Genomic DNA, 441,851 nt, shown 5'->3' with positions numbered 1-441,851 from the left:
AGGGAGAGCCCGGGGGGGGTAATGGGGGGTGACAGGGAGAGCCCGGGGGGGGTAATGGGGGGGGACAGGGAGAGCCCGGGGGGGTAATGGGGGGGTGACAGGGAGAGCCCGGGGGGGTAATGGGGGGGGACAGGGAGAGCCCGGGGGGGTAATGGGGGGTGACAGGGAGAGCCCGGGGGGGGTAATGGGGGGGTGACAGGGAGAGCCCGGGGGGGTAATGGGGGGGTGACAGGGAGAGCCCGGGGGGGTAATGGGGGGTGACAGGGAGAGCCCGGGGGGGTAATGGGGGGGGCGCAGGCAGAGCCCAGGGGGGTAATGGGGGGGGCGCAGGCAGAGCCCGGGGGGTAATGGGGGGGTGACAGGGAGAGCCCGGGGGGGTAATGGGGGGGGACAGGGAGAGCCCGGGGGGGTAATGGGGGGGGACAGGGAGAGCCCGGGGGGGTAATGGGGGGGGCAGGGAGAGCCCGGGGGGGTAATGGGGGGTGCAGGGAGAGCCCGGGGGGGGTAATGGGGGGGGACAGGGAGAGCCCGGGGGGTAATGGGGGGGGACAGGGAGAGCCCGGGGGGGTAATGGGGGGGTGACAGGGAGATCCCGGGGGGGTAATGGGGGGGTGACAGGGAGAGCCCGGGGGGGTAATGGGGGGGACAGGGAGAGCCCGGGGGGGGTAATGGGGGGGTGACAGGGAGAGCCCGGGGGGGTAATGGGGGGGTGACAGGGAGAGCCCGGGGGGGTAATGGGGGCGGTGCAGGGAGAGCCCGGGGGGGGTAATGGGGGGTGACAGGGAGAGCCCGGGGGGGTAATGGGGGGGTGACAGGGAGAGCCCGGGGGGGGTAATGGGGGGTGCAGGGAGAGCCCGGGGGGGTAATGGGGGGGTGACAGGGAGAGCCCGGGGGGGTAATGGGGGGGGACAGGGAGAGCCCGGGGGGGGTAATGGGGGGGTGACAGGGAGAGCCCGGGGGGGTAATGGGGGGGGTGCAGGCAGAGCCCGGGGGGTAATGGGGGGGGACAGGGAGAGCCCGGGGGGGTAATGGGGGGGTGACAGGGAGAGCCCGGGGGGGGTAATGGGGGGGTGACAGGGAGAGCCCGGGGGGGGTAATGGGGGGGGACAGGGAGAGCCCGGGGGGGTAATGGGGGGGGACAGGGAGAGCCCGGGGGGGGTAATGGGGGGGTGACAGGGAGAGCCCGGGGGGGTAATGGGGGGGGACAGGGAGAGCCCGGGGGGGTAATGGGGGGGTGACAGGGAGAGCCCGGGGGGGTAATGGGGGGTGCAGGGAGAGCCCGGGGGGTAATGGGGGGGTGACAGGGAGAGCCCGGGGGGGTAATGGGGGGGGACAGGGAGAGCCCGGGGGGGTAATGGGGGCGGTGCAGGGAGAGCCCGGGGGGGGGGGGGTAATGGGGGGTGCAGGGAGAGCCCGGGGGGGTAATGGGGGGGTGACAGGGAGAGCCCGGGGGGGGGTAATGGGGGGTGCAGGGAGAGCCCGGGGGGCAATGGGGGGGGCGCAGGCAGAGCCCGGGGGGGTAATGGGGGGGTGACAGGGAGAGCCCGGGGGGTAATGGGGGGGTGACAGGGAGAGCCCGGGGGGGTAATGGGGGGGGACAGGGAGAGCCCGGGGGGTAATGGGGGGTGCAGGGAGAGCCCGGGGGGGTAATGGGGGGGTGACAGGGAGAGCCCAGGGGGGTAATGGGGGGTGCAGGGAGAGCCCGGGGGGGTAATGGGGGGTGACAGGGAGAGCCCGGGGGGGTAATGGGGGGGGCGCAGGCAGAGCCCAGGGGGGTAATGGGGGGGCGCAGGCAGAGCCCGGGGGGTAATGGGGGGGTGACAGGGAGAGCCCGGGGGGGTAATGGGGGGGGACAGGGAGAGCCCGGGGGGGTAATGGGGGGGTGACAGGGAGAGCCCGGGGGGGTAATGGGGGGGTGCAGGGAGAGCCCGGGGGGGTAATGGGGGGTGCAGGGAGAGCCCGGGGGGGTAATGGGGGGGGACAGGGAGAGCCCGGGGGGGTAATGGGGGGGGACAGGGAGAGCCCGGGGGGGGTAATGGGGGGGGTGACAGGGAGAGCCCGGGGGGGTAATGGGGGGGTGACAGGGAGAGCCCGGGGGGGTAATGGGGGGGTGACAGGGAGAGCCCGGGGGGGGTAATGGGGGGGTGACAGGGAGATCCCGGGGGGGTAATGGGGGGGTGACAGGGAGAGCCCGGGGGGGGTAATGGGGGGGTGCAGGGAGAGCCCGGGGGGGTAATGGGGGGTGACAGGGAGAGCCCGGGGGGGTAATGGGGGGGTGACAGGGAGAGCCCGGGGGGGTAATGGGGGGTGCAGGGAGAGCCCGGGGGGTAATGGGGGGGTGACAGGGAGAGCCCGGGGGGGTAATGGGGGGGGACAGGGAGAGCCCGGGGGGGGGTAATGGGGGGGTGACAGGGAGAGCCCGGGGGGGTAATGGGGGGGTGCAGGGAGAGCCCGGGGGGTAATGGGGGGGGACAGGGAGAGCCCGGGGGGGTAATGGGGGGGTGACAGGGAGAGCCCGGGGGGGTAATGGGGGGGTGACAGGGAGAGCCCGGGGGGGTAATGGGGGGGTGACAGGGAGAGCCCGGGGGGGTAATGGGGGGGTGACAGGGAGAGCCCGGGGGGGTAATGGGGGGGGACAGGGAGAGCCCGGGGGGGTAATGGGGGGGTGACAGGGAGAGCCCGGGGGGGTAATGGGGGGGTGACAGGGAGAGCCCGGGGGGGTAATGGGGGGGGACAGGGAGAGCCCGGGGGGGTAATGGGGGGGTGACAGGGAGAGCCCGGGGGGGTAATGGGGGGTGCAGGGAGAGCCCGGGGGGGTAATGGGGGGGTGACAGGGAGAGCCCGGGGGGGTAATGGGGGGGGACAGGGAGAGCCCGGGGGGGTAATGGGGGCGGTGCAGGGAGAGCCCGGGGGGGGGGGGGGTAATGGGGGGTGCAGGGAGAGCCCGGGGGGGTAATGGGGGGGTGACAGGGAGAGCCCGGGGGGGGTAATGGGGGGGTGCAGGGAGAGCCCGGGGGGGGTAATGGGGGGGTGACAGGGAGAGCCCGGGGGGGTAATGGGGGCGGTGCAGGGAGAGCCCGGGGGGGGTAATGGGGGGTGACAGGGAGAGCCCGGGGGGGTAATGGGGGGGTGCAGGGAGAGCCCGGGGGGGTAATGGGGGCGGTGCAGGGAGAGCCCGGGGGGGTAATGGGGGGTGACAGGGAGAGCCCGGGGGGGTAATGGGGGGGTGACAGGGAGAGCCCGGGGGGGTAATGGGGGGGGACAGGGAGAGCCCGGGGGGGGTAATGGGGGGGTGACAGGGAGAGCCCGGGGTGGTAATGGGGGGGGCGCAGGCAGAGCCCGGGGGGGTAATGGGGGGGGCGCAGGCAGAGCCCGGGGGGGTAATGGGGGGGTGACAGGGAGAGCCCGGGGGGGTAATGGGGGGGTGACAGGGAGAGCCCGGGGGGGTAATGGGGGGGTGACAGGGAGAGCCCGGGGGGTAATGGGGGGGGACAGGGAGAGCCCGGGGGGGTAATGGGGGGTGCAGGGAGAGCCCGGGGGGGGTAATGGGGGGGTGACAGGGAGAGCCCGGGGGGGGTAATGGGGGGGTACAGGGAGAGCCCGGGGGGGGTAATGGGGGGGTACAGGGAGAGCCCGGGGGGGTAATGGGGGGTGACAGGGAGAGCCCGGGGGGGTAATGGGGGGTGCAGGGAGAGCCCAGGGGGTAATGGGGGGGGCGCAGGCAGAGCCCGGGGGGTAATGGGGGGGTGACAGGGAGAGCCCGGGGGGGTAATGGGGGGGTGACAGGGAGAGCCCGGGGGGGTAATGGGGGGGTGACAGGGAGAGCCCGGGGGGGTAATGGGGGGGTGCAGGGAGAGCCCGGGGGGGTAATGGGGGGGGACAGGGAGAGCCCGGGGGGGTAATGGGGGGGACAGGGAGAGCCCGGGGGGGTAATGGGGGGGTGACAGGGAGAGCCCGGGGGGGGTAATGGGGGGGTGACAGGGAGATCCCGGGGGGGTAATGGGGGGGTGGGGGGGGTAATGGGGGGGTGACAGGGAGAGCCCGGGGGGGGTAATGGGGGGGTGACAGGGAGATCCCGGGGGGGTAATGGGGGGGTGACAGGGAGAGCCCGGGGGGGTAATGGGGGCGGTGCAGGGAGAGCCCGGGGGGGTAATGGGGGGTGACAGGGAGAGCCCGGGGGGGTAATGGGGGGGTGACAGGGAGAGCCCGGGGGGGTAATGGGGGGTGCAGGGAGAGCCCGGGGGGTAATGGGGGGGTGACAGGGAGAGCCCGGGGGGGTAATGGGGGGGGACAGGGAGAGCCCGGGGGGGGGTAATGGGGGGGTGACAGGGAGAGCCCGGGGGGGGTAATGGGGGCGGTGCAGGGAGAGCCCGGGGGGGTAATGGGGGGGTGCAGGGAGAGCCCGGGGGGGTAATGGGGGGGTAACAGGGAGAGCCCGGGGGGGTAATGGGGGGGTAACAGGGAGAGCCCGGGGGGGTAATGGGGGGGTAACAGGGAGAGCCCCGGGGGGGTAATGGGGGGGTGACAGGGAGAGCCCGGGGGGGGGGTAATGGGGGCGGTGCAGGGAGAGCCCGGGGGGGTAATGGGGGGGTGACAGGGAGAGCCCGGGGGGGTAATGGGGGGTGACAGGGAGAGCCCGGGGGGGGTAATGGGGGGGTGACAGGGAGAGCCCGGGGGGGTAATGGGGGGTGCAGGGAGAGCCCGGGGGGGGTAATGGGGGGTGCAGGGAGAGCCCGGGGGGGTAATGGGGGGGTGACAGGGAGAGCCTGGGGGGGGGTAATGGGGGGGTGACAGGGAGAGCCCGGGGGGGTAATGGGGGGGCGCAGGCAGAGCCCGGGGGGGTAATGGGGGGGTGACAGGGAGAGCCCGGGGGGGGTAATGGAGGGGTGACAGGGAGAGCCCGGGGGGGGTAATGGGGGGGTGACAGGGAGAGCCCGGGGGCGGTAATGGGGGGGGCGCAGGCAGAGCCCGGGGGGGTAATGGGGGGGTGACAGGGAGAGCCCGGGGGGGTAATGGGGGGGTGACAGGGAGAGCCCGGGGGGGTAATGGGGGGTGCAGGGAGAGCCCGGGGGGTAATGGGGGGGTACAGGGAGAGCCCGGGGGGGTAATGGGGGGGTGACAGGGAGAGCCCGGGGGGGGGGTAATGGGGGGTGCAGGGAGAGCCCGGGGGGTAATGGGGGGGTACAGGGAGAGCCCGGGGGGGTAATGGGGGGGTGACAGGGAGAGCCCGGGGGGGCAATGGGGGGGGATGACTCTCGAGGTCTCTTCCAGTTCTAGGGGTCTATGATTCTGTGAACTAATAAGACTAGGCCAGGGCTCAGCTACTCCCACTGGGTGTCAGGGCCGGCCTTAGGCCGAATCGGGCCCCGCGCCCTGAACCCGGTAGTGTACCGGGCCATGGGTGACGAGTGACTATTCAGAGCTGGGGGGCCTGCCCCAGCAATATGTGGAACTGGGTCTCTCCCCTGGCTTGCCTGGAGCGGGCCCCGGCCCCCCCCGCCGGCCCGTGCTGCATGGGGAGTGCGGGGCCCAAACGGCCGCTTGCTCCGCCGTGGCAGCCCGGCTGTGCGGTGCAAAAGTCAGCCGAGCGCCACGGCGGAAAGCGAAGGGGGGTGGGGCGGTGACGTGCATCGTGACAGCGGCTCCAGGCTGTGAAAGTCACCAACCCGCCCCCCTTTGCCTCCCACAGTGGTGCTCGGCTGACTTCTGCGCTGCTTCTGCCACCGTTTGGGCTCTGCGGTCCCCCGACTGAGAGGCAGGAGTGGGAGGAGACGAGAAAGAGAGAGGCAGGAGGCGGAGGAGAGCAGAGAGGCAGAGAGAGGCAGGAGGCGGAGGAGAGCAGAGAGGCAGAGAGAGAGGCAGGAGGCGGAGGAGAGCAGAGAGGCAGAGAGAGGCAGGAGGCGGAGGAGAGCAGAGAGGCAGAGAGAGAGGCAGGAGGCGGAGGAGAGCAGAGAGGCAGAGAGAGGCAGGAGGCGGAGGAGAGCAGAGAGGCAGAGAGAGAGGCAGGAGGCGGACGAGAGCAGAGAGGCAGAGAGAGAGGCAGGAGGCGGTCGAGAGCAGAGAGGCAGAGAGAGAGGCAGGAGGCGGAGGAGAGCAGAGAGGCAGAGAGAGAGGCAGGAGGCGGAGGAGAGCAGAGAGGCAGAGAGAGGCAGGAGGCGGAGGAGAGCAGAGAGGCAGAGAGAGAGGCAGGAGGCGGAGGAGAGCAGAGAGGCAGAGAGAGAGGCAGGAGGCGGAGGAGAGCAGAGAGGCAGAGAGAGGCAGGAGGCGGAGGAGAGCAGAGAGGCAGAGAGAGAGGCAGGAGGCGGAGGAGAGCAGAGAGGCAGAAAGAGAGGCAGGAGGCGGAGGAGAGCAGAGAGGCAGAGAGAGAGGCAGGAGGCGGAGGAGAGCAGAGAGGCAGAGAGAGAGGCAGGAGGCGGAGGAGAGCAGAGAGGCAGAGAGAGGCAGGAGGCGGACGAGAGCAGAGAGGCAGAGAGAGAGGCAGGAGGCGGACGAGAGCAGAGAGGCAGAGAGAGAGGCAGGAGGCGGAGGAGAGCAGAGAGGCAGAGAGAGAGGCAGGAGGCGGACGAGAGCAGAGAGGCAGAGAGAGAGGCAGGAGGCGGAGGAGAGCAGAGAGGCAGAGAGAGAGGCAGGAGGCGGACGAGAGCAGAGAGGCAGAGAGAGAGGCAGGAGGCGGAGGAGAGCAGAGAGGCAGAGAGAGGCAGGAGGCGGAGGAGGGCAGAGAGGCAGAGAGAGAGGCAGGAGGCGGAGGAGAGCAGAGAGGCAGAGAGAGAGGCAGGAGGCGGAGGAGAGCAGAGAGGCAGAGAGAGAGGCAGGAGGCGGAGGAGGGCAGAGAGGCAGAGAGAGAGGCAGGAGGCGGAGGAGAGCAGAGAGGCAGAGAGAGAGGCAGGAGGCGGACGAGAGCAGAGAGGCAGAGAGAGAGGCAGGAGGCGGAGGAGAGCAGAGAGGCAGAGAGAGAGGCAGGAGGCGGAGGAGAGCAGAGAGGCAGAGAGAGAGGCAGGAGGCGGAGGAGAGCAGAGAGGCAGAGAGAGAGGCAGGAGGCGGAGGAGAGCAGAGAGGCAGAGAGAGAGGCAGGAGGCGGAGGAGAGCAGAGAGGCAGAGAGAGGCAGGAGGCGGAGGAGAGCAGAGAGGCAGAGAGAGAGGCAGGAGGCGGAGGAGAGCAGAGAGGCAGAGAGAGAGGCAGGAGGCGGACGAGAGCAGAGAGGCAGAGAGAGAGGCAGGAGGCGGACGAGAGCAGAGAGGCAGAGAGAGAGGCAGGAGGCGGAGGAGGGCAGAGAGGCAGAGAGAGAGGCAGGAGGCGGAGGAGAGCAGAGAGGCAGAGAGAGAGGCAGGAGGCGGAGGAGAGCAGAGAGGCAGAGAGAGAGGCAGGAGGCGGAGGAGAGCAGAGAGGCAGAGAGAGAGGCAGGAGGCGGAGGAGAGCAGAGAGGCAGAGAGAGAGGCAGGAGGCGGAGGAGGGCAGAGAGGCAGAGAGAGAGGCAGGAGGCGGAGGAGGGCAGAGAGGCAGAGAGAGAGGCAGGAGGCGGAGGAGAGCAGAGAGGCAGAGAGAGAGGCAGGAGGCGGAGGAGAGCAGAGAGGCAGAGAGAGAGGCAGGAGGCGGAGGAGGGCAGAGAGGCAGAGAGAGAGGCAGGAGGCGGACGAGGGCAGAGAGGCAGAGAGAGAGGCAGGAGGCGGAGGAGGGCAGAGAGGCAGAGAGAGAGGCAGGAGGCGGACGAGAGCAGAGAGGCAGAGAGAGAGGCAGGAGGCGGACGAGAGCAGAGAGGCAGAGAGAGAGGCAGGAGGCGGACGAGAGCAGAGAGGCAGAGAGAGAGGCAGGAGGCGGACGAGAGCAGAGAGGCAGAGAGAGGCAGGAGGCGGACGAGAGCAGAGAGGCAGAGAGAGAGGCAGGAGGCGGACGAGAGCAGAGAGGCAGAGAGAGAGGCAGGAGGCGGAGGAGAGCAGAGAGGCAGAGAGAGAGGCAGGAGGCAGATGAGGGCAGAGAGAGAGGCAGGAGGCGGAGGAGAGCAGAGAGGCAGAGAGAGAGGCAGGAGGCGGAGGAGGGCAGAGAGGCAGAGAGAGAGGCAGGAGGCAGACGAGGGCAGAGAGAGAGGCAGGAGGCGGAGGAGAGCAGAGGCAGAGAGAGAGGCAGGAGGCGGAGGAGAGCAGAGAGGCAGAGAGAGAGGCAGGAGGCGGAGGAGGGCAGAGAGGCAGAGAGAGAGGCAGGAGGCGGACGAGAGCAGAGAGGCAGAGAGAGAGGCAGGAGGCGGACGAGAGCAGAGAGGCAGAGAGAGGCAGGAGGCGGACGAGAGCAGAGAGGCAGAGAGAGAGGCAGGAGGCGGACGAGAGCAGAGAGGCAGAGAGAGAGGCAGGAGGCAGAGGAGAGCAGAGAGGCAGAGAGAGAGGCAGGAGGCGGAGGAGGGCAGAGAGGCAGAGAGAGAGGCAGGAGGCAGACGAGGGCAGAGAGAGAGGCAGGAGGCGGAGGAGAGCAGAGAGGCAGAGAGAGAGGCAGGAGGCGGAGGAGAGCAGAGAGGCAGAGAGAGAGGCAGGAGGCGGAGGAGGGCAGAGAGGCAGAGAGAGAGGCAGGAGGCGGACGAGAGCAGAGAGGCAGAGAGAGAGGCAGGAGGCGGACGAGAGCAGAGAGGCAGAGAGAGAGGCAGGAGGCGGAGGAGGGCAGAGAGGCAGAGAGAGAGGCAGGAGGCAGACGAGGGCAGAGAGAGAGGCAGGAGGCGGAGGAGAGCAGAGAGGCAGAGAGAGGCAGGAGGCGGACGAGAGCAGAGAGGCAGAGAGAGAGGCAGGAGGCGGAGGAGAGCAGAGAGGCAGAGAGAGGCAGGAGGCGGAGGAGAGCAGAGAGGCAGAGAGAGAGGCAGGAGGCGGAGGAGAGCAGAGAGGCAGAGAGAGAGGCAGGAGGCGGAGGAGAGCAGAGAGGCAGAGAGAGAGGCAGGAGGCGGATGAGAGCAGAGAGGCAGAGAGAGAGGCAGGAGGCGGACGAGAGCAGAGAGGCAGAGAGAGAGGCAGGAGGCGGACGAGAGCAGAGAGGCAGAGAGAGAGGCAGGAGGCGGAGGAGAGCAGAGAGGCAGAGAGAGGCAGGAGGCGGAGGAGGGCAGAGAGGCAGAGAGAGAGGCAGGAGGCGGAGGAGAGCAGAGAGGCAGAGAGAGAGGCAGGAGGCGGACGAGAGCAGAGAGGCAGAGAGAGAGGCAGGAGGCGGACGAGAGCAGAGAGGCAGAGAGAGAGGCAGGAGGCGGAGGAGAGCAGAGAGGCAGAGAGAGAGGCAGGAGGCGGAGGAGAGCAGAGAGGCAGAGAGAGAGGCAGGAGGCGGAGGAGGGCAGAGAGGCAGAGAGAGAGGCAGGAGGCGGAGGAGAGCAGAGAGGCAGAGAGAGAGGCAGGAGGCGGAGGAGAGCAGAGAGGCAGAGAGAGAGGCAGGAGGCGGAGGAGAGCAGAGAGGCAGAGAGAGAGGCAGGAGGCGGAGGAGAGCAGAGAGGCAGAGAGAGAGGCAGGAGGCGGACGAGAGCAGAGAGGCAGAGAGAGAGGCAGGAGGCGGAGGAGAGCAGAGAGGCAGAGAGAGAGGCAGGAGGCGGAGGAGAGCAGAGAGGCAGAGAGAGAGAGACGGAGCGAGACCTGAAAATCCCGTTTTATGGTGGGCTAATTGGCTAGTTTGTATAGATTTGCTTGCATATGCATCCACACTTAAGTTGAGGCCCTCAGCATGCTCTGTAAGTATCAGTGTGGCCCCCGGGGCTTCCAAAGTTGAGTTGCCCTCGCTCATCCCTGACAGGTGTCTGTCTAACTAACCTGGTCTTAAATCTCTCCAGTGATGGAGATTCTGCAATCTCCCCAGGCAACTCATTCCAGTGTTTAACCACCCTGACAGGCAGGAAGTTTGTCCTAATGTCCAACCTAAACCTCCCTTGCTGCAATTTAAGCCCATTGCTTCTCATCCTAACCTCAGAGGCCAAGGAGAAAATTTTTCTTCCTCTTCCTTATGATACTCTTTTAGATACTTGAAAGCTGCTCTCATGTCCCTTTTCGGTCTTCTCTTTTCCAAGGTAAACAAGGCCAATTTCTTCAGCCTTGCCTCATAGCTCACGTTCTCTAGACCCTTCATCATTTGTGTTGATCTTCTCTGGACTTTCTCCAGTTTCTCCACGTTTCCTGAAATGTGGCGCCCAGAACTGGACATGATACTCCAGCTGGGGCCCAATGTAGATGGCTCATTCCCTGCCTAGGGGACGTGAGACTGGGCGGGTTAATTTCCAATCTTCCCGTTTATTCTTTTCCTAAGCCAGGAGGGCACAGTAATTCTGATGGGGACTCTGCAGGAAGGCAGCCCGCACTGCCCCCGCCTGAAACCTTGTGCAGGTGTTAAACAGCTGTTCAGCCCACCCTAGAGGTGACTGCATTTCAGCGTGCCTGAAGCAACACAGCACCAGCAATGGACAGGAGAATGGCTCCCGGGCATGGCTTGCTCATGACTGCTTCAGTCCCATTGATGGGCCTCAGCCTCTTATTCCCCTCCCCCGCTTTGCAGTGGGGCTGTAGACTCTGGGGGAGAGGGGTGGAGGCAGGCAGAGGTGTCTCCCTGCAGCAGATGTAGACACGTCTCTGTATTCATCATTCTCTCATTGAAGTTTTTAGCTTTGTATTGAGTCCGTTTACATGGAACCTTTGTATTACGTCTTGGTAGAATAGTCCCTAGGACAAGTGAGGCAGAGACTGTCCCTGTGGGCGAATGAGGTGGGAATGGAGAAGGCGGAAGGTGAGCACCTCTGGGCAGTTGCAAAGGTTGGAGAGGGGATGGAAGCCAGATCCAAGATCAATGAGCCCTGGGAAGCGGGCCCAATGAAAGGAGACTGGACCTGTGGGGTGCATGAGGTGGGAATGGATAAGGCGGAAGGTGACACCTCTGGGCAGTTGCAAAGGTTGGAGAGGGGATGGAAGCCAGATCCAAGATCAATGAGCCCTGGGAAGTGGGCCCATTGAAAGGAGACTGGACCTGTGGATGCCTTGGGGGTCAGCAGCAAGGGCTTTGGGAAGCCCCCTCTTTGGAGGTGAATGTGGCAGCATTGAGACACCACCCAGAAGCAGGCGCCACAGACACTAACTGCAGATTCACGGGACGGCTCTCACCGATCTTGCACATGCATAAGATGATAGATCTGCAGGACGGGGGGCCGTGGCGTAGCGATGGGGCTGGAGGGGTCAGTTGCCCCTGGGCACCATGCTAGGGAGGCTCCAGTTTCATCCCATTCTGCTCCCGCCGTCATCCCTTCAGCTCACGTGCTCCTACGCCGCCTGCCACCGGCAGCTGGAGCCTTCTCCCTGCCTCTCTACTCCAAGCCCGGCCCCCCTCCATCTCCCCTGGTGGGTTAGTGCATGCGGGAGCCTGGCCCCAAACTGTAAGGCATGGGGGAAGATGCGGTACAAATTCCTGTCAGCTGTGCACCAGGTTTGGGACTGTGCCACATGGGGGGGGGGGCACAAATGTTTCCTTTGCCCCCAGGCGCAAACACCCTCGCCACCCCTCTGGTGGCACATCCAAACAAGCCACATGAAGTCAGTACAGGTGCACAACACAAAATCCATTCTGCTCATGGGAGGAAACGCGTAGGCTCTGTCTACACTGGCGGCTTGCACAAGAACACGTCCACACTGCCATGTGCGAGCTGTGCTTTTGCGCAAGAGCATCCATGGCAGTGTGGACGCCCTCTTGAGCAAGAAAAGCTCCGATGGCCATTTTAGCCAGAGGGGTTTCTTGCGCAAGAAATCCCTGCCGAGCATCCACACTGCCCTCCTGCGCAAGACACCCTCTCTTACCACGCCGACTGTCAGTTTCCTTGCGCAAGAGCAGGTGGGCAGTGTGGCTGCTCTGTGGGTTCTTGCGCAAGAGCGGTTGTACTTGCGTAAGAAGCCGCAAGTGTAGACATAGCCTTAGAGGGAACACTTCCCCCAGCCTCTCTGCCCCGAGTTAATGTCACACACTTTGAGTTAATGCAACTGCAGGATAGTTGCACGAGGGGGGTTTGGTCGAGGCCAAACTAATCCCTGTTGGTAGGAGGATGGTGGGAAAAGCCCTGTGAGAGGGGTGACATGACACCTTTTATTTCTGGTCACGTGTCCATCTTGCCCCGAGCGTGTTACCTCCAGAGGCCTGGTTAATGGGGCACCACCAAAAGTTATACAGATCTGCCAGCCCTGGAGGAGGAGTGCGTCGGCTGCCTGCTGTGGGTGTGTGTTGGCAGGGGGTGGTTTTTTTTTTGTCAACCAAAATTGCTGTGGGGCCCCGCACTTCCTAAAGCCGGCCCTGCTGGGTGTGACCTCACAGTGATGCGTAGGGATGCAGCCAGGTCTTTGAGGCCACATGCTTGATCTGTTTTTCTGTCCTGCACATAATAAAACTTGATGTCCGCAGGTACAAGTCAAGGATACTATGAGGGTTTATTTTTTCCGGTTAATTGAATTCTTCTTCTGTCTAAAACATGATGAAAGGGGAAATATCTGGTTTCTAAGGAAACAGTGTATACACAGCTGACATCTCTGAAAATTAAGGTGAATTAACTCTCAGGAACAAATCTCTTCCTTGAAAGGGGGAGTCAGAGGCCTGCTGGGACACAGAGAGCGCTGTCATTTGGTGCAAGAGCTCTAGGTGCGTGAGACGGGACAGCTGCTTCCCCTGCTCTGGTGCAGAGAGTAGAGCGTCCATGCGACTGCACACTGAGGGCAACCTCAAAAGTAGGAGCATGTCGGGGAGCATACGGGTGGAGAGCTGGGCTGGACAGCGAGCCCGGAACCCGCATCCCCTCAGAGACAGGGCTAAGCTGGACAACAGCTCCTCGGGCTGAGATCACAGGTTTTGGAGGCCAAGATGCACCCACTCTGGCTCCGGCCACCAGCTTTGTTTCTTGTCCCTGCTCCTGCCAGCTCTGGTTAGTCGGCTCTGGGTTTGTTCTCGCCTCCCCTTGCTCTCAAGGCCTTTAATGAAGCGCAGGGGCGGTGAAAGGTTCACTCCCACCTTTGCTTCCCTTTTCCAGCACTGGAGCCTGAGTGCAGAAACACCCAGCCAAAGTGCCAGGGAGGCTAACCAAGGGGAGGCTGGCGTCACAGCAGGTTTAGCCCAGGTTCTTACCCAGATGTTGCCCCATATCAGCTCCTTGTCCATACACAAACCCTCTCACCTGAACTTAGTGGTGCTGCCAGCCCAGTCCAAGGTTAGTGCTGGGAGGGGGGGTGTCACCACGGCTGCAGCCCTCTCCCTTTGCAATGAAGCGAGGCTGAACCACTCATACGGGTCTGGGAAAGCCCTTCAGGTACCTCCACACCGTCCCTTCCAGGGGCACAGAAGGGGAAGTGCGTTGTCCCACAGTTCACTGGCAGAGGCTCCGAGCGGCTCAGCACACTGCAGCACAGAGCCCCGTGGGCTGCGCCCCACTGGTGAGCATCCAGGAGATGGGTGGGGGTTTGCCATGTGGCTGCTCACCCTAGTTACCGGCTGTGAAGACACACATATGGGCGCACTGAAACCAGAAGGGGTGTAAAAGCCAGCTGCTGCTGTTTGCTGACGGGCCAGAGATTGCACAGTGCTGAAGAAGGCCCGAGGGGAAAGCAGAGCAGCAGCAGAGGCTGCCCACCTGTGCGGTGGGATAGTCCAGGGACAAGAGGTGGAGTGGTGGCTACAGAGCTGTAGCTCCTGCAAAGATTCTCTGCCTTCAAGAAGAAACTGACTGGTAGGGTCTGAAGGCAACAGGGCAGCATGACCCGTGGGTAGGGGACTGCGTCACACACCATTGCACAAGGACGGCCCTTGCAGACCAAAATTACACCTGTCTTACATTGTGGAACAGAGGCCAGTGGATGGCATATTTCCAGCAGTATTATTAGTCTCATTTTGTAGCTGGGGAAACTGAAGCACACTGCGAGTTTTGCCTGTGAATGCACTGGGAGCAGCACTAGACCTGGGCAAGTTACCTCTGTAGGTGCTTTTGAAAACCCTAGTAGGCCCCTAGCTGCATTTTTAAGTGCCTACGCATCATTACAATCTGATCCTAAGACTTTCCCATGGCCATGCAGAGACGCAGGGGGATTAGCACCCAGGTCCCTGGTTCTCCGCTTTGGGTTCATTTGTCCCTTTGACACCTTTTGAAACAGCCAGGAAACCCCTCACTTTTGTTTTCAGCCCTATTTTCCATTGTCTCGAGGCACAGGGAGCTATGGAGTTCCAGCTCAGTTGTATGTACTAGCACAGTAGCCAGCCCCACACTCTCATAGGCACCAGAACTCTGTGTTAACAACCTTTATTCCAAACTGCATTTTCAAATAGCAAACAGACACCAGGTCAAAGCCACTTTGCTAACAGTCTTCCTAGCCTCTGATCTCAGAGGGCAAGCTCAGCTGGGAGGCATAATGAAGCCCCTGTGTTTCTGGGGTACAACTAGAGTGAACCCTCCTCTGCCCTGTTGGGAAAAGCTGCAGCACCTTTGGTAATACACCCAGGCTGTGTCTAGACTGCATCCCTTTTCCGTAAAAGGGATGCAGATTAGACACAGCACAATTGCAAATGAAGCAGGGATTTAAATCTCCCCCGCTTCATTTGCATAAACATGGCTGCCGCTTTTTTCCAGCTCGGAGCTTTGCCAGAAAAAAGCGCCAGTCTAGACGGGGATCTTTTGGAAAATAAAGCCTTTTCCGAAAGATCCCTTTTCCTGATTTTAAGAGGAATAAGGGATCTTTTGGAAAAGGCTTTATTTTCCGAAAGATCCCCGTCTAGACTGGCGCTTTTTTCTGGCAAAGCTCCGAGCTGGAAAAAAGCGGCAGCCATGTTTATGCAAATGAAGCGGGGGAGATTTAAATCCCTGCTTCATTTGCAATTGCGCTGTGTCTAATTTGCATCCCTTTTACGGAAAAGGGATGCAGTCTAGACACAGCCCCACAGTAAGTGACTCCTCCTTTGGGCAGGAATGTTTGGGTTTGGAAGGCAACAGGAAGGAAATTGTATTGGTAGCTAGCAACTGAGGGAGGATAAATTGACATGGAGTCAGACCACATACTCAGATAGCTGGGATCTTCTCCACTTGCCTCATGGCAAGTTTCATAGAATTTGACTACTAAATCAGGCCATGGACAATGATATGCCTGCCAGGCCATTTCAGTAATAATGCGATCTATTGGCTTGCTCTTTGGTGGGAGTTTTCAACAGCAAGCCCTGTTCTACACCGTGAGCATGTGTGCCTGCCCCGTGTCCCCTTGAGGTCACCCCACCCGGTGGTTGCAGCAGGCGTGCAGATCCTGGCAGGCAGCGGGGGGAAGATTCTGGTGCTGCTTTTCACCACCAAGGCATGTCTGTGTTGAAGAGTTTCAGATCTGGACTGAGGTGGGGAGGGACATGAAGAACATTAGGGTTCAGCCCGAGGAGATGCATGGCTGCACTTGGAGTTGCACGTGGCTCGGCCATGGAGGGGGAGGGGGAGGGGGAGGGGGAGGGGGATGCCTGTTTAAGAAATGGGGCACTGCTGCACGTCACTAGGTCATTTCTCAGGGGTTATGCCCTTTAAGTAGTAAACCCAGGAAATACCTGCCCCCATGCCCGATGCCCGAGCGCAGGAGACGACTAGCTTGCTGGTGACGGGCATCTTGCTGCCGCTCGGATTCCCCTCGAAGCTGACGGTGATAAAGATGCTCTTCTTGGAGCGGATGGTCTCAACGGCCTTTACGGTAAAAGCTGGGTTCTCCACGCTGTAGGTGAAGGCCGTGTGCTGCAGGAACACGTTCTTGAAGGGAATGGCTGTGTTGGAGCCAGCCTTGATCTGAAAGGGGCCCTGTGGCTTAGGGGGCACCGACACACCGAAGAGCGGGATGTTGTATTCTCCGCCGATGGGGGAAGACAGGAGGAGCGTTGCTCTCGATTCACCCAGCTGGTAGGGTTCATAGGTTACGTCCACGCTGACCTCTGCGCCCCCCTGTGGGCCTGGGGGAGCATTGATCATTTTATCCGTGTGGAAATCTGAGCCATCGATCTGCAAGGGAAGAGAAGGTGCCACTTGGATTCCGGGAAGGCATTTTAGCTTCTGTGCCCTGGGTCTGACAGAGCCCAGACCTCAGGACCAGAAGGGGTAGCGAGGTAATTTAGCATCAGCAGGATCCTGGGACAAAACATATGGGGGGGGGGGATCTTTACCATTGTCTAAATGAAATGCACATTCCAGCCGCCTTCATTAGGCCCTGCTCTGAGCACAGGGCTGCCCACACCACACCCAGCCCCAAGTGAACCTCTGACTGGCTTAACCATTGTGCTTCTGTGGCCTTGGGCAATGACACGCACCATGGCTAAGGGCAGATCTACGCTTGATCTAAGCAATGCAGCTTGAGCGACCTTCGTAGTGTGATGCAAGTCAATGCAGCTTAGATCTTCTTACCGCGGGGTCCACACCACGCTGTGCTGGAGAGAGAAATACTCCCCATTCCGGTGAAGTACCGGAGTTGACGTCTGTGGGGCGGGTGGCTGATTTAGTGGGGCTTCACTACACCCACTAAATTGTGCGTGGTGGATCACCTGACGCAGCGTGGGTCCTGGCTGGAGTGCAGACGAGCCCTGTGGTTGCCACCAAAGGGGACAGCTGCATTCCAGTTAATAGCAGCAGCAGCAGCTAGCGCCCATCTAGCACATCAGTAGAGCTCAGAGCACTTTACAAAGGAGAGCAGTGACATTTAGCCCATTTCACAGAGGTGGAAACTGAGGCACAGAGAGGGAAGCTACTTGCCCACTGTCACCAGCAGGTCAGTGGCCAAACTGAGGCTACAGTCCAAGCCTCCAAAGTCCCAGTTCAGTGCTCTGCCTCCTGGGCCACACTGCCACCCTAAGCACCACTGCATTGCAGACCGGCCGAGCCCTCCAGAGAAGAGGACCCCTGCAAAAGGCTCCGCTTTGGTAGTGCAGGCGGGGGAAGGCTGCCTACATTCACCGCTACCTCACCACTGCACTGCAGGCTAGGGCAGGGAAGGGCAGAGCAGTTCTGAGGGGCCATGGACTGCTTAAGAGGGCAGGTCGGGGTGGCCTTAGGGCCACATCTGGGTAGGCAAATTGTGTGTGAGGCTACGAATGCAGGGCTGAAGCAGGAGGCTGGGGCATGGGCGGGGGCTCAGGGCAAGGGCTGCAAGAGGGGGCTTGGGGTGCGGACTCAGTCTGGACACCCCTTACCTTGGGCAACTCCCAGTTAGCAGCCTCGCAGTGCTAAGGCAGGTTCCCCTCCCCCGCCACATGCTGCTCCCGGCTGTGGCCCTCATGTCCAGCAGTGGCTCTTGGTGGGAGGGCTGACACTGTGTTGCCCTCGCTGGCAGCCACCGCCCCCGCAGCATCCTCTGGCCGCAGTTCCCGGGTCCCGGCCAACAGGAGCTGCAGGGATGGCACCTGCTAGTGAGGCCAGATGTGCTGGCTGCTTCCAGCGGGCACGAGGCCAGGGAGGGAGGGAACTTGCCTTAGCGCCACGGTGCCACCAGACTGGTAATCCTAAAGGCGGGCTGAAAAGCCCTGGGACTGTAGTTTGCCCACCCCGGGGCAAGCAGGCTAAGCTGCCTGCTGAATGTTTGTTCCTCCACCCCTGAGAACTTGTGGCTTCCTTACTCTTCGGCTAGCCCCAGAGGAGGGAGGGCGGGGGCATGGGTCACCTTGCTGGTATACTCCGTTCTCTGCCGGGTGTAGTTAATGAACTTGGTGGTGATGCTCTGGCTGCTGCCCAGCATGGCATGGAAGTACAGCGGCTTCTCGGGCCTGGCTGCAGTGGCTTTCAGGTTCAGGTCGTACTGGAAAGAGCCCAAGTCGCTGCTCTGGAGCACCAAGCGCCCACTGACCTCCCCGACTTTCAGGGGCTGGAATTCGAACATGAGCACCCCCTGTCGGAAGAGAGAGTGCAGCCTGATTCATCTGCGTGGGGGCAGAAAGGCTAGTGCCCAGCCCAGGGATGGACACTAGCGCTCGGTATATTGCACCGTGGACCGTCACCAGCCGCTGCGATGTCCAGTGCCCTGGCAACCCATCAGCGCCCACTTGTGTGTCTCAACGGCAGCACCATGCAGAAGCAATTGGGTTTACATGGCGGGCAGATGGGTGAGAATTAATCACTTGCCATTTATCAGTTCCTGAGATGTAATGACACGCAAGCAGCCCCCAGCGGGACAGAACGAGAGAAGAAACTGGGGAGGTAACAAAGTTGTTTCGTTGTTTTGACCACTCTGCTTGTGTGTTATGTTCCCCCCTCAGCCCGCGAGCCTGTAAACTCTTTTGGGGACAGGCCTTCTCACTGATAAGTCTGTACCGGCTGAGCCCCAGGGGTAGTCTCCAGGAATCACCGGAACGTTGCTATCAAGACTCTGTTTCTACTTCTCACACCCAGCTCGGAGGGGCACACGATGCATTGGCAGAGTGACGCCCATGTCTGTCGGTCTGTCATTAACCAGTCGTGTCCTTCCTGCTTCGGGGAGAAGTCAAAGCTGCCCCCAGCCCACAGACTCCAGAATAAACGGCATTCTCCACCCAAGTGCCTGTCCATTTGTGCTTGGGGCCGGGGGAGCTCGGTGAAGCCCCGAGCAGCTCGACCCCCCCGGCGGCAGGGGGCAGGGTGCTGAGCTCAGCAAGGCCTACGTGGAAGCAGCTGGATGGGGCACGGAAGGGCGGGCCGACGCCTAGCGGAGCTGCACTGGGAGAAGCAGGGATTGCGCTCTGCGGCAGCACAGCCCTGAGGGACGGACACGGGGCGCCTGACTCGGGCTGGCCTGGCAATCACAGCGGGGCAGGAAGGCCTGTGACAGCTCTGCACGTGGCTGGGCAGGGGTCTCAGGCTTCCGAGCGCTGCAGGGCAGGGAGAGTCTCTCCCCGACCGCTCACATTTCCTAACCCGCCCCGTGTGGCCCTGCAGGGACGCAGCCCGAGGATCAGGTGGGGGCTGTTCCCGCCGGAGCGCACAGCAGGCTAACACCTGGGCCAGGCTGACAGTCCTGGCAGAGGGAGGGGTCCGGCTGGGCGAGGCGCTGCCATACCTCGGACTGGGCGGGCACAACAAACTGCGGCGGGAGGCTGATGTCGGGCACTCTGCAGTCCGTAGTAAATGCCACCAGGGAAGGCAGAGGGTTTTCGACCTTGATGGAGGAGCAGGTGCTCTGCCGAACAGGGGTCACCAGGTCGATGGTGCTGACCGGACCGGAAGGGATGGCCTTGAATGTGACCAGGTAGAACAAGTACTCCTGCGTCCCCTCGTTGCGAAAGGTGACCTGGAATCAAGTGCAGCAGAGGGATCGTGCAGGCCCTGGGGAGCTGGGCGCTCAGGTCACCTGCCTGCTACGTCCGCCGGGCCGAGAGCAGCGGCCCTGAGCGTTTCCGGGGAGCCCAGGCGCCTGGCTACAGAACAGTCACTTCACTCTGGGCAACTCACAGTTCCAGTGTTTGATTTAACATCTTAGAGCCCCTCCCCCCAAGCAGCAAGCAGGCCGGGGAGTGGCCCTACCTTGGCACTGAAGAGCCCTTCTTTGTAGGAGAAGAAGGTGAGCTTGTAGTCCTTCCTGGCGGAGGCAGGCACTTCCATGTAGTCCAGGCCCTTCAGCGTGGTGGTGACGTCCAGCTTTTCTGGTTTGATCACATCCACTATCACATGGAACCTGGGGAGAGAAACGAGAACGGCCGAAGGCCTATTTCCGCTGCCAACAGGCAGGCTGATTGTTACAGCCAGGGTAAGCCCCCCCCAAAGCCCTGGCGTGCCCCCGCGTCCCTCAGAACACAGGCTGAGCCTGCCTTCCCCTGGGGTGGCACGCCTGCCCGCTTTGCCGAGGCTCTTGGAGCCAGGCTTGTGTTCACAGAGCCCACCTAAGCTATCCCACAATTCCTGGGCCCGGCTTCTGCTCCTCGACAGCTGGTCCAACGCTGCTGTGCGGCTTTTCTGCATTCTACTGAGGATGGACCGAAATGCTGCTGGTCTGTTTTGCTAACCCATCAGAACCACAGATGGATCCTTGCCGTCTTGCCTCAGTGGCCACGTCTCTAGAGTCCATCGCTATTGAACAGCGAGGGTCTGTGGGCAGTCTGAACCCACGGGCCACGGATACCACGTATATCTGTCCAGGCAACCCCTGGAGCACAATGCTCCCCAGCCGCACAGCCTGATCAGCACTTAGTGTGGTCTCTCCCCGGATGCCTATGTGATGGGCCGGACGTGGTAGCTAGGCAGGGTGCTACTACAGCTGTAGGGGAGAGGTGATGCCCCTGTGACAAGCCTGCTGAAGGCCTAATCATGCATCATTTCTAGAAAGCTCCTGCCCTGTGGATTTGCCCCCCGGCTACTATAGGGAGGGAGATGGACTTTATCTGGCACACACGCTCCCAAAGCCAAGAGGACTGTCAGCCAGGTCCCTGCGTCCTGAGAGAGGGATCAAGGCCCGTCTGATGACACATTGCTGCGTGCCAACCTTGGGCCCAGCCAGTCTCCCTGGGGGCGTTCTGGGAACCCGCCTGGCAGCACAAGCCAGCTTCTTGGCTGGCGGCTGGGAGCTGCTAGAGTATTAGCCCCAGAGATGGAGACAGCATGGAACGCGCCCTTCTGTGCTGCGAGCTAGGAAAGGCCGGGCCCTCCCCACTTTACCTTTGTGGCTTGTTCAGCCAGTTTGAGACTGGGAGCAATTCAGTGTAAGTCGTCTTGCATGGCACCTCGCGGACCATGGTCCCAGAAGACTTAGGGGGCTCTGCAGTCCCCTGCAGGAGGTACAGCAAACCTGTCCCATCAGGCAGCGGGAAGAAGATGGAGCCCTAGAGACAAAGCAAAGCATGGGTTGGTTCCCCTGACTTCATGCGCCCCTGGTCAGCATCGTTATCTGCTCCCGAGCACGCACACACGCACAGGCCAGAGCTGAACATAAGAACGGCCGTACTGGATCAGACCGAAGGCCCAGCTAGCCCAGTAGCCTGTCTGCCGACAGTGGCCAGCACCAGGTGCTCCAGACGGGGTGGACCGAAGACAATGATCAAGTGATTTGTGTCCTGACATCCATCTCCAGCCTCTGACAAACAGAGGCCAGGGGCACCATTCCTTACCCCCTGGCTAATAGCTTTTTATGGACCTAACCTCCATGTATTTATCTAGCGCTAACTCTGTTCTAGTCCCAGCCATCACAGCCTCCTCTGGCAAGGAGTTCCACAGGTTGACTGTGTGCTGTGTGAAGAACAACTTTCTTTTATTAGTTTTTATTAGGTGCCGGTATGAAGCCAACTGCTCTGTGCTGCATGGCCCAGGGAAGTCGGCTGTTTGCGCCAGCCCAGGCAGACGCACTTCAGAGCGAGGCTCATCCTGCGGCCATAAGGAGTTGAGACCGGGCTCTCCTATTCTACCGCTCACCCCAATACTGGGTGGCTGGAACAAAGCAGGCGGGGCCTGGCTGTCACTGCACCATGCTGGTTCTTGGCTGTGCTAGTCTCTGGGTGGCCTTGTGCAGCTGGCAGCGGGACAGGCCATGCCCAGAGATACCCCAGCAGCGGGGGAGTGCCAAGATGAGCTGTAGGGTGCTCCAACACCTCCTTCTGCAGTACTCTGGGCAGATCAGCATCCCTGGCTCTGCCCTCGACCCCCAACGGCTGTCTAACGAGGGGTCCCAGCAGTCACAAGTGCTCGACAAGCTGGGGAAAGGGGAGCTTTCCCCTGGGGCCCTCATTATCTCTGCCACAATGCTCCAGCTCCCACCTCCTCCTGCAGAGTCCCCCAGGTGGGGATGTGCAGCCTCCCTCTGGCCCCACCCGCTTCAAAGCCTGTTTCCCCTGCTCCCAGCCTTTCCCTCTCCTCCTCGGCACCTCCCTGTTCGCCTGCAAACCAGCTCCCTTGGTAGGGGGCCATATTTTCCTCAAGGGAAAATGGGACTCTCCATGGGGCTGACCTGTGGTGTCCTCTGAGCCCCCTTCCACCTCCCCCAGCCCAAGCTCCCTGCTGCCTGTCAATGCAGGGTTGGCCCATCCTGAGTCGCAGAGGGCTGGCATTACCACTCCCCCTACGTGTGTCCCTCCATGCCCCGCCAGGGGCTGCACCTGCAGCTCGTGCCAAAACGGAATTTGGCCCATTGGCTCATCCACTGACAAGAGCCAACAGGGCAAATGACTATTTTTACCAACCAACGGGGACAGGGCTTCAAACACGGACAGTCCCAGCCACAGGGCTGTGTGGTCCCCAGGAGCCCGGCTAACATCATAGCAGCCGCAGCACCTTACACTGGGGTTCTTAAGTCTATGTAGCTTGCAGGGTTTTCACTCTTGTCCCTGTTACTTTCCATGGAACTAGCTTCCTCATGTATCTGTAGTTCCGCTTTCTGAAGTGCAATGCTGCTCCGGGGTTTCTTTGGTATTTCTCCTCCTAAAAGGATGCTACATTTCATTGCATGAGGTGGCTGTTCCTGTTATATTCACCTCCTGAACCACATCCTTTGCGCCACTTCAGACTAAATCAAGACTTGCCTCTCCCTTTGGGTTCCAGGTCTAGCCCTCCAAGAAGTAGCTTTTAATGGGGTCTCAACATTTTATCTCCACATGCTGCCCTCACTTAAAATCCTCCATTATCATTGGGCTGTTTGGTTTTGTAGCCTTTCTACTTTCCCTGAGCATGTCGTAATCACCATCACTACTCTGGTCACGTGGCTGGGAGCACGCGCCGTGCTACACTCTTAGTAAAGCGTGGAATTCTGATCCAGGGAATTTGACAGTACCAGTTCATTTAAGATTTTGACTATATTTGCCTCTGCTTTCTTTTCCATCTAGTGCCACCCCTACTGCACTACCGCCCTATCATTCCGATATATTTTGTACCCTGGCATTACTGTGTCCAGTTGATTATCCTCATTCTACCAAGTTGCTGTGATGTCTACTGTAGCAATACCCTCATCTAAACACAGGCACTCAGTTTCACCCATCATGGTATTTAGACTTCTAGTATTTGCACACAAGGACATTTACAAGTTTTCAACATTTAGTTGTTTGCTTTCCTGCGATATAACTGACTGGGACTCCTTGTGGGCTGACCTTCTCTACAGTTCCTGCTAGTGCTTTATCAATGTCTATCCTCTCTTCTGCACTAGATATAGAGAGCCCCTGCTAATAAATCCTCCGCATCAGCTCTCAGAAGTGTGTGATGCTCCACACCTGTCAGCTCTTCCCCAGCCTTAGCTGAAACACTGCTCTACAACCCCGGTTCATTTGAATGGTGTGCCAGCAATCTGACTGTTTTGGTTTAGGTAGGGCCCAACCTTCCTGAATAGGCTCCCGCTTTCCCCAAAGGGTCCCCAATTCCTAATCAATCTAAATCCCTTCACTGAACACCATTTTCTAATCCACACATTGAGCTCCCACAGTTCTGCCTGTCTTCCCAGGCCTTCAGGACCTGGTGTCCTACTTTTCTCTACATCATTGGTACCTGCATGTACCAGACCCTCCCCAGCACTGCCTGTAAGTCTATCTGGCTCTCTCGAGAGGTCTGCACCCAATTCACTGTGTGGTTCTCCCAGTCACTAGCTATACTTCTAATAGTCAGGCTCTCATTTACTAGTCCCTGTATCTCCCTATAACCGGAGTCCCTTCTCCCGGAGGGGTCTCCTCTGTGCAAGGGAAATCATGGCATAGTGCTGTGCAGACCACGGCTACAAGCGGGTTCAAACAAGAGCTGGACAGATTCAGGGAGGTTTGGTCCACCAATGGCTGTTGGCCAGGCTGGGCAGGGAGGGTGTCCCTGGGCTTTGTGTGCCAGGGGCTGGGAATGGGCGACAGGGGAGGGATCCCTGGACGATTCCCGGTTCTGTTCACTCCCTCGGGGGCACCTGCACTGGCCCCTGTGGGCCGACAGGGCCCTGGGCTGGCTGGGCCGAGGGTCTGACCCCGTCTGGCCGCTCTCATGACGTCACCTAGAGGGGAGAATCGTTCCCAGACTCAAAGCCTGCAGCTCTCTCTCCCGCAGAGCGCGGCCAGGTCTCTAGCGGGGCCAAGGGGGCTGCCAGCACTTTCACTCCTCCACAGCCCACACACCTGGTGCTTCTTGTTCTCCACGTTCATGCTGAGAGGTCTGTACGTGATCTCGTACGGCTTGTTTTGTTGGTGGGCCTCCACCAGGAGGAATTCGGGCCCTTTCCAGTGTTCCCCCTCAATGATGGGCTGCAGGTTCCATGCCTGGTTGCTCCGGTTGGAGAGCATGATAGTCTGGGTGTGCTTGCCACGCACCTGACACGTGAAATTCATCACCTGCAAGAGAGGGGCACACAGAGGTCTCATTCCCGGCGGGGATCCCTGGCCCAGTGGGGGGGGGCAGGTACCCCTGCCCATGTGCAGAGACAGGGAAGGGAGCGGGTGAAGGAGGCAGGCAGGTATGGACACAGGCACAGAGCCCCCCTTACAAGAGCGATTTACGTGGAGGGCCCAATTCTGCAGCCTTACTCGGCCCAACGCAGAGGGGCTCCTCACGTGTGCGCGGAATGAGCCAGCCTCACTCACAGGCCTCCCTGTGGACTGGCTGGTGGGCTCAGGCTGACCCGTGCGTTTGGAATTCAGGGGCACTGTGGGGCCCGGCCGTCAGGGCACGTTCCCATTCCTGGCTCTCCCTTCACAAGGTGCCGCCAGCCCACAGGGCGGCCCATGAGGGGTCATGTGAACACGGATGCTTAAGAGTCTCACTTGGCCCTCGGCCTAGAGTTAAAGCTCCGGCTGCAGCACTTTCTCCGGTGCTACTGCTGCCCTAACGTGGAGACGGGACATTCTGTGCCGCCAGTTACACCAAGCCAGCTTCCCGGCTGCACTGGGACAGCCCTGCCAGGGCCTCTCTGCCAAGTTACCTCCTTGGTCATGGGCACCGCCACGCAGCATCCCAGCAGGGTGAGCGTGAGCGCCTCGCTGCCCTGGATGGAGCACTGCAGGCTCTCATAGTGGATGTCTGGGTTCAGCTCACAGGGATGGAAGGTCACGTCGAAGGGGACTTCCATTCCGGGGCAGATGTAGCCCTCCACCGGGCTGATGGAGAAATCTGGCTCAAAACTCTTGCTGTCCCATTTAAATCTTTCCAGGAAAAGCAGAAAGGACAAAAGGGCAGATTAGAAGCTGGGCTCCCGTGTGCATCCCAGGCAGGGTTCTCAGACTTTCTGGTGTGTCAGCTCCAGATCCAGCCCCGGGCACGAGAGGTAACTAGGGGGCTTCACAGCTCACAGGTCCCAGCGCCTCGTGCGACAGCACTGGGCTGGCTGGCACGGCTGGGTCTGAGTCTGCAGAACTGGGCCTATGGGGAGGTCACACTCCACCACTGCTAACAGGCCATGATCTCCGGGCCCTCTGAGCGGAACAGGCCTAGGGCCAGGATGCCACATCACCTGACGCCGGTGTCGCCCGTGTTCTGCATGAGGATGCGCCGGGAAGCCTGGCTCCGCTGCACCACAGCTCCAAAGGGGATGTGATCCTGGTCCAAGCTCACTTCAATGCCCTGGCAGCAGCCCTGCACCACAAAGAAGGACCGCAGCAGCCCCATGCACTCGAGCATCACCTCCTCCGCAAACTGCGGGATGCGGCACTGCGGGGAGAAAGTCACCTCCACACTGCAGGTGCCCCCCTTGGGCTTCAGGGTGATGTCACTGGATGGAGACAAGCTGAGAACCTGCCCGGACAAATGGCCAAGTGAGAGCTCTGGCCCCTGGAACACAAAGTCCTCCCAGCGACTGAGCGTTACAGGCGAAGGGTCCCCCAGCGGCTTAGTATCATTCCTGGGCTGTCCCATCTTTATTAGCCCAATCCCAATGGCTCCCCGCCTCTCTGACCCTGAATGGGTTAGACACGCCAACGCCCCATCTCCGCCCCAGGCAGGGCCACTCTGACCCTGAATGGGTTAGACACGCCAACGCCCCATCTCTGCCCCAGGCAGGGCCACTCTGACCCTGAATGGGTTAGACACGCCAACGCCCCATCTCTGCCCTAGGCAGGGCCACTCTGACCCTGAATGGGTTAGACACGCCAACGCCCCATCTCCGCCCCAGGCAGGGCCACTCTGACCCTGAATGGGTTAGACACGCCAACGCCCCATCTCCGCCCCAGGCAGGGCCACTCTGGCCCTGAATGGGTTAGACACGCCAACGCCCCATCTCTGCCCCAGGCAGGGCCACTCTGACCCTGAATGGGTTAGACACGCCAACGCCCCATCTCTGCCCTAGGCAGGGCCACTCTGACCCTGAATGGGTTAGACACGCCAACGCCCCATCTCCGCCCCAGGCAGGGCCTCTCTGGCCCTGAATGGGTTAGACACGCCAACGCCCCATCTCTGCCCTAGGCAGGGCCACTCTGACCCTGAATGGGTTAGACACGCCAACGCCCCATCTCTGCCCTAGGCAGGGCCTCTCTGACCCTGAATGGGTTAGACACGCCAACGCCCCATCTCTGCCCTAGGCAGGGCCTCTCTGGCCCTGAATGGGTTAGACACGCCAACGCCCCATCTCCGCCCCAGGCAGGGCCACTCTGACCCTGAATGGGTTAGACACGCCAACGCCCCATCTCTGCCCTAGGCAGGGCCACTCTGGCCCTGAATGGGTTAGACACGCCAACGCCCCATCTCCGCCCCAGGCAGGGCCACTCTGACCCTGAATGGGTTAGACACGCCAACGCCCCATCTCCGCCCCAGGCAGGGCCACTCTGACCCTGAATGGGTTAGACACGCCAACGCCCCATCTCCGCCCCAGGCAGGGCCTCTCTGACCCTGAATGGGTTAGACACGCCAACGCCCCATCTCCGCCCCAGGCAGGGCCACTCTGACCCTGAATGGGTTAGACACGCCAACGCCCCATCTCTGCCCTAGGCAGGGCCTCTCTGGCCCTGAATGGGTTAGACACGCCAACGCCCCATCTCCGCCCCAGGCAGGGCCACTCTGACCCTGAATGGGTTAGACACGCCAACGCCCCATCTCCGCCCCAGGCAGGGCCACTCTGACCCTGAATGGGTTAGACACGCCAACGCCCCATCTCTGCCCTAGGCAGGGCCTCTCTGGCCCTGAATGGGTTAGACACGCCAACGCCCCATCTCCGCCCCAGGCAGGGCCACTCTGACCCTGAATGGGTTAGACACGCCAACGCCCCATCTCTGCCCTAGGCAGGGCCTCTCTGGCCCTGAATGGGTTAGACACGCCAACGCCCCATCTCCGCCCCAGGTAGGGCCACTCTGACCCTGAATGGGTTAGACACGCCAACGCCCCATCTCTGCCCCAGGCAGGGCCACTCTGACCCTGAATGGGTTAGACACGCCAACGCCCCATCTCTGCCCTAGGCAGGGCCACTCTGACCCTGAATGGGTTAGACACGCCAACGCCCCATCTCTGCCCCAGGCAGGGCCACTCTGACCCTGAATGGGTTAGACACGCCAACGCCCCATCTCTGCCCTAGGCAGGGCCTCTCTGGCCCTGAATGGGTTAGACACGCCAACGCCCCATCTCCGCCCCAGGCAGGGCCACTCTGACCCTGAATGGGTTAGACACGCCAACGCCCCATCTCTGCCCCAGGCAGGGCCACTCTGACCCTGAATGGGTTAGACACGCCAACGCCCCATCTCTGCCCTAGGCAGGGCCACTCTGACCCTGAATGGGTTAGACACGCCAACGCCCCATCTCTTCAACAGGTGCTGGACCCACTCCAGTCCCTGCTCTGCCCACTCTGCAGTTACGGCCACAGCTTTCGCGAGGGTCTCGCCAGGGCCCTGCACCATAGTGGCTCCGTAGGGCACTTCCCAGGAGACACACCCCAAGGCTGGCAGCCTCCTAGTGGGGAAACGTGCCTGGGGCTTGCAGGAGGGGTCCTGAGAGCCGGGAAGTGGCATGGCCCTCTAGTCTGGGAAGGGGAGAATCTGCAGGTCAAAGCTGGTGAGGTGGCTGAGGAGGGCATGGGCAGCTGGGAGATGGATTCGGAGGGGCAGGGATTGGTAGCTGGGATGTATTTATGTGCCTCCTTCTGGACCGGGAGAGAACAACTTTAGGAAGTTGTGGGGCAGCTGTCTCCAGGGCCAATTCCGACCTTAGCCAGGTTGCTGAGACTAGCAATAAAGGCCACAATTATTCTTATGCTGTTAACACCTGTTCACAGGCACCTGGCCTGAGTCGCACCACACGTGTCCCCAGGCAGCCTCGTCAGCAGTGACTTTTGGTCAACTGAGCCAGGGCCGTCCTTACGCTTCCCGGTCCCCGGAACCATCCTTCTAGATCATGGTGCCCTTCGCCACCTGGACACCTGCACCACTTCCCTCGTGGGGGGCTGCTCCGCAGGGCCAGCAGCTGCGGGGCAGAGAGGCTGGTGGAGGAGCAGGCGGGAGGCGCAGCAGCCCAGCTGCGAGTGGCGTGATGTGAGCAGGGGGCAGCTGTACAGCCACCCAGCCATGAGCAGCGGCTGGAGGGCGGGGGGATGCTGGCTGCCAGAGCGGTGCTGCTGCATGTGAACACACAATGGGTGCATGGGCTGGTTGCTACCATAGATCTCCAAGGCCTTGCCTTCCGTGCCGGGGGCCTGTGGCCTAACCTCGCAGTCCGCACACAGGACCCCGGGAGCCTTGCTGTGCTCGCACTAGGGCTGTTAGAAATCGCCTCATTGAACCTCATGAATTCTTAGTGGCACTTGCCCAGTCGATAGTCCCTGGAGGCGGGGCGGGCAGCTCCGGCCCCACTCCTGAGGCGACCCCCCGCGCTGCTGCCTCCGCCCAAGCCCCCTGCCCACCCTGGGAGCAAGCAGACACAGGCCAAGGGACCCCCCAGAAGGCAGGGAGGTGGGGCGGGCCCAGGAGATACCGCACCTGCCCCAGGAGGACAGGGTGTGGGTTGGAGTCTCCGCCCAGCAGCCCAAGCCCTGCCCACCCTGGGAGCAACCAGCCAGCCAACACAGGAGGCAGCAGCACAGGGTGCTAGGCAGGAGCTGGTCTGAGAGGGAGCCAGTTTAAAAACCAGCTCCTCTTGCAGTAACATGGGGTGGCAGCAGCCCATCTGGGGAGGAGAGGGTGAGGCTGAGCTCCCAGACCCAGTACGAGGCAGAAGGGAGCCTGGCTCCTAATACACGTTAAATGCTGAGCTGCAGCAGGGGTATGTCTCGGATTGAGAGCCAGGACTGAGCCAGGCTATCTACCCACCTGGCTCCTAATACACGTTAAATGCTGAGCTGCAGCAGGGGTATGTCTCGGATTGAGAGCCAGGACTGAGCCAGGCTATCTACCCACCTGGCTCCCAATACGCTTTAAATGCTGAGCTGCAGCAGGGGTATGTCTCGGATTGAGAGCCAGGACTGAGCCAGGCTATCTACCCACCTGGCTCCTAATACACGTTAAATGCTGAGCTGCAGCAGGGGTATGTCTCGGATTGAGAGCCAGGACTGAGCCAGGCTATCTACCCACCTGGCTCCTAATACACGTTAAATGCTGAGCTGCAGCAGGGGTATGTCTCGGATTGAGAGCCAGGACTGAGCCAGGCTATCTACCCACCTGGCTCCTAATACACGTTAAATGCTGAGCTGCAGCAGGGGTATGTCTCGGATTGAGAGCCAGGACTGAGCCAGGCTATCTACCCACCTGGTTCCTAATACACGTTAAATGCTGAGCTGCAGCAGGTGTATGTCTCGGATTGAGAGCCAGGACTGAGCCAGGCTATCTACCCACCTGGCTCCTAATACGCTTTAAATGCAAAGCTGCAGTGGCAGTAGACCCTGGTCCCAGTGCAAGCCAGGCTGCTAAACAACTTCCTGGCGGGGGAACGTATGTAGTCGATAGCATTCACCTATACGATTTTGCTTATCAGTTAATTGGCTGTGCTAGTGCACGTCTCATTGGCAGATGTAGCCATTTGGACGCATGTGAAATCAGGGCTAGGTGTGGCTCAAAGCAGTAATGCAAATGCCTGCAGGACACAAGCCTGAAGAGCTCAGTAAAGTAACTAAAGCCTGAAGACTCAACGTGAGCATCCGGAGGGGACGCGCGGGGGACGCGCGGCGCATCCGGAGGGGACGCGCGGCGCATCCGGAGGGGACGCGCGGGGCACGCGCAGCGCATCCGGAGGGGACACGCGGGGCACGCGCAGAGCATCCGGAGGGGACACGCGGGGCACGTGCAGCGCATCCGGAGGGGACACGCGGGGCACGTGCAGCGCATCCGGAGGGGACACGCGGGGCACGTGCAGAGCATCCGGAGGGGGACACATGGGGCACGTGCAGCGCATCCGGAGGGGACACGCGGGGCACGTGCAGCGCATCCGGAGGGGACACGCGGGGCATCCGGAGGGGACACGCGGGGCACGTGCGGCGCATCCGGAGGGGACACGCGGGGCACGCGCAGCGCATCCGGAGGGGACACGCGGGGCACGTGCAGAGCATCCGGAGGGGACACGAGGGGCACGTGCAGCGCATCCGGAGGGGACACGCGGGGCACGTGCGGCGCATCCGGAGGGGACACGCGGGGCACGTGCGGCGCATCCGGAGGGGACACGCGGGGCACGCGCAGAGCATCCGGAGGGGACACGCGGGGCACGTGCAGCGCATCCGGAGGGGACACGCGGGGCACGTGCAGCGCATCCGGAGGGGACACGCGGGGCACGTGCAGAGCATCCGGAGGGGGACACATGGGGCACGTGCAGCGCATCCGGAGGGGACACGCGGGGCACGTGCAGCGCATCCGGAGGGGACACGCGGGGCATCCGGAGGGGACACGCGGGGCACGTGCGGCGCATCCGGAGGGGACACGCGGGGCACGCGCAGCGCATCCGGAGGGGACACGCGGGGCACGTGCAGAGCATCCGGAGGGGACACGAGGGGCACGTGCAGCGCATCCGGAGGGGACACGCGGGGCACGTGCGGCGCATCCGGAGGGGACACGCGGGGCACGTGCAGAGCATCCGGAGGGGGACACGCGGGGCACGTGCAGAGCATCCGGAGGGGGACACACGGGGCACGTGCAGAGCATCCGGAGGGGACACGCGGGGCACGTGCAGCGCATCCGGAGGGGACACGCGGGGCACGTGCGGCGCATCCGGAGGGGACACGCGGGGCACGTGCAGAGCATCCGGAGGGGACACGCGGGGCACGTGCAGAGCATCCGGAGGGGGACACACGGGGCATGTGCAGAGCATCCGGAGGGGACACGCGGGGCACGTGCAGAGCATCCGGAGGGGGACACACGGGGCACGTGCAGAGCATCCGGAGGGGACACGCGGGGCACGTGCAGAGCATCCGGAGGGGACACGCGGGGCACGTGCAGAGCATCCGGAGGGGACACGCGGGGCACGTGCAGAGCATCCGGAGGGGGACACACGGGGCACGTGCGGCGCATCCGGAGGGGACACGCGGGGCACGTGCGGCGCATCCGGAGGGGACACGCGGGGCACGTGCAGAGCATCCGGAGGGGGACACACGGGGCACGTGCAGAGCATCCGGAGGGGACACGCGGGGCACGTGCAGAGCATCCGGAGGGGGACACACGGGGCACGTGCAGAGCATCCGGAGGGGGACACACGGGGCACGTGCAGAGCATCCGGAGGGGACACGCGGGGCACGTGCAGCGCATCCGGAGGGGACGCTTGGGCTGCTGGATGGGGGAAAGGGAGGGCTGGATGGGAGGCTTCTTCTGCTGTCTTCTCATGTTGCCCCTGCCCCCGGCATGCTTGGCCCCTCTCCCTGACAGTCAGGCCTGTGGGGGGAGCAAATGGGTCAGGGCCAGACACTCCCTGTGCCAGCTGCTGGGTCCCTGCTCCGGGTAGCATAGCAGCTGCTGGAGAGAGCCTGACTGCAGGGGTGACCACAGCAGACTGCCCCCTACCCAGGCCAAGCTGTTGGGGACAGGGGCTAAGTGAGCTGGTGACGCCCTCTCCCCCCAGCATGCCAGCTAATATGGGGCAGGGAGAGCGCAGTGGCCCCAGGCAGGGGGCAAGGTGGTGGGGGCCTCTGGCCAGAGGAGACATGTGGGGTGGGAGGTCACATGCCCTCCCGTTTCGACTGTACACGAATCATCTGTGAGAGCAGCTAACCAGGCGGGTCCCCGCGGTCCCCGGCCGAGCGCTGGCACACACAGGGGCTGCCCAGGTAATAGCAAGGCCTGGCTACGCCACGGTAGGTATTTTACGTTGGGATGAAGCAGACGTCCAGCCACGAGATGGGCACTGATGGGTGTAGCTGCTAATGAGCTTGAAGCGACAGGCTCAGGACGGATGGCAAAGGACCACCCAGCACGGGTAGGAGGAGCCCTACTGAATGCGTGTTAGGCACAGTGGCATTCGCACCCTCTAGGGGTCACAGTGGCACGCTGCCCGGATGCCCCTGGACCCTTCCTGGGCCGTCTCACCTGCTCCGGGGCTGGCGGCAAAGATTGGTGAGAGAATGTAAGTCGTGGGGCTTCGAGTCCAGCTGCTTAGCTACACTGGAGCCTTCCCTAAGGGCGAATGTCTCCCTTGATTCGGGGCACTCTCCCCTCCTAAGTACCTGCAACTCAGTGGCCACTTTGTCAGCAGCTGAGCCCTGCAGACCCTGTCTCACCTGGAAAAGCCAATAATGCCTCCCCACTGGTGCAGAGGACGTACAGCGCCAAGCCCTGGCTGGCTCCTGGCTATGAAGGCAGCACCCGTAAGCGGCAGGCTAAAGCCCAACCCAGTTGAAGAGGAGGCCTCACCTTAGATTCCAGCAGCTCCGGAACAGTGAACATGAACGTTAGGCTAAACGTGAGAAGAGCCGCACTATGGTTCACTATTCTGACAGTCTTCTTCATCGTTTGCCCAACAGAGAGCGCGCCCAGTTTCAACACTTTGCTGGGCAGATCCAAGATGTCGATCTGTGGGCAGGACAAGACCGAGATGGGGAAGGTGATGAGGGACTGGGGAAAGGGAGGGAGGATGGCCATGGGGGATGACTGAGGAAGGGGGAAGGGATTCGCTCTGACCGGGTGACGTCTGGGGCTATAGAGAGGTCTGAGCTCACCTTCATCTCCGTGCCCTTTCCCAGGACCTCGATGGTCTGCTGGGAGAGCCCGTTGATTTCAAAGGGGATGACGTCGTGGTAGGGAATGGCCTCTCGGGGATAGAACGTGATTGGCACCTCCATCTTCCCCCCAGGACTCAGCACGTCCGCCTGGAAGCCCACCTCGAAGTGCGCAGTGCTGGTGTACAAGCAGTCTAAGCTGTGGAAGGGCAGAAAACACCTTCCTGAATGTTTGCCGGGTGACCACTCAGCAGCAGGGAGTGTCCCCGTCCCTGGGCCCACAGCCCCCCGGTGCTCCAACTAGCTCTGCTGGCTGCGCCTACTCAGACAAATTCAGCAACTGAAGCTGGGTCTGCTTGGTGCCAGCAGGGCTGTTCTGACGGACGTAACCCAAAAGGGAAGTAAACAAGAGCAGCTTTAGACCCCCCCGGGGAAAGAAAACGCCCGGCAGGGCTCCCCGGCCGCCAGCACTTCTGCCAGACAGGTCAGTGCATGAAGGCACCCTCTCATCTCACATGAAAATGGGTCAGAGGGTCTAACGGTGTCCCTGCCCGTGTGATGACTGTCTATGGCCATTAGGCGTTGCGGAAGAGGAGTACAGAAAGACTGCCCCCTCTCCCGGGAAGAATGGGCCAGCAGTGAAGGTGCTAAATAGCGACTGGGGAAACATGGGTTCACTTCTCTCCTCTGCAACAGACTTCCTGCGTGACCCTGGGCATGTCTGTCTCAGTTCCCCCATCAGTACAATGGCCATAACAGCTCTGCCCTGGTTCAGTGCTCCCTAGAAGCGGAGAGATTCAGGTGCTGCCCTGCTGATTGGCAGAATGCTCACCGCCAGCAGCACGTTTCTACTAGTGGTGCATTTTGCACATGGACGGAAAAACTAGAGGGAACATGGATCCGCATTTTTAGCATTCAGCATTTTAAATAAAATGATTTTCTGTAGGAAAATTCTCATGTCATGGAAAAGGGCTGGTTTCTATTAAACTTCCATTGATCTACCCAGACCAGGATGCTCGCCCCAGAACAGCCGATAGCCCAGCGATCAGGGCGCTCCTCTGGGATGCTCAATCTCTGCTCTCTGACTCCACCCAGGGGGTCTAGCTTCCCACTGCTGCCCTACCTAACATCCTTGGCCTCCTTGTTTGTGATGGTGAGGGTGTGTCTGGCAGGGGGCATCCCGGCACAGTAGATGAAGCAGGTTCCGAAGTTGATCCTGGTGCAGGAGAAGTGGATGGTGGGAACCACCACTGAACCCAGAAGCACACAGCAAAACGTCGGTCCATTGCTGATCTGGGGAGAGAAGTGGCCACAGGTGGAAACTTTGCCAGGCAGCTGGAAGGTGTATGTGACGGGCCATCACTGACCTGCGCAGGGGACGGCCGGGGCGACCGCATGCCGGGAACGGCGGCCAGCCCCAAGCCCTCCCCTACGGCCTCGGCACAGGCTGGGGGAGCCGGCGGGACCGCGCGCTGCCACAGTGCCTGCGCCGGCGGGGGAGCATTGGCCCTCCCCGGAGGACGCGCAGGGAGGGGATGGGGTGGGAGGACGCCGGCACACTGCTGGAAGGAGAGGGGCCCCAGGCAGCGGCCAGTTTAAAAAGGCTCGCCGCCAGCGAGGAAGGGGGCAGCCTCCTCGCCGGAAAGGAGGAGAGGCCCTGGACCGAGGACGGACCCCGAGTGACACCAAGGCCGGCAGTCAGCCTGGCCTCGGCCCCGGGATCCCCGGGACGGTCACCGCGGCTGGCGGTCGGTCAGCCCCTGCTCCGACGGTGACCGGCCCCCGCCCCGCCGAGCCTGGAGGGAGCGGCCAAGCGGGAGCAGACCCAGTCGAGGGAGCAAACCCCTGAGACCTCGCCCGGATGACCCAGGACCCGAACTGCTGAACCAGGGTAGGTGGCGGAGACCGGAGTCACGATCCGGGGAAGCCCGGGAAGGGAGGAAGGAGCCTGGGGCGGAACGCTGGTGCCGGCCGTGGGTAGATGGGTTACGGCCGGAGTGACCCCCGTCTACCGCGTCGGGGCGCAAGCAAGCCCCGATGCTTAGGGCCCCGGGCTGGGACCCAGAGAGAGGGTGGGACAGGGTCCCCCTCCCTCCCCCGAAGGAGCATACAGCTCTGGATAACTTTAACTTAGACCCGTCATAGAACTAGGACCCCGAGTGGGAGCGAGCTTGGACTGGGGGCTCAGGCCCCCACCCCGCAGGGATGGGTGACAATTGCTGGGTCCGCTGACCCCCCCTTCCTGCCGGGGAGGGGGTGAGCGCACCCCTCACCCCTCACAGTGTATTCACACAGATGCTGCTGCAGCAGCTACGCGACAGCCAGAAAAGCTTATGCAGCAGGAACTGGCAATGGAGTGAGAGAAGAGCGATCCCTTCATGTCACGAGTTAGCATTTAAGGGAAATTTCATCCCTGTCCGGTAGCTGTCAGCGAGCAGCACAAGTCATAGCCACACCCCACGCCTGCCCGCAGAGGTTTTCTTCCCAGCAGGTGTCTAACAGGGTGGTCCCAGGACACACCACGACAGTGTCCCTATGCACTATGTTGAAATCAGAAACTCTGTTCTTGCTGGGTGCCATCCACTACCTTGGGCGGTCCCAGGCCTGCAGCTTGTCATGGATTCAGCTCGGACACCCAGGGTTACTCAGCTGCAATGCCCTAATTTCCAGTGTGGGATCTAAGTCAGGCTTTGCTCTAGCAAGCTCTCCTCTGCCAAAAGGGTTTGCCTGGCTTGAGGAAAGCATGATCCCTTGCCCTGACCTTTAGCTTAAGCTCCACGTCCTTTAAGATGCACATCTTCAGTGGGTGGAAGGCCAGCTGGGCGTGTGCTCGCCCGCCTGCCTCCACAGTGCCATCCTCAGGCGTGATGGAGACGTAGCGCCGCAGGGCTCTGGGGCCGGAAAACTCCCACGAGAAGCTGAAATTGAACTTGCCAGTGTTCAGCACACAGAAGTTGCGGTGAGCAGATTCGTTGATTTCCACCTGGAGGAGAGCACAGGGGTTAATATCCAAAGGGCCAGCGCACACAGCATGAATGGATGTCCTGCCATGGGTAGCGCTGAGCCAGAGAGGGGCTTGGGCTCTTCTGCACCACCACAGTGCACATAGTTCAGCAGGGGGTGGATCGAGGTGTGCAGGGCCAGGCTGCCAGGGCGTGTCTGTGAACACAGGTCTCTGCAAAGCGACAGCCCAGATGGACAAGCCTGTCCAGTGAGCTCCGGGCACTGGTATGCACGGGCCTCGGAACACCCTTCCCCACTGTGCCAAAACTGAATTCCAAAAGTCCACCTGGCAGCTGGCGCCAGAGTCGCTAATGACAAGCTGCCGTCCCAGCACACAAAATCATTGTTCCAGCAGCACCAATACAAATATACGCAGGGCACCGGCCATCTGCACCCTGGCCTGCAATGTTCCTCTACCTCCATCGCGTCTCCTTCTAGGAAGGCACCTTCCCTCCCTGTGAGTAGCATGGGACTCCACCAGAATCTGACACCATTTGCTTCATAGTTAGAGACATTGAGGCTAATGGCAATTGGAACAAATTACAACATGGTTTTACAAAAGGTAGAATGTGCCAAACCAACCTGATCTCCTTTTTTAAGAAAGTAACAGATTTTTTAGATAAAGGAAATGCAGTGGATCTGATCTACCTCGACTTTAGTAAGGCATTTGGTACAGTACCACATGAGGAATTATTGGTTAAATTAGAAAAGATAGGGATTAATATGAAAGTTGAGAGGTGGATAAGCAACTGGTTAAAGGGGAGACTACAGCGGGTTATATTGAAAGGTGAACTGTCAGGTTGGAAGAAGGTTACTAGCAGAGTTCCTCAGGGATCAGTTTTGGGGCCAATTTTATTTAATCTTTTTATCGCTGACCTTGGCACCAAAAGTGGAAGTGTCCTGATAAAATTTGTGGATGACACAAAGTTGGGAGCTATTGCCAATTCAGAAAAGGATCAGGATATCATACAGGAAGATCTGGATGATCTTGTAAATTGGAGTGATAGCAATAGGATGAAATTTAACAGTGAGAAGTGTAAGGTTATGCATTTAGGGATTAATAACAAGAATTTTAGTTATAAGCTGGGGACACATCAGTTGGAAGTAACGGAGGAGGAGAAGGACCTCGGAGTCCTGGTTGATTATAGAATGACTATGAGCCGCCATTGTGACATGGCCGTGAAAAAGGCTAATACGGTCTTGGGATGTATTAGGCGAGGTATTTCCAGTAGGGATAAGGAGGTGTTAGCGCCGTTATACAAGGCACTGGTGAGACCCCATTTGGAATACTGTGTGCAGCTCTGGTCTCCCATGTTTAAGAAGGACGAATTCAAACTGGAACAGGTACAAAGAAGGGCCACTAGGATGATCCGAGGAATGGAAAACCTGTCTTATGAAAGGAGATTCCAGGAGCTTGGCTTGTTTACCTTAACCAAAAGAAGGCTGAGGGGGGACATGATTGCACTTTTTAAATATATTAGAGGGATAAATACCAGGGAGGGAGAGGAATTATTTAAGCTTAATACCAATGTGGACACAAGAACAAATGGATATAAGCTGGCTAGTCGGAAGTTTAGACTTGAGATTAGACGAAGGTTTCTAACCATTAGAGGAGTGAGGTTCTGGAACGGCCTTCCAAGGGAAGTAGTGGGGGCAAAAGATCTATCTGGCTTCAAGATTAAACTAGATGGGTTTATGAAGGGGATGGTTTGATGAGATAACAGGATCTTGGTAACTAATTGACCATTCATTATCAGTTGGAAATAGGCCAATGGAGGGATGATAGGAGTTGCTATAGGGAACTTTCTGGGTGTCTGGCTGGTGAGTCTTGCCCACATGCTCCGGGTTTAGCTGATCGCCATATTTGGGGTCGGGAAGGAATTTTCCTCCAGGGTAGATTGGCAGAGGCCCTGGAGGTTTTTCCCTTCCTCTGTAGCATGGGGCACAGATCACAGCTGGAGGACTCTCTGCATCTTGGGGCCTTCAAAGTATTGGAAGGCTTCAATATCTGAGACATAGGTGAGAGGATTATTCTAGGAGGGGTGGGTGAGATTCTGTGGCCTGCACTGTGCAGGGGGTCAGACTAGATGATCATAATGGTCCCTTCTGACCTTGAAGTTGATGAGTCTATAATCTTGGGCCCTTCTGCAAGTGTGCTGGACCCAGGTGCAGCTGCAGAGCTAGGCACAGAATGACCCTTGTGAAATCCCTGGCTCAGGGATTCCTTGGGGTAACGGGGCTGCCAGGGCCAGGCCTGGAGTTGGCTGCTGTTTCACTGAAGACTATGGGAGATTTTCAGAAGTGCCCAAGGCACCTGGACATGTGCTCCTAAATCACTTGGGCACTTCTGAAGCACCTCTTTGGAGCCCAATTTGGCAGGGGCTCCAACCTTTCCGCCACTGTGGCTTGGGCCACCCCTTTCTTGCTGCAGCAGGACTGCTCTTCATGCCACAGATGCTTGGCAGGGAACGTGAGAGCTGTCAGTGTCGCAGTGAAGCAGGTGCCTGGCCGTACTTCAGAAGCCGGCAGAGAACACAAGGACGGGAGCCTTTGCCTCTAGGAATGTACAGTCAAAATGGCAGATTGAGGTCAGACCAGAGGACAATAACGGTGCTGCCTGGCCATTGTCTTAGGCCAGACAAAGCAAGCTGGCTGGACGTGACACGTGGGGGGCGAGGTTAGCGAGGCAGCTCTGCACACCAAGCCAAATGCACGGACAGTGTCTCAGCAAGGCGTGGCAAGGACACTGCCGCCAGCCCAGCTGTATGTGGGGGGCAGGTGGGCGCTCTGCCTGGGGGCCTGCTTCTACAGCCAGTCTCCTGAAACAATGTCCCCGAGTACCCCAGCACTGTGACGCCTGCACGCTTTTCAGCCCTCCTCCGCCGTCTCCACCCGCTCACCTCCTTAAAGTCAATGTGGCTGCTCTCCTGCAGGCCCAGCTCGGTGAACGAGCCGTCGTGCTCTTCACATCTGACGCACACATTCATGCTGTAGCCAACGGCTTTGACATTTAACGACAGGGGCTGGGTCTTTCTCTTGACATCGCAGATGAGGTTAAAGTTCACTTCCCCCTCCATGGTTGGTGTGAAGAGGATGGTAACAGGGAGCCTGCAGAGATGAACACGACAGCTTTATTCGCTGGCTCTTGGAACTCCATTGCACTAGAGGCTGTGAACGAGAGGGACGGATAGCCTTGTGCCTGGTGCACTAGAGTGCGACTCAGGAAAGCCATTCTGTACTCTGCCCCAGGAATAACTCGGGGCAAGCCAGTTAGTCCCTGTGTCAGCGCCCCATCTGCAAAACAGAGCGAAGTGCCCTGCCTTGCCTCACGAGGGCGCATGAAGGATAAACACATGAAGGATTTTGAAGTGCATAGGCAGGATTGCAAAGGGGCCAGATAGATACCTGAGGGTATGTCTACACTACAAAGTTAGTTCGAACTAATGGACGTTAGTGCAAATTAACTTTGATAGGCGCTACACTAGCGCTCCGTTAGTTCAAACTTAATTCGAACTAGCGGAGCGCTTAGTTCGAACTAGGAAAACCTCATTTTACGAGGATTAAGCCTAGTTTGAACTAGCTAGTTCGAATTAAGGGGTGTGTAGCCCCTTAATTCGAACTAGTGGGAGGCTAGCCCTCCCCAGGTTTCCCTGGTGGCCACTCTGGCCAACACCAGGGAAACTCTTCTGCCCCCCTCCCGGCCCCGGCCCCGTTAAAGGGGCACGGTCTGGCTACGGTGCCCGTGCCAGGTGCAAGCCTGCCAGCACCCAGCCAGCAGACCCTGCACCTGGCACGGCTCGAGCCAGCCACCCGATGCCCCCCAGCCCTCCCCCTCTTCCCGGGACCAGGCTGGTGGCTCCCGGGAGCTTGCCCGGGACCGCAAGAGGCGGGCACCCGCCTGGGCTAGTGCGGACATCGTGGAGCTCATCCACGATCTCCGCACTAGGCACAGGAAAGTGGCCGTCTAGGGCAGGAGAGCTGCCAGCCTGGCCACCCAGGAGCAGGTGTGCAAGAGAATCAAGGGGGTCCACTGAGACCCCCGACCCTGAGCCCTGAGCTTACAATGGCCGTCCTGGGTCAGACCAAAGGTCCATCTAGCCCAGTAGCCTGTCTGCTGACAGCGGCCAACCCTAGGGACCCTGGAGGGGTTGGACCGAAGACAGTGACCAAGCCATTTGTCTCGTGCCATCCCTCTCCAGCCTTCCACAAACCTTGGGCAGGGACACCACTCCTACCCCCTGGCTAATACCACTCCATGGACCCAGCCTCCATGACTTGATCTCACTTCCCTTTAAACTCTGTTCTAGTTGTAGCCTTCACAGCCTCCTGCAGCAAGGAGTTCCACAGGTTGACTCTTTGCTTTGTGAAGAACAACTTTCTGTTACTAGTCTGAAGCCTGCTACCCATTCCTTTCCTTTGGTGTCCTCTAGTCCTTCTTTATGGGAACTAATGAAGAACTTTTCTATATGCATCGTCTCCACCCCACTCATGCTTTTAGAGACCTCTATCCTGTCCCCCCTCCGTCTCCTCTTTTCTAAGCTGAAAAATCCCAGTCTCTTTAGCCTCTCTTCATATGGGACCTGTTCCCAACCCCTGATCATTTTAGTTGCCCTCCCCTCTCCCAGCCTCTCTCTTCCCCTCTCCCACCTCCTTTTCCCAGTCTGCCCCAGTTTTGTTCAATAAAGACAGATTCCATTTTGGAAGACACGTTATCTTTATTTTGTACATCAAGAAGAGGGGCTAGGGAAGGGTAAGTGGAAGGAGGTGAGGGAGGAATGGGGCACGAGCCCCCAATGGGGAGGACTGGATTGGCTCTGCGGGCTTCTGGGGGTGGAAGCTCTCCTGCAGCCCCCCAATTGCCCCCTCTCCCCAGATGGCAGCCTGTGGCAAGGGCAGCCGGTCTGATGGCCGAGTGCTGTGATGTGCCCAGTGTGGACACTCAGGGCACTCCAAGCCAGGACTGCTTTGCAAGCGGGGCACCCCTGAGAACTGTCTGTCCAGGGTGGGGGTCGGGTCCCTTTAAGCACAGCCCTCGGCTAGCCTGAGGCAGCATCTCCACGCTCTAAGTCCTCCTCTGATGCCCTGCCGGCACTGCTTCCGGCCATCCTTAAGCCCGGTTCAGGGTCCACTTAATGTGGACATGCTAGTTCGAATTAGCAAAACGCTAATTCGAACTAGTTTTTTAGTCTGGATCCGTTAGTTCGAATTAGCTTAGTTCGAATTAGTTAATTAACTAAGTTAGTTCGAATTAACGTTGTAGTGTAGACGTACCCTGAGATAGGTACAAGAGAACATTATCCTGCATTCACAGTCCACACCCCAGTGCAATAACCTTTGTACGACCTATGCCGTGCGAGGCATCACTGGCAAACTCATAATTTGCTGGTCAGGATTGTCCTGGAAAATGATGTGCCGAGACAGCCTGTGATGTGATAGGACTCACCTGTAAGAGGTTATTAACACATTACAAAACCCCACAGCACTGCCCAAATCGATGCTGGAGCACGGGTCTGTCCTAACCATAGGAATGTGGCTTGTCTTAACTGAGCATTAAGCAGTGGACAGAGTCGTCAAGCATGAAGGGAAGACAAAGGAAGTTCAAAGAGATGACAAAACCAGCAGGAAACAACAATCTAAATAGATTGATTCTCTGGCTCCTGGGAATCAGCTGGAAACATTTTTCAAGAGAGGGACTGAAACCATACACAGGAGACACACTGCAGGCACCTGTCCCTCTCTCTGCCCATTGCATTCAGTGCCCCTGAAGAGACAGAAAGAAAACGCTGGACTCTGGGGAAAGGGTCGTGACTGCGAGCTTGGTCACTAATCGGAGAGAACGCTGCTCAAACCAATGGACAGGCGTTGACAAGTGGTTTACCTTGATTTTTGAAACTTTCTAACTTACTGCCTCATTGCTTGCACTCGCTCAAACCCCTGCTTTCTAGAATAAACTTGTTTATTATTATTTTATCTAACCCAGCGTGTTAAAGTGTCAGGGAAATGCTGGAAGGGACCTCGAGAGGCATCAAGTCCAGTCCCCTGCCCTCACGGCAGGACCCAGCACCCTCTAGACCATCCCTGGCAGGTGTCTGTGCAACCTGCTCTTAACTATCTCCAGGGATGGGGATTCCACATGCCCCCCAGGCAACTTATTCCAGTGTTTGACCCCCCTGACAGGTAGGAACATTTTCCTAATGTCCAACCTAAACCTCCCTTGCTGCAGTTTAAGCCCCTTGCTTCTTGTGCTAGCCGCAGAGGCCAGGAAGGACAATTTTTCTCCCTCCTCCTTGTGACACCCTTTTAGATACTTGAAAACCGCTATCATGTCTCCTCTCAGTCTTCTCTTTTCCAGACTAAACAAGCCCAATTCTTTCAGTCTTCCCTTATAGCGCTTGTTTTCTGGACTGTTAATCATTCTTGTTGCTCTTCTCTGGACCCTCTCCAATTTCTCTGCATCTTTCTTGAAATGTGGTGCCCAGCACTGGACACAAGACTTCACCTGAGGCCTGCTCAGTGCAGAGCAGAGCAAAGGGTGAGTGTTACAACGTGGAACTCTGACTGAGCTTGCAACCTGGCAGCAGGACAGGCTAGCTGCCACATCTTCCTAGGCCCTCGAAGGGCTTGTGCTGGCGTGGTGACCCTGTCCAGCCCCAAGGCAGCTGCGGCTGCAGGGCTATTTTTAGTGCACTAGGTTGGTGGGAGCCAGGTGGGTACGTCTCACTGAGCTAGGAATGACACCTTTTGTTCCAGTGTAGATGCCCCTGCAGCTACAGGAGTGAAACCAGCATCTACCTGCTTTCATCGCTAAAGGCAGCCGGTCGGACCCTGAATACAAATGGGGACACAACCATGTAAGAAGAGGGACCAGTGTGTCCCCACCAAGAGCCACCCGCTGACTGGGTAAGAGCTGGCGCCAAGAGATGAACCCCTGTATGATTGGAAGGTCTCTAATGCTGCAGAGAATACAGCACTGTGCCTGGGAGCCATGGTGGGGTCCAGGGCATCCTAGCTCCTCCCTCCTCCTTTACCTGGAAAGAGGTGGGATGCAGCCCTCCATGGGCTGCACCGTTAGGCAGTTAATGTAGCCTTCTGAATAGCGTGAGCCATCTCTGAAAGCAAAGCTGAAGGCCTCGTTCTCGTTGTTAATCATGTGAACCGTCTGGCGGGCCTCATGTCCTGGGGGGAGACACAGGAATGAGACAGGAAACCTTTAGTTGTCGTGACAGGCTAGCATGGAAACAGCCACCCCTCAGTGTCTCCAAAAAGCACAGGGCTTGCCCGAGCCTTTTTACCATGCAGATGGGCTGAGGTACAAAGGGCTCCCGTACAGAAGGAGCATTAATGCAGAATGTGGAGTGAATCCAGCGTCTGTACAAGCAGAGGGAATCGCTAGGCGTACTAGTGAACAACACGACTGTTTCTCATAGAGCTGAGTGTGGGAAACATCACGTCCAAGCTAACCCAGAATTCGGTACCCTCCTCATCACTATTACTTATAGCTTGCATTGTGGTAGCACCACGGAACCCTGGGCCTGCACTGGGACCTGTCAGGCTAGGCACTGTGCAAACACACAGCCCAGGACTAAGGGGGTGTCAACCCGGGAGGGGAGATAAACCCTCCCAGCCCACTGAGGGACAAGCTAACATTTTGAAGACAGCAGTGTAGCCGTGGCAGTGCCCTCCGGCCCATCCACCACTTGGTCTGAGCTTGGGTGGCCAGCCCGTCTCCAGTAGCGCCATTGTGTTGTTTTTAGCACACTAGCTCAAGTGGGCTCCCGCTTCTCTGTCCCTCTGGGCTGTGAGGCGTCTTACCAGCTGCAGTGGAGATAAACCATCCATTTAACAGCAGAGCTCCATGACATGTAATCAGCAAGGAGACAGGATGGGGAACAGAGCTCTGACAAAAATTTCCAAACCTCTAAACGTTTTCCGAAAGCAGCTAATGTCGGTTAGTGCATGTGGATGGCAGGCTCTCAGCTGGAATTACCAGGGAAAGTCACTCACTTCTGATACAGGCCAATAAAACCTTTCCATGGGACCAACCTCCCAAGACACTTACATAATGTACTGGTGAATGGGTGGATGGGTTGGTGTTCAGCTGACCACAGAAGCACTAGGAATAAATCTGAGTTCTTTTCTTTAATCCACCCTCCAGGTCCGGTGTCACCCTCACCAGTAATGAGCAACTTTGCTTGAGATATTTGAAATCTGACACCCCTTCTACCCTTCAGCCCCTACCAACCTAACACAAAGAAGAGCAAATTAATAACATCTGTAAAAACCAGACAAAACCCTTCCTCAACACCACCCTGTGCAAAGTTCTGAGCCTGAAAAAGGTGAAATGCCAGAAGCTGCATGAAATCAACTATGACCTTTGCTAGTTAAGAGCATAAAAACAGTCACATTGGGTCAGACCAATGGTTCATCCAGCCCAAAGTTCCGTCTTGTAACAGTGGTCAGTGTCAGATGCTTCAGAGGAAATGAAGAGAATTGGGCAATCCTCTCTCATATTCTCCCTGCTTCTGGTAGCCAAAGGTCCTGGGACACCCCAAATATGGAGTGGCATCCCTTGCCATCTTAGCTAACAGCTACCAATGGACCTATCTTCCTAACCCTATCCCTTATCTAATTCTCTGTTGAACTCAGTTACACTTGTGGCCTTCACAATATCCCCCAGCAATGAGTTCCACAGGTTAACTGTGCAATGCATGAAGTCCTTTTGTTTGTTTTAAACTTGCTGCCTGTTAATTTCATCAGGTGACCCTGGGTACCTACATTCCTGATTTTATAGACCCCTATCAGATCCCTCCCTCTTGGTTATCTATTTTCTAAGCTGAAAAGTCCCAGTCTTTTAAAGTCTCCTCATCGGGAAGCTGTTTCATACCTTAATCATTTTTGTTACCCTTCTCTGGACCTTGAAGAATTCAAGGCATGGGAGTATCATGGATTTATATAGTGGCAATATAAGATTTTGTGTCTTATTATCTATCCCTTTCCGAAGGGTTCCTAACATTAGCTTTTTTGACTCCTGCTGACCATTGCTATTGATTTGACATGGAAAATTCCAGACACTACGGTGATGGGCAACAGTATGACATCTAGGCTACAAGGACAGAAATTACTTTGCTTCTTTGAAGCGCTCTTTGCCGCTTCCAGCCTCTATTTCGAATACGTTAAATAGCAGAATTAGGGTCACCAGTGACGCCAGAACATTGCATTTCTGCACGGAGGAAGACGTGGGAGGCAGCCGCTGCCATAGCCCCCCAGTGCGGGACACAGAGCCTGTCCTCACCGACTAACAGAGAGAAATAGTTCAGGTGGGATCTGTCCAGAGAAACTGAGGGGTCAGTGGTGTTGCCGACCAACAGGAAGGGGACTGAGATGTTGTGTTCGGGAATTGTGAAGGTCCAAAATGATTCTGTGATGCCCAGGTGCTGAGGGACGAATGCAAACGTGACCTGAGGAAGAGAGGGAATTCAATCAGGTGACTGCTGATGGAGTGGTGGTGCAATGGGTGATACACCAGACTGTATGGGACCCAGGAATGGGACAAGTGTTATACCCTCTATGGCTCATGCTACAGAACACCCTCATTGCACAGCTCAAAGGCTGTGGCACACTCAGATTCGTGGACTGGAGCTGCACTGGGGTTGATCAGAATGGCCATGTTCTTATGGTGTGGCAGGCACCACTCCCTTGCTCTACCAGCACAGCACAAAGGGTTTCTCAGCTCTTCAGGACCTTGTGCAAACCATGGCCTCATTGAGGAATGAATGCCTGCAGGCTTTCCCGTGAACAGCCTTTAGCATAGATGGGTCAGCCAGTGAGTGGGCAGGACTATGGTAACCAGGAGACGTGTTGAGTCCAGCAATCTCTAGGGCACACTCAACCCATGGGACACCAAGGATAGCCCAGACAGCACTTAAGCTGCCCTCCCTCTTTCAGTCCCTCCCCATGCCTTCCCCTCAGGAAGTGATGCAAGTTGGCACTACCTGCACCTGCAGAGCTGAAACAAGCATAGCTCTTTACAGGGCTGTGCAAGAGTCACGAGGTGCATAGCATGAGATCTGTACAGCGTTGGGAGACACCCCGGGGTCAGCTTCCCTCCTACCTCTGCCTTCTTCTCAGGCCGGATCTGGCCCATTTCTGTCAGACAGCTGAAGACCGGCTGTTCTTGTAGGTCTTCTGGCTGTTCGCAAACCCACTGGAAGGAGTAGGTGGAATTGGTGGGGTTCACAAGCATGAAGGTCCTGGCCACACCAAACAGAAAGTGCCATTAGAAAGGGAACACTGGTACTGTTTGTACTGGGAGCTAGCGGCTCGGCTGCTCAGCAGACATGCGACACTGCCAGCTCTTCCACGGGGACTGCTTGGTACCCCCATGGACTTCCACTGCTACAGGCATGGCAGTTCCATCCCATTTCCAGTTCTGGAGCAAGCCCTGCTCCCAGGCTGGCTGGAGACCTTTACCACCTGTAAAGAGACCCTGAGGTCAGCCTGCTGCAGACCCTGGGGCTGGCGTGATGAGGGTCAAACCCCACATGGCAAGGCTCCTTATGAAGCGGGGCTCTCTAGAGGGTTGTTTCCTTCGCTGTCCCAGTCTAACTGACATATTCAGTCGAAAAGAAAAGAAAAGAAAAGAAAAGAAAAGAAAAGAAAAGAAAAGAAAAGAAAAGAAAAGAAAAGAAAAGTGCTCGCCCATGCCTAGGATCTGGGGATGTGATGGATAGGAGGCGTGCTGACCAGCACCCAGTGACTACGGGGTTAAACTCCGGTAGCTAGCAAGGGGTTGGCAAGGGACCAGGAGAACCAAGCGAGCTAAGAGAGCTGAAGTTTGACCCAGAGCTAGATACCTTGCCTGCTTTCTGTGTGTGGGAGAGACACAGAATGATTCAAACCCAGGCAGGATTACCCGGCCTCCAAGGAATCTGGGGCATGGAAGTGGACTGAACCAAGAGAAGATTGTGAATAAATAAGGGAGGGAAGCGAATCTAGTTGTGATCCGAGTATTTTTCTTTATTTGGTGGTTTGGTTTGGACTGGTGAATCTCTGCCTCCCCTTCCCATTTACCAGCTAAGCATTGTCCCCACAGTTTCATTTGGTTTCCCCAGTTGCTTTGTAACACCTAGCAACCAAGTCTGCGCGCTCCAGTTTATCTTTTGTTTTGTAATAAAAATCACTTCTTGAAGGCGATGCTCTGATTCTGGTGCCCTGGAAAGTACAGGAGGACTGTCTGTCTGTGTGTGTCTGCAGGCCTCAGACCAAGAGGTCAGCTACCAGAGGCTGCAGCTTGTTTTGCTCTTTTCTTTTTTCAAGTTCTTTGGGGCAAAAGAGCTTGGGGTACCCCTGAGGAAGAATTCAAGTGTTTGCCCCTGGTTTTAGGGATAACATCACTTGCTGGTGGCAGCTACTTCCCCTCCCCCTCCAAAGTCAGTGAATCCGTGACTCTGGGGGAGTTTCTGTAACCAAAGCCTGTAGAGGCAAAGTATATTTAAAGTCTTTGCGGGCCCCCACCTGCTGCACTCGAAGTGCCAGAGTGGGGAACAGCCCTGACAGGGGACCAGCAACGTTTGTGGCAGGACTGGATGGGAGAAGAACAGATGGCTAATCTATGTTGCTCTTGTCTGCCCAGAAGCATAGGTGGTCCATTGGGAGCACAGGAACAGTGCAGCACCTGTGCCACAAGGAGACTAGAAGACTGAGCCGATAGCGGCTGATTTGTGGCAACAAGTCAGCTGGTCAAACACTCCCCACACCCACCTGCTGCTCCGAGTGTGCACTCCGAGGGACGTAAACTCAATCACCCTGGCGGTGGAATCCAGCGCAGCACCCTGGGACCCTTGCAGCTCTGGGTTGTGCCTGCTTGTGGCAAGGTAGTCAGAGTCCTCCAGCTCAAAGTGGCAGTACGGAAGGAGGCTTCTCCCCGTCACAGCTACTACGGGGCCTTGGTGATTGGGCTTCAGGTTGGGGATGCTGAGAAGAAATGGAGCAGTGTGACCCAGGCGGAGGCTTCACACCCTGTCTCTCAGCAGACACACTCAGCAGCGAGTCCAATGGCAGCTCACTCAGCGGTGTGACAGCGAAGGGGCAGTAACTCCCCAGTGGGCAGTAACTCCTTAGTGATTGCTAAGCACACGGAGGCTGTGCTGGTGGCTCAGTATGGAACACCCAAAAGCCAGTACTAGTGATCAGACCTCTTGAGGCTCAAGTGACTCCCCATCCCCACGGTCCCTTGGTGTAAGTCCCCAGAATGGTACAAGCCAGGCAAAGGGGCAGGCTCTCTTTGTATCCAGTGCTCAGCTGGTTAACATTTGTTTGAGGGCAGCTTTCCCACTGTTTCAGGTTCCCCTGCTGACCATCTCCCCCCAGTACCAAACAGCCTACGGGATGGCACGGGCTTGCGCCAGGGCTAATGGCCTGCACGCTGGGATGCAACAGGCAGCAGGCTTTTGATGCCCTCTAGAGGCCTGAGCTTTCCTCAGTTGCATTCGTGGCTCATCCATTTCACACAGCACCAAACCCTCTTTACACCCCGGCCCGTTGGACGATCATTCACACTTGTCAAGCTGCCATCCACCCTGAGCACTTCCTACCTGCAGAATATGTGGCCCTCAAACTCTCCCACCTCCAGTGGGGAGAATTTCAACAGGAATTGCTGCTTCTTCCCGGCTGGAATAATGCCACTGCTGGGTTCCACGGAGAATGGAGGCAGAGCAGCCACGGCGAACATGAAGGACGAGACACTCTCCAGAACACTGCCGTGCTGGCTAGCAGGGCGGCTGCATGGCATTTTGGTGGAGACAGCAGACGTGGCAGATGGGAGCTCCCCTGAGTTCAGGAATGGGTGGTTAGGTCCATTCCCTGGGACTGTCCGTGAGCCCTGACCCCTTGCCTCAGTGTGATGGAGAGAAGGCTGAGGGGATCAGGCTTAGAGACCCACAAAGGCAGCCCCTCTTCACAAGCCCTTTCCAGGAAGAATGAAAGGGGCAATGGCACTTCATGGCGTCGCTTCTGCAGCGCCTCTTATTAATGCCTCCTCCAGTGAGAGCCAAGGGATGGTGGGAAACGGGGCAGCTGCAGGGATGCATACGCTGAAAAACCTAAACAATTCCAGGGAAGGGCAGGCCACCACAATGCAGAGACACCACAACTCGCTGGCCTGAAACCTCTGTGACCGAGGCTATGTGAGTATCGGTCAGGACCACGGCTTAGAGCCATAGAACACTAGGAGGGACCTCGAGTCTAGTCCCCTGCCCTCATCCCTGAGAGATGTCTGTCCAACCTGCCCTTCAATATCTCCAGTAGGGCTGTTAAACGATTACAAAAATGAATCGCGATTAATCACGTGCACTGCCCCCTTGAAATGCTGCGGCGGCGGCGTTTCAAAGGGGCAGTGCTGCAGAAGCCCGGGATCAGCTGGAGGGAAGGTACAGAGTCCATCTAGAACAAGGGGACTAAGGACAACACAGGGAAATACAGACCAGGCAGCTTGACTTCTGTGCAAAGGACTGGACCAGGAGACCTCTCGAGGTCCCTTCTAGCCTCACAGTTCTACAATTCGTGCTGTAAAATGCTGAGTGATGACTCCAAATGCAGGCGCTCGTGCTGGGAACAGCGACCTCTTGGCCTCACACCGGGTATTTTGGCATCTTTTTCTTTTCTCGTTTGTTTGAACAATCACTTAAAGACATTCATCCCTGCTTACCTCCAACAACAACCCCGCTCCCACCTATGCCCCCTTGATTCCATCACCCCGTGGTGCTCCCACACGACTGGCCCATGCTCCCATTTCAGCTCCTGACCCTCCCCAAACAACTTCCTCCCTAGACCTCTTTGGCTGTTGCGGACCTTTCCAGAGTGCCCGGCAGCTCTGCCACAGCAGCTCTGGGCACTCCGAAGGTGGGGGGCAGGAAAGACAAAAAGGACAAGTTTCTTCAGACCTGAAAGAAGCCACTTGCCTGAGGCTGATGGGGGAGGACACGGGGAGGGCACCAAAACTCTCACATCATCTTCAGAACTGTGCTGGGGTGGGTGCCTCTGGCAACGAGGCCCAGACCAGTCCCTGAGTGCTGGGGTGCCAGGAGGAGGCTGCGGCAGGGAGCGCCAGATGAGGGGGAGGAGGCCGACTGTCATACCTTCAGGACTGTGCTGGGGTTGGTGCCTCTGGCAACGGGGCCCAGACCAGTCCCTGAGTGCTGGGGTGCCAGGAGGAGGCTGCGGCAGGGAGCGCCAGATGAGGGGGAGGAGGCCGACTGTCATACCTTCAGGACTGCACGGCAACAGTTCTTCAGGGAAGTTGACTGCCCTTCTGCTGTCCTCCATGCCCACCTTCCAGGAGTACTCCAAAGCCACAGTCCCCTTATTGGCCATCTGGAACCTGCAAAAAGAAGAAGAAATCCTTGTCTAACAAGGGCCAAGCAAGCGCTGAGATCATCACTGACGCTCGGATTCGGACCCCCTTACTCGTGCTGAGCAGCTCTTTGCTCTGCAAGTTGTTGCACCAATTGGAATGGGTCCATGTGCGCTACGTGGCTTGTGGAAGTGGAACATAATGTGGCCCATCCTGCCTGCTACGGGCCCTGGGGGCGTCCCTAGCATCATGCCTGCACCAATCTACATCTGCTGCAGGGGCTGGTACTAGTGGGTTATGATTGCAGGGTTTCCACTTCTGCATCGTGCAACTGACGAACCTTTTACATGTCTGACAGCTTTGGCATTCGCCGTCAGCGAAGTGCATCCGCTCTCAGGCTGGGGCAGGGATCTTGGCTGAACACGGGCACTGTGAACGCCGGGCAAGAATGACTCCAGCAGGAGTTCTGAACATACAAGGCTTGCAGGCGGGGTGGCCCTAGACTAGCTGCCAGCAACTGGTGCCCTAGGCAAACCAGGCAATCGGAGCCCCCCCCCCCCAACCCCTCAATGATACTGCACCACCATCTGGCGCCCATTGAACTCGGAGCCCTAGGTGAACCAGGCAATCGGCGCCCCCCCCCCAACCCCTCAATGATACTGCACCACCATCTGGCGCCCATTGAACTCGGAGCCCTAGGTGAACCAGGCAATCGGAGCCCCCCCCCCCCAACCCCTCAATGATACTGCACCACCATCTGGCGCCCATTGAACTCAGAGCCCTAGGTGAACCAGGCAATCGGCGCCCCCCCCCAACCCCTCAATGATACTGCGCCACCATCTGGCGCCCATTGAACTCGGAGCCCTAGGTGAACCAGGCAATCGGCGCCCCCCCCCAACCCCTCAATGATACTGCGCCACCATCTGGCGCCCATTGAACTCGGAGCCCTAGGTGAACCAGGCAATCGGCGCCCCCCCCCAACCCCTCAATGATACTGCGCCACCATCTGGCGCCCATTGAACTCGGAGCCCTAGGTGAACCAGGCAATCGGCGCCCCCCCCCAACCCCTCAATGATACTGCGCCACCATCTGGCGCCCACTGAACTCGGAGCCCTAGGTGAACCAGGCAATCGGCGCCCCCCCCCCACCCCTCAATGATACTGCACCACCATCTGGCGCCCATTGAACTCGGAGCCCTAGGTGAACCAGGCAATCGGCGCCCCCCCCCAACCCCTCAATGATACTGCACCACCATCTGGCGCCCATTGAACTCGGAGCCCTAGGTGAACCAGGGAATCGGCGCCCCCCCCCCCCAACCCCTCAATGATACTGCACCACCATCTGGCGCCCATTGAACTCGGAGCCCTAGGTGAACCAGGCAATCGGCGCCCCCCCCCCAACCCCTCAATGATACTGCACCACCATCTGGCGCCCATTGAACTCGGAGCCCTAGGTGAACCAGGCAATCGGAGCCCCCCCCCCCCAACCCCTCAATGATACTGCACCACCATCTGGCGCCCATTGAACTCGGAGCCCTAGGTGAACCAGGCAATCGGAGCCCCCCCCCCCCAACCCCTCAATGATACTGCACCACCATCTGGCGCCCATTGAACTCAGAGCCCTAGGTGAACCAGGCAATCGGCGCCCCCCCCCAACCCCTCAATGATACTGCGCCACCATCTGGCGCCCATTGAACTCGGAGCCCTAGGTGAACCAGGCAATCGGCGCCCCCCCCCAACCCCTCAATGATACTGCGCCACCATCTGGCGCCCATTGAACTCGGAGCCCTAGGTGAACCAGGCAATCGGCGCCCCCCCCCAACCCCTCAATGATACTGCGCCACCATCTGGCGCCCATTGAACTCGGAGCCCTAGGTGAACCAGGCAATCGGCGCCCCCCCCCAACCCCTCAATGATACTGCGCCACCATCTGGCGCCCACTGAACTCGGAGCCCTAGGTGAACCAGGCAATCGGCGCCCCCCCCCAACCCCTCAATGATACTGCACCACCATCTGGCGCCCATTGAACTCGGAGCCCTAGGTGAACCAGGCAATCGGCGCCCCCCCCCAACCCCTCAATGATACTGCACCACCATCTGGCGCCCATTGAACTCGGAGCCCTAGGTGAACCAGGGAATCGGCGCCCCCCCCCCCCAACCCCTCAATGATACTGCACCACCATCTGGCGCCCATTGAACTCGGAGCCCTAGGTGAACCAGGGAATCGGCGCCCCCCCCCAACCCCTCAATGATACTGCACCACCATCTGGCGCCCATTGAACTCGGAGCCCTAGGCGAACCAGGCAATCGGCGCCCCCCCCCAACCCCTCAATGATACTGCACCACCATCTGGCGCCCCATTGAACTCGGAGCCCTAGGTGAACCAGGCAATCGGCCCCCCCCCCCCCCCCCACCCCTCAATGATACTGCACCACCATCTGGCGCCCATTGAACTCGGAGCCCTAGGTGAACCAGGCAATCGGCGCCCCCCCCCAACCCCTCAATGATACTGCACCACCATCTGGCGCCCATTGAACTCGGAGCCCTAGGTGAACCAGGCAATCGGCGCCCCCCCCCCCCAACCCCTCAATGATACTGCACCACCATCTGGCGCCCATTGAACTCGGAGCCCTAGGTGAACCAGGGAATCGGCGCCCCCCCCCAACCCCTCAATGATACTGCACCACCATCTGGCGCCCATTGAACTCGGAGCCCTAGGCGAACCAGGGAATCGGCGCCCCCCCCCCCAACCCCTCAATGATACTGCACCACCATCTGGCGCCCATTGAACTCGGAGCCCTAGGTGAACCAGGCAATCGGCGCCCCCCCCAACCCCTCAATGATACTGCACCACCATCTGGCGCCCCATTGAACTCGGAGCCCTAGGTGAACCAGGGAATCGGCGCCCCCCCCCCCCAACCCCTCAATGATACTGCACCACCATCTGGCGCCCATTGAACTCGGAGCCCTAGGTGAACCAGGGAATCGGCGCCCCCCCCCCCAAACCCCTCAATGATACTGCACCACCATCTGGCGCCCATTGAACTCGGAGCCCTAGGAGAACCAGGCAATCGGCGCCCCCCCCCCCAACCCCTCAATGATACTGCACCACCATCTGGCGCCCATTGAACTCGGAGCCCTAGGTGAACCAGGCAATCGGCGCCCCCCCCCAACCCCTCAATGATACTGCACCACCATCTGGCGCCCATTGAACTCGGAGCCCTAGGTGAACCAGGGAATCGGCGCCCCCCCCCAACCCCTCAATGATACTGCACCACCATCTGGCGCCCATTGAACTCGGAGCCCTAGGTGAACCAGGCAATCGGCGCCCCCCCCCCCCAAACCCCTCAATGATACTGCACCACCATCTGGCGCCCATTGAACTCGGAGCCCTAGGTGAACCAGGCAATCGGCGCCCCCCCCCCCAACCCCTCAATGATACTGCACCACCATCTGGCGCCCATTGAACTCGGAGCCCTAGGTGAACCAGGCAATCGGCGCCCCCCCCCCCAACCCCTCAATGATACTGCACCACCATCTGGCGCCCATTGAACTCGGAGCCCTAGGTGAACCAGGCAATCGGCACCCCCCCCAACCCCTCAATGATACTGCACCACCATCTGGCGCCCATTGAACTCGGAGCCCTAGGTGAACCAGGCAATCGGCGCCCCCCCCAACCCCTCAATGATACTGCACCACCATCTGGCGCCCATTGAACTCGGAGCCCTAGGTGAACCAGGGAATCGGCGCCCCCCCCCCCCAAACCCCTCAATGATACTGCACCACCATCTGGCGCCCATTGAACTCGGAGCCCTAGGTGAACCAGGCAATCGGCGCCCCCCCCCCAACCCCTCAATGATACTGCACCACCATCTGGCGCCCATTGAACTCAGAGCCCTAGGTGAACCAGGCAATCGGCGCCCCCCCCCAACCCCTCAATGATACTGCACCACCATCTGGCGCCCATTGAACTCGGAGCCCTAGGTGAACCAGGCAATCGGCGCCCCCCCCCCCAACCCCTCAATGATACTGCACCACCATCTGGCGCCCATTGAACTCGGAGCCCTAGGTGAACCAGGCAATCGGCGCCCCCCCCCAACCCCTCAATGATACTGCACCACCATCTGGCGCCCATTGAACTCGGAGCCCTAGGTGAACCAGGCAATCGGCGCCCCCCCCCCCCAACCCCTCAATGATACTGCACCACCATCTGGCGCCCATTGAACTCGGAGCCCTAGGTGAACCAGGCAATCGGCCCCCCCCCCCAACCCCTCAATGATACTGCACCACCATCTGGCGCCCATTGAACTCGGAGCCCTAGGTGAACCAGGCAATCGGCGCCCCCCCCAACCCCTCAATGATACTGCACCACCATCTGGCGCCCATTGAACTCGGAGCCCTAGGTGAACCAGGCAATCGGCGCCCCCCCCCAACCCCTCAATGATACTGCACCACCATCTGGCGCCCCATTGAACTCGGAGCCCTAGGCGAACCAGGCAATCGGCGCCCCCCCCAACCCCTCAATGATACTGCACCACCATCTGGCGCCCATTGAACTCGGAGCCCTAGGTGAACCAGGCAATCGGCGCCCCCCCCAACCCCTCAATGATACTGCACCACCATCTGGCGCCCATTGAACTCGGAGCCCTAGGTGAACCAGGCAATCGGCGCCCCCCCCCAACCCCTCAATGATACTGCACCACCATCTGGCGCCCATTGAACTCGGAGCCCTAGGTGAACCAGGGAATCGGCGCCCCCCCCCCCAACCCCTAAATGATACTGCACCACCATCTGGCACCCATTGAACTCGGAGCCCTAGGTGAACCAGGCAATCGGCGCCCCCCCCAACCCCTCAATGATACTGCACCACCATCTGGCGCCCATTGAACTCGGAGCCCTAGGTGAACCAGGCAATCGGCGCCCCCCCCAACCCCTCAATGATACTGCACCACCATCTGGCGCCCATTGAACTCGGAGCCCTAGGTGAACCAGGCAATCGGCGCCCCCCCCCCCAACCCCTCAATGATACTGCACCACCATCTGGCGCCCATTGAACTCGGAGCCCTAGGTGAACCAGGGAATCGGCGCCCCCCCCAACCCCTCAATGATACTGCACCACCATCTGGCGCCCATTGAACTCGGAGCCCTAGGTGAACCAGGCAATCGGCGCCCCCCCCCCAACCCCTCAATGATACTGCACCACCATCTGGCGCCCATTGAACTCGGAGCCCTAGGTGAACCAGGCAATCGGCGCCCCCCCAACCCCTCAATGATACTGCACCACCATCTGGCGCCCATTGAACTCGGAGCCCTAGGTGAACCAGGGAATCGGCGCCCCCCCCCCCAACCCCTCAATGATACTGCACCACCATCTGGCGCCCATTGAACTCGGAGCCCTAGGTGAACCAGGCAATCGGCGCCCCCCCCCCCCAACCCCTCAATGATACTGCACCACCATCTGGCGCCCATTGAACTCGGAGCCCTAGGCGAACCAGGCAATCGGCGCCCCCCCCCCAACCCCTCAATGATACTGCACCACCATCTGGCGCCCATTGAACTCGGAGCCCTAGGCGAACCAGGCAATCGGCGCCCCCCCCAACCCCTCAATGATACTGCACCACCATCTGGCGCCCATTGAACTCGGAGCCCTAGGTGAACCAGGCAATCGGCACCCCCCCCCAACCCCTCAATGATACTGCACCACCATCTGGCGCCCATTGAACTCGGAGCCCTAGGTGAACCAGGCAATCGGCGCCCCCCCCAACCCCTCAATGATACTGCACCACCATCTGGCGCCCATTGAACTCGGAGCCCTAGGTGAACCAGGCAATCGGCGCCCCCCCCCAACCCCTCAATGATACTGCACCACCATCTGGCGCCCATTGAACTCGGAGCCCTAGGTGAACCAGGCAATCGGCGCCCCCCCCCAACCCCTCAATGATACTGCACCACCATCTGGCGCCCATTGAACTCGGAGCCCTAGGCGAACCAGGCAATCGGCGCCCCCCCCCCCCAAACCCCTCAATGATACTGCACCACCATCTGGCGCCCATTGAACTCGGAGCCCTAGGTGAACCAGGGAATCGGCGCCCCCCCCAACCCCTCAATGATACTGCACCACCATCTGGCGCCCATTGAACTCGGAGCCCTAGGTGAACCAGGCAATCGGCGCCCCCCCCCAACCCCTCAATGATACTGCACCACCATCTGGCGCCCATTGAACTCGGAGCCCTAGGTGAACCAGGGAATCGGCGCCCCCCCCCCCAACCCCTCAATGATACTGCACCACCATCTGGCGCCCATTGAACTCGGAGCCCTAGGTGAACCAGGCAATCGGCGCCCCCCCCCCAACCCCTCAATGATACTGCACCACCATCTGGCGCCCATTGAACTCGGAGCCCTAGGCGAACCAGGCAATCGGCGCCCCCCCCCCCCTCAACCCCTCAATGATACTGCACCACCATCTGGCGCCCATTGAACTCGGAGCCCTAGGCGAACCAGGCAATCGGCGCCCCCCCCCCAACCCCTCAATGATACTGCACCACCATCTGGCGCCCATTGAACTCGGAGCCCTAGGCGAACCAGGCAATCGGCGCCCCCCCCCCCCCAACCCCTCAATGATACTGCACCACCATCTGGCGCCCATTGAACTCGGAGCCCTAGGCGAACCAGGGAATCGGCGCCCCCCCCCCAACCCCTCAATGATACTGCACCACCATCTGGCGCCCATTGAACTCGGAGCCCTAGGTGAACCAGGCAATCGGCGCCCCCCCCCAACCCCTCAATGATACTGCACCACCATCTGGCGCCCATTGAACTCGGAGCCCTAGGTGAACCAGGCAATCGGCGCCCCCCCCAACCCCTCAATGATACTGCACCACCATCTGGCGCCCCATTGAACTCGGAGCCCTAGGTGAACCAGGCAATCGGCGCCCCCCCCCCCCAACCCCTCAATGATACTGCACCACCATCTGGCGCCCATTGAACTCGGAGCCCTAGGTGAACCAGGCAATCGGCGCCCCCCCCCCAACCCCTCAATGATACTGCACCACCATCTGGCGCCCATTGAACTCGGAGCCCTAGGTGAACCAGGCAATCGGCCCCCCCCCAACCCCTCAATGATACTGCACCACCATCTGGCGCCCATTGAACTCGGAGCCCTAGGTGAACCAGGCAATCGGCCCCCCCCCCCAACCCCTCAATGATACTGCACCACCATCTGGCGCCCATTGAACTCGGAGCCCTAGGTGAACCAGGCAATCGGCGCCCCCCCCCCCAACCCCTCAATGATACTGCACCACCATCTGGCGCCCATTGAACTCGGAGCCCTAGGTGAACCAGGCAATCGGCGCCCCCCCCCAACCCCTCAATGATACTGCACCACCATCTGGCGCCCATTGAACTCGGAGCCCTAGGTGAACCAGGGAATCGGCGCCCCCCCCCACCCCTCAATGATACTGCACCACCATCTGGCGCCCCATTGAACTCGGAGCCCTAGGTGAACCAGGCAATCGGCGCCCCCCCCCAACCCCTCAATGATACTGCACCACCATCTGGCGCCCATTGAACTCGGAGCCCTAGGTGAACCAGGGAATCGGCGCCCCCCCCCAACCCCTCAATGATACTGCACCACCATCTGGCGCCCATTGAACTCGGAGCCCTAGGCGAACCAGGGAATCGGCGCCCCCCCCCCCAACCCCTCAATGATACTGCACCACCATCTGGCGCCCATTGAACTCGGAGCCCTAGGTGAACCAGGGAATCGGCGCCCCCCCCCAACCCCTCAATGATACTGCACCACCATCTGGCGCCCATTGAACTCGGAGCCCTAGGCGAACCAGGCAATCGGCGCCCCCCCCCAAACCCCTCAATGATACTGCACCACCATCTGGCGCCCATTGAACTCGGAGCCCTAGGTGAACCAGGCAATCGGCGCCCCCCCCCCAACCCCTCAATGATACTGCACCACCATCTGGCGCCCATTGAACTCGGAGCCCTAGGTGAACCAGGCAATCGGCGCCCCCCCCCAACCCCTCAATGATACTGCACCACCATCTGGCGCCCATTGAACTCGGAGCCCTAGGCGAACCAGGCAATCGGCGCCCCCCCCCCCAAACCCCTCAATGATACTGCACCACCATCTGGCGCCCATTGAACTCGGAGCCCTAGGTGAACCAGGGAATCGGCACCCCCCCCCAACCCCTCAATGATACTGCACCACCATCTGGCGCCCATTGAACTCGGAGCCCTAGGTGAACCAGGCAATCGGCGCCCCCCCCCAACCCCTCAATGATACTGCACCACCATCTGGCGCCCATTGAACTCGGAGCCCTAGGTGAACCAGGGAATCGGCGCCCCCCCCAACCCCTCAATGATACTGCACCACCATCTGGCGCCCATTGAACTCGGAGCCCTAGGCGAACCAGGCAATCGGCGCCCCCCCCCAACCCCTCAATGATACTGCACCACCATCTGGCGCCCATTGAACTCGGAGCCCTAGGCGAACCAGGGAATCGGCGCCCCCCCCCCAACCCCTCAATGATACTGCACCACCATCTGGCGCCCATTGAACTCGGAGCCCTAGGTGAACCAGGGAATCGGCGCCCCCCTCCCCCAACCCCTCAATGATACTGCACCACCATCTGGCGCCCATTGAACTCGGAGCCCTAGGTGAACCAGGCAATTGGCGCCCCCCCCCAACCCCTCAATGATACTGCACCACCATCTGGCGCCCATTGAACTCGGAGCCCTAGGCGAACCAGGCAATCGGCGCCCCCCCCCCCCCAACCCCTCAATGATACTGCACCACCATCTGGCGCCCATTGAACTCGGAGCCCTAGGTGAACCAGGGAATCGGAGCCCCCCCCCCCAACCCCTCAATGATACTGCACCACCATCTGGCGCCCATTGAACTCGGAGCCCTAGGTGAACCAGGCAATCGGCGCCCCCCCCCCCAACCCCTCAATGATACTGCACCACCATCTGGCGCCCATTGAACTCGGAGCCCTAGGTGAACCAGGCAATCGGCGCCCCCCCCCAACCCCTCAATGATACTGCACCACCATCTGGCGCCCATTGAACTCGGAGCCCTAGGTGAACCAGGCAATCGGCGCCCCCCCCCAACCCCTCAATGATACTGCACCACCATCTGGCGCCCATTGAACTCGGAGCCCTAGGCGAACCAGGCAATCGGCGCCCCCCCCCAACCCCTCAATGATACTGCACCACCATCTGGCGCCCATTGAACTCGGAGCCCTAGGTGAACCAGGCAATCGGCGCCCCCCCCCAACCCCTCAATGATACTGCACCACCATCTGGCGCCCATTGAACTCGGAGCCCTAGGCGAACCAGGCAATCGGCGCCCCCCCCCAACCCCTCAATGATACTGCACCACCATCTGGCGCCCATTGAACTCGGAGCCCTAGGTGAACCAGGCAATCGGCGCCCCCCCCCAACCCCTCAATGATACTGCACCACCATCTGGCGCCCATTGAACTCGGAGCCCTAGGTGAACCAGGCAATCGGCGCCCCCCCCCAACCCCTCAATGATACTGCGCCACCATCTGGCGCCCATTGAACTCGGAGCCCTAGGCGAACCAGGCAATCGGCGCCCCCCCCCCCAAACCCCTCAATGATACTGCACCACCATCTGGCGCCCATTGAACTCGGAGCCCTAGGTGAACCAGGCAATCGGCGCCCCCCCCCAACCCCTCAATGATACTGCACCACCATCTGGCGCCCATTGAACTCAGAGCCCTAGGTGAACCAGGCAATCGGCGCCCCCCCCCCCCAACCCCTCAATGATACTGCACCACCATCTGGCGCCCATTGAACTCGGAGCCCTAGGTGAACCAGGCAATCGGCGCCCCCCCCCAACCCCTCAATGATACTGCACCACCATCTGGCGCCCATTGAACTCGGAGCCCTAGGTGAACCAGGGAATCGGCCCCCCCCCCCCCAACCCCTCAATGATACTGCACCACCATCTGGCGCCCATTGAACTCGGAGCCCTAGGTGAACCAGGCAATCGGCGCCCCCCCCCAACCCCTCAATGATACTGCACCACCATCTGGCGCCCATTGAACTCGGAGCCCTAGGTGAACCAGGCAATCGGCGCCCCCCCCCACAACCCCTCAATGATACTGCACCACCATCTGGCGCCCATTGAACTCGGAGCCCTAGGTGAACCAGGCAATCGGCGCCCCCCCAACCCCTCAATGATACTGCACCACCATCTGGCGCCCATTGAACTCGGAGCCCTAGGTGAACCAGGGAATCGGCGCCCCCCCCCCCAACCCCTCAATGATACTGCACCACCATCTGGCGCCCATTGAACTCGGAGCCCTAGGTGAACCAGGCAATCGGCGCCCCCCCCCCAATCCCTCAATGATACTGCACCACCATCTGGCGCCCATTGAACTCAGAGCCCTAGGCGACTGCCTCGTTTGCCTGTATGGACAGGCTGCCCCCGCTTGTAGGCTTTGGCTCTCACTCGTACAGGACTCACTCTATGGACCAAAATAAATGGAGCCGGCCTGCGGGAGGCCTGGAGCATCTCTTTGCACTGCACCTCGCTCTGTCTAGTTCAGGCTGTGTGAGGCAGAGTGGGGTGACGGACGATTTCTCCAGCAAAGGAGGAGCTGGAAAGCAGAACGTAAGTAAGCAAGCTGGGCTCTGGCGTCTGGGTTCCAGCAGGCAGTGCAATGGCAACAGGCACCAAGAAGCAGAGGGAGTAGAACCCCTCCCCTGTATTTCCATGGCGCCTCCCTATCCGAGGTGGTTTGCTCATGAGAAGGGTGCCTGAAGAGGGACAGGGAAGGGAGATAGGAGCATGGGAGGGTGCGCCTGCACAGCAGGGCTAACGTCGAATTAAGCTTCGCAACTTCAGCTTCATCAATTGCACAGCTGAAGTCATGCATGGACACTTTTCAAAGACACCATAGCTGCGGCCCAACTTAAAAGTATACCCCAAATTAAAAAACACATTAAGAGAGTCAAAAGAGTGCCCCCATGGCTTACCAACCAAGTAAAAGAAGTAGTGACAGGTAAAAAGACGTCTTTTAAAAAGTGAAAGTCAAATCCTAGTGAGGAAAGTAGAAAGGAGAATCAACTCTGTCAAATGAAGTATAAAAATCATAGCTATAGTAGCCCAGTGTCTGTGACTCTAACGCTGAAATGCCGGCTGTTGCCTCTGGGCGGCGCTGCTGCCTCCCACCGTGGTGCTCGGCGGAGTTCTGCGCCGCTCAGCCGGGCCGCGGCGGGGGAGCCAGCGGCCGTTGGGGCTCCCCTGCGGCAGCCCAGCTGCGTGGTGCAGAAGTCAGCCGAGCACCACGGTGGGAGGTGAAGGGAAGCGGGGCAGTGACGTGCGGCGTGACAGCGGCTCCAGGCCCTGCCCCCTGGCCATGAACATCACCGCCCCCCCCCCTTTGCCTCCCGCCGTGGCGCTCAGCTGACTTCTGCGTCCCTCAGCTGGGTCGCCGTGTGGGAGCAAAAGGCATGAGTGACCGTTTGGACACTGTGCTCCCCATGCAGCATGGGCAGCACAGAGCCCAAACGGCCATTTGGGCGCCACGGTCCCCCAACTGAGAGGCAGGAGGGGAAGGAGAAGAGAAAGAGAGGCAGGAGGCAGAGGAGAGGGAGAGAGAGAGAGAGAGAGAGAGAGAGAGAGAGAGAGGAGGAGGTAGTAGTAGGAGGAGAGAAGACTGACATGGATGAGAAACCTGAAAATCCCATCTTATGACGGGCTAATTGGCTAGTATAAGAAGAAAAGCCAAAAAGGACTTTGAAGAACAGCTAGCCAAAAACTCAAAAAGTAATAGCAATGTGTTTTTTAAGTACATCAGAAGCAGGAAGCTGGCTAAACAACCAGTGGGGCCCCTGGACGATGGAGATGCTAAAGGAGCACTCAAAGACGATAAAGTCATTGCAGAGAAACTAAATGAATTCTTTGCTTCAGTCTTCACAGCAGAGGATATTGGGGAAATTCCCAAATCTGAGTCATTCTTTTCAGGTGACAAATCTGAGGAATTGTCTCAGATTGAGGTGTCATTACAGGACTTTTAGAAAAAATTGATAAACTTAACAGTAACAAGACTGGACCAGATGGCATTTACTCAAGAGTTCTGAAGGAACTCTTGAAATTGTGGAACTATTAACTGTGGAATGCAACCTATTATTTAAATCAGCTTCTGTACCTATAACTGGAAGATAGCTAACACCAGTATTTAAAAAGGGCTCTAGAGATGATCCTGGCAATTATAGACCGGTAAGTCTAACATCAGTACCGGGAAAATTAGTTGAAATTATAGTAAAAAATAAAATTGTCAGACACAGAGATGAACATAATTTGTTGGGGGAAGTCAACATGGTTTCTGTAAAGGGAAATCCTGTCTTACTAATCTACTGAAGTTCTTTGAAGGGGTCAACAAACATGCGGACAAAGGGGAACCAGTGGATATAGTATACGTAGATTTTCAGAAAGCCTTTGACAAGGTCCCTCATCAAAGTCTCTTAAGTAAAGTAAGTTGTCATGGGATAAGAGGGAAGGTCCTTTCATGGACTGAGAACTGGTTAAAGGACAAGAAACAAAGGGTAGGAATAAATGGTAAATTTTCGAAGTGGAGAGAGGTAACTAGTGGGGTTCCGCAAGGGTCTGTCCTGGGACCAATCCTAGTCAACTGATTTATAAATGATCTGGAGGAAGGGGTAGACAGTGAGGTGGCAAAATTTGCAGATGATTCCAAACTGCTCAATATCGTTAAGACCAAAGCAGACTGTGAAGAACTTCAAAGAGATTTCACCGAACTAAGTGATTGGGCAACAAAATGGCAAATGAAATGGAATGTGGATAAATGTAAAGTAATGCACGTTGGAAAAATAATCCCAACTGTACATACAATAAGATGGGGACTAATTTAGCTACAACTACTCAAGAGAGGGATCTTGGAGTCACTGTGGATAGTTCTCTGAAAACATCCACTCAGTGTGCAGCAGCAGGCAAAACAGCAAACAGAATGTTAGGAATCATTAAAAAAGGGAGGGAGAATAAGACAGAGAATATCTTATTGCCTCTATATAAAACCATGGGACGCCCACATCTTGAATACAGCGTACAGATGTGGTCGCCTCATCTCAAAAAAGATATACTGGCATTGGAAAAGGTTGAGAGAAAGGCAACAAAAAGGATTCTGGTTTGGAAAGAGTCCCATATGAAGAGAAATTAAAAAGACGTGGACTTTTCAGTTTAGAAAATAGGAGACTGGGGGGGGGGGTATGATAGAGGTCTATAAAATCATGAGTGGTGTGGAAAAAGTGAATAAGGAAAAGTTATTTACTCATTCCCACAATATAAGAACTAGGGGGTCACCAAATGAAATTAATAGGTAGCAGGTTTAAAACAAACAAAAGGAAGTTTTTCTTCACGCAGCTCAGAGTCAACCTGTGGAACTCCTTGCCAGAGGTTGTAGTGAAGGCTAGGACTTTAACAGGGTTCAGAAAAGAGCTACATAGATTCAGGGAGGTTTGGTCCATCAATGGCTATTAACCAGGATGGGTAGGAATGGTGTCATTAGTTTCTGTTTGTCTGGAAATGGGTAACAGGAGAGGGGCCACATGATGATTACCTGGTGTGTTCACCCCCTTTGGGGCTTCTGGTATTGGCCACTATCAGCAGACAGGATACTGGGCTAGATGGACTTTTGGTCTAAGCCAGGATGGTCATTATTATGTTAAGCTGAAATAGCTTAATTCGGCTTTTGGTGCTGTCTACACAGCAGAAAGTACTTCCCTTACTCTTGAAATGAGGCGGAGTAAGAAGTCCTCCAGCTTGACATTATTTCAAAATAAAAGCTTGCTGTGTAGATGTGCATGATGTTATTTTGGAATAACATCAGTTTTTCTGAAATAACGCTGCTGTGTAGACATACCCGGAGTGAATGGGATGGTATAACCTGACCGTATCTCCAGTACCTAGTGATTTGTGGCGAGGGGTGTCCACGCAAAGTGGCATGGTTGTAATCAATGACCAAAAGTCTGGGTATTTTGTGGAAGTTGTGCTAGATGTTGGGGGAGGTCAGTTAGACCCTCAACCAAAGCTTCAAAACTGCATCTTGGTGGCTGGTGCTTGTGATGCTGTGGATTGAGTTTGAGACAGTCATTGTCTGTGTGACCAGTGTCAAGTTTCAGTTGTCAAAAGGTCACCATGGGAGCTGTGCTGGGTTGTCCCAGTCACGGTGATATGATTGGTACTTCCTACATCTGCTTGGGGATGTACAGGCGCCCAAGTTTGGAGTGTTGCAGGGGGCGGGCGCCTTCGCTGAATGTAGGACATCATCCATCTTAGTGGAGAAAAATGTCTCAGTCGAATAGGAGGGCCTCCCCTTTTGTCTGGAGTTCCTGAGGCTTGTAACCAAGAGGCCCCCACCTGACCACAGCTTTAGCTGTTGTGTGGTGACCAAGTCCATGACATCAAGAGATGCTTGTAACACTGTCTGTGCTACAAGTTGTCCTTCCATCAGGACAGATTGAAATTGTTCTCTCTTGTCCAACAGTATGTCCGCAAGGAATTTATGGAGCTTCTGGTACTTGTCTTGGTAATAACTAGCAAGTACGGCAGTACAGCTGGCTTTGTGGAACCCGAGTGTTGCCAATGAATACACTTTGAAACCAAACAAATCCAGTCTCTTAGGGTATGTCTAGACTACATTCTTTTCCGCTTTTTTTGTAAGAAGCTTTTCCGAAATTTGGCCCGTCTACACTGGGCCAAATTTCGGAAAAACCCTCTTTTGGAAGATCCCATCTTCCTTGTGGAAAGAGGAAGACAGGGCTTCTGAAAGAGCGCATCTGCTATTCTGCAAAAAAAGGCGGAAGATTCAGAGCTGGGGCGGTAGCTAGTTCTCCAGTGCTTTATTTGTATTGAAAAAGTTTGCACCACAAATTAAGCACTGGTGGGCAGCCAGAGACCATCGGTGCCTCCTGCTATGTTCCACCCTCACCTATGTCACCAGACATCACACAGAGTAAAGTGTCTTCTGGTCTTGTCCCAGGTAGCTCTGTAGGAGGTGGCGAGTGACTGACCTGTCAAGCTGAGAGCTGGAGCCCCAGCAAGCCCTGGTAACTACACTATCTGGGCAGTCACCTAGACCGCACCTTCCCTCCTTCCTGCGTGATGCAGACAGACACTGTTACTGACATCTGAAGTGGAGCACCCACAGGGACATCCCTCAGGGAAGAATCAGATCTTCTAGCTTGGTCCCTGTGTGATTTCAATTACTCACTTGAACACCCTGGTCTGGAAGAGCAAGGTCTCCTTGAACTGCACCAAGTTAGTTTCCAGCTTGAACTGGGTGTAATCCACAACAGCGCTGATTCGAAGTTCTAGCTCTCGGCTGCTGTCCTCCAGAAAGGTGTGGGCAGGCTCGGGGTCCGTCTCTATCACCTCCAAACACAAACGAGAGAGAAGCAGCAGTGACCTGACTAAGCGCTTGTGCCCCTCGCGTCTCTAGAGCCAGACTTGGGACCATCAAAAGAGCAAAGGCCTTTCAGAGCAACCAAGCCCAGTGCTCCTTCTGACACTCGTTCCTCTGCCACTGAGCAGACACACCTCCTGAAAGACGGACAGCTGCCCATGGGAACACTCTGAGGCCGCTGTGCTTCAGCAGAGGGGTGGGGAACTGGTGCCTGCAAACCAGGGCTGGTTAAAAAGCATAAGAGCCCATGGCCAGGGGTAAAGTGGGGCTGAATTCCCTTTCCACCCCCAGTGAAAACCAGCAGGGTGTCTGGATCACGTGGGGACAAAGTGATTGATTGGAGAGACCTGGAGGCACTGCTACTTCTGAGGGACAAAAATAATATTTGGCTTCTAGGACATGTAACCTTCCACAGCTTTGAAACATGCATTGCCTCTGGTCCTCGGTTTGACCTGGCAAAAGCAGTACAGAGAAAGTTCTTGAAGAAAACTCATAGGACTATAGACTTTAAGGTCAGAAGGGACCATTCTGATCATCTAGTCTGACCTCCTGCACAGTGCAGGCCACAGAATCTCACCCACCCCTCCCAGAATAATCCTCTCACCTATAGCTCAGATATTGAAGCCTTCAAATACTTTTTAGACCCCAAGATGCAGAGAATCCTCCAGCTGTGATCTGTGCCCCATGCTACAGAGGAAGGCGAAAAACCTCCAGGGCCTCTGTCAATCTACCCTGGAGGAAAATTCCTTCCCAACCCCAAATATGGCGATCAGCTAAACCCTGAGCATGTGGGCAAGACTCACCAGCCAGACACCCAGAAAGTTCTCTATAGTAACTCCTATCATCCCTCCATTGACCTATTTCCCACTGATAATGAATGGTCAACTAGATACCAAGATCGTGTTATCTCATCAACCATCCCCTTCATAAACCCATCTAGTTTAATCTTGAACCCAGCTAGATCTTTTGCCCCACTACTTCCCTTGGAAGGCCGTTCCAGAACCTCACTCCTCTAATGGTTAGAAACCTTCGTCTAATCTCAAGTCTAAACTTCCTACTAGCCAGCGTATATCCATTTGATATAACATCTGTCTGACCACCGGAGCTGACCTGCTACCTCCTGAAGATGCCTGCTAACACTTGCTGCATAATACGATCCTGCACAGTCATGATTCATGAGGGAAATCTCAGCTGTTAGAATATGGAAAGTCCTCACTTCAAACACGGGGAGGGTAAGAGAAACACACACTGAGGAAGTCATGTTCTTCTTCCCCAAGGACCCTGCAGCTAGAACCCACTGGCTCTAATTCCCATCTGACTGAAATCAGACCAAGGCACTTTAAGGACAAAAGGGCCCATTGGCTCATCTGCTCTGAGTTCCGTTATAACAGAGGCACAGGACTCCACCCACACGGCACTACATGGCACTACATGGCTTACACCTATTCCCAGAAAGGCCCCCAGTCTGGATTTGAGGAGAATCCACAGTGACAGCGGCCCTTGGCCTTTAGCTCATACAGGAGTGGCTCCCAAGGCTGTGGTGTTTGTTTCACTTGCTCTCACAATCCCACTTCTTACTTTCTTCTTTGCTGGGCGCGTGGTCGTCAGGCTCTTTGCAGTGTCTACCCACTTGACGGTGTGCAGGCTGTCGTCCCAGTCAGGGACCTGGTCCGCAGGAAGCTGGAAGGTGATTCTGGACACCCTACACTTAACCACGTGCATTCTGAAGGTGACAGGAACATTCGATTTCAAGGTCACCGTGATGTCCTTAGCACATCCAGCATGGAGGTGGCCAACCTGGAGAGGATCAGAGAGCCAATGCCACGATTTCGTCCGTGGTCAGTCTATGCTCCACTCAGGAAGGGACAGGAGGCACGTCTGCATTTTCCAGTCAGTGACTGTGGTGCCAGATTCACCTGTTTATTGCCCACCTCGGCAGTGATGGGGCACGCTTCCCTTCCAGCCCCCAGCCACAACACACTGGCTGGTGGGGACTGCCTGTAGGAAGATGCTCCACCTGGGTCTCATGGGAAGATGATTCAGAGCTGAATGGCAGCCTCTTGATGACACCGCAACCCACAGCCACTCACTCTCCCCTCAGAGGCCTCATGCCATGGGGTGTCTGGCCCTGCACATGACGCAGGTTCAGCTCCCGTGTCAGAACAGCCCCCCCCAGTTCAGCCAGCGGAGGGGGCAGCGTGGCAGCAGGGCTGATCAAGGGGTTTTGGGGGTCAGCTGTAGAGAGCAGTGATGTCGACGACACAATAACCGATGAGCCTGGGCTTACTGGTTAATCTTATCAACTATGCCCACTCCCACCCAGCATAGTGGAGCAGGCAGAAGCAAGGGGGAGAGGCTGGAGCCGGTGCCCGCGTGGAGGTGCCGCCTTGCTCTGGGGCCATACTCTGCTATTGACACACAACGTGCTGAGGCCACGGGGAAGGAAACACAACCTGTTCTCTGGATACCTGGGGGGAGAAGACAAGTGGAGACGCAGCAGGCCAGTCAAACCTCATCACATCTGCTTTGCTGCGATTGGTCATCGTGAAGGTCACTTGGTAGGGCTCCCCAACGTGACAGTCCCCAAACTGGATGTGATCCTCTCTGGCAGCTAGGAAGAGCAGAAAGGGGGGTCCTCACAGCTCTGGTTATGGCACAGTGCCCTTCCTTTCAGACATGTGACACCCTTTCCAGCCACTGGCATATATCTCTAGGGATGTTAAATTGCGGGTAATCGACTAATCGAATAGTCGATGCATTTTGCACTGACCATTCGACTAGTTGGTAGGGGTTCTCTGCCTTTCAAGAGGAGAAACAGCCCTAGGCCAGTTACTACACTTTAAAGGAGAAAGCCCCACATGGAGCCCGGGGTCAGCTGGGGACTCCCCACTGACCCTGGGTTCCCTGCGGCGCTGCTGCTTTGAAACGCTGTGGGAACCCGGCATCAGGCTCCTCCCAGCATTTCAAAGCGGCAGCACTGCATGGAGCCCGGGATCAGAGACACACAACCCCAGCTGGAGAGCAGGCACAGTGGGTAGGATCCTACCCAATTTACTGTCTATTCTGCTCAATTTCATGGCTGGAAGGTTGTACAATTTCATGTTTTCAGACGTTTATATCTGAAATGGCATAGGGTATGTCTACACTGCCACTCTAGTTCGAACTAGGGTGGCTAATGTAGGCATTCGAAGTTGTAAATGAAGCCCGGGATTTAAATATCCCAGGCTTCATTTGCATCTTGCTGGGCGCCGCCACTTTTAAATCCCCGTTAGTGCGGACTCCGTGCCTGCGGCTACACACGGCACGGAGTAGGTAGTTCGAATTAGGCTCTCTAATCCGAAGTACCGGTACTCCTTGTGGAGCGAGCCTAGACATACCCATAGTGTTGTGGCCATGGGGATGCCAATCCAGAAGTCATGGGGGGATTGCAAAGCTGATGTAGGGGGCTTATGGGACTGCCACCGTCACGGCGCTGCCTTCAGAGCGGGGCACTGAAGCTGTGGAGACTCCTGCTGCCAGAGGAAGCACCCAGAGGTGCCAAGAACAGCCATGGAGGGAAAGAGGAAGTCCCGCCTCCACACAACTCAGCAGACTAGCAGCGGAAGCTCGGTGAATGGCAGGAGCCCCTGGCTGAAGAGCCTCCAGCACTGCCCCTTCCTGTGCTCCGAGAGGGGGCGGGGGGAAGGGCCGAGTTCATGTTTCTCGTGGCTGTCAGTGGGGGAAGGCTCTAACGAGTGCGACACACACCAGCAGCTCCTCTATAGCTCCGGTCTCCAGCGGATGTCATCTGACAGTGTGCTGCTTGCCCTGGCATGTGCACTGCAAAGCTACCTCTCCAGGAGTTGGTGACCATTTCTGATCCTCCGCTTCTACTGCTAACCACTAATAGCTCCATGTAAGGTCCCCACTTCTCCAAGCTCTTGTGCTGCTCCCACTGCCTGTCTGCTCTCCATCGCGTGTGTCCTTATGCTTCTGGCCCATTTATATGAGCGCGTAACCCGCCCCACCTTCTAATTCCAACAACATCATCCCTTGCCTGCTAAATCGACAGCAAAGTCTCCACGGACTTCTAACAGTAGCAGCATCAAACTCTTCTCAACAATGCCTCTTACCTTCCACTGTGTCCTCCTCCAGATGCCCCTCTGAATTCTCCTCACTGCTCTCTGCTACCAGGCCATGGATGTTATCCAGCGTGATATCGTCTTGGTAGCCCTCTCCCACCACTTGAATGCTGGTTTCCTCATACTGGTTGTCCACCACTGACAGGTGGATTTTCCCTTCCACCCGCTGGGCTAGGCTGGGTTTGAAAAGCACATCAAACTCCGCAGACTCATCGCTCCGCAGGATTAGGGAAGCGGTGTGGGGTTTCCTTCCTGCAAAGGAACGGAACACTTGGGCTGGAAATCAGACCTCAGAGTTGCAGGCATACAGGAGACATTCCTAAGTGGCTGAAACAGGAAAACCTGCTCAAGAATGACTGTCTCCAACCCTTGCTCTCCTGGAGACGGCCGAGTTCCACAGGGGGAAGGTGCTCTGACAGACTCGCTCCATATGGCAAGGTCTATGAATGTGTCCTTGTGGCAGAGTTAACTATGGCTCTCTCTCAGCTGTTGGTTCCAGCCTGACTCCAGTCCACACCCAAAACCCTGTCACTCCAGTGTGACGGGGCTTTCACACAGGGCTAGCCAGCCTGCCCACGGCTACAGGTGAGGCACTGCTTTCTCGTAGGCTGGTAACCCATCCACTATGCAGCAAGGACGTGAGCTAAACCATTTGCATGCTGGCAACCCTCACGTGCTGTCCCACAATTCCCCTGGGTGCCCAGAAACACAAGTTCTCCCACAGTTCACTGGGAAAGAATCAGAGCGGCTCAGTGCACTGTGGCACAAAGGACCCTGGGGCCTGCTTTGGAAATCCTGATGTCTGCAGCGTCTCGGCTGACTGATGCCCATTTCAGTCCCAGCAGCGCTAGGCGTCACCCTGGCCTAGGCCAGCCCTAGGGCTCAGACCCTGGTGCCAACCCCCGACTTAACTTCACCCCTAAAAGAGCTGCTGGAATTCGTCCCTCCTGCCTGGGTCACTGCATTTACCTTCTCTGCCCGATTCATCTCCCTCACCCTGAGCCACATACATGCAGTGAGTGCCGGGCCTGGATTTCAGCGAGAAAGCCCCATAGTCATCCAACAGGTCAACCATCACCTGGAGAAAGGCAAACACAAAGCATGGCAACATGGACTACGAAAGGGGGCAGCAAGCGGAGTCATCCCATGTCGCCTTGTAAGAATGTGATCAAACAGCACAGACTATATTCCTCTGAACCGAACAGACTGCAATTAGAATCCCACCAGATACAAAAGAAGGCAATCAAATAGAACAGAATGTTATTGGAAAGTATTCAAAGGTAACTTAAGGTAGATATGCTTAAGGGCAGAGATAGGGTCCAGAATGACTTAGACAAATTGGAGGATTGGGCCACAACAAATCTGATGAGGTTCAACAAGGACAAGTGTAGAGTCCTGCCCTCGGGACGGAAGAATCCCAAGCATTGGTACAGGTTGGGGACCAACCAGTTAAGTTGTAGTTCTGCAGAAAAGGACCTGGGGGTTACAGTGGATGAGAAGCTGGATATGAGTCAACAGTGTGCCCTTGTAGCCAAGAAGGCTAATGGCATATTAGGGTGCATTAGGAGGAGCATTGCCAGCAGATCCAGAGATGTCATTATTCCCCTTTATTCGGCTTTGGTGAGGCTGCATCTGGAGTACTGTGTCCAGTTCTGGGTCCCCCACTACAAAAAGGATGTGGACGCATTGGAGAGGGTCCAGCGGAGGGCGACCAAAATGATTAGGGGGCTGGAGCATATGACTTATGAGGAGAGGCTGAGGGACTTGGGTCTGTTTAGTCTGCAGAAGCGAAGAGTGAGGGGGGATTTGATAGCAGCCTTCAACTTCCTGAAGGGAGGTTCCAAAGAGGATGGAGAGAGGCTGTTCTCAGTGGTGACAGATGGTAGAACAAGGAGCAATGGTCTCAAGTTGTGGTGGGAGAGGTCCAGGTTGGATATTAGGAAAAACTATTTCACTAGGAGGGTGGTGAAGCACTGGAATGGGTTCCCTAGGGAAGTAGTGGAGTCTCCATCCCTAGAGGTGTTTAAGTCTCGGCTTGACAAAGCCCTGGCCGGATTGATTTAGTTGGAATTGGTCCTGCCTAGAGCAGGGGGCTGGACTTGATGACCTTCTGAGGTCTCTTCCAGTTCTATGATTCTATGAACTCTAGAATTCATTTTAACACTTCCTAATTGCAATCAAGTAGAATAGCCTGCAACTATAGCGTAATGGCATGCAACAAAGAGAACAGACTGTAACTAGACAGGATTTAAATGTAATTACATAGGACATACTTCAGTTAGAATATACAGGCAGTCCCCGACTTACGCGGATCCGACTTATGTCGGATCCGTACTTACGAACGGGGCTTTCTCGCTCCGGAGGTCGAGGTAGCGGATTGCTACCTGCGAGCTCCGGGGCGAGAAAGCCCCGTTCGTAAGCTGCTCCGGTGCCCCTGGGCTGCTGAAGACCGTCTCCAGCAGACCAGGGGCACCGGGCGGGTTCCCGCGCTTCTGAGGCTTTGCCAGAGCAAAGCCTCAGAAGCGCAGGGAACCGCCGCTGCTGCCGCTTGAGACCCGGTGCCTGTGGTCTGCTGGGGACAGTCCCCAGCAGACCACAGGCACCAGGACTGAAGCCGCAGCCGTGGAGGGGGGGGGGTCCCGCGCCTCTGAGACTTTGCCAGAGCAAAGCCTCAGAGGCGCGGCACCCCGCTGCCGCTGCTGCTCTGCTCCCCGTGTCCCTGGTCTGCTGGGGGGGGGGGGGGCGCGGATAGTGTGCCCCCCCCCAGCAGACCAGGCTTTTGTTTTGGACCCTGGAGCAGAGCAGCTGGGGCGCTGCCGATTGGTCCTGCAGCGCCGCTCTGGGCACTACTGGACCAACCCGGCAGCACCCCAGCTGCTCTGCCCCAGGTCCTGATTCAGCCTCTGCTGGTCAGTTTCAGCAGCGGCTGAATCAGGACGCCTGGGGCAGAGCAGCTGGGGTGCTGCTGGGTTGGTCCAGTAGTGCCGAGGAGCGGTGCTACTGGAGCAACCCAGCAGCACCCCAGCTGCTCTGCCCCAGGCGTCCCCAAGTCAGCCGCTGCTGAAACTGACCAGCACTGACTACAGGAAGCCCGAGGCAGAGTTGCTCTGCCCCAGGCTTCCTGGAATCAGCGCTCATCAGTTTCAGCAGCAGCTGACTTGGGGACTTGGGGTTCTTAAGTTGAATCTGTATGTAAGTCGGAACTGGCGGTCAGTTTCAGCAGCGGCTGAATCTGGACGCCAGTTCCGACTTACATACAGATTCAACTTAAGAACAAACCTACAGTCCCTATCTTGTACGTAACCCGGGGACTGCCTGTAACATAATTAGAAGCCAACTTTGAAGAGGAAAATAACAGTTTTCTTCTGATATTGTTAAGTAACAAGAGCAAATTAGTCAAAAAACCACATGCCCCCAAGGACAAGTGAAAGTCAGCTATTCGCTATCTTGACTAGGGATGTAATAGTGCAGTCGATTAACCAATAAGCAAAAGCTTGTAAGTTAATGCAGTAGACTACATGCATTCCTCTCTCCCCGTCTCCCTGCCAGTACATTTTTTAGCAGTCCTGGCTTGCAGCGGGTCCGGGATGTACCCCCGCTGCAGCTCAGCATTTAAAGTGTATTAGGAGCAGGGAGAGTAGGCAGCCCGGCTCACGCTGAGTCCGAGAGCTCAGACCGCCCCTAGACAGGGACTGCTGCCACCTTCTCAGAAGCAGCAGCACAGGGCGATAGGCAGCCGGTCTGGTTTTTCAACTGGCTGCCCTTACGGACCAGCTCCTGCCTGGCATCCTGCGCTGCTGCCTTGGATACAGTAGCTGCTGGCCTCGCCCCCAGGGACGATAGAATAGTCAACTAACGGATACAATTTCATGAGGTTACTTGGCTATTCAATTAACCGATATTTAACATCCCTACTCTTGACTGACCGACTGACACCCATTTCAGTTCATGGTTGATTAAGGCACAAAAGGAGAGCTGGTACTGAGGGACATAACTTCAGACAGGAGAAGACAGTTAAGAAGTTATTGGAAAGGAGACACAGCTGATAAGTCAAAATCCCCTTTGGAAGCGTCCTGCAGAATCTCATAGCAAATCAGAGCATTTCTATTGGGCTTCAAAAGTGCCCCATGGAATTTAATAGAGAAGCACATTCTTACCATGGAACTCTGTAGGCTGGTTCAAAACACATCAGAAACAATCTCATTCTCTATTCAATTCCTGAGAGTGTGAATGTGCTTTCTAGACCACTCTACAGGCTTCCTTTGTAATAAAAGTCTATAAGGCTTGTCCATAAAAGGAAGACAATTTGCTTCAGTGCCATCTTTTAAACTTTGCCGAGAAGTTATTACCTGGACAGGTATCACACCACTGTTCTTAAAGACAAAAGGGAGCTTCTCCGAACGCTCTAGCAGAAGCCTCTTGAAAAGGAGCAGGGGGTTTCCTCTTTTGTTGCGGAGGATGGGGCGCAAGATGGTCACTCGGGGTAAGTTCCCATCCCCACTGATATCAAATGTTAAATTTCGCAATTTAGCCACCACGCTGCAGAGAGCAGGGAAAAACCCTTCATTCTAGGCACATGCCTGCAATGTACAGAGCACAGACTGAGCCTCCTTCAGGAAGCAGTGGGTTAGATTACCTTGGCAGTCCATCAAGGAAAGCTTCAAAAATGCACTGGTAGCTCTGCATTGTCTGTGGGGTGAAAGTCACGGTAGCAAAGGCATGGGAGCGGCTGGGGACACACATCCGAACAGGATCCACCTCGAAGATGTCGCTAATGCGGGCAGCAGCCTTCAGGGAAACCCAGACAGCAGGGGTGGCCATGAAATACCCCTCGCCTAGAGCCAGGCAGCAGAATTCACACTGTGTGGGAGCCCCCAGGCTCGCCACTCCTGCACAGGTAGGGATGTCAAACAGCATGTCTGACCTAACCGTAGGCAGCAGCGAAAGCTCTGCCTGTTCCAAGAGATGGGAAGCGATGGGACACCAGCGTGTGACCGCGGCTGGCAAGGGCTCCCTTAGCAGGCCCTGCTGCAGCCCTGGATGGGTGCACTAGTCACCGTGCGCCCCGGTTACTGATTAGCTCCCAAATCTCACCAACCTCTGGGCTCAACGGGAGCAAGCTGCCCCGTTCACGCAGGGGAGGAGCGATCAAGGGAGCTGAAAACAGCCCACACTGGCTTGACGTCAAGGCCGACCAGCGCCACCCTCTGTGTACAAGTTTGTCAGGGGCCAGGAGCCATTTAAGGAAGGGGCGCAGGATGCTGGCGAGGCGGGCTAATCGGGGCTGCTTACACAATAGCGTGAGGAATGAGACTGTCACTCCCCTGGGCGAGGGGGGACATTGTTCCCCAGGACTTCTTCCTTTCAGTACACGTGGGCTAATCGGATCCCTCGTGCCAGGCACCACCAGCACTGGGCTGATCTGGAGGCTTCTGGTGGATCAGGCAGCAGGGATCAGCCCGGGCAGCCAGCTAATGCTAGGGGCACGGGCAGGAGAGACATTCCGCTCACGGGGTCCAACCTGGCAAGGCCGAGGCCACACACTGCCTCCAGCGGATAGTCCCACAGCCCTGCCTGGAGCTCTGATTCTGACCTTGCTGGAGACAGGCTTGACTGCGAGAACCACATCGCAGGGAATTCGGCCCACATTGGCGATCTTGAACCGAGCTGTCGCCCGGTTCCCCACCACCACATTGCTGAAGATGAACTTGTTCTCATCTGACACAAACACCCCGCTGCCTTCCACCGTCTGCAAGATCTGGTAAAGGTTGATGTTGCTGCAGATCCGATGCTCCTCGAAAATAGACCCAATGTCATCAACCACAAAGGCTGAGGGAAAACAGACACGACAGTAGAGCCAGGGCATTGTCTTCTGGGATGAAACACACAGGCCCACCCTGTCTTGGGAGCAAATCTACTGACTAGAGGGGCCTTCATGCAGGGTTGACTTGTCTCAGGAAGTCCTTTTTGCACAAGTCGGGTACCGGCTCACCCAAGTGAGCATCGGTTGAACTTCACACCTCTGGCTCAGAAGGCATGTGCCGCTGCTGCCTCCCTCTGCCTACCTCTCGCCCACTCTGTGTGCTGCTCTGTCGCACGTCAGAGGTGGCTGGGCCACACTGAGGGGTTGAAGAGCTCACTACAGATGGAGCTAACGTTTATTGCCAGCAGTAGCGGCTCAGGCTTTGAGAACCAGAGATCCCAGGTTCACTTCCCACTGTCAATAACCCACAGCGTGTGTGTTCCATCAATGGCAAAGCTAACAGCTCTCCAGCCTGTACTCCTGTACATGGGACAGGACTATCAGGGAGAAAGAAGATTTGCTGTACACAAAAGAGGTAAGTGACATCACAGGGACCTCTCTGTGCTTTCTCTGCATCATGGTTCTTTGGGCAACCTGGAATTGCACTGCCCCATACACAGATCTCATCTGGTCCTCAAGGCCAGGTGTTCTTCCACTAGCACTGGAGTAAAACTATTCCAATCCCCTTGCCCTATTCACAGCGGCTCACACCCGGAAGCAGGAGGGCCAACAGACTTTCTGGGTCCGTGGGCAAGGTGAAGGGGCAGCTCTGTGCTCCTGGAAGGGGTGGGGCTGGTGATGGTGCCTCAGCAGAAAAAGGCCATAGAACATGTGGAGGTTGGACACCTGAGCCAGCCTACAGTGATCAGTTTACACTCTCAAGCTGGAGAGCTGGTTCTCTGCAATCCTGTAGCGGGTTGGAAGCCAGCAGCGGAGGTGTTCAAGATGAGCCCCCTTCTCTCAAGTGGGGTGCCCAGGATAATGCCCCCCGGCAAAGGAGCGTGTCTGTACCTGGCAGGCAGGACTCAGCGATCAGGGTGTACGGGATGCCTCCCGGATTATCGTCAGGGTCCCTGTCAGTGATGTCAATGGCCAGGTATTCCTCATCCTTTCCCACTGGCTCTGCTAAACAATCAACGGTGATGATCTGCTGGCCTCCTGCAGGGATGGATCCAAATCCAGGGTACACCGTGAACATGCCTAGAGTGAAGCGAGCCTGCAAAGAGTCAAGTACCCTGCCAGTTAACAGTTCTTTCTCCCTGCTTCCCTACAGCCAGTCCTGGGGCTCGCAGGATTCCCAGCAGCTCCTACAGTCCTCTGAGGAGGACGCATCAAGGATTCGGCTCAGTTTAATGGTCACATCTTGTGCATGCAGCCAAGTTCAGGAACCTACTTCTGGCTCTGTGCCCTAGGCAGCAGGGGAAGCACAGAACCTTCTGGTCAGCTCAAGAGTGATGCCGAAAAACTGCAGAGGAAGCAGCATCTGATCTTCCCTGTCAGAGGAAGCAGGTTTGGAAGTAAAGAAAGGGGAAATCAGCAAGAATTCTCCAACTGCTGGTGGGGAGCAAAACAAGAAGGAGAAGGATCTTGCTGGGAGGTAGGAGGAAATAATGAGAGTAGAAAGACTGGGCAGAGAGAAAGGGGGAAAGAAAATCACCCAAACAAAGACTACCAGCTCTGGAGCAAAGATACCGTCAATGCCAGCAGCGCGCTCCCGGGTCTAGCTCTAGGGGGAGCAGCCGAGCAGCCTGTGGCAGGGCCTAGCAAACACTGCAGCGGGCGGGGTGGAACATGCACCTACCTGCACAACAAGGTTGATGTCCTTCTGCAGAGATTCAGCGCGCTTGCTTTGTTTGCTAACAGGAGGGATTTTGCTTAGGGTCTCGCTGTCACGGGAGCGGGAGTGCTTGATGTGGGATGGTCTGAAAGAAACAAAACCACATCACAGTGGGGACTCCTCCCTGTCTGCCCCCCCTTGTCCCAGAGCTGGGATTCCCCTACGAGGAGGCATACCATTCTGACCGAGGGCCCAATGGCCACTGAATGGCTTGCCAGATGACGCTTATCAGTTACAGCAGGGAGCTGCTCCAGCCTGGCAGGGCCTGCCGTGGGCGGGGGCGCTCCAGCCCAGTCACAGCAGCCCCTGATCGCGACGGAGGTGGCCACTCCAGGCTGGCCGCGGTTGGAGCGGCCCCCTCCCTCCCGCCCCTCTTTAAGTGGTTAACTGGTTAAACATAATGTCGATTAAAGAGGATTTTGCATCCCTAGAGCCTACATTTAATAAGCATACACACATGCCTGGCTGGAGGCCACTACTAACAACACTGATCACATGTGCAATCTCTCATCCTTAAATCCTAGCACTTTACAAAGCAGGGCACTAATAATCCCTCTCTCTTCTGCAACACACATCAGCAGCAGAGCTTACAGCACTTACAGTGGAGGTTAGTGTCCTCAACCCATTTTACAGAGGGGGAAATTGAGGTACGGAGTCGTCCATATTAACTGGTGCTTTCTCTTACCCCTTCTTTGCTGGGACAGGCACATCTCGGATTAGCTTGCCAATGAAGTATTTGAAATCCAGGGCGCCTCTGTTCTCCAGCGTGAAGCTGCAGGTCTTACGGGTGCCATTCACCATGGAGCCGAAGTTGATGAGTGAGGCAGGAGAAATGCTGTACTTGGTGAACAAGGAACTCACTGACACTTTCACTGGAATGCTGGCAATGGTCTCGCCTCCTTCACAGACACTGGGTTCAATGACCTGGGCAGAGGAGGGTGCATAGGCAAGGGGAGTTCAGAGGACTCATCTGGTCTCGTAAACCCACCGAGCAACACCACCCTGGAGCCGTGGCACGCTTGGCCAAGCACTCCCCACTTGTGTCATTGCAAAGACGTGGCAGAAGTCCATCGGTGCTTTCATAGACTCACAGATTTGAAGGCCAGAAGGAAGCAGTGGGGTCACTTTGCTGACCTCCTGTCTAGCACAGGTGAGAGAACTTCCCGACAATTATCGCAAAAGCAGAGCTTTTACAAGATCAGACAACCTTGATTTAAGACTTGCCAATGACGGAGAATCCACCATGACCATGGCTAATTACTCTCATTGTTAACAATTTACAGCTTATTTCCTGTCTGAATTAGTTCAGCGTCAACTTCCCACCATTGGAACATGTTCGACTTTCCCAGCTACACTGCAGAGTCCATATGTAATGAGGCTAGGCCAGGGGCGGGTGATAATTTTTTGCCCTGGGGGCCAGGATACTTCCCTGCTTCCCCACACGCAGACCAAACTTCATCTGTGATGATTTTAGTTTTCTTCCAGTTCACTGACGCAATGTTAAATAGCACAGGGCCAAGAGCTGATCGCTGCAGGATCTTACTGCAGGCACATCCTCTTGACAATGACTCCCCATTTACAATTACACTTTGAAACCTAGAACCTAGCCAGTTTTTAATCCACTTAGTGTGTGCTAAGCTCATTTTATAGCACCCTAGTTTTCCCTCTCCCAACACTCTTGCACTATTTGCCCTAGAGAATGCTTGATGTGGAGTTCCTGGATGTTCACTTTCCTACAGTCTACAGCGCTGAACCATCCCTCTTACAGAAACCTGTGACAGAGCAGCTCCAGTAACAGGGTCAGTATTATTCCTTGCAGTAATTTCTACATCATTCTTCTTGGGGAACGTCTTGGCTGGGAAAGGCTACACTTGGGGCTGCCTTAAGCTTTTTCCAGCTCCGGCTCTTTAATCCAATCCAAGGAGAAGTTCGGACAAGAGAGGCCAAGTGCTGCTGGCTCTTTCAACACCTCTCCAAAGCTAGAGACAGAGGCTCATCCCTGCTTTGGGAACATCATGAAAGGCTGGATGCCGTGCACTGCCCCTTTGTGTGTGAGCAGGAACCACAGCAGCATCACAGCTGTCACCGCCACACACAGGGCACCAGCAGCTGGCTGTCAACCATCACAGCGTGAGCGGTGCCAATGTCTTTATAGGCATCTCACCTGGCAGTGCAGGATAGGCTTGTCTTCAATCTTTATTTCCTTCTTGGAGTGGAAGACGATTTGGATCTGGGTGGGGCGGTCGACAGCAGCCAAAGTCCCCTTCTGGGGCTGGATGCTGAAGACAGAGTTCAAATTTGGCATGTTGTCTTCATGAGATTCGAGAGTCAAGCTGACGGAAGGAAACAAAACAAATACTCTGTGTGAATTGGCCTGTTCGGCTAAGGATACTACAGCTACTTGCATAGTCGGGAAGCCCGGCTGACAGCCTCTGCAGGAGACACTTTGGAATGTGAATTTCCTAATTCACACAGCTCTGGAAATTCAAATAGTGGATGTTAGCTTGATTTACTTCCAAGGCCCGATTTTCAAAGGGCCTGAGTTCGCTCTACGCACCTCTCTGTGCATGTCCTCATTTTTAGGGTGCGCATGCTTTGCAAAAAGGCGATGTTTAAAGAGACGCCAGACACCTTGGGATGGGCTATTCCAGACACTCCCAGGCCCCCTGGTGGAGGCCTTATTGCCCTACTGCCCTCTGTCCCAAAAAAGGGCAGTAGAGAGCGTTCTCTAAGCTGCCTAGAGTGGCTGTGTGGGGCACAGCCAATCAGGGCTTGGCAGTCTAGCATAACAAGAGGTGCTGGGGCAAAGGCAGTTCAGTCCCTTGCTGGAGCTGGAGGAACGTGTATGGGGAGTAGCTGGCTGATGGAGCTGCAGGACATTGGGCAGGGTGAAGACAATGCCGGGCTGTGGGGAAGTGGCCTAGGAAATTAGAGATGCAGGAGACAGAGTTAAAGGGACACAGCAGATGGCTGTAATCTACACAGTCATTGGCCTGGAGTAGCGAGAGGCAGTGTCTCTCTCATCCCCCCACTAACTGTTGGGGGAAAGTGGCTGGGGCATAGCGGTACCCCAGAAGGGAACTGAACTATACTGGCCCAGCTGAAGAGCCCAAGGACTCCTGGAGAACTCCTCTATCCCAGAACAGGGACAAATTGAGAGAGAGTGTGCAGGTATGTGCACGTGGCCCCTGAAACCTATAAATAAATCACAGCCATGCCCACTGGGCAATGATTTACATTGTGTTGTGTTTCTTCTTCCATTGTCTGCCCTGGAAAGAGCAGTTGTTGGTGCGCAGAAGGAAGCTGTGTTGAACATTTGAAAGTGGTGAGCTCTGAGCTTTGCTACTTTCCCTGACTGTGATCTAGCCATTCTAGGAAGAGGTTCTACCCAGGAGAGTAAAGGAATGAAAGATTTGATTGATGGAGATATCAAATGCTTATACACCACAGACCTGAAATAGTTAGTAGCTTACCTGTATAAAATCTCATATTTTCCTTTGTTCTTCAGAGACAGTATTTGCCTAGCTTCATCCAGTACTCTGATGATCCCAAAATCCAAACCACCATCTGTACCTGCAGAGGCCACAAGTGGGAGGAGAAATAGTGATGGATACAGGCAGTCCCCGGGTTAAGTACAAGATAGGGACTGTAGGTTTGTTCTTAAGTTGAATTTGTATGTAAGTCGGAACTGGTACATATTGTAGGGGAAACTCTAGCCAAACATTTCTCCAGAGCTCAGTTTTATTCTCCCACACTTCACTTCCCTCAGTCCTTTATTCTCAAGCTGAGGTGTCTGCTGAGAAAAGCCACTCCGCGTCTCCCTGGTCTGCTGGGGGGGAGCAGCTAGTGCGGGGTTGCCTCATCCCGTTTGTAAGTAGGGATCTGATGTAAGTCGGATCCATGTAACCTGGGGACTGCCTGTACTCAGATGTTGAATGAAACACATAACCAAACAATTAATAGCCAGAAAGTCAAAGTCCTCCAAACAAAATCTTTGGTCTCAAAAATTGCTCCAGGATGCTCCAATGCCCTTTGTTATACGGTAAGGATGTTAAGTATCATTTAATTGACTAATCAAACAGTCGATAAGGCACTATTACATCCCTAGTTAGTACTGCCCCCCGACATGCCCTTGGTTTGATCACAATGTCTTTATTGCATACCATCATCCTGACCTCATCTTTTAGGAGAGCCTTGGGGAGTGTTTTTGTACCACACTTGATATCCAAATGTTTGCTATGACCTGCTGTGTTTGTGTGCGCTCTGTAACTAGAAGTTCTTAGTCAGACTCTGTAAATAGCTTCTGCCTCATATCCAGCTTAGGTCTCAGGCTCTCTTCTTACTACATTACAGTGACCTTAATTCACCCTTTAGTGTGTATATACACATACAGTCTTTATGACTTGGTCAGAGTCTACTGGACGCTTGCCTCGTTCCGTTCTAACTGGGATCCTATGCCGAATGACGGCAACCTTAATTTTTCTCAATGATCCAGCGAGACCAGCCTGCCTGTGAGGGACAAGGACTGACCTTTGGGGAAGCTGATGTCCAAAGCAACGTCGTAGGACTCGGCCATGACTTGGATGTTTTCATACTGAACAATCCCCAGGATGTTTTCCATGTCTGATACCTGAAGCAACAAGAAACAGCCTCACTCGGAGCATCCTCTGATCTCTGCTGACTGACATCACGGGAGTTTTTCGCACTGCCAGCTGCTCCCACCACCTGCTTCCTACTTTGGCATCAGATTCCAGTCCCAGCAGCAATCCAGTCGCAAGGCGTTTCCTACCCTGATAGCCTCCTGGGCTGGCCCAAAGGATTCTGCAGATGTGTGAACTATCAGCCCCTTCCAGGCTGAGAAACTCCCTACTAATGGTTACCAGCACAGCTGGCAAGAAGAGATGTTCTGAACAAGCCCCAGCCACGCTTGCATGGCTGTCCTTCTGAACAGCAGCCCTGCTGCAATGCAGGGGGCAGGGCACAGACTCCTGGGCTGTCCCTTTTCCTGCAATTCATTGCTAGTTACATTTCAAAACCCAGCTGGTTTCCCGCTGGGCCCTGCAGTGGGACTGTCTGGCAGGGAAGAGGCAGAGGCTGTGCGGGAATCCTACAGTCACTCCAGATGTGCCAAATGGGACTAGCCAATGCCAAAGGGAGCATGCCGTGTCAGCAACTCAATCAGCCCACTCCCTTGACCTGCATCTGCCCTGGGCATTGGATTTGTTCTTGGACGGCTCTCTCACCCAACCAACCGGTGGGAACTGGGGCTGCCCCAAACCGAGTGTCTTGAGAGACAGCTCACAGTCCAGACTCTGGCCCAGCAGGGTGGTCAGACTGGGGAGTTGTGAGACTCAGGTTCTCCGAGATACACTGGAATATTTTTGATTCTAACAAGGAAGAGCGACAGAAACATCTGCCTGTTCAGCTGCCTGCCAGAGCTACTCCCCTCGTCAGCCCATAACACTTGGCTTACCAAGCAGGAGCTCAGCTACAAGAAAGCAGCCTCACTGGTTACTCCAGGATCCAACTCTTCAACAAGTTGGTCCCCTTGGGGAAGGACACCAGGCCAGAGCTAGCGGGAGAGGAGCTAGCAGATGTGAAGTCACCTGCCATCGCTGGGAACTGCCAAGTACAAACCTTAGCACCAGCTCTCCGAAGAGTCAGAAGGCAGGCCTACGAATTTGCAGGTGCTGGGGAGGGAAGGGTCTGCCTCACCTCCAATCGGATGATCTTCTTTATGTTGAGAGGTTTCGTAGCCTTGAAATGCAGCTGCAGGCAGTACTCTGAGCGGGGACCAATGATGCCCTGGTCTTGCAAGACAGAGAAATCATCTCCCAGGTTCTCCAGGCCACTGAGCCGCCAGGCTACCGGCATCGGGGAGGCGTTTCTCAGGGAAAGCATCTTGGTGTCCTTTCTACAAGGAGAGGGAGACATTTAGTTGTTGCTAACAAAACAGCCATTTTAGCTTTGCATTTGAATGGGGCCAGGCTGGTCCAGTCTCATGTGCCCTATTACAGGGCCCGCAGGGTTAACCATATTCAGTTCTTTTTGACTGTGCATGTGCCAGAACCTTCGGTTCAGTTTTGGGGAGAATGGCAGGGTTTAGCTACAATGAGCATAAGCAAATAAGAACTTATGGTGCAGATGAACATCTGACTGGCTGGCTCCTTTCCTCCACATGGCAGTGGGAGCACTTGGGTCATCCCGATGAACCAGGCTGACTGTGGGCCACATCCAGAGTCCTAGTCAGGAACAAGTGCCCCAGAAAGTTCTCTGGACTGCAGCTACTACTTCACGGCAGGGCAGTGACGGAGCGGTGTGTTGGGCGCGAGAGCGGGATGGCATCATTTGGGGTCTACGCTGTAGATATTCTACCGCTACGTAATCCCGCCTCAGCAGGAACGGCCCCTCCTGCGCTTCTAGGAATTCTCTGGTTTACTTTGACATTGAATCGCTTACACCCGTGGAATTTAGAGTTAGAAGTGCAACACAAGGACTCGTTTAAACATAGGAAGGTGGATGGAGGGAACTGCTGAGGAGACGCAGGATAAGCTGCTCCAGCCCAGTAGGAAAACGGCCTGCTGCAGGGTGACCTGCAATAGCCACAAAGGAGAAGGCTGATCAGAGCTTGCCTTCTGGTCTGTTGGTGGACAGGCTGTGAGAAGGCGGAGGAGCTGAGCACGGAGCTGCAGAAGCTCAGATCAGTGGAGAAGGATCCTGGCTTCTGTTCCCCATGACATGGGCCTTCCTGAAGGAAGGGGGCTTGTAACAGGGACGCTCCAGTGCCCCACTACGGAGCCATGTTGTCCCCAGCCCTCTGGGGAGAGGCGGCTCTCCAGCCATGTCCCCAGCTCTGCTGCGCCTGTGTCCAGGCTGTGCCAGCAGAACGCCAGAGGCTCTGCCCCCTCTGCATGGGACGCGGCGTCAGCTGGCTGCGCCGGGGAGGAGAGGAGCGGCGCCGACGCAGGGAAGCCAGGGGACGGACCGGCTGCGTCCGCCCGTCCGGAACACACCCACTCTGCAGGGGCCGAGGATTGGGTGCACGGCAGAGCTGACGGGATGGCTCAAAAGGCCAGCGATGGCTGAAGGAGAAGGGAGAGAGGAGGCGGCTCCCAACAACGCGGGACCGCCTGACCCTGGGGAGAGCAGACAGCTGACCGAGGGAGGCAGGAAGTGACCCAGGGCCTGGCCACGGAGGCCCGTGGGTTGGTGCGTTGCGGGGATCTCCCCCCACCAACCAAATCATAGGAGAGCGTTTCCTAGGGCCCTGGGTTGGGGCTCGGAGTGGGGGAAGGCGAGCCCCCCTATGCCCTCCTTGGCCAAGGCGCCGGTGAAAGACTTGTAGTGTACAGGACTATACGTAAACTCGGCTACATGCCTAGAAGGGCGGTGGGCGCTGTCCGGACGGGAGGGGGAAGATAGCGACGTGGGCGGTGCAGGAGGCCGCGCCGGGTCCCAGGGCTAAAGGATGGGACCCCGGCAAGAGCACAGCAGCCTCACGAGAGAATCGGGGGGACAAACCTCGGCAGTAATACCTGGCAACCCTTGGGAGTGTGGCACGGAGCATACTGGCTCCTCCAAAGCACAGATGTATGGAAAGCCCCAACATCACTGACCGCCACAGTCCAGTCCAAAGAAGGGGTAAAAATGTGGGACCTAATCATGGGCATGCAGGGGAACATATGGGTCCTGTGCCACTCCCCCCATTTTCTGTGAGCATCAAGCTGCCCTGCACGGCTTGTACTGCTCAGCCTGGGGTAGGGGGCTCAAGCAGAGCAAGCCAGCAGCCTGGCTATGGTGGGGAGCAGGAAGAAGCAGACCCTCCAGCCCAGCCCCACCCGACCCCACCTCCTTGCTCTGCTCCCATAGGCACCCACTGTTGTACAGGAAACAGAAAGACAGTAGGACGCAGGCAGCGTCAAGGGAGCAGGCTGGAGTAAGAGCCAGTGGGGCAGGGAGGGAATCGGACAGGAGAAAGAGAAAGGGGTGGAGGGAGTGGGGAGAAGGGATGGGATGGTTGATGGCAGGGAAGGAAAGGAGGTGTGAATATGGGAACATGGGTGGGAATGGGAGCTGGTGCCAGAGTGGCCACAGTCCCTGTTCTCTGGTCATCACAGCAGGCAGCAGCAGCTGGGTTCAGCCATTAAAGCCATCCTGTCTCATCCTTCTCCCTCCTCCCTGGAACCTGCAGTCCAGGTACCATTCCACACGAGAGGAGAGAACCAGTCAGCCAAGAAAACAGGCTTCAGTGTCCATGTGTGTGCGTGTGCGCTCACACTCTGTCCCCCCAGTATACCAGTCAAACTATGCTTCTGCATTTAAATGGCTCATGCAATGGTTCCTGTGGCCAGGCAGTGCTGTTTTCACAGCATGCTCCAACTTGAACAGGGCCAGTGCTGGGAATTAAGCCTCACTGGTACCAAATACCCTGAGTGAAGGAGGAGAGGAACTGGAGAAAAAAGTGCAAGCCCTTGAGTCAGCTCAAAACCCCCGGACAACGTCTGGCCCAGCTCCAGACGATGTTCTGACAATTTTCCAGAATCCCAACCTGTGCAGCAGCAGCTTCTCGAAATGCAGCTGCTTGCGGTCAAGCTCCAGTTCGGGACGCACCCCTTGGCAGCAGATTCTGAAGACCACTGGCTCTGGGTTCTCTTTAATGCAGCAGACAATGCTGTCGTCAAATATGCCAGGTGCGGTGGGATAGGCCCAGATGCTCAGCTCCTGGCAGGACACCCCGGAGAGGAGAGAGAGAATAAGGCACTCATTCAGAGGGGCAAAGGGGTCCCATATCTCATGAGACTGCTCTGACTGCTTGTCTCCTACCTGCTTCTCATTGGGTTTCAGCAGCATGGTGGGAGGTTCCAAGAGGTATGTATTTGCCTTGATGTCATGCTGGAAGCAGAAAAACACCTCTGCTTCCAAAGGGGAGCTATTGAGGATCGTTATCTTCTCGGAGTTGTTGGGGTATCGGAGGGCCTTGTACCTGCAAATGAAATGCACTGTAGAAGAAACAGTGGGCCAGGGAAAATGCTGCATATTTGTCCTTTCTTATGCCACATATGCAGCACCTCTTTCATGCATCTGTACATGCCCCAGCTCCTGTGAACACAAGGCAGTTCTGAAAATAGCCCCATCATAATCATCTCATTGGTCTAGGGAACAGCGTAGAAACGAGGGTTACCCCCCGGGAACAGGGTGCCAGGGAACAGCATAGAAACAAGGGTTACTCTCCGGTAACAGGGTGCCAGGGAACAGCGTAGAAACAAGGGTTACTCTCCGGTAACAGGGTGCCAGGGAGCAGCGTAGAAACGAGGGTTACTCCCCGGGAACAGGGTGCCAGGGAACAGCATAGAAACAAGGGTTACCCCCCGGGAACAGGGTGCCAGGGAACAGCGTAGAAACGAGGGTTACTCCCCGGTAACAGGGTGCCAGGGAACAGCGTAGAAACGAGGGTTACTCCCCGGTAACAGGGTGCCAGGGAGCAGCGTAGAAACAAGGGTTACCCCCCGGGAACAGGGTGCCAGGGAACAGCGTAGAAACGAGGGTTACTCCCCGGTAACAGGGTGCCAGGGAACAGCGTAGAAACGAGGGTTACTCCCCGGGAACAGGGTGCCAGGGAACAGCATAGAAACAAGGGTTACCCCCCGGGAACAGGGTGCCAGGGAACAGCATAGAAACGAGGGTTACTCCCCGGTAACAGGGTGCCAGGGAACAGCATAGAAACAAGGGTTACTCCCCGGTAACAGGGTGCCAAGGAACAGCGTAGAAACAAGGGTTACTCCCCGGTAACAGGGTGCCAGGGAACAGCATAGAAACAAGGGTTACCCCCCGGTAACAGGGTGCCAGGAAGCAGCGTAGAAACGAGGGTTACTCCCCGGTAACAGGGTGCCAGGGAACAGCGTAGAAACGAGGGTTACCCCCCGGGAACAGGGTGCCAGGGAACAGCGTAGAAACGAGGGTTACCCCCCGGTAACAGGGTGCCAGGGAACAGCGTAGAAACGAGGGTTACTCCCCGGTAACAGGGTGCCAGGGAACAGCGTAGAAACGAGGGTTACTCCCCGGTAACAGGGTGCCAGGGAACAGCGTAGAAACGAGGGTTACCCCCCGGTAACAGGGTGCCAGGGAACAGCGTAGAAACGAGGGTTACCCCCCGGTAACAGGGTGCCAGGGAACAGCGTAGAAACGAGGGTTACCCCCCGGGAACAGGGTGCCAGGGAGCAGCGTAGAAACGAGGGTTACCCCCCGGGAACAGGGTGCCAGGGAACAGCGTAGAAACGAGGGTTACTCCCCGGTAACAGGGTGCCAGGGAACAGCGTAGAAACGAGGGTTACTCCCCGGTAACAGGGTGCCAGGGAACAGCGTAGAAACGAGGGTTACTCCCCGGTAACAGGGTGCCAGGGAACAGCGTAGAAACGAGGGTTACTCCCCGGTAACAGGGTGCCAGGGAACAGCGTAGAAACGAGGGTTACTCCCCGGTAACAGGGTGCCAGGGAACAGCGTAGAAACGAGGGTTACTCCCCGGTAACAGGGTGCCAGGGAACAGCGTAGAAACGAGGGTTACTCCCCGGTAACAGGGTGCCAGGGAACAGCGTAGAAACGAGGGTTACCCCCCGGTAACAGGGTGCCAGGGAACAGCGTAGAAACGAGGGTTACCCCCCGGGAACAGGGTGCCAGGGAACAGCGTAGAAACGAGGGTTACTCCCCGGTAACAGGGTGCCAGGGAACAGCGTAGAAACGAGGGTTACCCCCCGGTAACAGGGTGCCAGGGAACAGCGTAGAAACGAGGGTTACTCCCCGGTAACAGGGTGCCAGGGAACAGCGTAGAAACGAGGGTTACTCCCCGGTAACAGGGTGCCAGGGAACAGCGTAGAAACGAGGGTTACTCCCCGGTAACAGGGTGCCAGGGAACAGCGTAGAAATGAGGGTTACTCCCCGGTAACAGGGTGCCAGGGAACAGCGTAGAAATGAGGGTTACTCCCCGGTAACAGGGTGCCAGGGAACAGCGTAGAAATGAGGGTTACTCCCCGGTAACAGGGTGCCAGGGAACAGCGTAGAAATGAGGGTTACCCCCCGGTAACAGGGTGCCAGGGAACAGCGTAGAAATGAGGGTTAATTTTCACAGGGTGCTGCCAGTGACCTCTGCAGCTTCACGCCAGTGGATCAGTTGCCTCTGCAGAGGCCCCTGGAAGGAGAAATGCTGTTTTGCTGAAAAGCAAAACTCAGTCTGGCTTGTGACTTGTTATGTTGCTTTGTTTGGTTCCTTTATGAGGAATAAATAAAGCCTGATAGGCTTTTAAAGAGCTTAAAACTACAGGCAGTCCCCGGGTTACGTACAAGATAGGGACTGTAGGTTTGTTCTTAAGTTGAATTTGTATGCAAGTTGGAACTGGTACATATTGTAGGGGAAACTCTAGCCAAACATTTCTCCAGAGCTCAGTTTTATTCTCCCACACCTCACTTCCCCCAGTCCTTTATTCTCAAGCTGAGGTGTCTGCTGAGAAAAGCCGTTCCACGTCTCCCTGGTCTGCTGGGGGGGGCGCTAGCTTCGCGTCTCCCTGGTCTGCTGGGGGGAAGCAGCTAGTGTGGGGTTGCCTCACCCCGTTTGTAAGTAGGGATCTGATGTAAGTCGGACCCATGTAACCCGGGGACTGCCTGTAGTTCACTTTTTATGACTGCTGTTCACCTGAGAAATACCAGGACATATCCTTGGGTTCCCTGCTTTGCTGGATGTTTCAGGTGTGTGCCCACTTTAAGGGGCAGGGGAGGAAATGCTGAACCCTGGAGAAAGGAATCCTTTTCTCCAAAGCGTGAAATAGGGTTTAGTGTTAAATTGTTAAAGAAACAAAAGCAAAGCACAGGCTGCTAAAACAACCTGCCTAAATATTCCCTTTTGCTCTCACTTGGATACAAAAGGTTAAACTGTTAACTGGTTACCGGGTAAGCATTAGCCTTTCCGGGATGCTTAGTAGGTAAACTGGTTAACCAGAGGGCTGGCCAGTGGGAGCAGACCCCCAAACCATGGTGGCCCGGCCGGCAGCCTTCCCCCACACTAGACTGGAAGGGGTTAATTCAGCTCTAAGGGCAAGGGAGGTCATGCCCCTTGTAGCCTACTGGGCATGCTCCAGCTGCTCGGGTATAAAAGAGGGCTAACACAGGACAGTTGGGGTGGACAGCTGGAGGGGAAGCAGCTTGGTTAGGGGCTCTTGACCAGCTACCGCCACAGACCCTGCAGCAGCCACAGCGATAGCCCCGGCTCGGGAGGACTGCCCCAACTCGTCGAGCCAGGCCCCAGGACCAGAGCAAACCCAGGGATGTAGGAAGGAGCCCAGGGCAGGGGATTGACCCCCAGGAGCTCAGCACTTTGGGGCCGTCTCCGCCGAGCAGGCAGCAATAGCACACGCTGCCAACAGGCCCTGGGCTGGGACGCAGGGGAGAGAGGGCCTGGGTCCTCCTACGGCCCCTACCCTATAGCAACCCAGCTCCCAGGCTCCTCGGGAGGCCCACCCGGGAACCGGGCCTGCAAAGGCATCCGTACCCTGAGGGAGGGGAGCTGTGTTTGTGACTTGGTCTGAGAGGCCATATTGACCCTAATAGGGGGTGAACCAGATTTGGAACTAAGCCCAGGAGGCTGAGCTAGCCCTGACATTAGGGGCTGCACTTTGCGAGGAACGACAAGGGGTGTCCCAGGCACTAGGACACCCCGTGACAATGCCATAAACCCAGCAGGCTGGGGGGAGCCTAAATAGACCCCGCTTCCGTGTGGTGGGGCTAGAGCCAGAGCAGCTTCCCTCAACCCCGTCCCCACAGCCAGTAGTGAACTGGCTAAACAAACTGTCTAACCAGTTAACTAGTTTGGGTGGTTTTTACATCCCTAGCTCTCACTTGCTTCGATTTCCATCTCGATACAACAAAGCACCGCTAACTCTCCAGTTATCCACGGAGTAGCCATGCAGAACAGAACCGACTTTAATGTTAACAATGCAGTATTCACCCCCCCCCCCCGCCTCATGACAGTAACTAAAACCAGCAGTTGTGCTTCAGTGTCTGCGGGTGGGCGGGCAGGTACAGTGATGGCCAAAGCAGCCCCACGTGCATGTGCTCGACTGGCGTAACAATGGCAGAAGTGAAGGTAAAACGTGGGAGCACAGCCATAACCTAGGAAACAAACTAACAGAAAGGGCAGGCGGCCAATCTTTATTCCTCTGCAGCTCATCTTCCAGCCAAGCCGAACCAAACAACCCACCTGCACTGGGGCCAACGCTGACGAATCGAGTTGTTCGTGACCAAGGGTGTACATTATAACACAGCCCTGCGTGCGAGCGGCTCACCCCGACTCCCTTCCCAAAGCCCTCTGTCCCCATTACACTGAGGTGGAACCTGAGGCCGAGAAAGGGGATGTGTTTCGCCCATGGTCACTCATAGATTGCACAGCCCTTGGGGACCAGGGCAGTGTTTCTGCTAGTCAACCTGCATTGCCTAGTGCACTTTGGGCCATTCAGAATAAAAGGGTGTCGTTCGTAACCCACAGCAGCATTAGGAGACCAGACTCCTGCTCCTCTTGCCGGTACCTGTCTCTCGACTTCCCACAGAGCAGCGGGCCGAAGTGGAACACCCCTGAGCTCATCACGTACTGCTTGGCGATGATGTCGTCAGGCCTCGCACTCTTCCTGCGGTGGGGGAACACCACCCTGGAGCAGAGAAGCAGATGGGTGAGAGGCGCTGCAGAAGCTGGCATGCCTGTGGCTAGAGGGGTCTGGTAAAATTTCAGTGTAACAATCTTTCGTCTGAATTTGCTGATGCCATGCTGTGTTCCTGCCAGCTTGCCCACCCAACTCCTCGGCAGCCCCAGTCCACATGGCCTGTCCCAGAGGTGAGGCTTCATTCATTGTCCCCAAGAATTTGGAGAAGTTTTGTTTTCAGTTCAAATCAGAACAAAATCAAACTCCAAGAACGATCCAAAGTCTTCCACAAAACAAGCTTCCCAGGTCAGCCCATAGTTCCTGCAAGCCTTCAGTAACCCCAGGAAGAGCAGAATCAAGCCCAGCATCCTGCACTCAAGCACGGAGGGTGAGATTCAACATCAGTCCTCCCGCCCTGCCCCACAAGCATAAGGCCCACCAGTTCTCTCCAGCATCTCTTGCAACCGCCTGCCAACAGGGGCTAACAGGGAGTTTGGAGAGGGAGTTCTCCTGGTGAAGGAGGAAGCTAATACAGGACCCTTGAGGGAAGTGGCTGTCTGGAGTGTGTGTTTGGGGTTTTCTTGCTGTGTGCTGAGCTGGTGTTTAGCTGTTTGGGTTTTTTTTCCTCCTTTCCCTTCCCCCTCCCTCTCCCCATGGAGTGTGTGCTGTGGCTGGCAGGTGGAAGCTGTGAGCTTCTAATCCCCCATTCCTGTAGAGGTAAGTAACTACTATCAGGCTCTCTCCACAGGCACTGCGGTGGAGAATGCTTTGGCAGGGACCTCTCAAGGAAGAAATCCGAAGGGAACACCATCTACCGGAAGGCATGGGATGCGTAGTCCTAGGGATGGGGGTTCCACAACCATCACCCCCAAGAGAAGATGATGGGTGGTGGTGGTCGGGGATTCCCTCCTAAGAGGGACTGAGCCATCCATCTGCCGTCCAGACCTGCAATCTCAAGAAGTGTGCGGCTTACCAGGAGCTCGCATTCGGGATGTGACTGAGAGTCTTCCAAAAGCGATTAAACTTCCTGCTTAACCATGTGGGAACTAACGATACAGCCAAGAATGACCTTGAGCGGGTCAGAGCAGATTATGTAGCGTTAGGAAGAAAGATCAAGGAATTTGAAGCACAAGTGGTGTTCTCGTCCATCCTTCTGGCTGAAGGACAAGGTCCAGGTAGGGATGGTCAAATTGAGGAAGTAAATGCGTGGTTGTGCAGGTGGTGTCGGAGAGAGGGCTTTGGTTTCTCTGACCACGGGACTCTGTTCCGGGCACAGGGATTGTTAGGAAGAGATGGGATCCAGCTAACGAAGAGAGGAAAGAGCATCTTCACGGGCAGGCTTGCAAACCTAGTGAGGAGGGCTTTAAACTAGATTCGTTAGGGGATGGTGACCTAAGCCCTGAGGTAAGTGGGGGAAGTTGGATACCGGGAAGCAACAACAAAGGAGGACCTCCGATTTGGATGGAGAAGGTAGGATGATCAGCTGGTTATCTAATGTGTTTGTACACAAATGCGAGACGCCTGGGGAACAAATAGGAAGAATTAAAAGCCCTTGCCCAGTGAAAGAACTATGATTGACTGGAATAATGGAGACTTGGTGGGATGACTCGCATGACTGGAGCACAGTCATGGAAGGGTATAAACTGTTCAGGAAGAACAGGTGAGGAAGAAAAGGAGGAGTTGCATTGTACGTAAGACAGCACTATGATTGCTTGGAGCTCCAGTATTTAGAGGGAGAAAAGACTGTTGAGAGTCTAAGGGTTAAATTTAGAGGTGGAAGCAACAGGAGTGACGTTGTGGTTGGTGTCTGCTATAGACCACCGGATCAGGTGGATGAGGTGGACAAGGCTTTCTTCGGACAACTGAGAGAAGCTTCCAGATCTCAGGCCCTGGTTCTCCCTGACATCTGTTGGGAGACCAATACACAGACAATCCAGGACGTTTTTGGAGGATGTTGGGGATAACTTCTTGGTACAAGTGCTGAAGGAACCAACCAGGGCCATGTACAGCTTGACCTGCTGCTCACAAACAGGGAGGCACTAGTAGGGGAAGAAGAGGCAGGTGACAACCTGGGCAGCAGTGATCACGAGATTGTAGATTTTAGGATCCTGACCAAAGGAATAAAGGAGAGTAGCAAAACACACACCCTGGACTTCAGAAAAGCAGACTTTGACTCCCTCAGAGACCTGATGGGTGGGGTTCCCTGGGATGCTAACATGAAGGGGAAAGGAGTCCAGGAGAGCTGGCAGTATTTTAAAGAAGCCTTATTAAAGGCACAGGAAGAAACCATCTCGATGCGCAGCAAGAAAAGCAAATATGGTAGGCAACCAGACTGGTTACCGGGGACATCCATGGTGAGCTTAAATACAAAAAGGAAGCTTACAAGAAGTGGAAACTTGGACGAATTACTAGGGAGGAGTATAAATATATTGCTCGAGAATGCAGGGGAGTTATCAGGAAGGCAAAAGCGCAATTGGAATTGCAGCTAGCAAGGGATAACAAGAAAGGTTTCTACAGGTATGTTAGCAATAAGAGGGTCATAAGAGAAGTTGCGGGGCCCTTACTGGATGAGGGAGGTAACCTAGTGACAGATGATGTGGGAAAAGCTGAAGCACTCAATGTTTTCTTTGCCTCTGTCTTCACGGACAAGGTCAGCTCCCAGAAAAATGCACTAGGCAACACAGTATGGGAAGGAGGTGGACAGCCTTTGGTGGGGAAGAACAAGTTAGGAACTATTTAGAAAAGCTAAACATACACAAATCCATGGTTCCGGACTTAGTGCATCCGAGGGTACTGAAGGAGTTGGCAAATGTCATTGCAGAGCCTTTGGCTATTATCTTTGAAAACTCGTGGAGATCGAGAGAGATCCCAGATGATTGGAAAAAGGCAAATGTAGTGCCAATCTTCAAAAAAGGGAAGAAGGACGATCCAGGGAACTACAGACCAGTCAGCCTTACCTCAGTCCCCGGAAAAATCATGGAAGGGACCCTCAAGGAATCCATTTTGAAGCACTTGGAAGAGGGGAAAGTGATTAGGAATAGTCAGCATGGATTCACAAAGGGCAAGTCGTGCCTGACCAATCTGATTAGCTTCTATGATGAAGTAACTGGCTCTGTGAATATGGGAAAGTCGGTGAATGTGATATATCTTGATTTTAGCAAGGCTTTTGATACGGTCTCCCACAATAAGGGAATATGGATAAATGGACGGTAAGATGGATAGAAAGCTGGCTAGACTGTCGGGCCCAGCGGGTAGTGATCAATGGCTCGATGTCAGGATGGCGGTTGGTTTCTAGCGCAGTGCCCCAAGGTTCGGTTCTAGGACCGGTTTTGTTCAATATCTTTATTAATGATCTGGATGAGGGGCTGGATTGCACCCTCAGCAAGTTTGCAGATGACACTAAGCTAGGGGGAGAGGTAGATACGCTGGAGGACAGGGAGAGGGTCCAGAGTGACCTGGACAGATTAGAGGATTAGGCCAAAATAAATTGATGAGGTTCAACGAAGACAAGTGTAGAGTCCTGCACTTGGGATGGAAGAATCCCAAGCATTGTTACAGGCTGGGGACTGACTGGCTAAGTAGTAGTTCTGCAGAAAAGGACCTGGGGGTTGCAGTGGGTGAGAAGCTGGATATGAGTCAACAGGGGGCCCTTGTAGCCAAGAAGGCTAATGGCATATTAGGGTGCATTAGGAGGAGCATTGCCAGCAGATCCAGAGATGTCATTATTCCCCTTTATTCGGCTCTGGTGAGGCCACATCTGGAGTATTGTGTCCAGTTCTGGGCCCCCCATTACAGAAAGGATGTGGGCACATTGGAGAGGGTCCAGCGCAGGGCAACCAAATGATTAGGGGGCTGGAGCACATCACCTATCAGGAGAGACAGGGATTTGGCTTTGTTTAGTCTGCAGAAGAGAAGAGTGAGGGGGGATTTCATAGCAGCCTGCGACTTCCTAAAGGAAGGTTCCAAAGAGGATGGAGAGAGGCTGTTCTCAGTGGTGACTGATGGCAGAACAAGGAGCAACGGTTTCAAGTTGCAGTGGGGGAGGTCTAGGTTGGATATTAGGAAAAACTATTTCACTAGGAGGGTGGGGAAGCACTGAAATGGGTTCCCTAGGGAAGTGGTGGAGTCTCCATCCCTAGAGGTGTTTAAGTCTCAGCTTGACCAAGCCCTGGCTGGGTTGATCTAGTTGCGGCTGGTCCTGCCTGGGGCAGGGGGCTGGACTTGATGACTCCTGAGGGCTCTTCCAGCTCTATGGGTCTATGATCTCGCTGGGAAGAGACATTGCTCTCCTCCCACACAAGTGTTGCTACAAATGGACATGCTGAACATTGTCAAAGGCAGGGAGCAGGCTCTTTCCTGGGCAAATCCACCACTTGTCCCGCACAAGGCCCATTCATTCCTACACAGTAAAACCCCTGTGGCCTATGGACTCAGCTGGAGATTATGATGCATCACAAGTTAAGTGGAAAGAGTGGTGTGAGTTGGACTCCCTTGAATCCCCTCAAACAGGAGACTAGTTACAATACGGGTGCTCCCGGAACCTAGGAGAACATGGTTAAAAGAGGAGCACAGGAAGCCACTAGAGAAGAAGGCTGGGTAGGATGATGGTTTTACTAACCGAGGGTCTCAGACCTGGCTTCAACATGAGGCTCTGCCCCAAACTTTCTGAATGACCTTGGGCAGGTCCCTTTGCCTATTGACCTGTAAAATGGGGAAGTAGCACTGTCCTGGTTCACAAGAATGTTGTGGGGGCAGACACACAACAAGAAGGTGAGGTGCTCAGATCCTGGGGGAGGTCACAGAAGCAGCGACTTGTGTTCTACTGACCACATCTATAGCCCAGACAGCTCAAGGCGTCAGCACTGTAGCATGGATGTGCTTGGGTCTCACCTCCCCTCACCCATGCAATACCCAGCTCCCCCGACTCGGTTCCCCTCAGGCTCCCTGACATGCCAGGGAGACCAATTCTGAGGAGCTGGAGTGTCCCATGTAACTTGCCAACTCTCTGCTCTGATTCGTTACTTTACTCCTGGCTTCTGGCCCTGGCTGTGAGAGTCACAGCGACCCTGCAAGCTCTCCACTGCCGTCAGGCATGGCATGCATGAGCTGACCAGGGCAAGGTCTGGTGCAGGGTGCTGTGGCAGCATGGCCTGAGTGCTCACAGGGCCCAGCAGAGCTGCCACTTCTCTCCCACTCCAGAGCCAGCCTGAAAGGTGGTGTCAGATTCAGAAGCTCAGGCTCCCTCTAGCCCTCTTGAGAGCTGCTCTACCAAGCAGCCCAGTAGCTCTGCCGGGCATGCAGGCACTGACCTGGGGTCCTGGCTGATGGCAGGGTAAGTGCAAGTGCCTCTGCAGTAAAGCTGGTACTGTCGGCGTGTGCCCAAGATCTCGAAGTTCAGGGTCTGATCAAACTGCCCTGCCACAATGGAGGAGAAGTGTATCTTCAAGACAACCTCTCCGTTAGCAGGCACTATCCAGCGGAAGCTGCTGAGCCTGGCAGTGAGAGAGGAGACTCTGTGTGCTTCAGACACCAACCGGGCTGGGGTAGAAGCTAAAACCGTAGGACCCCTGCCAGACTGGCTTCTGTATGCAGACCTGGCACGCAGCGAGACTGTGGACACTCAGGTGTCTCGCCTGCTAGAGCAGAACATGCCACCGCATCTGTGACTTCCGTGGTGCTGGTACCTACCACGTGGTCCACATGAACCACCCTTGCAGCCCAGCCAGAGGCGGCTAATGCCTAGCATGGTTGTTTTCCGTCTCAGCGCCACTAGCTGCAGGGAGCCCATGACAAGAGTTTTCTGACAACTGCTTCCCTGTCGCTTTGGAGAGAAACTACAGGGGCTCCCTCTGAATGCTGATCCCTGGGGGGCTGGGACCCAGCTCGGAGAGGCTCTCTCTTCCCATGACCCACCAGAGGCCAGGAAGTCTCAGCAGAAGGTCCTGGGGACCAGAGCAATTTGCTCTCAGAGCCAGTCCAGCAGCCTGTGTTGGCTGATCTCCAGGGTGTGCCACTAGGTCCATCTTCTGGGAGGCACTGGCAGGTTGGCAGAAGGTGCAGAACGGCTGGGTTTATTTCAGAGTAGCCCAGGGAGACATACACATTAACCCCAGGAAGTCTGATAAATGTCCCCGTCTGGCGCTGGCCCTTTGGGGACTTCCCAACACACAGGAGAACAGCAGAGCCATTGGGAGGGATCTGGTCTGACAAGGTCTGTGCTGAGTGTAGACAGTGGGCCTGCTTGCCCAGTCACTCGTTGGCACGGAAGTGGGCAGATTCTAGTCTTTCTGCATCCATCACAGCTAAGGAAAGAGCCACACACTGATCCCGCATGAGAATGAGACCTACTCGGAGCCCCAGGCACCTCCCCTGCCCTCAGTTCGCCTGCTGGGGCCCTTAGGAATTCCCGAGGCAGAAGGAACATTCCCAGCCTCCAGGACCCCTACTCATCCGGCTCCTTGCTAGGTGCATCAGGCTGTGTTGGTGGCTCACCTGAGGATCTTTTCTTGGGATTGCTCCCCAATCAAGCTGCTTTGATCCAGTTCTGATAGTGGTGCTAGAGCTACTGGGCCCTGTAGACCCTTCTTGCGGCCTGTGCTACGCTTATCCTTTGGAGCCTCGCGGGTGGGCTCTGCTTTGTCCTTTTTTAGTCTGCCCTTGGTTGGGGTGAGCTGTTCTTCCTGCAAGCCAGTGCAAGGAAAGATGGTCAGAAAGGGCTCAGGAGACCCCAAAGGAGAGACAACAAAGTGCTCTGCCAAGGCACAATAGCGCCTGGCCAAGAGCAATGGCACTGAGGTGAACGAAAAGTCAAGAATGGAGGCAAGAGATTTATTGGCACCCAGGGCGTGTGCAAGCAGCTCCTGTTAGGGGCACTGTGCGCCTTAGCTCTACCTAAGGCCTTCAGGTGGTGTGCGAGCAGCTCCTGTTACGGGCACTGTGCGCCTTAGCTCTACCTAAGGCCTTCAGGTGGTGTGCAAGCAGCTCCTGTTACGGGCACTGTGCGCCTTAGCTCTACCTAAGGCCTTCAGGTGGTGTGCGAGCAGCTCCTGTTACGGGCACTGTGCGCCTTAGCTCTACCTAAGGCCTTCAGGTGGTGTGCGAGCAGCTCCTGTTACGGGCACTGTGCGCCTTAGCTCTACCTAAGGCCTTCAGGTGGTGTGCGAGCAGCTCCTGTTAGGGGCACTGTGTGCCTTAGCTCTACCTAAGGCCTTCAGGTGGTGTGCGAGCAGCTCCTGTTAGGGGCACTGTGCGCCTTAGCTCTACCTAAGGCCTTCAGGTGGTGTGCGAGCAGCTCCTGTTACGGGCACTGTGCGCCTTAGCTCTACCTAAGGCCTTCAGGTGGTGTGCGAGCAGCTCCTGTTAGGGGCACTGTGCGCCTTAGCTCTACCTAAGGCCTTCAGGTGGTGTGCGAGCAGCTCCTGTTAGGGGCACTGTGCGCCTTAGCTCTACCTAAGGCCTTCAGGTGGTGTGCAAGCAGCTCCTGTTAGGGGCACTGTGCGCCTTAGCTCTACCTAAGGCCTTCAGGTGGTGTGCGAGCAGCTCCTGTTAGGGGCACTGTGCGCCTTAGCTCTACCTAAGGCCTTCAGGTGGTGTGCGAGCAGCTCCTGTTACGGGCACTGTGCGCCTTAGCTCTACCTAAGGCCTTCAGGTGGTGTGCAAGCAGCTCCTGTTAGGGGCACTGTGTGCCTTAGCTCTACCTAAGGCCTTCAGGTGGTGTGCGAGCAGCTCCTGTTAGGGGCACTGTGCGCCTTAGCTCTACCTAAGGCCTTCAGGTGGTGTGCGAGCAGCTCCTGTTAGGGGCACTGTGCGCCTTAGCTCTACCTAAGGCCTTCAGGTGGTGTGCGAGCAGCTCCTGTTACGGGCACTGTGCGCCTTAGCTCTACCTAAGGCCTTCAGGTGGTGTGCAAGCAGCTCCTGTTACGGGCACTGTGCGCCTTAGCTCTACCTAAGGCCTTCAGGTGGTGTGCAAGCAGCTCCTGTTACGGGCACTGTGCGCCTTAGCTCTACCTAAGGCCTTCAGGTGGTGTGCAAGCAGCTCCTGTTAGGGGCACTGTGCGCCTTAGCTCTACCTAAGGCCTTCAGGTGGTGTGCGAGCAGCTCCTGTTAGGGGCACTGTGCGCCTTAGCTCTACCTAAGGCCTTCAGGTGGTGTGCGAGCAGCTCCTGTTAGGGGCACTGTGCGCCTTAGCTCTACCTAAGGCCTTCAGGTGGTGTGCGAGCAGCTCCTGTTAGGGGCACTGTGCGCCTTAGCTCTACCTAAGGCCTTCAGGTGGTGTGCAAGCAGCTCCTGTTAGGGGCACTGTGCGCCTTAGCTCTACCTAAGGCCTTCGGGTGGTGTGCGAGCAGCTCCTGTTAGGGGCACTGTGCGCCTTAGCTCTACCTAAGGCCTTCAGGTGGTGTGCGAGCAGCTCCTGTTAGGGGCACTGTGCGCCTTAGCTCTACCTAAGGCCTTCAGGTGGTGTGCAAGCAGCTCCTGTTAGGGGCACTGTGCGCCTTAGCTCTACCTAAGGCCTTCAGGTGGTGTGCAAGCAGCTCCTGTTAGGGGCACTGTGCGCCTTAGCTCTACCTAAGGCCTTCAGGTGGTGTGCGAGCAGCTCCTGTTAGGGGCACTGTGTGCCTTAGCTCTACCTAAGGCCTTCAGGTGGTGTGCAAGCAGCTCCTGTTAGGGGCACTGTGCGCCTTAGCTCTACCTAAGGCCTTCAGGTGGTGTGCAAGCAGCTCCTGTTAGGGGCACTGTGCGCCTTAGCTCTACCTAAGGCCTTCAGGTGGTGTGCGAGCAGCTCCTGTTACGGGCACTGTGCGCCTTAGCTCTACCTAAGGCCTTCAGGTGGTGTGCGAGCAGCTCCTGTTAGGGGCACTGTGCGCCTTAGCTCTACCTAAGGCCTTCAGGTGGTGTGCGAGCAGCTCCTGTTAGGGGCACTGTGCGCCTTAGCTCTACCTAAGGCCTTCAGGTGGTGTGCGAGCAGCTCCTGTTACGGGCACTGTGCGCCTTAGCTCTACCTAAGGCCTTCAGGTGGTGTGCAAGCAGCTCCTGTTAGGGGCACTGTGCGCCTTAGCTCTACCTAAGGCCTTCAGGTGGTGTGCGAGCAGCTCCTGTTAGGGGCACTGTGCGCCTTAGCTCTACCTAAGGCCTTCAGGTGGTGTGCAAGCAGCTCCTGTTAGGGGCACTGTGCGCCTTAGCTCTACCTAAGGCCTTCAGGTGGTGTGCGAGCAGCTCCTGTTAGGGGCACTGTGCGCCTTAGCTCTACCTAAGGCCTTCAGGTGGTGTGCGAGCAGCTCCTGTTACGGGCACTGTGCGCCTTAGCTCTACCTAAGGCCTTCAGGTGGTGTGCGAGCAGCTCCTGTTACGGGCACTGTGCGCCTTAGCTCTACCTAAGGCCTTCAGGTGGTGTGCGAGCAGCTCCTGTTAGGGGCACTGTGTGCCTTAGCTCTACCTAAGGCCTTCAGGTGGTGTGCAAGCAGCTCCTGTTAGGGGCACTGTGCGCCTTAGCTCTACCTAAGGCCTTCAGGTGGTGTGCGAGCAGCTCCTGTTAGGGGCACTGTGTGCCTTAGCTCTACCTAAGGCCTTCAGGTGGTGTGCAAGCAGCTCCTGTTAGGGGCACTGTGCGCCTTAGCTCTACCTAAGGCCTTCAGGTGGTGTGCGAGCAGCTCCTGTTAGGGGCACTGTGCGCCTTAGCTCTACCTAAGGCCTTCAGGTGGTGTGCAAGCAGCTCCTGTTAGGGGCACTGTGCGCCTTAGCTCTACCTAAGGCCTTCAGGTGGTGTGCGAGCAGCTCCTGTTAGGGGCACTGTGCGCCTTAGCTCTACCTAAGGCCTTCAGGTGGTGTGCGAGCAGCTCCTGTTAGGGGCACTGTGCGCCTTAGCTCTACCTAAGGCCTTCAGGTGGTGTGCGAGCAGCTCCTGTTAGGGGCACTGTGCGCCTTAGCTCTACCTAAGGCCTTCAGGTGGTGTGCAAGCAGCTCCTGTTAGGGGCACTGTGTGCCTTAGCTCTACCTAAGGCCTTCAGGTGGTGTGCGAGCAGCTCCTGTTAGGGGCACTGTGTGCCTTAGCTCTACCTAAGGCCTTCAGGTGGTGTGCGAGCAGCTCCTGTTAGGGGCACTGTGTGCCTTAACTCTACCTAAGGCCTTCAGGTGGTGTGCGAGCAGCTCCTGTTAGGGGCACTGTGCGCCTTAGCTCTACCTAAGGCCTTCAGGTGGTGTGCGAGCAGCTCCTGTTAGGGGCACTGTGCGCCTTAGCTCTACCTAAGGCCTTCAGGTGGTGTGCGAGCAGCTCCTGTTACGGGCACTGTGCGCCTTAGCTCTACCTAAGGCCTTCAGGTGGTGTGCAAGCAGCTCCTGTTACGGGCACTGTGCGCCTTAGCTCTACCTAAGGCCTTCAGGTGGTGTGCAAGCAGCTCCTGTTACGGGCACTGTGCGCCTTAGCTCTACCTAAGGCCTTCAGGTGGTGTGCAAGCAGCTCCTGTTACGGGCACTGTGCGCCTTAGCTCTACCTAAGGCCTTCAGGTGGTGTGCGAGCAGCTCCTGTTAGGGGCACTGTGCGCCTTAGCTCTACCTAAGGCCTTCAGGTGGTGTGCGAGCAGCTCCTGTTAGGGGCACTGTGCGCCTTAGCTCTACCTAAGGCCTTCAGGTGGTGTGCAAGCAGCTCCTGTTAGGGGCACTGTGCGCCTTAGCTCTACCTAAGGCCTTCAGGTGGTGTGCAAGCAGCTCCTGTTAGGGGCACTGTGCGCCTTAGCTCTACCTAAGGCCTTCAGGTGGTGTGCAAGCAGCTCCTGTTAGGGGCACTGTGCGCCTTAGCTCTACCTAAGGCCTTCAGGTGGTGTGCGAGCAGCTCCTGTTAGGGGCACTGTGCGCCTTAGCTCTACCTAAGGCCTTCAGGTGGTGTGCGAGCAGCTCCTGTTAGGGGCACTGTGCGCCTTAGCTCTACCTAAGGCCTTCAGGTGGTGTGCGAGCAGCTCCTGTTAGGGGCACTGTGCGCCTTAGCTCTACCTAAGGCCTTCAGGTGGTGTGCGAGCAGCTCCTGTTAGGGGCACTGTGCGCCTTAGCTCTACCTAAGGCCTTCAGGTGGTGTGCAAGCAGCTCCTGTTAGGGGCACTGTGCGCCTTAGCTCTACCTAAGGCCTTCAGGTGGTGTGCGAGCAGCTCCTGTTAGGGGCACTGTGCGCCTTAGCTCTACCTAAGGCCTTCAGGTGGTGTGCGAGCAGCTCCTGTTAGGGGCACTGTGCGCCTTAGCTCTACCTAAGGCCTTCAGGTGGTGTGCAAGCAGCTCCTGTTAGGGGCACTGTGCGCCTTAGCTCTACCTAAGGCCTTCAGGTGGTGTGCGAGCAGCTCCTGTTAGGGGCACTGTGCGCCTTAGCTCTACCTAAGGCCTTCAGGTGGTGTGCGAGCAGCTCCTGTTACGGGCACTGTGCGCCTTAGCTCTACCTAAGGCCTTCAGGTGGTGTGCGAGCAGCTCCTGTTACGGGCACTGTGCGCCTTAGCTCTACCTAAGGCCTTCAGGTGGTGTGCGAGCAGCTCCTGTTAGGGGCACTGTGTGCCTTAGCTCTACCTAAGGCCTTCAGGTGGTGTGCAAGCAGCTCCTGTTAGGGGCACTGTGCGCCTTAGCTCTACCTAAGGCCTTCAGGTGGTGTGCGAGCAGCTCCTGTTAGGGGCACTGTGCGCCTTAGCTCTACCTAAGGCCTTCAGGTGGTGTGCAAGCAGCTCCTGTTAGGGGCACTGTGCGCCTTAGCTCTACCTAAGGCCTTCAGGTGGTGTGCGAGCAGCTCCTGTTAGGGGCACTGTGCGCCTTAGCTCTACCTAAGGCCTTCAGGTGGTGTGCAAGCAGCTCCTGTTAGGGGCACTGTGCGCCTTAGCTCTACCTAAGGCCTTCAGGTGGTGTGCGAGCAGCTCCTGTTAGGGGCACTGTGCGCCTTAGCTCTACCTAAGGCCTTCAGGTGGTGTGCGAGCAGCTCCTGTTAGGGGCACTGTGCGCCTTAGCTCTACCTAAGGCCTTCAGGTGGTGTGCGAGCAGCTCCTGTTAGGGGCACTGTGCGCCTTAGCTCTACCTAAGGCCTTCAGGTGGTGTGCAAGCAGCTCCTGTTAGGGGCACTGTGTGCCTTAGCTCTACCTAAGGCCTTCAGGTGGTGTGCGAGCAGCTCCTGTTAGGGGCACTGTGTGCCTTAGCTCTACTTAAGGCCTTCAGGTGGTGTGCGAGCAGCTCCTGTTAGGGGCACTGTGTGCCTTAACTCTACCTAAGGCCTTCAGGTGGTGTGCGAGCAGCTCCTGTTAGGGGCACTGTGCGCCTTAGCTCTACCTAAGGCCTTCAGGTGGTGTGCGAGCAGCTCCTGTTAGGGGCACTGTGCGCCTTAGCTCTACCTAAGGCCTTCAGGTGGTGTGCGAGCAGCTCCTGTTACGGGCACTGTGCGCCTTAGCTCTACCTAAGGCCTTCAGGTGGTGTGCAAGCAGCTCCTGTTACGGGCACTGTGCGCCTTAGCTCTACCTAAGGCCTTCAGGTGGTGTGCAAGCAGCTCCTGTTACGGGCACTGTGCGCCTTAGCTCTACCTAAGGCCTTCAGGTGGTGTGCAAGCAGCTCCTGTTACGGGCACTGTGCGCCTTAGCTCTACCTAAGGCCTTCAGGTGGTGTGCGAGCAGCTCCTGTTAGGGGCACTGTGTGCCTTAGCTCTACCTAAGGCCTTCAGGTGGTGTGCGAGCAGCTCCTGTTAGGGGCACTGTGCGCCTTAGCTCTACCTAAGGCCTTCAGGTGGTGTGCAAGCAGCTCCTGTTAGGGGCACTGTGCGCCTTAGCTCTACCTAAGGCCTTCAGGTGGTGTGCGAGCAGCTCCTGTTAGGGGCACTGTGCGCCTTAGCTCTACCTAAGGCCTTCAGGTGGTGTGCAAGCAGCTCCTGTTAGGGGCACTGTGCGCCTTAGCTCTACCTAAGGCCTTCAGGTGGTGTGCAAGCAGCTCCTGTTACGGGCACTGTGCGCCTTAGCTCTACCTAAGGCCTTCAGGTGGGTCAGTGGGACAGATAACAAATAATGAGCATCCGCCCTACGCCTGATGGACGGCTTCTTTCCGCCTCCCATTTGTTGTTTGGTTTTTCATTTCATCAAGGAAATCTCTGCTTGTGAAATGCCTGGAAACTCCTAACCAGAACAACGGGGTTGCAGCTTGTGACTTTTCATGCTCTGTAAGAACCTTTCAAAGGCTTTTCTTCCCCTTCCATCTTCTTTGCTGACTGACATTGATTTCTCCCCCCCCTTTGCTGACTGACATTGATTTCTCCCCCCCCTTTGCTGACTGACATTGATTTCTCCCCCCCCCTTTGCCCCCCCCCCCCTTTGCTGACTGACATTGATTTCTCCTCCCCCCCCTTTGCTGACTGACATTGATTTCTCCTCCCCCCCCTTTGCTGACTGACATTGATTTCTCCTCCCCCCCCTTTGCTGACTGACATTGATTTCTCCCTCCCCTTTGCTGACTGACATTGATTTCTCCTCCCCCCCCTTTGCTGACTGACATTGATTTCTCCTCCCCCCCTTTGCTGACTGACATTGATTTCTCCTCCCCCCCTTTGCTGACTGACATTGATTTCTCCTCCCCCCCCTTTGCTGACTGACATTGATTTCTCCTCCCCCCCTTTGCTGACTGACATTGATTTCTCCTCCCCCCCCTTTGCTGACTGACATTGATTTCTCCCTCCCCTTTGCTGACTGACATTGATTTCTCCTCCCCCCCCTTTGCTGACTGACATTGATTTCTCCTCCCCCCCTTTGCTGACTGACATTGATTTCTCCTCCCCCCCCTTTGCTGACTGACATTGATTTCTCCCTCCCCTTTGCTGACTGACATTGATTTCTCCTCCCCCCCCTTTGCTGACTGACATTGATTTCTCCCTCCCCTTTGCTGACTGACATTGATTTCTCCCCCCCCCTTTGCTGACTGACATTGATTTCTCCCTCCCCTTTGCTGACTGACATTGATTTCTCCCCCCCCCTTTGCTGACTGACATTGATTTCTCCTCCCCCCCCTTTGCTGACTGACATTGATTTCTCCTCCCCCCCCCTTTGCTGACTGACATTGATTTCTCCTCCCCCCCCTTTGCTGACTGACATTGATTTCTCCCTCCCCTTTGCTGACTGACATTGATTTCTCCCTCCCCTTTGCTGACTGACATTGATTTCTCCTCTCCCCCCCTTTGCTGACTGACATTGATTTCTCCTCCCCCCCCCTTTGCTGACTGACATTGATTTCTCCTCCCCCCCGGTGCTTTGAACTACACAGTAGAGAAAATGGTTCTTTACTTAAAGGAGAATTGGAAACAGCTTGGTTTGGTTTTTAAATCAGCTCAGGTCCAAGCTCAAGGCCCACAAGTGGGCGCGAATCCTCACAGCAAACAGAGGAGCTGTGGTTCTTTAAAAGTTAGTAACATCGGGGTGATGGATCAGAAACAGCAGGGTTAACATGTTAAAAATATGCATCTCCAACTGCGCAGCTGATATGCATGCACCATTACCATGACTCTGCAAGGGTCCAGGAAAACTGTCTTTGTGCAAGTGCCACAGGTCAGCGGTGTGTGAAGTCATGGGAACAGTATGTGCAAATCACAGCTTACGGTTCATTATTATTTATTAATTACTTTATTACAACACATGGGACCCCTGTTGTGCAAGGTGCTGTACAAACACAGAATAGGGCTGGAGCCTGATATCAGTCTACATTTTCCTACACACAGGGACATGTCATTTCTGCACTGCAATTTCATCACATGGTCAGGTCTTGCAGTGCACAGCCCATCGTTCCATCCCCCTGGGAACCTTCGGAAAAAGAAAGAAAAACCCATTGCTACTTAGCCTGGTACCTTGGCCACAAGGACAGCAACAGCAGCTTCTGCACTGCCCTCAGCACCCTTCTTTTCCTCATCCATATTCGTATCCTCAGGCACGACAAAGGTGAAGTGCTTGAGGGCTTCTCCAGCCACATGAGGCATCCGTTTCTCTGGGTAGGGAATCACGGAGAAAAACGCAGTCGGAGGGTTGGGTGGCCCTGATGGACCAAGCCCCAAGCCATCCAAGATCTAAGCCAGGAGAGAAAGCCTTTCATTAATGCCTCCTTCACCGTCATGCAGATCACAGAAGTCATGGACTCCGTGACTTTCCGGGACCTGCAGGGTTTTTGCAGCCACCCGAGCAGCTGACCCAGGCTGAGGTGGCCCCCAGGTGCCAGCTGCACTGGCCACTGATCAGGTGGACCCAAGCAGCTGGCAGTCTGTGAGTAGCAGCAGCATCCTGGGCCTCTCCCCAACCAGAAAGAAACAGTGGCAGGACCTTGAGCTACCTGCCACCTGAAGCAGCAGCAGCAGGCCCTAGGCCGTGCTCCCCCACCCAGAGCAGCAGTGACAAGGGCTCAAGCTGCTTCCTATCCAGAGCAGCAGCAGCAGCAGGGAACCAAGCCACCCAGCACCTTGGAGCATCAGCAGTGGTGCCCAGCCTGAGCTCTGCCCTGCACGAGCAGTGGGGCCCTAGGCTGCCCCCTCCCGCAGCACAGTGCCACCATGGGAGTGCCCTACAGAACAGCGACGCTTTAGTCAGGGGTATTTGTATCTTACAAGTCCTGGGCAGGTCAGAGGCCATGAACGTTTGGTCATTACCTGTGATGGGTCCATGACTTTACTAAAAATTCTCGAGACTACATCGTAGCCTCCAGCTTCTTCTACAGAGAGGAGCCGTGTGTTACTGCTGCCCACGAGGCAGGCGTGAGAGTGGGCTATGAGCACTAATGTAGTGGAAAAGGCCCAGGGCATTGTCAGCCCACGGAAATCTTTCCTGCCAGACAGGGGGAGGAATCTATCACAGAGTTACGGAGGTCAGCACTGTGGCCCCAGCAGCCACCGGACTCGGGCTATTTGCAGATCTCTCTCCGTTGGAAAGGAGCAGCCAGGAGGGCCGAGCCAGAGAAGAGGAGAGGAAGGAGAGACGTCTGAGATGAGGAAAGAGAATGCGACAGGAGGAAGAGGAAGAGGAGGAAAAGAAAACGAAAGCGGAAGAACAAAGATGGGGCTAATACTGGATAACACCATTTTGCACCTATTCCCAGACACGCAGGGCTGACCCGAGTCCCCGTGAGAAGCAGCTCTGGAGTACTCTAGGCCTGGGGCCAGGTTCCTGTTACATACACGCACCTCCAGGCTCTGCAACAGGGCTCAGGGTTGCAAAGTTCCAAGCTCAGCACCTCTCAGGCTGGAGCCTAATAAAGACTGGGCAAATCACGCAGCCTTTCTCTGCCTTGGGTTCCCCACTGCTCTCTTTCCCGGGGGAGACAGGGGGTCACCTGTTCTATTTTTGGCAGCTTGCCACTCTCCAGGATCCTCTTCTCACTTGGCTCCTCTGAGTTCAGGACCTGGAAGTCCAAGCATGGTATCCCCACGTCCTGGTCTTTGTCTGCTCCTTCCACCGCTTCTCCCTCCAGTCCAGACACCTTGGACTCCTCCAGTGCCTTTAGCTTTTCCAGGCGCTCCTTCTCAGCTCTCTCCTTTTCCAGCCGTTCCCTCTCAGCTCTCTCCTTCTCCAGCCTCTCCTGACGCTCCCTTTCCCTGTCCTTCCGGCCCTTGCGGCCAGACGGAGCCTGACGCTGATCTTCTGCTTCATGCTGAGGCTCCTCAAGGCCCGGGGCTGATAGCTGGACACCCTGCACCCGGTCCCAGAGCGACAAAATCTGGACAATTTCCTTCTGGGCAGCCTCATAGACTTTAAACCTCTGTCTCAAGCTCTTCTCGTGGTCACTTGCCACCTCTTTTTCGGTGTCCTCCTGCTCTGTGATCGGAGGGGGCATCGGCCCGAGTGGCAGGGGGTCCGGCAGAGCTTGTTTGCTCCGCTTCTTCTTGTCCTCCTTGTCACATGCCATGGAATCTGGACGCTCCCTCACAGACACCTTCCTCTCTACCCCTTCGTTCAGCCTGAGGTCCGACCGATTGGGCGTGAAGCTATTGGCAGCCTATCAAGTCGGGGTACAGAAAGGGAAGGGAACATTTTCAAGTACCGATTGCAGAGCCGTCCTTAGGATTTCTGGTGCCCTATGCAGTACGAATAAATTGCCCCCCTTCCCCCGACTTGCTCTTCACAAAACAAGCATAAGTTGACAGGATTGGAAAACTTGCCACTTGCACTTCATTAAAAACGGTTTAACCCACTGAAGCCCCCTCTAGTGCTGACGGACTAAGCGCTCGTTTAGCAGGACCAGGTGTCAACATCTTTTGTTTCTCTGCTGGAAACTGGCCCCGTCCCTCCCGCAACCCACGGGTCACAAATAACTCTCCATTTCATTCCCTAGCTTTGGCTAAGGTGCTGATTTCCTTTTTAAAAAAGATTGAAATTGGACTCAGGACCATTAACCAGCATTTTTTGCAACCAAATTGTTAAATGGCAATCTCACATGATTTTGATCAAGATGTTTAAAATGCCACCGACACTGGCAAAAAAAGGAAAACCAGTCTGTTATGAACCCTGTCCAGAACCCACAGTTGGAAAAAACGCAAAGAGGAGACCAGGGGAAAGGCAGAGTGGGGAGGGTGCATGGAAGGGGAGGTAGGGGAACAGGAGAGGCCAGTGGGGGGGGGGGCAGGGAAATGGGGATATTGGGGAGACTGGGAGGAGGCAGGGGAAGAGGAAAACAGTGGAGTGTAGGGCAGGCAATGAGTGGGGAACTGATGGGTGCAGCGGAGTGGGGGGCAGGAGAACAGGGTGACGGTGGGTGGGCAGGGAGGGAGACACGGGGGGACGCATTGGTGGACATGGATCTCTTTCCAAATTAATACTTGATCAGCAGCTCCTCCCTCCTGAGAGGTGGGGGGCCCATGCCCTGCAGGGGTCCTGCTGCTCAGCCCTGGGAATCATAGAACCATGGAGCTGGAAGAGACCTCAGAAGGTCAAGTCCAGCCCCCTGCGCTAGGCAGGACCAATCCCAACTATATCCACCTGGCCGGGGCTTTGTCAAGCCGAGACTTAAACACCTCTAGGGATGGAGACTCCACTACTTCCCTAGGGAACCCATTCCAGTGCTTCACTACCCTCCTAGGGAAATAGTTTTTCCTAATATCCAACCTGGACCTCTCCCACCACAACTTGAGACCATTGCTCCTTGTTCTACCATCTGTCACTACTGAGAACAGCCTCTCTCCAGCCTCTTTGGAACCCCCCTTCAGGAAGTTGAAGGCTGCTCTCAAATCCCCCCTCACTCTTCGCTTCTGCAGAGTAAACAGACCCAAATCCCTCAGCCTCTCCGCATAGGTCACATGCTCCAGCACCCTCAGCATTTTGGGTGCCCTCCGTTGTACCCCCTCCAATGTGTCCACATCCTTTCTATAGTGAGGGGTCCAGAACTGGACACAATACTCCAGATGTGGCCTCACCAAAGCCGAATAAAGGGGAATAATCACTTCTCTGGATCTACTGGCAAAGCTCCTCTTAATGAACCTAATATGCCATTAGCCTTCTTGGCTACAAGGACACACTGTTGACTCATCTCCAGCTTCTCACCCACTGCAACCCCCAGGTCCTTTTCTGCAGAATTGCTACTACTGTATGTAGCTGGTTGGTCCCCACCTGTAACAATGCTTGGGATTCTTCCGTCCCAAGTGCAGGACTCTACACTTGTCCTTGTTGAACCTCATCAGATTTCTTGTGGCCTAATCCTCCAATTTGTCTAAGGCTCTCTGTACCCTATCTCTGCCCTCGAGCATATCTACCTTTCCCCCAGCTTAGTGTCATCTGCAGACTTGCTGAGGGTGCAATCCAGCCCCTCATCCAGGTCATGAATAAAGATATTGAACCAAACCGGCCCTAGAACCGAACCTTGGGGCACTCCGCTAGAAACCGACCGCCATCCTGACATCGAGCCATTGATCACTACCCGCTGGGCCCGGCCTTCTAGCCTCTTTCTATCCATCTTACCGTCCATTTATCCAATCCACATTCCCTTAACTTGCTGGCAAGAATATTGTGGGAGACCGTATCAAAAGCCTTGCTAAAGTCAAGGTCTATCACATCCACTGACTTTCCCATGTCCACAGAGTCAGTTACCTCATCATAGAAGCTCCTCCTGGGGAAGAGGGGGAGACCGAGGCTGGGCTCCATGTAGGGGTGGGGGCAGAGGGAGACTCCTTACGCTCTGCAGCAGCCCCAGCCTGGCGTGTGCACCCACTGACTTGGAGGCTGGCTACTCCCCCACTCTGGCAGCTGCATGGTGCCTCAGGGGCCTATGCACCTGCGTCCTTTGTGCATTGGTAGGGATGGCCCTGACTAACCCCTAGCCAGCAAGGTTATCGTTTGCACCTCCCTCAGAACCCTGGGCCTGTTCTAGGGCTTCCTGTGCTAGACGCAGCATGGACACCAAGGAGAGGGCAAGCTGGCGTGTGAGAGACAGGCGAGCGCTGTCGCATCCCCGCACAACGCTCTCCTCAGCTACCGCTTCTCCAGGCGCAGAGGCTGAAAAGGCAGCAATGAGGGTAGTGGTTGGGCGAGCCCAGGTTGCCAACCAAACTCAGCTCTGCTGTAAGGGACTGCCATGAAGCGAATGGGAAGAGGGTGTGCCCGGCATCTCGGACATTTGGGCCCTAGTGAATACAGCCCAGGCAGCACGCCCCAATAAAAGAGATTCTGGCCCTGTACGACATACTGGGCATTGTGTTCACTCTGCTTTGTTATGTGATTCCTACTGTCCTCTGCTGCTCTGTGGTAATTCGGCGTGTGCCTCAGTTTCCCCGGGCACTGCACTGGAACCCGGCTGGGGATACGAATGTTGGGTGTGGCTCTCAGTGGGGCTGCCCCATCTTAGCATGTACACAACAATAGCTCAGGATCTCTGCATTGGGGGTGCACCCTGGTGACACTTTGTCTGGGAATCTGAAGAGGGGGCGGAGCTCCCTCCAGGACAGGGCCGGACTGAGCCATTCCAGCGCTCTGGGCAGACAGTTTAATTGCACCGCGCGTTGGGGGAGGGCACATGCGCGGCCCCACCCCCGTGCTGGCGAGCAAGGTAGGGCGCATGCGCGGCCCCGCCCCCGCCCAGCACAAGGGGGAAGGCGCCCAGAGCTGGCAGCGGCAGGACGCACGTGCCCAGCCCGGCGCAGCCCAGGGCAGGCCAAGCCTGGCCATGCATTGACCCGTGGCCACGGGGGGAAGGGCACTGCTGGCTGGTGCTGCAGGGGTTAACGCGGCCCCTGCTCCGGGCGGCCGCTGCAGGGTGGCTGCTGGGAGATGCTGCAGCCTGCGATCCAGGAGCCGGGTGCTCGGCGCCTGATGGCAGCTATAGGTTGGCGTCCCAGGTAGCTGCCCGGCTAGCCCATTCCTTAATCCAACCCTGCTCCAGGATGTGGGACCAGCTGCCCTGGCTCTGGGCCAACCCTACCCACAAGATGGATTGTATTGATCCCTGTAACAGCAGGTTTAAAACAAACAAAAGGAAGTTTTTCTTCACTCTGTGCACAGTCAACCTGTGGAACTCCTTGCCAAAGGATGTTGTGAAGACTAAGACTTTAACAAGGTTCAAAAAAGAGCTAGATTGATTCATGGAGGTTAGTTCCATCAATGGCTATTAGCCAGGATGGGTACGAATGGTGTCCCTAGCCTCTGTTAGTCTAGAAATGGATGACAGGAGAGGGATCACGTGATGATTACCTGTTGTGTTCCCTCCCTCTGGGGCATCTGGCCATAATAAAATGTGTGAACTTGAGTGCCTAGTTTTAAAGGAGGATACTGATATAATAGGTATCACAGAAACTTGGTGGAATGAGGACAATCAATGGGATACAGTCATACCATGCTACAAAATATACTGGAAGGACAGAGCAGGTCGTGCTGGTGGGGGAGTGGCCTGTACATGAAAGAAAATGTAGAATCAAGTGAAGCAAAAATCTTAAATGAGCCAAAATGTTCCATAGAATCTCTATGGATAGGAATTCCATGCTCCAAAACTAAGACTATAGCTGTAGGGATCTATCATCACCCACCTGACCAGGACAGCGATAGTGACATTGAAATGCTGAGGGAGGTTACAGGGGCTTCCAGAATAAACTCAGTAATAGTGGGGGATTTCAACTCTCCCCATACCGACTGGACACACGTCACCTCAGGACGCGATGCAGAGATAAAGTTTCTTGATACCTTAAACGACTGCTTCTTGGAGCAGCTGGTTCTGGAAGCCACAAGGGGCGAGGCTGTGCTTGATTTAGTCCAGGGGTGGGCAAAAGGGCCTCCGCGGGCCGGATCCGGCCCACCAAGTGAAGGCCCTGTTGCTCCCCCCCAGGCCTGGGGACAGGGGGAGCGCAGAGTTTTCTCTGCCCTGCCAGGAATGCATGGCACTTGGAAGTGCCAGGCACTCCTGGCAGGGCTGGAGGAGGCTTCGCGTGCTCCTCCACCCCAGGCCAATCAGGGCGAAGTTTCCTCCACTCTGTGGCACTTAGAAGTGCCATGCGATCCCCTGCTCCCAGGCCCCGAATGGCCTGGGGGGGAGAGAGCGTGTGAAGCCTCCTCCCACCCAGCCAGGAGTGCGCGGTGCTTTTATGCGCCATGCAGGGTGGGGACAGAGTGGAGGAAACTTCGTATGCTCCCCCGCCCCTAGGCCAAGATTGGGCTGGGGGCAGGGGAGAGTGGGAAGTCTCCTCCCAGCCAGGGGCATGGGCACCTAGGGAGAAGGGGGGGGGGGGGTGGGCAAAGGTGCTCCCCCACCCCAGATCAATCATGGTCTTGGGGTGGGGAACCCAGAAGTATCCCAGCCCCGCCCCTTCCAGTGTGGCCTGGGGCAAAAAATGATTGCCCACCCCTAGTGAAGAGCTTCAAAAAGATCTCACCAAACGACGTTATTGGGCAACAAAATGGCAAATGAAATTTCATGTGGATAAGCGTAAGTAATGCACATTGGAAAAAATAACCCCAACTAGACATAAAACACGACAGGGACTAATTTGGCTACAACTACTCAGGAGATCTTGACATTGTGGATAGTTCTCTGAAAACATCCACCACAATGTAAGAAGTAGGGCTCACCAAATGAATGAATTGGCAGCAGGTTAAAAACAAACAAAAGGAAGTTTTTCTTCACTCTGTGCACAGTCAACCTGTGGAACTCCTTGCCAGAGGATGTGGTGAAGGCTAGCACTTTAACCACGTTCAAAAAAGAGCTAGACAGATTCATGGAGCTTAGTTCCATCAATGGCTGTTAGCTAGGATGGGTAGGAATGGTGTCCCTTGCCTCTGTTTCTCTGGAGGTGGGAGACGGGGTGGTTCACGTGAGGATTACCTGATGTGTTCCCTCCCTCTGGGGCACCAGGTAATGGCCACTGTGGGCAGACAGGACACTGAGCTAGATGGACCTTTGGTCTGACCCAGTCTGGCTGCTCTTATGTTCTCAAGTCTGTGCTACGCTGTGTCCTTGTGAACCAATAACCCTTCTGTTCTACCTGCCGGCTGACAGTTATATGTGACTGCAGAGGGGATGCAGGGCCCTGCGACTCCCCCACACTCCAGGACAGGCAATGGTGGGAAGAGGAGGGCTGTCTAGGACTTCCAGCCCAAAGCAGCAGGCATCGATGGATTGCCACAAAGAACAGATCAGATGTCACGATGCAAAAGAGGCAGAAAGACCAATTCCTAACATACAAGAGACTAAAACCACATGCACTTTGTGGGTCAAAACCAGCCAGTGCATTTGCGGAAAGTCAGCGTGGTCTGTAGAGAGCAGGTGCCACAAGCTTCAACTGGGAAACACCACTGGCTGACCAGCACTGTGCTGTGCAGCAGCTGCAGGTTTCCAACAGTCTTAAAAAACAGAACCATGTTACACATTCATCTCTATTGTCTGGCCTCATAAATTACATGCGATTGGCCCTCCAGCTACTTTGGTGCTGGCTTGTGTGCCGTGGCAAGGTCAGCGCAGAAGCAGAGTTCAGCAGCTTTATTAAAATAACCACGCACCTGTTTGCTTCCCAGCTGGCTTTTCTTTCCCAGTGCCTCATCTTTGTCTTTTCCAGGATCCCTCCTCAACCGCTTGGTCTTTTTCCTCATCTCTTCTTCCTCTCGCAAGCGCTCCAGTTCCTGCTGGTACCTCTTTTCCTCAAGCTCTCGAGCCAACTTCTCCATCTCCCTTCAGCAAAGCAGACAGAAAACTCAAACTCACCATCTGCTCTGAGCCCTGCAGCACCCTGAGACAAATGTACAGCCAAACCCAGAGATCCTCAGGCCAGAAGGGACCCTCAGATAATCCCCTCTCACCTCCTGCAGAGCATCCAGGTCAGTAATACAGCTGCTCATTCGGAAACCCACACAATACATAACTGAACTCACCTCAACTTAAAAACAAACACACTGATTTTTTGTCTTCTCTTTGTTTGGCCTCAACTGAGGAAAGCATTTAACTAAGCGCCTAACTTTAACCATGCCACTGACTTCAGCGGGACTTAAGTACATGCGTAAGTGCTCCTACTGAATAAGTATGATTATCTGAATAAGAACCTAATTCTCTATCACGCACCCTTTGACTACATTAATATTTATGGCCAGTGCCACAACACGAACTAAGTCAAGGAGAGGGGTATTGGGCAGATAACACTGGAAGGAGTTATCTACTGTGAAAATAGCAACAAAACAGAGTCAATATCATTGATGCGTGATTTTCAAGGAATAAGAGAAGACGTTCTCTATGTCTCTAGAACAGGGTTGTTCTTAATTTAGGATGGATAAAGCATGATACCACCTAGTTTTATCCAGTCCTTCTCATCAATCAGCAGGGCTCAAAGTACTGGACACAGGAAGGTTAGTATCATTACTTTATACATGGGGAAACTAAGGCACAGCAAGGGACAGTCGCTTACCAAGGTCACCCAGGAGGCCAGAAGCAGAGCCTGGACTAGAACTCAGGTCTCCCAAGTGCCAGCCTAGTGTGCTATCCCTGCAAGAGGGTCATTTGGTCCTTATGTGAGAGCAGAGGCTCTATCACCTCTTGTGAGCTGCTCCTCCCACTTCCTGAGCCATAGAGGAAAAACAGAACTTCCTGCAGCTGCTTCTGAGCTTCAGTCCCACGTCCCACTCACCCCTGCTCAGACCGCCACCCCTGCCTGCCTGATAAAAGCAGCCCGCTAGCGCCAGTCCATGGTGCTGAGGGAAGGCACAGGTAAGCACAGAAGATGGAGCAGCTCTGCCAGGCAGCTGCAGGGACAGTTCACACACCTCTTTTTCCGCTCCCGTAGCGCTTGCAACAGCTCGTTATCAAACTGAACCTTCTGCTCCTCAGTGAGAGCGTCGTACTCTTCCTCATCCATCTCCTGGAGACGAGCCTTCTCCCTCGCAAGGGCATCTTTCTTTTCCTGCTCTGTCATGCAGCCAGGGAAACGCACCAGTTGAAAACAGGACAAGCCCTCCCCCTGCTGCCAGATTCTGCAGTGCCCCACGGTCACACAAGGGCATGTTCCCCTCTCTGGTTAGAAGCCACTGAGTCAGGGGCTGCAGGTGGGGGATGGCACATGTCTACACTGCAGCGTAAGCCCACAGCTTAAACTCAGGCTTTACCCCTTCAGTCCGCACACAAATAGGGCTAAATCATGGGGATGGAGGGGCCAAGCCTGAGTCAAGCCAGGACCCAGAGTTCAAGCCTTCTTACTCTGCGGTGCAGATGCAGCCCACTGGCCTTGTTCTCTGGGAATTTGCCAATAGTATCTGGCTGACTTTCTGTGACTCTGGATTGACAAGTTTCCCCACACAGCACCACAAGCAAAAAGGGATCTAGGGGATGGGTGTCTGGGCTGGGGCCCACATAATGCAAGGTAGCTCTTAGAAAATCTCAAATCATTTTAAAAACAAAAAAGTTCAAAACTTCAGCTAGTATAAGGTAAGCCAAGAAAGTTTAAAACATTTAGTCTCTCATACTACACATAGCAAGGAATCTAAAGGCAGTTCTATGATTCTATGAAATTGTGGGACAAATACAGGACACTGGCACTTATAATCAGCCATCAGAATAATGATATGTGGGTGAAAGTGCTGATTTAACAGCTCTTCCTATTCGTTGCGACTGGGAAAGGGCTGGTTTAGTATTCTTTCTTCCATAACATATTCTCTCTCTCTCTCTATGTAGATACAATATTGGTGCACAAGACAAAACTCACTCTGCTCATGTATGGAAAATCTTAGCGGGAATTCCCCTCCCCCCCAGGAGATAGTCCCAGCAGGAATGCAATGAATCCATAGGAGAGTTAGAGCTACCTGATGATCCTGATGCAAGAGCACAGCTACCCCAAAAACAGAGCTAGAGCTTAGATTCATCCCAGGCACCTAGATTGTGCCCTTTTCTTCCATGAGAATTTCTCTTCCTTGTTCCACTGCCAGAGTCTCCAACACACTAGGGGGATCTCAGGACCTCTCCCTAAAACCACTCCCGTGTGTTGGCTCCTAGATACATAGCTTGGTTACTGTGTGCCCTGGTTTGCCTTTAACGGATAGAATCCTGAACTGGACCACAACTCCCAACATGCACCACAGCCAGGATTACCCAGGATGCACTGCCTGATGCATCATGGGAGAGGAAGTCTGACAGGGATCCTGACCTACAAAGGAGAATAGGAGCATGAGGTGGCTGTACTACAACTCCCATGAGGCACCATAGTAACACTTCCAAACTGAAATATTTTGGTATCTGAATTTTTACTCTCACTCCAAAAATCTACGTTTTCAACGTAACATTTTGATGAAAACAATATTTTTGTTTTGGTCAAAATTTTTGGAGGTGGAAAAATTCCCAGTTTTCTGACAGCTGCTATTAGAAATGCCTATACAGACAGATGTGTTAGAGGTGTGACTGTCTGGGTGTTCACAGAAGAAACCTTCTCACCTTCCTGCTCTTTCTTGGCCTTCTCCCTCGCCTTCATGGCAGCATAATTCTGGCACAGGTTCACCGCATAGATGTAACGCCGGTTGTTGATTGCTTTGAGCAGGCACAGAAGAGCAGAAGGCATACTGCAGGCAAAGAGGGTCTCTAGTCCATCAAACACCACTCCCTGATAGCAGTCGCTCAGCTGTGAATGTGGAACACAAAGGACATAAATCCACCCTCCAGGGGACAGGGTATTCTCATCAATAAACAGAACTAGTCGGACGTAAAAGCATATTCGCAAGCATTCTCACTGGCTGGTCAGCAAACCCGAGTGGCCTGTTGGGAGCGCCAAGGAGCCCTACCAGAATGCAGTACAGGGAATGTCCCAAAGCGCAGTGCAGCCTGCCTCCAGATGTACACAGGCAGCTGAATTTACCTGCTAGGCACAAACAACAAGGGGACCAAATGATTCCATGATGTAACAGAGACCAGCCAGTGCACCGAAGGACGTGGAAAGAGAGAAAAGCGCATAGAAAAAGAAAACCCCAAGGTGCAGCGGCTCTGTGTTCACAGACACGCACCTATTCCCCCATGTTCTATCCCCAGATATCTGGTCAGGTCCCCAGGCCTGAAGGGACCACTCTGATGGCCACCTTTGTCCTCCTGCATGCCACGGCCACAGCAACTCTCCCACTGACTCTATCAAGCTCCCCATTTTTGGATGAGCTAGAGGAGATCACTAGCACCGCTGCCCCTATTTTTCTTCTCTCTGCCTCCTTCTCTTTATGCCCTTTACTGTCCTGAGCTGTCTCTCCAATGCCTTACCAGATCGTTTAACTCAACCCCTTTCTCCATCCCTTCTCACCAGCCCCCTCACCTGACACACCAAGCTTCCTTCCACCCAGCTAAGTCCCTGCCATACCTGCATCCTCTCTGAAAGGATCTCCACCAGCAGCTCCTCAGGAAGCACGCAGCTCATCAGGCCTGATTCTCCTGCCATGCTGGCGCTGATGCTGAGCCGTCGCTGGGCAGGAGCACTGAGAATCGGGCTGTTAGGAACCTGAAGCATTCGCCATCACAAGGAAAAACGGTTCACAAAAAACTCAGCCCTCTCCATCACACCAGCCCCTTCACCCTACCAGCTACGGCTGCTGTCACATGTGAGCAGCACAACTTCTCCTCACTGCTGTCATCGGGTTGGGAGATGGCTCCCGAGGTCAGCAAGCTCAGCCCTCTGTGACCTAGGTCTTAGGCCAGCCCTGGCAGGTGTCTGTCCAGCCTGCTCTTACAAACAATCATGCTGGGGACCGTGGGCCCTCTGACCCTGACAGCACACCCGTGGAGCAGGGCCTTCTGGCCCGCGGACCACTTCGAGTGGGGAAGCTGCTGGGCCAGAATGGCTGTGGCCATGGCAAGGGAGCTTAGGCAGGGAGGGATTTTCTTCCCACAAGCCAGGGTGGATAAAAATCGATGATTTAAAAAAAAATGGAATTTTTTAATTTCAATGGGATTTTTTTGAAGAGAAAAATGCTTTTTGGAGAAAAAACCTCTCTAAAGAGTTTGAATTAAGACACATTATTATAGCTCAAAGATATCTCATCATGGAATAGGGATTATAAATTCTAATTCTATAGTATGGGACCACATATTCAAGTAATGTTTAAGAAAATGTTGTAAAGGCGTTCCAATCGCTCATGGATTAGGGACCCAATCTTACGGGGTTTCAGAGGCTGTTATAAATTATGGAAGTTCACCTTCTTATCTACCCAATGGGACTCAGTCTTCAGTCTAGAAGATGCCATCAGAGATGCTTAGTTTTGCAGTTCTCAAACTGTGGTTTTGTGTCTCCACAGAGAACATGCTTGTTAACAGCAAAACTGTTTATAAATAAAGAAATAATATACAGAAATGAGAAATAACAGATTTCAACTCTATTGTCCCTTTGCAAATTTGTGTACACAGAGAAAATCCTTTACCACTCCCTAAAAGTGCAAGGTTTCAAAAAGTTCAATGTACCAATGATTAGATCTGGACAAGGAGAAGAATTCTGGAGATAAATGTGAGAAGGTAGGGACAGGCATAGAAACAGAAGTGAACTGTCTGAGCAGCGTATTCTGGAAGTCCAGAGATCTACCACACCATTATGTAGATAACTGATTAAATTGAGTCTTCCTAACTAGTGATTTAAATCAAATCCACCCTGCCAAGCAGACACCAGTTAGGGATGACTGTTCCCTCACCGGGGGCAACATACACCCGCTGGGGCAGCAAAGAGGAGATGGAATTGCTCACCCCTCCAAATTTGGCAGGGCACAGCGTGGCAGGAGGCTGCACTGTTCCACAGAATGGGGGTGAGTGACATGCTTATTCACGCTGAGTTTGGGAGCTCTGTGCTCCCAGAATGGTATACTGACCCCAAGAGAGTGGGACCCAGACGGCCTCCTGGCTGCACTGGATACCTGAAATGCTCTGTTGCTGCATCTACACTAGAAACATGAGCTGGTTTAATAAGGTCAGTTTACAACTTTTCATACTGGAAGGAAGTGAAACTGGCTAAAACGGGCCTTTGCTGATGTACCTTATTTTGTCCAGAGAACTGGCATAAACTATTTCAGCAAAAGAACGTTTGCAGCGAGAAGCTAAGTCTCCAAGAAGGGTCTTTGCTCATGGCTATGCAGGCATAGCTGTGCCTGAATCCCCTTGCCACTGCAGGCTAAGCCAGTTTCCAGAATCTCCCTCAGGATCCAGTCTATTCTTTTTTTTCCATCTCAATTTACATATTTATTAACAAAATTGCAGGTGCTCCCCCCTATGCAGGGTGTGTCTGCCTGGGGTCCTGGACTGTGGCCAGTCGTTGCTTCTCACTCGCTGTTAGAAGAGTGATGGGAAAATCCACCTATTTACTGACGGGAATTTGCATTCACCTGTGGTGCAGTTTGATCCAATTGGTGCTGCTGCTGCTTCTGGGCCTGCAACACATGGCCTTCTGACTTCCCCCGGCCTGTCGCAGTGCTGCCCCGGTAGCCCCTGGAGATGAGGGACGGTTGCCCGGTTTTGGTCTCGGAGCTATGCTGGCTGCCCTCTGAGGTATGTTTGGCCAAAGCCTCAACACTCAGTCTTGTGCCCAGAGCTGTCTGGCCTGCAGACCCATCAGATGACTGACCTGCCAGGAGAAAAGAGGTGCTTAGCCTCAGTAAGGAGAGGCAAACATGGCCATTCTGCAGAAGACTGGTGACAGCGGTTAGCTTTCCTCCCACTGCCAGGGCTGGATTCAAGCCTGGGATGAACACAGCTTCACCCCACCTGCTGGTAGCTTGCCTTTGCCTGTTGGCAGAGCTGCCCAGACACACGGGAAAGCATGCCCCAGGAGCTTGGCGCTCCAGAATGGATTAGGCCCTTTGGGCACAAGCTGGCTGTTAGCACTGGGGGCATATCTGATTGTGCAGAATACACATTCTGCCCACGTCTCCGTCGCTGTCATGGGAAAGCTCACAAGAGTGCTGTGTGATGGCCATTATAAAAGCCTATGCAGTTAGAGGAACACCCATGCAGAGCACAAACGAATGGCCCTGCACCATGGTTAGGCACAAAAGCCGTCATGAAAATCATTCCTGTTAATGGGTCTCCCTGTCATTCCTCGGCTGGGGATCGCCACAGACTCAGAATCCTAGGACGGGAAGGGACCTCAGGAGGGCATCAAATCCAGTTCCCCGCCCTCACGGCAGGACCAAGCACCATCTAGATCAACCCTGACAGGCGTCTGTCCAACCTGCTCTTAACTATCTCCAGGGATGGAGATTCCACAGCCCCCCTGGGCAATTCATTCCCGTGCTTAACCACCCGGACAGGACATTTTTCCTAATGTCCAACCTAAACCTCCCCTGCTCCAATTTAAGTCCACCGCTTCACTTTCTATCCTTAGAGCCTAAGGGGAATCATTTTTCTCCCTCCTCTTTGTAACACCCTTTTAAGGTATTTGAAAGCTGTCATGTCCCCGAGTTTTCTCTTTTCCAAACTAAATAAACTCAGTCCTTTCAATCTTTCCTCATAGGTCAAATTTTCTAGACTTTTAACCATTTTTTTTGCTCTTCTTTGGACCTTCTCCAAATTTTTCTTTCAATGCGGTGCCCAGCAATGGACACAACACTCCAGCTGAGGCCTGATCAGCGCCGAGCAGAGCGGAACGACTCCTCGTGTCTTGCTCGCAGCACTCCTGTTAATGCCTCCCAGAATCTGGTTTGCCTTTTTGCAACAGTGTCACTCTGTTGACTCATTTAGCTTGTGGTCCACTCTGACCCCTAGATCCCTTTTTGCAGGACCCTGTGGGAAAAGTCCCCCTCGGGGTTCCAGCTCCAATTTCAATTAACTTTGAAAACTAAGTGAGGCAAAATACAGTTCTCAGCCCGGACACATTTTGATAATCTCGCTATTGGGCTTACAGCATAAACTTTGCACGCCAAGCTTGCTAGTGCACACAGCTCACAAGGCCACATGGATAAGGGCACAAGACCTAGGAGAAGGAATCTTTTTAGAGAGTTTGCAGAAGCAACTTCTGTGCACAAAACCTTTAAAGATGTGAATTAAAAAAAGTTTGTATTTTTCTGTAGCTCACTGTATAACTGGCCTGGAGGTTTATGTCCCACATGCCCCATGCTTATTAAATCACTGTCTTTTCAAACCAATCATTTTGGATCATAATAGGCACTGCAGGGGACTTAAACCTTAATAGCAAGAGAGCATGGAAAGCGTTTCTGGGTGACCATAACGGGAAGCATAGGCAGAGAGGCTGTACCCATCCGTGAATGAGGGCAACCCCTTAGAAAAGGAATACATCCAGAACATCACAACGTCCTGGAATGCCGAGGTACGAACAGCAGAGGCAGAGAGATTTTAACAGGCAAGAGCCACATTAGACTTTGCACCACTAGGGACTCTGCACCTCTTGATTGCAAGGCTTGAAATCCATTACTGTCCAGTATTGTGGCTCTTCAAAACGAAGTAAAAAGCAGAGAAGACTGCTTCATGCTCCAGCTTCTGCCCTCTGCGGTGCTCCCCACGAGATGTCCTTTGCCCACCCCGAGGATTCCAAGAGTCCCCATGACAATACACTGGTAGGGGGAGGAAATTAACCGAGGGCAAGGCTGTACTATCAAAATGGGGCTAGGTCATGCCCAGAAGTTCTGTGCAGCACAGCTGCCCTTACCCGCTTCTTCTGACTCCCGATGCGCCTGCTCTATGGCAGCCCGGATGCACAACTCCCGGGCACGAAGGCCGGAGGGACTGCTCTTGTCGGACAGGGCATCCAGCACCACAGAGTCAATGGAGAGGCAGGCAGCACCGTAGTGTTTGGCCAAAGCCACAGCTGCCGTTGTCTTTCCTGGAGAGAAACAGTCTCTTTGGAGGCATTCGTGGGCGGCACGTCTCTACCCAGGCATCGTACGAGCAAGTCTCCCAACGGCCTGGGGCAGGATTTATAACCCCCGGGAATTGCTGAGGGGGACACAGGATGTGGCACTAGCCTCAGGACCGCCCCCTCCACACCACCACTAGTCTGGGGCAGAGCCAGGACAAGCTCCCCTCCACGGTGTTCCTCCGAGCCCTCTCCCCCAAGCAACGCAGCCCGGGGACTAGTGGGGGTCAGGTACTAACAACAAGGATCGGGGCCCCCCCCTCCAACAGCAGCAGGGGGACGTGGTGTAACCCAGCCCCCAGCACCTTTCCAGGGCTGCTGATGGGGAAAGGGGAACAAAGAGGGAGAGGGGCAGTTTGATTTAAAGGGCCTGGCACTTCTGCTACAGTGCTACCGTGGCCACAGCTGAGGCTGGAGCCCTGGGCTCTTTAAATCCCCACTGAGCCCCAGGCAGCATGATCCAGGTGGCGCGGGGAGGCGAGCCTCCAGCCCTCCCTTCTGCCTGAGGCCTCGCCCCTTCTGAGGGCATGGAGCCAGGTCCCCTCCCATGTTGCCCACTGGCTTGGGAAGTCTCTCACGGCATCATCCAGCTCCCAGCTGCTCCCCGCTGGGTCCCACCAGACCCCACCTGGGGAAGATGTCCCTTTTAAGCTTCAGGTCAAGGGAGTGGAAACGGGCCTGCGGAGCGGAGCTGATCTGGGAGCTGGTTTTAAGATGCTTGAAGCTGGATCACACGAGTGATGCAGAATCCCCACAGAGGAGTATCCCCTCGACAAAAAGGGGATGAGCAAACCCCCTTTCTCGAGCAAGGTAATGGAGTAGGGATGTGGATGACACACTGAGAATGGAGATGGTTTTGTTTGTGACGGGGGAGGAATGACTGACAAGCTAGGCACAGGGCTCTGATTTTCCTAACACTGATGTGGCCAGACCATGCCATGAGATGTCCCAGGTGGACTCTCCAACCTAGTGCCAAGGCTGCGGAGGCCAGATGTACGGATGGTCAGGACCTGGTAAAGGACACTCCTGTGGACTAGCCACCCCCCAGGGAGTTGAGGCGGCACCGCGAGGACGCTGTCCAGCTGATGTCTGGAAGGGAACACCATGTCCAGCCAGACCTGGGGAGGTCTGAGTCTCAGCCGTGAGTGTCATACTGTGTTTGGGCAGGAAGCCATGTAATCTAGCAGCCTTAAGCACGTTCTGCTGGCTGTGGTCAGACGCGGCTGGAGGGAGCATATTAGTGACGAGACTGACCAGAAACAGTCTTCCAGGAGAACGGCCTTTGCCACCATCACGTTGAGAACTACCCCGGCGAGCTCTGTTCTTTGAGCAGGCGTGAGGGTTGACGTCTGAACGTTCAGCAGAAGGCCAGGCTTCCAGAAGGCTGATTATATGAGGGCAGTGTCAGGCTCCACTTGCTGTGGGGACCAGCCTCTCAAACCAGTCTTCCCCGGACACCTCTCTTCCCCAGAGGCACTGCTACCGCTGCCATTCGCCTAGTGAGGACTTGAGTGTTTGAAAGACACAATGGCAGGGTCACAAATTGCTGATGCTCCTGATCTGCACACAGGTTGGCATGGTGCCAGGAGGAGGTGTTGCTCTTTGTGGAGTTTTGCGGGACTGGCACAGCTATTGGCAGTGGTGGTTGTCACGGCGCCAGAGAGAGACAGCAACCCGCTCTGGGTCTTGCACTGTCCTGTTCTCTTTTCTTGCTTCCCTCCAGTGCCAGCAAATGGCTCTTTTCATAGTGTCTGTGATCCTGCTTCTTTGGCACGGCGAAGACGACGGGAGCTAGGTCGGCCAGAGGTGCACTACACATCGAAGCAGATGTGCTCAGCGTTAAGGCTGGCTTTAGCACTGCCTCCATTAGGACAGCGGTTCCCAACCTTTTTCATAACGCAGGCCGGCAAACCCATTCACAAACTTTTGGCAGCCTGGTAACATTCCATTTGCATACAATAAACGCCCAGCCCCCAGAGCTGCTGCAGCGCCCACCACGTGGCAGCTGCTGGAGCTGAAGCCGGTTGCTGTGCGGCGGCTCTGGGGGCCAAGCTGGGGATACACTCCAGCCCCGAGACGCCGCACAGCAGCCGGCTTCAGTTCTAGCAGCCACCGGTGATGTGCCTGGGGTATACCCCCCGTCCCATAGGCGTGGCTTGGCAGTATGCCACAGCCCGGCACTGGACCACGGACCAGCGTCTGGGAACCACTGCGTTAGGAGGCCTTTGCTCGCAGCCCAGTCCTTTTGCATGTGGGATTTAAACTCTCAACAGAGTTAGCCGCAGTCTCTCCTATGGCCCTCCTTCAGGCACCTGACGGAGCTCAAGTCTGGGTAAGTAGTGGGTATAGATTCAGGGCCGGCCTTACCATGGGGTGAACTGAGGCGGCCGCCTCAGGTGCCAGACTTGGGGAAGGGGAGTCCCACTAGGACCCAGAGTGCAGAAAATTGTGTCTGCTGCTGGAGCATGTGTATTGTCTCTGCTCTAGATGCACAGAGATGGGGGAGTGCTGTGCTGGAGGAAGGAGGGCACAAGAGACATAGCAGGCAGGCAGGAGAAAAGGTGGCAGGGGGGCATCATTGGAGCTCCCTGCCTCAGGTGCCAAAATGTTGTGGCCAGCCCTGTATAGATTTGCCACAGGTGGCTCACACCTTGAACCCGAGCAACTGAGATGTGCCCTGGTTCCTAGGGGTGAGGGGTGGGGGGGACAGGACCTTCCCCCCAAACCAGAAACATGCCCTATGTTAAAATGCACCCAAACTGTTCTAACTGATCTGTATGCTATCTGCTGTACGCCGTGCGATAGACCATGTGAGATCAAGAGAAAACCACTGGACTGCTTTGCCAAGGAAGAGGGGAATTCCAAGAGCATCGCATGGGACTGAGGAGCAGGGCCCCTTCTACCAGCACTATGAGCATTCAGCACCGGGGGCACCAGAGCCTACTCAAAGGATACTGCTGGGGAGGGAGGAATTTCCAGCTCTCGGCTTGGGGCGCACAGCCCCCAGCCTGGGATGGACACGTGCAAGCACCTGAAGAAGTAGTGGTGTAAGGTGCACACAAGGCTCTGGAGATGGAAACAGGATGTCCCCAGAGCATTAGACAAAGGCAGGCGGGGGCTTTATCTCTGCAGCACTGCTGGGCAACCTGCGGGCTGCCTGCGGCCCATCGGCAGTCTCTGTGTGAACTGCAAGCCATTGTCTTTACTGTTGCCCATGCCGGGGGTTCGCCATTTCTGCTGGTGTTTTCCTACTGGTATTGCTAGTGGCACACACAAAGCAGGGCACATGACGGGTAGTGCGTGCATACTGCACACAGCGTCGGCAGGGGCAGCCATGTGCTCCCTCTGCTGCCAATCGCAGCGCTGCTACGGTTCCATCGGCACACCTGCAAATTCCCAGGAGGCAAGTACAATTAGCAAAACTCCCTGTCCCTGGAGACCATCTTGGTTCCAATAGTCTTGAGCCCACAGCGACGGAGGAGGCCACTCGTGCATCCACTCACTTAGCCTCGGTGGCCCAGCGCGGCTCTTCAGCCTTCCCCATGCTGCATGTGTGAGGGACCCGTGTTGCACAGCCATGGAACGCCAGATCCCTACCTTACACCTCTCCCCGATGGCTTTCCCTGCTAGACGGGACGTAGTTTGTTCTCACAAACCTGAGCCTGATACAAACTGGGGTAAGGAGGGTTTGTTTGTGGAAAGGAAAATGAAAAGTTCCCTCAAACATAACCCTCTCCAGCTCCCTCCACCTGCCGTGTCTGCTCCACTGTGGCCAAACAGAAGTGACTCCCTCCGCAGGGCCAGGCCACAGGCCCTGGGCTTGTGACACTAGGGAGGCAGGTTGTGCCAGTGCCCTTCCAGAGGCCGTCTAGCACAAATTACTGCCATGCTTGGAAGCTTCCTTGCCACAAGAGATTCTCCTCCCACATGCTCTGGTGTAACCACAGCTAGCTCATCTCAGAAAGGGGTCACAGAGGAGATCCAGGACCAGCTTCCCATCTCAGAGCGGCACTTTTATTTGCCCCATCGCCAGCCCAGCTGCCACCATTTTGGCTCTCAGTAGCCTCCCCACCTCCGGGCCACGTGGGGAGGATGATCGGAAAGAATCTGTCACTGCCGTAGCAGCTGCGATCACTCTCCCCACCCCGCAACCCTTCTGCACCTGTGAGGGGGGCGCCATGGATTAGGATGACAATGCCTCTGCGGTTCTTGGCTGCACGACCTTGTGGAGTGTTATCGATACCGAGGTGACGAGCGATGGCTCTGGAAACAGGGTTGTCATCTAGTTCTCCAACAGCCTCTCTGCAGCTGCTGTCAATGCGCCGCTGATCCTCTGCCACAGAGAGACAAGGGTCAGGGGACTTCCAGTGTCTCAAAGAGCCTGCCCCCTTCCCTGACAACGCACACAAAGTCCTCAGGAAAAGGCCACTGGCCGAGTGGGGACAACAAGACACAAACAGCATCACACTAGGGGCCACAGCTCTGGGGGCAGCGCCTGGTGTTCTCTCAGCTCATCGTCTCACTGCTGCAAGTGAGCGAGCAGGGAGACACAGCAGGTAACAAACCGCCAGTCTGTCTGCCACACACACTCCAGTGGTTCTGCCCGCTTTTCACTGCCCAGCACATCCACTACCAGCAGCACCACAGGACATGACATCGCACGGGCTGCCTGGCAGCAGCTGGCGTTCGGTCCCGGGGGTATCAAATGGTGATAGCCAGGGGATAAAATGGTGTCCTTGGCCTCTGTTTGTCAGAGGCTGGAGAGGGATGGCAGGAGACAAATCGCTTGATCATTGTCTTCGGTCCACCCTCTCCGGGGCACCTGGTGCTGGCCACTGTCGGCAGACAGGATACTGGGCTAGATGGACCTTTGGTCTGACCCAGTCCCGCCGTTCTGATGTTCTTAAATAGAAGCACCAGGAACACACCAACAGACATTTCATGCAGGCCTAGCACTGGGGATTGAATGTGTGAACCAAACCAATGATCTGCTCTAGATTCCAACTGCAGGAGTCCTCTCCAGTCTCCAGCCCAGAGATGCTTTCCTCTTCTTCACTGGTTTCCGTGCTGTTCAGTCAAACGGGTAAGCAAACGCTACCCAGGAAGATTATTCTCATGGCCTCCTATGCAGTGTTTGCAAACCACCGTTTACTTCCGTACAACGCCCCGAGTACCGTGCAGCTCGGCTTGCGGCACTGCCAGCAGCTGCCACATGCACGGCGGTGACAGAGCTGTCCTTGCACTGCCATGCCTGAGACCCACACTCAGGTCCTGGGGGTCTCAGTCGGCAGGTGTCCAAGCTGAGCACGTTACTGAAGCCAGATGGTGCCATGGCCCAGCAGGGACCTTCCTGGTCAGCAAGGGCCTGGGGCAGGGCAGAGGCAACGCACACTGCAAGGAGACAGGGAGTTCACCAGGAGGCAAAGGTAGGGATGTCGAGGTGCAGTCGACTGCACGACTGACCAATGAGCCTGGGCTTATCGACTCCACACACTTGCTGCCGGCCCCACCTGCGTGGCAGCGTGTAGCCGCTAACGTGGCAGGCGGTTCCATGTCCACACAAGTGCCAGACAGGTCACTTCCTGGGGCAATGGAAGGTTCGGGGGGCCCAGGCGATGTCACATGGCTGCAGACCTGCAGAGCTGAGAGGCTGCTCATTTTGTGCAAGTAGAGAAACAAACGCTGCTCTGCCTGCACAGCCGTGCTGCAGAATGCGTGTGGGTGCTGTGGGCTGGGGGAAGGCAGCTCCCCAGGGCTCCTCCTGTGTCTGTGCACAGTGGAGCTTAGAGGGGCAAGGTAGAGTCAGCCCCGCTGGGGCCAGTAAACCCACCGCCCCACCAGTCCGCTGGCCATCACCCCCATGGCCCTCTAGCCCAGCATCATGGGCTTGAGGTGCAGAGAGGAGCTGAGGTGTGGTGACTTTCCAGACATGACGGATGTGAGCAGGCTTGGGAGGCCAAGTCTGCAGTGGAATGATTAAGGGACTGCACTAGCCCCCTATTTGCAAAATTCCCACCATAATGGATGGAGAGCAGGGAGTGGTTACCTGGCCCATGTCCTTCCTCCTCCTCCTCCTCCTCCTGCTTAAGTATAGACTCCACCTTGTGAGAACGGCTTTCCTCAAAAACCGAGAAGGAGGGGAAGATGCTGGTACAGGTGGAGCCGGAAGGGTTTCGCTTCACTCTGTGCTCGGAGAGGGACAGGGTCTCTTCTTCATCTACGTGGGGGGAAGGAGAGGGAAGAGGAGAAGGGAGGGGAACAGAGAGTGAGAACAGGAAGACAAGGTGGTCCTTGGCTAGTCACCATTTCACATCTGTTATTGCCTCTCTGTGTACGCTAGGTTCAGGCAATGTCTACGCCACAAGCGGCCCATTGCGCCTGGGGGAATTGCTCCTCATGCAGCCTATGGGGTTTCGGCAAACAGCTCTCTGAGTAGGTACTTTTCTTGGTGTGTGACTGGTCAATCACAGAACATGATTTCTGCTCTCAGTATCGGATGAAAACCTTTCACAGATGGGGAACAGCTAGAACACAATGCACGCAAAGAACAGCCTTTGCAGCTAGGAATTTGGTCAGATGTTCATTGGGCGTGTCTACACATAAAACAAAGTCAACCTAACGTTATAGCTATTTGCTGTAATTACTGCAGTACAGGCAGTCCCCGGGTTACGTACAAGATAGGGACTGTAGGTTTGTTCTTAAGTTGAATTTGTATGTAAGTCAGAACTGGTACATATTGTACCCCAGGTGTCCCCGATTCAGCTGCTGCTGAAACTGACCAGCAGCTAACTACAAGAAGCCCGAGGCAGAGCTGCTCTGCCCCGGGCTTCCTGGAATCAGCCACTGATCAGTTTCAGCAGCAGCTGACTTGGGGACACCTGGGGTAGAGCAGCTGGGGTGCTGCCAGGTTGGTCCCCGCAACGCTGAGGTGCAGCGCTGCAGGGACCAACCCAGCAGCACCCCAGATGCTCTGTCCCAGGCGTCCAGATTCAGCCGCTGTTGAAACTGACCAGCAGCGGCTGAATCGGACACGCCTGGGGCAGAGCAGCTGGAGTGCTGCTGGGTTGGTCTGGTAGTGTCAACCCTTGGCGCGGCAGGACCAACCCGTCAGCACCCCAGCTGCTCTTGAGGACGCCTGGGGCAGAGCATCTGGGGTGCTGCTGGGTTGGTCCCGCAGCGCTGCACCTTGGCGCTGCGGGGACCAACCCGGCAGCACCCCAGCTGCTCTACCCCAGGTGTCCCCAAGTCAGCTGCTGCTGAAACTGATCAGCGGCTGATTCCAGGAAGCCCGGGGCAGAGCAGCTCTGCCTCGGGCTTCCTGTAGTTAGCCGCTGGTCAGTTTCAGCAGTGGCTGACTTGGGGACACCTGGGGTAGAGCAGCTGGGGTGCTGCTGGGTTGGTCCAGTAGTGCCGCACCAGCGGCGAGAAAAGCCTGGTTTGCTCGGGGGCGGAGGGGGAGCGCACTAGCTGCTCTCCGCCCCCTCCCAGCAGACCAAGCTTTTCTCGCCGCAGAGGACAGGGGTGGCGGGACCGCGGCACGTCTTGGTGGTCCCGCCGCCCGCGTCCTCCGTGGCGAGAAAAGCCCCGTTCGTAAGTAGGGATCCGACATAAGCTGGATCCACGTAACCCAGGGACTGCCTGTAGTTAACGTCCACTCTGCCATTCACCTGTCTGTTGGTGGTGCAATCCTCATCAGAAGTGCCTCCACCCACTTAAGAGGAGCAGCGTGTGTGTGCGTTAGGGTGCTGAGGGCCTTAGCTCTGGGCTCTGTGCACAGCTGTCCCTGGCAGCCCAGCAGCCCAAGAGCTGTTGGATCCGTACTTGGGAGGGCAGGGAGCAGAGAGCTTGGGGGAGCAGCCCCTGGGCTCCTGGAAAGGAGTGGGGAAACGTGGTGCAACTAGGCTCTCCATGGGGTGCAGCCCCACTCTGAACAGGGAGCATGGTGGGCACAGCCCAGCTTGGAGCATGAGTGCAGCCTGGCAGGGAGCTCTGGGGCAGCTAGAATCTAGCTGGAACCCCCCATGTTAATTTCATGCTCTGGCCTGGAGCTGTGAAATTGACAAGAATGACAGCCAACAGTGGGTGGAGTTACAAAGTCGGTGCAGCAGGTCACCGCATCGGAGAGGGCAAGGCTGTAGTGTGTTTGCAGACATAGTTAGGTTGACATGACTACATTTTGTCAACCTAACTCTGTAGTGTAGACCAAGCCATAGGTCTGTGACATTTCCATTCTTACCCATCAGTTCTCCAAGTATTCACAAGTAACAAATAATACAATCCAGCAGTAACAGAAAATCAAATCAGGGCTTTCACTTGCAAACATCCACTCCAAGCTTTTTCAACTACCTAGCTCTACTTTTTGTACATGTTGCAGTTTGATTCATTGCCTAGAAAGCTTCACTGTCCGAACATATAGAGCAAATCAGCAAGTAAAAGAGCAGCCAGATTTTATTTATACATTATATATGAGAGAGAGAGAGAGAGAGAGAGAGAGAGAGAGAGAGAGAGCGCGTTTGCAGAAGTCTGGCAGTATTTATCAGCCATTTCTGTGTTTATAACTAATTCCTGTTGATCGGACAAGAGGAATTTGCTGCACCTAGAGCTATCAGACACTAGTGGAATAGAAATGCAGAGCTCTTAAGGAGGTGTACATAATGGGGAAATATGTGCACTAGATGGCTAATGCTGGCCTCTGTCTCTCATGCACTTGCAGCACGTTGTGACTCACAACCTGTAACTGCACATGGCTTAAGTAAGTCTCTGTTGGGCAATGTATTGTATCCGACCCGTCCTCTGGCCGGGTTTGTACGGGGGGCCAGACAAGATGATCACAATGACTCCTCCTGGCTGTCCAACAGATGAATCTATTCAAGGTAGCAGTGGGTGGGAAGAGCTAGGGCGAGGCGGGTATGACAAGAATCCCGCATGACACACTGGGGTCTTCAGTGACAGGAGTCTAAAAGGCTGGATTCTGCCCTCAGCCCAGGACGTGAGTACAAAGGGGAGGTGACATCGGTGGCAACACTCCTGATTTACACTGAGCAGATGGGGCCTAAGTCTCCTCTCATCGCACGTAAGTCAGAAATGACACATCAGAGTCCATGGAGATTCCCCACTGCAAGTCAGAGTGGACCTGGGACCAGTATGCACAGTGCTCAGTTTGGGGACTGCTGGTGGCTGCACACAACGCCTGCTATGGAAGGCCGGCAAACGCAGAATTTCCATGCCGATCCTGGGCCCTCCTATGAGCAAATGCACTTACGTTTAGCTTGGGGGAAAACCCTAGATGCAGTTTAGCTCAAAGCGGGACAGTTCTCTTCCTTAAAAGTCTAGCACAAGCTCCCTCTGCTCAGAGTCCTCACCGGTTTCTTGGATTATTGCCTCCATCATTTTGGCCTTAGCTTGCTCATCTGGAATCCTCTTCTGTTCCTTGTAATATTCCAGCAGCTCTGGGGGCAGCTTCTCACCTGGAATGCGAGGGGGCAGCAGCAGGGTGTTGTGGGAATCATAGCCCTTCACCATCCGCAAAATCTGAGGCCAAAAAGAAAAGATACCAAAGGCATAGGACAGGCTTCCAGGAATCCGCTCCCCCTCCCTTATGGAGCCTCACAAACCCTCCCTTCCTTCTCCTCTCTCTCAAAGGCCACGTATTGTGGAGACTTCTCCTCAAGTGAGCTGAGCAGACCACATACCCCTCTGTAGCCCATCAATGCAGCTACAGAGTAATGTGAGGTGCTGGCCAGCTATGGCTGGATCGGGAAGCGGGACCCCTGTTACACCACTCTCTTGAGGCTTAACCCCTGGTGCGAGGCCCTGTTACACCACTCTCTTGAGGCTTAACCCCTGGTGCGAGGCCCTGTTACACCACTCTCTTGAGGCTTAACCCCTGGTGCGAGGCCAGTAACTCACTGTGGAAGGTCTCTCACCCTCTCCAAACTGCCCTGCCAAGAGGTGCTGGTGTCAGAGCAGCAGCGGAGGGAAGAGGGCATTTCCCTGGAACGGCAGACTGAGGGAGGGATTTGCTGGACAAAGGAATGGCCCATGGGAGATGTAACAGCACTACCGCTCAATGCCAGTGCCACAGCGGCTGTGCCTTCAGGCTCTCCTGCGTGGTTTGCCTCTATTGCCTGGTTCCGCTTACTAAAGAATTGGAACTTGAGGAATTCGGAAGCATTCCGAGGTTTTAGCTGACAAGGGGGGGGGCCAAGACTCCCTCTCCACTCACCTTCTCCTCAGTCAGATACTGCTGGTCAAACTCCACAGAGTAGAACTCGATGGGGAACTTGCATGGGTTCTTCACCACAACCTCTGCCTCATCTCCCATGCCATATGGCAGCAGGGGCCCCAGCTCCAGCACTGAGGGCATGAACTCCAGGCGTGGCTCCAGACCAGATCCAGAGACAAGCAACAGCAGCCGGTCACTGCTCTGGGAGATGTGCACCATCAGAGAACTGCTGTAGAACCGCTGGGAAGAGAGAGAGAAACCCCGGAGATTCCCTATGCTCCTTGCTCTACAGAAGCACACGAGTCCCCATCGGTCTATGCGACATCCAGGCCCTGAGGGACTATGAAGCTGCACCCAATTGCTCACATGGCTGGTGAATCTGGCCTTTCGCTCAATGTATTTGCATTCAGGCTCAGGGTGCTTCCAGACCCAGCACTGTACGTGGGTAGCAGACAACAGCTAGATGATGCTTTGGGTGATTTCATCCTTGTCCTCAGTGAATATACCACACAAAACTGGTGGGGAAATGGCCTTCACAGCACGGCAAGTGCTCACAGGGTCAGGCTCCCTGAGCATAATGCCTGGCAGTGCCGCCGGAGAGCAGGGTGAGACATACGTGGGGCTGATCAGCCTGCTTTGCCCACTGGGGCTCTTATACCTTCCAATGAAGCATCTGGCCATGGCCATGCCAGAGACAGGCTACTGGGCTGGATGGCCCACGGAGTCTCCCCCTTGAAGGGGAGGCAGGGTTTGATGGCCACACTCAGGAAAGCTGCGCTGTTAAGGGTGGAAAGTTGCTCCTGGAGTGAGGGGCAGCCGTAGAAGCCACAGAAAGGGAGTCACAGAGCAATAGTAGGAATGGGACAGTAATACTTCACACTCTGCTAGCACAGTTCACTGTAGATCTCTAGCATGAAAGATGGAACCGAGGCTCCAAAAAGTTCATTGCTCATAATCACAGAGCAATGCAGCGGCAGGGACAGAACTAAAAGTCGTCACCCAGACCTGTGTTTTTCCAACACCCCACCTCCCCCTTCTGTGAGAATCACTTGGCAATCTCACCTCTTCTGCTGGCGCAAACTTCACCTGCACATTCATGCGCTCCCCTGGGGCCAGAATTCCACAGGCAGGGATCATCTCAAAGATACAGGGCTTCAATTTTAATTCCTGACGCAGCTTCCGCCGCAGGCTGGCTGGCAAGTGTTTATCCACCTGATTACCCAAACCCAGACAATTAGCTTAGACCCCAAAACACTGCTACAGCCACGGCCTTCACACAGCAAGGATCAGCCAAGTAGCAGTCCAAAGCAGAGGTGTGTTTCCATAGTCAATGAGAAACAGAGAAGTATGTAATAGGTCAGGCTGGGGATGAGAAATGATGGAAGGAGAATGCCAGGGGACACGGGTGCTAATCAGGTGGCAAGTTCCAGGCAATCACAGCCAGTTCCAGTTATCCAGCTCCTAAAGCCAGTAGCTACAGCATTTTACTTTTGATGCTCATTACAAAAAATTAACAGCATGGGTGGGAATTTCAAAACAGACAAGGGGATGCTCAGAACAGGCCTTTCCCCACCTCCTCCCACATCTCCAGCTGGGCAATTCTTCCTCTTTTCTCCCCTAATACAGGAGTTGGAAAAGGTTCAGAACAGCCGTTGGGAACAACTTCTATAGGAAAGGTTAATCAGACTGGTACTTTTCAGCTTCAAAAAGAGATGACTAAGGGGGATATGATATGGGTTTCTAAAATCATGACGGGTATGGAGAAAGTAAATAAGGAAGTGTTATTTACTCCTTCCATAACACAAGAACTAGGGGTCACCAAATGAAATTAACAGGTAGCAGGTTTCAAACAAACAAAGAAAGTATTCCTTTACACAACACACAGTCGACCAATGGAACTCCTTGCCAGAGGGTGTTGTAAAGGCGAAGACTATAACAGGATTCAAAAAAGAACTCGATAATTTCATTGAAATTAGGTCCATCAGTGGCTATTAGCCGGGCTGGGCAGGAATGGTGTCTCTAGCCTCTGTTTGTCAGAAGCTGGGAATGGGCGACGGGGGAAGGATCACTTGATGGTTCCCTGCTCCGTTCATAGCCTCTGGGGCACCTGGCATTGGTCACTGTCAGCAGACAGGACACTGGGCTAGATGGACCTTTGTTCTGACCCAGTCTGACTGTTCTTATGTTCTCTCTCAAAGTCCCTTAAATGCAGGGATCAGCTATGGCAGAAGAGGGCTGCATGAGATTTTCATCAGCGCTCATCAATGCTGACAGGTGCTACAGAGGATCATAAGACATTTCCTTTTCCCACAATCCCCTTGGAAGCCTTGTGCTTCCTGCTTCTCCTGGTCTGAGGAGAGATGCATGGGACTCAGGAATCAAGCACAGAAAGGGCTATTCCATGATGCTCTTAGAAAAGAGTTCCCACTTGGTTCACACCTTTGATGTTAGCAGCTCAAATGTATCTGCTCAGCAAATGTCATTAGCTGATTGCCTGTTGGGTCTTACAGTATCTCTAAGGTCTAGTAAGCTGACTTTATGGCTGGAGGATTAAAATCAGGCGATGTTTTTCTGCAACACTTACGCATGGAATCACTACTGAGGTAAGCAGTGGACAATAAGGGTTGTAGAAGTGAGGCTGGAGGCACAAAAAGGAGTGGCAGCACAGGGAGGGATGTCACTGCTGTACCTTTACCTTTTTGATCTGCTCGTTACTGGTAGTGCGCCATTCGCAAGCCACCTGCAGCTGATTGTGGAACTGGATGGTCTCCACCTGGCATTGCCCACACTGGACGGAGGAGAACTCCAGCTTGTTGGTGGAGGAGCAGAGCGAAGGCATGGTTACCGTGGCACAAAAACAGACATGAAATGTTGGGCCAGCCACAACCTGCGGTACACAAGACAGCACTCTGGTGAGAAGTCTGGGGAAGAACTAACTGCATACTTGATCCGCAACAGCTGGAGAAGCCGGGCTCAGAGAGACTCAACCCTTTACCCTACAGGGTTAGAGAATAGCTCACACCTTTATGGGCAGAAGCACTGCCACATCTCCCACGGGCAAGTTGGCACTGCGCGGATCAAACCACACTCCAAACGTTTCTGTCTCACAGTAAGGCAGGTTCTTCACGCGGTCCAGTTCTATTCTGAAACCTTGAACAAAGGATAACAAAACCACTTGGAACCTTAGGTCTGCAGATAGTGTTTTTGTGCCACTATCATATGAGTGATAGTGTAACTGCACCACGCAGCTGTGACGATAACAGCCCTCCAGAATGACAGAAAGCAGATCCCTCTGCTCCAAAAGCATAGGTACCGGAGGAAAGGAGAATATCCGCTGGCTGAAAGCAATATGGGGCCTATGACACAGCACAGTAGCTCTGATTCTACTTAGCAGAGGGAAGGGGCGTGCGTATGCACACGCACACTATAAAACAGCAAAGCTGAGCTCGTGTGAACACTTGCATACATTCTGGCTAGTGTGCTGAGTTTCTCATGGGTGGGGATTTATATGAGTGATCCCTGTTAATGCAAAGAGCTTATTTACACAAAGGCAGTGGGCAGCAGAATACCTCACTATTCAACCAGCAGAGCACCGGAAACCCCAGCCCACAATAACGGAGCCCAGGAGAAACCCCTCTGGTCTGCCTGTGCCAACATCCCTTAGTGGAGGGACAAGCACACTTTGCTCTTCAGCATGCAGCTGCTGAAATCCTGCGTATTCTGAATCTGTTGCAGAGGTTCCCAAGCAGCAGCTCCCTACCAGACACCCCAGAGGTGGCTTTAAAGTCCTTTCTCCCAGCAGAATCCCTGCTTTCTAACAGGACTTGGCTAAGAAATGGGTTCTCCTGTAATTTTAAAGCAAAATGTTGAAAACAAATGCCCAGACATTTCACTGCTGTTACAAAGAAGGGTTATTATTTACTGGTGGTAGCGTCAGAGCACTGAAGGCCCCTAGTGACAGATCAGGGCCTCACTGTGCAAACACAGAACATCGTGATCAGAGCCCTGCATGTGAGTCTAACACCCAAGTTTAATGACAAAACAAGCTCTATGCTCAGGTCCACCTGGAATGGGATGTGTCTGTGCGCTCCCATGCTGCAAAACTGTATTCCAAGGTATCCGGCAGAGGGCGACCAGACTGAGTCCAGCAATGGGGGGAAAGAAAGTGCTGAGTGCAGCCTCATCTAACCCCTGAAGATCATCAGCCAGCTGAGAATAAAGAAGCACAGAGACCCTCCAGCGTCGCCCCAGCAATGGGGCACTGGCTAGGAGCTGGGCATGCTGTTTCCCCATCAGCTGAGAGCTGCCTTACACTGGGGTGGAGGGATGAAGAAAAACCTGGTTCTCTGTCCCTCCAGCTGAAGCTAGAGTTGGCAAACAGACAGCTGGCAGAGCGGCAGGTAGGGAGAGGGTTACTGAGTGGAGGAAAGGGGAAGAAATGCAAGTCCTGATGGGAAGAGATGAGATTTCCCATAGTACATCTGCACATTCAACAAGATTTGAACTATTATATCAGCCTGAGATGGTTTATTCCAACCTTTGATCCCTGCTGCCATTTATTTAATGCCCACAGAAGAGTCTCTTCCCCCATTACCTGTATTGCGCAAGGCCCGTTTGTCTGCATGGAAGGACACAGGGAAGTGGCCGGTGTTGGTGATTTTGACAATGTGCGTTTGGACGTTCCCGAGAATGATGCAGCCAAAATCCAAGATGTATTCCGGCAGCTGAACTCTGAAAGGATTAATGAAAGCTCAGTTTCAATGACAGCCTCCTGCTCAGCTGGGCTGCATGTTCAAAGCCAGGAGCAAGTCCCATGGTTGCATCATCATTTGCTGCTTTGAAAATTCAGCCCTGGCTGCTTGCCCCAGGCCTAAATCCCCAGGATGTGCCATTAATGGCTTGTCTACATGGCCGGCAATGCGTGATTTCTAAAACACACCAACATGCTGCAAGCTAACTGGTCCATGGAAAGACTGCTGCCACACACTAACAGTTCCCTAGTGTACCTTAAAGTAACTAGTCAATTAGCCCATCATAAGACGGGATTTTCAGGTCTCTCCTCCATGTTGGTCTTCTCTCCATCTCTCTCTCGGTTTGGGCTCCGTGCTGCATGGGGAGCGCGGAGCCCAAACGGCCGCTTGCACCACTTGCTCCCATCCGGCGGCCTGGCTGAGTGGCACAGACGCTAGCTGAGCACCACAGCGGAAGGCGAAGGGGGGGCGGGACGGTGACGTTTATGATCCTGGGCAGCCAAGAGTGCTTCAGAACACTTCAGGGAAGTTTCTCTGCACTGTAATCAGGTTTCACCCATGCCAATCCCCTTAGGAAGCCACATTCAGCCCCTCTAGATAGGAGGTGAGGAGCTTCCAAAGCCTGCCCATTCCTCGTTGGTGTTAGGACTGCAAGTCAGGGAGGCATCGCAATGCTAGAGAGAGCATGTAGGCACACCAATAACCTTTCGCACACGCTTCCATGAAGGGGAAGGCAATGGGACAGAAACACAAGCATGTTCTGGGCAGGGGACAGGATGTATTTCAAGGAAGGGTAAGGAGGTAGCTTCTTGGTCTGTGCACCCCTGTGATTCCACACACGAGCTTTGAGCCTTGAGCTAAGTCTTGTCCACTGCGAAATTCCCTAGTCCCAGGAGTGGGTCATTTCCCTGCTGCTATGCCCAGTCTGGATAGCCTATCATGTGCAGCTTTCTGCCCATCAGGAGCAATGGTTATTACCCAGCCTGAACGGCCTTGATGGTTTCTGGCTGTTGCCAGTGATGACGTCTTAACCTGGCAAAAGACAATTTGACTTTGACAAATGTGTGTGACCTTGCTGGGCTGAGAGCTGGAGACAAACCAGCCCCACAGCACCAGGAAGACACTCCTGATCAGCGATGGAATTGTCAAATTGTTGGCAAGGAACGCTGTACATTCCAACCCACAGCTGCAGAGGGGTGTCCCAGAGTCGATTAGAACTGGTTCTGAACTCCCAGCGCTGGCACTGATCCTGTGAGGTGTGAACACCCCCAGGTTCCAGAAATGACAGTGGGAACGGAGGACACTCAGCAGCTCGCAGCATCCCATAGCTGGTGCACAGCTATTCCCCTGGGGCTCTGTAGGTGTAAGCACCAGGCCACCACTAACTTGGCTAGTTTTCGGCGCGCACGCTGGCTGGGGGGGAAATCTTCCATGAGATCAGAGGCAATAGCTTGCTGCTGTTCCAAGGCATGTTCCTGTATGAGCAGTCGCTCCACTTCCATCTGCAGCCGCATATCAGACTGGGGAAAGCAAAGAGAGTAGCTGGTCAGCTATGCCACACCAGGGGTTAGAAGTCAGCTTAACTCCAGCGCTTGCCCCACCCCCGCAGTGAGGCTGTTGGATTTGTAAGTGTTGATCTGGCTGCAGAGTGACAGCAAGCCACCTTCCCTGGAGATCAACCTCGTGAACTACCTGGTTTTCAGTTGGGCTAGTCACAACCCAGGCAAACATATAGGCTAGTTAGCAGACAAGCCAGGAAACTTTCAACATCCCGAGCACCCGAGGACTGGAGTGCACTAAATGGTCACTTCTAAAGACAAATGCAACCAGCCCTTACGATGGGGGGCCTCCCAATACTGCTCCGGGCTGAACTATAAGAAATCTGCCGGTGGAAGGGAGAACGCCTGTCTGTCTCATGCAGCTAATGGGGGGAGTACAGATTTACGGTGTGGTGTGACAAAATGCAATGCAATTATATTTAGGTTTTCCCACCCAGGACACAATTGTAAAGGTTCTTTCCCATTGGCATGAACCTGTAGAGAATATGGACTGCAGTGCATTAAAACAGAGAGATCCGGGAATAAGCATACAATCAAGAATTCAACTGACTATCATCACAGAGACCTGAGGGAATCAACTGAGCTGCTTACAAGAGGGCATCTGTGAGCATAGAAAGTCCCACACAGTGATTTGTAATGTCACATAAGCCATTGGAACGAGGATGAGAGAGGAAACAAATCGCAGGCCACAGGTGGAAGTCACAACATGGGATGATAAGAACATAAGCAAACAAGACCACGGTACAGACTAGACTGGAGACTCAAACAGTTCAGTTCTCTACAATCAAGTAACCCTAGAAACAATGGGTCTGAGTAAGACACATAGCCCTCTCCACATCCGCCACCAGATAAATGACCATCACAAAACAGCGACACAAGCACCACAGATAACCAGCGTGTTACACAGGAGAAAGAAGCAATGGAGGACAATACACTCAGACTAGCACAGATCAGTCATACAGCACTTGCTTGCATAAGTTTGGTTCCAGCATGCTAGTGCAGCGGGCACTTAGATGACCATTAGCTGCTGTGACCAGGCACAGTGTCATGCCTTTGTCTTGTTCCCCTCTTGGCTGTGCATTTCTTTGGGCTCAGGCCTGCCTGGTTTCCTTGCACAGTTAGTCCTACTGGAAGTCAATGGCCGGTAAGGACTGCAGGATCGTTGAAATTGTTACATTTTCTGAAAAGAATTGTCGAATGCAACTGTAACGCCAGCAGGCAGAACTGAACCTGGGACCGTGGGAGGTCAGTGCATGAGCCTATCCCGCTTGAGCTACAAGCCAGCTGCCTCCCAGCTCAGGCTGTAGAGCAAACTCATTTACTCTCACTGTAAGTGGTCTGAGTGCCACTAGGCAGGACAGTAAACCCCACCTAGCAGGTGTGTGGGTTACACAACTGGGGTAGCTACAACTGCAAGTTCGCTCCCCATGGCAGGCTGCTAGTGGTGGATAGCCTACCAAGGATGCAGCTCCAGTGGCAAAAAGGGGATATAATGTCAGTCACCCCATGAGGATGGCGGCATTAAGAGCCAGGACAGGCCAGAACAAGGGTGGCTGCAGAGAGGGGTGGCCAGGGCAGCAGGAAGCTGGCCTGCTCTTCAAGGAAACAGCAGCCTTTCTTACCGTGGTGGCAGAAAGGTCCAGGGCTGGCTCTGCAGCCATTGTATCTGGGTGGCCAAGTGCATCATCTTGCTGCGTTTCAGCCTCCATTTTTTGTTTTGCCTCCTTGAAGATATTCTCATACCTTTCATTTCCTGAAAGAGGAGCCAATGGGTGGTCAGCAAATAAGCACAGATTATAGCCACTTTCCACCCCGTGACACCCAGGAACCCTCACTGAACCGTGCCGTGGCTTGCCACCTCTCAGACCCAGAGAGGAAAATGCAGGAACTTCCTTCCCTACAGATTAGCGCTCTCTTCCTGCAGCTCGGCCATCAGGTCTGCTCTCCCTCAATGAAGTCCAGCCCTTCTGATCTCTGCTCTACCTCGGACTTCCTTCTCAAAACATCTCCCCCGCTTCCATCCTCCTCCCTTCCAATCCAGGCTCTTGCTGGCTCCTTCACAATCAAAACAGATATAACTGGCAAGAGCTCTTCCCCCATCTGCTCTGTCCCCCTCCCCTTATCCATCTGCCCCCACGGCTTCTCCCCATGCGGATTCCCCCCAGATCTGCCCTTCTGACACCATGTGTTTGCAGAACCGTCACTGCCTCTCAACCTCACTGTCCTGCCTCCAGCTCAAGCTAAGTATGACCCAGACCGATCCCTTTCCTTTCCTTGCATGCTCATTCCCTTGCTCCACTGTCTTTCCTGTCCCTGAGGCAAGCAAGTGCAATGTCCTGGCCCCCTCTCCCAACATCATCCAGGTTATTCGTAAATCCCTTTGGCCTTTCCTCTTCAGCATCTATCAAACGTCTCCTTCCCTCTGCAGCCTTCTCCACAGCCTGGGGTCTTCTTCTGCCGTGACTATCCCAAGTCTCCTTCTCTCTCCTTGCACACATCCCAAGTTCGGACATGAAAAGGACCTCCCTTCACACATGCAGAGCATGTGTCTCCCTCTCCGAATCCCTCCACTGGCCCGTTCATTTTCCTCCTCGAGGCCAGTGTCTTATTCCCCTCCCCCCCACCTCATAACTTCTTGCCCATCGGGACCCTTTCTGGGCCTCTCTTGTATCCCCAGCTCTCTCAGTGCTCAGAGCCCACACCCTCCCCCCAACTGGCTGCCATGGCCAATACTCCACACACTAAGAGCAGTGGTTTTGTTACCAATCTCCTGAGCCAAAAGACAGTGTTCTGTGGAGGAAGCTGGGATGGTGCCATATGGACGCAAGGCCAGGAAGAGAGCCCTCAGGGGGAGTCTGGCCCTGGAAGGAAGAGGGGGGACTGGGCAGGGTGTTCATACCGTTCTTGTTTCTGGGCAGATCCAGGCAAATCCTGGGGAAGGCTCCCTCGCCTTTCAAGGTGATGCTCTCTGGCTCCAGATGGGCTACCTGTATCTGGAAGGTCTGCTGGAAGACCTCAGGCACTCCAGGCAGGTAATAGACCTTCAGCACCTGCTCTTTTTCTGACTCAATGTAGCCCTGCAGCAGGCGGGAGACAGACAGGACGTGTACTGGGCAGAAAGACTCACTGAGCACATGGGGGTGCTGCCGAGACCTGAGATGGGGCTGAGCGGCACGGAAGTGAAGCAAACAGAATGAATGAAGATCTTCTCGCTGGATTCAAGTAGCTTCCACTCCCCTGTTGGGATTCGCCGCGAGGCCTATCCTGCCAGACCATTACTAAGAAAGGACTGGATGTGCCCTGGGTGCCGCGCTGCAGGCAGCAGGCCCTATAGGATCGCTGGCTGGCTCTGCCCCTTCTCTTCCTGAGGCTCCAATTCATCGGTTAACCAATTCAATGGGATCTGACGTCTCTAGGCCTCAGAGGCAAGCACTGTATCAGGACTTCCTGCAAGTGGGACTGAGCAGTCAGGTCAATGGCATGGACTGGGTCCCGCTTTGTGGGCAGGCGAGCAGGATCCAACTCTTCCTGGCCTCCTCTCGCCTGATTCTGGAAGGGCTGATAATGGCATTGGTTGCCAATGGATATTAGTGCAATGGGGTCTAGTCTGCTCAGGACAGGAAAAGGCAAAGTTAGCTCAGACGGGCTACACCCCTGAACATCCTGCTGCCCAGAGCACAGAGACCACCTCTCTGGTTGGAGGCCATTGCAGAGTCATTGGAGCAGGGGCAGGCCTGCCAGTCCCATCTATCTCATAGCACAAGGTCCATCAAGACCTCAGGCGGAGTTACTTTGGGCCCCTCAGGCAAAACCAGTCAAAGCAGAGCACACAAGCGAGTGCAGAGGCATGCAGGTTTGGGCCAAATGGAGATGACTCACAGGTCTGCTGAGAAAGCAGGAGTGTGAGAGAAAGAGAAACTGAGCACAAGAGACACGCTGGGCTTTCCTGAGTCACTCTGAGCCCATAAACACTGCAAGGACTGCTCCTAAACTGAATGTGCCCATGAAGGGCTGCTGCAAGCATGTGAAGGAGACCCACCAGCCAGGCTCGCGTTGAAGGAGGGAGAGGATACGCTGGCGCCTGGGATTGGGTGGGGGAAGGAGTATATTTCTCTGTGCTCTGACACTGGCTCCGCCCATCTGTCCCAGGTACTCACAGTGGCAGGTAGGATCAGTGGCACTCCTGGCAGAGGGTTGTCTGCGGAGGCCTGGCTCGCATCCAGAACCACGTACTCAAAGCCAACCTTCCCGGCATTGCGCAGCGTGATTTCAGCTTTGATGATCTGGTCAAACAGCTGAGGGGAAATGGAGGCACAGAAGTGCCAATACCAAGGTGTTTTAGATCCGCACATAAAGGGACATTCAATGAAAGCAAGAGGCAGGAAATCCAAATCCAGCCCAAAGGAACCAGGTCTCCCCACAGAGCACAAGTAGGCTATGGAGCCCATCCCCACAACACTGGCATCATGATCTCAGCAGATTTGGGAGAGAAAGGGTTAATGCAGCAATCAGGAGGGGTTTGGGAGGGGATGTAAATCCTCCTGGCTTCAGGGCATAAACCAGCCTCTGACCGACAGGGGGTTTTCCTGGGGGAAGCGCGACCCAGGACTACTTGCTGCAGAGTCCTGCACTTCCCTTGCAGGCCTCAAAGCCAATATTAGAGACAGGTCATTGGGCTGGGTGGGCCCTGGCGTTGAATCCAGCCTGGCAACTCCTATCTCAGAAATAGGAGAAGCTGTGAACCAGAAAGACCAGGGTAATCCTCCTCAGCTCCAGGAAGCCTGAATATTTCCTAGTCCTTGCTGCCATTTTCTAAATGTGCCCCCTTTCAGAAAGATAAGACAGGTGAGGTGGTATCTCTTATTGGACCAGCTTCTGTCAAGAGCTTGTCCCTTCCACCACCACCAGTTAATCCAAAAAAAGATTGACACGCCCACCTTGCTCTCTCATACCTTGGGATCAACACAGCTACAGCACGTCACACAATGTCTTTTGGAAGGCAGTCCTGTATTTTGGACTCCCCGTGTAACTCCCATGAAGTCAAAGGAGACAGACTGGGGCAAATTTGATCTGTTCCAGTGATACCATAATTCAGTGCATGTGATGTTAGTTGTTGTTATTTTAATAATGTATGAACATATTATTCATCCTCAGGGAAAGTGCATTTTGTAAACATTGCAAACCCTATACTCTGCCCAACTCTGCTTGGGTGAGGCTGGAGGAGGGATGAACATTGGAAAATGTTCCTATGCCCAGGTATTTGGGAAGCTATCGTGGTAGGAAAAGGGAGACAGAAAGTGCATTAACGTCTAAACAGACTTGATAATCATCTATCTGGTCCTTTTTAGTTGATTTATGTGAAACAGCAGTTCTTTGAGTTTTGATTCTGATGTCTGAGTCTCACACTATTTGGTCTAAAACTACTGCGTTCTAGTTAAATACACTACTAATGGTGAAAAGGCAACACAGAAAATGCAATGAGTGGCTAAGGAAAGGAGCTGAATTCATTGGTGGTGCTTTAAAATATGGATGAACTGCCCAATTGCCTTTAATTTGCTTTGAGGAGTTTGCAGGGGTAGAGGCTTGGGATGTAAACTCCCATTTCATTGATGAACTGGTTAAACATGATGCTTAACCAATTAACTGATGAAAGGCGGGGAGCCACTCCAGCATGGCTGGGTTGGAGCAGCGCCCCTGTGACGCATCCAGGTCCGCCACAGAGAGGCTGAAGCAGCCCCTCTGTAGTGGGCCCTGAGGGACTGGAGCAGCCCCTGTCTGTAGTGAGCCCTGAGGGACTGGAGCAGCCCCTGCCCACAGTGGGAGGAGGGGTGGGGGCACTGCTCCAGCCCCCACCAGTTCACTGGTTCATCTTACACATCCCTAGCAGAGGCACTGATCAAACCAAATGTCACTGAACACTAAGGGCTCTCCTACAGACTCTCCAACTCCTCCCCCTCTATCTCTTTCTCCATGTGGCCAGGGGGCTGGTCTCTAAATAACAGATTGTCTCAGATTTCCCCGTAGCTGGGGCTGACATGTTTTCTAATGAACACTCCCTCCACAGCCAGGGTGAATCTGAAACTAGCACAGATCCCTCAAGGGTTTATTTTCCCTTCATTAATAAGCAGGTTCATTAAAATCCCCTACCACACAGAGCACACTCAAGTGCTTAATGCTTCACCAGAAGAGGGATACCATGCACAGGACTGACCGACTTTCACAGCGCAGCTGAAGTTAATTGGGAGAATCATTTTCCTCACATGCAACAGCAACTATATTTCCCTTGCTTCCCTTCTGCTAAGCTCAAGAACAGGAGATACCAGAGCGATGAAGGGCTTTGTGACGGACAAACTCTGAACAGTTGTGCTGCCCACCAGAAAGAGGCTGTTAGAAGACAGGTGTATATTATGCAGAGCAGGTTCTGCTGACAGCGAGGGAGGACCTGTGAGGGCCATGTAATGGTATCCAAAGACAGGGGAACCCCATCAGGTCTACAAAGGGATACACAACAGCATGGGATGATGGGACATCCAGCGGGTTGAATGAAACTCAGGCTCTCCTGGGAAAGGTGTGCTGTACCTGCAGTCCGTAGTCAATCTCCTTTACGTCAAAGGCATAGCTGATGAGCGAAGCCTCTCCTCTCAGCATGATCTCATAGGTAGGACCTCCCTCCACTTCACACAGTGCTTTGACCCAGGCAGTGATGTCAGCATGGCCATAAAAGGTGAATGACACCTGCTGGCTCTCGCTGGGTTGCAGCATTCCATAGAGGGGCAAGATGTCAAACACCTGGTAGAAGGGGCGAGAGGGCAGAGCAAGGCAGAAATGACACAGTTAAACACAGCAAAGAGCTTCACCCTTCGAAATGCCCTGGTGTTCTACTCTGCATAGCAGCTGCTTGGAGCAAGGCACAGATGAGACTGGATCTGCCAGTGGGGCAGGCCCAGTGGAATGTTTCTGATCTCCAGCTCCCTGATCTAACCTGAAGGGGCATAGGAGACATATCGTCTCCATGGTCACTAAGGCTGCAGTAGTGGGGTCTGGGAGATCTGTGGCTGAGGAGCTCCTCTCAGGTGAGGTTCCTCTTCCACGAAGGGCCTTCAGACACAGTAAGAGTCACCCGAAACCCCATGCAAGACACAGTGAGTCAGCTCAGCTTACTGCTCACACTCTGTTTTGTTCCTCTGCTCTGTTGTGCTATTCTCTATCACAGCCCTAAAGCAATAGACACGGCCAGAACAGTTACTATTAAACAGTTACTCAACGAATGGATGCAGACTGAAGTCTTCAGACTCTATCCAGCAAAACTTTTACTGAAGTCAGTCAAAAAGGTTCATTGAAGTCAAGGGGAGTTTTTCCCCAGAACGGACTCAGTGAAACTGAGACAGACCTCAGGAATCAGTAGCTGGAAGATGAAGTTCATTACATTTAAGTTAGAAAAAAGATGCACATTTTTCTCAGTGAGGGACAATTAACTATGGAAATGACTTACATAGGGACAAGGCAGATCCACCAGCACTTAGAGTCTCAAGTCAAGGCTGAGTGGCTTTTTAAAACATGCTCTAGCATCTAGCTCAACCACAACATCTGCGCCTGATGCAAGAATTACTGGGGAAAAGTCTAGGCTTGTGTTCTGCAGGAGGTTGCGCCAGATATCACAATGGCTCCTTCTGCCCTTGCAATGTATGGGGCAGAACATCAGCTGGATTCAGTTTTCACACCTCCATTGAAGCCAACAGCAGCTAAGCCTCTGCCTCAATTAACTGATCAAACAGTCTCAGTAAACTGTGCAAATAGGTCAGTTGGTTTGTTGTAACTGACCAAACACTGGGCTTTACAGGGTGCTGCTGCTCTTCAAAAGAATGGTTCTAACAGGTACCTAGGCTTTACCATCCATGAGACTAAGCAGTCGTTAACACATGCTGCAGTGATGGCAGCATCTTACAGCATGGGCTATAGGGCAGTTTGGGGGGCTGCTGTAGTGCCTATGAATGACCCTTTGAAATGAAGCAAGAGACAAGGCCGTGAGACGCAGTCTTACAGCCAGTGACTCTCCGGCTTACTTCTTCCACCCCTGCAGCAAGACGATCTTCCGACTCCAAAAACCTGAGTGATTCCTTGAGCTCCGCTGGGCTCTGACTCAGAGAAATGCCTTCCGCCTTGTCAGCACCCACCATTAGCATCTAGGAAAGAAACAGCACAAGTGAGGGAAGTGGCTCTCCCCAGGGCTCTTCCAGGGGCACAGCAACTCAGCCAGAGAACTGCCTACTTGGATGTGGGCAGGGCGAAAAGAACGGGTGAAGTCAGTACAAACTGACATTTCAACCAATGACTTGGTTACACTGCACTGCGCGGGACACACTGAAACGGGAGCACCACTGGTACATTCCAGTCTGTTGATTTTATAATTCTGTGGTCGAAACGAGAAAGTTGGCAATTCTTCAGCACCAGTGCGCTGGGATACCTTGGTGTTTCCCTGTCCGAGTTTGGGAACGAGGAGCTCTGAGCGAACTGACACTTGGGAAACGCCAGACAAATCAGACGTCTGATCTGGGTGTAGTATTCCGGGAGCCACTAAAGGCAAGTAAATTGCCTTCCCAACCTTGAGCACACCCCTTCCTTTTCACACGGAACACGGCAGCCATTTTGCTCCTGGCTGTGCTGGTCTCTGAACGTAGCATGCCTGCTTCATGTACTCTGGCACATACGTAGGAAAACCTCAGCAAAAGGCAAAGGCCCAGACCCACATCCAGAAACGTGTGTGCACACAACAGTGGACAAATTAAGCAAAAAGTGTCCACTTAGCCACTAATATATGTAATGAAGCAAGTATTGCTGAATACACTACAGGTCTGTATTGGAAAACAGCGGCTCATGATGTACCTAGGATTGCTGAGCCCCCATTTTGCCCAGACAGGAGAAAATTTCCAGAGTGAATACTCTGTTATGATAGTTAAATTCTTATCACTGAGCTCCTAGGTGACCCTTAACTAAAACATCCTGCAAACTTAACTTCGCCACCTCTTGAATTCGGTGAGCTTCACAATGTCCTAATGATAATACCCAGCTCTTTGCCAGTGCTTTTCACCAGTCAGCCTCGAAATGAAGGAATTCGGTAGTACTACCCCCATTTTACAGGTGGGGAAACTGAGGCACAAGAGAGAAACTGACTTGCCCAAGGTTACTCAGCAGATTAGTGGCACAGCTGGGAACAGAGCCAAGGTTTCCTCAGTCCTGTGCTCTATCCATTAAGAAATATCACCTTCCCATCAGCATAATGTTCCATTAACACCCTTCTTTTTAATGGGATACTGAACATAGGGGCATTTCCAACAAACATTAACATCAATGTCTAAAGCAGCTAATGTCAAAGAGCTGTGGAGACTCTTCAAAGCCATGCATAAGAATTTAGCAAATGACAGACTTTGTGTCCCTCTCGCCATCATTTCACACATGTACCCATTGGCTCTCCATGTCATCATCCCCCATGGATTAAGCAATTCAGTAGAAAGTAGCACTGACAAAAAACGGTGACTAACCTCATAACTGTTGTTCTTTGAGATGTGTTGCTTATGCTCATTCTACTTAGGTGTAACAAAATGCAGGACAATGTAGCACTTTAAAGACTAACAAGATGGTTTATTAGATGATGAGCTTTCGTGGGCCAGACCCACTTCCTCAGATCAAACAGTGGAAGAAAATAGTCACAACCATATATACCAAACGATACAATTAAAAAAAAAGAACACATATGAAAAGGACAAATCAAATTTCAGAACAGAAGAGGGATGCGGGGGGGGGGGGGGAGTAAATGTCTGTGAGCTAATGGTATTAGAGGTGAGACAGTGTCCTTTCTGGTTGAAATGGCAAGAAACTGTTTTTTCTTTGTGATCCTGTCTAATATCTGTTTTGTGAGCATTGATCCTTTGGCGAAGTGTCTGAGATGTTTGTCCAATGTACATAGCAGACGGACACTTTCGGCACACGATAGCATAGACTATATTTCTGGATGCGCAGGAATATGTGTTCTTGATCTTATAACTCACTTGGTTAGGCCCAATAATGGTATCAGCAGAGTGAATATGTGGACAAAGCTGGCAGCGGGGTTTGTTGCAAGGGAAGGTACCAGGGTTGGTATTAGTGTGGTATGTCCTGTGGTTGTTGGTAAGAATCATCTTGAGGTTAGGTGGTTGTCTATAGGAGACTATGGGTCTGTCTCCCAGAGCCTCTTGGAGTTTAGTATCCTGTTCCAGTATAGGCTGTAGTTTATTGATAATGTGTTGGACCTATTCTACTTAGGTGTGTGTGTGCTGCGTGCATGAATTCTGGAAGCTTTTTACCTTTAGCAGTACCCACTGGGCCTCCCAGGGAGCCCCCTGGAGTGGCGCTGGCATATCGGCATGTATCTACCCCTGCTGGTCCTCCACCCTCTCAGTTCCTTCTTGCCTGACGTTCCGACGAAGGGGAGGTGGGTGGGATTGGAATGGGCATAAGCAACACATCTCGAAGAACAACCGTTACAAGGTAATGATAGAAATGTAGCTGTGTTAGTCTGGTGTAGCTGAAACAAAAAACAGGACTATGTAGCACTTTAAAGACTAACAAGATGGTTTATTAGGTGATGAGCTTTCGTGGGCCAGACCCACTTCCTCAGATCAAATAGTGGAAGAAAATAGTCACAACCATAAAGGATACAATTAAAAAAAAGTGAACACATATGAAAAGGACAAATCACATTTCAGAACAGAAGGGGAATGGGGGTGGGGGGGAAGGTAAATGTCTGGGAGCTAATGGTATTAGAGGTGAGAAAACCCTTCTTTCTTCTTTGAGTGATTGCTCCTGTCCATTCCATTTGGGTGATTCCCAAGTCATACCGGAGATGGGGTCGGACCCTAAGGACAAATAGACTGTAGCACTGCTCTGCCAACTGCTGTGTCCTGTCTAGCCTCCTGCGTCATCACATAACGGTTAGTTAAAGGGTAGATCAATGACCATGTAGCTGCTCTACAGATGTCTAGGATCGGCACCTGCACTAGGAATGCCATGGAGGAGGTCTGGGCCCTGGTGGAATTGGCCATGAGAGGTGGGGCCAGCTTTCCCCTCAGATCATAATCATAGAATCATAGACTTCTATAACATGTCTTATTGCATGCCGTGATCCATGAGGACAGCACTGAGCCCTTCATCCTCTCTGCTATAGAGACAAAGAGCTGGGTCAACCTATGAAACTGCTTTGTCCTCTCCAAATACAAGACGAGAGCCTTCCTGACTCCTGAGGTGCGAGGCACCTGCTCTCTCTCATTTGCGTGCGGCTTAGGATAGAAGACCGGAGGCAAATCTCTTGGAACAAACGGAAGAGGGACACCACTTTAGGGAGAAAGGCGGGGTGTGGACACAATGTCACCTTGTCCTTAGACAACACTGTATATGGTGGCTCAAAGAAAGACTGGCGACTCGGAGACCCTCCTAGCCGACGCGATAGGCACGAGAAAGGCCACTTTCCATGAGAGATGGGAGAGGGAACACGTAGCTATTGGTTTGAATGGGGCTGTATGGGTCCTGAAGGACTAGATTCAGGTCCCACTGGGGAACAGGTTGCCTAGCCTGGGGTAGAGCCTATCCAGACCCTTCAGAAAGCACTTGCATGAGTGAAGACAGAGCCTCCCCCTTTTCCCTGGTGAAAAGCTGCAGTGGTGGACAACCCCTGTTGCCCCAGGATGAGGAGGTAGTCTAAGATCATTGGGGTGGGTGCCCAAAAGGGTTCCCCCCTTTCTGATTGACCCAAATTGAAAACCTCCTCCATTTGGCCTGACAGGCGGAAGGCTTTCTTCTCTCTGTGAGAGCTCATCTCACCGGGTCCGAACAGAGGAGCAACCACAGCTCTTCCAAGCTGGGAGGTGGAGGGACTGTAGGTTTGGGCGGCACAGATAACCCTGGTCTAGCTCCCAGCAGGAGGGCAATAGGGCTCTCCGCCGATACCATTACTGGCGTGGCCAGGCGGTGCCAACCGGATCACTGCCTTCAGACCTCAGGAGAAACTTGTGGACGAGGAGAAGGGGGGAGAAGGTGTACAGGCCACTGAATTGCCAAGGCATCCCTCATCGATCATGGGCCCTGCCCTCGGTATGGCAGAACTGGGTGCATTTCTTGTTGGCCTGTGGAAAAGAAGATGTACCGCCTCCTCCTTGAGAGACCATTTGTGGGCTGAGAATGCCCTGCTGAGGCGGTCTGCCAGGGTGTTGCGCACCCCTGGGAGGTAGGTAGCCTGCAGACAAGTCGCCTGCGCAATGCAAAGGTCCCAGAGGGCTATGGCCTCCTGACAGAGGGGAGAGGTTCGAGCACCACCCTGTCGGTTGATATAAGACGTTGCTGTCGTGTTGTCCGTCAAGACAGAAACATTGTTGCCCCTCAATTGAAGCAGGAATGTTTGCCACACCAAACGTACTGCTCACAGTTCTCTGACATCGACGTGCAACAAGCTCTCCGCCCAGGACCACATTCCTTGTGTCTGTAGGTCTGCTAGGTGGGCTCCTCAGCCGGTATCGGAGGTGTCCGTCACCAAGTGCATCAAAGGAGGGGGCTGGGCAAAGGGGACCCTGCAGCACACCTCACTCTCCCTCAGCAACCAGTCTGGCATGCACAGGATCTCCGGTGCGTCGGTCACCACGAAATCGATGTGGTTATGTGCCTGCCTGTAGACCCTTGCCAGCAAGGCCTGCAAGGGTTGGAGGTGCAGTCTGGCGTATTGCACCACGTAAGTGCATGCTGCCATGTGGCCCAAGAGTCTTAGACAACGCCTCGCCATTGTCATAGGAGTGGCCTGGAGACATCGAATAATGTCCGTTATGGCCACAAACCTAGAGCTTGGTAGAGACACTCGCCTCGTCACAGCATTTCACAAACTTTATTATTTGAGTAGTGACAAGGGTTGACTTCACTTCGTTCAACATAAGCCCCAACTGGGAAAAGGTTTCCCTGCACCTGGCTCCTGGAGTGACCTCTGATGAGCCAGTCATCCAGGTAGGGGAAAATGTGAAGCCCCCTCTTTCTCAGGAAGGTGGCTACAACTGTCATGCGTTTGGTGAATACCCTGGAGATGGTGGAAAGGCCAACTGGCAGCACTGCAAACTGGTAGTGGTCCCCACCCACCAGGAAACGCAGGAACTTCCTGTGGTGTGGGACAACTGAAATGTGAAAGTACGCATCCTTCAAATTGAGGGGGGCGTACCAGTCCCCTAGATCGAGGCAGGGAATGATGAAGGCTAGTGTCATCATCCTGAACTTGACTTCCTTATGAAGGCATTGAGCCGCCTAAGGTCTAAGATGGGGTGAAGGCCCCCTTTGGACTTCGGAATCAGGAAGTATTGGGAATAAAACCCCTTTCCCCGAAATGCGAGGGGAACCTCTTCTACCGCCCCCAATGACAGGCGCAAAGAGACCTCCTGACAAAGAAGGTGCTCGTGAGAGTGGTCCCTGTAGAGTGACAGGGAAAGGGGGGGAAGGTTTAAAGAGACTAGAAGATTCTGTTGGAGTGAGCAGGTCAAGCAGGCGAATGACGACTTGGACTTCATGGGATCTCAGCAACAGGGGCTAGAGGAACAGCTACCTTTATTTCTGAGGAACCACTTCTGCCCAGCAGCTCGTTGCATGGGGTCTCTGCTACACTTGTCCCACTGGTCTGTCTCTCTCGGGAGTTTCTGGTTAAACATGCAGAGAAAAAAGTAACAGGTCATCAGAGCTTTGCAGTTTTGCCAAATAGCCAACAGCTGTTTATCTCCTGAAGCCCACATGAGTGGGAGGTCAAGTTGGGAAGAGCACCAATACCACAGGGTTGCAGGGAAAGGCCCTCTGCCACAGCCAGCTCCTCTGGGCAGGCCCTGGCCCTCTCATGGAAACGTAGCAGACAGCTCACAGATGGACCGCTGTGGTGGAATGGGCCCCCTGTCAGAATCCGACTATACAAACCTCACTGCCATGTTGTTGCCAGTTTGTCTGGAGGCTGCCAGAGGCTCCTGCTGAGTTTCCTGCTCGTGTGCTGGTTTGGGTTCAATGAGGGATTTACGTCCTCCAGGGCTAAACCTGGAAAATAAAATTAGGCTTAAACATGAGCATGCTGTGAAAATGCCTGCACCAGGGGGAGGGGGATGTTGGTTTGAAATTCCCAGAGCTACCCCATCCATCCTCTCTGAGCAACCACTCCAGAACCAGGCAGGGCGAGGAGCTGGCAATCAGGGACAAGACTGCCGCATTACATAGGTGTATCACGACTAGCGCTGACTGAGCTGGCTAAAAGAGCAGTGTCACTGCAGCAGCACGGGCTGAGTACTCGAGTACAATCCCACCCAGGGTCCCGGTACGTAACCAGACAGCTAGCACATGGTACCATGGCTAAACTGCCATTTTTACTGAGCTGTTTCGATCAAGGCTTGCTCCAGCGTGCCCATGAATACTACCCTGACTACAGTGCAGACATACCCTATGCACGAAACTGCTCCCAGCTGCTATGGGAACTGGAGTATTTCAGGCTATAAAGAGTCATGCTGCACCTCACAGAGAGCCAACGCACACACAGTGTGGCTGACGTTAGCATCCTTGCATTACACCAGAGCTAGGAAATAAGGGGGAAGATACTGATGCATTGTGAGCCAGTGGCAATGTGTTGGGACAGAGAGGAGGAGGAGATGTCAAAGGGTTTTTCCTCTTTCCTCTATTCTGAAAAACAAGAGGCATTTTCTGCACTATGAGACTCTCCCTGTGAAGGAAAGAGGTGTGTGTGTGTCATAACAGAGGACTCGCCTTCCAGCTAGAATGATCATTATATCCCAATGACCCCTCCATCCAGATCCTTGAAGATAGTCACTCAAATTATGCCCCTGCCTGAAATGTGCTTCTGATGAATAGTTCTCATCAGACAGCTTCCCTCACACGAACTCTGAAGGCAGAAGAGCCAAAGAACGTGTGCAGTCCAGGGGTCCCAGAAGTGACTGTGAACCCTTTCCCTCTCCATATGCTCAGCTAGGGTCTCACGTCCTCTTGGCTCCACTGCTTTCATTCATTTCCACGAAAGTGAGGAACCAAAATGCCTCTGAGGATCTGGGCCCAGGACCCAACATCAGCAATGTAGGCCCGAACATTTTGGCCATGCCTTTTGGTCACACCACTGCTGCTAGTTCTACTGCCTTCTAACGAGAAGCAGTGCGTGAAAAACACTGCTGCTAAGAGTAACTCAGGAGGAGAGCAAAGCCCCCGAGATGGAAAATCTATCGGCACTTGTTAAATTACCCCTGGCTTTAGAGAACTGCTCAATGCAACTTCATTGAACCATAGACCCTAGACAATAATAATATCATCTTTCCTCTTAAAGGGGAAGTCCTCTGGGATGCCGTGCTGGAAGAGAATATAACTCGTAGCATCTGCTAAAGAAAAGCACAAAACCATTACGTGACTTCTACAAGAGGGAGAAAATTGAATAACAAAAACTGAAACATGTAAATATGGGAGTGAGCTCATCCTCGGGGCACTGACAGGGGCCAGAGAAGCTGACAGATAAGACAAACTCTCGTAGGGCTGCAGTAAAAGGCAATTGCTATTTTCGAAAAGTAAAAGGGAGGGGAGAGGATACGAACAAGAGAGAATACTAGAATCACATTTCAGAACCCTCACTCAGCCCATAGGCAACTCTCTGAGTGAATCTAATGGGAGTTTTGCCTGAGTAGGAACGTCTGAAAATGGCCTCCGAAAGAGAGGAGGAAGTGGGGAGCAGACTTAGCAGTGGTTCATCTCCTCCAAACTCCACGAGAGATGCACTGGTTTCGGGGAGGCCTCCCCTATCTTCCTCATCTGTTCTTTCCCTTAGTGCCTCACACTGTCCATTGTTTAGCAGCACACGGATCCATCCTCCTTTTGGGGTAGGGTTGGAGAAGTGTGGAGGAGACGAAGGCTCACCCAGAGATGAATGGGATTCTGGATGCTCGGGTTCAAGCCCCTCCTCTTCCAGATACCTTGGGCACATGGATTATGGTACACTGCAGTCAAGCAGTGTGCGTGAAGCATGTGTAGATACATGACTTAGCTGGAGTGCCAATCGCAACGAAGTGATGGCAGCACACAAGTACGTATCCCTGCATCCCAGACACGTGTTTCTGTGGCTTCGCTGCTAGTGTTGTTCAAGCAAGCTCAAAGTTAGCTCAGGGAGGCCTGCAGTGTAACTGTGCCCTTACTCTCTCTCTGTGCCTCACGGGGGCATTGGGAGATACTGTGGTAACCATGGAGAGGCAGATTGCTAGAACTCCACCCTTGCGAACTAGTTTGTGTCGCTCCTGAAGAGGCTGGACAGGGGTGGCCCGTGCCTATAGGCAGACTAGGCAGCTGCCTAGGGCGCCAAGTTACATGGGGCACCAAATTCCAAACCCTGCCCCTTCCATTTCCCCTTCCCTTTCCGGTGCCTTACCTGGAGCACGGCTTCCCTGCGGCCAGGAGGAGGATAAGTCCTGGGAGAGGCAGCGCGTGGGGGGGTTTCCCCTGTGCTGCACGGGGGGGGGGGTCAGCCCCGGGGGAGGAGGAATGCGGGGGGGTTTCCCCTACCCCGCGGGGGGGGGGGGGTCAGCCCCGGGGGAGGAGGAATGCGGGGGGGTTTCCCCTACCCCGCGGGGGGGGGGGTCAGCCCTGGGGAGGTAGGTGCCGGCTTCCCCTGCGCCATGGGGGGGGGGGGTCTCCCTGGGAGAAGTGCATGCCGGCTTCTCTCGGGGGGGGGGGATCTTAGGAGGAGGCGGGTGCAGGGGACTTAATATGATCGATTAATAGCATAGGTCACTTTTTAAAGACTAATAATACCTAGCTCTTGTGTACTGGTTTTCCTCTATCAATCTCCAAGCACTTCACAAAGAAAATCTGCATCATCGTTTGCACTTGACAAAGAGGAAAACTGAGGCATGGAGTAGGGCAGTGACTTGCCCAAGGGCACCCAGCAGGGTGCTGGCACTGCTAGTAGGGTTGCCAGGTGTCCGGTATTCACCCGGACAGTCCGGTATTTGCGGGCTCCATCTGGTAAAAAAAAAAAGGACATACCGGACACGTGAAATGTCCGCTATTTCCTGTTTCCCTGGGATGGAAGCCTGGTGGGGACGAATTTTCCCTGCCGCACCTGGCGGGGGTGGGGGAGTGAGGAGCGTGGCAGAGTCGTAGCAAAGGGAGGCAGGCAGGAACACTTGCTGGGCGCCACGCTAGGGAGGCACTGGGCTGTGGTGGGAGCTGAGCGCATGCTGGTCTGGCCCACGTGACCAGCAGAGACCCGGGAACTGGCCATGCGATGCCTCCCTCTACACAATGTGAGCTGAGGAAGCTGGGCCAGGTGGCAGGAGCAGCCACTTTAAAAGTAAGATTAACTTACCTGGCTGTCCTGTTCCTCCGGTGCCTAGCTCTGCAGGAGGAAGGCGGTGGATTCGATTCGGGTGGGGATGCCTGGCTCAGGGGGAAGGGTGAGTGCACTGGGATGGGGAGCACTAGGGGGGCCTGGCTCTGAGGCAGGGGTGAGTGCACTGGGATGGGGAGACTGGGGGGTCTGGCTCGGGGGGGTTAGTGTGTGGCCCCAAACTGGAGGAATGAGGAGCACTGTGCCAAGTTTCTGAACCAAAAGAATATTTAGTTCCTTTGCTAAGATAAGATTTGTGTGCTAACCGACCCGTGCACTGAAATTCAAACCAGATCACAAAGAAGGAAAGAGCAGCAGCAGCACTGCATGAAATGTTAGGTTTCCTGCATCAGTTTTCTCTTTGCTGGACTTAACTGGCAGCAGATTTGGTGTTAATGTGAATGCAATGAACAGGCTTGCGGATACTTCCTTGTGACTGAGTATCAATTGACTAGCAACTGCAAAGCAGTGTGGAAAGAGACTTATTTCAGTCAAAAGGTCACCTGGGGCAGTATTTTGGTTTCTTTCTTTTTTGGATCAAGTATCAGACTTGCATCTGACGAAGTGGGTCTTTGCCCACGAAAGCTTATGCTCCTACACTTCAGTTAGTCTATAAGGTGCCACAGGACTCCTCGTCGCTTTCTTTTTTGGGAAATGCCAAAAGATCGGGATGGGAGCAGGGACTTGGAATGTTGCCATTGAAAAGAAAGGGTTCCGCAATTGTGAAAACATTCCTGACTACTTTTCAGCAGGCTTACGGTTTATGGACTTGGTTTTCACATGGGGTTGGTCCTGCTTTGAGCAGGGGTTCGACTAGATGAGTGACTGAGGTCTCCTCCTGCCCTAATCTTTTCTGATTCAGCAGCCTGTAGAAACCACAAGTATGGCTGAAGCCCAGGAGAGAGAGGTGCTCAGCCCTTTTGAAAACAAGGCTTTATCTGCACCTCCACTTCTAATGGCAGCAAGCCAAGGAAGGCCAGTAAGGTCATTCAGTTCATTCCCCAAAGGCCTGTGCATGACTGGACCTTAGAACAGAGTTTCAAACACATGCTTTAGGTGGTGCAGTGTCACATGACTCAAGGAAAGAACGGTTACTTACCTTGCCACTGTTATTCTTTGAGATGTGTTGCTTACGTCCATTCCACTAGGTGCATGTGCACCGCATGCACGATTCCCGGAACTTTTTTACCCTCAGCAGTGCCCGCTGGGCCAGCCTGGGGAGCCCCCTACAGTGGCGCTGCCCTGCTGGCCCCACCCCCTCAGTTCCTTCTTGTCGGACATTCCGATGAAGGGGAGGCGGGCGGGATTGGAATGGGCATGAGCAACACATCTCGAAGAACAACGGTTAGGAAGGAAGCAACCCTCTTTCTTCTTCGAGTGCTGGCTTATGTCCATTCCACTAGGTGATTCCCAAGCTATACCAATGGAGGTGGGATCGGAAACTAGCGAGAAACGGACTGCAGCACTGCTACCCCTATAGCTGCACCCTGCCTAGCCTGCTGAGTGACTGCACAGTGGGAAGTAAACACGTGAACCGATGACCACGTGGCTGCCCTACAGATGTCCAAGATCAGCACCTGAGCCAGAAAGGCTGCGGATGACACACAGGCCCTGGTCGAGTGGGCCGTAATGGGGGGCGCTGGCTTCCCTTGCATGTCGTACCACGCCCTGACACAAGCAGTAATCCACGAAGACAGACATTGCGCTGACACCAGGGAACCCTTCATCCTTTCAGCTATGGAGGCAAAGAGCTGTGTGGACTTACTCGTTCTTTCCAAATAAAAAGCTAGTGCCTCCTGACATCTAGTGTGTGTGAGGCCTCTTCTTTCCTGTCCGCATGCAGTTTTGGGTAGAACACCGGAAGGTAGATTTCCTGGGACATGTGAGAGGGGCACACCACCTTGGGCAGGAAGGCCGGATGTGGCCGCAGGATCACTCTGTCCCTAGTAAACACTGTACGGGGGCTCTGAGGAGATGGCACGTAACTCCGAGACCCTGCTGGCCGAAGTGTTGGCTACCAGGAATGCCACCTTCCATGACAGATGGGAGGAGAACAGGTGGCCATTGGCTCGAAAGGGGCCTTCATGAGGCTGCGGAGAGCCAGGTTCAGGTCCCACTGAGGGACAGGCTGTCTGATGTGGGGGTACAGCACCCCTTGAGGAACCTCTTAACCATGGGTATGGCAAATACCGAGTGGCCACCCTCCCCCGGTAGAAGGCCGCAATAGCCGCCAGGTGGACCCTAATCAAGGAGAAGGACAGCCCTTGCTGCCTGAGGTCCAGGAGATAGTCTAAAATCCTCTGGGTGGGAACAGACTCCGAGGTCCCACCCTCCTTGACAACCCAAGCCGAGAACCTGCGCCATTTGGCTCTCTAGGTGGCCCTGGTGGAGGGTTTCCTGCTTTCCATCAGGACCCTCTTCACCTGCTCAGAGCATAGGAGTTCCTCCCCCCGGAGCCACTGATCTTCCAGGCCATGAGATGCAGGCAGCAGAGGTCCGGGTGGCACAGGAGGCACTGAGGGAAGCAGGACGGGATCCTCCACGAGGGTGGAGAAGCAATGTTGGCGAGGCCACGCTGGCACAATGAGGATCAGTGTCACTCTAACGCCTGCCTTTATGAGTACCTCGTGAAGGAGGGGAAAGGGGGGGAAGGCTTACAGACGACATTTCGGCCACCGTAATCTTAGGGCGTCCCCCAGAGACTCCGGTTCCCTCCCCCGATGGGAACAGAACACGGGGCATACCCTCTTGCGCCTTGTCACAAATAAGTCGAGGAAGGGAGTCTCCCGCCTGTGGAAAAGCGAGCTGGCCACTTCCCGTTTGAGGGACGGCTCGTGGGCCGCAAACGCCCTGCTGAGGGGGTCCGCTAGCGTATTGTGAACCCCCGGGAGATAAGCTGCGTGCAGAGCCCCCAGAGGCTACCGTCTCCTTGCAGAGGGGAGAGGAGTGAGCACCACCCTGTCTCTTGATATAATACATGACAGCCGTGTTGTCCATCTGAACAGACACACAGGTGCCCCGCAGACGGGGAAGGAACGCCAGGCAGGTGAGCCTCTCTGCCCTGAGTTCCTTGACATTGATATGAAAACTCCTCTCCACCTCGGACCACATGCCCAAGTGGGCTCCCCATCCGGCATCTGAGGCATCCGTCCCCAGCTGCAGCGTAGGAAGGGGCTGCACGAATGGAACGCCGCTGCACACCTTGTCCATCAGTCCAAGGCCAACAGGACATCGGCAGGAATGGTGACCAATCCATCTATCCAGTCGCAGGCTGGCGTCTCACAGCCTGGCGTGCCTCACCACGTAGGTACACACCGCCATATGGCCCATCAGCCTCAGGCATTGCTTCGCCGTGGTCAGAGAGGCGGACTGCAGTTCGTGGACCATTGTCCTTATGGTCTGGAACCTGGGATCTGGAAGGTAGGCCCTCCCCACTGAAGCATTTAGTCTTGCCCCCACGAATTCTATGACCTGGGTAGAAGCGAGCATAGACTTCACTGCTTCCAGCCACAGCCCCAACCTCAAAAAGGTTTGCTTGGCTAGATCTACGAACCTGGAGACCTGATTCCTTGACCTCCTTCTGATAAGCCAATTGTCCAGGTTGTGGTAGACATGGACCCCATTCCTTCTCAGGAAGGCCGCCACCACAGCCATGCATTTTGTAAACACCCTTGGTGCTGTGGACAGGCTGAAGGGTAGCATTGTGACCCTACAAAGAACCGCAGGAATCTCCTGTGGTGAGGAAGGAAGGGATAGGACAGGGATAGACTATCCCCTTGCCACTGCCCTCTAGGACCCAACGGTCCGACGTGATGGTACACCAGGCCTGATGCAAAGGGAACAGTCTGTCTGAGAAGGATCGATCAGACTACGGCTGGTGTGTCGTCCTCGGACACACCCTCAAACACCCGACCTGGGGCCCGGGGACTTCTTGGGCAGCCCCTGATTGTGGTCTGAGCCCGAACGAGAACACCGCCTCTATTTCTGTGCCTGCTGTCAAACGTGGCCCCCTGACTGTAGCCACTCTGCCCCCGGGAGCTCAAGGGGCGGCATTGAGGTGCGGGAGTGTGCAGGCCCAAGGATTTCAGGGTCGCCCTGGAGTCCTTTAGGCTATGGAGCCTGCTATCAGTTTACTCCGAGAACAGGCCTGTCCCCTCAAACGGAAGGTCCTGCAGGGTCGTCTGCATCTCTGGGGGAATTCCGGAGACCTGCAGCCAAGAACTCCGGCGCATAACGATGCCGGTGGCCATGGCCCTGGCAACAGAGCCTGCCATGTCAAGAGCGGCCTGAAGGGCCAACCTAGATACCACCTTGCCCTCTTCAGCAACTGCTGCAAACTCCTGCTGTAAGTCTGGAGGCAACTTGGCCTTGAACTTATCGGCCACTACTCAATTGTTAAAAGCGTACCAGCTGAGCAGGACCTGCTGCTTAGCTATCCCCAGCTGTAAACCAGCCGTGGCATATGCCTTCCTCCCCAGGAGGCTGAGCTTTTTGGGCTCCTTACTCTTGGGCGTGGGCCCTAACTGTCCCTGCCTCTCCCACTGGCAGGCCGCCTGCACCACTGCCAAGCCCAGCAGGGGGGTGGGAAAATAAGTGCTTGTGGCCCGCCTGAGGGACACAGTACCGTCTTTCTAGCCCTTTCTGCATAGAGGCTATGGAGGCTGGGGTTCGCCACAGGGTCTTGGTGATTTTCGCCACTGTCCTGTTCAGCGGGAGGGCGATCTTCGTGGGGCCCTCCGCCATAGTGTCGTCGAGCACTGGGTCTTCATCCTCCTCTACCTCCTGGGCTTGAACCCCCAAATTCTGGGCCTGCCTTCTGAGGAGGTCTTGGTGTGCCCTGGACTCCATGGAGGGCATCGAGGGCAGTGGGTCGGCCAAGGCTTCATCCCAAGACGAGGAAGATGACTCCCTTGCTACCAGCAGATCCTGCGGGACACTGGTCCCAGATTCCTTTGTCAGACGTGACACTGACTGGGCCTGAGCAAGGGGCTAGGCGACCTGCTGGGAGGGAACATCTGTTCCATGCGACCCTGTGGGGCTAGCCCCGCTCTCTGACTCCGCTCTCACCAGCGGTGTGGCCAAGGGGGCTGACCTACGCTCCAACTAGGAAGAGGCACCAACCGAACCTGATCTCGCCAGGTCCTGACCCTGGGGGTATGCCCACGGGGTCCAGAACGGCCACTGCGGATGGGGATGCCACTGGGGAGGCTAAGTCTGCACCTCTGGATGCTGGTGCCTCTGGGTCTGTGATGGAGAATTTAATCTGAGGGTTCAGATGGGGGCCCAAAACCCCTACCAAATCAATTCCAGACACCCTTCTTAAGCAACCAGCTTTATTCAGGAAAGCATTCCAGGGCAAAAATCTCCAGGATACTCAGGAAAAAGTTTCTGCAAAGTTTCTGCAAATGCCCAAACAAAAGGCAAGGTCTTTTGTACTTTCTTACATGGTAATTACCCCTTTCACTGACCACTTACAATTGCATGCATGCCCCTTTGCACCAAATTCCCTCCAATCATCATTTGTCCCCTCACAGTCCCTTTGCAGGCCTTACAACAGGTTCAAACCAGTTTCACCTGTCCCCTCCTTTTGTGTACCTGTGTCCAAGCACGTACCTCTTTACAAAGACCAGACTTAACATCCAGGTCACAGCAGAGGTCATACTGACAACAAATTAAGTTTAGCCTTCATTTGCGACCAGGAACTCGAACGGTGCCGAGACCTGGACCGGTACCGAGGGCCTGACCTGCATGACCTGCTGGAGCGCCTGGAGGAAGCCCTCGAAAAGAAGGACTCTATATCGGATTCAGAGGAATACTCCGATGCCGACCAAGGCAGCGCTGTTGAGCGTTCTGGGTCCCTCTGGGCCTGATTGGACATTGCCGCTGGCTTGCCTCGGTGCCCTGGAGGTGCTGGATGCGGAGTCTGGTGCTGGCAGACGTGGAAGTGGAGACACCTGCAGCCTATCCCTCCCCTGGTCCTATGCCCCCGAGGACAGTGCTGACCAGCTCGACTGGGCAGGCGGCACCGGGAACAGCAGTGCGGAGGCCCGAGAGGCCAGATAACGCAGCGCAGAGACAGACAGCGGTGCCCCAATGGGCGGTACCGGAGCTGCTGTTGGCGCTGAGATGAGCGGTTCCGGGGCAGACGGCAGCGGTGCCAGGGCAGACAGCAGTGATGCCAGCAGAACCACAGGACCACACGGTGCCGGACCAGGAGACGCTGTGAGTTTGATGAGTTCCTGAGCCTCCAGGAACATCTCTGGCCTCAACAGTGGATGGACCTCCTCCACAGACAGGCCCAGAGAATCAGGACTGCAACCCCGTGAGAGCTAGGTCCCCTGCGGTGCTGCTCCCGTGCCAGAGAGGTGGGGTGCCCTTCCTTAAGGCGCGCCTCCCTGCTTGAAGGCGACCTGCCCCTGCGTACCTTCTTGTGCGACTGCAGGACCGGGGATTGAGAGCGGTGCCGCGGAGCTGGCTGATAGTCCTGCACCGACCCCAGAGCACACTGTACCGACTGAGTGTCCGGTGCCGGGGGTTGAAGCACCGACTCCATGAGAATCAACTTATGGTGGGAGTCACGTTCCCGCTCAGTACGGGGCTTGAAAGACTTGCAAATCCTAGAACACTAGGACTGGAAGGGACCTCGAGAGGTCGAGTCCAGCCCCCTGCCCCTCTTGCAAGTGTCTGTAAGGTGCCCCTCGCCCAAGCACTTTAAACAGTCTTTATGAGAGTCACCGCGGGGCATCGGCTCAGAACAACGCTGGCACGGTTTGAAGCCGTGCAGCCCCGGCATACCCTCCCCTGACACGGGGGAGGGGGGAGTGAATACTATCCAGTACACTAACGATAGAAAAAACAACAGCCAATGCTAACTATAAGTAAACTATTTACACCAAGATAAGAGAAAGCCAAGAGTAGTCTCGCAAGCAAGATGAGCGTTCTGGTCGACTGTCACGGGCGGCAAGAAGGAACTGAGAGGGGGGTGGGGCAAGCAGTGGTATATATGCGCGGCTATGGTGGCACCACTGTAGGGGCTCCCCAGGCTGGCCCAACAGGCATTGCTGAGCGTAAAAAAGTTCCGGGAACTGAGCACGCAGCGCGCATGCACCTAGCGGAATGGACGCGAAGAAGAACTGAGCTAACCCCCATTTCCATTGAGAAGCTTTCCCAAAGTCTACGAAATCTCATTGCTGGCAAACGCCGTGACAGTGGTGCTGAAGTACCTTTCCTCAGGCTCATCCCTTTCTCCCCAGCAAGCCACCCTCAGGCCATTCCATCAGCCCCTGCAGTATTTCCACCCTCAGACACTTGGACAGTTACATGCTCCCTTCGGGCCGTCATTTGGTCGAGCCATAGTCACTGTGGGAAGAGAGATGACAAAAAAAGGGGGGAGGGGCAAGAAAAGCTGAAGCATTCAATGTTTTTTACCTTTGTGCACAAAGCCAGCTCCCAGACTGCTGCACTGGGCAGTACGGGGGGGAGAGGTGTGTGCCCTAGCACCCCAAACCTCCCCTCCCTGGCGGCACTCCACTCCTCCACCCAGCCAGTGGATCGGATGGGGCCGCGCCGCCCATAGTTGTCACGGGCCGCACAGTGAGCCCCTGCGGGCCGCATGCAGGCTTCGGACCTTATGTTGTGCAAGCCTGATCTATCTAGCTCTTTTTTGAACCTGGTTAAAGTCCTAGCCTTTACCACATCCCCCGGCAAGGAGTTCCACAGGTTGACAGCGTGCTGAGTGAAGAAAAACTTTCTTTGGTTTGTTTTAAACCTGCTGCCTATGTTGGGCTCAACAGGTAGTGATCAATGACTTTATGTCTAGTTGGCTGCCAGTATCAAGGCAGAGTGCCTTGGGCTCAGTCCTAGGGCTGACTTTGTTCAACATCTTTATTAATAACTTGGAACATGGGATGGATTGCACCCTCAGCAAGTTCTGGGATGCCACTAAGGATATGTCTACACTACAAAGTTAATTCGAACTAACGGCCGTTAGTTCGAATTAACTTTCATAGTGTCTATACATACAAACCGCTAGTTCGAACTTAATTCGAACTAGCGGAGCGCTTAATTCAAACTAGGTAAACCTCATTCTACGAGGAGTAACGCCTAGTTCGAATTAACTAGTTCGAATTAAGGGCTGTGTAGCCACTTAATTCGAACTAGTTGGAGGCTGGCCCTTCCCAGCTTGCCCTTCCCAGCTTGCCCTGGTGGACACTCTGGGCACAACCAGGGAAACTCTTTTGCCCCCCTCCCAGACCCAGAGCCCTTAAAGGGGCACGGTCTGGCTACGGTGCTTGTGCCAGTTGCAAGCCTGCCAGCACCCAGCCAGCAGACCCTGCACCTGGCACAAGATGAGCCAGCCACCCGCTGCCACCCAGCCCTCCGCCTCTTCCCAGGACCAGGCTGGTGGCTCCCAGGAGCCTGCCCGGGGCCGCAAGAGGCGGGCGCCTGTCTGGTCTAGTGTGGAGATCGTGGACCTCATCAAGGTTTGTGGGGAGGCCTCCAATATCCACGATCTCCACACTAGCCACAGGATCATGGCCGTCTACAGCCGCATGGCTGCCAGCCTGGCCACCAGAGGCCACATGCAAACCCAGGAGCAGGTTTGCATGAAAATCAAGTTGGTCCAGCGAGACCCCCGACCCTGAGCTTAGCACATAAGAATGGCCATGCTCTGTGAACACCAACCTGGCACCACAATTGTGTCTTTGTTTGCTGCTTCGCGTGTTTCTGCTCTCAGCAGAGATAGCAGCTGTTCCACTGTAGGAGATGGCAGGCAGTTAGTAAGAGCGCAGGAAGTTCTCTGCTAACATCTGCAATGTGGGGGTGTCCCCTGGTCCCTCAGCCCTACATACTCATTGTGATGATACTAACTAGACCACAGGCGAGTAGCTACCTAGTGTGAAACTCACACTACAGGCTCTTTGGGGCAGAGATCGCACCTTCTTAAGAGTATATACACCCGAGCACAATGTGGCCTTCAGGCTCTACTGCAATGCACACAGGCCACGGAATAGCAATACAAATAGCATGACAAGCAGAACCTGACTCTAGTCAACAGCTGAATTTGGTCTGCAGAAAGCAACATCCACAGTCACCCTCAGGGAATGCTTGCTGCTTGACAGCCCTTCCTCTGACTAGCTCCCTATCTTGGCTGAACAGACTCCTCTGTTGCAGGGGAAGGCGTCTCGGGAAGGTGTTTTCACTTTCCCGTGCTCTCTGCTGCAGACTGGAGTGAGGAGGGGCTAAGAGTCCTTTAAGGACAACACAAGACCACATCACTACTATTTCCTTTCCCCCATCACTTTTCCCCAGCTGGTGCCCTCTTCTGCAGGCCTCTGTTGTCGGATAAAAGCTGCAGGAACAGTGCTATGAGCTTCAAGGACTGTGTGCACATCACTGCTTGCTGCTCCAGGCTTGCAGCCAGGGGACAACTGTCTGAGCCTGCCTTTTTATGGGTACAAACAGCCACCTTCTCCAATGGCTACACTGCAGTGTCTCATTGACTGGATTCCTCAGCTCCTTTGCTTTAAAGATCTGAAGTGTCTTTTCTCTCTGCCTCCAGCAGCTGCCCCGCCAAGACAAATGTCTAAGTTAATAGCAATAGATCCCCTGAGCACCAACATTCTCAGCTGCGACACTTTTTCCAATTTTTCTGAATCTGAATGACCACTCCCTGGTGTCTGATTGCTTCAAACAGCAGCATGGAAATCAATGCTTCTCTGCAGAGCTAGTGCAGCGGTGCCTCAGCTTGTCCTGTCATGGCCCGCCCTGCAGCCGGGAACAGAATCAGCATGTGCCTTCCACTCCTGGTCCCCGCTCAGCAGAGGATGGAAGGCTGAGCCGGGAGCAGCACGGGGGATAGGAGAGGACTTGGGACTAGAGATAGAACGGGGCTGTGGCTAGAGGCAGAGCAGGGCTAGATAACCTGGGTGACCAAGAGAAAGGGAGGAGTTGAGAGTTGTGGGCTGCTGGCCTGGGCCCCACCTGACAACCCTTGAATGTTCCTCTGGGGGCACCCCGACAATTTGGGCATCGCTGGGCTAGAGGGAAAACAATAAAGGCAGCTCATAAGATGAGGACTTCCTCCTTTCCAGAATGGATGAGTGCCATAGCCGAATGAAAGGTTATTTTGGAAAAGGTCATTCCATAGAAGCTGGGGGCCAGATCCTTAGCTGGGGTATACTGGCATAGCTGCATTCACTTGGGTTTTGCTCTGCCAAATCTCACTAGTTCAGCGTCTGGCCCTGTATCTCAAGACATTTAAATAATCTATGACATCACAGACCAGCATTTTAAAGTCTAAACCCAATTGCTGCCCAAATGCTGGTTTGTGGAAAAGGGCACAAGGTAGGAAAACAAATGTCAAATTGTGGCAATTAAGGGGGTGGCATTTTCCAATGTCCAGAACCACTTGTCTCAGTGTTGTGTTAAGAAGCTGTCTCTGCTTGGCTTAATGATACCTAGTAGCAGTCACTTCAAAGGACTCTCTCACGGCAGCAGCCCACAACTCTCAACTCCTCCCTTTCTCTTGGTCACCCAGGTTATCTAGCACTTATCTTGCAGCCTGTGCTCCCCTGTGCTACTGATTCCTTCATTGGTCAGCCCCATCAGTTTCTCGGCCCGATGCTGTGTGCCTGTTAGACTGAATGTGGGTTCTGGTCTGGGCCCAGTTTCCTGGTCAATGATCTGGATGACCACGCTTCAGCGCATGAACTGGGAACCACATGGCTGAATTTTGTGGTGGATCGTCTCTCTGAGTGTCATAGTCTTCTCACCTGTCCTAAATGCATATACAGGGGGAAGCTCCTTGGTGCTGCACCCTCGGGACCTGAGCGGTCCAACTGACCCAAGGTCCACTCTGCTGCCCATTGCAGGCCCACTGCCCCCAACCCTGCTGGGCTGCGCTTCCTGCCCAGGCCCAGGACTACGCTCCCCAGTGTGCTGACTCCAGCTGGGGCTGTGCTCCCGGGCATGAGCCCTGCTGCCTCTGGCTTGGGCAGTACTATGCTCACCATTGTGCTGGCGCTACTGCCACCGAGGCTGGGCTCCAAGGCAGGGCTGTGCGCCCTGCTACTAGCCTCGGTGGGGACTGTTCTCCCCACCACACCAGCCCTGCTACTGCTGGGGCTGCATTCTCCACCAGCAGCTCAGCCCCTGAATCTGGCCAGCCGGGGCTCTCTGGTCCAGCAACATCTGTGGTGCTGCTGGACCCCAGATGTGGCCAGACCAGAGTCCCAGATTTTAGAGGTACAAGCAGTAACCGGATGCAAATGACCCTAATGTACCTGACAAACAAACCAAGGTGTGCACCTTCCCTTTGAGGATAGGGTCTAAGTCTCAATTATCACACGGATCTGCAGCCATACCACCTTGTGCTACGATGGTCCTGTGTGATCTCACAGCTAACTGAGCTGAGCCGAGAGCAGTCTGCTTGGTAACAGGGTGCAGGCTGCATACTCAAGACTGATCGTTTCTTTTTAAAGTGCATTTACTTCTGATTAGATGTGAATCAGAATCAAAATCTCAGGTTCAGACACTCCTAAATTGAGGGTTATAGAAATCTGGATCCAAATTCCGTGGCTTTGCCCTATCTGCAAGTCTTGAACTGCACTCAGATACCACAGTGGGAAGTTTGCTATAGAAACCAGAGTAGAAACCACCAGAATAGGATGAAAGAACATCGTAATAAAGGGAACAGCGTTCTTGGACAGAGTGACACCAGAGGGTCTAAGCACCAAATACTTCCCATGCTCTACAGTACTGGAGCATGTGCTGCAGGAGACACAAAGACAAAGCGGGGAAAGGGAAAGAAACCAGGTACAAATAAAACAGAGCCGGTCTGGAAAACTGTGATGCCGCAGTGTCATTCCTTTCCACAACAGCAGCAAATATCATACCCTGCCCTAGAGACTTCACCAGCAGCGCCTATTGTCAGTGCACAGACAGAACCAACAAGGCAAAGAGACAGCACTGATTCCTACTGATGCCATTGCCCGAGCTCAGCCACTACACTTACACCAGCACACTGCTCCCAGCAGTTGAAATCAACATTGTTCTATAAACACGAGTGGCATACTCGGGTGCATTAGGAGGAGCATTGCCAGCAGATCCAGAGAAGTGATTATTCCCCTTTATTCGGCACTGGTGAAGCCACATCTAGAGTATTGCGTCCAGTTCTGGAAAGGATGTGGACGCATTGGAGAGGGTCCAGCAGAGGGCAACCAAAATGATTTGGGGGCTGAAGCACATGACCTATGGGGAGAAGCTGAGGGATTTGGGTCTGTTTAGTCTGCAGAAGAGAAGAGTGAGGGGGGATTTGAGAGCAGCCTGCAACTTCCTGAAGGGAGGTTCCAAAGAGGATGGAGAGAGGCTGTTCTCAGTGGTGGCAGATGGCAGAACAAGGAGCAATGGGCTCAAGTTGTGGTAGGAGAGGTCCAGGTTGGATATTAGGAAAAACTATTTCCCTAGGAGGGTGGTGAAGCACTGGGATGGGTTCCCTAGGGAGGGGGTGGAGTCTCCATCCCTAGAGGTTTAAAAGTCCCAATATGACAAAGCTCTGGCTGGGATGATTTAGTTGGGGCTGGTCCTGCTTTGGGCAGGGGGCTGGACGCGATGACTCCTGAGGGCTCTTGCAGTCCTAGGATTCTGATTCTCTATGATTAAGAGTGGCCCTGTGGCACCTAAGAGATGAACACAATATAGAGAGTCACGATTCTATATGATCCTATATATTTTTGTTAGTCTCTAGGGTACCGCAGGACTTCTTGTTTTTAAAGTGACAGACTGATAGAGCTACTCTCTGAGATTAATTAATACAAGAGGCAAGAGTGTTAGCCCTGTCAGAAAGTCATGCAGAGCATAGCCTTGGTATTCCAGTCTTATACACACAGAGAATGAGAACAGCCATCTAGGTAATGCAGAGATAATGGCATTTACATGTGGGAAATTTGAGTCTGCAGGGGAGCTGTACTGAAGTTTCAAATATAAAATAACCATTCAGAGAACAAAATGTCTAAATCTCTCTAGGTTGGCCAGCTCACCATCCCTTGCAGTGTCAGCAAATTGTCACTGGTATATGAGAGGAGAAAAGTCACTGTGACGGGGCACTCTATATTCTTCATGGAAACATGCTTATGAATATGAATATGACATAATTGGAAACCCCTTTATGCAAAATACTTCATGTAAGGTATCATTAGAAAAGTTATAATCTGCTGAATGTGTATATTCTATTAGTGTCCATGTATTATTCCTGAATTTGAAGGTAGAAATATGAAGTATTAACCTGTGTTACTGATGTAAACATGCTGAGAGCCAGTAGGTATTTCAGAAACATTGATAGTTCATGAGGGGGGGTCAATGATTTGTAAATGAGTTTTTTTTCTTATGGGCCAATATGTAGGAGGGGCTGAAAATCCCACAAGAGCATGTGTTCAGGTCAGCTGATATGGGAGTCCATCATCAATGTAGGGCTTTTCCACATGGAGGGAGGGGTGAGGCTTGCCAGCAAACAAAGACTTCCTGCCTTCTGCACAACCTGTTTAAGAGGGGAGCCAAGAGCTATGGCCGCCACCCATTTACCATCTAAGAAGTCTGCTGGAAACAACTGAAACTGAGCATTAAGAAGAGCTGGGCCCAACCTGGAGGCTTCCCAGTCAGTGAAGATGGCTAGAACTACTGTGCGGGTCAGGTATTAATGTAACAAGTTTCTTGGTGTACTAAGCTTAGCAGGCATGTTTTGTTTTCTTTTCATGAGTAGCTTACTTTGTTCTGCATGCTGTAACTTCTAGCCCCTTAATCCTACTTGTTATACTTAATAAACTCACTGTTGTTTATTCATAAACCCAGTGCGAATTGTTACTGGGGCGGGGGGAGCAGCGCACCTCTCTCTTTAGCTAAGAAAGAGGGCAAACAGCGTAAGCTCACCCTCTGTAAAACTGTATAGAGGGGGAGATGGGGTTCAGGTCCCACTGGGGCTGTGCAGCTGAGTGCAGAGATGAATCCCTTTGGCTGAGCTGCTCTCAGTGTCTGTATTACACTGCATAGGGCTGCAAGCCCATCTCGTGTCAGTGCTGGAGGGAGGCGGAGGGGCCTGGCTCAGCGAGGCAGAGTAAGGGAGGCGCACAGGAAGGTTGGCTCAGTGTGATGTCATCATGTCAAGAGACAGTCACGAGGGGATCTCATCTCTGTCACTGAGCCTGTCACATCGATGTGATGTCAGACTCGTCGCATTCTGAATATCTAAAACCAGAAGAGGCAGAGAAGAGCAGCACAGTCACTGCCACCAGCTACCTGCAGACCATGGGGGACGTGGGTACCTCACAATGTTCTGGACTCAGCTGCTACGGGATGCTGTGCAAGAGCTGCCATCCGTTAATGGGACTGGCTGTGTTTTTAATCCAAATTCTGCGGTTTTTTACAACCCAGTGGCACAGGAATAGTTTTTGGGGTGGGGGTGCTGAGCTGCACCTCCCCCTTACCTTTTTACATGCCTCTCACTGGCCCTAGGGCTGGGCTGGTAATCAGGACCCCAGGCCAGCAGCTCCTCTTGATAGCATATGAACCCAAAGGCTTCCAAAGAGACTGAGAAACAGGAAACAACACCCCCCTCTGATCCTGCTTCTCCTCCCAATATTCGGCGCTCTGTGCTTGTGTCTTTCCGATAAGCTCAGAAGCCCCAGTTCCTTTCTGAACACTCACATTTTATTTATTTTTAATCTTCTTTGGGGAACCTGGTATCAAAGCTGTCACAGACTTGATCTCTACACATATGTTCTGTGTGATGGCACCTTCTCGAGGTACCTAATATCTGTCCTCAAGTACAGAGACACTCCTCAGCCACTCCCAAGTACAGAGACACTTGTTCTTTTCTCTGGACATTCATGATATTCAGAGCAGCACATCATAAGAAAGGTTGATTGGAGTCTGCAGCCTAAGTTACATGAAGCTCTAGCTATATGAAATGAAAGACCGCTTTCCTATCATACTAAACTGTCAAACTGTTCCTCGGTTGGCAGGAAAGACAAACGCCATTAAAGGATGTATTCTGCTGTCAGATTGATGCTAGGATTCATACCTGTATTCCTTTGCCTGTATCCTGCTCTGAGCTCTACATGTCACAGGCTCAGACTCCATGGGAGAAATTTAAGGGCAATTAAAATCTGGAAGCAGATTCAGGCCTTGTACTTCCAAAAACAGAAAGATATTTAAAACATAGCAACAACTACCAGCAAATGGTCACAGATTAAAATAACTCCATGCCAGTTTCACTGTTATTCTAAAATGTATAATCACTGTTCATTAGCCAACTTTAGAGCCTCTCGTTAGCTTGTAATTAAACATGAATCTACTTTGCCTGGAGATGACTGGAGCCCTCAGGCATTGATATTATAGCCCATGCCCATTCCTCAGCCCACCTGGTTCTACTAGTCTCTCCAGCCTTTTCTCTCTGTACATCCTGGGACCCTTGTTAGCCTGATTCTGCACAGGCCTCGAACTTCTGTGGGAGCAAAGGGCTCCCAGCACATAGCTGCAGGGTCAAACCCTGCATGCAGGAATTTACTCCCCAAACTCTCCAGGTGTCACTGGCTGATCTCCTCCACTTCCCAAAATGTCCCTCCTGGGGGCCAGCCCCTGCTTTCCCAAGTGAAATTGTTTACGGATGGTTTGCGTTATCCAGAATGGCAGCACATCAATAAGTCTGTTAGGTTCCCTGGGGCATGATGAAATAAATATTTGCTACTGCATTTAGATTAACTGCCAAACTCTACTTCTGTATTGTGCCTCTCTGGGGAGAGCTGACGGACATGTATCTGCAGAAGTGCTTTTCTGGTTATACTGCAGGATCCAATCAACCATCTTCTGGGAACCCCCAACCAAAGCCGAGCTGTTCTGATCCCCTAAGGACAGGCACTGAAAGGAGAACAGTTATGGCTGAGCTACAGAATGCACTCTTCCTGTACAGAGAGTTTAACAACAGTTCGGTGCATGTGATAACCACTTTCATGGGCTAGAAAAAAGCCCTCGGAAGGATAGGAGGCCTGACAAAGCCCCACTGGGCCAGGAGGCCTGATAAAGTCTCTACACCACCTCCCCCTCCCCCCCCCCCATTGTGGCTGCACCAGGGCTGGCAGTAGAGGGACAGTAGATTGGATTTCTGCACTGTATATCTCATGGACAGGCTGGTGGTTTGGGTATAACTATGGGATATAGGGCTTGGTGAATCCATTGGCCCCAACTCCTCCCACAAATGATCCGAAAAGGCTTCAGCTGTCATTGCAGTGAACTGATTAAGCAAGCAGTTGCAAAGATAGGGGGCTGCTCTGCTAACTCCTGTCCCAGCCTGGGTTTAGCAGGATGGATACTGCCCCCCTCACACAACACACCACATCACAGCTCCCCTCTCCTAGTCAGACTGGCAGGGTGCCACAGCAGACAGTGGCAACTACTTTCAAATGGAGGAAGTTTAAAGCAATCAGTCTAATGCCAAGCAAAGCCACTTGGGTTTCACGAAGGAACAAAACATTAACAAAAGAAAGAGGAGAGCTCCAAGGAGAATAGAATAGATAATGGCTCATCTACCTTATCTGTTTCCCATAGCTGTCCATCAGGAAGGACCAATGGTACTTGACGAGGAGTGGGCTGCAGTTGGTCATTTTGATGTAACGTACAACCTCCGTGTCATTCAAAATGCAGCCAAAATCCAAATCCATGGTTTGGAAGTGAAGGTTTGGGAAGTGCACTTCGCCCCGCAGGGTGACCTGGTCCTCATGAGGATGTTCCAAATACTGGATAGTCAGGACCCCCTCTGCAACCCGGGTGTTCAAATCCTTTCTGTAGAAAGGGTCAAACCTGATGGAGACACGCTGTTCCTCTCCAGTCCCCAGTGTCCTAGGCTGCATTGAGACACACAGGGGTTAAACACTGTTGGACTGAACTTTACCAGTCTAATGCTGTGAACACACAAAAAAAACATGGGCATCTCAACCCATCCATCATGGAGCCTCTCGATAGCATGCCTAAGTGTCTGACAGATCAGCCCAGACTGAGTCATGTTCAGACCTTCTCCAAGTCACACACTCTCCTCTCCATTTCATTAACCCAGCAGAAGATAGTTTTGCTGAATTTTGATCCTCTCAAAGTTTTGGCTAACCAGAATATTGCTCGGTTCATATTGTACTGCAGAGAGACTGATTAAAAACAAAAAGGCAAACAGAAGCCAGTGGAAAAATGAAGACAGCATATTATGAACTGGCTGTCATGTATGTGTCATGACATCTCCTGTATAAAACCTGCTCCCTAGGTGTCATAAGCTCTGTCTAGTTAATAGTTATAGAGCATCCCCTGTAACTGAAGTGCTAGAGGACGGTGCTTTTTGCCCTGTTGTCATTATGAAGTGGCTATGGTTTACATCAAATTGGTAACCAGGACGTTCTAGGGGTAGGTATCACCATTTTGGTGGGGGAAGGAAACGTGGGTCAAGAAAGAGGGTCAGGAACTCGATTTTCTGTCAATTCCCAAATGAGTCTGAGGTTTGCAAAACCTCAAGCCCCAATGGTTTTGCCCAACCCGCACCAAAGGAAACATTTCTCACCAGGAAATGACGCAGCAATTTCATGCAATACTAGTAACTGTGAAGAGTCAGCGGGCCTGATTCTTCTCTCTCCTGCACTAGCTGTACTTCAGTGTAACTCCACTGGCGTTAATGGAGTTGCTCCTCATTTACACAGCCATGTCAGAATCACCAGGGGGCTAGCTGAGGCAGAAGAGATGCTGGCTGGAGCAGGGTCTGGCTAGGGAGCTGAAGCAAGAGCAATCTATCAGGACTGCTAGGCAAGGGAGTGCTCCTGGCCAGGTAGTGATACTGAGCAAATGGGGGCAAATGCCTCCCTTGAGGTACCTATATAGGTACCTGAATAGGCTCTTCACTTCGGGATTGGCTGGCCCTCGGTTAAATGTTGTGGGGTCTATCACAAGACCTTGTGATGGGGCATTGGCCCTACACTGGCCTTCAAGAGGCTAACAGAGTCCTATGGAAGCTGTGTGAAAAGCAGCCAATAGAAGAGGGGCTGCAAGGAGCAGCCACTTAGGGCCTACCAGGCCCACATTAGAAGAGCTGCAGGGAAGAGCAGGGTGAGTTATTCCCTGTAGTTCAAGGAGGCAGTACTGGATGCCTTGCAGGTAGATGGATGGTAAGCACCCTGGACAGAGCAGTACTGGGCAGGCACAGGGGAGTGAGAGAGCGCACCTAGATGCCTGCTATGACTGGCATGCTGATGCTTTGAGGTAAGGGCAAAGAAGGTTCTGAGATTGCGGGGACATGGCCCAGGGAAATGTATTGAGCTGGGGGAGGAGGGGGATGCAGCATTTGGCTGCCATCTACAACATCTCTAGGCTGAGACCTAGAGTAGCGGGTAAGCCCAATCTCCCCCCCACCCCCCCGATCTCCACTGGGGAAGTGGCAGGACATGTGGCTGGACAGTTGATTGTAGGATCCCAGGACGGGGGTAGCATGGCTGGAGGGCTATGGAATAGAGGGCACTGTGCTCCTGAGAGAGATGTAGGTCCAGGAGCAGATATGACAGCAGGCAAGACACCAGCGGGAGAAGGCACACTGATCTGCAGAACTAATCACCAAGATTAGGCAGAGGCTCAGGGTCATCACAAGGTATCACTGAGTGCAGAATTCAGTTCAGCGGGCATAGCATCTTAGTAGGAGAGTCTAAGCCGGGTACACCTTGGTGCCTCTCAGAAGAGGGAATGTCTGTCAGGAAGGTGCTAGAGGATATGCTATGTGTTCCCATGAGACCAGAAGATGAATTTCAGTGGACAACAGGCTCCCCAGTACAGACAGGTACAGAAGAATGAGGATGCCTGATGGCTAGCCCCAAAAGTAGGAATTACTCTGCTGTTCTTCAACCCTCCTAGTCTACCTTAGACCAAGTATATTTCATGCACCCAGAAGTGTGTGCGTCAATAGTTTGCTACTCTTTCAGATTTAACTTAGACCAACAGGCTGATGATCATACAGCATTCATCTCAGTGCTACCTTGAGTGCAATACCCTGAGTGCTTTGGAAACCTACCTGCTCTTTGCTCCTGAGACACAAACACACTGAGGACCCTTGCATGAAACCTACTGTCTGCTTACTTGTGCATCTGCAGGCAGGGTTTGCTGGTCTGTATCACAGAGGACGAAGGGTGCTTGCACGGACAGGAGAATGGTGAGAGGCAGGGAAGAGATGTTCTTTAAGATCAGAGGTTCATACTGCGAAGTCAGGACATCACTTGGGTGCTGTGTAAATGCAAAGCCACGTGATAAAGAGAAACCCCAAGACAACCACATGCCCACTATGACTACTGGGATGCAGGCAGGCAGCTGGGACTGTAAGGGAGATTCCAATACTCCACCACAGCACTGCAGTTCATTTCTCTGGCTTTTGGGGTCTAAGCAAAGTCCAACATTTCTCAACAAATCTTTGTGTGGACATGACAATGATTGCTTTAAAAGCTTCAGAGGGGTGGCCAAGTTAGTCTGTAACAGGAAAAACTTAAAAAACAACAAATAGTCTAGTGGCCCCTTAAAGAGTAACAAAACATGTCGATGGGATTATGAGCTTTCGTGGGCACAGCCCACTTCTTCAGATGACTGGAGTCAGGATGATGATAAAGCGTTTTCTCTATGAAGCAGGGTGTAGCTTTATGTCGCTGCGTCACAAGAAAAAATAAGGCTAAGAAATAAGGCATAACATGTTTTAACAGAAAGGGTAATTAACCACTGGAACAGCTTACCAAGGGTCATGGTGGATTCTCTATCACTGACAATTCTGAAATCAAGACTGGATATGTTTCTACGAGATCTGCTCAAGCAATTATTTTAGGAACATTCTCTGACCAGGAGCTCAAACTAGATGATCACAAAGGTCCCTTTCTGGCATTGGCATCTAACATCTCCCCCCTTCTGCCTTTCCTCAAATTTCAAAATGTTCCAAAGGTCAAAATTCAAACATCATTATGACCAGCTGTGTAACTGGTCAAAAAAATGGAAAATTTTTCAGTGACAATTTTTGTCAATTACTCCCCCTCCCTGCAATTTCTCACCTCCAGTTTCTCTTCTTTTTTTATTTAATTTCAAAATTCTCACATACCCCAAATTGACAATGCTTGAATTGCCACCAGCTCTATTATTATTAATACTCTGCAATGTCTAGCTCCTTTCTCCCTCAAATGCATTTGCTTTCCAAGCCATAGCATGTGAGGTTGGGAAGTACCGCAGCTCAGTGGGGTCGCGTGCCAGGCTTCCACCTCTCCACCCCCTTCCCCCATGGTGCCAGGCTCCTGGCTCCCCCACACAGTGCTCTAGGACTCTCTGATCCTGGATCATCCATGATGTAGCCAGACCTGAGAGTCCCAGTTTATAGAGGTGAAACCTATATTACTATCCCCATTTTACAGATGGGAAAATAGAAACACAGCTGGACCAAAATCACACAGGAAAGTGCAAGTAGCAGAATGGGGAACAAAACAGTTCTGACACCAAGTCCTATGTTTAACTAACAGACAATACAAAAAGCTTTTAATTCTCAAAATAAATCCTGCCAACCTTACTGAGCTGAGGCAAAAATGTTTCATGCGCATGTACTAGAAAGGGTAGGATCCTGCATAGCTCAGATGCAAAGTGTTTCTATTCTCTCTGCTATAAAGACAAGCTGGCTGAAGGTTTCCAGTCTAACACAGCTGCTGCTGTTGAAACCTGGCATTTCTCTGACATTTATGATCAGATTATATAAAGTAGATAGTGTTGGGGAAGCAAAATGCATTGATCTCAAGCAGTGATAGTGTCATTACAGTCAGTACAGCCAAGTGTATGGCACCAAAGCCAACGCAGAGAGACAGTGGGATAACTAAACCTGAATGTTGAGTCCCAGCAGCTCATTTGCATGGGCTATTCAACAGAAGTGCAGTTCTGCAACATTGCTGGCTGTGGGGAACGCAGAACAGGGATGGACAAACAGGAGCACAGTGGGAAATGCACTTCCCATGATTAGATATCCTGCAGGCTAGGGAATGAAGATGCAAGAATCTAGCTGCAGAGAGGAGTCGGACTGACAGACTTACACGTCCTAACACAGTCGTTTCTTCTATCAAAGTATCTTACAACGTACTGGGGAGATGAGGATTTGGAATCGCACTTGTGGCCGCAGCATCGTCAGTTATGGCACCATCCCCCATGGGAGCTGATTGGTACTTGGTTACTCAACCCACTAACATGCGCCGTTGCCTTGGGAAGGCCACTTGCGGTTTATTTACACTGGAGGTAGGAGGGATAAGTTGCAGCTCAAGGAGACATCCCTGCCAGAGGTGGGACTGAGCTAGGGTAGCCACTTTGGCTGGCCATCCCAAGAATGACCCTGGCCAAGGTGAGAAGCAGGTATTCGGGGCAGTAACTCCTCCCATTGCTTGCGCAGCTGCAGCTACAGCTACACAGCTGTGTTAAGCATGGTAAGTAAATCACAGTTAGTGCAAGTGTGTCTGCTCCAGCTGAGAATGACACCTTACTGCTCCAGCCCAGACATGCCCTGAGTGTTACTGGTGTGGAATGGAGAGAATGAGCCTTATCTATCCACAGCCACTGGAGCATGGTGGGGAACCATTGACTAATGCTTGTAAAGGAGGCTGACCATGTAAAACACTATTAAAGGCAAAATCCCAGACCCACTGAAATCTTTGCATGCATTTGTGTGTGTGTGTGTGTGTGTGTGTGTGTGTGTGTGTGTGTGTACACACACACACCACCCATATCCTCACACACACACCACCCATATCCTTTCACACACACACACACACACACACACACACACACACACACACACACACACACACACCACCCATATCCTTTCACACACACACACACACACACACACACACACACACACACACACACACACACACACACACACACCACATCCTTTCACACACACACACACACACACCACCCATATCCTTTCAAACAGTCATTCTGCCGACTACCTATTAAATGCCAGTAGAGAACCTAAAGGTGTACCTTTTCCACTCGGAAAGTGATCTCTTTGGAGGAGAGGTGCAGAATGGGTGCGATGAATTCACATGTGATGTCCACTTTCATTATCCGTTCCTTCCCAGACTGTTTCCCTATAATGGCATGGCAAACCAACCGTTCCTTCACTACCTGCACAAGAAACAGTCACAGCACATCATCAGGACAACACATGCTGGCTGCTGGTACAAAGCCAATGGCTTTCAACTGCACACACAGCTGCCTGTTACCTATTCTTGGAACTGACTGGGTACCATGGCCTATAGCCATGAAGACATACATATCAGTCTGTGTGATTGCCTATGTTTCTTTTCAATATTAAAATGTCCTTAATCCGACAGAATCATAGGGCTGGAAGAGACCTCAGGAGATCATTGATTCCAACCACCTGCTCAAAGGAGAACCAATCCCAACTAAATCATTCCGGCCAGGGCTTTGTCCAGCTGAGACAAACACCTCTAGAGATGGAGATTCCACATCCTCCCTAGGGAATCCATTCCAGTGCTTCACCACCCTTCTAATGAAATAGTTTTTCCTATCCTCTTTGGAACGCCCCTTCAGGAGGTTGAAGGCTGCTATCCAATCCCACTTCACTCTTCTCTTCTGCAGATTAAATAAGCCCACATCCCTCAGCCGCTCCAGTCATGTGCTCCAGTTCCTTAATCATTTTGGTTGCGCTCCCCTGGACTCTCTCCAATGCACCCACATCCTTTCTGTAATGGGGGTCCAGAACTGGACAATACTCCAGATGTGGCCTCCCCAGTGCTGAATAAAGGGGAATAATCACTTTCCTAGATCACTAATGCCATGTGTTCTGCAACTGCCAATTAAGACACTTGTGAGTGAGGTGTTGCTTGACTATAATAAATAAAGCATCAAATGAATATTTTTAGGGTCTATTCGTCTGGCCAAGCACAATGATTTTATAAAACCGGAGGGAACCACTTAAAAAAATGTAAGTGCTATAATAAGGAAAACAGATAGGAAAGGGATCCTGATGCCAATAATCCTGCCCTAAAAAGCATCGCAGAAATTATAGGCAGAAAAGATTCCATGATTCAGTCCGCGCCTCTCCTTGTCAATGCAAGATTCCCCCCTCCTCTGTGTTTGTCTGATCTAGTTCTAAAAGTCCCCTGCCCTGGGGCTCACAATACAGCTCTTGGGAGTCAACCGGCTAGCATAACAATTCTCTTGCCAGGAGATTTCTCTGAGTCACCTTACACTGTCCCATTACACAGTTATCCCCTACGGCACTATTACAACACAATGTTCTTCCTCCTTGGAGCTTGCACCTTCCAGGGGCTCGCTGGAATGGACACAGAACCAAGCTGTGCACCCAGAGCCCATGCCGGGCAGTGAAGATACTGCCACCAACCCACAGCAGCTCCAGCCTGCTCATGCTTTATTTCCCATGCCTGTTGCAGGCACAGACCACAAAATGTCCTGATTCAAGGAGGCTGAGAGGTAGGGGCCACATGGCTCCTCATCTTATGGGAACACCAGGGATGGTCCAGGAAGTGCCTAGGCAACAGTGTGGCTCTCTTGTAGATGTCATGAACATTCCTGTCATAGAACACTAGGACTGGAAGGGACCTCGAGAGGTCATCAAGTCCAGTCCCCTGCCCTCATGGCAGGACCCAGTACTGTCTACCCCATCCTTGACAGACATTTATCTAACCTGCTCTTAAATATCTCCAGAGATAGAGATTCCACAACCTCCCTGGGCAATTTATTCTAGTGTTTCACCATCCTGACCATTAGGAAGTGTTTCCAACCTAAACCTCCCTTGCTGCAGTGTAAGCCCATTGCTTCTTGTTCTATCCTCAGAGGCCAGGAAGAAAAAGTTTTCTCCCTCCTCCTTGTGACACCCTTTTAGATACCTGAAAACTGCTCTCATGTCCCCTCTCAATCTTCTCTTTTCTAAACTAAACAAGCCCAATTCTTTCAGCCTTCCCTCACAGGTCATGTTCTCTAGACCTTTAATCATTCTTGTTGATCTTCTCTGGACCTTCTCCAATTTCTCCACATCTTTCTTGATATGTGGTGCCCAGCACCAGACACAATATTCCAACTGAGGCCTAATCAGCGCAGAGTAGAACAGAAGAATGACTTCTCGTGTCTTGCTCACAACACACCTGTTAATGCAGCCCAGAATCATGTTTGCTTTTTTTGCAACAGCATCACAATGATGACTCATATTCAGCTTGTGGTCCACTCTAACCCCTAGATCCCTTTCTGCCGTACTCCTTCCTAGACAGTCGCTTCCTATTCCGTATGTGTGAAACTGATTTGTTCCTTTCTATGTGGAGCACTTTACATTTGTCTTTATTAAACTTCATCCTGTTTACCTCAGACCATTTCTCCAATTTGTCCAGATCATTTTGAATTATGACCCTCTCCTCCAAAGCAGTTGCAACCCCTCCCAGTTTGGTATCATCTACAAATTTAATAAGTGTACTCTCTATGCCGATATCTAAATCGTTGATGAATATATTGAACAGAGCCGGTCCCAAAACAGACCCCTGCGGAACCCTACTTGTTATACCATTCCAGGAGAATTGTGAATCATTAATAACTACTCTCTGAGATCGGTTATCCAGCCAGTTATGTACCCACCTTATAGTAGCCCCGTCTAAGTTGTATTTGCCTAGTTTATTGATAAGAATATCATGCGAGACCAAATCAGATGCCTTACTAAAGTCTAGGTATACCACATCCACTGCTTCTCCCTTATCCATATGACTTGTTATCCTATTAAAGAACTCTATCAGAGTGGTTTGACATGATTTGTTCTTTATAAATCCATGCTGGCTGTTCCCTATCACCTTGCCACCTTCCAAGTGTTTGCAGATGATTTCTTTAATTACTTGCTCCATTATCTTCCCTGGCACAGAAGTTAAACTGACTGGTCTGTAGTTTCCTGCCCTTTTTATAGATGGGCACTATATTTGCCCTTTTCCAGTCTTCTGGAATCTCTACCGTCTTCCATGATTTTCCAAAGATGATAGTTAAAGGCTCAGATACCTCCTCTATCAGCTTCTTAAGTATTCTAGGATGCATTTCATCAGGCCCTGGTGACTTGCAGGCCTCTAACTTTTCTAGGTGATTTTTAACTTGTTCTTTTTTTAATTTTATCTTTCTAAACCTACCCCCTTCCTACTAGCATTCACTATGTTAGGCATTCCTTCATCAGACTTCTCAGTGAGGACCAAAACAAAGAAGTCATTAAGCATCTCTGCTATTTACAAGTTTCCGGTTACTGTTTCGCCCTCTGCACTGAGCAATGGGCCTACACTGTCCTTGGTCTTCCTCTTGCTTCTAAAGTATTTATAGAATGTCTTCTTGTGTCCCTTTATGCTTGTAGTTAGTTTGAGCTCATTTTGTGCCTTTGCCTTTCTAATCTTGTCCCTGCATTCCTGTGTTGTTTGCCTATATTCATCCTTTGTAATTTGTCCTAGTTTCCATTTTTTGTGACTCCTTTTTTATTTTTAGATCATGCAAGATCTCCTGGTTAAGTCAAGGTGGTCTTTTGCTATATTTTCTATCTTTCCTATGCAGTGGAATAGCTTGCTTTTGGGCCCTTAATAATGTTCCTTTGAGAAACTGCCAACTCTCCTCAATTGTTTTTCCCCCTCAGTCTTGATTCCCATGGGACCTTACCTACTAGCTCTCTGAGCTTACCAAAATCTGCCTTCCTGAAATCCATTGTCTCTAATTTGCTGTTCTCCCTTTTACCATTTCTTAGAATCATGAACTGTATGATTTCATGATCACTTTCACCCAAGCTGCCTTCCATTTTCAAATTCTCAACCACTTCCTCCCTATTTGTTAAAATCTAATCTAGAACAGCTTCTCCCCTAGTAGCTTTTTCAACCTTCTGAAATAAAAAGTTGTCTCCAATGCAGTCCAAGAACTTATTGGATAGTCTGTGCCCTGCTGTGTTAGTTTCCCAACTTATATCTGGATAGTTGAAGTCCCCCATCACCACCAAATCCTGCGCTTTGGATGATTTTGTTAGTTGTTTAAAAAAAGCCTCGTCCACCTCTTCCGCCTGGGTGGACCTTGCTTCTTGACCTGGACTCTGGACCCTGAGCTAGGCTCTGATTTCTGGTATTGATCCAGTGTGTCATTTGACCATGAACTCATCTGTTACTCTTAGCCCCAGGTTTCACCTAGTTCTGACCCTTGGTCCTGACTGCCCTAGTCAGGATCCTGACAGCAAGTCAGTCCCTCCACCCCGCTGACCATTTCATTCTCTTTTTTAGGTCTAATCCAATTAGTCCACATCTATCAGGAAACGAGGTTCCTGTAACTGAACAAAATACACCAGTAGCAGTCCCAACAGCAATGGTCTCCAACAGTTTTAAAAAGAAGATCACTTTTTCAATGTAAGTGCACTGCCAATCTCCCTCCAGTCTCTTCTCTCTGTGTGGAGTTATGGTACAAGAGAGGGGAGGAGGGACACCCTGACATCAGCAGCCCCCTTCACTCCCTGCTCAGCAAACAGGAGCCCCCCAAGGGGAGCTCCGAGCCAGAGGGCAGGAGCAGCATGACAGTGGATGGAGAGGCAACTGAAGGGCCAGCACTTGATAGCTTCCCAGCCAAACCAGTCAGGATCATCTGTCAGAGGCTCCAAGAACTACTAGATGGTGACCACTGCCCAACAGAGACACACAGAAACCAAATTTCTGCTCTCTAGTATGAGCCATGCAGCAGTACAAAACTAAGTTTTCTTCTGCCCCCAGTGGGGAAAGACAGGTCTCCCCACTGTGGCACAGCACAAAATTTCTGCCCCACTAAACCCATAGATCACTGGAGATCTTTCCGAGGGAAGGGTCTCTGCTGTGCTAGCCACAGTCCCAGGAGGGAACAGAGGATCAGCTAGCTAGGGAGTACTCCAGAAACACTCCCCCCAGGAGCTAATAAACAAGCTAATCAACAGTTCCTCTGAAATACTGTACACAGCTTTGGTCTGCAGTTCTGATGCAGGAGACTCTAGAACAGCTGGACTGGTAACCAGCCTTCTCCCTCTCTGCCTCTTGCACTAGAACCCTGCAGAAGGGCTTCCATTGAGCTAAGGGAGGAGAGGAACAAACTGCATTCCCGCTTCTGAGCCCTCCCCATGCCTCGCACCCAGGGTGCAGGCTCCCTTTCTGCAAGGAAGGTAGAGGAGCATGGGGTGAGTGAAAAGGGATGGTGAGGTCCCTGTGCTGTAATGTGGTATCTCTGCACAAAGTGCCCTAGACTTTGTTGCTCCTTGTCACGTCTCAGTCTCTTTCATCATTCCTGGTTTCCCTCATTAGCCTTAATGAGCCAGGGTTTGGTTCCTTTCTCAGGAGGCTACGGGGCACTGCTTGATGTCCTGGGCCGTCCCTGGGACAGAAGGGCTAGGGCAAACTGTGATGGAAAATACTGATGAGAAATGAGCTTTCAAGTATAATGATCTGTGAGAACAGCCTTTTGGAATGGATGATACCATGCTCTGGCCTCTACAAGCAATGCATTCAGGCTAGCGATTGCCAACAGCACAAAGCATGTTAAACAGATGCTTCATAAAATATCTTTAGAAATGTAAGTAAATGACTGTGCTCGAGGGTATTCCCTCACGAAATAGCCAGGTTTTGGATTATTCCCCTCTCCCATTTAATTACCTTGTATTTTTCTAGCAGCTTTCTGCCTATGACCCTAAACACTCCGGACCTTGCCATACTATTTCTTCATCCCTCCTTGCTACCTCAGCACAGGACTCCACCAAGTAACTAGGTGCTTGCCCCGAAGGCAGGTGATATTTTAGCATTTGAAGTAGGGATGTAAAATCCCATTTAAAATGTTAACTGGTTAAATTATATGTTTAATTGGTTAACCAGCCAGCTGCCGAAGGCATGGGCCCGGCCAGGCTGGAGCAGGTACCCGCTCACAGTGCAGCGTGGTGGTACTAGCTGAACCAGGGAGGACCCGCCACACCACACTGCAGGTGGTGGGCTGCTTCAACGCAGCCAGCCTAGGGGGCTGCTCCAGCCTGGCCAAGCACTGGTTAACCATTTACCCCAGTAAGTATGCTGGTACAGCAATGCTTACCAGATAACTGGTTAACAGGCACTTAGAAATGCTTACGCTCCTTCAGTCTGCAGGGAATCCCATTCCTGTCACCGTGCACCAGGCCACAGTGGATGTGGCTCCAGCTCATTAGGGACCTAGACCTTGTAGGGAGCCCTGGATTCCCCCAGCTGGAGCCACGTCCCCTACAGCCTGGTGCAAGTTGACAAGAACGGGACTCCCCGCAGACTGAAGGGGCATAAGCATTACTAAGTGCCTGTTAACCAGTTACCTGGTAAGCATTGCCATACCAGCATGCTTACTCTCTTATGCATTGCTCTGCCTGTGCTTATAGATGTGTCACTTTGCAGTAGCTGTGTAACCATCTGGCAGTATTAAGCCTGTAATAGTAGTGACGTAGTGAGGGATAGTTGCTTTTATGAATCTGACTCTGTCTTGAAGCAAATCCATGACCCTGTTTGGCTATGCTCCTGTGAGGTGACACCCTTTAAATCCCTAATTTGAAAGTTGGATTTATGGTAGCTATAAGAAGAAAAGCCTTAGCAACTAATAGTGCCCAGGCAAGAAGAGCTACTGGTGCTACCATGGTAACTCGTGGCATTATAGCAATTCTTGAAACGGATCATTTTCTAAGATAAATGTCAAGGCACCAGCCTCAGAAACACCAGTGGCAACAATCTAATTGAAATGCTCTTGCACTCTTTTACCTTAGGAGTATCGGAGGAGCCTTCCAGCATCATATCCATGGTCTTGCCTGGAAGCAGCTCCATCCTTAATGGATGAAGCTTAAACACCGGAAAGGCGGTCTCTGGTCTCTGGGAGCATTTCTTGCCCTTGACATTGCTCTTAGCAAGGAAATGGTTATGCTGGCTAAATGGAGGGAAACCTTCTGTCACCCAGTAGAGCTGATGCGTTCGTCGCCCGCGGTTGGTTATCTTGAAGCGATAGCAGCAGGGATCCAGACTGAAAGAACAGCAGAAGGGAGATATATGGAAAGGTTACTGAAGGTGGGCATCTCTACTAGGAAAGAGAAAATGGTTGCTTGTTTGACAGGCAACAAATCAGGACAAACTCGTTTGGGTTCCTTCTTTGACAGCGTCACTGGTTGGGTGGATGGGGGAATGCAGTGGACTTAATAGACCTGGACTTCAGCAAAACTGCTGGCCCAGTCCCATCTGCCATTGTGACAAGTAAGCCGGAGAAACGCAGGCTTGGCAGAACTCCCATTGAGTAGATACACAACTGGTTAAACAGACACAAACAGAGTGACTACGAATGGAATGATGGGAGATTGGAGGAAATTCTCAATAATGGGGTTCCATGGGGGGAGAGGAGGTGTCTCTTCTGAGTCCACTGTTGTGTAGAATCTTTATTAATGACCTGGATGTAGGAATAGAGTACATACTGATCACACCAAGCTGTAGGGGAGGGAGCTGCCAATACTTTGGAGGAGAGAGCTAAAATTCAGAGGAATCTTGATAAATTGGAGACTTGGACTATAGACAACAGAGTGAAATTCAACAGAGTACTGCTGAGACTGATCTGAGAGTTGTGGTGCCTCAACGTGTGTCAGCAACGTCATGTAGTTTCAAAAAAAGCAAATGCAATTTTAGGTGGCATTAACATAGGCATAGCATGCAAGTTATGGAAGGTGATAGTACTGCTCTACTTGGTGCTGATTAGGCCTCAGCTTGAAAACTGTATCCGATTTTGGTATCCAATATACAGAATCATAGAACGGGAAGGAGCCTTGAGAAGTAATCAAATACAGTCCCCTATAAACACACTGCAGGACCAAGCATCACCTACACTAGGGATGGACAATTTTTGATCGGGGCCACTCCAAGATTTTGGAAAGTGGCCACGGTCTGCATTTCTCTAGGGAGGGGGTGCAAGGTTTGAAACGGAGATTGGGTGCAGAAGGAAGCTTGGGGTAAGGGATTGAGGCACAGGAGAGGGTGTGGGGTCTGAGAGGAAGTTTAGGAGAAGTAAGGGGTTAGGGGAACCGGGTGCTAGGTCTGGGAGGGAGTAGGGATGAAGGAGTAAATGTTGACTTGGAAGAGGAGTATAGCAGTGGGTGTGGGGTCTGGGAGGGAATTGTAATCTGGGGCAGTGTGCAGACTAGAGCAGAGGAAGGTGATGACCTGGGCCAGGGAGCTAAGAAGTGGGAGAGGTTGAGGTGACAGAGGCAGACTCTGGCCGGGAGTCACTTACCGTAGGCAGCTCCCAGCCAGCAGCCCAACAGGGTCCCTGAGGCAAGCTCCCTCCTGTAGCAGCCCCAGCCACATGGATTCCCTCCTTGTGCTGCTCAGGGCCGCTTGCCCCTGGGGGGCAAGAGACTTCATGCACACTCCCCGACCCCAGGCCAATCGGGAACCTGGCAGCTGTTTTCAACAGATAGTGGCTCCCTCTACATTCTGCACACTTCTGGCAGGGAGGTGGGGGGAGAAGGAAATTGTATGTGCTCCCCTACCCCCAGGCCAATCATCACAGCTGGAGGGAGGGGAGCACCAAAATCTCCTGTCCCCTGCCCCCCTCCTGGGGCACACGGTACGTAAAGGAACCACCAGTCATTTTGAACAGCTCAAGGCTCCATCTATGCGCCGTGTGCCCATGGCGGCAATGAGAGGGGGAGGGAGACATTTTATGCTACCCCACTCCCAAGCCAATCAGGGACTGGGGGTGGGAGAGGTGAAAAGTCTCTCACCTCAGCCCCTCCACCAAGGGGGGCTGCAGGCCAGATCAAAAGGCTTGGAGGGCCGTATCATGCCCACCCCCGACCGGTATTTGTCTAACCTGCTCTTAGAAATCTCCAGTGATGAAGATTCTACAACCTCCGTAGGCAATTTATTCCAGTGGGAACTCACCCTGACAGGAACTTTTTCCTAATGTCCAACCTAAACCTCCCTTGCTGCAGTTTAAGCCCATTGCTTCTTGACCTATCAGAGGTTAAAGAGAATATTTTTTCTCCCTCCTCCTTGTAACAAACCTGTCGGTACTTGAAAGCTGTTATGTCCCCTCAGTCTTCATTTGTCCGAACTAAAGAATCCCAATTTTTCCAACCTTCCCTCAGAGGCCATGTTCTCTAGAACTTTCATCATTTGTGTTGCTCTGCTCTGGACCTTCTCCAATTTGTCCACATCTTTCTTGAAATGTGGTGCCCAGCACTGGACACAATACTCCAGCTGAGCACAGAGTAGAATTACTTCTCGAGTCTTGCTTAAAACACTCCTACTTATTCATCCCAGAGGAGTGTTTGTTTCCAAAAAGGAAAAAAAACCAAACAAACCAGTGTTACACTGTGGACTCATATTTAGCTTTTGGTCCACTACAAACCTCCCTGGTCTGGCATCCTTGGGATGCGACTGGTTCTGAAGCAGGGAATTTGCTGGATTACCCTCCGCTCTCAATCCCTTGCCCTGTCACTGGCCCTCCCCACCCTAGGGGCCCTGGAGGTCCCCATGGCCACTGGCCAGGGTTCCGCTCCATTGGTCACACAGGACTCCTCTCCGTCAGCCAGGCTTTCTTATGAGGGTTGGCTGACCACATTTTCCCTGCATTCTGCCAGCTGGGGTTTCTCTTCACTCTGCCGGCCAGGGCTCTGCTCCACTGACTGGGTTCCACTCTGCCAGATGGGGCTCTGCTGCTATCCCCAGTGTACCAGAGCTCTGCTCCTGGCCACCAATCCCCACTGGTCCTGCAACACTCCTGGCCCCAGCCCACTGGTTTCTCCAGTCCCAGAGCACCCACTGGGTCACTGACAATGCTGGACCAGGGGTGTTGCCAGACAAGGGAAATGTGGAATAGGAAGGTTCAACCCGGACGCTTTTCTGGCTAGTCATTTCCCATTTTGTATGGGAGAAACTGATTGTTCCTCTTTAGGTGGAGCACTTTGCATTTCATAGACTCATAGGCTTTAAGGTCAGAAGGGACCATTCTGATCATCTAGTCTGACCCCCTGCACAGTGCAGGCCACAGAATCCCACCCACCCCTCCTAGAATAATCCTCTCACCTATGTCTCAGATATTGAAGCCTTCAAATACTTTGAAGGGCCCAAGATGCAGAGAATCCTCCAGCTGTGATCTGTGCCCCATGCTACAGAGGAAGGGAAAAACCTTATTGAACTTCATCCTGTTCAGCTCAGACCATTTCTGCAGTTTGTCCAGATCATTCTGAATCATGACCATATCCTCCAAAGCACTTGCAACTCTCCCAGCTTGGCATCACCTGCAAACTCAATAAGCATCCTCTCTACGCCAATATCTAAATTGTTGATGAAGATAGTGAAAGAACTGGTCCCAAAGCTGATCCCTGTGGAATCATGCCTCATTATGCCTTTCCAGAATGACTGTGAACCATTGATAGTGTGGTTAAGGGGCTGAGAGTAGGGAGTCAGGGGAAGCCCAGCTGCAGCAAATGAGGAGGGCCCAGCTGGAGGCAATAAGAACAGCTCCTAGGAGGAGGAGAGGGAGATCGACCTGCCTGCTGCTCTGGAGGGAGAGCAGTGGAGACCTGACTGCCGGGGGAAGGAAGAAGGCTCCCTGGAAGAGGGCAGGACTGGGGAGGCTATGGCAGGATCAACCCAGGCTACCCGGCCTGAGGCCCAGTGCTGCAAGGAGGCAGTCACAAAGGGCCAGGGCTAGCATGGAGGCAGCCCTAAAAGGCCGGACTGTGAAGGAGTCAGCTGTGGCTAGCACAGAGTCAGGAAGACAGGGGGAGCTTGAGCCAGCGAAGCCCCAGGCCATAAGACCAGGAGGCAGTGTTGCAGGAGGCAACCGGGCAAGCAGAGGCGTGCCTGTGGCCAGGGAGGAGGGGCCTAGAGATACTGGGAGGGGGGCTCTTAAGGGACTGGCAGTGGGCCACTGAGGCCAGGACGGCGTGGAGGGAACTGGTGTTCCCAGGGCAGAAGAACTGGGGGTCCTAAGGAGTAGGGAGGACCCTGGAGTAAAGAACAGTAATGACACCCCCCTGAAAGGGGGCGCGGACTAAGAACCGAGTGGTCACTGCCGGAGGGCAGTGCCCTGAAGACCTACACCACACCCAAAGGGGGCGCATTGGTGGCAGAACAGCCAGCTACTTCCCCCAACAGCCATCCGGAGGGAAGACGCCATGTGAAAAAATGAGCGAACCCGCTACAATAGCTACTCTCTGGGAACGGTTCTTCAGCCAGTTATGCACTCACCTTATAGTAGCCCCCTCTAGATTGTATTTCCCTAGTTTATTAATGAGAAGTCTCAATGGAAGCAATGCCCTTGTAGCTTCAATCTTAGGGGACTAGAATAAAAATCCTTGCTAGGGTTTTTTATTCATCTCTATGGAGATGAAGGTGCACAGGAAAAGGTGAGAGCCAGAGAGATTACCTACCTGAAGTGTGGTCCCAAGTTGATTGCTGGAGCAAAGGGTTTGTCTGTGACAATTGTGGTACCGATGCCAACAGCCTGGACTGGGATCACATAGGTATTGCTGTTTTGTATGAATAAATGCACCTGGTCTTGGAATTTCACTGTGTCATCCAAGTTCGCAATCAGAGTCAACGATACCTCCGCCTCTGGGGGAAGTACACCTTCACTGGGCTCAATTCTCCATGCGTGACTATGAGCCTGCAACAAGAGCCAAAAGCAGTTGTTGAATAGATGAGAATAGAGTCTCAATGTATCTGTGGGGCACTACAGAGTACAATTAAAAGAAAAAGAAAGCAATGCTGGGTAAGGAAAAAGCATCTTGGGCTGAAAAAAGGGAGGGAGAATAAGACAGAAAATATCTTAATGCCTCTATATAAAGCCATGGTATGTCCACATCTTGAATTCCACATACAGATGTTGTTGCCTCATCTCAAAAAAGATATATTGGCATTGGAAAAGGTTCAGAAAAGGGCAACAAAAATGATTAGGGGTTTCGAAGGGGTCCCCCATGAAGAGAGATTAAAAAGACTTAGACTTTTCAGCTTAGAAAAGTCAGCTTAGCTGCCTGGTAAACTAGAGAGGGTACCTGACACAGAGCAGGGATGGGGAAAGGCAGGCAGAGCTGGGAAGGTCTGGCCAATCAACTCCCCCCCCCCCCCAGGCTGAGGGCTTGCTTTCAAGGCCTATAGGGTACTGGGGCTGCAGGAAGGCAGCCAGGGTAGGAGAAGGCAGCAGGTCCACATTCCCTTGCCAATGATGAGTGGCCATTTCAGACTGCAGTTTACCCCTGAGGCAGGGGTAGATGATGACTAGCCATGTATCACAGAGGAAAGGAGGGTATAGGGGTTCCTTGGGAGGGGAGGACCCCAGAGTGTGAGAAGGGGCACTGTGGGCTGAGAGGGACACGCGGCCTGAAGTAGCGCAGAAAAAGGCAGGTAACTGAAGGAGAGTCACTGCCTAACAGGGTGTTCCAGGGCTGGAAGAGCTAAGTCCTGGATAGACCAGCAGGAGGCGCTGCAGTGGTGAATCTCATACCCTTACGCATCCCACATAATAATGGAGGCTGAAACCACATGAGGGCTGTTGTAATAACTGAGGTCTAGCAGGCCTATGGGAATCACGAGCCAAACGGTAGGAAAGGAGGTAAAGGCTCAGGAACTATTACAATGTCCTGTTACATCAGAACAGTTGAAGAAAGTTTTCAGAGCGAGCCAGAAAGATTGAATACATGTAAACAGAGGGGCTGCATCTACACTGGCAGGATTTTGCAGAAATACTTTTAACGGAAACGTTTCTCCGTTAAAAGTATTTCCAAAAAAGAGCATCTCTATTGGCAAGTGCCTTTGCGCAAAAGCATCTGTGCCCAGTATAGACGCAGTTTTGTGCAAGAAAGCTCTGACAGCCATTTTCGCCATCGGGGCTTTCGTATGCAAAAAATTCCTGTCCCTGTCTACACTGGCAAGAGGGCTTTTTCCCCCGAGCGGGAGGTCAGAGTTCTTGCGCAAGAGCACTGACAATCTTACATTAGATCATCAGTGTTCTTGCACAAATTCTCGCAGCCAGTGTAGACAGCTGGCAAGATTTTGCACAAAAGCGTCCACTTTTATGCAAAATCTTGCCAGTCTAGATGCACTCAGGGGGTTTCCTGATGTCACTCAATGTGTGTGTGTGGGGGGGGGGGAGTTTCAGGTGACACTTTGCCCGGGAATCTGAACAAAGGAGGTGGTGACCAATTGCAGGGTGGGGGAGGGTGTTTTTCTGGATGGCTCAGGGAGAAGGGAGCCTAGCTGGCCTGGGAGTCCGGGCAAGGGGCCCAGATGTGGGGCTCAGCCATTCCCGCCCCAACCCCAACCCAAGAGAGGTTGTACTGGCTGCTCCTGGTTCCTGTAACAAGTCTGCGCTATGCTGTGTCTGTGTAACAAGTAAACCGTTTACTTGCTGGCTGAGTCCTGGTGACTCCACATGGGGGGTGCAGGGCCCAGTGACTCCCCCCACTCTGACAGCCATACTGCCCCATGGACTGGAGCCAGAATAGACTAGGCTGCTGGACTGTACTGCCCTCTTGATAGTGCCTATACATGGGGGTGGGGGAGATGATTACAGGGTGGGGCTGCCCACCGGGTGTCCCCCTGCGTGACCATAAGAGACAGCGACTCCGGTTTAAAACACTTTAGAGTTGGGCAGGTTCCCGTTGACACTTTTGGCAACGTGGGTCTATATGCTTGTCACAGGGCAGACTCACCACCATGGTGCCTCCAGCCGGCAGCCCTGGGAATTAGCTCGTCGACTCGCTGGACACCTCCCTCTAGCTGGTGTCTCCCCGTGTTCTCGCTTCCCCCTCTAGCCCAGAGCTGGGTCACTCTTCAGGACACAGCCCTGCAGCAGGGACCGCACCAGTGTGTCTGCGCCCCCTTTCGGGGGTGCTGTTTATCCAGCTTCACACTCCAGCGTCCTCCCCTTGCCAGGGGCCCCCAGTTCTCCTCCCAGGGAACACCCAGCTCCCCTGTCCCCACCTTGCCTCAGTGACCCACTGCCAGCTTTCACCTAGCCCCTGCCACAGGGGCAAACTGCATCTGTAATGGCCACTCCTCCTGGGCAAAGGGGTGTGGACCTGCTGTCTCTGCCTGCCCTGGCTGATTTGTGTCCATTCATTCTTTCCCATAGCGACAGTTCAGTTTGTCCAATATATATTGCAGTGGGGCATTGCTAATATTGGATGGCATAGATCACATTAGTGGATGTGCAGTTAAATGAGCCGCTGATGTGGTTGTATCCAGTGATGAAATCACTTGTATAGATGTGTGCGCAGCATTGGCACCAGGGTTGCTTGCAGGGGTGGGTTACTGGAGGCTTATGATGTAGGTGTGTGGCGTGGTTACCAGAAAGGGTTTGTTTCAAGTTGGGGGGTATCTGTAAGCGAGAATAGGCCTTTTCCCCAAGGCCTGTGAGAGTGAGGGGTCATTTTCCAAGATAAGTTGTAGATTGCGGATAATGCGTTGGAGGGGTTTAAGTTGTGGACTGTAGGTAACGACAAGTGGAATTCTGTTGTTTTCTCTTTTGGGTCTGTCTTGAAGTAGTTCATGTCTGGGTACTTTTTTGATGCTGTCAATCTGTTTTTTCACTTCACCAGGTGGGTATATCAGTTTTAGGAATGCTTTATATAGATCCTGCAGGTGTTTGTCTCGGTCTGTAAGGTTGGTGGAGCGTGTCCGATAAGCCTAATATACAGATCCTTTACATGACACACAGATGTCAGCAGTAATAAGCACATAAAAGGGCCCCAAGGAGGCAGAGCAACAGACAAAGAGGCTACGTCGACACTGGCATGATTTTCCGGAAATGCTTTTAACGGAAAAGTTTTCCGTTAAAAGCATTTTTGGAAAAGAGCATCTAGATTGGCAGGACACTTTTCCGCAAAAGCACTTTTTGCGGAAAAGAGTCTGTGCCAATCTAGACGCGCTTTTACGCAAAAAAGCCCTGACTGCCATTTTAGCCATCGGGGCTTTTTTGCGCAAAACAGTACTGTGCTGTCTACACTGGCCCTCTTGCGCAAATGATTTGTGCAAGAGGGCTTTTGCCCGAACGGGAGCAGCACAGTATTTCCACAAGAACACTGACAATCTTACATGAGATCGTCCGTGTTCTTGTGGAAATTCAAGCGGCCAGTGTAGACAGCTGGCAAGTTTTTCCACAAAAGCAGATGATTTTGCGGAAAAACTTGTCAGTCTTGACACAGCCACAATGTGTGTGCAGTGATAAAAAAATAACTCGTTTGCTAATAAATCTTTCCTTTTCTGCAGCGTGGGAGAAAACACATTCATTAATTAATACAAACATTTTGCATTTGCCAAGGTGGCAACATCATCAAACAGTTGAGGAAAAAGGAGAAGAAAATGACAACACAAAGAAGGAGAAATAACCACTGGACACATCATCTTCCTGGTTAAACCTCACCACTTCCTTGAGTTTGACCTATTTCTCACGACCTTTTTATTCAAGAAGCAAAACTTGTCACTGAGTTCAAAGGACTTTCCTGACTTTCTCTTTAAAGAGCTATATTAAAGAGCCAGGGAAAGAGAGCCTGGAAGAATAAAGAATGTTAAGTGCTGCGTGGCATTTAGCTTACACGAGCAAGGAGGCTCAGCTCCACGACTCACAGGCCCACAGATACTGGGTTGATGGGGAAGGGGGTGGACAGATGGAATACTACACATATTCTAGATATGCTCTCTCTAGTGTCAAACTCCTACACATCAAAACACAAAACAAGAACTGTCCACAGTGCACCATCCACATAGGGAGCTATCCACCAGCCATAAGAAGTGTTCCAGTTGTCCAGTGCAAAGCTTCCTGCTGTCATTGTTAGCAAAACTAAGGCTCACAAAATGTTCTGCTCACCAGCAAAAAAGGACACGCAGAGGGATTCCCACACCTCGTTTCATAGCAGGAGTATGCCATGCTGGTTACACTCAAGGAAACTCTCTCAGGCCAAACACAGTCTGGCACAAGACTCCTTGACCTCCTCACCTCTGGCAGTCCAAGAAGCTGCTCATACAAACCTCCCCATCAGCTACTTCCTGAGCAGGTGCTGAAGTTACTCCCCTGCTCACTCAGAACCTAGATAGGCCCCAAGATATATCTACATTGCAGTCACAGGCGTGATTTGCAGCTTGTGTAGACACACACATTGAAAACAGAAGGGAGGACATGATGGCAGGGCTTCTGAATGGGCTGCTCAAGTTAGTACATACCCAGGACAGCCAGGTGGGCACCTGCAGCCTGCAATGAAGCTCATGCTGCTGTGATCTCACTGCTATTTTTAGCCCGCTAGTTAGACAATAGCTAGGGCTGGTACATCTGCAAAAGGTGCAAATCACACCCACAGCTGCAGGGGAAATAGGCTGGAGTCATCTCTTGATACTGTGGAGCTTACAAAAATATTTCCTTAGATGAAGAAGAATGATAAAGGACATCTCATCAAAACAGTAACGAGGAAAAATTATGCCTAACCTAGGGAGACAAGAGAACCATGGCAGAGACAGCGTCACTATGAAGCAACCAGCGAAAACTGGGAAGTGACCAATGGACAGAAGGTTGCAAACTCCAAACACAGAGCATGACATCCTTTCTGGCCGGGACATACTCAGGTCTGTTTTAACACTTCAGAACTCCCCTGTAGCTTGTCAGGCTGAAAAGGCTGACTGAATTGAGCTGTCTGTCCCTACAACATTCCCCAACACCACAGAAATAGTCTGCAAATTCCAATGCCACACAACACAAAGACACTGCAATGCATTCTCAGCTTTTCAGCATTATGTATCTTAACTGCAACGTCTTCTATGCAGCAACTGAGCTGCCAAAACTCCCAATGGGAGTAACACCAACAAACATCCATCTCAGCTTGTAGTCAGACAGGAACCCCCTTGTAACATCCATTTTTGCTTGCCTGGAGCATGCAGGGCACACAGAGCAGAAGGCCCAGGCTGTGTGACCGTGAATGGCTGTAAACAGAGATACTCCAATTGCTGACTAAGAGGCTGCCAAGGGGTGCCCTTGACTTAACCCATATTGATACGAACACACAGCCATCCGCGGGGGGAGGAATCTCTCGCCCAGTAAAAAAATGTCTAGTACTCACAATTTAGTTATCTCTCTTGCAAGTGTCAATTAACTTGAAACTTGCTTGTAAGAACTGGCGCCACAAAACAGACCAGTACAATTCGGCATCTTAGCTAAGAAAGAGGATACGGGCCCCCAGGGGTATATAGATGGGTCCAGCAGCGCATTTTCTCTGAGTGTCAATCTACCATCTATCTGCTGGTCGGGTTAGGTGTTTGATCTCCCGAGGTTCCAAGGGGACGCCCACCTCGTATTCGTCTTTCCTAGGAATTGAGAGACCGGCCCTGGCCTGACACGTTGGAGTCGAGAGGCACAGAAAGGGGTAAAAATTGTACCTGGATGTGGTCCTTTGCTTAAGTATATATATACATAGACTTAGAGCTCTTTAAAGATTAAGCTGTCACTTGGTACCATTATTTCTATTTTCTATCTTTACCTTTTTCCTGTGATCATTTTTAAGACCTATATATATATATTTGCTAGCATTTAAGAAATAGAGCAATAGCCATTGTAACCATATGCTTTTATAAGTCTTTTAATAAACCTGTAACTGTTTAAGCTTTAACCTGACTCCTCCAGTTGCTGTAACAGAACCAAGCACAATTTAAAAGAACTTCAGCTGGTCATAAAGGGACAGACATAGGGAGAGCTTGGGCGTTTGGATCTGTGTCACTCCCAGGTGACAAGATCCGTTGGGGCACCTTTCCAGCCTTTCCCAGGCTGCCCGCTGCGAAGGAACTTTGTGTTCTAGCAGCTAAAATCTAAGGTGTAATAAGCTCTTCCTATATAACGGGGCGTCTGTTGGCCTGCTGGCCACCCTCTGCGATGGGACCCCGGTCCTAGCAGTAAAGACACGGACGTTAAACCTTTTCTCGGAAGCATACACACACACACTGCCCTGACCGTTGGCTGACACAGCTCCCCACTGGTATTCTGTGGACGATCCCTTGCATTCACCTCCCCATTGGTAATCTGTGGATGATCCCTTGATTTCTGTTTCCCATACAGCTAAAAGCTTTGTGAGCAAATTTTGAAACAGAAGCCAAGGTCAATGTGTACAGTCCAATTGAGGGATCTAAGCGTAAGTGCTTACCTTTCAAGAACAAAGGGATAAGATGTCATCTCTTATACAGGTACATAAACATGATTAGCACAGCTAAACTCCCGGCACTATATCAAGAGAAAGGTTATAAAGAAGATCATATGCCAAATTCTGCTTTTAGTTACATCTATGAGACACCACTGACACTAAAAGACTTATGCAGGTGCTTCTCAGAGCAGACTCAGCCAGCCACTTTGTGGAATTCAGTTATGCCCATTTCGTTATCTCTTTGAGCTCATTTTAGGAGAATGTGGTATATAGTTCAGTCACAGACTATTAGAAACTATACTTTCCAAGCTACACCTTCATTATAAAATAGTCCCAATCATGCACTTACCATCTGTGCCCGAAATGGTGCAGGAATAACAGTCTGATTGGAGAGGTGGAGTGTACGGGAAGCATCCTTTAGAACCCGAATACTGCCGAAATCTATCTGATCGGGGTCCACGTAGACAACTGGGCCTTCGCCAACAGTCACCAAATAGATCTTCTGCTCCAGGAAAAAGAGGGAAACAAAACCAGGGAAAGCTGCAATGGGCCAGCCAGTTCTCATGGATTTCTACACCCTGGGACACAGAGCAGTAGGGAACCACAAGAGTAGACCTGGGATTCTGAGCAATCTTCATAGGAAGAAGGCTATCCATTCAGAACAGTTATCCTTCTGCCTATTTGCCTTGTTTCCACCAAACCAACTGCATTTGTCCTGCAGAGCCCACCAGTACCTATTCACCTCTCCCTCCTCTTTCCCTTTGATCATTGCCATCCCATCTTATTCCATCTCATCATTTCCCCGTCCTTCCATCCAAGGCTATGTCTACACTCGCGGCTTCTTGCGCAAGTACAGTTGTTCTTGCACAAGAATCTGCAGAGCGTCCACACTGCCCGCCCGCTCTTGCGAAAGTAAATTTACAGTATGGCGTGGTAAGAGAGGGCTCCTTGTGCAAGAGCTACACTCTTTTTTGACAGGTGTAAGCCCTCTTGTGCAAGAGCTCTTGCGCAAGAGGGCAGTGTGGACGCTCAGCAGGGATTTCTTGCGCAAGAGAGCATCCACACTGCCATGGGCGCTCTTGCGCAAAAGCACAGCTCGCACATGGCAATGTGGACGTTTTCTTGCGCAAGCATTCTTGTACAAGAACACTTGCGCAAGATATTCTTGCGCAAGAAGCCGCGAGTGTAGACATAGCCCAAGTGTTTTGGCTTCCATGCCCCCAGCACTGGCAAATGAGAACCACCTCCATCAGAGATATACTGGTGTGTGTGAATCAGACACTTCGGTTTTAAAGTCTTTGGACCAGAGCTCAGATCTTACTTGCCTCTGAAGTGCCATGAACTTTATTGATATTAATGTTGTCACCTGAGCTGTAACCATCTATCCTGAATAGCTATGGCCATGTCTTCATTGTGGCTCAGCCCCAGAAGTTACAGAGGGGCAGGATGGAATGGTGGTCTGTTATCCAATCAAGCAGTCAAAGGTTTAAATGTTCACACCAGTATTTTTGTAGTAAGCTACATACGACACAGGGAGCAGGTCACAGGCAGTCAGACCTATCGGTCAAAGCAGTTGTGATTAGGCCTAGTAGTCAGATCAGGAGTCAGGAACCAAAATCAGCACCAGAGCCAGGAATTAAGCCAAGGATCTTACCAGTATTGGTAGCCAGGGTGGGACTCAGCAGCAGAAATCTGGGACAAGGCAGGAGGGTAGGAATGCAGGATTAAGGCAGGGCTCAGGAATCAGGGAAGATGACAGGATCCAATGTAGCAGCCACCCAGGGATTCACTTAGTTGCTGAAAGTCCTTTGCCTCCATCTGGCTTAAATAATGAGTCTGAGCCAATCAGAGAGGCCACAGATCACCACCAATTGAGATCTTCATGGGTAGTGCCTAAGGTGAGCACCTTCCCTGCTGCTGCTGTCAGATAATGGCTGAGAGCTGAGGCCAGCCTACGGACCCACAGGCCTGGGGTTCAAGACATGAAATTCCCTCCTACCCACTCCTAAAATGAAAAATCCCTCCTAGAGGCAAGATGTTCTGTGACGCCTGGAAAAGCCAAGTGTGTGATTCAGACACAAAGTTCCAGTCTATCCTGTAGGGCCCTCTGAATGATATCCAGCTCTAGCAGCTCCCAGTTCCACTCATCTGGAAAGAATGCCATCAAACCCCAGTGCAAGCTGCATGGGTCCCTACACCCGCCCAATCAGACTGCTTAGGGGCAACATCCAACAGCTACCAGGGCTCACCTGCCTTCACTGCAGACTTGCAGGGGCTGTTTCCCCAACAGGCTGGCGAGAGCAGGGATGTGAGAAGGAAGCCCATTTACCGACTCATGTCCCAGCTCTGGACAGTTTGCTTATCTCCAGCACTCAGAGAAAGAGCAGGATTGGGGGGCAGTGTGGCAGAAGAGGATGGGGCTTTCCCTTCTCGAAAGAGCCACACTGCTGGGAGAGTTCGTGACATCAAGGATTTTCACGCATACCTTTTGCATTCTAGGCCTTATTATGAATGGAATTATTAGGAGAACTTGTATTTGCCACTCTGGCCCTGAATACAGTTGGGAAGCAATACTCTGCTACTTTAATGTTTGGAAGTGATGCCTTTTTAATAGAGAAAACTGAAGAGGACAAAAACATGCAAGAAAGAGTCCCTGTAGAATGTGCATTGAAAGCACAGCTACATTTTTAATATGCTGTTCCCCAGCAGAGCAATAAATGTTAGCATGTGTCCTGCCAGGGTGTTAAACTTAGTGTTCTGTCCTTCGTTTTCTATGGAACATCCAGTCAAGTCAGGCAGACAAGCCACCCAGAATTCCTAGCTGTACTGGACAGGTACACTTGCTGGATATACAGGCAGTCCCCGGGTTACGTACAAGATAGGGACTGTAGGTTTGTTCTTAAGTTGAATCTGTATGTAAGTCGGAACTGGCGTCCAGATTCAGCCGCTGCTGAAACTGACCGCCAGTTCCGACTTACATACAGAATCAACTTAAGAACCCCAAGCGTCCCCAAGTCAGCTGTTGCTGAAACTGATCAGCGGCTGATTCCAGGAAGCCCGGGGCAGAGCAACTCTGCCTCGGGCTTCCTGTAGTCAGCGCTGGTCAGTTTCAGCAGCGGCTGAATCAGGACGCCTGGGGCAGAGCACCTGGGGTGCTGCTGGGTTGCTCCAGTAGCGCCGATCCGGCGCTACTGGACCAACCCAGCAGCACCCCAGCTGCTCTGCCCCAGGCGTCCTGATTCAGCTGCTGCTGTAACTGACCAGCAGCAGCTGAATCAGGATGCCTGGGGCAGAGCAGCTGCGATGCTGCCGGGATGGTCCAGTAGCGCCCAGAGCGGCGCTGTGGGACCAACCAGAAGTACCCCAGCTGCTCTGCCACAGGCGACGGAGAAAAGCCTAGTCTGCTGGGCGGGGCGTACTAGCTGCGCACCCCCCCCCAGCAGACCAGGAAGACGCGGGCGGCGGACCGAGACGCACCGCGGTCCCGCCGCCCGGGTCCTCCGCGGCTTTGCTCCCAGTCTCCCTAGTCTTCTGGAGACCAGCAGACCAGGGAGACAGGGAGCAAAGCCTCTGAGGACGCCGGCAGCGGGACAGCCGCAGCTCGCCTGGGCTGCCCCCCTGCCGGCGTCCCCCGCGGCTTTGCAAAGCCTCGGGGGAAGCCGGCAGGAGGGCAGCCCAGGCGCGCCCCTTTGCTCCGCGTCTTCCTGGTCTGCAGACCAGGGAGATGTGGAGCAGCTTTTCTTGCCGGGGAGTACACGGGCGGCGGGACCACGTGGTCCCGCAGCCCGTGTTCGTAACTGCGGATCCGACGTAAGTCGGATCTGCCTAAGTCAGGGACTGCCTGTACATCTTATGTCAGTCTGCAGGGAAGTGGTTAATATTTTTTTAAATGCTTCACTTAAACTATTTGCAAGTGTTTTTAGCCGCAGCACTTAACAGGCCATTGCTCACCAGGAAAAGGAGATAAAAGGAAAAGGAGGATGAGGGACAAGACATTGCTATGAAGGTCCTGCTGGCTCTGTTGATGGGGACAGTGTCACTTAGTTTAAATCCTTTGGAAATGAAATCTGTCCTCTGGCAGTCAGCTGCAGTACTGAATGACCACCAATTTTGATAGTAGTCAGCTGCAAAATTGTTCCCGGTGACAGGCAGGCTGCAGGTAAATCTCTGGCTGTACTGAACCAGCTCCCTAATATGTAGGAGTCCTTGCAGCAAATTTAAACTGCAAGTAAAATACAAGGCAATACAGCCCTGGAGGGCTGGCATAGCTAGGAGCAGCTGCAAAAGACTGCCCTCTGAGGGTATGTCTACACTACCCCGCTAGTTCGAACTAGCGGGGTAATGTATGCATACCGAACTTGCTAATGAAGCCCGGGATTTGAATTTCCCGGGCTTCATTAGCACAAAGCCGGCGCCGCCATTTTTAAAAGCCGGCTAGTGCGAACCCCGTGCCGCGCGGCTACACGCGGCACGGGCTAGATAGTTCAAACTACGTAGCCATTCCGAACTATCTGTACGCCTCGTGGAACGGCTAGTGCAGAATGGCTACGTAGTTCGAACTATCTAGCCCGTGCCGCGTGTAGCCGCGCGGCACGGGGTTCGCACTAGCCGGCTTTTAAAAATGGCGGCGCCGGCTTTGTGCTAATGAAGCCCGGGAAATTCAAATCCCGGGCTTCATTAGCAAGTTCAGTATGCATACATTACCCCGCTAGTTCGAACTAGCGGGGTAGTGTAGACATACCCTGAGAAGGGCAAGAGCAGATTCAAGCTGCTGGGCATTATTACCCCACGCTCTTCTTTCTGTGTCACTGAACTACATTTAGAGTGACTCCACTGACCTCAGAGTGGCATCAGTGCAAGAGAGAGCAAGGTAAGGTCCACAAATCTGACACCAACCATCAGTGGAGTGCTTAGCACACTGCTCACAATGGTCCACTAGTGGGGAAAACTTAGGTTAAAGATGCAGGGCAGAGCTTGGAGAAAATTCAAACCTGAGGCAGTCTGAGTCACAAGACATGCAAGTGTGTACTGTGTGTATGCATGGCGAGCGGTCTATCAGCACAATTCAGACGTTTGCTGCATTTGAGAGAAAGCCAAATGCTGGGCATTAAACTCCAGCTTAACGGGTACACATGAGTTAACTGAAGTGCTATTAGTTTTCCCTCAGAAACTGTTAAGATCCCACAATTCACAGCACTCATGAGGATAGGGTCTGACATATTAATTCACCCCATTAAAGAGAAGCTAACGCTGAAAGTACATGCCATTAATCCAAGGTAAAATCTTTACAAGCTCACCATTGTCTGAAAAATACACCAGCCACTAAAAGGTTGGGAAATTCTATCTGGGAGAAGCCTCCACCCTTCCTTTGGTTAATGTGTCTTATCTTTACAAACCGCTTCTTTGGCTAACTTCAGCCTGGATGGCAAAACTCACCTTCCTCCATTGAGCAAGTCTCTAGCCATTAGTCCACATGTTCCAATGCCAGGAAGAGGGCTGTAGACCTAAGTTCAGACTTTCAGTGCCGTCCAGGGGAGTCAGCTGCACCACTTCCCTTCACTTTAAGGAAAGCCCACATCCTCTGGACTGCTTTGAAAACGTCAGCCTTCCTTTTGGTTAATGGCTGATTAAGCTTCCATCAATCCTTTAGTACCCTAGCTCATGCACATCGATGCTGACAGCCCATTCTGGCATGGTTATTCTCTTCCCCCACTCCCACACCACACACACTCACCCAGGCCCCAGGCAGGAAGGCTCCCTGGAGGTGAGGAAGGGGGGCATGCCCTGTGTCTCCCTCCCCTGCTCCCTTGGCAGGCAGACACAGCAGCCAGACTGCTGCCAAGGCTGCGCTCTACAGCCAGGCTGAGCAAGCAAGGGAGAACACCCCAAGCAGAACTGCTCACCTGCAGGAAGGGCAGGACCCCAACACTGGCAGAGCCTGGGTATCACAGGCTGTTACAGCTCGCCAACTATGCCTACCTCCTCATTACTGGTATGAGACGGTCAAGTAACTTCAAATTGTCTGACTTCTAGTGTCAGTGAGAGGGTATCACAGTAACAATTAACACTGTCATGACCTGAGTTTGCAGCTTTTGAATTCACCAGAAAAGTCCCTGCAAAGAGCTAAAGCGTCTGAATCTGAGCATGCTGTGTACACCACCGAAAGAGCACAGGACCCCTCACTCCAGAGAGCACCGTTTCAAACACACGGCATATTCTGCCATCAGAGGCTCACCAGGGGTGATTCTTTACTCCCAAACATGGCTATGGAAGCCACAGTGTCCTGCTGTCCAGTCATCTGGGCTGCCAGTGTTAAAGGGATCTCCACCGTGTCATGAGGCTGAATAATGCCACAAGGCCTGGGGCTGGAATACAGCACAGAGGGCTTCTCCTCGTCCTCCTGTGGCGAGACATAACCAGAACATTGTCTTCTTTGGAAACTTTCCATTCCTTGACATTTATACAAATACAATTAATGCATAGTTTGAAAGAGACAAGTGCAGAGCGCTGGATTCAAAGGGGGAAGAGCTGCCACAAGGCCTATGCCGAGGACTGATGTGGGATTGAAGCGATGCACAGACAAGTGTGGAATTTCACTCAGAGGTAGATGATAAAACATGCTGAAGGAGCTCTTTTCTAACAAGGAGGGTGTGATGGCATGTTGGGATCCCCCGCCTCCTGCACCCCCGAAATGGCACGAACAGACTCCGCCAGCCAGTAGAATAAAGGTGGTTTATTGCTTCTCCAGTATACAGCACAGCACAGATGTCATCAGGTTACAGGGCAGGCCTAGGATGCCTCAGCCCCCCTTGATATGGGGGAGGGGGTCTCGGCTTCTAAACCCCCTAGCCTGTTGCTGAGGCTGCTTCCTCCATGCTCCCAGACAGAAACGAAACTAACTCTCCTCCAGCCCTGCCCCCCAGCCAGGAGCGTCATTCCACCTTCCTTTGTTTCTCCCCATGGGGGGTAGCTGGTCGGACAGGTTTGGAACCCCCTTTGCATAATGACCAGACAGCAGAGGTCACCACAGCCCTAGCAAGGTACCCCCACTACGTCACAGAGGGTAATTAACCATTGGAACAGCTCACCCCTGGATTCTCCAGCACCTGCAGTCTTTAAATCAAGACTGGGTCTCTTTCTAAGTGGACAGGGGGCTGCAGACAGGGGAGTTTGAGAGGGACTGCAAGAGATCCCGCCACTGAACAGGCTACCTGGTGAGAGTGAGTACTCGCTTTTGGTGTTAGTGAGTTTGCTCGACTGTCTGAATTTTGTTTCTTGAATTCTGAATCTGATTTCAGGTGACTGAAGTTTCAGTTTCAGCTGCTGTGGCAGTTGGGACTGAGTGCCTGACCCTTTGTTCCCTCAATTGCTCTCTTGATTGCATCTGGTCAGCCTTCCCCTGTGTGACTCACGAGGGGGCAGGCCTGGCCTAGGCAAGCAGGCTTTAAAAGCCAGAGGCAGAGCGACCAGGGAGCGAAAGCAGACAGGGGGCTGCAGACAGGGGAGTTTGAGAGGGAGTTTGACAGAGGGAGGCCTATGATGGTCAGGAAGACCCGCAATACCTGTGTCAGCTCTGCTCCTGTCTCCTCCACCTGTGCCTGTAGCCAGACAGAGCACCTGAGCATGGATGCCTCTACCCAGATCCGTGTGTAGTTTTGCAGGGACTGTGGCTTGCAAGTCCCACTTACTGATATCCAGACTGGGGAGATCATCCAATGCGAAAGGTGCCTGCTGGTGGAATCTCTCTGGCAGCAGGTGGGAGAGCTTTAGGAGGAGGTGGCTAGGTTGAGGAGCACTCGAATCCACGAGCAGTTCCTGGATCGTGTTGATGAGGAGACAGCTGAGGTAGCTGTCCCAGTACACAGGACTGCGGCCACACCACTGGTTGAGGAGGAGATGGCTCAGGGTGGACACTGGCAGCTGGTTACTTCTGGTAGCAGGCAGTGCTCCACCCCTGCTCCGAACCCTCCCACTGTGGTACTAGGAAACCATTATGCCCTTCTTTATACAGGAGATAAGGAATCACCCCCTACAACAGAGGAGGAGAAGCCTTGTACCCCCAAGGCTGGGAGGTCTGCTGCCACCACTGGGAATAGGAAACATAGGGTAGTGGTGGTCAGAGACTCTCTTCTGAGGGGGATGGAGGTGCCCATCTGTCGCCCTAACATTTCATCTCGGGACGTGCTGTCTGCCGGGGGCCCGTATCCGAGATGTTACAGAGGCATTGTCGAGGATTATCCGCCCTCTGACTACTACCCCACGCTACTCATCCATGTGGGCACAAATGATGCTGCAAGGTGTGACACTGAGCACATCAAGAGTGACTACAGGGCTCTGGGAGTACGGGTGAAGGAGTGTGGAGCGCAGGTGGTATTCTCTTCGATCCTTCCTGTCAAAGATAGGGGCCCAGGCAGAGACAGGTGCATCCTGGAGGTGAACGCCTGGCTGCAAAGATGGTGTCGCCAGGAGGACTTTGGCTTCCTCGACCATGAGATACTATTCCAGGAAGGACTGCAGGGCAGAGATGGCGTTCACCTTTCGAGGAGGGGGAAGACCCTATTTGGACACAGACTGGCTAACGTAGTGAGGAGGGCTTTAAACTAGGTTCGATGAGGACAGGTGAGCAAAGCCCATGAGTAAGTGGAGAACATGGAGATCTGGGAGATGGGTCGGAAATGGGAGGGAGCATGGGCTATAATGGCAGAGAGAAAGGAGGGTCAGGGCAAAAATGTGAGGCAAGGTCAAATCAGTATCTTAGATGCCTATATACAAATGCGAGAAGTATGGGAAACAAGCAGGAAGAACTGGAAGTGCTAATAAATAAGTACAATTATGACACTGTTGGCATCACAGAAACTTGGTGGGATAATACACACTATTGGAATGTTTCTATAGAAGGGTGATGTCATGCTAGGAGTCTACTACAGGCCACCTACCCAGGTGGAAGAAGTGGACGAGGCTTTTTTTAAAACAACTAACAAAATCATCCAAAGCCCAAGATTTGGTGGTGACGGGGGACTTCAGCTATCCAGATATATGTTGGGAAAATAACACAGCAGGGCACAGACTATCCAATAAGTTCTTGGGCTGCATTGGAGACAACTTTTTATTTCAGAAGGTTGAAAAAGCTACCGGGGGGAAGCTGAACTAGATTTGATCCTAACAAATAGGGAGGAAGTGGTTGAGAATTTGAAAGTGGAAGGCAGCTTGGGAGAAAGTGATCATGAAATCATAGGCTATATCTGCACTGGCATGATCTTGCGTAAGAACTCTTTTGCGTGCAAAAAGTTCTTGTGCAAAAACTCTTCCAGAAGAGAGCATCTACACTGGCATGTGCTTTTGCGCAAGAGCATCCATGCCAGTGTAGATGCTCTCTTGCGCAAGAAAGCTCTTATGGCCATTTTAACCATAGGGCTTTCTTATGCAAGTAATTCATGTTGCCTGTCTATGCTGGCCTCTTGTGCAAGAACAGTTGCGCAAGAGGGCTTATTCCTGAGCGGGAGCGTCATAGTTCTTGTGCATGAAGCACTGATTTCACACATTAGAACGCCAGTGTTCTTGCGCAAGAACTCGTGGCCAGTATAGACAGACCACTTTTGTGCAAGATCGTGCCAACGTAGACACAGCCACAGAGTTAACAATTCTAAGAAAGGGTAGAAGGGAGAACAGCAAAATAGAGACAATGGATTTCAGGAAGTCGGATTTTGGTAAGCTCAGAAAGCTGATAGGTAAGGTCCCATGGGAATCAAGACTGAGGGGAAAAACAACTGAGGAGAGTTGGCAGTTTTTCAAAGGGACATTGTTAAGGGCCCAAAAGCAAGCTATTCCGCTGCATAGGAAAGATAGAAAATATGGCAAAAGACCTCCTTGGCTTAACCACGAGATCTTGCATGATCTAAAAATAAAAAAGGACTCCTATAAAGAATGGAAAGTAGGACGAATTACAAAGAATGAAGATAGGCAAACAACACAGGAATGCAGGGGCAAGATTAAAAAGGCAAAGGCACAAAATGAGCTCAAACTAACTACAGGCATAAAGGGAAACAAGACGACTTTTTATAAATACATTAGAAGCAAGAGGAAGACCAAGGACAGGGTAGGTAGACCCACTGGTCAGTGAGGAGGGAGAAACAACAACAGGAAATTTGGAAATAGCAGAGATGCTTAATGACTTCTTTTTTTCGGTCTTCACTGAGAAGTCAAGGAATGCCTAACAGTGTATGCTAGTGGGAAGGGGATAGGTTTAGAAGATAAAATAAAAAAAGAAAAGTTAAAAATCACCTAGAAAAGTTAGATGCCTGCAAGTCACCAGGGCCTGATGAAATGCATCCTAGAATACTCAAGGAGCTGATAGAGGTGGTATCTGAGCCTCTAGCTATCATCTCTGGAAAATCATGGGAGACAGGAGAGATTCCAGAAGACTGGAAAGGGCAAATATAGTGCCCATTTATAAAAAGGGAAATTAGAACAGCCCAGGAAACTACAGACCAGTTAGTTTAACTTCTGTGCCAGGGAAGATAATGGAGCAAGTAATTAAAGAAATCATCTGTAAACAGGTGGCAAGGTGATAGGGAACAGCCAGCATGGATTTGTAAAGAACAAATCATGTCAAACCAATCTGATAGCTTTCTTTAATAGGATAACGAGTCTTGTGGATAAGGGAGACGCAGTGGATGTGGTATACCTAGACTTTAGTAAGGCGTTTGATACGGTCTTGCATGATATTCTTATCAATAAACTAGGCAAATACAACTTAGATGGGGCTACTATAAGATGGGTGCATAACTGGCTGGAGAACCGTACTCAGAGAGTAGTTACTAATGGTTCACAATCCTGCGGGAAAGATATAACAAGTGGGGTTCCGCAGGGGTCTGTTTTGGGACCGGCTCTGTTCAATATCTTCATCGACCATTTAGATAATGGCATAGAAGGTACGCTTATTAAGTTTGCAGATGATACCAAGCTGGGAGGGGTTGTGACTAATCTGGAGGATAGGGTCATAGTTCAAAATGACCTGGACAAATTGGAGAAATGGTCTGAGGTAAATAGGATGAAGTTTAATAAAGACAAATACAAAGTACTCCACTTAGGAAGGAACAAATCAGTTTCACACATACAGAATAGGAAGCGACTGTCTAGGAAGAAGTACGGCAGAAAGGGATCTAGGGGTTAGAGTGGACCACAAGCTGAATATGAGTCATCATTGTGATGCTGTTGCAAAAAAAGCAAACATGATTCTGGGCTGCATTAACAGGTGTGTTGTGAGCAAGACACGAGAAGCCATTCTTCTGTTCTACTCTGCGCTGATTAGGCCTCAGTTGGAGTCTTGTGTCTGGTGCTGGGCACCACATTTCAAGAAAGATGTGGAGAAATTGGAGGGGGTCCAGAGAAGAGCAACAAGAATGATTAAAGGTCTAGAGAACATGAGCTATAGAGGAGGGCTGCAGGAATTGGGTTTGTTTAGTTTGGAAAAGAGAAGATTGAGAGGGGACATGATAGCAGTTTTCAGGTATCTAAAAAGGTGTCATAAGGAGGAGGGAGAAAACGTGTTCATCTTGGCCTCTGAGGATAGAACATGAAGCAATGGGCTTAAACTGCAGCAAGGGAGGTTTAGGTTGGACATTAGGAAAAAGTTCCTAACTGTCTGGGTGGTTAAACACTGGAATAAATTGCCCAAGGAGATTGTGGAATCCCCATCTCTGGAGAGATTTGGTCCTGCTATGAGGGCAGGGGACTGGACTCGATGACCTCTCGAGGTCCCCTCCAGTCCTAGTATTCTATGATTCTGTGATTCTAAGGGACCTGCTCTTGGCTCTACAGAAATCATAGGTATGAGTCAGGAATTACTGGACGTGATTATCTTGCCTGGGTTACAATAGGCCCTTCTGACCTTCAGCTGCCTAGGCCTTTCCAGGACATAGTACAGTCATTTACTTGCTCAAGGCATCACCTAAAGGCAACCAAGCCAGCCAGAGATTGAATGCCAGGAGTGCCTGTTCCAAGCATCTTTAGGCTTCCTTAGTTACTCAAAGCAATGAGAGAAAACAGTGGCTGTGTTGGCTGGTGCCCCCAAATATGGAATAGTGTCTATGTCTGCCCGATGGATATAGCTGAAAGAGGAGGGAAAGACATCATTTTCAATTGTGTGAGGGTATTTCAAGCAACAGAGAATATCAAATCACATACAATGGGGGGTACTTTTACTGGCATGTACATGTGAGACAGCAAGAAAAGCAACTCTCCCCTTCAGCTCCTTCCGGGTTCCGCTGCTCTCAGGAGAGATGTCTCCCAGAGATTTTCACCTTAGGACCAAGGCAGCAGTTCCATCTGGGGCTCTCTGTGGGGCTCACCAATGGCGCGCCCAGGAATATATGCTGAGTCAGTGTACCTTCCAGGCACTCTCGCCCCAGCTCTTCCTTGGCTGGCTCCAGTCCTCCTGTGGCATATGGATTTGTGAGGCCGAAATGCCCACATGCCAGTTACCTTTCTGTTGCCAGACTGCAGCCTGACTTTCGCCAGCAGTGAAATGGAACCCTGGCTTGCATGGTCTGCTTACTTTGACAATCTTGTGGACCAGTGCAAGTTAACACCGACCCCCCACTTTCTAACCAATGAATGCCCAATGCGTAACTATACCACCACCAGATCAGCAGCTGCACCTCTTCAACCCATCTTACTGCTGAGTCATCAACAGAGCTCACAGAAGGCTTTGAATTGTTCCCCCTTCCTCTTGTAAAATGGGTTACACCATGAAATGTCAGGGCATGCCATACAGACACCAGCCATGGATCAGTCAATGGCTTTCTTCGGGTTCCTCTTGTGAACTACAGCCTCTCTCAGAAAGAGACCCTTGCTGTTTATAGTGTATTGTGTGAATCACTCCTGCTCTCGGTGCTGTGGGACCCTCCCCTTTAAGAACTTTGTAAGTGCTCACCTGCAAGCGAGTTCCAAAGAAGAGAACTTAAACATTCTCATATCCAGAGCAAGGGAGGCTAGAAACACCACCCCCACAGTATCAGAGCTGGGAAAACCCTTCTATTCGCAGAGAGCCCCATAGAAATGGGTGAAAAGCAGCAGAAAGGGAGGATGAGATGACAAACCTGAGGGAGAACTCCATAGCATCCTGGAAGCTCAGTGTCATTCATTAGCATCACCATCTGCTGGTATGGGAACTTCAGGAAACACCGTCCAAACGTCACCACAGGATTAACCACACGCAGAGGAGGAACAACACACCTAGCCCCCCAAAACACCAAGAAAATATAGTATGTGTTTATTCCCAGATTATGATGAAATGGAGCGTAACATATTTGTCATTGTCACAAAGAGGCTGTTTACCCATGCAGTCATTAATCATCTTAACATTCTTTTTATTCACTTCTTAATCAACAACCACTGGTTAAGGATACATGGAGAACCTGCTCTGGGTTTTTACTCCACAGTGCTCTGTTAATCCTGGCAAGCAGTCAAACAGGGCACAATTTCTCAGAGTGGGATCCAGCTGGCATCCTGAGCTATCTTAGCCTGGATGATTTGTACTGGTTGGTTTGTATTTTCTGTGTTTTCAGCATGGAAGGAATGTGCAGCTAAAGCCTTCTGCCAAATCTGTGTTCATGTGAATTAACTCTTATACGGGCCCAGGACTATCAGATTTTGTGGGGCTCCCTAGGCTCTGGTGTAGGGCCACAATGAGAGGTTCAGTGTGCAGGAAGGGGCTGTGGGTTTGGGCAGGAAGGTGGGTGCTGGAAAGGTGAGGGCTCTAACAAGGGGTGTGGTCCCTAGGATAGGGCTGGCAATGAGGCATTTGGGGTGCCTCAGAAGGGTGAAGGCTCCAAGCTGAGGCCAAGGGGTCTGGAGTGCAGGAGCTATGGGTGAGGAGTCTGGAAGGGAGTTAGGGTGTGGGAGGGGACTCAGCGCTGGAACAGGGGGTTGGGGTTCAGGGCACTTACCTGGCACATCTCTAGCTCCCCTTTGGTGGTGGGAAGGAACAGGTGACTCCAGGCCTGCAGGCACCATCCCCTGTAGCTCCCATTGGACAGAATTCTCAGCCAATGGGAGTAGTGAGGGTGGAGCCTCCAGGCAAATGCAGCTCCCCCGCCTCCCCACGCAAGGAAGGGCTAGCCCAGAACACAGGGTTTTTAGGGGCTGCAACCCATAAGTCCCAGGCTGAGGGGACTCCATCCCCCACCCCCTTAGCCCAAGTCCCTTGGCTGCAGTCCCTAAAGTTCATAGTGACTTCAAAGGGAGTAGTACTAAGCCAGTATCAAGGTCTTTTAAAACTGCCCTCAATCTATATATATACACAATTATACATGCAGGGCCAAATGTAACTGCACTGAAGTCAAACAAGTTAAAGTCCTACACTATCTGACCCAGGAAAAATGTTCCATGGCTCAAATTTGTGATGGCGAATAACTTAAACTAGAGGAAAGCAGATGAAGCTGAGTTCAATCTATACAGCAAAGAATAATACTCCTTCATTGCTGTCTTTTGTTTAGTTCTAGCTATAATTCATTTGGTCTTAAACTCTTCACTTTTAATCAACGTGCTAATTGTCTGAAATTAGCTCTCCCCCTTCCCCCCAATTGTGCGGACATCTATGCCTCAGATGTCTTCATGCCAAACAGATTTTTCATTGCAGGAAGTGAATACAGCCTCTCTCCGAGTTACGAACCAAACACTTGGCCATAACTCGATCCATTCGTAACTCAGACCCCACTGAGTTACACGCAACTGCGCTGTTTGTAAGCGCAGGTCGCGTTCATAACTCGGGGACCGCCTTTATGACCGCTCCATGGGAGCTTTGGTCGTAAGCGTGAATGGTCGTAACTTAACCATTCGCAACTCGGGGAGCAGCTGTACACTGCTTTTGTCAAAACCTGTGTTAAGTACAGTACTCAGGGTGAAATGAATGGCAATCAGGGACAAGGGAGGAATGCTTGCAAGGGTGTATCAATACCTTGCTGTGATTAGAAGTGCCAGTACTTCCTCTCCAATACCAGCCACATCCACCACCAATGCCAGTTCATATTTCTTCACAGTGTTGGAACAGAAGGTCACCTAGAGCAGGAAAAGGAGAACAAATATTTATTTTCAAAAGCGTTCTCTCAGATGGGGTGCTCATTCAGCAACTTCTTCCCTTTTGTAGGACTTCTGGAACTTGGAGATCATTTGCTGGACAAGGTCTCTGTTGAGTAAGGTTGCACTGTTCAATAGGTCTCAGATGAGGATCTTTGAACCACCACTGGTCCAGGAACCATTTTCTGGTGGATCATTAAGGAAACATTTTAAGAAAAAACTATAAGGGATTAGGAAATCTAGGACCAGAGATGGACTCCAGGATCTTTTTTATTATTATTAATAATACAAAGGGATCCACAGAATGGAAAAATGGGGAAATGGTGACTTCACCAATGCAAATAATTTTTCATTTCCCGAAGGAAGATAACTTTAAATGATAATGGATGTCCATGATGGCTTAGAAAGCAGCAGTTCAACAAGCTCTACAGCTTGGTACTGAGCACTCAAAGGCGTCTGTAGGGATGGTCTTTCTAAATTTGTTGTCACTGAGAATGAAAAGGAGCCAAGAGTCGCCCTGGCCACCTTTGTGTTTTAGCAAACACACCATCATCTAGAATCCTTCCATACTTGTGTGTGCATCAGAGATGACACTGTTGCTTGTTTTCTCTGATTTATTTTAGCCACTACTCTGTAAAAAGGAGTGTGTCTCTGCTTTGGTCTATCTGGAGATGAGTTCACAGTTGAATGAGAAGTTAAAATTCCCAAAGAGTTCGGACATATTGCAAAATAGAAAATGTAACTGTGAAGACACCTATATTTGTTAATTTCTTACATTAGATAGCACAATAACAAACCCAAAAGGCCAAAAACATAACCTGTCCTGTCCTATGCAGGTGGAGGACTAATGTCCGCTCCCACACAGCAGCCATGCTAGCTAGAGCTGTGGAATGGCTATGACAGCTGTATATGTTCCATGTCACAATGGCCCATGGTCTGCTGGCTCAGGGATGTGACCAGTCCCATGCACTGCAAGGGGTATGAATTAAAAATCAAGTGTGCTGAAGTCTGCATCTCCCATCCTCTAGGAGCATTATGCCCTCCCAAAGAGCACAGCTCAGGACCTTTCCCCCTCTTCCCTTGGTGGGTGTGTGATGGCTCTTTCTGAACATCCCAGCATTCACTGACTAAAGGGTTAAACTCAGGTAGCTAAAGGGTGTTGGCAGGGACCCAGGACAGCCAATGGGAGAAGCTGTTGAGATTTGAATGGGAAGATATACCTGTCTGCTGTTTTTCTTTGTGGGAGTTTTAAACCAGGAGTTGGGGGAACAAGATGAATTGAACCAGGCAGAACTACCATGCCTCCAAAGAATACTGGGCATGGAAATGGACTGGACCTTGAAGCATGGATTGTATGTAGATAGTGAAATGCCTATTCAGAAGTGATCCGGTTATTTTCTGTGTTATGTTGTTTGGTTAAACTTCTCTGTGCTAAATCCATGTGCCCCCTCTTCTCCCCCCCCCCCCCCACACACATTGTACCTTAAGCTGTATCCCAGGGATGGAATTTTTCTCTGTGTTTCTAAATTGTTCTTTTCTCAGTTGCTTTAAAACATGTAGCAACCAAGTATGCTTTATCAAGTATAACTTTTTTTTTAATACAGTCATCTTTTTAAAAGTGGTGATTTGATTCTTGTGTCCTAGTAGGTAATAGGAGGTCTGCGTATGCATGCCTAAGACTGAGAGGTCAGCTATCAGAGATTACAATTTGTTTTCTCTTTTTATTCAAGCTTTCTTGTTTTAGAAGCGCTTGAGGTATCCTCCTGGAAGAAGTTCCTAGTGCTTCTGCCTGGATTCAAGAAGAAAGGGGTTTTTCACTTGGTGGTGGCAGCCTATCTCCCAAGGCCAGAAATTCTGTGATCTTGGAAGTTTTTAAGCAGAAGCCTATAGAGGAAAGGTATTTTTAAGGTCTCTTGAAGATTCCCACCTTCTGCACTCAGAGTGCCAGAGTGGAGAACAGCCTTGACAGTGAGTCTAATGCTTAACGCAATGACTTTGGCCTAAAGCTTCATCTCTAGGTTCACTTACAGCAGGTGGCCCCTTGAGGCAAAGTTACATTTGGACAAACTCTGAATTGAGATACCAGGCCAAATACAAGTTTAATACCACCAGGTGCAACCCCACCGACCTGAATGCGTTCATTTACCAAGGCTGAATTTGCCCCTAAGTGAATACTTAGGCTATTTGTATAACCAAGTTAAGAATCAAGGAACCGCACAGGATTATCTTCTCCAAACATCCATGCTAAAGCATAAATAGGATTCTGCTTCGTAACCCATACCAGGATCCATACACAAGAGGAAATCGCTGTGCCAGAGTTCGTCTTTGCTTGATACCTCCTTCTGATAAAAATACCTTGATTTTTAAGCTAATGTTACAGATATGGTAGCAATCCATCCAATATATCGTTTTTTAACTGTAGCTAAATATGAAAGATAATTGTACTACATTTTGGCTATGAGTTGAAATGCAAGCCAAACACTACACATTGTCTCTAGAATGAGGTAGAACTTTGGTTTTCAGTGTTACATGACTAAATATCAGTTACACAAATGGAAACAGTCATTTTTATGATGCTTCTAGCTGCTTTAGCCTCGTAGCAAGATTTAAAAGATTCCCTTTAACCCAGGTCTCCTGAATACATGTAAATTAAATACATTCATTGTGGTTTTAAAATCAAGGCACCAAATTTAGCTCTCAGTTACACAAGTGTAAATCCAGAGGAAGTCTACTTGAATAGGGCTATTCTAAATTTACAATGGATAACTGACAACAAAATCTGGCCCCAAAGCTGCTGGGATCATTAATGGGTACCCTAACTTTCAATGTCCCTTCTCCCGGAGATTACAGCATGTAATGAGACTTAGTGGGAGAGCAAATGTGAGGAGAAAGACTGTGAACTATTTTTGGTGATAAAGAATCATAGGGTTGGAAGAGACCTCAAGGAGGTCATCAAGTCCAAACCCCTGCCCAAAGCAGGACAAATCCTAACAAAACAAAACAGAAATTACTTTTTAACTACTATTTTCCATCCTAATTCTTCTTCCTCTCAGAGTTCAATGGCTCTAAGAAGTTCTCTAAACCCACATCTGGAAACTCATTAATATGTGGCTACTGAGATTGAAATTCATAATCTGGACCTTGCAGTTTCAGAAGCCAAACTGCACCACTTTGAGTGCTCCCACAACAGGGGTTATGAAAAGCTCTTGGATGACTGACATTACAATCAACCCAACAATGACAGAAGCCTTGTTTTAGCTCTGAAAACCATCAGCCTGTCCTGTTCAACTGTAGTTTGACATACACTGTACCTGAATATCCAGGAGTCCTTGCGAGCGGATGGTACCACTACAGGGTGTTATGGTAAATTCTTTTGGCTTGTCATTTCCCTGGGCTCTGTTTCTCCACGATGTTCTTGTGATGTCCAGGATCTGAACAAAACTGGTAACACTTGGATCCCCAGGTCCATCTCCAGGAATGCGAAGGTTGAATGTCATGGGGACCAAAGATGTGTTACTAAGGCAACATGATAAGGTCTGAGGAAACCCTATAAAAGAATGTCAGTTTATGCAGGAATTATTCATTGTTTTCTAATGTGAACATTTCAAAATGATAAAAACTATGCTTGGAATTTAGCTCTTTTCACACCAAAACACAGTTAATTGAGAAGCTAAGTAAGTAATTAATCTTCACTTGGTCTCCTTGTAAACTGATCACGCAGATTGATTCCATGGGAATACTAATTTACCATTCTTGATTACCAAACGTAGGAAGATTTTCATCACAGCTTTAGTTGGGAAAAGTCCTCTCTAACTAGCATTGACAGTTATTCATTTATGAACCTGCATCCAGACAGAGCATGATGGGCATATTAGAGTAAGACCCAATTTCTGCCTCCTTTGTTCATGCTGAACTGGGTTTTATCCCAAGATTTTCAATACACAAATAAAACACAGCACATGGTACTACTCACCAAGGGTGTGTCTAGACTACATGCCTCCTTCGACGGAGGCATGTAGATTAGCCAGATCGGAAGAGGGAAATGAAGCCGCGATTAAAATAATCGCGGCTTCATTTAAATTTAAATGGCTGCCCCGATCTGCCGATCAGCTGTTTGTCGGCAGATCGGGGGAGTCTGGACGCGATGCCCCGACAAAGAAGCCTTTCTTCATCGACACAGGTAAACCTGGTTTCACGAGGCTTACCTGTGTCGATGAAGAAAGGCTTCTTTGTCGGGGCATCGCGTCCAGATTCCCCCGATCTGCCGACAAACAGCTGATCGGCAGATCGGGGCAGCCATTTAAATTTAAATGAAGCCGCGATTATTTTAATCGCGGCTTCATTTCCCTCTTCCGATCTGGCTAATCTACATGCCTCCGTCGAAGGAGGCATGTAGTCTAGACACACCCCAAGAGAAAAAGTAGCAAAATGATGACACTGGGAACTACAGCACCATGGAAAAATCCTTCCACTGCAAGTTTCTTCTTATCTGAGGCTTTGTCTACTCTTCTAAAATGAAAGCACAGCTGTCGCAGTGCCCCGCAGCAGCATTTTAAGTGAAAGAGTGGCTATGGCAGGCGTGCTAGGAAAGAGCTCTCCCAGCACTTTGTGTAAATCACCTCCACAAAGGGAGTAGCGAAGAGTGCTGGGAATGCAGCTCCCAGTGCTGGAGTCCAGTTCACAGTGCTGTAACTTGCTGCACTCAGGGGAAGGGATGCTTTTTTACACCACTGAGCCAGAAAGTTAGGGTATCTCTAGACTGCATCCCTCTGTCGACAGAGGGATGCAGATTAGGCAGGTCGACATTGCAAATGAAGTGGGGATTTAAATATCCCGTGCTTAATTTGCATAAAAATGGCCACCATTTTTGCCGACTCAGCACTTTGTCAGCAAAAAGCAGCAGTCTAGAAGGGGATCTGTCAAGAAAGAAAGCCTTTTTTGACAGATCCTGTAAACCTCCTTCCAGAAGGCATAAGGGATCTGTCGAAAAAGGCTTTCTTTCTCCACAGATCCCCCTCTAGACAGCCGCTTTTTGCCAACAAAGTGCCGAGTCGGCAAAACGTGGTGGCCATTTTTATGCAAATTAGGTGCAGGATATTTAAATCTGTGCCTCATTTGCAATGTTGAACTGCCTAATCTGCATCCCTCTGCCAACAGAGGGATGCAGTCTAGACATACCCTTAGAGCTCAGTCATGCACTAACATAGACTTGCCCTAAGTCAGAGTCCTGTTCTCAGCAGATGAAATGGTGAAACTTCAGTCAGCTTCACTAGAAGCAGGAATGAATCATTAGTGACAAATATGAGCAAAGCTGCTGCACTCCTGCTACCTACTGAAAAATGCTGCTGCCCCAAGGCACATCCAAGTCTGAACACTGCTTTTCCCGACGAGGGCGTATTGGAAGTCTGGCTACCCTGAATCACATTGTCAAGGAACGCACTTTAAACTCCCCAGTTACTGACTTGCAAGTTGCCATTTTTAGGCAAAAAGAGACTGCAATGTTAAGCTGGATTTCATATGCAAAGTTGACACCGGCAGAAGAGATTTTAATAGAAACATGGACTGGCTCTCTCATTTCTCCTTCAGGTACTCTGACCTTCTCATCACTGTTGGAGTGAAGCAATATCCACACTAATGTAATTAGCACTGATGTTACACTCCCATCTTTGTATCCCTGTCTTTTTTTCCTCTTTAAGCATCTGAAGAAGTGAGTTTTATCTGATGAAAGCTTATGCCCTAATCCATTTGTTGGACTTTAAGATGCCAGCAGACTCACTACTTTTTCTGAAAGAGACTAATATAGCTCTCTGAATATCTGGACAGATTGCATACATTTCCATGTGCTTTGTCACAATTAAAGCAAAAGGGACTAAGGTTGGTTCTTGTAGATTTTTCACTGTTAAATCAGACACTCATGGGATTGCTTCTTCATCATAAGTGATTTTTACAGCTCTTGCAGTCACATGGACTGTAAGTGCTAACTCAACTAGGGGTGCCAGCTAGGGAGGCTGCAGCCCCCTCCCCCCTTTGGCAGTGATTTCAAAGGCTTGGGACTCAGGCCACTGTCACAGCCACAGTAGCAGCAGTGGTGGGTGGGAGCCGCAGACTCCTTTGAATCACTAGGCCCAGGGGCAACTGCCCGTGTGTCCCCCCCACCCCAAGCAGGCCTGCTCACAGCTCGTGCCCCTGGGGCAGAGAGTCGGTTTTGTTTACAAACAGAAACCTGGTGATTAGGATAATAAAGGGCTGGTAATTAAATGAAGAATCTGAAACTCCTTAGAGGAAGACAAGAATCCCTTTGTGACGGCGCGTTGGGGGTTCCCCGTCTCCTGCACCCCGAAATGGCACAAACAGACTGCACCAGCCGGTGGAATAGAGGACGTTTATTGCCTCTCCAGGATACAGCACAGCACAGATGTAATCTGGTCACAGAGCTGGGCTAGGATGCCTCAGGCCCCCTTGAGATGGGGGAGACTGGGCCCCTAAACTCCAGCCCCTTTCCCTAGGCTATCTCCTCCATGCTCCCAGACAGCAACTAACCCACACTCTTCCAGCCCTGCCCCCCAGCCAGGGCAGCATCCACCTTCCTTTGTTCCTCTCCATGGGGGTGTCTGGTTCAACAGGTTTGGCATCACCTTTGCATAGTGAGGTTTTCCCTGCTGGGTCTTGCTCCAGACAGCAGAGGTCACCACTGCCCAGCAAGTACCCCCACTACGTCACACCCTTGTATGAGTGGGGTTGAAGAAAGAAGGCAGGGGATTCTGAAGAAATACAGTTAAGCTCTGAGCCAAGTTTACATTCAGAGAAGAGGGATATGGGAGGAAAATAAGTGAAAAGAAGGGACCAAAACCCAAGGAAGGGCTAGTAGCGGTTTAGAAAAATTCCCACTCTATCTGTGGAACTTACGTGTACCCATGACCATAATATCTGAGTGCCTCACATCACAGCTTCTTCCCATTGTACAGATGGGTCACTGAGGCTATGTCTACACTGCACATTAATTTTGAAATAAGTTATTCCGGAAAGAACGGTTACTTACCTTGTAACTGTTGTTCTTCGAGATGTATTGCTCATGTCCATTCCATGAAGGTGTGTACGCAAAGCGCGGACGCGTCATTGGAGATTTTTTTTCCCTCAGCAGTACCCGTCGGGCCAGCAGGGAGCCTCCTGGAGTGGCGCCGTATGGCAGCCGATATATACCCCTGCTGGCCCTCCATCCTCTCAGTTCCTTCTTACTGGAGTACTCCAAGAAGGGGAGGCGGGTGGGATTGGAATGGGCATGAGCAACACATCTCGAAGAACAAGAGTTACCGTTCTAACCTTCCACCGCCCTGCCCAGGACAGCATCCTCCCTGGCCTGATGTGACAGCGCGTAGTGGTTGGCAAGGTGTGGTCGGAGGACCAAGTGACGGCCCTGCAGATGTCCAGGATTGGGACCTGGCCCATGAAGGCCATGGAGGAAGCCATCGCCCTCATAGAGTGCACTGTGAGGGGGGGCTGGGACCCCTGCTAGAGCGTAGCACTCCCTGATACATGCAGTGATCCAGCAAGATATTCTCTGTGTCAAGACTGGTTGACCTCTTAAGCGTTCCGCAATCGCCACAAAAAGCTGTGGCGATTTGCAGAAGGGCTTGGTCTTTTCTAAATAAAAGGCCAAGGCCTTCCTGATGTACAAGGTGTTTTAGGCCCTCAGACAGGGCCCCATTACCAGGTACAAATAACCATCCACAGCCTCTCTCAGCTTTACTGGGTTTGGAACCCATGCCCCTTGTCTAGCAAGTGCTACTTAGTTTATGGCGAATCCCTCTGGCATAAAACAGTTCCACTATTCCACTGTCCTTGATTCACATAATCAGGGTAACAACACGTTATCCCCCTGCCTCAATAACAGAGAGACTGGGGATCCTACAGTGGCCAAAGTGACCATTTGGGCTGCTGTGAGCACATACTAGGCGGGGTGGATATGCCTATGCAAATGAGATCAGCCCCTGAAGTCTTTTTGCACCACTCGCCACAATTCACCACCAGATGTCAGAATAGAGCTTATCCTGACCTTGCTTAAACTATAAACTCATGTTCAAAAGCTTCAGAGGGATTGCCAAGTCAGTCTGTAACAGGAAAAACGTAACAAACAACAAATAAACTCGGAAAGGATTTCCAGATAGAAACTTCCATCAGAAACACTCTTTCCCACCTTCATTTGGCCAAGAAATTGCTCACTTTCCTCTCTGCGATAACTCTCACTCCATAATTTCATGCTATAGCACACATTATTAGGGATAATCCTGAAGTCCACTTGGCAGATAGTTCAAAACACACCTACTCGTTGGCTAGGCAGGCTGGTGACTATATACATCACCTATAAGGTGCACTGGGCTGTCACGTTCACTTTTAGATGAAATTCAGGGTAACCGTATCTAACAACAGCCCTCTAAATGGGTTATGCTCCAATTATCACATTCTGGCTCTTCTTTACCTTCCATTATGACAATTATACTTGGTAAGAATGTTCTGATACTTCTGTAGTTTTCAGAACATGCACAAAACAGCAAGTAGAGTGTTAACTCAGGAGAGCACACAGAACTGGGCTGCTTGCTCGGCCAGCTAAACCTGTGAGGAAATGCACATCACCCACTCTCCAACTACAAGTATTAGATGAAATAAAGTATGGAAAGAAACAACTTGGAGAAGCAGATGTCATTTCTCCAAGTCCTACAGTCATACATTCCTATCTCAGGCCTCACCTATGGAAATCTGTGGATTGAACTAAAAGGTAGGAGCTCAGTTTCGAGGATACAAGTATACTATCTAGAACCCCCAAACTGGCTGAAGTCACTAAACAATGGTAATAGTTAACCGTATATTTTAAAAGGAACAAGGACAGAGCCTCATTAATTAAATCAGATTAAAGGAAATGAAACTCGCATTACCTAATTGTTTTTCCACCTATTTCTTTTTTTTTTCCAATATGAACTGTCTAGAGTCATTTTATCTTTTTATTCAAAAGGAAACATGAGTAAAGGACAGTATGGTGACGCATGGAAAGGAGAAAGTGCTCAGGAACAGTAATTAATTTTCTTAAAGAATCCATGAAAAGCATGAAAACAGAGGCATACTAAGCAAGAATGATACTATGACTTCAATTAATCCACAATTGATTTCACATTTAGACTTTAGATCCTCTCTGTGAACAGACTTTTGTAAGGCTGAGATGGAAACTCAGATTAAATGATCTGCATTTCAATGGAGATGTTCCAAATGCAGGAGAATGTGTCAGCTCTGCCCTGCTTTCAATGGAGAACAAACCAGAATCTTGGACTATCAACACCTACCCCAGAGCTACTGAATGGATACATTAGCTGGTAAGAGATAATGAGATGTCCATACAGAGTGAATAACTTCTCCATCAAAGGACAGTGGAATAAGTGATTTCTTTGCCTGGGATATCAAATAATTGCCCAGGACAGGTACAGGTGAGTTATATGACTAACTCCTTTTCCTGAGAAGTACAGAGAGCAGTTAACTTCACCTGTCCATCCCTTTCTCCTTCAGCAACAAGACCCTTTCTAGTTATGCTGCTGCCAAAGCCTATTTTAAAAAACAAAAACAAAAGAAAAGAAAACCCACCAAAAACCCACTAAGCACTCATGGACACTGTACAACATTGACACTGGCTATCATGGCAGCTTCCTCCTATTTGACATCTCTAAATGGGAAATGAAATACAAAGAGCTCATGATACTACTTACCATAAAACTCCGATGGTGAACATTCTATAATGCATAATATAACTCCTAGTGTTCTCTCCCCATTCAAAAACTTTTAAAAGGCCCTAAACCCCTCCCCCTCCTTTCCCATGGTGCTGAAGGTTCCTGTCATTCCTGATGAAGTCCAACACACTTTTCAAGAAACTTAGTCTCATAAACATGCACATTTGTGATTAAGAGCTGCTCAAATGCTGCGTGGGAGATTTCGATCCTTCTAGGTGCAGTGATTGGGATTGTCTCCCTGGTACTTTGATTCATTAGCAAATAGCTCCCCATGTTGTTTCCAATGCAATATTGTCCATTATGTATTTATTTGACAAATGGCCTGACTCTCTGAAACAAAGCTTGTGTCAGTACCCAAAAGCCTTATGCAAAGGCTCTCATGCAGTGGAGGCTCTCACACTACATGTTGAACCTCTCTAGTCCGGGACACTCTGCTCTGGCAGCATATGGGGTTGTTGAACCACAGAGTCCCTGGACCAAAGAACTCCAGGATGCAGAGAGGAACCCCTGTGGCCCCAGGGCTGGCTGCGGAGTCCTGGTGGACCTGGGGCAGTGGAGCTTAACAGCCCCAAGGCAGTGGAGGCCTGGCAGGCCTAGGGCTGACTCCAGAGCCTGGTGTCTTCAAGGTGGCAGCAGAGCCAGGAGCCCATTGGCAGGGGAGCCCGGCAATCTGCAGACAGATCCCAGGAGAGCCCAGAGTCCATCAGCAGAGGGGCTGACTTCCCCGGTACAGCAAACTCCCACCTTCGGGTACCGAGGTGCCAAACCAGGGAAGTTCCAACCTGAGCTGGGGCAGGTGACCCTCGGCACCTCTTGGGCCACAGTACCTGTGCCACATAGCACCCCTGCCATTGCAAGCAGCCCTAAGAGCCGCCTGTAGTGCGTGGCACTTCAATGGCAATTTAAAGGTCTCCAGGCTTCAAGTGCTGCTGCTGCCACAACAACTGAAGCAGGGGCCAGAGCCTCAGGCCCTTGAATCACCGGGCCCAAGGGCAGTTGTCCCCCTTGTCGGCAGGCCTGGACCTCACTATCAGCAACTAAGGAAAATATTACTCACCAAAGGAGACGTCCCCGAATCGCAGGGATGGTACATTGAAATGAAACGTTGGTCCAATGACACAGCCCCTGGGAGGGAAAGGCATGGGCGGAGTAAGTGTCACTCTGGTTTGTAAGGAAGAGTCCAAAGCAGTGCAGCTGGGGGGATGTTGGTCTTAGATTCACCAGTATCAAATGATAAGAACATAAGAACAAACTCAACACACCTCCCACCTCTGCTTAGCAAGGCATCGGTGTGGAAGCTGGGCAGCCTAGCTAAAATAATGGATACATGCAGCCGAGGAAGGCTGGCTCCATTTAGTCCTGTTTATCAATCTGACTGGTTAAGTCAAAGTCTTTCTGCAAAGGAGGGAAGCTGGGATCGAGGGAAATAATTTGGAAAGTCAGGTTTCCATCCCACCCTCGGCAAGGACATGGAGTATAACAGTTTCCCTTGCGCATGCCCATTTGGAAGTGCTAGGGACAAGTGCCAGAGCCCCTAAAACTCCATCCAGCGATGCTATTGTAGCTAAGCTTCCAGACCATAGCTTCACTGGCTCGATGCTTTTCAAAATGCCAGCAATGGTTCTGGGTCTTCTTGTGAGAAATAAGGTTTGCCTTTCACTTGATGAATACAGACCCACACGGCCAACTGATTTGCAAGATTCTGATACATCAAGACACCTGTCAGTGAGCTAGCACTAAAGAACATGGTGCTTGTACTGGAATGGTGGCAGAAATATGCCCACTAGCCACATACACACTGGCTGACAATTAAAACAATGACCAGTGCACCACTGAATTATGCTGCCAGCAATCTGAACTGTTCTGATGCCAGCTCATTTTCCTCCTTCTCCCTTCCTTCTCTCTCAGCCCCTTTTTTCATGGACATTTGCAGACTCCACTGAAACTAGTGACTGGAGCAGCACAAGCTAGATAAGTGCTTCCTGCCTAGTGCAAAGAACTGACAGCTCTGCCTTTCCATACTGAATAAAGAACCAGAGCTCTTGCACTGAGCCGTCACAGCTGCTTCTCAGGATTGTGACTGCAGCCAAGCTATGTTTGCTGCCATCGAAAGGAAATGATAGGGTGGCTTCCGCTGTCCTGTTGGGAGGATATTTACAAATTGTGTGTATAGTGCACACAATTCCGATACCCACTTCACCCATCTACTGAGCTGGAGGAGAGGTCCAGGAATTTGCAGGTCGGCTCCCAGCAGAGGAGATATCGGTGCTTTGTGGATAGGGTAGATTTTAAGCAGAACTAGTTTCAGTTACCAGTCCTGGAAGACAAGCAGTCGGTCCCATCTTTCGGACGTCTCGGTTCAGAATCAAGTGTTCAGTTCACAGGAAGCAGTTTTGTCTATGAATAGACTCTAATCAGAGACCACAGCAGACAGCAAACTCACCCGCTACTTGCAGAGGTCCCTCTGCAAGAACCACTGCCTCTATACACAATCTTGCATAACAAAAACTTAAACCTCTGCTATATTCCCAAGACTGACCACTTGCTCAGGAGCTAAGAAAAAGAACTGGGAAGACTGTGTAACAACGTTCCCTGCTGACACCTGCTGGAACACCACAGAGGAAAGCTATTTCTAAAATGCCCGATTGTGGATTCTACCAGGAAATTACCAAAGACCAAGCTGACCATGCAAGGGGGGGAATTATTTTTCTTTAGGTTCTTTACATCTCTGACTGAATGAGTTAAACTCTGTATGCTTCACAGAAGCTCTGGACACAATGCCATAGCTAACCCTAACCCCCCACTCCTCTTTTAGTGCTATCTGCAAATGTAATTATCTTATAAATGCATGTTTCTCTGGTTGAGGTTTATGGATCACAGCACTTGCTATGCTAAGCACAGAAAATACCATAATCATGTCCAGTGCTAGAGCACAGAAGATGTTACTGTGCTTTTATATGATGTATTAAAAGACTTCTGGTCACAGGCACAGACCAGGCTAAAGCCCACTGCAACACTGGTAACTGCCAGAACTTCTGGTTTCCCTGGCTGCAGGTCCAGTCCTTCACATCATCTTCATGTAGCTCAATGGGGGCCGAAGCACTCAACACACTGAGAGATCAGGTTATCTGTTATTTCTCTCTCTGCAATAAAGCCCACCTAAGTGCAGGTTGCTCAAGAACTGGAAATTTACTCCTTTGACAGCCAAGCAGGCTTGAGATGACATGACTCTGAGCAGTATCTTTTGTTATGACCCTGAGGACTAAAGATTTAAGGTCCTCCATCTCCTAGCCGGCCCAGATCTACAGCTGTGGCACCATGCACTTCCAAACCTTACCACTATTAGAAATCTTGGCTACGTCTACACTGGCCCCTTTTCTGGAAGGGGCATGTAAATCTCACTAGTCGTCGTAGGGAAATCCGCGGGGGATTTAAATATCCCCCGCGGCATTTAAATAAAAATGTCCGCCGCTTTTTTCCAGCTTTTAAAAAAGCCGGAAAAGAGCGTCTAGACTGGCCCCGATCCTCAGGAAAAAGTAGGAATAAGAGCCTCCGGAAAAGGGCACTTTTTCCTGAGGATCGGGGCCAGTCTAGACGCTCTTTTCCGGCTTTTTTAAAAGCCGGAAAAAAGCGGCGGACATTTTTATTTAAATGCCGCGGGGGATATTTAATCCCCCGCGGATTTCCCTACGACGACTAGTGAAATTTACATGCCCCTTCCGGAAAAGGGGCCAGTGTAGACGTAGCCCTAGAGTTCCCAGTTCTTCCTGTATTTCCCGTACAACCTACCCTGAATGAGCAATTACACTGAAAGCACCCTTTTTGGAGCTCTGCATAAGGCAGATTATGGTCTCAGAAGGGTGTTATCATGTTGAAGAAGTCTATGCAAACAGACTATTCTGAAATCAAAAATAATGATTGGCCTAATTGTAAGGAAGCTCCAGTTACGGCTGGTTTACCGGGGACCAGTAACTTCCTGGTTACAAGCAGAAAATGTAAGAGAATAGGATCCTTGCTTGAAGAAACTTTTGTCCTCTCACGAAGCATTGTGTTTGCCATGTGAATGCCGCACACCGTCGGGAGATAATGGAGGCTAAATGGCTAGAGCAGAGGATAAAGTATCATGGGATCTATTCGTGGCTCTGCCACTGGTTCCTTACGATGTGACCTTGGACAAATCTCTGCTCTTCTCCTTGGCTCCAGCTGTAAAATAAGGATTCATACTCTACCACACAAGGGAGCTGCCAGGATCGAGACTGTCCTAAAATGAAAGATGCTTAAAAAATGCAAATTATTAATGAATACTCATTATAGCCCATCTTACCTAATAGTTAAATTCACAGGCTCAGGGGCTCCATTCACACTGAATTTAAACTCCTCTGTGAACTTCCCCAGGATGGTGGAACAGAAGGAGATCTGGATGGCTTGATGTCCACCTGGCAGAATGATGCCCTCTTTTGGATCCAGGATAAAACAGGCGCCCAGTGCAGTAGATGGAGGGATCAAGTTAAAGAGGGCATCAATGGCTCCTTTATTAGACAGGACTGCCTGCAGCAGAAAAAGGGAAGGAATGGAAACATACAAGGAATCTCTCACAGATTGAATTGACTTATTTTCTAATTAAATGATTAACATCTGAAAAGGAGAGAAGAAGTGACAAGACCTTGCTTGTTGGAAGCTAAGGAAAATACTGCACTCAATTAAAATGGCAGCAGTTCCAAATAAGTCAAGGGTATTGCTCTGAATTTACAACAGCACCACTGAGAGCAGAATATCCTCCCTGTTAACTGAATTTGCAGTACAAAAAAAATCTGTGCTTTTGGAAAATTCTCCAAGAGCAGCAGAGAACAATTACGTTATTCGGCAGAAGCATCATATAACATCATGCTCCCAATGATCCTAATCCTGCAACATTCTGAATGCGTTCCACTCCCTTGTGGCCAGTAAGCTGAAGGCACCTTGCAGAGTCGAGTAATCTGCGTTATCATATTGATAATGTTCATACTTCTAGTCTAGAACTGGGAGCATAAAACAGATTGTGAGATAGACAGATAGGCAGGCAGGCAGACAGACAATCCTTGTATGTATCAAATGGTGTTTATCCCTCCTTTGAAAAGCACTTTGGGTCCTCAGATGAAAGTTTCTATAGCACATAAATGCTCCTCTCCATGGAAATCTTTCGTAAAAGGTGAAAGATTTCATAAGAAAATGTTCTTATACAAAAGTATTGGTTCAATACAGACCTTTTAGGGATGTCAAGCAATTAAAAAATTTAATTGCGATTAATTGCGTGCAACTCCCCTTTGAAACGCCGCAGCAGTGATTCAATGGGGCAGCACTGCATGGAGTCCCCAGCTGACCCCAGGCTCCATGCAGTGCAGCCCCTTGGAAGCGCCGCTGTGGTGTTCCCAAGGGTCAGTGCAAGGCGGAGCCTGGGACCAGCTGGAATCTCCAGCTGACCCGGGCTCCATGCAGCACTGCCCCTTTAGGGCGCTGGAGTGGCACTTTAAAGGGACAGTCCAAAGGGGCTTTGCAACGAGTCTGCGAAGTGCCACTCCGGTTATCAACCAGAACGTCCAGTCAAAAAAGGACTCTGGTGGCTCTGGTCAGCATCACTAGTTGGGCTGCTAAAAGTCCAGCAGGCGGTGCAGCAGGGCTAAGGCTCCCTGCTTGCTCTGGCTCTCTTTGTCCCCTGGGAGCAGAGGCATGTTCCCCCTCCAGCTCCTATGTGTAGGGAGGGCTGGGACCACCGCATACTGTCCCCGTCGTAAGTGCCAGCTCTGTAGCTCCCATCATCTAGAAACCATGGTGAGTGGAAGCTGTAGGGGTGGCGTATCGAACGGGGCAGTGCACTGAGCCACCTGGCTGTGACTCCACGTAAGAGCTAGAAGGGAGAACATGCCATTGCTTCCACAAGCTGCTTAAAATAACTGCCACCCACAGCCTGCACCTCTAAGCCCCTCCCACCTAAGTTCCCCCTAAGCTGGGTAGCCAGCCCAGCCATGTAGCTTCCCATTAAGCCCATGCAGGGACTCAGGGCTGCAGTGGGGAGAGATCTCTCTCCCCAAGCCCTGAAGCTACCACAACCAGCAAGGAGCCCCTTCTGCCAGCTTCAACACCAAGCTGCTGGGGACGATGTGGAGGAAGGCAGCCTTCCATGCCAGTCTTTTACCAAGCTGCTGCCACTGGGGGAAAGGGGCTCCTCCTTATCGTCCCCAGCAGGGAACTGTCCAGGGAAGCCCAAGCTCCAGCCCCCTACCCCATGTTGAGCCCCCATAGCCCTACGCACCCTCCTGTACCCCAAAACTTTCTTCCCTGACCCTACTCCAAAGCCCACATGCTCAGCCCAAAGTCTGTACCCCCTCCTGTATTCTAAACCCCAGTACAGAGCCTGTCCCCCCGCCCCCGTCCCTGCATCCCAACCCTCAGTCCAAAATCTCTTCCCAAACCTGGAGCCCCTTCCTGCACCCCAAGCCCCTCATGCCCAGCTCCACCCCAGAGCTTGCACCCCCATGACAAAGGGAGGGGTGATGGAGTGAGCAGAGGTGGTGCATCAGGGGAGGTGGGCAGGGAGCAGGGCCTCAGAGGAGGAAAAGGGCAGAGCAAGGGAGTCTGATTCTGTGTGAGCAGAAACATGGCAACCTTATATAAAGGCCAGCGAACGGGGGGCAAATACCAGCACAACCTGTTCCAAGCAATTTTTATCTTATAAATATTTACAAGCACAATCTAAGACTTTCACAATTGTTTGTGGCAAATTGTGAGTTTGGGGAGGCAGTCTGTGAATTGCCTGGCACCCACAAATCCCATTGTCTTGAATAAGAGATGTAGGCCTCAGCTTCTCTCCAGATCTTACACTTTATACTGGTCAAAAAGTCCCAACTACTGTCGACAAACATTGTTTCACCGATAAATTTTGCCTTAGGCAAAATTACAAATTTCTTCTTTCTGCAGGGTGACTCCCTGCCATTTCCACAGACAGATTTCATCTGTTTTACAATCTCTCGCTCCCTTTTGTCCTTGTAGAATCTAGCAAAGAAGCATGAAAATCTAGTGTTGCTGCAAAGAACAGTTGTATATTAATCAAGGAAAGAATGAAAATAATCATGCTCCTCCTTAGTTCCACCAAGTCCTAATAAGGGATGTGAACAACCTAGTTAACAGGTTAGACATTAGGTTAACGTTTAACTGGATAACTGACTAAGCGAGATCCAGGCGGGGGACTTCACCAACCCAGCCATTTCTACCAGTTCTGTGCTGGAGCTGGCTCCCAGCCACCATGCAAGGGCTGGGGCTGGGGCTGGCACCAGATCCTGGCTCCCAGCCCCCACCAGAGCAGCCCTTGTCCACAGTGGGCTGGACTCCCCATGGACAGAGGCTGCTCCAGACCTTCCTGAAGGATGCCTGCAACCCCTGTTGCCTGGGCTGCTCCAGACGAGAGCAACCTCTGTCCACAGCCGGCCCCTGCAGCAGGGAAGGAGCTGGAACCGGTTACGGGTGATGGTCACTGACTGGTTAACCTTTCACATCCCTAGTTCTAATACAAGCTACATCAGTGGTCACCAGCCAGGGGATCGGGAGCAGGATCTACTGGTAGATCTTGGAGCCTTTGACAGGTGATTCTGAGAGGTTTGGCTGGGAGGCTGTCAAGTGCCGGCTCTTCATCTGCCCCTCTAAGCACTGCCGTGCTGCTCCTGCCCCGAGCCTCTGGCTTGCTGTGCCTCCACCCTGTACCCCATCTCCACAGAGCAGGGGCAGGGCCAGGGATGGAGGGAGTTTGCTGGCTGCTTTTGGGAATGGTGCAGGGCCAGAGGAGGGGTGAGCCTGCCTTAGCCCCCCCACACCACCACCCAGCAGCCACCTGTGGTAAACGGTGCCCAGCTGGAGCCTGCATTCCAAACCTTGGCCCCAGTCCTGAACCCCTCCTACACTCCAAACCTTTGCCCTAGCCCCCCTGCACCCAAACTCTCTCACAGAGTCTGCACCCCAAGTCCCTGCCCCAGAGTCAGCTCAGAACCCCTGCCACACTCCAAATCTTTTAGCCCAAGAGCAGAGGCCACATCCCCCTCCCTCGCACACCAGCCCTCTGCCCCCAGCCTGATAAAAGTGGGTGGGGGTGGGGGAGGAAGGATGGAGTGAGCAAGGGTGGGGCCTTGGAAAAGGGATGGGAAGGAGGCAGGGCAAGAGTATTTGGGTTTGAGGTGGATCTTGGATTGCACTTAAATTCAAAAAGTGATCTCATGCTTAAAAAGGTTGGAGACCCCTGAGCTACACCCAAGCTGAGACTTACTCATTATGCAGATGCCAAGAACAGCACTGACAAAGGGCAACATCTAGTAGTTTAAATTTGTTTCAAGTAAGGAAAAAAATAAATTGATAGAAAGAGAAGCAATAAGGCATCAGCATTAAAAATGCACAGGGTACAAAATATTTCTGTGAAGAACACGTTAAGCATGTCCTTCCCCGCTACCGAAGGGCTTTCTAAACTGTCCAACATGATGCACTGCCTCATTTAATACCTCTTTAGCTTGCTGTGTTTTTCATTTTTGCTAATATTTGATGCCATTGCTAATGTTTGCTGCACTTGCAGAAATTCTTTAACTCCTTCAGATTGATTCCTAAAGTCCTTACTGCAAAAGCACAAGGGCTGTGTCTACACTGGGCCACTTATTCTGGAAAATCAGCCGCTTTTCCAGAATAAGCTGTGAGCTGTCTACACTGGCCCTTGAATTTCCGGAAAAGCAACGACGCTCTACTGTACAAAATCAGCAGCTATTCCAGAAAAGCTACGCTGCTCCCGCTCGGGCATAAGTCCTTATTCCGGAACACTGTTCCGGAAAAGGGCCAGTGTAGACAGCCCAGTTGTCTTTTCCGGAAAAAAACCCGATCGCGAAAATGACGATCGGGGCTCTTTTCCGGAAAAGCGCGTCTACATTGGCCACAGATGTTTTTCCGGAAAAAGGGCTTTTCCGGAAAAGCAGCCTGCCAATGTAGACGCTCTTTTCCGGAAATACTTATAACGAAAACTATTCTGTTTTAAGCATTTCCGGAAATTCATGCCAGTGTAGACACAGCCAAGGAGTGGGAAGAGGTTGATTGGCAGTGAACAGCATTCAGAGTAATCAGCAGTAAACAGACAAGGTGGCTTTTCCTTTTGTGACAATGCACACTCTATTCTTCACAGTGATATTAGGATGATATGATTCAGCCACAATTACAGTCAAACCTGAGTTAGCCGGCCCTGTACCAACCAGAAAGTTCTAACAACTGGCATTTCTAATCTTCACAGAAAGTCCTATTTAGAGTCCTCTGGGCACAGGGCGGGCAGGCTTCCTGCCTGGCTTCGCATGGTTCCCAGGAATCAGTGACGTGTCTCTGCTGCTCCTATGTGGAGGAACGGCCATGAGAGGTTCAGAGTGCAGGGGGGCTGTGAGGTGCAGGCTTTGGGGGAGAGCTTGGATACAAGAGGCTCTTAGGGCAGGGTTTTGGGGTGCTAGAGCAGGGCAGCGTTCACCTCATGTGGCTCCCTGTAAGTGATGGCATGACCCTGCTGCTCCTAGGAGGAGGGGCCAGGGGGTTCTGTACACTGCCTCCACTTGTAGGTCACTGTTTGTAGGGAACCTCTCAAGGTTACCCCCTCTCTGAGTCCAGCACCCCTAAATCCCTCCCATACCCCAACTCCTGCCCTGAGCATCCCTAAGTCTCTCCCGGAGCCCACACCGACTCCCTCATGCCAGCCCCCAAACCTGCACCCTTTCTTGCAACCAAACTTCTTCCCTTTCAGTTAAGTAGAATTTTTCACTTACCTGTACTGCCCGTTCCTCCAGAACGCCAGATAAAAAAAGCCTTTCCTGTATAATGTATTTTATGCAAGATCTGTCCTGTGATATGTCACTGGAAAAATTATGATCCTATTTCTATGCATGTTTCATTTCAGTATGGGCAGTTATGAATTCTGATGTGTATCTGTAGTAAAAACGTACTTACGCCTGAGTCATGCCCACGAGACAAGATGCTTTCAGTCTAGATAGCGGGTGGGGAAGGGCAATGAGCCATTAGGAAAAAACAACAGGCCTCAGGATAATCTTATCTCCCACCTGGGGAGCATTCCTGGAAATGCTACAGACTGCCTCTGAGTAATAGCTGCTATGATCAGTCTGGGCTCCGAGCTTTGAGACAAAGGGCTCCCACCTATGTCCTAGCTCGACAGGGTGGGGAGTGACATCATCTGGGGTTCTTCACTCCCCACCCAAGAAGACTCCTGGAAGCACCTGAGCAAAGACTGAACTGGGCTCAAGGGATTTCTAGCCTGTGAAGGAAACCCCTGGGAATTCCAAGCTGAAAGTAAGTGCAGCTTGTCCCTTAAAAATCTGCAGCCTGCTTGTATAAGCTTCTAGGGGCGAGAACCGGCTATTCATATCCAATCTATTGAGTATACTAGAAGCCTTACCCAGTGTTGCTTGGGTCCTTCAGGGCAGGGGTGTAGGGGCTGCAGGAGTCAGGGCAGGACTTAGGGGATGTGGGAGACTCAGAGGTGTTTAAGCCTCGGCTTGACAAAGCCCTGGCGGGGTTGATTTAGTTGAGATTGGTCCTGCCTTGGGCAGGGGGCTGGACTTGATGGCCTTCTAAAGTCTCTTCTAGCTCTATGATGCTATGATTCAGGGCAGGAGGCAGAGGCTTTGGAGGTACAGGAATCAAGAAAGGTGGTGGGAGTGCAAGAGTCAAAGCAAAGGGTTGGGAGGTAGGGGGACTCAAGGGAGGGAGTGGAAGACTCAGGGCAGAGCATGGGGGTAGCTGGCAGCTTCTTCCAGGGGCGACCCAGGCCGGGAGGGGCCATGCAGCCCACCCATCAACATCTTCCCAGGGCCAGCCTGAGGTGGGAGTGTGCAGCCTGCCTAGCAGCTTCTCCCCGAGGCCAGCTTGGGGTGGTGGAGGCTGCGAAGCCCAGCCAGTGGAGGCTCCCTGGGCGTGGCCAAGGTGGCAGAGGCTGTGCTGTCCAGCTGGTAGCTGCTCCCAGGGGCAGGCCAGGATGGCGGGGGCCATGCTGCTGGCCAGCAGCTGCTTCCCAGGGCTGGGGTGCTTGCTGCCCCTGTTGTCATTCTGGGGTATTACTGTCCCTGCTATCACAACCTTCCATTTCCGTTTGATGGGAAACATTTGCATTAAAACGCACATCCCCTTGTCCTTGACCTTCAGTAAGTTACAGTAAGAAGAAGCTGCATACTAAATCTGGTGGTCCTCGGAGGAGTTCTTGAACAACCTGACTTCACAGATGGATGGACACACCGACAGACAGACAAACTCTCTCAAATATATAGTCAATTAATCGCAGATTGTGCTTTTGTTTATGTGCTAGGTAATCTGCTTTAACTGTTTGCTATCACTTACAGTCACTTCAAATCTATCTTTTGTAGTTAATAAACTTATTTTTGCTTTATCTAATCCAGGGAGTTGGAGTAAAGTGTGTGGGATTCTTGGCTCAAGAGGCAAAGGCCATTGCATATTCTTCTCTGCACTGAGGGAGTTTTATGAGCTTATTTTGTACAGTTCCCTGTGCAGAGCAAGGCATACTTTGGGGTTTGCACTCTGGGGGGTGGGGAGTGCCCGAGGAGCTAGGAGTTGCCTTATATGTAACTTTCCTATGCAGGGGCTGGATAGAGAGTATGCATGTAACTGCAGCTGGGCATGTCCCCACCTGCATGTACGCTAGTGAAAGTGCAGGCTATAAGGCTTTACAGCTTGTCACAGCAGTAAAGGGTGAGAGCAAGCCCACGCTGCTGGGTGAGGGGCTCAGTGGTACACCAGTTCCAGGTGGCACCGCACCAGGAACCTGTCACACTCTTAACCTCAGACGTCTGCAGGGTGTACTGAACTGAGTGCTACTTGAAGGGACCTGCATGAAATGAGCTCGCATGCAGCAAGCTTGTCCCAGCTACTAGTGACACAACCCTCTAGCATACTCACCATGCCTGCTAACAGCAGGAGTTCTTCTGCCAACATAATGCCACTGCCTCCCCAAACAACATGAGCAATGCTGACAGAAGAACTCTTCTGCTAGCACAGCTGCATATCCACTGGGGGTTTGCCAACACAACTAGATCCGTTATGGATGTTGGTTACACCCTGGCCAATGTGGTGAGTATGGACCTGAATGCTGTGCCTTCTTCACTGTCATACACAAAGGTGCATTTAATACCTGAACCAAAACCTACTGAAAACACCAAGTCCTTTTGCAGAGCTGCGACATTGTCCTTATCCTAGTTTAATGCATGAAGTGCTGCTGAAGCTAGAAAACACATCAGACACAGAAACCCTGCTCTAATAAGGAGAACTGCAAGGAGAAAAGCCTACCTAGAAGTAGGCAGTGTTCACTTCATACGGGAACATGCACCCCATTCAAAGTCCTGAGTTTTCATTGAGGACATCCAGCTACCCTCCAACCGAAATGCCCAAGTTACCAACAGCTCTGAGGTTCGGGAGTCCCCATGCTCTGTTTTGTTACCATTTGTTGTTTTTTGTGTTTATTCTGTAGGATTAGTTCACTTCTGGCTGTACAGTCCACACACCCTGGACCTACCAGCACTATCCTATTTGCTTACCTCGTAACTGTGTGTTGAGCCAACAAAGACCTTCCCAATATCTAGCCGGTCAAAGCTGAAGAGGAGTTTGGGGCCCATTCCTTCCCCTTTGATGCGCAAGGGGAGCCGGGTCTCTCGGCCTGTGAAGTAGATTCAATTTTCAATACACAAAACATAGGAATTGCCAGACTGGGTCAATCCCATGTCAGCCCATTGTGACACTGGCTAAGTATGCAGGCCATGCTAGAGTGTATTTCAGTCAATTCACGTGGGTAGATCACAATAATGGTTAGATGTCTATGGGTGTTTACGTTTCATGAAAACTAGTGGAATGCTACTGGTATTGTTTTCACTTATCTGTTCCTGTCATAATGTAATAACAATTGCTTAAAACACCTTGTAACTAAATTACCCCCCACGAAATCTTGTGAAATGCTAATTTCAAAGCAAGTACAAAGAAGAGTCCTGTGGCACCTTAGGGTATGTCTAGACTACATGGCTCCGGCATGACTGTAAGCCTCAGGATCGGTCGGCAAAGGCTTCCCCAGCCGACTGATCCATGTCTAGACTACTGCGCTGTGCTGGATCAGCTGATCGTCGGCACAGTGCAGTGGCCATGTTTATTTTAATGAAGCAGAGATTGTGTAAATCCCCGCTTCTTTGCCTATGCCGGGTAAACTAGTTTACATGGCTCTGTCGACGGAGCCATGTACTCTAGACATACCCTATGGGTACATCTACACTAGCCCCCTAGATAGATCTAGGGGGCAAATGAGGGCGACCGAAATTGCAAATCAAGCTCGATATTTAAATATCCCGGGCTTGATTTGCATGTTCCTGGCCAGTCGCCATTTTAGAAATTGGCTAGCCTGAAGTAACTGCCTGCGTCTACACACAGCAGTGAAACGGGATTCCGATTTAAAGCCCTAACTCCTGCAAAGAGGTTTACCAGCTAATTCGATTTAGGGGCTTTAAATCGGAATCCCGTTTCACTGCTGCATGTAGACACGGGCAGTTACTTCGGGCCAGTCAATTTCTAAAATGGCGTCCGGCCGGGAACATGGAAATCAAGCGCGGGATATTTAAATCCCGGGCTTGATTTGCAATTTCGGTTGCCCTCATTAGCCTCCCTAGATCAATCTAGGGGGCTAGTGTAGACATACCCTTAGAGACTAACATATTTATTATGGCATAAGCTTTTGTGGGTCAAACCCATTTCATCAGATGAACTGGAGTGGAAGCTACAGAAGCAGGTGTATATACAAGGAAGAAGTTGCTTGTGTCAATTAAGCTAATCAAGTCAGGGTTTAATAATCAGAGAGGGAAATTGCTTTTGTAATGTTTTAATCAGTTGAGAGCCTTATTCAATCCTAAGATGATACTGTTAAATTTGCAAATGAATTCCTGTTCAGATGTCTCCCTTAGTAACTGGTTTTTAAAATTCTTTTGTAGAAAGATGGCTACTTTCAAATCCATTATTGAATGTCCAGGGAGGTTAAAGTATCCCCTATAGGTTTATGTGTGTTACCATTCCTGATGACTGATGTGTGTCCATTTATCCTTAGGCATAGAGACTGTCCAGTCTGGCCAACATACATAGCAGAGGAGCAAAAGCAAGTGGCCTTTATGTATATAATGAGAAGTCAAAGGTCTATGTGCTCTCCTCACTCACCGTCATCAAGAGAAAAGCCCATGATAATAAAAACACTGTCAGCTTGCGTTATAGAAGAGACTATAAATATGGATTCAAAGAAAGGTTTGGTATCTCTGGTCTGTTTGGATTCTAACAGGGCAGAATAACTGAATGAGAAGACTGGATCCCCAGGGTTATTCTAGGATGCCCTGAAAGACTTTTTGGGAAATTGGCTGTTTATTACATCTCTGGCACAATTTGGAGTTACAAACTGTAATTTACCCATTATTAGACTTTACCTGCTTTAATCTCTCAGCGACTCTAATTCTTTTTCTTATCTAATCAAACTTTAATTAGTTGAATAGATAATTGGCTGCCAGCATTGCCTTGGGTTTGGGTTTCAGATCTAGACAACCAAATGATCTGGGGTAGGCGACTGGTCTCTGCAAACGGGGAAAAAACTGTGATTTTTGATTTTCATATCCTTTTATTGCAAAGTATACAATTTGTCTGGGTGGCAAGACAGGCTTGAGAGCTAAGGGAACTGCCTGTGACTCCCTGGTAAGGCTGATAGTTATCCAGGAGTTCCTATGTGTCACTAGCTTGGTGGGATCTAATTATTGAATATTCCACCAGTTTGTCTTCTGACAATCTGCCCTGAGAGATGCACTCACAACTGGGAGCCACTCTGCCAGTGGCCAGCACCACAGAGCTTCATTAGAAGGTGCAAGAACTCTGCAGGAGGCAAACTGAGGGGTGATCTGCCCCACAGGTAGGTCTCCTGTTAGACACTCAGACTTGGAGACTGGCCACTGTGCACGTTCTGCTCATATTCACCCACCACCTTGCATCAGTGGCAATGTTAGCATTGCTCTCGAAATCCTGACCCCAGCAGCCAATGGGAGTGCTGCCATTGGTGTCAGTGGGACGAGCATTCAGACCTTAGTGTGCGGTAGAAAAGTCACTGTCACGGATTCAGTGGGCAAATGTTTTGAGGCCCAAAGGCCACTGCAGTAAAACAAAATAAAATAAATCTGCATTTCTTTTCCTTCTGGCATGCTTTAAGCCTCTGTTAAGCCCCAGGGATTCTCCATTTCAACCCTTTATTGTCTCCACCTCCAAATAATTGCTCCTCAAACCCTAAGACCACCCATTATTTCTCTTCCTCTTTCCATCCTGAATCTCATGCAGAGTTAACCTTTGCCTCTGCTCAGGAGGGCAGGCCTCGGAACCATCCAGAGTCTGTCAGCGTTGCTCCTGGCTCATCTCTAGGCGTGCGTGGGGTGAGAAGAGAACAAAGCTGCGCACTCTCTCGCCTTTTCCAAGTGCGCCACAGTGTACCAGCCTTGGCCAAACCAATCAGAATCCTCCCCGAACTCTGTGCATGCTAGTGAACTGCCCTAGAACCATTTGAATTGGATGAGAACATATGTGGGCACAAGTCCTGTTACAGAACTGTGAGGCCCTGGGCACTATGGAAATTGGGGACCCATTTTCCATAATCTGGAAAACCAAGTGCCCTGTCCCATACAGACCCCACAATGCCCCCTCTCGTCAATCCACACACAGCCTCCAACTGTCCCTTCCACTCCACATGCAGCCCCAAGTATATCAATGTATTTTAGTGACTTCTAGACACTGCATCCTGAAGCCTCAGACAGCTTAGCACCACCAGAAAAGCCTCCTTCTACAGCTCGTGTCAGCAATCCCATGACCTGAAACCCAAACATACTTGTATGCTATGCTTCTTGTGCAGGTAGGATACTGTACCTGAGATGTCACAGTAGATGGTTCTGTGATAGACTTTGGCTTCTCGGGGCTTAAAGATCACATTAATTTCAGCAGTAGAATTTGGCCAAACATCTCCCTCCTACAACAAAAAAGAAGGATAGAGCAGTTTCAACTGCAGACACACAATATTTTTAAGGAAAACTTGAAGGCAGGAAGCCCTTTACTGTGAACATAACTGCCTTATTAATAGCTCTTTGTGATATTTCTGGCAACAAATAATGTGCATAGCAAGAATATTATATCTTGACATTACTGCCTGATTACTACATATACTCGAGAAATGTAAGAGCCTGACCTTACAAACCACAGAGAGGCAGGGTGATTGAGGAATCGGATTAACTCCTACTGATGAGAAACAAGCTTTTGCGCTTACACAAAGTTCACCCTCATCTTGCTTCGACAACTTAGATGAGCTACCATGGATTTATACGAGTTTAACTAAAAGTAACTCTGTTTCAATGGCTACAAACAAAACAAAACCCAGCCCAAGTTGTCTGAGGCATTAATCTAGCAGAAGAGGTAAAATGGGACACAAATGATAGTTTCCTTGGCTTAGTTAATACAAATCTGTAATAATTACTCTGTGCTCTTTGTTCTACTTCTCCCTCAGTTAAATGCAACTAATGCTATCACTTCACTTCCCAGCAGTCTACTCCCATGCAGTATGCAGCTAATTTTATTTGCCACACTATACTATATGAGGCTCACTGTACATCTTTAAGAGTTCCCTAACTTTGTACCTTTCTCTTTAAAAAGACCATCAAGGCTGAGTCAGTGGCTGAGCAGGAAGGTCTGATTCTCATTCCTGGTTGTTGTAATTCTCAGAGCAGAAAGCTGCAGAATCTCCCCACCCCATTCAGTCCCTCAACGGCAAAGTGTGCTTTTCTACCTGAAGACTTAGATCACAGAAAGATGTGGCTGTGTGCACCCTGATGACATGCCCACCTTTCAGGAGTGGCAATTTGCTCCAGGGCAGATATTTTCCCTCTTATTGAGGGGAGTGAAGGACATGTTCGCCCCAAAACAGTGGAGTTTAAAACCACCAGAAAAGAAGCGGTGTCAAAGAAACTCAGCTCCTTAGACCTGGCAACATCCTATTCATCTCTATGCTGTATGCTGAACATCAGGGAATGCAAACATTCCGATGGAACATTTCCCAGAGTTCATCAAAACCTGATCAGTCCATCATCATTCATGAATAGAAAATACAGTAAAACTCTGATAGTCCGGCATCCAATTGTTCGGCACTCCTGATACTCCGGCATCATAATGCCAAGCGCTCCTGACCAGCTAATTAAAAAGCCTGCCGCTCAGCACACATGCTGGCTGTAACCAGAGGGAGCACAAGGTTGGAGGGGGAGTGGGATTGTGTTACAGTATGGAGAAGAGCGTTTTGCTTCAGCGAAGGGGAAAGGGGAGGGCGGGGAGGATCAGGTTACAGCACAGAGGAGAGGAAGAGGAAGGGGGAGAGGAGAGGGAGGGAGATTGTGTCCTAACCAGCTGTTGAGCCGTGCAGCTGTACCGGACCTCCTGATTCTCCAGCAAATCTGATAATCCGGCACTACCTAGGTCCAAAAGGTGCCAGATTACCGGAAGTCTACTGTATATCATCCCGCTATTATCTATCTCCTTTAAGATAATTTCAGTGGGGTTATTTTACACTTAGTTGAAATCCAAATCAGGCTTGGGACCTTTAGGGTTTGATCCTGATTCCATTCAAGGCAATGGAAAATCGCCCTGTAAATGTAATGGTGGAGGCTCAGATTCTTGGACTGACTGCACAACAAAGTGTCTTTTTGTTGTTGATTTAGTGTGGAGTGTGAGCTCATCAAACTCAATGATCAGTTCAAATATCTTGACCCTGAAACACTCTCCTCATGCTGGCTTGCTCATTACTCAAAGGCTGACAGGTATAATGGAAGCAAGTTCAATGAAACTCATCAGCCAAAACAAACATATACAAAAGAGAAAAAGAATTGAAAAGTTTAGATGCCCTTGCTAAAACTAGTGTGGCTTGTAGCTGTATGGTTCTGGTTAACTTTGGCCTTTCCAGTATGCTGGGCTTTGCCCTGTTTCCCCGCTCTATGCATATCCCTGACATTCTTGTTATTTTGTACCATCTCCAGCTTGTTCTGCCTTCAAATGCCTTATGTACAAATTAGAATGGGTCCCAATTGCCACCGACACATGATCCCTTTCCTTTGGTAAGCAACTGCCCTCCTTCCCAATGACCAATTTGTAATCCAGATGATCAATGCCTGTCTTCTTAGAGCAAATGGTCTGGTAGCACTTTATAGACTAACAAAACATGTAGATCTGTGGTCACCAACCAGTAGATCGTGAGCTACAGGTAGATCTCAGGGGCTCTAAGAGTAGCTCTTGAGCCCTCTCTGAACTGCACACCTGCACAGTACATTTACATTAGATTTCCACATTTGAGGAGCAGCTACTCACTGAGCAACAACACAGGTGAGTAGCTGCGAGGAATGGTGGGAGCTGGGAGGCTGGGAGGGCTGAAACACCCCAGCCAGCTGACTGTGGCTTTCACAGCTGGAGCTAGGCGCAGCCTCCCTGGGCTGAGTGCAGGGCAGCTGGGCTGGAGGGAAGAGAAGCAGCTGCCCAGCCAGCTGGCCATGGTGCTCAGCCAGGGTGCACCACACTCCACGTGGGCTGGCGCAGAGGAGAAGCTGCCTGGCCTGCTGGCTGTGGTGTTCAGCCCAGAGGAGGCTGAACCGCGATCCAGCTGATTGGGCGGCTTCCCCTCTGCGCCTGCCCATGTGGAGCTTGGTGGCACCCTGGCTGAGCGCCATGGCCAGCTGGCTGGGCAGCCGCTTTTCTTCGCTCCAGCCCGGCTGCCCTGCGGTCAGTCCGGAGGGAGCACGGGTCGGAGGCTTCCCTCCGTGGCTGGTGTAGGGAACTCCCTGCCCCCAACCTTGTTCCCTCTCCTCTGCCCCAAACTTGTCCCCCACCCTCCTGGCCCCCTGTTCCCTCTCTCTTGCCCCCCCAACCTTGCAGCAGAAACCTGCCCCCACCCCCCTGCAGAAACTTGTCTGCCGGCACCCTGCTCCCCCTGCAGAAACCAGTTCCTTTTGGCACCCTGTCTCCTACTACAGAAACCTGTCCCCCTGCTCCCCTCTGCAGAAACCTGTCCCCCCCAGCACCCTGTCCCCTGCTGCAGAAACCTGTCCTGGCACCCTGCCCCCTCTGGCACCCTGTTCCCTGCTCCAGAACCCACTAGCACCCCTCCCCAGTACTGTGTCCCCTGCTCCCAAATGACTTTTCTATGGGTCAGTGACCCCTGACTCAAGGCAGGTTCCCTGCCATTCTCATAAATAATAAAGACAATGCAGAAACATTTTGTGTTTAACATAGTATTCTATTTAAAAATGAAGCCTGGCCAACAAACCCCCAATTGGGGCCAAGCCCCCATCTGGCCACAACCACTCCTGCACTCCCCCTTCCCCAGACCCTAGATCTGAGCCTATCAAACACTGGAACCCCCTGCCCTGAGCCCTTCACATACCCCAACCCAAATTCCTGCACCCTCACATCCGCAAGCCTATGGCTTGCTTAGTATCCCAACACCGCCCAGCCTGGAGACCCCTCCCCAAGCCAGTGTCCCCTTCTCCACCTCCTCCCTCCATCCAGATTTCCTCCCAGAGCTTGCACCCCTCTAACCCCTTCCCACACCCAAATCCCTCATTCCCACCCCAGAGCCTACACATCCTGTCTCAACACAGCAAGGGTCCAGCTAGACTGCAGGAGTTTTTCAGGATTCTGGAGATAGCCCAGAAAAACTCTTCTGCATCCAGGGTTGCATTTGTTGTTCTGCTTTTTTAGTGGAAGAGCAAACAGGCTCTTTTGGTCACCCCTATATTCCTCTTTCCACAAGGAATAAGGTGGCTTCCAAAAGAAGGTTTTTTTTTCTGACATTTGGTCCAGTGTAGCCAGGCCAAATGTTGGAAAAACCTCTTCCTACAGAATAATAATAATAATAATAATAATAATAATAATAAAATAAGCAGTAGTATAAGGATTGGGGATAGCAAGTGATGGAGAGGAGGAGAATAGAGAGGGCGGGGCTTCAAGGAAGGGGCGGGGCGGTAGATCTTGGCTTGGTCTGTCATTTAAAAAGTGATCTTGGGTGTAAAAAGGTTGGAGACCACTGATGTAGATGCTATCATGAGCTTTCATGAGCACAGCCCACTTCTTCAGATGACCAGAGTTATGACTAGGGGATAAGAAAACTCAAAATAAATAGGAGAAGGGAATGAGGAGAATGAGACCCATGCGTAGAGTGTCAAATTTTAGCATGAATGACAGTTCAGAGGATTCCCTTTCAAGTGCAGATTTAAAAGGCTTCTGAAGCAGGATGCAGGTAATTAAGTTGTTGAGACAGTGTCCTTTCTGGTTGAAATGGCAAGAAACTGTTTTTTCTTTGTGATCCTGTCTAATATCTGTTTTGTGGGCATTGATCCTTTGGCGAAGTGTCTGAGACGTTTGTCCAATGTACATAGCAGACGGACACTTTTGGCACATGATAGCATAAATTATATTTCTGGATGCACAGGAATATGTATTCTTGATCTTATAGCTCACTTGGTGGGTCTCAACAAAGACCCCAGTTATCCTACCCATTACAAAGATAGCTTCTCCAATTATCACCTCTAATACCATTAGCTCACAGACATTTACCTCCCCCCCACCCCCCGCATCCCCCTTCTGTTCTGAAATTTGATTTGTCCTTTTCATATGTGTTCTTTTTTTTAATTGTATCCTTTGGTATATATGGTTGTGACTATTTTCTTCCACTGTTTGATCTGAGGAAGTGGGTCTGGCCCACAAAAGCTCATCATCTAATAAACCATCTTGTTAGTCTTTAAAGTGCTACATAGTCCTGTATTTTGTTTCAGCTACACCAGACTAACACGGCTACATTTCTATCACAGATCTGAAGGTGGAGGTCTTGTCACAGGCCAGCTCCTCAAGCCAAATACACAGGGAAAGCTTAGAATTACAATACACATGCAAATTCAGTTCAATTACTGATGGACTTAATCAAGATATGGGGTGGTGGACCCTTTATCCACTGACTTTGATCTTTATCTACTCAGGTTTAGCACCCTTTCTCCTGATACTTTATGTATAGAGGTAGGGGGTGGGCGACAGAGCATCTTTCTCTCCCCTTCCCCCCCCTCCTATTTATTTTGAGTTTTCTTATCCCCTAGTCATAACTTCGGTCATCTGAAGAAGTGGGCTGTGCCCACAAAAGCTCATGATCGCAGCTCCCTGTTTTGTTAGTCTATAAAGTGCTACCAGACCATTTGCTTGCTGTTTTTTTCTGTAACAGACTAACTCGGCTACCCCCTGAAGCTCCTGTCTTTTACAGTTATCTACAAATTTTCTATGTGACATCTTATCAAGTGCTATGCAGAAATCCAGATGAATGACAACTGCTTTTCCTTTACCTATTTCATCTGTCTTTCACAAAAGTCAATGCAATCTAGCTGACAAGATTTAGCCTTCTATAAACCAATGCTGATGTTTGCCTGGTAACTCATTTCCATCTAAATCACCCTACCATGATATCACTAATGACCAATTTAAGTATGTTACTTGGAACAGAGGTCAAGTCAACTAATCGGCAGTTACCAGCATCACAGCTGCTACTCTTTTCCTAAAGCTAGCTTTCCACAGTCTGCCTCAGTTCTCTTCATTCTCTGCCCTTGCTCTGTGATATCATTATCCGTGAGCTTTAAGACTCTTGGGTGAATCCCATCTGCATATGGTAACTCTAGAATCCTGCTGTGTCGCAGTGTAGTGATAGGGTGGTTCCCCTGGATTTGTAAAGCCATCTGTCCTAATTCTGTTCTCCCCAGTTGGAGGTTTAGCTGAAAGAAGAACAATTTTAGGGTAAGTTTGTAATAAGCTTTTAGAGTGTTTGAAATAGCTATGCTTTTCCTGCTAGTTTAAATGTGTAATTCACTTTGCTCTGCCTGTTTTCACTTGCAACCACTTAAATCCTACTATTTGTACTTATCACTGTTATTTACTATCAAGCCCAGTGTAAATAATAGTTAACGGAGGGAGCAATCAGTGTGTACCTCCTCCTTCCATTGTTAAAGGGGGCTTATCTGAATTTCTTTGGGGCTCTGATCCCATTTGGGGAGTGGGTTTCCTGATTGCTGTGCCAGAGCTGAGGTAATTCAGTGTCTGCATTGTTCTGCAGGGGAGGAGGTATTATTTCGGCTCTGTGGCTCGGCTGGGGAAGATCAGGAGACCTGACCCAGGACGGGGTGATGAGAAGCCCCAGGGATCAAGGAGGTGAGTGTTAGGGGCTCTATCAGCATTCAGGGAAAGACCTGTGAGGGGTCTTTTGAAACCGCTCCCCGTCACAGTGACTTTCCAGATATGCTGCTACCTTTTTGACAGGGTTTGGGGAGATGACTGAGGGAGCACTTCACAGAATGAAAGGTGGAAATCCTGATATGCAGAAAAAATAGCAAATGTGGCAAGTGACCAACCTAGTTTAACAGAGAATCCTTAGGAGAGATTGGCGAGGAGTCCTGTGGCACCTTATAGACTCACTGAAGTGTTGGAGCATTAGTTAGTCTATAAGGTTCAGTTAGAATATAAGGTGCCACAGGACTCCTCGCCGCTTTTGCAGATTCAGACTAACACGGCTACCCTTCTGATACTTAGGAGAGGTTAAACACAAAAAGGAAGCTGAAAGAAATGGAAGCATGGACAGATGACAAGGGAGGAATATAAAAATACTGCTCAAGCACACAGGGGTATCATCAGGAAGCCCAAAGTGCAACTGGAAATGTAGCTTCCAAAGGATGTGAAGGGTAACAAATGGTTTTCACAGGTATGTTAACAACAAGGAAGTGGTCAGGGAAAGTATGGGACCCAAGGTGAATAAAAGAGGCAAACTAGCAACAGATGATGTGGAAAAAGCTGAAGTACTCAGCAATGGGGTTGATTTAGTTGGGGGTGGTCCTGCCTTGGGCAGGGGGTTGGACTTGATGGTCTCCTGAGGTCTCTGCCAGCCCTGGGATTCTATGAATGGAACGCAGGAGAATCTGTGAACTGTAAAGCACATCCCTTCAGACCCATCATAAAAGAAGGAGAACAAAAACCAACATCTGCCCTATGAAAACCCAATGGATGGATGATTAGATGGATGCTATCATTCTCAATGGTGGTGGTGCTCCTGGCAAAGGCTTGATCAGAAAGGGCCTCTTTCCCTAAGGAGTGCCACTACACAAACCACTCAGGTCTCTAGCTGATCTGCAGAGCCTCTGGAATACTGATAATTGCTGCACACACTTGTCTCTCCTTGCCTCGCTCTACTGCAAAAGTGGCAGCACTCTCACAACCTGGAAAGGAAGTTTTTCAGAGGATCAGCATTAATCAGGAAAGCAATGACAAGACAGTGGTGATTTGTCAAGGACAATGCAATTGTAGCAAATCTCTGTCTTCCTTGGTTTCCATTTCCAAGGAGTCAGCTCTCTCCTGCTTCTGAAGTGACTCCTGGACAACAGCAGGGTATGCTGAAAACAAATCTGCAGCAAAAAGCAAAACCAATGTTCTTCAGTGGCCACCTGGGCTTCCACCACATCTCTTGATCCTGACATATCATGTCTATTTGCAAAAATAAATTAAACCAAATGCAAGATGCAGCCAAAGTGGTATAACAGTTCGTTTCCCAAAGGCTTGGAAGGCCGCTCAAAATGTTTATTTTTCACATGGTAATTAAGACATTATTGATTTTTTTTTACTGTCAGTCAGGATAATTCTGCATCAAACACCATTTCCATGGTGATTTCTCTAAACATAACACCTGCATAAAGGGCAGGGGTCCTGACCTCATTCACTAAGACACACACACAGGCCTTCATCAGATGCTTTTACAACCAATGCCATTTTAAAGTGCATATCTTTAAAATCAAAAAGCCTACTCCAATCTGCCAGTAGGCAAAAGGGTTCTTGAATGACACTGTAGGGCAAATTCAGACATGTGGACAACTCCCTGTTGTAAGGATGGAATTGCATAGAGTTAATCCTCCATGCTTATATCTCCTGTACCCCTAAAAGACTTCTTAGTCTTGGAGTCAGTGTGACTTGCACTGGCCAACATACGATTTTTTAATCTTGAAAGACCATATTTGTGATGCAAATTGGAAAAGTGTGTTATGTAGGTGCAAGGAGCCTTGTGGATAAGGGAGAAGCGGTGGATGTCATATACCTAGACTTTAGTAAGGCAATTGATACGGTCTCGCATGATATTCTTATTGATAAACTAGGCAAATATAACTTAGATAGGGCCACGATAAGGTGGGTGCATAATTGGCTGGATAACCGTAGTCAGAGAGTTGTTGTTAACGGTTCTAAATCCTGCTGGAAAGGGATAACAAGTGGAGTTCCTCAAGGGTCTGTTTTGGGACCCGTACTGTTCAATATCTTCATCAATGATGTAGATATTGGGATAGAGAGTATGCTTATTAAGTTTGCAGATGATACCAAACTGGGTGGGGTTGCAACTTCTTTGGAGGATAGGGACATTATTCAAAATGACCTTAGCAAGTTAGAGAAATGGTCAGAGGTAAACAGGATGAGGTTTAATAAAGAGAAATGCAAAGTGCTCCACTTAGGAAGGAACAATCAGTTCCATACATACAAGATGGGAAGCGACTGTCTAGGAAGGAGCATGGCGGAAAGGGATCTAGGGGTCATAGTGGACCACAAGTTGAATACGAGTCAACAGTGTGATGATGTTGCAAAAAAAGCAAATATGATTCTAGGTTGTATCAACAGGTGTGTTGTAAGCAAAACTCGTGAAGTCATTCTGCCGCTCTACTCTGCACTAGTTAGGCCACAGCTGGAGTACTGTGTCCAGTTCTGGGCGCCACATTTCAAGAAAGATGTGGAGAAATTGGAAAGGGTGCAGAGAAGAGCGACAAGAATGATTAAAGGTCTAGAGAACATGACCTATGAAGCCAGGCTTCATGAACTGGGCTTGTTTAGTTTGGAAAAAAGAAGATTAAGGGGGGACATGAGAGCGGTTTTCAAATATCTAAAAGGGTGTCACAAGGAGGAAGGAGAAAATTTGTTCCTCTTGGTTTCTGAGGACAGGACAAGGAGTAATGGGCTTAAAGTGCAGCAGGGGAGGTTTAGATTGGACATTAGGAAAAAATTCCTAACTGTCAGGGTGGTCAAATATTGGAATAAATTGCCAAGGGAGGTGGTGGAATCTCCCTCTCTGGAGATATTTAAGAACAGGTTAGATAGACATCTGTCAGGGATGGTGTAGATGGAGCTTGGTCCTGCCTTGAGGGCGGGGGGCTGGACTCGATGACCTCTTGAGGTCCCTTCCAGTTCTATTATTCTATGATTCTATAAACTAAATAGCCACATTTCTATTAACACCTGCTATGGAAAGAAAACTCAATAAATGTAGAACTAAGTGTCCTAATCATAATACTTAGCTCTTCTGTATAAGTTTTCCTCTACAAAGTAGGTAAGTGTTATTTTACACGTGGAGAAATCAAGGCAAAGAGCACTAAAGTAATTTGCCCAGCAACTCAGTGAGGGAGCTGGGAATAGGAACAAATTCAATAGACTCCCTAGCCACTGGACCACACTACTTGGTAAAAAAACAACTGATAGATCTAATGCAGTAATTTGGAAGTCCACAGTTCAGAAATGACCTTTTAATTTGCCCTTTGAATCTAGCTGCAAACCCTGCAAGGCTGACATACTCAGTATATCAACTAACCAAGATCTTTATTTGTTTATGGCGTGATCTGTTCTGGGGGGAGGGAGGGTGTTCTCAGTCTGCTATCACTTACCATTGGCTCAATAGTGAAGATATTATCAAAGAAGAGCATGGAATTGCCTGGCACCGTTGATCTGTGGTTCTGGAAGGTGAGGGAGAGAATGGAAAGGCGCTCTCGAAGCATAGGTTCTGCATTACATTCCTCCAGAAAGGGATCAGTCGCATTCTCCTCCTGGGTCTGCAGTTGGTAAGAGAGCCTAAAACCAAAGGGAGAGAGTCAAATGAAGCAGATAATTTAATAAGCAGCATATTGCTAAATGCCTGTCACTTGAGTGCAAGGGTGATTATGCTTGCAGTGTGGTCCATGAGGAAGCTACCCTCTACAGAGGAGATAACTGATTCAGCTGGTTTCCGCACTGGCATGTGGGGGAAATTTTCTCCTTGCTCAGTTGCTAGTAGTGGTGCCTGCTTCTTCCCTGTTTGAAGGTGCTGAAGAACAGGATTTTTGAAAGTCAGGCACTCTAAATATAAGAACATTGCATGTCTAAGTTCCCATTGCTCCACAACCTCTACCATTGACGATGTCACATGGAGTTCAGCTGCCCTCCCAACCAGAATGTCACGTACACAGAGCTACAGGAAATGCTGCATGGGGCAGTCAGGTAGGCTAGGATTAGCTTAGCACAGGAGAAAAGGCCATTTATCATTGGCAGGGGGAACAGCAGCAATCATCAAAAAGGAGGATAATATGTGGATAAAGACAGTGGGAGGGTTTCCAAAAGCAAATTAGTTCATTGATTGTCAAATCCCTGTTTGGACTCCTGGCTTTCCCAGGAAAAACAAACAATATTTGGTTTGCCAATAAAATAACAGTTTCCATGTCCATAGCACCTTTCACCCCAACAGCTCCAAGCACTTTATGAACAGCAAGAAACTCAGCCTGTGAGGTAGGTCTCTTCCAGGGATGTTAAACATCAGTTAATTGAATAGTCAATTAACCTCATGAATTTTTATCGGTTACTTGACTATTCTATAGTACCCGTGGGAGCTCCCTGCTACTCTGCGCTGCTGCCTCTCTATCAGTTTAAAAATCAGCCAGTTTAAAAACCAGCTCCCCTTGCAGACCAGCTGCCTGTCACCCCATGCTGCTGCCTCTGATACAGAGGCAACTGCAGAGTGGCAGCAGCCCCTGTCCAGGGGAGGTCTGAGCTCCCAGATCCGGCGAGAATTGGGACCGAACTGGGCTGCCTGCCTGCCTGGCTCCTAATACACTTTAAATGCAGAGCTGCAGAAGGGGTAGGTCATGGACCCATCACAAGCCAGGACTGAGTCAGGCTGCTCACCAGCCTGCTAAAAATTTACTGGTGGGGGAAGAGGGAAAAATGTGTGTGGTCGATAGCATTAACCTATAAGCTTTTGCTTATCAGTTAATCGGTTAACTGACTACACTATTACATCCATAGTCTCTTCATTTTACAGAGGGAAAAACTGATGCTGAGAATTTAACAGCTAGTCCAGGATTATATAATTAGCCTGTGCCGCTAGGAATCCAGCGGATATTTAAACTACTAGACCTATTTTCCTGTCATATGCCCTTGCTCACAAACACATGACTGTTTAACTATCCTGACTTAGCTGTACGAACAGAAGGAAATAATGATATATATACTGGCTAGAGCAGAGGCATATTGGAGAAAAAGAAGAGGCTCCCTGGCCTTATGCCATAGATGGTGACCCGCTTTCACAGCTGGTGGGCAAACATTCCTTTCATATAGAGTAAAACTCTCTGGGCTTGATAGGGGAAGTTCACACTGCATTTTTCCAGAGCAAATTTCTTCCTGCCTGAAATACTGCTGGGTCCAATTACAGTGGTGCTCCATGTCTATTTTCCTAGCCAGAAGCAGTCATGGGTTGAAAATTCTGTGCAAGAGAGGGCAAGGCACTGTATGTAACAAAATAAGCAGGGGAATGAAAGCAGAACGTGATTATCACACTTCAAAAACCAAACACAATTAGAAAGACAGTTTGCTTGTGGTTAGTGCTAGCTTGACACAGACAAAGCCTCAGGCAGACCCTGTCACCAATATCTCTTGGACTAGCTCTGAATTTAGTTCAATAGGAAAATTCTCTCTATGGCTGATATAAAATCCTGGGTATCAGGATATGTCTAGACGGCAGGCTTCTTTTGGAAGAAGCTGTTCCAGAAGAGATCTTCTGGAAAAACTTCTTCCGAAAGAGAGCATCCACACTGCAAAAGCACATCAAAAAAACAATCTGCTTTTTCCAAAGATAGCGTCCACACTGAATGGAAGCTATCTTGCATTTCAGCTGTGATTGCTATGGCCGGAATGGCCATCAGGGCACCTGTGCTTTTTCCTCTTCTTTCGAAAGAACTCCTTCTTCCCTGTCCACATACGCCTTTTTCCGAAAGAGCTCTTTTGGAGAAAGGCTTCTTCCTCATTGAATGAGGATTACCACTGTTGGAAAAACTTCTCTGTTCTTTCGATTTTCTTTTGGAAGAACTAAATTGCAGTGTGGCTGTTTTTCAAAAGAACTCAGTAGCGTGACATACCCTAGAATCATAGAATCATAGAACTGGAAGAGACCTCAGAAGGTCATCAAGTCCAGCCCCCTACTCTAGGCAGGACCAATTCCAACTAAATCAACCTGGCCAGGGCTTTGTCAAGCCGAGACTTAAACACCTCTAGGGATGGAGACTCCACTACTTCCCTAGGTAACCCATTCCAGTGCTTCACCACCCTCCTAGTGAAATAGTTTTTCCTAATATCCAACCTGGACCTCTCCCACCACAACTTGAGACCATTGCTCCTTGTTCTGCCATCTGTCACTACTGAGAACAGCCTCTCTCCATCCTCTTTGGAACCTCCCTTCAGGAAGTTGAAGGCTGCTATCAAATCCCCCCTCACTCTTCGCTTCTGCAGACTAAACAGACCCAAGTCCCTCAGCCTCTCCTCATAAGTCATATGCTCCAGCCCCCTAATCATTTTGGTTGCCCTCCGCTGGACCCTTTCCAATGCGTCCACATCCTTTTTGTAGTGGGGGGCCCAGAACTGGACACAATACTCCAGATGCGGCCTCACCAAAGCTGAATAAAGGGGAATGATGACATCTCTGGATCTGTTGGCAATGCTCCTCTTAATGCAACCTAATATGCCATTAGCCTTCTTGGCTACAAGGACACACTGTTGACTCATATCCAGCTTCTCATCCACTGTAACCCCCAGGTCCTTTTCTGCAGAACTACTACTTAACCGGTTGGTCCCCAGCTTGTAACTATGCTTGGGATTCTTCCGTCCCAAGTGCAGGACTCTACACTTGTCCTTGTTGAACCTCATCAGATTTCTTGTGGCCTAATCCTCCAATTTGTCTAAGTCATTCTGTACCCTATCTCTGCCCTTAAGGGTATCTACCTCTCCCCCCAGCTTAGTGTCATCCGCAAACTTGCTGAGAGTGCAATCCATCCCCTCATCCAGATCATTAATAACGATATTGAACAAAACCGGTCCTAGAACCGAACCTTGGGGCACTCCGCTAGAAACCGACCGCCATCCTGACATCGAGCCATTGATCACTACCCGCTGGGCCCGGCCTTCTAGCCATCTTTCTATCCATCTTACTGTCCATTTATCCAATCCACAATCCCTTAACTTGCTGGCAAGAATATTGTGGGAGACCGTATCAAAAGCCTTGCTAAAGTCAAGGTATATAACATCCACTGACTTCCCCATGTCCACCGAGCCAGTTACTTCATCATAGAAGCTAATCAGATTGGTCAGGCACGACTTGCCCTTTGTGAATCCATGCTGACTATTCCTAATCACTTTCCTCTCATCCAAGTGCCTCAATATGGATTCCTTAAGGATCCCTTCCATGATTTTTCCAGGAACCGAGGTAAGACTGACTGGCCTATAGTTCCTTGGATCATCCTTCTTCCCTTTTTTGAAGATGGGCACTACATTTGCCTTTTTCCAGTCATTCGGGATTTCTCCCGATCTCCACGACTTTTCAAAGATAATAGCCAAAGGCTCCACAATGACATTTGCCAACTCCCTCAGTACCCTTGGATGCACTAAGTCCGGACCCATGGATTTGTGTATGTTTAGCTTTTCTAAATAGTTCCTAACCTGTTCTTTACCCACCACGGGCTGTCCATCTTCATCCCATCTTGCGTCACGTAGCGCAGAAGTCCAGGAGCTGACCTTGTCCGTGAATACAGAGGCAAAGAAAGCATTGAGTACTTCAGCTTTCCCCACATCATCTGTCACTAGGGGTATGTCTACACTACCCCGCTAGTTCGAACTAGCGGGGTAATGTATGCATACCGAACTTGCTAATGAAGCCCGGGATTTGAATTTCCCGGGCTTCATTAGCATAAAGCCGGCGCCCCATTTTTAAAAGCCGGCTAGTGCGAACCCCGTGCCGCGCGGCTACACGCGGCACGAGCTAGATAGTTCGAACTACGTAGCCATTCCGAACTATCTGTACGCCTCGTTCCACGTTCCACGAGGCGTACAGATAGTTCGGAATGGCTACATAGTTCGAACTATCTAGCCCGTGCCGCGTGTAGCCGCGCGGCACGGGGTTCGCACTAGCCGGCTTTTAAAAATGGGGCGCCGGCTTTATGCTAATGAAGCCCGGGAAATTCAAACCCCGGGCTTCATTAGCAAGTTCGGTATGCATACATTACCCCGCTAGTTCGAACTAGCGGGGTAGTGTAGACATACCCTAGGTTACCTCCTTCATCCATTAGGGGCCGCACACCCTCTCTGATCACCTTCTTCTTGTTAACATGCCTGTAGAAACCTTTCTTGTTATCCTTCACATCCTTAGCCAGTCGCAATTCCATTTGCGCTTTCTCCTTCCTGATAACCCCCTGGCATTCTCGAGCTAGACCTTTAAACTCCTCCCTGGTCATTTGTCCAAGTTTCCACTCTTTGTAAGCTTCCTTTTTGTGCTTAAGTTCACCAAGGATTTCCCCTGTAAGCCAGTCCGGTCTCCTACCATGTTTGCCTCTCTTGCTACGTGTCGGGATGGTTTCTTTCTGTGCCTTCAATAAGGCTTCTTTAAAATACTGCCAGCTGTCCTGGACTCCTTTCCCCTTCATGTTAGCATCCCAGGGGATTCTGCCCATCAGATCTCTGAGGGAGTCAAAATCTGCTTTTTTGAAGTCCAAGGTGTGTATTTTACTACTCTCTTTTCTTCCTTTGGTCAGGATCCTGAAATCTACCATCTCATGATCACTGCTTCCCAGGTTGTCACCCACCTCCACTTCCCCTATTAGTTCCTCCCTGTTTGTGAGCAGAAGGTCAAGCTGCGCACGGCCCCTGGTCGGATCCTTCAGCACCTGTGTCAAGAAGTTATCCCCAACATTCCCCAAAAACTTCCTGGATTGCCTGTGTACTGCCGTATAGGTTTCCCAGTAGATGTCAGGGTGATTAAAGTCCCCCACGAGAACCAGGGACTGCGATCTGGAAGCTTCGCTCAGTTGTCCAAAGAAAGCCTCATCTACCTCATCCACCTGATTTGGTGGCCTGTAGCAAACACCAACCACAACATCAAGGCTGTTGTTTGCTCCTTTAAACTTAACCCATAGACTCTCAACAGGTTTTTCTCCCTCTTTATACTGGAGTTCAGAGCAATCGTAGTGCTCTCTTACATATAGTGCAACTCCTCCTCCTTTTCTCCCCTGCCTGTTGTTCCTGAACAGTCTATACCCTTCCATGACAGCGCTCCAGTCATGCGAGTCATCCCACCAAGTCTCTGTTATCCCAATTAAATCATATTTCTTGGTCTGGGCCAGGGCCGCCAGTTCTTCCTGTTTGTTGCCCAGGCTTCTCGCATTAGTGTACAAACACTTCAGGTAACCAGTTGATCGTCCTATCTTCTCCATTCGAAACATGGGTCCTCCTTTCTTGCCCCTTCCTCTCTGCATTTCTTCCCGGTATCCGACTTTCCCACTCCCCTCAGGGTTTTGGTCACCGTCCCCAGACGAACTTAATTTAAAGCCCTCCTCACTAGGTTTCCAAGCCTGCCCGCGAAGATGCTCCTTCCTCTCTTCATTAGGTGGATCCCATCTCTTCCTAACAATCCTTGCGCCCGGAACAGAGTCCCATGGTAGAAGAAACCAAAGCCCTCTCTGCGACACCATCTGCGCAACCACACATTTACGTCCTCAATTCGACGATCCCTGCCCAGTCCTTTCCCTTCAACAGGGAGGATGGATGAGAATACCACTTGCACTCCAAATTCTTGGATCCTTCTTCCCAGCGCTACATAATCCGCAGTAACACGCTCAAGATCATTCTTGGCCGTATCATTAGTTCCCACATGGAGAAGCAGGAAGGGGTAGCGATCCGAAGGTTTGATCAGCTTGGTAAGCCTCTCAGTGACATCCTGATTGCGAGCTCCCGGTAAGCAGCACACCTCTTGAGATTCCAGGTCCGGACGGCAGAGGGATGGCTCAGTCCCTCTTAGGAGGGAGTCCCCGACCACCACCACCCGTCGTTTCCTTTTGGGGGTGGTGGCCGTGGAACCCCCATCCGTAGGACTATGCATCCCATGCCTTCCAGTAGATGGTGTTCCCTTCCGGTTTCTTCCTTGTGAGGTCCCTTCCAGAGCTTTCAGCACTGCAGAGCCTGTGGAGAGAGCTTGAAAGCGATTGCTTACCTCTATAGCATCGGGGGAATCCCAGGCTGGCCTTTTTCCCCTTCTAAAAGTTACATGCTGCCAGTTCTCTTCTTGGTCACGTACTGCCCTCTCTGGCTCCTCTGCCTGCCGTGCTTGAAGGATTAAACGCTGCCTTCTATCGAGGAAGTCTTCATCCTCTCTGATCAAGAGTAGGGTCGACACTTGGGCCTCCAGTCCTCTAATTTTTTCTTCCAAAATGTCGACCAGCTTGCACTTGGTGCAGATGAAATCCGTTCTTTCTTCCGGGAGGAAGACAAACATGGCACACGCTGTGCAGGTAACAGCAGCAGACCCATCACCAACCATCGCTGCAGTCCTGGAAAAGGGATTTAAAAAGAAAGGCAAGAGAACCTCCCGCCCTTCCCTCTCCCCTTCAGAACTCCCTCTCAAAACTGCCTGTTAGCACTCACCTGTTCGCTAGCTCCTTGGTCGCTTGCCCACTGCCTTATAAAGCCCCTCCCCCTACCAAGGCTCAGCCAATCAGCAGAGGCTTGTAGAATTCAAACTTTAATTAGAAACCAACAGTTTCCACCTGCCAATCACAGCACAAACTCCATCGGGGAGGGGGGCAGAGGGGAGGTGGGAAAAAAAAAGCCTCACTCTCAAACACAGGGGAAAATAAAGAAATAAATAAACAAACAACAAAAAAGAACACATACCAACCCTCAGAATAACTTCCTGCCAAAAGGACAAACTCCCTGAACCCAAGATATATCACAGTGTGATAATTCCCGGAGTCCATACCAGAAATGTCCCAGGAAACAGGTGGCAGCAGAGAGCAAGCTGAACAGAGAAGTGGCTAGTTATTTATTTTCCTTTGTGTTCCACGGTGCAGCCACTGGCTTTGACTCTTTCTTTCTGTTCATGCTCTCAGTCTGAGCTTTGCCATGTCTACAGCTCTCTCCCGCCACTCCTCCAGCCAAGCAACACACACACACACACACACACACACACACACACACACACACACACACACACACACACACACACACACACACACACACACACACACACACACACACACCATGCAGTGACGCAAGCAGGGCTGGTCTAAACATCTCTGTCCTCTTTGGTCTTGTCTGCTCCACGGAAATCAGGCTGGAATGCTAATCCTACAGTGTCCACATGGTGTTCAAGATGCTGTGTTTGGACAGTTTGGTGGGGACATCCTCTTCTTTATTGCATCTGTTCAACAGGAAACTTCCATGCACCAACAGCCAGCTTCCTCTGCAAACACCCATTTCTCCATTTGGGGCCCTTCATCTGCAGCTGGCATGGGAGAAAATTTGGGCCAGCTAGAGCGTAGAAGATGCATGCTCAATCTTGGGCCTTGCAGACAGATGAGCTGAGTTAAATGGCTTCACAGGCTCCTGATTTGCTCGAAGTAGCCCTGGACTCAGATCTGCTGACTCCTGAGACTTGGGTTCCATGTAGGTGACTGATCTCAGTGTGTGCTTAGAGAAACTCAACACCAGTTCAGTTTTCCATGGAGCATGTGTGCTGAGCCTGCATTAAGCTGGCAGCTGGGCAGCCACCCAGGGCACTTGCTGAGGGGTCTCTAGGGCAGGCTGCCAGCAGTTGGCAATGTATGGGTTAAGGGTCTCATTTTTGGAAGCTCCTAAGTTGTTCTTTCAGGATGAGGGAACCACAGTGGCACAGGTAGAAATATTTCTTGCTGGTATGTGGCACTCATGGAAGGGGCACAAGGGGGAGCACAGGACCTCCCCATGTAACCTTCACATGATTTCGCCTCACCCGCAGCCAAGGGTCCCTGTGCTGTTGCAGTCTCCTCCCCATTAGTCCATCCCACATTACCTGAGGGGCTCTGTCCTCCTTTTCCTGTGTTAGAGGCAACATGGGGGAGGGGAGCCAGCCAACAGTGGGTGGGAGACTAATGGGGAGGGGACTGGTAATCACAGCAGGGGCCATCAGCTGGTGTGGGAAGCAGCATGTGCAGCAGGAGTCCACCCCCCTCCCCCATTACCAGGAGCAGCTGGGAGGGGAGAAGAGCAAAGTGTTTTTAAGATTACTGTTGGGGTTATTCATGTGCTTAAATAATGTCAGGATCAGACAGACAGTATCTACCCTAGTGGTAGTGATTTATTGGATTATGGGATCACACCACTAGCTGTGTTGTTTTGCATGCTGTCATGATCTCTTTGACCCCTATCACTGTATACCTAAATCTGAGCTCTCCCAATAGGTAGGAAAGTGTTATCCCCATTTTACAGATCCGGCTACAGAGGCACAGAGGGTATACCTACATTGCACCTGAGAGCAAGACTCCCAGCCTGGTTAGAAAGACTTGCGTTACTGGGGCTTGTGCTAGCACATTAAAAATAGCAGTGTAGGCTTTGTGACTTCAGAAGAGATTGGAGCTAGCAACTTAAGCAGAGACCAGGGAGGGGTGGGACCTTCCCCACACTTCCCAGAAGGAAACAGAACAACGCAACAGCAGCTGGGCTCTGCTTCCCACAACGGCGACTGACAAGGGGGGGGGCAGACTCCTGCTGATGGCACTGGCCCCACTAGTCCCCCGGGCCACCTAGGTTGGGGGAAGAAGTGGGGCAGGGGTAGAGAAAGGGCAGAGAGGGGATGGAGTAGGAGCAGGGAGAGGTAGGGCCTGGGCAGAGGGGGGTTATACTGGGGAAGGGGTCACATGGCCAGTGGTCCCCCAGGCCTTCCCTGCCCAGGAACCTCTGGGAGGTGGGCAGGCTCCTCTTGTATCTTTCCAGTACGCTGTGCTGGCTATAAGTATCTTACTGGTAGGGCAGTCCAGACTGCATTGCCCTACTTGCACCACTGGGGAATAGGGCATGCACAGGGAGGCAAGCAGGAGTGCACATACACTCCCCGATAATCCTCAGAGGCACACAGCATCTTGGGCCCCAGGGCCATGGAGGTAGGGAAGACTGAGTTACGGCCAGGGCCAGGTAGGATGGGGCAAAGCGAGCCTGGGGCTGGGAGGGTGGGTGAGAGCAAGTTTCTGTGCCCCCCCAAAGGGGTAAAATGTAAATTCCTGTGCATGTCCCTGAGGGGGAATTGCAGGGAATGGGAGAGTTGCACTCTGGGGGGGTGCTAGGAGGATGACAACATAGCAGCTTGTCCTGTACTTAGAACCATGGCACTGGGTTCACCACGAGGAGAAACCATACAATCTGGAATGGAATCTTGAACTGGAAGTTATCAGAAAACCAAAACCAAAACCCCGATTGTCTGTCTAGAGGGAAACTTTGCCATTCCTATAGAAGGGACCTGCTAGAGCTGGAGAAACAAAGGGGTGCAGAAGATAGCAGGGAGGGAAATACAAACAGAAGGTCATTAGATTTTCCTTTGGAACACAGTTTGCACAGAAGTCCTATACGATGTAATTAAACACAGACAACAGTGGAAAATTAGTTATGCCCTTCAAGGCATGACTGACCTAATTATGTTGAACTTTATTTGCTCAGAAGCCTTTAAAAACCTGGCTCCATTCGAAGGCACTTGCCTGATCATTAGTGGGCTATAGTGTAGCTTTTTGCATTGACTTCCATTCGATCATGAAAAGCCACAGACGAGATCCCCAAACCACCTCAGCTTTTCAGGGCAATTCCCACACTCTTCTCTGAAGCTGTTGAGTGCAACCATAAGTGTGCAATCAAAACTGGATATATGACAACAGCTGTGGCATAGTGAAGAAAGCCTCCTCCCCCTCTATTTTAGCCCAGGTGGGATCTTTGTCCATGCGCACCTCTGTAGGACTTTCCCCTCATACTGGCCCTGTGACACAAGGATGCTTTTTCTGGCCATATACCCTTGCTGTGTTTCTTGGTCTCTGGCTGCACTTTGTTCTGTGCTCATGCTGTCATGATCATAAGGGATGGCTAGCAGCCTGGGGACTAAGGGGTTAACTGTACCTAGCCAGCTTAGCCAATAGAAATGCAGATAGGGATTTCAAACTGAGACAAAGGAATTTTTGGGTTTTTCCCTCTTGTCTCTGGCCAGTCTCTCTCCAGATACTGAGGGAGACAGACATGTCTCTCTCTCCAAGAAAAGACTCTTCTGTAAGTAGGGTAAGTAGGGTCTGTAAGACTGTCTGTAAGTAGGGTAAAGTTTAGATAAATCTGTTAGGTTTTATTGTTTTATGGTTTGGGAATGGGAATCTGAGGCCTGTGCCTTTAAAAATGGGGTTTTCTCTCCTTTGTAACTAAGTTTTGGCCCATGGTGGAATTCCCCATGAGTTTATTAATTAGTGACTTTTCCATCCAGTCATGATGCTTGTAACAGGAGTATTGTGGTGGTGATAAACGTTCTTCTCTTTCCTTTTTATTAACCTGGGATTGGTTCATTTTTGTGTCCTGGTTTTACTGTAGGGCTGAGATTTCCCAAGTGACCTTGTCCCTGGTTTTTTATCATTACTTGGGTGGTGGCAGAGGATTTTTATCCCCACAATCTAGATTTGTAAGATTTTGGGGGGAAGTTTTATACCAAAGCCAGGAAAGAGAAGGCTTTGGGGTACTTTTGCAGGCCCCCACTTCTGCATTTATCGTGCCAGAGTGGGGATTTGGCCGTGACACATTCCAGCCTAGAAGAGCAGCAGTACACTAGTTAAGTCTCCCACCACTCTTTTCATACATACTTAAGAGCTTTCTACCTTGAGCTCATAACAGGGCATGGAAGAGAGGTGCTGAGGATGCGTGCAGGAGAGTACCCTAAGCTCCTGCACCTCACTCTGAGTTCTGAGACACAATCCACTGTGGCTCTCTCTAGCCTTCTGCCATGCCTGAGTCATGAGACAGCCCAAAGGGCCAGGAAAGGCTGCCCGGCTATCCTGTGGGGGCTACCAGCCCGTCTTTGCTCCCCTCCCCTCTCCTCGGTACAGGGGTGCATGTGCCCTAAGCTATTTGATATGTGCAAACAAGTGCTGCTGGCAAGTGCAAAGCCTTGAGCTCCCCAAAGTGCCTAGCTCTGGGGATGCTAAAGTACAGGCTAGGTCAGGACTCTGAAAAGTTCCTTCGTCCATTTGTTTGCAGTGACATTTTGAAGAATGAGCCTCTGATGCCTTCCGCAGATGATGGCATCCCCAGGTCACTGCTGCAGGCTGGACCATCTTTTCTCCCACCTGTTAAGCCTGGGTATTCGCAATCTATAAATTCTCACTGACAAGAGAAGAGTTCCAAAAAATGGCATTTCAGCCCAAGTCTAAAATAGTCTTCCTATGGCGTCTGAGCAGCCTAAAAAGTAAAAAAGTTCCAAGAAAGAGAAATGGTTATGGTTAGGAAAGAGCTACCTCATTGGTGGGGACGTATTTTAGACATTGGCTTTATCATTACTTATGGTTTATGGTGAAAATGTGCATCCACTTTACTATGGGAAACCATCCATCTGTCCATGGCATTTATTGAGTGATAAACAGAAAGGCTATTTGGATGATGGGACCAGCATGGAAAATGCAGAGAACCAGTGCTTTAGAGGCATTCCCAGTCTGGAGTGGTTAGAGAAAACGTAATTTGTCCTAATCCATTCAAGAACAGTAAAGGATGAATATAGATGTTAGCTAAGATTGAGCCTCATATTGCAATTAATGTATTTTTCCAATTTAACCTTAGCTTCTGTCGTTCCTCCTCTTCTTGAGTAACAAAGACCTTCCACTGGAAGTGTGCTATGATGTCACTTCGGTTGTGTATAACCACCGATCTCTGGTTTGCTAAGGTAACATATGTCTTCTCAATCATCAAAGAGTTCTTTTCCAGTCTGACATTGACATCTGCAGCAGCTCCATACAAACTTACGTGGATATCCTCACCTAAGACAAAGCACATGTTAGAAATTCAGAGGTCTTTGCTAAGTGAATTTGTTGCTTAGAGCAATGCTTAAATGTGGATAGATGTGCACTGAAATAAATAAATATGCTTAACATAGCCTCATGGCAGACATGGTCAAGAGCAATGGGGAGCTGGCTCTCAGCCAAGGGAGAGCACATAGTGATGGCACACGGGGACTGCAATGGGAAGAGCCCAGTTCTGGAGATTTTGGGAGACGCCCACTGCTCAAGGGTGCCAATGTTTTAGGGTGGGATTTTCAAAGGTGCTTTAGTGATTTAGGTACAGACATTCCTTTGAAAGTCAATGGAATCTGTGCTCCTGAATCATTTGGGTGCTTTTGAAAAGTCTCACCTTAGATGCCGCTTGCTCAGAGCCATCAGTGTACTTCATGGATCAGAGCAGACCACCATGATACCCCACTTCCTGGTCAACACTGATAGGACCAGGGAGACACAGTGGTTCAGACTGACAGATGGAAGGAGAATCCAAAATAAAGCAAGGCACAGTGAGCCACAGCCTTGTTTGACTCTGTTTGCCAGAGCACTGTAAGAAGGACAAGGACAGGTTGACTTGAACACCCTGAACTGAGGCTTTGTGGAGTGTGGTCATGAAGAGCGGCTGTTCCACGAGAGGACTGCTATTGCTCTGCTGTTGTTGCTTGCCCCATGCATGCGCCTGCATGCTAACCGTGCTCACAGCTATTTCAATAAAACCAGTCCGAAAATGTTTCCCTTCAACCAGTTCTAACCTGTTTCTTCCTACGGGCCCAATGGAGATTGCTGCTGACTGCCCAGAACAACGGCTAAATGAGGGATAATGCCGTGGTATGAGTACCTGGCAGCACTTCTAAAGACAAACTGCCTGTAATACAAACTGACACCAGCATTTTGAAAGCTGCCCATCTAACAGATTCCAGCAAGGTGATTGCAGGGACATTCAGACTTTGGCTGTGAGGCATTAGCACACACTGCTGTTTGCACTCTGGTGATGGGGAGGGGAGCAAACACCCAAAATACTACACTTGCTTGTCATACACGCATGTAAGTCACAGCCCACCTTTACTCACTGCCTAGAAATGACCTTTCTAAATCACTCCGTGTGCAGAGACAAGGTCCAAAGGCTGGCCTGCTAGCACAGCCTGAGTAGCCATCCCCATGTTGAAGCATTCCTTTCAGTCTGGCCACATAGTCCCCCACCATCCCCTGGCAACAGAGCCACAATGCTGTCTCTACTCCAGCCAGAAAGCAGGCCCCTTGTGACCCAGAACACAGTAGATGAGAGAACAGCAAGGTCCAGCCTATAGAGGTGTGCTGTGTAGCAGCATGCAGGGCGGCCTGAGCACACTCACTCCTGGCACAGTGAGTGTGTCTGTCCTGCATGGAGCTCCCCAAACCCTGGTGCAGACGCCGTGCAACACAATTACTCTGGTTCTGGTACAAGGGGGTGCTCCATGGACCAGGGAATAGGGCCATATGAGCATGCATTCTGTTCTAGTCCCTCTGTGGGGGGTGTGGAGGCACATCTGGTCTCTTTTGGTCTTAAGTTTACCTCTCAGCCCTCGCTTTAGCTGGAGCTCCCTTTGTGCCCCTCCCCACTAGTTGCTCCTGAGCTCCCAAGTGGCTTTAACTATCCAACCCAAACTCTACATGCACTTTAGTCCTAACAACATGCAGGCTAATTTTTCTGGCTCTTAATACATTTAAAAAGCAGATGCGCAGTGTCTGCGACCGGGCACAAGCCAGGAATCAGCTGATTCCAGGCTCGCACCTGGTTCTCTCCACAGCTCTGCCTCCCCTGTTCCCTGGAGACAGTGCTTAGGGGAACCAGTTTTTAAGCCGGCTCCCACCAGTACCGGCTCCTGCTCCCCCTCATTTGCTGCAGCTCTCTGATGAGGCAGCACGGGGAGGAAGCAACTCGTTGAGTCAATACTCGACTACCCAATAAGCACATGCATACATCCCCACACCAGACTAGTCGCATACATCCCCACACCAGAGCCCTGACGTATGTTCACAAGCTGGGGGATGGAGCACATGTGCACCAGGCTTTATGTCAGAATTTAGGCACATATCAAATGCTCGGGGGTGGGGAGGCAGATACTCCATTGGTGTAAATCATCAATGTAGCGCCACATCAATGGACCCAGGTCCCATTACAATAGCTGAAGCCCTGTGCCACAATTTTGTGCTTTTGCTTTTCAAAGTTGGCCTGAGTAAAAAGTATTAGGGATTCCTCTGAAAGCTCCAGGGCTTATAGGAGTAGCTCTTGCTGCAAGAAGAGGAGATGCATCTGAAAGCATACTCAATATATAGATCCATTAATAGCTTACTATACAATAGAAAGCCCAGATCCAGTGAGTCAGCATAATGCTGTGGATTTCACTTCTAGGCAAATGAATTGACACAAAGCATGGACTTGTCAGGGTTAGCTGAGGGCACTTGCAGGCTTTATGTCTTGGGCATCAAATTAGATGTGACATTTCATTTACAACTCTTGGTATCTTAACATATAAGGAAAATAAATCCCTTGACTGTATCAGTGGCTGGGAATTTCAGTTGAGAGGGTAGATTTCTGCCGTTTAGTCGTTTGGGCTCCTTTATAGCTATGAAACCAGCTTTATTAAAACAGGACACGTCAGTCCTGTTCTTATTTACGAGGCACTCACTGTGGCTCCTGACCCCCACAGTGAGTCCCCTGCTGGCTCCCAGCAGCTGTACTGAGTTCCCTGCGACTCCCTGAAGCTGAAGTGAGTTTTCTGTGGCTCCCTGAAGCTGTGGTGAGTTCCCTGCAGCTCCCAGCAGCTATGGTGAGTTCCTCATGGCTGCCCAGCACCACAGAGAGTTCCCTGTGGCTCCTGGCAGCTGCAGGGAGTCCCCCACAACTACCGGCCCTGTGGTGAGTGTGGGAGCCACAGGGAGTCTGTGCAGAGGCCGGGAGTCAGTATTCACGAATTTTGCCATTCACAATGGATGCAGGAATATACAGCTTAGCGTATCATGGTACTTTTTCTCCTCAAAGAAGTGATTGAGACATGTAATTATCTTTCCTATGCCACAGGAAAACATTGAGTGTGTAAAATAAATTAGGTGATACAGAATCCCACAGAACTTCTTTAGTAACACAGGAAATGCTGTCCTGGAACTACTAGACATAAAAACTTTCAGAACAACTCTCTTCATACTGGTCTGACAACAGTCAGGCTGCGTCTAGACTGGCAAGTTTTTCCGCAAAAGCAGCTGCTTTTGCAGAAAAACTTGCCAGCTGTCTACCCTGGCCACTTGAATTTGCGCAAGAACAGTGACGAACTAATGTATGATCGTCAGTGTTATTGAGCAAATACAATGACTCTCCCGTCTGGGAAAAAGCCCTCTTGCCCAAATGCTTTTGCCCAAGAGGGCCAGTGTAGACAATTGAGAACCGTTTTGCACAAAAAAGCCCCGATGGCGAAAATGGCGATCGGGGCTTTCTTGAGCAAAACCGCGTCTAGATTGGCACGGACGCTTTTCTGCAAAAAGTGCTTTTGCGCAAAAGCGTCCGTGCCAATCTAGACGCTCTTTTCCGCAAATGCTTTTAATGGAAAAGCTTTTCCGTTAAAAGCATTTGAGGAAAATCATGCCAGTCTAGACATAGCCTCAGAGTCCCCTGTTTATCAGAACACTTATTTGGATAAACGGATGAGAAAATTGTTGGATAAATTTCCAATATTAATTTGGGATTTTTAATAAACTTGCAATAAGTATTTAATCATCAACTACTTCAGATGTTAGGGGGTGATAAACAGAGTGATTAGACAGATATATTGAATTATTTGCTTCATGTTTTTCTCATCTTTATTGATATGTACTGCTCCTTTTCTCCTTCGCACCTTCTTTTTACTGGGATTTGTAATAAGAATCTCTTAAGAATCCAACAGGACCAGATGTCTGAAGTTTTCAGTGCCTGGGAAATACGTAAATTCAGATTGAACTCTGGCCTGGATTTCAAAGGTTTAATCAGGCTTGGCTGTCACCTTTTTAAGCAACAAATGCCACTGAAGATTTACAGGTATGAGAAAGTCCTCTCAATTTATTACTAGAAATGCAAGCAAAAACTGCTCCGATGGGCATGAATATAGCTCTGTATCTGTCTGGCTTTGGTACTGACATAGCCACAGTTACCATAGTTTGTGCACAACCCCACAAGCATTAATGTATTTTTATCTTCAACATTTGCCGTCCCTACGCCCTTTGCATGTCCCCATGCTCTGGGACCAGGGTGGTGGGGGACGTGCACCCTTTGCCATCCCTGTGTTCTGGGGCCAGGGAGGCTGGGGATGCGTACCCTTTGCCATCCCTGTGCTCTGGGGCCACGTGCCCTTTGCTATCCCCACTGTACTCTGAAATGAGCCATAACCAGGAGCAGGGGGTCATCAGCCATAACACCCACACATTATAAAGAAAACTGAAGCACAAGGTCCCAATAGCCTCCAGATGGTCACTCCTGAATTCCTGCCTTCTGCAATTGGCCACTAGGTTCTGTGCTGCAGAGATGAGCCCCATTTGCTCTTACAATTCCTGAAACTCAACCCATGAGGAGGGATTTTTTTCTCTATTCCTCTGATTCCAAATTAGTATCACATTTAGGGCCCGTCATGAGATATACCTGCACTGTAGATTCATTGCTTGCTGAGTGCAGCATGTCAGACATTCCCTGCCTGTTTTCCCTAGCCCAGCTATTGTCCTTCCCAAAGAGTCCTGTGGCTCAGCTCAACAGAGGGGTCACTTTGAAATCACCTCAGGAGGATGCACCCAGCCTGGCAAAGTCCCAAATGGCATTCTCTGAGACTGCCCTTTCAGCAGCCCTGGGAATAATTAATCAAGTGACTGATACAAAGCAGCCCTTTTCTTATTCTGTGCCCCTGGATCCAAGAAGTAGCTGTCATCAGTTCTGCTAACAACAGTGTACCAGGCTAGATTTGCCTTAATGGACTATTAACTAAGAGACTGTCAGGTTTCTAGAAGCTTTGCAAGTAGGCTCTTAACATGCCAGATACCCAGAGGGTGGCTAACTCTTCTTGGGAGCAATTCCAGCTAAACTAACTAACACTGCAAATATCTGACTCAGCTGGGCATCACCCATGTACAGAGGAAAGCCACTTTATGAAGCTCTCCATTGAGCAGGAAGCAGACAGTACAGCAATGGATACTTATATACAGTAAAACTCCGATGGTCCAGCACTCCTGATGGTCCAGCACCATCAGGAACCCGGAAGTGCTCTGGGCAGCCGGACCATTGGAGCTGCTCTGTCCCCAGCTTTCCCGATTCAGCCGCTGCTAAAACTGACCAGCGGCTGAATCGGGAAAGCCGGGGGCAGAGCAGCTGGGGTGCTGCCAGGTAGGACCCGTAGCACTGCCCCTCCGGGATGTGGGACCAACCCAGCAGCACCCCAACTGTCCCCGATTCAGCCGTTGCTGATACTGATCAGTGGCTGACTCCAGGAAGCCCGAGGCAGAGGAGCTCTGCCTCGGGCTTCCTGGAGTCAGCCGCTGATCAGTATCAGCAGCGGCTGACTTGGGGACACCTGGGGCAGAGCAGCTGGGGTGCTGCCGGGTTGGTCTCGCTGCGCCAAGAGTCGGCGCTACCTGACCAACCTGGCAGCACTCCAGCTAGTCTGCTGCAGGCATCCCCGATTCAGCCGCTGCTGAAACTGACCAGCAGCAACTGAATCAGGGACGTCTGGGGCAGAGCCGGACTATCGGAAGGGGGGGCTATGAGGGGTCTGGGTTGGCATCCCCCCCACCACACCCCAGGCCCCTCATTGCCCCCTCTTCCAATAGTCCGGCATATCTGATAATCCGGTACCCCCTGGGTCCTAAAGGTGCCGGATTATCAGAAGTTTACTATATATAATAGCCCAATGTCTGAGTCTGTAATGCTGAAATGCTGGCTGTTCCCTCTGGGCGGCACTCCCGCTGTGGCGCTTGGCTGACTTCTGCGCCACTTACCTGGGCCACTGCGGGGAGCAAGCGGCACAAGTGGCCGTTTGGGCGCCGTGCTCCCCATGCAGAAAGGGGAGCGCAGAGTCCAAAGGGCCGTTTGGGCTCCGTGGTGCCCCAAGAGGCAGGAGGGGGAGGAGAAGAGAAAGAGAGAGGCAGGAGGTGGAAGAGAGCTGAGAGAGAGAGGGGGAGGCAGTAGAAGGAGAGAGAGAGACAGAGCAAGAGACCGGAGGCTTAGGGGAGAAGACCGACGTGGAAGAAAGACCTGAAAATCCCGTTTTCTGACGGGCTAATTGGCTAGTCATATATATAGTAGCCCAATGTCTGTGACTCTGTAATGCTGGCTGTTGCCTCTGGGCGGTGCTGTTGCCTCAGTCACATCCTTCACCTCCCGCCATGGCACTCGGCTGACTTCTGCGCCGCTCAGCCGGGCCGCCGCGGGGAATCAAGCGGCGCAAGCAGCCGTTTGGGCCCCGCGGTCCCCATGCGGCACCCGTCTGCAGCTCCCATGGGGAGCGCGGGGTCCAAACGGTCACTTGCGCCGCTTGCTCCCCCGCGGCGGCCCGGCTGAGCAGCGCAGAAGTCAGCCAAGCACCACGGTGTGAGGGAAAGGGGGGCGGGGCGGTGACGTACATGGCCAGGGGACGGGACCTGGCTGTGTACATCACCTCCCCCCCCCTTCGCCTCCTGCCATGGCGCTCGGCTGACTTCTGTGCCGCTCAGCCTGGCAGCCACGGGGGAATCCAAACGGTCACTTCCGCTGCTTGCTCCCCAGTGGCGGCCCAGCTAAGCAGCGCAGAAATCAGCTGAGCACCACGGTGGGAGGCGAATGGGGGTGGGGCGGTGACGTGACAGCAGCTCCAAGCCCCGCCCCCTGGCTGTGAACGTCACCACCTCGCGCCCCATCGCCTCCCGCCACGGTGCTCGGCTGACTCCTGTGCCGCTCAACTGGGCCGCCATATGGGAGCAAGAGGCACAAGCAGCCGTTTGGGCTCCATGCTCCCCATGGGCTCCATGCTTCCCATGCGCGGTGCCCAAACGGCTGCTTGCTCCCGCACGGGTACTGCAGAGCCCAAACGGCCATTTGGGCTCCGTGGTCCCCCAGATGAGAGGCGGGAAGGGGAGAAGAAGAGAAAGAGAGAGATGGAGAGAGAGACAGAAGGTGGAGGAGAGCTGAGAGAGGGGGAGGCAGTAGGAGGAGGAGAGAGAGAGAGAGACGGACGTGGAGGAGAGACCCGAAAATCCCATCTTATGACAGGCTATTGGCTAGTTTAAAATAAAGGCTTTGGATCATGCCTTTCATCCTCAGAGTCAGCTCTCCTTTTGGTTTTGTTCTGTCCAGCTTTTCAAGTATCAGATCTGATTCTCCTCTTGAGGAACTGAGCTGGAATTTGCTAAGGTTTCACAGTGCTACAAAACTGTCATAAGAAAATCAGGTGAGAAATTAGCCTTTTCACTAATAATGAACTCATTCAAGAACATGCTATCTGTCAGGCTATGAATGAGCTGAGTGAACTATACAGTCAGGACTTTTCTAATTAGACAAGATAACGTATTGGCACCGGAAGCCCAAGAGATACTGGGACTTATAGTAAACTGTTCTAGTGCTGTGGGTACTGTGAGAAATTGCAGGGCTGCACAAAGAATCTTTTGAATGAAGCAGCACCTATTAGCACCATCTCAGTGATTGAAATTCACCCCTCTGCACAAAGCCTATAGGCACCACGTACATCCCATGTTAGAGAGCTAAAATAGTATCTGAATCTTATGTTAGGCATTTGCACAGGGTAATTTAATCCTGTAGACATTGCTTGTCCAGAGAACTATGCAAAAGTCTGCAATGTGTCCTTAAATGTCCAAGCCAGTAAGGATACTGGTTTGTGTAGCTCTCCAACTAGCAGGCTAAATTTGGTGATGAATTCTGTTCATGAGTCGCTTCAGGAATGTTGCACATGCACTAAGAAGTGAATATGCAAAACCCTTTCCAAGCAGACACTAAGGGACCCAGAGAATTCTTTCTGCTTACCAGATAGGGTGATGAACTGGGAGTTTCAGTGGTTCCTAAATGGGGTTTAAATGCTTTCACTTCAAATAGCGGGCTGGATGTAAGGAGCACAAGTTCCACTGAAGGACAAGAGAAGAGGTAGCCCCACTGCTTGGAATGTTTAAGAGACTAAAGGTTAGTTGATTTCATGCCTCAACTTTCAGTTATGTGTTGTAAGCTCTTTGGGGGGAGGACCTTGTCTTTGTCTGTGGGCTTGTCTACATGGCGAGTTAGCGTGGGGCAAGCCAGGCTGCAGATATAAAATGTGCTAACATGCTGTACACTACCTGGCAATGCCCTATCTACTGTGCATTTGTGCATGTTTCTGAACATGCACGTTGACATATGGTAGTCAGCGCACAACAGACTCTAGTACACTGTGGAGTCACACACTGGTTTGCCATGCACTAATTCTCCAAGCAGACAATATCTGATTAATAGAAGTTTTAACATTATTATGGTTATTCATAGTAGCACCCACTATGTTCTAAGAACCTTCCAACTACTCCAGGAGAACCCACATTAATATGTCTAAGCCAAATCTTGACTTCCTCCCACACAAGAAGCTCACACTTGCTTGAGTGACTGCAAGTGCAGATTTGGCTCAACACTGGCAGATAATTCAACAGTAAGGCTATGTCTACACTACCAGGTTATTTCAAAATAGTAACTTCTGAAATAACTATTTTGAAATAAGCCATTCCCCTTCACAAGCAGGAGTTATTTCAAAATAACAAGCCCTTTATTTCGAAATAACAGGCTTGGCAGTGTGGACGCTCACCTTGCTATTTCAAAATAAGGGGAGTTACAGTACATTCCAGTGGTCCGGCATCCAATGGTCTGGCACTCCTGATGGTCCAGCACCATCTGGAACCTGGAAGTGCTCCGGGCAGCTGGACAATTGGAGCTGCTCTGCCCCCGGCTTCCCCAATTCAGCCGCTGCTGAAACTGACCAGCGACTGACTCGGGGAAGCCACAGAGCAGCTTGGGTGCTGCCGAGTTGGTCCCGCAGCACCGAGGGGTACATCCCCCCCACTCCATCCCAGACCCCTCATAGCCCCCCCTTCTGATAGTCCGGCATATTTGATAATCCGGCACCTCTGGGTCCTAAAGGTGCCGGATTATCGGAAGTTTACTGTATTTTGAAATAACTCCCCACTGTGGATATGCCCTAACAGAACAGATGGTGGCCCTTCTCTAAATCACACTAACAACTGGAAGACCCAGTAAGACTATAAGTTAGTGAGGTACTGAAAAACAATAAAGTAAGGAAAATGCATCACAATGTACTGAAGTGCCATTTTTCTTTATAGTTTGTATTTCGGTAGAAAATGATCTGTTGTGCAGTTTTGGAAGATACACGCTTGCTTTTGGCTTGCAAGTTATGGCTGTATGACTCAGCGCAGGATACATTAGCAAGGGTCTGCTGTGTTAGGTTGCGTAATGGAATCTTGGCTCTCTAATACACTAGCAATAAGCAGCTTTTGAGACTGATTAATAGCTGAAATGAAACTGAAGCATTTAATCAATCTCCGTAGTCACCTATTTTTTTGTAGGCTACAAAGCCACATTCTTAAGATTAAGAATCACCCCTTAATCTTTCCCTTTTTCTTTCTCCCTGTTGTTCTGCTTTCGTGAGCACAGTGTCGCTGAAAGGTGTTACCATGACAGGCAGTGAAGTCAGGTATGGAGCTAAAGAACATGCAGTGCAGACTTCCTTCACATCTCTCCTCAAATGCATGTCAGCATGAAGAAGGGCCACCTCTGAGGGGAGTGAAACACTAATTTCTAGCTATCTCTGTGGCCCAGCCACACTTTCCTCTTCTGTACAAGGGGGCTGGAACAATCTGTATTGTGGGGGTGCTGACAGCCATTAAACCAAACTGTAAACCTTGCAAATAATGGAAGCCACAGCAAGACGGGGGGTGTAGTAGCACCCTCAGCACTTCTAGCTCCAGCATCTAAGCCAGCTGTGGTGAGGGATCAGATTAAGTCAAGGATTCTCAAACTTCACTGCACCATGACCCCCTTCTGACAACAAAAATAACTACACAACCCCCCAGGGGGAGGAGGCAAAGCCGAAGCCTGAGCCCCTCCACCCTAGGTGGGGGAACACAGAGGCAGCAGTGTGGGGTGGCAGCAGTCCCTGTTCACGGGGGCCGAGCTCTCTGTGGATAAAAGCTGCTCTGGCATCCCATGGATCAGCCTCTGTCCACAGCAAGCTCAGGCCTGCCAAAGACAGAGGCTCACAACACTCCAGTTAATACATCCCAGAATCATGTTTGCTTTCTTTGCAACAGTATCACACTGTTGGCTCATATTTAGCTTGAGGTCCACTCTGTGAAAGAAGACTGAAAGAACTGGGCTTGTTTAGTTTGGAAAGGCGAAGACTGAGAGGGGACATGAGAGCAGTTTTCAGGTACCTAAAAGGGTGTCATGAGGAGGAGGGAGAAAAATTGTTCTCCTTGGCCTCTGATGACAGGACAAGAAGCAATGGGCTTAAACTGCAGCAAGGGAGGTTTAGGTTGGACATTACGAAAAACTTCCTAACTGTCAAGGTGGTTGAACACTGGAATAAGATGCCTGGGGAGGTTGTAGAATCTCCATCTCTGGAGATAGTTAAGAGCAGGTTAGACAGACACCTGTCAGGAATGGTCTAGACAGTGCTGGGTCTTGCCATGAGGGCAGGGGACTGGACTCAATGACCTCTTGAGGTCCCTTCCAGTTCTAGTGCTCTATTATTCTAAATCACTTTCCACAGTACTCCTTCCTAGGTAGTCATTTCCCATTTTATGTGTGTGCAACTGATTGTTCCTTCCTAAGGGGAGTACAGGCAGTCCCCGGGTTACATGGATCCGACTTACATCAGATCCCTACTTACAAACGGGGTGAGGCAACCCCACACTAGCTGCTTCCCCCCAGCAGACCAGGGAGACGTGAAGCTAGCGCCCCCCCCCCAGCAGACCAGGGAGACGCGAAGCTAGCGCCCCCCCCAGCAGACCAGGGAGACGTGGAGCGGCTTTTCTCAGCAGACACCTCAGCTTGAGAATAAAGGACTGAGGGAAGTGAGGTGTGGGAGAATAAAACTGAGCTCTGGAGAAATATTTGGCTGGAGTTTCCCCTACAATATGTACCAGTTCCGACTTGCATACAAATTCAACTTAAGAACAAACCTACAGTCCCTATCTTGTACGTAACCCGGGGACTGCCTGTTCTTTGCATTCTCCTTATTGAATTTCATTCTATTTACCTCAAACCATTTCTCCATTAGTCCAGACCATTTTGAATTACACTCCAGTCCTCCAAGGCATTTGCAAGGCCTCCCACCTTGGTGTCATCCACAAACTTTATAAATGCACTCTCTATGCCAGGGGTCGCCATCCTACTGCACACAAGCTGATTTTGAGTAGCACTAGCAGGAGCTCAGTCTCCTGCTTCCTTCCCCATGCAACAGGCAGCACATTCTGCTGCTGGAGCCCTTCCCCCACACACAGTGGCAGCAGGAGGAACCAGTGCTGGGGCTGACTCAGTGGCTCCTCTGGCATCTGGAGCTGGCCTGGGAACCATGTGGCTACAGCATTGGTGCCTCCAGGGCTGGCCCCAGAACTGAGTGGCCATGGCAGCAGCACCTCCGGCCTGGGAATTGTGTTGCTGTGGCACTGGCATCTCCAGTGTCAGCCTGGAACCACATGGCTGTGGGGCCTCCAGGGCCAGCCAGGAAATACGTGGCCACACCTTTGCTTTCCACCCCAAGCTCTCTCCTTCCAGGGCCTCAAGCCTGTCAAACTTAGCAAGGCCATTGCCAGTGCTAATTGTGCAGACCTACATAAAGTCTGCCAGCCAGCCTTCCCTCTTGGGCTCCTTGCAATAGACTCCCTCCCTTCCCTGGTCTGCCACTGCTCTTTTATCAGGGTCAGCTGTGCCCACATTAGCTGCAGTCCCACCTATGGCTGCCTGCCACTCAGCCTCCCTAAAAGGTTTTAACCTTTATAGGGCCAGTGCAGGGCAGATGCCTGTCACACTTCACCTTTCTAATTTTGTCCCTACACACTCGTGTTATTTGTTTATATTCAGCCTTTGTAATTTAACCTAATTTCCACTTTTTTTTGTAGGACTCTTTTTTTAATAGCCCAGAACTAGGGATGTAATAGTGCAGTCGATTAACTGATAAGCAAAAGTGTATAGGTTAATGCTAAAAGCTACATGCATTTCCTCCCCCCCTTCCCTGCCACTACCTTCCTGCTAGTAAATTTAGCAGCAGGCTGGAAAGCACTCTGGCTCAGTCCTGGCTTATGATGGGTCTGGGACCTACCCCTACTGTGGCTCTGCATTTAAAGTGCATTAGGATCTGGGCGGGCAGGCAGCTTGGCTCAGTCCTGGCTCACGCTGGAACCTACCCGTTTCAGCTCTGCATTTCAAGTGTATTAAGAGCCAGGAGGGCAGGCAGCCCAGCTCACTTCTGGCTCGCGCTGGGTCCAGGAGCTCAGACTTCCCCCCGTCCCCTCAGTCAGGGACTGCTGCCACCCTGCACTGCTGCCTCTTTCTCAGAAGCAACAGCACAGGGCGACAGGCAGCTGGTCCATGAGAGGAGCTGGTTTTCAAACTGGCTCCCCTCCTGGACCAGCTCAATTGCCACCCCACGCTGCTGCCTCTGATACAGTGGCTGCTGGCTCTGCCCCTGGGGACTATAGAATAGTCGACGAACAATTCATGAGGTTACTCGACTATTCAATTAACCGATATTTAACATCCCTAGCCAGACCCCATTGTGCTCGGCACATATATACATGTACAGGCTGAGACCTCTGTTCATTTCCAGGCACTCCTATGTCTGGAGGTCTGAAAAGGAACCGTTTGCATAAAGTCATTTTCATGTTATTTGGGGGCACTGGCTGAAATATGCTACCAGCTTTAACTCTTTTTAACCATAAGTTTTTGATTGCAAATATATGTGGAGTATTTAGACAGCACCCACCTGTGTCATAATGAACAACCAGGTCCTTTGAGTGATCACCTATCTCCAGTGGCTGGAACTCTATTGTGAGCTGCATGGTCTCCCCTATGCCCAGTGTCCCAATGCAAGGCACTACAGAGAAAGGGCTGCAAAAAAATGAAAAAGACACATTAGGCCTAAATAGGAACACACTCTTTGGTGGCTAACAGACATGCAAACTGATCATAGAATCCTAGAACTAGAAGGGACCTTGAGAGGTCATCAAGTCTAGTCCCCTGCCCTCATGTCAGGACCCAGTACTGTAGACCATCCCTGATAGACATTTATCTAACCTACTCTTAAATATCTCCACAGATAGAGATTCCACAACCTCCTTGGGCAATTTATTCCAGTGTTTAACCACCCTGACAGTTAGGAACTTTTTCCTAATGTGCAACCTAAACTGTCCTTGCTGCAGTTTAAGCCCATTGCTGCTTGTTCTATCCTCAGAGGCCAGGAAGAACAATTTTTCTCCCTCCTCCTTGTGACACCCTTTTAGATATCTGAAAACTGCTATCATGTCCCCTCTCAATCTTCTCTTTTCCAAACTAAACAAGCCCAATTCCTTCAGTCTTTCTTCATAGGTCATGTTCTCTTGACTGTTAATCATTCTTGTTGCTCTTCTCTGGACCCTCTCCAATTTCTCCACATCTTTCTTGAAATGTGGTGCCCAGAACTGGATACAATACTCCAACTGAGGCCTAATTAGCACAGAGTAGAGCGGAAGAATGTCATCTCGTGTCTTGCTCACAACACACCTGTTAATGTATCCTATAATCATGTTTGCTTTTTTTGCAACAGCATCAAACTGTTGACTCGTATTTAGCTTGTGGTCCACTATAACGCCTAGATCCTTTTCTGCCGTACTTTTTCCTAGACAGTCGCTTCCCATTCTGTATGTGTGAAACTGATTGTTCCTTCCTAAGTGGAGCACTTTGCATTTGTCCTTATTAAACTTTAACCTATTTACCTCAGACCATTTCTCCAATTTGACCAGATCATTTTGAATTATGACCCTATCCTCCAAAGCAGTTGCAACTCCTCCCAGCTTGGTATCATCTGCAAACTTAATACGTGTACTCTCTATGCTGATATCTAAATCACTGATGAAGATATTGAACAGAACCAGTCCCAAAATAGACCCTTATGGAACTCCACTTGTTATACCTTTTTAGCAGGATTGTGAACCATTAATAACTACTCTCTGGGAACAGTTATGCAGCCAGTTAATGCACCCACCCCCATCTAAGTTGTATTTGCCTAGTTTATTGATAACAATATCACGCGAGACCTCATCAAATGCCTTACTAAAGTCTAGGGTATACCATGTCTACCTCTTTTCCCTTATCCTAGCAAAGAAAGCTATCAGATTGGTTTGACATGATTTGTTCTTTACAAATCCATGCTGGCTGTTACCTGTCACCTTATTATTTTCCAAGTGTTTAATTAGGCCTGGCTCTCCTCTGTTACACCTCTGTTCATTAGGAAGTACTTAAATCAGAGTTTGTAGGATCAGAATCATGCTCACTGACCCCAACTTTCTGAAAAGATCTCACTCCTCAAATGACCACTCTGATGTAAACAGGGTATAATCAAATGAATTCCCTTCCACAGCCCCATTTGTATGGAATGGTTCTGTGATAGCATCTGGACTTCTAATACTCCGATCATCTGAAGAAGTGGGCTGTGCCCACGAAAGCTCATGATACCATCTACATGTTTTGTTAGTCTTTAAGGAGCTACTAGTCTATTTGTTGATTTTTAAGATTTTCCCATTACAGACTAACTCTGCTACCCCTCTGAAACTTTTGAATTCAGAGAGGTAGCCATGTTAGCCTGTTTCAGCAAAAACAACAAGGAGTCCAGCGGCACTTTACAGATTAACACTTGTATTTGTTATTAGAATATAAGCTTCTGTGAGATACAACTTGAGGGTTTCATTTTAAGTGAATTTACAATTATAGACTCCCAGAAGATAAGGACTGGCCAAAACTTCAGGAGATCACTGTGGCTCTGGAGAACTGTTATGCTGTTCTGGATATAGGAGCTAAGGAATAACCCCCTAAAACAGAAGAAGAGAATCCTTGTACCTCCAAGGCCACCACTGTGAGAAGGTAACATAGGATATCAGTGGTTGGAGACTCTCTTCTGAGAGGGACGGAGGCACCTATCTGTCTCCCTGACATTTAATCTTGGGAGGGATGCTGCCTGCCAGGGGCTCATATCTGACAAGTTACGGAGGCATTGTCGAGGATTATCTGGCCCTCTGATTACTACCCCATGCTACTCTCCATGTGGGCACTAATGCTATTGCAAGGTGTGACTTTGAGCAGATCAAGAGTGACTCCAGGGCTCTAGGAGTATGGGTGAAGGAGTTTGGAGCACAGGTGGTATTCGCTTCAGTCCTTCCTGTCAAAGGTGGGGGCCCAGGCAGAGATAGGTGCATCTTGGAACTGAATGCCTGGCTTTAAAGATGGTGTCACCAGGAGGACTTTGGCTTCCTTGACCACAGGATGCTGTTCCAAGAAGGACTGCTAAGCAGGGATCGGGGGCTCATCTTTCGAGGAAGGGGAAGAGAGTATTTGGACACAGATTGGCTAACCTAGTGAGAAGGGCTTTAAACTAGGTTATATGGGGGGAAAACTGGGGGGGGGCGGCAAAAATCAAATCAGTATCTTGGATGCCTACATACGAATGCAAGAAATATGGGGAATAATCATGAAGAACTAGAAGTGTTAATAAATAAACACAACTATGACATAGTTGGTATCACAGAGACTTGGTGGAATAATACACACAATTGGAATATTGGTATAGCTGGGTACAGCTTGCTCAGGAAGGATAGGCAGGGAAAAAAGGGAGGAGGTGTTGCCTGATATATTAAAAATGCACACTTGGACTGAGGTGGAGATGGACATAGGAGACAGACTTGCCAAGAGTCTCTTGGTCAGGTAAAAAGGGGTAAAAAACAAGAGTGATGTCATGCTAGGGGTCTACTACAGACCACCAACCCAAGCAGAAGAGGTGGATGACACTTCTTCTAAACATCTAACAAAATAATCCAAAGCGCAAGATTTGGTGGTGATGGGGGATTCCAACTATCCAGACCTATGTTGGGAACCTAACATAGCAGGGCACAGATTAGCCAATAAATTCTTGGTCTGCATGGAAGAGAAATAACTGGGGAAGCTGTTCTTGATTTGATTTTAACAAATAGGGAGGAACGGGTTAAAATTTGAAAATGGAAGGTAGTTGGGGTGAAAGTGATCATGAAATCAGAGTTCATTATTCTAAGGAATGGAAGAAGTAGGAACAGCAAATTAGAGACAATGGATTTCAGGAAGGCAGATTTTAGTAAACTCAGAGAGCTGGTAGGTAACATCCGATGGGAAACAAGACTAAGAGGAAAAACAACTGAAGAGAGTTGGCAGTTTTTCAAAGGAACATTATTAAGGGCACAAAAGCAAACTATTCCACTGTGTAGGAAAGATGGAAAGTATGGCAGGAGACCACCTTGGATCAACCTGGAGATCTTACGTGATCGAAAAATCAAAAAGAAGTTGTATAAAAAGTGGAAAATAAGTCAAATTACAAAGGATGAATATAAGCAAACAACATAGGTATGCAGAGGCAAGATTAGAAAGGCAAAGGCACAAAATGAGCTATATCTAGCTAGAGACATAAAGGGTAACAAGAAGATGTTCTACAAATATATCAGAAGCAAGAGGAAGACCAAGGACAGAGTAGGCCCATTGCTCAGTGAAGAAGGAGAAACAATAACAGGAAACCTGGAAATGGCAGAAGTGCTCAATGACTTCTTTGTTTTGGTTTTCACCAAGTAGATGGATGGTGATACGATGCCTAACATAATGAATGCTGGTAGAAATGGGGTAGGTTTAGAAGTTAAAATAAAAGAACAAGTTAAAAATTACTTAGAAAAATTAGATACCTCAAAGTCATCAGGTCCACAAGAAATGCATCCTAGAATACTCAAGGATCTGATGAAGGAGGTATCTGAACATTTAGCTATCATCTTTGAAAAATCATGGAAGTAGTGAGAGATTTCAGAAGACAGGAAAAGGGAAAACCTTTTCCCATCTATAAAAAGGGAAATAAGAATAATCCAGGAAACTACAGACCAGTCAGTTTAACTTCTGTGCCAGGGAAGATAATGGAGCAAGTAAATATGGAATTAATCTGCAAACCTCTGGAATACAATAAGGTGATAGATAATAGCCATTATGGATTTGTAAAGAACAAATCCTGTCAGACCAGTCTGATAGCTTTCTTTGATAGCATATCAAGCCTTGTGGATAAGGGAGAAGCGGTGTACGTGGTATACCTAGACTTTAGTAAGGCATTTGACATGATCTCATATGACCTTCTTATCAATAAACTAGGGAAATACAACCTAGATGGTGTGACGGACTGGGCTGGGTCTGGGCACAGCTGAGGGAGTCCCCACTCAGGGCGAATTGCTCAAAACCCAGGGCTCGTTACAGCCTCAGACTGGAGATCTTCCCAAATAGGCCACAAACCAGTCACACCGAGCGCTTGAGATGCCAGTCTGGCCAGTCAGAAACCTCACAAGCAAAACCCCTCTGACACCCCAGCTCTTCCTGTGCCTGGGCCTAACACACAGGTGTGGGATTATAGAACCCAATCTCACCTCCCTCAAACAGGTTCTTCCGGTCCCAAGAAACCAGCCACAGTTCCCAGGTTAATTTACATTCTGGATCTTACCCACAAGATCTGCCAGGAGGGGAGCGGGGTGGGGTGAGTTGGGAGGAGATGTGGGAGGTGGGGGAAACCGGCCGCCAGGAAGCAGGGTTGGGGGAAGCAGGGCTGTCCGGCGGAGATTGGGGTGGGCGGGGAGCGGAAGCGGGGCTGGCCGAGGGGGCGGGAGGGGCTGACCAGGGGAGATCGGGAGGAAGAAGACTGGAGAACTAGCCTTCGGAAGCAGGGCTGGATGGGAGCAGTGTACTGGCAGGGGACAGGGCAGGGGTGGAGGAGGAGCTGGACGGAGGAGATCATGAGGAGGACAATGGGAGAATCAGCCGCCGGAAGCAGGGCTGGACGGGGGCAGTATGGCTGGCCAGGGGAGATTGGGAGGAGAAGTGCGGGGTCGGGCAAATCGGTTGGCGGGAAGTGGGACTGACCCGGGCACATGCAGACCCGGGCACACGAGTGAGTCTGGCCCTGGGGATTCCATTCCCCCCCCCACTCCTGAGTAGTTGCGAACTGCCTGGCTGGTAGACATACTCACGCAACGTGAGCACATCTACCAGCCAGGCAGTTCGCAGCTATGGACTGATACACCTAATAATAATAAAACTTACCTAATTAGAAAATACCAGACTTTTATATGTCTGGTATTTTCTCAATTTGTTTCCTGGACAGAATCCTCAAATACCAGACTGTCCAGTACAAAACTGGACACCTAGCAACCCTACTCCCCCTTGCACCGTCCCTCCTAGCCAGATACCCTACCCCCCACATCTGCTCCTGCTCCCACCTCCTGGAGTGCCCATGCGGCGCCTGGTCCAAGCCCTGGCTAGGCGGAGGATGCAGATGGGTGAAACACTGAAATTTTATTAATTTTTTTTTGCATTTTTGGGGGGGCTGCAAAAAACAGTACTAAAAAAAAAACCAGGTTCCAACTAAAGTAAAAAGTTTGGGAAACCCTGGTCTAGCCAGCTTTCTATCCCTCTTAGAGTCCATTTATCCAATCCACATTCCCGTAACTTGCTGGCAAGAATATTGTGGGTGACTGTATCAAAAGCTTTGCTAAAGCTGGCACTGGGGGCTTTGGGAGGACCAGAAGCAACTTATTTGAATATTCATCATTTGCTTAACGAATATGCAAATGAATGTTACCAGTCCTCCAAAAGCTCATGAAGGGATATACTGGTCCCTGTGTCAAAAAGTTTAGGAACCCCTGATCTAAAGGTTTATTACTAAAAGAAAGAAAAGCACGAGAGAAAAGTTGTTAAAGAAAATACAATACATGCATCGAATCACCCAGTTCTCAATACAGACTCTAAGCAGAGATGTTATGCCTCTGATGTACATCCTACGTCAGGATGGGTCCATGGTTCTTCCCCGCTCGTTGTTCCCTGCAAGGCTGCATCTGGGATCAGGGGCTGAACTCAAGACAGGACAGAGTGCGCCACATGGCACTTATATCTCTCTCCTGGCATCTTCCTAGCCAGATCAGGTGACTGCAGGTCACGTGGTCCATTGATCTATCCTTGTGTCCTAAGTCAGCAACCATTATTCTGGCTGGCTTGCAGGTATCCAGACATTCCTCTGGTGTGTCTCTGGCACTTAGAGATCTATTGTCTCTCGAGCCTTGCTAATTAGCATAGCCACTAGCTGAACATACTTTGCCGACTGCTCTGCCTCAGACAGAGAACCTTCCAGCAACACCATAGAGTACATAATTATAATGCCACATAGAGAAATTATACAAGTACATGAATAGCATACACAGAATCAGTAGAACATAAACTTTCATGTGACACCTCACATGGCCTCCTTTGTACAGACTTTTAGAGCACACTTCCCCCCATGGGTGCAACAGTGATCTGGCTTCTCCCTTTAAAATCCAGTAACGTGACAGATGGGGCTACTATAAGGTGGGTGCATAACTATCTGGATAACAGTCCTCCAAGAGTAGTTACTAATAATTCACAATCATGCTGGAAGGGCATAACTAGTGGGGCTCCACAGGGGTCTGTTTTGGGACCGATTCTGTTCAATATATTCATCAATGATTTAGATGATTGCACAGAGAGTACAATTATTAAGTTTGCAGATAATACCAAGCCGGGGGGTATGCAAGTGCTCTGGAGGATAAAGTCAAAATTCAAAATGATCTGGACAAACTGGAGAAATGGTCTAAGGTAAACAGGATGAAGTTCAATAAGGACAACTGCAAAGTGCTCCACTTAGGAAGGAACAGTCAGTTTCACACATACAGAATGGGAAGTGATTGTTTAGGAAGAAGTACTGCTGAAAGGGATTTAGGGGTCATAGTGGATGACAAGTTAAACATGAGTCAACAGTGTGAGACTGCTGCAAAAAAAGCAAACATGATTCTGGGATGCACTCACAGGAGTGTTGTGAGCAAGACACGAGAAGCCATTCTTCTGCTCTACTCTGCGCTGATTAGGCCTCAGTTGAAGTATTGTGTCCAGTTCTGGGCATCACATTCAAGAAAGATGTGCAGAAATTGGAGAAGGTCCAGAGAAAAACAACAAAAATGATTTAATTTCTAGAAAACATGACTTATGAGGCAAGACTGAAAGAATTGGGCTTGTTTAGTTTGGAAAGGAGAAGACAGAGGGGACATGATAGCAGTTTTCAAGTATCTAAAAGGGTGTTATAAGGAGGAGGGTGAAAAATTGTTCTCCTTGGCCTCTGAGGATAGGACAAGAAGCAACGGGCTTAAATTGTAGCAAAGGAGGTTTAGTTTGGACATGAGGGAAAACTTCCTAATGGTCATGGTGGTTAAACACTGGAAAAAATTGCTTCGGGGGATTGGGGAACCTACATCACTGGAGATATTTAAGAGCGGGTTGGATAGAAATCTATCTGGGATAATCTAGACTAGGGCTACTCAACACATGGCCCACAGGTGGGCTGTCTGTTTGTGGCTCACAGTGCAGTTTGGGCTTATGCACTCAACTCCTGGCCTCTACTGGGAACATGCTCCACAATAGCGAGTCAATATAATGGTCTTCTGTTGAACACAACCATCCCATAATCACTGCTGCTCAGGTCGCCACCCATTTCTACTTCCTCTACCAATTCTTCTCAGTTTGTGAGCAATTTAATTGGAGAATCTGTATGCGACTGTAATTCTGCATGGCAGCAATCGAGAGTCAATATAATGGTCTTCTGTTGATATGTGTTTTAGTATATAAATTCCTGGAATATCATTGCTCATTAAAAGTGCTGTCATATTGGTGGAAATAGGGTAAATATTGGATTTTATTAATATCAGCAGAACTGATTGAAATGGGGCCTGTGTGTTGTGTAGTCTTGCCTTAATCTTTGTATTCATGCCTGTCAGTGTGAAAGAAGCTATTTGCATATATTTGCATGTATATGCAACCGCACTTAAGTTGCGGCTCTCAGCATATGCTGTATCATTGTGGCCCCTGAGGCTTCCAAAATCGAGTAGCCCTGATCTAGACAGTGATTGGTCCTGCTGTGAGGGCAGGGGAGTGGACTCAATGACCTTTTGAGGTCCCTTCCAATCCTAGTATTCTATGATTCTATCATCTGGTCCACTATAGGCACTATATTTCTCTTTCTAATCATCTGGGATCTCCCCAATCACCATGAATTTTCAGAGATAACGGGTAATGGCTCCACAATCACATCAGCCAACTCTCCTAGCATCCTGGTATGCATTAGATTCAGCTGCATGGACTTGTGCATGTCCAGCTTTTCTAAACAGCCCTAAACTTATTCTTTTGCCACTGAGGGCTGCTCACCTGCTCCCCCAACTGTGCTGCTTAGTGCAGCAATCTGAGAGCTGACTGTCTGTGAAGACTGAGGGGAAAAAAGCATTAAGTACCTCAGCTTATTCCACACCATCTGTTACTAGGTTGCCTCTCTCATTCACTAAGGGTTCCTCACTTTCCCTGACCGCCTCCTTCTTGCTAACATACTTATGTAAACCCTTCTTGTTACCCTTCACAATCCTTGCTAGCTGCAACTCCAGTTGTGCTTTGGCCATTCTGATGACATCTCTGCATGCTTCAGCAATATTTTAATAATCTTCTAGTCATCTGTCTGAGTTTCTACTTCTTGTAAGCTTCCTTTCTGTGTTTTAGCTCACTAAAGATTTCTCTATTAAGCCAAGTAATTTGCCTGCCATATTTGCTATTCTTGCTGCACATCGGGAAAGTTTATTCCTGTGCTCTCAACAAAGCTTCTTTAATATATAACCAGCTCTCCTGGATTCCTTTCCTCCTCATATTAGCCTCTCAGTTGACTCTGCCCATCAGTTCCTTGAGGGAGTAAAAGTCTGCTTTCGTGAAACCCAGGGTCTGTATTCTGCTGCTCCCTCTTTTTCCTTTTGTCAGGATCCTGAACACAACCATCCCATAGTCACTGCTGCTCAGGTCCACCACCCTTTTCTACGTCTCCTACCAATTCTTCCCAGTTTGTGAGCAATTTAATTGGAGATTCTATATGCAACTGTAATTTTGAACAGCAGCAATCAAGAGTACTTGCTAAATGAGTTTGCGAAGAGCATTAACCATGTGAAGCAGAAGTACCTGGACTGCTTAAGCTCCTTTCAGTGTGCTACAAGTCATTTAAGAATGTGCTGTAATATTGACATAAAACATGATGATTTGAGGAAGGCCATAATAAGGGTCTCTTGGCAGATCAAAGTAAAATCTATACATCATGGCTTGTAATCAGTTTCTGGATAAGTCTGATGAAATTCATTTCTAGGCAAGAACTGCCTGATTTGGGGAGCGAGGTGTTTTATGGCATCCAATGGAAGGACTGAGATCTATTTTATTTCAATATTTTACAAGTAGTTAAATTGTTATCCTGAAAAGCACAGCCTGGAGTGTTTCATGGTGGTTTTGAAATGCAAGTCACATGTAAAACTAAGGTAAAGGATTGGCACGTGGCACCTACTGAGTGTTGATAGGAGCCCATGGACAGCAGAAAAAATTGCTGGAGGTTTTGCTCATGAAGGAAAAGTAGCTCCATTAGTCAGTGAGAGCTTTGCCACTGACTTCTGTAGGAGAAGGGGTGGAGTTGAAAGTATGTCCACACTGCAGTGGAGAGCGAGTCTCACTGCCAAGGTAGACAGACTCCCACTAGTGTGGCTGGAGTATGCACTTAAAAACATCAGCATGGACATTGCAATTCGGCAACAGCTGGTGCCATGAAGCCCCAAGACTCCCTGAGCCTCACCTCAGGACAGCCCACGTCTGCACTCAGCCGCAACATTCATATTGCTGCTTAGGCACAGCTGTTCCTCTTTGAACAAAATCCTGCCTGCTTTGCTAGATCTTTCATCATGTCAGACAGACAGTAGAGCAGCACCCATTCCATGTACTTGCCTGTAGCTGAGAGGAGGTGGAGGGGACATAGTTGGCTGCATCCTCTGGGAATTGGTCACATCCTGTTGCTTGTCGCAACATGTAACTTGTTGGCACCTTGCCAGGTCTGTGCATGGTGGTAAAAAGCACCATTAGCCATTCCCATTCCCATCCCCATCTTCCCAGGTTCTTGAGAAACTCCAGAGGAATACCATCAACCCCTACAACGGGTCTCAATTACAGAATATGGAGAGGACAGCATTCCTCTGAGTACTAGTGAAGGTGTCTGTGGAATTCCTACCATACGTCCTGGCATGTAATTCCTACCATACGTCCTGGCTCTGCCCCCGCGCACATTGCCCCGCCCTTCCGGGATCCCCGGGTGACATCACAAGGGATGTCATCAGGGCGTGTCCGCCCGAGCCACGGATCCTCGGCCGCGGCAGCCTTGGACATGGCTGGCCCGGCCCCGGGTTTCTCTGCGGCCTCTCGGCTATCGCCCGGCGCCCCCTCGGGCCTCTCTACCCCCCGCCGGGCATCCGTTTCAGTGCGGGGCAGCGCGGCTGGGCCGTCTGCCCCGTCACAGTAAGGTAATTAGATTCTTTATTCAAACTCAGGCGTAAAGTGTCGAATTTAAGCATGAATGAGAGTTCAGAGGATTCTCTTTCAAGTGCAGTCTTAAAAGGCCTTTGAAGCAGGATGCAGGTAATCAAGTCATTGAGAGAGTGTCCTTTCTGGTTAAAATGGCAAGAAACTGTTTTTTCTTTGTGATCTTGTCTGATATCTGTTTTGTGGGCATTAATCCTTTGGCGAAGTGTCTGAGATGTTTGTCCAATGTACATAGCAGACGGACACTTTCGGCACATGATAGCATAGATAATATTTCTGGATGCGCAGGAATATGTGTTCTTGATCTTATAACTCACTTGGTTAGGTCCAATAATGGTATCAGCAGAATGAATATGTGGACAAAGCTGGCAACGGGGTTTGTTGCAAGGGAAGGTACCAGGGTTGGTATTAGTGTGGTATGTCCTGTGGTGGTTGGTAAGAATCATCTTGAGGTTAGGTGGTTGTCTATAGGAGACTATGGATCTGTCTCCCAGAGCCTCTTGGAGTATGGTATCCTGTTCCAGTATAGGCTGTAGTTTATTGATAATGTGTTGGACAGGTTTAAGTTGGGGGTTGTAGGTGATGACAAGTGGTGCTCTATTGTTGGTTTTCTTGGGTCTGTCTTGAAGTAGATGGTTTCTAGGTATTCGTCTGGCTCTTTCAATTTGCTTTTTTATTTCTCCGGGTGGGTAGTTGAGGTTTATAAATGCTTGGTAGAGATCCTGAAGCTTCTGGTCTCTGTCAGTGGGATTAGAGCAGATGCGGTTGTATCGAAGGGCTTGGCTATAGACGATGGATCGTGTGGTGTGTTCTGGATGGGAGCTGGAAGCATGTAGGTAACTGTATGAGTCGGTGGGTTTTCTGTAGAGAGTGGTGTCTAATTTTCCATTGTTGATTTGTACTGTGGTGTCCAGGAAGTGGATCTCTCATGTAGAATGGTCCCCCCCCCTGCATCCCCGTCCTGTTCTGAAATGTGATTTGTCCTTTTCATATGTGTTCCTTTTTTTTAATTGTATCCTTTGGTATATATGGTTGTGACTATTTTCTTCCACTATTTGATCTGAGGAAGTGGGTCTGGCCCACGAAAGCTCATCACCTAATAAACCATCTTGTTAGTCTTTAAAGTGCTACATTGTCCTGCATTTTGCTTCAGCTAACCCAGACTAAGACGGCTCCATTTCTAACAATAATAGAAGATGTGTTGGGAGGTGTGTGTGAAAGAGTGGGAACATGTGTGTGTGTGAGAGTGAGAGATCTAGAAGGACACACACTGTGCGTGTGTATGTGAGGAGAGATATACTGCACATGCGTGAGAGAGACAGAGTGATACACCTTTTGCCCCTTTAAGTACACTGCCCTTTTAAATAGATGGGCATTCACCAGTCTAGAGCCTGCTTGTTCAAACACAGCAATAGCTGCCAGCAAGCTCCATCCTACATTCCCCTCCTGAGCCCTCTTATGTTCTGTCCGTCCCGTCCCCCCCCCCGCCATTCTGCAGAGATGGGATACAGGGCGACGGGGTGTGACGGACCGGGCCGTGTCTGGGCACAGCTGAGGGCATCCGCTCAGGGCGAATTGCTCAAATCCGGGGCTTCTTACAGCCCCCTTGACTGGTGACCTCTCCAAACAGGCCACAAACCAGTCCCACAGAGCGCTTCAGCTGCCTGCCTGAAGCCTCCCGAGCAAAACCCCTCCGACACCCCAGCAATATCCGTGCCCCAGATGGCCCCGGGCCTATACACGGGTGGGGGGTCCTAGCACCCAATCCCACCTACCCCGAACAAGTTCTGTCCGGTTCCAAGAAACCAGTCACAGATCCCTGGTCAATTTACCCTCTGGATCTTACCCACAAATCACGCTGGGCCAATCCTTTAGAATCTATATCTAAAGGTTTATTATTACAAGAAAGAAAAGCCTGAGAGTAAGGTTATTAAAGTACAGTACGTTACATGCACCGAATCTCCCAGTTCTCGATGCAAGCTCTAGCAGAGATGTTGCAGCTGCTGGTTAAAAGTCCTTATTGCACATCCTACAATCAGGATGGGTTCACAGGTCTTCCGGGCTCTTCAATCCCTGCAGTGCTGCCTCTGGGATGAAGTGCTGAGCTGAGAACCAAATGGCATCGACTACATGGCCTCTTTATACTCCTTCCTGGCCTCTTCTAGTATGTAGCAGGTCACCTGGTCCTCAGCCTCTCTCTGCTGGCAGCTCTTGGGTCTCCGCCCTCCTGCTTTAGGTGTGTCTTTGGGCCATCAAGGGCCATTGTTCCACAGGGCTTCACTACTCAGTCTGTCCATAGCAATGCTCAACCACATTCACAGAAATATTCAGCTTCCACACAGATTACAGATTCCTACCTACACACACAGACATTATACACTCACATAAATAGCGTACATAAGATCAACAAACAATAATCTCCCATTCAATACCCCACATGGCTCCCCCCACACCAATTTCTGGGGCCAACACCCCCACCTAGGGGTGCAGCAGCGATCTGGCTGCTTCCCTCCAACTCAGTAATGTGACACGGGGTTAAAGGGGGGGCGCAAAAGGAGTGGGTCAGCCCAACATCAGCACCCTCCCACACTCTGCACAGAGAGCAGTAGGATCCAGGGAGTTGCTGGCCAGGGTTCCAAGGCAGAGGGTAGGAACAGTATGGCAGTGGGGGCAGGGGCACTTCAAAGGCACATCTTTCAAATTCAGTATTCCTTCCCCACACGGTGACATCAAACAATGCTTGCTGTGTCAAAGACAAAGAAGGTCAATTACCACTGGCAGCTATGCACTGAGATTTGCTCCCAGGAACCATTTTCATCTCTAAATTCTACCCTAAATTTCTGGACCTAGATATTTATCTTCTTGAATGTCACAGAAGAGAAACTCATAGCTCTGCTTTTATCAATAACAAAGAGAGGGGGAAAGAAACCAGCACACCTTCCTATGTGTATACATTTATGGAAACCCCTTTTTCCTCCCCGGGTTACTCGGGAGCAGGTCACGCTCTCAGGTGTGCCTGGGCGCCTGATGGTTTTAACATAAAAGGAGAATCTGAGTACCCCAGTGGTGAGGTTGTATAGTTGGAGATTCCCTATCCACCCAGTTGCTGCAATCCCTGGCTCATAAAGAATATACAATGGCAGTTGTCCGCCTGGCTGGCCCTGTACACACTTAATGGTGTGTCTTGGGAACCTCCAGGAATAAAATTATTCCAGCAATAATCTGGATCTAACTCCAGAACAACAACTACAAATTATAAATAATATACTTCTAATGGATTACATTAGAATGAACACACCTTTACTTAACAACTTAAAGAAACAGGGGTTAACAGATTAACAGTGAATAACATTAACAAAGTACACAGAAGTAATAGGAACTTATCTATCTGGCATTTGCACTGATATCATTTATCCTACCCCAGAGCGTACACGCCTCTGGACTCCGAATCCCAGACACTTGCTTGCGTGGATGCGCTTGAAGGTCTACAGCTGGAGTGGAAGTTCTCTGTAGGTTCTGTGTGTGGTAGTCCAAGCTGTGCAGACACCTGCAAACTCCCTTTGCCACTGGAGCAGGCTCTACCAAATGCCAGAAGTTAGTTCACTGGGCTGGACACTCTGCCTCTCTTTGGACTCAGACTTAGTCTATATCTCTGAGGTCTGTCCCAGGTAGCACTTTTCCAAAGAGGCCATTTACTTACAGCCTCCTCCTGTGTGCAGGTTTTTGTGCAGTCCTCCTTAGCCACAGGCGCAGCCAGAGTCTCTCCCCTCTAGGGCAATCAGCAGCCTGCTAGATGCAAGCACCACAGACTTTCAGTCCCAGGCTGTAGCCGCAACACAACAGCTCCTGGGCTGGATATAAGTCTGTTCAATAGCAGTCTGGCTCCTCTCTCCCAAAATGGAGAGCCCCAGACTCAACATGCCTGGACAAGCCTTCTCTTCCTGGTTTCCTCAAGGGCTCATGGGAGTTGTAGTTTCTAGGGCTAGATTGCGGCACACAGAATCCTCACAGAAAAAGTCAGAGGCACCTTAGTAAGGGGACTACATTTATATGCCCTTACAAAACACTCTAGTTCCATTCCACTCTCCATCAATTCCTCCATTAAAAAAAAATACACACATGGATACTAGAGTTGGGTAATTTTAGGTAGGGTTGCCAGATGGTTTAACCAAAAATACTGAACACCCTCCTCCTCACCACCACCCCAAAAAAAACACTGGGAAAAAATTCTGTTGAGGAAAAAATGGGGGGAGACCAAAGTTGTTGAGCTTTAAGAAGAAGAAAAAAAAAAAAGACCGAGAATTATTAAGCAAGTAAATTAATTAAATAAAAAACCAGCATGGCCCCTTTTGAAGCTTTTTGGCCCTAACAGGCTGCCGGCAGCCGCCCACCATCTTGTCTTCCTGCTCTGGGTCAGACAGCTCCCCTGCGGAACCAGGTAAGCACCCGGTATTTTTGCCTCCTGTCCAGGAAAAAAAAATCAGAAAATACCAGACATTTTAGGTGTCCGGTATTTTCTGAATTTTTTTTTTTACCAGACAGAAGGCAAAAATGCCGAACTGTCTGGGTCAATACCAGACATCTGGCAACCTTAATTTTAGGGGGAAATATGGCAAATAGTTCCAGTCAAAAAAAAGCCTGAAAACAAACACTTCCAAAATGGTCTTTTCCAATTATCATTCAAAATATATCCTTTCCACCCAACTACATTTTTTACAAAATTTTGTTTCAGGAAGAAAAAAAGAAAAAACTCAGTTTAAATTAGACGTTAACTGAACTTTTTGCCCACAATTTAGCCATCAAAAGAAAAAATCATTCATTGAACTCTAACGCACACACATTAAGGGCACTTCGAGTCACCTCCAGGGAATGAACGCAATGCCCCCAATTCAACAGTCCATTCTTATTCAGCGAAGACTTTGAGTGCATGCTTAACTTTAGGCATGTGCTTAGGTACTTTATTGAATAGAGATGGAGTTAAGCATGCGCTTACATATTTAGCTGAATTTGGGTGTGTACTTTTAACTCTGGTACTACCTTCCCCTGTACTCTACACTGTTGCTCTCACTATTGCATTCCATCTTGTGTTTACAACAGCCAGCTCTCCAGGACAGAGAAAACATTTCTCATTTATTTGTGAAACTCCTGGCACAAATCTGACTGCTTAAAGATAATAGTCAATCGCCATCCTCAAGTTACTTCAGAAGATGTTCAAAAGAGCAAGCTAAACTTTATCACCATCATCTGCATGGTTAGTAACACCACAATCATCTCTAAGGCAGCCCACACAGTAGGGAAATTAAACCCCTTACTGTTAACAGAAACAGAGCCTGACTCTGAGGAAAGTCTATGTAGACATATTTATTCGTACATAATTGCCAATTAATGATTTATTATCCTGTGCAGTGATGTATTGTGGTCAGTTTTGCTTGGAGGGCCAGCACTCAGTTCTTCTTGACATGTCATTGAATATTTTTGGTACTTAAAAAAACCTGAAACCCTACTGCAGTCACAATGATGAAAGAGCAGATAAGTATTTTAAAAGAATCGGAACAGGAGAGTGGCTCCTCTTTCTAATTAGCATAAATGCTGCTTGTACTTAAAGATGTACATTTTCTGCTTGAAAATCCAGACTGTTTTTGGAAAATTAATAAATTGCAAAACATGACAGATTTCCCACAACTATTTGACAACAAGGGAAATCTTATCTTTTTATCTTCAGACAGCCAATGCATGTGAAGTCCAGGTGATAGTTTTATTCATAGGAGTCAGCTGGATTTTTCTCGCAGTTCAAGATTATTTGAACAAGTTTTCCATCAATTTCATGTTGCAAAACTAGATTGAACATAGAGCCTCCCTGCAACTATGGGGATGCAAGGGCCTGGTGGCTGCTTCTAGGAGCTGGGAAGACCCAGGGAAAATAGGGAGTCTGCCTAAGGCTCCAGCCCCAATTGTGCCACCAACTGGACTTGTAACAGTTTGGTTGGCAGTGCTGATTGGAGCCATCAGGGTCCCTTTTTGACTGAGTGTTCCAGTCAAAAACCAGACACCTGGCAACCTTACCAGAACCTTCCAATACACGTTTATGGTGTGCATACACTCCCCAAAGGGACAAACTGACCTCTCTTAGGGATAAGGTCAGGATGACAGTGTGATGGATAGACATGCATTGATTGAACCAACAGGTGCAAGGTAAAGATTAAGTAACCACCTCAGAGGAGGAACATAGAACTTGTTTGTATCGATGTCTTTGTGTCACCAAAGGAGTGTCTGTCTGGCCAAAGGGGGAAAGGAAAGTCTCCCTCCATTTACAGAGTTAGTTCATTGAAATGAACTGAGTGTATCATAACCATTGAAACAGGGTACTGGCACCATGCTTCACAGACAACAAATTGGCCAAGTGCTTTCACTACTGAACCAAGCTTGTGGTCTTCTTGGGCAGTTTGACTGGAGTTTACTGCACCAGTTACCTGGCCAGAGTTGGCGCCGCACACAGAGAACACACCTGCAGCCAACAACTGACAACAGCTCCTTCCCCTTATATTCCATAGTGGGAGAAGGATTCAGCTACCATTCACTTACCCGAATCTTTTCCTACAACACTGCAACAAGATTTTTTCCTTTAAATCTGACAGGCTTGGTGCATGGTATTTTCATGGCGCACACACAACCACATGCTCTACAACTCTGCAACCCACCATAGACACAGGATGAAGACTCAAACTGACATTTTTGAATGGCAGAGATGCTCAATGACTTCTTTGTTTTGGTCTTCACGGAGAAGTCTGAAGGAACACCTAACATAGTGAATGCTAGTGGGAAGGGGGTAGTTTTAAAAAGAACAAGTTAAAAATCACCTAGAAAAGTTAGATGCCTGCAAGTCACCAGGGCCTGATGAAATGCATCCTAGAATTCTCAAGGAGCTGATAGAGGAGGTATCTGAGCCTCTAGCTATCATCTCTGGAAAATCATGGGAGATGGGAGAGATTCCAGAGGACTGGAAGAAGGCAAATATAGTGCTCATCTTATAAAAAGGGAAAGAACAACAACCCAGGAAACTACAGACCAGTTAGTTTAACTTCTGTGCCAGGGAAGATAATGGAGCAAGTAATTAAGGAAATCACCTGTAAACACTTGGAAAGTGGCACGGTGATAGGGAACAGCCAGCATGGATTTGTAAAGAACAAATCATGTCAAACCAATCCGATAGCTTTCTTTAATAGGGTAACGAGTCTTGTGAATAAGGGAGATGCGGTGGATGTGGTATACCTAGACTTTAGTAAGGCGTTTGATAAGATCTCGCATGATATTCTTATCAATAAACTAGGTAAATACAACTTAGATGGGGCTACTATAAGGTGAGTGCATAACTGGCTAGAGAACCGTACTCAGAGAGTAGATATTAATGGTTCACAATGCTGCTGGTAAGGCATAACAGGTGGGGTTCCGCAGGGGTCTGTTTTGGGACCGGCTTTGTTTAATATCTTCATCAACGTTTAGATATTGGTATAGAAAGTACGCTTATTAAGTTTCCAAATGATACCAAGCTGGGAGGGGTTGTGACTAATCTGGAGGATAGGGTCATAATTCAAAATGACCTGGACAAATTGGAGAAATGGTCTGCGGTAAATAGGATGAAGATTAATAAAGACAAATGCAAAGTGCTCCATTTAGAAAGGAACAAATCAGTTTCATACATACAAGATGGGAGGTGACTGTCTGGGAAGGAGTACAGCAGAAAGGGATCTAGGGGTTATAGTGGCCCTTACGTTGAATATGAGTCAGCAGTGTGATGCTGTTGCAAAGAAAGCAAACATGATTCTGGGATGCTGTGAGCAAGACATGAGAACTCATTCTTCCATTCTATTCTGCGCTGGTTAGGCCTCAGTTGGGGTATTGTGTTCAGTTCTGGGCACCACATTTCAAGAAGGATGTGGAGAAATTGGAGAAGTTCCAGAGAAGAGCAACGAGAATGATTAAAGGTCTAGAGAACATGACTTATGAGGGAAGGCTGAAGGAATTGGGTTTGTTTAGTCTAGAAAAGAGAAAACTGAGGGGGGACATGATAGCAGTTTTCAGATATCGAAAAGGGTGTCATAAGGAGGAGGGAGAAAACTTGTTCATCTTGGCCTCTGGGGATAGAACAAGAATCAATGGGCTTAAACTGCAGCAAGGGAGGTTTAGGTTGGACATTAGGAAAAAGTTCCTAACTGTCAGGGTGGTTAAACACTGGGATAAATAGCCCAGGGAGGTTGTGGAATCTCCATCTGTGGAGATATTTAAGAGTAGGTTAGATAAATGTCTATCAGGGATGGTCTAGACAGTACTGGGTCCTGCCATGAAGGCAGGGGACTGGACTCGACCTCTCGAGGTCCCTTCCAGTCCTAGTATTCTATGATTCTTTTCCCCCCATCACAGGTAAAAGTGAAGCAATTAAAGGAAAAATCTGGCATGCTCTAAGCATATCCCAGTAGGCAGAACATGCTGCAATGTATCTGATTGCTCTATTCCTTTTTGCTATCCTACACAGCCTTCAGCAAGAAAGGTGAGCACATGAAGACCAACCAAATCCCCCTTTACCTCTGAAGACTGATTCTGTAGCGGGCCTCTCGATTGCCAATGTTGCAAACCAGTAGAATTTTCTGAGTGCTGTACTTGACAGGGCAGGTGGAGAAGTTCAGCTGGTCAGGGAAATCCAGTATTGCCCGGGCCCCTATAGCTCGGATAGGCACAATAAACTTTTCTCTTTCCGTGATGCAGATTACCTGGTGGATGTAATCCTATAGGGAAATAACACACACCACATCAGTCTGGCAAACTCAGATATCATTTACACAACAGAGCGAGCAGCAGAAGGAATCCAATTAGCTTCATGAGCAACAGAATCCTACTACAGTATGGGAACATTAAAGCACTTTAGATACCACGGCCTTCACACTTTTATCATGATTAACAATTTTTCTACAGTGTGCTCTTCCCAAACCAGAGATAAAAATGGCTCCAGTGTTTCAGGTGTGAGCAAAACAGCAATATTCTCTAATTCTAAGATTTATGACCAGTCCTCTGATAGAGATGTTCAACAATGGCACTGATTTTTCTGCAATGGTAATGTAGTGAACGCACATATATGGAAAGCAAGCAACTGCAAATAGGTTCTTCACCTAATACTAACTGCCTTTTTCATAAAATCACTGTGGTGAGACATGTTAATTTCACTCCCATCCTTCTTCTTGACACATCACATATGCTTACCTATCCAATCCTTTTTCTTCCCCAAATCCTGCCTCAGCTGGGATCTCCCATGCTGATTCCCCCAAACTGGACATGCTAACTCCTGTTCTTCCCAACACTCTGTGTTTCTTTATCCTTCCCTAGCTTCATACGCACCCTACCTTCCTTTGCTAACAGTGCCTCTATAGGGGATCTTTCATCAGGGCTGGCGCTGTATTCAGCTCAAAGTGCACAAAGGCACTCTTAGTGTGGAGAAAGACTGTCTATTCGGGGGCTAGTGTGGAGTAGCTGGTATATTTCAAGTCACACCCTAGCTTACGCTTCACTAACTTCCCCAATAGACAACTTTGCCGTTACTCCTGACTTAAGTCCTGACTCAGCAAAGCACGTAAGCACACAACAGCCTTGGAGCACATGCTTCAGCAAAGCATGTAAGCGGTTGCTCACCTTTAAGTCTATGTTTAAATATTCTGTTGAATAGAGACCTTGCATGGAGATGAGAACAGAAGTAGGCCACCTGTATTCAAACCTATTCACACTGGCCAGATTCTCCTCTCACTGCTATGTAAATTAGGAGTAAATGCAGAGCCACCACTGCCATTTTCTGGTGCTGAATGAGCATCAGAGAAGGAGTGTCAGGCCCACTGTTTCAGTGGAGATTCTGAAGACCAAAGCAATAGAATCCAGAATTAAGGGAACTGTGTCAACTACCAAGCCCTTCCTCAGCGGGCGGGAACCATCCCACCTCCACGTAGGTGAATTGTTGTAGCTCCATTCACAGGAGCTGAGGGTCCACCACCATAATGTTGCCACTTGGGAGTATGTCTTATAAAGCAGTGCTTCTGAAAGTGTTCTGCAAAATCACTTTCACAAACACATTAACTGGCTGCCCCGGTCTGTTTCTTTACTGGCGCCGTGGCCACGGAGCCTCACGGCTCCTATTGGCTCCATTTCGCCCTTTCAGAAACACTAGACTGCGACTCCAGAGATCTGGACTCTATTCCTGACTCTGCCAATGGCTTGCTGGTGATCCTGAACATGTGGCGGTAAGACGGAACTGGAGCGGTGGAGACCCACATAGCCTCTTACAGCTGGGAATGTGCCACATGGTGGGCACACAAGCAGGTCAATAGACACTACTATGAACAGTTCCAGCTCCAGCCCAAGCCCATGGCACTCAGGAGCACCCTCATTTGGACTCCCACATAGGGGCCATCACTCAAAGAAGGACTATTGTTTCAAAGTCTCTGCAACCTAAGACTTCATTTTTCCCACATCAATATTTGCACATATTCATTTCATAACTATATATCTGAGCATAAAATTAACTGAGCCTGTTGAGAACCTTTGAGTTAAGTTTAGACATTATAGCACCATGGGGTGATGTCGTGATCGGCATCTTCTAGAAGACCACCAGACCAAGAGGCTAAGGTAGATGAGTAGTTTTTTCAGACAACTAACTAAAGTTTCCACATCAGAAGCCCTGGTTCTCATGGGGGACTTCAATCACCCTGACACCTGTTGGGAGAGCAATATAGCAGTACACAGACAAACCAGGAAGTTTTTGGACAGTGTTGGGGACAACTTCCTGGTGCTAGTGCTGAAGGAATCAATTTCCCTACAGCTCACAAACAGGGAAAAATTGATAGGGGAAGTAGAAATAGATATCAATCTGGAAAGCAGTGACCACAAAAAGGGTGAGTTCCCACTGGAATAAATTGCTAGGGGGGTTGTGGAATCTCCATCACTGGAGATATTTAAGAGCAGGTTAGATAGAAACGTGTCAGGATTGATCTAGATAGTGCTAAGTCCTGCTGTGAGGGCAGAGCACTGGACTCAGTGACTTCTCAAGGTCCCTTCCAGTCCTATGATTCCCGCCTACGATGGTTGTATTGCCACTGGCTACTAGCCTGCCCAGGTCTAACCAAATGGGCTCCTGTACAGACTCTGGATGCCCAGCCCCAATCCTACAGAGGTCATATTGTCTATGGCACCTAGGTGGCTTAGCCCTGAGACCTATAGCACTTGTCACAGAATCAATGATCTCAAGTTGCAATGTGGGAAGGTCTAGATTGGATATTAGGAAAAAACTATTTCCTTAGGAAGGAGGTGAAGCATAGGAATGGGCTGCCTAGGGAGGTGGTAGACTCTCTATCCCTAGAGGTTTTCAAGGCCAGGCTTGACAAAGCCCCGGCTGGGATAATTTAGTATGGATTGGTCCTGCTTTGAGCAGGGCACTGGATTAGATGATCTCCGGGGTGTCTTCCAACCCTAATCTCTGATTCTATGATTCTGTAATTAGGGACTAAGAAAGATGTGGAGAAATTGAAGAAGGTCCAGAGAAGAGCAGAATGATTAAAGATCTAGAGAACATGACCTATGAAGGAAGACTGAAAGAATTTGGCTTGTTTAGTTTGAAAAGGAGAAGACAGAGGGGACATGATAGCAGTTTTCAGGTATCTAAAACGATACCACAAGGACATCTAAAAGGATGTCACAAGGAAGAGGGAGAAAAATTGTTCTCCTTCGCCTCTGGTGATAGGGCTTAAACTGCAGCAAAGGAGGTTTAGGTTGAACATGAGGAAAAAGTTCCTAACTGTCAAGGTGGTTAAACACTGGAATAAGTTGCCCAGAGAGGTTGTGGAATCTCCGTCTCTGGAGATATTTAAGAGCAGGTTAGAGAGACATCTATCAGGGATGGTCTATGATACTGGGTCCTGCCATGAGGGCAGGGGACTGGACTCGATGACCTCTCGGGGTCCCTTCTACTTCTAGTGTTCTATGATTCTATAAGAGGATAATTTGGTTCCAACTCAATTTTACAGAAAGACATTCCTCAAAGTGAGAGCAAGCGCTTGCCTCAGGAACCTTGCCCCTGCAGATATTATAGGCATGACTTCAATATGCTACAAAACATTGCTAACAGGCTGGACTGAATTTTAAAAGGACTTAATTCTGATAATGCAATAACTCATCATCCTGTCATAGTTCATATTAATCAACATGCATTATTTCAGTCTCCACAGGGCAGCAGTAATGAATTATGCAAACTCTCCCATCTAGGCTGGTATTGCCTGAAAAATGTGACATTACTATCATGCAAAAGAGGTGGAAGATTGAATAAACAGCGTGTAAAATAGTTTTATGTGCCTCCTGCTTTCCCTTTCATTTTCCTTTATCATAATCTATTAATAATCCAGAAGGACACACATAAAACTTAAAGATTCCTGCCTATTGTTTATTTGCCCATCCGCTCAGTAAAGATTTCCAATTAGATAGATCCTGTCAGAAAAATACAAGAGACCTTGAAACAGATTACAGAATGAAAAGACCCACATTAAAAAAATGATAGAAATGTAGCCATGTTAGTCTGGGCTAGATGAATCAAATAACAAGACTATGTAGCACTGTAAAGACTAACAAGATGGTTTATTAGGTGATGAGCTTTCATGGGCCAGACCCACTTCCTCAGATCAAATAGAGGAAGAAAATTGTCACAACCATATATACCAAAGGATACAATTTTAAAAAAATGAACACATATGAAAAGGACAAATCAAATTTCAGAACAGAAAAGGGATGGGGGGGGGAAGGTAAATGTCTGTGAGCTAATGATATTAGAAGTGATAATTGAGGAAGCTATCTTAATAATGGGTAAGTGTGACCTGTTTGTCCATAAACCCCCCCAGAATTCGGGTGGGGTGTCATCCCGTGTCTATGATCCCCGACGGGCTCTCTCAATTACTATCTATATACTAGTGCGTTTAGATTCGCTGGCTCACTCGGGGCCGGGGAGGGGGCTCAGGCCCTCCCTCTCTCCGAGCCCCGGCCCAGGGCCCTAAGGTAGGGATACCTCTCCCTTACCAGTGGAGGGGGCTGAGACCCCTAAACCCTCCACTCACAGGGACCACGGCCCTGCCCTGGGCCACTTCTCCCCGGTCAGAGTCTCTTTCCCCAGCATGGGGATAAGCTTACCACCAGTCGCCTCCTCGGGAATGTGGAAGGACGCTCCTGCTCTCTGCCATCCTCCTTCTCAGCCGCCTCGCTCCAGCCCATTTGAAAGGGCCGCGGTTTGGCGTCCCCAGCCGGCTCTGCCCCCGCGCACATTGCCCTGCCCTTCCGGGATCCCCGGATGACGTCACAAGGGATGTCATCAGGGCGTGTCCGCCCGAGCCGCGGATCCTCGGCCGTGGCAGCCTTGGACATGGCTGGCCCGGCCCCGGGTTTCTCTGTGGCCCCTCGGCTATCGCCCGGCACCCCCTCGGGCCTCTCTACCCCCCGCCCGGCGTCCGTTTCAGTGCGGGGCAGCGCGGCTGGGCCGTCTGCCCCGTCACAGTAAGGTAATTAGATTCTTTATTCAAACTCAGGCGTAAAGTGTCGAATTTAAGCATGAATGAGAGTTCAGAGGATTCTCTTTCAAGTGCAGTCTTAAAAGGCCTTTGAAGCAGGATGCAGGTAATCAAGTTGTTGAGACAATGTCCTTTCTGGTTGAAATAGCAAGAAACTGTTTTCTCTTTGTGATCCTGTCTAATATCTGTTTTGTGGGCATTGATCCTTTGGCGAAGTGTCTGAGACGTTTGTCCAATGTACAAAGCAGATGGACACTTTCGGCACATGATAGCATAAATTATATTTCTGGATGCGCAGGAATATGTATTCTTGATCTTATAACTCACTTGGTTAGGTCCAATAATGGTATCAACAGAGTGAATATGTGGACAAAGCTGGCAACGGGGTTTGTTGCAAGGGAAGGTACCAGGGTTGGTATTAGTGTGGTATGTCCTGTGGTTGTTGGTAAGAATCATCTTGAGGTTAGGTGGTAGTCTATAGGAGACTATGGGTCTGTTTCCCAGAGCCTCTTGGAGTTTAGTATCCTGTTCCAATATAGGCTGTAGTTTATTGATAATGTGTTGGACAGGTTTAAGTTGGGGGCGTGGAGGTGATGATAAGTGGAGTTCTATTGTTGGTTTTCTTGGGTCTGTCTTGAAGTAGATGGTTTCTAGGTATTCGTCTGGCTCTTTCAATTTGCTTTTTTATTTCTCCGGGTGGGTAGTTGAGGTTTATAAATGCTTGGTAGAGATCCTGAAGTTTCTGGTCTCTGTCAGTGGGATTAGAGCAGATGCGGTTGTATCGAAGGGCTTGGCTATAGATGACGGATAGTATGGTGTGTTCTGGATGGGAGCTGGAAGCATGTAGGTAACTGTATGAGTCAGTGGGTTTTCTGTAGAAAGTGGTGTCTAATTTTCCATTGCTGATTTGTACTGTGGTGTCCAGGAAATGGATCTCTGGTGTAGAATGGTCCAGGCTGAGATTGATGGTGGGGTGTAGGTTGTTAAAATCTCTGTAGAATGTCTCCAGTGTTTCTTGGCCATGCGTCCAAATCATAAAGATGTCATCGATGTAGTGTAAGTAGAGAAGGGGTAAAAGGGGACGGGAGTTGAGGAAACGTTGTTCTAGGTCAGCCATGAAGATATTAGCATACTGTGGGGCCATGCGTGTACCCATGGCTATGCCGCTGATCTGGAGGTATATGTTGTTCTCAAACCGGAAATAATTGTGGGTGAGAACAAAGTTACATAGGTCTGCTATCAGACTGGCAGTGGTGTCCTCTGGGATAGTGTTTCTAATTGCTTGTAACCCGTCTTCATGTGGGATGTTGGTGTATAGAGCTTCTACATCCATGGTGGCAAGGATGGTGTTATTGGGGAGGTTATTGATGTTTTGTAGTTTCCTTAGGAAGTCAGTAGTATCTCAGAGATAGCTGGGGGTGTTGGTTGCGTAGGGTTTGAGAAGAGAGTCTACATAGCTGGATAAATCAGTAGTGAGCGTGCCGATACCAGAGATGATGGGACGTCCGGGGTGTCCAGGTTTATGGATTTGGGGAAGCAGATAGAACAAACCTCGTCGGGGGTCCGAAAGTGTTTCTGTGTGGATTTGTTCCCGAGTAGCTGTAGGGAGGCTTTAAGGGAGACAGTGTAGTTTCTTTTGGTATTCCGAGGTGGGATCAGAGGAGAGAAGTTTGTAAAATGTGGTGTTGGAGAGTTGTCTGGTTGCCTCCTGGTTATAGTCGGCCTTATTCATAATGACCACAGCACCCCCTTTGTCAGCTGGTTTGATTATAATGTCCAGGTTTTTTTTGATACTCTGGATGGCATGGTGTTCAGCGCAGCTGAGATTGTGTGTTGCTTGTTGTCGTTTGCGAATAATGTCAGTCTGTGCGTTGTTGCGGAAGCTTTGTATATAGAAATCCAGATTGGAATTCTGACCGTCAGGGGGTATCCATATAGAATTATTTTTCCTTTGGTGTTGATAGGGGGGGATCTGGTAGGTCAGATTGATGTTCATTGGTGGTTTGGAAATATTCTCGGAAGCAGCGAAAAAAAGCCTCAAGGTCACCACAAAATTGTATCCAGTGGGGCAGAAAGAGAGACCTCAGGATAAGACAGACTCTTCTGCTGGATTGAGTTTGTAGCTGGAGAGGTTAACAATATTATCCGGTGGATTGAGGTAGTTGCTGTTGTAGCCTGTAGTGTGGAGCAGTTTAGAAAGTTTGTCGTCTTTTCTTTGTTGTAGGGAATAGAAGTGTGTATAGTAGATTTCTTGTCTGGTGGAACAAAAGTCCTGCAAGGTGTTAGTCGGTGTGGATGTTTGTCTTGAGATGAGACTCTCTAAGTTAGAAACAATACTGATTTATCCAGCTATGTAGACTCTCTTCTCAAACCCTATGCAACCAACACCCCAGCTATCTCCGAGATACTACTGACTTCCTAAGGAAACTACAAAACATCGATAACCTCCCCAATAACACCATTCTTGCCACCATTCCTGCGCATCCAGAAATATAATTTATGCTATCATGTGCTGAAAGTGTCTGTCTGCTATGTACATTGGACAAACGTCTCAGACACTTCGCCAAAGAATCAATGCCCACAAAACAGATATTAGACAGGATCACAAAGAAAAAACAGTTTCTTACCATTTCAACCAGAAAGGACACTGTCTCAACAACTTGATTACCCGCATCCTGCTTCAAAGGCCTTTTAAGACTGCACTTGAAAGAGAATCCTCTGAACTGTCATTCATGCTAAAATTCGACACTCTACGCGTGGGTCTCAACAAAGATCCCAGTTATCTTACCCATTACAAAGATAGCTTCCCCAATTATCACCTTTAATATCATTAGCTCACAGACATTTACCTCCCCCCGCCATTCCCCTTCTGTTCTGAAATATGATTTGTCCTTTTCATATATGTTCATTTTTTTTTAATTGTATCCTTTGGTATATATGGTTGTGACAATTTTCTTCCACTATTTGATCTGAGGATAAGGCTTTGGGGTACACTTGCTGGCCCCCCACTTCTGCATTTATCATGCCAGAGTGGGGAAGGATGTCATGGCTCCTTCCCCACTCTGGCATGATAAATGCAGAAGTGGGGGCCAGCAAGTGTACCCCAAAGCCTTAGCTACCAGGCTTTGGTATAAAACTTCCCCCCAAGATCTTAAAAACCTAGATCTTGGGAATAAAACTTCCGCTGCCACCACCCAAATGTTGATAAAGAAATCAGGGGAAAGATCATTTGGGAAATCTTACCCCTAAAACAAAAATCAGGGCACACCATTAACCACTGCCAGGTTAATAAAAAGAAAAGAAAGAATTTTTATTATTACAACAATATTCCGGTTGCAAGTATAATGACTAGAGAGGAAGGTAACAAAATATACTCATGGAGAAACTCCATGGGCCTAGAACTTAGTTACAAAGAAAAGCCAAAACATCTTTTAAGCAGTGCCAGACATCAGAGCCCATACCCAACCCTTAAAACAATAAAGCCTAACGAAACTACCTAAACCTTACCCTACTTACAGAAAATGAAGAATGGTGTCAGAGAGAGAGAGACATGCTTGTCCCTCTCTGTAGCTGCAGAGAGCTCTCCCCCTCAGAGACAAAAGGGAGAAAGGAAAAAACGCAAATTCCTTTGTCCCGGTTTGAAAAAATCCCACCTACATTCCTATTGGTCACTCCACCTGGCTAGGTGTAGTTAACCCCTTAATCCCCAGGCTGCTGGCTAACCCTTATAATCATGACAGAAGCAGATAGACTGGAATTCTTACCCAGTTGAAAGATTTGCATTTCATATTTATAAATTAAGTGCCAATAACCAAAAAGATTCATGCCAGCTTTTTATTTATTTACTGACTGCCTAATTGTATGAGACCCCCACAGGGATAAGAGATAATTAGAACATACTCCTTTCTCAGGAAGAAGCTGTATGCTGTGTGGCATTCTAGCCACTAATAGTGTTTAAGTTCTTTTTCTTTTTTTTGACCTGAGGAAGTGGGTCTGGCCCACGAAGGCTCATCACCTATTAAACCATCTTGTTAGTCTTTAAAGTGCTACACTGTCCTGTTTTTTGTTTCAGCTGCACCAGACTAACACGGCTACGTTTCTACCACTATTCCTTTTCTTTAGGACACACAGGCTCTTTTCCTGCTTGGTAGTATTCCTCTAAGTCAGGAGTGGTTCATCTGAAGTCAAAGTTAACCAATGTACATAAGACCAGACTTGTGCGAAGCTTGGGTAACCAATAACAACAGAAAAGATCTCAAACAGAGAAAGACATGACACTTCACTAAGGCTGTGTCCAGACTCAGGGGTTTTTTCGGGAAAAGTAGCCTTTTCCCGAAAAAACTTCCCCTGCGTCCAGACTCAAGCCGCGTTCTTTCGAAATTATTTCGAAAGAACGCGGCTTTTCTTTCGATGGTGGTAAACCTCAATTTACGAGGAAGAACGCCTTCTTTCGAAAGTTCCTCTTTCGAAAGAAGGCGTTCTTCAATGTAAATAGGCCGTCTTCGAAAGAGAGCATCCAGACTCGCTGGGTGCTCTCTTTCGAAAAAGCGGATTTCTCTTTCGAAAGAAGCCTGCAGTCTAGACATAGCCTAAGAGTCACAGAGGCACACGTGCAATTTGTTTAATCTGGGGCTAATATACCTGCTTTCTGTTATTTTCATGTAGCCATTTGGCCTGACCCAATATATATATTTAGGGCCCTACCAAACTCATGGCCCATTATGGCTGACTTCACAGCCATAGGATTTGAAAAACGGTAAGTTTCATGTTTTTAGCTGTTTAAGCCTGAGATTTCACAGTGTCGAAACTGTGGTGTCCCAACACAAAAGGAGATGAGGAGGTCACAAACCTGTTGTAGGGGGGTCATGGGATTGCCACTTTCACTTATGTGCTGCCTTCAGAACTGGACTCTGAATCCTTTTTTAAAATAAGGGAAACTTCTTGATGCTGAAATACTTGCGTAAATCAATATGTAAGTTACACCACTCCCTGTACTGTATGTACATGTATATATAACATGTATATACATTTTGTTCTAGCGGTATAACTTGCATACTGAGTTACTGGAATATTTCAGCATCAAGAAATTTCCTTTATTTAACAATGGATTTAGTGGTATGATCCTGCTCTCATGAGATCAACCATGAGAACAGAAGTGGGCCATACTTTAGCATGTACATAGCCTAACATGAATGCATCAGTGTTACTCTGCATGAACACAACTGCACAATGCGAGCTGCTTTCAAAATGTGGCTCTAAGGAACCATTTTTCATATTTTTAATATTAGGACCTGGGTGAACCCTGTAGGAATTTAAGGTTCTGTTCTGTGTTTGATTTATAAAGCCCTAAATAACATGGGTCCTTTCTACTTGAAAGACTGCACTGAGAACCTGTCACTTGGGCACTCTTGAAAATTTCCAAACACCCCCAGACTAACCGAGTTTTATTGCAAACATTAATGACTTTCAATAACTTCTCCATCCTGCCAGAGGAGATTGTTTTCTAGCTACTAGCCAGAACAGGCAGGGTCAGTGTCCCTAGCCTCTCTGTTAGGGCTGGGAATGGGCAACAGGGGATGGATCACTTGATAATTATCTATTCTGTTCATTCCCTCTGGATCACTGTTCACTGTTAGAAGACAGGATACTGGGTTAGACGGACATTTGGTATGACCCAGCATAGCTGTTCTTATGTTATTACATGCTCATGTTGCTGAGGAGCAGGACACAGATCATGAGGATTTTCATTTATTACACCACTCCATTTCCAAACATTACAAAACAGCAAAACAATAAAACCAAAAAATGAAAGAAAAAGATCCAAAGGGAGGACTGAACTTCTTGCCTCTCTTAGTGCACCAACATTAGCTAACCCAAAGCTCCTCCTAACAGGTTATATGAAGGACTGCACTGGTATGCTGTTAAAAATGTGCTCTGCACCTCTTCAAGCATCACCCTGCCATGCCCCTGACCTTTTTCAGCCGCTAGATCTTCTGTCCCAACAAGCTTCATGGTAAAAAATGGTGAACTTTGGTATCATAGCACTTGCTACTAACACAGAAGTGTTATTTGTACACACTCAGCAAAGAAACTGAATACAAACCTAGATTCTGTGCTGAGAAGTCAATAATTCGATACAGACACTGTTAGATATCTTTACGGTACAGACATAAAAGAGGTAGCCAAACCAGTATTAAAAGTTGTTTCTACCCAGTTGGCACTATAACTTCCTGCAACATGAGAAACACTGGGTTTGAGATGTGTATGAGAGATAAGGCAATGCGAGAATTGTAGATGCCCATTTATTTCTGCGCAGAATCTGTCAGATAGTACCATTAAGCCCTTTGCAGCACACAGAGCTTCTTCTTAATGAAGAACATCTAGAACTTAATGAAATTACAAAACAACCAATGGTCTGGTAGCACTTTAAAGACTAACAAAACATGTAGATGGTGTCATGAGCCTTTGTGGGCACAGCCCACTTCTTCAGATGACCAATGTTGGATGTCCAGAACGAAAATAAATACCCCCCACTTCTCCCCTATTTATTTTAGTTATGGACATCCAAAGCACCGTACACTGCTCGCAAGGTGGGGGCAGAGCAGAGAAAGCTTTGCACGCTCCCCCATCCCTAGGCCTTAACTAGCCTGGGGGCGGGGGAGCACGCAAAGCCTCCTCCCGCCCTGCCAGAAGCATGTGGCACTTTGAAGTGCTGTGCACTGCTCACAGGGTGGGGTGGGGAGGGAGAGCAAAGGATGCTTCACGCGCTCTCCCACCCCAGGCCAATCATGACCTGGGGGCAGGGGAGCTGCGTGGAGCTTCCTTCGCCCTGCTCTGGCCATGCGAGGAGCGCACAGCACTTCAAAGTACCACTTGCTTCTCGCAGGGTGGAAGGAGGCTTCCAACGCTCCCCCGCCCCTAGCCCTGATTGGCCTGGGGGTGGGGGAGCATGTCAAGCCTCTTCCAGGGCATAGGTGCCTAGTGGGAAGAGGGGCAAAGGGGATCCCCCAGCCCCAGACCAATCATGGTCTGGGAGGTGGGGTAGCCCTGCCCCTTCCTGTTTAGGCCACACCAGGGTAGTCCGAGACTACTTCAGAAATTTTTGAAGTGGCCCCCGGGACAAAAATTATTGCCCACCCCTGAACTAGAACTTAGTTTGACTGTGACAAGCTGGCTTTCAGCCACATGAGGCACTTCCTCTCCTGACAGACAGATGGAGTATAGGCAAGCAAATGTCCACAGGGCAGCATCTCTGTAAGGCCTTAAAGACAGAGTTTGGGAATCATCTCCTTTTCCCCAGGCCAAAATGCAGAGGGGGAAAGGGCTGCGATAGGGGAGAGATGGAGAATAGGTTCCTAATCTATTGTATTCCTATACAATTCATATTTATACCGTGTAATTATAAATGTGTCTTCCCAGTCATCCATACAGATCCCATATAAAAAAGGAGAAATAAACAGCAGCAATGTAATTTCTGTAATTTGATGCAGCCACTAAGCAGTTTGGGTACATCTACACAGCAACGTTATTTCAAAATAACTTAGTCTGCGTCAACACAGCAGGCAGTTATTTTGAAATAATGTCAAAATACTGTCAAGCTGGAGGACTTCTTACTCCGACTCCGGTAACCCTCATTGTACAAGGAGCAAAGGAAGACGGAGGATGAGTGCTCTATTTCAACATAAGTGTGATGTAGACGCTCCCAATTTCAAAATAAGCTACGCAATTGACATAGCTCAATTGGAGTTAAGCCCTGCTGTGTAGATGCACCCTTAGTCTCAAACAGCTGCTCTCAATTTATGGCAAGTGGACTGCAATCAAGTCATGCACAGTTTGATTAAAAGATTTTAGCCCTAAAGAATTATCAAATGTGTGTCTCCATTTTTGGGTGTCCAATCTGAGACCCCTTAGAGTGGCCAGCAGCCTTTCAAAAAGTGCTGGACATCTCTTCATTGGAAATCAAGCTTTTCTTGAGGATCTGTAGTAAGTCAGCATGGCCTCCCACTGACCCGGGTGAAGAAACTCTCCCAAAGATCCCATTGGTGGGTGGTTCCAGAATAACCCAGCCCTGCCCAAAGGAAACAGAAAGGCAGGGCCGGAGGTATAAAAATAAAAGCTCTAAGCTCAGTGGGAGCCCAGCTGCAGAGCAGGCCAGAGGCTCTACCCTAGCCTAGGAATGTTAAATATCAGTTAATTGAATAGTCGATTAACCTCATGAATTGTCATCAGTTAGCTGACGAGTCTATAGTCTCTGGGGGTGGGGCTGGCAGCTAGTGCACTCCAGCCCCACTCCCAGGGAGCCCCTGGCTACCCCACGCTGTTGCCTCTGTATCAGAGACAGCAGCACAGGGTGCCAGGAGGGAGCCAGTTTAAAAACTGATACAGAGGTAGCCCTTGTCCAGGGGTGGGGTCTGAGCTCTTGGACCTGGTGCAAGCCGAAAGTGAGCCGGGCTGCCTGCCCGCCTAGCTCCTAATATACTTTAAATGCAGAGCTGCAGCAGGGGTAGGTTCTGGACCCAGTGCAAGCCAGGACTGAGCTGGAGTGCTGGCTAGCCTGCTAAAAATTTACTGGCAAGTAGGGTTGCCAGATGGTTGAAACAAAAATACCAACCCCTCCACCCCCCTCAACAGGGAAAAAATTCTGCTGAAGGGAAAAAAAAAAGAGGGGGAGGGAGACCAAAGTTGAGTTGAGAAAAAAACACAACCCAATAACACAATACACCCGAGTATTAAAACAGCATGTCCCCTTTAAGAGTGACTGCAGGGATAGGAACAAGGGAGCGGTTGAGCACTAAAACCCAGGGGAAGCATTGCTTCCCCTTGGTCAGCAGCCATTTTGTGCCAGCAGCCTTGTGGAACTAGGTAAGCATGAGGGAGGGGGGTGTTGGGAGCCAGAGGGGTTTTGGGGGAGGGGAGGCGCCAGGCGCTCAGTGTTTGTAGGGTTGCCAGGTGCCTGGCATTTTCGCCTCCTGGCCGGGGGGGGGGGGGAGGGAAATCAGAAAATACTGGACATTTTAGGTGTCCGGTATTCTCTGAATTTTTTTACCGGACAGGTGGTGAAAATACCGGACTGTCCGGGTGAATACCGGACACCTGGCAACCCTACTGGCAAGGGGCGAGAGGGGAATGCGTGTAGTCTATAGCATTAACCAATATGCTTTGGCTTACCAGTTTATCAACTATACTATTACATCCCTACCCCAGCCCCAGAGGAGAAAGGCCATGCTGCCCTTGGAGGGAGGACTAGGTTGAGCCACCAGGGATGCTGCTCGGCCATAATGACTGGACAAGGCCACTGAGGCCACTGCCCGGGCCCGTGGATTTACCCAGACCCCTAGGACCCTTGCCAGGCCTAGACAACTGGGCTGGATCCTTACCTAAGCAGGACCCGGAGCCTATGGACGTGCTGCCAGCACCTCCGTCCCTAGCTGACCCCGAGGAACAGTGCCCGAGCCAGGTAGGCCCCCAAGGGGAGAGGGGAAGTGGCCTAGGGACAGCTGACCCCAGGGCAGGTGAGGAAATGGATGTCTGTTGGGCAGCGTGTTTGGCTTGGATCTCCACTGACCCACAGACCCGGTCGGCGTGTTGTGGCTTGTATCCCTGCCGACGCTAGGGCCCTGGGCTGGGACGCAGTGGAGTGGGTGGGCCTGCATCCTAGAGTTGTCAGGTGTCCGGTATTCTACTGGACAGTCCGGTATTTGCGCTCTTTGTCTGGTAAAAAAAAAAAAGAATACCAGACATGTGCAATGTCCGGTATTCTCTCATTTTTCCAGCTGCGCAGCGGACGGAAGCCTGGCGTGGGCGGGGGGAGTGGCTGGGAGGCGGGGCCACGATTGGCACCAGGAGCCTGTGATTGCGCAGAAGCGTGGCGGGGGCGGGGGTAGTGGCTGGGACTCCCAGTCACTCCCCCAGCCCCTGCCAGGCTTCTGCGCAATCACAGGCTTCCAGCACCGATCATGGACCTGCCTCCCAGCCTGGGAGTCCCAGCTCTAGGCTTTTTTATTTTATTTTATTTTTTGTGTGACCAAAAAATACCATGTGTCTGGTATTTTTTGGGAGACCATCTGGCAACCCTACTGCTTCCCTTGGGTAGCAGGTTCCCGCTGTAGGGAGAGAAACCCCTGTGCTTGTCGGCTCTCTGCCAGCAAGGAGACCCAACCCCTGGCTCAGCCTGTAGAGGCCTGGGCTTTGAACTATTTGGATTGTTTAACTGTTTATGGACTATTTGTTTCTAGGTTGCTGGCCTGCCCTTATGCCGGACCTGGCTTTCCAAACTGTGGCTTGGCCTAAAGTCAGGACTGAGCCTTAAAACTGGGGAAATGACTGTTTGTTTGTGGCCCCGCCCTAATCAAGGGCCTAGACTTGCTCAACTTGTACACGTACTGTTTAAACTGTTTGTTTGTGGCCCCGCCCAGCCTCTGGGTTGGGGCTCATAAATGGTGATCTGACCCGCAGTCAGGCCTGAGGCTCCAAACTTCCACAGCTTGTAGTGTGTCAGCATGGCCTCCCGCTGACAGGAACTACTAACCCTCAATGATCACATTTGAAAGTTTAGACCTCAGCTGTTAAAATTGGCTCAGTAAATCAAAATGTGTAAAGTCATGCAGGAAGCCCTATGTTTGACTGTATGATGCATAATCTATCAGCACACAGGGGCTTAAGAATTTCTTTGCTAGGAGTTACAGTCCAGTAGTTCTCAAACTTCTGTATTGATGACCCCTTTTACATGACAAGCCTCTGAGTATGACCTCCCCTTATAAATTAAAAACACTTTTTTATATTTAACACTGATAAATGCAGACTACTCATGATCCCCTCCAAAAACCTCGTGATCCCCTAAGGGGTTACGATCACAGTCTGAGAAACCTTGAGCTGCACCTTAAATCCCTTGGGTGTTGAAGGATGAAAATAGCCTGAAAATAGCTTGACAGATTACAGAACAGACAAAAGGAATATCCACTCTGTTAAAGAATCCCCTTCTCCAAGGAGTAATGGGAGTTCTACTGTTATTGCAGTCAGTTGGGTCCAGAGTAACTCCACTGCAGTCAGAAAGGTTACTCTGGGTTTATACCTGTTTCACTGAACAATATCTAGCCTTTGTTCACATCTTCAATCCCTTTAAGGGTGGCAGTGTTACCTTGTTCTCTTCAGGAGTGAAGAGGATTTGGAAGGTAGATGCCATGCCTGGTGCTACTTTGTGACCCACATCGTTGGGACTGATCACTCTGAAGTAAGGAGAGCTCTCCAGGATGACTTTCACCAGCCGAGGAATCTGTAGGAGACACGTAAAATACAAAATCATGCTACCCATGTGGGAGGGCAGAGAGAAAACCTGTCCTAGTCATGCAAGGGGGATATTAATCCGTAGACATCTTTCTAAAGCACTCTGTGATCTGAAGTTGAAAAGTGCTCACTAAGCACTAAGGGTGTGTCTAGATTACATCCCTTTTTAGAGAAAGGGATGTAAATTAAGCATGTTAATATTGCAAATGAAGCTGGGATTTGAATTTCCTTGCTTCATTTGCATAATGGCGGCCATCGCTTTTTTCCCCCAAAATGGGACTTCCTCGGGGGAAAAAAACAAAAAACGGCAGTTTAGATGGGAATCTTTCAAAAATAAAACCCTTTTTTGAAAGATCCTGTAAACCTTGGCTTCATTTGCAATATCGACGTGCCTAATTTACATCTCTTTCTCGAAAAAGGGATGTAATCTAGACACACCCTAAGAGCAATCGGTATACTATAAGGAAAATACATAGACCTTGCACTTTTTACTGTGTTGAGTTTGAGTTGGCAATGGGTCATTTTCTGTAGACTCCTACACTGGGCTCACCACCATAGTATCACTACCTAAGCGTCTTCTAGAACATACTAAACACCTAGGGATGGGTGTGTGCAAGCCTGCCCAGATGAAAATTCCCCTCCCCCAGCCTAAGGGGAGGAGCTGCCAGACCCAGATCTTAAACAATTCTGGGGGGCAACAAATGATAAAACGGGGATGGGAGTGAGGGTCACAAGGTCAAAAGCAGGTAGCCAGAGAGAGACACCTTCCAGTAGTGCATTAAGCAACATCCCATTAACATTTGTGACATATTGTTTGTTTTCTCATCCTCTCCACAGGGTGCAGTGGAGTCTTTTAAATGGTAGGATTTTTTGTTCCAAAGACAACTGGGCAAGCAAAAGGAAGGAGTTGATCAAGGAGTCCTCAACATGCCTATAAGCACAAAGGAGTTCATCTAGGGAGAAGGAGCCAAGCGAGAAAGAAGGGAGCAAGAGAGCCTCAGGAAGGCACTGACAGACATCAGAAGAGACAGTGAAAGAACCACCCAAAAGCTGACAAAGGAACAGCTGAAGAGAATGAGAAAAGAGTCACCCAAAGGCAGAGAAGCCAGAAGCAGAGTTACTGGCTGTCCAAAGAAAAGTTTTGGTTACTTGGTTTCCCATCGGCATGCCCACCTGTTAATACTGTTCTTTAGGGGTAATGCTACCTTAGTGTGTTTCCTGCCTCAAATTATGTTACTGTCATGGACCTGCATTCCAGTTTCATTACTAAAAATTAGCATGACTTCTTTCAGAAGATTCTGCCAGTTGGTGCGCCAGAAAATGAAAATTTTGAACTGGTTGGGTGCTGGTTCCTGGAACCGAAGCTATCAACAGCTCTGCTGCTGTGGTGAACCACACTAAGAAAGGAGGCGGGGCCATTGGCAGTACAGCACTGTGAGGGGTCAGTGCCAGTAGGGCATAGGGCGCCAAAATCATGCCTGGCGCTTTTGAGTGCTTAGTCCGTGCTGGCTGCTCAGTGGGCGGCGTGTGTGCAGCTAACGGTGCCGACAGAGTGCGGTGTTGCCAGCACCTGCTTTTTTTCTGCTGGCGTTTTAGCTGGTGCCAAAGCAGCAGCTTTATCAATTGGCCTCATTGTCCAACAGTTTGAGGAGGGACGAGTTCCCTGTTTGTGCTCACAACTTTTATTGGAGCCGGAACCCGAATTTTTAACTGCCCTGCCCTTGGTAGTGTAGAGGCGGTAGTATCAAGTTTTGAGTTTGTCAGTTTCCTCACTGGGGATGTAGATCCCGAGGAAGTATGAGATCTCTTCCTCACTGAGGGAGATTTTAGTTTGGTGTTTGGGCTTGTAGATGGAATAGCTTTTTCACGAGCCTCTGCCCCGGTGGACTATGCCTGAGGAGCGAGTCTGGAGAAGAAGCTGAGGAAGGTTTCAATGCTTTCTCCATCTGTAAGATGTGGAGTTCAAGCTGTTTGGCTCTCCTTGTGTGCTTAGTCAGGTTCCTGCAATGCTGGCAGCGCTCTGTCTTGTCCCAGACATCAGACACTCAGGGGGCTACTGCTGCTCCAGATATAGCTAGCCCACAGTCCAAGCACCTTTTAAAGCCAGGCAAGCCAGGCATGACCCAAATAATACAGAATGAAGGCAACTGCTATCAAAGCAAAGCTGCAGAGGGCGGCAGGAATGCCACCTGACAGAGTTAGGTAGGTTTCTTCCATCCTTCCTACCTACCTACAGCTGAACAGCATCAGTAAAAATTAGAATTAGTTGAAACAGAACTAGCTTAGTAAGCTAACTAATGAGAGAGAGAGAGAGAAAGCGCTGAATGTGAGGGCAACTGCTGAGCTGCGACTGAAGCCGGTGGCGGTCAAAGAACTGAGAAGCCAGTTAGCCGCACATGTGCATTACACACACCAGGCATCTCACGCCAAAGCCTTGCACACACAGCCAGCCAGGGTGTGTGAGGGGAGGGGGAACACTGCTACTAATAATCTCCAACTGGTGTGTGCAGTGGCATTGGCACATCTAAGGTGGAGCACCCACGGGTACAGTCCTGGAAGAATAACCAGACAGCTGTTAAAGATCAGTGAAGCCAAGTTCCCGAGTATCTTGTTAACACACAGAAATCCTTGCATAGCATTTTGCAATTAGAGCTGCCCAAAGTGATACTGAAAGCAAATAGAAAAAAATCAGGGGCTTGCTGGTACTGGTACAGCAAGCCTAAAGCATGAAATCTATCACAAAGGGTACGTCTCCACAGCACGCTTATTTCGAAATAAGCTATTTAGGATTTTTCCCAAATTAGCACGTCTACACTACAGGAAAGCCTCAAAATTAGTCTGAGGTAGCTTTAAGAACATAAGAACAGCCATAGTGGGTCAGACTAAAGGTCCATCCAGCCCAGTACCCTGTCTGCCAACAGTGGTCAATGCCAGGTGTCCCAGAGGGAGTGAACTGAACAGGTAGTGATCAAGCGATCTCTCTCCTGCCATCCATCTCCACCCTCTGACAAACAGAAGCTAGGGACACCATTCCTTACCCATACTGGCTAACAGCCATTAATGGACTTAACCTCCATGAATTATCTAGTTCTCTTTTAAACCTGGTATAGTCCTAGCCTTCACAACCTCCTCAGGCAAGGAGTTCCACAGATTGACTATGTGCTGTGTGAAGAAGAACTTCCTTTTATTTGTTTTAAATCTGCTGCCCATTAGTTTCATTTGGTGGCCCCTAGTTTTTATATTGTGGGAACAAGTAAATAGCTTTTCCTTATTCACTTTCTCCACACCACTCATGATTTTATATACCTCTATCATATCCCCCCCCCCCCCCCGTCTCCTCTTTTCCAAGCTGAAAAGTCCTAGTCTCTTTAATCTCTCCTCATATGGGACCAATTCCCAACCCCTAATCATTTTAGTTGCCCTTCTCTGAACTTTTTCTAATGCCACTATATCTTTTTTGAGATTAAGAGACCACAACTGTATGCAGTATTCAAGATGTGGGCGTACCATGGATTTATATAAGGGCAATAAGATATTCACTGTCTTATTCTCTATCCCTTTTTAAAAAATGATTCCTAACATCCTGTTTGCTTTTTTGACTGCCGCTGCATACTGCGTGGACATCTTATCTACGATTACTCCAAGATCTCTTTCCTGATTAGTTGTAGCTAAGTTAGTCCCCATCATATTATATGTATAGTTCGGGATATTTTTTCAAATGTGCATTACTTTACATTTATCCACATTAAATTTCATTTGCCATTTTGTTGCCCAATCACTTCATTTGGTGAGATCTTTTTGAAGTTCTTCACAATGTGCTTTGGTCTTAACTACCTTGAGCAGTTTAGAATCATCGGCAAACTTTGCCACCTCACTGTTTACCCCTTTTTCCAGATCATTTATAAATAAGTTGAATAGGATTGGTCCTAGGACTTACCCTTGGGGAACACCACTAGTTACACCTCTCCATTCTGAAAATTTACCATTTATTCCTATCCTTTGTTTCCTGTCTTTTAACCAGTTCTCAGTCCATGAAAGGATCTTCCCTCTTATCCCATGACATCTTAATTTACGTAAGAGCTTTTGGTGAGGGACCTTGTCAAAGGCTTTCTGGAAATCTAAGTACACTATATCTACTGGATCCCCCTTGTCCACATGTTTGTTAACCCCTTCAAAGAACTCCAATAGATTAGTAAGACATGATTTCCCTTTACAGAAATAATGTTGACTTTTGCCCAACAAATTATGTTCTTCTATGTGTCTGACAATTCTATTCTTTACTATTGTTTTGACTAATTTGCCCGGTACTGACATCAGACTTACCAGTCTGTAATTGCTGGGATCTCATCTAGAGACCTTTTTAAATACAGCCGGTCCCAGAGTACGACCGAAGCTGTCGTAAATGGTGGACCCAGAGTTATGAACGCGATCCGGGCTTATGAACAGCGCGGTCGCGCGTAACTCTATGGGGACCGAGTTGCGACCAATTGCTTGGTCCGTAACCAGTTCATAAGTCAGGAAGAGGCTGTATTGGCATTACAGTAGCTATCTTCCAGTCATTAGGTACGGAAGCTGATTTAAAGAATAGGTTACAAACCAGTTAATAGTTCTGCAATTTCACATTTGAGTTCTTTCAGAACTCTTGGGTGAATGCCATCTGGTCCTGGTGACTTGTTACTGTTAAGTTTATCAATTAATTTCAAAACCTCCTCTAAAGACACTTCAATCTGTGACAAGTCCTCAGATTTGTCACCTACAAAGGAGGGGTCAGGTTTGGGAATCTCCCTAACATGTTCAGCCATGAAGACTGAAACAAAGAATTATTTAGTTTCTCCAAAATGACTATCGTCTTTACGTGCTCCTTTTGTATCTCGATTGTCGAGGGGCCCCACTGGTTGTTTAGCAGGCCTCCTGCTTCTGATGTACTTAAAAAACATTTTATTACCACATTTTGAGTTTTTGGCTAGCTGTTTTTCAAACTCCTTATTTGGCTTTTCTTATTACATTTTTATACTTAATTTGGCAGTGTTTATGCTCCTTTCTATTTATCTCACTAGGATTTGACTTCCACTTTTTAAAAGATGCCTTTTTATCTTTCACTGCTTCTTTTACATGGTTGTTAAGCCATGGTGGCTCTTTTTTAGTTCTTCTACTATGTTTTTTAATTTGGGGTACACATTTAAGTTGGGCCTCCATTATGGTGTTTTTGAAAAGTGTCCATGCAGCTTGCAGGGATTTTACTTTAGTCCCTGTACCTTTTAATTTCTGTTTAACTAACTTCCTCGTTTTTGCACAGTTCCCCTTTTTTAAATTAAATGCTGCAGCGCTGGGCTGTTGAGGTGTTCTTCCTACCACAGGAATGTTAAATGTTATTATATTATGGTCACTATTTCCAAGCGATCCTGTTATAATTACCTCTTGGACCAGATCCTGCGCACCACTCAGGACTAAATCGAGAATTGCCTCGCCCCTTGTGGGTTCCTGTACCAGCTGCTCTAAGAAGCAGTCGTTTAAGGTATCAAGACATTTTGTCTCTGCATCTCGTCCTGAGGTGACATGTACCCAGTCAATATGGGGATAGTTGAAATCCCCCACTACTATTGAGTTCTTTATTTTGATAGCCTCTCTAATCTCCCTTAGCATTTCATAGTCACTATTACTGTCCTGGTCAGGTGGTTGATAATAGATCCCTACTGTTGTTATTCTTATTAGAGCAGGGAATTACTATCCATAGTGATTCTATGGAACATGTTGATTCATTTAAGATTTTTACTTCATTCCATTCTAAGTTTTCTTGCACATATAGTGCCGCTCCTCCACCCGCACGACCTGGTCTATCCTTCCAATATATTTTGCACCCCGGAATGAATGTGTCCCATTGATTGTCCTCACTCCACCAGGTTTCTGTGATGCCTATTATATCAGTATCTTTCTTTAACACGAGGCTTTCTAGTTCACCCATCTTATTTTTTTAGATTTAATTTTTTTTCACTTATTCTTTTCTCAGGGTGCATCTACACATCTCGGTTATTTCAAAATAACTGAAGTTATTTTGAAAGAACAATGCGAGAGTCTACCCAGCAATTCCGTTATTTCAAAATAATTTTGAAATAATTTTGGCTTATTTTGAAATCTGTAAACCTCATTTCCCTAATGTGGACCTGCTACCTCCATTTAGAGCCTCAGAAGCCACTGAGGAGTAATTACTTTGAATGGCCCTGAGGAGGAGCTATTCCAAAATAGCAGCAGTGGAGCGTCCACACTACTGCCATTCCGAGATACCTATTTCGGAATAAGTGTTATTCCTCGTGGAATGAGGTTTACAGATTTCAAAATAACAGAATTGCTGTGTAGACTCTCACATTGTTATTTTGAAATAACTTCAGTTATTTTGAAATATCTGTGCTGCATAGATGCACCCTGAGAGAAGAGCAAGTGAAAAAAAATTAACTAATAATATGGGAGAGCTTCATAAATATTCAATCCAGTTCATGTTTAGGAACATAGGAATTTCCACTTGTGATCTGAGCAGTAACCAGTCGCTGACAGTCACCATCACTGTAAATGCAGAGGATTCTGAATCCTTCAAATTATACCTTGTGGAAGTGATTTCCAACTAAAAACTGTGTACCAAAGTCCTGTGTCATCTATTCTCTAATAGAATGAATGCACATAAATATTTTTTGTTTAACAGACAATGAAAGTCTCTCTAAGCAATGTTCAGAAAGAGACAGAGAAAAAGAAAGCAGGCAGTAGTCAGAGAAATGATTTTACAATATATAAATAGAAGCAAAAAAGGCTGACTAAATAATTCCACCTCTGTATTTCAAAGATAAGAGAGGCCACATTTGGAATACTTGATGCCTTTAACTTGATTTTCACAAAGCATAGCATAGAGTTGCAATCACAAGTAAGTCCACTATGTGCAGCTGTCAATTCATAGATCTGAAAACATAAAATGTTCTAAACTAGCTGCTGAAGTATGTTGTTACTTGTATACAATGAAAACTGTATACAAAAACAGCCAAGTAAAAATGTAATGGCATCTTTTGGGGGAGTTATTAACAACATCCTTGTGGTATTAAAATGCAGCAGAAGCGAGTGTGTGGACTCTTCTTTAAGACTGTCAATGCTACAGTATGCATCAGGGTCCCTGAACTGTCCAATGACTAAGGCGTTACTAGCTTCCAAAACAGATTCACTTGGGGACATCAAGAATTCACAAACTGTCTCTCTCTCCTTCGCTCCCTCCCATTACTTATACCTCCCCAGATGCAACTTTACAAGTTTATTCATTTTGCTGGGAGCTGCAGAAATATTTATGCAGACATTCTTTTCCACTTAAAAAGAAGAGTTAACTTTTTGTCTGCTGGGTGGTATTTGGCAAAGATGAACACCATTTGCTGCCCCATATACATGACTCTGAAGCAGTGCTGTTACAACTGTGTTTCCTCCAAAGGACAACAGTAAAAGAATGCAGAAGAGAAATGGTCAAAGAGGGGAACGGAGGAAGTGTTTATTGGAGAAGCATATGCAAGCAGGTCAACCCAAATAAAAATTGGGACTATACTGTAGATCACCCACAATCTCATGATGAAGCTCCTTCCCCTTTGTTTTGTGAATCCATGTCATAGCTCATATATATTTCCAATATTCCTCCACTACTAAAGTGAATGCTGTCCTAAACTCCTCCCAGAATCGTTCTGCTCTCCTGGGGGACCCTATAGAACTAGTTCCCTTTAGAGTCGACTCCCTTGTCAACACAGCATTTCCCACAGCATCTAGTATTCCTGTCCTCAGTTTGTCCCTGGAGGCCCTAGGAATCATCCCTCAACCTCCTCCTGCTTCCACAAGAGCAGTAGTCTTTACTACTTGTCAGACTTTACTCTCAGGCAGGTTTCATTTAATCCCATTTATTGTCTTTTACAATTAAAACTGAAGAGGGATTTATTCCCTTCCACTCTCCTATACGCTTTTCCATCCTCCTTGCATCCTAGTGAAGTTTTATCACTAATATGCTTTTTCCATAAAGGACCAGATCTCTGATTACTTGTCACACTTTTGTGTTCTCATTCAGATGTATAAAACCCTGGGGCATACAACAGTCTTTCCTGGAAAACTTTCTAATTCAGCTCACTTTCTCCCTCCTCCTCACCATCTCTTCCCACTGGATTTTTTCCAGCACACACTTTCTTCAGTCAAGCTTATTCTTGATGAAATTTCAGGTCCTTGTATTCTCCCTTTTCAGCTCTGATTATATAACAATGCTTCAAAATTGCTTCGATCTTTCAACTCCTGCTCCCTCCCCTCTCAGGGAAATCTCAAAATTATCCCTATGTTATTTCAAGCAAAGGTAGACAATGTGGTAAGAGCTGAGGTGGCCTACCTATAGGAACCCTATATGATGGGGTGTGGTCTTTTTCCCTGGTTGTGCTGATAAAGCCATTGATATTCACCTTCTTGCTCTCAAGGGCTTCTCACCACCTTGTCCTGCTGAGCCAGATCTTCTGGTCTCCTCCAGACAAGGCACACAACTGGAAAAACACCCCCTCCTTTGCTGAAGGACAATGTGGACACTGAATCACTTCAGCTCTGGGAGAATGCAGTTCAAGGGCACAGCATCCAGGAAACCAGTCCCTCACATGGGATCAAAACCCCAAATAAACCCCTTTCACTGTAAAAGCGACGAGGAGTCCTGTGGCACCTTATAGACTAACTGAAGTGTAGGAGCATAAGCTTTCATGGGCAAAGACCCACTTCGTCAGATGCATGTAGTGGAAATTTCCAGAGGCAGGAATAAATATGCAGGCCAGGATCAGGCTGGAGATGACCAGGTGGATCCAATCAAGGAGGATGAGGCCCACTTCTAGCAGCTGATCTGGAGGTGTGAATTCCAAGAGAATAGAAGCTGCTTTTGTAGTTAGCAAGCCATTCACAGTCTTTGTTTAATCCAGAGTTGATTGTGTCAAACTTAAAGATGAACTGTAGCTCAGCAGTTTCTCTTTGAAGTCTGGTCCTGAAGTTTTTTTGCTGCAGGATGGCTACTTTTAGATCTGCAATTGTGTGTCCAGGAAGATTGAAGTGTTCCCCTACAGGTTTTTGTATGTTGCCATTCCTAATATCAGATTTGTGTCCATTGATTCTTTTACGTAGGGACTGTCCTGTTTGGCCGATGTATATAGCAGTGGGGCATTGTTGGCACATGATGGCATATATTACGTTGGTGGATGTGCAGGAGAATGTACCAGTGACAGTATGGCTGATCTGGTTAGGTCCTGTGATGGTGTTGCTGGTGTATATATGTGGGCAGAGTTGGCACCGAGGTTTGTTGCAAGGATTGGTTCCTGAGTTCGAGTTATTATGGTGCGGTGTGTAGTTGCTGGTGAGAATATGCTTCAGGTTGGCGGGTTGTCTGTGGGCAAGGACCGGCCTACCTCCCAAGGCCTGTGAGAGCGAGGGATCATTGTCCAGGATGGGCTGAAGATCACTAATGATGCGTTGGAGAGGTTTTAGCTGGGGACTATAGGTGATGGCCAGTGGTGTTCTGTTGGTTTCTTTCTTGGGCTTGTCCTGTAGCAGGAGGCTTCTGGGTACACGTCTGGCTCTGTCAATCTGTCTCCTCACTTCCTCGTGTGGGTATCGCAGTTTACAGAATGCTTGTTGAAGGTCTTGTAGGTGTAGGTCTCTGTCTGAGGGGTTGGAGCATATGCGGTTGTACCTCAGTGCTTGGCTGTAAACAATGGATCGTGTGGTGTGTCCGGGATGGAAACTGGAGGCATGCAGGTAAGTATAGCGGTCGGTAGGTTTTCTGTATAGGGTGGTATTGATATGACCGTCACTTATTTGTATCGTGGTGTCCAGGAAATGGACCTCCCGTGTAGATTGGTCCATGCTGAGGTTGATGGTGGGGTGGAAGCTGTTGAAATCATGGTGAAATTCTTCCAGAGTCTCCTTCCCATGGGTCCAGATGATGAAGATGTCATCGATGTAGCGTAGGTAGAGAAGGGGTGTAAGTGGACGAGAGCTGAGGAAGCGTTGTTCCAGGTCAGCCATAAAAATGTTGGCGTATTGTGGGGCCATGCGGGTGCCCATAGCAGTGCCACTGGTCTGGAGGTATATGTTGTCACCAAATCTGAAATAGTTGTGTGTGAGGATAAATTCACAGAGTTCAGCCACCAGTTGTGCTGTGACATCATCAGGAATACTGTTCCTGACAGCTTGTACTCCATCTGCATGTGGGATGTTTGTGTAGAGAGCCTCTACATCCATGGTGGCTAGGATGGTGTTTTCTGGAAGATCACCTATGCATTGTAGTTTTCTCAGGAAATCCGTAGTGTCACGAAGGTAACTGGGAGTGCTGGTGGCGTAGGGTCTGAGCAGAGAGTCCACATAGCCAGACAGTCCTTCAGTAAGAGTGCCAATGCCCGAGATGATGGGGCGTCCGGGATTTCCAGGTTTGTGGATCTTGGGTAATAGATAGAACAACCCTGGTCGGGGCTCTAAAGGTGTGTCGATTTGTTCCTGTGTTTGTTTGGGGAGTGTCCTGAGCAGATGGTGCAGTTTCTTAGTATATTCCTTAGTGGGATCTGAGGAAAGTGGCCTGTAGAATTTGGTATTGGAGAGTTGTCTGGCAGCCTCCTTTAGGTAGTCAGGCCTGTTCATGATGACAACAGCACCTCCTTTGTCAGCCTCTTTGATTATAATGTCAGAGTTGTTCCGGAGGCTGTGGATGGCATTGCGTTCTGCACGACTGAGGTTACCAGGCAAGCGATGCTGTTTTTCCACAATTTCTGCCTGTGCACGTCGGCGGAAGCATTCTATGTAGAGGTCCAGACTGCCATTTCGGCCCTCAGGAGGAGTCCATGTGGAGTTCTTCTTCTTGTGCTGTTGGTGGGAAGGTATCTGTGTGTCAGTGCACTGTTCAGTGTCGTGTTGGAAGTATTCCTTGAGACGGAGACGGCGAAAGTAGGCTTCTAGATCACCGCAGAACTGTATCATGTTAGTGGGGGTGGCGGGGCAAAAAGAGAGTCCCCGAGATAGAACAGATTCTTCTGCCGAGCTGAGTGTGTAGTTGGAGAGGTTGACGATATTGCTGGGTGAGTTAGGGGTACCATTGTTGTGGCCCCATGTGGCAGGTAGGATTTTAGACAGCTTACAGTCCTTTCACTGTGTGAGAGTTTCACACATTTAAAACTCGATCAGGTAAGCCCCCTTTAACAAAGAAAGGAGGATATGCACATAGATTGTTCCCCATTAGATAATTATTTACACTGGCTTTGATAGTAAATACTAGTATTTTTATTAAGTAGAAACAGGAGGATTTAAGTGGCTGCAGGTGAAAAAAGGCAGATCAAAGTAAGCTACAGAATTAAAACAAAATGCAAAGTTAGTATTAATGCACTAAAGCTTATTGCAAACATGCCCTAAAACTGTTCTTATTTCAGGCAAACCTTCAAGTTAAAGTTTCAGAGAGTGTTAGTCTGTAACTGGAAAAACTTAAAAAGCAAAAATATCTTAGCAGCATCTTAAAGACTAACAAAACATGTAGGTGATATCATGATCTCTTTTGGGCACAGCCCACTTTTTCAGATGAACAGAGTTTAAGAGGTCCAATTTTCAAACAAATAGCATAGAGAAGGGATGAGAGGGAGGAATAGGAGGAAAAAGAAGGGCGGGAAAGGGGAAAGAAATTGTCAATTAAGAGTGTCCCTGCTAAATGAAGCTGATAAGAATACTTAGTACGTACTCGAAGTACGCTTTGTTTGGTTTTTTTATGTCATCATTTGGATGTGGAATGTAGTAGGCCATCCAGCCAACGTCTTTTACAATCTTTTACAGTACAATTATACATCAGACACATTTCCACCACCTTATACCTACAGACTGTTATACTTGCATGCTTCTAGCTTCCATACAAGACACATTTCCCAATCAACTATTGACAGCTAAGCCTAAGATACAACCGGATTTGCTCCAATCCTACAGACAGAGACAAACACCTACAGGATTTATATAAAGCATTCTTAAAACTGAAATACCCGTCTGGAGAAGTGAAAAAACAGATTGACAGAGCCAGACGAGTACCCAGACATCAGCTACTTCAAGACAGGCCCTATAAAGAAGAAAACAGGACACCACTCGTCATCACTTACAGACCCCAACTTAAACTCCTCCAATGCATTATCAACAATCTACAACCTATCCTGGAAAATGACTCCTCACTCTCACAAACTGCTACCAGATCATTTGTTGTTTTATTCTTATCAGCTTCGTTTAGCACGGACACTCTAATCGACAATTTCTTTCCCATTTTTTTCCCCTCCTCTTCCCCCCCATCCTCTCTCTGTGCTGTTTATTTGAAAATTTGACCCCTTAAACTCCATCTGAAGAAGTGGGTTGTGACCACGAAAGCTCATGATACCATCTACATTTTTTGTTTTCTCTAATGTGCTACAAGACTATTTGTTGTTTTTTAAGATTCTTCAAGTCAGAGAAGATCTTGGGTCCCTGGCAATCCTTTTGGGTATGTCACACCAGCCAAAGACAAAGAGAGTTATACCTTTTCAGCTTAAATAGACTTCCTTTGGGGCGGGAATTCTTTCTACTAGATTCCCTCTCCCCTGGAAAACTGCCTGGTTAAACTGGTATTCTAGTCACGGTGTCCATATTTTCTGAACCAAAAATAGGGGCACATTAACCACACCCCCTGACACTGCAAGCCACACCCCTGACACCTTAAGCCCCGTCCACCTGCCTCAGGAAATCCCACCACTGGGGTAGTACTTCTGGGGTCAAGATGGACACATGACCAGAAGTAAGGCGTGTCATGTAACCCCTCTAAGAACTCCTCTCACCATCCTCTACCAATAGGGATGAGTTTGGGCACAATAGAAGCCCCCACATGCAACTATACTATAAGAGGGAAGGTCCTTTTGTGGATTGATAACTAGTTAAAAGACAAGAATCAAAAGGTAGGAATAAAAACAAAAGGTAGGAATAAATGGTAAGTTTTCCATGTAGAGATAGGTGACTAGTGGGGTCCCCCAAGGGTCTGTCCTGGGACCTGTCCTATTCAACTTATTTATAAATGATCTAGAGAAAGGGGTAAGCAGTGAGGTGGCACAATTTGCAGATGATACCAAACTGCTCAAGATAATTAAGACCAAAGCAGACTGTGCAGAGCTTCAAAAAGATCTCACCAAACTAACTGATTGGGCAACAAAATGGCAAATTAAATTAAATGTTGATAAATGTAAAGTAATGCACATTGGAAAACATAATCCCAACTATAAATACAATATGATGGGGGAGGGGGACCGGCCTCCAGGAAGCAGGGTTGGGAGCAGCGGGGCTGTCCGGCGGAGATCAGGGCAGACTCTTAGCCAGAATAGATAGGAATGGTGTCCCTAGCCTCTGTTTGTCTGGAAATGGATAACAGGAGGGTTACCTGCGTGTTCCCTGCTACTGGGGCCTCTGGTATTGGTCACTGTCAGCAGACAGGATACTGGGCTATATGGACCTTTGGTCTGACCCTGTATGTCTGTTCTTATGTACTGCAACTACATTTTTTGAAGTTGCAGCAAAACTATCAAGTGTCCTCTGTTTCCACAAGCCATAATGACAATATTGACCTAACCATGACAATTACAGGGTGGAGCAGACCATGTCACTAATCCTCAGCACCACTGTTCATTTTCCATGGAAGTCAATGGTGCTGGCCTATTTTATGTGTCAATACCATGATGGCAATGGCTATATTAATTATGCAAAATAATACATAGTAAGAAGTGCCAAATGAGACCACTTCCCAGCCTCCTTACAAAGGACCTGATTCAATTTAAATGTTAAGCTAGGATCAGGCCCAAAGCAATCTGTTGGTATTACCCAAGAAGATCCAGTTAACATTTAGTCACCCTTCACAAATATAAGGAACCAATTAGTAAAAGCCACACTGCCTGGTAGAGTCGATCTTTGAAGAAAATTGGAGAGACTTTAAATTTACTTCTTCTGACAGCAGCACTTTCACTGGATGTTGGGTCTTTAGCACAGGTTTCACTTTATGTGTCAGAATGTCTCAGAAATGTGTTGTCACAGCTAACTCCATTCGAGACTAGGCAACGTGCAACCCAAAGACAGAAGAATAAATCCCTTGAAACAAAACATCTTACCTCTTCACATAGTTTGCAAAGGGCTTGTTCACCAAGGGTGTGTCTAGACTACAGGGTTTTTTCGAAAAAAGTGGACTTTTTTCGAAAAAACTTCCCCTGCTTCTAGACTGCTGCCACATTCTTTCGAAAGTAAATCGAAAGAACGCGGTAGTTTTTTCGACCGTGGAAAACCTCACTTTACGAGGAAAAACGCCTTTTTTCGAAAATGCTCTTTCGAAAAAAGGCTCTATGTGATGCAAACTGTGCTTTTTCGAAAGAGTGCATCCAGACTACTTGGGTGCTTGCTTTTTCGAAAGTACTGGTTGTAGTCTAGATGCTCTTTTTCGAAAGAGGCTTGCAGTCTAGACGTAGCCCCACCAGAGACACAAGTCACAACAATCCTCTCTGGAGAGACAAGACACATCTTGCCTCTCTGTGGACGCGCCAAGTGTTTTAACGTGAAATCTTAATATCCTGTTTAAATCATTAACTGCTTGGATGAAGAAGACTCACAAAGAGTCTGTCCATCATCCACACAGGAGTGTCAGGTGATTTTACTGCCGTGATTTCACTGCCGTGGTAGCAGACCTGATCTCTCTGTGGGCTCTTGTGGAGCAGCAGGTAGCCTGGGGTGGTCTCTTGGTGGGAGAGGCCAGGGAAGAACAGTAATTTAAATTATTAAACAGATTGAGTATTTTAACTTTTACACGTTAGTTTATCAAACTTCATTTTAAATAAAGTAAAATATTAATTCATGTCCAACATAAAAGATTCCAATGTTTTCTTTATTTATGGCAGGGTTAGGCAAAGTTTTTTGGGTCAGGGCCACTGAACTACAGAAAAATGAGTTGGGGACCGCACAAGTGAGAAACAGAACAACTTCTTCCAAAACCTCCAACCCTCACTGAGAAGGCCCCCAACTCAGAATCTCATTCCTGTGGTGCTCTACGGGGTGAGGGGAAGGGACAGGAAGGTCTGAGGTTCAGGGCTTCCCACTGGCCAGATTTGCTTTTCTGGTGAATTGTATGAACTCCCCTTAGGTTCTGAAGTGGGGACAAAAATGAGAGGTTCAGTGTGTGGGACAGGGCTGCCAGTGAGTGGGAAAGGGATGGGGTTCAGGGTCTGGGAGGGAGGTAGGGTGGGAGTACGGTATCTGGCCAGGGGGAGGGAGCAGGAGCGGGGGAGGGTGCAGTGTGTGGCTAGGAGGGAAGGAGGGAGGGTGCAGGAGCAACAGTGGATGGAGGAGCAGGGTGGGGTAGGGTGTCTGGCCAGGAGGGAGGGGACTGGTCCCAGATGAGGGACTTTTCCAGACAAGGGGAGGTCATTTCAAGTCCCCTGCTGTTGCCCCTCCCGCGCAGCTCATCTGAGCCCTGCACCAGTTTTTTATGCCTCCCCTCTTTCCCCCGTAGCCCGGTGGTTCCCTGTGCCCCCCTTCACAGCCTAGCTGAGCTGCCCATTTGTTCTCTGCACCTCCCCCCATCCTCTGCAGCCCAGCTGAGCCACCTACCGGGTTCCTGGCACCTCCCCTGCAGCCCAGCTGACCCCTGTGCCTGGGTTCCTGGCACCTCCCCTCTCCCCTGCAGCCCAGCTGAGTCTCGCGCCCAGGTTCCCAGTTTCTATCCCCTTGCAAATCACTTGTTTTCCCGCCTCCCAGCGGGAGCAGGAAGTGTCCACGACTCCTATTTCTCCAGCAAGGGAGGAGGAGAGGAAAAAGCCATGCGCAGCTGCGTTTGGAGTCTCGGGACTTTTCAGGACATTTCAAGGCTTCACGGGGACTCCGGGACAGGAGGTTAAAAATCAGGACTGTCAGTATAATTCTAGTACAAATTGCCATGGTCACATGTCTTTCCAGGACCAACCTTAAGAGACAAAACACGGCTGTTTACAGGCCATTAAGTTGATCACCCAGTCATTAAGGTTGCCAAAGCATTGGAGACATCCTTGATGGCTTTCATTTGCACATTTAAAACCATAAACAATTCCATACCACATATTGTAACTTTACATGCAAGAATGATACATACACCAAAGTAAGATAAACCGACCCTGCAGGTTGTGACATTAAAATAGGTATTTTGTCCAAAGCATCTTCGAGTTATGCCTGTGTGTGTACACAAGACAATTTCATACAGCATGGGGGAGGGGGAACTGTCACACTAATGCTACGATAGGGAGCCCTGCCCTTAGGAATCCTAACCCTAGGTTAGGGAGCTCTACCCTGCCATGCTCCAACACAAGCTGACAGCATAATGATCAGTGTAGTACACAACTTACAGAAATTAGACATGATAGGCTGGTAAAGGACCGAGTGTTGGCTCTTACCTTGTCGTTGTTCCTCAGAATCAGTGGGACTTCATAGGTCTCACAGGCGACATAGTTCTGAAATACCACCTCTGATGGGAAGGGCTGGAACAAACTCTGCTCCAGATCAACTGAAGAAAACTAAAGATGTAAAGAGACACTCAGTAAGCAGATACAGAAATGCTGGGAGGAGAGGGGTCATGAATGCAAATTCTGAATTGCTCTTTAGCAGGATGCAATCTAGACCATCTCTAGCTGCAATAATAAGGTTTGCAGTGAACACTCCCCAAAAGAGCAATGGAGCAACTGAAATCAAAGAATTTACATCAGGGTCCCAATTGGGATACTCTAAGGATAATTGTTGCCTATTGATTTTATAGATTGCATTCACTATGAAGAAAAGACACCAAGGTCCAGCCCCCCAGAGATATTTAAATACCTAGCTTGCACAGGAGTAAGGTGTGGGAATTAGGCACCTAAATGCCTTTGAGGAGACTATGAGAATAAGGTGCTTAAATGCATTTGACGATCTGGCCCATGACACTAGAGGGCAGAGAGATTTGCTGTTAGTAAGGAAAGGGACTGAGAGAAGCAATGCAGCTATCCGTTCAGAGTTCAGCAAAAGATGACAAAGGAGAAAGCTATATGATTTCACATTACCTTGATGTCACTGAAGGATTTAAATGAGGACAGAATTTTGGTTACATAATCTTTTCTGGTGTGTTTTAAACCAGTTTGTTCTTTTACATATGTATTATTTCACACTATTCCCTGAGCATGCACTGACACATAAGCAGCAGATATTAGGAGGAGATTCTTACGTTAGCCCTAAATATTTTAATCTGACTGTGCCTGTCCTTATACTAACAAGCAGGTACCATCTCCACATTCTAGTAAGGAGGCATCCTGCACCAAGACCCTCAAGGGACATCTGAGATTATGTCAGTAGTTTTCAACCTTTTTTCATTTGTGGCTCCCTAAAAAAATTGGAAATAGAGGTGCATTCAGTTTTGGGGGCCCCACTACAGAAAGGATGTGGACAAACTGAAGTGTGTCCAGCAGAGGACACTGAAAATGATTAGGGGGCTGGAGCACATGACTTATGAGGAGAGGCTGAGGGAACTGGGTTTATTTAGTTTGCAGAAGAGTGAGGGGGGATTTGATAGCAACCTTCAGGTGGAGGGAAGTCCAAAAAGGATGGAGAGAGGCTGCTGTCAGCGGTGACAGATGGCAGAACAAGGAGCAATGGTCTCAAGTTACAGTGGGGGAAGTCTAGGTTGGATATTAGGAAAAACTATTTCCCTAGGAGGGTGGAGAAGCACTGGAATGGGTTCCCTAGAGAGGTAGTGGAATCTCCATCCCTAGAGGTTTCTAAGACTGGGTTTGACAAAGCCCTGGCTGGGATGATTTAGTTGGAGTTGGTCCTGCTCTGAGCAGAGGATTGGACTAGATGACTCCTGAGGTCTCTTCCAGCCCTAATCTTCCATGAGTTTAGAACCCTATGGATATCTTAAGACATGGTCTGCACACCTGCGGATTATAAATTTAAAACCACTATTCTAGACATAGGAGCCCTATGTGATGAAATCCTGACCTCACTGAAGCCGATGGGAGTTTTACGATTGACTGCAGTGGGGCCAGGTTTTCATCCACAAATGTGAGGCTTGTCAGTTTGTGCTGTGAACTACTTCTTGACTCCCTTGACAGTTGTTCATGCTGCTGAGCGCACATCCAAGCTGCCAGAGGAGCATTCCCTTATGTAACCCTTGTGTATCATGGAATCATAGAATCATGACCTTGAAAGTCTCCAACCTGGGTGCACCTCTCTGTTCTCACTCAGCAGCTTGGTACCAAGCAACCTAGTGGAGAGATCATCAGACTTGAAGCTACATCAGGGAGAACCTGATCAGAAAAGCCTGCGACCTTTGATTGGTCAGAGCTTCCTATTTAAACCCAAAGAGAAGTATAGGAAGTTGTCTGCACAACTCTCGCTGGCTGCTGCCTGGAATGCTCGCCTAGCCCTATGTATTGTGACAGGCCTGATTCCCAGTATCCTCATCTTGGCCTGATACCTGGTGACACAAATAGTGCCTGGTCCCATCTGAATTAGTTCACCTGGTTCCCAGCAACCTGAACATAACCCTTCATATTGAGGGCTGCAAAGCAGGCCTTTGAGAAGGGGACAACAGAAGCTAACATCATCATATATAACATGGACTTTTGGATAAAGTTATTTAGTATGCACAGGTCTAGAATGGGGCAGCACCTCCACCATTCTTGGGGTGAGGAAGGAGGGGGAGAAGAAGCCTCCAGTCTCTATGGCATCCATTGCAAGAACAGCTTCTGCCTCTTGTTGAGTAGGGTCCCCTGGCGGTGTCTGGGTTGGGTGAAATGGAAGAAATTCTATGGAGTGTCCATCGTGGATTATCTCCAGCACCCCACAATCCATAATAATCTTGTCCAACTGTGGGCAAACAGAGCAAGATGGCTCCCAAAAGTGGCATGTAGGCCACAGGTAGTAAGGGGGGGAAGATTGGCAGCTTTCAATCAACACATCAAAGATGTACCTAGAATTGCTTGTGGATGAGGATTGATGAAGTGGCTGTGGCTAAGGTCCTGGGTCATGCACCATGGCCCTCAAGTCCTTTAATGAGTGATGGTGATCATCAGTTTTAGCATAGAACAACTTGTCCTCAAAGGGGAGATCCTCTATGGTCATTTGTGCCTCTCCAGGGAAACCAGAGGACTGTAGCCAGGACTCACAATGCATGACAACACCTGTGGTACATGAACACAAGGATGTGTCAGCCTTGTTAACCACTGCTGGGAATCTGACATCAGCTACAACGGTGCCTTTCATCCACTGGGGGAGCTTGTCCTTGAACGTGGTGAGTCTATTAGTTCGCAATGTGAAATTACCACACTGCAGAGGAGTAGTGGAGGCAGCGAGGAGCAAGAGTCACAGCTACACTTGGATAGCAGAGAAAATGTCTGCTGTGGTTCAGAAAAGCCCTGAGTCCAAAGATGCCTTCAGCAGAGGAGAAGCCAGCAGTGTGGACAGACCCTAGTGTGGTGTAGGTATGACCTTCTCCAGCACGAGCAGAACCAGCTTGTCTGCCACAGGGGAAAGCGGGCAGCCACTAGGTCTCTTTTCTGCTTAGTTTTGCCCTCAAGACAGCGAAGCTGGGCCGTCCGTGTGCGACACATCACCCAACCTGGTGCAGCTTGGGAGAAAACACTGCATGTAGAAGTAGTCCTCCACGGGGATTTGCTTCTAGGCCAATGAGAGTGCTTCCTACTCTTGTGCTTGGGCTTGCCCGGAACTCCCAGATCCCAAGGATGGCAAGTGCCGGGAATCAAACTTATCACCAGTGAGTGACACTGCACTGCCAGTTTTAATGGTCCTGGGTCTCTCCTCCACAGGCTGCTTTCTAAATTGAAGTTGTTGCACCTTCCAGCAAAGCCTTACAAATAGGGCAGCAAGCAGTGATATGGACTTTCCTGAGGCAGTACAGAGAGTGTTGGTGCTAACTGTTCACAGGGAACTGTCAAGGGCAGATAGCACCGCTCTTGAACCCTAACTTACAAGGCATGGTCCCTGAGGTTGGGGTCCAGTCCCTGAGCAGCTATTTAAAATGAACTCTACAAACAAAAGAGGAGCTCTATACAGAAAGACAAAAATCTCTCTTAGTGTAAACAGGAACAGGGGTTCTAACTCTAGCCTTGCAGCAGCAAAAGGAAAGTGCAGAGACGTTGACCACGTGGACTATTACACCCTTCTCTGAGAGCATGTGGAAATGCACAATGCACATGTAAGTCCTGCTATGAAACCCTTCCCGCTCCTAGTAGCTAGTACGCATGCACACTCACAACTGGAATACATGTACATGTACATCACTACTACTAGTAGTAATATAGAAGAAGAAGAAGAAGAAGAAGAAGAAGAAGGAGGAAGAGGAGAAGAAATAATGAAAATCCAGACAAACTCCATTCACGTCAATTGAGATTCTCTGCATTCAGACAAGTAAAAATGAGACCAGAATCTGTCCCTTTCACCATGAACCACATGGAGGCCCTCTCACTTACACGAGTGCATACTCTGAGTAACTCCATTATCATAGAATCATAGAGCTGGAAAAGACCTCAGAAGGTCATCAAGTCCAGCCCCCTGTTCTAGGCAGGACCAATCCCAACTAAATCAACCTAGCCAAGGCTTTGTCAAGCAGGGCATGTCTACACTACCCCGCTAGTTCGAACTAGCGGGGGTAATGTAGTCATCCGCAGTTGCAAATGAAGCCCGCAATTTGAATTTCCCGGGCTTCATTTGCATGAAGCCGGCCGGCGCCATTTTTAAATGCCGGCTAGTTCGAACCCCGTGCCGTGTGGCTACACGGAGTAGCTAGTTCGGATTAGAAGCCCAACTCCCTCAGCCTCTCCTCATAGGTCATATGCTCGAGCCCCCTAATCATTTTGGTTGCCCTCCGCTGGACCCTCTCCAATGCGTCCACATCCTTTTTGTAGTGGGGGGCCCAATACTCTAGATGTAGCCTCACCAGAGCCGAATAAAGGGGAATAATGACATCTCTGGATCTGCTGGCAATGCTCCTCTTAATGCAACCTACTATGCCATTAGCCTTCTTGGCTACAAGGGCACGCTGTTGACTCATATCCAGCTTCTCATCCACTGTAACCCCCAGGTCCTTTTCTGCAGAACTACTAATTAGCTCGTTGGTCCCCAGCCTGTAATAATGTTGGGATTCTTCCATCCCAAGTGCAGGAATCTGTACTTGTCCTTGTTGAACCTCATCAGATCTCTTATGGCCCAATCCTCCAATTTTTCTAAGTCACTCTGTACCCTATCTCTGCCCTCAAGCGTATCTACCTCTCCCCCTAGCTTAGTGTCATCTGCAGACTTGCTGAGGGTGCAATCCATCCCCTCATCCAGATCATTAATAAATATATTACACAAAACCGGTCCTAGAACCAAACCTTGGGGCACTCCGCTAGAAACTGACAGCCATCCTGACATTGGCTCAGCCTTCTAACCAGCTTTCTATCCATCTTACCATCCATTTATCCAATCCATATTCCCTTAACTTGCTGGCAAGAATATTGTGGGAGACTATCAAAAGCCTTGAAATCAGTGGTTTGAGAGGTGAGTCAGGCCTACTGTGTGCCGGATTTAAACAAATTGAATCCCATTGGCTGCGCCTCTTTAAACATCATGCACAATAGACAGAAAGAAAAAGGGAGCTGAAAGTAAGGGCTGGGAAGTGCTACCTTTTGATGGGAGGTTTCACTCATGTTTAAAAGCTCAATAATGCGAGGTGGCCGCATCTCATGAGTACTAGCCAGCTTCTGCTCCGTAGTAAGAGACATCTCCTTCAGGAATGCAGATGGAGTCAGCTGCAATTCAAAATAACAGGAATCAGAGCTACATAAATGGCTTTTCTTGTTACAGTGCCACTGATGAATAAATTGTGTTCTCAGCCGTTAGGGCAGTGCTGGAATTCCGCTAAGTTTCCTGCTGAAATATTTAAAAATGGTAAATTAATTATACTGAGCAGAATATACATGCACTACCTGAGTGATTCTGTCCTATTTATTTCTCTGTCAGCCATGATTTGAAATGACATCTGGCTGAGGAATTTGATTTGGTACCTTTAACTTTGCTGGCTCAAGCAAGTGACTTGATATGAAAAAAGTGAGTAAAATCTGATGGCTACAATTTTACATGATGCTCAAGCAAAGACCTGTGTGGGGACAACATTTCTGAGGGAGCTGTCAAGGCAAAGCACAAAAGAAATGGAGTGACAAGGACAAAGGAATGGCCCAGGTTTAGATCATCTAATTTTAATCAGCAGTTATCTGATCTTGCTTTGTCCTTATAGCCTTCTTAATGGAGCTCTGATTAATTGTTTCCTTGGTATGATCTAGCATTGGGCTGAGGCCTGCTTACCTCACCTGACCTCGGACTGCAAACCCCATTCACTACACATGCGGACAAAGGGAGCGGGGTTTGCCCTTGCCCAGTGCATCCTTGTACTAGAATAGAGATTGGCACAGGTTTCACAAGAGGACAAAGCCGGCATGATGTCATTCTGTGGTCCCCTATTCTGGGCTGACTGCAAGCCCAGGCACGGGTTACAGCAGCCAGCAGTTACACCCAAAGGCACTTAGGAGCTACAGTGTCAGCCAGGAATAGCTGGAGTGCAGTGGCACTCAGGCCATGCTCCCTTCTGTCCCAAGGGCTAACGCAGGGCAAGGTATAGCCCATTATAGTGTCTTGATGCCAGCTGTAGAAGCCCCCTACACCGGGCAAATTCCCAAGGACTAAATCTTACTGCAGGGTGGTAGGAGTGGTGCCTAACAGGTATGCCTGCACAAGTTAGAACTTGCATAGCAAATTCCTACTACATCAACCACCAGGATCTCTCCACTAGTTAAGAACCTGCTTCCAATTTAAACTCTGAGGAGACTGCTCTTTTCCTGGGTTTCTTCTTTATTGCAAGGTCTGTAGAGAGGCACGATCAGTATCCCTCACAGTATCCTGGATCCTACAGATAACCTCCTCAGCCTCTGTAGGAAAAGCAGGGGCAGGTGACTGGCATCCTTGATGTGGATCAGATGTTCTAGGCATGTGTTTGGTACTTACAGTAACAGCCTTTTCTTCCTCTCTGACAAGCTTAGGGTTACGAGGAGCCACAACTTTGCTCTGGAACCGTTCAGGCATCTTGGAGGCCCCCAAGGATTGACAAACCTTTCCAGATGGCATCCTCACATCATTTGTTAGCTCAGCTGGAATAAGCAACAGTAGAATTTTTAAAAGCCATTAAAACCCTTGGAGTTAAAAGTTCTCAGCAACAACAGGTACTGGGCCCAATTTTCACTGCCCTGCACCTGAGGTACCTACTACATGGTACAGAGCAGACCTCCATTGACTCCGAATGGGCATTTTACACTCAAAGGTTCAAGCTGCAGAAATGCACACCTGGGAGACCCATGCTAGAGTTCTAGTTTACAGTTTAGTTTTTAACTAAAACAATTTAGGTTTTTTTGGGTAAGTTTTTAACCCTCTGGAACAAGTCAGAATAACACCCCAGAAGTCAATGGAGTTGCATCAGCCTAAAACATATGCAAGAGGTGAGCTATGAAACATGGCCTCCCTGATCTCACTCCCTTCTTTACCTAAATGCCTTCTGCCCTGTCACTAATGGGGATTAGTGTTAGTGTGTACTGTGAAGGAAGTGAGTCTTTAGAGGAAGGGGGAGCTCATGGGAACAGAGCATATCTTCTTTAGGAGCCTAGACTCCAGCACGAGCCTAAATCAGTTGACCCAAGCTCTAGCAAGGGTTGCCAGGTGTCGGGTTTTTGACCAAAACACCCAGTGGAAAAAGGACCATGGCAGTCCCAGTCCCTGCCAGCACCTCTTGCATATGTTTTAGGCTCTGCAGCTCCCACTGGCCAGAAACCTCTGTCTAGAAGCTTGAGGGACATGCTGCCACTTCCCTATGCCAAAGAATATAGCAATGTGACCTGCTCTACGTTGAAAAGGTACATTAGCATAGCTACATTTCTCAGGTACTGCTGGCACAGACAGTACAAGGTCAAATGGAAGAATTCTTCTGTCAATTTACCTACCACCTCTTGGGGAAGTGGATCACCTACACCAATGGGAAAGCCTATCTCCACATCGTATTAACTGTCTACACAGAAGTGCCACAGCAGCAGGTGCACATCTGTGGCATGTTAAACATACACGTAGCCTTAATGAGGAGCATCTCTGTCCCCGTTCGGAATGTATCCACATAAGCCACATAATATTACCCTAAACAGATAAGCTGTGTCTGTCAGAGGAAATATGAGGAGTTTAGAAAGGTAAAAACAGGTTGTGGATGATAGTTGGGATTATTTTTTCCAATGTGCATTACTTTACATTTATCAACATTAAATTTCATTTGCCATTTTGTTCCCCAATCACTTAATTTGGTGAGATCTTTTTGAAGCTCTTCACAGTCTATTTTGGTCTTAATTATCTTGAGCAGTTTGGTATCATGGGCAATTTTTGCCAACTTACAGAGAAAGGGATTAACAGTGATAAAGGGATAAAGCAGACCTAAGACCCAACTACAACAGTTCAAAGCTGCAGTCCAATCCATAGCTGTTTAAAACCCTGGCAGTTTCACTGTCCTTTTACTTTGTCACTCAGTACCTTGGGAAGGGCAACTCAATCTTCTTCTCCTACCACTTCACAAAGGCTGGCTTTACTTTTTGAGAGGTACTGCTGCTGAAGTGATGATTTCTGAACTGCTGCCTGCTCTTTGCAGGTACTGGAGGCGCAGAGGCCAGGAGCCTTTCACCTGTATGGTTGCTCTAATCCACTCCTGGTAGCTTTGACTGAAATCCGTTACATTCCAATAACCATCACTGGCCTGCATCAGAACATGGAACACAGCCAGTGGATTTTTGAAAGAGGCACTGATAGCACCAACTGCTAAGGGGCAGCTTGCATTCTCTCTGCAAGAAACACCCTTGTGTGTCACTGACATGTACCCACTGTGCTGCTCCATACCTGTTCAGTGGTGGCTGGGCCACATATATAGGTTGACTAGCCAATTAGCCCACCATAAGACAGGATTTTCAGGTCTCTCCTCCACGTCCATTTTCTCTCCTGAGCCTCCGGTTTCTCACTTTGTCTCTCTCTCTCTCTCTCCTTCTCCTGCCTCTCCCTCTCTCTCTCAGCTCTCCTCCACCTTCTGCCTCTCTCTCTTTCTCTTCTCCCCCTCCTGCCTCTCACTCTCCCTTTCTTATCTCCTCCTCCTCTGCCTCTCGCTCTCCTCTGTCTCTGTTGGGGATGCACGCTTGTCCAGGCCCCGCCCCCTCAGCGTATGCATCACCACCCCGGCCTCCTTCACCTCCCGCCGTGGTGCTCAGCTGACTTCTGCGCCGCTCAGCCAGGCCGCCACACAGGAGCAAGCGGCCGTTTAGGCCCCGCGTTCCCCATGCAGCATCCCCGTCATTTTCCACACACTGGTCATTTTCCACCTGGATTACCAGGATTACCAGCCAATGTAACAGAAGAGAGACCTGAGGTCTTCCACGCCAATGTCCAAAATATAAGAAAAAGCAAGAAAATGGCATTCACTGCAAGGATCAGGAATCATAAAAGACCCTGCATGAAAAAAAATCAGAGGAAAAGTGATGCATAACCTAAAAGCCAGGAAAAAGACTCCCGAGAAGACACTGCACTGTGTAGCAACCTGCCACAGAACAAGCAATAGACACAGCTGACTTCTTCCCTTTAGCTCCCTTCTTCTATCCTTCCAACACCATTCACCTCCTTAAATCCTTGCCACTAACTTCCCATCTCTTTCCTCTCTAATAAAACCTTTGAATTTACCTTCAAGGCCCAACCTAATCTCACCCAAGATTACACATTTCTGTTCTCATTTCTTCTTACTCTCCATACACCTCCCAATCCTCTATATTCCTCTCCCCTCACTCATCTCTGTATCATCTTCTTGGTTTCCTGTCTTCAATCGCACCCCCTCTACTCTTTGAATATTCTCCTAGTTCATGTCACTAAAACTCTTTCCCTCTCTGCTTCAAGCCACTTCTTCAATAGATCTTCCATTAATCCTCTTGCCAAAATTTTCACTTCACTCTCCCTTTCCTAAATAGCCTGAACCTTGTCTTTTGTGTCTGACGGTGACTGAGAAGTAAGTCTTCTCTGTCAGATCTTTAGTATGTCAGGCCAGTCAATGGGGTTATAGCCTATATTTGTAAAGCATGGTTAAAGTTTTTCAGGCTAACTAAAAGGTTGTTGTTAATAATTAATATGTGAAATGAATGGGTCTCAGTACAGTTCCAGATATATCACCAAAAACACAGTGTCATGGCCAACAGTGACCTGACAGGAAATGTGAAAAACTGGGTCAGGAAATGGAAAGCAATATGCACCTAGATAAGATAAAGCCCCAAATATCACTCCTGTGTCTATAAAATCAGGACATCTAGTCACTCAATCTTGGACGGTCTCAGCCAACGATTGAATTAGGATCGAATTATCCTCTAGAAGTGACCATCCCTTAGGCAATTCCAGAATGAGGTACAATGGAAATGTGGGATGTGAAGAAGCTTTCTACTGCTTATTCTGTATATGCTGAGTGAACAAACAGAAGTCTAATTTCCAAAGCTTCAACGGGACATCTTTCAATGAGGCAGGATGAGTCGTGACCATAAAGTAGACTGAGGTAGAAATTAAGAGGCTTAAAGTCCAAACCCAAAAAGGAATGATTGTGCAGTCAATACAACAGAAGAGAGACCTGAGACCTTCTGCTTCAATGTCCAAAATATAAGGCTACGTCTATACTGCAACTCTATTTCAGGATACCAACGTATCCTGAAATAGCTATCCTGCATCTTAAGGAAGCCCATTATTTCAGGCTCACTATTCCGACATCCCTGTAAACCTCATTCCACAAGGAATAAGGGATGTTTCAGAATAGTGGGTTATTTCTAAATCTGGCGTTGTGGAGACAGCGCCAAATGACGAAATAAGCTATTTTGAAATAAGATCGATTTAAGATATGCAATTTGCTTAGTTTAAATTGCGTATCTTATTTCAAACTACAGAACAGTGTAGACGTAGCCTTAGAGAGTAGGAAAATGGCATTCCCTGAAATGATCAAGAACCATAAAAGACCCCACATGAAAAAGTTATAAGGAAAATCAAAGCATGACCTACAAGCCAGGAAAAAGATTCCTGAGAAGACACTGCACTGTGCAGCAACCTGCCATTGAATCAGGAAGACACGGCTGACAAACAGACACGGGAGATCATACATTGTAAAGTGCCATCCTGACAGACCAACACTCTGTCTCTTCCTTACACTCTGGAAACACTTGTAGAGCTTACCATGCCTCTGACAAGAGGAAGTGTCATCTGGTGGTTAGGGCACTAATCTAGGACTTAGAAAACCTGTCTTCACAGATGTCTTGGGCAAGCCACTTACCGCTCAGTGCCTCATGTTGCTATTGCACATATGGGGATAACAGCACCATCTTGCCTTTCAGGCATACTGGGGGAGTAGATCCATTAAAGACTCACTGAGAAGCACTCAGATACTGCATAGCTGGAGGCCAGATAAGCACCTAAATTAGACAGAGCTGAACTGAACAGGGTACAAATCTGTACATGTGACCTACTGCCTTGCTTTTCATTTGCAGAGACACAGAAGTGTTCCCCACCATTCTGCCGACCTGCTCTGTTCTTGTGAGCAGTATCTGATGTGTGTATGTTTCAGGACCCCAATGGAATCCAAGAACAGAGCCAGTAGCAAAGGCATATACACAACTGCAAACAAGCCCATCGAGCCAGCTTTACTTTTACGGTAACGGTAGGTCACCCAGCAAAGGAACAGGGATTTTATTATATTTACCATCTTCGTGTCAGAGTGCCAATTTATTTTCAAGTACCTGCATGCATTGGGAGCTGTTTAATTTCAGGATGAGGGGCATGCATCAGTGTTTTCACTGCACTCCCCGTCAGATTCTGGCCTTAGCCAGGGAAGCTACTGATCCAAACAGCAGACCAAATTCTGCTTTGAACCCTGGTCATGCGTCAAGTGAGGCACGCTGTGCATATGCTAAGAAGAATTTGAGGACAGAAGTGTTAGGTCTTTAACTTTCATACTAGCTGTTATAGTCTTTAAATGAGTTGTTGCACAAAATGTTTTAGGTATTTTTTTTAATTTAATGTCACTGTTGGATCCATCTATCATTGGCCAAACAAGAGACACAAAATTATGTGGAATTCTTCCTTGGGTGAGCCAGTGACTTAAACTCTGCTGCTATGCCTTATGTCACCAAGATCCCTCGACAGAATTGCCTCGCAAATCACAGCAGCTTGTCTATTATTATGAATGCATCACTCTGTTGTGAATGATTGCAGCAGCATTCCAAAGAACCCCTTATAACAGCATTTGTCATCGTTCCAAGAATATTAGATGAGTTAATTTCATCACTGTGGACAAGCCAGATTTTTTTTTAAAAAAAGAAGTTTCCACATCAACTAACAAACTAGGATCCAAATTTGGTTTGCAGCCAGAAAGGGTATTGATTTTATCAAGGCAAAAGCCAGCTGATGTGAAGGCCAGGACTTTACCAGGGTTCAAAAAAGAGCTAGATAAATTCCCAGAGGATAGGTCCATTAATGGCTATTAGTTAGGATGGGTAGGAATGGTGTCCCTAGCCTCTGTTCGCCAGAAGCTGGGAATGAGCAACAGCGGTGGGATTACTTGAAAATTCCCTGTTCTGTTCATTCCCTCTGGGGCACCTGGCATGGGCCACTGTCGAAAGACAGGATACTGGGCTAGATGGACCTTTGGTCTGACCCAGTCTGGCCATTCTTACGTGCCAGCATGGCAGCTCCGGGTGGTGAGCCACCTGCACCCGCAGGGGAGGAAGCCCCCAGGGGCCGGAAACGCCGGGCCCCATCCTGGACCCCCAGGGAGCTGGAGACCCTCCTGGACCTCTGGCAGGAGGAGGAGGGTCTCCACGACCTGCAGTCCCGCTGCCGCAATGCAGACCTGTATATGCGGCTGGCGCAGAACCTGGCGCAGCAGGGACACCCCGGCCGCAACAATGAGCAGGTGCGGTCCAAAGTCAAAGAGCTGCGGCTGGGGTATGTGCGGGCCACCGACGGAAGGGGGCAGGACCCGATGCCTGCCCCTATTACGACCGGCTCCATGCATTTCTGGGCCAGCCAGCCCCGGAAGCCCCAGCTGTCCCTGTGGACACCTGCCAGCGCCCCCCATCAACCGTCCCACCGAGCCAGGAGAGGGAGAAGACAGCGCCAGCGCGTCAGCGGTGAGGAGGCCAGCGTTGCCACTGCCCAGCAGGCCCCCTCCAGCAGCTCCTCCGAGGCCGAGGCCGGGGAGGAACCCACTGCTGAGTTTGGCCAGTTTGCACTCCCAACAGGCGGTGGGCGGAGGGTGGGGGAGGGGGGCCAGGTGCCCGGAGGGAGGAGGGGGAGAGCATGTCACTCAGGCCACGTGAGCTGCACGCTGCATAGCATGAGGCAGCAAGCAGCACGTGCAACCATGTGCAGCCTGGTGACCGAGCGGCACGTGGCCGCGGCAGGCAGCTGCAGGGCACTCCTGGGACCGTGCTGCTCACACACATTCGGCGGGACCAGGGGAAAGGGTGGATGCTGGCTGGAACGGGCCAGGGCCCCAGGGACTCAGCCCAGAGCCCGCAGCTCCACCAAGGGTGCAGCACGGAGAACGGCACACTGTCCCATGCCTCGCTGTGAGGCACAGCCAGCTGCTATTGGGTACACTGCAGCGTCACGGTCCTGTGACCGTGGACCCCACCGAGCCCCTCGCCTGCTCCCGGTGCCTTGGCTGCCTCCCCGAGGGAAGTCCCCACTGTGGCCACACATGTCTCTGGGCTACCGGGCTTGCGGGACGGATAGTGGGAGGGGGAAGGGCCCCTGAGTGTTGCTGCAAGTATGGACTATCCCCCCACCCAGTCACTCTTCTGGTTCCGTCCAGGAGATATCCCACGCGAGGGGATCTGAGAGCCCAGACCGCCTCTGCCAGATGTGCTCCCAGGCACTGCGTGGGGATGCATCTCGCTCCCTGTCTACCACCAGTGATTAGCCCAAAGCTTTTCACATTCTCCACCGGCAGGGAGTTCCACAAGTAAACGCAGCACAAGCACCCTCCTGCCCTCCACGGGGCCAGGATACAGACCGGTGCTTACAGTACTGGAGGGGGGACCCTACTCCAGGGGCGGTCCTCCTTGCAAACATACAACACGGGGGCAGGAGGGGAACCAAGTGGGCCCAAGCCACACAACTGTGGGGTCACCTGGGCTCAGGGGTGAAGGGCATGCGGTGTGGGGACAGTGGACGGCCTGCCTGACTGACCCATCCTTTCTTCTCTTCCCTGCAGCGGGACCCAGCACCAGACCCTCCACTGCAGCAGCAGCGGCACCCCCAGCAGGCCAACCCCAGAGGCACAGGCTCCGGCAGAGGGACCAGCTGCTTCGCCGGCACGTCAACGCCGTGGAGGCAATCCAGGCCTCCATCGCGGAGCGGGTGCAGGGGGACCTACAGTGGCGGCAGGACGGCTGGGCTGCCTTCCTGGACAAATGCCAAGGGATGCGCACCACAATGGACACGCTGACGGCACATATTGTGCATGCGATTCACTATGGCATGGGCAGAGCCCAGGCCCCCGCCATCCCTCCCGTAGCACAGCTCATGACCCCTCCCATCCCAGCTCCTGCCCCTGTTCCTGCCCCTCCTCCTATCCCAGCTCCTGCCCCTACCCCTGGCCACCTCCGCGTACAGCCTGCCCCGACGCAGTCTGCCCAATGTGGGCAGGCTGGCCCCGGAGGAGCGCTCGCAGGGGCCGCCCGTCCCAGTAACTGCCCCCCCTTCCTGTCCCAGTTGAAGGTCTCCCCCGCCCCCCGTGTAAATAAACAGTTCTCTATTTTGCTGTTCATTCCTGTGTTGGGTATTGTGTAACTCTAGGTAGAGTACGAAATGATGTGAGATGCCAAGTAGCCACTTAAATTTAACATGGTGGCAAACTGTGGAGAATGAAATCTGTACTCTATCTCTGGGAGGGGCCCTTCGTAAGTGGTCAGTGGTTTGTGGCGCAGAAATAAATGCTGACACTTTTCAGTAAAATGTAAACCACAAACTATATTTACATAGATAACAAACTAGCAAGAACGGTTACAAGATGCACACAACAGATAATTAAACATAGTCTAGGCGCAGGGAGGACGATTGTGGTGTTGCTGGCCTCCTCAATCCTTTGATCCTTCTGGGCCTCAGGAGAGGAACAGCCAGGAGATCCTTCGACGGAAGATGACAGTGAAGCTGGCCACCTCAATCCTTTGGTCCTTCCGGGCCTCAGGAGAGGAACAGCCAGGAGATCCCTCGACGGAAGATGACGGTGAAGCTGGCCACCTCAATCCTTTGGTCCTTCCGGGCCTCAGGAGAGGAACAGCCAGGAGATCCCTCGACGGAAGATGACTGGAATCAGGTACGCTGACTTCAGCCTTCCGCACAAACCCCGCATCCTCGTGGCTGTTCTTCGGGACCAGCGATGGTGGCCTAAACCCTAGCCTAAGCTAAAAAGAAAAACCCTAACTAAGCCCGACGCACCCGACGAACAGACTCGATGATGGCCGACATGCTTTAACCCGACGCTTTACAATTGGGGGGAGGGGAGGTAAGGGGAGGGGGTGGGGAAGGGTAGGGGATGGGCGGGAGTAGTCTGGGGAGACCCAGGCGACCTTACTACGGGGCTTGGGCAAACATGTCCACCAGGGCCTCTCTGATGTGCACCGCATCCTGGCGCACCTGGCGGACGGCAGCTGTGTCGGGCTGTTCCAAGGTCTGTGCCTCGGCTGACATCCATGCAGGGAGGAAGGCCTCCCCACTGCGCTCCACAATGTTGTGGAGCACGCAGCACGTGGCCAGGACCTCCGTTGCATTCTGCTCACCCATCTCGAGACGGGTGAGCAAGCAACGGAAGCGGGCCTTTAAACGTCCAAAGGCCAGCTCCACTGGGTTTCGGGCCCGGTTGAGGCGGTCGTTGAACCGGGCCCGGTTCTGGTCCGGCTGCCCCGTGTAAGGCTGCATTCGCCAAGGCATCAGGGGGTAGGCCGCGTCCCCGACGACGCAGATGGGCATAGGTATATCCCCGACAGTCAAGTCCCGCCGGGGGGAAGTAGGTGCCCGCCTCCAACCTGCGATACAGTCCAGAGTTCCGGAGGATGCGGGCGTCGTGTGCCCGGCCGGACCAGCCCCCGTAAATGTCCACAAAGCGGCCCCGGTGGTCCACGAGGGCCTGCAGAACGATGGAGCAGTACCCCTTTCGGTTCATGAAATGGGCCGCTCGATGCTCCGGGGCCCGGATGGGGATGTGGGTGGCGTCCAGGGCTCCCCCGCAGTTGGGGAAACCGAGGGCAGCGAAGCCGGCCATGGTATCATCCACGTTGCGCAGGCGGATGATTCGCGGGAGCAGGACGTCGTTGATGGCGTGGACGACCTGCAGAAGGGTGCAGAGAAACACAAGGGAACACATCACATACAGCCAGGGGTGAGTGTGCGCTCCCTTGGGCCCCTCCCCTTGATTCCCTCTGTCCTCTCGCAAACACACACACACACACACACACACACACACACACACCGGGCCTGTGCAAGGGAGGGGCGGCCCAAACCCCTGGACGACCCAGCCGGGAGTCTTGGCTGTCCCTGGGCCTGGAGTGCAGCACCCTCCCCCCATCCCACTCCCCCTGGGACTTACCTCCACGACGATCACTCCGACGGTTGATCTTCCCACCCCGAACTGCTGGGCCACCGAGCGGTAGCTGTCCAGTGTGGCCAGCTTCCAGAGTGCAATGGCAACCCTCTTCTTCACAGGGATGGGTGCCCGCAGCCGGGTGGTGGCTCTCTGCAGCGCGGGGGTGAGCCAGGTGCACAGCTGCAGGAAGGTCCGCTTTCTCATTCGGAAATTCCGGATCCACTGGTGGTCGTCCCATCGTCCGAGGACCACCCGGTCCCACCAGTCGGTGCTGCTCTCCAAACTCCAGACAGGCCGGTCTACGGTCGGGTGCTGATGCCACACGGTTGCCACGGCCTCCCTGGTGAGGGAGTCCAAGGCGATCTCTGCCTCCTGGTCCATGAACAGCATGGCACCGGCCTGCAGCACGAGCTGCAGCCACCTGGACAGCCCCAACAGGGGCCTGACCAGGCACATGGCCACCCATGGCTCCATAGCAGACAGAGCAGGGCAGAAAAAAAAAACCCGCAGGCAAAAGCAGTTGGGGGCCAAAGGGTGGTGTCCCCAAAAGTCAGAGGGCAACCACAGACCCTGCGAAGGGTGTCAGTCCCTGGCAGAGGCCCCAAGGCACGGGAGCAGGAGACCAACAGCTGCCCGGTGAGACCCCTTTAACTACGTGTCTGAACGGCGCTCTGGCCCCACCCCCAGAAAGGTCTGGTGGCCTTTGCCCTCTTCAAAATGGCTCCGGGCTTCTGCTTTTCCGGAAAAGCGCGCCGCGAATGTAGACGCGCTTTTCCAGAAAAGCGCTTCGTTACGACGATAACTCCGGGGCCAATGTAGATGCTCCTTTTCCGGAAAAACTGAAAACGGAATAGTATTCCGTTTTAAGCATTTCCGGAAAAAGGTGCCAGTGTAGACGTAGCCTCTGTGTTTAAGAAAGAGAGCAGCCAATTCCCCATGTGAGCATCTCACTGTTTAGCATTCCTCTGAGTAAGGCTGAGTTAGACTTTACCTCCCTATTCCAACAGAGCAAGAAGAGCAGCAGGTCAGTGACTGTATGAGAAGAGCAGTCCAGCAGGGAGGCAGAAGGGAATCATACAATACTAGAACTGCAAGGAACCTCAAGAGGTCATTGATTCCAGTCCCTTGACCTCACAGCAGGACCAAGCACCGTCTAGAGCAGGGCTACTCCACACACAGCCTATAGGCCACAAGAGGCCCATGGTGTGGTCTGGGTTTACGTGGGGCTCAACACGCGGCCTGCAGGTGGGAGCCAAAACAAAAAAGTAGTCAACATAATGGTCTTCTGTTGATATGTGCTTTAATAGTTAAATTACTGGACTGTCATTGCTCATTAAAAGTGCTATTATATGGGTGGAAATTGGGTAAATATTGCATTTTATTAATATCAGCAGAACTGACTTAAATGGGGCCTCTGTGTTGTTAAGGAAAGACTACACCTTTGCATATTTACATGTACATGCAACCACACTTACGTCGCGGCCCTCAGCATGTGCTGAGAGTGTCATTGTGGCCCCCGGGGCTTCCAAAGTTGAGTAACCCTGGTCTAGACCATCCAATAGATGTCTATTTAACCTGCTCTTAAATATCTCCAGAGATATTTATTCCAGTGTTTAACCACCCTGACCATTAGGAAGTTTTCCCTAATGTCCAACCTAATCCTCACTTGCTGCAGTTTAAGCCCGTTGCTTCTTGTCCTATCTCCAGAGGCCAAGGAGAACAATTTTTCTCCCTCCTCCTTGTAACAACCTTTTAGATACTTGAAAATCACGATCATCTCCTTCTCACTCTTCTCTTCTGTAAACTAAACAAGCCTAATTCTTTCAGACTTCCCTCATAGCTCATGTTCTCCAGACCTTTAATCAATTCTCATTGCTCTTCTCTGCACCTTCTCCAATTTCTCCACATACGATTGAGGCCTAATCACACAGAGTAGAGCAGAAGAATAACTTCTCTTATCTTGCTTACAACACTCCAGTTAATGCATCCTAGAATCATGTTTGCTTTTTTTTTGCAAGTGTCACACCGTTAACTCATATTTAACTTGCGGTCCACTATGACCCATAGATCCCTTTCTGCAGGACTCCTTCCTAGACAATCGCTTCCCATTCTGTATGTGTGAAACTGATTGTTTCTTCCTAAGTGGAGTACTTTGTATTTGTCTTTATTAAACTTCATCCTATTTACCTCAGATCATTTCTCCAGTTTATCTAGATCATTTTGAATTATGACTTTATCCTCCAATGCAGTTGCATTCCTTCCCAGCTTGGTATCATCTGCAAACTTAATAAGCGTCCTCTCTATGCCATCATCTAAATCACTGATGAAAATATTCAACAGTTATATTTAAGTTGTATTTGCCTAATTTATTGATAAGAAGATCATGCAAGACTGCATCAAATGCCTTACTAAAGTGTAGGTATACTTCATCCTCTGCTTCTCCCTTATCCTCGAAGCTTGATATCCTATCAAAAAAAGCTATCAGAATAGTTTGACATGATTTGTTCTTTATAAACCCATGATGGCTGTTACATATCACTTTATTGTATCCCAGAGGTTTGCAGATGAATTCCTTAATTACTTGCTCCATTATCTTCCTGGCACCGAAGTTAACCTGGTATATAGTTTCCTTGGTTGTTCTTATTTCCCTTGTTATAGCTGAGCACTATATTTGTCCTTTTCCAGTCTTCTGGACTCTCTCCTGTCTTCCATGATTTTTCAAATATGATAGCTAAAGGCTCACATACCTTGAATAGACTAGGATGCATTTAATCAGGTCCTGGTGACTTCCAGACATCTAACTTTTCTAAGTAATTCTTAACTTGTTTGTTTTTTATTTTATCTTCTAAACCTACCCCCTTCCCACTAGCATTCACTATGTTAGGCATTCCTTCATCATTAGACTTCTTGGTGAAGACGGAAACAAAGACGTCATTAAGCACCTCTGCCATTTCCAAGCTTCCTTTTATTATTTCTCCCTCCTCACTGAGCAGTGGGCCTACCCTGTTCTTGGTCTTCCTCTTGCTTCTAATATATTTATTAAATGTCTTCTTGTTACCCTTTATGTCTCTAGCTAGTTTGAGTTTGTTTTGTGCGTTTGCCTTTCTAATCTTGCCCCTGCATACCTGCATTGTTTGCTTATATTCATCCTTTGTAATCTGTCCTAGTTTCCACTTTTTATATGACTCCTTTTTTATTTTGAGATCATGCAAGATCTCTTGGTTAAGCCAAGGCAGTCTTTTGCCACACTTTCTATCTTTCCTATGCAGCGTAGGAAAGTTCTCACTCTCTCACTACCCCTTGCACTTCTTTCAGCACACCTGAGTAAATTTTGGCAGCTCTTAAATGTAGGATACAGACTCAAAACAACACAGACCAAGAAATAATGGTACAAACTAAACATCCACTCATTAGCCTAAATAATAAGTCACTCCCATTCAATGATTTAGCATTTCAGCTCTTATTTACTTAATAGAACGGATTTTCAGCAGCTCCATGCAGGACTCAGGTAGGTATCATTGTCCTCTGTTTTTAACAGCATGCACACTCAAAATCTAAATATAACTCAGTCATGGGCCTGACTGTTGTTGCTTTTTAGCTGCTACCAGTCATACATACTTCAGCCTACACTTCCTCCAATCCGTAACACTTCATTAGAGCCCAGTACCCTCTATCCCAGAAAGGGAGGGACTTAAATCTTTCTTACCTCCAAGCTCAAGCTAGTCTGTGCTGTGGGCCAAAGGACTATCCAGCTCTTTCTCTGGTTACAGAACAGGTCATGGGTACAGCCCTGCTCATAATCACACAATGAATTCTCCCTCTTTCCTCCTTACTCTGGAATAAACCATCCTTCTGCAGTAATTCATTAACTTGACTGTTCTATTTTGTTTTGCTGGAGAGTTCATTAACAGATTTGTTAAAAATGTTAACCAAGATCTATCAAACTACAGGCAGTCCCCGGGTTACGTACAAGATAGGGACTGTAGGTTTGTTCTTAAGTTGAATCTGTATGCAAGTCGGAACTGGCGTCCAGATTCAGCCGCTGCTGAAACTGACCGCCAGTTCTGACTTACATACAGAATCAACTTAAGAACCCCAAGTCCCCAAGTCAGCTGCTGCTGAAACTGATCAGCAGCTGATTCCAGGAAGCCCAGGGCAGGGCAACTCTGCCTTGGGCTTCCTGTAGTCAGCTGGTCAGTTTCAGCAGCGGCTAAATCAGGACGCCTGGGGCAGAGCAGCTGGGGTGCTGCTGGGTTGCTCCAGTAGACAAAGCCTCGCTGCCCGAGCCCCCCCGCGGCTTTGCAAAGCCTCGGGGGGGGGGGGGGGCGGGCTCGGGCAGCGGCTTTGCTCCGCGTCTTCCTGGTCTGCAGACCAGGGAGACGCGGAGCAGCTTTTCTTGCCTGGAGTACACGGGCGGCGGGACCAAGAGGTCCCGCAGTCCGTGTACTCCGGAGCAGCCCCGTTTGTAACTGCGGATCCGACATAAGTCGGATCCGCGTAAGTTGGGGACTGCCTGTATTTCATTCAGTTAGACAACCTTGTGTTAAGGTTTAAATAGCAATACCACAATTCCTGCCTAGAAATTAACTGCTTATTTGTAATTACAAGAAGCATTGACAAATATTAATAAAACAACCACTATAATTCTTCTCATTCCCTTCTCACTAACAGTTATATGGCTGACTGCAGTTTACATCAAACCTTGCAGTCTGGGATGCATGGCCCTCCACCTCTACATTCCAGGCTAAGATTTTACAATTTATTACTGTCAATCTGCAATTTATTACAGAAACAAACTTTGCAGGAGCTCAGATTACTAATTAGGAATCTCAGATTACATCCCCCTGTTACTCCTTTAAACTTCAATACTTATCTGACACTGATATGAATTAGAAAGCAGCAGAAATACAATGCAGGAGCATTTCCTCCCAAGTTCTACTACAGAGCTGAAATTTCATGACTTCATGGAACACCTATAATTGACATCTAAGCCCATTTTTAAAGTATTTATATTTTTCCTTTCCCTTTCACAGATCTCTGCTCTTCAGGCTTTTTAACATGCCTCAAGTCCTTTTTTATTTAAAGCCATTTGTCTCTGGCTTGAATAAAACTAGCTTTGAACCTTGAAATATGTTAGTAAGGGTTTTGAATTATCCAAATCTCTCATAAGGCTAACAGCTTTGGGAAGGAGAGGTGGAAGCAAAACAAATAGGGATTTGTTTTAGGATTGGGTGCAAAGGTCAATAGATGGGGCCAGGAAAGCAGCACATTTTTGCAGGGCTGGATCCAAAGCCCATTGGAGAAAGACTCTCAGGCCCAGATTCTTATACACATTTGAACACCTAACTCCCATTTATTTCAACAGGCATTAGGCACGTAAATACCTCTGAGTATCTGAGCCCTCCATGGCATATCCTGCTGAACAGGGCTCAGCTCCCCAGAGCTCTACCCCCTACCCCCACGCTGAGCCCTCCCTGGCATTTCCTGCAGAGTGGGGCCCAGGTCCTCAGAGCTCTGCCCTCCCACCCCCCGTCATTTCTGTGCTGAGCAATCCCCGGCATGCCCTGCAAAGTGGGGCCTGGCTCTCTGGAGCTCGGCCCCCCTCCCTGGCATCCCTGCAGAGAGGACTGGTGGTCTCCCCAAGCGCATGGCTGGACACTTACATGGTCAGTTCCTGTTGCTGCAGTGGGTTCAGCAGCCCCACAGCCTCACCCTCTGGCTGCCAGTGCCTGCCTGTTATCTTTGTTCCCATAGCAACCAGGGCAGCCAACCCTGCAGCAGGGAGCTTTGGTGCAGGCCGGGGCTCCATGGCAACGCAGAGACGCCTGCTAGGGCGGAGGTAGGGGCTGGCACTGGGGCCCTACAGGACAGGCAGCTTGCCCATTGTTTGCCTATCATGAACGCAGAGTACGGGTGGGGGAGGGAGGCTCTGATCTCCTGGCTCCCTGAGGCACACACAGCAAGTAAGAGACAGTGCCCGGCCCTTAGGGCAGCCAGTGCAGCTTACCTCTCCACAGGGAGATCCAGTGACCTGACCCAGGGAAGAAGGCAGTCTGTGCCAGCACAGGGCTGTCAGAGCTAGAGGATCCCAGCCCAGTGCCTCAGCTACAAGAACTGCATACCTTTCCTTGAGCAGGGGGGTACTTCCCATACTCCATCCCTCTAGCGATACACAGCAGTGGGAGGAGGGTAGCCCAACCCAAGAAATACATACATACATACAGAGAGAGAGAGAGAAAGAAATTCACTTTCTCCCAGCTTGTCTTGTAGGTCTCAGATCGCAACACCACATCCAGGTGGGATACTTACAAAATAAACAAAATCATGGGGCCACACAATGAGATGGGTTGTTCCTGGCCTGAAGGAATTCTGCAAGTCCAGAATCCAACATTGTGTAAGATTCAGGAGCCAATAGTTATCCTGCCCACAACATAGAATAGTTCCTTACTGGGATTTGTTAGGTAATCAAAGAATCATGTCTTACCATTTACTGGTGCTCTCTTTGATATTCTTCAAGCTGGCTCTTGTAATTGTTGCATGAAGAGTGGTTTGTGGGTTTTGGACAAACTGATGGATTTTAAAAGGAAAATGCAATCAGGATCCAGTCTAGCAGTTTAAAGACAAAAAGCTCACGTGACTTCAACACAGGAAAGAGCATACTGAGCATCTTCTACTCAGGAGTAGGGTTGCCAACTCTGCCAGATGGACCAGGCACCATTTGCGACATTGGCGTCCCAATGCATTCGGTCTGAGAGAATTCACAACTCTCCTCATGAGATATTACACAAATGTCTATCTTTGAACAACTCACCTTTTATTCCTTGTGGGGGCTGCCATTTCCTCCATGAATCCTCTTCCCAAAGGCAATCACAGTTTGAACGTCCTGGGCACAACATCTCCAGATTTCTGAGTAGGCCTTTGTAACAACTCAAGAGACTCCTCTCCAGCTAATCAATCATTAGGACTTTGGGAGCTCATTGCCAGGCAGATATGCATGCAGTGCAGACAGGATCAATAAAGCTCAGAGGGCAAGTCTAGAATTTAAAGCATGTTCCAGAAACAAATGCTCCCACATGAGCTAAAGCAGAATCTCCATTCACAGTTAGCAGGCCTTTGGCACAGTGTGTAACTGTTCCAATTCCACCCATTAAAGCCTTACTATACAGATGTAAACTGACCAGTGTGATACTATGTTAAGCTTTGAAATTCATCATAAAAATTAAATCCTTCTGAACATCTCCTCTTCCCACAACCCATTATAGTTCATAGGGTCCAATCCCTAAAAACATGAGCCTACATCAATGGTGGGCAATAATCTCTGGTCCATTGGGGTTCTATATGTAGCTCATGAGATGTTTTGTTTAGTGTTGCCCATGCACAAAGTTGCCAGATTCTGATGCTTTTTGCCTGCATAGTTTTTTTCCTAAAGTTATTACAAAAGTGACACGCATGTAAAGCAAAGGCACATGAAGTGAGTTGAATGCTGATTGCATACAACATTGTGAGAGCCGTGCATGCACTCCCTCTGCATCCAAAGTGCAGTTATGATTCACACCCTGCAAATTCTAGCTACACAAGTGCAGTTAGCAAAACTAGCCTCTCCCAGGAGACTATCTTGGTTACGACAATCTTGTGGCCCACTGACATGAAGGAAGGCCACTCAAGTGGTCCCTAGCCTAGGTTACCCTTCACTGGCCTAGATTGGTCGAGCAAAAGGACTAAACCATTTGTTTAGAGCAGTGCTTCCTGACCTGTGAGCAGTGGCTCTCTACATGTGCATGAGGGAGCTATGATTGTGTGTGTGTGGGGGGGATTAATCTATGTTCCTACTTTTGTTTTTTCAATTAATAAGACTATTTTCTAGGCTTAGAAAATAACTTGCATCTTATCTATAGGGTCTGCATCCTACACTGCTACTGAAGCTGCAGGTGCTGAGCCTCCAGAAAAGAGCTTCCCTGCTGGGGGAGCATTTAGCAGGAAACCTCTGCAGCAAACCTTCTGCTGGAGCAAAGGGCAAAGAGAGATTCCTGCCCGTGGCAGCTGCAGCACCAGCAGATCAAAGAAGAGGCGTGAAGGAGAGACAGGTGCATCTTTGAAATTTAAGTGCTAAGCCTACAATGCAGCATACAATGAGCAGGAGAAGCTGGTAAAGATTCCAATCCAGCTGGATGGAAAAGGGGAAAAGGCCAACAATAGAGTGATGGGTATATTTTATGGCTCATATCTAGAATTAGTGGCTAGAACAAGTTAAGATGACTAAGTATTTAGCGCTGCAGCTTGCTGAATCCAGTGATAGCACCAGGACCCCAAGGGAGCATAGTCATGCCTACTGGTTGGAACAATGACAGTTAAGACTAATTCAGAGTGGTCGCAGTTGGCAGAAGTCAGAAGGGAGTTGGGAGCTAGGCTGGAGCAAGAGCAGAAGTAAGGACAAGGCTGGATTATAAGAAAGAGCAGGGATGGAGCAGGCTAGGGGTTGGGGAGTCTGGTACCGCTATCAAGCATTCCAAGCCATGCCATGCATTAGTGCAGCATGAACTGGTGTTCCTTCTGTGAGGTTTTTATACCTGTCCTGAGAGTCACTAGACCAGCTGCTGGCTTGGGTATTGGCTGTAGCCTAACACAGCAATTACTCATCTCCACATGTGGCTCACTCAGGTACCAGGTCACACATGACCCATCCTCTCACAAAGCCCACATGGCTCAGCATCTGGGTCAGGACATTTGTCCAAGCAAGTACAAGAGCTAAAGAACTTTTATTTACAAGAGTCCATTCTTCTCACTAAAATCTTAGGCTGTGTCTGAGCATGCCAAAAAAATCTGCTTTTTCAAATTATAGTTTCAAAAACCCAGAGTAGATCATATTATGACAAACCATTTAAAGCTGAACAGCTTTCCAAAGTCATCCAAACTCTAGTGTGCCTCTTGAATCTGGTGGCCTGACTTTTTTAATCTAGTGTCTTGAATTGGTTAAAAGACCACAGTATTTAGCTGTGAGAAGCCACAGTGCAAAAAAAAAAAAAAAAAAATTCCGGAGCCACAGGATTAGAGGATGTACCAGACTCACAAAGCTTCACAACTGTTTTTTGCCAGCAGAGGAAAACAAACAGCCACATCATTTTAGCATGGGTTATACTTCCAAGCCTCCCCTGATGCTTTTATCAGTTCAGACTGGGAAGCGAGGCCAATCTCCAATCTAGAGCCTTATTCCACTCAGAGAAGTGTAATGCCCGAGGTCAAGAAGGCAGCATAGGACCCCTTAAGATTAAATAGAGGACAGGGTAGTTATTTGCTCTTTCCCTACAGAAGACTTCTATTGAACGATGTTGTTTTGCTGGATTCAGTCAGTATTTGCACATAAAGCCCTTAATCTTTTGAGTGTTTTTTATTTTCTGCCTGCAATCAGATAATCATATCACTGGAAGGGACCTTAGTCATGGCAGGACTAAGGATTATTTAGACAGGTGGTGTTCTGAATTGCTCTGAAAACTCTCCAATTATAAAGATTCCACAACCTTCTTAAGCCATTTATTCCAACGCTTAACCTCCATGGCAGGAAGTTTTTCCTAATGTCCATCCATTTGGGGAGTGGTTTGAACATTGGCCTGCTAAACCCAGGCTTGTGAGTTCAATCCTTGAGGGGGCCATTTAGGGATCTGGGGCAAATCTATCAGGGATGGTATTTGATCCTGCTGTGAGGGCAGCAGACTGGACCTGATGATCTCTCAAGGTCCCTTCCAGCTCTATGAGATAGGTATAGCTCCATATAGTCTATTCTAAAATCTCCCTGGCTACAGTTTAAGCCCATTGGTTCTTGTCCTAACCTCATAGATAAAGAAGAACAACTTTTCTCCCTCCTTGTAACAACCTTTTATGTACTTGAAAATGGTTATCATGTCCTCTCTCAGTTACCTCTTTTGCAGACTATATAAACCCATTTTTTCCATCTTGTTTCACAGGACATGTTTTCTAGACCTTTAACGTTTAATTTCCAGAAAAAAACACTGAAGAGTAGATTATTTATTTGCTGCAACTGATAAGTGCTATGGGGGAAGGAATACATTGTGCCTCCAGGAGGACAGCTAGTGTATTGGTGGGACATATTTGTGCGGGTGTCAGGCTGGCAACACTGGTCCCCCTCTATCCTGGCAATTGGTACTAAATGAGTGGAGAGTTTCTGATAGATCAGCTGTACCTAGCATGTTCTGTAGCTATTTTACTCTTCTTCTACAGTTCTCACTGGGCAGGGAATAGCAGATTCGTAAGATCTGCATAATCTATTTCAAGGCCTGGAAATTGAAAAAAATCAAATCTGAACTCTAAGCCATTTGGGAATGTGAATCCGATTAATATTTATAAATCACAGTAGCACCTGGAGGTCCTATTGCTGAGAGAATGGCAGCCTTTAATCCCTTCCAGAAATTTTCATTATCCTCAACTGTAGGCATATCAGTAAACCTCTCTTGGAAACACTGCTGGAGTTCCCCTCAGTCACTATATCATGAAGGAACTTGACACTGAATTTCTTCCATACGATTTTACCTGCTTGAGGTGATCTGGTGTTGCATACATGGCCCTCATGATGCAGACATGCTTCTGATCTTACGCTCTGACAATGACATAGTTACGGTGACAAATGCCTAAAGTGAGGATATCTCCAGGTAGTTTTATATATTCTCTTGGCATGTGCTAAAGCCATTGGCTATGGTTACCAAGACTGGTTTGATGTTGAAATTCAGGGCCTGCTCAACCAGAAAAGAAGAGCTCATTGAATGTGGCAAAATGACATTTTACACCAGCAGAAGAAAGAGTTATACAAGCAACTCAAAGATGAAGTCTAAAGGAAAATCTATGTCTTCAAAATAAATGGTGACTGAGCTTTACACTGATAAATGTGACAAAGAGCTTTTTTCAGCCAATAGGGACCTTTTATGGTCCATGTTCCCATGGTCCCACACCACTCCAAGCCCCAGACATGTCAATGTATTTTAAGGACAGTAAAGTCATAAAAGTCAGAAGGAAGGAGTATTTCAAGTTACTCCTGAACCAAGAGACACGTGTCTCTTATGCTACTATTAAATCTATACCTTAGCAACATAAAAGATAATATGTTGCTGGCCTCCTTGCTCTCGAAGAAGTACATAAGCTATCATGCAAACCAAGAACAAGGCAGAAGGGCCAGATAGCATACAAGCTCAAGTCCACAAGTTTAGAGGTGAAGAACCAAAAGGAAGCATCATAACTTTTTCTTCATTTCTGGAATAATGAGAGGATTTCAGAAGACTTGAGACATGCCAAAATCATTACGATCTTTAAGAAAGAAGATGAGTTGGAGGATGGAAATTATCGAGGCATTGCCTTACTATCTATAGCAGGGAAAATTTTTGCCTATATCCTCTTAAACTAATTTCTTCCCCTTGCTGAGGAAATATTGCAGAAATTTCTGTGCAGTTTTAGATCATCCATCCTGGTGACTGACATGATCCACGTTACCTGCCAAATCCAGAAAAAGTCTCAAGAGCAAACTCAAGACCTGTACATGACCTTCTTCAATTTCACAAAGGCCTTTGACACTGTCAGTCGCAAAGCCCTCTTGAAGGTGCTGCCCAAATTTGGCTACTCTCCAAAATGTATTAATGTCCTAAGGCTTCTTCATGACCAACAGATAGTGATTAATGGCTTGATGTCAGGTTGGCAGTTGGTTTCTAGTGGAGTGCCCCAAGGTTTGGTTCTAGGGCCGGTTTTGTTCAACATTTTTATTAATGACCTGGATGAGGGGATGGATTGCATCCGCAGCAAGTTTGCAGATGATACTAAGCTACGGGGAGAGGTAGATACATTGGAGAGCAGGGATAGGGTCCAGATTGACCTGGACAGATTAGGTGATTGGGCCAAAAGAAATCTGATGAGGTTCAACAAGGAAAAGTGTAGAGTCCTGCACTTGGGACAGAAGAATCCCAAGCATCGTTACAGGCTGCGGACCAACTGGCTAAGTAGTAGTTCTGCAGAAAAGGTCCTGGGGGTTACAGTGGATGAGAAACTGAAGATGAGTCAACAGTGTGCCCTTGTAGCCAAGAGGGTTAATGGCATATTAGGGTGCATTAGGAGGAGCATTGCCAGCAGATCCAGAGATGTGATTATTCCCTTTTATTCAGCTCTGGTGAGGCCACATCTGGAGTATTGTGTCCAGTTCTGGGCCTCCCACTATAGAAACGATGTGGACGCATTGGAGAGGGTCCAGCAGAGGGCAACCAAAATGATTAGGGGCTGGGGCACATGACCTATGAGGAGAGGCTGAGAGATTTGGGTTTATTTAGTCTGCAGAAGAGAAGAGTGAGGGGGGATTTGATAGTAGCCTTCTACTTCCTGAAGGGAGGTTCCAAAGAGTATGGAGAAATGCTGTTCTCAGTAGTGATGGATGGCAGAATGAGGAGCAATGGTCTCAAGTTACTGTGGGAGAGGTCTAGGTTGGATATTAGGGAAAACTATTTCACTAGGATGGTGGTGAAATACTGGAATGGGTTACCTATGGACAGGGCTTGACAATTACTGTAATCTACTCGCCGATGGTGAGTAGATTACAAGCTGGCACAGCCGCGCAGCGGGTCTGCACATGCGCAGCATACCGAACAGCGCAGCTGGCGAGCGGGGCTCACCACCGCTTGGCGAGCCCTGCCTATGGAGGTGGTGGAATCTCCATCCCTATAGGGTTTTAAGTCTCAGCTTGACAAAACCATGTCTGGGTTGATTTAGTTGGGGTTGGTTCTGCTTTGGGCAGGAGGCTGGACTTGATGACCTCCTGAGGGCTCTTCCATCTCTGTGAGTCTATGATCAGATAACTGCCACTTATCTACAATGGCCTGGACATGAAAACTTCCACCACAAAAACTGGGATTAAGCAAAGATGTTTTATTGCCCCACCTCTTGTGGAGTGGCATGGAGCTACAGGTCTGAATGTCAGAGCTGGGGCCCATCTGCTCTGTTAATTATTGTTAGCTCCCTCTATAGAAGCACAGAGATAAATGAAGGGGAGAAATCAGTGCACATCCATAGCTAGGAACAGCAAACCATGCATGCTGGCCAAACCCTCCCTTCTATTTTAGGTGAAAAGCAAAGTTGGCAGCTACTACTGCAGATTTAATTATTATTCTACAGCTAGGGTAAGCAGTCTCCCAATGTCCAGGGCAGGGCCGGCTCTAGGTTTTTTGCCACTCCAAGCAAAAAATCTTTTGCCCTCCCTCCCTTTTTTTGTCCAGGGAAAGTGCATGTGCAAATGCAGCTTGCATGGCTTGCTGGGGGGTGGGGCACACGCTCCGGGAGGAGCCCAAACCCCGGGGCATTTTTATTTCCTAGGAGAGCACCAGGGACTCCCCACGTGAGGACAATGGGAGGGCAGGTTCATCCACAGCAAGTCAGTTAACAACTTCCAAAGCGTGCAGCTGTTCACATCACCTAGTGCTGGAGTCCCGGTCCCACTCCTCACTCTGCAAAGGGATTTTATTATTAGAAGCCTTATAATCACTCAGACTCCAACCCCAACACATAAGCTGTCTAACTCTTGGTGTCCATGGACAAGAATCAGCCTCACTATACAATGAGACAATTCAAAGGGATTAAGAGAACTTTTGTTTCAACTCCCCAGCTCAACTGTCCAGAACAAGACAGGCACCAGACAACAAAACCCCACTAGCCTAGGACCTATTCCATGAGCGCAGCCCTGTGCTTTCTCCTTCAGGGACAGACCAAACAGCCTCTGAAGCAGGGTGGATTGATTTAAATAGCTTTGATTTACATCTCTAATTTTAATCATGATTTAAACTAGCAAGCAGAAAACCTTGGTTTAAATGAGCAATTAATCATTTAAATTATACTTTTAAAATATTTTCCAAAAGGATGGCTGAGTCTTATTGATTAGCAACCTTTAAACCATGTTGACCTTTATGCCCAATTTGGTGCTTCTATTGACTAACCAGGAGAATACACTCAGTACAGCTATCAACTAAATAAATGCCCAAATCATTGTATAACTTACATGTAATCAGATTATTAATTTTTACATTTTTATTCTATCACAAAATGGTGTATAATAGGAACACTTAAGAGACAGATTTTACCCCCTTCATTATTTGATAAGTGGTGGCTACTTTTTTAAAAACATACAATTTGCATCTACTTCTGTCTGGATGGAAATTCAATTTAAAATAAACAAAACCAGCATTTAATTTTTGTATGAAATAAAACTACCTTAAATGTGAAGGACACATAACAAAAAAGTATCCAAACACATTTTGCATCTAAAATTCATTTATTAAACAAAGGAAATATCCATAGTGAATTTAACAGATCGATTCTAATCATCATGTTCTTCAAGATGTTAGAATGCTCTCATAACCAGTTTTTTACTGAGAGAAGAGAAAACAAGTTTTTCTGCTTCGTCAACTCTCGGTTTTGCAATGGTGAATGAACTAATAATTGAATTGAACTAGCTGAATAAACCAAAGTGATGAAAACATTCTCTCTTCACCTGCAGAAGATGCTATTGTTGATGTAAACACTGGTTCCGGGTGCTTACACAGTAACTTACACTAGTGAACTGGTAGAATGTCTTTAAAAGTTAATAGGAGTTCTAATTAATTCATAAGTTATTTAAATAGGTTATGATAAATTTAGGCCATCATTTTTAATTTAATTTTAAAGGTATATTATTTAAAACAAAGCCTATTTAAATGGGATCACAATTCCAATTTTAATAAATCTCTCCTGCCCCAGGCAGGAAGGGACTTGGGGACATGGGCACTGGGAACACCAGAGTTCCCATTCCTCAGACAAAGGGGAAGGGAGAATCACCTGGGTCCCAGGCAGGGGTGAGGTTGTCAGGACACAGCACAAAGGGGCTAGGTTCCTGGACAGGTGTGTGTGGGGGGGGGGGGGAGAGTTCAGGGCCCCGAGAGTAGGGGGTGGGGAGATTGTTTAGCGAGCTAGACAGGAGATGGGGATCCAGGTGGGCGGCAGGGAGGCAGGGTCGGGGGGGAAGGAGACAGGGTCCCAGCAGAGTTGCAGTGGGCCAGGAGGTGGGGTGCGGGGTTGCTGAGGAGAGGCTGAGGGGAGGAGAAGAGAGGAGAGAAGTAGTGAGGGGGGGTTGCGGAAAAGTGGGCAGGGGCACTGTGGCAGCGTGTCAGGGTTCCCCCGCCTCCTGCACCCCCGTAGTGGCACAAACAGACTCCGCCAGCCAGTAGAATAGAGGGAATTTATTGCTTCTCCAGGATACAGCACAGCACAGATGTCATCTGGTTACAGGACAGACCTAGGATGCCTCAGCCCCCCTTGAGATGGGGGAGACTGGGCCCCTAAATCCCAGCCCATTGCTTAGGCCGCTTCCTCCATGATACCAGACAGCAACTATCCACTTCCCTTCCAGCCCTGCCCCCCAGCAAGGCCTCCCCTCCTTCGTTTCTCTCCCTGGGAGGCAACTGGTCCAACAGGTTGGGAGCCCCTTGCATAATGACTCATCCCTGTCCTGCTGGGCCGTGCTACAAACAGCCACCAGCAGAGGTCACCCCCAGCCCACCGCCCAGCATAGCAACCAGCAAGGTACCAACACTACATCACAGGCACACAGGTGGGAGGGGGGACAGCCAGGCAAGGGGGGGTTCACAGGCAGCGGAGCTGCGGGGGAGAGAACACTGGCGGGAGGTGGCCAGCCAGGGTGGAGTACGCAGGCAGGGGGGCCCCATAGTTGGGAAAGGGGAAGTTGCGGGGGGGAGAGACGCACAGAGAGGGGTGGCCGCCCAGAGGGGAGCTGCACTCACTCGAAGGCGAAGAAGAGGCTGCCAGGCTCAGAGTCACCAGCAGCAGCCACAGCCACCCCACACCGCCCTCCAGGAAGTGCCCCAGCAGGGACCGTTCCTCGGGGCTGCCCGCAGAGCTCCCAGCACCCCAGGGCTCGCAGCTCGAGGCGGCTTCTGCAGGTCTCCCTGCCTGCTCCTCTGTGGGCTGGAATGCCGCCCCTGAAAACTTGCTGCCCCAAGTATGTGCTTCCTTCGCTGGTGCCTAGAGCCGGCCTTTGTCCAGGGAGATCTCACTGACACAATGATAACACTGTGCATCACATACAGAAACAAAGACGTGTAAATTATGGGCAATGGGCAATATTACCAGGGCTTTATAATTGTTGTAAAGGAAGAAGCATGTTTTAGTTATCACTCGTGAGGCACGCAAGCAGAAATGGCTTTTCTTCCTACAACAGTATTGCCGCCAGGTGCAGTATTCCATGACAAACAGATACAGCAGGTTAAATGGATAATCCATACACTCGCTTTCTCCTTCAAACTCAGTTTCCAAGCTGTCACCAGGAGAGTGCCATCTCTTAAACACTGCGGTGGAAAGGGGATAAGTAACAGTTTCTAAATCATCTGATAACAACATGCCCTAATTTGTTTAAAATTATATACATTTCTTCCAACATTGTAACTTTGCATAAATTTTGAAACTTGATTTCTGAGTGTAGCATTCTTGAAGGAGCAGATGATCAACCCCAGGAATTGCTTGTATGTAACTATTTCAACCACAAACATGAGGGAAGATGGATGTATTTTCTCAGCATCCCCCAACTCTGTTTTCATGGTTCTTTCTGGCCTACATCCTCTTGCCTCCTCACCTTAGCCACAGTGTCTGAAGGATGGCCCTGTGTCACATCTATTTGAAAGGGAAAGCTGATTTTTTCAATACCAAGGGTTCAATCCTGAAAGCAATCCACACAGGGAACTTCGGCCAAGATCAAAAACAGAGCAGCGGCTCTCAATCTTTCCAGACTACTATACTTCTTCTGGAGTCTGATTTGTCTTCTGTACCCCCAAGTTTCACCTCACTTACAAAGTACTAGCTTACAAATTACTTACTTTCTCATTTTTACCATATGATTGTAAAACCAGTTGAAATATAAATATTGTACTTACATTCCAATGGAACAGTATAAACAAGTCACTGTCTATATGAAATTTTAGATTGTGATGACTTAGCTAGTGGTTTTTGTGTAGCCTGTTATAAAACAAGACAATTCTCTAGCTGAGTTGATGTACCCCCTGGAAGACCTTGGCACATCCCCAGGGGTACATGGTTGAGAACCAAGGAGGTAAAGGGCTTGTATAGTCCACTTTGCATCATCAAATTGAGCTCCAGCTGGAAGAGCTCTGTTTGCTATAAAAACACCTATCAATAAACAGCCTCAGAAAGGTAAACATGTTAACCTGTAACTTTAAGAAACAACTTTTAAAAAAAACCAAAGTAGCCTTGTGACACCTGAGAGACTAACAAAGATATATGTGTAGTATCATGAGCTTTCGTGGGCACAACCCTCTTCTTCAGTAACCATATCAAGAAACAAATAGTCTGCAATGTAGCATTTGTGCAGTTAGCAAAAATTAACAGACCATGACTCACTTGCTAGATGAATATTCTTCCTTACAGAGGAAACCTGAAGTCAAGAGGATGAATCATTTGCCCAAAGTCACATAGTTAAGGCACAGAACCCAGGTCTCTTGATATCCAGACTAGGGATGTAATAGTATAGTCAATCAACTGTTAAGCAAAAACTTACAGGTTAATGCTATAGATTACATGCATTTCCCTCCTCTCCCTCTCCCTGCCAGTAAATTTCTCAGTCCTGGCTTGCGACAGTTCTGGGACCTACCCCTGTTGCAACTCAGAATTTCAAATGTATTAAGACCTGGGTGGGCAGGCAGCCCAGCTCAATTCTGGCTCGTACTGGATCCCTCTAGACAAGGACTACTGCCACCCCACGCTGCTGCCTCTTTCTCAGAAGCAGCAGTACAAGGTGACAGGCACCCGGTCCACAAGGGGAGAGATTTTTTTAAACTGGCTCTCCTCATTGACCAGCTCCCACCTGGCACCCCACACTGCTGCCTCTGATACAGTAGCTTCTGGCCCCATCCCGGGGACTATAGAATAGTCAACTAACCCATAAAATTTTGTTAGGTTACTCAACTATTCAATTAACCGATATTTAACCTCCCTAACCCAGACCTCTCCATCTCCTCCAACCCAAAGATCTGCTTGATTTTGAACTAAGATTTCTAAAACCTGTGCTGATCATTAGGGTTCCACACACATTTCTACTCAAAAGGACCAGTTTCAGATGCTTATAACTTTTTCAGTCTTAGCTTTCTGGCTAAAATTTACAGTGCAATTTCATAATGGTCTGCCCATGCTTTATTGGTGCTTCAATGCAAGCATGCCAAAAAAAGTATAGGCAGTGCTTTTTCTTTCTGTCTGGTTAGTGAAGGTGTGCAAGGAAAAGCTGGCCTATAGGAAATCCTGCCTCTTTCCAATTGTTATAGAAAAGTATATATGAAATGAAACAACAGCTTCATTGGCAACAGGTACTGCACAGTCCAGAGTACAGATGCTTCTATACAGCACTGTTCTAAAATAGTGAAATTTCTTGCCTTCTTAATACTAAATTATATGCAAAATATCTGCATTAAAAGAATATGAAGGTTGTAAAGTAAGGAAATGACAGAGATAAGGATCTTAAAGACTGAGCTAATGATGAAAGTAACTTAAATTTCTGATGGGTATTGCTAAATTTCTGATGTATTGACCATCCCCGGGGACTCAAGGCAGGAAGATGGACAAGGTGCCACCTCCTGTAGTGGAACGCCCGAGCCAGCTCTTACCAGAGTGGCACATTGGGGTGCACTGGCTTCCTTTCACCTCTGGCTGATGTAGTACTCTCTAAGCTAAAATACAGTGCCTACTCTGTGGCCCAGGCAGTAGCAGGTTCATCAACCTTTATGTAACCCAGCCACCACAAGGGGGAGGTAGAGTGTCATGTGGCATATGTGTGGATTACCTTTTCTGCCCACCAAACTTGTAGGATCAAGCCCAGGTTTTTAAAAATAAACTACATTTGAGTTTAACTTCAGATTCCAAAATACCTTCCTCTCTGCTACAGAAAGCAAGAACAATCATAAATGCAAGTCACCAAAGGTGTAACCAGCTCCTCCAAACATGTGCTACAGCCACTCTTTAGGATATATAGAATCATAGAGCTGGAAGAGACCTCAGAAGGTCATCAAATCCAGCCCCCCGCTCTAGGCAGGACCAATCCCAACTAAATCAACCCAGCCAGGGCTTTGTCAAGCCAAGACTTAAACACCTCTAGGGATGGAGACTCCACTACTTCCCTAGGTAACCCATTCCAGTGCTTCACCACTCTCCTAGGCTGTGTCTAAACTACATGCCTCTGTCGGCAGAGGCATGTAGATTAGACAGATAGGCAAAGGCAAATGAAGCCGCGATTTAAATGATCGCGACTTCATTTACATTTACATGGCTGCCGCGCTGAGCCGACAAACAGCTGATCAGCTGTTGGTCGGCTCGCGCGCTAGTCTGGATGTTCCCCCTGTCGACATCAAATCCCTTTGTCGGCAGCCCCGTTATTCCTCGTGGGATGAGGCTTACTGGGGCTGCCGACAAAGGGTTTTGATGTCGACAGGGGGAACGTCCAGACTACCACGCGAGCCGACAAACAGCTGATCAGCTGTTTGTCGGCTCAGTGCGGCAGCCATGTAAATGTAAATGAAGCCGCGATCATTTAAATCGCGGCTTCATTTGCCTTTGCTGAACAAACAAATCTACATGCCTCTGCCGACAAAGGCATGTAGTTTAGACGTACCCCTAGTGAAATAGTTTTTCCTAATATTCAACCTGGACCTCTCCCACCACAACTTGAGACCATAATTCCTTGTTCTGCTATCCATCACTACTGTGAACAGCCTTTCTCCATCCTCTTTGGAACCTCCCTTCAGGAAGTTGAAGGCTGCTATCAAATCCCCCCTCACTCTTCTCTTCTGCAGATTAAATAGACCCAACTCCCTTAGCCTCTCCTCGTAGGTTATATGCTCCAGCCCCTTAATCATTTTGGCTGCCCTCCACTGGACCCTCTCCAATGCATCCACATCCTTCCTGTAATTTGGGGCCCAGAACTGGACACAATACTCCAGATGTGGCCTCACCAGAGCAGAGTAAAGAAGAACAATCACATCTCTGGATCGACTGGCAATGATCCTCTTAATACAACCTAATATGCCATTAGCCTTCATGCCACTGGACTCATATCCAGCTTCTCATCTACTGTAATCCCCAGGTCCTTTTCTACACAACTGCTACTTAGCCGGTTGGTCCCCTGTAACAATGCTTGGGATTCTTCTGTCCCAAGTGCAGGACTCTACACTTGTCCCTATTGAACCTCATCAGGTTTCTTTTGGCCCAGTCTTCCAATTTGTCTAAGTCACTCTGGACTCTATCCCTGCCCTCCAGCGTATCTACCTTTCCCCCTAGCTTAGTGTCACCCGCAAACTTGCTGAGTGTGCAATCCATCCCCTCATCCAGGTCATTAATAAAGATGTTGAACAAAACCAGTCCTAGAACCAAACCTTGGGGCACTCCTGTAGAAACAGATTGCCATCCTGACATCGAGCTGTTGATCACTACCTGCTGGGCCTGACCTTCCAGCCAGTTTTATATCCATCTTACCATCCATTTATCCAATCCACATTCCCTTAACTTGCTGGCCAGAATATTGTGGGAGACCGTATCAAAACCTTTCCAGGGACAGAGGTAAGACTGACCGGTCTATAGTTCCCTGGCTCGTCCTTCTTCCCTTTCTTAAAGATGGGCACTACATTTGCCTTTTTCCAATCATCCGGAATCTCTCCCGATCTCCACGACTTTTCAAAGATAATGGCCAAAGGCTCCTCAATGACATTTGCCAACTCACTCAGTACCCTCGGATGTATTAAGTCCAGACCCATGGATTTGTGTACGTTTAGCTTTTCTAAATAGTTGCTAACCTGTTCTTTCCCCACCAAGGGCTGTCCACCTGTGTCACATATTGCGTCTTGGAGCTGACCTTGTCCGTGAATACAGAGGCAAAGAAAACATTAAGTACTTCAGCTTTCCCCGCATCATCTGTCACTAGGTTACCGCCCTCATCCAGTAGGGGCCCCACACCCTCTCTGATCACCTTCTTCTTGCTAAAAGGCCTGTAGAAACCTTTCTTATTCTCCTTACATCCCTTGCGAGATGCAATTCCAATTGCGCTTTTGCCTTCCTGATAATTCCCCTGCATTCTCGATCTACACGTTTATACCCCTCCCTAGTCATCTGTCAAAGTTTCCACTTTTTTTTTTTTTTAGGTCCCTTTTTGTGCTTAAGTTCACCAAGGATTTCCCCGGTAAACCAATCCGGTCTCCTACCATATTTGCTTCTCTTGCTACGCATTAGAATGGTTTCTTTCTGTGCTTTCAATAAGGCTTCTTTAAAATACTGCCAGCTCTCCTGGGCTCCTTTCCTCTTCATGTTAGGATCCCAGGGGATTCTGCCCATCAGGTCTCTGAGGGATCCCAAATCTGCTTTTCCAAAGTTCAAAGTGTGTATTTTACTACTCTCTTTTCTTCCTTTGGTCAGGATCCTGAAATCTACCATCTCATGATCACTGCTTCACAGGTTGTTACCCACCTCTAAGTCCTCTATTAGCTCCTCTCTGTTTGTGAGCAACAGGTCAAGCTGTGCGCAGCCTCTGGTTGGATCCTGCAGCACTTGTACCAAGAAGTTGTACCAAGAAGTTATCCCCAAAATTCTCCAAAAACTTCCTGGATTGTCTGTGTACTGCCGTATTGGTCTCCCAACAGATGTCAGGGTGATTAAAGTCCCCCATGAAAACCAGGGCCTGCGATCAGGAAACTTCTCTTAGTTGTCCGAAGAAAGCCTCATCTACCTCATCCACCTGATTCCACGGCCTGTAGCAGACACCAACCACAACATCGCTGCTGTTGCTTACACCTCTAGACTTGACCCACAGACTCTCAACAGGTTTTTCTCCCTCTATATACTGGAGTTCTGAGCAATCATAGTGCTCTCTTACATATAGTGCAACTCCTCCTCCTTTTCTCCCCTAACTGTTCTTCCTGAACAGTTTACACTCTTCCATGAGAACGCTCCAGTCATGCAAGTCATTCCACCAAGTCTCTGTTATCCCAATCAAATTGTAGTTCTTGGACTGAGCCAGGGCCTCCAATTCTTCCTCTTTGTAACCCAGGTGAGAGCATTGGTGTACAAACACTTTAGATAACCAGTTGATCGCCCGACCCTCTGCATTCAAATCAGGGGTCCACCTTTGCTGATCGTTCCTCTTTGCATTTCTTCCCGGTATCTAACTTCCCCACTCCCCTCAGGGTTTTGGTCACTGTCCCCCAACGAACCTAGTTTAAAGCCCTCCTCACTAGGTTTGCAAGCCTGCCCCCGAAGATGCTCCTTCCTCTCTTGGTTAGGTGGATCCTATCTTTTCCTAACAATCCTTGTGCCTGGAACAGAGTCCCATGGTCGAAGAAACCAAAGCCCTCTCTGTGACACCACCTGCGCGACCACACATGTACTTCCTCAATTCGACGAGCCCTACCCAGTCCTTTCCCTTCAACAGGGAGAATGGTCGAAAACACCACTTGCGCTCCGAAGGCTTTGATCCTTCTTCCCAACTCTACGCAATCTGCAGTAATCTCTCAAGGTCATTCTTGGCCATATCATTAGTTCCCACATGGAGAAGCAGGAAGGGGTAGCAATCCGAAGGTTTGATCAGTTTTGTAAGGCTCTCAGTCACATCCTGAATTCGAGCTCCCGATAAGCAGTGCACCTCTCAAGATGCCAGGTCCAGACGGCAGATGGATGTCTCAGTCCCTCTTAGGAGGGAGTCCCCAACCACCCCCACCGTCGTCTTCTTTTGTGGGTGGTGGTCGTGGAACACCCATCCCTAGGACTACGCATCCCATGCCTTCTAGTAGATGGTGTTCCCTTCCGGTTTCCCCCTTGTGAGGTCCCTTCCAAAGTATTCAGCACTACAGAGTCTATGGAGAGAGCCTGAAAGCGATTACTTAGTTCTATAACATTGGGGGAGTCCTGTGCTGGTCTTTTTCCCCTTCTAGAAGTTACATGCTGCCAGTTCTCTTCCTGGTCCTGTACTGCCCTCTCTGGCTCTTCCGCCTGCCATGCTTGCAGAATTAAATGCTGCCTTCTATTGAGGAAGTCTTCATCCTTTCTGATCAAGCGTAGGGTCAACACTTGAGCCTCCAGTTCTCTAATTTTTTCTTCCAAAATGGTGACCAGCTTGCACGTAGGGCAGATAAAATCCGTTCTTACTTCCGGGAGGAAGACAAACATGGCACATGCTGTGCAGGTAACAACAGCAGAACTATCACCATCCATACCTGCTGTCCTAAAAAAGGGTTTAAAGGAAGTTTACAGTAATTTAGTAACCAAGACTGGCTGGGTAATAAAGGTGAGGCCTCATCAGCTAGGTCTATGAACACAAAGAGGGGCTGGAGAAGAGCATGAAATTAAAGAACAATAAACCTCTAGATGGTCTGTACATCAGGAAGGCATGAAATAATGAACCTGTCAAGCTACTGATATTTAAAATAAGGACAGTGCTGGGAGACTGGGTGGGTGGCTGGCTGCTGCCATGTCAGTGTCAGAAACAGTCCTTCATTGTAGTGCCAGGAATGCCAAGACATACCTTATTCACAGCAAACAATGAAGAATGATCATGAAAGGCCAAGCTCCCCTCTCTGTGGCTAAATTAGGAAATCTATAAAATGAAATTACCTGGCTTCAGGGTGTCACTGTTGCTCCAGTTCTGGGACAACTAGCAGCTGCTTCTGCTGTGGCATCCACCTTTGGTTTCCCTTTGTGAAGGCTGTTCTGTAAGCAGATCAAGAGGCTGCAGGTTTGATTTGAGAATCCTCTGCCAATGATGAAAGCAAGGACCTGAATACCCATATGTGATTTCCTCCTATAATGAAAATCTCTCTTGCACTCAGGCACTTGATCTCATTAGGAGAAAAAGAGAACAGATGGTTGTCAGCTGTCAGCCAGTGTCCCCATTCTGGCTCTGTTCCTCTTCCCACAAGGACAAGGGCCTGGCAATGATGATGAGCCCAGAAATGGAGGTAGATGCGGATTTCGTGTTGGCAGTAAGCAGCCAGAGCCAGAGATGAAGTCTGAGATGGGTTTGGTTACAGAGATCCCCTTGTGACAGTCACTGGAAGTGCTGAAATACCACTGAGCCAACCTTCCTGGGTACTCCCTTTACTCTGCCATGCAGAGACCGGCCCTCTGGTCTCCTCCAGCACTGTCAGAGATGGAGTCACAGCCCCACACAGTAACACACACAGAGAAAGGCTCAGATCTGAGAAGGCTAACCTAAAGGGACTTCAGCACGCCCTCTCCTTCCATGTAGAAAAATACTAAATTGATGATGGACTCCATATCAGCTGAACACATGCTCTTGTGGGGACTTTCAGCCCCTCCTACAAATTGGCCCATAAGACAAACTCACTTACAAATCATTGATCTTATTAATGAGCTATCAGTGTTTCTGGAATATCCTTAATGGCTCTTGCTTAGCACGTGTATATTAGTAAAACAGGTTTATTATTCATCTTTCTAACTTCAAATGATACAAGCACACAAATGGGAAAATCATATTCAGTAGATTACAACTTTTCAAATTATACCTTATAGAAAGTATTTTGCATAAAACATTTTCCAGTTATGAATATTCATAAGCATATTTCCATAAAGCATATGGATAACTCTGTGACAAAGATAAATAAAAGAGCCCATTTTTTAAGAACATGCACCAGTAATCAGGACTGAAAGGGAAATGAGGTGGAGATCAGTTGGTACGGGGACACCATGAGCATTTGTCTCCAATTGTCAGATTTGATATGAAAGAGTAAGACGTATTCTAGCTTTATTGTGGTTCCACTAAAAGCCCACTGGCCTCTTGAGCCCCTCTGCCTGCCCTCAGCCACTGGGCACCAACAAGCTATTAACACAAGCCTATGAGCAAATGAACCACAAACATACCTGGGACCACTTTCATCAGGGCCTAAGGGAGTTTGGCTCTCAGACCTCATTCAGTTTCAGTGGGATTTGTGGTGTCTTTAGGAAAGAAATCCCAACTCTGGTTCCTTAATCTCTGGCTAAAACAGTTCCAAGCTCCTTCTTGAGCTGTGATCCCACGTCTCTTTGAGCTTCTGCTGACAGCTCCCACTAGGACCCCAGTTCTGCAAGGACTCACTCATATCTGTTACTTTCCTTGCCTGCGGACTCAGTCCCATTAATTTCTATGGGATTCCTTGGGGCATGTAAAACTGCACAGGGAGAACTGCCTTCAGGGTGTGGACCTGGAATCCAACTCCGCTCTTATTAATTTGGGCTCAGCGAGCAGCTCAACTCTTCCCAAAGGGCAGGGCATCATTAGATAGCATGGGAGGGTCAAGTTAGCTGATTCAGCACAGACCAGGGCAAACCATGGGCAGCAGCATCTCAGCTAAGCCTGGCCCAACAGGATTTAGGAGATGGGGGTACATCTATAGTGCAGGTGAGTGCAAGCTTCCCAGCCCGGACAGGCACACTTGTGCCAATGCTGCTCTAGCTTGCACACTAAGAACAGTGTAGTAGACCACCCAAGCTCACATCCCAGGGGTTGTGGTGAGAGGCTAGGCCCTGGCCACTCAAGCTGCAATAACCACACTGCTACTTTTAATGCACAAGTCCGAGCAGCCCTACACAGAGTGAACACTGAACTGTTACTTACCATGCCATCAGCAGCTCCCCTCGCAGGAAACCTCACCCACCAGCCACAGCCAGTCTTTTTACCCCTAACTCTCAGAGTTTTGCCAGGAAGAGCAGTTGCTCAGTCAACCTGAACATGTCTACCCAACCCAGTTCAGTGGAATTCCCTACAAAAAAAAGGGGCAGGGACGTCTACGGCTCTCAATGATACCACTCCACCTAATCACGTGAAGGCAGCACAAGCTAATAGACTCAATGTGGGGCTTGAAACTAGGAAAACCTCATCTCCTATCATTGATCTGCCACTGACCTCCCACACCACTTTGAACAAGGCACCTTGCTTCATCGTACTTTGTTTTCCCTGCCATTTCAATGGCTTTGTCTACACTTAACAGTTTGAAGCACAGTCATGGCAGTGTTTTAACCTTAAAGTGGAGCCACGGCATGAGTACCAGGAAAGCCCTCTCCTAGTGGTGAGTACCTCGGCTCCCAGCGCTGTAGCCTGGTTCACCCTGACCCTTTACACTTCTGTAACTCGCTGGGCTGGGAGGTGGAAGGGTGTTTTTTCACATACTTTACATGAGAAACAAGGACCTGTGGGCTCCTCCTCCAACACTGACCCTCCTCCCCCACTCCTCTAATAATTATTGGAATGCGAATTGCTCCAGGCCAGGTCTGAAGCAGGTTGCTGGGTGGCAGTGAGGGATGCAAGTTTGCTCTTCCACTGCTGCCTGGGCTGTAACCTTTTCTCTGGCTGCAGGACTTTGGTTCCCAAGGACATCTGACACTAACTCCCTAGGCTATGTCTGCACTACAGGACAAAGTCAAATTAAGATACGCAACTTCAGCTACGTTAATAGCACAGCTGAAGTAAACGTAGCTTAACTCGGCTTTTGGCACTGTCTACACTGCAGGAAGTCAAAAGAAGAACACTTTTCCTTCAACGTCCCTTACTCCTCATGAAAGCAGGGTTATTGGCATCAACCAGAGTGTCCCTCTCACTTTGAATTAGCTGTCTTAACTAGCAGGGATGTTAAATGTTGAGTACTTGACCAATCGAATAGTTGATGCAAATGGCATCGACTATTCCATTAGTCAATAGGGCACCTCTGCCTTTGAAGTGTAACAACAGCCGTAGGGCTGTTGCTACATTTCAAAGGCAAAAGTGCTGCGAGGACCACAGGGCCAGCTGGTCCCCTGCTCTCCACAGCGTTTCAAAGCGGCAGTGCAACGTGGAGCCTGGCATCAGCTGGGGATTCCCCTGCTGATCCCGGATTCCACGTGGTGCTGCTGCTTTGAAATGCCGCGTGCAGCCTGGGGACACCCTAGCTGGCCCTGGGCTGCACACGGCGCTGCCATTTTGAAGTACCCCCTCGCTGCCTCTTTCTGATAGAGGCGGGGGGGGGAAGGAGTGACTAGTCGATTCAACTATCCGATAAGCATTTGCTTATCAGATAGTCGACTAGTCATTCACATCCCTATTAACTAGGCCGCTAATTTGAACCCTGGAAGATTGACAACGGCAGCTTCGATCTTCCTCTGTGGTGTAGACATACCCTACGAGATTTTTGAAAGGCAATAGGTCCAAGATTATTTCTCAGGAGTGCCCCAAAGGGCCTGTTACAACCAGCCTCAGGAGCCTCTTTCCATGCAACACAATAGGTGAAAGCCAGATCTGGGATTAATCGGACACAGTACCGTACTGCCTTGGAACAAGACAGGACTGACACAGACCTCTGGAGCAGCCCTGGGTAATTAACCAAGCAGTGTCAGGGTCAGGACCCTGAACTCCGAACTGATTCCTGTTCACCAAGCACAAAGGTACCAGTTGCTTTTTACAAGGTGCTGCTCAGGGAAAAACTGCTTCCTCTGTTGGTTCATTGGTTCTCGTCCCCCTTCCCTCCCAGAGAGATGGAGCAGATTAGATTCTGCAACATGTATTCCTGTCTGTCATGGCAGCCCTCGACTCAGCCTCTCTCTTCCGTCATCAGCGATTTAGATAATGGCATAGAGAGTATGATTATTAAGTTTGCAGATGCTACCAAACTGGGAGGGGTTGCAACTTCTTTGGAGGGTAGGGTCATAATTCAAAATGATCTGGACAAATTGGAGAAATGGTCTGAGGTAAACAGGATGAAGTTTAATAAAGACAAATACAAAGTGCTCCATTTAGGAAGGAACAATCAGTTTCACACATACAGAATGGGAAGCGGCTGTCTAGGAAGGAGTCCTGCAGAAAGGAATCTAGGGTTATAGTGGACCACAAGCTAAATATGAGTCAACAGTGTGATGCTGTTGCAGAAAAAGCAAACATGATTCTAGGATGTATTAACAGGTGTGTTGTGAGCAAGGCACGAAAAGTCATTCTTCCACTCTACTCTGCACTGATTAGGCCTCAGTTGGAGTACTGTGTCCAGTTCTGGGCACCACATTTCAAGAGAGATGTGGAGAAACTGGAGAAGGTCCAAAGAAGAGCAACAAGAATGTTTAAACATGACCTATGAGGGAAGACAAAGAACTGGGCTTGTTTAGTTTAGAAAAGAAAAGACTGAGAGGGGACATGATAGCCATTTTCAAGTATATAAAAGGGTGTTACAAGGCGGAGAGATAAAAAAAATAATCTCCTTAGCCTCTGGTGATAGGACAAGAAGCAATGGGCTTGAATTGCAGCAAGAGAGGTTTACGTTGGACATTAGGAAAAGCTTCCTAATGGTCAGTGTGGTTAAACACTGGAATAAGCTACCTAGGGAGGTTGTGGAATCTGCATCACTGGAGATATTTAAGAGCAGGTCGGATAGACATCTATCAGGGATGATCTAGATAGTGCTTGGTTCTGCCGTGAGGGCAGGGGACTGAACTCAATGTCCTCTCGACATCCCTTCCCGTTCTAGTATTCTATGATTCTGCTATTCAGGGTGTTTGTGTGTGTCACTGGGCATAGCTTGTGGTTTTCTGAGTGAATCACAGGGCACTTAGCTCAATCCCTATGCCTTCCTGTCCTCATAGGCTGCTCTTCTCTGTACCCCAAGCTCTGGTTTCACAGACACTGGCTGTGTTCTCCATGCCCCCTCTTGCAGCCTAAACTACAGCATGCAAGCTCTGGCTGGAATACACATCAGCTGGGGAACGGTTGGCTGGGGAGGGCAGAGTTAAGAGCTGAATGCTCCTTTCCAAGGACCAGCTGTTCCCAGGGCACCAGATTAATTAGTGAATGTTTGGAGAAAGCTTTGAACGGGGACCATTCTATAGAAATTCTTAGCAGTACGTATTTTTATTATTGGCTGAGGACAAAGATTGTTTATTCAGCTCCAGCAACAGCTGTAACAAGAGATCCCAGGTCTTATGCTTGATTCACCCTTTTATTTACACATATACACGCCCCCTTATAGATAATTAACACTATCCTTCCTCATAGCCTTAGCTGTCAAGTCAAGCCAATAAGAGATGGAAATAATATACCAGGCAGCCTTGCCTATTGGATACAGCATGGAACTGAGGTTCAGGACTTCTGCGTTCCATCCCTGGCTCCTTCGCCAGTTTGCTGTAAAACTTTGGGAAAGTCATTTAGTCTTTCTGCGCCTCATTTCCTTTCTCTCTAACATGGAGGTAACAACACTGATTTGCCTGAGAAAGGTATTATCAAGATGTGCTTCAAGATCCATGAATTTAATGGTTCATCACTGACATCAATATACTGTTCTCACTTTTCATCTGAAAACTGTGTGAGATCACAGAGCATCAGCTATTGCCACTGGCCAAAGCAGAAGCCTATGGATTACCTTTCCTTTCCCCCTTTTGTAGAACTTCCCCTCCCATACAACAAAACATTTAAGCACATTAAACAGATGCCTATCTCCCACTGAACTCAGGTTTAAAAGGTGAGCACTTTAAGTACTTTGCTGAATTAGCACCTTCCAGAAGTTCAGTAGATCATTTGTCCATCCCAAAACAGTCCTTTCACTTCCATCTGGGCTACTCCCATCATAAAACTTTCCTGTGGGGTGTCTCTCCACTATAATTTTATTTACGTTAATGGGATACGCACAAATGGCCACATTCAGGCCTCGTGGCAAATGAACACAACTTCATGAACTTCAGTGCAGATTCATCTGCATATAACCAATGTGAAATTTTCCCGTGCTACATGTATATAGTCCAACCCACCCACTTGCCCTCTTCCTTAGAATACTGAATGAGAGCTCAAGAGTAATGGAATTGGTCCTGCCTAGAGCAGGGGGCTGGACTTGATGACCTTCTGAGGTCTCTTCCGGTTCTACGATTCTATGACGGAGCCAAAGAGAAATTACTTACCTCAGGACTGTATTCTCCTTGATTCTTATTTCATTTGCCTCTGGTGTCCTTGTTGCAGATGTTACTAATTCCTCATCTGTAGGACCCTATTGCTTGGAGTATCACTGCCTGTTGGAAGGTTGCTAGCATTTCAGACAAACACAGCTTCTGGTTTCTCCAGTTGCCAACTGTCAGTTTCCATTCAAGGAGCAAACAAACAAACTACAGACCAGGGGAGTGACAGCCACAGCAACCCAGATATCTGAAATGTGCACATTCGCACACTGGCTTAGGGGATTTTGGCCAGGGGCAGGGGCTGTCTGGCCAGGTGGAAGAGTGAGAGGGTGGGGGTGTAGACATGAGGTAGAGGGGCAGGGGGCACTTACTTGTTTGCGTGCCGTGTTGCAAGCACCGTGTAATACGTCTGCGGCTCCTATTCCCTGGAAGCCCCCAGGGAAGTGTTTCCTGGGGGACAAAAAAGGGCGCTGCACACAGACCATTTTGGCTTCTCATTTCCCGCATGCAAAGGGAAGGAAAAGAGCCGCGTACCGAGACATTTTTTGTTCCGCTTCTTCCCCTCACCCGAGGAAACTGGTGCTAACGCTCCAGTCTTATGGGGGGGAGTGGAGAAGAGAGACGTAAAGTTGTAGTACCAGCACAGGCTCCCTGCTGCGGAGAGAGCAGGGGTGGGGCTGAGTTGAGGATCCAGAAAAGCCATAGGTTTCTAACCCCTGGGCTATGTATCATACCTACTCCTGCACCAACCCCTTGCCCTGAGCCTCCTCCCGCAACCCAAACCCCTGCTCCAGCCCTACGTTCATGGCTCTCCATACAATTTCCCTTCCCAGCTGTGGCCCTCAGCCAAAAGGTTTGCCCACCCCTGCATTAGTGTGTAGTGGGCAAGGTACGAACACAAGGGTATACTCTGTCACAGAGGGAAGTGGATGGTTTACCTTTAAAAACTAACATGCAACACATTACAGCAGTCTTGTATCTGCCATGAGCTGTCAAAAATACATTATTTTAATGTAATCAAAAATCCTCCAGGAAGTGTCCCAAATCCACATAATGTTCTCTACTGCTAATACATTTCACTCAGGACCTCTACAGGAACTGTGTGTGAAAACACATGTACCCAGCCATCTCCCACTTGGCTTCATGATGGAGGAGACAGTAATACATAAGTTATTCCAGATGAATCACCCCTTAATAAAAGAATGCCTGAAGCAAGGTGGGTGAATCTGATTTGGGTAATACTATGGACAATTAAAAATGCCTCCACTTTTCTGATCAAACCCAGGGGTGAATTGCTACTGTCAGGCGCTATTTGGAGTATGATAAAAAACAATGGATTCCCCATATCACATGCTGTGTACAAGCCAAAAATATTGCCGTTACCTCACTTAAGAGATCCTACCCACACTGTAGCCAATGAACAAGAGGTGTCTGGGTTATGTTGGTGGTCAACAGCTGCATGGAGATGTCACCTGCCTTTCTATGGGCAGGAAGTAACAAGCTGCTTCTAGCCATAGGGAAGCGGGGAAGTTGGCGGGGAAGGAGGGGGGAAGAGATGACCTCTGCAAAGACATAGGCCAAGTCATTCTTACCTCCCACCTCCACCCCATGGCTGGAAGCCCTTCTCTCCTACTCAGGGCTGAAAGGTTGCTGCTGACTCTATTCTGGTGTTAACTCTCACAGACATCTGGGGAGAGTGGGCCTATGACCGTGCACACCCCCCAAGTTGTCTCAAGAAGACACAGTGTCAGCTACCAGGAAAGGCAGATCCATCCAGAGGTCCCAACCAGGCATATGTGGGGAGTTTGCATGCGTGTCACCTCTCCCCATACAAACCTTCAAGATAAGATGGTAAATAAAAAGATTCCAGCTCTTCAGTGATAGAAATGGAGCTGTGCAGTATTTCTTTTCAACAAGGGCTCAGTCAACTTGATGTTAATTTGAATGTTTGTACTGCATAGTTCTGATTGAGGTATTTATGTACCTTTAAGTAGAGTCACCATATTACCATATGTTGACTGTTGGACACCTGGTAAAATTACTCAGAGTCCAATGAGTTCAACAGCAATCTCATTTAAATCAATTGGAGCTACAGGCCTAAATACCTTTGCAATCCTGCACCTAATGGATAAAACTCTTGCTGATATCAGTGGGAAGAGAGGGAGACTGTGGATAAATCCCTGTAATATTATCACTTTCATATAACTTTGTATTAAGATCTTGTCCTTTTAGATATATCTTTAAGTGTTCTTATAGAATCTCTGTAACATTTCTCCTATAACTTTGTATTAAGAGAAACTTTCCTTTATAGATAGATCAATCTTGTAAGAAAAAAAATGTCTTTTGAGCTCTCCCCTTTTCTTGATTGTCCTGTTGAAATGAATGAGGTGTGAATGAAGAATGAAAGGGGAGCACCTCCAGCAGCAGTTGCAAGGGTGGAGAAGGTCTGGGAGCCAGACCCAAGACAATACCTGTAAAGTGAGCTCATTAAGAAGACTGGACATACAGAGGCCTTGGGAGTCAAGCAGCAAGTGCCTGCCCTTGGAAGAACTCTCGCTGAAGCAGCATTAAGAAAGGCAAGGTGATGCCTAATTGGTTGCATGAGCAGGATAAATATGAGGCATCTTGCAGAGGGACCCCGGGTTTTCATCTTGTCAATATGGGAGCATCGATCCAGATCGGCAGAAGCCCGGCTCCACCCCTCCCCCATCTAACTCACCTGGCCAGTGCAGTTAGGGGGAGCAACTTTTGGTAACAAGATGGAGTGTGCCTGTGTGTGTGAGAGAGAGTCCATGAGTGTAATGTGTTATATGCATATAAGTATTGCTTGATCTATGTATGTTCAATAAATGTGGCGTGTTTCCTTATCCCTCTGAAAAAGATCCTGGGTTCTTCTTTTAAGCACAAGACTGCTGCTGAGCACTGCTGAAACACTCATCCCCTCTCAGAGGCCACAGCTGCCACAACAGCTCTTCTTCCAAGGACATTACAACTTGACAGACCCACACTTAATTTGTCAGGCAATCCCAGTGAAAGAAACCAAGCTGTGGACCCTTTTGTCAGAGTTCTGAGTGAGCCCAGGATTCATAGCCACTATGACTCAATGTCAGACATAGCTCGTACCCCCAGAAACGGCAGCCCCAAACATGCCCATGTGCAGCTGCCCCACAATCCAGAGGACGAGAGAGAAATAACACGAATTGTTTGTTTTGACATACAGTGCACAGTATGTGTTCATTTTTTTGATTGTATTCTTTGGTATATATGGTTGTGCCAATTTCCTTCAACAATTTGATCTGAGGAAGTGGGTCTGACCCACGAAAGCTCATCACCTAATAAACCATTTTGTTAGTCTTTAAAGTGCTACATAGTCCTGTTTTTTGTTATAGCAAGTAGACACCTTTTACAGGATCTGTGCTTAATGATTCCATGAAAGGCACTGCAGGCCCATATTCAGGGGGTTTGCAACGGGTGCGAAAGCACTCCCTTCCCCTCATGGTTTCCCAAGTAAGTATGCTTTGGCTGGCCTGGGGAAGGCAGGAGTGGCATGCTGCCTGAGTCTCCTCCCCCATGTTCTGGCAGGCCGGGGGAAAGCTGGGGCTGATTTCCCTGCTTACTTGGGGGACCACAGGGTGTGCATTCACACCCTTGTGGTCTGCCTTTACAAAAAAGCACCCATGCACAGAAATTCATGAGTACAGGCCTGCATTGTCAAAATATGCCCTTGTGTCTGTTCACATTACTGTCCCAGGGATGGCTTAACTTCAGAATCTGTTGAGAGAACAAGAACATGCAATCTTTATAAGTAGATGTGGAGCATGGTGCTTCAGAGCAAATCTTCAATAGTACTGGAGAATGCACTACCCGGGGGTCTGTAATTGCCATGCTGCCTGCCCGTAATAATAGGGAAAGCGAATCAGGGCAGCTGCAAGGAGTAAATGAGACACTTGTCTAAACAAATCCAGGATGTTCCTCTCAGAGTTTTCTGAGCCATGGTGACAAGAGATGTAATTAGGGTTAGATGCCAACTGCAGGGCTCGACAAACTGGGCCCACACTTGGAACACCGCAGCCAGGGAGGGGTGCTGTAAAGGGCTTGGGCGACCACTCGCTGGCTGAGGTGGGACTTCACTTGGACCCCAGCATGCGGACTTCTCCTCTCCAGCCCCACATATTCACTTCAACACGCAATCCCCCGACACATAGTGGCTCGTGCGCACGCACACACACACACAGTTTGTGTCTCACAAATACACACTCTCCATCATGTGCACACACATACACTTGTATTATCATTATTACTGCTTGTGGAAGTTCCATATTAACTACAGGTAATGGCCAGGAATGATGGAAGGAGGAGCCCAGAGTAACCAGGGGTGAAAAGAGGGTGTCAAAATTCAAGTTTGCCCAACACATCATTTTCACTAAGGTAGGCCCCGTTAAATGTTAAATACAATAAGGTTTCGATAAGACTAAAGTGAAGGTGAAGAGTAATTAGTCTGAACAATATCTGATGTGCTTCTCTGCATTAGAGAAGTGTTTCAAGATCCTCACTGAGTTCAGTGCTCCATGATGGAAGGTTCTATAAAGAGTCAGAGCCTAATAGAAGAACTGGCAGCAGGCCAAAAGGAGAAAATGGAAATGCCACCGATAACTTTTAATAAGAACGGCCATACTGGGTCAGAACAAAGGTCCATCTAGCCCAGTGTCCTGTCTGCTGACAGTGGCCAATACCAGATGCCCCAGAAGGAGGGATCACAACAGGTGATCCTCACGTGATCCACTGTAACCCACCTCCAGAGAAACAGAGATTAGGGATACCATTCCTACTGTGGCAACCATTTCTGATTTAGCTAGAAGCCATTTGAATCACAGAAGCCATTTAAGCTCCTTGCTTCTGCACCTATGAACTCTCCTTCACCCCATGTGGAAAAGGCCAGAAGGATGAGCTATTGGAATGCGTTAATTGAGCTGTTTGAGAGAGAGCTCTCACTCCCTGCTACCTCCCTCTCCTTCTACTGAGAACAGTTGCTCTTCTGAGTTTAATCGATTATTTCTGCAATTGGATGCCCTGACGTCAGACTTGTTTGGTTAAGGGTATAAAGTACTAGGATTGATTTGTATTAGCAGCCTTACTTGCTGGGGTCGTGTTTGGCTCACTTTGTGCCTTATTGATCAATACAGCTTTTATTAGCCGCCTAACCACAGAGGAGTATTTTGCTTCAACACTACCCATCCTGGCTAATAGCCATTGAGGGACCTAACTTCCATGAATATATCTAGCTCTTTATAGAACCCTGTCAAAGTTCTAGCCTTCACCACATCCTCTAGCAAGGAGTTCCACAGGTTGACTGTGCACAGAATGAAGAAAAACTTCCTTTTGTTTGTTTGAAACCTGATGCCTATTAATTTCATTTGGTGACCCCTACTTCTTATATTATGGCAATAAGTAAATAACTTTTCCTTATTCATTTTTTCCACACCAGTCATGATTTTATAGACCTCTATCATATCTCCCCTTAGTCTCCTCTTTTCTAAGCTGAAAAGTCCAAGTCTTTTTAATCTCTCTTCATATGGGACCCGTTCCAAACAACTAATCATTTTTGTTGCCCTTTTCTTAACCTTTTCCAATGCTAATGTATCATAGAATCATTGAGCTGGAAGAGACCTCAGAAGGTCATCAAGTCCAGCCCCCTGCTCTAGGCAGGACCAATTCCAACTAAATCAATCCGGCCAGGGCTTTGTCAAGCAGAGACTTAAACACCTCTAGGGATGGAGACTCCACTATTTCCCAAGGTAACCCATTCCAGTGCTTCACCACCCTCCTAGTGAAATAGTTTTTCCTAATATCCAACCTGGACCTCTCCCACCACAACTTGTTCTGCCATCTCTCACTACTGAGAATAGCCTTCCTCCGTCCTCTTTGGAACCTCCCTTCAGGAAGTTGAAGGCTGCTATCAAATCCCCCCTCACTCTTCGCTTCTGCAGACTAAGCAGACCCAACTCCCTCAGCCTCTCCTCATAGGTCATATGCTCCAGCCCTCTAATCATTTTGGTTGCCCTCTGCTGGACCCTCTCCAATGTGTCCACATCCTTTTTGTAGTGGGGGGCCCAGAACTGGACACAATACTACAGATGTGGCCTCACCAGAGCCAAATAAAAGGGAATGATGACATCTCTGGATCTGCTGGCAATGCTCCTCTTAATGAACCTAATATGCCATTAGCCTTCTTGGCTACAAGGGCACACTGTTAACTTATATCCAGCTTCTCATCCACTGTTACCCCCAGGTCCTCTTCTGCAGAACTACTACTTAGCTGGTTGGTCTGCAGCCTGTAACAATGCTTGGGATTCTTCCGTCCCAAGGACTCTGTTGAATCTCATCAGATTTCTTGTGGCCCAATCCTCCAATTTGTCTAAGTCACTCTGGCCCTCAAGCATATCTACCTCTCCCCCTAGCTTACTGTCATCTGCAAACTTGCTGAGGGTGCAATCCAGCCCCTCATCCAGGTCATTAATGAAGATATTGAACAAAACCCGTCCTAGAACTGAACCTTGGGGCACTCCGCTAGAAACTGACCACCATCTTGACATCAAGCCGTTGATCACTACCCGCTGGGCCCGGCCTTCTAGCCATCTTTTTATCTTTTTTTTTTTTTTAGATGAGGCGACCACATCTGTACACAGTATTCAAGATGTGGGCATACCATGGTTTTATAGAGGCAATAAGATATTCTCCATCTTATTCTCTATCCCTTTTTTAAATGACTCCTAGCATTCGGTTTGCTTTTTTGACTGCTACTGCACACTAAGTGGATGTTTTCAGAGAACTATCTACAGTGACGTCAAGATCTCCCTCTTGAGTAGTTGTAGCTAAATTAGTCTCCATCATATTGTATGAATAGTTGGGATTATTTTTCCGATGTGCATTACTTTACATTTATCAACTTTAAATTTCATTTTCCGTTTTGTTGCCCAATCACTTCCTTTGATGAGATCTTTTTTAAGCTCTGCACAGTCTGCTTTGGTCTTAACTATCTTGAGCAGTTTGGAATCATCTGCAAATTTTGCCACCTCACTGTCTACCCCTTTCTCCAGATCATTTATAAATAAATTGAATAGAATTGGTCCCAAGACAGACTCTTGCGGGACCCCACTAGTTACCCCTCTCCACGCTGAAAATTTCCCATTTATTTCTACCCTTTGTTTCCTGACCATTAACTAATTACCAATCCACAAAAGGACCTTCCCTGTTATTACATGATAACTTACTTTACGTAAAAGCCGTTGGTGATGTGGAGGCAGGAAAAGGGAATAAGGGAATTTGTGTGCAGCCATCTTGGTCTTGTTAACAAGAGAGCAAGAGTCAGACTAAGTCTGTGGCCTGACAACGCGAGATCTGTAATTAGACGCTGCCTTTGCCTCTCGCCTCCATACGGAGATAAGGATAGAATACTGACTCTGGTAGGGACCTTGAGATAAGGAGCATCTGGGTGGAACTAAATAACTGTTAACCATTGATGTTTGTAATGGGAAGGAGACTAATTGTTATTGTTATTATATCTAATAGACAGTATATAAACTGCTTCATAATTGCTTGTATTCGAAGATCTGCCTCGGGGAGGGGAGAGGGCTTCCCCCCTGTCCGAACCAGTTTTTCCCTTGCTGCAGCTCGTAATAAAACTGCCTCTGGCTACTTGTTGCTTAAATACAAACTCAGAGTGAGGACAATGTTTTCTTCCACAGAGAGAGACTGTCAACATATGGAACATGTTCATAGAATCATAGAATAATAGAACTGGAAGGGACCTCGAGAGGTCATCGAGTCCAGCCCCCCGCCCTCAAGGCAGGACCAAGCTCCGTCTACACCATCCCTGACAGATGTCTATCTAACCTGTTCTTAAATATCTCCAGAGAGGGAGATTCCACCACCTCCCTTGGCAATTTATTCCAATATTTGACCACCCTGACAGTTAGGAATTTTTTCCTAATGTCCAATCTAAACCTCCCTTGCTGCACTTTAAGCCCATTACTCCTTGTCCTGTCCTCAGAAACCAAGAGGAACAAATTTTCTCCTTCCTCCTTGTGACACCCTTTTAGATATTTGAAAACCGCTATCATGTCCCCCCTTAATCTTCTTTTTTCCAAACTAAACAAGCCCAGTTCATGAAGCCTGGCTTCATAGGTCATGTTCTCTAAACCTTTAATCATTCTTGTCGCTCTTCTCTGTACCCTTTCCAATTTCTCCACATTTTTCTTGAAATGTGGCGCCCAGAACTGGACACAGTACTCCAGCTGAGGCCTAACTAGTGCAGAGTAGAGCGGCAGAATGACTTCACGAGTTTTGCTTACAACACACCTGTTGATACAACCTAGAATCATATTTGCTTTTTTTGCAACAGCATCACACTGTTGGCTCATATTCAACTTGTGGTCCACTATGACCCCTAGATCCCTTTCCGCCATGCTCCTTCCTAGACAGTCGCTTCCCATCTTGTATGTATGGAACTGATTGTTCCTTCCTAATGTTGATTCATTTAAGATTTTTACTGCATTTGATTCTACATGATCTTTCACATGTAGTGCCACTCCGCCACCCACACGACCTATTCTGTCCTTCTGATATATTTTACATCCCAGTATGATTGTGTCCCATTCCACCAGGTTTCTGTGATGCCTATTATATCAATCTCTTCCTTCAATACAAATAAATAGTCCTCTAGTTCACCCATCTTATTATTTAGACTTCTATTTGTGTAGAAGCACTTTAAAAAATTACCACTATTTATTTGTCTGCCCTTCCTTGATGTATTAGATTCTTGTATATGTGATTATTTTTTGTCTGATCTGGCCCATACTTTATCATCATTCCCCTCCCCTCTTTCTGACTAAAACCTAGAGAACCTGCATGAATGGTATCTCCTCTAAGAGAAGTCTCCGTCTGATCCACGTGCTCCTCCTCTGCACCAATTGGCTTTCCCCCATCTCAATTTAAAAACTTCTCTACGACCTTTTTAATGTTTAGTGCAAGCAATCTGGATCCACCTTGGTTTAGGTGGAGCCCATTCTTTCTGTATAGGCTCCCCCTCTCCAAAGTGTTCCTAGTTCCTAATAAAACTAAACCCCTCCTCCCTACACCATCATCTCATCCATGCATCGAGACTTAGAAGTTCTGCCTGCCTACCTGGCCCTGCCCGTGAAACAAGAAGCATTTCAGAGAATGCCACCATAGAAGTCCTGGATTTCAGTCTCTTTCCTAGCAGCCTAAATTTGGCCCTGCAGGACATCTCTCCTACCCTTCCCTACGTCATTGGTACCTACATGTACCACGACCACCGGTTCCTCCCCAGCACTACACATAAGTCTGTCTAGATGCCTCGAGAGATCCACAACCTTCGCACCAGGCAGGCAAGTCACCATACGATTCTCCCAGTCATCACAAATCCAACTATCTATGTTTCTAACAATCGAATCACCCACTACTAACACCTGCCTCTTCCTAACAACTGATATTCCCTCGCCCAGAGTGGTATCCCTCAGTGCGAGAGGATACCGTAACATCTTCTGTAAGGAGGCTGCCAACTATGAGATGGTTTCCCTCTGCTCCCATTGACTGCTCTCTTCCCCTGAGCCTTTCATCCTCCTTAACACAGCTGGGGCGGTCAAACTTGAGGTGGAACAGTACTACAGTGTCCTCCCAACCTCCCTTTAAAATACAAAATCTCTTTAACATGCCTAATTTAAAGAGGTCTGCAGAAAAAAAAACCCCAGTAGCCATCTCCAGCCAGCATTCTTTAATTTTTATATCAACACATATTCCATCCCCAAACAAAAATAAACACATCTACTTAGTTATACAGCAAAGCCTTCCAATCTCATGTACAGTTTCAAATAGGTCAGCAGAATTAACAGATACACGCACATGCATAGTGTGAAAAATGGTCATTCATATCAGTAAACCCATAAAAGCTACCTCTCAAAGAAGTTTAATCAAGCAAGGTTGGGCAAATCTACTAGTCAGCACTCAATGAGTTTAATTAGCTTGTACAGATGGTTGGAAAGACAGCTTGGTGAGAATTATTATAACAGCAAATTTTGCATTGTTACAAGTAGGGATGGCTCTTGTAGGGTACGTCTAGACTACAGGGTTTTGACGACAAAAGTGGACTTTTGTCGACAAAACTATACCTGTGTCTACACTGCCGCTGAGTTCTGTCGATATAACATTGACAGAACTAAGCAGTTTTGTCGACAGATGTAAACCTCATTCTATGAGGAATAATGCCTTTTGTCGACAGATGTGTTACTGCATCTACACTGTCCTTCGCATCTACACTGTCATGTCGACAAAGTGGCTTGCTTTATCGACAGAACTGGATGTAGTCTAGACAAAACTTCTGTCGACAAAAGCTTGTAGTCTAGACATATCTGTACATTCCAAAAAGGAAGCAGGGGCTCTTGTACATTTCAAAGAGGAAGTACCACCACTTTGCCCCTGCCACATCCCACGGAGCTGGAACTGGGGAGAACTAGCTTTTATGCCAGCTTCCCCCAGCACCATCTATTCTTCTCTCCCTTGCTGCTTCTTTGTGAAAGAGGCAGCAAGGGGAGGGGTGGGAAAAGACTAGTCAACTAATGTGTCAACTTTCTGATAAAGCTTTTGCTTATTGGATAGTTGACTAGTCGCTTCTATCCTGAGTTACAAGCCAGTTGTTTGTAACCATCTAGAACTTCCACACCGAGTTGGTATCCTTTTAAAACTCAGAATAAGTTTTGAAATTAAAAGCATGTCACTGAAAGAGGATTACACAGCAATCCAAATTATTATATAATAGTTACTGATAGACAGTAATGGGCTGAATTCACATATGACAAATAGAGACGTCATTTCGGAAGAGCAAAGGGGGCAGCAGCCATGCATACTTGGAAGCAAGGGGAAAGTACTTGTATTCTGTGAAGTACTCCTCTGCCTCCTTTCCTTCGCCAGCAAAGAGTGAGAAGCATGCATGAAATCCAAGTACTTTCCCCTCGCTCCCTGATAGTCAGGGGAATGGGAAAAAGCTGTATCCTGGTATGCACGACTGCTGCTTTGGACCTATATGTTTATTTCATCCTGTCCAGTTAGTACTTTTTGCCATCTGAGCTGAAGTTTAAAAGGAAGAAAACAAACCAAGTTTTCAGCAAGACACCAATGAAAATGGATGCCCTTATCTCAGTTAGCCCTTTCTAAATATTGTCATGAAACTTTTGCAATCCAGGCACAAAAATCTTTTCACCCCCATTTATACTTGAGATTTTTAATATTTTCAAATCTCAAGTATAAAGGGAAACAAAAAATACTAATATTTCATACGTACATTGAAAAGAAAAAAGTTATTTTCCATAGGCAAATAAAACATTCGCAAAGCTGTCAGAAAATAATTCTCCACTACCACCTCCTTTTCCCCCCAATTTGTCAGCCTATGTGAATAGCCACGCTCACATACTTTAGTAGCATCCAAATACAAATAGCATAATGTTTGCTTCTCTTAAGTTTATTTTTCCAAAATCATGTGCTGTAAATTATTCCATATTCAGGAATTGAAATTAGAAAATAAATGTTATTTATTCTATAATATTTCTGGTAAAAAATGGCTTCCTGTGCCATAGGCTACAGTGTTATGGTCACACTATGCAACCCACTGAATTAACATTTAAGAATATTCCACACCCTCACTCAATATCCCAGCTTAACAACCAGAACATAAGACTCTTCTGTTCCCTCTGCATAAATTATTTACACTGGTATAAACTAAATCCTAAATTGCTTTTCTAATGTACAAACATTTTACCAGAGACTATTTATCCTTCTAGTAATTTGATTGATCTACATCAAATTAAGTTGAATAGACAGCAATTAGTATAATTTTAGCAGAGAACAAGATTTCATACAGCAAATCTCATTATACCTTACAGAAATCAAATTGGAAACCAAAAGAGTTTTTTAATTTTTCTATATGCCTGCATTTACCTGTACATGTTCAAATGAAGTCACAATACAAAAAATGTAAGTGGAAAGTCTCCAAACCTTAACACACACAACTAAATAGTCTCTTTTCATTGGGTAGATATTTTATTCAAATTTCATCTATTCTTACTCTATAGCAGTGTAACTTTTGGAAATCAATAGTCAAATACTCTTAGGAAAGATCAAAATCAAGTACAAAATATTTAGAAATTAAACCAAAGGAAACTCTGCCCTGACCTTTCACTTAATCACTAGGGCCTAGATATCAACTGATAACTGGAAATCTGAACACATGAAGGCTGGCAGTTTTCATCTGTATTTATCATCTCTGTACATTACATAGCTTGATCAATAATTTGCTCCCTGTCTTCCCTTTCACAGTTTATAAGTTGTGGCTTAAAAAACTTAAAAGAAGCTAAGACACAGATACTTAAATCAGGACTCATTCTGTGCCAAACTTAAGACATGCCAAGAGAATTTGACTGCATCACAGACACTTTATCTCACTCCAAAAAGATTCTTCCCTCTCCTTCTTATAAGCCCCATAAAAGTCAAAGGAAATACTTAAATTTTACTGTTAAGAAGTCTTTGGTGCTTAAGATGCGATCACAAGAATTTGGTGCCAGGAAGAGGGTAGGAGAACACACAACTCCATGAGTAGGGCTTTACAACCACTTTTTTGGGGGGGAGGGAAGGGAAGGGTATCATATATATATAGTAGCCCAGTGTCTCTGAGTCTGTAACACCAAAATGCTGGCTGTTCCCTCTGGGGGGCGCTGTTGCCTGAAATGCTAACTGTTCCCTCTGGGGGGCGCTGTTGCCTGAAATGCTAACTGTTCCCTCTGGGGGGCGCTGTTGCCTGAAATGCTAACTGTTCCCTCTGGGGGGCGCTGTTGCCTGAAATGCTAACTGTTCCCTCTGGGGGGCGCTGTTGCCTGAAATGCTAACTGTTCCCTCTGGGGAGCGCTGTTGCCTGAAATGCTGGCTGTTACCTCTGGGTGGCCCGTGATGCATGGGGAGTGCAGGGCCCAAACGGCCGCTTGCGCCGCTTGCTCCCCCGCGGCGGCCCGGCTAAGCGACGCAGAAGTCAGACGAGTGCCACGGCGGGAGGCAAAGGGGGGCGGGGCAGTAATGTGCAGCGTGACAGCAGCTCCAGGCCCCGCCCCCTTGCCGTGAACATCACCGCTCCGCCGCCCTTTGCCTCCCGCTGTGGTGCTCGGCTGACTTCTGCGCCGCTCAGTGGGAGAAAGCAGCACAAGCGACCATTTGGGCTCCGCACCCCCCTCTCCTCCCATGCAGCACGGGGAGTGAGGAGCCCAAATGGCCCGAGTGAGAGGCAGGAAGGGGAGGAGAAGTGAAAGAGAGAGAGAGGCAGGAGGCGGAGGAGAACTGAGACAGAGAGGGGGAGGCAGTCGGAGGAGGAGAGAGAGAGAGAGAGAGATGGAGCGAGAGACCGATGTGGGGGAGAGACCTGAAAATCCCATCTTATGATGGGCTAATTGGCTAGTTTTTAAGAAAAGGCCAATCTCCCATTGTTAGGTGAAAGTCCCATGCAAATGAGAAATAGCTACTGATGATAGACAGAAAACACTGAAACTAACAGAGTGCTGTCAAAGGTACAAAGTAAACAAATGACAAAATACAGAAAACATTTTTGTATTTGTCCAACAGTTACAGTCACCTCTAGAATTTATTTGTAGCAACAGTAGGTTTAAAATAACTCAGAAGTCAGATTTCTGAAGTTACAGATGTCTCTTTAGGGTTAAGTCCAGAAAGAAATTATGTTTAAATATGACGACCCCGGAGCCAAGGGGTTTGAGGCGGCATCGCCAAGAGCCCCCAGGAGGGAGGAAGGAGCCCGGGGCAGGACACTTTTGGCGTCCATGGGTGGACGGGTTTCGGAGGGAGTGGCCCCCCCCCCCCCGTCCACCGCACCAGGGCACTAGCAAGCCCCGACACTCAGGGCCCCGGGCTGGGACCTGGAGAGAAGGTGGGACCGGGTCCCCCTCCCTCTCCTAAAGGAGCATCCCGCTCCCAACGACCATAGCGAGGGGGAGATACAAGTCGGAACCCCACGAGGGGGAAAAACCCAGACTAGGGGCCTTTTGGCCCACCCTGCAGGGATGGGTAACTATTGTAGGGTTCGCTGACCCCCCCTTCCTCCCGGGAGGGGGTGATCGCACCCAAGATCATGGGCCCCATAGCGGGGACCCGGGAGTCAACGAGGGACCAAGAGAGAACAAGAGGGTCCGCAGACCCCCCCCCCTCGGGCTGAGAGGGGGTGATCGCACCCTGAACCCCTCACAGTCATGTTCTCTAGACCTTTAATCATTCTTGTTGCTCTTCTCTGGACCCTCTCCAATTTCTCCACATCCTTCTTGAAATGCCCAGAACCAGCACAGAGTAGAGCAGAAGAATGACTTCTCATGTCTTGCTCACAACACACCTGTTAATGCATCCTAGAATCATATTTGCTTTTTTTGCAACAGCATCACACTGCTGACTCATATTCAGCTTGTGGTCCACTATAACCCCTAGATCCCTTTCTGCCATGCTCCTTCCTAGACAGTCGCTTCCCATTCTGTATGTGTGAAACTGATTGTTTCTTCTTAAGTGGAGCACTTTGCATTTGACTTTATTAAACTTCATCCTGTTTACCTCAGACCATTTCTCCAATTTGTCCAGGTCATATTGAATTATGACCCTATCCTCCAGATTAGTCGCAACCCCTCCCAGATTGGTATCATCTGCAAACTTAATAAGCGTACCTTCTATGCCAATATCTAAATGGTCGATGAAGATATTGAACAGAGCCGGTCCCAAAACAGACCCCTGTGAAACCCCACTTGTTATATCTTTCCAGCAGGATTGTGAACCATTAATAACTACTCTGAGTGTGGTTATCCAGCCAGTTACGCACCCACCTTATAGTAGCCCCATCTAAGTTGTATTTGCTTAGTTTATTGATCAGAATATCATGTGAGATCAAATCAAATGCCTTACTAAAGTCTAAGTATACCACATCCACCGCTTCTCACTTATCCACAAGACTCGTTATCCTATCAAAGAAAGCTATTAGATTGGTTTGACACGATTTGTTCTTTACAAATCCATGCTGGCTGTTCCCTATCACCTTGCCATCTTCCAAGCGTTTACAGATGATTTCCTTAATTACTTGCGCCGTTATCTTCCCTGGCACAGAAGTTAAAGTAACTCGTCTGTAGTTTCCTGGGTTGTTATTGCCCTTTTTATAAATGGGCACTATATTTGCCCTTTTCGAGTCTTCTGCAGCCTCTCCTGTTTCCCTACTCTATCAGCTCCTTGAGTATTCTAGGATGCATTTCATCAGGCAATGGCGACTTGCAGGCATCTAACTTTTCTAGGTGATTTTTAACTCGTTCTTTTTTTATTTTATCTTCTAAACCTCCCCCTTCCCACTAGCATTCACTATGTTAGGTATTCCTTCAGACTTCTCGGTGAAGACCAAAACAAAGAAGTCATTGAGCATCTCTGCCATTTCCAAGTTTCCTGTTACTGTTTCTCCCTTCTCACTGACCAGTGGGCCTACCCTGTCCTTTGTCTTCCTCTTGCTTCTAATGTATTTATAAAAAGTCTTCTAGTTTCCCTTTATTCACGTAGCTAGTTTGAGCTCATTTTGTGCCTTTGCCTTTCTAATCTTGCCCCTGCATTCCTGTGTTGTTTACCTATCTTCGTTCTTTGTAATTTGTCCTACTTTCCATTTTTTTATAGGACTCCTGTTTTACCGTATTTTCCGGCGTATAGGGTGACTGGGCGTATAAGACGACCCCCTATCTTTTTAATTAAAAGATAGGGTTTCATCTTATACCCCAGCACCTCTCCGCCTCCTTTGCTCCCGGTGTCCCTGGTCTGCTGGAGATGGTCCCCAGCAGACCAGAGGCACCGGGAGCAAAGCCGCAGCAGCTTTGAAAGCCTCGGGGGAAGCCGGCGGGGGGGGCATCCCAGGCGCGCCTGGGATGCCCCCCTGCCGGCTTCCCCCGAGGCTTTCAAAGCCGCGGAGGGGCTCCGGCGGGGGAGCAGCCCAGGCGCGCCTGGGATGCCCCCCCGCCGGCTTCCCCCGAGGCTTTCAAAGCCGCGGAGGGGCTCCGGCGGCGGGGCATCCCAGGCGCGCCTGGGATGTATACCCGGCATACAAGACGACCCCCGATTTTTGGGGGATGTTTTTTAACATCAGAGGTCGTCTTGTACGCCGGAATATACGGTATTTTTAGATCATGCAAGACCTCATGGTTAAGCCAAGGTGGTCTTTTGCCTTATTTTCTATCTTTCTGACATGGCGGAATAGCTTGCTTTTGGGCCCTTAATAAAATCCCTTTGAAAAACTGCCAACTCTCCTCAGCTGTTTTTCCCCTCAATCTTGATTCCCATGGGACCTTACCTATCAGCTCTCTGAGCTTACCAAAATCCGCCTTCCTGAAATCCATTGTCTCTATTTTGCTGTTCTCTCTTCTACTCTACCTTAGAATTGTGTCCCAAGGTGTCTTCCACTTTCAAATTTTCAACCAGTTCCTCCCTATTTGTTAGGATCAAATCTAGAACAGCTTCCCCCCGGTAGCTTTTTCAGCCTTCTGAAATAAAAAGTTGTCTCTAATGCAGTCCAAGAACTTATTGGATAGTCTGTGCCCTGCTGTGTTAGTTTCCCAACATATATCTGGATAGCTGAAGTCCCCCATCACCACCAAATATTGGGCTTTGGATGATTTTGTTAGTTGTTTAAAAAAAGCCTCTTCCACTTCTTCCACCTGGGTAGGTGGCCTGTAGTAGACTCCTAGCATGACATCACCCTTGTTTTTAATCCCTTTTAGCCTAACCCAGAGACTCTCAACACTTCCGTCTCCTATGTCCATCTTCACCTCACTCCAACTGTGTTCATTTTTAATATATAAGGCAACACCTCCTCTTTTTTCCCCTATCATTCCTGAGCAAGCTGTAACCTTCTATACAAACATCCCAATCGTGTGTATTATCCCACCAAGTTTGTGATGCCAACCACATCATAATTACACTTATTTATTAGCACTTCCAGTTCTTCCTGCTTATTACCCATACTGCTCGCATTTGTATATAGGCATCTAAGATACTGATTTGACCGTGCCTCCCAGTTTTGCCCTGACCCTCCTTTCTCTCTGCCATTATAGCCCACGCTCCCTCCTATTTCCAACCCATCTCCCAGGTCTCCATGTTCTCCACTTACCCATGGGCTTTGCTCATATGTCCCCGTTGAACCTAGTTTAAAGCCCTCCTCACTACATTAGCCAGTCTGTTTCCAGGTCTTTACAAAAGTTTCCTAAACTTTCAGAATCACTTACTAGAGAGGCAGCAAGCCTCAAGGCTCTTACTGCCTCTCATCTCTTGATCTCCAAGATCTGCTGAAATGTTTTGCTTGCCTGTGATTGAGAGGAGGCCAGGCTGTCCATCTCCACATGGCAAGGACAGAAAGTTCATTTAAGTAAGTTAAAATGGACAGCGACCAATTCAAGAATCTGTGGGGAAGCAGAGGCCAAACAGATCTGCTTCTATGTTGTTTTAGAAATGTGATTGAATGTTATAAAATGAGTCAGACTTCAGCTATTAACTCACAGACCTTCAAACACAACAAACAAAAAAAACAAAATGTTAGCTGCATTACAATCTGCTCCTACCGAAGTGACAAGAAAAACTTAAGTGCAAAGCATCACCAAAGAAAGAAGTTGAACAGCGTTTTTAATCCCCGCTGGTAATCTAATTACATAATATAGGGTATCTGAAGTGCTTTCATGAGGTGACATATTTAATCAGGAGGCAGTCTTTTCTTTTACCAACCCATTTCTCCCCTTACACACTCATTTATATAATTTAATAACAACATTAAATCCATAAGTCTCCCATTTAAATACCATTTCTCTCTCTCTGAGCGAATCTTCCGTGTAAATTAGAATCTTGGAGATTCAGTTTTAATGGATATGAAGTAGATCTCTAAATGACATCTTAAAAGGAGCAATATGAAAAAGTAAAATCTGATTTTCCTTACAGAGAGAGTGTCAATTACTTATTTTCTCTTTCATTTTACTCCTAGAAGATCAAATCTAGTAACACTTTTTCTAAAGAGTAAGGAAAATTATGTAGCACTTTAAAGACTAACAAGATGACTTAATAGGTAATAATAGGCAATAACCATTTTGTTAGTCTTTAAAGTGTTACATAGTTTTTCCTTTTGTTTTAGCAAGCTCAGACTAACACAGCTACCTCTCTATTACTTTCTAAAGAGTTTCATTTATCTTTCTCAGTTCCATGCTTCAAACTTTGAGAGAGAGAGACAGACTTTTTGTTTTTTAAAAACAGCACTTAATATTTCTAATTAAAACCAGTAGTTACGGGTCACCTGCTGACAGCTACCATAACAGACAAAAATAGGCAGTTATCAAGATATTTTTTTAAATGAATCCTTGAAGCTTTGGAGACTCAAACAGTAATATAGCCATTATACTGATGGGGAATTGGGAGTATAGGGAGGTTAAGTGACTTGTTGAAGGACAGGCATCAAGTCAATTTCATAGATAGGAATAGACAACCCATGAGTTTTGACTCCCTCCTATGCCTGCTGAAAAGCAGGGATCTGTAAATTGGGATTCTGCAATCACAAAATTCCTGATAAGGAAGCCATTTTCCTTTGTGCTTTACATTTGTCCTTGGGCCTACCTGGTGGTATGTTATAAATGATATTGATTATCATTTCAGAAAATGGTGGTGGTGCGCTGGCCTCTGAAAAGTCAATTTTCTTTAAGCATGTAAAGAGTTAGGCAACAGAAGTTGAAGCATCCAAATCCACTAGATAGTCATTTTTGAAAAACTGATGCCTTCACCAGCATGGTTTCAGATCAGATCAGGCAACAGCTTATAAAACTGAATTTCTGACTTAAATCATATATTTATCTCAATATGGAGGTATATTCAGCAAATTCTAGAGATATTTCAGCCTCTTTTTGATCAAAAGGAAAGGTTAGAAAACTTGGAAATGTTGTCAGTTACCAAGTTTGAAAATCACAGTTGGATCCTCAGAACTCTGGGATTAACAAGAGTGTAACAATGTGAAGGGGGTCTAACTAGGAAAGAGTCACCCAACTGCAGCATCTATTGGCTGATAAGCAGTGGCATCAATTAAGCTTCTTTCAGATCTCTCAACATAAGTATAGAGATTGTGAGGTTGACTATTAAGGGAAGACCACCTAGATGAGGTCAGACAAGACTGTACAAAGACACAGAGGTATTATCTAGAAGAATTACTCTTTCTCCAAAATTGCAGACCTTTATTTTGCCTCACAATCTCTCCATCAGGTAAAATAAAGCCCACGCTTACAGGATGTATGGCAACAGATAATGCTACTGGGCCACGCAAAATTAGATACCAAAATTAAAATAATTCTCAGTTTTAAAATGAAATTATATTCACACTAGCAAAAGAAAAATTAACAAATTAAGAACTGTAATGTTATTTCACTTCACTGGCGTGTACCAAACTGATTAAAGAATCACTAAAATTAAAGATTTCTCTGCATTTGTTGCTGCTCAACTTGTACAATTAAATGGAGCTGTCTCTTCGCAATAGCAGTATTCAAATCCCATAAAAACTCCAGCAGCATGCCTTTCAAAAGCATTTCTATCGGAACAAACTGTAAAACCTGCTGAGGAGATTCTGAGTTGAGCAAAGAGCTCATTAGTTTATTCAGATGCTGCAGGTACTCAACAACTGGCTCCGGAAGACCTTGATAGCCAATACACAACAAAACTGCATTGGTCCCTAGAGGTTCAGAGGCTATGGGACATGCAAAAGAGATGTAGCTGAAACAGCCATGCAGTACAAAAATCAAGCCAGCTGTGAATCGTGTAAAACAAGAAAGAACAGGGAGAATCAAAGCATCTCCCAGTTGAAGTTGATTAAATGCACATAGGATACAGTCTAAAAGATGCTGCTGATATTTTGGCTCTCCATCATGAAGCAAAGAACAGCTGAAAGTCAAGAGTGTGGCTGATTCCAGAAGCCTAACTTCCATATTGCACTGGCTTTTGAGGTCACAAAGAGACGGAAAGCCTACCACAAGACACTTGATTTGGTCACTGCATCCTTCATTTGGTACCTTCTGATGGTACTTAGTAAGGCTGGACAACTGAGATAATATCAGTGCCTCAGTAAGAACACTGCAAGAATGACACCACTCATGTGTTCGTTTGGAGAAGGAACTAGCTCTTAGTCTGCCTACTAATGATTCTTTGATGGCTTCGTTGAGATTCTTCAAGACCTCACCATCACAGAATGGAGAGCATTTTACTCCTGGCAGCTTCCTTCCCTCCAGGATGTACCATAAATTGTATTCAAGGTTACAGGATGAGCCTTCCAAAATGCAGCTTTTCCCAGCATCACCTAAAGCATGCTCTTCAGCCCAATGGTTAAGATAGCCTTTGGCCACCTTCTCATCCCATGTGAGGGATTCCAGCATCTTTCTTTCATTGTATGAACTAAAATACTTGTTCCTCTGTCCAAACCATTTTGCATTTATGCTGCAGCCTACATGAGATTTCTTCACTAGCCAGTTATTTCTTGTAATGTGTTTCAGGTTGAATCTTTGCATAAAAAATTCCACTGTACAGTCCCTTAAGTTGTTCAGCTTTACTTGTTCTGCTTCCCCCATGCACTCAAAGAGTCGGATATTCTCCGATATAGTCTCTATTTGGTACTTGTGAAAGAACACACAGCATTCTTCATGTTTTTTAAGGAAAGATTCTGGAATCACATGTTCGGGAAAGAGGGCTTTGTTAACCATTTCTGTTCCAAAGTTCTGAATCATCTTGGACAGCAAAGGATGGATTGCCTCTCTGCCCATGTAATGAAGACAAACCACATAGACTTCTGAGTTCCCAGGTTTGCTAGTGGCAGGTTTAAAGACATGGACCTCCTCGAAGGAACAATTTAGCAGAAAAAGCAGATTGGCAGAACAATGTTCAAACAAAGTGAACATCTTTAAAACAAAGGAGCCACCATTGCTGAGGGTCATTAAAGCAGTGACTGTTTCACAGTAATGCAGAGGTGAGACAAGGGCTTCTTGTTCACCTGGATTTCCTTGGCAATCAAAACTCCCATCAGCAGTTACCAAGTGAACAGTGGACATATTACTTATGAAGTGCTGAAGTCCAGTTAGATGTTTCAGTGTCATCACATCCCCCGTATTATCTGGTCCAAAATACCACCATGGCAATGTATTTGCAATAAGTCGGTCATCCATAATCATCACAAGAGTGTCATTTGCTTCATGATACGGGTTGAGGGTATTGGCTACCCAGTTCCAATCACAAGGGATGTGATGGGATTTCAAGTAGTGATTGAGACTGGCTATAAAAGCACCAGGTGCTTCACAGAGATGAACAGTATTAAGTTCCCCATTCTGAAGAGCTTCTTTTGGGAGAAGGGGGAAACTGCACAGAATCTCATGGAACTTGCACCAAGCCTGAGTACACAGCTCAGCATTCACAGATCTCTTCACATGAGGAATGATTTTCCCTGCTTTATTGGTGAAGGAAGTGTGCTGATGCCATGCATCCAATTTTTTATCACTCAGTTGGTTTTTTACTTCATTCATGGAGTCCTTCAGAGCAAGGAGGGCACTGAATTCTTTGTGATTGCAGGTAAATATCTCACTGGAATCTGGCAGTTGCCATTCACTTTCTGGTGATTTTGTATATGAGAACTTCTTCTCAAAGAGCTTCTCAACTTCAGCAAGAATCACAGGGCTGAATTTTTCAAGATTTGTGGTCTGCACAACATAAGGCTTCATACATTTGTTCATTCTTGGACTGACCCACAATCTGGGGAGGAGGGGAAGAACAAGGAAAGGAAAAGAAAAGAAAAGAAAAAGGGGTTACATGAGCTGAACCAGTGACACCTTCCCAACCATAAGAAAATACACAAATTAAAAAAAAAACTACACAGAAAATACATTTGTACAGTTTAGGAAAAAAATAGGTATTTCAACTTGTTTAGTGCTAGAGGTTGTGCTCCAGAATGAGAAGGGAAAAATACTCAGTATAAAAGTGAAATTTAAAGTTACACAGTTTTGGATTAAAACTTCCATTTTGACCCAATGTATATACTACTTCTGGAGGAATTCTGCACCACTGCGTTCCTTCTGCAGATTTCTTGGCTTCCCTACAGAAGCAAAGAAATCCGAGGGGCATACTCCTTTCTGAGCAGCCTGCTAGGTACAGTGACAGCAGAGAGCAGCTCACCATGAAGGGAGAGGAAGGAGGCTGGGTGTGGCTGTGTCCACCTGTGGAGAGACATTAAGGGTATGTCTAGACTACATGCCTCTGCCGACAGAGGCATGTAAAATAGGCTACCCGACAGTCAATGAAGCGGGGATCTAAATATCTCCGGCTTCATTAAAATAAAAATGGCTGCCATCCTGTGCCGGCTCAGCTGATCGTTGTTTCAAGAGGCATAAGGGAGCGGTCAACAAAGGCTTCCTTTGTAGACCGATCCGCATCTTGACTCATGCGCTGTGCCGACGATCAGCTGAGCCTGCACAGCGCAGTGGCCATTTTTATTTTAATGAAGCCGGGGATATTTAAATCCCTGCTTCATTGACTATGTCGGGTAGCCTATTTTACATGCCTCTGTCGGCATGCACACTTTCCTGCCTGTGCATAAAAGAGGAAGGGAGGAAAACATCAGAGCTTGGACATGTAAGGCTGTGTGAAGCTGGCTCTGATGTGCTTTTGCAGTGTGGACGTGCTCTTGTGCAAGAAGTTTTTGTGGAAGATCTCTTAATTAATTAAAGCTCCTTTAACTTTCCAGAGAGGTATAAAGGAATTTTATTTTATAAATGACAGTAATGCAATCCTGAGCTAGGAAGGTCAATGCGCTTTCTTCTTTTTTATCCTGTGCCAGAAAGACACAATGAGGTTAGATTACAACTCAGGCTGTATTTTACTTATCCACTTAAAAAATGCAAAAGTATTTGAAATTTAACTTTCAAGTGTTTAGGGAATGCAGAAAAGTTGTGATTTTTTTTATTTAGGTTTTTTAGTAACGTATTTAAACTGAAAAAAAGTGAAACTGACGTCATATTGCATTATTTTGACAAAATATGAAGAATTTTGCATTTTGAGACACAGAATTCCCCTAGGAGTGTCCATGAGGCTGAGTAGAAACTTAACAACTAAGCCAGTAGGCTGCCAGTGTTCCCATTTGTTAGGCTATGTCTACAGTACAGACCTTTTGTGGAAAAACGGCCATTTTTCAACAAAAACGGCCATTTTTCAACAAAAACTCACGGAGCACCCACACTTCAAGCGCGTTTTTGCGCAAATAAAATGAAAGTTCAGAGAGGTTTTTGCACAATTAGTATTCCTCTTTCTATGAGGAAGAATGCCTTTTTGCGAAAGAGTTCTTTCGTAAAAAGGCATGTGTGGATGGGGAAAAGGGATTTTTTTTGTGTGCAAAAAGACAAAAGAGGAAAAAGCACAGGTGCCTTGGTAGCCATTCTATTCATACCAATCAGTGCTTACGTTCGAGAGAGTTTCCACGCAGTCTGGATGCTCTCTTTCACAAAAGTGCATCGCTTTTTAGTCAGAAAATACACTGTCTTGTATTCCCCTCATGCTAACTAGCTAGTAAAAGTTATCTAGCTAATATAGAAAGGTAATATTTGGGGGGGGAGGGAAGATAGGGGAGAATTCATGTGGGGCATGGTTTTGAAGTTAAGGCACTAGGTTTAATAGAGATCAACCAAAAAAGGTTCAACATATACTTGTTTCACAGTCACCACAGACCTCCTATGATGGTCTGAAGCTGGATGTATAACTTCCAGCTCAGCAAGACATACTGGCATTACCCTGATTAAGTTACCACAATGTAAGTCAGAGTATAGATGCACAGCTAGGCTAGTCACTCATATAATCTTGTCTGAAACCTTCAGGATATACTCCAGTTCCAGAGCATACATACACAAAGAGACTTAGAGGATGTCTGCAGTAAAGCTGTGAGAGGGCGTCATAATCTGGGTAGAAAGGTTCACACAAGCAAGCATGCTAAAAAGAGCAGTGTGGATTTAGCATCCCAGGCTTTCAAGATGACCTGACTCCCTGGTCTTTGCTTAGGTTGCTAGCCCCAATTTCTTCTGAAGCCACAAAGCCTACACTGCTATTTTTCCTGTGCTAGCACAAGCCCTACTAATGCAAGTCTTTCTAACCATGCTGGAAGTCTTGCTCCCAGGTGCAATGTGCCTTGGTAGCCGGATTTGTAAAATGGGGATAACGCTTTCCTACCTAATGGGAGGGCTCAGACTTAGATATACAGTGATAGGGGTCAAAGAAATCATGACAGCATGCAAAACAACACAGCTAGTGTGATCCCATAATCTAATAGGGTAGATACTGTCTGTCTGAGCCGGACATTATTTAAGCACATGAATAACCCCAACATTAATCTTAAAAACACAGAACAATGTCACTATAAAAACAGAATCAACCACCTTCCTTTCACAAACCATAAAGGTATGTAAAAGAAAGAATAGGCCTAAATGGATTGACAGTATCTCCTTTTGTTTGTGTGTTGCTGAGCAGCCTGTGAACATTAGGCATAAGAAAGTTTTCAGTGAGGTATAAAGATGAAAAAAATACAGTTATGCGGAATTTACACATTTTACAGTTGTATAGTTTTTTTCAGACCTTGCTGATTTAAAAAAAAACCAAAACTAAAACATTAAGGCCTAGTTTATACCTAAAAATTAGGTTGATCTAACTAAATCACCTGAGGCTGTGAAAAACTTTCATCCCATGATGTAGGGCTGATGTAGCATGAAGCAGTGCCACAAGACAACTTTCCAGGAGAAAATAAAAATGGTCATACTAAGTGAAACCAATGGTCCATCTGGCCCCCTATCCTGACTTCTGACCGTTACTGATGCCCGATGCTTCAGAGGCAATGAACCAAACAAGGCATTTTTGATCCATTTTCTGTCATTCAGTCTCAAACTTCTGGCAGCCAAAGGCTTTGGGACATAAATAACCAAGTTGCACCCATGGCCTTCCTAGCTAATAACCATTGATGAACCTATACCCTATGAACATATCTAGTACTCTTTTTAACCAACTTGTGCTTTTGACTCTCTCAGCAATCTATGACAGGAGTTCCACAGGTTGTCTGTGTGTTTTGTGAAGCACTTCCTTCTGTTTCTTTAAACTGGCTGTGTATTAAATTCATTGGGTGAGCTCTTGTGTTTATCCTTGTAAAAACACTGCTTACGGAAAACAAAAATCAGTAATAACTGGCAAATCTTCAACTTCCAGCTCCAGGCTCAGCTTAGGCCCTGTCTGCACTGGCATGTTTTGTTGCCAAAACCTGCCTTTTAGCAACAAAACAGTGAATGTTTACACTGCAATGCTACTTTTTTGGGGAAAAACAACCAGTTTGACGACAACAAACTTCCAGCTCTGCAAGGAACTTTCTTCTTTTCCACTCTCTTTATTATGGGTAAAGAGCCAGTGTAGACTCTGCTGTTTCTTTTGTTGGAAGAAGTGTCTTGCACCAATATCTCACAATGGCTGCCCTGATGGCTGTGCTCGGTTTTGTGACCTCTGCTGCCTTGCAGGGATGTGTCCCTCCCCTTTCAAAGCTTCAGGAAGTATCTAATAGCTGAGCCAGCTGTTCTGTTTGGGGGGAAAAACAAATAATTGGAATTCTCCTGTTTTGCTAGGAACACAGCAGCAGGCAGACTGATGCTACAGGGGGAAGGCTGGAGATACTAAGGTGCTGTTTTGATCTTTCTTAGCACAGAGGGCTCGCAGACCTATGAGGGAATCCCAAGAAGCACAGCGATCAGCACTGCCTTCCTACAACACTGCTTTATGGGATGCTTATCCAGAGTGCTTTGCTCTGTCGAAAGTAGGGATGTTAGATATAGTGTAATTGAATAGTTGTATAACCACATGAAATCTAATCGGTTATACAACTATTTCATAATCCCTGGGGGTGGGGCCAGCAGCCAGTGCACTACTGTCCCTACTCCCGGGAGACCCTGCCATCCCGCGCTAATGCCTCCGTATCAGGAGGGCAAGCGGGAGCCAGTCCACGAGGGGAGCCAGTTTAAAAACCAAAGGCAACAGCGTGGGGTGGCACCAGCCCCTGTCCGTGAGGGTCCAAGGTCCCCATGGACAGTGGCTGCTGCTGGGAGGCAAGGGGGTGAGACTGATGCAAAGCTGTTCCACCTTCCACAGAGCAGCCTCTGTCCGCAGCGAGCCTGGGCCTGCTGCGGACAGAGGCTGGTCCGAGCTACTCCCTGCAGACATGGGCTGCTGCCGTGGACCATCCTCCATCAGCGGTGAGCTTAGACCATCGCAGATAAAGGCTGTTTCGCAGCAGCCTCCCCCACACTGCTGCCTCTGATGCAGGAGGCAGCAAGGGGAGGGGCAGGTGGGTCTGTGGAGCTGACAAGGCTCCTTCCCGTCTTCCTGCATGTATCAGATGCAGCCTGCCCCCCTCACCTTCTGTGCTGCTCCCTCTCTATCAGTGAGGGGGATGGGAGGCAGATATGGTACTTGTGGAGAACCTGCTTAAAGCAAACTCCACACAGGCACCAGCTCTTGCTCCCTCTCACCCCTTGCTGCTTCTGATCCACAATGACATCCTTAATCAAAAAGTTGCTAGCAACTCGGCTTTGAAAGATCAACAATGGGAGGCAGAAAAACTGGTTTGACCAGTCCGTCCTTCCTCCCCGCCCCCCGCCCCTAGCTTTTGTATGTCAGCAGCACTTTTGTCTCCAAACCTTTCCAGTAGAGACATAGCCTAAGCATCCCTGGGTATAGCAATTGGAAGAGGGGGACAGCAAATAGACCACTGAAAAATAAAAGCGCTGCTAGAAAAGCCAGCCCCCCTTTATATACACACTTTGAGTATTGCTAGGAGGTTTAATTTTCTATAACAACATATTTACAAGTATGCTGAATTCACTTTCTTTTACGGAAACCGTTAAAGAAAAAGACTCAATGGGAATGGGGACTCAAAAAGGATTCAACCCTAAGTACATTAAAGCAGTGTTTCTCAATCTTTTTTTTATAAAGTACTGCCTTTTCAAAAAAAAATGTATAAGTACCTCCAGTGCCTACGGGTTTCAGACACAATTTTTTTCTACCATTGCAACACATTTGTTTAAACAACTTAATCGTAGCCGGAAGGGCGATGAAATTTTTTGGTGTAAACAGTACAAAATCAATAAAACACTGTAAAACTTAAAACAAAAATTCAGTTCTCCAAATTTCAGTTGTATAGACCAGTGTTTCTCAAATGGCATTCTGCAGAACCCTGGGGTTCCACGAAGTGAAAATAAGGGTTCCACGAGAAAATTCCATTACAATAACATTTCATGATTTAAAAAAATAATTAATATTATGTGATTTTTGTTTTTAAATGTGTAATTAAACTAAATGTTGATCTCATGATCTTGTTTAGCATTTGTTTTTTATTATCCTTACTTATTTGTGGTCTACTTTTTCAGCTCCATATATTAGACTGTTACTAGGGCTTCTGCAAAATTCTTTCAAGTTTAAAAGAGTTCTGTGGCCAAATAAAATTGGGAAATACTGGTGCAGATGTACCCCCCTCCCCCAGACCTCTCTCAAGTACCCCTAAGGGTACTCATACCACTGGTTGAGAAACACTGCATTAAAGCAAAAAGCAGCCTCAAAAGCCATTTGGTATCTAGCTTGCTGCTACCTCATAACTACTGAAGGTGCTAACAGCTCTGTGAGTGGTATCCTTCCTGTCTTAGCATCTATTTACTTTGATCTACTTAGGTTTAAGTACCCATTCTCCAGATACTTAATGATGCTCTGTCTCTCACCCTTCTTCCTCCCCCCCCCCTTCCTATTTATTTCAAGTTTTCATATTCCCTACTCATAACTCTGGTCATCTGAAGAAGTGGGCTGTGCCCATGAAAGCTCATGATACCCTCTACATGTTTTGTTAGTCTATAACCGTGGTCCCCAACACGGTGCCCGCGGGCGCCTTGCCGCCCGCGGGGGCATTTCCATGCGCCCGCCAGGTGCTCGGGGCTGGCCTGGCACCGGGCGCATGGCGGGTGGAGCGCCGGCCACCGGGAGCGCGGCGCATGGCGGGGGGAGCGCCGACCCCGGGCGCGCGGCGCTTGGCAGGGGGAGCGCCGGCCCCGGGCGCGCGGCGCTTGGTGGGGGGAGCGCCGGCCCTGGGCGCCGGCGCTTGGCAGGGGGAGCGCCGGCCCCGGGCGCGCGACGCTTGGCAGGGCGAGCGCTGGCCACGGGCATGCGGCTATGGGGGGGGAGGAATGGCCACGCCCCCTGGCGCCCGGCGGGCGAACAGCCATGCCCCCTGGCGCCTGACAACCTTCAAAGGTTGGGAACCACTGGTCTATAAAGTGCTACCAGACCATTTGTTGTTGTTTTTTTTGTAACAGACTAACTCAGCTATCCCCTGAAGCTCCTTAGCACTAGTAGCTACTCTACTGCAAAATAATGAAGGCAAAGTGGTGCAAGTAGCTTATGAAGAAAGAAAATTACAGGGTGCACAATAAAATGTTGATCCTTATGAACATGAATTCCTAGTAGCTGTCTGGGCAGAACAGTCCTTTGAGCCACTCATTGGCACAGCTTCCATCACCATCTAAAGTATCCACACTTCCCCTAAATATATTCTCTCAAATAAACTGACGAGAGCTAAGATTTCTAATACCTGCATGGCTCAGTGGCCTCTCATTCTAGTTAACAGAGTCACAACTGAAGCTGTCCAAACCAGATATGTTGACACATGCTTTCACTGAAAAAAAGAAATAAACATGAGTGCCCAGATATCACTCTGGAGTTAGAATTACAGAATTTAAACTGATTAACTACCAAGGAGTAAAAACAGGATTTCAATACCTGACAGTCATTGTTGAAACAAAAGACAGAACTATGTAGCACTTTAAAGACTAACAAGATGGTTTATTAGGTGATGAGCTTTTGTGGGCCAGACCCACTTGTCATCATTAAGGTGAATGAATGACACCCTAATGCCCACAAAACAGATATCAGACAAGATCACAAAGAAAAAACAGTTTCTTGCCATTTTAACCAGAAAGGACACTCTCTCAATGACTTAACCACCTGCATTCTGCTACAAAGACCTTTTACATCTGCACTTGAAAGGGAATCCTCTGAACTGTCATTCATGTTAAAATTCGACACTCTCGGAGAAGGAATGAACAAACACTCAAACTATCTTACCCATTACCAAGATAGCTTCCCCAATTATCACCTCTAATACTATTAGCTCACAAACATCCCACTCTCCCCACCTCTAATATAATCAATTCACAGACACTTACCTTCCTTCCTCCCCCCCCCCCCCGCATCCCCCTCCTGTTCTGAAACGTGATTTGTCCTTTTCATAAGTGTTCATTTTTTTTTAATTGTATCCTTTGGTATATATGGTTGTGACTATTTTCTTCCACTATTTGATCTGAGGAAGTGGGTCTGGCCCACGAAAGCTCATCATCTAATAAACCATCTTGTTAGTCTTTAAAGTGCTACATTGTCCTGCATTTTGCTTCACCATTAAGGATGCATTGCAAAAAGAGGTAGAACACGCTGGTAAGAACTGGCCTGAAAAAGCTGCCCTTGGTCCTGGCTGTCATCGACTACGATGACAGGCTAAGGTCAAATGTCCAGCCATATCAGATTCTGTTTGAGCAGCAGATGAAGTTCATAACTGATCCCAAAAGCCTCACTAGAGATTCTGGGGAACACCCTACAGCGGGGTCTCAAACCTCCCGGCCCACGAGCCACCCCCGAACAGTGCAGTTGTGCAATTTGGCCCAGGGAGTCCTGGCAAACCAAGTGGGACCTGTCCATTCCTGTCACCCACACCTCATCCCTTCCCCCCATTCTGTCCCCTCCATGGCACCCCATCCCCCGAGGATGCAGCCTCAGGAATTACCATGGGATCTGGGATGGGAGGACAGGCAACAATAGGGGGCTCCGCATTCCCTATGGTGATACAAGCCACTGACTGTGAGCTACAGGAGGTCAGTAATGCATCTAAAAAAATAAGAGGAAACAAAGATCACACTCTGGACTCCAAATGGACAGGCCTCTACCCCATTGTTGAGTGTTAACCCACTAGTGTACTGTATTAAAAAAAGACTACAAACTCAGATGGGTTCATGTTTCATGGATAAAACTGTTTTCCCTAATCTGTTTCTGTTTGTTACAGGCATGGACCAGAGATGTGTAGGAGTCCAAGGACTATGCAAATTCCTGCACCCCAATAGATGTTTACTTGAACACTACTTGATCCCATCAGGGGAATCCTGCCAGGAATCTGCTAAGTACAAAGGTATTATTCTTGGGAATATTTATAAACGTTTGGGGCTCAGGGACAGTGCATGCACACTGGGGATACAATGGTTTAAATATATCAGGGATATAAAATCCCATTTAAAACATTAACCAGTTAAATTATATATTTAACTGGTTAACCAGCCCACTGTGTCATACTGCGGGCAATGAGCTGCTTTGGCTGGGCTGGAGCACCCCCACGTACAGCGTGCTTAGCCTGACAAGCATACTGGTAAGGCAATGCTTACTGGTTAAGGGGTTACCCCTTTACACCTCTACTATGCCTAACATCACCCTATACTGGCCTGTCGCAAAAGTTATTTGCGAGCCTGGGCTAACAATCAGCAAGGCTCATGGCCACATGATTGTGTCTCTAAGACCATTCGTAGATTTTAATCCGTTTTGTGAACCCTGTTCATGCACTTTTCCACCCTTTATGTCTGTGCCATTAAAGTTGCATAGAATCTCAGGGTAGGTAAACAAAATAGTTTTTGTGGGAAACATAAGTGTTACTTTTAAGCAGCCGTTCACTCATGAAAGAGCCTATCCACATTTACTTAAGAGGCAACCACCCACTAATGTGGCACCAATGATTACTCTACATATTGCAATTACCTAGACAAAAAATGATCTATTACATGGCCACATCACATCACCATACTGCACTCCCTTATTTAATAATAGGTATGGCTCCCTGCAACAAAAATATTTCTCCCTTTGTAAACAGAGACCTCTGGCCAGTACCAAATTGAGGGAGATAGGAGCTGGGATAGGAGTCTTTAACTCAGTGGGCCTGAAAGTAGGGATGTGAACGACTAGCTATCTGATAAACAAATGCTTATTGGATAGTCGCCACACTAATCAACTAGTTGCTTCCCCCACCCTTTCTGCCTCTATCAGAAAGAGGAAGCAAGGGGTGAGCAAGAACAGGAGGAGTTTTGAAGCAGCAGCAGTGCATGGAGCTTGGGCCCCACGTGGTGCCGCTGCTTTGAAATGCCACGTGTAGCCAGTTGGAGAGTCTGTGGGCTCCACGTGGCATTTCAAAGCGATGGCGCCACTGCATGGAATCTGGGGTCCATTCAGTGCTGCTGCTTTGAAACACCACATGGAGCCTGACACCAGGCACCCCACAGTATTTCAAAGTGGCAGCACCGCATGGAGCCTGGGGTCAGCTGGGTACTGACCCAGGGCTCTATGTGGTACTGACGCTTTGAAACACCACAAGGAGCACAGGGCCAGTGGGGGACCTGCTGGCCCCATGCTCCCCGCAGCACTTTTGCCTTTGAAATGTAGCACAGCCCTGGGGCTGTTGCTACACTTCAAAGGTGGAGGCAGCCTTATTGACTAATCAAATAGTCGATGTAAACTGCATAGACTATTCGATTACCCAATTAATCTACATTTAACATCCCTACCTAGAAGCATTAAAAATTAAAGCCAGTACAGTACAAACTTTATACAGCACAACAATGCAAGGGCAGGAACATCAAATTGCTGAATCCGTACAGACAGGAGTGGATACACTAGATTTATCATGGTACATTTGGAACAACAGTAGCCATACATTTTGGGCTCATTATGCCACTACGAGAAACATAACTGATAAAATTGCTGCTATTAGTTCAGAGTAACAGCTGTTAGCCATTGCCTTAAGAAAAAAAAGGGAAATGGATAGGATATAAAGGTCTTCCACAGAGGCCCCAGTTCTCCTCCTTGTGTGCAGCTTCAGGTGGCCAATGAAGCCAAGCAAGCAATGCTAAGGACTGGTAACTATAACTTCCAGCTGCAGAACAGATGTGCACACACCTATGGGCATATGTCTATTGTTGTGTGCAAATATTCTGATTTTAATGCTTAAATTGCATTCTTAACAATGGGGCATATTGCCCCAGCCCTTGAAAGATTCCATGTGCTTCTTATAAGCATAACAATGTAACACTTCATTTTCATAGAGCAGGACTATGTAGCACTTTAAAGACTAAGAAGATGGTTTATTAGATGATGAGCTTTTGTGGGCCAGACCCGCTTCCTCAGATCAAATAGTGGAAGAACATAGTCACAAGCATATATACCAAAGGATACAATTAAAAAAATGAAATTGTATCCTTTGGTATATATGGTTGTGACTATTTTCTTCCACTATTTGATCTGAGGAAGTGGGTCTGGCCCACGAAAGCTCATCACCTAATAAACCATCTTGTTAGTCTTTACAGTGCTACATTGTCCTGCATTTTGCTTCAGCTACCCCAGACTAACACGGCTCCATTTCTATCACTCTTCATTTTCATAGACCTTCATCCCCACTTCGCTGTCTCTCTTCCAAATCAACAGTCCCCCACTTTCCCCCCTTCATAGGGACATGTTTCCTTGCCCCCGCCCCCATTTCCGTGGCACCTCCTTTCCTCGCCCTAAGGAAGGCTGGCTGCGATAGCAGGTCACGCAAGCAGCTGACGTGACTAACCCTAGTCCGTTCTAATGGCGCCGCTGGAGGAGCGCTCCTACTGCCCTACCATCCGCACGGAGCAGACTCGCCCCGCACAGGCGCGTATTCGGAAGCGGCCCCGCAGCGCTGAGGCGCCGGCCCGCGCTGCCCGCAGGCTCCTAACCCGGCCGCCGAGGGGCGGTGTTCACAGCGCTCCCCGCCCTGCCTCCGAGCCGCCGGCCGCCGCCCCCAGCGCGCAGAGGCCCGGTTCGGCCCGCGCGCTCCTTACCCGCGCGGCAGCGGCGGCCCTTGCACGAGAGACGCGAGCACGCGCACGCCAGGCCGTCAGACTGGGCCGCCGGAGGTAGGGGGAGGAGCACGCGCAGCCTTGGAGGGGGTTGGCAGGTTCCCGCCACGCGCCCCTAGCCACGCCCCCAGTGTCCCGAACGGCTTCCCGCCCCCACACCGCGCACGGCCAGGCCATGGCCCGGCCCTCGACCCCCTGAGCCACAAACCGCGCTCCCTCGCCCCCCCCCATGGCGTCTCGACTCACGTGCCTGTCAGTTAGCCGCCACGTGGGAGTTTGGGGGGTTGCCGTGGCAACCAGAATTGGGCCTGAGCCCTTAACTGTTCTGCATGGGCTCGAGGCGGTGCTCGGTCCCGTTCTCTAGCAATGCGCAGGTAGCCGTGGCGGTGAAACGGCAGACACGTAGCACCGTGGCTACCTCTACGCTGGCCTGACTTTCAGGAAATGCTTGTAACGGAAAAGTTTTCCGTTAAAAGCGTTTTCGGAAAAGCATCGTGGCCAATCTAGACGCACTTTTCCACAAAAAAGCCCCAATCGCCATTTTTGCCATCGGGGCTTTTTTGCAGAAAACAACTCTCTGCTGTCTACACTGGCCCTTTTGCGCAAAAGTTTTTTGGGAAAAGACTTTTGCCCGAACGGGAGCAGCATAGTATTTCCGTAAAAGCACTGACAATCTTACACGAGATCCTCAGTGCTTTTGCGGAAATTCAAGCAGCCAGTGTAGACAGCTGGCAAGTTTTTCACAAAAGCAGATGATTTTGCAGAAAAACTTGCCAGTCTAGACACAGCCTGTGAGTTTATTTAGTCTCTAAAGTGCTACATATTTTTTCCTTTTGTTCTTCCAATTCTCCTAGTCTGTGATTCACAAGGCATATAAAGCCAAACGTCTCAAAGGGGTTTAAGCTCCTAATGTCTATTGATTTCATTAGAAATTAGGAGCCCGACTACCTTTGAGAATCTGGGCCTGAGAGCAAAGCTGTGGAACGGATAGTCTGGCATCCTGGAAACCGGTCCTACAGGAACATTCCAGCTACACAACCCCTTCATCTGTCATGTTAATCCCACAAGTGGGGGTGATTGGCAGGACCAAATCCCAATTAAATCAACCCAGCCAAGGCTTTGTCAAGAGACTTAAAAACTGCTAGGGATGAAGAGTCTATCACTTCCCTAGGTAACCCATTCTAGTACTTCACCACCCTCCCTAGTGAAATAGTTTTTCCTAATATCCAACCTAGACCTCCCCTACTGTAACTTGAAACCGTTGCTCCTTGTTCTGCTATCTGTCACTACTGTGAACAGCCTTTCTCCATCCTCTTTGGAACCTCCTTTCAGGAAGTTGCAGGCTGCTATCAAATCCCCCCTCACTCTTCCCTTCTGCAGACTAAACAAATCCAAATCCCTCAGTCTCTCCTCAGAGGTGATGTGCTCCAGCCCCCTAATCATTTTGGTTGCCCTCCGCTGGACCCTCTCCAATGCCAGTGGGGAGGGGCCCAGAACTGGACACAATACTCTAGATGTGGCCTCAGCAAACCCCCTGGAGTCACAGAGATTTCTCTGGAAAGCTCAGCATTAAACCATAGGTTGGGCAAACTAGGTCTAAAGTGCCATACAGAGTCAACAACCACCTGCCTTGTATAACATGGCAGAAACATCTCATTTTTTAAGTAATGACTTTTGCAACCAGGCTTTAGTTCCCCATTGGCATCACTATGGGAGGGCATCAACTGGACATAAGACAGAATCAGTGTGAACCAAATGATGTAGCAGAGCACCAAGAACCCCAGAACAGATGCAGTTAGAGAACATAAGAACATAAGAACGGCCGTACTGGGTCAGACCAAAGGTCCATCTAGCCCAGTATACTGTCTACCGACAGTGGCCAGCACCAGGTGCCCCAGAGAGGGTGGACCGAAGACAATGATCAAGCGATTTGTCTCCTGCCATCCCTCTCCAGGCTCTGACAAACAGAGGCCAAGGACACCATTTTATCCCCTGGCTAATAGCCTTTTATGGACCTAACCTCCATGAATTTATCCAGCTTCTCTTTAAACTCTATTACAGTCCTAGCCTTCACAGCCTCCTCTGGCAAGGAGTTCCACAGGTTGACAACACGCTGTGTGAAGAAGAACTTCCTTTTATTAGTTTTAAACCTGCTACCCATTAATTTCATTTGGTGTCCTCTAGTTCTTCTATTATGGGAACTAATAAATAACTTTTCTTTATCAGCCCTCTCCACACCACTCATGATTTTATAGACCTCTATCATATCCCCCCTCAGTCTCCTCTTTTCTAAACTGAAAAGTCCCAGTCTCTTTAACCTCTCCTCATATGGGACCCATTCCAAACCCCTAATCATTTTAGTTGCCCGTTTCTGAACCCTTTCCAAGGCCAAAATATCTTTTTTGAGGTGAGGAGACCACATCTGTACACAGTATTCAAGATGTGGGCGTACCATAGTTTTATACAGGGGCAGTAAGATATTCTGGGTCTTATTTTCTATCCCTTTCCTAATAATTCCTAGCATCCTATTTGCCTTTTTGACCGCCGCTGCACACTGTGTGGAAGTTTTCAGAGAACTGTCCACGATAACTCCAAGATCTCTTTCCTGATTTGTCGTAGCCAAATTAGCCCCCATCATACTGTACGTATAGTTGGGGTTATTTTTCCCGATGTGCATTACTTTACACTTATCCACATTAAATTTCATTTGCCATTTTGTTGCCCAATCACTCAGTTTGGTGAGATCTTCTTGGAGTCCCTCACAGTCTGCTTCTGTCTTGACTGTCCTAAACAGTTTGGTTTCATCTGCAAACTTTATTACCTCACTGCTTACCCCTTTCTCCAGATCATTTATGAATAAGTTGAAAAGGATTGGTCCCAGGACTGACCCTTGGGGTACACCACTAGTTACCCCTCTACAATCTGAAAATTTACCATTTATTCCTACCCTTTGTTTCCTGTCTTTTAACCAGTTCTCAGTCCAAGAAAGGACCTTCCCTCTTATCCCATGGCCATGTAATTTACACAAGAGCCTTTGGTGAGGGACCTTGTCAAAGGCTTTCTGAAAATCCAAGTATACTATATCTACTGGATCCCCCTTGTCCGCATGTTTATTAACCCCTTCAAAGAACTCTAATAGATTAGTAAGACAGGATTTCCCTTTACAGAAATCATGTTGACTTTTGTCCAACAAATTATGTTCTTCTACATGCTTCACAATTTTATTCTTTACTATTGTTTCGACTAATTTGCCCGGTACTGAAGTTAGACTTACCGGTCTGTAATTGCCAGGATCGCCTCTAGAGCCCTTTTTAAATATTGGTGTCATGTTGGCTACCTTCCAGTCATTAGGTACGGAAGCTGATTTAAAGGATAGGTTACAAACCACAGATAATAGCTCAGCAATTTCCCATTTAAGTTCTTTTAGAACCCTTGGATGAATGCCATCCGGTCCCGGAGATTTGTTAACATTAAGTTTTTCTATTTGGTCCAAAACCTCCTCTAATGACACTTCAATCCAGGACAGTTCCTCAGATTCATCACCCACAAAGGACGGTGCAGATTCAGGAATCTCCCCAATGTCTTCAGCCGTGAAGACTGAAGCAAAGAAATCATTTAGTTTCTCCGCAATGGCTTCATCGTCCTTGATTGCTCCTTTCATAGCTCGATCATCTAGGGGACCCACAGGCTTTTTAGCAGGCTTCCTGCTTCTAATGTACTTAAAAAACATTTTGTTATTTCTTTTTGAGTTTTTGGCTAGCTGTTCCTCAAAATCTTTTTTTGCTTTTCTTATTACATGTTTACACTTGATTTGACAGTGTTTATGTTCCTTTCTATTTATCTCACTAGGATTGGACTTCCACTTCTTAAAAGATACCTTTTTGTCCCTCACTGCTTCTTTTACATGGTGGTTAAGCCACGGTGACTCTTTTTTAGGTCTCTTGCAATGTTTTTTAATTTGGGGTATACATTTAAGTTGGGCCTCTATTATGGTGTCTTTAAAAAGTTTCCATGCAGCTTTCAGGGATTTGGCTCTAGTCACTGTGCCTTTTAATTTCTGTTTAACTAACCTCCTCATTTTTGCGTAATTCCCCTTTTTGAAATTAAATGCCAGGGTGCTGGACTGCTGAGGTGTTCTTCCCACCACAGGAATGTTGAATGTTATTATATTATGGTCACTATTCCCAAGCGGTCCTGTAACAATTATATCCTGGACCTGATCCTGCACTCCACTCAGGACTAAATCGAGAATTGCCTCTCCCCTTGTGGGTTCCTGCACTAGCTGCTCCAAGAAGCAGTCATTTAAGCCATTGAGAAATTTTATCTCCGCTTCTCTTCCTGAGGTGACATGTATCCAGTCAATATGGGGGTAATTAAAATCCCCCATTATTATAGAGTTCTCTATTTTGGTAGCCTCTCTAATCTCCCTCAGCATTTCTATGTCAGTATCGCTGTCCTGGTCAGGTGGTCGGTAATATATCCCTACTGCTAATTTCTTATTATTGGAGCATGGAATTTCTATCCATAGCGATTCTATGGAACATGTTGATTCACTTAATATTTTTATTTCATTTGATTCTACATTATCTTTCACATACAGTGCCACTCCGCCACCCACCCGGCCTGCTCTATTCTTTCTATATATTTTTTGCGAAGAGATAAACAGTCATTGAGCAAGCCTGACATTTCCTGTTAATTAAGGATAGCTGATTTAATAGCAAGTATTTCCTCATGTTCCAAGAATAAAGGTCAGCAAGGTGACTGGGAGAACTTGTATTCTTACTGTAATCCTTTGCCTTGCTTGTTAACTAGGAATGAAAAGGACTTCTTTCAAGCCATTTACCTACAGTCCAAATGTAAAGGCTACTGGTATGTACACAGCATTCTAGATTACATGGAATTTCCTAAAATATGAAACAAGAAACTGTGCTGTCTAGAAAGAAAACCAGCATGCAGCCAGCCATCAAGCTTTTACTCCTTAAATCCCTGAACAGAATAAGGTAAACACAGTTCATTTCCAAGCCACAATAAACACATTTTTCCTAGATTTCCTTCTATAAAGGATCATTATCCAATAAAAGGGAGCTTTAATGTGGAGATAAACTATATATTAAAGGATATTTTCCTTTGGTTTGTTTCAAAATCACCCTGTCAATCAATTATGTATGCCACCAATGTGAGTGGAAGTAGCCTGAGCAAATTAAACTGATACCCGGGAGGTAGCTGAATGTGTAATTGGCACTTTGGTTGCTTTAGCATTTTTCTCCTAGAATATTTTGAATTACATTGTACAAAACAAGAGAGAATGTATATGAATCTTATCTCATTAACATATGAGGATTAATGTTAATCAGAATATAATGAACATATTTCTCTCTGAAGGAAGAGTTATTCTCTCTTGTGTTAGATTTGCAATAGAGACCGGAGGAAAAGGTTTCTGTTAGTTTTGGCTTGCAGATTGGTATTCATGTCTTTTGAGGAGATCCAAGATTTCTGATGATTAGTTCTTTTCACTAAGGGATAGACACAAATAACATGTAATATTTTCTGAAGTTTGGAGTGGTTTGTTACAAGTCACTTGGATTATGAGTGTTCAGATAGCATCTAGAATCTCATTGTGATCTAGTGGTTAGAGTCCGGTAATGATACTTCAGACACCTGGATTCTACACCTCACTCGGCCACTCATTCACAATTATTTTGCCTCTCTGTCCCACAGTCTGTTCATCTAAAGGCCTGGTCTATGATGATGAGCATCTCAAAAGGTGCTTTAAGATTTTAATTCTTTAATGACTGTTGTAGTAAGATGAATGCCTAAAACATAAGCCAATGCATCACAGGCCTGGCCGGGGCCTAGCTAACAACGGACAAAACCTGAGTAACATACAGCAAAGCTAAGCTGTGAGCAAGAGGCAGGCCCCAGCTCTCAGAACTTGCCACAAACAGGGCTGAGAGTGCAAAACACTAAGGCTGTGTCTACATTGGCACGATCTTGCACAAAAGCGGCCGCTCTTGCGCAAAAACTTGTTGCCTGTCTACACTGGCCGCGAGTTCCTGCGCAAGCACACTGACATTCTAATGTATGAAATCAGGGCTTCTTGTGCAAGAACTCTGACACTCCCACTCAGGAATAATTCCTTTTGTGCTACTGTTCTTGCGCAAGAGGCCAGTGTAGACAGGCAACATGAATTTCTTGAGCAAGAAAGCCCTATGGTTAAAATGGCCATCAGGGCTTTCTTGCACCAGAGAGTGTCTACACGGGCAAGGATGCTCTTGCGAAAAAGCACATCTCTTGTGCAAAAGCACATGCCAGTGTAGACACTCTCTTGCGCAACTACTTTAACGCAAGAACTCTTGCACTAAAGAGTTTTTGCGCAAGATCACGCCAGTGTAGACATAGCCTAATTGGTAATAGGCCCAGGTGCAGAACAATAATTGGTACTGGTCATAAGTGGAAAGAACATGATATCACTAGCTCATTTAAAAAAGACCTTGGTATCCACTTCTCACAGATACAGACTCAGGTTCAGGAAAGGGTCTAAAATGACAGCATGATGCATAGAGATGATCTAATCAAATAACGGTACAGGGTGATGGGGGGTATCTAAGTAGCGTCAGAGGGTGGTAACCTGATACGTCAGCAGTGAGGTATGATTTGTTGGTGTCTTAGGGGGATTGTCTTTGAATGACTTAGGGGGCAGTAGAAATTTCCCACTGATTGAGTCATTCTATTGTTATGGGGTACATATGCATAATGGTTTAATAGAGTCTACTGACAACTATTACTGTATTTCGCTCTACAATAAACCTGGCCTGGCACCTTTGATCCTTATCTGGTTTGTGGTCTTTGGGGGCTCTCTTGGGGTCTACTGTGGGGCCTAAGTGCACAAGTTGACATGGCGCACATCATTGAGCACACATACAAGCAGCCTTCTGGTTCTCATCATCAGCGGAGCCAGAGACCTGTGAGGGCGCCTTGGCAGTAAATCCCGACTGCCTCCCTGAATAACTGCAACTGTAAGGCACATGATCCTCAAATAAAAGGCATTATAGTGATACAGAGCATTATTATAGAGCTGAGAAAAATACTTCTCTTTTTCTGATCACATTTTAAGATGATTGTTTTTAAATTCAGATTATCATCAGAACCTAAAGCTCAAACAGCCTAATTTCTTAAAAGTACTGCAACTTTTAAAAAAATCCAATGGATATTTATATATCAGACTAAGCCCTAGACCTTATCTGCCTGTCTATGAGACATTTAGAATTGGGCAACTTGGTGCAAGCTTGCTGAGACAGATACATTCCTACATATTTCTGAGTATTCAAACAGCAACTCTTCTGTTCTTGACTCCTATCAAATGCCATATGATGTATGTAGTCATGGTTTTTAAAGTCCTGACAAAAAACCTTCCTGAATTAAAATGGGAGATGTAATATTTCTTGTATTTAAATGAGTAAAAAACATACATTTGCAATCTAACCATATTGATGTTTATTTTACAAAAATTACATCAGATTTGCAGGAATATGCTTTCTGTGCTGAATCTGGCAAGAAAGTTAATTTCTACATCGTAAGCAGTTCATTTCAGCCACACTTACAAGTATCAGCAGCACAAATATATACTTTTTTGTGTCAACACTCACTGTGTTTTTACCACCCAAATTTAGCTCTGCAACGCTGTTTCCCCATTTTACAAATGGGATGTTGACAGAACAAAAATGGCACTAGCAAATGTACAGGAATTGTAATGTTCAAGTCATATATAGGGAACAAATCCTGGTCACCTCATTTATTCAAGAGTTCCAGTGACTTCAGTAGGACGTCATAATTAAAGTAAGCTGAATTCAGCTCCATGTAGGTAGACAAGTAACTGTCTCTCTTGTAGATTGGGAAATAGACACAGAGAAGTTAGGGCCAGTTTTTCAAAGCTATTTAAACACCTGATTTAAACACCTGTTAGGATTTAGAGTTGATTTGGGTGCCTAAATCCGAGTGGTTTCAATCCTCTTAAGTCCTTTGGGGAACTGCATGAGGGCAAAGATCCTTAAAGGCACCTAACTTTCATTGATTTCAGTGGGAGCTAAATACCTGAAAACCTTTGAGGATCTGGGCCCAGGTTCCTATCTGAAACTTTAGGGCTACGTCTACATTGGCCCCTTTTCCGGAAGGGGCATGTTAATTTCAGCGATCGTAATAGGGAAATCCGCGGGGGATTTAAATATCCCCCGCGGCATTTAAATAAAAATGTCCGCCGCTTTTTTCCGGCTTTTAGAAAAGCCGGAAAAGAGCGTCTACACTGGCCCCGATCCTCCGGAAAAAGCACCCTTTTCCGGAGGATCTTATTCCTACTTCGAAGTAGGAATAAGATCCTCCGGAAAAGGGCGCTTTTTCCGGAGGATCGGGGCCAGTGTAGACGCTCTTTTCCGGCTTTTCTAAAAGCCGGAAAAAAGCGGCGGACATTTTTATTTAAATGCCGCGGGGGATATTTAAATCCCCCGCGGATTTCCCTATTACGATCGCTGAAATTAACATGCCCCTTCCGGAAAAGGGGCCAATGTAGACGTAGCCTAGGTGCCTAAAATACCCTTGGAAATCTGGCCATAAATGACTAATCTGCCAATACACTGTGGGCTAATGTCTTGGTTTGGCCCTGGGATTCAGAAAGCCTACATTCTAATTCTGCACCTCACTTGTTGGGTAATCTCATAGCACAAGAAGTAGGGAAATTAATAGGCAGCAGGATTAAAACAAACAAAATGAAATAGTTCTCCGCACAGTGCACTCTTTGGCAGAGGATGTTGTGAAAGCCAAAACTATAACAGGATTCAAAAAAGAGCTAGACAAGTCCATGGAGGATAGATCTGGTCTATCCATGGCTATGATCCATGATGGACAGGAATGGTGTCCCTAGACTCTGTTTACCAGAAGCTGGGAATGGGCGATAGGATGGATTGCATGATGATTACCTGTGGTGAGTAGATTTTAGCCCGGTGTGGCCACGCAGCGCGGTCTGCGCATGCGCAGTGTGCCAAACCGTGCAGCTGGCAAGCAGGGCTCGCCGCCGCTTGTCAAGCCCTGCTTATTTAATCCTTAGCAGATCAGCTAACTTGTTTTTGCTTCAGTTTTCCCATCCGTAAAACTATGATACTGTAGTAAGATTTCCTTGTAGTGGAGAGGTATTATGAGACTTCACTAAATAACATTTAACATTCTATATCAATATTAGAGTTGAGTTTCATAAAAAATTACCTTTTGATTTTTGTTAACTTTTTAATATAAACATCCGTCAACAAATAGGAAACAAAAAATCGAAATGAAAATTTTTTCATTATAACATAGCTCAAACCTATTCATGTAAAATAATTTAGCAACCTTAATACTGAAATACAAAATCAAATAAAACAATATTTTACAGCTAACAGGGGGACAGCACAGACACATATGGGGGGAAATGTGAAAACAAGGAGAAAGGTCAAGAGAAGGGGGGGAAATGGTCTGGATTGGCCATTTGGCCATTGCATGTTCCTTAGTCAAATGTTTCTAAAAATATAGCTCAGATTTCTTTAAACTCATGCAGTTGATGTTGATCCTTGTAGCATTAAGGACAGACAGTGTCTTTAAAAGATGTGGGAACACAATTCAGGGAAAAGACCACTGACAGCTCCTCAGAAGTCCACATATGAATTTTTGTGTAAGAGATTCTGACGAGTTTTCCCATGCTTCACCAAAAACAGGGATGCTGGAACGGGGGAGGCCAGGGGTTCTTGGACCTTGCACTTTTTACTGGCCATAAAGACAAACATTGGGGGGGTGGAAGGAGGCATGGAGAACAGTGGGGGGGGTGCAGTCTTGGGAGGAAGGAGGTGGTGCAAGGGTAAGAGTTTGGGGTGAAAAGCAGAGGCATGGATCCTCAGGGGGAAGGGCCAGCAGGGGCAGAGCCATGGTTCAGGAAACAGTGGACCCCACATTTTTAGCAACCTTCTTCCACTTCTGATCATAAACCATTTCAATGTTAAAAATTTCTGGAAAGGAAGAGGATGTGAATTTACATATCAAATTGGCCAAAAAAAAGTTGCAGTTTGTTTTAAAATATTTATTCAGCAAGCTATCAAACTCTGCTGGGAGTACTTAATATACAAATAAAGCTATATTAAAATATCATTAAATAAATCATCATAATGAGCTCCTTTGTACATTATGATACACAATAATAAGGCCCTGCACAGGTCTAGCTCTTGCCCCCTTTGCATGCAAATCAATTTTGGCCCAACCAGCAGGGGAATCATTGAAAGCAATGAAGGAAGAGGTTCTTTGCTCTTGCCCACAGCAACCCAGAACTACAATTTCAGGGAAAGTGCTGCTCAGTCCTGGGCTGATCCATACTGAGTAAGGACAGCATCTTCATGCATTGGCTGCCAGAAACCAAAGAAGTCTCCAGTGAGTATGACCAAATTGCAGTTTTTCAAAGGTTTATAATTGGTCCAAATTAATGCAGATTTTCACTGGGACAGCAAAAGGAACATACATGACACTGAGGCCACTCTCTCTCCTGCCAAATTATAAATCCCAATTGTGAAGTACGGGTGGGTGGCAGGAAATAAAGCTTGTCAAAGAAAAAGCTTTCTCAATTAATTAAATGGATAAAACAACATCATTTCGCTAGTCTCATTTTCAGAAATAGCTAAAATGTTTTGATTCAAGTTTTCCTCCCCACAAAGGTAGCGCGGCAGACTCTAAACATAGAAAAATTCATACTAAATCATTATTACATTTTGGCAAAGTTATAATCAACTGAAAAGAGGACCAGAGATGGTTGTGACCACTCGGAGAACAAAGAACTAAGGAAGATGGCCAGGTGACCTTGTTTGCCTGGGAATCAGAACAAAATTTAATAGAAAGAGAGAGCCTGAAGCATGGGGCCTGATATAAGGCCTATTGTCTGAACTAAAGTGAGCATGTCAGTCCCTGCAAAACTCCAGTCATCTGAAGAAGTGGGCTGTGCCCATGAAAGCTCATGATACCATCTACTATAAAGTGCTACATGACCATTTGTTGTTTTTTAAGTTTATCCTGTACAGACTATTCGCCGCCCCCCCTCTCCCCCGAAGCTTATGAGCCAGTCTGTGATCAAAAGTTACACCTAACCTAAAGAGGTGATGGCTGCTGCAGAGAATGGTGGATATGGGGCTCTGTGAAACAGGATGCACAGGCACTGAAAGGAGTTAGGAAGATCCCATCAGTTTCCAGATAACCCTTACATATATATTTTTTCCTTTTTCTTCCCACCAGGGACTCAATAAATGTCAGTCACCAGATACATAGAAGTAAACACCTTATTATTGAAGAGGGATCTGGCCATCTGCCTTATGTCAGTTGCCAGGATTATGAAATATGGCAATGTGCAGGTAACCTTGGAAAAAGTTAAATGCAAAGATTATGGGCAGAAGATATGGGATCCTTGGCAAAAATCCTTGGATTATTATACATGACTAGCAAGAGATACATTGCAAATGCAAACACATTTGCTGGCATAGTCCTTTCTGAAATTTAACAGTTTATCTAGATAGGATTGCATTTTAGACAGATTTGATTTCAGCTGGGCTAAAAGCACGTGTGTGTGTGTTTTCAAACCACAAAAGATTTGTCATTATTGACAATCCTGTGTTTTGCATCAGATGTGTTTCTGTTGTTGGTGACAGTGTTCACAGTAAAGGGAACTGTGTTTTCAACTGATTCCAAGGTTTCATTCAAAATGATGCTATTATTAGGTGTGCATTGCTGAGATCAAACAACACTCTTTTGCTTGTATTAACGCATGTTGTCACAACGCTTGCAGGGACCTGAGTCCCTTGGTTCCGAACAAAGTATGCAATTCAATGACCCATAGGACAAAATTTTCAGCATTGGTCAGTAGTTTCCAGTGCCCTTCTTGAGACTTCCTGTCCTGTCTGCAATGATGAAAATTCTGCAAACTCCCTAGGCAATTTATTCCAGTGCCTAACCACTCTGACAATTAGGACGTTTTTCCTGTTGTCCAATTTAAACCGCCCTTGCTGCAATTTAAGCCCCTTGCTTCTTGTCCTATCATCAGAGGTTAAGGAGAATATTTTTTCTCCCTCCTCCTTGTAACCCTCTTTGTTCCTTGACAAAGTATAGGTTGACCCTCTCTAGTCTGGCACTCTCTGGTCCAGCAACACCCATGGTCTGGCATGATTTTAGTTAGCAGGAGGTCTGCTTAGCATATGTGTTGCCAAGTTTCTCCCAATCCCATAAAGTTTGTTTACAGCCACCAGTCCCTACTGTTCATGTTCTGTGCTGTTATTTAGCTCTATTAAGAGCTCTTGTAAGAGCCCTGCAAGCAGTGGAAGTGTTGGTAATGCTGCTAGATAATATTGACCTCCTGTGGTCTGGTAAATTCCCTGGTTTGGCACCAGATTGGTCCTGAGGGTGCTGGACTAGTGAGATTCAACCTGTGTTATTTTCCTAATAAAAAATAGCGATGTATGAAATCATACATGCTGTGCTGTGCACAAGCTGTTCTGGTAACTTCTGCTGATTACAGCCAATGTTATGTTCACATACACAGTGGCTATCAGTACTGCCCTCTACTGGGGGAATCAGAATTGCTCAGCCATGTGCCATAGGCCTTGTACTGCTCACAAATAAGGATGTTAAACTGCATTGACTCAGCTGTACTGTGCAAATGGGAATATACAATTATAGACACTCCTTAATGTGTCCAGACAAAAGGTGATTTGCCATTTCTACGAGGTGACACTTTAGCTGGGCTCTCCCTGCCTCCTATAGTAGCACTCGTAATACAGAATCTACAGCCAAAACGTTGCAAGATGGTGTGCTGGGGCAAGTAGTATCCAGCCACTTCCCCATTGCTGGGGTGACTGTGAGACTGTTGTGTAAATAGGATGCAGTACCTATTCTGATCACTCAAATGAGCAGTTGTGACTCAAGGCCACATAGGGAGCAGCTCTTTTGATTAAGAAAGAGTATATTCCCGTGGTTATTCTCAAGATACATGAGGTGACCCACAGGAATGAATTGGGGGACAGGGAATGTTCTTAATGCAGATTAAAGCATCTGGCGCATGGGGGCAGAGATAATTTGCTTCTCCGGAGTAGAGGGCTGGTAAGACAGAGGATGCTCTCTATGAAAATAATAATTTGCAGATTCAGGCCCTTGTATCCTTTGCCATCCTCTTTTCTCTTTTTTTCCCCCTTCTATCCCCAGCACTTTATATCCTGTTAGTGCCTCTAACCTTGCCTGCTGCTATCTTTAATTGCTCTGCAAAACTGACCAATTCTTTAGTATGTATTGATTTAAATATTTTTACCCCGCCTTTCTATTTAAAATATTCAAGGCGGCTTACAAGAACAAACAAACAAAAAATACAAATATATATAAAATTTTAAAATATGAGAATTTAAAATATGAGATCTCAGAGGAACATAACCAGCTAAAAACACATAGAGAGGAGGAACACACACATCCAGACTCATACATTAATAAAAGCATGAGTAAAAAGGGTGGTTTTAGCCTGACACCTGTAGCCAGACAGACCAACGCCTCCATCACATCCATCTTATTTGCCTCTCTGAAGCATACAGGGCAGAGAAGGAGCAGTAAAATCAGCATAGTCTATGCTGGCTCATCTGATCCTGAGGAGCTGAAAACATAGATACGAGGAGAGCGCGATTAAGGCAATAAGCTGGCCTTGAGGCTGTGAGAACTGCCACCGGCTGGCACCTATGTTGATTCGAACACACACACAGTCCCTGGGAGAGGAATTTCCCACTGAGAAAAGAATCCCCAGTAATTCCAATTTAGTTATCTCTCTTACAAGTGTAAATTAAGTTCACAACTCCCTTGTAAGAACTGGTCTCACAAAAGACAGACCAGCCCCATTTGGCATGACAGACAAGAAAGAGAAATACGTGACCCCATGGGTATATAAGATGGGCCCAGTACACACTCACTTTGAGTGTCATTCTACCCTCTACCTGCTGGTCGGGTTAGGTGTTTGACCTCCCGAGGTTCTATGGGGACGCCCACCTCGTATTTTCGTCTTTCCTAGGAATTGAGGGACCGGCCCTGGCCTGACATGCTGGAGTCGAGGGGCACAGAAGGGGGTAAAAATTGTACCTGGATGTGGTCCTCTGTCTTAAGTGTACACATAGAAAGAGTAAGCTGTTACTTGGTACCATTATTTCTATTTTTCTATCTTTATCTTCTTTGTAACCATTTTTAAGATCTATATTTTGCTAGTAGTTAAGAAATAGAGCAATAGCCATTGCAACCATATGATTTATAAGCTTCCTCAAATAAACCTGTAACTGTTTAAGTTTTAACCTGACTCCTTCAGTTGCTGTAACAGAACCAAGCACAATTTAAAAGAACTTCAGCCGGTCTTAAGGGACAGATATAGGGAGCCCTGACCGTCGGCTGACAGACCGAAACAACGCTAGCGTTGGCGCCATGCGAATATCCCGAGGAAAAGAATTCCACAGCCTGGGAGCAAAAGCTGAGAAGGCCCTGTTCCGCGTAAATGTTAATCTTATCTCCACAAGTTGGGGAACACGAAGCAAAGCCTCCCCAGCTGACCTCAATCCCCGGGTCAGGTTCATATGGGAGAAGACAGTCTTTCAGATACCCTGGACCCAACTCATTTAAGGCTTTATAGGTCATAACTAAAACCTTAAATTGTGCCCAGAAACATACCGGAAGCCAGTGCAGCTGCCGAAGCACTGGCATAATGTGCTCCGTATAACGAGTGTTAGTTAAAACTCTAGCAGCCGCATTCTGGACCAGTTGAAGTTTCTGAAGGCTTTTTAGAGGCATCCCCACATAAAGTGCATTACAGTAATCCAGCTGGGATGTAACAAGAGCATGGATCACTCTGGCCAAGTCATGTTTGTTCAGTAAGGGTCACAGCTGGCGGATCAAACAAAGTTGCCCAAAGGCACTCCTGGCCACCGAAGAAATCTGATTTTCAAATGTTAAAAAAGGGTCCAGAAGGACTCCCAAGCTGCGTACCTGTTCTTTCAGGGGGAGAGTAACCCCGACTAGAACAGGTGCCATGCCACATTCACGCACAGATGGCCTCCTGATCCACAGGACCTCAGTCTTATCTGGGTTCAACTTCAGCTTATCTGACTTCATTCAAACCATCACTGCCTCCAGACACCAATTTAGATCAGTCACTGCCACCTGGTTCTAATGTCACAGGGAAACAGAAGTAATATCAATGCTGCTTTCCATTTTTGTTACTGCTATATTCCTCTCCGAGAAGGATGCAGGGAAAGGTGTAGGAAAAAAACAGAAAACCAGTCAGCCTTCTAATCCCACCCCGGGAAGAGAAGTCCTATAGGTATGTAAATGTGCCTAGTGCTTCTAGACCAGGTGTGGGCAATAACTTTTTATCAGGACCACTTCAGAAATTTTTGAAGTGGCCCCGGGTCACCCCAGAAGGAGTGGGGCCTTAGGTGGAAAGGGTGGGGCCAGGACACCTCTGTGCTTCTTCACCCACAAACCCTGATTGGTATTGGGGTAGGGGAGTGCGCAAAGTCTTTGCGCCCCGTGAGAGAACCGCCAGCTGTTCAGAACAGCTAGCGGATCCCTCTAGGTACCTGTGTCCCTGGTGGTGGGAGGAGACTTTACATGCTCTGCCCTGATGCTCCCAGGTCAATCAGGGCCTGGGGAGAGAAAGCACGCGAAGTCTCTCGCAGGGAGTCCTGGGCTTAGAGTCAACCTGGGCAAGCTGAGCAGCTGACTTTAAGTGCTGAGACCCTTGCAGCGTGGGAGGAGACTTCACACACTCTCCCCCAACCCTGATTGGCCTGAGGACAGGGGGAGCGTGCAAAGTCTCCTCCCGCCCTGCCCCTGTCCTGCCAGGAGTATGCAGTGCTTAGAAGCGCCGTACCCTTCGCAGGCCAATCAAGGCTTGGGGGCAGGGTGAGTGTGCGAAGTCTCCTCCTGCCTTGCCAGGAGTGTGAGGCACTTCTAAGCACCACGCACTCCTTGCAGGGCAGGGGGGGAGAGACTTTGCGCACTTCCCCCGGCCCCCAGGTCCTGATTGGCCTGGGGGCAGGGTGAGTGTGCGAAGTCTCCTTCTGCCTTGCCAGGAGTGTGAGGCACTTCTAAGCACCACGCACTCCTTGCAGGGCAGGGGCGGAGAGACTTTGCGCACTTCCCCCGGCCCCCAGGCCCTCAATGGCCTGGGGGCAGGGAAGCAGCAGGGCCTCCACAGGCCAGATCAACTTGCTTGGTGGGCCAGATCTGGCCCGCGGAGGTCCTTTTGCCCACTCCTTTCTTAGACCATTAGCCCAAACATTGCAATTTGTGAGACACATGGCTCAATGTTATGTGGTTCTTGCAGGTAACCTTCCCCATCAGGGTGTTTTTTCTCCTTGAAATAGAGGTCTTAATCCTTTAGAACATTCCTGGGGGATTTAATCAATACTTTCAAGCGGAGGACATCATGTTCAAGGGGGGGCCGAATGAGTGGCAAGATAGCAGTTCTGAAGAGCTGGGATAGTGATGCAGATGCACTGGCAGAAAAATTAATATAAGAAATATTTTATTACATTTAATGAAGAATTAATAAAAGAGGCTTGAACCAAGCAGCCACTCCCCACACGGCTTTATCAGTATCCCTCACACCTGGCCTGCTTCCCATCTTGCTGTTCCTGTTTTGGGTCCATATATATGTAACCCTTCCATTGCACTTCAGTCATAACCTCCAACTTTCCAGCACTTCTGTCCCAACTCCAGCTTTACCAGTGCACCATACTTCATATGTGTAGCACTCCTCCTCCAGCTATGGTCATACAGAGCCAGCTGTGCCTTTTGACTACTATTTACCAGAAGCAAGGGTTTGAACCTAAATGCCCATGAGGGAAAAGCCACAGCAATAACTTAATCAGCTGTGCCTCCTGCCTCACTTTCCTTGAGCACCTGCCGTATGTTGTTGCTTGTGCTATGACAAGCCTGCAGGGACTTTAAAAATCTCCAAAGGTTTGTGTGCACCCTTTAAAAACAGGTCAGCAGTTCTCCTAGTGACATGGCCTGCTCCACTGATGTATATACTGGTACTACTGCTCTCCCTATTTATCTGTGCCATTTCTGCCCATCAGTATTAATTAAATGATCTAATTAATGATACTGCTTTCCATACTACTGCCTGCATTATTAATGACCATTTCTGACTGCAGGCTGTAGCCTGAGTGATGGTTGGTGTCATGGGAAAGTGAGGCTCCTCAGGGAGTCTCCTGCTAACTTTTGCATCAGCCTTCCTACTCTTCTGCAGGACTGGGGCAGTTCATGAAAACAACTAACCTTTTGTCAGTCACTAATTGTACATAGCACTTCACCGCTACAGTAGCCAAGCTTTGTGCAAATGTTAACCAAGGAATTTTCCCAATACATCTGCAATAGGACCATTTCTGCTTTCTCCCTCTCAGTCTTACAGCTGGAGACATAGAGAAAGGATTGATAGAGGCCATATAATCACTTAGAAGCAATTCTTGCTGCCAAACCATTAACTGTAGTACCACCTCCCATTAGGGCCCTACCCATTGTAGACATGCTCAGTCAAGACCTCAGACAATTGTCATTTTGGCACACCTCAGGCATTGACGTGGGGATCTCCTGAGCTACCAGAGTTAAGTATTCCTAGCTGGAGCAATAAGACTCATACCCTCTGGGGGACCTGTAACACATGCACTTGCACACAGCAGCTACCTGGTGGGTTGTAAGAAGCCCACAGCAATACAAATCCTCAGAGTCTTTGAGGCTCAACCTTTCATGCATCTGAAGTCAGGCCACAGTCTCACCAGTGCAACAGGGTCAACGAAGTGAGGTGGGGAGAACTGGTATCTGCAGAAGGGACAAGCCCACTGGTTCTCAGATAGCTCTGTAAACACACAGCCAAAACACCAGGCTGCACCAGCAGTCTCGGAGCCTGAGTCAGTTGATTAGGGCTTATGCTGTGGAGATAAAAATAGCAGTGCAGATGTTTGGAGGGTCTAAGACCTGGGAAGGGGTTGTCTCAGCGCCCATGCTGCAGCCCATGCATCTGCATGGGTATTTTTAGCCTTGCAGCAAACCCAAGGGCTCTGGTCTTGTTGTCATGCAGGTTTTTCACTGTGTAAAAGTATCCTTAGATGCACTGAGTCCTATGTAGCATAACGGGCTCAGCAGGACCCCATTCATTCACATTGGGTATTTCATTGGATTGTCCCAGGGGAGCATTGGGCAGTGTGGAGGTGAGGGCAGCGGATGTCAAGAAGGGCAAAGAAGAGGCTGCAATATTGAGGGGGGACAAGGTCTGGCTTAATCCTTTCATGGTGGGAAAGGCAAAGAGTGGTCAGATGTAAAACCAGCAAAAATCAATGACTGTATTGGGAGGGCGAAAAAGAGAGAAAAGTCTAAAGTGACATTGAAAATCTGAAGCTGTAGGGCATGAAGGGTGGTGTGAATGTGAACAGTAAGCTTTGGCTACACTAGAAAGGTTTTGTGGTGCAGCTATACTAGCAAACCCTCTTACTGAAGATGTAGCTTAGATGTGAATTCCTCCTCTGTGGTCCACCAGGGACACCCACTCTAGGCTCCCTGCTCCTAAACATCATCTCTCTTGGGCACAGAAAACATTTCACTCCTTCCCAACTAGGATTTTTCAGGCTGCAACACTCCCTGTCTATTCTCCTCAGCAAGCCAGGTTGTCTACAGACCAGCGACTGCACTTTGCTTTCTCTCCAAAGGCACTGAGCAGCTTTAAGTGCCAGCAGATAAGTTACCACAGAGCTCTTTCTAAGCAAGCATATTTATTCTTAAGGTACAAACGTTACAGAGGAAACAGACACCAAAAAAAAAAAATCCTATACATATGCAGGAAGGACTGTATCCCCCTCGGACCAAAGATCCTGTCTGGGTCAGAAAACAGGTCCATAGTTACTTTAAACTCAGGTTGCTTATTTCAAAATCCTTTCTGTTGTTTACTGATCTCTACTTATCCGTACCGGTGAACCTGTGCATGGAGCCTCTCCAGGTGGGTGCAGGCTCTCCTCCTTGGCCGGGGGAGGGGCAAAGGGAGAAGAAAAAGGGGGCAACTACACCAGGGCCCAGCTTCCCATGGGAACTTACCTACCAGCTCTCTGAGTTTACCAATATCTACCTTCCTGAAATCCATTGTCTCTATTTTGCTGTTCTCCCTTCTACCATTCCTTAGAACCATGGACTCTATGATTTCATGATCACTTTCACCCAAAGCTGTCTTCCACTTTCAAATTCTCAGCCAGTTCCTCCCTATTTGTTAAAATCAAATCTAGAACAGCTTCCCCCAGTAGCTTTTTCAACCTTCTGGAATAAAAAGTTGTCTCCAATGCAGTCCAAGAACTTATTGGATAGTCTGTGCTCTGCTGTGTTAGTTTCCCAACTTATATCTGGATAGTTGAAGTCCCCCATCACCACCAAATCCTGTGCTTTGGATGATTTTGTTAGTTGTTTAGAAAAAGCCTCATCCACCTCTTCTGCCTGGGTATGTGGTCTGTAGTAGACCCCTAGCATGATATCATCCTTGTTTTTTACCCCTTTTTACCTAACCCAGAGACTCTCAACACCTCTGTCTCCTACGTCCATCTCCACCTCAGTCCAAGTGTGTACATTTTTAATATATCAGGCAATACCTCTTCCCTATTTACCCTGCCTATCCTTCCTGAGTAAGCTGTACCCTTCTATAGCAGTATTCCAATCATGTGTATTATCCCACCAAGTCTCTGGGATACCAACAATGTCATAGTTGTGTTTGTTTATTAGGACTTCAAGTTCTTCCTGCTTATTACCCGTACTTCTTGCATTTCTATACAGGCATCTAAGATACTGATTTGATTTTACCATGATACACCAGGTAGTTAAAGAAGCAATTTTCTTGTTGATCCGTGCTCATTCTCCAGATTGGATACAAAGGTTATTTTTTGCGTCTATTACTTAGGCAAGCAGGTATCCTAAGAAGGATCAGAAGGACCTCATGCTGGATGCAGTAAAACAGGGCTACTCAACACATGGCCCATGGGCCGCATGCCTCTCGCAGCCCCTTTGAATGCCGCCCGCGGTGGTTTTAGCTGCTTCCCGGGACACCTGCCTGCCTCATTGCTGCCAGCTGGTGGGGGACAGGGTGCGTGGTAAGAGGCAGAAGAGCCTCCCCACAAGTAGAGCTGCGTGGCGTGCCTCTGATAAAAGCCGTGGCTGTGTGTGTGCGGGCAGTTGCCCCCTGGTGCCATGTTAAGGGGGGCGCCAGGCGGGGATGGGAGCCACGCGCACAGCCCCATGCATTGCAGTGAGCCAAGAGCACCTGGTGGGCCACATGCAAACTGCAATCAAGTCTCCAAGGCAGCTGGGCCGGATGGTGGGAGTGACCACGTAAAAGGTAGAGGTGCCTGACTCTGGGGTAGGAGAGGAGCTATTTCAGTAAATATTGTATTGGCAGTTTTTGTTTGATTTGTTAAAATTGTGAAGCCAAAACAAAAAAGTGTCAATATAATGGTCTTCTGTTGTTATGTGTTTTAGTAGTTAAATTGCTGAACTGTCATTGCTCATTAAAAGTGCTGTCATATGGTTGGAAAATTTTATTAATATCAGCAGAACTGACTTAAATGGGGCCTGCATGTTGTGTAGTCTTGCCTTAATCTTTGTATTTATGCCTGTCAGTTTGAAAGAAGCTATTTGCATATATTTGCATAAATACTTGCATATATTTGCAGCCACACTTAAGTTGCAGCCCTTGGCATGTGCTGTAGGTATCATTTGTGGCCCCCACAGTAGCTCCGCAGTAAAATATAAAACACTATAGCCCTGTCTAAATGTGCAGCTGAAAAGATTCTAAAGCCAGCTCGAGCTATAGGCTAGATGTGGTTATGGGAGCCTGAACAATTTCTGCTGAACCAAATTTAGAAATGGTTAGAGGTTTTGTTAGAATCTCCCCTGCCCCGCCCCCTTCCTCTCCCGAGCCATGGACTTACTGCCCACTCCTACGTTCAGTGGCTTCCTGGCCAACCTGATTCCATCAGCAGGAGTGATGGACCCAGCTTTGCAGCCATCTGTTCTGTCAGCTGCCCCAGACTAGAGCAGGACAGCCCGAAGTATCCCATGTTGTGCTCCAGTGCCACCGTTTCCATGTAACTGCTAGGTGATGATAAACTAACTTACATCGTTGAGCTGTTTGTTGTTACAGTTCACCTGGGGTGCCAGAAGCCAGATGCTTTGTCTTTGGAAAGAGTTTCTTACTGCAGAGCAGCCTCCCAAAGCAAGCAGTGGAAGGTAGGGATGTTAAAATATGGTTAAATAACTAGTCGAGTAGTTAATGGATTTCTATCACCTACTCGACTAGTCGATAGGCACTTCCACATTCCTCCTTTGAAATGTACAACAGCCCCCGCTGGGGCTCTTGTATATTTCAAAGGAACACTGCGTATAGCCGGGAGCCAGGAGGAAGTCCTGCTTACTCCGGGATGCACGGGGATGCCTGCTTTGAAATGTACAAGAGTCCCCAGCAGGGTCTCTTGTGCATTTCAAAGCCATGGAGCCCAGGGTCAGCGGGGGACTCCTCTGCTGACCCCAAGTTCTGGGGAAACGCTGCGCGGAGCCCAGGATCAGTTCGGGAGTCCCCAGCTTAACCCTGGCTCCACACTCTGGTGTTTTAAAGGGGCAGTGCCACACATCTGAGCTGCAGATCAGCTGTGCAGAGGCTTCCCCTTTGAAACACCGCGTTGGGGTTTCAAAGTGGTAACGCAGCACAGTTGATCACTGGCTCAGCTATACAGCACTGATGCTTTGAAATACCCTTCTCCTCCTCCCCTCCCCCGACTGTTTGCTGCCTCATAGAGGCAGAGGGGCATGGGGGAATCGAAATGCTTATCGACTAGTAGACTAGTCCTTAACATCCTTAGTGGAAGTCCCATCACTTGAGACATTTAAAACTGTAGTAAGAGATAAAGTCAAATATCCAGCAGTTTCTCTCCATCTATCAAAAATGGTCCAAATGCTAGTGAATACTCCAACCTTTGCTTCTATTTAAGAGGGTGGATGCAAATTAGCTGCCAATGTAACCCTCTGTGTTGCAAAGTAGGGTCATCCCTGGGGCAAAATAGTCCTAACAGTCCCATGATATAGAGATTGCCCTAAAGGTACAATTATTCATCCTCCATCAGACCCTTCACAGCAGGCCTCCCTAGGGACGGTGCTAGGGACGAGCAAGTCGTAAAGGGAGTCATGTCCATGACCAGAGGTGCAATGAATAACAACTATGTGATGCAAGATTTTAAATAGTTACAGCATATAATTGGGGAGGAGATATGTAAGCCAGCAATGATTTCTGGTGGGACCTGGAGGGTGGGAGCCCCAAATATATGGAGACCACTCTGAAGCACTGCTGCTGTAGGAGCCCGCTACCAGCCTTTACCATAACAGCAGTCCCGCTGGAAGACGGGCAGTTGGGGGATTAAAGAGGGAAGGAGTGAGTGTTTCTATTGAGAGGCTGTTGTAATGAGCAGGGGTGGCCTCTCACTGATTCCGAGGGAGAAAATCCCCTCTCCAAGCCCTGGTGGGCCAAACTGGGTCTTGCCTCTTTAACTCCCCAGAGGCCAAGGGGTGGGACAGGGAGGATAAAAGCCCAGCCCAAGAGCCCAGTGAGGCCTCAGCCGCCAGAGGAAGCAGAGGCCTGCCCTGAGCTCTCAAGTCAAGAGGGCCTTGAGGACCTTGGAGAGGCTGAGGATTGGCCCAGGCCACCAGGCCCTTGCTCCAAAGAGGAGACCTTCTACATCCTTCCCAAGGGTTCAGACTACCACCACCCCAAGGACCAGCAGCCAGCATGGAGCCAAGCAGATGCAGAAGGGGAATTAAGAAGGGGCCCAGGGGAAGCTGACGACTGCCAGGCTGATCTCATAATATTCTAGAACGTGTCATCATGTTGCTGGCCAGATCCCCGCTGACCCCCGGGGCAGCCAAGGCTGCCACTGATAGGGCCCAGAAAGGTGAAAGGTGAATGATGTTATGGAGGCAGCAGCAGCAGCACCACCAGCTCCAGGGTTCACCACTAGTCACTGTATCTGCTCTGCTCTCCCATGCAGCGTTAGAGTGAAACTTCTCCGCATTTGAAACATGTCCAGCAGAGATTTGTTCAGCCTGCCTAGAAAGCGTGTACAGGACCTGGATTACCTGGATTTCATCCAAGAGGGTGTGTGCTGCATGCTGGCAGGTCCCTCTTATGAGACCATTCATAGACCCATAGAGCTGGAAGAGACCTCAGGAGGTCATCAAGTCCAGCCCCCTGTCCAAGGCAGGACCAATCCCAACTAAATCAACCCAGTCAGGACTTTGTCAAGCCAAGATTTAAAAACCTCTAGGGATGGAGATTCCACCACCTCCCTAGGTAACCCATCCCAGTGCTTCACCACCCTCCTAGTGAAATAGTTTTTCCTAATATTCAACCTAGACCTCTCCCACTGTAACTTGAGACCATTGCTCCTTGTTCTGCTATCTGTCACTTCTGTGAACAGCCTTTCTCCATCCTCTTTGGAACCTCCCTTCAGGAAGTTTTCAAAGATAATGGCCAAAAGCTCCGCAATGACAATTGCCAACTCCCTCAGTACCCTCGGATGCATTAAATCCAGGCCCATGGATTTGCGTATGTTTAGCTTTTTTAAATAGTTCCTAACTTGTTCTTCCCCACCAAAGGCTGTCCACCTCCATCCCATACTGTGTTGCCTAGTGCATTTGTCTGGGAGCTGACCTTGTCCATGAAGACAGAGGCAAAGAAAGCATTGAGTACTTCAGCTTTTCCCACATCATCTTTCACAAGGTAACCTCCCTCATCCAGTAAGTGCCCCACCCCCTCTCTGATCACCCTTTTATTGCTAACATGCCTGTAGAAACCCTTTTTGTTATCCTTCACATCCCTTGCTAGCTGCAATTCCAGTTGTGCTTTTGCCTTCCTGATTACTCCCCTGCATTCTCGAGCAATATATTTATACTCCTCCCTAGTCACCTGTCCAAGTTTCCACTTCTTATAAGCTTCCTTTTTGTGTTTAAGCTCACCAAGGATGTCCCTGGTAAGCCAATCTGGTCACTTACCATATCTGCTTTTCTTGCTGTGTATCGGGATGGTTTCTTTCTGTGCCTTTAATAAGGCTTCTTTAAAATACCTTCAGCTCTCCATTTTCTTCCACTATTTTCTTCCACTATTTTTCCACTATTTTCTTCCACTATTTGATCTGAGGAAGTGGGTCTGGCCCACGAAAGCTCATCATCTAATAAACCATCTTGTTAGTCTTTAAAGTGCTACATTGTCCTGTATTTTGCTTCAGCTGTCCAGTACTCCTTTCCCCTTCATGTAAGAATCCCAGGGAACCCCACCCATCAGTTCTCTGAGAGAGTTAACGTCTGCTTTTCTGAAGTCCAGGGTGTGTGTTTTGCTTTCTTCCTTTGGTCAGGATCCTGAAATCTACTATCTCATGATCACTGCTTCCCAGGTTGTCACCCACCTCTACTTCCCCTACTAGTTCCTCCCTGTTTGTGAGCAGAAGGTCAAGCTGCGCACGGCCCCTGGTCGGATCCTTCAGCACCTGTATCAAGAAGTTATCCCCAACATTCTCCAAAAACTTCCTGGATTGCCTGTGTACCGCTGTATTGGTCTCCCAACAGATGTCAGGGTGATTAAAGTCTCCCATGAGAATCAGGGCCTGTTGCTTGTTCCTCCTTGTGTTCCTTCCTGGTATCTGACTTCCTCACTTACCTCAGGGCTTTGGTCACCATCCCCCAACAAACTTAGTTTAAAGCCCTCCTCACTAGGTTTGCAAGCCTGCCCATGAAGATGCTCTTTTCTCTTTTGGTTAGGTGGATCCCATCTCTTCCTAACAATCCTTGTGCCCAGAACAGAGTCCCCTGGTTGAAGAAACCCTCGGTCACATCCTGAATGCAAGCTCCTGGTAAGCAGCACACTTCTCAAAATTGCAAGTCTGGACGGCAGAGGGATGGCTCAGTCCCTCTTAGGAGGGAATCCCCGACCACCAACACCCGTCTTCTTCTTTTGGGGGTGGTGGTTGTGGAACCCCCATCCCTAGGACTACGCATCCCATTCCTTCCAGTAGATGGTGTTCCCTTCGGATTTCTTCCCTGAAAGGTCCCTGCCAAAGCATTCTCCACCACAGTGCCTGTGGAGAGAGCCTGATAGCAGTTACTTACCTCTACAGGAATGAGGGATACCTGAGTTGGCCTTCTTCTTCTAGTGGTTACATTCTGCTATCTGCCAGCCACAGCACACACTCCGTGGGGGGGGAAGGAGGGGAAGGGAATAGTGGGAAAAAAATTAAATGGACAAACACAAGCTCCACAAACAGCAAGAAACCCCCAAACACAAACACACACTACAGACAGCCACTTCCCTTAAGGATCTTGTATTAGCTTCCTCCTTCACCAGGAGAACTCCCTCTCCAGACTCCCTGTTAGCAGTCCCCGTTCGCAAGTGGGAGTTGGTGGGGCTGGCGGCCAGTGCGAGGCTACTGGGGTCCAGAAAGCGTGGCTACTGAAGCAATAGGCTGTTGGTTTTGGTCCCACCCAGAACACTTCACTTTTGCTCTGCAAGGATATATAATACTCAGTTCCATTTACCAATCTAAAAATAAAAGGTAGTAAGGGAGACTGAAGAGCAAGAGGAGACCTTTACCAACACCGAGACAAATGGACCATTGCAGAACATCACATGTTCCCCTTAAGCCTGGGAGCAGATGCAGTAGGTGAGGTTCATAGGGGGGAATTCAGACAAAGTTATAAGTTCAGAGCAGCACTCTCAGCCTGCTCTTAACCCTGGATATTCAAACATTGGGCATTCCTCACATGTATCCTATCATTGGGGTTTGACTTTATTGTTAACTTCATGTGGACTAGGCCCAACGCCCTCTACTGGAGGCCTTGCTGCACCCCGCCCCAGGGAGAAGAGCAGAAGAGCTGTCCTCCAAGCAGGAGAGACTTGCTGCTTCTGCTGCAGCCAATCTGGGACTGACAGTTTTTCACTGGCACTCGACCCAGCCAGATTGAGTCAGCAACAGGGAGGACAGCAGCACCTAATAAACCATCTTGTTAGTCTTTACAGTGCTACATAGTCCTGTTTTTTGTTTCAGCTAGACTAGACTAACACGGCTACATCTCTATTACTAGAGCAGCACCTTGGACAGCTCCGAGTGCGAGCTGAACTTTAGAACTGGTTCAGGACCAGGTCCAGAGACTGAAGACTAGCCACAATTGGCTACCAAACTTTGCAGAACCTGGGACAGGATGTAAATAGCCGAGCCTCAAAGCCCAGAGAGATCATCATCTTGGGGAAGTGGGCCAGGGAGCAAGGTAGCATTGCCTCTTGCTCATTGCCGTTATTCCTGAAAATAATCAGCATAGTGGCATTGTGCAAGAGGGGTTTGCTTGTGCAAGAAGGGGCAGTGTAGATGCTCCTTCTGGCGCAAGAGCCTCTTCTTCAAAAAATGGTGGCTCATTAGGTATGCAAGTGAGGCTCGGCAATATTCCACGCTTAGCCTCATTTGCATATTTCTGACACAAGAACCCACCAGTGTAGACATAGCCCTAGTGTCAAGGATGAAGAGGTTTTTGTGACTTCACATATGAAGTGAGTTTGCTCCTCCATGAAGTTTCCCAGTGACATTCTTTAGCCATGGAAGACCAGGGCTGAACAGAGGTATTGGAACAATTTGTATAGTAGAGGTTCTGAGAATCACTGAACCTAACTGTAAATCCCATATCTCTAATGGAAACTACTTCAGATCAGGGATTGCTATAGCCTCCCCTGCCTGTCCCCCACACCCTTACTTCCAGAACCTAGGGAGCTGAATGTAACACCTCATCAGTACTTCTCCTAGCATGGTTACAAGCAGAGTGACATGGTGCATTTCATCTCAGGCAGTGAGACTGAACATGTGCCACTTATGGGGCAGTGTGGGATGGTAACTACAATGCTACATGACCAATTCCATTTCCTACACAGGTAGAAAAGCTGCAAGGCTGTCAAAAGAGGCTGAATAAACCATAGAATACAAAACACCGGGGCTACGTCTACACTGGCAGCTTCTTGCACAAGAACTCTTTTGTGGAAGAGTTCTTGTGCAAAAACTCTTCCACAAGACAGCGTCTACACTGGCATGTGCATTTGCACAAGAGATTTGCTATTGCGCAAAGCAGCCATGCCAGTGTAGATGCTCTCTTGCGCAAGAAAGTTCTGATGGCCATTTTAACCATAGGGCTTTCTTGCGCAAGAAATTCATGTTTGCCTGTCTACACTGGCCTCTTCTGGAAGAGCTCTTGCAAAAGGGCTTCTTCCTGAGTGGGAGCGTCAGAGTTCTGGTGCAAGAAGCCCTGATTTTATACATTAGAATGTCAGTGTGCTTGCGCAAGAACATACGGCCAAGGTAGACAGGCAGCAAGTTTTTGCGCAAGAGCAGCCGCTTTTGCGCAAGATCGTGCCAGTGTAGACGCAGCCTGGGGTACTCTGCCACATCCTTGCTAATCTTTTCCATCCATGTGCGGATATTTTCTATCCAGGTGCAGAATAATTTTAATGTACTGAGGCATGTGTGAATGTGCACCACTCATAGAAACACAAAACCTAGTTGTGGGCACTCTGCTAATCAGCTGGGCAGCATTTGAATCTCTCCTGCAAGGCTGTACAAGCCTACAGTTTTCAGGGAACACTGGTGCCCTGTGCTTGTAGAATCTAGCACGATTTTGTTCTTGGGGTGACTCCCAGCTCATGGGCTTTTGTGCAAAATCTTGCCGCCTGTCTACACTGGTCGCGAGTATTTGCGCAAGAACACTGACTTTGTAATGTACAAAATCAGTGGTTCTTGTGCAAATACTCTGACACTCCTGCTCAGGGATAAGCCCTCTTGCGCAAATATTCTTGCGCAAGAGGGCCAGTGTAGACAGCAACGTTAATTTCTTGTGCAAGAAAGCCCAATGGCTAAAATGGCCATCAGAGCTTTCTTGCGCAAGAGAGCATCTACACTGGCACAGATGCTTTTGCGCAAAAGCAAATATTTTGCGCAAAGGCACATGCCAGTATAGACGCTCTCTTGCGCAAATAGTTTTAACAGAAAAACTTTTCTGTTAAAAGTATTTGCGCAAAATCATGCCAGTATAGACGCAGTCATGCTCTCCTTGACACTGTCTTTCAGTCAGCTTTCTCTCTCTCCTGTTGCAGCAAGGAGCACTGTTCCAGAAATTATTAGAGCAAGGCACGATGGCCTCCGGGTCTCTGGGATTTCCCTGACCACCAGCAAAACACTGATGAACTACATCAGCCAGGAGAAGGCCATCCCCAAGGAGATTTTGCACACCAATAAGGTCTCTGCTAAAGCCATACAGAAACTGGGCACATTCTATGTTGGCACGGTGCAGGAGAGCACAGATGCTTCTAAACTTCTGGTCTCAAAACCACCGTTTCTGCTGTTACCAGATGATGAGGATGGAGCCATTCATATCCCCTGCACTCCAAAGTTTGATGTCCATCAGGGTATGTTGGGGAGAAGAGTTGTTGGGGTCCCCATCCTACTCTTTTCCTTTTAGATTTTCTGCTTTCTCTCTGGTCTTGCAGGATCACAGACATTGCTTTGAAGTTCACTAGAATACTCCTCTCCTTGGCAAGAGCCAGCTCTCTCTGCACCTTGCTTAGCAAAGGCAGATCCAGCTTTACAGCTTCCATTGACAGAAGACAGAGCCTAATAAGACTGGCGGGGCCATACTGTGAATGCCAGCCATGCACCCCTCTGTAACACAGACTACAGCATAGAATTGAGTTTTGACTCCTTGTTTACACTACTCTGTACTCTGCAAACATGCAGACACAATCTTTATTTATGGGTGCACTTGCCTCCCCATCATGAATGTCTAGTCCTTGAGCTGCATCTCAGCATGACCTACTCCTCCCATCTTTCTCCCAGAGCTCCTGGAGGTGTTTCATGCAAGCTCTTTTAAGTCCCCGTATGCTTTGTTCCAGGCTAGGACTGCCCATGGGGCTATATTTCCTAGCATTCTCTGCTTTCCTGGATGGCACTCAGGGAGGAACTGGCTGCCAACTGCTCAGCCAGACTTGTCGCTCACTGCGGAGGGCCCTAAAAACAGCATCAGCAGGATAGGTTTTCATAAACACAAATTGCTTTCATGAGGCCCTCTCCACCATCCCACAGATACTGCTCTTGGGATGAGGAGGACTTCCCGCATGCTGGTTGCCTTTTTTAACCTTACAGAACAACTGCACCATTACAGCAGAGCAAATTAGTAGCACAATATTTCAAGCGAATAATGTGCTAATCCCACACATAATGCTCTTTACATCACATTATTCTCCCTCAGATATGGAGAGAGTTATATTTGTACCGGCACACAAATGCATGTACCTGCAATTCTGGAATAAGATTAGATCTGGATACTTTTCTTCTCCCTGTCATGTTGCATTATAGTGTAGGGCAGTGCAGTTTGTCACTGTTCATTGGATACCTGGCAGTGCCCAGAAACTCTGTATCTGTTTCCATGGAAACCTGCCTGAGCCCTCAGAATTGAGCTGTAGCATTCTAGGCCATGTAACCAGGAGGCAAGCATCTTCACCACTACAAACAGCGGTCAAATGTGACCTTTTTAATATTTCAAAATTAGCTTTAAAAGAGCCAGAAGAAGAAACAGGATGGTGGAAGATGGGAAGAAGGAATCAGGCTCAGTTTCTGCTGAGCAAAAACACCAGCCCCAGGTATCTGAATGGAAATCCTGCCAATTAGTAAACCCAGATGAATTCAGGAGCAATGGCCTGTAGCTCTCTCTCTCCTGTTCTGTCACACTGCAGCTCAGATGTGAGGTCTCCCTCCATCAACCCAGGAATGCAGTCTCACACAGGACACTGATTGGTGGTTTACTGTCAGGGAGGGTGAAAAAAGGCCTGGTATTAAAGCAGAGAGTTTGGAATCAACCATGTTGACTGTGGCTAATTAGTGGGCCTAATCCTCTGTGAGGTGAGTGTGCAGAGACCAGCACCTACATTAATTGCGCCATCCAGCAGTGGGATTGAGACACTGGCAGTGTTGCCCATCTATGCTTAAATTCACCCTTTCACTCTGAGGATACTTCTACACTGCGTGCTTATTTCGAAATAAGCTATTCCAGAAGCCTCAAAATTAGTCCAAGGCAGGCTTCCCTAATGTAGATGTGCTATCTCGATTTAGAGCCCCAAGAGGCACTGGGGAAGAATAACTTAGAATGACCAAGGTGAGGGACTATTTTGAAATAACAGCAATGGAGCATCTTCACACGCCTTATTTCAAAATAGTTATTTTGAAATAGGCATTATTCCTCGTAGAATGAGGTTTACAGATTTAGGAATAAGCCTTCCGTAACTTCAAAATTATTTAAAAATAATGGAATGGCTGTGTAGACGCTCTCATTGTTATTTCAAAATAACATTAATTATCTCAAAATAATGGTTCAGTGTAGACTCACCCTGAGTGATTACATGGGTATCGCTAAGAACAAAATCTGGCCCAGGATTGCTATTTAAAATATTGCCTAGTGAAAGTAAATTCCTTGAACCAAATACTTCAGAGCCTTTTTTGGCTTATGCCCAGGCAAAACACTCCCAAGTATCAGAAGGCATTTTGCTCCAAGGAAGCAGGGAGTAGATACACCAAGGGTGAATCCCAGGATTTGGCCCTAATTTTGCCACCCTGCCAGGGGCTACATCTACACTTCAGGCTTCTTAGGCAAGAATGGCTGTTTTGAGCAAAAACTTGTGGAATGTCTACACTGCACACACATTCTTGCGCAAGTAAATTTACAGTACAGAGTTGGAAAAGAGAGCTTCTTGCGCATGAGCTCTGATGCTCCGTATGAGGAAGAAGCCTTCTTGCGCAAGCGTTCTTGCACAAAAGGGGAGTGTGGACAGGCAGCCAAGAGTTTTTGCTCAAGAACTGGCCTCCCAGGAAAAAACAGAGGTGGCTGCTTGGACTCTCCATACCCGCACTCAAGCTTGCGAACAGGACAGCAGGCATGGATGGTGATAGGTCTGTTGTTGTTACCTGCATAGCATGTGCCATGTTTGTTTTCCTCCCAGAAGAAAGAACGGATTTCATCTGCATGAAGTGCAAGCTGGTTGCCATTTTGGAAGAAAAAATTAGAGGACTGGAGGCCCAAGTGTCGACCCTACGCTCGATCATGGAGGATGAAGACTTCCTCGATAGAAGGCAGCATTTAATTCTGCAAGCATGGCAGGCGGAAGAACTGGAGATGGCAGTACGAGACCAGGAAGAGAACTGGCAATATGTAACTTCTAGAAGGGGAAAAAGGCCAGCACGGGAATCCCCCAGTGCTATAGAGGTAAGTCATCACTTTCAGGCTCTCTCCACAGGCTTTGCAGTGGGGAATGCTTTGGAAAGGACCTCACAAGGAAGAAACCACAAGGGAACACCATCTACTGGAAGGCATGAGATGCGTAGTCCTAGGGATGGGTGTTCCATGACCATCAACCACAAAATAAGACGACGGGTGGTGGTGGTCGGGGACTCCCTCCTAAGAGGGACTAAGCCATCCATCTGCCATCTGGACCTGGCATCTCAAGAGGTGTGCTGCTTACCAAGAGCTCAGATTCAGGATGTGACTGAGAGGCTTACAAATATGATCAAACCTCCGGATCACTACCCCTTCCTGCTTCTCCATGTGGGAACTAATGATACAGCCAAGAATGACCTTGTGCGGTTACTGCAGATTACGTAGAGTTGGGAAGAAGGATCAAAGCCTTCGGAGCGCAAGTGGTGTTCTCGACCATCCTCCCTGTTGAAGGGAAAGGACTGGATAAGGCTCATCGAATTGAGGAAGTACATGTGTGGTTGCGCAGGTGGTGTCACAGAGAGGGCTTTGGTGTCTTCGACCATGGGACTCTGTTCCAGGCACAAGGATTGTTAGGAAGAGATGGGATCCACCTAACCAAGAGAGGAAGGAGCATCTTTGCGGGCAGGCTTGGAAACCTAGTGAGGAGGGCTTTAAACTAGATTCGTTGGGGGACAGTGACCAAAACCCTGAGAGGAGTGGGGAAGTCAGATACCGGCAAGAAATGCAAAGAGGAACGATCAACAAAGGTGGACCCCTGATTCGAATGCAAAGGGTCAGGCGATCAACTGGTTATCTAAGGTGTTTGTACACCAATGCTCTCACCTGGGTTACAAAGAGGAAGAATTGGAGGCCCTGGCCGAGTCCAAGAACTACAATTTAATTGGGATAACAGAGACTTGGTGGAATGACTTGCATGACTGGAGCGCTGTCATGGAAGAGTATAAATTGTTCAGGAAGAACAGGTAGGAGAGAAAAGGAGGAGGAGTTGCACTGTATGTAAGAAAGCACTATGATTGCTCAGAGCTCCAGTATATAGAGGGAGAAAAGCCTGTTGAGAGTCTATGGATCAAGTCTAGAGGTGTAAGCAACAGTATCGATGTTGTGGTTGGTGTCTGCTACAGGCCGTCGAATCAGGTGGATGAGGTAGATGAGGCTTTCTTCGGATAACTAAGAGAAGTTTCCAGATCACAGGCCCTGGTTTTCATGGGAGACTTTAATCACCCTTACATCTGTTGGGAGACCAATACGGCAGTTCACAGACAATCCAGGAAGATTTTGGAGAATTTTGGGGATAACTTCTTGGTACAACTTCTTGGTACAAGTGCTGCAGGATCTGACCAGAGGCTGCGCGCAGCTTGACCTGCTGCTCACAAACAGGGAGGAGCTAATAGGGGACTTAGAGGTAACAACCTGGGAAGCAGTGATCATGAGATGGTAGATTTCAGGATCCTGACCAGAAAAGAGAGTAGTAAAATACATACCTTGAACTTTAGAAAAGCAGATTTGGGCTCCCTCAGAGAACTGATGGGAAGAATACCCTGGGATGCTAAGATGAAGGGGAAAGGAGCCCAGGAGAGCAGGCAGTATTTTAAAAGAAGCCTTATTGAATGCACAGAAAGAAACCATTCTAATGCGTAGCAAGAGAAGCAAATAGGTAGGAGACCAGATTGGCTTACCAGAGAAATCCTTGGTGAACATAAGCATGAAAAGGGACCTTAAAAAAAATGTGGAAACTTTGACAGATGACTAGGGAGGGGTATAAATGTGAAGCTCGAGAATGCAGGGGAATTATCAGGAAGGCAAAAGCGCAATTGGAATTGCAACTCGCAGGGGATGTGAGGATAACAAGAAAGGTTTCTACAGGCCTTTTAGCAAGAAGAAGGTGATCAGAGAGGGTGTGCGTCCCCTACTGGATGAGGGCGGTAACCTAATGACCGATGATGCGGGGAAAGCTGAAGAACTTAATGTTTTCTTTGCCTCTGTCTTCATGGACAAGGTCACTTCCCAGACGCAATATGGGACAAAGGTGGACAGCCCTTGGTGGGGAAAGAACAGGCTAGGAACTATTTAGAAAAGCTAAATGTACATGAATCCATGGGTCTAGACTTAGTACATCCGAGGGTACTGAGTGAGTTGGCAAATGTCATTGAGGAGCCTTTGGCCATTATCTTTGAAAAGTCGTGGAGATCGGGAGAGATCCCGGATGATTGGAAAAAGGCAAATGTAGTGCCCATCTTCAAAAAAGGTAAAAAGGACAATCCATAGAACTATAGGCCGGTCAGTTTTACCTCGGTTCCTGGAAAAATCATGGAAGGGATCCTTAAGAAATCTATTTTGAGGCACTTGGAAGAGAGGAAAGTGATTAGGAATAGTCAGCATGGATTCACAACGGGCAAGTTGTGCCTCACAAATCTGATTAGCTTCTATTATGAGGTAACTGACTCTGTGGACATGGGAAAGTCAGTGGATGTGATATACCTTGACTTTAGCAAGGCTTTTGATACGGTCTCCCACAATATTCTTGCCAGCAAGTTAAAGGAATGTGGATTGGATAAATGGACGGTAAGATGGATAGAAAGAGGCTAGAAGGCCGGGCCCAGCAAGTAGTGATCAACGGCTCGATGTCAGGATGGTGGTCGGTTTCTAGCAGCGTGCCCCAAGGTTCGGTTCTAGGACCGGTTTTGTTCAATATCTTTATTAATGACCTGGATGAGAGGATGAATTGGGAAGTTGTAGCCAGACAGCCCCCCCCCCCCATCTCAAAAAATCTTGCTTGCCCTCTGAAATGTGTGTGTACGGGGCAGAGAAGGAACAATAAGAAAATCAGCATAGCCATTAAGCTTTGATCTGCTTTGATGCGAGACCAGGATATGTGAGTTTCTCTGACTCTGAGTAACGAGTAAGGAAATAAACTGAGCTCGAGGCTGCAAGAAGTGCCCGGCTGGCACCCATGTTGATTCGAACACGCACAGTCCCTGGGAGAGGAATTTCCCACTGAGAAAAAGAATGTCCAGTACTTCCAGTTTAATCCTCTCAACTCTCTCTTACAAGTGTAAATTAAGTTCACAACTCCCTTGTAAGAACTGGTCTCACAAAAGACAGACCAGCACCATTTGGCATTACAGATAAGAAAGAGAAAATACGTGACCCAACGGGTATATAAAGTGGTACAGCAGCACACTCTCTTTTGAGTGTCAATCTGCCCTCTACCTGCTGGTCGGGTTAGGTGTTTGACCTCCCGAGGTTCCACAGGGACGCCCACCTCGTATTTTCGTCTTTCTGAGGAATTGAGGGACCGATCCTGGCCTGACACACTGGGACCGAGTGACGCAGAAGGGGGTAAAAATTGTACCTGTATATGTCCTTTTTGTTATAGTGCATGCATAGAATAGAGCTCTTTAAAGATTAAGCTGTCATTTGGTACCATTATTTTCTATTTCCTATCTTTATCTTCTTTGTAACTTTTTTTAAAGATTTCTCTCTCTCTCTATATATATATACATATATATTTGCCAGCAGTTAAGAAATAGAACAATAGCCTTTGCAACCATATGATTTATAAGCTTCCTCAATAAACCTGTAAATGTTTAAGTTTTAACCTGACTCCTTCAGTTGCTGTAACAGAACCAGGCACAATTTTAAAAGAACTTCAGCCGGTCATTAGGGACAGTATAGGAAGAGCTTGGGCGTTTGGATCTGTGTCACACCCAGGTGGCAAAATCCGTTGGGGCACTTCTCAGCCTCCCCAAGGCTGCTTGCTGCGAAGGAATCACAGATTCTAGCAGCTAAAATCTGAAGTGTAATAAGCTCTTCCTGTACACTTATTGGGGCGCCCATCAACCTCTTCCAGGTTGCCCACTACAAGGGACCCCGGTCTCAGCAGTTGAAGTCTCAGGTGTATAGTATACACACACACACCACTCACTGCCCTGACCGTCGGCTGACAGAAGTGGGCCCATTGAAAGGAGACTGGACCTGTGGATGCCTTGGGGGTCAGCAGCAAGGGCTTTGGGAAGCCCCCTCTTTGGAGGTGAATGTGGCAGCATTGAGACACCACCCAGAAGCAGGCGCCACAGACACTAACTGCAGATTCATGGGACGGCTCTCACAGATCTTGCACATGCATAAACTGATAGATCTGTAGGAGGGGGGCAGTGGCGTAGTGAGGGGGCTGGAGGGGTCAGTTGCTCCTGGAAGAAAAATAATATAAAATTTAGTTAAAAGTAGATGTCACATGTTTTTAAAAAGAATACCATATCTCCTGCCTTTTGTCTATTCTTGTCTCTTTAGGCCCGCAGTTAAAATTTTCAAAAGCACTTGAGTGACTAAAGTCATTTTTTAAAGGTAATTAAGCTCCTAAGGAGACAGTTGCCAACTCGGATCTTCAGATATCTATCTGATCTTTACACACCTTTGAAACTCTGGTCATAAATGTCCTAGTCAGTTCTGAACGTGCGATGTAGGAGCCCAGTCCTAATTCCTTCAGGCTTTTTTTTGTTTTAAATTTGAACATTTATCTACACTAATTCCCCTCTTTTCTCTTTCACTATCCAATAAATACATGGATCAAAATTATAGGTGCTTTGTGAATATGCTGACTTGAGAGTGGAAAGATTTCATATTGTCATGTATGATTCCTGGTAACCCATCTCAAATATGAAAAACTAGGTTGATACCTGTTCATATCAGGAGTTGTTGAATTCAGTTCACCATTTGCAGTATCTTATTAGAATGTTTAGTGGAGAACATACTGTGGTTTTTTTTATTTATACTGTGGGCAAAGCATGGGCTCACAAGAATTCCTCCATTGTTTTACCATGAGTCTCAAAACATTTGGGCTATGTCTACACTGGCATGATTTTTCGAAAATGCTTTTAACAGAAACCTTTTCCGTTAAAAGCATTTTTGGAAAAGCACGTCTAGATTGGCAGGATGCTTTTCTGCAAAAGCACTTTTTTTGAAAGTAGGAATAAGGGATCTTCCGGAAAAGGGCTTATTTTCCGGAAAATCGCGTCTAGACTGGCGCTTTTCTCCGGCAAAAACCCCGCGCCGGAAAAAAGCAGCAGCCATGTAAATGCAAATGCCGTGGGGCATATTTAAATCCCCCGCGGATTTGCAATTCTGAAGTGTCTCATTAGCATCCCTTTTCCGGAAAGGGATGCCAATGTAGACACAGCCCCAGTGTTTAAAGGCAGAGCTGACTAGAATCAATTGAGAGTCCTTGTCTTGTCTCAGTGATCGCTTGAGCAAAAATCATTGATAAAATCTTGCGTAGACTGACCTTGGACTCAACATGCAGGCAGTGTGTTGAAGGGCAGTGCAAAGGAGGCAGTGGTGGTGAGGTACCATATTACCTAATAAAATCATTGGTGCTGAAATCACTAAGGACTGGAATTTGACCACAGAACTGACACTTTCTTAACAAAGACTCCATTTTTACTATTTAAAAAGTAAATCAATGTAACAGAAAACTGCAACGTTCTCTGGTAACTTTTAAAAAATCAAACTTTAAACTTTATTGAAAAAATTGGATAGTTTGCAATTGAAAATATTTGACCTACACTCACGGCAACTGATTTAATTTTGTGCAAAATTTTGCATAATAAAGGATGGCATTTTTTTTAAATGTTGAACTATATTGATCTACTTCTGATGTGTGGTTGTGGTTTGTTGTGTGTGTGTGTTTTTTTTTCTCAACAAAAAATTGTTGGTGGGGGGAGACTGCCAAAACGGTTCGAATTGGGCCCCGCACTTCCTAAAGCTGGCCCTGCACCTGGTACCCTGCTGCTCACACTTGTCCTGCTCAGAATAGTGATAGAAATGTAGCCGTGTTAGTCTGGGGTAGTTGAAGCAAAATGCAGGACAATGTAGCACTTTAAAGACTAACAAGATGGTTTATTAGATGATGAGCTTTTGTGGGCCAGACCCACTTCCTCAGATCAAATAGTGGAAGAAAGTAGTCACAACCATATATACCAAAGGATACAATTAAAAAAATGAACAAATATGAAAAGGACAAATCACATTGCAGAACAGGAGGGGGATGCGGGGGGGGGGGGGGTTAAAATTCGACATTTGCCAACAAGGACTTAACAAACATTTGAACTATCTCACCCATTACCAAGACAGTTTCCCCAATTATCACCTCTAATACCATTAACTCACAAACATCCCACTCTCCCTACCTCTAATATCATCAATTCACAGACACTTACCT

At 49.7% G+C, this 441,851-nt stretch overlaps 2 protein-coding genes and 1 long non-coding RNA gene across 11 annotated transcripts; all 3 read right to left on the bottom strand.

The window, feature by feature from the left end:
• Positions 1-14,782: 14,782 nt before the first annotated feature.
• On the bottom strand, positions 14,783-404,214 carry HYDIN (HYDIN axonemal central pair apparatus protein). Of its 6 annotated transcripts, none has more exons than XM_089781371.1 (88): positions 404,177-404,214; positions 399,820-399,903; positions 347,566-357,454; positions 331,409-331,551; positions 330,034-330,159; positions 324,775-324,894; positions 308,160-308,294; positions 292,023-292,222; positions 272,740-272,864; positions 259,525-259,726; positions 247,304-247,487; positions 237,429-237,528; positions 234,047-234,165; positions 225,772-225,995; positions 222,505-222,572; positions 214,989-215,224; positions 211,559-211,659; positions 209,700-209,835; positions 202,835-202,999; positions 196,949-197,101; positions 189,853-190,088; positions 185,195-185,450; positions 178,419-178,562; positions 175,506-175,649; positions 172,938-173,251; positions 152,912-153,025; positions 152,553-152,643; positions 147,010-147,129; positions 145,526-145,735; positions 143,104-143,241; positions 141,846-142,023; positions 140,569-140,699; positions 138,774-138,907; positions 137,231-137,367; positions 135,659-135,786; positions 135,332-135,523; positions 133,699-133,848; positions 132,637-132,876; positions 131,774-131,942; positions 128,458-128,628; positions 126,574-126,744; positions 122,205-122,378; positions 119,926-120,164; positions 117,924-118,061; positions 117,020-117,203; positions 115,363-115,504; positions 114,112-114,280; positions 107,474-108,136; positions 106,005-106,220; positions 97,667-97,854; positions 96,484-96,666; positions 91,064-91,183; positions 86,319-86,478; positions 86,044-86,216; positions 83,211-83,409; positions 82,026-82,125; positions 80,969-81,068; positions 79,660-79,828; positions 78,181-78,419; positions 77,460-77,580; positions 76,670-76,874; positions 75,449-75,684; positions 74,492-74,643; positions 74,205-74,394; positions 70,825-70,933; positions 69,847-70,107; positions 68,203-68,345; positions 67,313-67,531; positions 65,543-65,703; positions 50,181-50,296; positions 48,513-48,747; positions 47,680-47,892; positions 46,031-46,169; positions 45,212-45,377; positions 42,948-43,095; positions 38,820-39,027; positions 35,678-35,899; positions 34,040-34,209; positions 32,917-33,115; positions 32,612-32,770; positions 25,324-25,604; positions 24,796-25,015; positions 23,996-24,208; positions 20,586-20,749; positions 19,458-19,608; positions 18,994-19,224; positions 17,626-17,850; positions 14,783-15,977 (listed from the first exon to the last, which is right to left on the bottom strand). In XM_089781371.1, exons 4-88 carry the CDS (start codon positions 331,526-331,528, stop codon positions 15,489-15,491), a joined length of 15,384 nt encoding a protein of 5,127 aa, XP_089637497.1. In that variant the 5' UTR covers positions 331,529-331,551; positions 347,566-357,454; positions 399,820-399,903; positions 404,177-404,214; the 3' UTR covers positions 14,783-15,488. The 6 variants fall into 6 exon arrangements, with proteins under 6 accessions (XP_089637497.1, XP_089637498.1, XP_089637496.1 ...); XM_089781372.1 differs by lacking the exon at positions 404,177-404,214 and adding an exon at positions 403,927-403,942; XM_089781370.1 differs by lacking the exons at positions 347,566-357,454; positions 399,820-399,903; positions 404,177-404,214 and adding an exon at positions 333,669-339,080.
• LOC149523679 (uncharacterized) lies at positions 380,823-386,979 on the bottom strand. The gene is made up of 2 exons (XR_016350485.1): positions 384,041-386,979; positions 380,823-383,850 (listed from the first exon to the last, which is right to left on the bottom strand). It is a non-coding gene; the product is annotated as an uncharacterized LOC149523679 (long non-coding RNA).
• CMTR2 (cap methyltransferase 2) lies at positions 390,353-404,300 on the bottom strand. 4 transcript variants are annotated; one of them, XM_075940650.2, is made up of 3 exons: positions 404,177-404,228; positions 399,820-399,903; positions 390,353-392,924 (listed from the first exon to the last, which is right to left on the bottom strand). In XM_075940650.2, the coding sequence occupies exon 3, from the start codon at positions 392,903-392,905 to the stop codon at positions 390,605-390,607; it is 2,301 nt and encodes a 766-aa protein (XP_075796765.2). In that variant the 5' UTR covers positions 392,906-392,924; positions 399,820-399,903; positions 404,177-404,228; the 3' UTR covers positions 390,353-390,604. The 4 variants fall into 4 exon arrangements, with proteins under 4 accessions (XP_075796765.2, XP_006120130.3, XP_075796764.2 ...); XM_006120068.5 differs by lacking the exon at positions 404,177-404,228 and adding an exon at positions 401,065-401,118; XM_075940649.2 differs by lacking the exon at positions 399,820-399,903 and having other exon boundaries at positions 404,177-404,300.
• Positions 404,301-441,851: the final 37,551 nt, after the last annotated feature.

This window comes from Pelodiscus sinensis, chromosome 12, assembly GCF_052426305.1.
Source record: "Pelodiscus sinensis isolate ZL-2025 chromosome 12, ASM5242630v1, whole genome shotgun sequence".
Taxonomy (NCBI): domain Eukaryota; kingdom Metazoa; phylum Chordata; order Testudines; family Trionychidae; genus Pelodiscus; species Pelodiscus sinensis.
Note: the sequence above shows the minus strand (reverse complement) of the source record. Positions and strands in the feature narration are given on the sequence as shown.

What these genes read in the sequence shown, in the direction of transcription:
- HYDIN (XM_089781370.1), bottom strand. Translation starts at nt 333,894, where the DNA reads ATGCCATTTTCTTGCTTTTTCTTATATTTTGGACATTGGCGTGGAAGA. An exon ending in GCTCAACACACAGTTACGAG is followed by an intron (nt 225,996 to 234,046) that starts GTAAGCAAATAG and finishes TTTCTGCTGCAG; the next exon opens with GCAGTCCTGTCTAATAAAGG. An exon ending in TTGCTGCAGGGGTGGAAGAA is followed by an intron (nt 145,736 to 147,009) that starts GTAAGCCGGAGA and finishes CCCTTCTACCAG; the next exon opens with GTGTTTGACATCTTGCCCCT.
- CMTR2 (XM_075940649.2), bottom strand. Translation starts at nt 392,905, where the DNA reads ATGAACAAATGTATGAAGCCTTATGTTGTGCAGACCACAAATCTTGAA.